The sequence below is a fragment of the Coturnix japonica genome, chromosome 2, assembly GCF_054131305.1.
Source record: "Coturnix japonica strain WE chromosome 2, WE-NBRP24, whole genome shotgun sequence".
Taxonomy (NCBI): Eukaryota; Metazoa; Chordata; class Aves; order Galliformes; family Phasianidae; genus Coturnix; species Coturnix japonica.
In genome coordinates, this window is record NC_140664.1 from 98,442,591 (window position 1) to 98,928,516 (window position 485,926).

General features: G+C 40.8%; 13 protein-coding genes, 1 long non-coding RNA gene and 3 other non-coding genes across 94 annotated transcripts; 10 read left to right on the forward strand and 7 right to left on the reverse strand.

Annotated features, from left to right (window-relative positions):
* The first annotated feature begins 8,960 nt into the window (after positions 1 to 8,960).
* Positions 8,961 to 123,627, forward strand: CLASP2 (cytoplasmic linker associated protein 2). Of its 50 annotated transcripts, XM_032442404.2 has the most exons (43): positions 8,961 to 9,700; positions 17,694 to 17,772; positions 25,834 to 25,937; positions 29,262 to 29,353; positions 29,660 to 29,735; positions 31,108 to 31,205; positions 35,968 to 36,038; positions 50,396 to 50,542; positions 63,718 to 63,797; positions 67,868 to 67,960; positions 68,747 to 68,892; positions 70,225 to 70,360; positions 72,290 to 72,360; positions 73,427 to 73,486; positions 75,511 to 75,588; positions 76,193 to 76,360; positions 77,761 to 77,816; positions 78,116 to 78,286; positions 81,108 to 81,131; positions 83,781 to 83,798; positions 85,587 to 85,688; positions 85,825 to 85,851; positions 88,790 to 88,816; positions 90,804 to 90,974; positions 91,917 to 92,024; positions 95,658 to 95,720; positions 96,452 to 96,558; positions 98,099 to 98,122; positions 98,570 to 98,814; positions 99,432 to 99,495; positions 103,657 to 103,820; positions 104,749 to 104,827; positions 104,982 to 105,032; positions 109,068 to 109,211; positions 111,910 to 112,053; positions 112,479 to 112,585; positions 113,185 to 113,338; positions 113,519 to 113,741; positions 115,214 to 115,407; positions 116,017 to 116,145; positions 117,369 to 117,575; positions 118,595 to 118,711; positions 119,790 to 123,627. In XM_032442404.2, exons 1-43 carry the CDS (start codon positions 9,506 to 9,508, stop codon positions 119,874 to 119,876), a joined length of 4,701 nt encoding a protein of 1,566 aa, XP_032298295.2. In that variant the 5' UTR covers positions 8,961 to 9,505; the 3' UTR covers positions 119,877 to 123,627. The 50 variants fall into 50 exon arrangements, with proteins under 50 accessions (XP_032298295.2, XP_015709611.2, XP_085396543.1 ...); XM_015854125.3 differs by lacking the exon at positions 104,982 to 105,032; XM_085540417.1 differs by lacking the exons at positions 85,825 to 85,851; positions 88,790 to 88,816.
* Positions 18,845 to 23,815, reverse strand: LOC107309372 (uncharacterized). 2 transcript variants are annotated; one of them, XR_014943616.1, is made up of 3 exons: positions 23,345 to 23,624; positions 19,914 to 20,057; positions 18,845 to 19,805 (listed from the first exon to the last, which is right to left on the reverse strand). It is a non-coding gene; the product is annotated as an uncharacterized LOC107309372 (long non-coding RNA). The 2 variants fall into 2 exon arrangements; XR_014943617.1 differs by lacking the exon at positions 19,914 to 20,057 and having other exon boundaries at positions 23,345 to 23,815.
* Positions 120,684 to 155,512, forward strand: UBP1 (upstream binding protein 1). 10 transcript variants are annotated; one of them, XM_085540475.1, is made up of 17 exons: positions 120,684 to 120,763; positions 128,134 to 128,250; positions 137,512 to 137,663; positions 140,706 to 140,782; positions 142,528 to 142,633; positions 143,432 to 143,538; positions 144,379 to 144,531; positions 144,684 to 144,794; positions 145,339 to 145,446; positions 149,887 to 149,990; positions 150,560 to 150,614; positions 150,828 to 150,921; positions 151,390 to 151,480; positions 151,959 to 152,068; positions 153,186 to 153,328; positions 153,426 to 153,477; positions 153,668 to 155,503. In XM_085540475.1, exons 1-17 carry the CDS (start codon positions 120,684 to 120,686, stop codon positions 153,703 to 153,705), a joined length of 1,698 nt encoding a protein of 565 aa, XP_085396601.1. In that variant the 3' UTR covers positions 153,706 to 155,503. The 10 variants fall into 10 exon arrangements, with proteins under 10 accessions (XP_085396601.1, XP_015709648.3, XP_015709652.3 ...); XM_015854162.3 differs by lacking the exon at positions 120,684 to 120,763 and having other exon boundaries at positions 128,162 to 128,250; positions 150,560 to 150,632; positions 153,668 to 155,512; XM_085540469.1 differs by lacking the exons at positions 120,684 to 120,763; positions 128,134 to 128,250 and adding an exon at positions 130,024 to 130,603 and having other exon boundaries at positions 153,668 to 155,512.
* A 193-nt stretch (positions 155,513 to 155,705) lies between these two features.
* FBXL2 (F-box and leucine rich repeat protein 2) lies at positions 155,706 to 225,854 on the reverse strand. Of its 5 annotated transcripts, none has more exons than XM_085540478.1 (16): positions 225,761 to 225,854; positions 225,583 to 225,680; positions 186,111 to 186,172; positions 174,434 to 174,488; positions 172,945 to 173,019; positions 169,571 to 169,665; positions 166,318 to 166,386; positions 166,135 to 166,230; positions 165,700 to 165,826; positions 165,436 to 165,510; positions 163,586 to 163,716; positions 162,114 to 162,174; positions 160,734 to 160,778; positions 160,138 to 160,194; positions 158,078 to 158,290; positions 155,706 to 157,676 (listed from the first exon to the last, which is right to left on the reverse strand). In XM_085540478.1, exons 2-16 carry the CDS (start codon positions 225,613 to 225,615, stop codon positions 157,569 to 157,571), a joined length of 1,302 nt encoding a protein of 433 aa, XP_085396604.1. In that variant the 5' UTR covers positions 225,616 to 225,680; positions 225,761 to 225,854; the 3' UTR covers positions 155,706 to 157,568. The 5 variants fall into 5 exon arrangements, 4 of the variants coding, with proteins under 4 accessions (XP_085396604.1, XP_085396603.1, XP_015709655.2 ...); XM_085540477.1 differs by having other exon boundaries at positions 158,074 to 158,290; XR_014943615.1 differs by lacking the exons at positions 163,586 to 163,716; positions 225,583 to 225,680; positions 225,761 to 225,854 and adding exons at positions 163,756 to 163,826; positions 197,510 to 197,702.
* SUSD5 (sushi domain containing 5) lies at positions 224,786 to 265,765 on the forward strand. 2 transcript variants are annotated; one of them, XM_015854159.3, is made up of 5 exons: positions 225,055 to 225,644; positions 232,549 to 232,726; positions 245,246 to 245,364; positions 252,732 to 252,920; positions 262,273 to 265,765. In XM_015854159.3, the coding sequence occupies exons 1-5, from the start codon at positions 225,551 to 225,553 to the stop codon at positions 263,553 to 263,555; spliced, it is 1,863 nt and encodes a 620-aa protein (XP_015709645.2). In that variant the 5' UTR covers positions 225,055 to 225,550; the 3' UTR covers positions 263,556 to 265,765. The 2 variants fall into 2 exon arrangements, with proteins under 2 accessions (XP_085396593.1, XP_015709645.2); XM_085540467.1 differs by lacking the exon at positions 245,246 to 245,364 and having other exon boundaries at positions 224,786 to 225,644.
* Positions 265,766 to 272,178: 6,413 nt separating this feature from the next.
* Positions 272,179 to 291,223, reverse strand: CRTAP (cartilage associated protein). Of its 3 annotated transcripts, XM_015854161.3 has the most exons (7): positions 290,746 to 291,223; positions 287,161 to 287,310; positions 286,394 to 286,565; positions 285,017 to 285,145; positions 283,310 to 283,455; positions 281,375 to 281,458; positions 272,179 to 272,710 (listed from the first exon to the last, which is right to left on the reverse strand). In XM_015854161.3, exons 1-7 carry the CDS (start codon positions 291,184 to 291,186, stop codon positions 272,651 to 272,653), a joined length of 1,182 nt encoding a protein of 393 aa, XP_015709647.2. In that variant the 5' UTR covers positions 291,187 to 291,223; the 3' UTR covers positions 272,179 to 272,650. The 3 variants fall into 3 exon arrangements, with proteins under 3 accessions (XP_015709647.2, XP_085396606.1, XP_085396605.1); XM_085540480.1 differs by lacking the exon at positions 285,017 to 285,145; XM_085540479.1 differs by lacking the exon at positions 281,375 to 281,458.
* A 1,357-nt stretch (positions 291,224 to 292,580) lies between these two features.
* On the forward strand, positions 292,581 to 292,699 carry LOC116653045 (5S ribosomal RNA). Its single transcript, XR_004306453.2, has one exon. It is a non-coding gene; the product is annotated as a 5S ribosomal RNA (ribosomal RNA).
* Positions 292,700 to 292,906: 207 nt separating this feature from the next.
* TMPPE (transmembrane protein with metallophosphoesterase domain) lies at positions 292,907 to 299,394 on the forward strand. Its single transcript, XM_015854160.2, has 2 exons — positions 292,907 to 293,028; positions 295,149 to 299,394. The coding sequence occupies exon 2, from the start codon at positions 295,233 to 295,235 to the stop codon at positions 296,550 to 296,552; it is 1,320 nt and encodes a 439-aa protein (XP_015709646.2). The 5' UTR covers positions 292,907 to 293,028; positions 295,149 to 295,232; the 3' UTR covers positions 296,553 to 299,394.
* On the forward strand, positions 292,907 to 332,999 carry GLB1 (galactosidase beta 1). 6 transcript variants are annotated; one of them, XM_085540466.1, is made up of 17 exons: positions 292,907 to 293,028; positions 295,149 to 295,450; positions 303,039 to 303,208; positions 308,285 to 308,470; positions 308,708 to 308,768; positions 309,467 to 309,561; positions 310,329 to 310,509; positions 311,312 to 311,370; positions 312,246 to 312,367; positions 312,468 to 312,508; positions 313,765 to 313,877; positions 317,159 to 317,233; positions 321,390 to 321,479; positions 323,146 to 323,259; positions 324,103 to 324,234; positions 327,658 to 327,897; positions 331,734 to 332,999. In XM_085540466.1, exons 4-17 carry the CDS (start codon positions 308,426 to 308,428, stop codon positions 331,992 to 331,994), a joined length of 1,629 nt encoding a protein of 542 aa, XP_085396592.1. In that variant the 5' UTR covers positions 292,907 to 293,028; positions 295,149 to 295,450; positions 303,039 to 303,208; positions 308,285 to 308,425; the 3' UTR covers positions 331,995 to 332,999. The 6 variants fall into 6 exon arrangements, with proteins under 6 accessions (XP_085396592.1, XP_085396590.1, XP_085396591.1 ...); XM_085540464.1 differs by having other exon boundaries at positions 308,285 to 308,435; XM_085540465.1 differs by lacking the exon at positions 295,149 to 295,450.
* Positions 333,000 to 343,901: 10,902 nt separating this feature from the next.
* CCR4 (C-C motif chemokine receptor 4) lies at positions 343,902 to 347,044 on the reverse strand. The gene is made up of 2 exons (XM_015854091.3): positions 346,915 to 347,044; positions 343,902 to 345,747 (listed from the first exon to the last, which is right to left on the reverse strand). Exon 2 carries the CDS (start codon positions 345,728 to 345,730, stop codon positions 344,654 to 344,656), a length of 1,077 nt encoding a protein of 358 aa, XP_015709577.2. The 5' UTR covers positions 345,731 to 345,747; positions 346,915 to 347,044; the 3' UTR covers positions 343,902 to 344,653.
* Positions 347,045 to 355,037: 7,993 nt separating this feature from the next.
* LOC107309395 (CX3C chemokine receptor 1-like) lies at positions 355,038 to 375,250 on the reverse strand. 4 transcript variants are annotated; one of them, XM_085540483.1, is made up of 3 exons: positions 375,175 to 375,250; positions 375,021 to 375,083; positions 355,038 to 356,649 (listed from the first exon to the last, which is right to left on the reverse strand). In XM_085540483.1, the coding sequence occupies exon 3, from the start codon at positions 356,633 to 356,635 to the stop codon at positions 355,571 to 355,573; it is 1,065 nt and encodes a 354-aa protein (XP_085396609.1). In that variant the 5' UTR covers positions 356,636 to 356,649; positions 375,021 to 375,083; positions 375,175 to 375,250; the 3' UTR covers positions 355,038 to 355,570. The 4 variants fall into 4 exon arrangements, with proteins under 4 accessions (XP_085396609.1, XP_085396608.1, XP_085396610.1 ...); XM_085540482.1 differs by lacking the exons at positions 375,021 to 375,083; positions 375,175 to 375,250 and adding exons at positions 364,266 to 366,750; positions 367,016 to 367,477; XM_085540484.1 differs by lacking the exons at positions 375,021 to 375,083; positions 375,175 to 375,250 and adding an exon at positions 370,172 to 370,296.
* LOC146762077 (C-C chemokine receptor type 8-like) lies at positions 373,141 to 375,249 on the reverse strand. Of its 2 annotated transcripts, XM_085540486.1 has the most exons (4): positions 375,175 to 375,249; positions 375,021 to 375,083; positions 374,227 to 374,317; positions 373,141 to 374,127 (listed from the first exon to the last, which is right to left on the reverse strand). In XM_085540486.1, exons 2-4 carry the CDS (start codon positions 375,072 to 375,074, stop codon positions 373,235 to 373,237), a joined length of 1,038 nt encoding a protein of 345 aa, XP_085396612.1. In that variant the 5' UTR covers positions 375,075 to 375,083; positions 375,175 to 375,249; the 3' UTR covers positions 373,141 to 373,234. The 2 variants fall into 2 exon arrangements, with proteins under 2 accessions (XP_085396612.1, XP_085396611.1); XM_085540485.1 differs by having other exon boundaries at positions 373,141 to 374,317.
* A 450-nt stretch (positions 375,251 to 375,700) lies between the features above and the next one.
* SLC25A38 (solute carrier family 25 member 38) lies at positions 375,701 to 381,928 on the forward strand. 3 transcript variants are annotated; one of them, XR_014943618.1, is made up of 8 exons: positions 375,701 to 375,852; positions 376,130 to 376,251; positions 376,474 to 376,558; positions 377,114 to 377,293; positions 377,372 to 377,591; positions 377,722 to 377,890; positions 378,476 to 378,642; positions 379,289 to 381,928. XR_014943618.1 is itself a non-coding variant. In XM_085540487.1 (7 exons), exons 1-7 carry the CDS (start codon positions 375,748 to 375,750, stop codon positions 379,409 to 379,411), a joined length of 975 nt encoding a protein of 324 aa, XP_085396613.1. In that variant the 5' UTR covers positions 375,707 to 375,747; the 3' UTR covers positions 379,412 to 381,928. The 3 variants fall into 3 exon arrangements, 2 of the variants coding, with proteins under 2 accessions (XP_085396613.1, XP_015709665.2); XM_085540487.1 differs by lacking the exon at positions 377,372 to 377,591 and having other exon boundaries at positions 375,707 to 375,852; positions 378,452 to 378,642; XM_015854179.2 differs by lacking the exon at positions 377,372 to 377,591 and having other exon boundaries at positions 375,710 to 375,852.
* Positions 381,929 to 385,024: 3,096 nt separating this feature from the next.
* On the forward strand, positions 385,025 to 388,579 carry RPSA (ribosomal protein SA). The gene is made up of 7 exons (XM_015854190.2): positions 385,025 to 385,070; positions 385,295 to 385,462; positions 385,980 to 386,098; positions 386,645 to 386,890; positions 387,689 to 387,817; positions 388,036 to 388,204; positions 388,438 to 388,579. The coding sequence occupies exons 2-7, from the start codon at positions 385,330 to 385,332 to the stop codon at positions 388,530 to 388,532; spliced, it is 891 nt and encodes a 296-aa protein (XP_015709676.1). The 5' UTR covers positions 385,025 to 385,070; positions 385,295 to 385,329; the 3' UTR covers positions 388,533 to 388,579.
* LOC116653046 (small nucleolar RNA SNORA62/SNORA6 family) lies at positions 386,304 to 386,462 on the forward strand. The gene has a single exon (XR_004306454.1). It is a non-coding gene; the product is annotated as a small nucleolar RNA SNORA62/SNORA6 family (small nucleolar RNA).
* Positions 387,056 to 387,212, forward strand: LOC116653047 (small nucleolar RNA SNORA62/SNORA6 family). Its single transcript, XR_004306455.2, has one exon. It is a non-coding gene; the product is annotated as a small nucleolar RNA SNORA62/SNORA6 family (small nucleolar RNA).
* Positions 388,580 to 394,930: 6,351 nt separating the features above from the next.
* Positions 394,931 to 422,634, reverse strand: TMC2 (transmembrane channel like 2). Its single transcript, XM_085539257.1, has 20 exons — positions 422,589 to 422,634; positions 422,266 to 422,313; positions 420,529 to 420,850; positions 419,770 to 419,922; positions 418,297 to 418,387; positions 417,326 to 417,407; positions 416,929 to 417,035; positions 414,803 to 414,901; positions 412,677 to 412,819; positions 411,615 to 411,762; positions 410,933 to 411,121; positions 409,317 to 409,496; positions 408,330 to 408,479; positions 407,514 to 407,642; positions 404,646 to 404,713; positions 403,662 to 403,901; positions 401,841 to 401,966; positions 398,494 to 398,572; positions 397,027 to 397,147; positions 394,931 to 396,421 (listed from the first exon to the last, which is right to left on the reverse strand). Exons 1-20 carry the CDS (start codon positions 422,632 to 422,634, stop codon positions 396,165 to 396,167), a joined length of 2,778 nt encoding a protein of 925 aa, XP_085395383.1. The 3' UTR covers positions 394,931 to 396,164.
* Between the last annotated feature and the right edge of the window lie 63,292 nt (positions 422,635 to 485,926).

Genomic DNA, 485,926 nt, shown 5'->3' on the forward strand with positions numbered 1-485,926 from the left:
TATGGGAAACAGCAATTACGGTACAAGTTAGGGCAACTCTTAGGGTAGCTGGAAGATTCCCAGGGACCAAACAGGCAACTTCAGAATGGAGGAAACCCCTTCTGTCTTAAAAATTCATCTACAGAAGGGAATGAAAAAGCTTTTAAAAACAATTAGCATGTAAATGTTGTTTCCACCCTTACCATCCATACTGCCTGGATGCTCACTTCTTCTTCACTCATACTGGAAGCTCACTTCTTCTAGCCAAAAGATAAAGCTAAAAGTAATAATATTCATGCCATGCTTTTGATTTATCTCCTGAGAGTGGTGATGTATGTTATAAATCTACTACCAACTGCAAATGCCACGCTGACAAAATTCATCTCTCGGAGCCAACAGCTTACACTGGACAAAGCTCTTGTGTATTAATTTGGTATCGGATTTTCTCCTTGTTGCAGGATCAGCTCTCTGCTTTATGACCACTGACATGTGTGAAATAAAATGCAGTGACCAGAAGACATCTGAAATGAAGTCAGGTTTTATTGTATAATGGACTTTCACCAGTGTGGGATTAAAACAAGGCTCATAAAACCAACTGCTACTTAGTGGTTACGGAAAGAAAGTAAATCTGCAATTAAATTATAACGGGGGTATGTTAAATAGGGGTGAGTAAAGGCAGTTCAACTTAATTAATTAAAGCTGGAAAATATTTAAACTATCAGGAACAGATTTCTACTGAAGCCATATGATGAGCTTTGGTTTGATTACTCTCCGATGGCTCACTGCTGTATAACTCTTCAGGCAAAACACCTGCCGAGAGCCATATGCTGGTAAAGAGAGATTGCAGACACATTCTGAAGTTGATTAAGACAGTCTGGATTCAAGCAAAGATTACATAGCCACCATGTAGTTCTGCACGATGCTGTCTGTGCTGTGTTTCAGTGGGGGGTGCTTCTTCATGGAAAGGCATTGTTTGGATTCAGTATTTGTTTACATGGGCTACCAGAAGCAATTATGGCTCCGAAAAACCTTTTTGTGATAATGGTGTTCTTAGATCTTCCTGCACCGAGCATGTCTTGACAGGGAAGTTATGGAGTCTTCCTGCAACTCGGTGTTGTGATACAGGCTCTGTGATCCCAGCTGCAGCATATAGTCAAGTCGTGCACTGCCAAAAGCCCCAACTCTCCACTGCCCACTATTCCTGCACAGCCCAGGCACTGAGAGAGCAACCTGATGATGCCAGCAGTGCCCAGCAGCATGCACGGTCAGGAGGCCTTGGCTGATCTGTTTTCAAGAGCACCACTGCTAGGACAACATACAGACAACAGGACTGTGCTGTCTGTGCGTGCCTTCATCTGTGATGTGCTTCTTCAGAAATTCTGCCACTCAGGTGGGATGTTTTGCCTTTGTTTGCTGTGCACACCACATCATCCACAGGACACAAGGGAAGACCTCAGTACCACATGCCAGCAATGGAAGACCCAAGCTCTTGGTGACCCATTGGATCCAGAATCTGCCTACAGTAACAAGCAAAAGGCCATGTTGGTGGCAGGCAAGCACAGTCACCACATCTACACCTACACTCCAGCTTTGGCTTTTACCCACAACTGTCTGTTAGCTGTTGCATTTTAAAGAATCTGCAAGATCCTCTAAAACTGTACAGGGGAAGGCACAATTTAGGTTTTGTGTGGCTTCTGAAGAACAACAGGAGACAGTATCATGGCAACATTATTCTCTAGAGCTGACTGCAACAGCCTCTGTTGGGCTACAGCTTATACTAGTAAGGACAGCAAAAGTGTTTTGTCTTGAATAATATTGGCTTTGGGGTCTGGCCAGGAATATGGTTACAAAACCATACAAACACCACATTGCCTGAGATGGTGCCTTGGAGTTAGTTAGCTTTTGGTTTGCATGTTCTTATGTCTTTAAGAGTATATAAAGTTGCACAAATGCACTCTGAAGTGCTTTCCATGCCTCCATTTCTGGTTTCTTTTTCTGACATACCTTTGGCGTATCCCTATGTATGAACATCTCCATAACAGTCTAGAAGCACCCTGCATTGTGAACGTGGATAGAATAACCTCAAACATGGTGTGGGCATAGCCGGAGTATCTGTTTCATTCTCTGGGCTCAAGTTAACATTTCTCAAAGCAGCATCGAGATATCAGTGACACTGCATTGAAAAGGGAAAGTGTTTCCCTTCTGGTCTGACCCAGGGAAACCCAGAGAGCACAGTTCTCGTGAACCTCCCAGGAACTCAGGGAAAAGAAAGGAGTGCTACAAAATGCCAGGAATGTTATGGCTTCCCAAAAAGTCTTTTCCATTAGTTAGATCTAACTTAATGAAGTTATTTGTTTTTATAAAATGGATAATCTGGAAGCTGTTTCCTTTCATCTGTCTTCAGGCAAGTCAGACTGAGAGAATAATAAATTCTTATCCGCTGTTAAGGAATGTCTTGATTTTTCTTTCCCAAAAATACATATAACTGGATTCTAGTTCCGAGAATGTCATCACGCCCTAGGACTGCTTGAGTAAATAAAAGGAATTGTAGCTATTGCCAAGATGTTCTTCATTCCTATTTTTGGGCATACTTCTGAAATTCATACGTAAGCAACACTCACTGCAACCAAGGGAAGTTGGTACTTAGGTAAGGACTGATGCTAAACATCATCGCAGCAGGATTTTCTGGATTTCTGACTCTCATCCCAAGTCTGCAGCTCAAGTCTTGAAGCTGCTCCTCACCCTTACATTGGTCCACAGCAAAACCACAGACGGGAACAAAAATGAACTGTGGGTGGAAAATCAAACTCTGTGTTGAAATGTTAGATGTTGTCATTCGGGTCCATCTCAAATTTAAATCAGTAGTTCAGATGGACTGGTTCTACTGCTCCAACTCCTTTTTTTTTTACCACGTAGCTCTGTGACAGAAGTGGAACAGAAGTTCTCCTACGTGCAGTAGCAGGAACCTCAGAGATGCTGCAGAGCACAAGGCTCTGTGTGGCAGTGTGCTGCCTAGCTGCCCCATGCCGTAAATATTACAGCACTAAGACCTAAAAATGGAGAACGCTGTTTCATCACACAAAACAAGCTTTTGGGCACTGGATTGACATTATTTTAGTGCAGGCTTTGCAGTCTTTCTTCTCAAAGGATTAGGATGTAGACTGGTATGTAAACCAGTTTATAATCAGCCAATGTATTTAAAAGAAGCATGCGTCTAAGCTAGATGAACTTAAAGTCTGTTCATAGGTGGTGGCTGGCTAATCACTGCCATTTATATACATCTTTGATTCTCTGTGAGTGCCTGGCATGACATCAGTCAGAAGGAATAGACTGGGAGGTTCAGGCATTCGCTGCAAAGGTGGACGTGTGGTGTGCTGATACAGACAGTGCTGCCTTTCTGATGACATGCTGACAGCTGATACACCCTTACACACATACTCGTGCTGTGGGCACGTGTTCTGGAAAATCCAGAGCAAACAGGATACATCTGCATGCAGAAATGCCCATATGCAGACATTTTTATTTCAATAAGAATTTACTTCCAAATAGGTAGGTTACTGTGTTTAAACACTGGCAGTGCAGTAACAATGTTTCTGCTGTGAGTAATATGCTATTATTTTTTATATATATGTATATAACTTTTAATTGCCGCAGACACTATGGTTACACAGCTAATGCAGATTCAAAAGTTGCTTGGACTTGTATATTCTGTGATAAATGTTCTATTTCTTGGCTAGATACGGATACGTGACAAGATGCTTTATTTTCTTGATGAAGCAAGCTTTCTGTTGATCACTGAAACACTATGAATCTGACTAGATTCAATTTAAATGGTCTATTTCAGACCCCACTAGACACATATACACAGAAACAACCTTACTATCTTCCCCTGTGATCCACCTTATATTTCAGTGATTTTACCTGATTTATGGTGCTGTTACTTTCCTAGCTGCAATTATGGCTGTTACCTCGTTTTCCATTTCATTCTAAAATGGTATGATTCACTTCAGCTCTGGACAAGCACGCCTTGAACTCCAGCCACAGAAAAGCAGTGCATCATCTGCATCCTCAGAAGCATCCTCCACACTCCCTGGGTGCAGAGGTAGCACAGAGCATGACTCAGCTTCTCTCCCAGGAGCCACAGGAGCCGGTCCCTGTGACTTCACCGCGTTGCACATGAAACATGCAGGATCTGTGGCTGCTGCTTCAGTCCCTGTCGCAGCAGATCTGCATCTATTCCCAGGTGCGTGCAGGCTGTGGGAATGTGGGGGAAGGGAGGATGTCCTGAGGTTCTTTTTCGAAGCCAGTTGTGCTCCTCCTGAGTTCTGAAATATAAAGTGATTGAGTAAAAGCACATCCTTTTATGGCATGGATCCATAACGGTGTGTTTGGTCAGAGCTGCTGATGGCTGGGCTAAGTGCATCTGCTTTAAACTGCACATTCAGCACGAGGCCAAGTACTCCAAACAATTATAGACAAGGACAGTCAGTTACTCTTCTTAGGGTAAGAAAAAAAATTTAAAAAAAAAAAAATAAAATTGTCCATAACTGGCTATTTTTTTTTCTAGAACATAAATGAGTGCTTAATTCTTTTCTTATCATTTATAGGCATCAGCCCCAAGTACCACTTTATATTTGCATCCGTGCAAACCTAGTGAGTTTTTACGTGAGAAGGGTGGACAGCCAAGCAGAAAATATTTCTAGCAACTGCTGCCTTGGCTTCTTTCTTTCTCTGCACAGCATTATCAGTAACAGATAGGGCAGGTAAAGTTTCAGCTACGTGCCTCTGACCAGGAATACTCGCTCAGGGCTCCGGGAAAATGCACCACACGAGGGAGCTCTCCAGCAGCCAGACAGGCTTTTTTCCATCGAACGGAGGAAAAGCCTGTGAAAATTAGGCAAAAAATTCAGCCGACTTAAACTCTTTCCAAAATGTAAATGCATACAATTACTTATGCAAAAAAGAACCCTCAAATCAGGCGTGTATTAAATTGTATGTAGGCAAGGAAAGCTTTACCTTGTTGAGGAAGATTCCTGCAGACTGCATATGTGAGAAAACCTCGCTTGATCAATCCTGATAAAGTAGGAATTGCTCAAGTAGTAAGTGATGGCTGAATCTGGTCCTATTTATAGCAAGGGCACAACTGTATCCTGCAGGTGTGTTGCAGGGATTTACAAATGGAATAGCAAAATCAATCAAGGCCCAGCAAAGTATCCAGCCGCACAAGAGAGGCCATCACCCTCTGGCAAAGGACAGGCAGGTATCTCTGCTACTAGAGACAAGTAAATACCTTTGCCATGTACAAAAATGTCACATAGGACAGAGATAAGCAGCAGAGCTTTGGAAAAGCGTAGAGGATGTCACAGGCTGACATGATAGAAGAGAAATGGCTGCTTACAGGTTATCTCTGACACTGCGTCCCTGATCTATGTTATGATTGTTTTTCATTACCTTTCAAGTTATTCTTCTTTCTTTGTATCACACACATCAAGAAAATTAGCAAATGATTCATAAAAGATACATCAGGATTAATTGTGTAATTGAAGCATCTACGTGTTAGAACATATTTGACCATAAGGAATGAATTAATGCCTTGGAGTAATCCAGCAATCAGGCATCAGTCTGTGCACCCCCACCCATTTCTGCAATCAAATCCATTTAGTATATATCAGAAAAATTATTATATATGATATAAGATTAATAATTGCAACTTTTGACCAACTCATAAACAGACATATGAAAATGACCTCTAGTAAATGTGTAACTTCAACTGTGGCAGAAGCCCAAGTGTAGCAAAAGTTAGAAGGCACCGAGTATGGGTTTGACAGTTACAGATAGTTATATCTGTAAGGCCTTGTGACAAAATGGACTTTAACTATCTTTTTATTTTAATTTAACCAACTTGCTACAGGTATCGCAACATCACCTGAAGGATCTCCCTTACTGTCCTCTTCCATTTACATTCAGAATATATGTATTACTCCATTATTCTGATATTCTTCTCGGAGGGGGAAATTCAGACCATTCTTACAAGTTATCAGCAGTGATAAAATCACCTTCAAAAGATACATGTCATCCTTTTACAACTTAGGTAAGAAAAGATATGCAATAAATGCCTGTACAACACGGACAGCAGCAAAAACGGTAACACATTTCTGCTTCACATGGCACAGTATGACACTGTTTTACCTCCTGACAACATTAACAAAAACCTGTGTGCTCTGATCTACAACCTATAAACACAAACAAGCAAACAGCGTGTACCAATACACAGTGCCGTGCAACATACAGGCACCATCCAAGGCCCCATCCCAGCACTGCCTGGAGCTGCCCATCTGGAGCATGGTGCAGGAGCACTGTGACTGCTGCTGAGGAATGTGGCAGGAATGTGAGGACAACTTTCTCAGGGATTTCTCCAGTGCAAGCTGAGGCAGTGTCGTTTGTAATTTACTGGAACCTTCTGCATGATTCATGTTTAAATTCGCTTTATTTTTATCATTAAGGCCTGTGCTTCTGTGATAAAGAGACCTTTAAATCACGGGGTTCTTATAAGATTTTTGTGGTTCTTTCACCAACTGGATTGCGTCTTTTGTATGGGAAGGATTTGTCAGAAGTCAGTGTGGGAAAGCAGCCTGCCTGTTGCAGTGGCTGGCAGTCCCTCTGCGGGAGCTGGCAATGGGGATGGGCACAGGCCTCAGCCTGCCGGAGGTACCACTGGGAAAGGCCAGAAGGGCTCCCAAACACACTTCCTCATTAGCCAAAGGGACAAAGAGCACAGCATTCTCCCTTCCCAGCCTATTTCCCAGCACGATTCCTGCCCTTTTCAGAACAGGACATTCCATGCAATGATTGTGCCGCTCACTTGTGTGGGGTGGGGGCATGGAAACAGGTTTGGTTTGCAGTTGAGGTTGGAAACTTGCCTCATTGGATTAGTGTCATTTACCTCAGCTCCTGCTGTAACTGCTGGCATTGCTGGCCAGCCATACCCAGAAGACTGAAGGAAATTTTGATTTGGCATTCAATTATGAGGCTTAATTGCTCTGCAAAGTACCGTGCATTGTTACCAATACACCAGAGTGGATTTACCCTCACATGCTTGCCTATCACAAAGAAGATTGCATTCCAAAGGAAGCAATCCCCTTAGCCCAGCGTAAGAGGCTTTAAGAGATCTTTGGCTTCAATGAAAAGGCCTTCTTCTTGGAGCCAAGCCTACATCCCCGGGAATAAAGTCCACCAGGGCTCTGTGAGAACATCTAACCATAGGACTGTGTCCATTGTGTGATCTGGAAGCTACTCTAGATGCAGCGCTGGAATGCTGCTCTTGCCTTACCAAAAAAAGAAGAGCATATCCAGAAGCTCTACATGCCAAATGAAACTGCTGTTTGTTGGTAGAGAGAAAAACTGGACCATGGTTTTCTTTGTCTCCACCAACAGTTCAGGGCTAGGACTTTAAAGGAAAATACCACGAGCAACACTTAACAGCAAAAAGGCCATCACCAATGTCCACTCAGTATTGCCAGCAGTGTTTCAAGTGCTTCTTACAAGAAATTGGGGGCCGGGGGGAATGTCTGTGTATCCCAATGTGGCTTTTTGCACTTCACATAGCTTTGTGATGTTGTCTTTGAGTTAACAAAATATTTTCAACATTACAAGTGCTTTATTGTACTTCACCTTTCCCCTTGGTTTCAGTGCCATTCACAGCTCATTAGATGACCTTATCAGTGTTTATTATTTGCATTGAATCAAGGGAAATTCAGAGAAGTTAGCGCTATGGGATTCCCCCCACTTATTGACTTACTTAGGATTTTCCATCTTAAGAGACTGAGGTTAACTTGGACTGTAACTAAATGTGAATTTTTCATTTCCTAGGGGATTTTTCTGGGGGGGGGAGTTTGTCTGCTGAACTGAAACTGTTTACAGCTCTTGTTATTCCAAGAGCCCAGTGTGATCTATTCAGTTACTTTCTCTTTAGCAGCCGAACGAAGGGAATACGTGGAGCTCCTGCAGTCCGACCCAGTGCTAGCACTGATGAGGCGAGCTAGTCAGCCACGGACTGACTGCCGCATCCTGCAGCCGAGTGGAGCCTTCACGACACGACGCTGAGGCTATCAGTGTAAAAGAAAAAAGCGATCTCTATAAAGTGCTTGCACAAGGTCAAAGCAACACCAGCTGCAGTGGAAGAGAGGGAAGAACCGAGTACGTGACAGCACGGGAAGAAAGGCATCGCTTGTCCCAACGGCAGCTTGCACCGTAGTGTAACGTGATGCCTGCGGTATCAGAAGGACGGCAGAGCGACTGCACCCTTCGCTGTCATTGAAAGGACCCGAGTCCTGTGCTTCTGCCCTTGGGAGCTGAGCTACCAGCGGCACTCTGAGGCAGGAGCTGCCATAGGGGACAGTAGGGTGAGGAGGGGAAGCGCAGCCCGCTGTCTCAGAGGCAGCGCCGGCACTTCGCAGGGCGAGGCGGAGGGACGGAGCCGGGGCCGGCACCTCCCTTCCCCTTCCTGCATCGGCGGCGTTCGAACCGCTCTGTCTGACCCCGGAGTGGCAGCCGCTGCTCGCGAAGCCCCGTGTTTTAAATGAAGTCGGTCTGTAGGTGGGCTATTACTCTGCACATTCAGCCGCGCCGTGGGAAGCGAGCCGGCTCCTCGGGCTTTTCCACCTCACGCCACGGCAGAGGGCGTGGCGAATGGCCGTAGGGCGCTCGTGAGGGCATTGCCGGGAGGAGAACGGCGCCGCTTTCCCCCTCCACACTCCTCCCTCTCGCTGCTGCGGGGCTCCCAGCCCGTCGTAGAGGCTCTCGGCCACACACACACACGCACTGACCGCCCCAACGCCCCTCGGCCGCCGCCCCCTCACCCACCCGCCGTGCGGGGCCTCGGCACAGCGCACGCGCGTCCTTCCGCAGGGCTGAGCCCGCAGGGGGCGGGATCGCCGCATCGCGAGGCAGGAGAGGAGGGACGCGCTGAGGGGCGGGCACAGCGCAGGCCACGCCCGGGCCGCCTGGCGCCGCTCGGGGCGGGGGACGCAACTTCCACGGGACGGCGGTGTCCGCCGGGTGGGTGCCGCTGTGTTTGGCGGGGGTCGCGCGGCCCGGCCCGGCTGCGGGGAGGAGGAAGAGCAGCGAGAGGCGCCGGGAGCGAGTTTTGGGAACTGAGGCGGGAGGGGCCGGAGGCCGCGGCGTCGGGAGCATGGGAGGTCCGGCCCGGCCTCGCCGCTGCGGCGCCCGCGGGAGGGCGGCCCGGGAGAACGGCGCCGTGAGGTGCGCGCTGTAAGAGCGAACCCGCCTTTAACCCGCGGCGAGCGGCTCTCCGGGACGGCGTGCGGAGGCGGCCGGGCGTCCCCCGAGGATCTCGGATTCCGACTCGAAGCTTCGTCTCGGGGCCGGAGGCGGCTCCGCATGGAGGCTCCGGGCGCGCAGCCGGGGCGCGGGGCTCTCCGAGAGGCGCCTTGAGCCCGCCAGCCTCCCACGAGACCCGCCCGGCTCCCCGGCGCCCTCCGAGCGAACTTCCCCGCCTCGTTCCGCGATGGAGCCTCCCGGGATGGACTATTTCTGCGCCCAGGTGCAGCAGAAGGACGTGGGCCGCAGGCTGCAGGTCGGCCAGGAGCTGCTGGAGTACCTGGGAGACCCCGCCCGCTCCCCCGACGTGGAGCAGGACCAGCAGCGCCTCGACAAAGTGATCGACGAGCTGGCGACCTGGGTCAACTCCAGCAACTTTAAGGTGAGGCCGGGCGGGGGACCGGCGGCTTCTCTCCGTGTTCCGGAGAGCGATTCGTTCCCGTGGGTGCCCGTGCCGAGCGTTTCCGCCGTCTTTAGGCGGCTTTGCAGTACGTGGGAAGTTGTGTCGGCTCCCCGTAGCGGCCCGGCGGTGACTCACGTCGGGCTTTTTGCCCGTTCGACGTCGGCCGAAGAGCGGCGGATCGGCGATTGACGAGGGCGGTGCGGGCGGGTCACGTCGGGGAATGTTTCCGCCGTCGGGCAGGCGGCCCGGAGCGATGGGCGCTGCGGTTCCATCGCTTTCGCCTCGGGGATTTCCTTGTGCTGCGTGTGAACGCTCAGTCCGTCAGCGGGCGGCAGTGTGGGCCCGCAGCGCTGCGCTTCTCCCTTGCAGCCCTCACTGTGCCCGTGGGCGTCGGCAGTGGGGGAGAGTGAGACCTGGGCCGGCTCTTGGGCTGTATTGTAAGGAGGGAGGGGCTGGTTCCTCGTCTCAGCGGGACGGCTTAAGCTGTTTCCCTTTTAAAGGGGTGAACCTGGGAGTCTAAAAGCAGATCTCGAGGTGTTGTGGTTTCTTTCCCTCTGTGTCACTCGGTGGCGGCCTTGTACACGCACAGTTGTGTTTTGAGGCATTGTGACTGTTAATCGCAGCAGCGCGAGGTCTCGGATGCTTTGTGATCAGTTCCGGTGTTGCCGTGTGCGGTGCTGGCTGCCAGCATCTGCTGCCTCACTCCCAATGGAAGCTATCAGGATTCGGGGGAGCCCTGGTTTGCGTCTCATGTGCGTGTTTTGTCTTGAACAAGCACGTGTTGGGACGGATCTGCAGAGCGAGCCCAGCTGAACTGCTCTATTCCATGTCGAAATGTTAGATCTCAGTTTATTAACAACCTCTGGATCCGAATGATCCACAAGCTCGCACGCGTTTTCAAGACAAATGTTCAATTAATCTTTGTTTTTTAATTACTGTGTTTTTGTTCGTTTGTTGAATGCCTTTTCCTCTGCAAAGCGGTTGATATACAGCGCCTAGAATATTCTGCTTTCCAACTTCTGTGTTGCAGCTTGATGTGGCTGTTGAGTTGAGCGGTGATATTGGCTGGCAGCTGACTTATTCATCAGAACTGCTGAGCCTGATGAGCTGGAGTGGCAAGTAGGGAACATACAAGGAAGTTAGGAGAGGGAGCACTGCTTCCTTGTAGGTGACAGATGTGGGTAATGAGGGAATAACAAACATAACTCGCCCTGGATGTGCTGATGGAAAACTCAGTTTCTGTGTATGATGTGTTCTACTGGCCATGATGGAAAAGAGGGATGCAGGGGCTCTGGGTTCAGAGCTGTGCGGTAGCTGAGAAATGCCATCCCAGGAAGTTTATGCCTCAAATAACCGTGAGCGGTAGGAAATGGAGGGAATAAGAATAGAAGGGTGGATTTGGACTTGGTAACAAACGGGAAAAAACAAATAGGTGTGGAGTAAACAGGTATGGACTTGTTATCAGCAGGGTTGAATCAGCTTGTGGGAAGAAGATTTCGACCACTTAAATAGTGCTTTTGATTTCTTGAAGTTGGCAGCTATTCATAGGGCTTTAGTAAGCAAAACAAAACTGGTAGTTCTGAACTCTGAAGGCAGATTAGGGAAAACTAGTGAGTTCATCCAGCTCATCTCAGAGGAATGCACAATTACCAGTTTGAGTAGCTGACAAATCAGTAAGGTGGAATTAAGAATGTGTTGATGGGTGCCGGAATGGGATGGAGTTATGCTGAAAGTCTGTTGGGGAACGCTAGGAGTACTCTGAAGAGGGAGATGAATCCTCATTAAAGGCTGTGTGTAACGGTGTGCTTTGTGGGCTGAGTTAGCATGTCCATCAGAGGGCTTATGCAATCAGTGATTAAGTGTCTTCCAGAGACACCAGGGAGTGCACAAAGGATGTGCATGTTCGAACGCCTTGATTTGGGTCCTAATTACAATCAAAGTGTTGCCCACTGAACTGGAAATGGCGTGCTTAGCGTTCTGGCACTATGCTTTGGTTTGTTCTGCGGTAGCTGGGACTGCTTGCTTTCTTCCTATAACCTTTGTCTTTTGTGTCTGTGTTTTTAAATGGCTGCTTTCCCAGGGCTGTGAAAAGTAATGGAGGAAAAAAAAAAACAACACAAAAAACCAACAAAAACGTAGGGAAGTGAATTATGTAATCTTCCTTTTTAAGGAGGAGATAAGTTGGATGCAGAGTATTACGAGTTGGCTGACGGTGGTGTTTTGCTGGTATTTGTTTTCCCAAAGCTTAGAAATACCTGGCAATCACAAGGCTGGAACAATGCTAATATTTGTGTTCAGGCTTGTGGGCAAACTTCAAGCACTGAACTCCTTCCACTTTTCTGACTGTATCCTATCTTTTTATTACTAATACATAGTAGTTTTGCTGTGTTAACCTGCATGTTCTTCCCTGTGAATGGTGCCTAGTCCAAACAGATTTGGAAGACCTGCCGTACTTGACAGTCACTTGAAAAGAATTACAGGATTATCGAACTTGAAACAGTCTGGTAGCTCAAACTGTTCTGTGTCTGAGTCAGATAAGTAATCTGGAAATCTGCTTCCATACATCTGCTGAAGAGTTGAACGACGCCGTAGGAGAAATAGTGCTTCAGCAGCTGCAGAGTGGAGCAAGTGTGCTTTTGGTAGCTAGCAGTTTGTGTGTGTTCTGTGGTCCCTTTTAGAGCCTATAAAATCAAATAGTTGTCCTCTCAAAATGTAATTATTGAGCGGTGAAGCCAACTTGCTGATCTACAGCTAAATCATGTGCAACTGGCAGTAATAAATATCACTGCTAATGTTCTGATGGGAAGCCAAAGTATTGCTTGTGTGAGAAGAGTAGTGAGCAAAAAGATTGTCATATTTGGGTTTCTAACCTTTGCAGTTGCAATGTTTTCCTCAGTTGCAGCAGGAAAACAGTAAATGAATGTTGTTTCTGTGTCAGAGCAGCAGATTACTATTGAGTGACAAACAAAACTGAATTTCACAGTCTCTTCCAGATAATGTGGTTTGTCTGTTATTCCCAGGCAGATCCTTGGAGTTAATGGTTACTCTGTGCTTCTTGGAAAGCAGTCTAATCCTTAAGCTTTGTTTGTCAGATCACCAAATGCAGGAGATGCTAAAATAACAGTAGTGTGGCTGCTGTATTTGTCTGTTAGCATTTTAGGAAGTATGTGCTGTGTCTTCAACAGAAGGCTACCAGCAGGAGGAGTTCACGGGATGCAGCAAGTAGAGGAAAACTGCACTGCAGTTTTAGAGTCAAGAAACAAGTTTAGGATAGTAGCAGCAGCTGTAACTTCTGTGCATACACGTAAGTAAGTGAAGGAGGAGCTGAATGAGAAAATGGTTGTTAATAAAAGGAAACAATTGACAATTCAGACATGTGTTGACAGGGGCTGTACATGAACATGCATTGATATGCAGCATGTGACATGGTGGCATGTGACAATTGTTGATATGAGATATGTTGACTGATGTGTTAACAGAAAAACCTGGCATGTGACACATGGCATCACACGTGACATATGGTGTCATACATGTTATGACATATATTGCGTGCCCTGGTGGCGCAGTGGTTAAAGACACCGCCTTGCAACACTGGGGCCCTGGGTTCGAATCCCCCCTGTGGCACAAGTGGTAGAAGTGCCGCTCTGCTACACAGGAGGCTCGAATCCCGGGGGCTGGACTCGATGATCTCTAAGGTCCCTTCCAACCCGCACGAAACTATGAAACTATGAAACATCACAACACAAAAAGACATCTGTCAATGTGCCAGCCATGGACAAGCGTTTATATAAGTCACACTTGGACAACTGTAACAATGTGACACGTTGACACACACGAACACAACAGTTGTCATGTCACACAGTGCCCTTGGACATGTGATGACAAGTTTCTATAGGTGACACATGTCACTGTATGACAACACCGCGTCCTTAGATGATGACAAATGTCATGTTACACTCTTTGGTGTGTTAGCATGCAAAATGGTCTAATGGATGTGCCCACATAGCGCTGGCATACGTTGACATGGAAAGTCACATATCAGTGTGTGATGTGTCAATTTGCAACACACTTAGATACCCTGATGCTCTGGCAAACGTGGCATGCCTCATTATGCATCCATGCACGACATGCTTCTGCACATCAGTGTGCAACATGCTTCAGCATCCATTGCCACACATCAATGTGTGACATGTATTAAAAAAAGTTTTGGCACACAGCAGACTGAGATGTATCAACACATGACATGTACTGACAGATCAACAAGCAATATGCTTTGACATCTGTTATCATACAGAGGTGTTGGTAAATGCTTTGGCATGCAGCGTGCTTTGATAGATGTCAGCACTAGACTTCAACATGCTTTGGCACATGTTAACATGTAACATGGTTTGGCACACTTTATGTGTTCACATATGATTTGCCACACTTACATCACTGACGGGAATCTACATTTATACAGTGCAGCCCATGTTGACATGTGGCATGCTGTGATTCTTGAACACATGAACACATGAAACACTGATTTACATGTGGTGACACTGAACATGTGTTGGCACTCATTGATACTGAATAAGCAACAACATGCAGGGTGTTGGTACACGGCAATGAGTACTGGCAGACAGTGACTATACAAGGATGTAATGACATGACAACATGCAAGGTGAATTGTGTTGACTTGCATTGATGTGTGTCACACATGCACTTTTGACATGCATTGACACGTCATACCTGGTGTGACAACACAAAATGTGTCAGCTTGCAAGTCTTGCATGTGCATGAGCACATTACGTCAGCATACCTAATAGTCAAGGCCATGCTGTACTTGTTAATATGCTGCATGAATCAACACGCTGCACATACGAACACATGCACGCAACATGATTAATACCATGTCTATTATTATTAAAACTATGAGAGACAGATCCCCAGTTGAAGACAGTGGAAAAGAGCCATGCTGATGATGACGTTAGTATGCGGCCCAATGCTGCTGGAGCAGTTGGAGCCTTTTATCTTGCACATCAGTTCTGCTGCTGCTCCATAGCATGCACCCCAACATTTCCAGCAGGGAAGGGTGGAGGTCCTTCCCTTCAGTTCAGCATCAGTGTGGCTGTATCTGGAGCATTGGCTCCAGTTCAGTGCTCCTCTGTGTGTGAGAGATGTGGATGTACAGGAAAGTTGTGAAGAGCCTGAAGCAACTCCTTTGAGTAGGGGCTGGGAGGGCTGGGCCTGTTCAGCCTGAGCAGAAGGAGTCTCAAGGGGTTGTCATCTATCTCTGTAAACACCTGAAGGGGAGTGACTCAGAAAACAGAGCTGGGCTCTTTCCAGTGTGCCTAGAGCCAGGACAAGAGGTGGTGGGCCAAAAACAGAGCATGTGAGGTTCCCTCTGAACACATGCAGCGGCACTTCCATGCTTTGCAGATGGCAGAGCGCTGGCATGGGCTGCCCAGAGAGGCTGTGGGGTCTCCTCCTTAGAGATCTCCAAAAGCACCTGGGCACTGCACTCTGGGTGTAGGGGCTGGGGCAGATGGACCCAGAGGTCTCTGCTTTCCTCAGACCTGCTGTGATTCTGTGATGCCAACTGATAATAGCTCCTTAAAAAGGCACGCTTGAACACTCAGCATGGTGTTTAAACTGGTAGTATTTACTGAGGTGGCTTATTTGCACTAATTACTGAAGTAGAACTCTGCAATCACTAAGTAATTCATTGATAGGCAATTTAAGAAGAACCAACGTCATCCATGTAAATGTGACTTACGTTGTAAGAGCTGATTAAACTTTCCTTTTCACAAGGAGGGATACAAACATACGGACCACACAAGCATTGTATCAGAGTGCTTTGTATCAAACTACTCTTACAGCAAGGAAGATGCAGGTGGTCAGATTCTCTGATGGTCATGATGGGACTTTCCTCTGATAACTATCAGGCCTCTCACTGAGATTTATGGGGCCTCAGATCTTCCAAATGGCTGTTGTTTGTGCACAGATGAGACTTTAAAGAAACAAAGCCCCAAACCATAGCAGCACAGCACTGGAAGATAGATAACAGAGTACTCACAGAGGAAAACTATCTTACAGATTGCCATTGGAGAACAGATCTAAAGTGGAATGCGTAGTCTGGAAACGGATGCATAAGAAAACAGCATGTTTATCCAAAAGAATTCAAACAAAATCTCAACCTGAAGTCTTTTATAGCTTGAGAACCTGGAAAATAACATTAAAGGAAGGAGTCTTTATGAAGTTCTGATGTTACCCTGAAAACTGATCTATGTTTAAAGCTAACAATTGCAGTATTCTGTTTTCTCATCTTCCTGAATCTTAGCTCCAGTTACTTAGTGGCAAGATTTTAATGTAATGTGGGTTAGCATCCACTTACGTTTGCATATTGTCTGTTAGCATGTAGTAAAATGAGTTTCCAAGTAAGCTGGACTTTTGTGCCTCCCACTTAGGAGGAGATCTAGTCTAGTAATAATAAATCCATTAAAATCTGTTCCATTATGTGGTTGTTTCAGATCCTGGGTTTTATGGGTGGCTTAGCGGTCTGTTTTCCTGTGGAAACATGAGTCCCGTGACGCTGTGTGTGTGGGCCGCCTGTGCTCCCATTCATCTCCAGTCAGATTGGTTTTGGCCTGTTGCCTGGGGTGGACAGTTGTTACAGTGAAGGATTTTAAGAAAACACTGTTTTTAAAGAAAATGTGCCTTCAAATTCTATGGAAATAAATAGCTGATAGAAGGGATTATTTCTGCTTATGTATTTGTGGGGAGATTACAAATGCCAGTGCTTCAGGAAGGCTTTTCTTGGGCATGGGCCTCTTCATGGGCAGCACCTTGAGGTAACTTCAGGTTGTGAAAATGTATGTTGTGTGTTCACAGTGAGCTGCTGGAGGGAATTAAGAATGAAGATTTTAACTGGGTGCAGGATAATAAAAGGGGAGCAGATGTGTCCCAGCTGGTCACAATTGGTTGGTTTAACCAATTGCTTCTGACCACCTTCTTGTTTCAGTGTCAATGGCTGCTGTCCCTGAGCTGGTTTCTGCTCACAGGAGGGAATTACTCAGAATCCCAGCAGCATTTTGAACCGTGTGCTGGTTTCTGAATTTTGAACAATATTGAGTGAAGAGAAAACTGGTGTAGCTGAGGAGGCAGGTAGATGTGTGGTGTGGTCTGTGCTGTCATGGGAGACAGAGTCAGCTTCTCGGAATTCTGCTGGGAGTTCAGAAGAGGTTGTCGTTGCTTCATATGAGCTGAGTAACCAGGCTGAAGCAAGTCTCAGCATCTGGGAAATGTTTCTTTTTCCTGCCTGTAGTAGTGCTTACACTCGAAGGCTTGATTTGTTTTGTGTTTCAATCTGTTTGCCTTTTCTGTGTCTGGGAACTGCTCTTCCAGACTCCTTCTAGTTATTTTTTTTTCTTTCAATTTATTTTTTGCCGAGGCTTTCTGGTTTATGTTTCCTTCAGCAGCTGGTAGAGGAGGTGAGACCCTAAGCAATATGCCTGTCCTGCTGCTGGCCTCTGTTTCTAAGGAGTTTTGGTTTCTACTTCACGTTGAGCTAAAGCTCTGGCAGTCTTCTTTTAAAGGAAGAAAGTGCAGAACCGCAGTCCTGATATTATAACCCAGAGAGATTAATAGCTACTTCCAACTCCTTAGTCCTCTTAATTAATTGAGTTTTATCATTTATAGTCACAAACACTGAGGTTTTAATGTTTATTTTCTTTCTATTTTAAGGCAAGTACTGAAAAATCTGAATTGCTGTGGTATATGTAAATACAATCGATCCATTCCAAATATACGCTGATAAATTTGTCTTAATGAAAGCTTTTAAGAAGTTGTCAGCTTTCTAATAAGAAGTTTCATTTTTCTTTAAGGTGCGGTGGCTGAGCATGTTTTCTTATAAGGTCTGTGATTTCTTGAGAATCTATTCTAAAGAATTCTGTACTCTTCAGTTTTGTATATCTGGTGCTTTTCTTTTCAACAGGTGGCGTTACTGGGATTAGATGTTTTAGGTGCCTTTGTCCACAGACTATCGGGACGCTTTAAATCCTACATAGGAACTGGTAAGTGAGAAGTAACCTTCTTTGTCTAAGACCAAAAGGAAGAAGGAACACTGCACCCCTAACCCCAGCAGTGGTAGCTGAACATGTGGAGTTAACTCCTCATTCAAATGAGTGAATTTCATGTATCTGCTCAATGCATTTTGCTGCTGTCCTTGAGAAGGGATTGTGATACCAGGGCGTTCACACTGTTGTTTTATCACAGGCTGTTTTTAACAGAAGTACCTAGCTTCATGTCCTTGTTCAAAATGTGTGTGAATTATCTTGTATCTTGTTCCTCCTGCACACCCAGCTGTGTTACATTGTCTGTCAGAACCTTAAGCTTGCTGTTCTTTGGGTTTCCACTGCTGTCTTTAATTGTTAAGAAACTGACAAAATTTGAAAGATTAGGAACACAAAGGTTAATTTAGAAAGAAAGAAAATACTGCAGGGATTACTCCTTCAACACAGTGTGCCAACTGCTAACAGTCCTAGAGTTTAGAGCCAGCTGAGGCATAGATGTTGCCTTCAGTGTCTTTAATGTCTCCATTTTTGTGCAGTTCATGGTTTTGGAACCTGTGTATGCCTTTGACTTCTAAAGTGTACTGTACTAATGCTTAATTATGTACAGTGTGAAAAAACTCATTTGTGGGACTGGCTATGTAATAACTTTATGCTTGCTCACCTTATACATTAGATACATTAGATACATAGACCTTATATGTACATTGAGTGTAAGCCATCATTTATGTTCTTATAATTCACTGCATATCTTTGTCTTATGTACCTGTTGAATACCCCTCCTCCAATATCCCTAACCCTTCTCTCCTCTGTGGCTTGTTTGTTGTACACTGTTCCACAGTTTTTATTGTTCTCACTGCTGCTTTCGGTGCCTTTAGTTGTAAAGCTTTTGAACTGAGGAATTCAGAACAGCCTGGAGGGATTTTTATGTCATATCCAGAGGGATTATTATTGCATAGTTATGTTTGTTTCCGTTACATCACAGATTACTTTCATAATTATTGATAATCTTTTTGTTACATTACTGCTTCCTGAAAATTGACCCAATGTATTCATGAAACTGTTTAACAACACGTTTCATTTTCATTGATGGTGTATTTACAGCCCGGTGTGATGTTTCTTAGTTACTGCCCCACGCATTATTCTCTATTTATTTGTATGATACCTTCATTCTTGTAAGCCCCCTTCTTGAGAACATTGTAAAAATCCAAGTGCATTCTGTCAGCTGAGTTTCCTTCTGCAGAGCTGTACTACAGAGAGCTCTCAGAAGTTTGTAAGCTGTCACAAAGGTCTTGCTTCCTCTGCTGGAACTGATCGTGCGTGTACTAATTTAAAGTATACGTGGTTCTTTACAGATGATAGAAGAAGTAGCTGTGTGCCCAAGTAGTGCTCTGCAGTGTCAGCAGTCTTTAAGACACTGCTCTGTAGGTCTAACTAGACCAGGAAACTTAGTGCATTTTTTAGATGGCATAAACAGGAGATGTGCAACCCCTCTTTGACTTCTGTATTGGGTATTTTAGGATGTTAGAAAGCAAGCTGTCAGTGATGATCTTTAAGCCTTTTCAGTCACACTCTTCTCTACAGGATCAAGTGCTTCATCTGTCAAGGAAGGTCTTGGTCTGGAGATGGTGTCTGGGTGCAGAACTTGAGTGTAAGCTAAGTTTAAGGATGCCACTGTATTGGAGGAGCTGTTGACACCCTCAAGGGTAGATGGCCTTGCAGGGAGATCTTGCCATATGTAAAGCCTGGGCAGTCACCAAGTGCATGAAGCTGAACAGAAGCAAGTGCCAAATTCTGCTCCTGGGATGAGGCAGCCCAGGACATATGTATGGACTTAGGGACAAGAGGCAAGGCTTCATTCACTTTCAGAGGAAACAAGCCAGTGTTGCAGTAGCTTTCTTCCAAGGTGGTATCCTTTTAGATACATCACTGTTGTAGGAACTCGGATGCAATGATTTGGATCTTTTTGATAGTATTCACTTTAAAAGCAATAAGAGTCAGGATAGGTGTTAGTTGATAAGGCTTGAGGCTATGTTCTGGAAAAATAGAGCAGATTAAGGAGTATTTGAGTGTTCCATCTTTCACTATTTAATACTAATGCTTGTTCTGTGATTAAAAGAGATTACGTAAGAGTACTTAATTACCTTGTCACGATCTGTTTTCCCAGGTGAAGGCATCAATTATTAAAATACTGTATATAAAAAGTAATTTTGTTCTCTAAAGAAGTGAACGTTATTTTGCCCCCATTCCTTATTGTGCTTCCCAGCCCATCCTTATGAGAACAGTTTCTGAAAAAATGTGAACAAATGTGTGATAAAAAATCTTACAAGAGGTCTTAGCATATGTTTTAGTTACCTATGAAATAAGATAAAAATAAATGACAGGTAGAGAACCACACATTGTTTATGTACGTTTGAGTATGATTTCATACGTGTACTTTACAAATACACACAGGTGTGTATTTATGTGTGTATACAATAGCAGTGTTGATGTCAAAGTTCTTAATTTTTGCATTTTTTCCCCAGTTAGGGAGCAGCAGTTTTGGATGGAATGACATTTTTGGATAGAAAGGGCTTAAACCTGCAGCTTAATTGCAGTGTGACTGTTCAGTAGGTGGATTTAATGATGTATGGAAAAATGTTTTCCTCCTTACCATGAAAATCAAGAACTGTCTTCGGATGAGCTATCATGGGCACGTATTGTGTTGAAAAGCATTTTACTTTCAGGTTTTAAGGACTGACTTTTTTCATATTTGTATTAATTGAATTGAAATGCTGAAACTAATGTCAAGGCCTGCCGTTGGATAAGCCTAAACCTAAATATGAAACCTTGAATACTTTAGGTTGGGAGGATCCTGTGAGTTCCTGTGGCCCAAGTCTCTGCTCAAAGTGCAACTGACCTCAAAGCTTAGATTAAACTTTGAAATTAAATCAAATTGCTCATAGAAGATAAAGCTTTTTTTTCTTCTCTGATGTACGTGAGAGAAGCCTGCCTCAAAGATACCTTGTTGCATGTAAATGCACGTCAGTTGTTCTTACTTTGGCTTTTCATTTTACTGTTTAATAATCTCAGGAAGAACTGTTGGTTATGTGCTGTAGGATTATTTTAGACAATAAATATTGAGTATTTCTTCTTTTGTTTGTTGTAGGAAAGTCTGCAAAGGGAGACTCAGTTATCTGTATTTTTTTCCTCTAGAACAGATGTTTTTAGTGGCTCATATTTTTGAATTTCAGTGAAGATGAACTTTCAGCAGCATTTCAGAAGAACCTTAAATCTCCTCCATTTCCCTATATGGTTAGTGATCACAGCTAATGGCCATAGCACTTTTAGCCTGTGACTTCTTTCATCTTGGTGACGATTCCCTAATGCTGTTACAAAAACCTAAACACCACCCACACAACTCATCCCTTAATGCTTTTTACCTCCTATCCAGATAGCACTGGAATTTGTATTTGTGAAATAACAATGTTTCCATGTGAGCAGAATGACTTTTGTTTAAGTGATCAATGCTGATAGGCTGTGAGTTGGAGTACCATCTGCTTGCTACTGTGGGTACTTCAATGTATGACCCTTAAAAATACAATGCCAGTAAAGTAGAGCTGACAAACTGTAGCCTTCCTTTCCCTTTCTTGCACAATTCTAATTAATTTTAGCTCCCCACTTTATAGTTTTCTTGTACATCTAATGCACCTCTTAAAACTCTCTGGACTTTAAGCTCTCATCTTGTGTTTCCTGGGGCTGAGACCCTGAAGGATTCATGGTTATATCATGAAAGAAATGTGTCCTTTCCCTTTCCCCTTCATTTCCCCTTTCCCCTTTCCCCTTTCCCCTTTCCCCTTTCCCCTTTCCCCTTTCCCCTTTCCCCTTTCCCCTTCCCCTTCTCTCCTTTTTTTCTCTTTCTTCTTTTTATTTTTTTCCCTCTTGATGATGAACAGCAGATTTAAATAATCCCATTAATGCTTGTCTTGGCTCCTGAAGAGACATAGAGAGACATTCATGTCTGAGATATCTCCTGACTGAACTCTCTTGTTCTGGATCATACCTCATCTTAAGGAGCATGAGAAGGAGGTGAGGCCTTAGTGGACCTCTTATGTCCAAAAGCCTGTTCAAGGTTCTTTGTTTAGAAGCAGTCTCGGTGCTGTCAGACCAGCCATATTGCTGGCCTTGTCAGAGCCTCTTTGAGATATTTGCTTCTGTACATCTCTCACAGAATAAGAGTCTGCTCGAACTGCCAGTCCAGCTGTTTCCCCTCCCTTCTTTCTAATACTGGCAGCCATTTAGTGGTGTTTCCAGAACTGGCAAGGTTTCTGAGAAAACCAGCAGACAGCTGCCTAAGTTTAATCTGTTTCTGTCCTCAAGGCCTTTTCTTTTAACGTCTGAAACAAGAAGATGCACTTTTTAGTAACAGAGCTTTTACTAATACTGATGTTGTTCCAACTCTAGGGGAGCTGACAAGGACCATCTGATGTTAGTTGATGGAAACGTGGGTAGGCAGGAGAGGGTCTGAGTAAAAGGGGCACTTAGAAAGAGTAGTGGGCAAGAGGAAAAGGAAGACAGAGAGAGCTGGGAACAATAATACAGACTGAAAGAGCTGTGTCAGAACAGAAGGAACAGTTGTTAAAGTTTAACAGAAGAAAATTGTTTGTGCTACCTGCGGAATTCTTTGCTGTGGGGGTCATACAGTTAAGCTGCTCAGAATTTTTAAAAATAAACTGGATGCCATTCTAGGCACTGACTTCTGTGATTTACTTGTTTACTATCTCCCATGCCTCTAGAGAAAATAAATATGTAGTCTCCCAAGGCTGTACTCTGACTCTACAGGCTGGTTTTGGCCCCAAATCTTGCATATGCTGCCCAACTATCAGTGATAAAATCATTATGTGAGCTTGTATTGCCGAAGTTTTATTTAGGTTTACCAAGCCAAGAAAAGGAAGACAAACGATGGAAAAGAAACCATTTGGGTAACAAGCTGTTAGGGATATAATACGGAGATAACTCTGTGCACTCGGAAAATGTATAAACAGCAACTCAGCTATAGATAGCAGGTTAGATGGAGACAGGTCAGGCAGAATTAATGTTTGCTGTAGAGTGCAATTACTGACACCTTTATGTCATAAATTACCAAATACATATGTTTGCGTTGCAGCATAAAGAAGAGCATCAGGTTGATAATGCCAGTGAGAAAGCATAAAACTTACACTGTCAGCCAAATGACTGTTCAGTTGTGTTTGGAATAAAGGTGGGAGATGAAAGCATTGTTCTCACTGATGTACTTTCTAGTCACCTGTTCTTTGGAAAGTAATAGCGCTCTCATCTCCTAATGCAAGAAGTTCAGTACTGCAGGTATGTCTTAGCCTGCTCCTGTTAGGGACAGAGACAGGTTAAGATGAGGTTTCTGCTAAGAAGTCAAAGTTTCTTGCATGGAGGAAGAAGAGGCCAGGAGGCACTGAGTGAAAGCTAGGCAAGGAGGCTTAGGGAAGGGAAAAGAGAGGGGAAACCAGGATGCTGAGAGAAAGCCAAGTGTCCTGAGAATGGTCTAAGATTATTTAGGTAGGGAGATGCGTTTCCCACTTACCTGGACGAAATGAGAGCAAACACCTTCTAGTTATTTTCCATCACTAATGCAGAGAAAGCAGCAATGTAAGTAGCTCTTGCTAAACATTTATAACATCTGGAAAAAAAGTGATGGAGGCATTAGGAACTTGAATTGTTCTAGGTGAGCATTCTGAAACTTTATCCGTTGGCAATCAGCTGAACGTCATTTCATATGGTTTTTTTTCTCCCTATTTTGGGGGTTGAAAAAAGTGAAGCCTGCAGACTTGTGGGCCCTTGAACAACTATTGCAGTAAGTAGTCCCTTTGCCTGAGCCAGATGGGTAACAAAGCCTGGCATGTTTACTAATCTGTGGGTTGTGTCATCACTTAGTTTAACGCGGTGACCTCATCATCTCTGCTCAGCTTCTTCTAGTAGCTGCTCTCTGTGCTTGTCCTAGTGCTTTCAGCTGGTATCTGCAGCTCCCTGAACTGACTCAGCCTGCCGATGAGTCACCACAGAGCCCTGCTCCAACAGGACTGGCACTCGCTGTGCTTTCCTCCCTTGGAACAGCTCACTGTTTGGTTTTGTTTCCCTCTTTGTGAAGCAAGAGCTGCCTCGAGCTGATCAGTAGTCAGGTGAGCGTTGTAGGCCTCAGCAGTAAGGGATGGTGCAGTTTGTAGTTCAGCTGAGAAGTGCTGGAAATTGTCAGGGAGGTACTGTTGGAAAGAAAAAGGTAAGCAGTAAATATGCAGGGAGTTTAGAAGGGATCAGCTGTGTACTCCCAAAACTGACTTCTGATGTTCAGGATGTTTCTTTGGTCTTCACAAAATGTGAAGTGAGGGTCAGCCCTTCAAAGAGTAAAATGAAGGCAGCTCTACTGACTTATTCAGAGGAAAGGGGGAAGAGAAAATAGAGGAAAAAGGCAAAAGCTGCATAATGATAGCTAGAGGTGTCACTGCATTATCCACAGCCAGGTGAATTAAGTGTGCAGATTAGAACAATTAGGAAGTGTTCAGATACAGCTGGAGAAAAATTCAAACCTCAGCAATGTATTTGTCCGATAATATCAAGCTATGGAGACAGCTGTGGGTTTTAATTCTATTATGTAGGAGCAGAAGACTGAGCAGACATTCAGAGTTAATGATTCCGTTTCCTTTCTCTTGCTGGCAACCCTGCTGTTTTGTTATTATAGTATCATCAAGTTCTGTTAGAACTCTTCCATCTCTTCCTTTCAAAAAGTAGGGGGATGGAGTTCTATCTTTGGTGAGGAGAACAGCAGTCAGTGGCTGAGAGAGGGATCAAGCAGCAGCTGTAAAGGGCTCTCTGGTGATTGTAAATGCAACACCAACAAACACAGCTAAGGCAGATTTTAGGTTTAACTTTGTGAGCCGGTGTTGGAATATGAGCGTCTCCAGAAGACTCGTGGTAAATACTAGGCTGGTGTTAAAAGTTTGAAATAAATTACCCAGTAATTGCTAACTCGGTCCCTGCTTGAGTGGAATACTGATTTGGAGGACAATTACAAAGCTGTGTGTGGTGATCTGTGTTGAGTAAGAGCTCCGGCTAGGATTACCTCCCTGCTGCTTCCAGCTCTTAGAGACCTGTGAATCAGATCAGGAACAAAAGCTAATGCAGGAGGTTGAGCTGTTAAGAGGTAAATGTTACTGTTAGCCTGTGACACTCATTCTCCCAGGTTGTGTTTCAGGTACTGATATTGCCTCTAAAAGCTCTGTCCCCAGGGAGCTAAGTGGGAGGTGACATCCCTGCCAATTCTACCTCACTTGTAAAGGCCTGAGCAAAAGCGGAGCACTCAGTGTTGTTGCTGCTTGCTTTGAAGAAGTGGTAGTGAGAGCACTGGGGGTTGGAAGTGTGCGTGTGGGCCCCACATGGAAGGCATCCTGCACAGTGCTGATCAAAGCACAAGCAAAGCAAGGATTTCTCATGTTCTTTGGTTTTTAATGAGTTCTAATTTGTAGGATGTGAAATCCATCATCTCTGATGTAATTTTATTTAAATACTATTTGAGGACGCTTTGTTGTAAAATAATAACTTCTATCGGGATAAGACTGAGTTACAAGATATGCTGCATGAAAAGGAGTATTTAAAACATGTTACATTTTCATAATTAAATAGCAAAATCCCAGTGATTTGACAGTATTTTTTTTTTTCTCCTCCCCTCCATTCCCTGGGTCTCAGTGTTGTTCTTCAGAAAAGCCGGACATTCAGAAGTTTGTGGCATACTTCCTGAAGGTGAAATGGAATCCATTCATCCAGTTCTTAAGACAAGGAGCTTTATTTCTTTATTTCAGTCCGTGTTCTTCAATTGCAGTTCAGCACATTTGTTGTTAGTTTTTATAACACGTTCAGGAATACATTTCAGAATTGAAAATACTTTGGCTAACTTAACAGTCAGCTTTTATTTTCAATGAGGTACACCTTACATCTGTTGGAGAATATACTTTTTGGTATTTGAAAGTCCTCACTGAATAAGTGTTTCTTTTGTTTATTTTTCTTTTTTCTCTCTTGTAGTTCTCCTGCCTTTGATAGATCGTTTGGGAGATGCCAAAGATCAAGTTCGAGAGCAAGCACAGAATCTCATATTGAAATTGATGGATGAGGCAGCACCGCCCATGGTATGCTTTCACCTTATATAGATTCAAATGTAGGTCTCCACTGAGCATATTACTTTAGCGTGAGCTTGACTTTGAATTTATCATTATGTTATAGTGACTGTTAATAAAGTAAATGTTAAAGATACTCTTAATGAGTTAACAGTGATGCTTTGTTCAGCTGGAGATAAAGACCTAGCACAGTACAATCCTGCAGTTTTTGCATATCGTGACTAAATTCTGAGTAGATGCTTTCATGTCATGTGGCAGGACTTTGTTAATTAAATGCTGGAAACGACCTCCTGCATCTGAGTTTGTGTAATGGGAATAAGTAAGTTTATTTAGCTCAGAATTTAAAATTTACTTTGTTCCTGAACAAGTAGGAGTAGTCTAACAGTTCAGATGGTGCATTCTAACTTAGAACATCTAGCTTTCTACATGTTTGACAGCCACGTGAACCTTTGGCAAACTCAGATGGGGATGTTTCCTTCTGCCTTGTCGTATGTTGAAGTTTGAATTCAGCAAACCTTCCTACAGCTGTTAGTACTGTATGGCTTCCAAGTGCTAAGTCTGGTATATCTACTCCCTAAGTCTGACAAATGCGAATGCTTAACAGGACATTATTAATGGAGGAGTGACATTATTTGAAACTCTTGAGAACCCCAGATGTCAGGAAAAACAATTGTTTGAGTTCTTAATTTCTTAAAAAGATCTGTTTTGGAGTTTAAATGCAGAAGGTAATAGGGAGTGTCCTATTTCTTGTGAACCAAAATGAAGTTTTTCTGCTTGCTAATTCCTGGCTTTGTTTCTTCATGGATAGAAGTTTGAATGCTTGTTCATAGGGATTATGACTTTTCAGACTTTATCTGCAGTGAGAAAACTGTCCATGACTGCTTTGTTTTTGTGCTGGTACAAAAAGATTGCAAGTTAAGCAACTGCAGAAACTTACAGATCCAAGTAGGATTTAGGTATCGGAGTATTGCAGCGTCATCCATGAAGCCTTGCCTTTACCCACTCTCTCATTGTAGTTTTGATCATATTCATTGCCAAGAGATCTCACAGCACTTGATGCTTAAGTGCTCGTTGCTCAGTAGCTCACAAGTGACATGTTCCTGTACCCAAGATGCTCTGAAGTGCCTCTCTTACAGACCTAGGGGTACACCCATCTCTAAGCAGCATTTGGTTGGATGCGTTCCATCTTGGAGACACTTCCCCTTAAACAGTCACTAGTAAAGAGAGTGGTTGCACCGATTTTGCGTGGCCCAGCTGATGAACAAGTTGTGGTTACCGGTCCATTTTTCCATTTCCTAAGGGAACATTTGTTGTTAAGCTGTACACTAAGATGGTAGAAGGAAGCTTACCTGCAGTGTAAGAAAGAATACAAGATTTGTGGGGTGCAAGGAACAGAATGTGTAAGTGAGTGGAGGCATGGTTAATGTCAGCTTCCAGGATAGCTTTTATGTATCATTAAATTCTTGAACAAAAAGCATCTATCACCATCGTAGCAAGGACCAAAACAGAGGAGTCTTTCCTGTGCCTCCTACAGAGTTTTAGGCTCCCTTTGCTGCAGAAAACATCCCTTTGGAGGAGCTGGTTGCAAACCTTTTTGGGGGATAAAATTTGTAAGTTTCTTCCTGATTGTCTCCTCTGGTTTGTTTTGATGTGTTTCTGAATAGTACTAATTTTGTCCTGTTGTCAGTTCCTTTTTCTCATTTTTAATGTTCGGGGTTTTATTTTTTGTGTTGTATTGTTTTCTGTTTTGTTTTTAAGAGCTCAACGTGGCTGTTTATGTGCAGGATACCATCAAAATAAGAATACAGACAGTATTAATGCATGAATAGGATGATGAGAGGTTGGCACAAACAATTGCTAGCAAGTCAGAAGTGCTGAAATCTCTTAGAAGCTGTCTGAATTTCTGGTTAGATGGATTCAGTATTCTCAGTAGGTTTCATAGCAAAACACTGATTTTTTTTATCAGTCTGCTTTCTTTTTTTGTACAGTTGCCCCTCTGGCTGTTCCTGCACACCTAGCGGGGAGATCTCCTTTATTTCACATTTGTCCTGTACAGTGGGCTAATCGGAGGGATGTTTTCTTCTGTAAAACCCTGTTCTTTGCTGTTAAGCTGTGCAGTTTTGACAAGTTATATTCTGATTGTCGAAGGGTTTGGATTTTTTTATTTTTTTTTTTCCCAAACTATGATGTAGTATAAGATGCACAAACAAGAAACCACGGGATGGATACAAGTAATCAAGTAGGCTCTAGCTAGAACATCTTATGTCTGCTGTGAAGTGTGCTTCCTCATCAGTGCAAACGATGCAGTATTCCCTGTTCTCTCACTGCCTGTTTTGTTGACCGATAGCTGTTTGTATTCTTTCTGCAAAGCCAAACACAGCCATTGGTAACCAGGAGATGTTATGCAGTCCCCGCACATCGCGGTTGCAGCTCTCCAGGGGCAGGAGGGAGGGTGGTGCCTGCACACGAGATGTGCTGCTGGCAGAGTGCGGCCATTGCTAGGCGACGCTGCCGCGGATGCTCATGCCGCGCTGGCTGTAATGGCAGCACTGCAGCTGGGGGAGTTGCACTCTGGGGCTGTGCATCCGCTCTGAGGTACCACTGGGAATCCCATGTCTCGTAAGCTTTGCGTTTACACTCTTTACACTCCGAGCAGCTGGAGATTGACAGGGAGATGGAGAGGTAAAATGATGAGCTGGACAGTGAAAGGCAACAGGAAACAAATGAACAGGAGGGTAACCGAGGGCTTAGCGAGCCAGAGAATTGTACTACGGAAAGCGGCACCAGCACAAAAGGAGAAGTGAAAGCAGAATGAAAATGGAAGCTAAGAAAGTAGAATGAATAGGCAAGAAATAACTGGGAAATTAAGAAGTAAATTTAAAGCAGAAGTAGGAGAGAAGTGGACAGCAGGAGTATGGATAAACACAAGCTAAACTGGATGAGAGGAAATCTTGGCCGGGAAACAATGTGAAGCAGAAGGGATATAGCAACTTCTGCTGGAGTCCCTAGTTGGAAATGTTAACGTTTGTGTTTAGCAGCTGTAACAGTCCTGTGTGTTTTCTAAAGCTGTTTTTCAAGCAATACAAATAACGTAGCTAGATTTCTGAAGAACATTTATTGAAACTGTTTTTAGCTTAGGAGTGATCTATATTGTGTTTGTTACTGCATATTTTATAACTTGATTTTATCTGCATAGTGTCTTTACTTTTCCAATGGACCTGTCTTGCATTATTTTATTTTATTTTTTTTTGTGTTATGAATGTAGTTATAGAAAATGGATAGAATTACATTGTATTGTGCTCCTGGTAATGAAAGACAATTATTTCTGTTTTATAGTACATTTGGGAACGCCTTGCTGTTGGTTTTAAACACAAGAATTACCGATCCCGAGAAGGAGTGTGTTTGTGTCTTATTGCAACCTTAAACATGTAAGCTTTTTGTTTCTATGGAGACATAAAGATTCTATCCTTTTTCTGAATTGTCCTTTCTTGTCTGAAACTAATACTTCAGGAAGTCTGATTCAGTTAAAAGAATAAATGGGAAAAATCTGAACAACTTGACCAGTAAACTTTCCAAAAGAAAGACTGAAGGTATATGTATTTTTTTCACTAAACATGGGACTAGTAAGACAAAGATGGAACCTGATTGATGGTTGTATTTTATCAGTGCTGAGCTAAATATGCACTTTCTACTTTTCTGCCAGAATAATACTTTTTTCTTTTCTCTTTCTCCAGTTATGGTGCCCAACCATTAAGTCTCAGCAAGTTGGTACCACATCTGTGTGCAGCATTTGGTGACTCAAATAGTCAGGTGAGTGTTTCATTACTTCCTGGTGCTTCAACAGCCATATTTAGAGAGAAGAATGAATGCAAAATAAATGAAGGCATTTAAGAAAAGCTGCTAAGCTTGCTTTGCAGTAGGTCCTTATTTTGTAGTTAATTTTTAACATGTTGTTAAAACAAAACAAAAAAAAACCAACTCACATAAGTAAAACATCTGCAGTGAAAATCAAGATGTAGTTCATAATGATGACATCTGTTGAAGTTCAGAAAACCTTCAAATGGAAATGGTTAAATTGTCTCTGTGTCTTAGGGGGAATAATAAGAATACAGTAAAGAAGGTGTCAGCATTGGCAGGAGATGGGCAAATAAAAACCTGTTTTATGTTGGTGCATCATAGTCTCTGTTTCTTAGACATAGCGTTTCTCTGTTCTGGAGAAAATCTGTTAAGATTTTGCCTTGTTTGTTGCCCATTGTCATAGAATCACACAGGTTGGAAAAGACCTCAAAGATCATTAAGTCCAACCACAGTCTAACCATAGTACCCTAACTCTTAACAACCCCCTGCTAAATCATATCTCCGAGCACCACATCCAAACGGCTCTTAAACACATCCAGGGATGGTGACTCAGCCACCTCCTTGGGGAGCCTATTCCAGTGCTTAACTACCCTTTCTGTAAAGTAAATTAGCAAAGATGTAGTTTATATCTTGATAGAAAAGTTCTGGTTTTAGTGCAAATTGTTACAAAAGACTATTCAGGTATTCCAGAAATTCCTTATGGAGAATAATGACTTGTCTTATTGTCAGTTTTTGTTGTGATGATTATGCTTTATGTTTCTGTAAAAGGTACTTCATCTCTTGCTGTAATCATTTTCTCCATTTACCCTAGATATTCTTACTCCCTTTCTTGTGCTTATATGAAACCATGTAATTCCATACAAAGAAGTTCAGGAAATGCTGTTGGCTTTGGCCCACCCTTGTAGGCTGTCAGGTACCTAGTTTTCTAGAAGGCCCTTGCTGCATGTAGGAAGAGGTCAAAGCAAGATGATGAGGTGTCAAGACTGAGTTCAGGGACTAACTTTTGGAAGTGTTGCCTGGTGCAATAAGGTCCTAAAGAAAGCAAGTTTTTCAAAGATACTATTCTTATGTCATTCCCAGAAATTCCCTCCAGAGCTGTTATTTCTGGCATTTTTCATTTACTGTCTGGATACACTCTAACTTGGAACAAATATCATCTTGCAATAACAGTTGTATTTCCTTTCCCTTCCATCCTCACTGTTTCAACTGTTCTGTGAAATGAGTTGGCAAGCAGGTCTGGAAGATTAGTGGAGTTGTCAGCAAAATGTTGTTTTGCTTTCTGAGATCCTGAAATGAAATAATAATGCAAAGTTGGCTTTCACAGGTGAGAGATGCTGCCATACTAGCCATTGTGGAGGTTTACAGACATGTGGGGGAGAAAGTACGACTAGATCTTTCAAAAAGAGGAATTCCTCCTGGAAGGTGAGCAAGTGGTTTGGATTTTGTGATGCTGAGCTGTTTCGTGTTACTTTCTTTTTTAATCAGAACATAAAATTATGTTCCTGACTCTAAAGTTTACGTTTAACTTGAATGTAGAGAGTCACAACTGAAGAACTTAACTCAATCCTTTCCATGCACTGTGCATGTGTGAGAGAGAAGCATGTGCACACGCACGAAAATGAGATGAAAGTATGGCAATATCCAGCAACAAGTCTTTACTTTCTTGAAGATAGTTGTAACGACAGATGTCCTTCCTTGCTTTTGCTATCTGCATGAGAAGATCCCTTTCCACAGCAGAGGTTTGCTCGTGTGCTGCAGTTACATAAGAGACAGTTACTTGGAAAGGCAGCTGCTTCCTGATTCTGAACTTAAACTCTGGGATTCAGTGAGAAGGGACTACCGTAAAGGAGTGTAAGCTGGCCTGGCACACATGCCATCATTTCATGCGAAAGGTGAAATGAAGTTTAGAAAATGCTTACTTTATCAGTTGCTTTCTGAGTAATTCAAGATTTTAAAGGCTGGCCTGCGTTTTATGTAGGTTAGTTTGTGCAAAATAAAAGTACCTGTTGTTTTGTTGCTCTGGAATTAAGCATTTGTTTCATTGCAAAAACCTGACAGATCTTTCAAATTTGCCATTAAAATCATTTTCACTTACAATAAATATCTTGACCTCATACAAACATAACACTGCTCTCTGAGTCCTAATTGTGTTTCTTTATTTTAAGAGAGCTGGTTGTATCTGCTATGTGGGCTCAGTCAGGATATCTGAATGGATTCTTTGGCTCATAAGAACCCTCTAAAAATTGTTAGCCTTAGTTTTTAATGGTTTATAAGGTATTGAAATAGTATCATAGGAGAATGGTGTTAAATTTATTGTTTTACATGCTAGGCAGAGCTCTGCCTCTTTGGACAAAAGCTTATCCTGCTTATAGGAATGGGAAATTGTGTGCATTCTCATCTATTTAATGATTGATATAGTTCGGGGATATGAAGTGATTGTATGGTGAACACAGAAGTTTAAGCTGTATTATTAGTACGATTCCAAAAATTCAGTTCCACAGCAGATAGTTTTATCTGAGAAAATCCTTCTGGCATTAAGGCAGATTCCTGGATGTTCTTTGGAACAGAGAATGCAAGCAAAAGAATGCAGATAACAAGAGCTTTTGTCTGTAGTATGAATGTTGGGGCTGACCATAAGTCTTGGTTCAACACTCATCCTGTTCTCGTTTCCATGTGATATAAACTAAGTAAATCTTGAGATCCAAATAGGATTAAACACCACAGGAGCTTTGTCTCTCCAGGCTAATCAACAGCTTCTAACTTAACTTGCAGTAGGGATCAAACTGCTGGTTCCTACTGCCAAAATCACTTGAGTACCGAATTCCCCTTGATCTGAAAGTAAGTGTAGTTGTGCAATTTTCATTTACATAAAGAAGCGAAGCTGAACTTGGTGCATATCCAACTGGTTCTTGCCACTGAATCTCAATCAAGGTTAGCATAAAATAATACATGAGCTGAGGTTCAGTGTTGTGTCTTCTCTAGCAGTCTCCAGGTTGGGAGTAAGTGATGGGTTACAATTTACTGGAGTTGAGCATGAAGCTACGGGTCTCCATCCTTAGTATTGATGGAAAGCAGAATTCCTCTTGTCTCCTCCTACTTAACACAGTAACAAGGCAGTCAACAAAGCTCAGGAAAGACAGATTAGCTCTATCTCAGACAGTTGCTCCTTCACTGGCAGACCCAGTTTAAGAGGTTTCTTCCCCACTGTCTGCCAGAAGTTCTCCCTTCTCTGTGATTCATTAAACATTTCATATGGATATGCAGGAGCTGTGGTCTGTGAAACAACTTGATTTACGGTACCATCTTACCATTATTCGGAGGGAAATTTATATTCATATTTGTGTGTCTGGGTAGGTTTTAAGGATTTTAAGTAAGTATTACGGATAATCTGTAGTTCAGACGCAGCTGCTTTCAGTTGTTCAGTTCAGCCTTAAAGAATGGTTTTGCAGCTCTTTCGCAGTATGACAGCACATTAAAATTGCAAGCAGAAATACTAGCACCATTACTTCAATATTTGGTAAACATGTGATTTAAGAGAATGTAGGCTTGCTTCATTTGCGTAACAAATTGCACATTAGAGGTCTGTGTGTTGCTGCCCGACTGCATTCTGCCTTAAAGCTGAGAATAAGAGCTCACGTCAGCTGGAAGGAAGGCAGGAAAGTTCATCAAGCATTATTCAGAGAAATCACTCAAATTATTTAAATATGAAAATAATATATACATTTCATGTCTATATAAAGGTAAATTTACATAGTAATTCAAACGGTAGCTTAAATAGGTTTTATAAGCTGTATCTGGTAGGTTTGCACTTACAGAAAGTAGTGTGTCTAGAGAAGGATGTTGGTCCTGAGCAGGCTCTAGATGGCTAATAAAGGAGGATGGTGTTGTACTATTGTAGTTCAGCTCTACTTGCTACTAGTATATTTCTGTTCAGGGCATTTTATTCCATCACAGAATAGTTTGCAAATAAAGCCGTTGAATTCCGCATTTTCATGTATTGTTTTTCAACTTAAAAATCTCAGAAGAATATCTTCATTCATTTAGGCCTGAGGAGCATTTATTTTCTCAGAAAAATCAGTATGGGGTCGGTGGCCAGAGATATGGCTGTTGTGTTTCCCTTGTAGTTAAAGTTACTGCCAAAGAGGTTTGACAGTCCTTGTTACTGAGCCTGTAAGTGTTAGTCTTAGTATGTTTGTGGATACTGAGAGTGGATATTGCATTTCTTGCTCTTTGAGCCAAGAATGTGGAACCATTTTTGTTCCATTTGGACCAAAAGGAATTTGTTAGAGTATGAAACATGTAGCTTATCTTCCATGAATAGAAGGAATACATACGGATTTAGAAGACAGCACTCGCTTGGTTTACAGCCTTTCAGGATCTTTCAGGAAGTGATCTGACAGCTTTTTCCACCATTACTTGAGTAGCATAAATGTAAAAAGTACATTTATTTGTTTAGAGTTCTTGTGTCTAAGGCTGCAGCTTTGTATCTTGAAATGCTATGTATTTTGCAAGATGCATTTATGAATGCTGCATTTAATGTGGCCTGCGCATTCTACATATCTGTCTGGTTCATACTGTAGACAAGGTCCATCTGTGTGTCCATATGTGGACACCTTTTTTTCCTCAAGGAGGAAGTAAGGAGAAATGCATGTCAGCTTAAGCTGTGTGTCTACACTACCCGAATACGTCTGTCTGAAGTCAGAAATACATGCTTTTAAGCTTTTGCAGCTGGCAGTGCCGTGTTGCTCTCTAGCCTGTACCACTGTGACTGCATAGCACTGAGTGCTGACAGGTCATTACTGAATGCTCATAGTACTTTATCAGATATTTTGCTCAGAGTGAGAGACAACGTGTGCATCATCACAGTGTATTTATAAGGAAGAGTTTCATTTTTCTCTGCTTTCTCTGTTTAAAATGCTGCGTGAAACATGTTTTGATGACTAAGTTCAAAAGAGCAGGAAATCATTTTTTGTTTTGAATTCTCCAATAAATGTGATCGTGTGCCAAAATCAGGCCATCAGCCTAACAACATATGAAAATCAAGGCGCAATTCTAAAGGAAATCTGGTACTCTCTGTGGTCTTCATATTCAGCTTCTCTTAAGATAACAGCTTCAGCCTTTTGCATGTAGTGTTAAGGGTTTTTGTTTGTTTGTTTTGGTAAGGTTGGCCTTGCTGTGGAATTCTCAGCTAATTGTGTGGTGTCTAGCAAGTGCTTTCAAGTATTTGGCAAGGAAAAATAACACTTCAAGGCTACTAACATATTTAGAAGTGTGAGGTAGTGTAACTAAGCTATACCTACTATGAGAATTGCTGACTGCTGTATGACTTGTAGTTGATAAATGTGCATTTAAGGTCCGTACTCAGTCCTGCTAATTTTCTATCTAAAATATCCTTACATCCATACATACTGTACTGAGATACTTCATGGCTTTTATTGCATTTTCTGCAGAAGTGATGAGAACTGGCTGTTCAGATTTGGCCAACTTTCATGCTTGAATAGCATTTTCAACCCTATGGGACCAGACTGGAATTGTAAAATTTTTATTTACTTATTTATGTATTTATTTATTTATATTTTTGCTGTTTAACGCGTAGCAAAGCAATTGCAGCCTGTTTTCCACTGTGAGAATCAGTGGTACAGAAGCATTTAGTGTTCCTGGAGTCTAGGAAGAAGAATTGCTTCATTTCAGTGGGAGCACAAACCGCTTCAACAATGTCTTCCTAACAAAGCAGATATTTCAGAAAGCCGGCAATTGTCACAGAACAAATGAAATATCGATCGCTGCCTGTTTTTTTTTTTTCCACATAAGATTCTGCAGTTCAAATTGTTGCTTTATAGGGTTGTGCATAAATAGGGTAATATCACTGCCTTTCTGAAACCTGTATATAATATTACTAAACCTATACTTCAGGGTTTTCATTATTTTTCTTGTTACTAATAACGATGCTTGGTTTTATCTGCTGACTTGGTGGCATTGCTTTATGTGCATTTGTGAAGATGCTCAACTAACTCAAGAAGGGCAGCCCTTTGGAAATGGTTTCTAGAATACATAATCCCTTGTCTGACTGCTTTATATGTACTAACAAACTAATTCATGTTTTCACTGGCAACCTGGAGGATTTCCAGTATGTAAACGTATGCTTTTATATAGATATGTATTTATATATTTTTGTTCTTTACAGGTTGCAAACAATCTTTACAAAATTTGATGAAGTGAGAGACTCTGGAAATATGATTTTAAGTAACATAAGTGGTGAGTATGAAAGAACACATGTTAATCATCAGCTTTAGATTAAACAAGATAAATATTTGAATGCTCGTATTAACAGTGTGAGATGGTTGACAAGAAACATATGCAAGTATACTGAGAAAAACAGACATTTGTGTAATGAAACACACTTACATTACCGGCACTGTTTTTTAGGGCTCCAGTCAGTACAACTGGAAAAGGTTTTGAAATCACAAGGAAACAGGCAGTGAATCTTTAACTAAAGTTCTGTGTGCATGCAGTAGAGGCTACGAGAATGCTGCAGAGTATTCGCGTGTGGAAAAGAAATCAAACAGGCTTTTATCTTACAGTGATTCCAAAAGAACATAAGTGAATAATAATAATGTCTGTTTTGTGTGGTTTCTTCTCAGATAAAATGTTGATTAATGATAGACTAAGTTTTAATTTAATGAAGCTTGAAGCATTCAGAGACACTTCGGTGTTGAAGTTGTGACTTCATTTTAAAATTCTCCTTTAATGCATTAACTTTAAGCTCTTTCTGGTGTCTTTGAAAATGAAGCCTTTTATGCAGTGAATCCCTGTTGCTTCCTGCTGCAGTCCTGAAACAGCATCTTATACGATGAAAGAGTAAAACCATCATTCTTTCTTAGTTAAAACTATACTTAAAAAAAGAAAGAGAAAAAAACAAACAAACAGCAGTTACATAACAGCACAACAAGGGAGGTGTTGTGGCAGTGCCTTTAATTTGATTGGTTTTGAAAGCTTCATTGTCTGTCTTCTGCAAACAGTCGGCAGATTTTGGTTTATCATAGAGGATTTTTAGGTACTGTGGTTAAACTATGCTGAAAAGGAGGTTTGCTGGATCTAGGATGTTACAGTTTGAGGGTAGAAATGTTTTGAGGGATGAGTATGGGATTTGCTAATGTATGCAAATGTATTTTTTCATTTTAAACACTCTCACCTTACTCGTTACTGTGAAAACAGAAGAGGTTGTGAGTTTGCAGAAGTGCATATTCAAACCTTGTTGAGACTACAGTAAAGTTCTGCATTGCATTCTGCTTTGAAGTAAAACACTGCTATTCTTGGGCACTTGGAGGTATATTTGTAAGGATTAATGGAAAAATGAGCAGTAAATATGTTCATTTTTTAGAATAATGTTTTACATAAATATTCTCTCTGATTGTAGATTGATTCCTGTTGGAAGGATAAACCATTATTTGTTTTGCATTTAAAGTTCATACCACTGCATAGGTTTGAGTGATGCAAAGCCATGTTCTAGCTGTATTTTTTCTTTTGGCATTTCTCAAGAGACTCGAAATATATTGAAGTAATTTAAATTGTGGAAATAACACATTTATTGCTGGACTAGTTTATGTTGCATGTAAGAGCTTTTGGTTTGTATCTTACAAGAGTTTGTTCCAAGCTGTTTTACCTCATCTGAACAATGCAGGTATTGGTGCTGATCTGCAGTGGTATAAATCCTTTTGGGCTTGTAGGGTCTATGCAGAAGCTACTATGAGTCTGTTTCTTTAGTCCTAAAGATGGAATCCCTCTCATACCTTTGTTTCAGAATCTTTGTTTATACATTGAATCCATCTAAGCGGATATTTTTTTAATGCTACGGAAAATACACGCTTCTATTGTTAGTGGTTTATCTCAACTTCTTTATTCTCTAAAGGACAGTTTGTATTTACTGCTTCCACGTGTAGATTGAAAGTTAGCATTGAATTCCTTTCGCTTTGTTACCAACTTTTCAGAGCTTTATCAAATATCTCTGGATAAAGGCCAGATGTTAACATCTAAATACATGTGTTACAGTACAGAGGATTTTAAAGGTTGATATTTTGGAGTGGGGGTCAAAGACTGTGGGGAGTAGGGCTGTGTTTCCAAATGGTGAGGAGTCAAAGGCCAGAAAATGTCCCACAGGCTTCAGTGTAATTAGAATGGTGCAGTCCATAGTGGATCTTTCTTCTTTTTAACCTCCAAAAGGAATGGCTTTTTGCTACCTTAGCTGAGTTGTTTTCTCAAAGAAGTTAGCTGTAATTGATGGGGGATTCTCTGCAATGTGTGTGCTGGGTAGGGAGAAGCTTGCTAAAAACAGCTGTCAGAGGTGCAATCTTTTGACGTAGTGGTAAGTGGCACCGCTGTGCTGGTAAATCTTTGTCGTGTTGACCTAGTTTCTGAGAATCCAGAGATGTGACTTAGGTTCCTTTCTTCCAGTAATACTTCTGACAGTAGTTCCCTCATTTCATTTCGCATATGCAAAAAGAGAAGCATAACCTAAAAAATTGCAGCTTTGAACAAACTGAATACGAGAACGCTTGCCATAGTATTTTTAATAATTCAGACAAACAAACAAAGAAAAACATGCTCCTACTGCCACCATTAAACATGTGGCAGGTTTTATTGGTGTTCTTCAGCGCATGTGGGAGGAACACGGGGAGGAGAGGAAAAGGTTCTCCTGCGTTCTCATGCACACTGCTGGATCTCATGTGTTGTTTTCCCTTTCACTGTGATAACAGATCTAGTGGGAGCAGTCCCTCCTGCACTGAATCTAGTCCCTGATAGAACAGTGAAGAGAGCTGGGAATGAGTTGTCTGTAGGGATTGATGGATTCTAGCCGAGGGCGAAAGATGTGAAAAGCACATTGAAACAAGTGCTGCTAGAATAACTGGGGCAGGGTGTAGCTTCAGAAGCCAGCAGATGAGAACCGTGGAAGGCCCTGTGTCTAATGAGACTGGGCTAGAGTCTTAACGCTGCTGCTTGATGAGTCATTACAAGCTTAAGTATTATCATAGCAATACTTTGCCTCTCCAGCTGACTTTTGATTCCTTCTCCCCTCTGTCTTGATTGCAGCATCTTGCAATCAGCGGTGGTCACTAAAATCAGACATCTTTTCTTTGCCACGAATCATGTGAATGAATGAGCTGTTCTGAGAGCCTTGGGTTCTGTTTATATTCGCACTAACACAGCGTGTTATTAGAATCGTATCTGGATGTGTTTGTCTGTTAGGCCAAATCCTGCGTGCGGTTCTTGTTTTGCCATTTTGCTCCCGCAGAATGTGTTGCATCCCTGCAAACTGGAGGAGGCTCTTTAAAGCACCTCCCCATTTTTCAGCACATGAATGTGCATTTCTATGGAAACGGCACCGGCAGCCAATCTCCAAGCTGAGCAAGCACTTGTTTCTGCCGGCTGAGATTTGTAAATACTGTTTTCTCTAAGAGAATTTAAACAGCCCTCCGTGCTGGAGAGCAGCGTACGTTTACAGACAGGGACTCAGAAGTGGGGGGAATAATAACTGAGCTCCGTGTTCTGCTTCGTTCAGTAGAATGATCCAAAGCTGGATATTGATTGTAACATTTCTATTCAGCCCATGCAGTTCTCCCATTAAAGGCATGCCTGGGAGTGCTACCTCTACAACCACACCATGCGATCGGTAGGATGCACTGATTGTAGTGTCACAGTCATTGGGGGGGGGTGTGATGTTATGGATTACAGAGACACAGCCGAGCCGTATGATCTCCTATAGCAAACAATAAACACGTGCAGCAGAACCGTGTATTTGCTTTGCTGCGTTTTGCTTATTTTCCTTTCTTTCCGATTTTCCTTTGTTGTGTTCTTATTGGAAAGAGGGTTTCTGTGGAGATAGTGAGATCACACAGTGGCAGCCTGTGCCAACGGGACGTGGTGTGAATGTATAGCGTGGGAAACGCTGAGGCTGCTGAGAGGTGCTACAATCATTTTACACGGCTTGGGGTCTGTCCGCGTTCTGCTCGCTCACACGGCAGTACAGTTCAGGATACATTCATATGATGACCGGTTTCACCCGCTGCCCCTTGTGGGTTATTCCCGAGCAGGCCCATGCCCCGCACTGTGCCTCGACGTTCCCTGTGTGTTTCTGTGTGCGGCGGGGAGCAGCTCAGCGAGACGCTTCTTATCCAAGAGGGAACCAAGCGTGAGGAAGCGCTCGTTCAGCACATGGTGCCGTGGCGGCGCTTTTGTGCCAGCCGTGAGCTGAGGTTCCGCCCGGCTGTCCCGACGGCCGCAGGGCGCCGTGCGGCACCCGGTAAAAGGGCTGTTTTCCTCCAGCTGAACGGCACTAGCGGCCCCGCTCTCGATCCGGCGCTGCTCCGGCCGGGGCCGGGCGCGGGCACGTGATGTCGGGGCGGAGCGGGGGCGGAGCGCAGTAAAAGTCCCCCGTGGGACGGGGCCGGTGCCGCGCGGCGGCGGGACTGCTATTTTGAAGCGGGGCGTGGCGGCCGGCTGTGGCGGCGGGGAGCGGGGCTGCGGGGCCCGGCACTCACCGCCCGCGGCCGCTCCGCGCTATGATGGCCATCGGGGACGGTGAGTGGCCGCCCCGGCCGCGGCTGGGGGCGGGCGCGGGGTCCCGCGGCGGTGCCGGCGGCGAGGGGCGGGCGAGCCCCTTCCTGCGCTCGCGGCGGGGCTGGACGGCGACGAAGCGCGCTGAGCCCCGCGTGCGGCGGCTCGACGGCTCGGCCCGCTGCGCTGAGCCCCGGCAGGGCGGCGCGGCTCGGGGCGCTGCGAGGGGTCCGCCCCGGGAGCGGGCGGCGTCCGGCCGCGCTCCTCGGCGGGGAAAGGCGGCGCTGCGGGTGCCGGCAGGGAAGCGGCCCCGCTGCCGTGCGGCTCGAGTGACGCTACGGCGTGTGCAGCCGCGTTTCCTTCGCCGCGCGGTGCCTCGTTACACAAACCGGGAGAAAGTAGGTCAGTGAAGCGGTGCGGGCCCTGCCGGCACGGTTTGGATCGAAACCGGATTCGTGGTCTGCCTCCGTGCTTTCTCCTGCTGTGACAGCTTGCCGAACGTGCGTCTTCGTTTCCAGAGGAAGTTGAGAAGTTGTCATTTGGCTTAAATCAAGCTGAGGAAGATAGGAGGAGGGCTGTGCGTTTACAAAGTACGTGTGTCACTGAGTGCTGCGGGACAGAGCGGGGGGATCAGAGCTGCAGGAGCGAGGCTGGGTGCTTCAGAACGCTGGGGTGGCTCTCTGGTGTTTGTTGTTACTTGCCATCAGCAGACTGTAGGGGAGGGCACTGTCCTCGTGGAGCTGAGCTCACACTGAGCTCTTTCTTGTCATTTTTGCTCTCGACTGTTTTTTCCCAGTGCTTGTTTCCCATCAAACAGTGCAGTTCTGTGCGGTGTAAACACGGGTTGCGGTCACGCCAGTACGAAGGATGCAAGTTGTAGCATGTTAAGAAATAACTGTGTTCCCTGGACAAAGCCATCGGATTTTTGTGGTTCTCTAATGGTCGAGGTTTATGAAGTGAGGGTGGTTGCGGAGCTTTTCTCTGTATAATTAAATTCGTCATTAACAAAGGCACTAAGAACAAAGTACTGTTCAGGCAGTCAGCTGATGTTCTGTGTGGGAGCTTTGAGCAGTAATGCCAGATACAATTAAGAGTGTGTAGGATGATTATGTAGCTGCTGGTTTCTCTTGAAACTATTGCTTACCGCACTTACAAAGAATTCAGTCCTTTGGCATTGTGTTATAAAGCTGTTAGGGATAACAAAACCTCAGTAACTAGTAAGAAAACTTTCTGATATGTTTTCTTCTCAATGCAAATGCTGCTTTACCTGTGATTTTCCATTTCACAGTCATCCTGTACATCCAGCAACACACCGGACAAGCTCTGTTCTAAGGGCAGTGATTCTGTAGCCTTTGAGGAATTGCTTTTCTTGACAAATTGGCACTTTGCTGTGGCGTTTAGCTTACTGTGTGTGCAGGTACAGCTTACTGTCTGTGAATGTATAGTTACTGTCTGTGCAGGTAGGCCATCGTTCTGGGTGATGTTGTGCTACTGCATCAGAGAACAGAACTTGTGATTTCTTTTCCTTGCTTTATTCATTTAATCAGCCCGGATATGTCGTAAAGGTATGTGGAGCATGTTTGGAAGTATAGTATGAAGGTGGTATTTGAAACATTTTGTCTGTGAAATGCAAGGCAGTGGCTTATTGTAACTGTTCGGCGTTGTTTCTTGAGCATGAATGGGAATGTAAATAAAACATAATGCTTAAATGTTGAATCTTAATCTGATTTCCAAAGTGAAGATTAAAGGGAAAAGCCACGTTTTTCTGTATACCCCTGTTGACTGTCCCAGGCTCTCCAGTCCATTGTTTGAAGCACACAGAGGAAGAAGATTCTGTTTGTAGACTAGAAAGCAATTGAACTGTTACTTCCACTGCAGTGAATGTGTGCCAGTGGGAAAGCATTCGGTGTCTTGGTTTAAAGACATTTCACATGCCTGTGTGAATGTAGGTCTGTGTTTGTTCCTTAGGTTGTAGAGGAAAACTAGTCAAGAACCATCCCTCGCTTGGGATTTCTTGTTTCTCAGAGAGGCTAATGCATTTCTGCCCTTATCCGCTGATAACCAGATTAGGGTGTTTAGGAGGCAGCTAACGTAATGGCACATTACGTTGTGCATTCTCTTTGTGCCTTGTAGTCGATTGGTGGCTTCCATCAGCTGCTTCTTTCCTTGGTGTCTCTCAGCGCTGTGCCACTTCACTGTTGTACAGGTGAGGGACTGTCCTGCTCTCAGTTCAACAGGTTTATCAAAATAAGGAGAAATTGGTCTGCCTAAAACTTGGGGCCGTGGGAGGAGTCATGAAAGGAGGGTTAGACCTGAGTTTTCTTTGGATGCAGTAATGAGTGTGGTTCCAGACATAAGGTATTTGAGAACTACCTGAAAATATCAGATCAGCTTTGTAAGAGAACATTCTTGGTTCCATCTTCTGTGTACTAGTACATACTGAATATTCTGTCTTGAATTGCAGAGATGGAAGAGGGGATTTTTGTGTAAATGCTGTATGGTGTTAGTGATGTTTGATAACTTCAAGCACTCAGTATTCCAAATGATACACTATATGCAACTGATTTAGTTGCTTATACTAGTAATTACATCCAAATATAGTAAGAATTGTACCATAGCACATATGCATATGAAATTATGGGCTTTGTCTTTTTTGAGAATACCTTATTAATGTATAGGTGTCCTGGAGAACAGGAACTGTCACCACCTATTCCCCGATGTTCTTCTGAACGGAAGGCTGTCTTCCTAAGACTTTAATCTGATTAGTGCTTTCTGTAAAATGTGGGTGCTGCTCAGCTTTAATATGTTATTATTGACCCCCCCAAAAATAAATGAAAGATGGACATATTAAAAGGCTGTGGAGTTTCTTTGCAGATGATAGTTTAATTTTTAATATATGAAAACTGTTCTTAAGCATTTTTTACATGAATTTCTGACTTTTCAGTCCTCTGGTAGGAGGGTGGAGGCATTTAAAACCATCTCAGGCCTGATAGTAAATAAAGCAGTTGTTACATGAGGCCAGAAAACAGGCGGGATTTCACTGTGGTGTATCATACTGTCCGGAGCCATTTCCTGAATAAAACTGTCTTTTAGACAGCAGATGCTGGGAAGGATAAATGCATGGCTTCTTCCCTTTTCTGTTCTCCTTTCAGTGTGTTTTGTAAACATGCAGACTGTGCCTGCGTTGGCTCATTTCCCTCTAGAGGAGCTCTACTCCTTCTCTTCCATTGCAAGCAGCTGGTAGGCGCTTTGTGCGGGGGAGTGGCTTTCCTCCCTGTGCCTTGCAGATGAAGGATGGATACTGTGAGTTGGAATTACATGGCTGTTCTGAATCAAACCAATTGAAAGGTTCTTTTCACTGTAAGGTCATGTGGAACTATCACAGTGTTTAACATAGGCTCTGAGTAGTGTTTTGTCTTTAAAGTCCACATACCATTGCTAATAGCTGTGAAAGATATGTGTGACAGTGAAGCAAGTAAGTGGGAGAGGGAATGTGTAGAGGGAATGTGTAGAAGGGCTATATGAAAATGAACGCTTTCTGCTCAGAATGGGTGAACAAAGTGAGGTTCAACATGGAGACAAATTGTTTCAAGGAAGAACTATATAAGTCAGACATTTTATTACTAACAGCTGTAAACACATGGAAAATACATGATAACTCTCTTGACAGCAGTAGATTCTAGACTGATAACTGAACTTGATTTTTATTTTTTAATCTTATATGTTCCAGCAATAGAACTAGAAATAAACTTTAGGTTTCTAAATAGCATTTATAAATAGTTGAGGATATTCCGGTATTCAGTATTGAGGAGTTTGTATATATATGATTCTGTAGTTCAAGCATGAAAAGGGGCTCTATCGTATGTTTTTGATGATGTGTGTGAGAAATATCCCCACCATGTACCACAGGGTGCTGAAGCAGTTAGAAGAAGCTCTCGTTAGAAGAGATCTTAGTGGCAGGGACACGGGTGTGGAAATGGCTGTTCCCCATCTGTTGACCCCAGTGTACTTAAAGCAGCGTGAAAGTGTTCAGCCCCTGCCATCAGGTGAAGAGAAATGGGAGGTGTTTCTCTCCTGTGTGGTGACTAAATTGCCGACAGTATGCCAAGAGCATGTATGGACTGCTGTTCAATGAAGGCCAAAGCCAGTTGAATTCACATGTCAGGTGATGGCTTGCTGTACCTGTGCTAACATGGAATCAGTTGATCCCGATATGTCCCTTTCTCCTCGATGTTTACAGTGTTTAGCTTTCATGCTTTGTCTAGATGGCAGAGCTAGTAGCAACTGTTAAGCTGCCCAGTGGACTCTGGGGGCACTGTCCTCTCTCAGTCAATTCATTGCTTTTCTCCCTTTGTCTCATCCTTTTTTGTGAAGGTCTCTGATGCAGACAGATCCATTACAGGAATGACTGTTGGTGCAGTGCGCTTGATTCAGCCAAGCTCAGTTAAGTTTGGACACCCTGGGGAAGTCTGAGACCCACAGCCTTTCTGGGCACCAGTTGCACATCTGAGCACCCTTAATGGTGGCAATCCTTTCCTTTTGCCTGACTGGGAGTTGTCCATGCTCAGCACGAGCCCAGTGTTTCTGGTCCATCCACCACTGAATACCTGGGATAAAAGTCATGCTCTGTGCTCCCATACTCCCAGTAGGCAGCTGTAGTCAATGCTCAGATCCTCCCAGAGCCTTCTCAAAGCTAAGCAGAGGCCGCTCCCTCACACTACCCTGGGATGCCGTGTGTCCTGGGCCCTCCCAGCCCTCAGGCCCTGGGATGGACCCATGGACTGATGAATGAAACGTGAAAATGATGTACCCTGCTGCTCACTTCAGTTTTGCCTGTCCAGGTCAGGAAGAAGCCTCAGAAAGAACCTCAGATTTTAGGTGTATTTCCCTGCCCAAGTACGAGCTGCTACTCTGTTTCTGAGCTTGTGTTGAGCTACTGGTCCAGTGTTCTGTTACAGATAGGCCCTTCATGCAATCCTACGCAGTTCCTGTTATTTCAGGAGAAGTTTTAACTTCTTCTGTTTTGAAGCACTACCTGAGGATGTTTTCAGAGTCTTTGTTGGCTTGATGCATCACTTACCATGTCCTTCTCCCAGCACAGGGACATAACGTTAGGAATGTTTTCTGAGTAGGTGCATGGTCATCATCAGTAATATGATGTCTGCTCCAAAAACAATGCCTGCAATGTTATTATGCTGGCCCACAACATCAGAGGCAGACGCTGGTGGTATGGCTGTAGAGGTGGAACCTCCCCACTAATGTTCCATTATGTTTTCTTGCCTTGCGATGGATGGCAGCAGAGGGGCAGTGTGACAAAAGTGGCTTCTGACTTATGTGGAAGGCATTACTTTTGGAGCAACTTTGCATTCCATCAAAACAGTTATTCTTTGGTACTTTGTAGGCAAAAAGGTGAGTACCAGAGAAGTAATAAGTCACTAATTCAAACCAGAAAGTTTTAACTTATGTAAGGGTAGGGCCCAAACAGGGGCTGCTGTCCTCTTCCTCTTCACTCCTTGGTTGCAGAATGGATGGTTGTAGATGAAGCAACCTTTGTATGTAGTAGAATTAATTTGTCTTAGCAAGAAATCTGATGGTTCAGGTTGTTGTTGTTGTTGTTTTGTTTCTTTTTTAATGCAAACATAAAAAAATAAGAAGTGCAGCAACGACATAGAACTGGTGGGATGTACTGCCTTGTTTCTCTGACACTGATCCATCAGTGTGGTCTGCTGGCAGTGGCTGCCTTTGCACACTTGTTTTAAAGTTTTATGGGGATGATGACCAGCAGTTCTGTCTTTAAATCTGGTTTCAAGTATTGCGTGTGTGATCCAGCTGCCTCGCCAGAAGCATCAGATGCACTTTGAAATGCCCTGTACCACCCGGTCTGCCATACATTACCCACAGGAGGTTGGTTCCCTTCTAGTATATCCACTGTAAGCCAGATTGAGAGCCAGGTTGTCTAAGCAATTTAAATGGTTGGTCTTAGGTAGCTGTATCCTGCTTTTTTTGGTTGGAGGAACTGACTCTTACTGCTTGGAATGCTGGATGTATCAGGGTTGAAGTGTTGAGTAGATATGTTCAGCCTTTGTCTCAAGTATGGATGGCAACAAATTGACTTTAATTTACTTCAGCCCTAAGATGTTTTTTTTCTCTCAATGTATGAAAAGTTTTGGATGCTCTTTTGTCTTTGGACATTCATAATTACCCTTATTGTTCTGCAACCAAATTGGAGTACACAGATTGTTATAAGCATTTAGCATTAATAGTAGCAAATAACAAGTATGTAAATATTTGTCCTTGGTCTGAATACTTTTAGAAACAGATACTACATATTTAAAATCTAGGGACTGAGAGTAATGCTACAAAGCAGAAAGGTAGAATCATAGAATCACCAAGGTTGGAAAAGACCTAAAAGATCATTCAGTCAAACCGTTCACCTATTACGAATAGCTCCCACTAAACCATAGTCTCATAGTCTCATGCGGGTTGGAAGACACCTTAGAGATCATCGAGTTCAACCCCCCGGGATTCAAGCCTCTGTGTAGCAGAGCGGCACTTCTACCACTTGAGCCACAGGGGGGCTTCGAACCCAGGGCCTCCGGTGTTGCAACGCGGCATTCCTACCACTGCGCCACCGGGGCACACAACCATGTCCCTCAACACAACATCCAGTCTTTCCTTGATCACCCCCAGGGTCGGTGACTCCACCACCTCCCTGGGCAGTCCAGCCTGACCACCCTTTCTGAGACGTCATGCCTCCGAATGTCAAGCCTGAACCACCCTTGCCGCAGCTTGGAACCATTCCCTCTGGTCCTATCACTGACACGAGAGAAGAGGCCGACCTCCAGCTCACTGCAACCTCCCTTCAGGAAGTTATAGAGAGCAGTAAGGTCTCCCCTGAGCCTCCTCCAGGCTGAACAATCCCAGCTCCCTCAGCCGCTCCTCATAAGGCCTGTGCTCCAGACCCCTCACCAGCTTTGTAGCCCTCCTCTGAACACATTCCAGGGACTCAATGTCTTTCTTGCAGTGAGGGGCCCAAAACTGGTCATAGTACTTGAGGTTCAGCCTCACCAGTGCTGAATACAGGGGGACAATCACTTCTCTGCTCCTGCTGGCACCACTGTTTCTTATGCAAAGATAGCCCTTATCTTTCAGTTATTTTTACCTCAAGCTGTTTCTTAGGAGTTTTAGCATAAACTTTTGCCATGGTTCAGAATTCTGGTTTGTGTTCCATTGGGGACAGCTGTGCCTGGATTTCATCTGTGGTAAACTCTGTATTCTGAAAGTCTGGCCAGCTCCAGGGCCAGCTCTTCCAGGTTAGTTTGTTTTACTAGAAGCATTCTATTGACTTTTCTGTAACGATCTGCAGAAATGAGCATCAATGGATACCAACTGACTTAATATGCAGTGTCTTCACAACGTTTGCCAACTCTACAGGTTTCTGTTTCCCTTATTGGAGGAGAAAACTTCTAGTGTTTTTTGTTGTTTTATTTTTCCTGGAAGAATAATTTCAGATTATGGTTTTCAGGTCTGCCCAAGCGCTGTCAAGTATCTTCCTGAAAGGGAAATCCTCATAGAATCATAGAATCACCAAGGTTGGAAAAGACCTAAAAGATCATCCAGTTCAACCAGTACTAACAATGCTTTCAGTGTGTGGACAAAAATGAGGCCAAAAAGTCAGACTATGTTGTCATGACCGTTGTTTAATGCATAGTTTACAACACAAGTAGCAGCTTTCTGAAATGGAGCTTCTGCAGGTTTGCTTAGTGCAGTAACTTGCACAGTTCCCCATCTTCAGTGCCCCTTGGTCATCCGCAGCTTGGGAAGAACACAGCTGGAGATGTGGGTTCCAGGAGCACAGCACTGCTTGAGGTGCTTCAGCTGCTGCTGCGTGGCTGCTTTCTGATGAGCAGATTCAGTGTACAAGTGCAAATGCTCACTTGCTATTTTTAAACTTGTACTGTAAATAACTTCACTTTTATTCCCAAGGCGTCTGGTGCAGTATTTTTGCATATCAGTGCTATGTTGTGTTGCTGGATAGTAGCATTATGGGTACTAAAAAGGACAAATAAATAAATAAATACAGCAACAGGAAGCATTTCTATTAGAAAAGCCTATATTTCATGTTTAATCAGTTCTTGTGACAGCAGAATGATGCTGCGACATTGGTCTGTTCAGATGTGCAAAGTATCTGCACGATGCTTCTTAGTGCCGTTTTAAAATGACCTGCAGTGTTGCAGGCATCCTACATGGCAGCCATTATTATCTGTGTCTCTGTTAACCCTTTCAGCTTGTTTCTTGATCTGGTGCTAGGCTTTTTTGTTCAGAAGTCCGGCAGTCTGCCTATATTTAACTACGGGAGTAAGAGCAGCAGGAATGAAAATGTATCCCTCCTTGAGCTGGGCTGCTCCCATGGCAACAACGTGCAGCCTCCGAGCCGCACTGTGCTGCATGAATCCAGCCCTGCCTGCTCTGAGGGAGATTCTCTACAAACCAGGAACGATTGTTAGGAAAATCAGTGCTGTGTCACTGTGCATCCAGTGCTTATTGTATTTTACTTCTTTTTTCTTCTTTCGTCATGAAGACATGGCTGTGCAGCACAGTGATTTTTGCTAGTGTAAGAAAAAAATCCAGCTGTAGGACTGTCAGTCTCTGACATGTGCAGCGTGGGGTGTTCCTGTGTGCGCTGCTGCTGCAGATGCTGTTGGGAAAAAAAAAAGCCCTGCTTTAGTGCTTTAATAAAAGCGGTTTCCCTTTGGGAGGCTGTGTTATTAAACATAGCTGACATATTGCTGGCATCAGGTTCTGGATAAGCCAGGAGTAAAAAGTCACTGCTCTGGAGATAACAAAGGTGTGCAATTAAATATTGTTTTCTTTTGTTTTGAGGTGTCTGTTTTTAGAGAAGGTGATACGCTAAGTTGGTATTTTATTGCTGTAGTGCAGCCATGGCTCAGCCTCGCCCATTTTATTTAATATGGGAGCCATAGGCTGATATTTTTTCCATGCAGAAGCTTATAGGCAAATCCTTCTGCTAAATGGATTGATTAACGGTTACATTCTCCTGCTGGAATATACGTACATTATTTTGAAGGCTGAGCATTTTCATTGAGGGTATTCCATATAGTGATTACAGATTGATCCGTTTCTTGCTTGAACACGTAAGGAGCAGGAGTGACAGGAGAGAGGAGCACACACCCTGGAGCACTGTCGGTCAGTCTGTCTGATTTTTCAGTGAAGGATGGGGATTGTGGCGAATGCAGCGTGTGGGAATGAGTTTCTTTGCATGAGGGATTTCCACCTTTCCCCCTGGCCGTGGCTCCCAGCAGATGATGTCACCTCGCAGCTCATTGGCTCCGCCTGCACCTAGTGCGGGGAAGGCAGAGAAAGATGCCGGCACAAATCTCAGTGGTGGATCTCGGGTGTTGCGAGCAGGTTCCAACAGCATCTTCGATTAGCATTTAGAATCAACTGCGTGTGGCCATGTGAGGTGCTGGGTCCGTCCTAGGGCCAGGGGATTTAAGAGCTGTCAGAGGAATGAGGCGGCTGATCTGCAAACGGATCTGTGATTGTAAGTTGAAAAATCTGGGTGGAAGGGAAGAGACAGGGAGTGCTGGTAGACACATTGTGGGAGGATGTGTAGCAGAAAAATGCATGCACGAGTCAAAGAAGAAAAGGGAGAAGCGTTTGTCTTCGGTAGAATGCAGTGATAATAATGGTATTTCCTTGGGGGAAAATATATGCAAGTGGGCAAAAATATTTGATCTGTGCAGATATTTTCCCTTTGTGGGAATGAATGTGAAGGATTCATTTTTAGGTGTGGTGTTATAGTGATTAATTATGAAGGCATAATGATATTTTATGAGCACTTGCTATGTAGAAAATGCTGTTTATTTTTGATTGTCATTTTATTTGTAGGTCACAGACAGAGGACAAAGTGTAATGATACGTGTTTTTATTTATGCATTTTTTCTGTCGGTGAAATATGAAGCAGAATAGATGATGGAGACCTAGATATGCATTTATTCTAATATACATGTATTTCTATTTAATGTATCCTTTTCTAGACAAAAGCTTCGATGATGAAGAGTCGGTGGATGGAAATAGGCCATCATCAGCTGCTTCAGCCTTCAAGATTCCTGCACCTAAAAAGCCAGGAAATCCTTCCAACAGTGCAAGGAAGCCAGGTTCTGCTGGTGGGCCGAAGGTTGGAGGTAATGAAAAGCTATTCAGTCTCTAATGGGTGTTCCCATAAACCTTGCTAGAGCAGGCACAAAACAGAACTTTGGAAGGTGATGTTTAATTCATGACTGCAGTATTCTTGCAGAACTGAAAACAGTGAGGGACCCTCTTTTATGTAATTATTCATATTTAAAGGTGTGTGCATATCTGTCTAGCTTTATGATGTGCAATGGGCTTATAGAGGCCTCACAGATTAAAAAAAAGTATCTGGAGATGGTGATTGGTAGAATGAATGTATGGATGCCCTTTTCATGGAATCCACATGTCCATCACAATACATATAATAAATATATTGTGAAATTCTGTAGTAAATGTATGTGAATGAATATTTTACTGTAGATGTGCACTGTTCTGCATGGCTCAGTAGGGCCATCAATTGTATGCTTCAGCAGAGGTGGATGGTACAGCTCAGTGACATCTACTACTCCATAAACTGCCAGAGTAATGTGAAACTAATTGTAAAAGATACAAATGAGAGCCAAAACTGTTGCCAGGATTTTTTGCATGGTAGATTTCAAAGTGGAATAATGATGATGCTTGCTAATTGTAATCACTGAATGTGGACGTGCTTTTTTTCCCTTTAAATAGCTGGGAGGGATGGTATCTAACAAGCAAATGTTCACTGCTATTATAAAAAAGTGACATCTTTTTTGATGGTTTATGCACACGCTCAGAAAAATATATAAGTGGAAATATACCATGCTTTAGGTGTGGTACTTTATAAATAATTGCTTGTTTCTTTTGGTAAGAGATTTTTCTGAGACTAATTTTTTCATGGGGTTTTCTCTTAGGTGAACTCCAGAAATTAAATTTGGACTAAAATATGCAGACGAAACAAGCTGCAGCATTCGTTTGCCTGTCAGAAAGATAGAGCTCATGTTTTGGCCATTTATTGCGTCTCTAATGTATTAGGAAGCCTGAAGATCACACTGAAAAGATTCCCATAGGGCGGGATCAGCACTGCTGTAGTACAACTCACAATTGATAGCAGTATGAATCAGGAAGTGCCACTTAAAGGACTTTATAAGGGAAACTGTCTTTGAGATTAACAGTTTGTATTTTGTTGCTATTATTTATTTCTATATCTCGACAGCTAAGAGTCTGGAACTAGGTTCTTACAGAAAGCCATTAGAATGATGTTAGAACCATTCTTCTTTCGAGAGACAAAATAGAGGTGTCAGCATTAAATGAATGAATAAAGGGGTGAGTCAAGAGACATGACAGTGGAAAAGGACAATTATTCAGACATTTTATTTCCAGAAGCATTAAATAAATAGATAAAAAGACTTGAGATCAGAGAAGGTCTGTGGTTCAAACATTTATCCAGATCTATCTATGATCACTCAACTCACAAACCTGTTATTGGTGCTTCTATCCCCTCCGCCTGCAATGGGTCCTACCTGGGGTGCTGGACCATCCCCTGGATGTGCCCAGTGGGAGCTGGAGGTGCCATTGGGGCAGGACGGGGCTGCCCATCAGTTGGCACCAGCATGGCTGCTGCAAGGGATGAGGTGAGGAGGGCCTGAGGAGCTGATACTCTGCTGCCTGTGGGTACTGGGGAAGCTGCTGCTGAGCTAGGCTGAGTCCTGTGTGAGCTGGAGGAGTTTTTGATTGAAGTTCTCATGTAGAGGCATTTCTGTGACAAACCAGTCCTTGCCCTGCCAATTTGCAAACAATGGTGTAAACAGGAGACACACAGACCGTCTTTGTTTCCTATCCTTTTTTTTCTCCTTTTTTTTTTTTTTTTGTTAGCTTTTGAAGCAAGCTAACAAAATCAGTGACATTCTTTAAGTCTTTTAAGTCACCCCCATTTTACAGAATCAGGTGCTTCATCAGACCTAGCCTTTCCTTGTCAGGAGATGGTATGTGGGTGCAGGTCTCTAGTGTTTGCTAAGTCTGAGGACACTACTAAACTGCAGGAGCTGTTGACTCCCTGGGGAGTAGGGAGGGAAGAGAGGCGTAAGGTTTGTGTTTTGAATGGTCCTGTGTGGAGCCGGGAGTTGGACTCAGGGGTCAGGTGGATTAGGGCTGTGATCAGTGACACAGGGTCTAGTTGGAAGCCTGTATCTGTGTTCTTGGTGTTACTCAGGTGTTGGTGCTGCTGATCTTGTTTAACATCTTCATCATTGACCTTGATGAGGGGATAGTGTCTACCTTCAGCAAATTTGCTGATGATACAAAGCTGGGAGGAATGGCTGATGCACCAGAAGACTGTGCTGCTATTCAGTGGGCTGGAGAGTTGGGTAGTGAGTAACCAGGTGAGCTTTAACAAGAGCAACTTTAGAGTCTTTGCACCTAGGGAGGAATAACTGCACCGGTACAGGTTGAAGGATGGACCTACTAGACAATAATAGAATAATAAGGTTGGAAATTACGTACAAGGTCATCTAATCCAGCTGTTCTCCCATTATCATTACAACCATAGGCCACTAAACTGTATCTCGTAGCTCCTCATCCAGATGCCTCTTGAACACTGTCAGGGATGGCGACTCTGCCAGAGAGCAGCTCTGCAGAGAGGGACATAGGAATCCTGGTGGCCAGCTGTTTGGTCATGAGCCAGCAACGTGTCCTGGTGGCCAGGAAGTCCAATGGGATCATGGGGTGCATTAAAAAGAGCGTGGCGAGCAGGTCAAGGGAGATGATGATATTCAGCTTTGAAAAAAGACGTCTTGGGATCTGATCAGTGTCTATAAATATCCAAGGTGTGGGAGGCAAAAGAATGATGCCAGACTCCTTTCAGCAATGCATGGCAATAGAACAAGGGGAAATGGCCACAGACTGGAGCATAGGAAGTCCCATACAAATGTGCATTAAGAGCTTCTTCACAGTAAGGGTGACAGAGCACTGGAACAGGCTGCCCAGGGGGCTTGTGGGTTCTCCTTCTCTGGAGGTGTTCAAGACCCGCCTGTGAAACCTGGAGCCTGCTTTGGCAGGGGAGGTTTGAGTAGATGATTTCTGGAGGTCTCTTCCAACTGCTCCAATTCTGTGATTTTGTGATCTTTGTGGGTCTCTTCCAACTTGGGATATTCTGTAATTCTGAAGTGTGGGTTTTTCTGCAAGCAAGACTTGTGTATGTAGTGCCAGAACTGAATAGTTAGAATTACCATTTATTTTAGTATAATCTAAGTGTAGTTGATGTCCGTACTGCCATCTTTAATAACGTAGATGTTTGTCAGTGTGTACTTGTTTTTACATGTGGATTTTCACAAGCTTTACATTAAAACGCCTGGGGATAGAAGAACAGGGAAAGGGAAGTAAGAACAGAATAAATACTGAATAGAAGAAATACTGAATCAGACAAATGTTTAATGTTGATGTAGCTGTTGTTCAAATGATTGTGTGTATGTGCATTTACAGTTTGGTTGTGTGTACTTTTCAGGTACCTATCCGTGGATTGTTTTTACCTTATTTTACAGGGTGTGGGCTTTCCTTACATCCTTTACCACATGTCTAGATGGTAGAAAAGTGCCTACTGGTATTTAGTTCTCAACTGCCTGCACATTTTTCTCTTGCTGTCAACCATGGAGAAACCTTTTCTGGCCTATTGACCTACTTGTGCACAGATTTCTCTAATAACGTAACACTATGCTCCCTAGTTTTCATTTTTTGCTGGTTTTTCCTTTCATATTTCCATGGAGATCACTCCCATTATTTTCTTTTTAACATTTTCTGTATATAATCATTGCCTAGCAAAGTTGTTCTCTTATCTTTTCATGTTTAGCAGCCATTATACTGTTTTATTCCTATTGCTTATTGTTTAACATCTTCATACACTGTTTTCTTTTTCCCTTCTTCTTATTTGTAGTGTTTATTCTTTTTTATGAACCACCTTAATGCTAGTTAAAATTGTCAAATATATGCCTTAGGAGAAGTGACCTTCACCATTCTGATGGTATTTCCAAATCTTCTGTCTCCTACTCTAATAAAAAGCGTTAGTGTAGGTTCCAAAGGTATTTGTTAGTCAAGTCATCATCTTTTCCAGTGATGAAGTTTTCCATAACTTCATTAATATGAATAATGGATCTGGAAAAATGACTGGCTTTAGAGAGATTCTCTGTACAGAGAGCAGTAGTCTTTGAAGTGTCCAGTTAGGACATTATATTCATCTTATTTTTTGAGTTCGTAATTCTTCATGAATTCAAATGAATCTAGGTGCCCCCTTTTGCATCCACTTTCTGTAGGGTCTGCTTTGCAGGTGCGTGAAGGACACTGAGATTTTTCTCCAGCCCCAGAATTGCTATCTTCTGTGGTAGTGTGTGGTTTTGGAGGTTGTCTGCACTTGCAGATTTATTAGGGCTCTGTAATGGTTTGCAGCCTGAAATCCTTCTGCCGACCTCTGCATTTCAAGTCTGTAGTCAGTGGGATTGTCATGGGCTCTACTTTTTCTCATTAACTCTGGCTACAGGTGTTTCAACTCTGTAACTGTTTGTTTCATGGTTCTGCCACCTGTTGGTCATGCTTATTTAAATCTTCTTTGATGGAGTGTGTGTGTGTACGTGCCTATGTCTGTGCATACTAAGAAGTTATGGTTCAGCCTTGGAGGAAGCAGTAGCTCCAGTGGCAGCGTTGCTTTTTCTTTATTTTTCACAAAGATCTTTTATTTATGGGCTCTTGGCAGTTTGGCAAGATGCTTTTGGATCGAAATAGCACAATTTCTAGTAGAAGACAACTTAAGTTGAGTATGTTAGCCAGATGAGCTATATTTTTTATCCTTGTGCTCCTCAAGATCTCTTGAAGGGCTTTGATTGGTTCTCTTGCCCACATGAACTCCTTTTACCAAAATTTCTACTATTCAGAAGTTTTATGTAGTGTGGATGTTAGTAGGAAAGCTCCATCCATACCTCAATGAGAAGACTGGCCTCTTTTCCCATAGTGTCAGTTTAGGTCAGTAGTGAAATCAAAGTGTAGGAATGCTGGCAACTTCGTTAGGCTGGAGTGACATCAGGAAGTTTACGGATTAAACCATGTCAGGGTGAAAGTTTGAAATAACTTTCATTTGTATGCTTATGAGAACCTCTGTAGGGCTGGAACGTTATTCTTAATGTTGTAATGTAAGACAGTAACTTGAACTTCATACTTTTTAGAGCTGTCCACAGTGAGAAGATCATGCATCAAGCATTTTTGTCTGGGGTTCTTTGGCTTTCTTTTATGTAACGTGTTGGCCTGGTAGCACTAATGTTGCTTACTGTTTTGCACTAGTAGTATTGTTAGACTCTTTAAAACGAGCTGAGTTTAAAATTAGAATTATTCTGAGTGCTGATTTAGGATTAAAAATGTTGATGATGTTGAGGTTGTGGATACCCCATCCCTGGAGGTGTTCAAGGCCAGGTTGGATGGGGCTCTGGGCAGCATGGTCTAGTGTTAGGTATGGAAGTTGGCAGCTCTGTGTGCGGCAGGGTGTTGGAACTTCATGATCCTTGAGGTCCCTTCCAACCCGGGCCATTCTGTGATAACAAGTGGAACCTGAAGGACATAATGCTTTGCTTTTTTGTTTCTTTAACCTTTGTTAAAAATATATATATGTGCACATCCAAAAAGCTGATTTTTTTCAACATTAAAATAAAAGGAGTTTTTATGCTACTTTTTCTTAAACTGTTCCAAGATTCTCATCCTCTGTGAAACTTGCTAGTGTGACAGTATAAGCCCCGGTGGCGCAAGTAGTAGGAATGCCGCGTTGCAACACCGGAGGCCCTGGGTTCGAAGCCCCCCTGTGGTGCAAGTGGTAGAAGTGCCGCTCTGCTACACAGGGGGCTCGAATCCTGGGGGTTGGACTCGGTGATCTCTAAGGTCCCTTCCAACCCACACGAGACTATGATACTATTACTTGACATAACCCTCAGTTTTAGGATGATCTTAATTCTTAAGAACATCCAAATGTTTGATGGATCAAAAATCCTTAAAAAGACTTTCTTTTAGGTAGGAATCCATTAAATGGAAAATGGGAAAACCAGGGTGAACAGTAGGAAGTTATTCACGCCATCAGTAAATTTAAGTTTAGGTTGTATATCTGTAGTGATTTTTATTAGCATCGTAATGCTCTTTATTCCACCTTCTCAATAACAGCAATGCAGCCTTTTGAAAAGCGTTACAGTAGTACTGATTTACTCCTTCGGAATCTATTTTTTAGCAGAAAAAGTACTTAAAGATGTTATGTTATTATGAAGCAGTATAGATGAAAAGTCTCTACCTAATACACACGTATATTGCCAGGTAAAGTTAGACTCGTTAAAGCTACATTGTGTAGTTAAGAAGTGTTTGCTAAAATGACTTCAGAAATTGTGGAACTGTAAATACAAATTATTAGTGAATGGACTACAAACAAGATAAATGCTTTGCTTGCTGTATTGATTATCTTTGGACTGGTGAGGACAGTGCTGTGTTCACTTGACACACAAGTGTATCATAGTAATCAGCACTCTACTCTTGAGTTCCACAGCTAATAAGCTCAGGAGTACTGGTTCCATTGATGCACTGTGATAATTCTTCCTCTGTTATTTGTTTAGTTTTCACGAAGTGGCTTCCAAAGTGTTTTATTTGTCACATAAAACTAACTAGGTTTTTCTTTATAGCTATATCTCGACCCTTTGTGAGACACAAAACTGAGGTCTCGGCATTCAGAGCATCACTGACACTCTGCAACAGTTGCCTTCTTGGCTCACAGGTTGCTGAGAGTTCGGAGGATTTCTTTTTCTGAAATCAGACCTCCTGTCTTTCTGGTCACCCTTTAGAATCAACAGGTGGTCATTGACACCAAACTAGAAATTGTTACAGAATACTTGTTGGCCTCCTTGTCCCCACAGTAAAAGTACCTTACTTTCCTTCCTTGCACAGCCTTGCCGTGAAATTGCTGGTTTGCAGTGATGCCATCTTCAGCTGCATCAACCTAACTAAGAATTCAGGGAAGCAGGAGGAATTCCAGCTTTCCATCTTCTCCTATATTTGCTGAGTTTTGTTGCTGTTTACTTTCTTGTGTAGGACTTCAGAAAAGGTTTCCTCTTGTACAATCAGTGATCTATTCTCCTTAGCTATAAGTTAATGGGGGTTCCTTTTCTTGCCTATAGTATTCTTTTGGTTGCAGCTTATCAGGTGAATTAGCAAACCAGCCCCAGAGACCAAAATGAACTGCATATATTCTCACTTCACTTGCATGGAAATACACATGTACATACATTCATAGAGCATGTGTGTGTCTCTCTCTCCATATATATTTGTAGCTACTGTTTATTAGTCTCCATAATAAAATAAGATGAAGTGGATAAAATAAGAAGATGGTGACAGTGAGCAGTAATTAAGAAGCCTATAGGTAAAAGCCTGTAACACTTTGTAACCTTCTTTTAACATCTGTGATATAGTCCCAGGCATCCTACTAGCCATCATGGTAGTACCAGTCAGTGGTGTGAACAGGGAAGAAAAGCCATCCCTTGTTTATTTTGCTAACATGGAATATTGATTCTGAAAGTGCTGAGAAGGGGGAAGGCAGTTCCTTTGTTTTCATGTGGCTGAATCTAGAAGGAAAAAGAGGAACGAGAAAGTGGAGGAGGACTGACTGAAGTCAGCTGACCATGTCCCTTTGAGTACTTAGGGACTGTGGTTGTGTTACAGAGTAAGTGAAAACAGACATACAAAACAATCCTACGTTGCTGCTGTTGAAGAGAAACTGCTTTGTGAAGTAGAAAGTATGATTCCACTTTGTAGGGCTGGAAGGAGAAAAAAAGTGCCTTAAGTTTCATTTCTTAGGACAATTGTAGGTACTTTAAAGTAGAAAAGCAGAGTAATATTATATAAGTAAATATATAAAATAAAGTAGACTAAAAATAAAAGGAAAAGGAATAAAATCAGTACCACTCAGTATTGATATACTAATATATAAAATAGACTAAAAACAAAAGGAATGGGAATAAAATCAGCACCACTCTTAACAACTGAAAGTGAAATTAATAGGGTTGAAAATAACTTTAAAGTAGAAACATAAAATGCATATTATTATTATGCTGGAATGTGAATAGTGCAATTTTAGCAAAGTCACAAGTACTGCTTGCACCAAATAAGTATAATGTTCTTAAAAATATAAAGCAGCCATATGTTAAGTGCAGCCTTCTGTCTTGCAGTAGTGAACTTCTGGAATGAAAAGATAAAAATGTGTTGTCATATCTTCAAAACTAATTTCAGAGTTTGCAATGACGAACCGCGTTGGTTCTACTTGTTTTTAATAGAGTATCAGTTTAAATTGTGTCAGAAAAGGAAGTGTAGTTGAAGAGAAGCAGTTACAGTGATGAAGATTCCTTTTTTCCTGAAGACATAACGTTGCAGCAAAACCCAAACAATTCTGATATCACAACTCAGCCTGTTTTGCAAAAAAAAGTTGTAGATAATATGAATGAGTTGCTCGTGTTCCTGTTTGTTCTCAGTAATAATGACTGTAATGTAAAGTAATTGGTGAGATTTTTCCACTGTTGAGGTGTAAGACTGAAATTGAAGTAAAATATAAGTTCTGGGTTATTAGAAAACTACCCCAATACTGAAAATAAGTCTAATTTGAATAATATTAGCCTAACATTTTACGTCCACCTGTTGAAATTTGGCAGGCGAGGCAGGGTCACAAATGATCTTTTAAGTATTTCTGAAATCAGTTGTTAGAGAAAAGAAATACATGAATGATTGAAAGAGGACAACATGAACATGAGCATTGTGCTTGCTTTGAAAGATGAATGTGTGAGCTGGTAATTCAGCAGAAGCATTAATCAACTTTGAGATGAGCTCTGAGGAAGCGAAGTATCTGTGTTCCTTCCTGTTGCTTGAGGATTTGCTTTTCCCCCCCATGCAGTACATGTAACATGTAAGCATAGCTCACTCCTTGTTTCTTCTCACTCCTCCTGCCTCTATTTTTTATTGGAGGGAGTGATTGCACCTCATCTAGCACAGATTAGAGTGCTTTTTGTTTGAGAAGTTGCTGTATCTCTGTCGCTTTCAAATATGTTTTAGCTGGCAACTTGAAAATACCTATAATACAAAGTGACTCTTAATCAGCCCATGGAAAAGGGCTTTGTTCTTTATCCAGGTACTTGAGACTGGAGAGTAGCTCTTTCCTTGTCTATTGATGAAAGTTTTTTGATTAATATCCAAACATGGAAATAAGAACTTACTGAACACTGGCTGAACTGAAGTAAGGTCACCCTTGTGTTCTGTTAATAAGTCAGGGTGTGCATTCTATTGAAGCACAATCTTCTACAGAAGATTGAGGAAATCTCACAGTTTCAGAGACTAACAAACAGCAGAACGTATTCAAAGAAAGAGCTAAATGTGACCTTTATTTAACCATATGGAGGGGTTGTGGGAACTTATTGAGGACTGTCTTGGCACGCTGCAAGTACTGTCCTAAAGGACTCTCCTCACAGGCAGTCAGGGTTTGTACCATTTAAAGGGATTCTATGAATTGGTGGTAGCAGAAACTGGCTGCTGTAATCTAGAGGAAGTAAATTCTAATTTCTGTGATTTGTTTGTTTTGTAATATTTATTTGTGTGTTATTTTGTATCAACACTGTTAAGCTGCTTCTTCTGTGTTAGCACAGTGTTTGTACAGCCCCACAGTGAGGGAGACCAGGGAACTTTTCTCACTGAAAGCATTCCTCTCAGCCAGTGTGTTCCTAGCCCAGTCTCTCTTGTCTGGTTTTCTGTTTGGTTGTGCCTGTGATACAGTTGATAGGGTCAGTAGGAGGAACCACTGGGAGTTCCCAGTTAACTAATGTATTATTTGAAAAGGTTAGTAATACCTGGGCTTCTCCTGCACTCTTACCCATGCTGAGCAGAAGCTGCTTTCAGTTCCTTACTAACAACTCAGTAGAATTTTACAAAATCATGGTGGATGGTTTTTTAATTTTATTTAATTTTATTTTTCTAATTAGGAGTGTTGAGCATCTTCAGATTCAGTTTGTGTTGAAGTTATTGAAGTATAGTTATGACCTTGGAATTCATTGGATGTTTGAGTTTTATTTCAGGGGAAAAAAAGTCCAAATCATCTCACTCCAAGAATAAGATCCCATTCCTGTGTGCTTTTAGAGAATTCAGAGGGATAGAATGAATTTATATAGCAGTGTGCTTTTTAAAACTTATCGTGCACTGTATCAACACACAGTTAGCAATGTTCTGGCGTCCTGTTATTTTCTTCAATTGCTTTCCTTGTGACTAGGAAGAAACTTTTTTTAGAGAAAGAAAAGGAAAAGTCATAGGGCCTCACTGAATGGTAGGAATTCTTGAATTTCACTTAAGAAGGTGTCATCTCTTAGTAGAGTGCAAGGAAAGGGTTCATTTTCTTTGCCTCTATCCCCACACACATTTGAGCTAAGATGAAAGCACTAAAGTTGGAGATGCTTAATATGCTGTAATTTTCTTCCATGTCAAGATTATTGTTTTCAGTACGTTCTCACCAGCTTCCTGACGTGGAACAAAGGCCTGCAGGTGCTTCTGTGAGCCTTTCTAAGCAGGCTGCTTGAATGTAAGAACTGGTAAAGGTAATAGTTCATAAGTAACAAGAGGATGAAATTTGTGTGTAAATGTCTTGTATGCATTGTTCATCTCTCTCAGATTCATTTGTGTTCTGTTTTTCGTCCAAGGGGGCTAAGTCCAGAAGTGACATTGATTGCTCTCCTTGCTGTTCAGTGAGGCTCTGGATTTTAGTTTATCTGCTGTGTGCTTGCAGATGTTAAATGCAGAGGGCTTACAGACCCTTGGAATTACTTATAGTGTCCTTACCTTCAGGTGTTGTGTAACTGAGTAGTAATACAGAACTTGTATAAACTGTGAAGTACAGTGGTTTTTCGTATCTCATGTCACAGGATCACTGTAGTCTTAAACAATATTTTAACAGGTTGTGAAGAAACGTGCAGTATGAGCTTCCTAAGAGCTCACTGTTTAGTGGATGTCACAGTAAGCTTTTTGACCAAAGCAGTGTGACAGGCAGAGCAGAAACCTGATATGAAGAGTTCCTCCACATTTTGAGTATTGAAAATAAAAGAACCAAGGCTTTTGATAATGTTAAAGCAATGTTTTATTCTTTAAAACTGAGGCAGCCTTCTGGCTTTTCAATTTTTTTCCTATTTACCTTTCCTGACTACTGCATTTTGGGTCTGACTGCTTCAGTACTGTGAAAACATATCATATGCCAGAATAATTTTAGGATGGAAAAATAGGGTTATGAATGGAAACGTGACTGTTTGTACCGCCTTGTTTAGTTTAGCCCGGTGATCCTGTGACAAACTCTTTCAAAGTTTCTCTCTACAAAATTCTGCACTAACCAGTGCCTCCACCCTCAGAGGAGCTCTGCAAGTTTATGTGGCAGAAACCAAGTTCTACAGCCGTTATATTTAGTTGCAGGAAAAAGCAGGCTTGTGGTACATACCAAACTGAGAAGTTTGTGCTAATTTTCAAACTTCGGTACATTTTAGTTCAATCTCTTGTCTCAAATCAGAAATTTCAGTAGCCTTTCTCAAACTTCAGGGCAGTTTTACATTGCACTGTACCTTCGCCATCATGTATGGTGATGAAGAACTAATGCAAAAAAAAAGATTGCTGTTTAGCTTCTCATTTGGACTCAAGAGGCTTCTATATCTATCTCAGGGCTGGGAGATCTACTCTGTGGCTTAGCTGGCATGTCTTGATACTGTAAATTTTCTGATTCCAAGATGACTTCCTTAAAAATGTAGGTGTTGAACAAAACTTGGAATGGGAGCTCACAGGCAGCCTCATGTTTCAGATTTTGTGTTATGTTACTGTTAGCCAGTTCTTGGTGATGGTCCAGCAGCTGCAGTTGGAGATTGTGTGTATCAGACTGCTTCTTAGATGCATGTTGAAGATCACTTTGAAAAGTGTGTCCTAGTTGTAAACTCCATCTTTTTCTCAGCTGGATAGCTCCTCATTCACTTTATTGAAGGATTTATTCCCTCTCCTCTTAGGAAGGGCAAGAAATAACTGGTTACAATTTTTGTTTTCCCCTTTGACTGCCATTGATGATTGTAACAGGTCATGTTGGGGATGCACATGGGGAAGAGTTTTATGCACAGCATATCTTTGCAGTATTTTTGAGTTCAGGCTGTCAAAATTTGTTACTTGCAGTACGATACAGAAATATTAATGTGTCTAAATTCTGGTAGGTATCATTCAAAAGTGTTGTTGAACTGAGCAGTCTCAAAGGAGTGGGAGAGAACTTAATCTGCGTAGGGGCGTTCAGATCTATTAAGTCTGTGATCTGAACCATACTTGTAGTGGATGCTCACTCTTTGAGGTACACAAGTGTACAATCCTAGCAGTGCATAGCCCTGCACTGTAAATAGATCAGCATCTGTACTCTGTGAAACTTCTGTAAAGACTGTAGCTGCCAAGTGTTTGTGTTGTCAGAAGGTCCTTATTTTTCCTTTCTGTTGGTTTCTGAGGCTTAACTTCTTTTGGTGATGTTTATTATTTGTGCTGTAGTTGGTAAAATACATCTCTTCTCTGGCTGATGTGTCCATTTCATCTGTGCTTTGTAAGCTGGGCAGAACAGTATGAGAAATGCACCTCACACTTTCTGGCTCCTAAGGAGAATTCTGGGGAGTGCAAGGTATTATGACTCATGTAGGGTACTATGTGAGATTTTTACAATTAAAAAGAAAGAAAAATGAAAGCATTAAACAAAACCAAAACAAACCACAGCCACAGAGGATTGGTTCCTTTTGGCACATGTTTTTGTGTGAAAATGAATCTTGATGAACTTTAATGACACAACTCTCACTCTGCTAAACAATTTGGAATTCTGTGCATGGGAGTGTTTGCATTATCAGGATGCGGTCCCGATCACCTTTGCAAACAGCTCCTAGAGGGTGTGTTGTAGTAAACGTATTTCTGGTTAAGCACAAATAAAAATGATAAAATTAAACCATTAACTTTGTCGTTGGAAGCTGCTCAGAATTGTTCATCCTCAAAGGATGTAAAGGGTTTTTTTTGTTTGTTTTGTAACTGTAAGGTGAAATCAGTGTTGCAGTTTTATACAGATTGAATATTCTGGCGTTTTGTGAGCTGTATTAATTGTTTGAAAACAGGTTGAAAGGTAATTCTTTCACTTTGAAAACCCTGATGTGCATTAGATTCTGTTTAACAGTATTTTATGTGTTTGTAGGTTCCTCTAAAGAAGGAGGAGCTGGAGCTGTGGATGAAGATGACTTTATTAAGGCATTTACAGACGTTCCTACTGTACAGGTAAGGTGCTGTGTATGCTAACTTTTGTTTTCAGGAATATGCCATTTACAACACTCTCTTAGCCTATTCTTACAATTCTATAGTCTTTCAACTGAGGCGTCATTACCTTTCTGTCTATGAGCACTTTAATTTACAGCCTCCATGAGAACTTATTATTTTTTTCAGTTGTTAATTAGCAAAACCCACATTTTAAAACTATGTTACAAATTCTAATTCCATTGTTTCAGCTAAAATTTGTTATTACTTTGCTTAATCTTTTCCAAGGAGCTTCTGAAAATAATTGCATGTTTCAATTTTTAATAAGAAAAACATTTCCATAATATTAGGGAAACATAGGGATTTGAAGTTTCATGGGATACGCAACTAATAATAAGCAAATAATTTTAAAAGCGGGAATTATAGTTTCAGAGACTCACACATGCTTGGTGTTTTCACATGAGTTGAGTCACCCAACATTTTGCATTTTCAAAGACTTACTTTGAATATGTTTTCTTTGAGCAGCTGAACAGTGGAAGACAACTAAAAACTCAGACAAGGCTTTAAAACACCAGAAGGATTTTGTACGACTCCCTTCTCTTGATATATACATCTGTTCTATTTTAATTTATTTTATAATGATAATGTATTTCATTGTTAAATGTCATTTTATAGATGGAAATATTGACTGATATAATGAAGAAACATGTTACCTCTGTGGTTCCTGTCTCGTTCAGCCAAAGTTTGTTTTATGCTGTAAGGGCTTTGTTTCTTCTTTGTCTCCCTGAGAATTCTGTTAAGAATTCTTTGGAGGGCAAGACGATTAATCTTCTCATATTATTTGTCTGTGTTAAGTTTACCAGAGTCACATTCCACAACACTGAAAACATGCTGCCTATAATTTGGTACTTTAATGTTTTCAGTCCTGAGCAGAGTTCTCTGATCACTCAAATTGCTTAATAACACTGGGAGAACAAAAGTGAAATACCTGGATGTCATTGTGTGTGTGTGTGATTTTTCTCTCTGATTCTGCTGGATGACTTGGGAAGGTAGGTCACTGCTTAACTGCAGAAGGTAGAGAAGAAAGACCACCTTGTCCTCACTAATAACCCCTTAGTTCAAGTGGAGAGGCAAAGGAGAATGTGTAACTGACCCAGAACAGCCTAATTTATAGCATATAAGAATCTAAGACCTACTAGCTGGTCAAAATGGTCAAAAAATGAAAAAAACCACCCCACAATCTGAGCCCACACAGATGACTATGGAAGGGAGAAGTTTTTCTAAGAAAAAACTGGGAAAAACTGGGTAGAATTGCAGTGTGCCTGCTTGTTTTAAAGTCAAATTCTGTTAGACAGAATGGATAGAGGCATTGTTTCTGTGTTGCTGGGCCTGTTCCCATTACAACTGTGTGGGTTTTAGTAGAGGTTTCAATAAAAACAAGGGAGGAAAATTTATTATGGAAATACAGGTCCGATCCTGAATTAAGTTTCTGAGCACCTGAATTAATCAGATAAATTTAGAGTGTTTTTTGTGTGTTTTTAACTTGCTCCTAAAAACCTTCAGTGGTGATTCTGCTTTTCCAGTAATCTAGTCAAATGCCTATGTTCATCATCTTTAAGGAATATCTTCTTGTTTGCTCCTGTCAAGTTTGTAATTCTGACTTGGAAATACTTCCTGTCTAAATAGTTATTTCTTTAATTTGTGTTTGAACATTAGTTTTTCTGCCTTCAATGTGGCATTTACCATTTCTGCTGTGCGTGCATGTTACCCTCCAGTGGATAATTGCAGCCCGAAAAGAAGATAGAACCATCGCACTGTATCTCAAAATAACCTTTTTGCTAATGAGTTCTTTACTTACTGCACTGTGATAGACTGTGCTTCTGTATTTAGATTACAAACTGAGTAGTTTCACAGCTCTTTTTTCACTTATGTTGAACTGGAAGCAGAAAATTCAGTTGTCATGTTGAGAGGAATAATATCCATTAATAACTACATTCTTTTTCCAAAGCGAATTTGTTTGCATAAACATCCAACATTGAGACTTATAAAAAAAAGAAAGTATAATTGTTGTCTATGCACAAATTTTCACAGAAGTATAAAGCATCATTAATCAAAGGCAGGGAAAAAAAGGTTAAAACCAGTTTTTGTTTTGAAACTACATATGGAGAATATGCTTGGGATTTTTAGTGGAAAAATTTTAATTTCTTTTTAATTAAAGTTATGCCGCTTACTAAATCGCTCCTTTAAAAGACAATTTGAATTTGGTTAGACCCAATTCTATTTTTTGCCGGGTAATCAAAATATTAAATTCTTTGCCTAGGCATGCAGGTAGGTCATTGTACATGGTGCTTCTGCTCTTGTTTATTGCCTAGCAGTTATAATCCCATGGCTTTAAATACAGCTCATGGACTCAGATTCCCCATCAGCTGAGAACAGAAATTGGCCTGTTTTTGAAGGCCCTCTCAGTGACACAGTTTTACCAGAGTCTCAGACTAAGCTTAATGTGTACACCAAGAGATCCTAGTTTGCTGCTGCCAAAAGGTATGATTGTTCATCCCTTGTGGTTGTGTTTTATTGTTGGGATAAGTTGGCATGGGCTGCTAAATTGACATATAGAAAGATATGTTGAATTAGGAACAAGACGTAGCAAGGTGGGTGGTGGCAAAGAGGAAACCCAAGGAGCTTGGATTCCTACCCTGCTTATCAGACTACTCAAATATACAGGTGTTATTTAGCATGGATATTTTCCACATCCTAAGTACTGCAGCATGAAATACTGTTTCATGCCTTCATTACTGTTGTTCTGTTACCAAAGCATAGGAGGAAAGGTAGAAATTAGTCTGCTGTAGCTACTGTAACTATACTGAACAGTTAGTTCAGCGTACTCAGTGTTGGAAAGTTGGTTGGTTGAAGTTGCACAGGAAAATAAAGATTTGGCTTAACTGTAAAACAGAATTTCTAAATCTTCTTCAGAATAAAATGAAAGATCTGTGTTTAAGGGACCAGCATAAAAGTTCATGCAAAACAGTGTTCCTAACCTCTGATCCTCATTTCCACCACACACTCTGCACTCTTGAACATACGAAAATAATACCGTGCATTTAAGCAGGTAATTAGTGAGAAACAGTTACTAATGTTGAGTTTCTACATAAGTTCTAGCGTTCGCTTCCACTTTATAGGGCATAGGTCTCCTGGAAGTCCTGCAGAATATCTGGCAGTCCAACGTGGATGTCTTGTTCAGTACCAGATGCCTGTGTCTGGGCAACTGAATGTAGTTCAGCGTGTTTATATAAACAGCTTTGGATGCGAGAAACTGGAAGTCTTAAGCTTAAAATGTTATTGGAAAAAAATTCTGACCAGATCAGTTTTCAATAATTTTTTTCTTATCTCCATATTATTCTGAAGCTGGGGATAAAACAGAAAAAATCCTTAAATTTTGTATGCAAGAGTATTCCATATGAACTGTCTCCACTTATTCTCATACTTAAATCTGATAAGAATGTATTACCTATATCAACATGACTTCTCTCTCTCTCTGTGCATATATATATATATATATGTATATATATGTATATATATATATATATAAAATCATTTTTTACAACTTTTTTATTTTGATGTTACCTAGCAGCCAGTCAGGTCTTTTTGTAGAGTCGCACACTCTGAGGATGAGTTGCTATTCCAAGAGATTTACAATCAGATGGTTGATTACCATTTGTGTCAGTGGGTATGAGAATGAAATTGAAGTGCAACAGATTATTTAACCTCTGCTCATAGTGAATTACAACCTGAAAGAAAAAAAATAGGGCAAAAAAACCCAACAACAAGGTAATGAAATTCTTAGGAAAGGTGAATTTCGATCGAAAGGTGAAATCTTGGGGAAAATATTGATACTTCTTTCCTGTTAGTGAGCATTCACTACTTGCGTTATCCTTAATATTTGCTTTAAATTGGTTTTAATACCACTGGCATAGTTCTCTGGAGTTGTATAACAAGGGCAAGATTTTCAGAGTTGTAGTGGAATTTTCAGTCTTTTTAAACTGCTTCCTTCATCATGCTAACTGGAGATTTTTCTGTTCTTTTTAATGTTCTAGATCTATTCTAGTCGAGAACTTGAAGAAACATTGAACAAAATCAGGGAAATCCTCTCAGATGACAAACACGATTGGGATCAGCGAACCAATGCGGTAAACATTTGATCTGATTTCAAGCGTAGGTGCTTGTATGTATGTATGTGACTGCATGTTTTAAAGTGCTTTTCTTAGTGATAATACAAAAGACAATTTAATTTTACGTTTTAAAAACGAGTTTCTATGTATCAAGTCATTTCAGAATAAGCTTTAAACACGTGTTTTTTAAAGGACTGGAATATATTTCTGTTGACATTTGAGTGGAAGCTTTTAGAAAAGCCCCCAATTGTTCATACTTTTTTTTCTTTATTTCTTCAAGATTACATACTCTGCAGGTAAACCGCTAGCATTGGTACCTCTTGTATGGCTATAATAGATTTACTTATGGAATTAAAATATTGCATCTATATTCTTCATCTAGTTTACAGTATCTTAACAACCATTCAGAAACAGGTATATGAACATAGTTCTGTATTTGTAGACTGAGATCTAAGACTTTCTATCAACAGAATTTACTTAATTATTTCTTTATAACTGTTTTAAAATTACTTCCATATACTTGAAAATATGATTTGTTTCTTAAAGCAAATCATTCCTTGTTGTTGACTAACATAATGTTCCTATTTTGTGGAATTAGACTTTGCTGGAGACAGGCACACTTTTCATACACTTAAACATTTTCATGTGTGGTTGTCTCAAGACCTACCTTAAACTTTGAAACTGGAGTTATACATTATGTACAGTTTAACAATAATTTGATATTCCTAAAAGCTATTATTATTTTTAAAGAGAATATGTATTAGTAGTTATTAGTAGCTAAACTAAATGCCTTAAATTTTTTAGCTCAAGAAAGTTCGGTCATTGCTTGTTGCTGGAGCTGCACAGTATGATGGATTTTTCCAGCATTTACGGTTGTTGGACGGTGCATTTAAGCTGTCAGCCAAGGATCTCAGATCCCAGGTGGTTAGAGAAGCATGTATTACTGTAGCGTAAGTATAGTTTTACATTTGTTTGTGTACATTGCTAGATTTTAGTGTGAATTTGACTGGAAAGTCCTTTACCACTGTTGCAGGAAAGATCGTCTTGCTGGGCTACTCTACACTATTGCTGATAATAGAGTCAAGGTCTGTAGCTACAGAGAAAACATAAAAGAAACATTTCTAATTAATTTGTTGTTGCAGGTGATAAATATAGTTAATAATCTCTGTAAAACATTGTATGTGAAGAGGAAGTTGCCATCACTAAACCAAGTACTTAATGTTAGTACAAACTGCAGTAGGCACTGCTGTAATGTTGGGAATTAATCTTAAAAGCACTTAAGTGTGAGTTTTTGGTATAGGACTTTACTGTGACTATAAGGGTGAGCTGCAGGGTGTTTTATGTCCTTCCACTGAGATGCAATTAAAAAGCTAAAATTCAAGTGAAAGCTTAAATGGAACTTCACATGCTTTGATGAGGCAATAATCTTTAATTTTAGTGACAGTCTTAAGAGCCCTGACTAACAGAATTAAGACGTCTGGCCTCATTATTTCTGGGAATGAGGGGGGGAAGGTCCTGTGTTTACAGCAGGGCAGTTTTTCCTACTTCTGTCTTTTCTCGGGATTTTTGCCCTTTTTAAAGGCATTAATGTACCCTCTGGTATGCAGCGGCTGTGTATGTCCCAGAATTCACCCTTGCTCTTTTGGCCTTATAATAGAACAGGCCAGAGAATGCTGCTGGAGCATAGAATGATTCTTGCCAGGGAAATTCAGGGTTTGAGAAAAGGATTTTTTGTTTCCTAGCATGAAGTCAGTAGTAGAGTAAGCATACTGTGTAATGTCCTTATCCAGACCTAAAAGTTAGGAATTTTTCATGATCCCTAAAACAATGTTATAATATTTGTTGTCACTTCCAGATTCTTTTTATATATGCAGTCTGCCTGCATGGAAGCATTTGTTGTCACCGCTGGGCAATGATGTTATTTCGTGTTGTATTTATTAATGCTAAAACCATAATGTTGAAAAAATGAAAAAGAGTACACTTTTATGGATAACTTACTATGATCAACTCAGTTTTGCCAGCGTTTTGATGAGAATATTAGCTTTTCAGATTGTGGTATTTGTTTTTCATTAAGAAATAAAGTTACATAGTTAAGCCTTCTAATGTGTCTGCTAAGTAATAAAAATGCTTGTCAAATCCTACATTTCCAGTGAGGCAAAGACTTGGAAATAACTAAATTGAGAATTTCTGCTGTTTAATGTTAAAGCAGCAAAATTCATTGTCCATTTTAGGTAACTAAAATTAATTCTAACTAAGTAATCTCTATCTTTTTTCCTATATAGGCATCTTTCAACTGTTTTGGGAAACAAGTTTGATCATGGCGCTGAAGCTATTGTGCCTACTCTTTTTAATCTGGTTCCCAACAGCGCCAAAGTGATGGCAACTTCTGGGTGTGCAGCCATTAGATTCATTATTCGGGTAGGTGTTCCACTTCAGTTGTGCTTGCTAGAAATAGTCAGATAGCTGCTTTTACTTGAGGTATTTCCAAACTGGTCATATAAGAATTAATAATAATTTTTAAAGGCTGTTTAACACTGGATAAATAATTTTTCTGCTGAGAAAACAAATACTGTTTATTGTTACCATGATAATGTTGTTCCATGCCGAAGATTATCAGTATGAAATCAGGTCTATTTTCATGATTTTTACAGTCTTACTCATACTTAAAAAAAAAAAAAAAATACACAAAAAAAGGCAGTTTTAGAAGTTAACTGACCTTTTGCAAAGGACAGAGTAAGCTACCAGTCAGTAAGCTTATAACAGACTATTGGGAAGATTTCTTTTCACAAGAGAATTATCATTTACAACACATCTAGTATCAATATGTAAATATATTGATATGTAGCATTAATGTACATTAATATATGTCTAATATATATATGTAACGATATAATTTATAAATACAAAGTTAATATTTATTTCATGGAGTTCATAATAGAATGCTGAAGAACTGAAGTATAGATAAGTTCAGAAGGCAGAAGTTCATCGGAGAAAAGTGCAACAGAGATTTGCAGTTCCTGAGTTTGAGAACTTTCTAAGCTTTTGATTCCTTAAAGCTGTAACTCTTAGAGGAGAATACTGTATGCTTTGGTTTTTTTTGTTGTCTGTTCCTTAAGCACCTACTAACAACCTGTGTCTGAACCAACATACTTAAGCGGACTTCTGGAACTTGTACCGCCATATTTATGTTTTGCTTTTGAGTCCTTTGTCAAATATTCCAGAAAGTACAGAGTTGATGTCTCTGCAGATTTGGAACGTGGAAGTGTCATATATGAAACCATTTTCTCTCCATTACTGCTTGTTGTTCTCTTGTAGCAGTCACACGCCACTTAAAACTATGGAATCATAAAGAAAAAAACAGTAGGAACAAATGCAGCTGCTAGGCTTTCCTGGGTTTAAGGACTCATTCCGTGCTAGTTCTGAAGTTGGCAGTACTGTGAGAGCTGATATTTCTTTGTCTCTATCCTGTAACAATAACCTAAGGAGAGAAGAGTGATACATGAGATATTAACAATTGTTCAGAACTTTAGCTTTGAAGCAGGTTCTGTAGACTTAAACTCTGGCAAAACAGGGGGAGCTGTCATGCAAGTTATCTGATGTATTGATTCCAGAAAGGAATAAAGAAATTAACAGCAAATGCATTTGTTTAACCATATGACTTGGAATTAAAATGGTAATGCTTGATGTCGAAAATAAGATGAGCTGAAGTAAGGCTCTTTTAATTCCGGATTAAATTATTGCATCTGGATTTAATGTAACGTATCTTAAACAATTCAGATAATAGTTCAAGGATTTCCTTTTCCCACAAGAATATAAAGTGTTTACATTTAGATTTCATACATGGATTTGTTTATATTGTATGCCATACCTTTATTGTTCTATTAACATATTTTGCATTAAAAAGAACTTGATGTTTTTAATGTTAACCGTATTGATTGAACCTTAAAAGAGAGCTCATAGTTTTCGGGTTTCTTTTTGCTCCATAACTCAGATTGTAAGACTGCTGTGCCTGTATTTTTCCTTCAGGAAAAACAAATGAACAGAAGTCTGTTTAGAACTCGTGTGAGGAGAAAGTTGCGTTTGATCCTTCAGACATGACTTTACACAGCTAAACACTGCATATCGTGGTGTGGTTGTTGACTCTTGTTAGAAGCACGTTTTCCTTGATATTGTTGGAATGAAAAAAAGCTTAATAAATGCGTTTGCTAATAGTAGTCTCTTCTATATAGTTTCACCGATAGTTGTAAGAGACCAATTGTAATTTGTACTGTTTCTAATTCTATTTATTTATTACTGTATGAATTCAGAAACACTTTTGTCATTAACTACTTTGTTTACTTTTTTCAGCATACTCACGTGCCCCGACTCATACCTTTAATAACAAGCAACTGTACCTCAAAATCGGTTGCCGTTAGAAGGTATGCTACAATATACTCAAATAGCAAATTGTTGAAGTTGTTGCTTTCTAAATATGATAATTGTTTGTTGGAAGTACACGGTTTTAAATACGTTTAGCCGTCAGCTCTCAGTACAAGGAACATGGTTTCAGTTCATAATCCAGTGCACATCAGTGAAGGCAGCCAAAATTGTATTTTCATACTGAGTTACTGCCTTTGTAAAGAAAAGAAGAACTTCTAATCCTTTTAGGGTTGGGATTTTTTTTTTTTTTGCCATGCTTTAGTCATGTCCAAGTCATTTGGCCAGAAGAAAGATGATATAAAACAGGGCTAAGGTAAAAAAAAATATCCAGAAAATGTAAGAGTTTGATACCGTAGATTCCACTACCTTTTGGAAGTCTCAGTTATCTACACACCTTCCTGATCTGTGCCAGTTTGATTTGTTTACGAGGATCTAGTTTCAGATGTATTTCAGAATATGCATTTGCTGATGTGTTTCTGCTGTGTTGTCAGGTATTCTGAATTAATAATAAATACAGTTAAATAACTTAATATATTCAGTGCCAGAAAATACTGAGGACTGCATTCTGTGTGTATGTCCCCATGTTAATGGTGTCATGATTTCCTTGATGGTACGTACTTCATGATGACTTGTGAAAGGATGGGAATAATTTTTGGGACAGAAAAACATTGCTGGGTCAACATTATGGTGTCACTTAATAGTTGAATTTTTAAAGTATTGATATATTATTTTCTAATACTAAGATGTTACAGTTTGTGCAAGTTTTAAATTACTGATGACTTGTATGTGGAATCTAATAAAACTAACAGCATTGTGTAATAACATGACTTGAACTAAGGAAGTTCAAATTTCTGAAGTTTAAAGTTGTGTTAGCTTGCATCTTTGCTTTCTGTACCGATTATTTTGACCTTACAATAAGCAGATCAGTGTCCTGATTTGACAGGTAAGCATGCTTTTATGTTAAGTATTTATTCCCTCAAAGTGAAAACAGTGAAGTTTCTGTGTATTCTACAAGCATGTTAGAGAAATGAGTATTAATTAAAACGTTTTATTCTGTCTTCTTAGGCGATCCTTTGAATTTTTAGACCTGTTATTACAAGAGTGGCAAACGCATTCTTTGGAAAGGTATTGGCCAGTACATTTTTTCCCCAGTAATGATCTGCTAACGAATATTGGTACAGAAGTTTTGCTGTTGAATCCCTGAATTGCTTCTGTTGTTGAATGTTAGCCAGCCTTTCTAGCACAGCAGTTCATGTGGCTTGTTTAGATACTAGGGAGTAGGAAATCCGTATGCTTCTGCCTCTTCTTACCTTCTCCCTCTATTCCTATATTGCATATGAGCAATTGTTCTTCATCTGAAGAAGTTAGTGAATCCTTTTCTTTCTGTCCATACTGGAGCTTGTCTGAGTTTTACCAAAGATCTCATGTAGAGGCATTTCTGCAGTGAGACAGTTTCTGCCCTGCCAGTTCTGCTGAGAGGTGCTCAAGCTTCACTGTGATGCCCTCATCAACATGTGATGCCCTTGAGCAGCCAGAGCAGACGTCACTGACCAGCTCTTGCAGCAGTAGATGTTCAAACATCAGTCAAGTAGCAAAGAAAATATCAGTCTCTTCGCAGTTGGTTACCATACACTGCAAGTGCTCTATGATTTTAGTAGCACAGCTTCTGCAAGGCATTAGCTGTGTATCTGGTGATGCTCTGCAGTATCAGTAATCTCCCAGGATCTGCCCTAAATGACATTAAGTGCATTTTGCTGATGACATAAAAGAGGAAATTTTCAACCCCCATTTGGTTCCTTTGCTTTTACTGGTTATTCTAGAAATGTAGAAAGCAAGCTAACAAGGTCAGTCAGTGATGTACTTCAGGCATTTTAAATCACACTCCTCCCTACAGGATCATATGCTTTATCTGTCACAGAAAGGCTTGGTCTGGAGATGTTGTCTGGATGTGGGATTTAAGTGTATGCTACTTTTGAGGATGCCACTAAATTGGAGGAGCTGTTGACTCTCCTAAAAGCAGACAGATCTTAGAACCGTGGAATCATATAATCACAAAGGTTGGAAAAGAGCTCAAGGGTCATCTGATCCAATAGCTCACCTGCCACCAATATTTTCCCACTAAGCCATGTCCCTTAGTACCATGTCTAAACGTCTTGAACATCTTGACAAATGTGATGGCTGACCTATTGCCAAGGGCATGAAGTCGAATTAAGAACAAGTGCTAAATCCTGCACCTGGTGTGGGACAAGCCCAGGACATATGTGCAGTCTTGAGGACAAGAGGCAAAAGAGCTGTCCTACAAAAGGGGGTGTGGGGTTCTGGCTGATGGCAAGTTGAGTACAAGAAAGCATTGTGCCGTGACAGCCATGAGGGCCAGCTGTACCCAGGGGTGGTGTGTCAGGCCCACACTACCAGCTGGGAGAGGTAAGGGGTTGTTCCGCTGTGCTCTGTGCTGAGCAGCCTCACCTCCAGCACTGGGTACTGGTTTGAGCACCACAGTGTAATCTAAGGATTAGGAGCAGGTGCTTTGCCAGAAGATAATGGGCATGGAACAGGCTGCCCATGATAGTGTTCAGTGGCACTGAACTTGCCAGAGTTCAGGAAGCATCTAAACAATGCTCTCAGGCATAGGGTTAGAATTTTGGGTTGTCCTCTGTCCAGGAGTTGGACGTGGTGATTCTTGTAGATGCCTTCCATCGTGGTATATAGTTTGGTTCTTCGAGAGACTTTGATCCAAGGAAGCAAACTATTGAAATATCCATGTATTTACACATAGACAGCATTTCAGTAAAGCATCTTAAAATACTGTTTACAGAAAACAAGAGCTGCATTTTCATTTGTTTGTTTTGTTTTATTTTTTTTAAAACTGCATTTGTCTGCCTTTGCTGTAGCCTTTGCTTTTTTAGAAGACGTAGTTTCTACCTTCAGAAAAGGAAATAGCTGGGAAACCTACTTAAGCCCCTCCAGCAGGTGCAGTTACATCATCAGTATGCTTAAGTATTTGTTTACTTCATACCTTAGAACTTCTCTCTCTGCTTTCTTTTTTATTTTTTACTTTATTATATATTAATTATTTAAACTTTACTACTTACTTTAGAATTGAATTTGGAGGAGCAAAATAGTTTGAGGAATGTTTGTTTGTCTTCTAGGCATGCAGCAGTCTTAGTTGAAACGATCAAGAAGGGCATTCACGATGCTGATGCGGAAGCAAGAGTGGAGGCAAGGAAGTAAGTTTGTACTACTTTTTGCTCTGAAAATTTGTAGATTTTACATAAGGGTGTTGAAGGGTGACAAGACGTAATGCACTAGCCACATTTGATAGCTCACCTGTAAAGAAAAGGGCATAAGTTAAATTGCAAAGTTACATTTCTGTTCTCAGAGTCAGAATTAACATCTGATTTCTATTGTAAGATAAATACTCTAAAGTTAGAGGCAGTTGTTGCCTTCTTAAGGTATTTGCAGATTCCTGTGAAACAGGAGAAAGGATGTTTAATATTCCTGTATAATCGTGCTTTTTTCCCCCCCATAAATGAAATTATAAAAAAATTGTTCAGTGTTTTCACTGGTTTAGGCCAGAGTAGAATTTCTGTTCCTTACCCTTAGAGTCAATAAGTGAGTGGAGAATTTCAGAGGACAGAGAGACTCAGTTATTTTTGAGAAGATATTTTAGGTCACTTTAATTGGCTCCTTAGTGAGCTGGTGAGTTTATTTCACACTCTGTGTCTTTTCAATTGAAGTTCCTTTTGCTCTCATCCCTTGTAATCTTTTAACATCCTGACTATATTTTGAAGAAAATGAAGAATTACAGTCGGTTCTTTTCTTTTTTTACAGGGCTTATTTGGGTCTTAGAAATCACTTTCCTAGTGAAGCAGAGACTCTGTACAATTCCCTTGAGCCACCTTATCAAAGAAGCCTCCAGACGTACTTGAAGAATTCTGGCAGTATAGCATCTCTCCCTCAGTCAGACAGGTCATCTTCCAGCTCACAGGAGAGCCTCAAGTAAGGGTCACTTACCTATATATTATTGTCTGAACAAATTATTTTGTTCTTAATGAAAATGTTATTCAGATATGATGAATTACTCTTGTTTAAGTTAATCAGTATTGCTTACCTGAAAATTAAAAGTGTTGTTAAAACATGTTTTAATGACTTGCTAGTAATGTTAAAAACTAAGTTACATAGAAATTAAGATTTTAAGATACTCTTAAACTGCCAAGTGTTATTTCCTGTTGTACTGCAGGGTATGTAAGTTTCCAGGTATTTGAACTTAAATACTAGAGAAAGGAAGGGGTAGAACAATAAACAAAAGTAGTCGCAATGCAGGAAATGTATTTTTAGTTGAGTTTTGAGTAATTTGGTGTTATTTTCCTTGTGTTGCACAAAACTTAAGTTTTTAGCTTCTAGCATTATTAACAAGTTCTCCCTATGTTTACTAATCTAGGAAATAGGGACGTGCTTTTACTGTGTCCAATTCTCCATGATTTTTGACTTAGCTGTACTTGCAGATCTCCTGGATTATTGATTAAAAATAATTGTAGAGGAGATTTATGGGGTGAAAGAATCTGATGACTGGTCCCTGCAAAACAAGCTCTATTTGAAACTTTTTAAATGAAATGTCATTTGCTGTAGATTCTGTAAGCAATGAAATTATATATAACAGTTGTCTAGGACTTTCTGGAGCTCATTCTAAGATCAGGCACCCAGGACTTGCAACAGAATGCTTCCAAAAAGCCAGGTATTAGTATTAGGAAATCACTGTGTATTGCTGTTGATAGTTAGCTGCAGATACATAATTCTCTGTGAGAAGTTACCTAATAAATAAGACGTCTGCATTATCCTTGAGCACCTGGTACAAGTAGCTCAGGTAAATACACAGTATTATAAATCTTCTCTCAGCCTTGCCTTTTTTGTATTGAAAATAGAAAGGCTTCTCTTCTTTCATCCATTTTTCCTTGTTATTGCAGACACCACTTAATTTGTTATATACCAGTCATTTTTGTTTAGCTCCCACTCTTTTTACATGACAGCTGATTTTGAAGATAAGCTCTGTGGTTAAACAAAACATTGCAGTGTCAGCCGTAGATGTTTCTGTGACCTGAACTTTCTATCATCAAAGGAGAAATGCTCTGTGATGAAGATGCAATTTCATAAAATATAAAAGATGCTTTAATAGAAATGATTGTGCTTTGATTGTGTTTTCAGTCTATAATAAATAGTTTTCTCCAAAAATATACAGGGAAAGTAAAAGGGGAGAGAAAAGAAAAAGGGCTTTTTGTTTTTTCTTTTTACCTTTTGCTCTCTCATTTCATTGTGAATTAACTGCCTTTTGGATCTGATACATGGGATGTTTTATTTATAAAAGCCCTTACTTAATGGCTTTATTGGATTTTGTCTTTCAGTCGTCCTCTATCTTCTAAATGGTCTGCAGCCAGCCCAGCCACCTTTGCAAGCAGAGGTAAGCTAATGCAATCTTGTACACAGTGTTCAGACTTTAAAATTCTTTTAATTAAAAAATTTAAATAGAACTTAAAATCTTATTTTGTTAAGCATTTACCCTGTTTCAGAATTGAATGATGTTATGTCTCTGCAAGCTGCACCTACTGCTATGTTTTCCTCATACTTAGCTCGGCTTTTACATATTTTTAGTTGGGACATACGTACTTTTTGCAGATTTGCTGCAGCAGTAGAAAACATTAACCTTGCAAATATAATTCATTCTATTAATTGCTAACAATTATTTGTTGTTGTTAATAGTTTCGGGCAGCAGCAAGAGTGTTCCAAGCCCAGGAACTCTGCAAAGGTCTCGCAGTGACATTGATGTTAATGCTGCTGCAGGGGCAAAGGCCCGCCATGCTTCTGGACAGACAGCTGGAGCTGGGCGCTTGTCAGCAGCTGGTCTGCCTCCAGGATCTTATGCTTCACTAGGTGAGGGAAACATCTTTATTATATTGGGAAATTATTTCTGAGGCTTTTCTTCAAGGAGTTACAGGAAGACAAGTCTAGTCTACGTTTGAAAAACTGACATTGTCTTTTTTTGCTGGAATGTTGTAAAAGAGCAGATTTTCTGACGTAAGTTGCCAGCTTTGCTAGATGTTTTGTTTTTCTTGTACTAGAAGAATATTTATGTAAAGAATATATTCATACTATGCTATTTAGATGTCTTAATCTGGTATTACATTGTGTATTGGAAGGGATGATACCTTCACTTAACAGCAGATGGTGATTGTGGTTTTTTTGCATCCAAAAGTAAAATGGAAATCAGTACCAGAACTCTTGATCTCCCTTTTTTTTCCCTCAACTCTTCAGCGCTGTTGTAAATTAATCAGTTAATGAGACATCCTTGTATTAAGTAGTGGCTTACTCATATAACACAAGGTGTTGTACGAATGTGAACAGTAGATTTCAGAGAGAGCTTCCAAAGTCCTTTCATAAGACTCTGTGAAAGTATTTTTTTCACCTGAGTGATAATGTTCTTTGTCAGGATGATTGTTGTTAGACATAGAATGGTCTGCAAATTACAGGTTTGCAGAAAAACTGATAGTGATGGTTGGTAGAACTTCCAAGTTTAAATTTAACCATCACATGAGGAGAATAAAGGAATACTTGGCATGTTTTCTCTTTAGGCTACTCTTAAAGTAGGGGTGTGAGATTCAGTGTTCAGTGCTAGTTTTTTCTTTTCAACTTGTGTTCCTGCTAGGCCACCAAGAAAGCAAGTTCTAGTAGTGATACTGCCAGTCATGGCCACAAGAGAGGCAGAGAAATTACATTAAAACAAACAAACAAACAACAAAACAGTACTTTTTATTTAGCCATTCAAGCTTTTCTTTTAAAAAAAAATGAAAACCTTTCCCTTTTCAGTTTGTGTTGTGTTGTGGGAGGTGTTAAGATACGTATAAGCTATGTTATCCGAGGTTTTGATTGTGTTTTTAGTTAGGTTAAAATAGTTATTATTAAATCAGTTCCTTCTTTTGTCATCAGTGCCTACTTGAAGTGATTTTGAACCACCATTGAGTGTGGATCTAGCATGTTTGCAATGCTGCTGAAAAAGAATGCTACTTGGAGCAGGATTTTAGCATAGGAGTGTGGGCTCCCTCTACTGCCCACACGGGGGATCGAGGAAGCTGTTGGGTTTAGATTGAGGGGTTAGGCTGCTCAGTTTGCTTGCTGGAGCAGATAGGCCGGTAACTTTGAGTTGAAGAATTGATACTCCCTGCGTAATGTCTGAAAGCCTGAAGTAGGTGGGATTAATATTCTTCAAGATCAAAGTATTTTTTAGTCTGTTTTGGTGGGCAGGAGAGCATACTCTGGTTCTTACATGAAGCTGGAGATGACTCATAGGAAAAAAAAAGTGATAAGAAACATAGCAGTAGGAGGAGGAGAAAAATTTAAAGTGAACTGCAAAGAGATAAATCTGTTAGTGTTTATCCATTGTGAAACATAGGGTTTACTTCATCATTACAAATTTCACAGAAATTTAGCTCTTGGAGTACTGGTTTGCTTTCAGAACATCTTAAACAGTGTGTGTGATTCATGCTCAGAATTTTGGAAGCAGGAGTTAAGAAGGGCACAGAGGTTTTCAGGAAGGCGAAGAGTGGTTTTATGCAGGGAGATAACACAGATAAAGAAATAGCATGTTCTCATTGGAGTTTGTAGATAGGGAGTGGTGAATATGCGGTCTGTAAATCCATGTCAAATTCTTAAAAGGGATTTGGGTAGATGGAAAGTTTTGCCTTGCTAGAGGTGACTTATGGAAGAGGGTACAATGCTGAATTGAATTGGCAAGATAATGTGATTATAGTGATAGACAGAACTCAGTGTTATAGATGGATTGTATAAAGGTAGCTATGATGAACGAGGCCAAGGATTGTTTATAGTTACACAAAAGGAGTATTTCTCAGTTAGATCCTGATTCATTCTCACCCTTATTTAAAGAGTAACATCTACCTTTTGGAAAAACAGCTGCAAAATGTAGAGCCTAAGAGAACAAGTTCATAAGCATAGTAATTAGTATTTGTCTTTGTCTCTTAGCTTATTGTTATAAGAATTCTTACTTGTATCTATATGTGTTTTTCTTGGTTTAAATTATTTTTATTTGGTAGTTTATTTTGAGAGTCTTCTAGATACAGGAGTACATTTTTTAGTCATTCTGAATGTTGACTAGTCTTGGCATCCTTAGTAGGTAATTGCCTGTTGAGGAGACTTGAGATGTAATTATATCTGTCTCACAGTAAATGTTTTAACTTAGATTGTTACTGTCAGAATAAGCACTTCGAGCTGAACTTGTGAATCTTTAATGTTTTTAAACCTGAGTGGAACTTTGTCTCATTTTGCCTCTGTTTTTATTGTGATGTCTCTTCCCCTCCTGTCCCTTAGCCCATCTTGAGTAGCAGATTTCATAAGACACTGTAGTTCAGTAATGATACAAGTGTGTATTGATGCTGAAAGCCTAGCATGAAACATTAGATAAATATTTTACTACAAAGGCTTGATCAAATCTGGTTAATATAGGGATTTAGCATCCCCATACAGGGTACTTACTTGTACCTTGTTTTGTAATATTGTACCTTGTGCCGACAGAAACCAATTTTACTTAAGTTAGCTTATACATGCACAGGTTAGATAGATGTGTCTACAGTATTTAATATTAATGTATTTTCCTTAATTAATGTTTTATGACTGTGCTGTGAACACCTTTATTCTAACACACTAAGTTTTCCATGTTTCTTTGCCTGCTTTTTCAACAAAGAGGATACTTCTGACAAGATGGATGGTAAGAAATTGTTTAGTCTGTCCTCTAATTCTATTAATTATGTTAAAGTGTCTAATGTAAAATATTTAATGTTTACTATGTTTGTCTATTGATTAACATGTACTATGCTATTTTCATTAACTCCTACGTAGTCTTAAGGTCTTTATATATATATGTCATGTATATGTATTTGTCAACGTTTTGAATGTATCAACAACAGTAACTTTTATCAGAATTTTGTTACTACTCCAAATGAGAAAAAAAGCAGAGCAATTCTGTAGTTAAATTTCTTTTTGTAACAAGCTCTAGTTTCGTTGTATTCCATAGTTCTGTCTTTGAAGTCAGCTTTGTTTGTTTGTTTTATTTTGCTTTGTCTTGGGGTTTTTGGCAAAATAACCATTGGAAAACAGAATAAGCAGATAATTAAGAATTTCTAAGAAGAAATTACAGTTTTTTCTTTAGAAATCACTCTCATCAGAATCTGGTCTAGCTACTTAATTTTACATTCATGTAAGTCGCATAATCCTATGCAATTGTATAAAGGAGTAGTTTGTTGAGAAGACCTACCTGTTTAAATAGCTTACCGAGTGGTCCAGCTATGCTTTAGCACTAACTTTTTCTTAGATCTCTATACATGGAGGGGGTTGCCTGTGTTTTTGTCATAATTGCAGATCAATTGAGAATCGGGTTTCTTGTAAGACTTTTTCAGGTAACACTTCCCATGTTGATGCCTGGTAATGGGAATTTCTTGTTGGGAAACACATTACAAGTCAATGTCATTTGCTTCTTAATTCGTATCTCTAGTCATGTGCATTCATGTTTAGAAGAATGAGTAGTTCACTGAAAGCAGAGCAGGTGATGTTTTTCCTTTCTTAGACAGTACACTGCATCTCCTGAGGGAAATAAATACACAAAATATGCACAGAAATGGAAATAGTAGGAAGATAGGTCTATACAGTGCTGAGTATCGAGCACATTTAGCTCCAAGAGAGATTCTCTGAGAAGATTTTTAGCTATTTTGGGGTGTTGTAGGTAGCAAGTCTACTTCAATAAGATATGTTTTTTTGGTTCAGTATTTTAGTATCTTTCTCAGTTATCTGCATATCAGATTTCCTTGTATTGCATTTAGACTGTGCTGAGCAATTGCTGTGTGCATTTTGCCACCAAGAATAAGCTTTCTTAAGGAGTTGTGTCATATCTTGTGGAGGTATCCCATGCATCTGTTTAAAAGGGGAAGTGCTCCACAACTGATGAGAGCAATGATGTTTTTTTGTGGGGGATAATCTGTAGAGATGATGTGAGACAGAATGAACACATCTTAACTCTCAAGCTGAGTTTATCATACAACTGCTTCTTGCAAGAAGTTATTTTTTCCTTCTGCTGCTGATCATGGCCTAACTTGAAGCCTCTGACTTCTTTCACCAGTGCTTCGTCGTGCTCCATTATGAACTACGGTAGATGAAGAAATTCTAGAAAGCTAGTTATGTAGAACAGAGATTAATAGTATTTTCTCTCATTTTTCTTTTTTTTTTTTTAATCTCTTGGAACTGACAGTGAACCTTTAGCTGTCCAGACAGGTTGGTTGGTGTTACAAAGATGGAGAAAAGAGAAGCAGCACCATTCCTCCTAGGATGAGCTTAGCTGGTAGCCTGGCTTAGATGTTCCAAGTTGGAGCTCTGAAAGAATGTTGGGTTTTATGTTTTTTTGTTTTGGTTTGGTTTTTTGTATGTTTTTTCTTAACACAGGCTAGCAGATTGGATTTGGGAAAACTGAGGCACTCCTACATGTGTATTTCTGTAACTGATTTTTGTGAAGAAATTTACACTGAATTAATGTTTAGATGAAGTCTTTAACAGTAGTGACTTAAGGATATTACAGTATGAAGAAGTCACAGTCAGAAATGATGGAACGGTATAGAATGAAAAGAAGAATGGAACTACCCTTTGATTATTTATTTTTTTAGGCCATTTAACATTTTATCAGTGTTAATCTGTGTATATTTTTCTATCATCATCAGATCTGTTTCAGAGAAGCTTGGAGAAATGGAGTACTGTATAGATAGCTTCTCATTGATTCATATGCATGGATGTCACATTTGTCCCACTCCTTTTGTCATAGTCTAGCCTTGATAAAGTTGACGTAGTTTTTCAAGTGTAATCTTGTTTCAGCAAGCTCCTGTTATATCTGAACAAAACTTAATCTCACATAGGTTTTAAAAGCAATTGTGGACTTAATTCACAGAAATTCTCCTGTACGGAGTTTCTAATGAGTTGTAACTGTCCAGTGAACGAAACACCGTTCTTGTGATGTGTTTTTGTCTGAGATAGTTTATAATAGCATCTCTGATATCAGAAGAGCTTGCACTAGAGTATTTACAAAGTCTGTTTTGGTCAGGATCCCATTTAGTTGTCTTATGTATTTGTCTTTTGTGACAAGTTTGGAAGGCAGTGCTGTATGTTGCATTCCTGTAAATCACTGGAAGTACAGTGTGGGTGTTGTTTTGTTTTTTATAATTGTGCTTCAGTTCAATAATGGAGTTGCAGTACAGGTTTTAGACCTCTTCCTGGTTTGGTAAAATTTGTCAACATTCCTAAGATTATCTCAAAAAAGGAAATGAAGACGCACACTGTTGTTTGGAATATCATGTATTTTGTTATTTTTTCTGTTTAGGAACAGCTTCTGAAGATGGTAAGAAAATATTTTGTTAGAATAGCTGATATGTTCAGCTTTATGTTTTCACTGATACAAATTAAGCTTTGAAGGTAGAATGTGGTCTTTTGGGGGTGTTGTGGAGAGACATAACTCCAGACAGCTTATGCATCTAATACTTGGTTGTCATGTGGTGTATTTAAAATAATTCTCAAATACTCATCTGCAGTAGCAGTATCATTGCTTAACATTTTCAGTGAGAAAGTATAATAGCTTTATAGTTTTGTGTTCATTTTATTTTTAAAGCAAGTCACAGATACTCTCATCAGATATGCTCATGCTCTGGGAAACAGGTGCTGCTATTATTATTCATCCTTTTGAGAGTTGTGAATCAATTTCCAATATGCTGTTTGTTTAAACACGTCATTAATGCAAATACAAACTGTTTGTTGTTGTTCTGTTTTTATTTTTTACTTTGATGAAATTGAACCAGGTTCCAATTCATAATTTAACACAGCAGTGAAATAGTGGCACTCTGTATTCCTATGTTTTGAGGCCAAATTCTGAACATGGTCTACATACCATGCAGTCTCACAGCACTCATTGGGAAGACACTGCCATTGCATGGGGATAACTAGTAGAGTTTGGAGCAGTAAATCTAACCAATCTTGTTAACATATTTTTTCTCGTAGTTTAGTGAATAACCTCCTTTATTCTGGTTCTCTTCTTATAGACTCTCATCTATAGGTATTCCCTCTACTTGGATGAATAATATTAAATTGGTTTGTCTCCAAATTCTGGTGTGGAAAGCTTAAAGAGACTAAATAATAGTGTGTGTACCTAGTTGTTCTGGGTCTAATATTGATTCTACATGTCTAGAAAGCATTTAAATTATTCTGTTTTTAGAAATGAATTACTTGTTGAGCTAGATCCACAGCGCCCACAGGCTTTGTTTGTAAAACTTCTGAGAAGCATCATTAGCACAGTTTTGAGGGAGGGTTTTTGGTGTATTTTTTTTCCCCTTTGTTTACCTTTCCTTGGTAATTTCGTTGTTCTTTGAACATTTATGAGGGATATGGCTAGTAGTGCAAAAAACTTCAGCCTCTTTGGTGTAATAGAGAGAAGCAATTTCTGTTGTTTCAGACTTGTCAGTTCTTCTGTCTGCTGGGAGAAATAGTATTTTTTGATATCATGCAGACACTGAGGCTTAAATTTACTTAATATTTCCAAATTGCTGTAAATCATATAGAAGTCTATGTTATCATAGTCAGGAAAACAGTACAGTCTCCAGTAATAGTATTCAGGTTTCTAAAAAGTGCACAGAATACAGGAAGCAGTCTCAGAACCGAATTCAGAAGTTAAACAAGGATACTTTTGTAGTTTTGTGACAGTGAAAGTAGAATTATAACTATATCATATTATATGATATATATATTATAACTATATCATGATATAGATCATGAAAAGACTGAATCTGCAATATTAGTAGCTACATTGCCTGTTACATATTTAATAAATTTCCCTTTTTGTAATGTAATCAACATATTCATGTAGGAAGCAAGAACTAACTAGTTCAGGGTGTTTAAAAGGTAATATGCAAATAATTTACTGAAGCATGTAGCATCAAAGAAGTATTTTGAACCCTCAAATATTAAGTCCTTTCAATATGTTCAAATTTCTACTAATTATCCCAAGTGAATTTTCACCTTTTACATCGTGCTTTGTTTTTATGTTCAGAAATTTAAGAACATATTAGTAAATGCTACTAATGCTTTACTTTCTGTATTGCCGCGAAAAACTAACTTAATTCCTTTTTTTATGTTATAGGTCGTATACGAACAAAGCTTTCAACACCTTCTGTTGGTATTGGAAATTCTAAAACAGATTCCAGAGGACGAAGTAGAACCAAAGTGGTCTCTCAGTCTCAGCGTATGTATTTGCTGTTTCTCAGATATACCTGATAAGAGGCCAAATGCCTTAGTATACATTCGTTGACAAATGGCTACAATCAAAGTTAATATGAAAAAAAATAAGCTACATACTGAGTTGTTGTTCTGTGCCTTAGGTTCATCATCGCCAGAGAAAAATGAAGGTATTTTTTCAGTGTTTTGGGTCAGTGGTATTTGCATGCTTTTCTAATTCATGTTGTTTTTCTCTGAGCAAAATAGTAGGCTAGGTCTTAGTTTGCCAATTAAATTAGGTCATGTAAAAAGAAGTGATATCTACCCTTAAATTCTTCCTTTAATTATAACCTCTCAACATTCTTCTCCCCCCTCCTCCCCAAATCCTAAACACACAACACCAGTAAAATATCTGTGTCAATTATATGTATTACATGCACAGATAACTCAGAAAAACATGTAGGCTGGGTGGTGTCTTCAGTGTTAATTAAAAATTAATCTTTCAGTTTTCAATAAGTCGTATTTCTTCAGCCAGAAATAGCAGATTTCATTTTAAGCTAGGACACTATGCTAGTTTTTGAATTTTTACTCCTTTTTTGTGTTACAGACATCACCTTGCCTTTACTTATCCCCTTGGAATGAAAAACATGAAACCCTAACCAGATAGTCTGTTCTGTAGCTTGCACTGAAACCAGAAGTTGTAAAGAGTAAATTCACTGTATATTAGCCGATCCCCAGTAATTTTCTTGTGTGCTCATAAACAAAAGCAAATGGAGAATTTCTCATCTAGTTGAGCTGCCTGTCATTAATTAGAGACCTGACTCTATCTCACCTTCTTTGACACTGGCAGACCTATGGAGGTTTGTTTATTACCTGATGCCAACAACCGACTTCTTCTGAAAACATACCTACATTGTTTTCAGATATTCAGCCTTGTCTCATCTAGAACAGAAATTAACGATAAAATTAGTGTAAACAAATTAACCAGTGCTACAGTTTGACAGTTCTCCTGCTACAAAGCTAGTAAGTAGCATAGATTTTCAGTTTCCCATTGTAATTATTCTTCTGACTAACTGTATCTACTTCCAGTTAAAACCTCAAATTCTGGGTTTAATTGCAGAAATGTTTATCTTCTTCATAGTAATGACTGCATTTCTCCTAACTAGAATTATAGAGGTTAAAAAGCATGACAAATTTATGTTTATTTTTCTACTAGAGCAGTTCCAGTTCCATTTTTCCCTGTAGATTTCATTTTCCACCAAATGTTGTTGCATCAAATTTGATCCAATGTTTGCAAGATTTGTGAACTAAAATTGTAAAAAAACAAAAACAAACCAACACCCCAAAACTGAGCAAATAAATAAAAAATAATAAAATAAATAAGAGAAGTAGTTTTAAGTAAACTTTTTGTGGATAGTTATCTAATCCCATGATTATTTGTGGTTGAAAGTTAGGCTTAGTTATTGGCTTTGACAAAAGTTATGCAAAACTTGTTTTATGTTTCCAATGCTGACTAAACTCGTATCATAAGCAAAGAATTTTTGGGTTAATGATTGAAGGGCAAAGTAGGGAAGGCAAATAACCTAAAAACTACTTTAGTAAAAGCAGTGAGCAATATCTGTAGCTTTCCACTGATAGTAGGAAAGAGTTGATCCTTCTTTGAAGAAATGCAATAAATCCTTGAAAATAAACTGGAGGGAGGGAAGTTTAAAATTTGAGTAGTGATCTACAACTTCTCTGATGACAAACATCATGTCACACTGATCTGACTGCAAATCCAGGGAAACAAACTGAAGCATGTACAGTTTTTTATACCGTATCAATATCAAAAGAGATGAGCTGAATAGATCTTGAAATAGCTAGGTATGTTTACTTGTCATAATGTGTAAAAATTAAACATAAGAGTGCATCTTCATTGCCTTTTATCACTACATCTGTTCAGAACTGATGCTTGCAGTTAGCTCATTATAACCTGGGGAGAACAAGAATTCTGAGATGTTTTAAAGAAGATAAAGAGGACAGATATAAGGTGAAGGAGAGCTGTCAGCCAGTGTGTACCTGCTGCTTAGGTGATGCTTCTTTACATAAATAGAAATTTTCACAGCATCATGTGGAGCATTCTTGATGTTTCCCTACCTGGGGTTGATTTAGTTTCCTCACTTGTAGCAGGGAAATAATTTCATATTAGATTTAAGCTTAGTATTTCTTAAACAAACAAAGAAACCAAAAATCCAGCACTGTAACACAGATGCTTTTGTGAATTTAGACTTTAAAACTATTCAGTATTTTTGTTCGAAGCTCATTATGTGAAAGACTTGCAAATCTGAATGCTTTTACAAATGATACTTTTTAGGGTTTTAGAAGTGCTCTACTCCTATGCTTACCTGAATTATTAAATTGTTTCCTAAAAAATAAATACATATACAACCTATGTCCCATTACTTTATCCATGGAAAAAATGGTTCTGTTTTTTCCTGTCCCTTTCTATTTGATTGTCAGTTAATTCAGCAATGTATACTAGAATTATATTAGTCTTCATTCAGAGAAAGAATAAAGTGTCTGAATGGAAAGAAATTCTGACTGTTGCACTTCAGATGAATTGAGAAAGAGGAAAACCCTAAATTATATGCAAGTCTTTTCAAATGTGCCATTGTGAAAGTTGTTTGCTTTTTTTTTTTGGTCATCCACCGCACTTGCAGCTCAGTTCCTTTACTGTCTGTCTTGAACAAAAATATGTTTTGGCCTTGTGTGTAATTTTTGTTCAGCTGTTGAAATTCTGAAGTTGTTTTGGCAACCTTGTAGTTTTTTAAAAGTAATTTGAAGGCTACAGTTTCATGTTTAAATGAAATTAATTCTTCAGCATTACCCAGTTGTTGATTAGAAAGCTGAAGAATTGTAATTTGCTTGTGCAGCTTTGCTTCATCTGCTTTGTACATGGCATTTGAACTTAGTTCTTCAGTTGTGGGAGCTACTTAAAAGCACTGCTTTAGCATAACCCCCTTGTGGCTTTTTTTCTTGTGTGAAATGACTAAAGCTTTCTTATTTCCATTTGCCATCCATTTTTAAATCTCCTCTGCTCCCTCCCTCTTCATGGATTATAAACCCCTACCCTAATCCTACCTTGTTCAGGATCACAGTCTGCTAACCCCATTGGTGGTAAGAGTTTACAGAATTTGTGTATACATCATTGTTTGATCACCTGTTTTACATACCTCATTTTAAGGACCCTATTCAGCAGAAATTCTGGCTCACTTTTTTCCATATGCTGCACTTAATTCCTATGATGCAACTTATTTGGAAGGCAGCAGAATTGAGAGGGTTTTGTCAGTTTAGAATGCTGTTTTAATTAATTTTAATTAATCATCTATCTTTCATTGTTTAGATCTTATGCTGATAGTAGTATTAAGAACAGTATGACAGTGCTGTTACTCTTAATGTAATGCTTTCAGGATATTACACTGGTTTATTTAGGCTATAGAGGTATGCTCTGAGGTCAGAATGAAGATATTAAAAATAAGCTAGAATGATGAGAGGTTATATTCAATCTGTATATTTTGAGAAGAATTAAAGTTCTCCAGTTTCTGACATATTGTAGAAGATAAAAGTCTCTGGAACAGTGAAAGGTTTTTCCAGCATTTGGGTTGGAAATACTGGAAAGTGGGAATGCAGAATAGTATCAGGCCTCAGTTGAATTACCCCAACATGAAGAAACTGACAAACCCTTAACTTCTGCAGACCACAGCAGTTTTATCAATTTGCCTATTCTTTTTCTTTCCCTACACTCCCCCCAATTATAGAAGCTATGCTTATTTTTTTCTAGGCTGTTTAAAATTTATTTATCATTTCTGCTGAATAGGTCCGTATTTTGGAGAAGGGCATTTTGCTAAATAACCATTTCAAGTTTGAATTCAAACAATGAATCTGAAGGTATATGCATGGTATATGTATTTGCTTTCTCCCTTCACCTAGCCTATATTTTGTTTTGTTTGGGATTTTGTTTCTTTTCCCATACAGTCAAGCTTTATTAAACTCATTTTCTTTTAAATATACCTCATAAGAAGCATCCCATGGAAGTTAAGATGTTGCATGTTAAGGTCATAGATTTGATAGCACAGGTGAAGTCATATTGTTATGTGATTATTTTTAAAAGGTTAATGGAATATTCTTCTCTGCACATAATTAACCTTTGGTTTAAATTATGTTTTGTCGTGTATTGGTCAGACTTGTTCAATTCTGCAGCTGGAAACATGAATAAGTATTTATCAACTGGTGGTACCAACTTGTAAAAGAAGAGTGGGTTGTTTGTTAGGGCTTAGAACTGACATTTGCTTTAACTGCCATGTCAGAGGATGGATCCACAACAGGGACCATTGACAAGTTGCTTGTGTTGGGTTTGCTGTGCTGAAATGAACAGATACCGTGTACTTCAGAATTATACAGTTTTGATAAACTGTGAACTGTTAGTAAAAGAAAAAGATATAAGGTGCTTAAATAGAATGTCCTGATCAGTTTTTTAACGTTGTTTAAAACTAGTTATGGCTTCTCTTTAAATCTGTGGAGTAATTTCCACAGGAAACAATGTGAATATTTGAATTGTTTTCAGCGGCATTTTATTTAACTCATCTAACTTTGAAGAACTCGTGCTTTAAGAAGCATGTAAGGAGAGTTTATATGTTAGGAGGATGATTTCATTCAATTATAACATTGGTGGCATAGGCAGAGCTGAGTAATGACAAAATCGCTGGCTTATAGTTGCTCACTTTAGCTTTCTAGCTGTTCTTTTAAAAATTATTTTATTAATATTATTACAGAAAACATGATTAGTGACACAGTGAAACTTAAATGAACAGGCCAGTGATTGTGTCAGGGACATCCAAACTGATGAAAATGGGAAGTGCAGTTTGTGGTTTCTTGAGCATACCTAGTGCTCAGTGCCACACCAAGTGCTTCCTTGTATTGATAACTGTATCTGCCTTTTATGTGGTTCCTCAAGAACTTGTATCAGCTTTAAATTTCACATTCTTACCGTGTATGTTTTTCCAGACCATTTCAATCTACCACCGGTTTCCTGCCATCTTTAAGCATATTTTAAAACCATAGTTATTTATGTGCTGTTAATTACATTCCCTCATTTTGCCTTCAGCTGGCAGCAGATCTGGGTCTCCTGGAAGAGTTTTGACAACAACTACGCTTTCTACTATGAACACAGGGGTTCAGAGAGTGTTAGTGAACCCTGCAGCTGCACAAAAACGAAGCAAAATCCCAAGAAGTCAGGGATGCAGTCGAGAAGCCAGTCCTTCTAGACTGTCAGTAGGTAAGAATTGATAAAGAATTCTTGATTTGTTTATAGACATTTTTACGTTATGTGCTGGCTAACTATTCATTGCATTTACATTACAGGTGGATGGTAAAATTAGAATGCATATAGATTAAAATGTACCTGGATGCTGAGACTAGGAATTGATAAACTAGACAGATTTTTTTTAACTTGAAGCAGATAGCTTCCTAGCTCTGAAAATGCAGTAGTTGTTCTTTTCTTCTCCATTTATTCCATTCCTCTTTCACTCTTGTCTTATTCTTACCCTCCAAACTGTCACATCCAGTAAAGGAAAGTGCTACCATTTTAGGAAGATTTTCTGTATTACTTCTGTGTCCTCTGGATATGTGTGTGTGTATATATATATTTCTGTGATACAAAAGTGAATGTCATGCTTCCTATGTCTCACAGTATAAGCAGATTACACTTAATTACCTGTACTGCAACCAAGCAGTGTTTTTCAATAGGTGTAGCTGTGGTTCTTCATCACCTTTACTTTGTATTTTTGATTTGTGCTCTAGCAGTATGATCTTTATATTTTCCTTCTTGAGAAAGCTTAACTTTTCATTTTTGTTACTGTGGAGTAGATTACCTAGAACGTGAGCACAGATTTTGAATGAATGTTTTCTCCATATTTTATTATTGCTTGTTCACTCTCCATATTTTTTGAGAGTTTTTTCAACCATTCTGTGAAGAGTTGGTAAACCAACTTTGTTAGCTGTCCTAAAAGGTAGTTTCATTGAACTGACTACACTTATTGTATTCTAGCACAATCAAGAAAGTGTGTGACATCAGTTAAAATACAACATAATCATCAGTGTATTTTCGTAGAAATACATCTTTGATCTTACTGAAAAACAGAATATCATTAAAACCACAACTTTTCTTATGTCTTCTCCCTTCTGTGCTGCTGTTTGTCTGTACCCTGAATCATACTAGCACGAGGCAGCCGCATTCCTCGGCCTAGTGTGAGTCAGGGGTGCAGTCGGGAGGCCAGCCGGGAAAGTAGCAGGGACACGAGCCCTGTCCGCTCTTTTCCACCCCTTGGTAAGTACTCAGAGCCCCTTGTTGTGCATGGCTGTCTTTGCCCTTCATAATTTGCACCTAACGAATCCATGCCTCCTCCGTGTAGCTTGTAGCAGGCCACCATTATTTTCCCTTCCTTGGCTCGCTCACCATTTACTTGGATGGAAAATTGTCCAACGTGTGAATGGGTTGTACACTTCAAAAATACTTAGCTAGTATTGGCCTTACCTTAAAATCTAGGAGCTTGGAGAGATGTGTGATTCATAGCCACTGGTTGTTTGGTGTTGTTTAAAGGGTGATTATGCTTTTGGAGGCTTTTTTGAAATTACTTGAGCAACTAAAATATAGCTGTCGTTCTTCACCTTTCCCTGCATCAGCTAGAATCTGTTAATACGTGAAATAAAGCAGACTTTGTTCATAGCTATCCTGTCATCAGAGTACTCTGTGCTGTTAGAGGGAGTAATGCAGTGGTACAGATAAGGGACCCCTGTGGAGAGGCTGCCTTCAGTTTGTTACAGATGAACAGGGCTGGTAGTGGGGTCCTTATCCTAGTGCATGAACCACAGCACAGTTCTATAGTTCATTTTTAATCACAGTAGAGAAAGTGATTCTAGAGTAGTAATTGAACTGTATTTTTACGTAGGAAAGAAGTTGAAAACTTTAACGTTCACACATATATCATAACCACTTTCAGTCCTTGTTCCTAGAATTGCTGGAAGTTTTGTTTTCGCAGAGCATTTCAGTTTGTCATCCTAATACTAAGATAATTTTGTATAATTGTCAAGCTGGTTTGTGCTTCTGAAAAGTGAATAAGGCATTGGGGAGTTTGCTTGTAGTTATTTTAACATGCTATGGATTAGGGAACCTTCTTGTATCCTTGTCAAGGTTGCTACAAACTTGGTAGCAGATGTCGATAAAAGTGTCAGCAGTAGGAAGCTCTCTCCATAAGACTGTCTGAACGGTGTAATTTTGTAGTTGTCAGTTCAAGGTGATGTGATTTTAGCCACAAAGCCTGTCCTGAATATAGAAAATCTCTGGTTTCTCTCTCAGATGAAGCACCTGTCTGTACTCCTCATTAGCACTGGAAGTCTGTTACAGTCAGTTAAGTCAGTGTGCTTCCTGTCAGCCGGGATTTTTACTGGGGAAGTATGGATTAATTGAATGAAAGCTGTTTTAGTAACAAATGCTAATCTACCCAGATGCTGTTTAATTGGGAAATTAAATTAAAAGTAGATGTTCTGCAGAATCCCATAATAAACCTGTCTCTTCTACTAAAATACAGCAGGTGGACTGTATTGTAGCATACACACATCTTTTCTTTTAAAAATGAGATTTTTCCAGTTCTTTTTGTGCTGCCTTTGCTGCCCTACACCTTGAATTTAATTGCGTGCATGTAAGATCTGATTTACACTTGATATTTTTAATCAAATGCTGTTAATTTAAAAAAAAACAACAAAAACTGTTAAACTAATACAATGAATAGTGTTATTTAGTGGTTCATTGGGCCAGATGCTACTTAAGATTTTATTTTTATAGATGGAGTTAAATTTTTGCATTAGATTTCAGAACAAATACTGGTTCAAATAGAATAGGTTGAATGACTGACAGCATGGGGAACACAAAGTAGCAAGTATGGGAGTTAGAATTGAAAAACAAACACAAAAAAACCCTCTACATCTGAAATAAACCTGCAGTCCTTATACTAATGAATTTTAAATGTCATTCAGTATTTTCTTAGGCCAACTTTGTCTTATGAGATACTGTTGATTATTATTCAAAATAATAATGTTTTTCAAGGACAGAATTAGAAGACAAATCAGTTAATCTCTGTATCTGTAGCTAGAAATAGTTACATGTGGCATTGGGGAAGGGAGGAAATGTTTGTATTATTGTTTTTTTCAGCAGAGGAAGTTTTGCTTACAAGTTCTGAAACATTCAGGATGTAAACTGACGCAGTTGTTTTATAGTTGCTTCTCTGTGTGAAGTGCTTCTGTATGTGTATCTCAGTGTAAGGCCACAGAGGGAGAGGTAACAACCACTCTTGAGTAGCAAGAGTTTGGTAGCTAGTATGGAAGGGCCAATTTTTCTCTTATATGCAGATGATGTTAAATAGAAAGCTAGTGTGATTTTTATACTGTAGTCAAGAAATACATTGTTATATTGAGTCCTGTTAAAATAGTTTTTATTTTGATTAATCTTATAAATAATTAAAACAAAGAAAGATAAGTAAATACATTACTTCTGATGTTTGAAGGGTACAAAAAATATTCTTGGAAATACTTGTTGAAATGAGATGTATTTGATCCAAAATAGTTGTTCTGAAGAACCAAGTACTCCATAGAGCATTATTAGCTTAATAAAGCTACCTAGCTAAACATTTTCATGCATATTCCATGTGGCATAAAATACTTTGCTGAACCTCTGTAAAAAGCAGAGGAAGGGGGAAAAAAACAGTGTTGTTTCTGGGGTCTTTACAGTGCTCAGGATCGTTTTGGAGTTCACTCAGGTTAAATGATTTGTTCTTTCTCAGATGTGGTTTGATCTGTATTGGAATTACTCAGTTCAAATCAGGCTCTTAGATTGTGTATGATAATCAGAGTAAATGATGATTCATTTAATTCCTGGTTTCCATTTTTACTGCTTTATGTATCGAGGAGGTGTAAAATATTTGCATTTTCAGTTCCTTGTTAAATTATAGTATTATATCTGGGATGCAAGTCACTTTGGTTAGACTTTAAAGTTTTCAAAGCCCATTTCAGTTACATGGCTGTAGAATTCTGCATTAAGTGAACTGAAGAAGGAAACAGACTCAAGTGATGTTAATATTGAATGAAAGAAAATGGTAGCAATGTTGTGTAGGCCAACTGTTTTGGAATCTCTGAAAGACCTTTATTTTATAGAAGCATCAGAAAAAAATAGATGGTACTCCTTTTTATTCAGAAGTCCTTCAAGATCTTTGGTTCCAACTTTGTGTAACTTCCAAGGATTTTCAACAGCCATAGTAACTGACATACTTGTCTCAGTTTCACATTTTATCTTAAAGAGAACAGTAAGAATGTGAAGTGCTAAATACATTAACTTCTTTTACTTTTTTAAATTAAAATTGAATAATTTTGGCTTTCACCTGTAAAGTAGTAATTTTAAGTAAGGTTAGCTTATCTGCACGTGGGCAAGAACTCAAGTTAGTATCAGTTGTCAGCTGCTAACACAGTTTGTGCAATAGTTACTTTCTTCCCAATTGTTTGGTATGTGAGCTCTGGCTCTCGAGCATGTAGAATGGAAGTAACTGCAATGGAAAAACAGTGAGCCTTTTCCAGTATTTTTGAGGATTCTGTTGTGTGTTTGTGTGTGTGTGTGCATTTGTGTACCTACGCTTCCTTTTTTTCTTTGAACTTGAACATATTTGCTTTTAATCTGCTCTTAATCCTTTAAATTAAAAATAAGAAATCATGCATGAAATATCCAGTGTACATAAACCTCTCTAATCTCGATAATCAAAGAACTTGTCTGAATCTTTATCCTTCTGTGTAGTATTCATCTTCTTGTGCTAAAGCTGTATCTTTTTGATAAATGTGCTTTTGTTCATCTAAGCAACTATTGCAGCACCTTGATTCCATGGTAATAGATAGGGTTTGTATGATCCTGTTATTGCAGCTTCCAGACATCACTCCAGATCCACTGGTGCCCTCTACGCTCCTGATGCTTATGGGGCTACAGGTGAAGGATGAGTACACTTTGCTGTCATCTGTGCAGTCATCCTGGATTTTTTTTTACCCACCCACCCACTTGGTTATCCTCATAGTTCAGTTGTAAAAAGCATTATTTATATTATTTTCTGTTTCGTGGTTTTAGTAATCTAGATACATTTGTTCGTGTTACTAGATTTTGTCTCCACCCTCATGCCTCAGTGATAATCCTTTCCTTCCCTAACAACAGTCACCTTATTTTTCCTTGCAGAGGATTTTTTAGTTCTCCACTTTTTCAGTATTTGTAGCCATTCATTATGCATGTAGTTTTTTCATCAGTAGTCTCCATGGCCTTCCTATTATTTTTGCTTTCCTTTGAAATGAAAACAAAAACCCAAAATGAAGACGTTAAACAAAAAAGAAACCTAAAAGGGCACTACTGAGTTCTCTTAGTTAAAGTACTTCATTTGTTGGCTTTTTTTCTTCTGTGATACTGGAATAGAATCTTCATATTCCTGTTGTTATTTCGTTTGAACCTTTTCACCGCACCACTAAAGCTGTTGGGATGAAAACATCCATACTTTAGCCTCTATGTGATTTATTAGAAACAATAAGCAAATGCTTTTCTTCTGCTTGGGTTTTTTTTTGTTGTTGTTGTTGTTTTTTTTTTTTTAAGTGAGTATAGTATTAATATTGTGTTATTGTTCTGACTGAAGTATGTTTGTTTTTCTTCTTTTCATTTTTTTGTTGATGATTTAACAGGTACCAGCTTTGGAATTAGTCAGTCGAGTAGATTGTCCTCGTCAGTTAGTGCTATGAGAGTTCTGAACACGGGTTCTGATGTGGAAGAGGCAGTAGCAGATGCTTTGGTAAGACACTCATGCTTGTGTTGTGTCGGATGCAAACTGCTAAAATGTTTAGTGTCTGTACATTGAAGTGTGCAAAAGAATTTGTCCTTCCATGTCTTACTGACTTGTAGGTGTGACTAAAAGAGAAACTGAACTACCTTATCTGCGAAGCATGGGAATTTTTGTTCCATATGGAAGTCTTAACTTTTGAGAAATGTTCGTTTTCCATTTTCCATATTGCTGGGCTGTTCTGTTGGAGTAGCTGGAGGAGCCAGTTGAGCAGAAGGCACTTAGGAGCAGAATCCCACAACAACTACACAAACTTGTAGATAGATTGAGGTTGGTAGGCTTCTCAGAGTTGTGGGTGATAAGAGCTAAGGCACTCTTAAAGTTGTGACAGCGCACAAGGTTAATGCTGAAGAGATGAACTGATGGTTTGACAGGCAGCATTTAGTAAGTTTGGGTTTTATTTTTGAAACATTACACTGATTTTTAAGCTAGTTATGATGTTCTTGGTATTCATTTGTATTACCTGAATGCAGAATTGCACGTTGTTTCTATAAGTGCTAGAGGAAAACTAATTTGTATATTTTAGCTAGAATCTGTACAACTAAGAAGGATCGGGAAGAGCAGCATTAGAGTAACAGTATTAGCAAGACTGCTTGCCTCCCACATAATTGGCTCCATTAGGTGCTTATTTGGTTATGAGCATTTTCTTTCATCATAGACTAAAGCCCCATGTCAGAATTATGTTTTTAAAAGGTAGAACAATAACTTCTGACAGTCGTAATATAAAACTCAAATATTATGGATTGCTTTGTTGTTAATGTTATTTTATCTCTTCCTTTATTCTCTTACGTGTGTATGCGTGCATGTATTGTTGACAGTAAGCTTGCTTGTTACACGGTGTATTGACTAGTTTGTATCTAAATATCATTAAAGCTATTCAAACAAAAACGAAAACCCCATGTATACTACAGTGGTAATTAAGGAGAGAACAGTCACTTCTGCTTCTTAGAATGTGTAGTGAAACTGAACCTTTAACTACTTGGTTCAGCTCCAGAGTTTGAATGGCAGAGTTATTTTGCAGTAGCTTGTGTTTGTCCTTTCCTCTGGCCTTTGTTATGTTGTGTTTAGTTCTGTTGGCTTGCTTTTGTTTTTAAATGTATTTGGGGTTTTGCAGTAGGACATTTTTCAAATGTAATTCTCTACTGATTGTTGCAATTAGAGCATTAGAATATTTTAGATACTAAAATGCTGCTAATCAGAACAAGTTTGAGAAGCATGTGGAAAAATGAAGCTCAAATGAAGCTTCCGTACTTTAATAGTGTAAGAGACAAAGATTTTGATCAAGTGGGCTTTGTGAACAACCAGAAGGTGACATCATGTAATTTGTCCAAGGAAATTGAGTTTTGGCAGACTTCTTGGTAATGCATACTATGCTAATCAGACAGAGAGAACTGTGTTTTCCAGTGACAGGTAGTTTAGTAATCACAGTGCTGCTATGCCTTACCTTGCTGTTCTCAATTTCTGTTTCTTTTCAATAATTTACTGCTATCAGCTCTTAGGAGACATACGGACTAAGGTATAGAAATTATTTTCCTTCTTCGGTAGTTTAATACTTTGGTATTAACATGTTTGATGCAAAGTAAGTTAAAATGAGAGAATATGTTTTTAGACCTGATTCTTATATTCTTTAACAAGTATAAAATTAAGTGAAATAACTAACTTTCAGTGCAATCTGTCATCCTATCATGCAATTTTATGAATTTTTACAAGTAAACTTTAAGCTGAACGTTTCATCAAACGTATGTCTTCTTTCCATTTGCTTTGCTTTTATATTTGGAATCCTATGCAAGCCATACATCTTTATAATCTTTTTAACTTGCTTTGAACTGCTGAATGGTTAGAGTTGTTTGTCACTGCAAGGAGTAGGGCTTGCATCACTTCTTGGAAATGCTGGTGTTTCTACTGATCATGGATAATATTTCTTTGTAAATCACTATTAACGTGAAGTGTTTCTGAACAATAGAAGAAGCCTGTGAGAAGAAGATACGAGTCTTACGGGATGTACTCAGATGATGATGCCAACAGTGATGCATCAAGTGCCTGTTCAGAAAGGTCCTACAGCTCCAGGAATGGAAGCATACCAACGTATATGAGACAGACAGAAGATGTGGCTGAAGTCCTAAATCGCTGTGCTAGCACCAACTGGTCAGAGAGAAAAGAAGGCCTTCTGGGCCTGCAAAATTTATTAAAGAACCAGAGAACGTTAAGGTAAGAAGGCATGTTAGTAGAAGAATGTTTTTAATTGAGAGTTGAAAGAAGGCAGGGAAAGTAAGAAAGGAGGCTAATGTTCTAAGCAGCTTGGCAAGCTGAGGAGAGGGGAAGCAGTGTATGTGTCTGAGAGTAAGAATGGGGAGGGAAGGAATGAGGAGTCTAGTGTCCATTCTGGCTACTAATGCAGAGGATCCCTTAAAATGCTTTGGAAATGGAATTTAAAATCAGTAGCATTCTTATAATACAGAGGATTCTCAAAGTGGTTGCATCTAGTATTGATGACATGCTAGTGTAGGTTTTTTATTCAGAAGAAACTGTTCACAGCTAACTCTGAGAATGTCTTTTTCATGACTGGCTCTATTACAGTAATTAGGAATAGGAATTTAAAGTGACTTTTGCTGTTTTAGGATGTGAATTAGAGATTCATTTCTAGGTTAAAAGTCATATTTTTAGGCAGAATTATTTGATATACGCCTTAGAGAAAGTGCTTTCTTCAAATTTGTTTACTAGATTTTTTGGTTCAGCACTGAGGGGTGGTTTTGCTGATGGCTGTGCATTAGTGTACCAGTAGCATTAGCATTTGAGTTGACTAATGTATTTTGTCACTTTGACAGTCGTGTTGAGTTGAAAAGGCTGTGTGAAATCTTCACAAGAATGTTTGCTGATCCTCACAGTAAGGTATGTTTAGGTTTCCTTACCTGCAGTAAAAGTTTGGGAACACGTGTTCATAGAAGGCCAACTTCAGTAAAACGTTGGCAATGGTTACACGTGTAAAAATGTCACAAAATATATTCTGTACGCAGTTAATGGTCTTAAGTCTGAACCCATTTAATTTGCAGTTTTGAATGAGATAGTTCTGCACCTTTTGTTGCAAGATAATTGAAAGAAAGTGAAGGTTTATTTCAGTTAAGATACACTAGTTTAACAGCGCTCAAAATTAGCAAAAACCCATAGAAAAGTGTGCTGTTTACAAAGGTCTCTTCAGCATAACCTTGTGTTTTCCTCTCAACTACAAACAAAACACCCTGCTGCAATAATTTAAATCATAGCGAAAGATACGTCAATCTTAACTATACCAAATATATGTTTACTTATTTTCCAGGGTATGTATTCTGTGTTTTCATTACTATTGATACCTTCCTCTAGTTTTGCTTATAAGACTGAATAATTTTGAATCATTGATAATAATTAAGATGCCAAGTATGTTAATGTATTAAAAAATAATGTGATTATTTATTAATGTTGACAGTAGTAAAGACTGAGTGGATGATGTAACTAAGAATTAGTCATCTGTTTCATAAGAACATGTAAAGTCTTTAAAACTGTTACCACTCCTGATGTTGCTGTGAGAGATGGGGTAGTATTGCAGCTTATACATGTGTATGTAATCTACTGCCATGATTTCTGCAAGCTAAAGGACTGCGAGTGAATGTGAACCTGAACAAAGTTAAAATAACAACATATAGAAAACATGTAACTTCATGTTTAGTTTACAGTTACAGGCTTGCTTGTAAGAAATACTGTTTTAGATGTCGAATGTAACATGTGCCACTTCATATCCATGTTTCAGAATTGATAAAGTGATAACCCAGAGAAACTCACAATGGAGTATTTACTTCAGAGCTTTTGGCTTTCCAGAATTCTGTTGAGAAGAAGCAGCTTTGATTATGCAACACTTTTAAACATTTTTCTTTGTGATTGATCTGATGGAAAACTAAATTAGGGAGATAGGAATTATTCCGTCATCACTTCTGTGTTGTCTTTTTTCCATTTAAGGGTTTCTTTTAACATGGTATCTGGATGTAGGGAATTGCTTGGGAGGACAGTAGTATCACTTGGAGGAGAAAATGGGTGAATGATTTGAAGGATGTGCCAGTACTTCTAAAATAGTTTAGATATCCCAGTGAAATCCTTAAATTAGTCATAAAAGCTTTGAAATACCTTTTTTGTTTTGTTTCATTTTATATTCCATACAGGAACTTTGTATTGGTGGCCACTAATTTATATGTTTTTATCTTTTTCCCTTTTTTGTTTTTTTTTTTTTTGTTTTGTTTTGTTTTGCATGCTGTCTCCTGTGTTGGAACTCTCTTTAGAGAGTAAGTTGGTTCAGTATTTGTTGGAAGCCTAACCTTATTTGCATGAATGTGCAATTAACCCTTTTTGTCTATTTTTCTTCCCCGACAAGTTCATGCAGTGTCAAGCCTTTTGCAATCATAAAATGCTGTATACAATTATGTAAACTGTGTGGCAAAGTTTTGAGATGTGCTTTATTTACTAATTAACTGACATGGTTTGGTTATGCATTCCTGCTTTATATTGTGGTGGTTGGCACATCTGAAATAATTCACTTCAAAGGTAGACCAGTTACAATTATTTTCATATCTGTTTATTTTTTCCACTATCAAATTATTAAGAACTTCAGCTTTAGGTGCTTGATAGAAGTTTTAAGTTGCATCTACAAAATGGAGGCTGCAGAAGTTGTAGTGCCTACGTACATTGTTCAGAACGAAGGTGGATGAGTTCCATTTTCCATTCCAAATTCATCCTTTACCTTAAATTCTCTTGCAGCTTTTTTTTTTGTTGTTCTTTAATCCTCATGCTTTAACTGAGACAAAAAGCCATGATATTTTTATATTTTTAGTACCAGAAAATAGTTAAACTTACACAGCTCTTCTGCTGGCTGTCATGTGGTAAGGCTAAAATCAAAGCTTGAAAAGAAAACTGAGTCATCAGTTGTGAGTGTGCATTTTTTACATCTAAAAAGTTGGTGCGACACTTCAAAGTACTTTTGCCATAGTGATTCATAATTCACTACATAATTATTTCACTTTAAACCACTTAACTTGTTCAGAGTATCATAAGGAGTCTATTACTCCATCAAGTAGTTTGTTGTAACCAGTTTGTTCAGCTTGCACATTTTAATGAAGTATTGTGTGTATTGGTGTACAGAAACTTTAAGAAACTGGTACAATTTCTAAGTTCTGCTGTGCTAAATAATTTAACTTGAAAGATTCCAGTTTGATCTTTATAGTACCTTATTTTTTTCCTCTTTATTTTAGGGGGCTGTAAAATCCAAAGACAGCAACATTAGAATACAGAAAGTACTGTTTGGCTTGGTATTGTCTGTGTCCATGATTAGCCCTTTGTTGTGTAGTGGTATATGGTGTCAGTTCAACCAAATAGAGAAGGCATTTACAGTCACAAGTGTGAAAATTACTTCCCCTTTCTGGGAGGGCAATTCTTAAATGTCAGACTTGCATAATAAGCTAAGTGGATAGCAGTGGAGTTAGCAATACTTTTTCTCATTTTCAATGTAATTTACCCCAAAAGGGAAGTTGTACTGTTTCATCCTGATTGGCTTCACATTAAATAGAGTTAGTATTATTTTGTTTCTAATGAAGACTTTTTGGTGCTCAGGCTGTCTTTTCATTGATCCTCTGGTCTTTTCGTGGTCTTGAAACAATTTGATTACTTTTAATGTAAATGTCGAGACATTTTTTAACATAACTCATATTGATTATTTTATTGTTTTCATTATATTAATTGACTTATCCTGGCTTGAATTATCATCATGAGAAGCTAGGAGATCTGCTTTCCTCAGTAATGGCCTGACCCCTCCATTCTTGGTCAGTGTTGTGGATGTAAGCCCATATCCATGGTGTGGTATCTACAGCCATGTGAGGTATCATTACTGCTGGGGTTCATCCACTCTTACAGCAGCAGAATTTGGCATCATCACAAGGCAGATAAGCTGCAGGAGGAGGAGGGGGAGGAGGATGTGGTGTTACAACCCATCCTCTGCAGCAGGTATTTCCAACCTTGTACCAATGTCAGGTACATACTCAGGAGGCAGTATGTGTCCAGACTGCCTTGTATCATAACAACAACTTTGCTGCTGTACCCAGCTATTTGCTGGAACAAGAGTGCAAGTCAGATGTGAAGGCAGCATTTTCAGCTCAAATACCTGTTCTTGTTATCAGAGAAATAGAAAACCCATGAACTACACTGAGTTTATAGCATACACATCTTGATATTGTTGTGAGCTCAGGAAGAACATAAAATCAGTGAGAGATCCTAAAAAGACTGTTCAGATGAAGTTGTGTATTTATGATGTCCTTCCTGATCTCCGTGGTAAAGTTATTATAAATACATTAATATGCATCACTTTTTAAAAATGGAATACTAAATTTTTAGCATTATTTGTTTAAAAGAACACAATGAATGTTTTGGAATACAAAAGGGCTTAAACAGCTGTCAATCCAAAATGTATTGTGGCTTTTTTTCCTTCTCTGGGGAACGATTTTGTGTTTGGATATCTGCGGTAGCAGAGGAACCTTGTTCTATTCCAGAAATGTTTTATGTTAGTAGTTGGACAGCTTTCATGATCCTGCAGGACTTAGTAGTGGAGGTATTTACAATGAAGATTCTACTAAAGCATTTAGAGAGAGGTGTTTTTGTAGACATTGAGGAGTAAGTCAAATCCACTTAATGATAAAGCTTGAAATGAGGGAAAAAAAACAGTTTTACTTTAAAAAGAAAAATAAGATTGCGCCAGCCATCACAGTAAGCATTTCTTTTCTTGACAATTCTGCATGGAATACCTAGTTTTCAAACTTCTGCAGAAGTCGGCTAATGCTTCCACTGTACTCTTGTATCAAAATCCAATGAAAAAGCAAGACAGGTTCTTTTTATTTTTTTTCCTGCTTGGCTGCAAAACACTGCCTATCTCTGCCTCTGATTCCCTTACTGCTGCTTCTTTGTTTGTAAGTTCAGCATATGTCAGCGTCGTTTCCTCTTTTTCCCCATCCTACCCTCTTTCCTTCTTCTTATACCTTTTAGGTGTTCAGTATGTTTTTGGAGACACTGGTGGACTTCATCCAGGTCCATAAAGAAGATCTGCAGGACTGGCTATTTGTACTGCTGACCCAGCTATTGAAGAAAATGGGTGCTGATTTGCTTGGGTCTGTACAAGCAAAAGTTCAGAAAGCACTTGATGTCACAAGGTAATGATTTCTGAGAAAAAAAACACACATGAAAAACATCAGCAACATAATAGACCATCACCTCATGCTATTTCCAAGGTGTTTTGCCTGCATATATGTGCAATGAGATTCTTGGAAAAATACAGACCTAACAACAGATCATGAAAAAACTTATTGCTTAAGCGTTCTGGTTTTCTGAATGAAGAGTTTTGATTCCTTAGTGCTGAACAATTAATGTGTTTCTACTTGTCAAATTTCAGAAGGTGAATTTGAGCTATGTATGATATCGTTTTGTTTAGGTTTTTTGTCTTCATTTTCAAATCAAAATACTGTTGCAGTATTGTTAGAATGTCTCTTAAGTAGTTAGAAAGCAAATCTGTTATTACCATATCCTTCCTCCACTCTACCCAAACAATTTTACATGATTCTGGGAGCAGTCAACCGTCCAGCTTTGTTCCCAAATGAAAGCTAGATTTTTAAGTAGAATTGGAAAAAGCACTGGAATCTTCTTCTCATCCACTGTTCTCTGAAGAATGGGACAGGCTAAACATTTTCAGCTGCAGCAGAGGCCTAGTAGGGTTGTGTGTTATATGTTTGTGGAATGGTGAAGAGCAGAGGCAGGTGGAATGGACAGGATCATCTGGAGAAATGTATAGGAGTATTGTGTGTGTTTTTAACAGTTGGAGTGCATAATAATTGTGGGATGTTCAGAAATGCATGTGTTTAGATTCGGGGTACTACAGTATAGTTTGTTACTGGTTGCATTATATATACTCCAGGTTTAACTACTTTAGAACAGCGACTGCTTAAATTTTGTCCTTTATATGCTAGGTGGAAATTGGTAGTTGTTTTTTCCTTTAGAAACAGTAAGGCTGATGCTTTGCCTCCCAACAGGTATTGACATAAATTTTCATGTAGCTAATAAAATTTGATGTGATTTGTTTTACAGGGAATCATTTCCAAATGATCTTCAGTTTAGCATTTTGATGAGATTTACTGTTGACCAGACCCAAACCCCTAGTTTGAAGGTAAGAATTTTCAGGTTTACATGATAAACAGAAACGTAATTTGTAGACATTTGATTGTCATATCTTTGGATTGATATTTTTGTTTTCTTTTATTTTACAAATGACAAAAAGAAAAGATTTTCAATTAGTGGATTTTGTTTTTGTAAACTTTCAGACAGTCAAGCCAGCACTACAGGACCAGCTTCGCTCTTTTTGGAGCTCAAAGGTTTTTGTCTGAATTATTGTCTTTTTTCTTAACCCTATATCAAAACTCTTACAGTGTTTCCAATACTTTTTATTTGAATGCCTTTGTATGCTGCTACTAACCTTTGCGAGAAACTTTAAGCATGCAGATGTCCAAACTTTAAACATTACACTACTATGAAAATGTTTGCTGCAAGCGAGATCTAATAAAACCACAGTACAGTAAAAATGAGCAAGAAAAACGTGGCCGCCTAACATCAAGCTGGTTATGCAAACTCACTCTATCAAGTCTTCTAATTTTATGTTTGTGATTTCCCAGTACTGTTTTCCTAGTTCATGTATAAGTTTTCCTGTGCTTAGTCTGTTAGGTTTTAAATTCATTTAAGGTATTTTACTATTAATTTTTTGCAGTGAAAACAAGCTCCCTTTATAGTACCCTTACTTCTCTGAAAGCTGTGTGTAGCTTTATATGTATATGCACTTTTACATGTTAAAACTCTCTATCCATATACCTGAAAATGGGGGTTGGACAAAAAAACAACAACCCACCTCCTGTAGTATGTTTACATTTACAAATGATATTAGGATAAATGCATCAAATCTGAAGATTTACTAGTGCAATAAATGGGGAAATAACAAGCATATAGCTGCCATTTTCTGCTCTATCCTGCACGAATTGTTATTACGCCATTTGATGCTGCACAAGAGTATGTTTTATCTGAATTGTGTTGAACCTAAAGTCACATGAATATGCCTTTTTTGTCTACAATACAGTAAAACTTACATTTTTAAGCTTTTGAGGACAGTTGATACGTTGACCACTGTTGCTTCGTAGAGCTGTGTTAAAAAGGCACTGCTGTCATTTATTGAAGACAGCAAACGAGGTAGTAAAAATCAGTTTATTGTTTAAATAAATCCTTGGAACAAATTGGATTTGGTTTTATTTTACTTGGTTTTCCTCACCAGAAAGATGAATTTGGTGATTGAGATATTCTGTTGGGGTCAGCTTAATTATCTAACTGTTAAAAAGAAGGTGAGTTGTTTCAGAAGAAAATGGTGCCTGTCCCCCATCTTCCACCTTTGGTAGATAATCACAACTTCAGATCAAAGCAGTGAAGTCACTGAACTTAAATTGCAAAATTATTTGTCTAATATCCACATTGAATGTTTTGCTAAAATTCCATCCTCAGTGAACCCAGATATCTGAGATGAACTGAAAATCTTAAGGTATTGCTGTGTTTCTTGGGATCTTAAGCTTTTTTTTCCTCTGAAAAAGAGAAATAGTTTTGGTTCAGGATGTGAACCTGATTCCATCCTGCATATGATGCTTCTTCCTTGTTTTCATGTGGAAGTATTACCAATTGTGATCCTTCAGATTAAACTGTCGTCATCGTTTAACATTTACACACACCAAAGCCTTGGAAAATAAATTGAAACTTTTAGAGTGACTACAAGAGGTGGATTGGGATAGTTGACCAGAGAGATGTTATTCTGCTGACATAATCCATGGAGGATGCAGCATGGTGTATTGTGTCCCGTCTTACTCACCTGCATTAAATAAACATGTTGCTGTGGTGAATTGTTGAAATACAGTTTACAGATGTCAGGTGCAAGTATCTGTTTTGCAGGTGCAGAACATATGTTTTCTTATGGACAAGTGTTGTCCTGAAAAATACTTCAAAGCATCACTTTGATTTTTCTCAGGCTGAATATGGGATGGGTCACAGACAGAGAGGAGCTGTTAATAAGTATTTTAGCCAAAGATCATTAGAAATTTCAGAACCATTCTTTCCTTTGACAATATGGATGTCTTGAAATGAAAAGTATTTTGCTACAGTTGATTTTTTTTCCCCTCTAAATTCATATTATATTTCCTGTATTAAAAAAAATAAAAAGACAAAAACACAGTACATTTACGGAGATAAGAGGGCCCTTTAAAACTCAGTCATTATGGTTATTGTAGTCATTTGGTTAAAGCAAGATAGAGGCAGTATCAAAGTAACTCAGGTATTAGGGCAGGCATAAGGGATGTGGAAAGCTGGAAAACCCTGTGATTGCATTTGACCTGAGTAAGGCAGAGTTCAGTCTGTTGTATCCTAGGAGAGTGCTGTAAGAGACAGACATTTGTTTGAAGGAAAGTGTTCTCTACATTCCTCTCTACTTTTTCCTATTAGGTGGAATGTTTCACAGAGAAAATGAGACTCAGTAATCTAAAATGTTTCACAGGACAGGAAAACCGTTTGCCTTCTGACAATGACTATGTAGCATCCTTACAGTATTTCCTGAATCTTTGTGGAGATGGGTTGCACAAAATATTTTTGTGCCAAAATTTATCAGTGAAAGATGTTTATGGAAACACTTTGGTTTCATTTATCTAGTTTTTGTTGTGAATAATAGTGCTACCTGAAGCTTGCTTTATGTTTCAGCTCACTTACTACAGCTTTGCTATTCTTAATGTTTTTTTCTGTGTTATATGCCTTATAAGAAAAGTATTCACTGTGTCAGTGCTCATAGTCCAGCTAGATGCAATAAATTCAGCCTACAGCGTGCAAGTAAGGTTGTGGCAATATTAAACAGCTCCAGAGACAGTGGTTTGAGATTAACAGCAAGGAGTCATTTTAAGAATTCCTGCAGCTGCTTTCATTGCAGTTAAAAATCATCTCTCTCGGGTCTTGTAGAGATAAGTTGGATTGTTAAAAAGAGTACTATCTTAAACCTTTTATTTCTGATCTCAGCTATACTCTCACTTCTTTGTAGTAGTGACTAAAATGCACCATAAGTAGATGTGATGCTCTTTCGGAGTTTAATTTAGGGTGTTTTATATCAGTAATATGTGTGTCTTATTATAGGGATTTTTGTGTTTTCTCTCTCTTTGAAAGAATCTTGCCAATAGTGTTTTCATACCGAGTATGTTACTATTGATTTGCCTAAGCTGAAAACCTCTAGCTGTTGGTTGTCATGTAACTTTGAAAAGGTCCAACTTTAACAGCTGCTGTGAAAATGAAGTGTTCATTATTAATGTGAGTGTATCAGTTATCAGTAATGTGTACATCATTTAGTGTTGTATCGTGTGTGTAACAGCTTGGATGTTTTGATGGCTGATGGAAGTTGCTAAATAGCTTTGTTCAGAACATTACAAGCCATATATAAATGTAATTATGCCTAGATCTTGCATTCTTTCTGCTTATGAGGGGCTGTTGTTGTTTCTCCCTCCTGATCACAGGTTTTATTTCCACTGAGCCAGAAATACCTAAGTTGAAAAGGTTGCATAAATGAATGTTAACCACTTTTTTTGATGGGTTGAATGACAGTTATCTCTGGAGCAGCAGGAACTGAACAGAGAATGTTTAAGGGAACTACAGGCATAACAATCCATCTACTAAAACTCTGCAGTGATACAGTTTTGAGGAAACTAAAGAGAGGTTGCAGATGGGATAATTAAAACTATAATTCTGCATAAGGGGAGTCAGCAAATTCAGAGAACGTTGTCTGGGCAGTTGAAGGCCTAGAACAGCTTTTCTGTCCTTGTGGTAAACTAATGTCTGTCTCCTTAATGTCTCCAAAGGAAAGCTGTTTGTGTGTCTAGGTCTTTTGTACAAATTCTATTATGTACCTTTTAGTTTTCAGTCAGAACATTCATAAATCTTTTCCTCAGTGGTACTGACTGCTGAGCACTGGTTCTCATGAAAGGGTGCTGAGTATTAACTACATCATATTCTAACTTAACCTGATTATTGGTTTATCAGATTATGTCCTTTTTATGCTTTGGTACTTGAAGGTTCTCAATAGTATGCACAAATGTTTTGAGTGCTTTTGTTTTCTGTTTGTTAAATGATCCCTTAGCTTTTAGCCACTACCAGTGAAGTCTGAAATCAATACAGTTTCTGTAGAACTTCCTTCTTGAAATAATGTAGCTTTGCTGCCTGAATTTTTATGCCAATGCTGAAAAGACATTTAGGATAATTAAATATTTTAGAGAATCTGCACTCTGTTCTCTAAGCATGCTTGTTTTGTAGCACAGTTTTTATTGTCCACCTAACTCTGTTTCTCTTTACAGGTAAAAGTTGCAATTCTTAAATACATAGAGACTCTCGCACAACAGATGGATCCAGGGGATTTTGTAAATTCAAGTGAAACTAGGTTAGCTGTGTCTCGAATCATCACCTGGACCACAGAACCTAAAAGCTCAGATGTTAGGAAGGTATGTTTGTTGCACTCTGAGTATATTCCAAGTGTCCTGGGCAGATTAAAAAAAAGTATTGATACTGTGAAGATACTGTGAAGTAAAAACAATTTATTTGTTTAGATTTCCTTCGCTAGATTCAATTCAGCTTGAGTTCTGGCAACTTTGTTTCTGGAATCAGTATCAAAACTTCCTTCAGGAGGGATGCTTTGTGGGAGTGAATTTATAGAAAAAGATGGAGAGCTGTGTCACAATGTATACTGCAAAAGAAAGTAACTTTTGCCATTTCTTGATATCTTGGTTGCTTATAATAACTCGCCATAGGAATATTTATAATGCAGATAACTTTTTTATTGCCTTCCACTCCTAATACAGCATTCAGCATGAGAAAGCAGTAACAGATTATATCATTTGGAAGTATCTCGCCTAGTGACTATGTTCTAGTGACATGCATAAGATCGTAAAACAGAAAGGGAACTGAAGCAGCACTATCTTTTAAATCAGTAAAGTTTTAGTACTGAGCCACGTGGCGAGCTGTCTTATCTGATGGTTCATATCTTTAATAACCATTTTGATGTCAATCAGTAACTGAATCATGGAAAGAATTGGCTTTGAGTTTTATCATCTGGAACACTTTAATTATATGAAGCTTTCTCAGTTTGTATTTTCTTTCCATAACAAACTTGTTGGGGGTTGCTAACTCCCCAAAGCATTTAGTAGGTCTTTTGCCAATAAATAGTCAAAAAACAAGTTATTCTGATCCTTTAAAATGTTTCCTTCTCTTAACAGACTTGAAAATGTTGGCACAGTTATTTTAATCTTTTTAAACTTTTTTTTTTTTTTTTTTTTAAGATATGGTAGTAACCTTAACTTTCTGTATGCTTTCTTTAAATGAAGAGGTCTTTTACCATCTGTTTTTCTGTGCCACTCTGTAAAAAAAACAAAACCAAAAGCATTTCAAGTAGATTTAAAATTGTTTTTTAATATTACTGTTAAGATAGGCACAATTAAGGTAGTTTAGATAGGAGCTTCATTTTGAAGTGTAAAATTCTAAGTTCCTCTACAATTAAAACTCTTCTGAGAAGAATTAAAATCTTAGAGTTCTTCCAGGTTTGAACAATATAAAACATACTTCTCATTCTTACTCCATTTAAAATGTGATCAGAGTGACTGGATGTGAAAATCTCAAGAGAGGAAACTTATACTTGGAGGGGAAAAAAAGCCAAATACTCTGAATACTCTTTTCTCTCCCCTTCTGTGAGTCAATTTCCATGCTGATACTTCAGGTTGAGATTCTAGGCGAACCTGATGATATCAGTTTCTTTCCTGACATGACTATAGACTGTGTATTTTGTTATTCTTTTGGCAGCTGAAGTAGATGCTGTGTTAGGCAGTGAAAATGTGGATAACAGAAAAGAGAAAAGAAAGTGGTACTTCCCAAACCTTTGTATAGTCGGAGATCTTGTTTTGGTTTTGTATATATCAATTTATGTTAAAAGACTGACCAAAAGAAATAATGGGGGAGAAATGGAGCACCAAAGACAGGTCGTAGAGGGCATTCAGGCTGTTCACTTGAAGGGAAGACTGTTCAGGAAGAAGGGAATGAAAGTTCAAGAAAACAGCTGATCACGAGTGTGCGAAGACAGTTTGTGGCAATCTAACATGCTAGAATTTTCATCATTAAATTTAATACTAAGACGTGTGCTGGTATGTGTGCTCATAGCTTGGGTTTCCACTTCTAATTAAAAAGTGCTACAGTTCATTGCTCTTGAAGCAGAGGAGGGAAATAAATGTCTAAAAGCATTTTCTAAACTACTTGCTTGAAGTACTTTTGGTGCTGAACCAAGCTACCTGCCATTCTGGCAAGCATGAGGCACTGGTTCTCTCCAGTGCATGGCAGACCTTGACGGTGTGTCTCTTCTATTGAAACTAGATAAAGTTGATTAATCTCAGAACCAGAGTTTCATACTATAAAGAGACTGTTTATAACTTAATAATCACTTGCCGTTCGTTGCATGCGGTAAGTTAGTTCCAGCGTCAACAGTTTTGTTAGCCTGTCCAGTGAATATTCATCAAACTAAGTCATGCAGTCAACATTTCTTTAGCAGAGGGGAACTCAGCTGGTATCCCATCATTCTGTAACATACTGTAGTGCTTTGTCAGTATTTATTCACCTCTTGGCTGAGGTAAATAAATGAAATACTTGTATAAAAACGTGTTCTGGGATGAGGATGCTATTAAATATGAAATGTCGTTTTGTCATGACCTGTTGAACCAATACAAGGCAGAAAGTAAAAATTTCCTGGGTCACATCATTGGGGGTGAAGAGACATGGTGTCACCACTACAATCCAGAGTCAAAATGGCAATCTTTGGCATGGTGACATGTGAATTTCCCATCAAAGAAAAAGTTCAGGACACAGCCCTCAGTGGGTAAGATGATGTGCAATGACTTGTTGAGTTCTGGGGAGAGAGGGCTGAGGATCATCTATCTGAAAGGCTGCTAATGAGGATGATTCTGAAAGGTATAAGCTCATGGTTGTGTGCCTAAATTTATGAATATCTGAACCTCCATCTTAGCAGTACATATGAATGGCATTAGTTTTTAACTGCTAATTTTTTTTTATTTGAGTTTGTTTAATACTTATATCACCTTTTATGACTACCTGTCATTGTAGCAACTCAACTTTGTGATTTTAATCTGCGTTTTCTTCTAGGCTGCACAGTCAGTACTCATTTCCCTTTTTGAACTTAATACTCCTGAGTTTACAATGCTGCTGGGTGCTTTACCAAAAACATTTCAGGATGGAGCCACAAAGCTTCTTCATAATCATCTCCGAAATACAGGCAACAGTGGTCAGGTATCTACACCTTCCATATTATTACTTCTGAATTTGCTGGTGTTTTGAACATAAGTCCATTTCATTAGAGTTGTGTGAGTGAGAAAATTAGTGGAGGCCACCCAAGCCCTCCATAGAAGTCTTATTAGAAGGTACCACTCGTTATGGAATACTTTTTATTTTCCTGCAAAGATGCTTTTTCAGTGTGTGTTGCTTCCAAGTAAAGTGACTTAAAGAGTTTGAATGGACTTTTTATGAGTAGTGTTTATCTCTTACATTAATTATTTCAGAGTTATACATTTGAAATTAATGTCATTGGTTAGAGAATTCAAGAAACTAAAGAGCGTTTTATTAAATGTTTCTGGGTGCTAGAAAATAAAAACAATAATCAAGTAAAGAGGAAGCCACAGTCATGCTGTAGTATCTCTTTTCATCTCCTCTACCAGGGTTCAATGGGAAGTCCTTTGACAAGACCTACTCCACACTCCCCAGCAAGCTGGTCAAGTCCTCTCACTTCCCCAACCAATACATCGCAGAACACTTTGTCACCAAGGTAATGTTGGCCAGTGTTCCTGCAGTTCTGCATCTAAGTCTTCATTAAACATGTTCTCCAAAATAGTAAACTGGGCTGTGAACAAATGCGCAGTCACAGATGCTGAAAAATAATCACCTCCCTGAATGGTCTGATAGGTGCCAGGGCTGCCCTAACATGTGCACCTCAGAGTGCAATTGGCATAGTAGGAGATGGAAGAGAAACATTCATCCCCAGCAAATGTTATAACAGCTTAAGTCATCCAGATGGAATTAATCTGGGGGGGTAAAAGTAGTACATAAATGTTTTTACCTTTGATGGCATCACTGTTGTCAGTAAAGTGGATTTTGTAGCTTTGCTTTTAGCAGTCCATCATTATGTTGATCAGTTCCCCTTGCTGTGGAAATTTTTTTTATAGAGAATGGTGTAAAATTCTCTTACAGAACAGCAGAAGTTGTACTTGAGTCAGATGCTGCTATATAGCACAGCCTTGTTGACTAGACACTTGTAGTGCTTAAATTTATTACTGTTTCCTGGATGCGTGTTCTTCCATGTTGATGTTATTGAAAAACACGGGATAAATCCATCTTAATTTGTATGTCCTTCTCCATGGCCCACAGTGCATTTGATTATGATACAGAAAATATGAATTCCGAAGATATTTACAGTTCCCTTCGTGGAGTCACTGAAGCTATTCAGAACTTCAGTTTCCGTAGTCAAGAAGATATGAATGAACCTGTGAAACGGGATTCAAAAAAAGATGACGTTGATTCAGTGAGTAAACTTGGTACATTTTGTATTGGCAAATCCAGCCAGTACCTGGCTTACAATGTGTCTTCAGGAATGCTTAGGAAACTTCTGAATCTTAGAAGTTTTTGCTACTCGCATGAGTGTGTAAAGTAGTTATTTGATAGCTGTGTTATATATGAATCTGTGGTATCTCTTTTCCTGCAGATTGGCAGTGCTTCTGGAATAGCAGACCTACGAGCAGGAAGTGGTGTGAGTGATACAGGCCGAACAGCTCTTGATAACAAAACGTCATTACTCAATACAATGCCTCCTCACTCTTCCCCACGCTCACGAGATTATAACCCATACAATTATTCTGATAGTTCGTTTAATAAATCTGCTTTGAAGGAAGCCATGTTTGATGATGATGCGGAGCAATTTCCTGATGGTAAGCTTCAGATTGTGTTCTGCACTGGAAGGGAAATGGTGACATTTTTGAGCTATTAGTTCAGTTTCTGAGTAAACCATTAGCAGTGTATTTATCAACGGTGTCATCTCCTTAAGAGGTCTTTACATAATATGTTTCAAACTAGTTTATTTGTCAGTGATCCTTCTGACTGATGCTGTTGGATTGCTAGATAGATGTTATACAGGGTGGGTGGGAAATGAGGTAATTATCGAACTGTATTGTATTCTTCTGGTATTATGTTCTACAGCAGGATTGCCAGTGTAAGTTTACTTACCACATTACTTTGTGGTTGAGATTTAAAGAAAAACGTGTACAACAGGTAAAACTGGATTAAACCAGTTCAGGAATTAGGCAAAAGATTAAGTTTTTTTGTAGTGAAATATTTGTATGTGAAACACAGTGTTGGTATTTTATATTGACTAAACAGTCTTTTTGCAAGGGGAAGAAATGCTTTTACCCAGGAAGTGATTCTTTTAGTTCATGTAAGTGTAGGAACTTGGGTGGTTGTTTTGTAGGTTTCTTTCTGGGAAATCTCTTACACATCATCACATGCACTCCATTCTTCCAGCAGAATATGTTGGCAGAATATTTTATTCAGCAATCATTTTATTGATTTTCATTACCTACCTTTTGGAGCTATTGGTGTATAGTAGCAGTTAATCCTTAGAGACATATTTTGTTTTTTTTTTTAATAGGAGTGTATACTAAAATATAATTAGATGCAAAAAAAGAAACCATATAGATCAGTTCGGGTGTTTTTGATTGTTTTTTTTTTCCCCCAAGGTTTGGTTCTCAGTGTCACTGTGATAATCTCATCTCATCTGTGTGTAAAAGTGATATCTTTTTCAACCTGTCTTACGTTTCTTTGCTACCAACTGGTAGTGTCTGCTGACAGTCTTGCATTTTAGCAGAAGAGTACGGGACCAAGCCTTTCTAAGTCACTTTTCCTTAGAAGCAGTACACAGCCTCTGTTTGGAACCTAGTGTTCCTTTGCAATGCTCTTTTCTTTCATCTCACTTCCATAGATGGTGCTTTGCAGATGTCTGCTTTTGCAAATACCTGCTTTTTTAACTAATGCTTTGTATATGGGCTTAAGAATTCACTTCTTTGTCTAGCCTTAAACTTACTGTTAATAATTTTCATCTTTTTTTTTCTTTCAGACCATTCCTTATTTATCAAGTTAATTATCATTTCTTCTCTCTTTCGTTGTTTTTAGAATGAAATAATTGGTAGGTTTTAAAAGTAGTCTCCATATTCCATGAAAAGCAGATATATAATATTCTACATGTATGTTACATATTTTAATTCATTCAGATGAAGCACTTGTATTTGCTCCTACTTGCTTATGTTTGTGTTTGCAATCCTAGAAGATGCTTTTCAGTTCTGCATCAGGCACTAATGTTTACTTCCGAGTTTCAAAATTCTGTTTGTATATGTTCCTTTTCTGATAGAGCCTCCCATGGATCATTCTGATCTAGTTGCAGAGTTATTAAAAGAGTTATCCAACCATAACGAGAGAGTTGAGGAAAGAAAGTCTGCCCTCTATGAGCTCATGAAGTTAACTCAAGAAGAGTCCTTTGGTGTTTGGGATGAGCACTTCAAAACAATACTGCTTTTGCTGCTTGAAACACTTGGAGACAAAGAGGTAAAGTTAGATTGATCTAGTTTAAATTGTTAACAAAGCACGTGGTTTGCTTTCAGTGGCTTTGAAAGTTGTGTGGGTTGTAGGAAAAGCATAAATTCTGGCTAGTCTTGTCAAGCAAGAAGTTGTGGAAATGTAAGATCATGTGAACTCTTAAATCCCTTGATGGTGAAAGAGGCCATATTCTCAAGTATCCTTCAGTTTGGGGGTCATTTTTTTTTTGGCACTAGTAACCGCTGCTGATTTTATAATAATAAAATATCTGCTTTCAAGAATAATGTATTTGTGTGACTGCAATGCTGCAATATTTATGAGACTTCCAAAGAGTAAAATTGTACGCAGCTTAGCATAGATGGTTTCAATTAGCAGCATGTTTATTGCTTGAATTATTTTGTATTATTTGTATTCACCACTTGAATTATTTTGAGAAGAGCAAACAATTGTAGACATTTTTAGCTGTATTTATTTCCATATTAGTTTCATATTGAATATATGCTCAGAAAAGAATTGATATTTTACTATTATCAAAACTTTATAAACTCTTGAATAAATGCTTAAATATTTGTCTATTCAATGTTACATAACTCATTTGTTTTAATATTTAATTTCTAGCATGCAATTAGAGCTTTGGCATTGAAAGTTCTAAGAGAAATCCTAAGAAATCAGCCAGCAAGGTTTAAGAATTACGCAGAGCTCACAATAATGAAGACATTAGAAGCACATAAGGATCCTCATAAGGAGGTGAGTAATCTGCTATTTTCTTTATTTGAGGTTGTGACAAAATATTACAAAATGCAGCAGCTGTGTTATGTCCAGGAAGTGTTTGATCTTAAATCAGATCTTACCAATGAAGTAATTTGTGTAATAATGAAGATGTTAACACAGGTATGCAAAGAAGAAAAATGAAGTACAGTTTTGTAGTTCTGAAATGCTTAATATCAGCCCTAATAACAGTTGCCTTGGCTGCTGCCCAAGAGGACATAAAACCATAACCAAGGATGTGCCAGCGGTTGTATGAAGAATAACTGAAAGGAGTTTTTGTTATAAGCCCTGTTATCTCATACAGTCCTTTGGATTCCTGTAAGGTTGATAGTTGAGAGATAGGACTGAACATGGGAAGGCATTATAATTTCCTTGCCATTTTTAACCATCTCTGGTAAGCTATTCCATTTCACCATTCAGGACCATGGCTTTGAGTGTTTTTAGGAGAATAGGAAAATAGCTCAGGGAAGAGTTGACTGTGGCTGAGAATGGTGAAGAGATTCAGAAGTAGAAAGATAAGTGTAATCTTGCTCAGAAAGCTTATGATACATGCATACACATCAAAGGATGATGTATTTTGATATAAGAAACACAAATACAGAAACCACCCAAACATTAAGCAGTTCACATCAGTGTCACTGATGTTATGAAAATAGGATGTCTAATGAGATGGATAAATCTCCTCCCTGCCTTTGCTGCACCCCCACACTCCCTGGGAGAAGCCTCCAGAAGTAGCAATCTGTGCATGTCATTCAGCGGTTTTTGAGATGAACATGGAAGCTTATCAATGGTCAAAGATAGTAATGAATGACAACACAGGAAATTACAGATTTCAACTGTAGAGAAATTTCAATATATAATTGCATAATACTGTATTTATATTCTTCATAGCACTGCAGACTAGTGATATTTCAGATCTGATTCGACAGTTATTGTCAAGTTTGGAAGGCATTGCCAGGCAGGTTTGGAAGACACTAATATCGTCTTGTAGAGCATACAGTTCAGTCATACAGTATTGGAAAGAGTCTTGATTTTAGTGCTGTAATCCAACAGTTGGAAAATTGCACACTTTTAGAAATCGTTTACCTGTTTTTACAATACTGTGGAGCTGTTGTTAAGAAATTTTTATCCTCAAGACCTGTACTGGAACTTATACTCTTATAAATCATTTTTCCATGTCTTTTTCTTAATTCTTTCAATAGGTGGTGAGATCTGCTGAAGAAGCTGCTTCCATGCTGGCCACTTCTATTAGCCCAGATCAGTGCATCAAAGTCCTTTGTCCAATTATCCAGACTGCAGATTACCCCATTAATCTGGCTGCAATCAAAATGCAGACAAAAGTCATAGAGAGAGTGTCTAAAGAAACTCTTACTCAGCTTTTACCAGAGATTGTGCCAGGTTTAATACAGGTAAAAACAAAGCAAAATAACCCATCTTCTTTTTATGTAAGAATTACAAAGATTTATTCCAAATACCATCACCTGGCTCTCATGAGGGATTTTTATTGGTCTTATAGCTGATGGCTGTTTTTGTCTTTCATTGTCACCTGGCTAAACTGTAACTGTGGTTACCCAGGATCTGGCTAGGATGTGAAGTATTGGCTGTAGTTAAGTTTAATAGACTCTTTCAGTTATATGTGGTATGTTTTCCAAGTTGTGACCATTTGGTCTGAAATCATCCAAGTTGAATTTATGTATTATTGTCGGGTTTTAGCACTTGGGGCTTGGAGGTAGCAAGAGGAAGAAAGCAGTTGATTGAGGAGGTTACAAAAAGTTTCTTTGTCCATCTTCATAAATAAATAATCTCCCACTGTATAAAGAGTCCAAGCACATTAGCTCGCATGTGCTGAATAAAGACTTTCCAGAACTTGACAGCTGCATTCTGCAGATTTCTGACATAAATGTATGTGGTCAAGTCACGCGTCTGCAAGAAGGTAGGAGAATGGCCTTCTGAGAAAGGGATGCGAGACAACCAGGCATAAGAAACAAAAATAATTCAGTAACAAGTTGGGAGTTAATAGCAGAAGTTTTACCTGTTAAGGAACAGTTTCTTTCAGAGTAAGAAAGCTCTGAATGTAATGGTCTCCTGTTTAATAAATATCTCTGTAATCTAGAACGCTTAATCCTGTGATCTCCCCTATTGTATTTCCATGTGGAGCGTGACAGCGGCTCTGTTTTCAGTGTAAATTACAAACAGGAATTGTATGGGCTTTAATTTCAGTCTGGAAATAATTGTAAATGGTAATTAATAAGCAGCCTGCCTTTCAAATGTGCATGCTCTGTATTTGCTTGTTTGTTTTATTCTTGGAATTCCTAGCACTCACTTAAAGTAGATGTTCAGGTATTTATTGTAAGTAGTAGTAAACAGTTTTCTGAGGCTTTTAATCATTAACTGATAAGCAATTAATGTTAATTTTATTGCTTTCTAGGGTTATGATAATTCAGAGAGCAGTGTTCGTAAGGCATGTGTTTTCTGCCTTGTAGCCATTCATGCAGTAATTGGTGATGAGCTAAAACCACATCTCAGTCAACTCACTGGCAGTAAAGTAAGTAAAAAATGACGTTTAAGTTTTGGTTCATAATTACATGTATACATTTGTGTTTTGGTTGCAATTACCAGGAAGTTTATACATAAATGTACATATCTGAATGGAGATAACCAGGGATACTGAAACACTCAGAGGGTCGATGTAACTTTGATATCAGAGGTTCAAAACTAAAAATCCACAGGTCTGCAGATAGTTAGGCACACACACATACTTCAGAAAACTGATAAATAATAAGTTGTGTTTCTTCTTGCTTTACAGTAGATTTAGTTGTATACTGTCAGTGGCTGAAAAAAATGAAGAAAAGTTTTTACTTGAGTACACTGTCAGATGTTTTATTCTGTAACAGTGATAATAGCTGTATTCAGTATGGCTTTTTCTACCTGCATATCTTGCCTTACATTTCAATGAAGTGCTGACTGGAATGCAGTTATTATGTAACACAGTTTATCTGTTCTTGCTCCTTCATTGTCTTTTTTTGGGTATTCTTTTTGCTTTAATCTGTCCTTTCAGTACCTCTGATTTGGTGGTGAGGAACAACCTTCTGTTCCTTCTTTAGTTAGGAAACATGATTTTGTTGATACCTCTTATGTACTGGCTTTTAACATTCAAACAGATATAATGAGTTTGCCCATGGAGATAAAACAAGACAATTAATATTGTATATCTCTGAATAAAACAGTTGCATCTTAAAAATAGTCTGGCAGTGACTGCATTGAATGTGACTCCAGAGAGCATTGGAAGCGTTAGTAGGTGCTGGAATCAGTACCTGTAATTAGAGGCTTAAAACCACAACATTCACTTAAAAAGCAAAAAGAAAGCAAGCCCACCTTATTCAGAGCAGCATAGTAAGATGGGGAAAAGCATCTGTCTTAGTGCAGCTACTGCAGGTTGCTTTCTTCTTTGCATCCTTAGTTTTGCTGTGTTAGATATTAGCAAGAATGTTACCTTTCCATTAATTGTGTGAAATACTGTTTTGCTTTTAAGAGAATAATTGTGTAATGTCTGCTTCGATCCATCATTTCTGTAGTGTGTACAGTTTGTAAATACTAAACAAAAGTAATTTCTGGCTTTGCAGATGAAGTTATTGAACCTTTACATCAAGCGTGCACAAACTGGCTCCGGACCAGGGGATACAACGGCAGATATGTCTGGACAAAGCTAATGAAGCTGAGACGAGAATTAACCAGCTCTCCTAAAGCAAGGGCAAAGCCCTCATCAAGTGAAAGGAAAATTCTTACACACAACTTTTGGAACCCTGGTTTCTTTTTCTTTTTGGTTTTTTTTTTTTTTTTTTTTTCTTTTGGTTTTTTTTTCCTTAACCAATGGCTGTCCTCAGCCTGCATGTGACTGTTGCAATAGAATTACTCCAGATCTAAGGAAAAGCAGTATTAACATCAGTTGATCAAAGCAAAATAAATCTAAAAAAGAATCTAATTCATCAGTTATCCTGTTGCAATCCTCTGTGTCTTCCCATTAACTTTTGCCAGTGTTACTGTATTAAAAAAGAATTTTTTTTAATGCTAATTAAACAGGTATGCTTTAAGCTTCAGAAGTTAAAATACAAATTCTGTTGCTTTTTTTCAGCTGCAGATAACATTTTTATTGCTATTTGGTTTGAGTATCGTGTCCTTCGCTAGAAACAAGAAGTGATGTGAAACTAGGCAGAACTAGTCTGAACTGCAGTGAGACTCGGTCACTGTTGGTGGTTCATCATCTTATTTACATCTTGTTTGGGATATTCCAGAGATTGAGAAATATGCCTATAAAAAAGCTGGATCGATCCAGTTCTGTAAAAGTGATATTGTTCATTGGTTGTATGTTTGTTGCATAAATAAGAATTTAGTGTGCACAGCAGAGGACTGGTACAACCAGTACCTCTTAGTGTGGGAGACAGCCCTTTCAGGGTAGCACTGCCGACCTGGTGATAGAGTGGCAGTCTGCTCTTAGCAGCAGACTTCATGGTCACTTGATGGACGTGAACCATCCTTGCCACCTTTCGTTCTTCAAGCAGGATGCTTCAGAATGGAGTGCTCTGCCCAAGCATGCTCAGTATGTATTTATCACTAGAATGTTTCCTCTCAACCTAATTGCTGGAACCAGTAGTCTTGTATTGTAACTCACATGGGATTTTATGACAACAGTGCGGAAAACTATTTATTCGTTATCTTCCTAAAAGCACCGAGATTTTCTGCATTGAATTTTAATTGGGGGGGTGGGAGGGGAGGGAATAGTCACAAATGCTCTCGATCTCGCCACCTTCTAATTTAACAAATGCTATATTTTGGATGAGTTGGGAAAGCTGCACCGAACTGTTTGCATGGTTTTCTTGAATAGCATCCTCAAGATCCGTCTGGATTAAGGTGTGGAAATGTTTCCAGGGTTTGTTTTGCCATTTCTGAAAAAGAGTTAGTTTATTGTGAATAATGGTTCTTTGTATTTATGAACTTGAGAATGGAAAGAGAAAGAAAAGATCAAGTAAATGTGTCCCTGAATGTTCTCATCTTTTTTTTCCCCCTTTTTTTATCCTTTTTTTCTTTCTTTTTTGTTTTCTTTGATATAAGCAACAAGTTAGTTAACTGAGAACTGGGATAAGCAGCACCCTTCCCAGAAATGATGGAAACTCTTTATCCCTAGCTTTTCTTTCCCTTTGATTGTGGTGTTGTCTGGCTGTAGGAAATATATCCTGATAAGAGAGAAAACTGTAGTGCCAAGGATGATGATCAGTGCTAGGCTGAAATTCTCTCTACCTCTTCAGGGTGGTTAATTTTTGGCTGAGCTGCTGCATACAGCACCCGGTGGAAGAACTACCTATAGAAAAAGTCTTTTGTTTTTCCCTAATTATCGCTTAATGCATATTGAAAGCTATTCTTTGACACACAGCCAAATACTGCAAGAACAGCTTATACACTGTACTGTTAGGTGCCCTGAAACACAAAACTGAATGGAGAAAAAAAAAGAGTCAGATGCTTGTAGTTACATGAAAGGTTGTTTTCACTTCAGTGAGATGTTGTTACAGAAGCAATGCCATTACAGAGATTTATTTGGAGGAAAGGTTGTAGAAATGTATGTAAAGACTCTAAATCAAGGCTGTCATAACTTGTCAGTAGCCCTCCTTAACAGCTACATCAGGAAAATAGTATCTCCTCTTTCTTTCCTTTGTTACGTGTAACATTCTTGTTGTTTTCTACTGTTTGATTCCATTGTGTATTTATAGTTCTACGCTTACCATTGTGCATATACTGGCAATAAAATGTACATAACATTACTTAAAAAAAAAACTAGCAATGTATACATTCTGTTTTTCTGTGTTATTTGATCACGTGTTATAAGAAAGATAGAAAGTCACTGAGGCAGCATTGGGGGGAAAAATGATCTTCATGTTTTTGTGTCTAAACGATGTTTCTTTAGATGCTCTGTGAGTCAGTCCAACAGCGTTTGGGAACATGGTGTGAATATAGGCATGCTGGACAAAAGTAGTTTGGGGAAATGGAATAGAATCTTTATGAATACCAAATTTCCTTCATCTCAGCAGGCTTCTTGTTTGCTGCTTCGTTTATTTGTACATTATGCATTGCTAGCATTTTATTTTTGTAATATTTCCAAAATATTTTTCAGTTTAGTATCTCGTAGTTTTACATTTTGATTCTGTGATATATCATTTAAAATAATAATAATAGTAATAAAAAGGCAGAAATGCTAAGTTTAATAGTCCCATATATTATCCCTGCTTTTTCTACAGGTAGTATTTATTTTCAAATGATCATTTCAAGATGACTTTGCTCGGTCATCTTTTTGAAGATGTTATTTCATACTGAAAAAAAAACAAGTTTATTGAAACATCCCATATATATATTCCGGATGGACCTAATTGTTTTTTATCTGTAAACAAAAGTTGGTAAGAAAGAAATGTTTGTATCCCCTGCGACTGAAAACTTTTACTCCTGGGGGAGGAGAGGAGATATTTACAAAGTTTGTCCCCCAGTTGCGCATCAAAGATGCCTTTAATAGTTCTAAGTGTGACATCCCACATACTGAAAATCTAAATGCTACACATTGAAATGAATATTTGAATTACGACCTAACGAGTTCCCAACAAAGATGGGGCTGCTGTTATCTGCTTAGAATTTGTATTAAATGAAGCCATCAGAACGTTAAGAAATTGCAACAAAATGTTCTCTGCTGCAGCCAGTTACCAGATTAGCTGCGTTGCTTTTTGCCTTCATTTCCTATATTGCAAATAGACGATAGCTCAGTTAAATCTGAGCTATGATTAGTCATGCCTTATGTTTGTACTGGAGGTGGTTTATCTTAAAAGCATAAAACCCACAACCATAAAGTCCTGGGAAAAGCCAGGACAGTTACTGTTGTTCTTTTTCAGAAAGGCTTTCTTAATATCCTGTAAAGGTAGGACATTGCAGTGGTTCGAATACTGAAACATGACTCATAAAGGTTGATTTTAGGCTTAAAAAAGAGGAAGGAAAGAAAACTACATGCAGAATCAGGATAGAAAATGCATGTCTTGGATGTCTTCTTGGACTTGGATGTCTTCTGCTTTAAATGATTTTGGGTAACATGTTATGTTCAGCGAAAACTGGGAGAGCAAATGTAAACTGAGAGTTGATCATGTACATTTTCTTGAGTTTGGTTGCTTGTTTGTTTTTAAAGATAAAGACTGGAACAGACGGAGTTGTGTTTATTATTTGTGGTTGGAGTCCTAGAGTGAAAAGAACAAACACTTGTATCCTGGAACAGAGTCGTGTATTATTAACAGCTTCTGTCAATGCTGAAATGTTTGAGTAAACTCACAAACACATCCGTGTGGAATGCCTGTAGAAACTGAGGGCCTGAGCTGCTCCTAACATTGTCCTTTTGAAAATAACCATAAAAGAGAAAATAAAGAGGAATTAACGTGAGTTATGCTTCAGTTACTCCCTGTGACAGGCTAGTGAGAATGGTCCGGTTGGTTGTAGTAATTTACAAAGAGAAACACACAGTACAGTATAAATGAGGCGAGGATAGATGGGCAACTGGGGACCTGAGGGGTTATCTGGAGAAATTGAACTGACATTAAGCCAGCATGTCTGCTTACGATATCCAGACTTGTTAGCAGTGGCAGTAGGTAGAAAGGGAACTGAAGTTTATATTAGGCATCAGAGTTCCTTAAGTCCTTCATTTTAGTGTTCCTCCTTTCCTAGATCTTGGCTGTTGACCAATGATGGAAATCTTTGTATCTCCATAAACTGATACTCAAATCAGTAGTTCAACCATGTCAAGCTAGATTCAAATGTTGTCGCTTTGTAGTCAAGGAAGACTTATACCAGTATAAACAATAATGTACATTTGCATTAGGCAGAGGACATTGTCAGAGCTCAGTCTGGTTAGATGTTCCCTCACCACCTGTCCAGCTCTGACTATGACAGAGCCAAGAACACCCCATTTGAGCTCCCCATCTTACTTAGACAAATCAGACTGGGGAACAACTAGAAAGCAGTCCTCCAGCAGCACCCTGGAATCTGTGACTTCCGCCATAGATGCTGGCAAAAGTCAGTGTTCTGTGCCTTGGGGGTTTGCTTATATGAAAACAAAACACCATTTTCTATCACAGTTTGCTTTACCTGAGCATATGCAGTTCATGTTACAATACCAGGCAAGACAAGGAGACACTGAGACACTGATTTTAGCTTGGTTTAAACAGGAGAAATGGTGTTAGTGAGGGAACTGGATGTGTCTGTTCCAGTTGCAGATGAGCATGCTTCAAATTGCTGACAGCGCAGTGCTTGAAAACGTTTGACCTAGGAAGGTACTAGAGGTGCCTTAAAACCTCATGTAAGAAAGATGCTGCATGAAGGTAGCACAGTGCATTGGCATTGCTGTTTTCAGACTGTTTGCAGTCCTTCATGTACTTCTGCCAGATTCAGATGACCAGACACAGTAAAACAAGAAGGATGTGCCAGGTCTGACCGATGCATCAGAAGATGTGCGATTAGAACCCCAACTTTGGATGGGGATGGAGCAGATGCAGAAACTTTTCTTGCTAGCAATTCTTACTTGTCGGTGTTGAAGTTCATTATAGAAGCAGCAAAGAATACAGTCCCTCCAACAACATATATAAGAGAGACAGAGAGTTGTACTTTACGATATGCATGCAAAGAAAATCTGACATGGCACCTTTCACATGTATGCATGATGGATTTACAGCCAGTCCAAGCAGGGAGCATCATTCACATGTGAATACCTGGTTGCTAATCAGTGACGGAGGTGAACTGCTGATGGTAGCTTTTGACAGGTGTTTCCACCCCAACGTTACCCTGCATTTGGCAGCAACTGTTGGCATAACTGAAAAGAGCCCGAAGACCAAATAGGGCTCATCAAAATCACACCTTTATACTCTCCTGAGGCTTAAATATATAGGGGTTGTTTCTGCATTAATGCAAATCTGTCTTTTGCTTTTAAAGTGACCCAGCATTTCAAGCACAGCCAAGCATCATCACTTGACAGCAAAAACTTTAAAGATCCCTCACAACATATGCATAGCCTGAGTTTACCATGTCTTACGTGGTACTTGACTGACCTTCTTTCCATTTGGTGGTGTCTGAAGAACATATTAATAGCAAACGCATTGCATGTGCATAACCAGATTTAATGTTAACAATATTAGCTGATTAGTAATCACAGAGACTGATTGAGAGACTGATTGATTGATCTTCACAAAAGCTGAAGTGGGTAATTATGTCATGGCTTAATAGACCTCATGTTGGATACTACTCGTGGAAAAACAATAAGAATCCAGTAATTAAAGTTTTCAGCCACATCATGTAGAAGTACTTAAATTCAGTGCAGAGCCACCATGAGCCTCCCCACCTTAAACTTCAGGTTGGACTTTGCATGCTGTACACAAGCCTTAAAGCAAGAGATGTTTTAAATAAATAGTGTCTTGTTGTTTGTGTATACAATGCTCCTTTGCCGAGACCTGTTTAGTACTTACTAGGCAGATTAGAAGCCAAGAAACAAAAATAGTTCCTTAACAATAACAGTATGAGGATAAAAACTCACCTTATTTGTCCCCAAACTTGCACAACTAGGTAACCACATACCTTTCTGTCTAGAGGTGAGTCAAGGGCAGCAGGTGTGGGTATGGCGAATGTACAGTACTTCACAAAGCAAAGTACCAGAGTTAAGAACAACGTGGAAAGCTTTTCCTGATGTTAAAAATGCTTGCAAGGAAAAACAGTCGAAATACAAAACCATAAAGAGAAGAAAGTGAAGAAATACTAATTACTGAGTGTGGATTATTCTCCTTTTTTATGTTAGAGTTTCAGTATTAACCCATCCTATGTGTTAGGTCTAGTACTTTACTTACAAGGAACTCAAAGTTTGTGTGAGTGAAGAATCAGGCTTCTTGCCAACCCCTAGTGAAACGAAAGAGTGACAAATGTTCTTCTGCAAAAGAGGAAGGTATCCCAATGGTAGAAACCCTCATGTACTCCATCCAGGCCTGGGGCCCACAGCACAGGAAGAACATGGAGCTCTTGGAGTGGGTCCAGAGGAGGGCCACCATGATGATCAACAGGCTGGAGCACCTCTCCTGTCAGGAAAGGTTGAGGGAACTGGGCTTGTTTAGTTTGGAGAAGAGAAGGCTCCAGGGAGACCTCATTGTGCCCTTCCAATACGTGATGGGAGCACATAAAGAGGAGGGGGAACAGCTTTTTACAAGGGTGGATATTGATGGGACAAGGGGGAATGGTTTTAAACTGAGACAGGGAAGGTTTAGGTTAGAGATTAGGAGGAAGTTTTTCACACAGAGGTTGGTGACGCACTGGAACAGGTTGCCCAAGGAGGTTGTGGATGCCCCATCCCTGTAGGCATTCAAGGCCAGGCTGGATGTGGCTCTGGGCAGCCTGCTCTGGTGGTTGGTGATCCTGCATGTAGCAGGAGGTTAAAACCAGATGGTCATTGTGGTCCTTTTCAAATCAGGCCATTCTGTGATTTAGAAGCCAAGTATTCTGAACTCAAGGCCTTGTATAGTATGAATGACATCATGCTTTTGCTTTAGCAGATATTTACATATTTTATTTTTCAAGGTACAGATACCTGCAACCAATTTTAAGTCAACACTCAAAAAGATGTCTTAAAGACATGATGAGATAGATACAGCTTCAGGAAGTTGAGCTTATATGCAATGGCAAATACCTGCCTCCACCCAAGCAGTCTTGTCAGAGACAATGTTTGTGGGGAACAAAGGAATGAGGAAGTGAAGTCCTTTATCACAGAATCACAGATTATCATATCCCTCAACACAACATCCAAACGTTTCTTGAACACCCCCATGGTCGGTGACTCCACTACCTCCCTGGGCAGTGCATTCCAGTGCCTGACCACCCTTTCCGAGAACTAATACTTCCTAATGTTCAGCCTGAATCTCCCCTGGCGCAGCTTGAAACCATTCCCTCTAGTTCTATCATCGATTACATGAGAGAAGAGGCCAACCTCCAGCTCACTAAAACCTCCCTTCAGGAACTTATAGAGAGCTATAAGGTCTCTCCTGAGCCTCCTCTTCTCCAGGCTGAACAAACTCCTTTCTGTTTCAAGCAGAATGGGTGCCCTCTGCAGGTAACTTACTTTCTACTGAGATTTTTTGTACACGCGCACTCCTTTAATTCTGTGTGCCAAGGTCTTAAGCAGGACTGATCAGCACTACTTTGTTTTAAAGTAGATATTGCAATCCTTGCTGCAAACCTCAACAAGCAAACAGCACGTGGGTGTGCCAAGCAGTCAGTTTGAACAGGCAAAAGGGGCACACTCTAAACACTGCTGAAAATCACAGGATTACAGGGGTTGGCAGGAGCCTCAAGAGACTGAAACCAACCTCCTGCTAAAGCAGGTCCCCTACAATAGGTTGCACAGGTAGATGTCCAGATGGGTCTTGAATATCTCCATAGAAGGAAGCTACTCTGCTCATCTTCAAAGCATTGGTGTATATTCCCCCTTAATTTTTCTCTTCAGTTATGCCTACACATGTTTTCAGTGGACTGCATGGAGAGAGAACAGTTTGCCTCTGAGTCAGCAGTGCTATGAGGTTTCAGCTCCCAGCTCTGTAACATGCAGTTCTGCACTGTGACACTGATAGTGTGGGAGAGGAGATAAATGGAGATGTTGCTGGTGATGACTAGGCTACACCTGACACCGTGTTGGCTCGAAGTCAAGCCCAGCAGCTGGGCAGCAGCTAACAACACAGCAAGTCTGGGGAAGCAAAAGAGGAGGCGGGGACCAGCCAAGACTTACAGCTATCTGTCTCTTCTGCAGAGAGCGACACCTGCAAACGTGGTGGCAGAGGCTAAATATAAAGGTGTGAGAGGAAGTAACTGCAAATTTCATCTGACTGTGTGTTTTCTTCTCTCTCCTCTCTCCCATCACTGCAGTGACCATCTCTTGGTTGAGCACAACGCTTCATCTCATCCCAAAATGCTTTTCTGGCACAGTCAGCCTGAACATTACCACCATCACCAGTATCCCACCGCTAACAGCAGCTACCTGCGGTAAGATAATAACGATTGTGGGTAATTATAAATAACAGTAGTTATAACATTATGGCACCCAATAATGTAGTCTGTGCAGCCTTTGCTAATGCACAAGCTCAAGCCTTCATATAGAGCTGGTGATTGTAGACCCACTGATAAACCTCTGTTCAGTGGAGTCACTGTAGTGCAGATCTACTTTACTACAGCTTCATGATCTTCCTAACTGTGCCACCCTGCGAGTGCTTGTAACAGCACTGAAATGTCTAACAAATGCTTTAAATGATATCCACAAATGTCTTAACTTTGACTGTTTCTCTTTGAGGTTCCGTGAGTATTCCAAGTGTAACGCTCTTGTTTATGTGAAGTCATACAGACTTAGAAGTATCTCAGTGTCTCAGGGGTAGTTTCAAACATGCGTTCTACCTATTGAAGTTCAGTTGATGTGCAGCCCCTTGTAGCATCAGGGAGGACACAGTGGTTAAACACCGTGCTGCAATCTGATGCAATATACATCTTATTGCATCAGTGTATTCTAATGAACTTACCTTACCTCTTCGGAACAGAATTATTTGTGTACAAGCAAGTATTATCTGTGTACTAAAACACTATTTGCGTGCAAACAATTGCGTACAACTTTATTTGTATTCAAATGCTTCTTAAAAATGACTGTGTTTAACAAGGGCAAAGTTCACAGATTGCAGATAATCCTGACTTGGAGTTTCAAACTGTAACATGGCTGGCTCTGTTCAACCTCACCTTATTGCATTTGAGCTTATGAGTACAAACATGGCAGTGCTTAATGCACTTTGATACGGGCATCTGCTTCAGGCCTTACCCTGCACCTTTAGCCTGGCCGTAGATGTTCGGCTCTGTCAATACAGAATCACAGAATGACCCGGGTTGGAAGGGATCTCAAGGATCATGTAGATCCAACCTCCTGCCTGGCAGGGCCACCAAACATACACATTTACTAGATCAGGTTGCCCAGGGCCCCGTCCAACCTAGTCTTGAACACCTCCAAGGACGGGGCATCCACAACCTCCCTGGGCAGCCTGTTCCAGGGCCTAACCACTCTCCTAGTGAAGAACTTCCCCCTAACATCCAACCTAAATCTTCCTTCTTTCAACTTAAAACCATTTCCCCGTGTCCTGCTATTGTCAGCCCTTTCAAAGAGTTTACTCCCCTCCTGGGAGTTAAGTTCCCTTCAGGTATTGAAAGGCTGCAATGAGGTCAAATACATCAGTCCCACGTCTACATGGCAGTAAGGTTTGTATAGAATGAGTTGACTAATGGGAGGATGTCAGTGCTCGTGGGGAGCAGATGGCGAAAGGAACGTGTGTACGGGGGTTAGAAATGCACGATTTAACTGATGTTCAGTATCTGGATGTAACTGATGTTCAGCACCTGAGCTGAGCACTTCATGAGCTGGGGTTTGCTAGATGAGGCCGCCTCACGACGCCCCGCCGCTATTTCCGCTTCCTCTCCCTTTCCGTTTCCTGTCCCTTTCCGCTTCCTCCTACTTCCGCTTCCTCTCCGTTTCCGTTTCCGAGATGCGGTTCCCGTCATGCCCCGCTCCCCCGTCTCGATGTGGGATGAGGCCGCTCCGTATCGCCGCGCTCCGTCCTGAGGGCGGGGCTGTTCTCCGTGACGCCTTCCGGTGCTGAGGGAGCGCCCGCTGATTGGCTGCTCCGCCCCCTCATCTCTCCCCGCTCCCTTCCCATTGGTCCTTCCCACAGCGGGCGGGCCGTGACCCGGCAGCGGCGGCTCGAGGCGGGGGTTGTGTGGAGGAGGCCGCCATGTTGGCGTGAGGCGGCGCTGGGCCGCGGGTGCCCGCGCTGCAGCTGCCGCCGCCCCGGCGAAGGATGTGGCGAGAGGCGCCGCTGAGCTGGGTCGGAGCTCGGACGGCGGCCCCGAGGGGTGTCCGGTCACGGGAAGAGGGGAACGGGGAGGAGGCGGCGGCCGCCGGGCCCTCGGCTCCTCTGGTCGGCCGGGCGGCCGCAGGATGCTGAGGGCGGCCCCGCGCCCAGGTCGCGCCACGGGCGAAGGGTCCCCCCGGGGCTGAGCGCGGCCGCTCCCTCGCTCCGCACGCGTTTGTCCGTCCCGCCCCGGCTCCGCGCCGCCCCCCGGGCCCCTCTCGCTTCTTCCCGCCCCGCGCCGCCCGCCGAGACGCCGCCTCCCGGCGGAGGCTCCGGGGCCGGGCCGCTCCTCCCCGTCCGGCTCCTCCCGCGGCGCCGCCGGAGCGCGGGGGGCGGCGGAAGATGGCGTGGGTGCTGAAGATGGACGAGGTGATCGAGTCTGGGCTGGTGCACGACTTCGACGCCAGCCTCTCCGGCATCGGGCAGGAGCTGGGAGCCGGCGCCTACAGCATGAGGTGCGCCCCGGGGGCGGGCGGGGGCCGCGGGGCTGCCCTAAGCGAAGCGAGGCGGCGGCTTTACTGCTTCCTTCCTTCTCCTTCCCGCTGTTCCTGCTTTTCCCCTCCTCCCCTCGTTCTCGTTTCCCGCACCCCGAGAGCGGGCACGTGGCAGGGGGTGTCCTCTGCTGCTCCCCCGCTGCGGCCCTGCCTGCCGTTCCTGTCCCAAAACCGGCATTTCCCTGCGCCTCACACCTCTAAGAGAACATTGTGCTGCTCGGTTCTAGTTCTGCACTTGGACTTGGCAGCAAACCGTGGCTGCCTTCTCTTTCTAACGAAGCGAGTAAATGTTGTGGCTGTTAATCGAATAGTAAGATGGCTGTACTTTACTCACTCTGTTTATTGTTTCATATTTATGCGTGGAGTGGGGCTTTGATGACCTCCATTTTTTCCTCCCTTTGCCATGCAGCTCTTTCTATTGGAGCTCAGCAGTTTCTTCTCCTCTTGACTGTTTTCCAGGCCTTACAGTAGAAATGTTTAAGTAATCTCTGGGTGTGCTTTCTAAAGTTAAGATAAGCTTAGAAATAAAGTGTGTTTGATCTAAGTTATGGCAGAGCGGTTCGGTTTGTAACTTGTTAGTGTCGAAAGGTTTGAATGGGCTTTCGAAGGATTTCCCTGTCTGTTTATGGAGTTAATCTCTCCTCCTAGTAACACAAGGTAACACAAAAAGAATATTGGGAGAACTTCTCCAGCTCTATGGCTTTGTATTGGGTTGATGTGTGTGCCCTGATGCGGAGTATTTGGCTTTATTCGTGTGGATATTGCTAGTGAGCAGTAATAGCTGGTTTCTTTGAAGGAAGCTGGCCTGACACAGCATCTCTGACGATTTATCTTTAAACAGTGCTTAGAATTTCTTTATAGTCTTGAAACTCAGCTTTTCTGCTTTTCTTTTTCCCCTCTAATTCAGGCAATGAGTGTATAGCCAGGAATTTCAGTACAAATGGAAGTATCTTTAGCAGTAGTGAATGTGAGTATTGCTGTTATGTTAACCTGGCAGGGACGATGTTGCATAGCAGCACTCATCCTCCTGGTGAAATGGATTTAAGTTGAAAGAGGGAAGATTTAGGTTGGATGTTAGGGGGAAGTTCTTCACTAGGAGAGTGGTTAGGCCCTGGAACAGGCTGCCCAGGGAGGTTGTGGATGCCCCGTCCTTGGAGGTGTTCAAGACCAGGTTGGACGGGGCCCTGGGCAACCTGATCTAGTAAATGTGTATGTTTGGTGGCCCTGCCAATCAGGGGGGTTGGAACTACATGATCCTTGAGGTCCCTTCCAACCCGGGTCATTCTGTGATTCTGTGGTGATTTCCTATCACTTAAATATCCATGACCAAAGACATTATCTTCATAGTGTAGCAATAGAAGATAATTTTGGGGACCACTGATCTTTGGTGTGAACTATTAGAAGGTGGAGACTGATTGAAAAGAGAACCTCGAGGAACTACTTGCCATTTCTCTAGCAAAATTCTGTATGTAACCAGAGTGATTTACTGTATTAATTGATTTAAGTTAAATGAGCACAAATATAAGAAGTACATTAGTACACGTGGTTGAATTTTTATGTGTAACTTAGAGGCACAATATATGGATTTCTTTAAGTGCATAGAACCCCAGTGGTGCAGAAATTAAGGCCTGTCCTTAGGAAACGTGATTATTTCAGGCGTGGCTCCATTTTTGGGACATGAAGTTGGTTCGACTCTCCTGTCCCCTTGGAAAGCACAGGGTGTCTGTGGGGAGCTGGAGGCAGTGGGAGGCTGCTGCAGATGGTTTGGTTTTGCTGTGCTGTGGGAAGCTGCCTGTGGCCTTGAATGCTGAGGGAATGTTGTGCATCAACTCACCTCCGAGGCTGGGCATGATGTATCCACTGAGGTTATTTGTGTTGAGTTAGGAGACTATCCTCCAGCTCATCCTATTGCTCTCAAGTGAGAAAGAGAAAGACCCTCACAGCTTCTGGGTCTCCTTTTATTGACATCTATTTAACAAGGCTGGCTCATGACAGTTACCATCCTAACTTTGCAGTCCCTATACAGAAATATAGAAATGGAGTTGTGTGGTTCAGGCCCTGCTGCCCCTTGTGGCTCTTTCTGTCAGACAGGATCACAGAATGACCTGGGTTGGAAGGGACCTCAAGGATCATGTAGTTCCAACCCCCCTGCCTGGCAGGGCCACCAAACATCCACATTTACTAGATCAGGTTGCCCCGTCCAACCTGGCCTTGGATGACTGCTTACTTACCCCATATCCCACCCATTGCTCTGAAACTGCCACTGGTTACACATTCCTTTTTTAAGACAAGGGCTGACTTAAGGTGTCCCACAGAGTGTTTTTGTTTTTAAATAAATGCGGTGTTTTCTGCATCACAAATAAGAAGTCTGATGTTGTAGTAGTCTCTTCTACTTTTATGTCTTTCACTGCAGAAAAAATACTTTTCACTGACCTCGGGACTGTGTAAAATAGGATGTTATGTACTGATCAGCTTTGGAGCCTGATTCTGTGTGCAGGCACAAGAATGTAAGTATTTGTCAGGAAATAGGTATCTGGGCAGAGAGAAAATCCACAAACCGAAGCCTTTATTGCCACAGAAAGCATTTCTGGTCACCAGTGGTTCAGTGGCCGTGTTGAGAGATAAATCTCATTCCACATCACTGACACTGTTCTGGTTTTTCTTTTCATTTCTTCCCCACCATCCCGCGGTTGGATACGTGATAAGAGGTCAATGAAAAGGCCTTTCAGCTCCCATACTTGTATTCAGTGTTCACTTTTCATGGTGTACAGAGGGACAGAGAGTAGGTCTCTTAGATATCAGCAGTCCATACCCCAGATGGTGCAGATTGGAGCAGCTGCCTGGTCTCCGTGTGTTGGAGGAGAATTAGGGATTTGTGGCTATCAACAAACCTTGGTCGTACACCATCATCTTGGTTCCATGGCGAGGTTAGGAATACAGAGCTTGTAGGATTGTGCTGTGCTTGTGCTTGTAGGATTGATGGATGTCTGCTGCCAGACTTCCCATAAGCTGAGGCCTTGAAGCTTTTGAGTTTCCATTCTGCAGGTTTGCAGGGTTCCCAGCACAGCGGTACGTTTGCACCTGTTTTCCCATTTGTCTTGTGTCACGTCAGAGAAAGTCGTTTCCCAGCAGCTACTGCTGGTGATCTCTTCTTACACTGAATTTCCTTTTCTGGATGTAGGGAAAGTGCTGGGTGGTATCAGCCTGTTTCTTTACATGTTCCTATTGCTTGTTCAGGCACCTGAACAGCGCAGAGCTTAACTCTTATTCAAACAGTGCTCCAGAAACATTTTTCTCAAGGTATTAGCCCTTGTAAACCGTGGTTTAAAGTTTCAAAAGATCTGTGTGTTCTTGGATGCTTTAGTGCTCTCACACCCTAAAGCACACAGTGCAGACACAGATAAGGCAGGTGATTGATGTAGTGTCACTTGCAATTTTGATGACATGCTAGTTCCTATTCTTGTAAGGACAGGAGGTGGCTCTTTTGTTTTATGACCATCAAATCAATAGGCAGGGTTTTGTATTTGGAAGGAAGGTGATTTTTGCAGCCAACAAAGGCATTTCGCAAGCATGGGAAAAAGTCAAGTCATGTTTTTCTTGGCCTTTCTGTACTTTGTTCACGTGGGCTACTGAAAGTGGGGGAGCTTATCACGTGTCATCCATCCCACTGGGTGCTGTGCTTCAAGCTGTGATGTGCACCTTGCTTCCTCTTGTGTGCATCACCACTCTCGTGTGCTGCGGCTTCACGTGTGTGCTTCTCTGGCTTGGATAGTTACAGCTGGGTGTTGCAGAGGTGTTTACAGCACACTTCTGCTGTGTGATGAGGATTAACTCTGGTTGTCTAGGAATCATTTCTCCTTCCTCTAGAAGGAAAGAGCGCTTTCACTTGAGAGCTTTAAATAACAAATCATGAGGGCCCAAGACAAGTCTTCCCTTCCTGGAGCAAATAGCTTCAAAAATGTATCTTGCATCAGGAGAGTAAACCTTGATGGGTCATCCAAGGTTTGTCTGATAGGTCATCCAAGGTTTGTCTGCTTATTCACATGCTGTTAGTCAGACTAACAAACAGTATGATTGGCGAAATAGTGCTGCTCTGTTGTAGCTCACGTGCTGTGTTGGACAACCTGAGCGGAGCTGGTAGAAGTGCCTGCTGCTAATCTGCTTTGGACCGACTGATAAAATTGCACCGAGTGAGTGAGCAGAAGGATGATGAAAGGATGCTGGTTATGATGTGGTGCTCAGGGATATGATTTAGCAGAGGGTTGTTAGAGTTAGGGTACTATGGTTAGGCTGTGGTTGGACTTGATGATCTTCAAGCTCTTTTCCAACCTGGGTAATTCTATGATTCTGTGATGATTTCCTAAGTAAACACAGGGGTTCAGTGTTTGTGTTATTTCTTTAACTATGCATGAGAAGGAAAATGAGCATAACCCATTATGCCCGCCCTTGGGTTATGTTTGGCAGGATGGGGTTTGCCTACAGTAACATTTTCCACCACGCTCAGCTGTGTAGCTGTATGTTAGGCTGTGCTATGTGCTGATAGAGATCCCTAAGTAGCCCTGCAAAATATTTTGGAGGGGGAAGGGAAAATGGCCCATGTGGCAGGAATTCCTTATGCCAGCTGCACTCAGAAAACCTGCTCTGCTGAACGATGGGCTCTCAATTATTGAATGGGATGGGCCGTGCTCAGTTGTTTTGCCTCGGTGCCAGAAGAGCCTCATTGGAGTGAGACAGAGCTGATTTCTGAGTTCCTTCCTTAAGAGGAGTTAATAGTTGCGTTGAAATTGGGATGTTTCTTTGTCACCGACGCTTTACAACCAAGATTTGCAGGAGTTTATTAATACCTTACTGATGCTCTCAGCTTTAATCTCTGTCAGGTATACACATGTGTTTGAATGTGAGAACGCTGACATTCCATTCTCGTAGTCAACAAAGCTAAATGTTAATGAGATGGTGTTTCATGTCATCTCAGAGGTAGTTTTGAATTGCTCCGGCTTCTCTTTCCCTTTGGAATGTGCTGGTGCCCAGAGGACTTTCCTTTCCCAGAGACACGTATGCTTCTGTGTGGGGACAATCTCAATCTCTTCAGGTTCTTTTAGACTTTGTGCCATTTTTCTGGAGCTTTTTTTTCCTTGGAATGGTGGCTTTTAAGGACGTGCTTTGTGTGCTCTTTACAGCTAAATGGTGCGGTTGGAGTAGGATGCCTTTTTCCCTCTGCAGTAGCAGTTAGTCATCACCACTCTGCAAGTATTAGATAAAGCAGGTTTCAAGCTGCTTAAATTTGTCCTCAGTGTTTGGTGGCTTCCAGAGCCTCGTCTGTTAGTTTAACTGCCTCCTTAACCACTGCACACATTCTTAAGGTAGGCCAGGTGCATTTTCATGTTCTACCTGTGGTTTACAGGTAAGGACTTGAAAGGCGATTTATGTAAGTACACGAGAGACTCGCTTTTCAATTTTGTGTTAGGTGAAAGCAACTACTGCAGGCACTGAGGGCCGTGGGTTATTCATTTGGTGAGATGCTTTGCATGCCTTTTTTTATTGCACTTCTGCTCTTATGTGTGTGTATTTTAAACACTTTAATTATTCCCATGTTCTTTCCATTTTAAAGTTCCTCCTTGTAAAAGCTCTGACAACTGTTCAGCATTCCAAAGTGTGTCACGGACACAGGTTCCTGGTGCTGAAGTCCCATCTTGGGGCAGTGCTTCTCCCTGGCTCGTGACAGGGCTCCCTCCCATGTTGGGCTGCCTCTGCTCAGCCATGGGACGCTTCCCTTTGTCTTATCCTCACATAGTAGCCCACTGACCTAAGGCATTTTCACTCCTGCCTCTGGATATGTGGCAGCTTTTGTCTATAGAAAGGAGCTCTTTATCTTTGTTAAGGAATACAGCCTCCTCTGGGTTCCAGGTTTGGGAGCTGACATCGCTCCAACAGGCTTTTAGTGCTTTCTCATACTAAGCTTCCTGCCTTATTGCCTTCTTTCATAGCATCTCCTGTGCCTCCCTCCTAATGGAAAGGAGCCAAGGAACCTGTGTGGATGTCTTTTTGAAATTCTACTTGTTACTTCTGGGAGAGACTGTAAACCCTCTGTGAGAATTGCCTTCCAATAGAGCAGGCTGGAACAGCACTTAGCAATGACAAAACGTAACTTTACTTCAGAAACTCTACAGAGTACAAAGAATAAGTGGTAGTTCATTTTGGACGAGACCTGTACATTTCTTTTACAGAATGTGTTAAATTAATGTTTGTAATAAATTGAAGGGGAAGAAACATAAGAGAGATGTTTGGATTAAAGACTGAGCAGTGGAGATGATATGAGATATCTTGCTTCAGTTCAGAAACCAGTCTTTGCAAAAGGCTCTGTGGTTCTGCAGGTTGGAATTTAATCAAGAACAGAAATTCAGTGGTGGTAAAACACTATCCTGGAGTAGAACTCGCTTATCTCTTTGAGAACTGGTGGCCTATTTCTGTATACAAAGGCAACAAATGAATACACTGCTAGTACAGAGTATTCTGTAGAAAGTGTGTCATTGGTTGTGGTAAAGTTCAGTTTCTTACATGCTGCCTGTGGACGGCATGGATTGCTGTTTATGCTTCAGAAACTAGAAATGCAAGGTTTGCCAGTCTTTTTTTGTTCAGTAAGTGAAGCAAATTACTGTATATGCTGCCTGTACCTTGTGAGTCTGCTGCTTAATTGTTACTGGACTGTTTGGTGTGGTAAAACCAAACAAGTCTGAAAAATATTCAGTGTCAGCAGAATTCATGTTAAATAAAATTACATTAAATGGGGAGAAGGATTTTCAGTTGTGTCTTAAATTTTGGGCGAGGTGAGGCCAACAGTCTCACAAAGTTATTGCTTTTTTTCTTTTCAGTGATGTTTTGGCGCTGCCTATTTTCAAACAAGAAGATTCCAGCCTTCCACCAGAAAATGAGGCTCAACACCCACCCTTCCAGTACGTTATGTGTGCTGCGACATCTCCAGCAGTGAAATTATATGATGAAACTCTGACGTACTTGAATCAAGGTTGGTATGCATAGATTGCAGGCGTAACTATCCTGAATCCACCAGCTTATGGTGTAAATATCAGAACTAAATTTGTTCATATTTTGAGTCTGGGTAACTTGATAGCGATCCTGTGTTGTCCACGTGGTACGTGGATCACGGTATGTCTTCTGTTTGAAACAAGCACAAGTGCAGCTACCTCTGTAGTTACCAGCTGTGCGTGTCTCCCTTTTGTCTTGTCTGCATTTATCATGAAGTAGATGGATATCCCCACTGAGTTTTGCTGGATTTCTTTTGTAGCCTGTGTCTGGCTTGTGTGACACTATGGCTTGCTTTCTACAGGCAGCAGTGAATGCTGAGTAATACAATATGTGACAAAACCTCCCTCACCTCTGGAAATGCCATTGCTGCCTTAAGTTCAACCAGCTAGTGTTTTCAACTGCAATCAAAATCGTTTTACAGTTTTTGGACTATATTGATAACCTTTGTACACTCTCCCTCTCCTTACTCCAGCTCTAATACCACAGGATCACTGTTCCTTTGTGGGTTTGATTTTCCTTTGTGTACCAGCACATAGAAGTCTCAATAGACTGCACTGTAATTAGAAGGCGTGGTTCTTCAGCACAGTTTGTGTGAAAAATACCAAACCAAAAAACATACACCTTTTCTTTTCCACATCCTACTGCGTTTTGGTGCATTTTATCTTTTTAGCTCAGGTGCTTCTTTGAGCAATACACTTATTATGCAGGTCAGAGGACATACATTAAAATATGCATTGCTGAATTTTCATTGGTACCTGAAAAAGTTTCATTGCACACTGGGCCCCTTAATTCAACGAGCAGATTGTATCTAATTTCATAATGACATGGTGACAAGGAATCATTTTGAGCTTTCCATGTGAATAAAGTTGCCAAGTGCTTCATCTTGCAGCAGCAAGTCTGTCTAAATATACCTTAAACATTACTTGACTTGTCTACTGATGGGAGAGTATTGGAAGTTCTTGAGGCAATTAGTCGTGTCTTACAGACACATGATTGCATAGTTCAGCAATTTGCTTAGTCAGGCTTACTCTTTTTTTAATCACTTTTTGTACCCTGCGTGCTCTTTAGCAGTAAGCAGTACAGTTGCATCAGTGTGCTGGACCAGCAGCGTGCTTGGCACTGTTTAGAAAAATCTGGTATCTGTAGAAATAGGCTTTTTCTTCAGGGACAGGATCCAGCCTCCCTGCCCACACAGCGCTTGAAGGTCAGCTCAGCACGCAGGGGAAGCAGCACAAGATAGCAAGCTGAAATAAGAGGTGCTATCTGACTTCTGAGAGAGAGCTTGCCATTTAAGTACTGCTGTCTGAAATAACTGTAATTGTTTCATCTGGCCTTGAAAATCTCTGCTCATATAAAGATTTCTTGCAGAGTTGTTTTGTGGTTTTGCAGTGTCCTAGGTAACTTGCTGACGTTGAAAAATAAAGACATTGGTATACGCTTGTTCGAAATAAATTCATTTACTGCTCGGATTCCCTCTTCAGTTTCATAGTTATCTTACTGTACTGGATCAAGGCTACCAGAAGCCAAGAGAATGTTTCCAGTATCTGTTAAGGTAGGATGACATTTCCTAAGGGAACACCTAAGTGTGTTCTGGCTTTACTCTCTGTCAGTAAGTGTTTTAAAGAAAGTAGCTAATGGAATATTTTAAGCAATGAGGTTTTCAGCTAGAGCTGATGCCAGGAGTTCAGATCTTGGAGTGATGATGGTTGTTAGGGTTTTTAGTTGTAAGAGCTGTTAAATGAGTCCGTTGAGAATGAACATCAGAGCTGTAGGACAATGTTCTAAGCTGGCTGCTGTTCAATTAGATGTACATCCTCAAATAGCAGGGATGGTATGGGAGAGAATCCTTGTTAGAGGGAAAGCTTGTAGGTTTGTTTATACAGTGCAGCTAGGCTTACAGTTCTGTGAATGCAAAGGACTGCTGAGGAGAGATGAAGCATGTCAGCAAGGAAATGCTTGCAGAACATCATTATGGGAAAACCACAAAATCTCTTCTGGGAAATGGGCGTGGTTAATAATCTCTCAGTTGGAGAGCAGTTTGGCAGGAAAGGAGATGGGAGTCCAGGTGGACTCCAGATTGAATGTGAGCCAGCAGTGTTTCCTTGCAGCAAAAAAGGTAAATGGTGTCCTAAGCTGCATTAGGCAAAGTATTGTCAGCAGGTAAGGGAGATGATCCCCCTCTACTCAAAACTGGTGGGGTCAGACCTGAAGTTCTGTGTCCAGTTCTGGGCTCCTCAGTGCTAGAGATGCATGGATGTACAGAAGAGGCCATGAAGATGATGAAGAGACTGGAGCACTTCACCAATGAGGAAGGGCTAAGGGAGCTGGGAATTATCTCATGTACAAATACCTGAAGGAAGGGTACAAAGAGGAAAGAGCCAGGCTCTTGTCAGTGGTGGCCAGTGCTAAGACAAGATGCAGTGGGCACAGACTGAAACACAGGAGGTTCCCTCTGAACACTAGGAAACCCTTCAGCACTGAGTGGGTTACAGAGAACTGGCAGGGGTTGTCCATAGAGGTTGTGGAATCTCCGACCACGGAGTTAATTCAGAAGCTGGGAGTTGGTCTGGATGTCTCTTCTTGAGCAGGTTGGATGAGGACCTCCAGAGGTTTCTTAACCATTCTGTCATTATTTGTTTGTGTGAAAGAGCGTCCTGCTATGTATTTGGTGTCAAACATTGGGCAGTTAGATTTCGTACCACCCATCGCTGCCTTGCTTCTGTGGCTGTTCTTGAAGAAAGAGCTGAGAGAGCACGTATAGTGCTCAGTGGAGATGTGACTGGAGTAATCAGTGCTGTGCCACTTTTCATACTGTCAAAGCAGCTACATTTCCAGAGCTCCAGATTGGAATGTATCTATCTGCTTGTCTCAAAAATTTCTTTGTCTTCTTATGAAATCTCTTAAACAGAAGTTTGAGGGACTGATACTCTTGTGTAAGAATCAAAGGTTGGTTAAGGTGCACTGAGCACAAAATGGCTTTGTGGTCTGACCATTCTGTTGATAACACATGTTTTCTTTACAGGTCAGTCCTACGAAATACGGATGCTGGATAATCGGAAAGCTGGAGACATACCTGAGATCAATGGCAAACTGGTGAAGGTGAGCATCAGTTCTCTGAGAGTGTTGCTGTCAAATCTCTGCTGTTTTTGCATATTCAAAAAGAGTAGCTTTTAACCCTTAGTTGCACGGCAACTCACAGAGGGAGATGGATCTGACCACTGACAAGAGTAGACATAGTGGAACCTTATGCTTTGTTTTGTTGTTTTGCTTGTTTTGAGTTTACTGCAAATTAAAGGAATATACACATACACATTTTCCCCATCTATGAATGAGTTCATTTCATGTAACTTTAGATAACTAAAGGAGACCTTATCGCTTCATTTAGCCTTTGTGAGGTCTGCAGTCTGATCTGTTCTAAAGATGAGATGAATCTCCGTTGAAGTACATTGAACTCAAGTATCTAAAGTAGGGTGAGATGAATCCAACCCAGAAGCTGTGCTCAGTTTGTAGTAGGTATTATTAAAGGAATGGCCTAGTGGTGGTGGGGAGGGGGTTGGAGGGGGCAGAATTAGATTTTTCTCTTTGCAATTTTTATCAAATCTTCCAGGAAAATGTTACTCATGTTTTGTGTTCTGAGAAGGAGGAAAATGTTAAGTTACTTTGACAGCAGTTCTGAGAAATTAAACTAGAACAGTGTGCCTGTGGGAGGCTGAATCTTTACCTGTCAGCTTTGGGCTGTGTCATTGGAGTAATGTGGCTGGCCTGTATAGTCCTGGGCTTTGTTCTTATGTGTCCGTGGGATGCTTGTTCAGAGATAATTTGAAGAAGCATTAAGCACAAGTATAACATTTGGCTTTGGGAGTTCTGCAATTAAATCTTTACAGCCAGGCATTTTGACTTGCCATAATGAGCATCTTCTGAAGTTTGATGCTTGTCGACCAGGGGTGGTTTGTTAGTGCCTATCCGCAAGAACATGTGCACTCTGTTATCTTTGATGTAAAATCAAGACAATGTTATATACCTTTAAGACGTGCTGCGTTTAGGAGTCCTTAGTTTGGTTCTGTTTTTAGCACTTCTGCTCACAGTCGATGACTGTAGACGATACAATATATTTGTTTTCTCTGTATTACAAATTGCTTTGTTTGTTCATGCAGCAGAACAGAAATTTCTTTAGTGTGGCTTGGAGCACAGCTGCAACAGAACTGCTCACAAGGATGGGTGCTGCTGGATAATTGCTTCCGGATTCATAAAGTTAATCAAATCCTAGTATTTTAGATAAATATTTCGAGTAGAATATCTGGAATAGCTTAGAGTTTACTACTACTTATCATTAACTAAAATAAGTTTTAATGTAAACCTGTTTACGAGTACTAGGAGGAATTATTAATCTCATGTCTTAGAACTTTCTACAGTAATTCATAAAATTTCCAATGAAGAGATGAAATGGTGGAGCTGTATTCCCTCCTTTTCTAAATAAAAGATGGTTTTGTGTTTTCTTTCTAAGACAAGTTTATGTAGCCTACGCAGTGTTGATGTTGTGCTGCCAGTGTTGCTCACTTTGCTGCATGTGATTTATCGTGACCTTTAGAATAAAGAATTTGTAAATCTCTTTTTCCATTTTTACCACGTTTTCAGCTGTTTCCTTCTGTTGAGTTTTATTTCAGTGCTCTGGGTTATTTTGGGATACTGATGGTTGCCAAGGTTTTTCGTTTTAAATTTTTCTGTAACTATGTGTTTGTCAGCTGTATGGCTATTTTGGAATGCTGTAGTGCTTTGTCTTCGGGCTGTTTCTAGGCATATAATAACATTGTGGCTCATCAGATTATTGTTCTCTTCCTTATTAGAGTATTATAAGAGTTGTGTTCCATGACAGAAGGTTGCAATATACCGAACACCAGCAGCTAGAAGGATGGAAGTGGAATCGCCCTGGGGACAGACTTCTTGATTTAGGTATAATTGTTTCTATCTGTTGGCATTTTATTAGATTAAATACTCGCATTTAAATCGATCATGATCATATTTATGCTAACGTTTATGCTATCTGATGAAAAACACAGCACAGTGTTCTGTGTGCCACTCAGTCATAGTGTATTTTGAACAAAAATGTTCTTTCACTTTCACGTTCCTTTAAAAACTTGAATCATAGAATCACTCAGGTTAGAAAAGACCTTAAAGACCATCAGTTCCAACCAGAACCTAACCATACTACCCTAACTAACAACCCTTTGCTCAATCATGTCCCTGAGCACCACATCCAGATGGTTTTTAAACACATCCAGGGATGGTGACTCAACCATCTCTCTCCCTGGGGAGCCTGTTCCAGTGCTTAAGATGTGCTGCTGAGTAAGGTAGCAACTCTGTGCCTTTATACACTTAGTACTCTTGGTGATTTTGATTCCTGAATGTTACTGTAATTAGGAGAACACAGATAAAAGTAACTTTCTCTAGTAGGTTGTGGAAGTGGCATCAATGTGATTGATTTGCTTTGCATAGCTTTATACTTTTATTTCATGAGTCCTGTTTCTCTGATGGGGAGGAGGGGGGAAATAAAAAACACCCTTATACACAGAGTACTTTGTATGTTGAGCCTACTAAGATTGTTCAGATCTGCCGTAAAAACTGTTCTTGGCAGCCCATGTTTTCTCATTATGCTCATATGTGCTCATGGTAACCTTATATTAAAATGTATTCCTGTTGTTTTCTTGGTTTATGATCATTTAAAAATCTATATCACTTGTTTTAATGTAGATATTCCAATGTCTGTTGGAGTCATTGATATCAAGACAAATCCAAGCCAGCTCAATGCAGTTGAATTTTTGTGGGATCCAACAAAATGTACATCTGCTTTTATTCAGGTTTGAAACTTTACTTGACTGGATGTTTGTGTTTGATGCCTTTCAGGTCACAAACGGGGGTAGATTTGCACTAGGAAGTTCCTTAGTTTCTAACATGGCCATTAAATATCAGTTTTCTAAGCAGCACAGGTTCTCAGAAACTGTTAGTTATATGAGGAGTTTTGCATTACAGTTTCTAGTGTGCTTTTGTATCAGACTTGTTTTCACTACAAAGAAAAGTATAAAGTTTGAGGTGAGTTTCGTGATTCATTATAACTCATAGTTTCAACTTAGTTACCTTCTCATTAGATACTTTTGGGGGATATTTCTAGCTAATAGATGTACTTTCCAAAAAAGTCTGTTGCCTTTAAATGAAGGTGGTATTTGAAAATGCCCTGTTTTCATATGAGATTAAAAAGCTCTTCCAAACCAGAGTCTTTCTGTAGCTTTGATAATAATCATAACAAGTAACTCTCAAGTTTATTCTAGCTACAGTACATGGAACAATAGTATCTTGAAGAAGTTTTTGCTATATTCATGATAAAGTTGCCATGCTCATATGTTTTTCTTAAAAAATGACAGTTCGCAGCAAATTCTCAGAATCTGTAATGAATTGTGGGTTTTGGAGAGACATTGGTCTCACATAGGCTTATTTCCTTTCTTCCTTGTCAGCTCACATGTAACATTTTTGGCTTCATTTGCATTTGAGCAGGAAAATACAAGTTAGTTATGCAGATTGGTCCTCAGATAGCTGGGTCATTTTTTGCTTGCCCTTAGAAACATACTTGTGTGGGTAACTCTTAGTGAAATTCCTGTGTAGAGTACTTCAATGAATGTTATTTGTTCAAATTGATTTTTTAGGTACATTGTATCAGCACTGAATTTACCCCTCGGAAACATGGAGGAGAGAAAGGAGTTCCTTTTAGGATTCAGGTTGACACTTTCAAACAGACTGAAAATGGAGAATATACAGATCATCTGCATTCAGCCAGCTGTCAAATCAAAGTCTTTAAGGTAAGGGTGGAAAGCAGGTATTTAATGAGTCACCCAAAGGCTCTTTTAAAGATGGGGGACACCTTTATATTACTGCTTGACTTCTGAAATGGGATTTCAGTTACAAATCTGTTTTCCTTCTGCTTTAAGTTCATGTAACTGTTCATTTTTAGCCAAAAGGAGCAGACAGGAAACAGAAAACAGACAGAGAAAAGATGGAAAAGCGAACTGCGCATGAGAAGGAAAAGTATCAGCCTTCCTATGACACCACCATTCTCACAGAGGTAACAAAGCAGATTTGTTTCTGTTTGCTGAGGAAGGCATAGTCTTGAAAGGGTTGGGGAAGTATTAGTTCCACGCAAAGGTAGGCTTTTGTTTGGCAAACTTGTCCAGCAGACAGCCACATTAAATTTACAGACCCTGTTTAATAAACCTCATTTAGATGATAGATGCTTGTATTAACGCACGCTAAGGCAGCACACTGTTTGGCTGACTGTACTGAACTCAAGAGCCTTTTGGTACACATCTAAAAACCTCCCAGCTGAAAAGGCTGGGAAAAAAAACACACCAACAATTAAAACAGGGGGGAATCTAGAATTTAATTAGTTACTAAGATTTCACTTCAGACTATGGGGTTTGTTTTGTTTCTTTTTGGACATTATTGAGTTTAAGGCCAGAGCCTCAGTCGGTTTTTGCATTTTCTTTTATTTAAGCACCAATGAGTTCTATACGGTTTTCTAAAGAATTTCAGGGATTTTAAAAGGCTTTTAGATCTTTCCTCTCTGTATAATGAAAAGAAATTGATCCACATCTTTGGTGTTTGTCCAGATGAGGCTTGAGCCTATAATTGAAGATGCAGTTGAACATGAGCAGAAAAAGTCCAGCAAGCGGACTTTGCCAGCAGACTACGGTGATTCTCTGGCAAAGCGAGGCAGTGTAAGGGACTTCTGCTTACCTTTTCATTGTGCAAGATACCTTGTGCAGTGTTAGATATAGGAGAAACTTCCATAACATAAAGCAAAAATATTTTGATTGCTGTGTCTTAACTCAATCCGCTTATGTTTACCAATTGCTCCATCTTTGTTCTTAGCAAAGGAATACTTCCTAAATCTAACACTTAAGATAAACTGTTGCAAAGGGACTGTATGACTTTACAAAAGTAAAGAGCTTTACGTTTGTCCGACTTTAAATGAAATAGCGTTTTGCTTTCCTGTATGTGTGTGCTTAGTGGAAATAAGAACAGTGAAATATAGTGAAAATGTTTTGTCCCGTATTTTAATTTACATTCAATATGAATTTCCATGTACATCGATATTTTTGAGTGGCATGCAGTGTTGCACATGGTTGATCGTTATTTACTGATTTTTCCCTTAGCCATCTACATGCTGTGCTCCGAGCGGGCTTAATGTAGTTCAGAACAGTCAGCACAGCTTCATGTTGTGTGTATGTGCTCCCCTCAGTCTGAACCTAAAACACTTCTGGTTCTTCTCGTCAGGGGTTAGCATTAGATTTCCTAAAGGCAGATATCAATGGGACCTTAGTAATGGTTAAGATAAGAAACCATCCTGCATCTTCCGTTTGGCAAAGCTGAAATGTCTGTTTATTGTCTGGCCGTGGAATACAATTATTTGGCTGTTGTTTGAGCAGAAATATTGCCATTACCTTTCCAGCAGCAATGAGGCAGCAACTGCCAGACTGTTGTCCCTCGGACGTTATTTAGTTTTGCATTTATGATCTATTAAAATGATGCATAGGGTTTGCTCCTGTGTGTGCCTCTTGTTTGTAACCAGGGAGGGATCAGGCGTTATTTAGATGGGTTCTTCAGGTACTTCCTCCACCCCCTCCACTCCCCAGCAGCTGTAAGCGCTGAGCTGTCTGAATTTGCCTGCTGCTCTTTGTGGGTGTGGGGCTTGAAGGTCCTCCTGTAGGATTCTGCTCTGCTCTTCTATCCTGAGCACCTGGGTTATTTTCACGTCACTTATCTTTCCTTTCTCATTCATTTCCACAAGAATGCCATGTAAATGTGCCTTTCCATCATTGCCTTTTTTTTCTGACCTCGTGTTTTAGGATGCAGTGTATTCACCGCAGTGTCTGCACTAATTCTCTCAGTATTATAAAAGGCTGCAAACGTATCACTGCCTCCTGGGCTTCAGAGCAGACATTTATGGACAGGTGACTTTCATCCAGAGGCCGTCAAATGGAAGATGCACACTATTTGTCTTTCAGATACACAGAAGCCAGATCTTACCTAGGGAGGAAAAGGAAAAGCAACCAACACTTTCTTTTCCCTGCCTTGAATTGGATGAGGCAACAAAGCAAAAACTGACTTGGCTGACTGTTATATTTGGTTGTAGTGCTTTATGTGTCACAGTCCTAAAACTACTGTTTGATTAAGCTTAGTCCAGTTGTGGGGTTTGTTGTTGTGCTACAAGGCACAGATGGAAGTTAGAAAACTTCCAGGTATAGACCTTAAAATAAATGGGAGCCTTGTGATTTGGTTATGAAATACTGCTGCAGAAGTTACATATATTCTATAAATGTCTTAAGTTTAGAATATGAAACTTAGAGGCTGGAAGAGCCAGAAAGTGGAGCTGGAGCAAAACGATTTAGCAGCAGAAGCATGTGGTATTTCTTACACTTGCTTCTCCTTACATCCTTTATCAGTAGTGGTGTATGTACAGGATATGTAGTATCTGTGTATGTAACATTTGGGGAATACCTTCTGCTACATTCAGAATAATCAAGTCTGTAAGAGTAGTAGTTTTCCACTTCAGACAAGAAAGGGTCTGCAGCCGCATGGGGCAACAAGCTTTTTATAGGTTCTTGGAAGAAGCTCAGCATAATGAAGTAGCTGCCCTGTTGATGCTGTGTGCCAAAGTGTTAGACTGCTTTGGAGCATGCTCTTATTTTGTGTTTATTTGAATACAGTATGGAATATCCTATGTCTAAAAAGTCCCATGCTCTGGTGGTTGGTGACCCTACACACAGTAGAGGGGTTGAAACCAGATGATCTTTGAGGTCCTTTTCAACCCAGGCCATTCTGTGATTCATTCTTTGATACATGCAAAGGAAGATTTTTCTGTCTTCCAATTTAACTCAGTGAAACCCTTAATCGGAAGTCTGTAACTTCATTCATACCCCATACAGAAGGATGATAAAGATAGGAAGCCAGAATAGTTTTCTCCTCATCAAGAATCAGAAATGCATAATTTCTGGAGTGTGGTTTTATCTGAAGTGATGTGTCAGTGTGCTAGTAATGGAGAGCAGTGCGTGCTGACACCTAACAGCTTAACCAGGGTATATTTTAGCTGGTTGTTGCACAGAAAGATAGAGCACCAGTGCTTCTTCTGTTCTCTGATGGCTCTTGACACACTTGGATTCATCCTTGGAGTGACATTTTTCAGTTTTCAGAGTTTATGTGCAGTGGCCAGGGATTCCTGTGTTAACATCAGTAGCTGATTGGATGGCCCTGGTTAGCTCAGCTGTGGGTGTAAGAATGTACAGAATCCCGTGCTGAGTCACCACAGCTCTGTAAGTGCAGTGCAGTGGCTCTGACTGCTCTCTGGGGAGAGCCTGCAGCAGCGGGCAGGTCCGGCTGCCATCTGTGATCCACCCCCCTTGTATAGCCCCCCAGGGTCCAGAGTTGCCACGTGGGATGTTAGAAAGGCTCCAGCCTGCTGAGTCTTCATGGACTTGATGCCCAGAATTTTGTCTAAACCTTTTTTCTGACCTGATAGGTTTCTGCAGTGTGGGACAATTGTGTGTTTTCAGAGCTCAACCAGAGCAGACTAATTGCAAGTAGACACTGGAAGAATGAGTGCCAAAGCCATTTCTAGTTTTCATGCTGGGCTTTTTTCTACCTTGGACTATTTAATATTAGGTATCTCAGTGTCCAAATGCTCATCCCTGCCATACACAACCTGTGACAGAAGGAAGTAGAGCTGAGCCAACAGCCACATTGCAGGATCAGTGTTACATAGTGCTGCTGCTGTTGTTGGTGGTTGGTTTTGAATAGGACTGAAGTATGTTTCCCTGAGAAGAAAGGCTCCTTGCTTTTGGTCCTTTTCATCTCGAATCTGCTTCTTTCTCTCTTTAAACTCAGAGCTTTGTTGTGAGAACTACAGCTGAGTTTGAAAGAAACATGAGCAGCAGGACGTGCCTTGGTTCAAAGCCTGTGCTCTGACACCAGTGCATTCTTCTGCCCCTGAACGGAAATGCTTGTGGAACTGAATCTAAGTGGAGTAGTGGCTGGGGATGTACAGGTTCCATCTGTGCATTCAGATGAACATTTTACATTAAACTTTAGTTAGAGAACCTCAGACAATTAAGGAAAATGTAGTCAGCTTCAAAAATACTCTAGAAAAACAGCTTGTGTTACGGTGTTGAGCTTTTGTTTAAAATTACGCCTTTAGGGCACATGGTTCTTTGAGGTGAGCTTTAAAAGTAGCTTCGGTAGGAACAGCAGCAGGCAATATGCAGCATGGGAGGAAAGGTGGCTGATGCCTGAAGGTCTTTGTGTGGCTGCCCTCCCCATGCAAAGCTCTCATAAAACTCTGGGATTCCTTTACTGGTGCATGATGTGTGTATCAGAAATGTTGGTTGTTCTAACAGGTGCGGTCTGAGCTTACTTTATCTAGGGCAGCTTGGTTGTTCTAACGCTGCCTTGTAACATACCAGATCTGTTTGGTTATCATTTGTATTTCAAGCGATGAATTTGCAGTATAATTTTGAAAGGCTTTTATCATGATAGTTTACAAAATAAGCCAGAAAAGACTTGGACTAAGCTGGATAGTTGTCTTATTGAACACTTGTGATCGCATGAATTTGTGCGTAACAATTCCAGCCTACCCAAGCAGCTTAGGAAAGGCAGCACATACAGCACAATTTTTAGTCCTACAATAAATTAATAACAATTTTTGTTTAACAGAACTCGGGTTGTATTTAATTGCTGCCATATTAGATTGACCAGCAGTGTGAAGTTGAGCTTCTCATTCTTCCTTACTGCTGCTGAACACCTGCTTTATACCTGCAGTTAAGCGGCCTGTTCATTCAAGGATGAAGGAAGTTCTCTGAGCAGAGAGGTTGGGGGTGGTTGGTTTTAAACAGAGCAGTCTGTACAGGTTCTCTATTAGTTCCACCACTCTGGCCTTCATTGTGTTAACTGTGAAGGTGTGAGTAGCATTCTTCCAGAGAGAACAGGGAAGCACTGGGAGTATCTGCATGTCATGTATGGGATGGAAGGAGTATGTATTTGGAACTGCAGGTCAGAATTCAGTGTGGGGAAAAAAGCCCATCTTGGATCTAAGTAGAAGAATTATGCATGAAAGTAAAAAATGAACTGTTAAGAGAAACTGAGTTTGAATTCTTTACCTTCAGTGCTCACCGTGGCCTGATACTCCAACAACATTTGTTAACAATAGTCCTACTCCTGCTCCAACTTTCACCTCTGCTCAACACAATACCTACAGTGTCCCAGACAGGTAACTTCCTTTTCTGTTGCTTCACTAACGATTGCATGCATATATCAGGTATATTCAGAAGTGCCTTCTAAGTAAATCTAGAACCTTTCTGCTGCTATCTGATTTCATCAGGGAATGAGAGTGTTTTGCTTTGACCTATGGATTTATTTGAGAGTCTGATATAGCTTCTTCTTTCATTAACAACACTCTCTCTTCCCCTCACGCAGCTCACATAATTTGTGAGACATAAAAGGTCTTCATTGCCTTAGTAAAAACATGTCCCATTGAGACATTAATTAGGTTATTGCAATTAATCTTGGGTGATCAAGGAATAATTCACACTGGTATAATCTGTATACTTTTGTTAGCTTCATATTTTACTGCTCTTCTGCAGTCAGCCTTTAAGACAGACAAACATCTCATGACTGCTGGTAAAGCTGCTCCTCCAGGTGTTGAGGAATACAGAGGTTAGGAACTGGATGATGCTGTATCAGGGTGTGATGATCTTTCTCTCAGATATGTTTATTGAGTTTCAGCCTATGCCGTGTTTAATCTGTCTTAATACCTTTTTTTTTCCCCCTCTCCTGTAGCAATTCTTCCTCCCCAAATCATCAAGGAGATGGAACCTCTCAAGGGTCTGGAGACGTGAGTGTTGGCTTCCTGGTACTGACTGTGGCTGCATTTGCATAAAGACGTATCTTTGCTTTATTTGTGTCTTGGCATTAATACCAATTGAGAGAAAGCATTTAACTGAGGGAGGCTTCAATATTTTGGGGGTGTGCTGCCTTTTTTTGTTGCTGTTTTTTTTAGTTCTGGTTTCTACATACAAATGTTGATGTCCAGCCTGGTTTCTTACAGCAGCTTCATCCTTCAGCCACAATCCAGGAGACGCAGCAGTGGTTGCTCAAGCATAGGTTCTCTACCTATACAAGACTCTTCTCAAATTTCTCAGGTATCAATAACTTCCCTTTCATTTACCTTTGTGTTATTGCGGCACTGATATTTATCAGAGCTTGTTTATGTGTGATTTGCTTTTTCAGTGCTCAGTTTATTTAGGCAAAGATCCTTGGAAAAGTTTTAAATCAGTTCTTTTTTTTCCCTGGTAGTCTTCATATGTTCACAGCAGCCTAATACTGTCTAACAGGTTTCCTCTGAAGCAAAAGATGTAGTGTAGCTTTTCTTGTGCTACTTCAGCTGTGTTTTTATGGCAGTACTTATGGGCAGTGATGGCAGATTATTCTTGCTGGCTTTTATCTCAGTCATTGTGAACCCGTAGAAAGCTGCTCATTGCTTTGTAGTGCTGGCCAGTGCCTAGGAGCAAGCGGGCTTTGTTATTCTTGGTTTAAACCAACACAGTTTCTTCTAAAAAATCATAAATATGCAAGAATAAACTTAGCAGAATCTTCATGTGTTTCTCCAGGTGCTGATTTATTAAAGCTGACAAGAGAAGATCTGGTACAAATCTGTGGTCCAGCCGATGGAATTCGGCTCTATAATGCACTGAAATCCAGGTAAAACACAGAGACTTTGTTCTGTTGCTTCCTAGAACATGGAGATGCAGGGAGTGAGAATTCAGCAGCTGGATGGGCGCTGAGCGCTGCCCCAGGGCTGGCAGCAGTCAGATAGAGGTTCCTGTGGTGCCCTTGGAGAAGCCCTGCTGAGCTGTGGGTAGCAGTGGGCTCAGAGCTGTAGGGCTGGTGTAGGTGAGGCTGCACACTGCTGGCTTCCTGTACGTGTGAATTTGTTGCCACAGCACAGAGCAGCACTTGTAGGCGAGTTAAGAACAGCCTGAGCCTTTTGGATGTTACGAACAGCATCTTTACTGAGCCATCATGATTCTGACTGAAATGGGCACTCAATACTGTGAGCCTTTATAGGAGCATTTCAAGCATACTGCTGGCATTAACAAATTACAAATAATACTTGTGGCAAACGACTTCTACCAGGGCAGGGAGGCATTTCTGTAACCGTGGTCTGTTTGCCTTGCAGGTCTGTGAGGCCCCGTTTAACAATCTATGTCTGTCAGGAGCCAGTAAGGAGCATACAACTGGAAAGACAAGATGCAGGCAACGGTGATAGCAGCAATGGTGCAATATACGGTATGGAGCGGGGGGTCCCTTAACATACTGCTTTTGTGTCTGAGAAACGCAAGATATGCTGATTAGATGCGTGTAGAAAGCTAGCTGCAAATTTAAAGCCTTAAATTCACAGCCATCTTTAGTTATGTTTTACTGTCATTTTCTGTGCAGCTTGGACAGGGAGAGACGGCCCCACTGTGTTACTCTCTTATGGCTTTAATATTGTTTTCCTAGGAGACAGTTCTTGTTTCAACACAGATGGGAACTTATGTTTAATTAAAGTTCTCATCAATCTTTGAGTGGAGCTACTTGAAATTACCATTTTCATATTGAAGAGACATCCCTGCCCACACCCAACCCACCAGAATCCTTCATGTCTGTATGGGTTGCTGCTGTATTGGTAGCTGTGTTTGTTCTCAGGTGGAACAGATATGTGTTTCTGTGTTTTGAACTGGGGTGGAGGAGGATCTGTAAATAGAGCCCCGCCTGTCAGATACGTGCTTTGCTCTGGATATCCTCAGCCTGTGGTCTGGGAAAGAAACATGTCCAAGCATAGAGCTGCTAAAGGCTGCTGGCACTATTCAAATAGAAGACTCTCAATACAACATCATACCATCGAGTAGCTACTTTGTCTGACTGTTTACCATGTTGTATTTCATCCCTGCTTCTCAGCTCCAATCTGTCGATAAGAAAACTTATTCAAATGAAAAAGGTCTTTCTTTATCAAAAAGATGGCAGCCCACTGTTTCAAGCAGCAATGTCATAGTGCAACTCAGAAGTATTGTTGTCTTTTAAGACACTCCAAAACTACTTCCAGAGTCACCCTCAGGTGACTCCAAAGGGCCATTAAAGCCTGCGCTGCTTGCGTTTTGTGCAGGACACAGGAAGAATGTGGTACTTTGCTTCAGTATCAGAGCAAGCAGAGGCCTCTCCCTGTGCACAGAGCTGTGCTCCTGCCGTTACCTTGAAAGAAAGCAGCTTGTGCTGTTTAGTGAGTCCAGGGAGAGCAGAGGAAAGGTATCTGCAGCTTCTAACCCTCCAAGAGCCGGCTGTATAAACAAAGGCAGGTTTTCTCATCCAGTTTTCCTTTTCCAGTCAGTGTTGTGCTTATTTGTGTTCTTTTTTCCTTTCCTGGCAGTTTATCATGCAATCTACTTAGAAGAAATGGCAGCCTCAGAAGTCACGCGCAAGCTTGCTTTGGCATTTAATATTCCTTTGCATCAGATCAACCAGGTTTACAGACAGGGTCCCACTGGCATCCACATTCTTGTTAGTGATCAGGTAATGGAAAAGGCTGTTTTTAGTACCTGATGTAATTAATTACCTGCTCTGGACATACAGAGGAGGGTTTCAAAAATGTTCTTTTGTTGTTTTTTAGATGGTTCAAAACTTTCAGGATGAAAGCTGTTTCTTATTCACCACGATAAAAGGTATGGTATCTTGTAATGATAGTTGAGAACATGGATGTTTATTGCACAACCAGGGCTTGCTTAAAGCAGTCTCAGAGCAGTAATGAGCCACTTCTGCATGTGAAACCTGGGCCTGTTCCTCAGTGTTTTGATGCATTGCTGGACAGGTGTGGTTCTGCTTATGCCAGACTGACACTGCTTTCTCTTTCAGCTGAAAATGGTGAAGGCTTCCATATAATTCTGAAGTGACGCCACACAACTGCTAGACTGATGTTCCAACGCTGAACGAAATCCTGCCTAATATGAAGATCATCCAAAAACTTAGGATCTAGCTTCACCGTATAAGATGTTTCATATTGAAAACACAAAATGACCTTTCTAATGAGCTGTTTGATAGGTGAACTTTCTAAGTCACTGCCATAGCTAAGTGTCCTCATGAGAGGTATAATGCCATGACAGCTTACGTACAGGCATGGAAGACAAAGCACAGGTGCTTGCCCTTCACTGAAATAAGGCAAATTATGGCCAGTAGATACAGTTTCTAGAGGTGAAACGCTGTTGCTTCTCTACTACCTGTATCCAGTTGGAGATGAATGTAAACTTATTTGAGGGCATTTACCTTTCTGTGCCAGTTTGTCTTGGACTTGCTTGTACCTTACGCTGGTTTTATTTTTTGATGTTAGCAGAGCACATATTAATCTGTGTGGAGATGAGTAGTTAAGCCGATCGTGATCAGGTTGTCGGGTCTCGGAGAGTAAAGCTGTCACAACAGCTTCCGTGTAAATTGTGTATAAGAGTGTATGTAAGAAGTGTAAATGCCAGAATAGGGCTTTGAAGAAGTCCTAGACAGATGCAATATATGCATGCAGCAAACTGCATTATTAATAGTACCTTACTGGAGGGATTAATACAAATCCTATGGGGTACCGAGTAATTGTGTTTTGCTTTAACAAACTTACTTAATGGAAATGAATTGCCTATGCATCCTTTATTTTTAGTTTCCTAGGTTCCCTGCAGAGCACCGCTGCAGTTTAACTCTTGGCTTGTAAAGTGTGGGGTTGAAACACAGTGGCAGTGAGGTGGCGCCTTCTGACTTAGTGCAGTTACACTCAGAGAGAGGTGAACCCGCAGGCACCGGGGGCTGCTGTCGCTTTCAGCACCACCGAGCAGCTGGCTTAAGGAACACTAAACACATGCCCTGGGAGCCTCCTTAGCAGGTAAAACCTCGCTGGAGCCACTGTTACAGACGAGCATAGTACCTTTTCTGTTGACTTCTCTTTGCCCTCAGATCCATACTGTAAAGCTGGTACAGTGCCTCCTCCATCTGACCCCTCCCTCCCTTCACTCTGAAGCAGGCATTGCGCTTTTTCAGCATTTTGGCTATTTCTTGTAAAGATGTGGCACAGCATTTCCTCCCTTAACGTTGCTCCAGCTCTTTAGGTACTCAGAAGGGAATACTACAGAAGGTATTGAATGACGGTTTCTTACCTGTCATTTTGTGCCTTTGGAAGTTTCCACCTTGTGCTCTGGCTTAAAGCTTGGCAATACTTTGCTTTTTATGCTGCAGTGTTCATTGTAAACAACTACTACAGCATGTAAAAAAAGCAACTTTGTTTTTTTTGTCCCCTCTCATCCCTGGCTCAAGCGCTTAGCAGGAAAGCTTTTAAAAACTGTAGCATTTTGAAAATTACAATTCATCAAAGCTAGAGATTTGGAGTTTTTTTTTCCTATTCTTTCTGCACTGAAATTTTCTCTCCTTTTCTGCCTATAAGTTGTTCACCTTAAGGGGTATCGTTTGGTCCTGGTATTTTCTTGAACCGCCGATGGTCTTTTCAGCTCAAACCACCTTGAAATCCGAGTGTTTTATGACAGATTGATTGGAAAGTTATCCCACTATCATCTAATTTTAAAGAATAGTGGAAGTTGTACAGTAGTTTGTCCAGCTCACTTGAAATTGGAATTAAATTATGGCACCAGCAAATTGCTTTTGTTTTTTAAAATAAGATGTACACATTTCAATTTAAGTATAATAAATGTTTTTCAATAATTTTGTAAATGTGCTTTTCTTTTTATTTGTCCTTCTGCTTTTGAAGAGTTATTAGAGATACTTCTGTAACGACCTGGAGCCTGCACCGCTTCCCCTCACGGAGTGGTTGGTAAAGGTTCATAACGGAGGCGGAGCAGCTCCGCAGTCACTCCTGTTTCTAAAGGAAAATTCAAGTTGGAAAAAACTCCCAAGGAAATCTGTATTTGACATCAGCTGATTGTTTATTTATTGAAGTGCCCCATACCGGAGGAAGTTCCATTTGTTTTTGTACATCTTTAATGCAATGGACATACTTACAAGGTTCATTATGTTCTTAAAAAAAAAAAATGAGCCAATAAAAGGAGGCAACACATTTGGATGAAGGGGTACCAATGGCTTCCCTGGTACGGTGGAGAATAAAATCTGCTTGAAACTCACTCTCCATTACAGCAGTGCCTTACTGGGAATCTAAGACTGATTGTCTACTACCGAGCAAAATGAGCCCCGATTGATGGGCCTCCTTCTGCAGTAGAAAAGAAAAACTTGTACTGTAATCATGGTATTTATCCTTAAAGTTGAGATCTCTTTATTTACCATCCCCACCACCCCTGAATGGGTGAAGCAGGGAAAGGAACACAGTTGTTGGTGTCCGCAGAGGTCTTAATGTTCACATCACTTGTAAAAAGTAGTTCTGAATTTATGAGAAGATGCCAGAGGGCTCCAGTAGGAGCTTCTCAGATGGCTTTTTTAATGAAGCCGGTATTTCTGTTAGGTTTCAGTAAACTCACAGGCTCCAAACTCTTAAAACATAAACACACACAATCAATCTTAGGCAGGAAAGCTTTCTGAGCTGTTGAGTAGCTTATTTATCTCAGATAATTAGGTTGCCTTATATAAAAAAAAAGTTCACCTACCTAATCCTCTAGCACTGGAAAACTAAGGAGGAAAGCATGGCCTCAAAAGTTAATAAATACTTACGTACTTACTTGGATTATTTTAATTTTTGTTATTATTCCAAAGTTGACAGCTTCTTCAATAACCCAAATGTGAAGAGTTTGCCTTTCTGCCTTTGCAAACCACTAGTTTGGTTCAATTCCTGCCCATCGATCTATCTGCCCATCTGCATCCCTACATGGGACAAACAGCTTGATCTGAAGTCCCCACTCCATCACAGTTCCTGCAGCTTAACTTGACGTAGCTTCCTCACCTTAGGAAAGCACGAGCAGTGCATCGCTCTTCCTAGAGCTGCTCCATCCTTCCATTACAAACATGAGGTGACTGAGGACACAGTAATGGCAGTACAGTAAGCACCACGGATGGTTGTGGCAGCCCATTTCAGTGGCTTTCCAACCCCTTTTAACAGCTGATGGCATCGGGCATAAAACGTGCTTCAGTGACGGGCAAGCTTTATCCTAACTTGTAGTTCAGCTGAACCAAGTTCAAAAATTTGACAAGTATTTGTACAGTTATCATGAGGTACAATCTTTTACCTTTTGAAATTACCTATTATGTCCTGTTAATGTCATTAAATGCAGTGCAGGATCATGAAGAAGTATAAGCTATTTTGCTGGAAGAGCACATGAATACCTTGCATTTTTGGTCAACGTTTGCTAAAGCTGATTTGTCCTTAAACCTGATATTTAATCTGCCACGTATATTACAGAACAGCAGGTTCAGTTTCATCCCGTGACTGACCTGAGCCCCACCTTACATTGGAGCTCATGCTGAACAGTGCTTACAGATACAAACTAACTTCCACGTTAGTGAATGTTCACCAAATACCGTAATGCTGAAACGCCCCCGCGTCGTACACAGCGCTTCAGTTCTCATGCCAACAGAAGGAAGGAGTCACTAGCACAAACCAAAGCACCACCGACTTAATCCACATCGGAACATTACAGTAAGACTTTTTACCTGGAAAAAAACAAACAACTGCTCTTCTTGTCACAAAACTGGATATGACCAAACATCACCATTATAACAGTCAGGAAACCAACTCCTTCCACTGACTTACTTGCAGTCCGGTTCTTTTCTTCAGCAACAAAAAGAAAACCAAACAAAAAACGCCGTGTGGTCGCACTTCGTGTCAAAGAATAATACAGCATCTGCAGAGGCGCTGTCCGCTCCCTCCGACCGAAGGAGGGGGAGTTACTGGAGCAAAGTAAGCATGCACTTTCACGTGGGGTCGATGAGCCTGTGGATGAGAAGTCTACATTTTAATGGGAGAGAAGTAAGCGTAACAGGACCAAAAATGAGCTCTCGTTAAGGCTGGCTAGCCAAAAAGCATCATCAAATTCCCCAACCTCTTCTCCTGACACGTAATTCCTGCATTCCAGCTGCCTAAATATACTATGTGTACGTACTGTACAGATATAGAAAGAAACACAGTTCCAATAGCAAAAGCACCTAGAATTATAAGCTGCTCACATTGAAAAGCTACGTTCTGTGGGAACGCAGATGGGAACCTAAAAGAATGAGCTCAGATTTTGTTTCCTGCCCTCCCTTTCCTGGGATACCTACAGGGCTATTCCCACAATCACAAGAAGCATCAGTGGCGTGGGTGCCCCCTCCAGAACAGGCCCACACAGCACCTACTCGGATTCTTTTGATTCCAGCCCGTGTGACTTGCTGGCAGTCGTACAGCTCAATTCTCTCCAGGTTGTGGCAGTTCTCCAGGTGTTCCAGGGTCACATCAGTGATGAGCAGGCAGTTATCGAGCTCCAGTACCTGCAGCCGCTCGTGACCACACGTGCTGTTGCTCAGATGAAGAATCCCATCGTCAGTGATGAGTTCACAGTGAGATAAGCTCTGAAACAAGAGAAGTAAAGAATATCAGCACAGTTCTCAATGAGTCAGTCCTCCAGCCACCAGCAGTCATCTTCAGCATCTTTCACTCCACTGGTTAAACCTGCAAAGAATATAAAGTTTAAACCCAGAACCAGAAGAAAAGAATCAGTTTAGTTAACAGAAGAAGAAGGGCCGTACTTAATTTTTAACCTTGCTTCCAATTGAGTAGTAGAGCTTAAGAGCTAACTCCTTAATGATGCTCCTGTTGAGTGAGGCAACCTATTGTTGCATACCTCGGTCATCAAAAGGTCCAAACAGCACATCCAGGGTGCCAGAAGCAGGAGACTTTAAAGGATGATCAAGAACACACGAGGAGTGACTTTCACAGCTACTGTAATAGATTCAGTTTTCATATATGCCACTAGGACTGAGTTTATATATCCTGCAAAGGAGAAAGGTGAGCCAGCAGCCAGAAAGGCAGATGAGAGATGGCTCTCTGCAGCTGTCCTCTTTCCCTCACCTCTGGCTGATTCCATTTTACTCACTCACCAAGAGTGAGCAGCAGCCAGCAGTGACTGAGCAACGCCACAACTGCTGTGTGCCATCTCCAGAAGGTGACAGAAATAAGAAGTTTGTCCCTGTCTAAAAGCATTTTATCTTACGTTTACATTCTGTGAGTTTATTAACTCACTGACTACTTAAGTTCTCTCCTGTATCCACTTCCACGTAGGAAACTTCCAGCATCTGAACTGGCTCACAGTCTGGAAACAGTCAGCAGCTGCAGGGTTAAAGAACATTTCTAACAGCCCCGCTGTTTCGAGGAAGGACAGGAGCTGTTGGCACAGCAGCAGCCTGACAGCTAATTAAGTTTTCCATCCCAGGAAGTAAGCAGCTTATAACTTTCAGCCTTCCTGAGACACCGTACTTGGTGCTGAAGGAACAATACAAGATGTACAGCTGAGTTCAGAGGACACTCTAAAACAAATATGCAAAACTGTCTGACTTCACATACTTGTTAATGAGTGTTAGAAATATGTTATTTCCAAAGACTTTTGCTTGAAATCTATAGAATAAGGAGATATGGCCTTTTATTTTTTGTGCCATGTGTCCCCATCTGTGGGCTAACAGACAAAGGCGCTCATCTGTGCTAGCAAACAGCAGCAGGTTAAGAAAAATACTTTAAAGTTATTAATTTCTGTGATCTCTCTGGTGAAGCACTGGCAGAACTGGTGCAAAAGATCTCTTGCAAGTACCGGTGATTGCTGGGACGACACCACAAAAACATATCCATCACAGAGGCACAGACCATGTAAGTGACTGCACATCCCCTGACAACTCTGGTTTGGCTTAATGTTACGAACTATGGAATAGAAATGAGGTGGGACAATTAGCAAGTGAAAATAAAAACCATCAGCAACAAATACCGAATCAGGCTCTCTAAAAGCCATCCCTTGCCACCTTGCTGCCTTAGTAACACTGAGCTGGAAAAGCCAATCATAAGACAATTCACTTAATGAAGCAGCAAGCCTTCCTCTAATCCCATCTAAGAGCAGATTAGAAAGATACAGGTTCTCACAGGTACACTGCAAGTAGCATGTAAAAAATCTACGCTTAACAGACAACTGGCCCTAAACAGGGGTGCCCCTGCTTTAAGGGCAATCCAGTGATTAATTATAATTAACTAATAATTAATTACTTCTTACAGAGTACTTAGGGGGAACTTCCTTTTTTTGGACAGTACCGTACTACTCAAGGGGATTTTTGTAGCTACACAGTGGACATTCTGTTCTTTATGTCACAGATCCACAGGGATGCTGGAAGAGTTGCGTATCAGGTGTTGAAGCTCACGAACAGAATGTTACACTTACCAATGCTTGTAGTTTAGGACAGTGTATAGAAAGTTGTATCAAGGTGCTGTCAGTTATCTAGAAGTGAAAAACAGCAAGAAACAATAGTCAGCTGCCAACAGTGGTGAGGTGTGTGCATGTGGGGGCAACAATCAAGTAAGACATCCCTTTCCTTATCAGATTAAAGCTGGTTTTTTTCCTCCACCATACACTTCTCTGGCAAACACCCAACCAGCTGTTACTCACAATGTATTTCCTCATACAGAATTTCCACATAATTGCTTCTATTTACTCTCAGTACCACAGCACTTACCCCCCCCAAAACCCCTCCTCAGTCAAAAAAACAACCCAAACCACCAAAGCAAATTTAATTCCAAGTGCTGATGCTTCTGGAATAGGCTGACCACTGATGCTGTGGAGTCTCCTTCTATGGAGACACGCAGAACTCGCCCGGACGCTTTCCTGTGTAACCTCCTGTAGGGAACCTGTTTCAGCACAGGGTGGACTCAGTGATCCCCAGACATCCCTTCCAACCCCTAAGATTCTGTGATTCTATGCTGTTATTGGTACTACATTCCCACACTCGGCGTTCAATATTTCTTTAAAGGAAATCTCACCAAAACACATTCTTCCAAGTCCATCTTCTCCAGCTCGTGGCAATTCTAAAATAAACAAAAAACAGCTAAGATGAAATCAGGTGTAAGGTAATGTGCAAGGACAATGATGTGGGAAAGCATAATCTTCAAGAGGAAAGTGTGAGCTCAATCCCTGCAACTATTTGACCACCGTCAAAGAACAAATGTTAAAAACAACCAAAAACCCCACAAGCAATACAACGTCTCCCTCTCAAAACCTTTACATTTCCAGCCTTTTCTCTTAACGATGCTGGGCCCTCCTTGCCCTGCAACATTTGTGTCATCAGCACAGGGGAGGTTTAGGTTGGATATCAGGAAACACTTCTTTACAGAAAGGGTTGTTAAGCACAGCAATAGGCCCCCCAGGGAGGTGGTTGAGTCACCATCCCTGGATGTGTTTAAAAACCATTTGGATGTGGTGCTCAGGGACACCATTGAGCGGAGGGTTGTTAGGGTAGTATTGCTGGGTTGTGGTTGGACTCAATGATCTTTAAGGTCTTTCCCAACCTGAGCAATTCTATGATTCTAATTGCTTATGATATCTGATCGTGACTAGTTTCAAGAAAATGATGTCACCTTGTGAGCTCACAGCAGAACACGCAGTGCTCAGACCAACCCCCAGCCATTGTTACCAGCAGGCACAGGAGGGCACCGTTTAACTGCAGCTCACAGAAAAAGGCTTGAAGTGACAACTGAAAGCCCCTGGCTGCAGTGGTGAATGATTGAAAACCACTACGTTTAACCACTGTGGCTGGAAAGGTTTTCATTCATGCAATATACCAGTAGTGTAAATTATTCCTATTTACACAGCGTGTTTTTGTGCTCAGCTTTCCTAAACCAACAAGCATACAAGTGTAACTTCAGGCATTTGGTGCAGCCAATATGCTTACCTTTCCACAGCATGAATCACAGCACAAGCGCTCACAGTTTGTAGCATATGGCTGAAAGCATTCTGAAGCTTCAAGGGATGCTCAGAATAATCTACTACATGATGATATTTTTGGATGCAAATATGACAAGGGTATTTGTCATCTTTAAATGGGAAATTTGGCTGGAACGTGTAACAATGTTAGGCTTATGCTAAGCAGAATGAATTCAATTTAAACATACTAAAAAAAAAAAAAAAAAAAAAAACAGAAAAAAAAAAGCCAAGAAGGAATCTATTAGCAAAACAGATCTAGTTGCAGCTCTAAGAGCAGTCCAGAAATAAAAATAGATTTAAATCCTGTCCCCTCCCCTCCAATGGACTCCTAATTGACTTTTCTCTTTCTCATATTCCTTCCCAGCAGGACAACATCAACTCACAGCTGCTCAGCAGCAATGAAAACAAGGTGAGCTCTAACTTTCTGAAATGAGCCTTACCCGTGCTAACAGGGTAAAACCAGCATCTGTGAGCTGTGAACATCGTGCAGCTTCCAAAATCCTGAAAAAGTTGGAAATAGTAAAGCAGAATGTTAATACAGGGGAAAGAGAGTGTATTTGACATAGAGGTTGTGTGCGACTCAAAAGCTCTTAATAGCAAAGGCACACGCCTATTTTTCACACTGACTGGCAATTATAAAGCAGTGGGCAGACTCTGGATCCAGCTTATGAGAAGATTCTAATAGCCACAGTACAGGATCTCTCTCTCTTCATGGCGGCTGCCTTCCCCCTCGCGGCTCAGCCGAGGACCAGCAGCTTTCATACCAAAGGCAGGATTCCCAACAGGAGTGACTACTGCCTGTTAAGAAGATACTATTTTCTAGAGGAAAATAATTCTAGCTACACTTGTACTTCTCCTGGAAAGATCTGTGCAATTAATAGCGCTTTAGATTTCTATTTCCCATGTGAGCTGGGAATTGAGAGAACTGGAGAAAGGCAAAAGTCTTAATAACAGCACAGCTTTCTTATGGAACACAGTTGAGTGAGGCAAAAGTTTACTTGGCCCCAAGGAGAAGCTCTTGTGATTATGAATGGCAACATGAGGGCGATCATCACTCCTCAGCTGTCTCAGGGAAAAGTTTTCTGAAGTAACAAAAGCTCTTTCGTCACCCTGTAAGCAACAAGAACTCTGCACACCAGCACACTGGCTTCTGCCATCCCAATGGAAGATCAGGCACCAGGAATGTGCAAAGATGGAGACAAAACCAGCTTTACCTCCATGGTCTAACTCGCTGCTCTTAAAGTACGTTAGACTCTTATGCTTGCAACAGAAAGCACTAAGAAAGTGGTTGGAGAAGAACCTGCTCCAGAAAAGAAAAACTCCAACCAGCTCCTCATCCTTTGTTACCTGAAATGCATCCCACAAACACCAGAAGCCTCAGTGCCTGCAGACATTAATGTACTCCATACCAGAGTTCAAGACTGCCATGATACACTACAGAGCATAACAACAATGTGTATTTAACAAAATCTGCACAAAAAATATTCAGGTATAATTTACCTTTCTTTTTTTTAGTTTTTCAGCATAAATAATTGCAGAAAATCACAAACACTACAAGACATGCCACAACTACAGATACTAAAAAAAAACAATAGGCTTTATCTTACTCTCACGTGGTTCATAATATTCAGCTAGAAGAACTGAACTTACAGGATCTGCATGTGTATTTGTCATCTATTAATTCTTCTTTCTTCTATATATGACAGACTACATTTGTTCCATAGCTGTGCTGAGGAACAGCCTTTTAGTTTTCATTCAGCTGATACCTCTAACTTAATGTTTTCAATATAAAGGTAATGCACAGCTAAACCAAACTCATGGATATCAGCTGATATCTAAAGAACTGAAACTCACAGATCAAGCCAGTAACAACACGACATACATACACACAACATGCTCACGAGATACTCACTTCAGCCTTGGGCAGTTTAGACCAAGTGCTGTGAGAGAAGCATCTGTAAGGTTGCAACAGCCCGAAACACACAGTGACTGAAGTCTATGGCATCCTCTACAGATTTTTACAATACCTTCATCTGAAATTTGCTGCAACACAGAAGAAGTTGAAATCGCTCTGTTACTCACTTGTCTGACAGGAACAAAAACTCAAGTCACATTTCTGAACTTTTGTCACCCTGTACGTAACCATGGACAACCTGTGGATTTTCAACCAAAAAATGCCATTATGATAAAACGTTTACTGATAACACTGAAAATAATCAACACAGACAATTCTTTCTCCTCTCGGCATTTTTCCAAACACAGAATACTGCCCAAATGCCATCTGAAGAACAGAGGGAGATTTTTTTCTTCTCGTTTCTCTTTTAATTTGCATTTGCTTTACAGTTTTCATACAGCGCTTTCTTTCTTTTTTAAAACGCAGTTGTCATTATGCAAGATGTCTCACTCCTGTTCAACAGCAGGAGAATCACAGCTACAAAACCTATTTTACACTTAGCGGTAAATATCCTTCAGCTACATTCAGACTCAAAGAACTGAATTTTCATTTCTCAAAGCCGTTCTGTAGTTGACAGACTGAAGCACGAAGTCTTTCTCAATCTGGAAGATGAAGAAAAAAATCTCTCTGACACAGGCAGCAGCCCCAGATCGTCCCATGAAACATCAACAGGAATTACATTATTGGATGCGTGAGCAAATATCTGTTTGTTTAGAGGTCCTCTGCTTTGGAAAACGTGTGCTTTCCTCCACTTGTTCCTACTCCAAGACCTTCATTTTTCTGCCAAATGGCTAATCCTTCATGGCAAGGCAAGTCTTCCTTCCTGGACTAACATTACTCTTGCAGTGGTAACAAGGTCCTCTACCATATTTCATATTAAAAGTACACACTTCTTTTATAAGCCTCCCACCTATGGATGCTAACACTGCTACAGTAACAAACCACTACTGCTCTAACCATTACTACAAACATCACCTTTCAAAGATGCAAATAGGATGGGAAACCACAGTTCAGCGTGAAAGGATATCACCTTATGTTCCTCCCCCAAACACTTCAACATACTGAACAAAAAATAGTCCCGTGAAGCATCAATTGATGAAACAGATTTCACTGCTTGAACTCAAGCAGATTTTATGGCATGCTCCAGCAATTATTATTTACAGATGAGCAGTGATGTAACTACATTTCAAGACCTATCTCAATCCTAAAAAGTTAAATCAAAAATAAAGAAAAAGCAGACATAATGCAGCAAACCTAAATTGTGCGTATTCTAAGTACCATCTAATAAACATGAATGATTCCCAGTTATTTCATTAGAAATGAAGGTCTTCTTCCATTACTGTTAAAGAAGCATGCCCTTCTGCTATTTAGATGGTTCCGAATCATTCTCAGTTACGATGCCAATAGATTTTACTCTCCATTATGTAGCCCACAATATGGCTTCTGCTCAATTAGAAATCTTAACATTATGAACAGGTCAAAATGTTTGACCTTAACAGATGGGAGAACAAGAACTACATCTGTGACACTGCATGTTTTAGCACATACACAATTCACCAGAGTTGAATGAATGCAGTTAATTCTTACTCTAGAGAGTCTATAGTCAAAAGACAGAATGATGAAAAAAATACGCACTGTAAATCCACACTTGGCTGTGGAGCTGCCAGCACATTCCACAAGACATCTATTATACACAAACTTATCTGAACTGCAGACATGTACTATCTGAATTATTTAAGCGTGTCACTCATCTGGAAATGGTTTAAGATTCCTAGAGAAATGTATCTTTTGAAGTACAAAACACTTACTGTGCAGGACTGCAAATTCAGGATTGCAAGCTCATGACAGTGATTTTGAATGTGTTTCAGTGCTTCATCTTCTAACTGTATCAGCAATTAAATTGGACAAAGGAAAAGAAACAAGAAATTATAAGCAAACCAAAGGAACGTATTTATCTTGTAATACTGAACAAAAGACTACAACAAAAACAATACAGTTTTTAAATTCATGGAGATTTCAAAAAGCCAAAAGAAAAAATTTATTCCTAAAGGATCACCCAAGCAGTTATGTACCTGTGTGCAACCTCTAAGAAATAGAGCTTTTAGTCCACTACACCCTTTCACCAGTGCTTCAATACCATCCTTCGTAATCTGATCACACCAGGAAAGATTCAAATGTTCCAGATTTCTGCAACCCTCACTGGGAGAATTAAAAAAATACATAAAGTTAAATCCAGCCTTCAAATAGTCATAACAGTGGGAAACCCAAATTAAACACACTGTTAGAAATTAATGATAGCCAGTGGACCATGCCAGGCCTCCACAGAAAAGTAACGAGAAAAGACCACACACAAACATCATTGTCTACACCCAAGAAGTGCTAGATACAAGATACAGCCAGTGCTGATGCACAGTATTAAGGTTCAACACTGTGGTTTTGTCTTAAAACTTTATTATATATTGAACAGTTCTTTAAATTCTTTAACACAAAACACTACATCTTCTTACCTGAGACCTTTCAAAGAGCTGTTTGTGATGGCTACACAAGATGTCAGATCCAGATGTTTCAGCTTGGAACAGAATCTGCTAAGACTGTAACACGTGCTGCAAAACAGCAGACACACTAAAAATACCTTCAGCTACTTCTTTTTCCAAATGTCACCACCGAACAGAAAAAAACCTTTGACTTACCTGTCAGTGATTTTTGTGCACCCGTTTAAATTTAAGTGTTCGATGTTTCTACAGTTCTGTGCAAAGGTCCTAAAACAGCAATAAAAAGCTGGAGAATTACTATAATGCCAGAAGTTACAATTCAGTCACTAGAGTGCGCTACGTCCCATAACTCCTTCCTATCTCGGGCATAAAACTTCACCTTCAAGCCATAGAGAAAAACATCTGTTCCTGTGATTGCCTTATTTTGCTACTGCAAGTTTCCCTCTTGGGTAACTCCTGAAACTAAGTGTTGTTCCTCCCTCAAATACCATTTGAGAGAGGTGTTTATTTCTGCCATTAAACAGAACTGATTTGCTTTGAACGCCTTAACTAAAATCATTAAGGAAACCAACACAAAGGTTGGAATGGCACATCAGTTACATACTAAGTGTAGTTAAGCTGCTGGGAAGGGTTGTTACACATTTCATCACTGAAGCTTCTGTAGGCTCTATCAAGGAGCTCACTCACACATCAAACAAAAAGAACATGCCCTGCACAACACAGAACTGGGACCTAATCTACTTGGACTACTAAGGAAAGCCCTGTGGGCTCTAAATTAGTTATTTGTGATTTTAAAAATTAAAATGCATCTGTGTGCACCACTGGGTATGCACGCTAAAGATGATTATAGCTATTAGACCACTAAAAGCCTGTATATATCATTATACTAATTACCCAAAAAAAAAAAAGCATCAACTTTCTTTTCATCTCTGCAGAGTAATGTTTACAGCTGCAGTGCATTTCAGAACACTGTTTTTATGCCCGCGTTTCCTCCAACTGCATGGATTTTATTGGCAGGGGTGGAGGAAACACACAAAAACATTCTTGTCTGGAGGCCTGCCGTGGTTAACAGATCCGACTACACACTCAGCTGGTAACAACTTCCTGGCTCTCCCGTGTGAATTGAAAACAATGGGGAAAAAAAAAAACCAACAAAACCAGCAGCAGTCACTGGTGATAGTTTCCACTTGAATTCTCAAAACAGCTATTCCAAACTGCACCTACTGGAGTGAGATTTGCAGTCTAGACATTCTTCAGATCACTTGAGAAGACGTTACGCTCTGTAATAACTTGCAGGAACAGCCTGTGAGATTCAAGCAGGGGTGTGTCTGTACACGGATGCCACAAACATTCAGCACCCGCATAGCCAACACCTGCTTTGATACCTGCCTGTATTTAAATAAACTGCGGATAAAGAAGAAAAAAAATGGATAATTTGTACCACTCCCAGAAATACTGAAAAAGTCCCAGTAAGTCTCACCTTAATGTTTTAAAGCTCACGTGTTTATCTTTCAGTGGTTAATTTCAATACAACCCGCTTATTTTTCAGGGGTGAACCACTGTACTTTCTGAAGTGTCTCAGACACAGCCACCTATACCAGTTATTACAGATGCACTTGTGTATAGCGCCAACAGCCCAGCAGCTGGTCTCTGCTAACCCTGCCCTATTTCCTGCTTGCACAACTAGCCCCACCGACCCATTGATGCACACGGGCTACATGCTGAACTGCTAGACATACTTACTCTAAATACCTCTTTCCTAAATAAACTGCCATTCAAAAACATCACAACTCCAGTCCTCTTCTGAGACACCACTAGTACCTGAATCCACTTGCATTTATTGGTTCTATTCACTGCAGGCCCCTAGCCTTAGTGTTTTAATTAGTATTTGTAAGCCTAGATTGAATATGAAAGTTAAGGGGGAAGGTGGATGAAGAGCAGAATTTCCTGCTTACTGTCATCTTTCCTCCTTATACCTTTCTTATTTCTTTCCTGTCTATCCCCTTATTTTGAGCCCCTCTGCAAACATGCCTTCCCCATCTCCTCTATTTCCAGACCTTCCCCACTGAGGACACAGGGGCCATCTGCATATATGCTCTGGGACTGGCAGGGATGCTGCAGAAAGTTAACTGTGGTTAAGGCCACTTCTTTTTTTTACAGCAGTTGCCAGTCATCTGGGAAGGAAATGATAACACACTTTCCTCGGAGGAGACAAGACTGCTTGAAGGTGGCAACACCCCATAGAGCAGTCAGGGAGATGGCTTGTGAGGACTCCCGGGCCTGACCTGCACACAGGGGAAAGGAAACTTCTAAGGAAACCTTTGGGTCTGAAGTCAGGATGTCTGCCTGTGTTACTAAAACAATCTCTTGCTTAACCAGCTGCTGGATTCAGAGGACCATAACTGTCAGGAGCATCTTTTTCTTGTATTAGCAAAATGGATGTGAGGAATTAATTCCACAGATCCGATAAAACCCCTACTATTTGAATACTGAATCAGATTCTAGATCTTTAGCATCATGTAAGACAAATCTAGGAAGACTGAGAAAACAGGAAAAAAGACTGTTTAGAATGAGTCAACAAAACACTTCTAGTCTCAGAACAAACCATACAACAAACCTCTGGCCCAAAGCTGATCAGAGTTCCATTCCAAATCTCAGCATTTCCTACCTCAATGACTTCACAAAAGAGCAGCCACACTAAGTCAGACCGAACATCACCCAGCTTAGACTGCTGTGACAGTGAGGAAGGAGCAACAGCTGCCAAGAAGTTGTATCTTGAGCCTGGCTCCCAGTATTCTGAGTCCTCAAGGACTTGTCAAACAGGGGCCCCTTCAGCAGGAGGTAAGATCAGTGGGTTAAATAAACAAAGAAATACCCGCAGAGGAATCTGGATCATCAGTCTACATATAGAAAAAGCTTACAGGGATTAAAAGTATCTTGTGAGAACAAGATGCACTGTTCAACTCATCTACTGCATAAAGAAGGGCCAGCTTCCCTGAGATGCTTCTGCTGCCTGTTTGTTCTTACATTACAGAAATACGAGAATCCCACACCCTTCCCAATTTGGCAGGCGCTCAACTGCATCAGTCTTTAGTTTTAATCCCATTGCTAGGGTCACCTCACGTCTAAACAAAAACTATAATCTGGCTACTAATCCTGATGAAATTATGCCAGTAGGTCACCAAAGTACAAACCTAAAAAGATTTAAAATGCTTGAAAATTGAGAGAAAAGAAAAATACATCTTTTAAAATTCATTTCTAAGGGGGAAAAAAAGTAGCTATACTTTGTTCTCAAACTGATGGCTCATTTAGTCACTGCTAAGGTACTTAGTAATTAAGTGTCCCATTTTGATCATCAGATATTACTTAAAATCCAAACAAATCTACCAATAATAACTTATTTCCTAATATTTGGAACAAAAGCAATGTCGTAGCCTAGGACATTACTTACTTTAAAGAGGAGTCTCCAACAACGTGACATCCTCTCAGACTAAGTTGTCTCAGGAACCCACCGCACCTTTTCGATATGTTTTCCACAACACGACCCTTAAACCAAGTAAAAGGAAGATTTTGTTGAGTTTTATTCTGGCACAACATTCTTAGCAAATTAAAAATCCCAACAGAACCGTATCTCTTTGAAATTCCTTTTCTACTTTAAGAAAAAAGAGTTACCCAATGAGAGAAGTGCTGCTCACTTCAATCTTTAGTTCTCTTTTTGAGTCTACCACACGTGGCTCAATTTTTTGCTTCAGCAATACCCCACCCATTAATTTTGCTTTAGTTTTGCAAGAAATCTGCAGAACTGCCCAGAAGCACAACAGGAGGCACCTTGTTCCTCAACAACCAGTTGTTACTCCAGCACACAAGGTTACATTATTCACAAAAATGTGCTTAGGCTAGCATATGACACTGAGCTACAGCCTCTCATAAGTCCTGTTTTACAGAATAGCTTGGGTTGGAAGGGACCTCGAGGATCATCAAGTTTACCTCCAGATTTGGTACTAGACCAGGTTGCGCAGGGTCCCATCCAATCTGATCTTGAATACCTCCAGGGATGGGGCATCCACGGCCTCTTTGGGCAGCTGTGCCAGCATCTCACCAGTCTGTTCATAAAGAACTTACCCCTGATATCCAAGCTGAACCTTTCCTCCATGAGCTGAAAACAATTCCCCCTTGTCCTATCAATGTCTACCCTCATAAAAAGTAGATTCCTTTCCTGTTTATAATCCCCTTTTAAACACTGGAAGGCTGCAATGAGATCTCCCCACAGCCTTCTTTTCTCCAGGCTGAATAAACCCAGCTCCCTCAGCCTGTCCCCACAGGGGAGGTGCTCCAGACCTCTGCTCATCTTTGTGGCCCTCCTCTGGACCCTCTCCGAAAGGTTCACATCTTTCCTCCACTGGGGGCCCTAGACCTGGACACAGTACTCCAGAGTACTTCAGTCACATCCAGAAGATTTGCCAGAGCCTACCCTTTCAAAGTTATATTTATTTGCATATCTGTTTTGACCATTTGGAAATGCCACGAGACTTCTCACGTTATGCAGCAGTTTACAAACAAAACTTCCTACCTGACCTGCTTCATAAAATTAAATATTTTTTAGAGCTCTCCAGTGACTCAGAATTATTTTCCAGTCGAGGCCAACTACCTTTACTGTCAGGATAAAGTCTTCTCAGTGAATTACATACAACGGAGGCTCAATCTACATTGTGGGGGGGGACTCCAAAATCTAACGCATTATTCAAAGCAAATAGAAACAAATAGTAACCTACATGTTCTTATACCCATTTATTACTTGAAGCGTGTTAAAAACCCACCAAAACAGTATATTAAAAAGGACAAGGACAGTAAAATGCGTTTAGGTATTTGAATAATATAGTGTCACTCAAAAACTAGTTCTTCAAATTACTCCAGCTTATATTAGGTACCACAATGCAACAGATCCTAAGGAACACTTAACTTTAAGAAGATTTTCACACATGTTTGCAGCAGAAAAAAAAAATCCTTTATAGTATAGGAATATATTTTTCTTGGTTTGTTCTATGTCATCCAAGGTCTCAAAAAGGAAAAAATATACAACAAAACATGATTTTCCATTATCTAACAGTTTCAGATCAAGTACTGCTGGATGTTTTGTGAAACATCACCAAACAGTACAACAACCAATGGAGCAATAAAGCTGCCAAATGCAGTTAGTAGCTCTTACCTGTCCTTAAGTCTACTAACAAAAACAGATGATACATTACTAAAACAGCTTAAAGCAAAACGAGACGTGGTTTTAGTAGCTTAGTGGGTAGTAATGGGAGGACAGCTGGACTGGATGATCTTGTAGGTCCTTTCTAACCTTGTGATTCTATGATTCTGTGATTCTAAAACAGAAGGCTTTAGCATTGAAAATGAATACATACCTCATTCAAAACTAATTTATGCAATGATCACTGGTTTAAGTTATGAATAAATTTTAAGCATTCACGTATTACAAATGTACTTAAACACAATATAGTGAGGAAATAATCCTCAAAACCACAATGGGTCCTTACAGAGAAACGGGATCATAATTTAATTTCTTTCACTCTCCTTAACACCAGGCTACAAATACATCTCAAAGGGCAACACCATTAGGTTCAATAAAGACAAACTCAGCATAAATGTAAAAGCACAACACATTTTCTATACAGCAAAAAGGCTTCAGAAAAAAGCTGGCCAAGAGAAAGGCCACCAGTCTGGTGGGCTTTGCTTTTTATATCTTGGCAAACATGAAACACAAGGTTGTTTTTTAAAGGCAGGTGAAAAAGATGACATTAGAGCCCCAAAACATCTTAGACACTTACTTGCAGATTCCAAAAGTCTTTCTCCTCCCTCTGCCAGATTCTCATATTTAATATCAGTATAGCAGAGGAGTTGGCAATAAAATTTTAAGAGAACAGTGAGAAATTTTACTCTTTATGACCGTAAAGCTTCAGGAATTCTTTGAAATAGGGTTTGCAAAATATACCAAATGACCCCCATTTGGATTTTACTTATGTAATTAAAAGCAAAAATTCAGAAGCAAATTCATTATTGTATTCGAAGCTTAATTTGCATTACCAACTGCAAATAATAAACTAGTTTAGATTAAATTAAGGAACTGTATTTCCTGTAGGTTTTGGTCTTCATTTTCCAATGTCATAATTTATTTTCTTATGCACATCTATGATAACATTAATACAAATGTGTTTTTTCTTATGGAACATGGCTGCCCTAATTGTTTCATTACATGCTGAAAAGGATTTTAATCCACATGAACCTGCATTTCAGTCAAGGCTCAAGCCATAGGAAAGAAATGTTGATAAAATGGTAGTAAGGTACAGAACAAAACAAATCCAGGCCAGATCAGCAGTAAGGAAGGATTTTTACCATTTTGTTGCTTCAGTCTCTGTCCAAAGACAAGTACTCAGAGAGCTTTCAGCACTAGGTGGCACTCTCACAGAGACTAGAGACAAGCAACACAATCTTCCCTCAAGGTAATGAGTCACTTTGAGCATCTCACTGAATCCAGAGACACTGCTCATAACTTTGTTTTCTAGAAATTATCAGTTCTGAATTTCTAGAACTCTGCATACATACAACATATGCAAATTATCTGATACACTGCTTCCAAGCAAAACTCAAAAACATAATCAGTGTAAAACAGTCAAATAGAGAGTTGCCCATTCACCCCTTTACTGCTTTAATATGCTGAACTTTAGCCTTTAAAATGTGAACTCAAGGAGAGTCTATGAGGTACTTAAAACGGGCTGTGCTCTTAAGCATCACCACAGGGATGAAATAAACATGGACACTAACCTCTATATCCGTCTGAAAATTAAAAAGGTCTATTCTTTGCCAATTGCTTCCATCCAGAGCTAAAACATTCCATGCCTACAGAAAACAAATAAGAGTTACACATGTCACTGCCTGCTCCCTTTGTTTTCCTCTCAGCAATTCCAATACAACAAACTCTCAAATACGTAAGAATAAACATTTGGGTAGCACTTTCTAAACAAACAAAATGTAATAGCAGATATTAAAAATAAAATATTAACTAGTTAAAACCAGAACATTTGTTTAAATTAAGCTCAGATCTCCTAAATGGATCACACTTCAGAGTCTTATACCCATAAAATGTGTAAGAAAGCAAGCAAGCAAGAAATGAAATGCAAAACACATACACAGCATGATTTAACTAGATATATTTGGAGAGAAAAGTAAATGCACGTGAGACATCTTCCAATAAAACCATAGTTCCTCAACCTCACAAGTTACTATCCTGTGACAAGCCTTTCAGAACATTGCTGACTTTCCACTGCTGGGATCAGACCTTTCCATGCGCTGAGTTACCTACACATTTGATAGTTTGTTATTTGCTGTTGAAGCAGTCCTTCAAAGCAAAACAAAGTAAAAGGCAGAGAAACAAAAACATACTCCGAAAAATAGGAATAAAGAACACTGCATCCAACTGATGTAGTTCTGAGAGAAAACAAAACATAACGAGGACTTATTAATTCACCTTGGGTTTCTTCTGATGTGTTCTAGGCTTTGACCGAAAGTTCTTAAAAAGCCTGATATGGGTCTGGGAATTCAGTAGTTACATGATTATAAATAAAAACCAAAGGAAGAGAAAGGAAAGGAGGGATTGAGGAAAGAAGGAAGGAAGGGAAGGAGGGAGGAGGGAAGAGTTAATCTGCATTAAAAGAATCAAGAAAAGCGTGAAATCAAACAGTTCATTCATGTTGCATAAGAATACACTTCACCGTACACATTTCATGTAGAAGAAAAGTAAGATTAGCTAAACATAAAAGCTTAGTTAGCATGCCTTCTCTACTACCTTCTGTGCATCTTTCTTCTCTACTGGTAGTCCATTTATTTAACACCTTTTGTACTTGGCAAGCAAATGATGGATGTACTTAAGACACATGGTGCACATTAACTGAGCTACATGGAATTTTAAGCAGAATGTGTCTGAAAAATAGTGTTATGCAGCCACGTGTTTTATAAAAAGCAAATGCCATGATGCCAAAATGGGCTTAATCCTTTCTCCAGATATAGAGCACATACTACTGGATATCTTTTCCATAGCCTTTAAAAAGAAGCCCAGTGCATAGCAACTAATTTCACATATCTGAACACAAAACTGGACCAACAGGTTTTTTGTTTTAATAAAAGATGTTGAGAGAAATACTTGATTTTTTCTTTTTTTAACATGAAGAAGACCATCCTATAGCCCACAATTTGCAAGTAATTAAGAGAGGAGTTTCCCAAAGAACAATGACAATAAAACAAGAGAAATACATACCTTGGAAACTTGTGCACATCGACACAAAGTAACTATGTCCAAGAATGAAAATATTCTAGAAAGAAAGAAAGACAATAAGAACATTTTTATTAATTCAAACTAACATATGAACTGTTTTATATAGTTCTATGGAAAGATCACCCGTTATACAACAACAAATTAAATAAAAGCATTCTAATATATTGGATATTCAGACTTAAGGAGTAATCCCATACCCATCACCTTGAGACAGTCAACATCTACAAAATAAAACTTTTTTAAGTTTTCCCTGCTTCATTTCCCAGTCATATAGGAATAACAAAATATTTTATTGCTTTTAATTCAGAGAAACTGATTTATATACCTTTAATTGTGATACAATTAACGAAATAACTTACACAGCCATAAGTGAGGATTTAAGAGTCTGGTTAAGGGTTAATACTCAATTTGAAGCTATGGGTCCAGTTGTGTTTGAATGGACTCCCAACCTTAAGGAATTTGGCAATGTCCACTGAGAACTCTTATGACTAGATTCATGAATTGATCTCTTTATTGGAGCAACAGATAACAGATTCTTTTAAACTGTCAGTGATAAATGCACTGCCCACAAAGCACGTGCAAGTATCAGTAATGTGAATATACAGCTAACCACAAATGCATTAAATTACAGGATAACTCCACAGAAATTTTGAAGTTTCCTGAGACAAGCAGTCTGTATAACTGATGTTAAATCTCACCCATTAGATGTTCCTATGGGAGAAAGAAAAGCTCAACCTGTCAAGAGGTCCCAGAAGCCTGTGGTGTATCCTCCCATTATGTCTGCAATATCTTCCCCAAACTCCTTCTGTTTAATGCCACTTTTATACACCTTTCCTTCTTTTAGGTGGAACTTGAGTGACTCTAATCATAAGTAGTTTTGTTGCAATTGGTGCAAAAGAAGATTGAAAAGCTGCTAACTCAGAAAGACTGCTGTGCAGTTCAGCAGTTCCGTAGTACCACCAAGTTCCCCTTCCTGCAATTTTAAAACAGAGCCTGGCTGTAGAGTTTTACACTTCAGTCCATCCTCCGTGCTCTGTCATCTCTTAAGAGTGAGCATACCAAGCTCCCCTGGTGCTGCTAACAAGCTAATGTTTCCTTGTCTTATGTTGCTTAGTGAACTACCATGGAATAGACTCCTTGCATATTCACTGCATTCCACAGCAGAGGTTTCTCCATTGCTTTTCTCAAGAGAGGAATACTCTGACACATTAATTTCAATAATTATTCCACATAATTCACTCCAAGACATAGTCACTCAAGCTTCACAAATATTTAGAAGGAACTGGGGAGGTGACATGCAGGCTCATTATGAGGATTAAATCTCCAGGGGCTCTTAGGCTACTCGCTATTTACAGAGTAAAACTATTAGCTCATTGTCATAGTATTTAGCAGGATGGTGTAACCATATAATCATTAAGATTGGACACACTGTTAGGCTGGTGAAGAGTAAGACAAGGGAAACAACATACTGATAAACACAAATTTGGGAATCTATTTACTAACACAAAGCATGGCGACTCAGATTTCCAAAAGGGTATGTCACAATAACTATCAAGTCTTACATTGTAAGTATATTATTTTAATTCACTTTACAAGAAACAATTACAATTCAAAATCTGGCACTGCTCTTTTGAACACTGAACCAATTCTTCATGACTGGCAACTCTTCATAGTTTTCTAAAATAAAAGTTTCATTGTCAATACAAATTGTTTGCTAAATACCATTTCCAAGCAACAACAGAAACATTTCAAAGGATGTTCTCAGGAAATAAAATATATTAGCTTAAGCATAAAATACAGATCCCATTCCCATTTCTTCTACAGAGAATGAAAGACGTTACTGTAATTCACATATAAACTGCTACTTGACATTTTCAGTCATCAAAGAACTGAACAGTAATAATAATTCCATCTTATCTCAAATATTAACACTGAGGAGTAAACATCAGCAGTATAACAGACATGGTTATCTTAGGTTTACAGAAGCTGAAGCGCAAAAGGCACACCTTGAGATTATTTCTAATGAAGACAAGAAGCACTGTGACAAACCAATTCATGACTCAATATTCTTGCCTAAAGAAAGCATACAACATGCTTTGGAAGTAAGGAATAACAGAAGGAATCGCAAGATGTTGAAGAAAAGGTATTTTATATATCCCATCTACTGAGTTGTCTAGCAGTATGTCTTCATGTTTGACTGTTTATTACCGTTAGCAGATTAATATTGATGGATGATTTCTGTTGAAAAAAGTAGACTGAAGCCAAATGTGGAACAGATGTATTTATTTTTGCTCCATTCCTTATGAAGTGACTTTTTACAAAGTCAAAAAATAAAAGCGGTTGTTTTATGTTAAAAGGGGAACTATTTTAATAAGTATAAAATCCAAGACACTTTTACATTGATTCTTGTTCTAAAGAAGAAACTGTGCCTGAAGATGCCCTCCTCAAAATATAACATTTAAACATTAGGATGCACTCTAATCCAGCAAAAACAGAATCATTACTATTCATTTAATAATAGCATAAATAGGAAATACTAGTAAATTCTTTTATAATTGTTAAGACTCATTTTGCCAACTTGTTTCAAAATTTCCACTGTTCTACTTTTTTCCCCTCTCTATAGTATAGTTTTATAAGCAAACCACTGAGACAACCTCTCCTCTACTTCCAGCCCCACAGAACTCCTAGCAAATCCTTACCAGTCGGGAAAACTACCCAACGGGACACAAGATGATAACATTTTAAAGGCTTTAAAATCCAGCCAAAGAACTGAGACAGAGATGGCAACACTGACATCGTCTGGCACTTAACGGTGAAGGACTCTGCTAGTGGGCACTTGCAATTTTAAAGTGTGGAAAAAATTACTATGTAGGCCAGCTGATGGTTGTATAGCACATCTGTCCCCTATGACCATAATTATGTAGGTGGAAGCTAACACAGCCAGCAGCTGGATTAATTTCCACTTAAGTCTTTGGCACAGATTAGTTCAGGAAACTGGAAATGTAACTAGTTAACAGATTCACAGTAAAGTTTAGGATAATCTGAACTGACTTCCTGTACCCAGGGCTATTAATTTTTCCTTAGTTAGCCTGTATTGATCCCAAGGAGGATAATCTGCTTACCCATAATCAGAGTTCTTCAAGCCTTTTCGTCCCTGGGCATACACCACTCTGCACACATAAATGCCTCATAAGCTTGGCCTTGGAGATCTTTCAATGCTAACAGTACCTGAAGTATGCATGAAATTCATGCCAGAGGCACAAAGACTTGCACAAGCTCACAGTTCCCCAATTCCATTAAGGTAAACTTGTATTTGGCTAAAGCCTAAATTCCAGAAAATGAATATTCTTCATTTGAAAGCCTTCAAGGGATGGAAAATCACCACCTTCTCTGATAGTTTGTTCCACTGGCTAATCATGCTGTTATAATATTTGCCTTATTTCCAAGGTGAATGTCTGAATTTCAGCTTTATGCTTTCCTCTACTTTTCTTCACCAAATTAAAGAGTGCTTTCGCAGTTAGTTCTTTTTCCTTATGGAGTTCTGAAATCACTTATCATGTCACCTCTAATTCTTTTTATTTCAGTTCTTTAAATCTCATTTTCTCTGTGCATTCCTCCCCAGTATGTTTCTTCAAAGACAGACATCTGAAGCAAATGTAGCGTTAAAAAGCTTATTAGTTCCAACAAAGCTGTACACAGACACAAAGCATTATTTTACTGCTCCCATTTTCAGAGCCTTTTTGACACAGAATCAGACAACGAACTTACAGTATCTTATGCATTTCACTTTCACATCCTCTACTACAACAACACATCCCAGACCACAGCATTTTATGTGAGGGGGAAATGGGACACTCTTCAGTCCTACATCCTTGTAAAATTAAACTGTCAAATTAAACTCGTTTGAACATACCTCTATTTAATGTTATTCAGACTTCCTTGGGAGTGCCTTTCCCTCACATTTATTTTTGTGTCATCTGTAACTCTTAACCTCCAGTGATTTCTGAAAGAGTGATTTCCAAAACATGGAGTAGAAAAACAAAAAAAAAAGCATTTGGGTCTATCAGCCAGTTACTACAACCATTAACCAAATCTGAATCTTTTCAGCATGCACTGATGTACTGCAGAGTGCTCATTTTCAAAGCAAAATGCCACATGTTAAAGTCAAATGCATTTGCAGATGCATATAATTTGGGGTGGCAGAGCCAACTGATTGTTTAATCTCAGAGTGATACTGCCCAACCAATTCTTCCACAAAAATCACAACTGTTAATTACACTCCTTTCTTTCAATTTTCTATTAAACAAGTCTACATCAAGCTTTTCCTCTACACAGTGAAAAGGAGGCTGTGTTTTCTGGTCATCTCCCATATATTTCCATACATACTTCATTACTCCCACATGCTGTAAACAAAACTGTGTCTTTCCAAATGCAGAAATGGCTGATGTCACTTCTATTATTTGCTTCCTTTCCAGTAGAACCACAGAAAGAAACAGCTATTTCTCAAAATCCAAACACTGCTCCTCTTAGAGAACAAGAAACAAAACTATACAAGAGTCAAACTGCTTCTCTCTCGTGTCTCCTAGGTCCTAGCCAATCGGACCACATAAGAAATAAGCTTTTGCAGTAGCGGTGTGGCCAATATTCATTCAAAGTATTTTGATACGTTACAATGTGGATTGATTACAAGTAGATAACAAGATGCATATGCTACGTACTGGTTGGTTTTGCTCTTTTAACAGTTTTTTTCTCAAAACTTTCTAAAAGAATGCACAACCATACTCTGTTAACAAGCAACATAGGAAAAAAGCATCTGTGGCTCTCTGAGTTTATTACTAATCACGTTTGAATGCATATAGTTGTAGTCCTGCCACCATCACAGAATCATCTTGTCTTCCTCCTAAGATGACATATTCAATAAATACCAAACATCGCCATAAATATTGATAAGTGGACAATTTAGCTTCTCCCTTCTTTTTCCTATCTTACCAAATGCCTTCTTATGGCATGAGGCACCTCACCAACAACTGCAGTTCAGCAGCATTGTACAAAGGCTGCAGTATAATAAAATTAGCTAGAAAACACAGATAAACTGAATGGTCACACTCATAGCAAGCAGGACCCTGCATTAATAAATTTTTAGGTAGGGACATGCTGCACTTCAAATTCCGGTAATACTTTTCTCAATAAAAACCCATAGTGTATATGCCTTGGAAAAATAAATTGTGAGATATAGGAAAAACTTAAGGAGCCTAACTTTTTTTTTTTTTTTTTTTTTTTTTTGAAGAGCTTATTTCTATCAGGTTTGTTTTCATCAGCACGCCACAAACTTCTACACAAGCACACAAGCAGAAATCAACTGTATTATTAAGGCCTCATCTGAAGTACTGTGCCCAGTTCTGGGCTCCCCAGTACAAAAAGACAGGGATCTCTTGGAAAGAGTTCAAAGGCTCTTTTGGAGGGCCAAAAAGATGGTGAAGGGCCTGGAACATCATCCATATGAAGAAAGGCTAAGAGAACTGGGTCTGTTTAGTCTTGAGAAAAGAAGACTGAGAGGGGATTTGATCCAGGTCTATAAATATCTGAGGTGTGGGGAGCAAAGTGGCAAGGCCAGCCTCTATTCAGCAGTGTGTGGGAACAGGACAAGGGGAAACGAACTGAAAGTGGAGCAAAGGAAGTTCTGCATGAATGTGTGCAACAACTTCTTTATGGTGAGGGTGGCAGAGCACTGGAACAGGCTGCCCAGGGGGGTGGTGGAGTCTCCTTCTCTGGAGATATTTGAGACCCGCCTGGACAACTACCTGTGCGACCTGGTTTAGGGAACCTGCTTTAGTGGGGGGCTGGATTTGATGATCTCTAGAGGTCTCTTCCAACCCCTACGTATTCAAACTTTGGTATCAGTAACGAAAGAAAGGAAAATAACATATTGCAAGTATTTTTGTTAGGAGTTTCTTCTGAATTGTCTTTGTGCTTTGATGGTATTTTTAATACAGAAATGAGGAACAATAATTTCAGAGGGAGGTGAGGGGAAATTTCATACGAACAAAATGACTGCCATATCACTGATACTTCTAAACATGTGGCTTTGGTAATTTGTTGATCAAGAGTGAGTTTAAAAAAGGCTTCGATTTCAAGGAAAACAGAGCTCCAAATGGAATGAGATCTTGATTAGTTAAATAGCAAGTTCTAAAGAGAGCCTTAGAGGAGGGAGGAGGAGAGGAGGGAGGAGGAGAGGAACAACATGAAACAAACAAGTGGTAAAGCATGATTCTGGGTTGTTTAAGTCATCATTACCTCCTCTTTAGCTATTACTCCTGCTTTAAATGCTCACTACTTTTCTTTGTTTCAATATTACTAACCCTTTGCAACAAGCATGGTTTTAGCCAATAGATATTATTCATATTGAATCAAGTAACACTGAAGCAGTACATTCAATAATGAAGTCCCCACTGCTCAAGCATAAACATTAAACAAAGTATTTCCTTTTCATAATGCCTGAATTTTACTCATTGTCTTGGCAAAATGGAAGCTTCCATTCCCAAATCTCCTCTTCTGCATTAGTACCCTGCATAAAGGCACTCATACAGTTTTCAGTTTGTGCTCATAGAGCCTCTGGGATTTTAAGACATTCCATTTCAAACAATTCTGTTTCAAACACCCAATTGTAAGATTATACTTGCACTTGTTTATGAACAAACCCAAAGCTCCTAACTTAAACATTAAATAGAAGATGGCAGCCACCTCCTCCAGTTACAAATGACCAAACTTGTTTGATAAATCACTGTTGAGTGCTCAGCACCTCCTGCAAAGATTCTGGAAACTGCATACAGAATAACCAAGTGGTAAATCAAAGAACTGGAAAACAAACTTGCATCTGGTACTGATCTTGGTTAAAATTTCATAAACAATGCATGTATTTTGAAAGCAAAAAAATCTATCATCTGAAACATGGCTTATTTTACCCACTTCAACTCATTTGTGTAATTAAAGACTGCATTTCACCTTGAATAGCAAAGATAGCTGCTCAGTGCTTGACAATCTCCGAAAAACATTCCTGCTTTACAACACACACACTCCATTTTCAGGTTTATTTTAGACTGTATTTATAAAGATTGTTGATCTCACTGATTGCATTGGAGCTGCTTGTAAAAGTAAAACTTATTTGATTAGACTCCAGGATATAAACACAAATCTATGCTTTCTGTAAAGGGAAGTCTAATAGTGCCTTGTGGGAAGCAACTGAACAGTTTGATCTTCAGCTAGGAAAACAACAGAATTTTAATAATTTAGACTACGATTTAGTAAGTATTTCAGAAAAGTTTTATGCACTTATTAACCATTGATAAATAATACCACAACACCAGTATAATTTTTATTTAACAAGATTTGTACAATGATAAAAGTCATTTCGTTTCTCTATGCCCTCACAGTTCTCATGGTAGCACATCTAATCTCAAAGAAACACTGAGGATACAAGTTGCAATTGTCAGATTAATCTGCTTTTGTTAGAAAATTTTCCAGTTATTCTCAAGTGGGAACAGACTTCAAAATCTTTTGGTGATTTACCTCTAATTCAGGACAGAACTTCTGCTGCACCCAAGAAAACAAGACTTGATCAATAGCCTGGTTGGCACTCAACAAACTCCCTTCAGAATACGGAAAAGATCTCACATTGATCTTCTTAAAAGCTGTGTGCTATGAGTGCGTGCTATGAATGAGGCAAAAAGCTGAGAAAGAAAAATGGCTAAATGGGGTCTTAAAAGTCACAGTTTTGTTCAAATTAGATGGAAAGTTTCAAAATCAGGAAGACTGCGGTGTTATAGAGAAAAGCATAAACAAAAAGCACCATGTAGTAATACAGACAAAAGAAGCATGAAAATATGTAATACTTTATTAGCCTGCATATTCTCATATACAAGGAAAGGTGCTGCTGGAGGACAACTACCAAATTCTTCTCCTAACTTGGGTCCCAAAACTTTCCTCTTCTTCTTTTACATCTGACTGAATGCTCAAATTTGAAGTCTGATGACTAAAACCTATTATTCAAGTATGTGAACCCTACAAGTATCGTTTAAAGCAGAAGTCGTAACTTCTACATTTAAGGTCCAATTCATGAACATCAGAAGTTTGTAGGCATGAAGGAACTGAAAATGGTTCAAGTGACCAAAAGTAAACATCTCTACTGCTGACAACATTGCCAATTTTCATCTCTTGAGTAGCTGGAATAAACGCAGCAACAACAAACAAGACCAAAAAAAGCCCACAAAAAGCCAAAACCATTACAATCTCCCAGGACAATTTTTCAAAATAAAGCAAAAGTTAAAGAAAACAACAGAGAAGCAGACGCATGCTTTTACATATGCATGAATAGTACTTGTTTTTCCCCATAGCTTATGCTTACAGGTCCTCCGATACTTCTGCGGTAACAAAAATTGTTTATTTAATCACTGCCTTATTTTTCAATACAGTTTCTGAAGCTTGCCATTCCTATACAAAATCTTCTAGCATGGAATGCTAGCAACTAAAATACAAAGGAAGAAATATTGTCCGTCCTCCTACAAGCCAAAAGTACTATCTGTATGCCCTACTTTCAGACACATTATTATTACCTTATAAATTTTGTGCTTGATAAAAGGTATTTTGGGGAACTTGCAAAGTCAGACCACTCCAATATTAATTACATTCACTAGATATTTGTTTGTTTCCAACAGTTCTCAAACTCATACTATTTGAAATCTTTACAAACTTTAAAATTCCTTTTTTTTCCTGGCAATTTACAGGAGAAAATAAGATTCACCTTCAAGGCTCTGAGATCTTACTGAAAAAGTTAATGCTTTTAAATCTTCAATAGTCTCAGACTTCACTTCTGATTCTTTTGGTGATAAATAAAGGATTAGTTTCAGATAACAACGTCAAACTGCAGCCAGTGTACCTTACGTGTTTTCCTGATGCTTTTCTGCATCAAAAATAAAAGAAAAAAAATATCACTTAAACTACATAATTTATAAATACCACTGCAGGATCTTACTCAAAGATTATGCTATTAAGTACTCATTTAACCTTTCACTTTTTGTAATAGATGAGGGGAAACAGTTAATTGCCAACTTTCAAACTAACAGCACTGCAACAGCAAAAATGAGTGGTCATTTTTCTTTTACCTTGAATAGCACTAGAAATCAAAGTTTTTAGCAGAGTCTATTTCTTTCACTGAAAAAAACAAAGCTGCAAACAAAATGTCCAATTCACCCTATTCAAGCTATTCTACGTGTCTCAAATCATGACTGGTCCCTCCAAACTACAGTCTTCCTGAGATCACTACAATCCATATTAGGCACTCTCCTCTTGCTCTGCACTATTATTTTGAGTCTACTTGAGAAGGAACAAATAATCCCTTGTTTCATACCCTTCCAAAAGAGCTTCTCATTGGAGAAGTGAGGGCTTCTGTAATTTACTCAAGTGCATTAGATACTCCATAGAAAACACAGGAGATATGCCAGTGCCTGGAAGAACTTATAATCTAGCACTGGGTGCTAGAGAAATAACAATGATATTCCAGTGGGTAAGGCAATAAGAATGGACTACAGTGTCAGTACAGGCGCTTACTTTAACCTCAGAGTACATGAGCGCTGAAATAAATAAGTGGCAGCATTTCTTAAGCCTGCCAACAGAAAAATGTTTCTCCGAATTAATGAAAATACTGGCCTGCTTTTCTTTAAAAAAAAAAATAAAAATAAAAATAAAAAAAAATACTCAAACTACTTAAACACTCAATGCAAATAAGACCAACCTTGCGACACTTCACTTTACCATTTGTATATCTAGATATTAACCACCTTCTTCCATGTGTCAAGTTTTAGTTGCTTTTTAATATTTAAAACAAGGCTGAAGGGTTTTCCAACAATTTCCACTGGCATCTGATATAAGCAAGAAACAAACTACGTGCATTTGATGACACTTAACATTTAATGTTCAGCTCCTGTGCTGTAAGCAAATGTTTCTACTGCAACTGATTTACTCTTCTTAATTTAAGGGCAGATTGCATAGCTAATATGACAAAAAATAGGATGTTAATTACATTTAATACAGCAGTATTGAACCTGTTCTGTCACACTAATACTGCAAGACAATTTTAAAACATGTTGCAACATAAGTGGTTTTAGGTTTTGAAAGACATTTAGGCTCCGGCTCACAACAGCATTTACTTTTTCAGGCATAAAACAAATTACCCACTGGTAAGCCTTTCTTTAGACGCCCAAGTTAAGACAGTCCCACAAAGAAAACTAAGGCATGCCATGTAATTACTAAGTAGTTTCAGAATAAAATATCTTTGCTGTCTTATTTTCTAAACTACATCAACAAATTCTGATGAAGTACGTAGATAGGATGCTTAACACCTGTAACAGTGGAAAGCACAGTTATTTCCACAGAAAATAGTTCTACTGCTAGAAAAGAAATGCTTGAGATTCAGAGATATGGCATGAGTGCAACAAAGCAGTGTTATTACAATTTGTGTTTAGGGTATCATTCCGTTCCTTTACTCACATTTTCTAAACAGTTCCACAAGGCTAAATTACAATTTCAGCACCACACAGAACTGCTATCTTGGAACAAAAATGAAAATCTTCCATAAATTTGATTCCTTTAACAAAAGACTGTTGCTTTAATGCCACTGAGTGAAAATTGTGATAGTACAGACACTAAAAAAAGTAATAACATTCTAGGAACACATTCTGAATAAACAAGACTGCAAAACATCACTGCTTCAGATATTACTCAGCATCAAATGTGACAGGAAGCAATAATGTACACCCTCTTTAGCACATTAATAAATCAGCTCAACTTTAATAGCACCATCACTAAAAACTGTAATTGCACCATTATATGCAAACATTTATTTGTGCAAAAGGAGTGGACCATAACAAAAGCTACAAGCACATAAAGATGATGGAGCGGAGCAGGTTCAGTTTTACCTCTCAAGTGGTCACATTCAGTAAAGCAGTACCTCCATATCTTGCACTTTGTTCTTGCTCAATTTGTTCAAAGTTGATTTCAGGTGAAGACATCCATCTGTACCTCAACTGTGGGCTAAACTTACTGATCTCATGGTTGTAGCTAATGATCTACTCACACAGCAGCAAACCAATTAAAGGAATAGCTGTCCAAATGATTACAGCAAGTTCGTTTTATAGCGTATAACACAGACTGTCAACAAGGGTGACAGTGCTTTTCACTGCAGTGAATTTTTGAAAGCTTTGAAGTTATATTTCTATTCATTGTAACAAAGTTTATAACAAGAAGAGCGAGTAACCACTATAGGGAATGACATTAGAGAAGGGATCATATGCTCTTCCGATAGACAAACACTGTGCAATGCGGAAAAATAGTTGGCTACATGTTCTAAAGATATGTGGACATCTTATTTAAGTTTCTCTAATACCCAACAAAAACACTGATATTCAGTTACCTCATCTATAGTATAATGTATTTTAAACAGATTAAAACAATTCAAGAGCAACCAAAAGAAAACAGGTACAAGAATTAAAAAAATCTAACAGACACGCTGTCATTTATTCCAAGAATGAACAGCATTTTGTGGTTTGTAAGCCACATTAGCAATATATTATCCTATTTTACTTCTTAACATGTTATCTTGAATTACCTTAACAGAAGTTCTTTGGGCAACTTTTTGTTAATCAGGGCTTCATCGTTATTTGAGAAAACCTGGAAACAGAAAGAAAAAAAAATTAAAAAGACCAAAGAGAAAAAGTGCTTTTAGAGAGTCTTTTCAATTACCATTAACGCCAAGTTTTCACCACAGTATTTGGTAACCCTACAAATGATTTCAACACGCATGATGCAGCCACACATACACTTGCTCCTTATTGATAAGATTTAGCTGTGCAAACTTTATGGAGCCACTTTGTAATTTGCACAGTTTAAAACCATCCCATTACAGAAAATGGTCATGTTTTATGCTGTGCGTTCTGTACAGGTCCACACTGAACCCTCTTTGGCACAAGTACGTGAAAACTGAGAAACTATACCACACTCCAAAAATGGATATACGTCATCCTTACAGAGCTTAAGATCACCAAGGTGATGGTGGGTAATATTCTTATGAGTTACAGTTAAAAAATAAGTCAAAAGTTTCCTCTGAGAGGACACACAAGGTCTGTTGTAAGAGACAAGTGAACTTAGATCTCATTAATTCTGGTCCAGTATTCAAACATTCAGAACCGCAGACCACTACAAATCCACTTTCAACTTCATCACTCCACAGTTGTAGACGCTTCCTCAAAAGCTTTGGTATGCATCTAGACTGTACTTTCCATTTATATGCATAAATATATGTTTTAAAATAAAGCTACTCTGCAGACTGTTGCTAGTTTACAAGCAGTTTATCCTTTTGCCAGTATAAAATCTATTATTATCCTTCCCGACTTTATGCTGGAGACTGCCAGATATACAATAACAGACACGTATGCTCACTATGTGAAGATGACACAGCTTTTAAGTTAATAAGATATGAGAAATTACTATTTAATAAAAACAGATAGAATGCATGGTCAAGCTGATACCTGCAGCTACTCATTGTAGAACTATCATAGAATGACTTGGGTTGCAAGGGACATTGATAATCAAGTTCTAACCCTCCTACTGTGGGCAGAGTTGCCAACCACTGAATCAACCATTAAACCAAGTTGCCCACAGCCCCATCCAAGCAGGCCTTGAACACCTCCAGGGATGCGGCACCCACAACTTCTCTGGGCAGCCTCACCAGCACCTCACCATTCTCTCAGTGAAAAATCCACCTGACAGCTAATCCGGAACTCCCTTCTTTTAGCTCAAAATCATTGCCTTCGTCCCATCACTATCTTTCCATGTAAAAGGCCACCACATTGGTCAGGCACAATCTGTCCTTGGTGAAGCCACGCTGGTTGTCTTGGATCACCTCCTTGTCTCCCATGTGCCTTAACATGCCTTCCAGGAGGATCTGTTCCATGATCTTTCCAGACTCACTGGTCTGTAGTTCTCCCTTTGTTAAAAAGTTGGAGCAACGTTTCCCTCCATTATATTTCCCAAATATAACGGAGAGCAGCTTGGCAAGCACATCAGCCAGGTCCTTCAAGACCTTGGGATGCACATCATCAGGCCCCATAGACTTACAAACATTCAGTCTCACAAATCAGTCTGATTTGCTCTTCTCTTACAGCGGGAGGGATTTTGCCCCTTCAAGCCCCACCTAGATGTTCAGGGACACGAGAGACATGAGAAGCTTGGCTGACAGTGAAGACTGAGGCAAAGAACTCACTGAGTACCACAGCCTTCTCCATGTCTGTTGTAGCCAGTTTTTCTTTCTCATTTATCAGAGGGTACACTCCCTTTGTATTGTCTCTTCTGACCAATGTACACATAGAATCCCCTATTCACTTTCATATTCCCCATCAAGCGCAGTTCTATCTGTGCCTTGGCTTTCAAGATCCGAACTCTGCATGTCTGGAGGAAATTTCTGTATTCTTCCCAGGCCACATGTCCTTGCTTCCACTGTCTGTACGTGTCCTTCTTAACTCACAGTTCAATCAGTCTCCTGTCTCCTTCGCTTTTTTTCCTATACATAGAGACAGAACTCTTATGCACTCAGAAAGGTATCCTGAAATAGTTGCCAGCTCTGCTCCTTTATCTCTAAAGACAGCTCCCCAGGGGACTTCATCCAGTAATCCCTTTATCAGTCTGAAGATCACTCTTCTGAAGTTCAGAGTCCTGACTTGTGTTTTGCCAGGTCTATCGTCCTCAAGATCACAAACTCTACCAGGGCATGGTCACTGCAGCCCGGAATGCCTCCAATCTTAACCTATTCAATGAGAGTTAGTGAGTACAAGGTCCAGTAACGCTTCTTCTCTGGTCAGTTTGTCTACTGCCTGGGTCAGGAATTTAACTTCTGTATTAAAAAGCAAAATCATTACAAATCATAGCATGGATTTTTGGGAACACTTAGTATTCTTCTCCTGCGGGAAAGCTGAAAATCTAAACCTGATCTTCAACTGAATCGTACTCCTGGCAACTCTTATGGGAAAAAGACCTGTAATCTTTGTTTATACAAGATATAGTTCGAATTTAAAGTTGGAATGGCAGACTATGTTAAATAAATGAAGTACAACCTGTATGTTTGCATTTAGGAATCCAAGTTAAACTGAAAAAAAAATTTAAAAAGCAATTTTTACTCCTACTTATAAGAAGTAAGCAACGCAAAATACAACACAAGTCACAGATGAGGCCAGAAACAGATTCAAAGTTGTTTCCTCTCAAACACTTCTACATGTTCATGTATGCATTAGCTACAGTTACCATACCATCAGGTATTGTTTTCATAGAATTAGCATATTTAAATAAGCAGATTAGCTTCTAGAATGATAATGCATTTGCATGTCAGAAGACAGTACCGTCTTTACAGGCCATTCAGTGCAACATTTCGGCCAAGTGAAGAGCAGACACGGGATAAGGAGTTGGTGTCTTTTAGATGAAACCGCATAAAGTGATTCTGACAGCGTGCAACTGGAATCAAAAGAGGATGTGCAAAGGGGACAATGTATTTCTTTGAAGATTCCCAGATGATCTGAAACTGCCATTTATCACAGAATTTGCTACTGAAGTAATTACCATACGCGTATGCATCATCTCTCTGAGGTAAACAGAACTGCCCTACTAAATTTTTAAACCGTGACTTTGCTACCTCTCTATTTAAAATAATAAAAATAAATAAAACCTGTCAAGGAAGCGTTCATCAACTGCTGAGAAAATATTCTAATAACCTTCACAAATCTAATTTATTTTTTCTTATAGTTAGAAAGCACTGACAGTGACATGCCCTTAAAATACCTCTATGCAGCAATATTACAAAATAATTGTGGATGTAGAAGGACTATTTCTTTTTCCTTACTTTTGTGCTTGATCGCAAGTTTGATTGAGTTAATGACAGGGTGTGTAAAGCTCCAGAGAAGTGTGCTTTTAACTGTACGAGAAATTGAAATACAACAGACAAACTGGTGAAGAATGAAAGAAAAAAGGTGACACTGAACATGTGTAATAGAATGCTGCTCTAAATCCAGCTCCAGATTTCCAGTAAGCACAGGAGATGCAGAAAATGTCTATGTGCTGAAAGGAATTAGGTAAACAGCACAAACCCACAATGAACATTGTAACAGTGCTTCACCTGGTCTTGCTTCAAACAACTAATTGCACAATCCTGGGCTGCTTCTCACAATCCTTAACTGCTCTTCCATTGTAGCATCAATTCTGTGCACAGGAAAGACTGGTTAAAGTGAGCTAAAAAAAAAAAAGAGTATTTCCTTAAGAAGACCTGATACTTGCTTACACTAAGCTTATGGAACATACATGTACATATACATATACTGCTTCACTGTATAAATAGAACATATACACACATCGTGCAAATAGGTCAAATCCAAAAAGAATAATCTCACTTTTGTTTCCTCTTCCACATTATGAAACGTAATGTTTACCACCAGTCCCAGAATATAACTTCCCCATACATCACAGTTAGCTTGTTATCATTATAAGCATCCACATATTATTCTCTTCTGGTCTAACAGTGATAAAGCTCTCCTGTTTACACCAGAATTACTGAGCTGAAACAATCTCTTTTTGATGGGATTGCACACATATTTTGTACCCCATCTGGCAAGGAACTGTGGTATGATCAGAAACATAATTTCTCCTCCATGAAGAATCAAAGGAATATTCATCCTGTTTTATCACATTTATCTAAATAATTCAGGAATTCCATTTGACTAATATTTTCAACATCAAAAGACAGTTACACTATTAATTTTGTTGAAAGACTTTTTTCCCCCCTTTTTTTAAGGGATGCATTTTCAGTTGTCATTTAATCGACTCTTCAATAAAGGACTATTTCCTTAGCAGATGAAACCATTTTGTTAGCAGCTCAGCCATTATGGCTCAGTTCCACAGAGATATTTATGTATTTAATTTCCACTGAAATCAGAGCGAGTGAGGATTTTCAACACGCCAACTTTTAAAAAGGAGGATCTCAAAAACAACTTTGCTCATTAGAATGCTAAACAAGCATTGCTGAGTAAACAGAGATTTGGGAGAGAAGATGACAGAGACCCCAAAGAAAAATAATGTCAGTAAAAAGAAGCTGAATGGACAGCAAGGTTGAATTATTTAACAAGCCAGTAGCTGGGTCACTGTCACCAAAGGAGACAGTAGTTTAGAATTAAATCCATTAATTTCCCTTCCCCTTCTGTTGACACAGCAGACATCCTAGTTAAGCTGTGAACATTTCCATATGTTAAAAGCATCAGGTCTTTCAGGTTTCCGCTTGCAAGAACAGCATCTATTTAGTACTATTTATACACTAAGTGGCTTTTTAAGATGTTTTAAAAGAAAATCCTTAACTGAGGTTTTACCCAGTTCCCCCAATGCGCAGATTTCTGTGCCCCAGTGCAAATCCTAACAACACACAGCACATCCCTCCTCCTCAGTGAAACCATCTAAGTGTTGCCAGTACAACTTTGCCTTCACCACACAACTGAAACTACCTTCTGCTGTAGCAGAAAGAAAGCCAGCAGGCCTACCCAGAGCAGTTTATGAGCACTCCAGTGTCATCAATAGCATGCTAAAAAGCTTTTTATTTAGCTACAGCAGAAAAATGAAGGAGGAAGAGAAGTGTTAATGGTTATCCTTGATTAGAAATTTAGGTTTATCTCACTTTGCTCTATAAACTATTTCCTAATGGTCACAGAAAAGCAGCTATTTGGTGCTTCCTCTGGAAAGGTAAAAATAATGCACAAGAATAAAGCAGACAAGGAGAATCATTTAGCACCACTTAAGTAGCAAAATCTAACTGTATCTAGGCAACAAAAGCAGTGTTAGACGGGAGAACGGATAAGCACTGCTAGCAGGACTGAAATAGGTGATACCACAGACAACACAACCCATGGTAAAGCTTTCTGTACAACCAATGACACAAAAATGAACCTCACAAAAGACAATGCCATCTCCAACTACTGCCACCTACAGCAGAGCCTTTTATTTCAATACACAGTCACCGTTTCCCCTCCAGGCTTTTCCTGCCATGCTACAGCTGCTCACTGTGCTCTGCCTCCAGCTTCGACTCTATGCACTCTTACACCCCAGCCATGCTGCTTCCCATGGCAGCTACCCACTCTCCCCAGAGCACATCACACTGCCCTTCGGCTTCCTCCTCACTGCCAGATGCCGACTGGATCCCCTTCCAGAAGGGTGACAAATGTCCTGATCAAAAACAACAGCTCACATGAAAGCCTTTCGTGTTGGTTCTATGAACAATTACAACTCACCTTCACAGATCAAGATGAAACATACCCAGGAATCTGTGTCCTTCCCCAGTGCTTATCACTGTCCCAGGGCTGCCCATAAGGACCATACTCCTTTCAAAGTTTCCCCAGAGCAAGCTCTGTCCAATATAATAAAACTCATCAGGCAGATGCAGCTGGCCACACTGCCTGCTTTACTGCTTGGTTTTATTCCAGAAAAGCCATCATTCTGCACTGGCATTCAGAGCACATCACTGACATTTTACTGGAGGGCACAATGGCTCTTGCAAGGCCCTGTACTCACTGAGTAGCAGATGAAGGTCAGCGCTCATCTCTGCGGCCACAACTCCACCTCAAAGCCTTTGGCCACCCCAACTCAGATGCCCTGTTGCCGGGAGAAGAAGGTGCCTGAGGTTAACCCATCTGCTGCCTTGTGTCCCCCACCTTCTTCTCAGTTAACCAAGCAGCCGACAGAACCCTTTCCAGCCACTTCTGGCCAAATGTACTTAGAACTATCAAGCATTTTTAAGAGTATGGCTTAATTACTGTGCACAGTCAGAATATTAAGGCTTAATAAGCAGGTTACCCAAACCTGTCAGCTGAGCTCACTATCCTTTTAAGCAAGACCTGCCTTTTCTCCTGGAAAGTCACCAAAGAGAGAGCAATCCTCTGAATTAGCCCCACATATTAAGAACAGCAGCACGATCTGCTGTCTCACCATCTCCATTATTTAAGGTGCTGTGACATTTCTTGGCAAACCTTTCCTTCAGGTAGTTTGTTTGTATAATTGCTGGTGATGGGTTTGTTGGTTTTTTGTTTGTTTTGTCTTTTCCCCCCTTTCATAATATACTTTAAAGACTGCATTTTGCTTTCTTCCTCATTACTCCTCTTTTAAGATTATAGATTTCCAAACAAAAACAGCATATGATGAAGCATTTATAGGCTATTCCTTCAAAAATAAAGCCTTCAGGTGATGTAATCTTCAGATTTGATTGTTAAAACAGAACATGGGGAAACCCAGATTGTCTGCTTTGTAGATTTCGAAGGCAACAGATCTGTGGCAGAAAATAAGAAGTGGATGGACAGTTGTTGACTGTAGCCCATCATAAAGCTGGATGGATTTTAGGTTCTGTATCTTTCAGATTCAGTGCCTTCTTCTTGAGCAGGTAAGCAATAAACTCTTCTCCAACATTAAATAGATTCAAATGCAATAAGTCCCAAGGATGAAAAACCTGAGAAAGGTACCTTTTCCAAACTGAGCAATTCTATGATTCTACTTGAACATTCAAGTAACTCTGAATCTCTAAGCAGAAAGACTGAGATGAATTATAACACATCATTCATATGGACTGTGCAATCACACTAAAATTCATCTTGTGGCAAAAACAGTCTCTTGGTTTCACACACTCTGTAGAATCGTGCTGTAATAAACATTCTAGACATTCATACAGCGATCCATTTTTGGAAAATTAGCGTGAGAGAAAAGCTGTTACCTATTTGCTTAAATAGAGCGATATTTGGTTGTGGACAGCCCTTCTGTTTCAGCCACCCAAATTTAATCCAATCACAGATTCATCAAAGCCGTTAGGAGTTCATCTTTCAAAATTCCTGTTCTGAATCATCACTCCAGCCTCTAGTTGCTTTTAGTGCCGTACATATGGCTAGTTTTATTCCCAGTCTCCAGTATTTAACCTACAAACTAATACACTGATCGCAGTGCAATGGAGAGCAGCGCATAAACCTAGGAATTCTTCTGCAGGTTCATTCCCCCAGTTTACACCTCTCAGGTCTGGACTGATACAGTTCTCCATCCAAGCACACAACCCACATCTGAAAGGCCAACTCTATTGCCAGTGACACCAGTTCACACTGTAAATGTAGCTATGGCTTGAGCTCTGTTTGTGTGGCTGAAGCAGAATCTCTAAACACCTTTGAGAGGAATTTTAAATACTGATTTTTCCCCCCTCAAGCATAACTGTTTTTCAATATTATATTAGAAGATGTAATTCATCACAGAAATGACTCTAAAGCTTCTACAAAGCTGTTTTAAAGCAGTGCTTGATCTGCATCATAAACACTATGTCAGAACTGATGTTTTTCTTAGCACCAAGTGTGAAATTTTTATTATGAAGAGCAAACCTCCGCCAGACAGTCTCCCCAGAGTATGAAGGAGAAAATAAAGACACAAGATATGTTGCTACTGCACACATCATATATATAATCTGTAATTAATAACAGTTTTCAGTTGGAAGAGATGAAATTACGCACTTCTTCAAGATTACGTCTGGCAATTACAACTGAATTCAAAGGAAACGCTACATAAACTGCTACAGGGAAGGAAAGCAGTTGAGGTTTAGAGGGAAAGCTGGATGTTCACTTAGTTGTTACTATTTGCCCAAACTTAACAGCTCTTGAATTTCTTCAGAAATAAACAAGCTTGATGCTTCTGCTTTAGTAGATGATAGACTGTTCTCAGAACTACGCACACAGACATTGTGACTGTTAATATTCAGGTAATAGCTACATCCAGTCATGACTTGGAAACACCGTTCCTCAGTGAAGCTCTGACCTCAATTTCAGCTTCTGATGACAGAAGAGCATGACATGCTGGTAGAGTTTCACATTTCTGATGACTTGACGTCTCGTCTCCTTATTGATTTCAGTTTAGAGAACATACTCAGTAACCAGTTCAAAGTAATCAAGCCCACTGAAAATAGATTTCACCATCTCTTTCTGTCTGAAGGAAAAGACAGGAGAACACTAGGATAGAGAAAGAGAATACCATGAATCACAGCCCATATTTTACCATTTGATACCTTGCTGCTGCCATTATGCACTTTCTTGTAGGCCACACAGCAGCAGCTTGTGGTTCTAAGTAATCAAAAACGGGCAAGCACAGAAAGGAGCACATTCCCAGTTCTGCCCTCCTCTTCCAAAAGTACAGTGGTTTCTACAAAGCAAAGATAACAACCCAGATGGAATCACTCAAGAGACTGAAGAGCGTTGACAGGACAGCAAAAGGAGTTGGGAAAATCATGTAGCTTACAGACTCTGGGCTTGCTTTTCTTGAGCGGGTTAGATAATAAGTGACAAATCCCTCTTTAAGCATTGGAGATTCAAGTGGAAGTAGCAAAGTTCAAAATAGCTGAGAAAGGCACCTTCCTTTGACCATTCAGTTCATTCTATAACTCTAATCAAAAGCACTGAAACTGATACTAGGGCAGCTTCCACCACAGCATCATTCACAGGGACTCTGTGATCCAAATTCATTTTGCCTCGAAAAAATAATCCACTCGGTTCCATGCAGTCTTGGGGAATAACACCAGGCTCAGATTTACAGACATTCATGGTGTATTTTTAGAGAAATCACTCAAAGAAAAACTTGATCTTCAACAGACCATAAGTAAAAACCATTTGAGCTCGAGAATAAGGAGTTTAAAAGTCAACAAAAACAGGCAAGTAATTTTTTGATCCTGAAAAATAAACATGGATTTGACAGAGGAAATCCAAGTGTGCTGCCAGTTCTATCCCTTAGAAAAGTGATCTATATCTTTTCCTTTTATAACAGTACATACTGACTGAGGGCTACAAAGCTGGTGAGGGGTCTGGAGCACAGGCCATATGAGGAGCGGCTGAGGGAGCTGGGATTGTTCAGCCTGGAGAAGAGGAGGCTCAGGGGAGACCTTATAGCTCTCTGTAACTTCCTGAAGGGGGGTTGTAGTGAGCTGGGGGTTGGCCTCTTCTCTCGTGTAATCGATGACAGAACTAGAGGGAATGGTTTTAAGCTGCGCCAGGGGAGATTCAGGCTGAACATTAGGAAGTATTACTTCTCAGAAAGGGGGGTCAGGCATTGGAATGCACTGCCCAGGGAGGTGGTGGAGTCACCGACCATGGGAGTGTTCAAGAAACGTTTGGATGTGGCCCTGAGGAATATGATTTAGCTGGGAAGTATTGGTAATGGTTGGACTAGATGATCTAGGTCTTTTCCAACCTTGATAATTCTGTGATTCTGTGACTTCAAAATGACTAACATAAGAATGGCATCCTTAAAACCTCAAGAAATCACTATTTGTGTTCACCTCTGAAGTTTCATAAAGAATTAAGGTTTCCCACCACATGATGTAAAGTTCCAGTGGGAAAGCTGTTTTGCAGAAGCTCAGACAGAAGGTTGGACTCCAATCCTGCCACATTCAAATCAAGTCTCTCAATAGATGTTGCTCAAGAAGGATCAGAAGTTCTAACATTTTTGGAGTATGCTAGAACATAAAACAAAAAAAAATACATTTATGGAGTATACCAATCACCTTCCTGAAAAGGTTATTAGAAAGAAGGCAAATGAGTGTTGTGGCTACTGCCTGAACTTAGCTCCAGGCTACTGTTTGAACTCAGAGCAAGAACTCTTCGATTACACAATTTAATATGGTTTTGTCATACTTAGCACATCCCTTTCAAGTGTGTTTCTGAATTCAGGAGAAATATTACCAGAACAATTAGACAGGTTGGTAATTTATGATGACATTGATGCTGTTATTCTGGCTTCTAATTGACAAAACAGCTGAAGTACTGTTAATGTATAGCCTTCTGCTGGCATGCAGATCAATACTGTCACAGTGCCAAGATTAGTACTACTTTACTCCATTAACCTAAAAATAGTTGCTATGCTTCAGTCAAAATCTGACTTCAGTTTCAACTTTCCACATCTGCTAACCCCACGTAGCCTCTAATTTTAACAAAGATCACTAAATCAGTCTTCTATTCCAGTCTGCTACCAAAATAAGCGAGCAATAAGCCCATGGTCCTTCTGATTTGTAGAATCACCAATGCTTCCTATACTGAAACCTCTAGTGTTAACAGGTCAAAATGAATCTCTTTTGCATCTTAATATTTAGTTATTTTGTAAAAACACTTTATAAAATACATTTTTTTTTTTGTTTCCATATCTGTAACATGAAATAAATCTGTTTTTATTAAGCCGCCCTTGCAGGTATTCCACATCAGAGAAGCCACACAGCACATGTGATGGAAAACCAATGCAAAGCAGGACGTCATCGAGTCATATCACAATCATCTCACCAACACCACACCACCTACAGCCACATTCACTGGCATTTGCTATTCCTTGTAGCAACAGATATTTCCTACATCCTCTGCAGATCAAATGTGTCTATTCTGAAAACACAACACTACAGGGAGGTGCGCTGCAAGTACTGGCCACCCAAATTATTATTCCACCTCACGTTTCGCTTCTCAAGGTTGTTTTGCTCAGGTTCAAAACATACTGGAAGGGAACAGAAGGGAAGGCACGGAAGAGACAGAAAGAGCACAAACATTCCTTTGTGCAAACATAATAGGCACAGTCAAGCTACACCGCTACAGGGGTATCCCTGCGTGCTTCCATAGGGTTTGGCACTCCACCCCAAACAGGACTATCGCTATCACCCACATAAACCCAACCTTCTGCCTTAAAACACCGCATTGCCCCACGCACGAAAGGCTGGCAGCCTTCCCCGCACGCAACCACCACTGCAAAGCGATCAGGCGGCAGACACCGAAGTTATAATTGAAGCCATGAAGCTGCGGATGCTGCCAACACCCTCCCCAAGCACAACCAGGTCGGTCTCCGCTCCCTGCCACCTGCTGCACGCAGCTACCGCCTCACCCCACAACCCCACAACACACGCAGCGACGCAGCCAAGCCCGGTTCGCACCGCATACACACCGCAGCTATGTTGTGGTTATAGATCCACCTGCGCATACGCATCGATCCGCTAGGCATCTTGATGGACACACATACACACACACACACACACGTATGTGCAGCACGCACAGCCGCGGCCACACCCAGCGCGTACACGCCGCTGTCGGTGCCCCCACACCGCGCTGCTCCTCACGCACACACACACCACCACGGGCACCGCCCGTTCCCGTGCCCCTCCACACACACAACTCCAGCCCCCGCCCGCTGCTCCGTACGCACCCACAGCTCTCACACACAGTATCACAGTCTGGTGCGGGTTGGAAGGGACCTTAGAGATCATCGAGTCCAACCCCCGGGATTCGAGCCCTGTGTAGCAGAGCGGCACTTCTACCACTTGCGCCACAGGGGGGATTCGAACCCGGGCCTCCAGCGTTGCAAAGTGGTGTCCTTAACCACTGCGCCACACGCATAGCGAACACCGCAGCCCACCGCACCCCCACCTGCCGCGCCGCCGCTCCCCGCCCTGGGCCCGCAGCGGCCGGGCCGAGTCCCTGAGGCGCCGCGTTCCGCCCCGCGGGCCTCGCGCTGTGCTCACCATGGCAGAGGCGCGGCGGCGAGGCCGGTTGTCGTGGCGACGCGGAGTCCCGAGGACGGCGCCAGGTGCAAGGGCTGCGCGCGCGCACCGCCGCCGCTGCCTCCGCCGGAGCCGGGGCGGGGCCGCCGCCCGAACACACGTGACCGACACCGCCCCTGCGCCGTGGGGCCTCGCTCCGCACCGCCCTCCCACAACCCCCGCCCGGCTCCGCGGCTCCTCCCTCCCGCCTATGGGTGGTATAGGTGTCACCGGTGGGCTGCTCCCTCAGCCTCAAGTTGGGATCTGCAGCTCTCCTGTTAGGAAGCTGAGCTCTTGATAAAGTAACGCGTGTGTGTGAACACCGCATAAAACCGTGCTCAAAGCCAAGTATGGTGTTGCCAATAATACTTTCAGGTTACATCTGTTCAGCAGTCACAATACCGCACACAACATCAAGGAGGTTGGAAAGAGTCCAGCGGAGGGCCACTAAGATGGTGAAGGGCCTGGAGCATCTCCCCTATGAGGAGAGACTTAGGGAACTGGGTCTGTTTAGCCTTGAGAAAAGAAGGCTGAGAGAGGATTTGATCCAGGTTTATAAATACCTGAGGTGTGGGAGCCATAGTGGTGAGTCTGGTCTCTTTTCAGTAGTGCGTGGGGATAGGACTAGGGGTAATGGGATGAAAGTACAGCATAGGAAGTTCCACATGAATGAGAGGAAGAACTTCTTTACAGTGAGGGTGACGGAGCACTGGAACAGGCTGCCCAGGGAGGTGGTGGAGTCTCCTTCTCTGGAGATATTCAAGACCCGCCTGGACGCCTACCTGTGTGACGTGGTGTAAGGAGCCTGCTTTGGCAGGGGGGTTGGTCTCGATGATCTCTAGAGGTCCCTTCTAACCGCTACAATTCTGTGATTCTGTGATTCTGTGAGGTAGGTTTTGCCCCCCAGTTTTGCCTGTCCCAGCAGGCGTTGCTTTCTGTTGGTGCAACCTCCAATCTTCCAAAAGACAAGCAGCCGTTGTAGAAAAAAAAAAACACAAGTTTGCTGTTTGGAAAGAGCTGCCTTCATTCCTTTTAGAAATGAAACATTCTGCTTTGATTAACAGCAAAATATGTTTTCTTAGGAAAGTGCCCTTTCTCAGAACCCGCAGGGAAATAGTTGGTGTGTACACATACCATTTGTTGGCACTTCTCTGGGCCTACTGTCTTGCTCTCCAGATTTCAGAGAATAACCCGGTTCATACATACGGCTGATCTGGTTTGTATAGCAGGGAAGAAAGCCTCAGAAATGTGAAATATGTATAAACAATTCGGACACGTTCGGCTGAATTGCAGGAGGCCTAGGCTAGCAGTTTCTAAATCCCACTGCTTCACATTAAACTCCTTGTTTCTTCCCTCAAGAAAGAAAAGGCAGTTATGTATTTGCCACCTATGAATATGCTTAGGATATGAGAGACTGATATCTCTTATCTTTGGATCCAGACCAACTCATGATGATATTGTGCTGCACCTACTGACTTTCTGGACTGTTTTTGTTTTTTCCTTTTGAACTGCATTGTGATATAACTTGAAAATTCAGCCCAAGAAAAGCTTACTCAAAAAAAAAAAGCAAAAAACAACCCAACCCTCTAGACAGGTTTCAGTTCTGACAGACAAGCAATTAGTTGTGGAAGGAGCCTTCAGAAATGTGCATACATCTTGGTCTGTCTTCTTCATTTGCCATCTGTGGAATGTCTCAGCATCCCCATTTGAAGTGTGAAGAGAATATATCCACACTTAGTGTCTTGTTTTCAACCGATGCACTGCAGCGCTTGTTGATGGAAAAGGGTTTCATCTGAAAATTTCCATCCAACTCGAATTTTATCATTCTTAAATGATCAGGTTTTTAGCTAATGCCTCACTCTGGTCATTCTAGAATGACTGATTGACTGAGCTATTACTGATGTCTTTTAATTTCATAAGGTACGAAAGTGTATTCAGCAGCTCAACTTAAAACAAATAAAAAATGGTTTAAGTACTTGCCATGGAAAATGAACAAATGTCAGCTATAAGAGGGTGGGCTAATTTTCAGAGACTGTAAGGGTTTAAAGCAGAGGGGGTTGATTCTGGGGGTCTTGCTCTTCCTAAACAACAGCTTTGGGGCCTCTGTGCTGTTAGGTTCTGCAGCCCAGAAGAGACTTTCAGATTCTAGAAAGCCATTGCAACAACTGAATAGCCTGGTGTTGCAGACTGAGTTTTATTTCTGAATTCCAGCCATTTCATTCATTCTTTCCCCAACTTTAGTCCCTAACCACTGAAGATTTCCCAGCCTTGCCAGGCTGCAGTTACTGAGTATTTGGAGTGCAGGAAAAAACTTGCCATGCAGTAGTTTCCTCTACACTGGTTGTTTGATTGCCTTTGAGTCTAGAACTGGCTTGGTATTCTTAGCAGTGGGCTTATGCTTAGAAATTTGCATAGAATTTTTTTTTTTTCCAGGAATTTGCCTCACTAGCTGAAGGAACTTGGTTTGAAGCAAAGTAATCACTTGTCTTTTCCTTCTGTTTTTCCTATCTCCTTTTATGCAAGTCAAATGAGAATAGGTCCCAGATATCAGGCACCACAAATTAAGGATGCAGCAGTTCCCTGCCATTTGTTACAACTCTTGCTTCCACAGCATACCCAAGGCTAGTAGAGCTGACTTCAAAGGCTCATCAAGCAAATTTGTGCCGAGACTGCTGAAGAGGAGAGATCCTCACTAAGGATCTTGTTAACATAACTAACTCATCCATGAACAGCTTTGACCATAAGTGAAGGAAAATGGTTAACTTTTGAAACTACTACACTGGATCTGAAGCTCATCTTTTCTTCAGTTAAATGATTGCAACAAGAAGGTCCATATCTACTAATTGGCATTACAAGTAAAAATGGTCAGGGGGAATATCATGTTTCTAGGATGCTTTTCTGGTTGGTGTGTTATACATGTTCACATTAAAGCATATATGGGTTGTGTTTTAACATCTGACATAGCCTTCCATTTGCTGTACCATCAAGACTCATGCACTGAGACTTCCCAAATTGTTTTCCTTCCTTGAGCAGAGCACCAGCACATACAGTCTCTGTGCCACGATTTATACTTCATGGTACAGCTGTCTTCTTACAAGTTGCTTTTATGCTGCTAGTTGTGCACTAGTCGTAGGTTGGGAATATCCTACCTTACTCAGACAATTTGTTGGTTTGCTGGCTTCTCTCAGCAAAATGTTAACAGTAATAAATCAGCTGTCAAGATCTTTTCTACTTAAGAAAGTAGAGGGAAGTGAGCAGATCTTTATCTGAGTATACCAGAACCGAGTGCCATTTGGGTAGTAGTGGTAGGATTGACTACCCATGTAGTAGTACCCATCAAACTCTTATGATTTTCTTTCCTGCGAGGGACCTGAGCAGCACTCAGGTGGTATGGGGCTGTCAATGAGGAAGAGAATTGTCATGTCATTGGGAGCTACTCACAGTACTCACTATCTTGAATATCATAGCAGGAGTGGCAGATCACTTATACTTAGGTAAGTTCAATTTGTTTGAAGTAGGTGGGTCATGTACAACATTTTCTTTGTACAAAATATTAAAAGTAGAGGACTGCTGAGCTGGGGATTATTTAAGTAAATTGTGCATACACAAATACTCAGAAATAAAGAGCATTCTCCAAAAGTGCTGGAAGAGGTGAGCAGTGTCTTTTTGAGGCCTCTGTCATCCTTGTAAGATCGTGGTTGTCAAGTGTGGTCCCTGAAAACTGGAAAAATGCAAATGTTACACTGAACTTCAAAGCAAGCAGGCAGGTCCAGGGATCCACAGACTGGTCAGTCTCACCTTAGTCCTTGGAAAACTTATGGAAGAAGTTCTCATGGAAAGTGCCACATGAGGAACAGCAAGGTGACATGAAACTTTCAGCAGATGAACTCTGACCACTGTGACGTGACTGTCTTTTAGGATGAAATGACGACAGATGGGGGGAACAACAGTGACTCTTAAGTGCAGCCTTCTACACATTTTCTCATAGCATCCTGGCATAGTGACATAATGCATCCTCAACCACTTCATTGCTGGATTGCGAGGAGCAGGTAACATGCTGGCAAATGGGGCAGTCATTCAGAGGAAACTCTGCAAGCTGTGGAAATGGGCTTACAGGAATCTCAGGCCATTTAGCAAAGGAAAATGCAAAGTCCTACATCTCGGATGTAGTAACATCCATGATTACACAGGCTGGAGGCTGGCTGGCTAGAAAGCAGCTCTGTAGGAGGGCACCCAGGCATTCTAGTGTACAGTGAAATGAACACGAGTGACAAGTGTACTCTGGCAGCAACAAAAATTGCTTTAACAAGAGAGGTTGAGGGATGCAATTATACCCTCTACAATGCTTGTGAGACTGCTTCTGAAGTACTGTAACCAGTTTTGTGTCCTGATTGTCAGGAAGATGTTGACAAAATGGAGAGTCCAGTAGACGATCACTGTGTTGTCTTCAGACATCATTTTCAGTCAGAAAAGAGAGTGTGTGGCAAATTTGTTATAATGCATTCTCAGCATCTTTTCATTTATTTATTTTTCAGTTTTGAGAGGTCAAGATTGGTCCTTGTTGTATGTTTCCATTATCTCAGATAAATTCAGAGTTGCTTTTAAACTTACTTTTGTATTAGTGAATTTTTGCAAGTTAATTACTTTATACAAACAAAGAACAAAGATTGAACCAGATATAACAGTCTTTGAACTTTACCACAGTCACTCAAATAGTAATGTTTGACTGTTGATATCTGTATGTGAGACCTTGATAAGCCATGACACCTGTCCTATAAGGGTTTATGTTGTTAGTTATCTTCATTTACTAAAGTAGCTCAGCAAGCATGAAATCTGAGAGCTGTTACAGAAATCTCTCCACCTGCAAATCCAGAATTTTCTGTATCTGTGATTCTTCTAATGTGGTACATTTGAAGAATTTCAGAGCACATTTTCATTTGCCGTACAGTTTTGACAGAAGAACCTCTGCGTAGGTGCTTTCAATTTAACTTATACTTGAAGAAGTGTTGAAATGTCAATCGCATTTGCCATTAGAAGATACTTGTTTGGGAAAACTAGTCTGATAAAAGTTTGGAAAGTTGACTTACATTCTTGACAAGGACATGGAACAATCGCTTAACTGCTGTTGAATGTGTATATCAACACTGCACAGATACAGCCTAGCTTTTCATGTAGTACAGACTGGTGTTAACTATTTGACCAGGTCTGCCTTCCCCTGTGGCCTAGTATATTTTGACTTAGAGCTGTATTCAGAAATTGAAGTGCCAATTAGAGGAATAAGAAGTCACTGAAGTAAAATTCATGTGACTGCAAATAAAGTTGGCAAGTGGGGTGGTGTTTTATTACAAGTCTAAATGTCTTCTACCTGTGTCATAAATATCAATGAAATTTACTGTTAAGAATTTCTTTAAATTCCTTCTCAGTTGTTTCATTTTCTAATGACGATAGTTTGAAAACGTGAAATAAAAGCCTTAAAATAAAGTTAATTTTTGTCCAGGTAGGCTAAAAGTCATTGAATCTGTCTTGTCTTGTCAGGCAGAAAGTTGAATGGTGTTTGGTTGGATAAAGGCAGTAGAGAATATGAATAATAGAATTTCAAATGGGAAATGAAAATGATTGTGACCAAACGATTTAGAAGTATGTCTGACTTCTCTCAATTTGGAATACATGCTTTTGCTTTAATACAACGGATAGTTTATATCTCTGCCATTTCCATTATCATATATTTCTTATTTATGATTTCTTTAGTGTAAAAAAATCCGTTTGATTGTTTGAAAAGGTAAACATTGTGAAATACTGGACTTTGGGAAAGACTTAAATGAAGAGAGTTCCTTCTCATCTGGCTCACCAACAAAAAGTTAGAACACAGTAGTGAAGAGATAGCATTGATGCTTATTTGATGCTGTTTTCTGATTGCTTTAGATTCCTTGATCCTTTCAGAGACTATAACTTTCCAAATTACTGATTTGAACTGAATGCATGAGGCTTTTGTTTTGTTTTTATTCAGTTGTTTCACTGCACAGTTTTGGATACAAGTGAGTTTTATGCATCTACATTAGCTGCTTAAATTAGAACATATTCCCTTTATTATTACCTGCAAGAAGTAACTTATCCACCTGTCTCCTATTGACCATATAAGGAACCTGAAATTCCTTAAATAAACACAGTTACCCAGACAAAATGAAGTACAAAAATTAATGCTACCAGAACATCTTTTAGTTTCATGGGCTTTTGAGTGGGACCTGTAAATACTGCTGCTACAGAAACTGTAAGTAGGAGTTACAGATGTGATGCCCTCTTAGAAATGAAGAGGAGAATAAATCCCTTTTGAAAATTCTGCTGTTCACGGGCTCTTCAAAAGGATGCATTTCTACTGAAGACCTCAGTGTACTTTTGTCATTGGCACAGTTAGTTCTCAGATTACCCAATGAGGCATTATGTTCTCAAATGCCCAGGGACAGTTTTTATTTCTGTTCTAAATCTAGGTAAATTGAAGCATAGTGAGAGCATGGCACATGTTCAAGGACATACAGCTGATCAGAGGCAGTGACAGAAATAGAAACCAGGAGTTACAGAACATGGAATGCACTTGTAGTGTGAAACATGGGTTGCTTGAATGTCCTCCCAAAATTAAGTGAACATTTGCAACCTAAGCTCCAATCCTCCAGACTCCCATTACTTGGTAAAGTACTTGCTACTGTGCTTTCACAAGGACTATTAATGATAGCAAGCATTGCTTCAAATAGCAAGTGTTTGCAGATGGATGCCTAAATTGCCTTCTATGGAATAAAAATGAGAACAAGAATTTTAAGAGAGGTTGAAACAACTGCTAAACCTATTACTAATGGCTGATTGGAAATACCATAACACATCCAAAAAAGTGTGCAATAACATAGAAAAACATGCAAAAACAATGCCAAGACCATATTTCTAATGAATTTCCACAATCTCCGTATTTTTATGTAGGAAGTGTATTTTAAATGTTGAATACATTAGATTTAAAAATAAATTTTATTTTGGCTTACAATAAATGGTGACAAAATCCTCATGACAACTCTACAATTATCTGTTGTAACAAGCACACCAGTGAAAGGCATTAAAAGTCATGAAAGGTGGATTGTGTTTATTTCAGATTTGATATGTTATTAAGACCATTTATAGATCCACACAGAATATATTATTGTGTCTTTTCATTACCAAAAAAATAAAATCAGGCAAAAAAAGCCACAAATCCATAACTTCATTTTTAACAATTTCTTTCCTTGGCACGGAACTAAATTAATCTCCACTGTAATTTTACAGACATCAGTGAAATTAGTTCAAGAATGCATAATGTGACTTATGCTTCTAATTTTTTTTTTTCTTCATATGATGCAGAAAGCAACCAAGCAATCCCAAGAGATTTCTGCAGACTATCAGTGAAATGCTGTATATTTTCATGGAGGTCATCCACTGCAATACATACTTCTTTGGTACAGGTATTATGATGCTGTTGTAATTTTTTGGAGAATATTCTTTGCAGGAATAGGCTCCCCAGAATTAGACCAAACACACATACAGAGCACCCCAAGTAGTGCAAATCTTTCATAGCTAGAGAATGGGACCAGTACCTCAGTTAATCTAGGGGCAATGTTGTCCTGATTTCAAGTCCATTGGAAAGTTGACACATGACTCAGTGGGTCAAGGCATGGCTTATAACTTCCTTGGAAGTCCTTGAACATTTTATGTTCTGTGCTAGTACAGTTTAAGTATACCTTGTGCATGGAGAGGTCTTCACTTGCACAGCTGCGGTCTGTTCTGTCTGGCACTCATAGACAGAAGGCAAACAAATCATCTGGGATGTTCCTAAAAAAACCCAAATGTCATCTACCACTAAGGGAAGTGTAAGTGCAGTCCATGGACAATATGAATATTAGGTGCCGGCTCTTACTCTTTCAGGCAGGACTGTTTTTACTGAGCATTCCAATGTGGAGACTGAGCTGCCGCCCCCAATCATTTGCTGAAGTATCTTTTAATTTTACACTCCTGTTGCACATCATGGAATCTGAAATCACTGGCTAAAACTGTGTTATCAGTTCTGTTTTCTAACTTTACCCATTTACATTTTTTGTACTCATGTTCTTTGTTTGTTCCTGAGCTCAAAGAAGAGGACACTTTACAGCAAGAATGACCACTCTGTGCTACAGAAATGGACTACAAAATGATACTGAGAAGCAAGATGTTTGCATGAGGATATTTGTACAAGATTATGCTTTGATGCCTGGAATACGCCTGTTGCAAAGGTTCTGTGGTAAAATTTACTGGAGCATAACACTGGGGAGTTGAAAGACATGAATAAGCCAAATCAAATAATGTGCTGTTTGCACTGTTGAATGGCATTTACATGACAAGGTGGTAAACCAACCTCACTTCAAAACAAACCAATTCTCCAGGCAACATGCAGATCAACAGAATTGAAGACTACACTCACTATAAGCCCAGAAGAAAAACAGACAGAAATCCAATGAATGTATCCAATCTGTGCCCAACCTGGGGGTGCGTACCCATAAAGATTCTGTATATAACATCCATCCATGTACAATTAAGTCAAAAGTTTTAAAAGAGGAGAAATTTCCAAAGAAGATATTGAGACCTTTAGAAAGAAGGATGGTAGATAATTGAGTAAGTACTGATTTTGGTTCAACCTTCTGGCCCTTTCTGCATGTTGTTGGAAAATAGATCATTGCTTGTGTTTTGATAGCCACAGATTGTAGCTAATTCCAAAGTACAGCAGAACATCCATGTACACAAAGAGAATTTATTTTTCAATGATCAGTAAAATAAGCAGCTACTTCACGCTGGCAATTACATGGCACTCAAAGCCTGGGATGACAAAATGTTTACTTCCCAGTAATACTCTTTCAAAACCCATATTTTCCTTTTCTCTTTCACACTTTCTAATCTCCCTAATTGTATTTTGTTGTTCTTGTTGTTTTCTTTTGTAATAACATAGCTTACGTGCATGTAATGCTTTTCATCCAGAACAATGCCAAAGTACTGTACAGAGTCTGTATTGTGTTAGAATGTATCTTCACAACAGATGCATTTTTCTGTATTAACGCTGTTTAGAGAGAAAAGGACCCTGTGTCCAGAACAGCAAGGGTGTCAAGAACACTAGAGTGTGTATGTTCACATATGAATTGTTAGATCAAGAGTGAAGATTGATGTAGAACCTCCAATATGGTCTGTTTGATTTTTCCTTTCCATGGCTCAAGTATTTTAATGTCATGTTGTTTAAGGTTTTGTGATTTGTGGAATAATCAATAGATACTCCAGTCTTCTGTAAGCCAAGGAAGATTCTGAAGGGGGAAACATAAGATGTGCTATAAAAAACTGGAAAATGTCATTCTGAATTTGACCTCATTACATAAATCAAATTGAGCTTTCATTTCCATTTCACTTCTTTGGGATTTTGTTAAATATATGACTGCAGGTCCCCTCCTTTTTTTTTTTTTTTTTTTTTCTGTAATGGAGGAAAGAAGAACAGATCTTTTGACTCTTGTTTTTATGTGTAACTACTATTGTTCACTTTTTGTTTTGCATTACGTATCCAAAACTTTTAAGAGTATTGTAGAATTTTAAAAGCCTATGGTAAGCATAGGTAAAACTTTCATCTGAGATAAGTATTACCTATAGTTTTTTCTTCATTAGTTATGAACTTTAGCCTTTATAAACCTTCTGAGACATAAAGCAGCTGAACTCTTTGCAGCTATTTATCATCCCTATGGGAATTCTAATCAAAATTCTATTTTAATAGTCTCTCAGTCTGAGGGAGTTTCAGTTCTTTGACCATAGCATTTCAACAAAGTTGAAGCCAGTTTGATTTACTTTTCCCATAATTGTAGTATGAAAAATGTTCCACTGTATTCTTGGGATGGTGTGAAACTCTTCCTTCTTTGCTTGAATCTTGAATAGCATAGATTTTCATAGGAACTCTTACTTTGGTAGGAACCACTGAATTAGATGTATTTTTTCCAAAACTGTGTAGATATGAAAACATAGTCCCTTTGCAGCATGCAGTAAAAAATGGTACCCAGTATCCCATTTCCCTCTTCAAGGATTTCTGAGCACTAGATCAGTTTGTGCAGTGTATCTAATTGTTCTGATATGCCTTTTGTCATAGAATCATAGAATCACAGATTAATTGAATCATAGAGTAGCTTAGGTTGGAAGGGACTTCAAGGATCATCAAGTTCCAACCCCCCTGTCACTGGCAGGGTTGCCAACTGTTGGACCAAATATTAGATCAGATTGCCCAGGGCCCCATCAAGGCTGGCCTTAAACACCTCCACAGGGATGGGACATCCACCACCTCTCTGGGCAACCTGTTACAGCACTTCACCACTCTCTCAGTCAGAAACTTCCCCAACGTCTGGTCTGAATTTCCCTTCCTGTAGTTTAACACCATTCTCCTTATCACTGTCTAACCTTGTAAAAAGTTGATTTCCCTCATGTTTATAAATTCTCTTTAAATATCGGAAGGCCATGATGATGTCTCCCCTTCGCCTTCTCTTTTTCAGGCTGAACAATCCCAGTTCCCTCATTCTTTCTTCACAGGAGAGGTGTTACAGACTACGGATCATTTTCATGATTCTCCTCTGGACCCTCTCCAAAAGCCCCACATCCTTCCTGTGTTGGGGGCCTGAGTCTTGGATGTAGTACTCCAGCTCAGGCATCATGAGAGCAGAGTAGAGGGAGACCATCACCTTCCTCGCTTTGCTGCCCACGCCTTTTCTGATGGAACCCAGAATACCATTGGCCTTTCTGGTCACAAGCTCATACTGCTGGCTCACACAAAGTTCTTCATTAACCAGGACCTCTAAATTTTTCTCATCAGGGCTAAGTGTCTCCCTGTGTGTCATCCTCTGCTGATACCTATTGGTCATTCTATGAGGAAGATATTTCATCACCGGTCATTGAGACACATCACAGATTCAATTACTATATTAACAGGCTTGTCACATTGGAATGCCAGATCCAGGAAAAACTATTAGCTCCTTAATGATAACAGTAGTCCTGATACAAATACAAGGTAAGGCATTCAGCATTGATTCCTCCTCCTCCACTAACAGAAGTACTCAATGGTATAAATTTAAATTCTCTGTCATTACAAGTCCAAAACTAACTGCCATACCTTTCTTTGCCTTGTGGTTTTGATTACTTGTTCAAAACTCTTTATGACCTTTGGAAGAATGAGAAGGTTCTCCATCGTTACACAATAGCAACCATCGCCATCATCTCACTTTGTGGTTTGCCTGGAAATTGCTTGCAGTTTAGAAAAACGTTTAAAGGTTTTGTTTTAATTTAGTGCATATGTGAAATAAATTATACTATGGAATGGTGCTGTCAAATATTTGTTTAATATCTCAGTACTTGGATTCACTTGCCAATCAGATAAAATTAGTTTGGAATTCTTTTACACTGACATCATTTTCCTAACTTATAAACTCACTTTTAGACACAGAAATAACAAATGTTTTCATTGGCTTGTTGTGAACAGCAGTGATGTTTAGGAATTTTAATGTACAGTTTGGTGTTTTCATAGTGTCACTAGGACTTCACGCTTCATTTTAGCTAGAGACAACGTTGTCCTTAAACTACTTACTTTGTGTATTTTCCTATTTTCTAATTCAACCTGAGTGTTAAAGTTGGCTCCTTTTAGGTGATTTGCATAAAGTTTAAAAGGTGTAGGATTTCCCAAGACATCACTAAGCAGCAACAGTGGTTGCACAGCCAAGTGTATACTGCTGGGTCAACAAGATTGGCTTTGAACAATCAAACAGAAAGCATAATTGAGAAAACTGACTGGTATTTTGAGGGTTGTTTTATTCTATGTGTTACTCTGCCAACATCTTTCTGTGTAATCCTGATGATCATCTCTCATAAAAACAGTGTATTAAATTGTAAAGTTCATGAAAATAAGGCCTGCTCTAAAATGTATTAAATAGGTGCACCTCGCCTTAAAATAGCTTTTCTCGTCTGTTAGTTGCTTTGTGTAGGATGAGTTGTTGTGTCATTCTCAATATATTTAGCCAAAGTTTTATGCAGAATTAGTTAGTCATGTAATAAAAGACTGTAAACAGAAGTAGCATCTTATTTGGATTCATGCAGTATTGCTAGAGTTTAGTCAAAGTCCAAAAACTAAAATGAATCACTGTGGTTGTACTGAATTTCCCTGCCAAAATGTATTAAGTTTTGAAAACATAAGAGCTCTAGTAGCATTACATTCCCATAGCGTGTATACCATTTTTTTCTTTGTTTTTCATGACTCAGGATTCTATCAGTTTTCAGTCACAGGCTTGAAGATAATTGAATAAGCTTTGCACAGGCAATGCTATAAGAGAGTGAAAAGATACAGACTCATGGACTTTACGAATGAACATAACTGTGTGCACTTATGGGAGAACTACAGGAGGAAGGATAATAGTCCTGCAGAAAATAAAACAGTACGTGAAAATAATAGGGAATAATTCATTTTGAGTCTTTTGGCTTCTGTTTTTGAGGTGGATTTTCTTCCTTAAAACATTGCCTGTGTGGCTGTGTTTTGAATGCCTGCATCACCAGTGAGAATTGTGCTTCATCACCAAAGCAGCCAGGTTCTTAGGAGCACTCGTGAGACTATCACTGAAGCTTTTAGCAGTGAGCAGTAGGAAGATGGGAAGGTGAAAGCTACTCTCTGCCCCTTGTCTGCCAAGAAAGAAAATCCCTTTGTATACGTGCCAAGGGTGAATCTTGAAGAATTGGTTTCAAACAAGGTTTCGTTCTTAAGCATTTCCATTTTTAGGAAGTGGCATCACAACAAATCTGTAATTCTAGTAGAATTCTAGAGTTATTTTACTCTTTATTGATCAAAAGCCTTAACTGTGCTTTACAAGGACTGCTTCTGTTTAACTGCACCATACAAGCTTTAAAATAGAAGTTATAATGGGAGCAGCAATTAGTTATAACTGGGCGCAGTGTAACTTGGTAATAGTGTCGAGTACTCCAGCTTCTGTGGGGCCATTTATATCTGTGATCATAGAGAACAGCCTGTTACAGGATTATCCAAGAACAGAGTGAGCTCAGGATGAAGAAATCCCATAGAGTACTTTTGTACTCAGAATTTCTCAGTCATACCAAGTATGCAGCTTTTTTCACATTGTGTTATGCATAAGCAGACCATAGAACATATCACAGACACCATTTACAGCAAAGAAAGCCAATAAATAAAGGCTGAGGAATCAAGGATCTGAAACTGTGGTGTGTGGATGGACTGCAAAGCTCTTTCTTGTGGTTCACTGAAAAAAAACAAAACACATACTAAAGCTAATACATGGTAGATTAAGCTACTGGTACCGAAAGGGAATGGGGTCTGTGAGTAGATATTTTACTTATAAAGTGGTCTGCTGACTGAAAATCTGGAGCACCATCAGAGTTCAACTAATTGAGCCAGACAGCTTGTTAGACTGTCTTGTAAAAGCTGGATGTCTGGCTAGATAGCTTTTGGCACTTTGAAGAACGGAGAGGCAGATTTATGAACTGGGCAAATGAGCGCTACAGTCAGGAATTTTTCTAACAGCTTGGCTGTATCTATAAGACCCTCTGACTCTTAAAAAGATGCTGCTTTGAAAGCCAGGTTCTGCCAGCTCCTAAATGCACCTTTCAGCCTAGGATATTACTGCTGTTTTTAAGCACCTTATCTTCTTGTGCAGTTCATGCGACTGCTGGGATAAGCTTCAAGTCTGTTTTGTCCCCTTTTATACAGCAACACAAGAGCCTCCAAATGGCAAGAAGGTTCAGGAAAGACACATTTATCTCTGCACATAGCCGAGGAACAGAATAATAGTAATGCAGAGAAAGAATGTGACGCACTAATGGAAAGGTGAACTTGTATCTACATTCTCCTAGCATTGCTGGGAGTTTAGAAATGTTCAGCTTCCTTATATATATATAGGAAATATACATCCATAGCACTGTGTATCTCTGCAAGACACCCACAAAACCCTTGTGGTAAGTTCAGTTTGCATAGGAATTGCCAAATCACTTCCATGGCTCCCCGTCAGCAATTGGGTCCTACTTAACTCACTGTGTCCTGAGCTACAATGCTGATTAATCTCAGTATCTGTGCCACCAGCAAGGAGCCAGCAGCAGCGCTGCCAAGATTTCTGCACTTGTTTCTGCTTCTTATGTGTTGAACGTCATTCCAATTCAGATCCATCAAACTGTCCACTGCAGAAGCTGAAACATCATGGGCAAAGGAATACACAGATTTAGAAATTCTTGGAAAAACCCCGCTGCTATAATTGTAAATAGCTGCTTTTCTTCTTTGTATGCTATTTCCTTTATGGATTCTACATATTCTGATTTCCAGGCTTTATATCTGAGTGGAATTGGTGGCATCATGCCTAAAAATGATTGAAAAATAAAGTAATAGTTGCACAGAGAGGAGCATGCCATGGAATTTCCAGAACAACTTGTGTTAATCTGACTGGAAATAGTGTGGTACTCACTAGGGTTACAGATACTTTAGCTACACAAATAGAAGGAAACATCTGAGAGCAGAGAGCACGATCTCACCCGCATGGTATCTTGATGCTTCTGCTCCTTCTTGTAATAAAATAAAAACCTATGAAACTGTTGAGAATTGCCCTTTGCAAGCCACCAATAAAGTTCTGATCAAGTTTGGAAAGCTTCTTATTAAGGCTGAGACATTTCTTGGGCATAGTTAAGGCTATTAAAAGCAAAGGAAAACAAAGCAGATGAAACTGACCCACATCCCAAAATAGGAGGATGATGCTATGTCTTCACATTTGCCCTTCTCACCTCCAAAAGTCTGAGGACAAATAATACTCACCACTCACCGGTGTTGTCAAGATACCACTGATTTGTATAATTAATTGGTAGCTCTGATCACGAGGATGCATGAGGAGGATTTAAGGTTCAGTACACCAGTCCAAGGAACAAAACAGAGCACTGATTCTGTTTTGGAGCCAGACTCAAAGCCCATCCTCATTCAGGATTGAAGACAGGAGGGAGCATGGCAGTCAGGAAATTCCCTTATTCTCCATTTTGTCAGTTTTCAGAGTGCACACTCCTGCTTTGCTAGTTTGAGGACAATGTATTTTAGCAGCCTGTCTTGAAAAACCCTGCACTGCTACCAGGTAAAAGCAGAAAAAGATGCAAACATATGGAGAAAGTTCAGACTGATTTCTGGCAAATACCACGCCTGCTCCATGTGGCAGTATTGCCAACCTTAAGTGTTCCAAAATCATACGTGACGAAGGTGGCTTAAAAATAATCAATTTGGACTTCCTTTTTGTTTGCCTTCTGACTTAAAAATAATCAATTTGAGGTTCTTTTTATTTGCCTTTGGTTTCCCAGCCTTCGGGGTACACTCAGATAATATTTTCCCAAAAACCACGAATACTAGAAAACTACTTTCTCTTTCCAAAATAAAAGTAGTATTTCTCAAGTGAAACATCAGCCATAAACTGAGGTTGCATGTACAAAATAGCATGCGATGTACAAGAAATTAAATAGAATTGCAATATTTTTCCCCACTGTATTTTGTTTTCTTCGTTACGGTATAAAGTCAAGAGTAGAACAACAGAGAAAGAAGAAAGTGGACAAGTTAATAAAAAATGGATAAGAGAAAACAAGGATGAAGGTAGAGCTGAAGTGGAAGAATGGCAATATTAACAGTACAGAGGATTTAGGAGGGGAAAGCAAAGCGAACCAAAAGGAAATATCTTTAGATGTGTACCTATCATTTTGAAGTGTGGTGCCTGCTTCAGGGCTCTGGAATCTATTAGGGCTTTAAACAACTCTATATCTGTAATTAGTTATTTGAAACTATTGCAATACTTAACCATTAGCCCAACCATAGCAAAGGGGCATGTAGGTACCTGGAGACCAGGTGTTTCAAAGCATTTAGACGCCACACACTCATGCTATTCTGTACATATTTCTCTTGGAAAGGCAAAGTTACTTGAAATTCAGAGATCTTCAAGAGTTTTGAGAGTGCATTCTTAAAATTGTTAGATCTGAAATCAAGTATGCAAGGTTTCTACCCACTTCACCATGAAGGCAGTCAAATGGAACAGGCCTCCTAGCGAGGTGGTTGAAGCACCATGCCTGCCACTGTTCAAGAGGCATTTGGATAATGTCCTCAGTAATATGCTTTAACTTTTGGATAGCCCAAAAGTGGCCAGGCAATTGGACTAAATTGTTTTTGAAGGTCCCTTCTATTCTATTCTATTCTATTCTATTCTATTCTATTCTATTCTATTCTATTCTATTCTATTCTATTCTATTCTATTCTATTCTATTCTATTCTATGCTATGCTATGCTATTCTATTCTATCCTACTCTACTCTACTCTACTCTATTCTCTTCCATTTCTTTTCTTTTTTTTTTCTTTTTTCTTTCTTTTCATTTTCTCATTTACTTTAGCAGGTATGTAAATCCATGCATGGCTGCCAGAACCTACTTTCCATAGTCCGCGATGCCAGACTTTCATATGGCTTGAAGTAATAGTTCATCAAGATGGCCCAAAGTCTGGCTATTTCTTCAAAGTAGAAGTTCATTCTCATTTTTAGGACTTCTTTATTTTTTACCATTCTATATACCTTTTCCTAGTACAGGTATCATCCTACCCCTTTCACTTGAATTAGAGTTGACTTTTCATTGCTCCCTTTCTTTTTCTCTTATTAGACTTTTTTATATTTCTTCCTCTGCCTCAAAATTCTGAGACATGTCCTACTTAATGCGCATTGAGGTGTCTCACATCTCAGTTTAAATATGCCTTTAATTTGAAAATGTTATGGCTATAGCATAGTCTCTTTGTATCCATTTACTCTTTCTTAAATCTTGGGAAATAGTTGTACCACATTCAGTCTCCATTCAGCCACTTCATGTATCCTGTTCTCCCTGTGGAACTGAAAGCAATTATGCTGTTCAGGAGGCTGGATTTGCCTTGGCTGAAGTTGGTGAGTCATATTTATTGTAAGATAACATATAAACTGGAGAGGTTTTTATTTTATTTTTTTTCCCCATATTACAAAACAAAGACTATATTAAAGGGAGATTCCTCACACAGTCTACCTGGATAGAACTATTTGCACTGAGGGCTGAATACAAAAGTGAAGTCCAAAGACGACCACAGAAGCCCTGTTATCGTGACTTGGATGGGGAGCTAAGATTGCACTTGCATTCTGACCATTCTCACTAGTAAAAGAATTATGAAATATTGAAAAAAATATATTCTTTCTCTTGCATTCAAAGGCACAGAACATTTGCACATGCATTCATGTGCAAAGCTGTCATGCAGTCATCTCTCCTACCCTAAGACTGCTTGTCTTAGTAGTAAGTATTGGTTGTGTTCCAAACACTGGCTCACCATCTGGGCCAGAAAAAATACCAAGGATAACATATAGACTTTGAATGAGACCTAAAAAGATTAGTCAGATAGAGAAAAGAGGGTTTGATAAGTACACTATGAACACAGACAAAGTCAGAAGGAACAGATCTTATTTCAAGCCCTATCCATTGGTTAATAATTCATGCCTGTTATAAAATCAGTTTTAGTATCTTGGTTAGCAGTGTCTCAGCTACTGAAATTGGATAATATTTATTGTATAATTAAATGCTGATTTACTTATTCAAAAATTTTATCAGAGACCTTATTAAATAACCTTCCTATTCTACAGCCCTCCCCCGCCCCCCTCCCTTTTTTTTTGACACATACCGAGTTTTAAAAGTTGTTTAATTTCATACTTCAATTATCTTTTTAATACATTTTCTGAAACCTATTGCAAGTGCATGAGGTACACAGAAAAAATATCAAAGTTCTTCAAGTAGGAAATCTTAACCACAGATTTAATTCTGGAGGTATCAGCGTACAATGAGGTCTGCAACATTAGATCAATGTCTGGAAATCACCTACTGCCAGATCCTGAGTTTTAAAAATAAAGAAGCAAGAGAAAATGTTCTCCCCTTTTCTCTCTCTCCTTTTCTCATACACCCGCCGAAGTACACTCACCCACACATGTGCATACGCATGCATGTATGCACGTACGCACAAAAAGCTTCTGTCTTGATTCAGTTTGCGCAGCTTCTTTGTACCATTACAAACTGCAGATGTTCCAGACTGCAGAGGAAGGTCCAATTTCATTTCAAAATGAAGTATATGATTTATATGCTAATAAGATTTTATATATTAAAAATAGTTTAATTTAAAAGATTAAAAGTCATCTCCTTGGTAGCAATATTCCATCCTTTAGAGTGGCTTGGGAGTTCAGAGTTCTTTTCTCCATACTTCCACTTATAGAGCTAAAATTACTCATTCTTTGTGGATGCACAGAACTGGTTTTTCTTTTGCCAGGTGAGAGAGAATGCTTCTTTTTAAAATAAATAAATGAATATTTTTGCATCAAAAATATCCTGGCTATTTCCACTGCTTAAAATGTATGTTTTTATGTCATTTTAAGTTTAATGTAAAATCTATATATTTTCAGTATTTTTAAAGCTACTAATAATCCACTGCTATTTCTGTAGCAGGTAATAAAAATTGTTGGTTGCAGTATTAGTAGTCCTGCAAGAGCTGATGCACCGATTACAGTTTCTCAGACTATTAAGCTCAAACCCATTTGCAAGAGTGCTCCAGTCCAGAGGGCTGACATTAGCTCATAGACTGCTAATTCTGGTTAATGATTTTGGTACACAGATTATGCTGTTGGCCCACCCTAGCTGTCATTATGGCATGTAAAGTGTACTTTAACAGCTGCTTAAGTGTTAGTCAACTCCTGAGGTTTAGACTTGATCTCAAGAATGAACATGAACTTTGGAAGCTGCGGATAGTACTTGGCAAGTAGTGTGAATATGGGTTGAATACTGTGTGTCTGATTTCCCTGACACAAACTGCAGGGTTGCGCTGAAAAGGAGAACATTCAAGATGATGTTCCTAAAGTGTAGCTCAGCCTTTGTAAAACTATCAGCAGGTATTCAGCCTTTGAAACAACATTCTCAGTACCATAATGCATCTCAGCCCAAGTGCCTGCTGATAGTACTGAATCCCTGGTGACCATCACTTTGCAGAGGATCTTGACAATGGTTTTGAGTTGGATGCACTTTTCTTAGCATTGTGTATGTCCATAAAATGTGGCTTTGCTTCTTTAGCTTTCTCCTCTAGAAAAGCTAAACGTCAGTGTGAGACTCAGTGCTGAAAAGCTGGAGAAAAGATGCAGAGGAGAACCTGATAAATATTTTCTGAATAGATGGAAAGCCACACTGGGCAAGAATGTAGCTGGCAGATTGAGAGGACAGAAATTCGCTCTCCTCATAATCACTCAGAGCCAAATAGCTTGATCTTTTTGTTTCTAACCTCTTTCTTTCCATGCTTCAGTTCTCCAGATTCCCCTAGTAGCTTGGCACCATCTGTATCTGCATGAGCTTTTGCAGCATCTTCCCTGTCATGCTTATATATCCAGCAATTTGTTGGATCAAGTCTAGGAGATGGCCATGAAGGGTGATGAAGCACCTCCCCTGCAAGAGCAGGCTGAAAGAGCTGGGGCTTTTTATCCTGGTGAAGAGCAGGCTCCTGGGGGAGATCTCATAGCTGCCTCCAGTACCTGAAGGGGCCCTACAGGAAAGCTGGGGAGGGACTTTTAATATGGGCATGTAGTGACAGGATGAGGGGAAATGGCTTTAAACTGGGAGAGGGTAGATTTAGACTAGATATTAGGAAGAAATCCTTTACTGTGAGGTTGGTGAGACACTGGAACAGGCTGCCCGAAGAGGTTGTGGATGCCCCCTCCCTGGAGGTGTTTAAGACCAGGCTGGATGGGGCTTTGAGCAACCTGATTTAGTGGGAGTGCCTACAGCAGGGGAACTAGATGATCATAAAGGTCCCTTCCAACCCAAACCATTCTATGATAATACCTAACATAGAAAACTCAGTAGCTTTACACTTCAAAATGCTCATTTCCACTCTAAGGAGAGGTAAGGACCTGAATGACTTGGAGATACCACAAATGTGTGAAAGAGGTCTACTAAAGGTAGAGGTCAAACTAAAAGTGTGATACGATAAGGTCTAAAAAAGAGGTCAGACTAAAAGGTAAGTGTGCTAGCTGGAAGGGAGGGAAGAAAGGGAAGGTCCTGGGTGTAGAAGGGTATTTTCTTCCCTCTCTGCTTGCCATTTGCCTCATATTCCCTAATACCTCACCTTGCCTGACCTTTCCTAATGCCTGACCTTGATAATGGTATGCATCTTGAAGATGTCATATGTCTTAATTTCACTTCATCCACTGTTTAGGAACATGACAGCATTATCCTAAGTGCTTTGGCTGTTTTAGCAGTGCCATTTTCCTCAAGTGGAATTAGGAAAACAGCTCTTAAGGCTTTGCAAAGATCTCTACTTGGAAATAGTATTGCTTAAGTGCAAAGTGCAGAAGTTCTTCCACATGCTCTGCAGTCTTCCAAATGTTGAAGCCAAGGCTCAGTGTCTAGGTGCAATTTATATTTCATGACTATACCTTGTAATTTGAGACATCAGGGTATTGTGATAGCTTGTTAGCACAGCCTTTTGCCTCAGCAGGTCTCTGAGATCTTGTTGGCTCAGCCATTCATCCTAGCTTAACCTCTAATGCCAAGCACAGAGGTTTCTCAATTGTGCTTCGCTCAGAGGGACACTTGGCCAAATCCTCAGCAGCTGAGAACCTGTGATGAGGACCAAAGCATTATAAGCATGCAATAAATAAACGTTAGTTGAACCATTCAGTACTTTAAAGTTCCGGATGCTAGGTGGGCTGAATTTGAGAGGGTTGTTGTTTAAATGACAGCAAGTGGACTGGTAAGCCACTCCTGGGAGGCAAAATATCTCTATCCCGTTTAGTCAGCGTGTAGAATTTCGACCTTGAATGTGGTCAGTTTTCAAATGCCAGCTTGGTTTTATGGCAGAGCCACTGGTTTATGACACAACATCCAGTTCCTGTGTCGCGTGCAGCACTAGAGGGCAGAGCTAACAGTTAATGAGAAATTAAGGATGCCTTAAGGTCCAGGGAACGTACCTTATAATGCAGTTAAATAAACTTCTTGGAAACAGCTGGAGAACTGGGCTGAGACACAAAAGCCGAAATATGAGGTGACTGGTAAAATAAATGGTAGATTAATTGCTACTCTGGAAGCAGGATAAATACTGCAGTCGTGGCCTTGCATATCCCCCAGGCTCTGTTTGAGAGCCTTCACGGCTCTGAGACACGCTGTTCCCAGCTTTTCATGGACTCACTTTGTGCACATTTACCGTCCTGTGTTTGCGAATGGGAGGACTACTCACGACACTCTGCAAAGTGAAGCTGAGGTGCTGGAACTCAGCTCTGCTGTAGGAAGCAATGTCCTGGTAGGTGCCACACACTAGGGAAAGTGCCTGGAGAAGCCTCATCCTTCAAATTTGTTAGGGAAAGCCTCTTCCTGCATGCTGTATTCCAGGGGCTCGCTGCGGTGGGGCTCTCAAGCACTCAAGATGGGAGTGGGTGGAGGTGTGTGGGGATCTGTGCTGAATGTTGCACAGACTCAAGATATTGTTAGAAGAAACGGGAAAGCAAACAAGTGGGCCCTGAAGAGATTTCTGCCAGTTGGGTTAGTGGAGGAAGGGCAGATATATGAACACTTTAGGGTTAGTCATGGGGCTTGCAGGCTTGCAAATATGCTTTGAGGAAAAAGGAAGATGTCTGGGCATCTGCAGAGCATTTCAGTAGCTTGACCAAGCACTGGTGCAGGTTGCCCAGAGGGGTTGTGGAGTCTTGGAGATCTTCAAAAGCCATCTGGACATGGTGAATGTTGGAGGATGTGGGAAGAGAAATGGGAGTGGTTCACCTGCAAACAGGCGAGGGATATCCAGGTGAAATATTAGATTCTGCCTTTACTCAGACTTTTACAGATGTCCAGTGAGACCCAGGAGAAACCACTTGGCTAAATTTCAGTACCTTTTGCACTGCTACATACCTTTCACCCATTAAACTGCTGCAAGGTTTTAGGAAAAAAAAAAAAAAAAAAAAAAAAGAGAGAGAGAGAGAAGAAAGTAAAAACTGAAGTAAAAATTCCAGCCTCCTGCTCCCCACTCTCAGCCAAATAATGCCAACCAGGAACACTCAGACATTTACCTCTATTTGTCGAGAGAAAAATGAAGCTCATTTTGTGTATCACTAATATTGCGGCTGCTGCTTTATGGCCAGATATCTGTGTTGTTTTTTTCTTGAGACTGCTCAGTCTTCAAGAAATGAAGTGTGATTTTTACAGTTTGCATGGCAGTGATTTATATGGGGGTCATGGCCTGTCGCATGACAACACCTGACCCCACATAACATGATGTAAGTGTAAGAATTGCAGTCTTTCTCAGGGTCAGCAGAACCATCACACAGGTCCCAGTGTTCAACACACCACCCACAAAGTGGGACATATATCTTTTTCCTCCTTTTTATTTTCTTTTTTTTTTTTTTTTTTTTTTGTCAGCTCCCTGAATTACTTTCAGGTAGTTCTGCACATTTCTACTTTTTCATTTAATTAGGTGCAAACACTCTGTATAAATAAAATAAAAAGTTCCCTGCAGCTAGCAGACTGTTGCAGACTGCCAGACACTGAAAAATGTTTGTCTCCATTACTGTTGCTCAATAATTCAGGTTTTATAAACAAAGAAATCTTTCTCTCCTTTTTATTTTTCCTATTTTTTTCTTCCCTTTTCCAGTCAGCTTTTGGGGTTAAAATCATGGATACAGCTGTAGAATAAGTTTGGATTCCCATATACACTCTGTGTATTATCAATGAATAGAATAGATGTACAGTACTGCCAGTGATTCCTGACTGCCTTTCAGTTGCACGGACTCCATGTCCTTTAGAACACGTCACTGCAATACTTGTATGTAAATGCCATATTGCCCGTGAGGTATTTCAGATCCCTTTTCATGGCGTTTGGCAAGCTGAGCCAGAATTCTGTATGTCCCATTTCTAGTGCAGCTGAAGTCGTAAACTTTAAGAAGCGGACATCTCCCATGATAATGACATAACACTACAAAGATATCTATAAAGGAATTTGATGGTTTGCTAAGAGCGTGTCAGAATGGTGTGTATAGCTGATGAGCTCCGCTTGTATGGGAAGAGACAAAATCTGAAGGTGTTGTATAAATTGCAGGTTGACATCTTAGTGAACTGCAGTACCCAAATCCTCTTGATTTGCACAGTTATTTCTACTTTAGAGAGTGCAGTCTTCTACAAGACTGCCGTGTAAGGAATTAACTCCTTCATTACATCGACATACATCAACCAGTATCTGAAACTATGGCTATGGTAGCTTTTACCTTGGCAAGGATGCCACAAATAGTAGTGGAGTTATTTATCAGTGCCATTATTTCATGCGTGCTGTGCAGCTGAGTGTAGGACATAAAGCAAAATATACTCCTCAGTAATTTCTCTATGTACGTCCTTGCAAATTCATCTGGGGACAATGCTTCAGCTGTTCCAAATGGAATGATAACTTTTAACAATCATATTTGTCTGAGCAATTTAATTGCCACCTCACTTGCTCTTGTATTAATTAGTTCTCTTTCTTAAAAAATAAAAATAAAAATAAGATGGTAAATAAACCTTAAGTCTATAATGCATTTAAATTTAGCTCTTCAGACTAAATTATGCAGACTGTCAACATCTGAAGTTTATTGGTTAATGCAAAGAATCAAGTTAAACTGAATCTCCTGCTTCAACAAAGATTAGAGGTATCTTTTTCGGTACAGACACATTTTTTCTCTATTGTGCTTTATTGTGATATGAAAGGTGACCTTTCCTTTGACTTTCCAGCATTCTTCAAAGGCCAGATTCACTGCCAGTTGCAATTCTTGAACAATTCCGCCAACATCTACCCAGCTTGGCTGGAAGCAGCAGATGTTTCTGAGGGTGTCTGTTTGCTCAAGGCCTTAGGATCTTGCACCTTTATCTTGCAAAGACTTAAGATCATGTGTAATAATTTGCAGATTTGTGACTTTCACACCCACAATGTCTATATTATATAAGACTTTCAGGGTAGAAAGTAGATATTCCCAGTAGTAGATATGGAAAGGCCTAATATAATGATATGGGCTTTATTGTAGATACGTATTTTCAAATGTCTTTGATCACCTAAATATCTTCTAGGTGGTTTTCTGGTGCTGAGAATCCACTCTTAACTTGAATGACATATTTCACATGGAAATGTATGTTGATGCTCTCCAGTTACGAGATGCCTGAAGTGTTATTGTGTGGTTTACAGCACATGAGTGCTTTGTGTGCATTGCATTTGCGTGTGTACTTATAAATACTTATGGCACTGTGCCTTCACATGTTTTACTCCCTATGTAAAAGCCTGTACACAGTGAAACAGTGTTTTATAAAATATCACTGTTGGCACATTCACTACTCCCAAGACAGGCATGATCTATGAACTGTGTAAAGTTACACATACAATTAATCTTTTGTAATGAAACACAAAACATTGTACATTATACACTGAGTTGTTGGACCAGTGTGTTACTGTAGCACTGTGAATGCAAGCAGTCCTGAGCAAACATTTATATCTGTACCTATCCATCATAAGATCCAGACCTCATTTTGAGTTTTTGGTACAAAGAAGTTCAGCGTATAAATGCAGGATTTTAACCTGATTAATGTTGATTTCAATGCAAAGCAATGTGCACATCATTTCAGGACCAAACCTGATCTGTTCAGTTTTATATAAATCTTCCAAAATGCACTAGGAAGAAGGGTTTTTTTCCTATTGAAATATTAGATTTGAAGGACAACTGGTTTGAGTGATGCACTTTATTACTTCCAGGAGTTTGTAATTGGCAAGCATCCCTCTCTTTCCAAGCTTACATTCTTAATTTACAGCTGAGATGGGATGAGAGGAAGAAGCCAGTTCACTCTACCAACTGTTCATGCCTTCAGTAAGGAACATATCCTGTGGTCTGTTGTAATTCTTTGAAATCAGTGACATGTTCTGCTTGAGAATACAAGCTGAGATTTTCCAAGACAGGAGCCAGAGTGGCAACATGCCTTTACATATATCAACAGGAGAAAATGATCCAATTATAGCAAAATAAATCAAGCAGACCTTTGGAATTTTAGATGGAAATCTAGAAGATACTGCCCTTTCCCACAAATGCTTTGGCCAATCCCTTGGGGACAGCAAAGGGCAAATAAAGTTGTCAGCCTGATGACAAATGTCAAAGAAACATGGAGCTTCTGCTGTGGTCCTGTCAAGCCTCGGTTCATGTCTGTGTGTCTGTGTGTCTTGCTGTAACTTCTTACTCAGTTTCATGAAACATCTTTGCTATCTCACTGAAAGTATAAAGATCCAACATCTTCTTTCTTATTTTTGTGCCCACTGATGTCAAACTACTGGAATATCAGAGTTAAAAATGCATCCTATGCCATTAGCAAAGTCACAAGTAAAAGAAACAGCAAAAGTTCAAAGAATGCTACAATTTTCTATTTCCTTTTCTGTCATGTTAATTTGTGCAGTACATAGCATACAATTTCCATTGGCACAAGATGCAGTTATGTAGTTACAGTGTACTGACTGTTAAAGATATAGTGAGCATGAAGCTGCCCTTCTAATTCTGGTGGTGTTCCTTACAAGTCCTTGATTGACAAGACAATGTAAAGAAACCTTCTGCCATCTGTGTTCTTTGGATAAACAGAAAATTCAAGGATACCTGTCCAAAACCTTACAGAACATATATTCGCATTGTGTATATGTGTAGTCACAGAATCAAAGAATCACAGCATTATTGGGGTTGGAAGGGACCTCAAGAGATCAGAGAGTCCAACTCCCTGCCAAAGCAGGTTCCCTATTGGAGGTCGCACAGGTAGGCGTCCAGGTGGGTTCTGAATATCTCCAGAGAAGGAGACTCCGCAGCATCTCTGGGCAGCCTGTTCCAGTGCTCTGTCACCCTCACCGTAAAGAAGATCTTCTGCATATTTGTGCAGAACTTCCTATGGAAAGAGTCTAAGATTCCTTAAAAAGTCACCTGAATCAGAACATTACCCAGATTCATCAAACATGGGTATTTTTAAAGCTTCCAGTACCATAGCATTATTGCTTGCTTATCATACAGGGAAGTTCCTAAGCTTGAATCGTATCAACCAGACTTAAAATAGCATTTGGCAGGTCGTCATGCTCAGAAGATGTCTATCTCTATCAGCACTTTGCCCTTTCTGCCACCAGGGCCACGGTTGTAGGTGGGTTGGGTTCCTGCTCCTGCTGTTGGTGGCTTGGAGTTTCCAGCAAACTGAACATTTTTGCCCAGCTTTGAATTTCTAAGGGAAAAAAATTTAAGAAGCTGAAATAAAAGCAAAATAGGATGGGAATATGAAAACAACATTTCTCAGCTCTGCTCAGTTCCAACAGCAACACAAAACTATTCCGTTTATATATTTAGTGAAATAAATCCTGGCATCGCCACTCGTATATTTCCTCTTATTGTGGGTTATATATTTCTTTTTTTTTAGTTTTGTTTGGACAAATTTAGGACGAGTGGGAATAAGGGACAGATGTCACTGCTGTAAGTGTTGACAGCAACTGGAAACTCCAACTACCTCCATCCCCAAGGAGCACCAGCCCGTTCCTCTGGGTTAGGGGGACTGATGAAGAGATGAAAGGCAGCGTTTTGAAGCAGACTCCCACTTTGACCTGTGGTTCCTTCTGCCCTTCCAGAACCCCTGATCTGGAGCAGCAGGACTAGAAGTCCCCATCCTCAGCAAAGCTCTGCTGTCATGGTGTGGTGCCATTTGCCACCTCTCCTTAGCTCTCACCTGCAGACAGTCATTCTTGCTGTGGCGGATGCTGACCTGCAACCCTAAGCAACACGCTGGCTGCTTTCACCCTGCAGAGAGAAAGCGCTCCCCACTCCCCATCCCATTCCTGTGGGATGCACAGCTCCATCCACAAACTCACCCCTTCCCAGCGCCAGCTATGCAGCTGCCCTTCTCCCCTCAGCCAGTGATTTTTCCTGCTGGTTCCTTGTCTCGTCCCCCCTTTCCCTCCCTCCCGGTGTCTGCGTTTCTTGCACCGCTCTCTGTTTACTGACAGGGCAATGTGACTTTTCGCACCGGCTCTCGCTGCTCGCTGCCCTGCCGACTGGGCTGGGCAAAGCCTCTCCCGAGCCCCAGCTGGCCGGACATCTCCCCCCCCACCTCCCCTCCCCTTCACACTCGCCAAGCGACAGATTCCACTCTCCCTCCCTCTCCCTTTCTTTTTCCATCCCTCCCACCTTCAGCACAGACCCAAGACGCAGGATCCCGCCGAGAGAAAGCGGCTCCTTGAAACCATCACCGCAGCCCGTGCTGCTAAGGAGGGAGAGGAAAACCTCCACGCCACCTCCTGCAGCGGGGGGCTTCGCAGAGGGGCGATGGCTTTGGGCTCCCAGAGATCATCTCTTACCTTTGCCCGGGGTGTGGGACCCGTCTTCTTCATCCTTCAAATCATCTCCGTTCGGGCTGATGGTGAGTCTCCACTCCACTCGGGCTGGGTTGCTGGGGCTGGAAAGAGAGCTCTGTGTTGAAATGTATTATTGAAATATACAACAGCAACAACAACAAAAATACAACACTAAACCAACCTTTATTTTTTAATAAAAAACTTAAATACATGCCCCAGCCTGGGTTAGGAAACGTGTGATTCAGAGCTTTCCGAGAATCTACAAATATCCTGGGGTGAAGCAAGGAAAGGAAATAAGATCCCAGAAGGCTCAGATTGTTTTATTACAACAAAACGACAGGATAGTGACCTTTTCCAGGGGAAGTAGGATAACAGAACAAAGCCAGAACACAAATCAGAAGCAGCAGCACTCTATGTTTTGTTTTGTTTTGTTTTTACTTCTAATTGAAATTACCATCTTTTTTTTTTTTGAACGACTTCCACATCTGCCCAGCTCAGATGTCACCAAACATCGGCTTACATGGGCAGGTACTGAGGAAGGGGAGACAAGAAGCTGAAGGCTTCTGCTCACAGTGTTTTCGGTTCGGTACCGCATGCTCAGGATAGCAGCTGACCCTCCTGCACGTGGGCTTCACCTGCTCTGCACTGCTGAGGGGTTCGATCAGAGCACAACCTGGGCTGAATCACCATCGGCTGCTTACTCTGCAACATACTCACTGACGGTAATCCTGAATGGCAGCATCCCTTGCAAACAGCCCATTCCCCTTTGAATATAATTAAGTCCCCTGATGATGGCCAACTTGCTTTGGTGATAACATTATTAATTTTTAAAACAACCATTTCTTTTCCTGGGAAGGCAGTGCTGAATGGCCGTGTTTTTGGATTTGTTTTTTTTTTTTTTTTTTTCTTTTCATTTTGCAGCTGCAATAGACTTATGCCTGATCTCAGGATATATATATATATGCATATATATTCAGTACAGTAATCCTTTACCATTGATGTTTGCTGCATTATGCCGGAGAACAGTTCCTTAATATTATAGGGCAATAAAAACCTCTTCTTGTTCTCAGAACATTTTTCCTCCTCGGCTGAAATTTATGTCATTTGGTCGCAGACACAGAAGGGAAACTGCAGTTCTGACTTTAGGAAGTCCTCCTTCCATAGCAAAATCCCTCTCAAATGAGGAAAAAATGTATCGCTATGGATAAAGTCTCTCCACATAACTTGCAAAAGGTATCAGGATGGGAATAATTAATTTGCCTTTCTTTTCAGGAACACCTCCCTGTTTGTTTTGTTTCTGTAGAAATAAAGGCATCTTTTTGCTTTCTAAATAGACATCCCCTCAAAGAGAAAGGGGAAAATGCTGCAGACCATTTTGAGGCAGAGTTCATGGTAGATTTTAATTGACATCCAACAGTTTGTCAAGTCAACTTTACAAGTGGTAAAGCAATTATAAGAATTAAAGGGCAGGATACTTTATAAGTACTTTATAATTGCCAACCGTTATTACAGCACTGCTGTTCTGACTTTTATTTAACTTTTAAACGTCATTGCTGAAAACGAGTAAGTCCTCTATTAACGTGCACCTCGGCGTGTTCTCCTGCTATTATTACTGTGAGCATTTGTAACACTGTCTTGCAAACAATCTGGCTTAATACGCAGAAGAAAACATTTGATTTGAACTTAAAAATTTACTGTTACACATAGATTTACATATTTGAGAAGATCTGAGAGGACAAAACAGTAGCAATCCCCTCTTACATAGCGCATTTGAGCCTGATCCAAACAGGAAACCAGTTTCTCAGTTGGGGAAGTTATAGGTAAAAATACAACTGTGCCTCTCTCTGTTATATGCAAATGTCACTTAAGTGACGAAGGACAGTTCGGGGTGACATGTGTACGCATTGGGTACTTTCAGTTAAAAGTAACTGAATGTTTTGCAAAGTGCTGAAGGGATTTTGACTTCACCTTGTAAAAACCCAATGAAATCCAGACTGGCCCCTGTTACAGGCAACTCCTCAAAAATGCTCAGAATATATTTCCCAAAGGAAGATTTTCGCTTTATTATCTCACACACAAATAATGACTAAGAATGGGCAGGAAACGTGGAGACCATTGGGGTCTGGTGAAAGTGTAAAGCCTTGAAGCTTAATTGATCTCTTTTGACTAATATTTACTACAACGTGTATTGCTGTAGAGTGGATAGACTCCAGAAAGTCAAAGATAAATGCCTAAATAAAAGATAGCTTTGTTTCGCTTTGCAGTTTGCTTTTTCTGCAGTGGAAATATTCTTGTACATAGCTGTGGTGGTCAGGGTCGGGCAGATACGGGTCTCCTCAGGGCCTGTTCCTGCTCGGACTTACTCTGGTGTTAAATGTGCATCAGGGTAGTGCTACTACTGCCAACGCAGTTACTACAAAGTCCTATAGGGAAGAAGTCTCACACTGGTAATAATTAAGAATCTCTTCCCTAAAGGATTGCTGTTAAGTAGAAGTCAGTGGGCAGAAACAGCTATCAAGTATGTTTCAATAAATAAGAAAAAAAACGAAACAAAGTGAATAGGTATTCTGAAAAGTAAAACACACACACAAAAAAAAAATTAATAATCTGAAAAACAGAGTTAAGGAGCAGTTTTAGATCTTCAGTAAAAGTCCTGGAAAATTTTAAGAGGGAAAAATCCTACTGTGGTCTTTCTAGATGAAAAGGCTCTAAAGAAAGTCAAAGGAAAAGAAGGTACACCTCTTCTGCTCTATCTATACAGTCGTGATTGAGTAGCAGGTGTGTAAGCAATTCAGGTCCTACTTGCAAACCAGCTAATAAGTTTGTATGTTGCCAAAACAAATCCATAAGCAATTCCAAATATTTGATCCTAAAGCCTTTAGTAACATTAAAATTTAAGTTCAAACTGAGCTTAGCCGAGAAGGAACTTAAAAATGACCTCCAAATTTTTCTACATTTCTGATGATGCAACATTTTAAGCAGTTTGAATTAAATAAGACTTTGTTTATTTTATTTTCTCATAGAAATAAAACTACATTTGTGAACATTCTGGTAATTACCCAGTTCTCTCCCTGTAATTGTACAGTTTTACTGAATCCTCCACCCTTGCTATTACAATCAAGGCCATTGTTACACACAGCCATAGAAATGGAAATGAAATTTCTTTTGAAGTACAGAGTTGAACTTCTCTTCCTCCACTATCCTTTACTTCCATTTGAAGACTTTAGCATTTAAGTAAAAATAAAGAAGCATCCAAATATGCACATTGTTTACCACAGATATTTCATTAAAACTGACGAGGTTCTACCATTTGAGCTGGTAAAATGTCATCAGATCAGTACAATAGGCATGCCTTTTTAAGTACTTCATTTTATATTATTTGTCAGAGACGCTTCTGTTTGAAAGTATATTTAGTTTCTTCAAGCACGGTACAATTCCTCCAGAGGATGTGGAAGAATCTGAACTTCAGTAGGCTTTGAACAGTGTCTGTATACCTCAGAAGAACTTGTTCTGTTTGTTCATGTATTAGAATAAATTATCCAACTCTGTCTTCTGCTAATTCCGCTGGGATTCCTACAAGTAAGAAGGAATGGAGTTTGGACTCTTGTGAAGTGTCCCTTTCTGTGCTTTTCTGTATCTGATTATAGACTGCTCTTCAGTCTCTGACGTATAATAAGGTTCAGTTGTTAGAAGCTGAGTTTAGCAAAATTTGAAACTGGAAATAAGGTGGAGTGAGAGTAATGAACCATTGGAACAGTTTACTGTAAAGTGTGCTGTAAATTCTCCATTACTTGGAGTCATTGAATCATGACTGGATGCCTTTTGAAAAGACATGCTCTAGTTCAACCACGAATTTTTGGACTCCGTGTTGGAACTATATGGGGAAATCTACAGTCTAGTTATGTCGAAATTCAAACAAGGTGATAAAAATGAATCCTAGAGACCCTGAGATCTATGGTTATGTTTTCATCCATACTATACTGGAATACTCTTTAATGAAAACTGTATTCAGCTATTGCTTGTTGACAAAATACAAATATACAAAAGGACGCGATCCTTGCGTGCTGTGCCTGATGGAAATATAGCAGCCTCGTATTTAAAACAGGGTGATAGTACATCTCTTGATATTATCTTAGAGGGAAAACTGGTTTCAACTACTCTGCGCTGTCATAGTGTGTTGACCAGAGGGGTGATACCATTGGAATACTTCACAACCCATATAGTAAAACTGACTGTGTATCACTAAGTATGTCAGACAGTTGCACTGTAAGGTGCAGTGCTATAGTCTTTCTTATTTAAGGTATTTTTCTATTTTGATAGGCTTTTCCCCATTGCTGTTCTAGTATGTCTCCTACTTATTTTATCCCTCTGAGTGTCCCTCTTCAAAGTGACGCTGGGCAGAATACTGGGGATCCAAATGTTTTATTGCTGAGGTATCAGGTGAAACTCGCTTGCTACCACTTGTTAAAAAAAAAAAAAAAAAAAAAAAAGGGGCCAACAACAAAGCAAAAACATAGTGCACGTGTTAAAATCTGGGCAGATAGCCACAGAACTTCGGAGTTTTGGAGAAGATTCACAGTTTGTTCTGGTGAGATGGACAGCCATTTTTATCCCCTTCTGGCTGACCAGAATTTCCTATGAAGCAGTTCACTGTAATTTTCTCGACCCTAAAACCCATTTGCCTACATATTTTGGGTATCCCAGAAGTCTAGCAATTTCATGCTTTCTAGCAAGAAGTTAATTTACCTTAACAGTTGTGAAACACCTCTAAAAAATGTAATGCACAATGTAACTGTTAAAAAGGCTAAATGATTAACTTTATTTCTTCTAATTATTTTTTTCATGGAACTGAGTCCTTAAGGAATTTTCTTTCCAGTTTAGCCTCCTAAATAAAATACTAATGTCTGGAAAGCGGGGCTTACTGCTGCGTCAATGTTTATGAGTTTTCAGATGATATGTTGCTGTGATGATAAACTTGCCGTGTGAGTTAAGTCAGGTGATACACAAACTTGTCCTATATACCTTTGATGATGCATATCAACCCGAGCAGCCTAATTATGAAATATTGAATGGGGCAAGTTTTTAATGTAATCAAAGCCTCAGTAAATGATTATACTCAAACCCTGCTTATCTTTATAAAAGAAAGATGTTCTACAACTAAGGAACAGCAATTTAAGGTCATTCTGCTTATATTTCTCCAAGTCCATGCATTCTTCGCCATGGCTGTTCACAGCTTTGGAAACAACAAACTCCGTTATGGTTTCTCCATTATTTGGGCCATTTGCGAAGAATCCTGAGGTTTTTGTACAAAAGTGTGAAGAGGCTTTCTTTTTGCACCAGTATGTGTGAACTCCCTAATCCTAGTTATAATTCATGATATTATTTATGGTGAGAATCCAGAGACAATTTAGTCTGGTGGTAGGACACTGATTCTGGGTTGCACTCCTAGGTCAACTACTGTTGCTACCTGAGCCTGAGAAAATCACTCGCTACTGTGAGTTCCTGTTCCTTATCATCACTGCTTGACTTGCTTATTTTAATTATTCACTGTCTGTCAGGACAAATTCTCACCATGCATATCTAGAACACCCATCAAAACAAGCATCTTTATCAGGACCTATCTATTCTTGTTTGTTAGCGTAAACACAGATGGCATATTTACATGAAAGAAATTTTGCATATTTCAATGTAGAGACTGATTCTTTCATTGGTTTAAACACTGCACTAGAGGGACCAGAGAGCTGTTGGGTCAGACTTACCTTGTATCAGTGACCTATATCTAGGATTAGATTCAGATTTATCAATTTGTTGAAGTAATGTATAGGGTGGAGGTGTCTCTTTGTACAGAACCAGCTTAGATCAATCTGAAGGATCCTGGTCAATATATTGTGTGAGTGTGAAGCTAGCTACCTAATGAGCAGTCAGTATGTGCTGGTAGTTAGACTTCCTTATAACCACTGCCACTAATCTAATTTTTAAATAAGCCATAAATGTTTATAGACATTTAAAAGCTGTCTTCCTGTGCCTGCAAGCAACCTAAATTTATACTTGAAAGTTTAGAAGATATTCTGAGGGATGTTACCTTCAGAAAGAAGACACTTGTGGCAGTTTAAATGCCAACACTGTGAAAGATCTCATTGTTTATTTCTTTTTCTGGTGACATCCAGCTAATGTGTTTATTCCACAACCCAATGACTTCTCAAGCTTTATTGACAAAACCCCAACTGCCCTTTTCCCGGTTGCAGAAATCTCTAATGTTCACCCTTAACATCTTTCACGGTGTTAAATAAACTAAAATAAACTGAACTGAACATAAAAATAATTCAAGAAATTGTTATGCTGAATCTGTCCTCATGCTCATTCCAAATAAAAAAGTCTTCTATTAATAAATAAATCCCATCTGTCTTTCCAGAAAGGCATGAAAACAAAGTGGCTTTGCAGCAGCATTTAGGCACAAATTTCCACCGAATTACATCATTTTTATTCTAGAGGCTAAGTATAAATCTCTGACGTGGAAGAGTGAGTTACAATACTGGGATCTAGATGTGTTCTTATTGTACACAGTTTTATAACTGTAGTTACATTATGTTTGGTAATGAATTCCAATGTTATATCCAACAGGAGATGTTCTGACTTGACTACTTATGTGCATGTAAAAGAGTGCTGGTGCTTTCTCTTTCCACAATCTAAGCAGAGACCTATAGAAGGAAGGCAAGCTTTTTGTGTGGACTAGGAATGAACAGGGACTTAGCTACGTTTGCTTTTCTGTTGATTAACATAAGTAAAAGGGAAACTACAGTAAAAGTCTTTACAGTGTTGCTAACATTAATTCCAAGAAATAGATTGCTCATTGGTTTGAACTTAGTAAGAAGAAGAAGACTTTATTTGGTGATAATCTGAATTATTTGTATGGAATGTATATTGACTACCATGCCATGACGAGTGACTTGATCTTTCTTGGTGCTGCAGGGAAAGTGTTTGCACTTGAGTCCAAGAACAACTCTCAGGGTCTGGATTTAGCTGAAGCTGAGAAAGCTTGTGTTGACCTGAGTGCTCGCTTAGCAACTGCAGAAGAACTGAAAAGGGCTGTCCTGGACTGTTCCTTCCTTGGCTGCACCACGGGATGGCTGGCTGATGGCACTGCTGGGTAAGAACAACAGCATAAACCTTCCTGAGAAATATTAATGACTGCCGTAAAGACATTTTTCCTCTTAAACTAAATTTACTACTGAAAAACACTGGCCACAGTTCAAGCTCTATGGTATACACGTCATCCTGTCCACAGTTTCCTCTTGCTTTTTTCTACTGAGTTGTTGCAGTTTTGTTTAGTTAGGCCCATACTGGAGTGCTGGATCCCAGAGGAGCTATGGACATAATACTGAGTTATCAGCATCAGAGCTCCTATTGACTGTAGGTACATGCTCAGTTTGCTGAGATTCTCATAGAAACTGTGTTTCTGTCTCAGTTATTTACAGTTGTCTAAGTAGATGATAGGCATGTTCAAGTAAGTACACCTAGATGTGATAATGAAAACCTGTCAGGGAGCTGGGTGAGAAAGTTCACCAGAGAGCTGATGCTGTTACTGGACATGCTGAACTGTATTATTGGAGGTAGCACAGGTGACTCCAAATGGCAGTAGGCTGAGATTTGTCTCACAAACAAACAGCATTACAAGAAGTAAGGAGGAAAAGAAGCAGGGTAAATTCAGCATAGTGATGTTTCTCTTCTGCCATGAATACTGCAGAAGTCCAAATGACTTTCAATTATATTGTGTAAGTTATGATTTTGAAGGAAGCATCCTCAGGTCTGCTAGCTGTGTAACAGCAGCAGCACAGCTGTACCACCATGGTGCTCTTTCTGCATGGTGTTAAGGGCTTCCAAAACCCAAGTGACTAATTCCTTTTACCCCTACATTCTTTACAACATGCCACAGGTGAAGAGGCTTCATATTTGATAGACAAAGAGACCAAATCACAGAGATTCAGTAAAACAGAAACATAGGAGTTGAAGGTTGATATAAGTGTATGTTCCTGATGCTGAAACCATACATTGCCAGTATTGCCAGTGAGAGCATGAGAAGATTGAAGTTCTCAGTTTTCTCTCTTGAACCTTTCCTTCAGCAGGCTTATCACCCACAAACTTAGTGTAAAATGTGCATTCATTTCCTTGATACACTTTACAAAGTTCTCATGAGTTAAAGAGTAACGTCTAATGTTTTATCAGTGTTCAGTGGTGATGATGTTTTGTTTTATCAAGACATCGTTTATAGATTCTCAAACTTTGGCACATTATTGGATTTGGTGAGGGTTATCAGTTACCGTAAGCATACACTGCTGTTCGTGTACTTTCAGTAGTAAAGTGGAACTTTCAAAAGAGACAGAAAATAGCTACAATTGAAAAATATTTAAACAGCTTCAAGCACAAGAAACTTGTTCAGTTGTTCCTTTATTTTCCAGATGAAAAAGATTTTCTTTGGAAGATTTATTTTAATGTACCTCTAGACATTTAGAAAATCAAGAAATCTCTCAATATATAAGATAGTGATCTAAACCCTCAAAATTTTTCTTCCTACCCCAGTTGCTGATGTGTCGTATAAGCTGAAGAGCCAGTAGAACTGTGTCTGTCTAAGAAGTGCAAGGCAAAGTTGTTGTATGAGTCTTTTTGTATCACCTAATTGTGATGGTAATGGGAGGATGGTTGGACTAGATGATCTTGTAGGTCCTTTCCAACCTCGTGATTCTATGATTCTATGATTCTATGATTCTGTGATTCTATGTTTTCTACTGTGCCTTTCTTGTTAGAATGAGCTTGATGTAAAACTCCCCAAAGCCACTTCTTTGTCCTCTTTGAAATCCTTTAGAGTCATATTTACAAGAGAACTTGGAAGTACTAATGGGCTTGTACCACCTAGTATGCTTATTCAGTCCCTTATATTTTCTCCCTCCATTTCAGTTCATCTTCTTGTTTATTTCCTATCATTGGAAAAGATGGAAAGTCACAGGCTAGGATTATGCTATCTAGGTTATGTTCTGATGGTGAGTGGTTACGTAGATCTCATGGTAATGGAGACTTTTTATCTCTTCAATTTTCCCATACTCCATTCCTCTAGTAAATTCTGGAAACTGTTCATCAGAAAGGACATTACAGGGGCACATGAGTAGGTTGCTGCTGTGCAGCCACCATGTATGGAGATTTCTGTAGGTCTTCATCAGAGAGTAGTCCTTCGGAACTCCTGGAAGCTGAAATTCTTTATTCTCTTCTCTGGGACTATTTTACGTATGGCTGGGCAGGCACCAGAATCTGCTAGCTGCTTCACTGAAATGAGTTCTTACTTATCCCAGGAAAAGTGTAACGTCTGAAAAGACTGTACTAGTTTCACTGTTAGTTAAGGCAGCTCTGGAGGAGGAAATGTGCAGCCAAGTGCAAAGCATGCAAATGGCACGAAGATATTCAAGCTGAAGAAGCCTGTGCATAATATGAAGACTTTTTTTAGAGGGATTTAGATTAATGAATAAAATGATGACAAATGAAGTTCAATGCCAATATACTTGGGAGTGATTATGCAGTTTTATTATTATGTGATTATTTCTACCTGGAAATATTTCACACACCAATAGCATGTGAAGTGAAGTGATCTATCAGTCCAAAAAAGATAAGAGGAAATCACTGGGGACAGAACAAAGAAAAACAGTGTCAAAAAAGGCAGAACTCAGTTTCTAAATTGTCTGTGGGATGGGCTGAATATCATAAAAAATGAATACACGTATATATATATTTATACACACAGATGTAGGTCAGTGTAACGGGAGGCTTTGGAGTAATTCCTTTAGAGTTCCTGTTACACCATCTTAAAAATGTCCTAAAACAGGCTCAAAAAGAAAAAAAAAAAAAAAAGAAAGAAAAAGAAAAAGAAAAAAAGCTTAAGAGTGATTAAAGGTCTGGAAAAGCTACTGAGGGGGGACTCAATATATTTTTACTTGTCAGTTATTTGCTTTAAAAAATGTTTCTAGAGGTACCTATTCAGTGCTTTGGGCATTTCTTTAATAAATGAAAAATACCAGCAAAGATAAAGGATAAACTGTGAATATGAACACTTCAATCCATGCTCTCCTCAAATGATTTAAGAAGGAGAGGGCAAAACAGGCTTTACTGCAGATTGGGATGATTACAGAAGTAGGCAAAATTATTTCCAAAACACAGGACTCCTCACTGGGTACATCTTGTGTTATTTATCTTGATGGAGCTTCACATCTTCAACTGTGATGGCATGGCCCAGAGAAGGAAGTCACCGCCCACATTTACTAGTCCAAAACCATTTAGGTCTTTAGAAATTGGAAGTAATACCTTGGATCCCACCCAGAAACTGACTGGAATCCATTGAAGATCCCAGAGCTTTAGTCCAGCATTCTCCCATATCCTCTTGGACCATGTGCATCAGAAGGGATATGAATAAGAGGAAACATGGGAACATGATAAAAGAAGTTCCTAATTTCAGGAAGAATGCATTTTATTATTATTATTATGCTTCTCTCTTTTTTCTTTTTCTTTTTTTTTTTAATGCCTGGAAAATATCTTAATCTTTCCTCTGAGGAAAAATGGATTAGATGCTGGCAACAGAAGCAAGCACAGACAAATAATATGAGTGAAGGCATTGTGGAGCTGCAGATTTTCTGACATGCTTCAGTCCTTCTTCCACAACATAGACTTAAAACTGCATATAAGCATGTAAGGATATTTTCACCTCTTGATGAGTTTCCCAGGTTTTGCATAAGTTAATGACAGCCAGTTCATACCTGGTCGCTGTTCTTTGATATTGTGAATACTTATGATCTTACTTCTAATAAATGTACTCATCACTCTTTGCTGCCGTATCTTTATTATCATTTTTACATCTGAACCAGTGCCTATAAGCCTGTGGAATTTTCTCCTTTAATGTCTGAGGCTCATTTCTGAATCACTGTCAGTATGCTGATACTACCTGCTCTCAGCATGTTAGGGTGTCAAAAGACTAATGTCTTTCAGCAAAGAGTGGTGCCAGTGGAAGAAGATACCAGTCTGCTAGTGGAGCTGCTCACTGGAGTTCTCTAACCCACTTTTTTTCTCTGCAGTCTTAGTTATCCTAAGCAGCAGGTTTTGACAAATACAGTTTGCCTTAACTGACTTGTGATGGAAATTGCTTGAACAAACTGTTCTCTGCCAGTAAATCCAAAGACACAATAAACTCATCAGTGTTGTGGTTTGAGCAGCCTGGGACAGAACATCTTCCGCAGGCGTAAGGTTATGTTTTTGTCTTCCACTTTCAATCGCTCAGATCAACCCAATTCGGAGCTTGGGGCTGTTCACATAAGCAAGTTGCTGGCAGGTCCAGGGACATGGAAACCTTTAGGTAAGATCCACTGATGAATAGATAGGGTCTAGAGGCCAAGTGGTAAGTTCTTCCAGCAGCCCCAAAGTAAGTCATTTACAAGTCAGTCTTGAAATGTGTAACTTGTGAAGTATTACACATTGTTAGAGTGCAGGAAATGAAATGCTGTTTAGGCAGGTCTCATTTGTCAGATTAGAATGAGCCCTAATAGCTATTTATACTAAAATGACACTCTCATGACTTATTTGCATGTCAGACGAGTGAGTCAGTAGAACCAGAAAGTGATCTGCCAGAATATAAACAAAAAGTAAAAGTTGTAGAGTTGTTTGAAAACCTTTTACTGCTATCTTCTGAAAACTCAATGTCTAGCCCTGCAGCACTGGGCAGTGCAATGCGTTCTCTCAAATGTTCATTTCTGTTCTTGTTCTTGTTTTCAAATTAATGTGACACAGTTTTTTTCATGATCAGCCCTACTAAGTGTGCTCAGAATATTAGAAAGCAGCTATTGATTTTTTGCAGTTGTAAACACTGTCAGCAACTTGGATTAAGATACTCGTAGCACATTTAGTCATTTCCAGCACTTTTACAGGCCTGAGAAGTTGAAGCTGGCTTATTCTCTCTGTTGCTCCTCATTTTTCTATGAAAGAATGAATCCATGTAGCCCAAATGTAAGCTACAGTCTGAAAGCTCTGCATAGACTCTCTGTTCTATAATAGCTGTCCTGCAGGGCACTCAACCTGTTTCTTTGAATGAAATTGCCCTAGGCTGGTTCCTAGACAGTCCCTGGAGGATTTATCACAGAGGGGATAGATAACTCTGGAGTGAGTAAACACAGCCAGCTAGAATAAGCCTTACAGTGGGAGTCAGAAGACTGAGGTTCTTTTCTTGGCTTACCACAGACCAGATGTTTACTGCTAGGAAAATTACTTCATCACTGTTTTTCCTTCCTTTGTTAGCTCTTTGGGTTCTGCACTGACTCCTCTTGAATGCTTCTACAGTGTCTAACACAACAGAGCCCTTGGTGCAGATACACCAGTGGGAAATATAATAACAAGACTAAAAATCAGCATTTCACAGGGCGACCTACTCCCTTTTCTGCCTACAATGTGAGACTTGCCCAGTACCTGGCAGTAGGGTAATAACAGCATGTTTCCTGGGAAATTAAAAAGCAATATCCAACTCTAGCTCTTGCCAGTCCTCTCATCCATGTATATAGACCCTTGGATTTGTTGGCCCTATGAAATCTGTCCAGATATAATGTAAGAGGTCTGCTTGCTTATCTGCATAGGAGCAGTCCTAATAATATGTCATTTTGCCAAGCTCCCAGTTTTATTTCAAGGCTGTGCTCTACTGCCTAATGAGAATGCATGAGTTTTCTCCTACACGCCTGTATGACATGAGCCAATTAACTCTGTTCAAGAGATAATCCAGACATAGGTGACAGGATATGGTCCAATTAAAAATGCTAAGTCTGATTCTGAGACTAAGGGACCATGCACTCTGAAATGCTTTCATGACACAGACTCTAATCCCACAGTCCTCAGCTGATGTCATACTCTGCTAGAGCACACTTTTGTCTTAGCTAATGACATAAGCTTACAGTTCATTGCTAATACCAGCAAAAGTCATAATATTGAACAGAAAGGTAAGCTTGGCTATGGAGATGGAATTAAATGCAATAATATTGCATGAAGTCTAGAAGGAACTAGACTGAAACTATCAGTTCAGTTGGAAAAGGCTGAGCAGAAGAAAGTGCTTGGTGTCTTCACAGAACAGAGTATGGCAGTGAGCCTGTCATACATCTGTGACAAAGAGAAAGGCACTCCTCCTAAAAGACATTAAGCATCTCTTCGGGAGATGCAGAGCAGTACTGAAAGGCTTGAACAAGGCATGAGTGAGACAACACCTGCAACACTGCAATGTGATTCTTGACATCCAAACTCAGAAAGGATGAGTTCAGACTTGGAGATACGCTTAATCTTAGCAAATATATAAGAATGACTAATACCAAGATTTTAACTTGCCAGCTAGTTAATGGGGTTGATATTTGATTTTTCAGAAGGACTTAATCTTCACATTTCCTGCCCCCCCCCCCCCCCCCCAATCTCTCTATTATCCAGTGCCATCTGAAAGCTTCTGGTCTGAGCTCCTTTGTAAATTAACAGCATTTAGCAAATGTTTTTAAGCCTTTTGGTGACTAATTAATATCATTCGTTATGAGCACTGTGGAATGGTTCATTCATGGAGTATATACAATTGAACTGGGTAAAACCAGCTACCTAGTGACACTTGCTATGTCTTTGAGCACCCAACTAACTAGTCCAGGACAGGAAGCAGTGCAGAACTCCTCTATGTACACTGAGAATGCTCAAATTATATGTACACAGCGATATTACAGTAAAATGGCTATATAAAATCTTTCATACTAGGCTACAGTATGAAAAAATCTGCATGAATGGGCCATATTTATTTAATGAACAGAGGCCTTACTATTTCAGTAGTCATACATACAATTTTAAGCACAAAAGAGTGCATTTTGGGATATATTTTTAAGAACTTAAAGGATATTGGTTCTGCCTCAGTAAGACCTTCTTTTGACATTTCCAGTGGCAGTATTGCTGTTGGAATGTCTTCATGTCACACTTAGCAGCTGCTTTCTTTGGGTCACATCCAGCCAAAATTAGCCTCTATAGTTCTCAGTCAATGGACTTTCCAAAGCCCACCTGTGCTCCCCTTCATGACTTTTCATGGAAATTTTCTTCCCTTCAGTAATCATGAACATGTCATTTGTATTTTATTCCTCATCAGAGCCAGCTTTATAATTTGCAGTTTCCCAAACTACAGAAGGGAAAGGCTAAGAATAAAAATCCTCCAGTTTGGCTCCCAGACTACTAATTTTTTTCTCTCACCTAGTTAATGAAACACAAGTGGTAAAACTGACCCATGAAAAAAAATTAGCACAGGATGTTAACGATTTATCTTGACTAAGGGTAGCGATGAAATTTTAAACTTTCTAATTAGAGAAAGTCTTGTTATAGTTACATTATGTTATGAATCAGACTTTCACAGTGCCTCTACTTCCACATCACTGATGATGGCTATTGAGTAGAATATATTCATATTCAAGCTCACACTTCCATCAAGAAATGCCATAAGATCCTCCTGACCCAACCCAGCTAATTTACTGGGAAGACAACTTACAATCAATTGGCAGATAGCACTGAGACTATAAAACACACTGGTTCTACCTACTGTTTTACACACTAATGCTGGAATTGTTCAAGCTATGTCATATAAGCTCAGCCGTTAACTCCATCTATATAAACTTAGGTTTACTGAAAATTTTTCAAGTATTACAGAATCGCTATGTAATAATATTAGAAAGCAGAAGTAGCAGTAGACACTAGTATAGAAAGAATTTATTATTTATATGAAATACGATCTCTTAATTAGATGTTTATTAGATAATAGCATATTATTTCATATAGTGGAATAAATAACTATTCAAATCAGCCTCTTCTGCTATTTCCTTTCTTGAACAGAGGAACTAGGAATACTGCAAAATATGCCATATCTCACTGTTTAGTAGATGGATTGGAAAAGAGTGTAACCAGCACAACTGCAAGTGGAATGCTTCAAGGAAGTCTGGTTTCTGCTTTGTGCTAAATATTAAATTTTCTCCTCTTGTACACATTTGCTAAATGCAATATCTGAATTACCTTTGCCATCCTCTGGTCTTGCCTTTAGGGTAGGTACAGAGCAAGCACAGTAAATTGTACTTACATGGATGAATTGCCCAGAAGCAGATAAGCTGGGTCCAAAACAGTGCAGAGTCCCTGTGGTTTCCTTTCCACTCTTGCTTGAGAGGGAAAGAGGCAACGTGAAGCAGATTGTCTTTCTAGGCTAAGTGGCAGTAGACCGAGGAGATCCTCACTAGATTTTGGTTTTACTTGTCAAGAAACCAAAAGGAAACACCATCAGGTGCCCTTCTACTTTCCATCACACAGCAGAGGCTGTTATCAACACTGCTAAAATCCTCTTTCCAATGATGTCAAGTAAACTCTCATGTGATGAATGTTGTGGAAGTAAAAGTTCAGTACCTCTGTTTGAAGATGGTGACCATACTTGCTCATAACTTTAAAACATGGGACTCTTCTAGTATTCAAAGAAGTCCTGATTTTCAATCCTCATTTAAACTTGCAAGATAAGGTAAGAGAAAAGCTAAGGAATGATTTCTCATAAAATTATTTTGTAAGGCAGAACAATTTCTTTCAATTTTTTAAGGATGAAAAATAGAACCAAGCTAGGAAATCTTCTGAGAACACCGCAGCCATGAGAAAAGTAAGATCCTAGTACTGTGTCTGGATTTTTATCTTCCTGACAGTATGTAATACTTACACTGTACATGTGTGACTGATTTTTATGCTGCCATTGAAAGAGTTTATCAGAGATCATAGCAGTGTGATCATAATTTTTGGAAATGCATGAGTATTTCAAGCAGATATATATCTAATTTGGAGGATTATTATGGATGATTTGCATTCTGATCTCAATAAGTTTCTTCCAAGCTCGTCTGAAATGCTACTTTCATAAGAGATTTCCATAGAAGGAAAAATAAAATCACTTTTTTGTTTTGTTTTGTTTTTTGAATAGGAGTTATAAAATCATGCATTACACTGCTATAAGCAGCAGATTACAACATATCCAAGAAAGGTGAGGAATGAGCAGTTCTGTAGGAGTTTATGTTCAATTACTCCATGAAAGTAGCAATAAATAGAATTAAAACCCCCTACATGACTACGTTCTTCAAAATGGCTGGGTGCTTGGATGTCTTCCTACAAAAAAATACAAGCTTTGTGGCATTCTCTCAACCATGATACATGATGCACCACTGCAACAATTCAAAGATAATAAAGAATCAACTGGGCTCTGCATTTCCACAACCATTCACCAGGGTGCTGGAACTGTAAGAGATGGCTGTAAATAGGAATAATATATATTTATTGGTTTCTTATAGACGTATGGCAATGTCGCTGCTAAGCAAATGTCAACATATGTTGAATTCTGAACTGAGAATGTGCTCGCCATTTTCCAGTCATCAAGTGAAAGCAATTGACAGAGTTAAAAGCATCAAACCTACCTGTGAGAACTGAGACAAAAGCGCACCTACCTCTTTCATCCATAATTACAGCATTTTACAGATTTAGGGAAACATACCCGCCCTCAAGAACTCTGAGAAAAGAGGCTATTATTGCATATTTTCAGTCATGCCTGCAGTCCTACTGACTGCAAAGACACAAATTCAGTGCCAAAGGCATTGCAGGTCTAATCGTTAGAGCTGCTGCTGAGAAACGCTGAGCACTACTGAAGCTCCTTTTAGCAGTGGTAATAACAGCTTATGGAAGATGTTCAAAGCCTGCAGGATTGAGCTTTGGTAGGAAACTACTGACAGAGAAGGAGGAATAGAAGACATTAAATAGATTTTGTTTTCTTCTTTTATTTCTTTTCCTATGTCTACAGGGCATGTTTTCTTTCCTCTTGGAATAATTACATTAGAATGTTTTCTGTTTCAATCAGATCAATTTTAATATGACAAAATCCAAATTAAATTTCTAAGTGGAGGATTAGCCAAGGTCTGCTCTGCTGTAGGGAAAAAAAATAGGCAGGAAGAGCAATTTTAAAGCTCCATGTAGGAAAAAAACCCCACAGTGAGAACTACATTAGGAGATCTTGACATCATTTAAAGTCTTTTTTTAATATGTAATGTTGAAACCACATTTAAGAAGCATCCTCATGTATTTGATCAAATTGGATATCTAAGAAATACTTTTAAATTAATTAGCCACTTATTATGTTCTATTTTTATTGCCTACAAACTTGTAATTTGTTGTGCAATACTTGGAAAAGAAGAATAAAAATCATGCTCTTTGAACGCATAGTTTTAAATGTGAATCAAATATCCCGGTTTAGTGATGATATATGTAATAAGGATGTGTCACTCACAGAAAACTTTCTAGCCTATTGAAGAAACGATACAGAAATTATAGTGCTTTGGGCAGAAGCAAAACAGAACAGCTAGAGACTGAAATTCAGAATCAGAATGTTCAAGAAGGATTTTAAAGCTAGTTTCTAAATATCAGAAATTTTATTCCATGCTTGAACATACAAAGAAATGTTGCTTGACTTTAGCAGACAGGGTTGCCCAGGTAACATAAAAACAACTATGTTTCATTGCTGTTGTTTAAAAGTGCTATAGTCTTAAGTACACCATGACAAGCGAAAAGATCCAGATTTTTAAAGATATCTCATTATCTGTCTATTCAGGGTTGCATGGCGTAAGGTCGAAAGACGAGAGCAAGCGACCATTGGAAAGACTGAGGTTGCTAAGTCACAGTTCATTCACTTAGGCCATGAAAGACCTACTGGAACAATATGTGAACACATACAAACATCTGCCAATTAACAGGCTGGTTGTCCCAGTCATCTAAAACCACTTTGACAAATGAGTCTATCTAGGTGCCCGATGATACTCTTGAAGAAATCAGACCTTAAAGGATGGCATTAAATTCTAAGAGAACTTGATTTTAAGATCCTGTGGACAATATAGTCTTCAGGTTACCCACAAAAAGTCAGGAGGTGCTTTCCTTACAGAAGAAACATATTCTCTTTGAAATTACAGAGCAGCTTTTAGTAGGGGATTACATCATGTCATTTTTCAGAGCAGAAGTGTGGTAGAAACCATTCTGGTACATATGCGTGACCAGTACCATATGGCTTTTTTCATGTTGCTTTTGTTTGTTTACATTAAAGCACATTAAAGTTGCATGTTTAACCGCTCAAGAGCTAACATATGTCAGAATTAATATGGTCTGCACAATCATAATTCAGCCCACTTGTGTAAATCAATTGTTATGCAGTATTTAAGTATAGGATCAAATACTGGCTTTCTACGAGAGCTTTTCCACATTCAGTAAATGGGCAGTTAGTCAACATTTATTTTATTATCCGAAATGAGTGTAGGACTGCTGGCAAAGCTCGTTCAACCATTGTGCAATACAAAATGATAGATTTCATCCACTGGAAAGATTACTCTGCGGGAAACATTTTTGTCTTGCTTTCACTAGAGGAGCTGACCATGCAACGCTTCTACAGACCTGCTGTCTGTAAAATATAAAACCCACACCATTAATATCCAGCTGCAAAAATCGGGGCTGAATTCACTTTCCCGGCCTTTCTAACCTTCAATGTAACAATAAAAGCAGTGTCTTCTCTAACAAACTGTCTTTTATTAGTAAGTTCTAAGCAGCCAACACAGCTGAAAGAAGAGATAATTAATAATCTCTTCCTCTATGTTCAGCATCTACAGACTTGTAGAACTAAATACAAATTTTTAACCTTTGTTCAAGCCTATAAAAAGGCAACAGGATAGATTAAGTACTGCTGAGTACCAAACCAGAAGAACTAAAGTTGAAACAAAGATGTGGAAAAACTGTTAAACCAACTAACTGGCCAACCAATGAACCAACCAACCAGCTTATTCCTGAGAGCTCAAGATGAGTTTTCTCAGACTGCAATTTAACGACAATTTAAGACAGTTTAACCTGTAAGAGGACCGTGATTTGAAATTAGAGAATGCAACATTCTGGTCTGGTCAGTTCCTGCCATTTACATTTTGTGCTGACAACAGTGTCTTGGCTATGCATCTACGCCATCCCTAGTCCACCAGAACTGGGTGCTACAGCTCAGTATAGGAGTAAATATTGCTATTTCTGTTTTCAAAACGGAGAAAGTGAAACAGGTAAAAATGCTTTCAGTCACAGCTGTGCAGCAGATTAAAATAACAAATAAAATAACCTGGAACTTACGCAGCAAGCATAAGTTTATTACTAGTGATTTATAATCTTTCAGACCAAGTCTTGAGACTTCTACTCATTTTTTTATCCAGGTATCATTACTGAGAATTTGTATCACTGAAATACGAATGCAGAATATGGACTCATATACACATAGACTTGGTCTGATACTTTGAAGAATTACAGAATATATGATAAACATCCTTTATTGCTTCCTATGCCTTGGACTGACCTACAGCAAGCATTTTTTTTAATTACTTCTAAATCTCCCTCTGCTTTTTATTCATACATCTTCCCATACTTACGCCTTATGTGTCAACTCTTAAACAATTAAACTAAGGCTAAAGCTAAAGCCTGACTATGTGCTAAAAGATTTCCAAAATTCACCTGCAGGTACAACTCCAGAAGATTTCTGATCATTTTTTTTTCTTCTTCTTCTTTATTTTAGGACAATAATATGCAGAAAGACGGGCAGCAAACAACAGAGCGTGAAAGCCATTGATGTTAAAATTGAAACCGATCCCTTTGTGAATGACCAATATGATGCTTTTTGTGTAAAGGATGAAGGTCAGCACTGATATACTATTGAAATAATGCACAGTAATCACTGTCTTGAAATATTAGAAGTTTTGCCTTCAATTTTTCTACTGCTGAGAGGCAAAATGGGGATATTAAGGAATAAATCTGTGTAGCAATCTCCTGCTGAGAGAGCAAACTGCTACAAAGGCATTGGTTGCAGGGAATAAATTGCATTACCGTTTGTCTTTGCTGCAGTTTAGCAAGTTCAAAGAGCACCGCTGATCTGAAAGAGACCATTCTAGTGTTCAAAGAACACTCTTTATGGAAAAGGATATATCTGGCACCAACATATCTGATATACCCGAACCGAAGCATCTCCCACACTCAGCACTGTAACTAAATGTAATTTGGAAATCTGGCTTCCAGCCACAAAACTCTGTCTTGTTGCATATCTGTCCATACACAGTACTTGTGTGCAAATATCTTCATTGTCACCATTTTCTTTTAGTTTGTTAGTTATTTTGTTAACAACTGCAGCCTGGCCCATGGATGATTCTGAAAGCCAAATTATTTCCAGTTTAAGTTGGTGCTTAAGCTTTGGGATTCAGATGCTGGAATGCGTGAGGAAAAATGGTGTTCAAAGGCAAAACATAAATTGTTACTGCTAGACAGGATTGTGTAAAGAAGTTTGGAAACCCCTGAAACAGATTATTGGTATTTGCAGTAAAGTTTTGCATTTCATTTCAAGGAAAGCAGGGGAAAGCAGATGGCCTTTACTGAGAAATGCTAAGCTCACAGTGCGGGCATTTAAACTAAGAGTGTCAGCAGAGAGAATGAAGATATGGTTGAAGTGAAATGTGGCAGAGGTGTTTTACATCTTGTTGCTCAAGCACTGCAGAGTTTGGCCATCCTCTCAGATAACCACCATGCTACGAGCTTCAGGCTCTGCGCTGCTACAAGCAGTGCCAGCTTTGTCACCCAGTTGTTAATGCTGTCACACAAGCACCTTTGTGCTTTCTGCCATGTGGCTTCTCACATATAAGAGCAGCTCCCTGTAAACATCTGCAAAACTATCTCATTGTCTTCCTTCAAATCTCCCTTTTGTCAGTATCCACCCAAAGAGAAAATACTTGCAAAGGGTCAGGCAGCTGTGGCACGCTGAAGTCATTGCTGTGAGCACCACTGTCCCATTGTACCCTGTGCTCCCCTACCCTTCTCCACCTGCTGCTTCTGACCTTACGCATAGGGAAGGAACTGTGCTTGCATTTTGTATTTGTTTGCTGCTGGCAGTAAAGGGGAGGTGGTGAAAATAAGAGGGTAGTCTGACAGTGTTTGTTGGCAAGAAGTCCTACTTTATACCCAGAAACTGCACAGCTAAAACTCAGGGGAAGAATCAGATCATTTGCTAAAAAGAGACAACTTGTTCACAAGTATTTGGTTCAAGGCAGGGAGTTTCCTGGTGACAGAATGGGATGATCGTGCCAAAATACTCATCAAATATTACTTAAATACAGAAATGTTTCCAGATGACAGTAAGGCTCCCTCTTTGATTACACACACACACAGAAAAAAGTCTGTATGTGTCTGCATGCAAAGCTGATGTTTGAGATAAAGTCATAAGTGAAGCTATGTGTCTGGAAGGCCCAATCTATAGCTGGTATGAAAAGATCAGTGTCCAGAAAGAAAACAGCCATCACTCACAGGCGTAATGTACACTAACACACAAGGCGGCATGAAATAGTTGAATGACAAAAGAACATCATACATCTGAGAGATGCCACTTTCAGTTTTAGGAAGTAATTATCCAATAAGAAATAACAATAGCAAACGAAGCAGAAACTCAGCAGCTCTCCCTCTCTGTCCAAGCTGACTGAAGTCAACTGAAGGCTCAGAGAGGGGGTCTGATTGAGGGCAGGTGGAGGGAGCAGTCAGATCAGCCTTCCCTTCTTCAGAAATGACCTTGATGGTGACTCTTAACAGCTCTATTTTCTGTCCCTAGGGCTATGCAAAGGGAATCTCAAACCACCATGAAACTTCTAGCACGAATCATTACAATATTGCCTTCTTAGGCCTTGATTTACAATGCATCTTTAGTCAATTATCATTTAGCCCATGATTGACTTCAGCTGAATTGCTGAAGCAAATACTTCAGTATGCCCCAGCAGTTGGGGCAGTGGTCACATGCTTATGGGATCAGGCTTTTGCACATAAAAATCTTGAGGAGACAGATACAACCTTTTAATGCTTTCAGAACAAATTTGGTTGTGTACACAATAAAGAATCACAGCAGCCTTTGATACTAGGATTTATGTTTTGCAGGGAATAATGCAGCTGTTATGTTTTATGAATGCTGTGAGTATAGCTGTAGTTTTCACATTACAGAGAAATTGTCTCCTCAGTTTCTCAGAAACAACTATTTCATGCAGTCACTAGGAAGACAGGGAAGACAGTTCTATACTCGTTTGTAATCTGAGATCAGCAAGTTTCTCTCTCAACTCCAAGTGCCAAAAATTACCTAAAAATATGGTAGGCTCTGCCTCTTCTGAAAATGACGTCTGAACATGCAAGTTGGATCTGACCCAAAGAGTGTGTATTTGTTCTCAGTCAAAACTCACAAGCAAACACCTGTAAGTATAAGAGACAGAAAGCAAGAACAACAGAAAAACAAGAGACTGGATTTTTGACTATCACTTTTTTTTTCTTTTTTTTCTTTTTTTTAAGAAAGCATATCATTCAATTTTAATTGTATATAATCATCTTGATGATCCTTCTTGCTTTTTTACTTTTCCTTTTTTTTTTTTTAATGCAACAAAGGAACGATCTCTTTGTTCATCCTTTTTCAAGTTGTACTGCTTCTTTCTTTCGGTGACAACTGGTATTTATAGGGAACAAGCAAGACCTCTGTTCTGCCAGGCTTTGATTTGCTGCCATCATAGAAAAAAAAAGTAAACAGGCAGCAAATTGTAGTAGCTCACAGCATAAATGCAAATCAAACTTTGTTAAACAGGATTGCTGGCTCCAGATATCTATCAAAAACTGATGGATTATGTACGTTATTTCAGCTCGCCTTTTTCAGCAGTAAGAATTAAAAAAAAAACAACATGTGAGATCAAACTACTATTTGCTTTACATTTAAGCCACTTCTAATTTATCACGCTTTCCTATGGACATGAGTTTTTTTTCTCTTTATTGCTACAGCTTTCTTTTCCAGAGCTTTGCATATAGTTGACAGTGATTTTCCAGCTACCTGATGATGTCATTTAAACCAATAAATGAAGTTAGTCTTTGCTAGCCCTATCTGACGAAAGAGGCATTGGCATCCTAACGCCAGTAGCTTATAAGCAGCACTCATGTTGCCTGTGTTTGATTTTTGTACTTTATTTGCACTCAGAGTTTTTATCCAAGATGAAAAATTCCATACGCTTCAGTGTCTCTGCAATCAAGAAGAAAAACAAACATCCACACTCATCTTTCACAGGGCTGAGCTCGAAGAGTTGTGTTTTCCAGTTTCTTAATGACAAGATGACATCCTATGAATTCCAGTGGTCTCTTTGGAAAAACTGCTGAATTGGGCAGTTGTGAAAGGGAATGTTTTACGTCAAAGAGGATGTTTCGTGTCAGCTTTCAGAGCATGGTACATTGGTAAAGTCGCCATTGTAGATAATCAGATTTCAGTAGATTTGCAGCTCTGCCAGGTGGTGTGGAAGCAGAAGTCTGCATCTATTTTGAGTTGATTTTTTTCAGCTAATTGGTTGTCCTTTCTCTGGACAGTATTATATCAACGCGTCACTAAAAATCTTTACAAACCAATGAGTTACTTGTAGTTTAAATTGAGAAAATGTTTCTGGACTGATGAGGAGGGATGTTATTTCCTTAAGTGTCTCATGTTGACTGCCAGAAATCATCCGTCACAAGCTCCTTCCCACACATGGTTTGACATTAAAGCTCCTCTTCAGAGGGTCCGTAATTCCCTGAGGTCAATCAAGACAGAATGTGCTAAATCAGTTAATGAGAAGTGAATTAAATCCCTTGTAAAAAAAAAAAAAAAAAAGTAGCTGTTAAGTCATTCAAGAAATTCATCACCAGAATCATTGCTAGGCCTGGCAAACATATCTCTGCTAAACACTCGCATCCTTGCTGTGACATTTATTCTTTTTCAGTTGTTAGATGTTGCCTCTATCCTGAATTCCAGTCATGTATATTGGCTGTGGTGGGGATTGTCACTCTGGGACACAGTCTATGCCAAATTAGTGCTGACATGAGGTTCTTCCATGTACTCTCACATTTCCATGTATCCGTGCTATAATTTCTTGCTGCATAGTCTAATCCATCCTTGCTTACTAGAGCTCAGTTATTCATGTAAGCAGTTCCGTTAGGTATCTGACCTCACTGTCAATATGTGGGTGAAATTTGCATCATGTCTTCTTCATAAAATGGCATCCAGATGGTCACCCACCAAGTCTTCTGCTCACAGCTGGCATTAGGGCATCAGAGCTCTCTGAGGTAAACTGAGTGAGCACCACAATATCTGGGAATGGATTCTGGGTTTCCAGGCTGAACATGTAATCTTTCACCAGTGGGGAGGTTTGCCACCTCCTGGCACGCGGGCTGCAAACAAAAACCTAAAGCGTGTCCCCAGATGTGGCTCAGTCTGATGAGCTGCTAGGCCAGTATCACTTCTGTGCTTGTACCAGAACAAGCAGGTTTGATGAAGCACTGAGAAGGAATTGTCATAGCAACTGAGACTGCAGAAGGGTGAGGATCTGTAAAACGCAACTGAACATTTCCATACTTCTTACATGAGAGGATCACAGCCATGTGAATGTAGGAACTGGTGCTTATCTGAGAGATGTCAGTTCCCCCTTAGTCCTGTCTACTCTGTCACGCATTACTCTCTGCAGCAAAGACACTACCTTGCAATATCTCATAAGAGAGATTGAAAAGTTCCACACACGATGTCCATCCAGGGATATCTTTAACTTCTCCTTTTCTTTCCATTTACACATCAGCCTCATCTCTTTATCGGAATCTCATTATTCTCCGCAATCACATCTGTTGCCAGATTTTGCAATAAGGCTCCCTTCAGCTTGCTCTCTTTCCTGGAAGATAATAACGTGCTTTTAAAATGTATTTGACATAATGTAAATGTATTTAGTCAGTGTGTTATTTTTCTGCTTCCTTTGGCCAAATAACTGACAAGCGAAGCTTTGTAGATAAGAATACTCTCTGACATGTATTTGTCCCGCACAGCCTTGGGACCAATACTTCCCTCAAAGCAGATACACAGTTCCCATTTGTACAGATGAAAGTGACTGCATAAATAAAGTACATGTAATGCAGGGGTCTGTAGCCTTCCTATGAGGCAATAAAATATTTTTTATTCCTTTCATCCACATCAATCTCTATTCATCCTACTGGCCTACAGGAAGCGCATTAGCTGCTAACTACTCCTCACTTCCTCAGATGCCAAACCTCCAGAAGACTGTGCATAAACTGAGCTTTGTGTAGCCTCAAGAGCTTGTTTTTTCTGTCCATGTGTGTGTGCATAACTCCCACTAACTTCTGAAGGTGTTAGACAGTATATGTATGTGTACGGTACGGAGAATAGACTTCAAAGCTCTGACTTCAGTAGTGTGTCCCTTAAATTAGTGGCAGATGTTTTTCAGAATACCCAGTTGAGATGTGGTTAGCCATCAATTTCTAAGACCCTGATTAAAAAGAGCTTTCACAGACCGTGGATATTTATCGCACGATGTTCATTGCATTATAAGGTAAATAACGGTCAACGTAAACACATCATATTTCTACATAAGTGTTTATTTACATGAAGCATGTAGGTGGTGGGGACTCCAGAACTCAATGGGGATCTTGCAGGATGCCCATGGTGCTGGTGTGGCTTGTTCCCCAGCAAGACAGTCTGAGCTTTTGCAGAAATTGGATTGAAAAAAGCATGTTTTCTTTTCAGTCAAAACTGTTGCTCGTTGAAAACTGTGGATATGAAGTGGTATCAATGGAAATGTTGTTCATTTGTTGTTGTTAGGGCGACAACTATGCAGTGTAGATGCTGTCCCAAAAGCAGGCTCCAGTAAAGTAGCAGAGGTGTTCTCTGAAAACATTTCCCTTTTTAAGGAGCATAATCTGAAGGAGGTCATGTTTTCACCTTTCAAACAAAAGTCTTTTCATGGAACATAATCTTTTCATAGCCAACTAAATAGTTAGCTTTTTGTGTCCAAGCAAACAGGGTACAGGATAGATCAATACTAGGGCATTGACCTAACCCTAGGTTTCCCATATCCTGTATAATTATCAGAACCCCTGAACTGTTGCCTATGAGTCTTTATTTTTGCTGCACTGTATCAAGACAAAAGCAGATTCTTGAATCTTCTGTTAATTTGGCAAATGGAGTACTTGTTTTTTTGTTTTTTTTGTTGTTTTTTTTTCTTCTACTGTCAATAAGTGTTCTGGGATCGCTGGAAAATGTCCCAGATTTGAAAAAAAAAAATATTATAAAAATTTCTTTTTACCAACACTGCAGACTTTGTCTATTGGGTTTCTTTGTAAGACCAGGTTTTTGCAAAATGAAAACCATTTTTATATTGTTAGCCGTAATTTTTATTTCCTGTTTTTTGGTGCTGTCGGCAGAAACATTATTAAATAACATCAGATTTTATATGTAACACATTTAGCTCACTGAGGGCAAAGCTAAGTTATCACTGGATTTTGTTAAGTTGAAGAGTACAAGTGACCATTTATAGAAGTTAGGAATCTCTTGCGGGGAAATTGAGTATCTGAGAACAAACCTTTGCTTTGGAGCATGTCTAGATTTGTCTTTCTGGGCCTTTCCACGCCATGGATTCAGTCATTTCTCCATCTAATGGATATTAAAGTGCCAGTCTTGAACAATTGTAGAAGCTATTCTGAAGTTAAGAAGAATTACTGTGTCCAAGCATTTGCTTTCCAGTCCCAGCCTACCGTATGTTTGGTGGCCCTGCTAGGCAGGGGGGTTGGAACTACATGATCCTTGAGGTCCCTTCCAACCTGGGTAATTCTGTGATTCTGTGATTCTGTGATTCTACCCAAGCCTCTGCAGAAGCAGATAGTGGAACCTGACCATCTGGGCTGACTGAGGAAGCAAAGCCTCTCTAGATGTGTTGGTGTTGCACATCAATAACTGTATACATCAGTAACATCTGTTACAGTTATTGCATCACAGCCATGGCCCAGTATATACTGTCCCAATTGCAATTTCAGTTTACAGCTGAAAACAGTTATGAAGGAGTGTAAGAGTGTGAACCAGATGAGATGCATTGGTTTCTGTAGGTTTGTCCTCAGGTTGCTATTTTAGCCATGTTCTTAGCACTGCATTTGAAGACCATTGAGAGATTTCTTCAACCCTATTTCTTTCCTCCTTTCAGACAAGCCGTGTGGAGATCCTCCGTCCTTCCCTCACACCATCTTGCACGGCCACACTGGCTTTGAAATGGGAGATGAGCTGCTGTATGTTTGTGCCCAGGGGTACGTCATGGGTAACAAGGAGACGGCGTTCACGCTGCTCTGCGACAGCTGTGGGGAGTGGTATGGGCAGGTGCAAGCCTGTGTCAAAGGTAAGCCTGGCACAGGGAAGAATCTTCCTCCATGTATTTAATAGCAGAATCAGACCCTTTCTGGAATTCTGTATGATTTTGATCATCTTTATGATTTTGTGTGCATTCATTCTGATCCTGGATGAAGTTTGTAATTTTTCAATGCACTTGCTTTGTTTACTCAAGGAAAGGGATTACTGCTAATGTTACATCAAATATCAGAGATATTTCTTTCGGTGTAGTTTGAGAGGAGTCATGCCCAGTCAGTGTCAGTGAGCCAAAGACATTGTTTATCAGATGGAGCGCACAATGAAGGTTTTGTGTGTCTTTTGCTATGTTTATTTTCACACGAAGCCACAGAGTTGCTACAGACCAGGCTATTGAAATCAAAACTCGGTGTTTGTTCTTGCTTTTGGGAACACAAAGCAAGCACAGGGAAAAGCTGCTGCTATCTTTTTGTAAGAAGACACTAAGCATGGCCTACACACAAAGAATATCTTTCCTTACCACAGAGATGCTGAGGCAGCCTGTGGCTTTATCAGTGGGTCACCAGCCTTATATCTTCTTACGATGACACATGCTCAGGATCCAAAGAAAAGATCTTCCTTCCAGAAGTGAGAAAATGCCTAATAGAGATGGAGACCAATATTTTCAAGAGCACTTCAAACCCATAGTCAATATTTTCCCACTTAGTACTTGCAGCTCATGCCACAAGATGGCTACCAGTATCCAAGCCCCAACCTCAGGCTGTTTGAGCTTCTTAATCATGGTGAAGGTGCTGGAGTGTCTGCAGCTCCAGCTGCAGTGGGGTGTGCTGACAGGGAAACTTACTCCATCTGCAAAAACATCTGTTAGCAATTTCAAAATTGCTGATAGTACATGGGTTGGGTCTTATAACATTTTAGTTTTGTGCCTTCTCATTGCTAGGTTGAATTGACCTGTCTGTCCTTCAGGTGTTCTTGGCTTTCATTTGGGAAGCAAATGGGTAGTACAGTGGTTGTCCATCTTTTAAGCCCCCAACTTTGTCCGCTAATAGGAAACCATTCTGGCTGAACTTAGCTTTAGCTCTCCCTTCCCTAGTAGCTGTTCCAGCACTCTTGTACTTCCAGACTTACATATATGATAAACAGCATTTCATTTGGGTAAGTTAGGAAAATTAAAGATGTATTAAGTTAAGAGAAATGGCTACACCACAGTAGAACACCGTGACAGAGTGGCAGTAACCTACAGAAATACAATTTGCATTAGATTTAGGCAGCAAGATGGAAAGGTTAAAAAAAGAAAAGTTTCATATTTTAATTTGCCTTCTTAAAAAGCACACAATTTTTATGACATATTGTGCTTTCTGGATATTTCTCTGCAAGCAGATCAGTGGCTACCCAGATATTTACTCCCTTAAAAGCAATGAAAATGAATTATATTATCAACTAGCTTGACTCAAGGAATAGGGCTTTTATAAAAAAGAAATCAGAAATGAAAACCACAATGGAAAAAGAGTCTAGGAAATTATAATGCTGGCCTTTTGCAAAAGTTCAGAAACATCTTTATACGTAGGTCGCTCTGAAAGTAATGTCTCCTATTTATTTCCACGGAAACTACAACAGATACAAAGAGCACAATAACACCACCTGACAGAACAAGTTCTCAACTACAAAACACAATTTTTCAATGTAGTCACCACCATTAGGTGTGCATTTTCATCAGCAATGAACAAGAGCCTGTATGCCACACTCTTGAAAATCTGCACCAGTGGATGTTACCCACTATTTCACAGCTGCTGTGATGGTGGTGATGGCATTGCTAGGAAAATGTTGCCCATGTAGTCCATCTTTCATCGGCCCAAATAGGTGGAAGTCAGAAGGCACCAAATCCAGACTACGCAGTGGGCACGGTAGGACAGTCCAGCCAGGATTGGCAGTGTGCTTCACCAACTTCAAACTGACATGGGGCCTGGCATTATTGTGTTGCAAAAGGAAGGTTTTTTCCCTCTTTGTCTCAATTCTGAAAGTTTAAGCCTTCAGTTTAGTCAGCCTCATGATGCAGCGCTCAGACCAGATGGTTTGTCAGGGTTCCAGGAAATCCAGAAGGATCACCCCTTTTCTATCCCAAAAGACAATGCACATCACTTTATTCACTGAGGGCTGTGTCTTGAGCTTTTTCTTTGATGGGGAATTCATTTGGAATTCCACGGACTACCATTTTTACCCAGACTGTGTAGTAACACCATATCTCATCACCACTAATGATGTGATCCAGAGAACTGTCACTTTCGGCATCATTTTCGTTCAGCAGGTCTCAACAAATGCTCTTCATTTCATGGTGTGACAGCTATGCATGGCCATCCAGAATACAGCTTGTCTTTCCTGCCACCCTTGAGACGCAAAACCCACTGCCTCACTGTGCTCACATCCACTGTTTGGTCTCCATAAATGTTCAGCAAGTTCTCTCTGAGTGGCAGTGAGTTGTGTTTGTGCACCAAGGAGCCAGATATTCAGACCCATCCAACTAGTGCAGAGGTACCAAAAACATTTCTGACATCTTTGTGGACAACTTCAGCTTCCGGAACTTTTACTGCTAACAGCAATTCATATGATTAAGTGAAATACTGCAGGGGATGGTGGGTAACATGGAGGTAGAGAAGGGAAGAAGGGAATTTACATCTGATAACCCAGTGGTTCTGATTTTCCTACAATCATCTGCAACAAACTGACACTTCTTTTTCCTTCACTATGAAAACGCCAGTTTCATCAGACGTAGAAATAAAACTGTTTTACACCAGAGTAAGGATGGGAAAGAATCGGGCCATTTAAGTTGTGTGTGTTTCACTGTTTTCCCTGGATAAATAGTCTGTTTCCCCTGTTTTGCCTCAGCCTTTCACACAGCCGCAGGGGCGAGAAAAATATTTTTAAAAGAAATAGGAAAGTGTGGCTGTAAAATCACAAACATCAACACTGGAACTTGGGGGCAGATTTTACATTGAGGATTATGATTTCTAAAATGATTTAAATGTAGATTTCATGCTGAGGGGATGCCTTTGATTAATGTTTTTAAAACACTTTAAGGACCTGGGGTAGAAAATACGCATCCTGTGAATCATTATTAATTACATATTCAACCCTCCCAATCACAATTCTTGAAGAAAGGAAGCTTCACAAGAAGACTGAAGTGTGTTTTATTGATGCTAGGGTTCATTATTTAAAATAAAAAGTAAGAATTCAGTCAAAAAGAACAGAAAGATTGGAATTTAATTAAAAGAGGCCTGATTTACAGTTGACAGATATTTTGGGGTCATAGCAGAGAGGAGAATAATTATTGTGTAAGTACTCCAGGAGACAGCAGACACAGCAATTTCTAAGTGCTTGGAGGCAAGCAAATAACTTCTCTATCATGAAGGCTAATAGCTGACTTAAGGGAGAATTTATGTCCCTGCTGGCAGACAGCACTGTTTCTGTTCTCACCGGCTTACAACGGAGGAAAGATGATCACAAAGGAACTTCAATGAACATCTAAGTGCTATGCTTAGAGGCTGGTAAGATGATACAGTTCCATGATGCTGAGTGTTCTCTGGGTGAGCAGCTGGGAGAGGGAGGTAGCACTGATGCTTTGAGCAGATGAAATCACAGGGAGAAAATGGCCATCAGAGCATTAAGAGAAGTCAGTCCTACTCCTGAATTTGGTGATGATGAGACAATGGGCAAGTCATCTTGCTGTTCTCTGCTGTTTTATCCAGCACATTTGTGAAACACCGATAATAATTGTCTGGCTTCATCAACCTTGAGATTTGCAGGTGTTATAGCTGTGTGATGTGGCCCTTGCTGGTAACTCCCACATCATCATGCACAGCTTCCCAAGATGAATGTCCGTCTAAATAACAGTCATTGTATTTTTTCCAGTGTTGGTGTAAAAGCATTGGGCCTGCTCTATGTTCCCAGCTGCACACCCAGAGCAGATTCAGATCTAAGAACCCATCACCTCACCAGCAGCTAAACACAGCGTGTAAAGCTGCTCATGGAAGCATCTTTATGATCAGCTCACTTCAGTTTTCAAACAGTCAGAATAGAAATGCTCCATTCTGGCACCCGCTACGTAAATGTACGAGTATCCAGTTAGCAAATCCATCAATCAAAAGGAAAAATAAATGTATTATGCATTAATGCCTACTTACTCCAAAATACTTTGGCAAAGTTTGGCTATGGGTGTCATTTAGGAGTCACATTAAGTGGATTCTGCGTACAGTAAGGTATGATCAAAATTGAGGATAGAATGTATTGCAAACAGCTTTAATGTACATTCACACATGAGGGTACAATTTTTAATCAAGAATTTCTTTTTTTAAATGAAAAAAAAGTGGTTCTGCGTAGCGGTGTTTCCTGCAATTTCTCATCATGAAAAGATGCTGTGTTCTAGCTGCAAACACAGGGGTATTCAACCCAACAAAGCAACCTTAAGCAGGGAACGGAGAAATACAAGTTTTTGCAGTTTATTTTTTTTTTTTCTATTTCTGTGGAGAAAACAGATTTGTTTCACAAGATATAACCTGAAGATTGGCATTGTGGTAAAGTCTGAAAGCAGATGCTATGTGCCATGATCTGGGTGCCCTGCGGGCACCTAAACCAAACCGACTCTTCACTGAATTATAGAATATCTTCGTTTGAAAAGGACCTCAAAGATCATGCAGTTCCAACCCCTGTGCTGTGGGCAGGGCTGCGACCCTCCAGCTCAGTCTGTCCAGGGCCCCATCCAACCTGGCCTTGAGCACCTCCAGGGATGGGGCACCACAGCTTCTCTGGGCAGCTGTTGCAAGCCCAGTTCCCTCAGCCTGTCCTTGTAAGAGAGGTGCTTTGATCCTCCTCTGGACCTGCTCCAGCAGCTCCATGTCCTTCCATCTAAAATTGGATAGGAAGAGCACAATTCATTTTTGTCCTTTTCCTTTGACAGCTTTTTGGTTTGTTTGTTTGTTTGTGCTTTTTTTTTTTTCCTTTCTTTTCTTCACCTATACGCTTAAGACAGTAGAGGTGTTATCTTCTGCATATCTGAGAAACCTCTCCAGTATCAGTCCTTGGGCGCTCTCCTTGCATACCCAATGCTGGTCTAGTTTTTCCACATGGAGGACATGCACCTGATTTCAGCACAGCAAGGGTTTGGGTGACATTGAACACTGCTGGAAGCTTCATCTACAGCCCCTAGACTTTTTATTTTTGCCTGCTCTCCTTACTTCAAACGTTTTCTGAATTTTCAAGAGAAGTATTTGTTCATGTTCATGTGGTGCATGAGCATGACTAGCCACCATCATTGAAGTCTTTATTTTTCAGTAGGAAAGGTAAAACAGCGTGTCCATGGCTTTTCATCTTCTTTCTGAATGCTTTATTTATTTATGTATTTTAAGTGGAAAGGGACAGCTGTGACAGTCAAGTAAAATAAGCAAAAAATACACCCAAGGCATGTCAAAATTATTATGACAAACTTGGGTTCTCTTTTCAGGTCTGTCACTCTGCGCTTATATTAGATTAACGCAAAGTATCGATCTGACAAAAAACAGTTCTGCCAAACTAAATTAGTTTTAAAAATATGGTGAGTTATGTATTTATGCTAGCAGGTTTTCTGCCATACTGAAAATCATCCTCCCTCTTATAACAGCTACAAGTGAAAAAGGCAACATCAATTCTGTATCTAATGTGCTCTGGCTCTCTTGACAGAAGAGTGTCCGTGCACCTCAGCCTGATCCACGTCAAATGGATAATTCTTCAAGGTGCCATGTCTCAGAAAGCTGAAAGATCTTAGGCAAATCCATGTACAAGCTCTTTCCCTTCCCGCTCCTACAGACAGAAGCCAATGTGTTAATATTTGCTGTAACTACTCTGAGATTCCTAGAATAAAGATGTATTTATAAAGTAGAAATGTTTATGGTGATGGTCCACATAGAATCAAGTTTCAATTTCCTGTGCTCCAAAAATACTTCCTTGAAATATGCAGTGCACTTCATGGTTGTCCAAAATAGCAACACTGAAAATAGAGCTTGGATGCCAATATGCTATCTAGAAGAAAAATTAAACTGATCTTGGAGTGTGGAAAATGAGACTCTTTGTTTTTGCCCGTCTCTGTGTTTGGTCGCTGTTTTCACATTAGGATTGAAGCTGAAGGAGATGAAAGCTTTTTGAGACTAGATGCTTCCCAGAAAGTACGAGGCTAAATTAAAAGGATTTTACCTTTTAATTGAGCTTCACATCTTTGGTAGTATGCCATTTCAGCATCTGTTACTGGAAAATGTTCATTTCAGCCTCAGTAATCCCTCAGACAGTGAAGCAAAAACTCACTGATCCTTCAGTCTGCCAGAGGATGATGGTAGGGGCAGGATCTAACGATAACCATATATAGACAGATTTCTCTTTCCAGCTAATTAATTTCAGCGTTGGCTCCTCTTAAAACCAGATCTGCCCGGCCAGGAAGGGGCAAACACTTTTAAATCAGTTGCTAGCAGTCTTTAAAATGCATGTAAATAATGGTTACAACTATTTGGATAGTAGGTGGAGCTGAATCTACTGTAGTTGGTGCCCTTCAGTTCTGAGGCTGAAATTCAGAGAACCAGAAAGCTCTAGAAAGTGCTGAGGAGGTGAGCAAAGGGAAGTGTAAAAGTCGTGCAATCTGTTCCTGGAAAATCACGCTCACAGCTGACTTAAAAGATTGTCATGGTAACACAAGCTCACTAAATGCTAAGTCCAAGCCCTGCTTGAAGGTCTGAGGCTCAGGAGAAAGAATAGACTATTATTACTGTGTAAGTCGATTCAGGATCACATAAATCAAAGCTTCAGAGCAAGGGGTCTGTATTTCCTTTGATGGTTAGAGAGCTCAATAGTTGCTTTCATTCTGACATCCCATAAGCTAACATTAGTTATGTTGATAGTCTTTGCTGTAAACTATACAAATAGAGGAGATTGCATATGAAAATACATTATAGCAGCTTTGCAGCTTGGGCCACAATCTGATTGTCAAAAAGAACAAGACTCCCTTATGCAGTGACAAGCAGTGCATAATGAACTCCAATCTCAGGCTCTCTTTAGACTATAATGGGCTTTTTCTTTCCTCAGCTGAGCATTAAGAAAGCACCAATTCATTTCTATACATACAAGATGAGGCCAAAAGACAGCAGGTTTGGGGACGTGATTGATGGTTCAACAAACTCATAATATGTTCTGATAGATGCAGGGCTTGTGTTTCCCTAGGCACACATCCTGATGTGTCTCCACAGGACTTTCTTCTAGAGGACTAAGTATTCTGCAGGAGAGAGGCACTGGAGGGCCAGAACTTAGTATATGTAACAGTGTATTACTACAGTCATTAATCATTGACCAATAGTCCACACTGGTCAGTAAGATGAATGCTAGCTGCCCATGCATTTTGCTGACCAAAGAATAGTTCCGGAAGAAATAACATGAGCAAATGAATATAATATTTGTTCATGGATGTATGTCCATGCATTAGAATACCATAACATAAAAATCAATGTTTTGTCCTCCGCTGCAGTATTCTAGTCTGAAAAATAAAAGAGTGGTAAAAATGATTAGAGGTTGAAGACAGATTGGTGTGATAAGCAGTAGACTTGGTAAATGGTGAGTTCTCACATTATGATGTTACAGTATATTATATATACATATACACACACACACACACACACACACATATATATATATATGTATATATATATGTTCATGTATATCCAATAGGCAGCTGTAGGCTGTCCTGAGGAACACTGGATTTTAGCAAAACAGTCATAACAGACACCATGTTCTAGCAGGGATCTGAATGCTAAGAGGATAAAATGGTGTGAGGCACTGTTTCCATGCAAAGAGAGCGGCAGGTAGGAAAAATTCTTGGGAGTGAGACAAAGGAACAAAGTGAGACTAGCATTTGATGGCTATTATAAACATTACATGGCAATGGCTCACACAGAGCTTCATGAAAATGTTGCTACAATGCTTTGGTATTCAGAAGTACCCTCCAGTCATTAACTGAAGTCATTGAATTGCTATTGGAAAGAGGGTAGGGGTGAATTCAGAAAGTGTGATTCCTACCAGAAAACTTTCCGCTCTGAGAGCAGGAATCCCAGTCTGTTGTCTTTCCTACACACGGGAAGCTTTTCCTGCTTTGGAGAGGATCTAGAGGGCTATTCAAGCAGACAAGGAGACCAGGACCAGGAAAGAGAGAGACCCATTGTTGGCTCCATTGTGTTTTGTTGCAAGCTGAGTCAGGCATCTTTGTGTGCGATCCACTTCTCCTTCATGGTAACTTTCACATAGGTATTAACTCTCTGCAGGCTATGTCACACGTTTTATTTTCCTCAGCATAACCACTTCACTTTATGGTAGTCCCAGATGCTATTCCAAGAAAAATACCTTTTGCTAATACTCATTCTGTTCTGGCACCTGGCTTAAGCTGTTCTGGCAAAAAGTAAGCTGGTGTGAGCTGTATCACCGCTAAGTGGTTTTGGTCAGACTGGTTTGACAATATTTCTAATCTTTCTTAAGAGTAGACCAAATATGGCTGTGCCAGAAGTCTGGGAAGGAGTCTCCAAGGAGAATGTGACTCATTCGGAAATTGAGGTGGGCCCCAGACGAAAATGTGATTCAAAGTTGGTTGAGTGTAAAAAGGCAAAAAAGATAAGGCTTTATGAATGCACTGATTTGTAATACAGCTTCTCCTATTAATTTCTTGTTTCCCACGTCATGCCAGGTTTATTGCTTCACTGTCTTCACAAAAGACTAAACACTCTCTTAAAAAGAAAAATTCTCACCCTGAATCAGTTTGTTTTATTTTCCATATCCCAAGGCGCTATTTTCTTGGACTTTTAATGCCAGCATAAATCTCCACAATTACATCAGCTTTCTATGGAGTAAAACTTGTGTGAGCTGAAAATCAACCACCCTGTCTAGCTTGGAAAATTTTTCATTGGGCTAAGGCTTTAGAAGAGTATAAATTACAATACATTATTTCATTCAAATTCAAACACGGTTCCATGCCCTGAGTTAAGGCTATTTTGCTGTGAGCGGTAGGTCTGACGAGGCCTGGGGAATATTTCTAAGTCAAACTCCAGCTCTGTGATGAATCTACCCCTCTGTTGGTTAGCAGCGGTAATGGGAGGACGGTTGGACTAGATGATCTTGTAGGTCCTTTCCAACCTTGTGATTCTATGATTATCTTGACTATCAGGTTTGTGGTGGAGCACCCCTTTTCAAATAAGCAACAACACTGAATTAAAAATACTATTTGAAAATCATGCCTTGCTGCATCTTTCTTCTTGGCTACTGTAACAAATGAGTCCAACGCTTTTCTGGAGAAAGTAAATGTTGGCATCTTATTTTATTTTTTACTTTTCTAGATGAAACTGAGGCACATATTGACTATGAAGATAATTTTCCCGATGACAGATCAATACCTATTGCTGAGAACGAACATACCAATGGCAAAGAGGAAATCGAGTCGGAACAAGAGCAGCTTTCCTTCAGTAAAAAGCCAGAGGAAGGAAGAAGTGGAAGTACCAGAGGGGTTACTCAGGACATAGATACTTCTGAAAATGGAAGCAGGGCACCAACTGAATCCCCTGTTTCACTCCTAAGCCAAAAAAACTTGTTTTGGTTTCCATCAGAGGCTTTCAGTGAGCCTGAATCAGAGAAAGAGACAGACGAATCTGCTAAAGCACAGTTTTCGGAGGGTGATAACCACATTGGAGCCAAGACAGTCTACGACCAACCTGGTGCCAAAATGTATTATGACAGTGAGGATTTCCCCATTGGACCCATTCTCACAGCAAATGATACAAAGGAAGAGATAGATACAGTTCCTATTACTGATGAGTCATGGTTAGATGGTTACCCAGTAACACAAGAAGTGGTAGAAGATGATGAAGAGGAGGGGGATAAAGTTGATGGGTCGATGGGAACAGAGGAAGACATTATCCTCACAACTGACCAACCAAATCACGTTGAAGTCAGAAAACTGGGCACTGGTAGCCCTGCTCCAGAGGAAGGTTTAACACAGATTGTGGCAGCAACAACCAGTATAGATGATGAGAGGGTCAAAGAGACACCAGCACCACTTACACCAGTGAGTGGTCTGGAGGACTTAAGCGTGAGCAGAGGTTATGATGATGCTGCATGGGAGCACCCAACTACAGCTCTGGAAACTGTGACTCAGGAGCCCATTACAACATTGCTGTTGGACGTAACCAGCTTAAGAACTTCTGCGTCTGAAACTTCTGTGGTGGCCAGACCCTTTGATCACACTACTGAGGAAGAAGCAAAAGGAACAACAGCCAACCCAGCACAAGTAGCAACCACTGCGCCTGCTCCAGATATCCTTACTGAGACATCATCCCCAGAATTTGATGAGCAAGAAAATCTCACCCAGGGCCTTGGAGAAAAGCCAATCCCCACTTCTGAACCTTGTGAAGGAGAGGATTGTCCCAAGTCAAGTAAAGGTGCTGTCATAGCAGTCATCGTGATTCTCCTGTGCTTGTTACTGGCTGCAGCTGTACTGGCTGTGTGGTTTTTCAAGAAACGGCAGCAGAAAAATTCTGTCTATAAACTAAATGGAAGGTGTCAGCCCCGGCATCACTGTTACCACCACTACCACCACCAACACATTGAAATGCAGAAAGTCTAACCAAGGGCCTTCTGGGAGAAAAGCTAGATATCAGAAGAACGTATCGAGGCTAGAAGGATCACATGACTCATGGATACTAAAATCCAGCAGTGCAGAAAGCAGAAGAAGACAAAATGCTAAAAGAACACAGAAGACAGACGAGATTTCATCAGTTTGAAATTGCAGTTTAGCGTATCTGACCTTTCAAAACTAAAGAATCTGTATTGTTTTGCCAAAAGGTCTTTTGGAGACATCAGCAGGACACAGTGTGCTTGCTAGGACATCTACAGTTTGTTCTGCTTTTACATTTTGCTCCTATTAATAATAAATTAATTGATTAATTTCTGTGCTACCTGATTATAATCTAATGGCAGGACTGGTCGGGCCTTCTTGGACTACTCTCAGTGGAACAGGGAAGGAAGGAAGGAAGGAAGGAAGGAAGGGATGAGGGGAGAAGGATGTTTTTGGAGTAACCACACATTCGGAGTTTGTTCTTTTTTTTAGAACCTGACCAAGCCAGTCAGGATAAACCACCATAACAAATTATTGCCTGACGTGTCTTAAGAAGAAAAAACTATTTGCAACCATACTTTAATGGATAGTATTGCAATGATTACTAAGGTACTTTTCTTCAGTGTTATGAATTTAACAAGCCAAAAACCGGTAAGGTATTTTTTATGGAAGGTGCTCTTTTAGTCTTAGTGAAGAAGTGCCATTCTTATACTAATCTTTTTATAGAAATGATGATGCCTCCCTGGAATTCAGAGAATACCGTATGGGCCATTCTTCCCTTAATATCAGCAGAAGAGGACTCAGAGCACAGATTTCAGACATTACGATGAATAGATTCATATTACAGAGCAGACGGCGATGAAGCACTTTGCAGGGGAGCCCAGCCTGAAGTCAGTCACTTTTCTGAACACGATAGTGACTGACCAAGATACTGAATTTTAATTCAAAGCCAGCGGTACCACTGGCAGTCGAAGCCATGTTTCATATTTCTGCCATATGAACTCTGTGCAATGACTGATTTTCACCATTCTGCTTTTTCATCAGCTGAAGAGGTGTCTGGAGGGGACAAAGGCTGGCAATGGGAGATGGGTATCCATATAGAATGCTGCTTTTTGTGGTCTTAAAGTGAACCTAGGGAAGGAAGAATTTACATCCACTTGATAAAATGCAGAAACTTGACTCTTAAACTGTATGTTAGCATACAAATACAGAGGTCTTTTCAACAGCATGTTCTATTTCAAATGGTTTTGAAAGTGGCCATGGAAAGAGAGGAATATGTTTTCTAGAACCTCTTAAAATAGTTCTTATGTGCTTAGTATGAAGTACTTCCTTACCTTTCTGAATGACCAGGAAAAAGCCTAGCAAATGTGAATAATCTCCAGGTCCTAAGTGAATGCATCCGCTGCTCTACTGCACAGCCTTAGCCAAAATGACAAGAAGTTGAGCACAGCATAGTGCTGGAGTAAGAAAAAGTGACTTGGCAGAGTTCATTCACATTCATGATCTGTTTTGAGTCAAGGTGGTAACCATCTCTAACTCCATGGAAGGTAGACTTTGTGAAATGGAGTGCGGCTTTTGGCCTGTCACAAATATAGCCATCAATCCCAATGCTGGTAAGGAAAACAAAGAACAGATAGAAGTTATCTTGGAGAATTTGACCTCAGAGTGGTAAAAATCGAATTGCCTGGCAAAAGCCACAGTAAACAAAGAACAGCAGACACTGTACAGATTTGTAAATACTGTGTTCTCTGACATATGCATGACTTTGTGCTTTTAATGCATTCTAGAATATGAAATAACATAGAATTTCTGTTGTAAACTATTCCTTTTATGCAGCAGTGTTTTTAAAGGACAACGGATTTAGCACTAAGGAACTTTGTGGAGACTTAATTCGACTAAAACGTGCCATGTGTAATCTTGTGGAAATATGTCGAAAAATAAACACAGGAACATCCATTAAAATATTGTTTAACTGAATGGTACAAGTGCGTGTTGCAGTTCTGTGAAGCATCATTCAAAATGAAAAGTCAATACCATTTGTCTCAGGAACTGGACTGTAAAAATGAGATTCAAAATATAATTACAAACATAAACAACACAGGGATGTTATTTGAGACACGGAAATCACTTGTTGTTCATGAACCAGAAGAAAGTGTACGTTAACATAGTGCTTTGGAGGTATTTAAATAAAAGTCAAGTTACAGAAAAGGGAAAGAAAATGGCTGTGTGTGTTCTTGTGTGAATCACCCTGTTTACCCACGATTTACTGAAGAAAAGTGTCACTTGGGTAATTCTTGTAGAAGACATTCTGATATTAAAAGATGATCTGAAAAACATTCAGCTTAGACTGCCAGCCCAGTTCTGCTCAGAAAAGCATCTACTCCTGCCCAGCAGCATCAGTACTCAGTTTTTATTTGACCAGAATGATGCATGGAGTTTGGGAAAATGAACAAAAAGAGGGATGAACAGTCCATGAATGATCCATCATTAGATTTCTGTGTGTGTAACTTGGCTTATCAAAGACGGAAGAGATGGAGAAAAGACCAATACAGCACAGTAAATACAAATTCAGAAGGTGGTAATGCCAAAATACAGGGGTAAATTGCCCTGTACATGTAGTTAGAGCTAAAAGTGCTGGGTGTTCATTGAAGTTAGGAAAGGAAAAATCACAGGGGGAAATATCAGATGTAATTTTTCTGAAGATATCTGCTTGTTAAGAGATCAATGTGTTGTCCTGTAATGAAAAGCATGTATTATCCTCTTGCAGGGAAGCCACGTTACAACACACCATCCAGAGTCAACTCACAGGCATTAAGACTATTAATTTCTACCTTTCTCAGGTAGCATTTTGGGGTTCAAGCCCTTGAAACCAACAGATATTTGCTCCCCTTTATACAGAAACATCAGAATCACAACTTACTGATGTTCAGTATTTCAACATGAAACCCTTTCCTTTCTCTCCGTGGTTTGCCAGCTAGGTGATAAGATATGGTTTATTGCATGTTGTACTTTAGAAGTTACTATGTTGAGGATTTGGTGCCACTGGTGTAAAGACAGCACAGACTGATTTTTTCTTCAGTGAAAAGAATTTGTGTTTTTTTGTTTTTTTTATATTTTAACACTACAAATAATGGGACATATAACACAATACTGTGAAATATCATCACATATAGCCATGAATGACCACTTTAAATTGAGTCATAGCAAGAAATGTTTTGGTAGTTGTAAGACACACCAGACTACAGCGTTGTCACCAGTTCAGGATGATACACAAATGCTTAATGTCTTTTCAGTTAAGCAATAATAAGAATGGGATCAAGGCAGAAAGCCCCCTTTTCCTTTGTAAAGTCAGTAGTCACATAATGCTGCAGCTCTGACTCCTGTATTTCCATTTGAAAGCAACAAAGTTCCATTACTTTGCAGAAGTAATCAGTAAAAGAGCATATCCGTTACTTCATGCTGCTCAAAAGGTCTGTCCAGATGCTACAGCAAAGGGAAGAAAAAGTTAAAAATAATCAAAGAAAACTAAGTTGTTTTTTTTTCTACCAACAAAAAAAAGAGCGTTTATAAACTTAAAAGGCAGAAGTCTCCACAGAATTCAGTTTCCATGTATCATCAGTACCGTAAGGAGGGAGAAGAGAGCTGGGAGGAGAGATGGCTGTCTAAGCCACGGAATATTTCCTTGCCAAAAATAAATAAATAAAAAGCCATCTATTTATTTTAATACATCTCTACCCCCCCTTCCAAGCTCTGAAGAGGACTTAAGATACAAAACGTCGGTTCGCTGGGGTGTGCAACCCAACTTACTTTGGCTATTTCTTACTCAACTTCTTTTTTTTTCGGTATAGCTTAAACTCTCCACACTGGGTCATTCAAGTCTTGAGTCACCAGAAAAAAGAAGTTGCTGTTTAAAGTATGGCAGACAACCAAAAGTTCAGACAGCTGCAATGAAGGATTAGTTGTGGGTTTTTCTCACTGCCTTGCTACAAACTGCATCACAGCTCTATGTTCAAACATTATTAAATGGGAATGTTTTCTCTGGCACCAGCTACTTCTCCCCACAGTTTAAGTATTGATTTTTTTTTTTAACTGAAGTAGCTTTGGTTTACAGCTCACATTAGAACTTAAAAACATATTTCCATAGTAGCTGGCATATGCAGGCAACTGTTTATTCTCAGTACCAGCCATAATAAACACTTGTACTTTTATAATCCAACAAATCTTTGTCTAATCACAACTTCGTTTTCAGAGCCGTAAAATTTGCGTGCTATTTAAACCGTTCTTAAGGAAGACTCTTTAGAAAATGAAAGGTTTTCTCAGTCTGCCTTCACTGTCTGTACAGACCAATAATTAACAGTAAAGAACACGGTGAGATAGGATAGGTATACATATACTTTACAACAATATATTAATAAAAACCTTTGTAAAGCAGGCCAGGCTAATTGATTTTCAAAGGAATGGGTTGTTTTTTGAGAGACAAACCTTTAATGTGATCTAGTTCTTTTTCTGGTATGTGTGAAAAAAAATGGAAATCCTTGGTTGGATAAAATGGGTTTTTTGCTTGAATTGAGGACAGCATCTGACTAACTTTTAAGTTTATATTTTAGTATTCTGAAGTGGTGAAGCTCTGGAAAATAGGGCAGTTTGAATTCTCTTTTGGCACATGCATTGTCAACAGAATTAATGCAGTTCTGCTTGCAGAATCATTACTGCGAATGAAAGAGCCCAGCACAGTATTTGAATTCCACAGGAATTAGTCAAAATTGAACATCCTAAGGGTATTTTGTTATTTGACACTGGCTTATTGGATATGGAAGCCACCAAGACACAGCAGGTATGGAATCCGTGATGCTGTCTTCTGGGAACACAACTGAGCTAGACTTGGGTAACATCAACACTAATAGTTTTCATTTTAATACTGATATTTATGATGATGAACTAGTAAGAATCTGGTAGGATATGCAGGATTAGTATCAGTAAAATCAGGTCTTAATTTGAAAAATATTATATACTAGCACAGTCCGTCGGATACATGGGCTTTCAATATGTGATTTTCTTTCCTTGCCCAAGCTTTTTTTTTTCTCCACAAAAATTGTCCTGAAAGCCAGCAAGCTAGTTCATTGCATAACCAAGTATCTTCTTCACAGCACCAACATGTGTGACTTGAATGAATTTCAAACTTTCAAGATTTTCCCCATAATGCAGGAACCCACTCAGCAGAAGATACAGGACCGTGAATAGGCCCTTGTGCCGGCTAGCAGCCAGCAGCTACACTTGATCCACCAGTCACCTATAACTGCTGTCTGAATTACATGACCACATGCTCGATACATGGCAAAATTACTCTGGACTTGATTGTAGGCAGCAAAGGAGAATCAGAGGCCAAAAGCAGCTATAGAAACAGCTAACTTTGTTATCACAAACGTGAGAAATGATCAAAAAGAGTAAGGCTACTGCTCCACAGTGAGCAATACTACCAGTGAAGCTGATATGAGTTTCATCTCCAGGGTCACCAGACGCATGGTACCAGTGCTGCATCCAGTCACAAAAACACAGTGGCTTCAACAGAATGATGGCTTTATTGTTATATTGGAGAGCTTGTCAAAATAAGAAAAGGTGATGGAACTTAAATATCCTTCCCAGTTATGCAGAAGCTGCTAACATTGGAGGCAGGCAATTCACAACTGCAAGAATTTGGGGTGGTAGAAGGGAGGAAAGAACCATTTTCCCACAGCTTCACAAGAAGAGCTGGCAGGATCAGAGAAGTGGAGGAAAAGACACTATATTTTGCAGTCACATGTAAACGCTGGCATTTAACAATAGCAGCAGCAAAAGAAAAATCAGTTGAAAGAACCTGAGAATGCTGAAAAAAACCACAATAAATACTGAATAACTGGAAGAGGAGCTATTTCTCATTAGAAAAGAACAAGAGTTTGAGAACTACTTGCACTTATTAAGACTGAACTGGCTTGGGACCATATGGAGTGGAAAATAAGAAAGCCAGAAAAAATCCACAGACACTCAAACAATGCAAAAAAGTGCCATTTTAGAAGGCTGCTAGAATATTACTTGCCTCCTCAAGTTAAACAGAATGGTAAAGCATATCAGACTTAACATAGGCTTAAGAAAAATAAATCATCACCTAATGGACATTCTAGTAAATCATGATATTCCCACCTGAGAATGCTCAATGGCAAGGGATTTCAGCTGGAAGCTTGAGAGCTGAGGAAATGAATGAACATGAAAAGAGATCATCTAAGGAAGCCCTAAATACAGAATCACAAGCTTACAAGAAAACTGATAACACCTGAGGGACTTGCAATGGTTAAATAATGGTTTGACAAAAAGGAAAAGCTAGGGCTCATAGGCAATAAATGTATCCCCAGTGTAAACTATTGCAGGCAAGTGAATCACTGAACAGGTTAACTCTAGTGCTCAGTGTTTTACTGTTAGAACAAAAATATTACAATAACTTACCACGTGTGATGCATATATATATATATTTAATATTAAACTCTATTACTGCCAGTCTTGGAGAGGGGAAAGGAGTCGTTTAACTGGAACTGCACCGCAAAGCAAAGGAATCTTGTAACTGTCCTGTTGTCTCAGACCTACTGTTGTATATTCTCCTTGCTTCATTAAGAAGAAAAATCAGTTTAGAAGCTTTCTGAAAACATGCTATTTCCATACAAGGTACACAGTCATGGAAGACCTCAGACCATCAGGCCTGGTAATGTGAAATACAGGTACTCCTCCTGAAAGTCTTTAGAGTATGTTGGTATTGCACTGTTGACAGAATGCAAGTCAGTGCACTACAAGTACTACAGTAGAACACCAAGGTACCCTAAAGACTTTCAAGACTACAGAAACAAAGAGTCAGAGCAGAGCTACTAAGTCAGTTTGGTAAATAAGAAAAAAATGGGGAAGGTGCCAACCAGAATGACCTTAAACATTCCCCAGAGGTGGGCTTGTACTAACTGCAAGTTCAACAAGGCCAAGTTGCATTGAGTGCAGGGCCCTGCAGCTGGTTTGGGGTATTCCCACACAAATACTGGCTTGGAGAACGGCCTGAGAGCAGCTCTGAGGACTTGGAGGTGTTGGTTGATGAGCTCAACGTGAGCTGGCAGTGTGCACATGCAGCCCAGAAAGCCAACTATATCCTGGGCTGGATGAAAAGTAGTGCAACTTGGCAGGGTGAGGGAGAAGATTGTCTCCCTCTGCTTTGCACTTGTGAGGCCCCTCCTGCACTACTGCATCCAGCTCTGGGTCCCCAGCACAACTATGTGGAACTGTTGCAGCAGGTTCAGAGGAGGCCAAAATGATGATCACAGGGCACACAAATGCAATGGAGACAGACTGAGAGTTGGGTTATCCAGACTGGAGAAGTGAAGGCCTTGCGGAGACCTTACTGCAGTCTTCCAATAAGTAAATGGGGCATACAAGAATCCTGGAGAGGGACTTTCTGCAAGATCATGTAGTGATAAAACAAGGAATAATGGTTTTAAACTAAAGGAAGGTAGATTCAGATTATTTTCAAAGACAAATCTTAAAAGGTATGGGGGGGTATGAGGGTAGTTTTAGACATTAGGAAGAAATTTTTTACTCGGCAGGTGGTGAGACACTGGCACAGGTTGCCCCAAGTTGTTGATGCCCCTTCTCTGGAGGTGTTCAAGGCCACACTGGTTGGGGCTTTGGGCAGCTTGATCTAGTGGGATGTTTCCCCAGCCATGACAGGGAGAATGAAATTAGATGGTCTTTATAATCCCTTCCAATCCAAAGCATTCTATGATTCAATTACTGCTATAACAAGCTAGAGGACACCTTAACCTGATTTTCCTTCTTGCACTCTGTAGCTGCTCAGCAGAGCAGACACTATGCTTACACACCATATGTAAGCTACAGAAGCAACAAATCAGCAAGATGGTTCATGCTTACCTTTTCAAAAACATAAAGCAGATGCTCTTTTTGCAATTCGTGTCCATTCAACTGAATTTGGGTTCAGCCACAAAGGCAATGAATGTACACCTCCTCTTGATGTAAAGCAGATTGAAACAACTTGTAGGACTCGTTATTTTAAAAATATAAGGGGAAGGTAAAAGATAAAATCCTGGTTCCTTTGAGGCCAGTGGGATTTCTGCTCAAGTACTCTTGCGCACTAACTCACTAATCATCTTCAACACATCTCTGGGGCCTAAACATACTTCTGCAGGGTACTATGTCATGTATGAGAATGTCAGGATTACACCTAAAATTGACTCAGTCTCCACTTGTACTTACTTATGAATAAAAACTAGTCCCAGCATAATAAACAAAAACCCATGCAAACTTTCTTCCTCAAAAGAAAATACTAAATACATAACTTATAATTACCTTACACAAGATCCACAGGAATAAGGTCCCACCTTACACAGGAACCACAATTTTTTTTCAACACAATGAGTAAAAACTGCTAGGAATTATTTATTCAATTCTAAGTGGCCTTACTTTCACACGGAATGTCATTTAGTTTTTAGAGAGATCAAAAGTGTTTATAGAATTCTTAAAGCAATGTTTAGAAGCTCACCAGTTGTGCTTCGTTAATCCTTTCAAGCTATTTAAAGCCCTTGTATGTTACCTTAATGTCTTTCAGATGCACCGGGATTCAGTATCACTTTATTAATCATCACAGTCATATATAAATAATACAATTACATAGCTTAGGAAGCGTAGAACTGTTATATCATCCCTGGTTCACAATCTGACAGAAGTTCTTCCAAATTTATCTGCACTGTTAAAACATATGGCACACCACTGAAACAAGAAATCTTAGTGTCAATCCAGAAAACAAGAATTGTCAGTTTTTGTCATGTTTGTGTAAAGAAAAGAAAGCACAGGAGGAAAACCCATAAGCACCAATTCTGTAAAGGCACAGTGAAAACCCATGCTCATGAAAGAGTCAGTGCATCACAGAGGTGATCTTTCAGAGGTGGTTCCTGTGATATGTTCTGGAGCTTAAAGAACAGTTTTGAGGTATATCTATCTGGAACTACGAGTGACCAAAAATAATAATAAGGCACAATGGTGAGTGTTCACTTTTATAGTGTACTTCGTGGTGATCTCACTCATCAGGATTCATTCTTTTCTTCCACTTCTAACAACTCATCAAGGAATTCCACAACTTCACCCTAGAAAAAATTAAAATTAAGAAATAGTTTAACTGTGTACTCCAGTACTTACAACTTCCAACCTGCCAGTACACTGTACCAACACAACACAACAACATAACAATCAAACTTACTTTCTTTAAACTGCTCTTGGCATAGTCATATACCACACATTTGTCTTCCTGCAGCCAGGCCTTCGGGATGATACTGTTCCCTCAGCTGGAATTTACTGCCTTGCCAACCAGAGTTGTGTTGAAAGAAAGTCACCCTTGTTTGGATGCTCACTTTCATAGCTCCTTCACCCCTCAAATCTAAGTCTTTGCCAACTCTACCAGGTTTCTGGTTAATGAAGGCTGCAAACAGTGACTTGGAACCTTAATTAAATTTTAAGCACATTTTTATCTTGGAAGGTATTCATTAGGAGGACAACACCTTCCAGATATATGCAGTTTCAGACTCAAAAGTTCACTGCTCTGTTTTATGATCAGGAAAAAGCATTCTGTCTGAAGACAGTGAAAATAACAGGAAGAACTAGAGTTTTGATGAACAATTGTATTATGGACACGGTGATTAAAAATACTAACATCACATTTTTGAGACGTGTGATTAGTGAGGAGAGAAACAATAAGAACCAAGCAAACAAACAACAACAACAAAAAGAAGTGAGACGAAAGCCAGCTTAAGTAACTGCTGCTTTTGTTCCCCATTTCGCAGTTCCATCTTAAAAGACTGTTCTTAAAAGGCTGTTGAGTTTTTCCAGCTGTGGTTTTAGAAAGTCCTGAAGGATGGCAATTTATTTTGCTTTGAATTTATTCAAAACATCTAAATTTCCAGTTCAAAAAAAACACGAGAAAAAAATGCCAGAACTTTCATATTCTCTGCTTGTCTTCCTGATTGCAGGAAGTCTAGCAACTGAAAAACAGGAATTCAACATTTCTGCACGTTTTCTTTTGTTAGAAGTATTTTGATTGCCTAAGGAGCCCAATCACATGAGGAACTTAACACCACTTCACAAATGCATAAGAAGAAAATAGCCACATAGTCCAATAGTCACTAAGTAAGCCTTTTAAACAAAGGTCCAGAAGAATTACAGACAGGTTTTCTTGCACAGCTTCTAAAATAGTGGGCATAAACATTTAGGTGCCTCTTGAAGGACTACAGAGATGCAGGCCCTATTAACTATAAACTTTGTTACATAATGAGGAATGTGGGTATCTCCTACAAAGGCTCTCAAAACTAATTCAGACCAATACTCTTACACCTCAGGGTCATCATTTAATGAAAGAAAAACAGATACTATAAATGAATTCTCTTTTTAGACTGCCTGCAAAGACAAATCTCAAAAAGCCTGAGAGATGGGGTGAAGGGCGTAAACATTTGACTGTATGACCTAGAATAAAATACGAGGAAGACACTGAGATTTCAATACTGTGACTTTAGTAACTCAGACACATGGGAGCTTAATTTGAGATACTGTCACACTCATCAGTAAGGTGGGATATTCCAGAAAACACAGGATGCCTGGATGTTGATTATTTTTAAGAAGCCGAATCATTATCATCATAGTTAAAGTCAAAAGGTGTAGTTGAAATATTTTTGCCTGCACTTCACAGTAAGAATGTAAAACATCCAGTCACTGACCATACTGTATTTGGCATCCTGGTGAAAAGTTATAATACTACATCAGAAGAGTTTATCACATTGTCACAGTAACAGCTGTAACCAGATTCATCACTGTTTTTGCTCTATCAGCACTCCCTTGACACTGCATCAAGCATTTTGCATGCCTGATGTCAGCAAATACTTCCTAGAAGTTAATTCCAGGAGAAAAGGTCAATGGTATAGTGGGTTCCATCAGAAGAGAGGTGATGGTCTCCTTCTATTCTGCCCTTGTGAGGCCCCATCCAGAGTACTGTGTCCAGGTGTGGGGCCCCCTACACAGAAGTATGTGGAGCTTTAGGAGAGGGTCCAGAGAAGGACCATGAATATGATCCAAGAGCTGGTGCACCTTTCCTTTGAAGACAGAATGAAGGAACTGGGCTTGTTCAGCCTGGATGAGAGAAGATTGTGGGGAGACCTCATTGCAATATTTAAAGGAAGATTATAAACATGAGGGAAATCAACTTTTTACGAGGGTGGATAGTGATAGGACAAAGGGGAATGGTGTTAAACTAAAGGAAGGGAGATCTAGATTAGATGTCAGGGGGAAGTTCTTTACTGAGAGAACAGTGAGGTGCTGGAACAGGTTGCCCAGAGAGACTGTGGATATTCCTCACTGAAGGTGTTTAATGCCAGGCCAGAGGGGGATCTGGGTTGGCAGCACTGCCTGTGGCAGAGGGGCTGGAACTTGATAGTCCTTGAGATCCCTTCCAACACAAACCGTTCTATGATTCTATGACTCTAAGAAAAGCCTCCAGCCTACTTGTATCTGATAACTTCATGTGAACTTTCAGACCTGGAATCGGAAGACAATTCTTTGGTATGATTTAAGCATTCAGTGTGACAGACTTTTTCTTGTTACCTACCTAAATAAGAATCACAACAAATTCTACATGTGAAGATGGATGCAAAACTGTAATTCTTCCTGCTGACAGCTACTACAGGGAACACCAGCCACCCAGGTCTAATGCAGGTTATGTAAACATGCTGCTCAGACAGTGTTGATGTAAATCAAGGTTCTGCCCACAGTGTAATGTAGCTGTCTGGCTAATATCTAATAGGTCAATATGTAAATACTGATTAAGCCTGGGGAAGGGCCAATTTTTCTGCGTACAAGTACTTAGCTGATCATTAGGCAGCTGACCATTGGAGAGTACACATACAGACTGCTTGGTCCATTCCTGAGAAGCATGCCTTAATTGCAAGTTGCCCTGCAAGTGGTTTGATCTGATGACCAAAAGCCAGCCTGCAACTCTGTCAGCACTCCATGAGCTACCAACCTGTATGACAAACCTCCTTCCTTTCTCCATCCAGGGTCTATCAGCAAAGTGGGAATGACAAGAGGAATGCATGGAAAAAGATGGACAGGTATAGCTTAAAATATGGGAGGATATTGAGTAGCAGCAGGGGAATGCTACCAGACAGGTGTGAGTGGTAGGAAGAATCACAGAAGATGATCAACTGGAGCCTCCAGTTAGCTGTTAGATAAGCAGATTGAGTACACTTGGCTTAGAGTAACAACTAGACAGAGACTTAAACAGAAAGAACAAATTTTGCACTACAGTAATTCAAGGTCTTACAGCGGGTAAATGAATAGGTGGATAATAATAAATAATGATTTTAAAATAGAATTATTGGTTAATGCTATATAAGCTAACCCAGGCTATCAAGGCTGCTACACAAGCTATTCTAAGAAAAGCTAGAGCATTTGAAAAAGTAAGCCCTAAAAAGGAGGAAAAATGCAGAACTCTTCACTTACTACCACAAGTTGAGTGTCCAAGACCAAGGCATGTATTTGGACCAGGGATTGTTACTGACCCTATCTTAGGCAATATTAAGTGTTGCACTCACATACAAAAAACCTTTTAGAAGAAACATCTGCATTTTGGAGATTACTTTCCAGCTATTAAAATAAACAGCAAAGACGAAAAGCTCCCAATACATGGCTCAGTTATAGTCCAATTGAGACTGGTGGTCAAGCACCAACTTTTCTTTTGCCAGCTGCATTTAAAAATAGAAGCAACCAGTTGTTGTACCAGTGTCTGTACTGCTCACTGACAGGCCCAGATGCTTTGCTTTTGGTTGCTAAGACTAAGTAAGCCTTACTTTCTGCATAGCAAATATTAATCATTCATAGGTCCTTGCCTCTAACTACAGTCTGTTCTGTCCTTTCTCAGTGTGGACTGGAAAAGTTCTGGGAAAAACAGCTTTCATATGACAATGCACACTTTCCACGCAGATTAGCTGATGGCATTTTGTACAGGGATTCTATATGCAGTACAGTGCAATAGCCTGTCACTCAGGGAAGTAACAGAATATTAGCTTAATAATTTCCTAGAATGAATTAAGATGTATAGAAAAATACTGTTGTGGACATAAACTCATGCCTGACTGAGATCAGTGAATGAGTAAGGAAAAGACTGTATTCTCACTAATCTAAGAAACTGAGACTTAAGAGATTGCATAGAGAAAGAAGAGCTGACCAGATCTTTGTTTCCTTATTATCTATCCCACAAAATGTAGGTGGCTATGTTTTGGTAGGGGGAAAGTTTCAGATGTGGCCTCTATGACAAGAGGCCAGAGGCTGCTCTGGAAGTCCTAAGGTATCCTAAATCTCCCTACCTAATTTGAGTAATTAGTGAGAACGGCAACACAGTTAGATTCACAAAAAAAACAGATTTTGTCCATTTTTCTCAAGTCTTCAAGGACTAGTAAACATTTTGCATGGGATAAGACAAAGGTTTGATATGCTTGACTGTGGAAGATGTGCTTTGCAAGCCTGAGCATGTGTCAATAAGGGGTCCAGCCACAGTGCCCAAAAGGTTTATTCAGACTTCAATCAAGAAGAAGTTCCTTGATCTAACGTTCAGTTAAAATATGAGAGTTCAGTGTAACCACCTTCCAGGTTCTCTATGAGCACTGAAGGCCAGAGTTGACATTCCTTGCATTCTAGCAGGAAAAAAAACCTCCTCAATTATTTGCGCAGAAAAATAATTTGGCTCTTCACTTGTTTATATTTCAGATGCTCAGTCAACAGTGTGACCCACTGTCATCTGCTTTTAGTGATTCTTTTTTTTAATTTTAAAAGAGCTTAGTTATTCCCTATCCGGAATACCTGCTTTATTCAAATATTTTTCCATTTCGTTTTTTTTATTGCATATTCTGAACATAAATTGTTCTCTCTCCATATACTGTAGGAGACTGTAGTACGCTGCAGTGATTACAATATTTTACAGTAACCTAATAAATATGCTTTCCTCTTAACATTTTTGTAATGCCTATAAAACATGAGTCAATTCAATTTCAAAGCAACGACAAAACACTGCTCCCCCTGCACTGAAAACAGAAGTTGTCTAGTGGCTCTGTTTCTAAACTCTGCTTATGCTGTTTTTGCCACTTTCTGATGTACACGAGGCCTTAAGCAAATTGGTGCAGGTAAAAATTCTTTTTAACTTCTTATCTAATCCCAACACTTAAGCCCTACTATGCTTCCCACTGTAGGTGGCTTAAACGGAAGGAGAAACAACTTAGACTACACTGTAAGTTCAATGGTAAAATAGCAAGAGGGAAAAGATACTCCTGAAGAGAGACAGATATATAGGCAGGATCTCCAGTAAAGAACAATGATGAAAAATAGCCTTTTTCTTTTCCTTGAAAAAGCTGGTATTGTACAACAATGTCAGTTAACTACAGCTTCTCTCTAAAACAGCCGCCATCAGCTTTTATCAGTGTTGTAGCTGTGTAGTTCTGAGGTCAGGGCAGGGTTTATATGTCCACATTTACAACATGCTGTTATGAACACACTGTATAAATCATTTGAAAGTATGTAAAATGTGAGTTCATAAAGCCAAAAATATATTGTTAGTGATTTCTGAACAGAAAAACAGGCTGAATTCAGATCACAATTTGCAACCAGTAGTCTACTGGGCTCTCCTGCCTTGATGATATTCCGTATCTTTCCACCACTCATTAGTTCAACAATAAATCTCCTTTGCATCATACCTAGGCATGGGGCAACTAAGTCTCAGATGTTGTACAAATGGAAGGGGACACGATTGACGAATGAAGAGCAGCATGGCAAAAAGAAAGACAAAAAACAACTAATGGACCAAGGCTGCCAACAGTTTTTCACCTATTGATTAAGTACTGAAAGAAAAATGACACTATTGGATCATCTCAGCCAAATATTTGTGGTTCCCATGTAATTTTGAATAGCTAAGAAGCAAACCCTGAAAAAAAAAAGAGTCCTCAAGAACACTGAATTTATGCACCAGAAACTTGTCTCCTGTAATTAGTGTAGTGTTGAAGTTACATTTGCACTAGCTGAATATCTGGCTCTTAATAGCATTTAATTTTGTTATTTAAATCTGTGCAGTACTGGGAGTTAAAACTATTAGAGCGTTTATGTGCTACACAGCTGAAAAGAAATCAAGAAGCTTCATTATCCATGGGCAACTAAGATGACAAGGCTGTGTAATGCTCTGTTAGCTACACTGTGGAAAAGTCTTTAAGGATACTTAATAATTGCTTTTAAGAAAAAGTTATTTGTAGCAAGTTGGTGCTAATATTCTCTGTCACCTCTACCGTGTTAAATGTTTGAACTAAAGTTTTTCATTTCCTCGCGGAAAAACGTTAATAAAGTAACATGAACAGGACAGTATTTCTTGTACCATATGCAAAAATCATTACTATGTGTTCTAGCCTCTGCCATTACTGCAATGTATTATTGGAAGAAGCCACAAGTTCTCTCTTGCTTTGCTAATGGGATTTTAAAAGGCCCATGGATGATTTGGAATATAGGAAAACTGTAAAGTTTGAAAAAAGTAAGATTCTCCTTTTGAGAATAAGGACATACATGAAGAGATTCTTCAGTTTCACTCAAAGAAAGAGAAGGGTTTTTTTTCCCCCCCTTAGATGATTTTTATATGTTCGTTGGCTCACCAGCAACACAGAGCCCACAGAAAGCAAAGATGGAGCACAAAAACTCACAAAAGGCATGGTCTGTGGATCAAGTGGCTTAAATGAACTGTGTGTACTAGAAAGAGAGGTTGCCTCCCTCCTTAACAATGTTTAATAAAGCTTTTACTGTAACATTTTATCTGAGTTTTTCATCAGTTTTCCGCATTCCCATCAAATAAACTTTTCTAACTGTGCCAGGAGAAATATTAAAAACTATTCCATTTATAATACCATGTCCTGCACATACAGCAAAAACTACAAGGCAGCGATTTTATCTCTGTGCTATTCCTGCTCTGTCTGGACTCCCTGGAAGACTCTTGCAGCCAAGAAGAAGCTCTGGTAGCCAGGGATTTATGAGTTCACTACCAAAATCCAGAGCCAAGCCAGAGGCATGGACAGCCTCCATCTCTCCATCTCTCCTAGGTTCTTCAGTCCTATTAAGGGAAAGCACAGAAGACCTTATAGCTTTTCTCCAGGAAATGAGAACGATAATTTTTCTAATATGAAGAGTGTGAGGTAGGGATGTAGGTGGCATGGCCAGGCCTGGTAATTTTGGTTGTTTAATCCAAATATAGCCCATATAATGTCACTTTCTTGTCAATTAAACTTCTGTGGAAGTGTCATTTCCACTCTTCAGCCCTTCTGTAGACTGCAAGGTCATTTATCACTGCACCCGTGAAATGGGCTACAGGAACTAATGCCAACTAATGAATGTTGTGGGTTTTTTTTCCCCTGTATTAAATGCTTGAGATTGAAGACTGTGTTTATAATTCCTTCTTCTAACAACATATAGGGAAAGTCTTCAAAATAGACTGCATTCCTCCTTCCTTAATTACTCAGCCCTTTGTTTTGGAGCAGCAGATGTGAAAGAAGGAAAAAATTACAAATGAAGTTTATGTCTAACATAAGACAACATAATGGACAAAGCAGAGTGTTTGCCCAAATCAAAAAGGGAATATATAAAAGCACACAAGAACTTACATACCCTGACTGGAAACTCATATAGACTAATTCTCATCTAAGCTTAACCTTATAATGAGAATATTAAACTGTCCTTCAGAGACATTTGTTACAATGGAAAGATTTAGCAGTCTTCCTATTGTCTAGTAACCTTGTAATGGAATTCTATGTAGAGAGTTGTTTTCAGGTCACCAGCATACTGAAGGCAACACAGACATATTATTACTTCTCCCCTATGAAATATTATCTCTACCTATGTGCTAGATAAAATAAAAAGTGAAAAAGTGATAAAAATTTTATAACATAAACCATTTATTTTCTTTTTGGCTATAACTAAAAAACACAGCAGCACTGTTCACCTCAAGTATACTGCCCCATGCCATGACTGCATACTGTGCTTTGACAATGCCAGCAATGAAGTATTTCATCATTTGAAGACTTTTTAAAATCTTTAATATGAAAAGTACTGAAAACAAAATGAAATGCAACTCAAACCCTCATAACATACCTGAACTGTGGGAGACAAAGAAATGATCTTTCAACAGTTCAACTACTTTTCCCACACAAGAAAACCACTTTCCGAATTTCAAGCCTAATATTAGTCATTATATGTTACTTGGCTATGAATTCCAACCATTACAGATGTAAGACTGGGCGACTAAAATATTACTGTGCAGAAGAAAGCAAGTGGTAACAGGACTTCCTCTTGATAAAATTACAGTTTAGGTAGGGACTCCTGGACAAAATTAAGAGGGTTTTAAAATGTAACTTAAACAATGCTTCAGAAAGAAAAGGAAAAATATTTGGTTTAAATATATATACAACTTCTCTGCCCCCTGGTGTTACAGCTTACAAAATTAATTTTCTTTTGGGGGCTGGGTGCATTATACCTACCCCTGTTTTAAAACGTGATGTGAGTGCTTTATCACTCTTTGGGCTTGTTTCCTGTATTCATTTACAAAAGCAAAATTTAAGATGAAGTGGTCATAGTCATCAGAACATTTCTCCACAGTACAGAAATCCTGGGTTTCTAATTACTTTTCATTTTCATGTGTGTTTTTCAGGTTTGGTTTTTTCAAACCGTGATTTTCTACCTAGAAAACTCACCTCATCATCATCCATTAGATGTTCCTTTGCAAATTCATACATTTCCAGCTGGAGCGTGGTTATGTTGTGATATCGAACTGCATCCTATAGAAAATAAAAATTTAAATTGCTATGCTACTTGAGGGTGGTAAGACAGAGGAATGTCATCACATGTCACCCAAAACTATTCAAGTGAAGCTAGACCCGCATTTAGCAGAATGTAGGTCTCAGAGGGTTTAAAATGTTTGAGAAAGGAAACAGCAGAACAGCATACAGCATATCCAATGTCTTCTGTGGATCCTACTAAGCGTAAGCTCCATCAGCGTGAGAAGAACAAAGCACTCTCCTATTTCTCATGTTTCAAAGCATTGGCGAGTCTGAGGATAAGGAATGAGACTGCCAGAGCCAAGCAGAAAGCAGCCTGTGCCTGCATTCCAGTGGGCTTTGGATATGAGAAAGCTTCCATCTCTCCATGTGCTGGCATAAGGCGGCAGGCAGTTCTGGGAAAAAGAGACACTGAGGTATTTTGAATTGTAATGACTCACCAACACAGCCTGTCTGGGAGTGAGAAATTCTGTATGGTCATCTACCTACCTGTCCCTCAGTTCCCTGTGTGTTTGCCTGGACAGCACAGGGTAGCTGTCACTCTCAGAACTGTGAATGCTGCCAGAAATATACTTTGACTATTCCATTTAATTCTTTTCAGGGAGGAAAACAGGAGACTTCCCCTTCCATGGGGACATCTAAAGCTTAGAGTTAAATGCTGCTGTTGCTCTGGTACCACTTTGTGAAAATAAACCAGAGACATGGTTTTCATAGCAAGTGATTGGGACAGAAAGCAACTTCTTTTCATAGCAAGACAGATCAAAGTACAAGAAAATACAGCTGTATACATTTGATATTTAATATTTAAAAATTAAATTATCTGTAGCCCCAACTCCTGAGAAGTTATCAATGAAACATTCACAGTGAATGTGTAGGGCCCTTGTTCTGTCCTTTCTGCACATGGATGCCAAATCTGTTTGTGGTCTGTAGTTTTAAACTGCTTCTACCCCTCACTCCCACCAACGTCAAATATTGTCTCCAGTATGGTTACAAAGCACAATTTTGTTCCCAACAACAGCAGCAGAAGAATGGTCTCTTTCCTGTGTGAACTCAGACTCACAGCTGCTGCCTGAAAGAAGCAAATGCATCTTCTCTGTATTCTGCCTCTGCAGGCCTTGAGGACAGCCTTGGCTTCCAGCATGCGAATAAGGTGTGTTGCACAGAACCTGACAGCTGCTCACAAACAAAAAATGCTTAACAGATGGAGTGGTATTTTTACTTAAGCTGGCTGGCCTGAGGGGAAGGAAAGCATTATCAAATTATTTCATTCATTATTACATTCATTATCCAATCATTATAAGTATGAACTGCTCTGCAGTGTTGCTATGGATAAAGCAAGTCACCTAAGCACTGCACAGATATACTGAGCTTAATGCCACATGAAGAACAGAGGGATGTGCCTTTGGGCCAGCACTGGTCTCAGTGACTGAGGTGTCTGAAGAAGCAACATAGGAAGGACAACTTGAACATCATCAGCCTGAGGGGTGCCTGATGTTGATTCAGCTAGGACAACTTAAATGACTCTTGCATGGGGAAGTCATGCCCTAAGAAAAGGGACTAAATTTGTGGAACATGACTAATTACTTGTACAGTGTATACCACTGATGCTTAAGGAGTCACACAGGTGCCATAAAGCAGCTAATTCACTGCATGACATGAATCCTGCTACCAAGAAAATCCGACTTGATCATCACATTTCAAGCTGCTGGTCTACAAGATGTCTTTAAATGTTAACAGAGAACCCTGGACATGGAAAATTAAAAACAGCACAGAAATCCATTTTTAGAGTTATTTTTCAAAGCCAGAGCAAAATCACTGGATGTTTGTATGGTGTTTAAATAATTCACTTACCGATCTGGGCTGAAAATCCTCTTCTTGAAGTCCCCATTTGTCTTTGTGATACTGATAATAGACCATGTTCTGCTTCATTACTTCATCTTTCTGGTCGAATAGAAGGTAACTAGCAGCACAAGAGGCTGCATTCTTCATGTCATTCACTAATTAATAAACACAGAAACAAATCCACACAGTGTCAATAAACAAAATACATTGTCACCTTTCCACCATCTGCATTAAATATACATTAAAAAAACAACGTTTCCAAGGAAGAATATGCTATTTTGATGTTATGAAACAGATAAGGTTGTGATTCAGAAATGGAGACTTACCTAACACAAACTTATGGCTACAAGAGTCAGGTCATGAACAAGAGCAATACAAGTTACTTGGCTTGCCTAAGAGCTACCTTCTTCTTTGCAGAGAAAATGGGGATAACTCACCATCAACACAGAAGATGACAGTTTTCCTATGACATCATTTTCTCATGGTGGTTTTCTAGGATAATTCTAACTAAGTGTCTCTCCAAGCTACAGAATCAGTGAAGCATCAACTCGCTGCTTGGGGATGCCTACTGTGGCTTTTGTTATAAAACAAAGAAAAAAATTAAAAGACCATCCACTTCATTTTACTTGATTTGATGATGAAGATGGAAGAGTCAAAATGTGCAGGCAAAAAACATACACAAAAGTCACTAATGGCTTAGCCGTATATGGCTCCCTATGCCTTTTCTTTGGTGCTGGAACCTGAAAGAGCAGCACTAAGGGTTAGCACTAAGGCAGTATAAGAACGCTATCATTTCTGTTTGTTCTGTGGCTCTCTCTTTCTTTAAAATGCACATAGCCTCATGTGATCTATTCTAATGGGACTATGAGAAACCACAAGGAAAAAGAGAACGGTATGAAATACTCTGCAGGTTTGTTTCTGGAAGAAATTCTGAATAATAAATTGAGAATTTAGTATTAATTCAGTAGGTACTGTCATGTTAAATGTGTTGCCTGAGGTCATAATCTTTCTTCTCTCTTAATGAATAAGTAAGAAATATAAGAATACAGTTCTTGTTATTAGTATACATTCAGCTGCTCAGCCATATGGGTCCAAAAGCTTGGTCACCTCTTTTTAATTTGTATATAGGTGTGTAGAATGCATCAGTGCCACTGCATGTGTTCTAGTGTATAGGAAGTGGCTGACACTATTCACCCTAAGATGTCATATTATGAGACACTTCATAAAGGCGTAAGAGCTGGTGTATTGCATATTTTATCATAAAATACATATGATGAACATATAATGTTTATATGAAATTCTGAAAAGTGCAAGTACATTGTGCTGGCAGCAGGTATTGTATAGAATGAGGGGTGGTGATGTGTCAGATCACCCTTGCTCTGTAACTGTCACAATTTTCCAGCACTTAAGTGGAGATCAGTTACAAGCAATAATATCTTAAAACAAAGGGGTTTGCCTGGGCAGAATTCAACCTCTATGTTTAGAAATTCACTTTGTCATGAACAATTTTATGAGACAGGGATCCATCATGTTCGTCTCCTGTGTCTACAGTTATATGCTGAGAGAAAGATATGGGGCATCTCAGATTTACAGCCCCTGCATGGGCAAAAATGCAGTTTCTGAAGGTCACTATTTATTTCCAGTGTGGAAAAACAAGGAATGGAAACTCTCCCACACCATCCCAATTTTATTTAAGTCCATTAAATCACTACTTACATTTATAATACGCAAATTGTAAGTAATGGTACATGGTGGCCACAAATTTCTCAACAACAAAGCCTCCTATAATGGGTGTCAGGTTACTTTCACACTGCACTTTGCATGCAAGGACTTCAATATAATGATCTAGAAGGAAGAAAACAGTAACACAGGATATAAGTAGAACACACTGTTATAACCCTTCCCAGTAGCTACCCATCAAAATTTGGCCGTATAATGTTTAAGTCCTGTGCATCTGGAGCTTGCTGCTTGGAATTACTGAAGTACATCTCCAGTGCTGGCACTCAGCCCCTCTGGTAAAATCAGTAGGATCAGGTTTTCGAGGATATTAAACCTACAGTTCCAAGGAACTGAGCAGTTAGGTTTCACTGACACCTACAGGCAGTCTGTAGTGGTAGGTTTTATACAAAACATGGACTACAGCGTTCATGTCCAAACTGTGTAACAAGCAATGGTATTTCTTTGTAATTTCATTGAATTATTGCATAATTGAGGTCTACCTTAGCACAGTGGTATCACAGAGAAAGGCATCAGGTAATTGCAAAATAAATCTCTAGGGATGGCTGCATTTTATGCCAGGTGTTTGGATGTCCTAAAAGACATGACGTGCTATCCTAATCTAAAAGACATGGATATACTGCACACTACAAAAAAACTTTAATCCAAAAAAGGTTTAAGATCATGTGCTTTCCCAGTCTGAAAAACTAGGTACAATGCGGTGGGACTAGAAGTGATTTTTTCTTCAAGAAAATATGTTCCAAGAAAGTCTTCCATAAAAGAATTCCAAGACTTTTCAGGACATGCACACAGTATTTGAAATGTACTGTCCACACCTGGGATGATATCATGTGGTACTTCTAGCTTTCTGTCTCACCACTACTGCTGGAACAGTCTTTTCCTTCCATGGAGGAAGATCAAGTGCTAGTCATAAATGAACACCGACAGAGTGAACGAGTTACAGACATCCTTTACAGTGGTTTGGGGATCCAAACCATGGGGGCTCTGGCTCATTGGGGAAGAACGCCGGTGTTTCCTGGTTTACTGTCTATTAATTTTCCTCCACTCCTTATCTACTGTTCTAGGCACTTGCCACCTTTGCTGAAGTAAGGCAAACACTCTTGATTTCCAAGTAAACGTAAGAACTCTGCTTCGATTCTCTGGCCACACTTGCTCATGTTACTACGCAGAAAAGTAAACCAGAATTCAAGCACTTTTCAGTGAATCTAATGAACTCATATTGGCCCAAACTAAACAGGGGGCACCATGAGCAATTCACATTGCAAACTAAGGAAGGAGGACTTAAGTAGCTGATCCTATAGATGAAACAGAATATACTTTCAGGACTTCTTTCTCGACTATTTCCTAAGTACTCACCAGCAATGGAAAGATAGAAGTCTTTAAAATCTTCAATCTCTCGGGAGCCTTCACAGGCTGCTATGCAGTCATCGTAGGCTTTGAAGAAATCAGGAAGAGCCAGTTCCATGTCTGAGATGGATGTTCTCCAGTTGTCACCATTGTATGCTCTCACAGCTCTGACAAAGAGATTCTGAAAAAGAGGCAGGAACGAACTATCAGTAAGTGACCTGTGGAAAGCTGTATGTAAATTCAAGTACAGTAAGTGATGTCTCAGCAATTCTAAATTACTAGGCAAGCTGCTACCCAGCTAGTATGAAACAGATGATGAACAGATTTTATCAGATATTTCGTACATAGTTGAGCACATTTGCTCCATTTCAGACAAACTGGAACACCTGCTGGAAAAATATAGTGTGGTTCCAAAGACCATATTTTGAGATAGAAATTTTCAGTGGAGTCTTAACACCGAAAAACAACTTTAAGCTGTACCTCTACAGCACTCACAGCGTTTGAATAACTCCATGTACTTGCTTTCTTCCATTAACTATCTGCACGTAGTAGCTTGCAAGTACACCACTCCACATCATTTGCTTTGACTTATGGAACAGTGAAAAGCAAATGATGTGAGAACTATTGAGGCATTAAAAAAGAGGAACAGAGATGTCTGAGGTAGATAATAAGATGGAAAGGAGAGGTAGGAGCTGAGAACGTGTAAGCAAATGAGATCTTCAAATCACACACAGTAACAGAATGGTTCCAAACCACTGTACTGGGAATAAACACACCTCGTAAGGCTTTGTCTCCAAGTCTTTAATGTGCTCCTCAGCATCAGGTATGCTCTTATAGTAGGCCATATTTCTTTGCATCATTTCATCATCTGGATGCTTCAGAAGAAAGGTGTGAGCTGCTGCAATAGCTTTTGGAAGGTTGTTAGCCTAAACATGGAAATGGGGGAGAGAAGGGAGAGGGAAATAAAGGTTAATTGGGAAAAAAATATCAGATTCCTGCATGATCTGTATTTCCAAGCTTACCACTACTATGACCACATTCTCAGCAGACATAATGCTACAGCAAAACTGATACAATACTTCTCAGTTTTACTCCTAGCTGCACCACTATGAACATTTCACTTCTATTATGAAATATTTCTATTATTTCATGTCTATTATTGTTGAAAATAGCATAAATGATTGTAAGTCAAAAAGAACACTTTTTGCCCTTCTCACTTCTCTGTTTATAAAGCTGACAAAGCATAAAATTATACTGTTACTCATGTGTAGGATTAATCACACAACAATTACTGATGCCAAGCTATGGATACTGAGCAGGAACCATCACTTACCCCCTCCCCATGGTGTTTATGTAGCCTATTTGCCTAGCAGCATGGAAAACAACGCTATGATAATATACTATCTGGGTGGTGTTACAGACTTAGACTAAATAGTAGGTACTTGTTCAATAACTGTTCTAATATACTACATGATTTTTGTACCAAATTTTACACTAAATTTAACCCCTGTATCAGAAGTATATCTTACTCATATACATATTTACATCTACATTTCTACCATTATTTTACGTGTATGTATATTTTATTATATATCTCATATATACCTATTTATATGGAGTACAACAGTAAAAGTTAAAGCCCTAAGTATTTGTGAAACGTTAAGCACTTCTCTCTTGTAAGCCAAGATCCAGATCAGTCCATCCAGCTCACTGATGCATAGGTGTGAGTTCCATTAAACATCTGAAATAGCTTATGGCAGCGTACATGTAAAACCATGAGCAAGAATCACAAGCATGTATGCACACACACTCATCCATTTGCATCCATAAAGGGCAGCCTTTCATTTCAGAGGAAACCTGAGAGTCTATCACACCGAAAGAAACACTTTGACCCTAAGATGAGCTCTCACTGCTGTGCTGCTCTAAGTGCCAATGCAATGGGATCACGCCAGCTGCATTTCCTGCCGTCCCTAAGCTATGTACTTCCAGCCAGCCCACACGCTGCTGAATGCAGAGGGAAAGCACTTTCGTCAAATGCCTGAGTTCTCCCATGCTTAATGCTTTAACCCTATTTGCCGGGAAGCTGGCAAATCCCTCAGTTTTGCTTGGTACGCAGTTTATTCTTGATTGTAACGTTCGTGCTAAAAAAAAGCGAGTGAGAAAAAAAGAAAGCTGTGTAGAAACACACTCCTATGTAAACTGAGTGGCTACGAGGCAGCTCCCTCCAGAGGAGCAAACAGCAGCACAGGAACATCTGCTCCCGGGATCATCTAAGACGTGGCAAAATTTCACTCCTGAACCCACCTGAATAAATACGTGGTCACTCTAAAAAAATCCACAGAGTGTTTCCTTATGCTTTCTTTTTGTATTATATGTGATATTATGGAGGAAGAAGGAAAAAAAGTGACACACTCCTTTGCTGAAAACCACCAGCCAGGATAAAGTCGTTTGCATGCAGCAGATTGTATTTTTAGAAGGCTTGTTCAGAGCTCTGCAAGTGAGGGTTGAAAGCTCAAAGCTGGAGTACAGTATAATAACAAAGATAATATAAACAACAGCACTGACCAGAGAAACACCAAACTACAGTTCACAAACCTACTGCAAATGGGCCTGGGAAGCAGCTTAAAGGCATATTCACATTCAAATCATTCACATATCAGAAACAATACGTAGGAATGATTTTTGCTCCAGAACCGTTCCTGATGTGGTACAATCATAGCCATCTTTGCATGTACCACAGGGGGAACAAATACAGAGAGACAATAAATAGAAACATCTGTGGTGATGTCATTTTTGGTATCTATATATGGCTGCGAGAGTTAGAAGTGCCTGTCATTGAAAAGAAATGTCTTATTCGGTACCTTCTACTCTCCACAAGAAGAAACGAAAACGTACTAAGGCAAGTTCTTCTGTACAGCCCTTGGGGTGGCTTTAAATACTCAGAACTACCCTGGTGTGATACACTGTGCGTGGATACGGCTGACTGGTGTTCTATGAGAATATGTTTCCCTGTTTTGGTTTATGTAACTCGTGAAAATAATTTTAAATTTCCATATGGAAAAGACATTCCTACAAATATGACATATTAACAGTTACTAAGATATGTATGTTTAAGCAGCAGTCGCAGAAGGAATGCACAAGCATACAGTCCTGGGTTACACCAGGACCAAATCCCTTAAAGAAACAACTACCCATACAAACAAAAGAGGTCAGCTTATTTTCTTTCCTCAAAGATACTGCATTTATTGGGCATGCAAGTGACTGCAAATCTGAGGGAATGGAATGATGACCCTGGTTTAGAGAACAAAAAATGAAGATGTGGAGTGGGAAAATTGTGCAAAAATCCTGGTCAGGAGGATGACAAGAAGCTACAGGAACAAGAACAAATATGGTGGAAGTGGAGTTCCCAGTCCTGAGTGGCCCAAGAGCAAAAGGCAAATATCATCCCAGGGCTGGCATCAGTACTACACTCCAGCAGCCAGTTCTGTAAAATCTACAGAATCATTAATGTTGGGAAAGACCTATACCATCATCTAGTTCAACCATCAGCCCATCACCACCATGACAGATAACCATGTCTCTCACTGACACATCCACACGGTTCTTCAACATCTCCAGGGATGGTGACTCCAACACCTCCCTGGGCAGCCTGTCCCAACACCTCAACACCACTTCCAGAAGAAATGTTTCCTAATATCCAACTTCAACCTCCCCTGCCATGACCTGACACCATTCCCTCCCATCCTACCACTGTTACTGACCCCCACCTCACCACAACATGCTTTCGGGTGGTTGTAGACACCAATAAAGTCTCCTCTGAGCCAACTCATCTTCAGACTGAACAATTCCAACTCCCTAAGATGCTTCTCATAAGACTTGTGCTCTTGACACTTCAGCAGTTTTGCTTTATGCCTTCCTGTGGATGTAACAATGCCAAAGCAGTGCAGGTACCATGCAAGCTGCATGCTGGGGGCTGCTGTGCTTGGAAGAATGAGACCAGCAGGCAGTGAGTGAGGAAGCTGGACATGCTGCAGGGGAAGAAGCAGAGATGAGTGCTTGCAATAGCACAGTGGAGACTGAAAGGGTCTGAGGTAGTTTTTAAACTAAGTCAGAAGAAAGTAATGCAGGTGGGAAGATGGGATGGCTGGGGGTAGGAACAGCATGGCACTGGGATAAGGAGGCAAGAGTCCAGTGGCCGCTTCTTGAGGAGAACTGGAAGCTAATGCAGGGCTGTGCTGGATGAGTTTTGAGTTAGGAGCCAGGCAGCGCTACGTGGGCAAGCGGGCTCGTGTGACAGCGGTGACACGAGGCAGGTGTGAAGGTGGAGAGGAGGCCGGGGAAGGGACAGGGTCTGGCCTCACCTTGAAGTAGGCGAACTGCAGGTACTTGTAGGGCTCGCGGCGCTGAAACTCCTCGAGCAGGTCGCGGCCGGGCTGGGCCTGGCGGAAGGCGGGCAGCCCCTGCTTGCAGCGCCTCAGGCACTGCGCCCTCCGCAGCACCCCGGCCAGCAGGCGCAGCTCGGCCAGCTCCCCATCGGCGGGCGGCGGGGCTGCGGGCGACCCGGCGGAGCTGCAGTTGTGGTGGCAGAAGGCCTCGCTGTCGCGCAGCAGGCGGTACAGCCTCATGCTCACCTCCAGGTAGCTGACGCTTTCGGGCCAGTTCTCCGTGCTGTACTGATCCAGGCCGTAGCGGTAGGCGGATTCCAGCGGCATCAGCTCGTCCCGCGGGAAGCTGCGGAAGCTGTACCGCTCGTATTGCGCGACAGCCGTGGCCAGAAGCGCCGCTAACAGCGCCCGCCACATCGCTGCGCCTCGGGCCCGGCCCGCAACACGTCGCCGCGCCGGGGAGAGACCGAGCGGGGAGACGGGGCGGGACGGGGCGGGGGGATGCGCGGCCGGGCGGGACCGCTTGTAGGAGGGAGGAACGGCGTCCGATCTGGGAAGCTAAGCGGGGTAAACCCGGTTAGAACATGGATGGGAAGCTCTTAGGAATGTTCAGGCTCTGCAGGCAGCTTGCCTGAAGACTTTTCTCAGAATCATTTAAGATGTTAGGGCAGTGGGGGCCTTCCTCATCCCCACAGGCACTGGGGCATGACCCTGGGCCTAATGGGGCTTGTGTGTGCTTGCAGGAGGTGTGAGCATGGGGAAAGTGACTACCACCATGCAGATGGAGTAGGTGCCAACTGCACAGAAGGAAAGGACTGGGGGTGTTAGTTGGCAGCCAGTTGAATGTGAAGCAGCAGTGTACACAGGAGGCCAGAAAGGCCAGTGGCATCCTGGATGGTATCAAAAGTAGTGTGAGCAGCGGGACCAGGAAGGTGATCGTCCCCCTATGCTCAGCCCTGGTGAGTGTTCAGTTTGGGACCCCTCACTACAAGAACATGGAGGCCATGGAGCATGTACACAGAAGGGCAACAATGCCATGAAGTGTCTGCAGCACAAGCCTTACAGGGAGCAGCTGATGGAACAGGGATTGTTCAGTCTGGAGATGAGGAAGCTCAAGGGAGACCTAATTGGTGTCTACAACCACCCGAAAGCATGTTGTGGTGAGGTGGGGGTCAGTAACAGTGGTAGGATGGGAGGGAATGGTGTCAGGTCATGGCAGGGGAGGTTGAAGTTGGATATTAGGAAACATTTCTTCTGGAAGTGGTGTTGAGGTGCTGGGACAGGCTGCCCAGGGAGGTGTTGGAGTCAGTGTCTGTGGAGATTTTGAAGAGTGGTGTGGATGTGTGAGTGAGAGACATGGTTATCAGTCATGGTGGTGATGGGCTGATGGTTGGACTAGATGATGGTGGAGATCTTTTCCAGTCTTAATGATTTTATAGATTCTGTGGTAAGAAGATGCCCGGTCAGCTGGACAATATATTGTGCTCACTAATGCTCATGAGACGTGCAGAGGCCTTGGGGCTGCAGAAGCATAGGAATAGGCTTAAACTATCTTTTGGGTGATTTGCCAGCTGTGTTGAAGGGGAAGCTGAGGGAGATGAAATTAGATACACTTATCATATTGCTGCTTAAGGAGTTGCTTGTGTTGTCCCAAGGCGGGTGAAGTCTGTAAGATGTGGGTGGACCAAGATGGAAGCAAGCGTGGTGATCGGAGGGAGGCTGCGGCAGAACAGAGAAAGAAAGCAGACGAGCCTTGGTTACCGTAACGTAGCAGGGTGTGCCTTAAAAGCAGCTGCGAAACTTCCCTTAGTGCCTACGGCCATACCACCCTGGAAACGCCCGATCTCGTCTGATCTCGGAAGCTAAGCAGGGTCGGGCTCGGTTAGTACTTGGATGGGAGACTGCCTGGGAATACCGAGTGTCGTAGGCAATCCTTTTTGCTTTGGCGCTGCAATCTCCAACGGCTCAGTATTTTCTTTCCTTTTTGCATGTTTTCAGCTGGGATCTCCCTCACCTCCCACCCGCCCGTGTACCCCCGCCCCACTTTCCCCACTCAGGCGCAGCACGTTGCAGCCCCGCTTCCCTTCTCGGGTCGGTCCCTTTAGGCCACGGGGCGGGGCAAGCGGGGACGGGGCTCAGTCAGCTGACAGCGCTGGGGCCGAACGCCGCCGTGTGCTGTGTGTGCTTTGCTGCCCGCTCGCTGCTGTCATGCGGCGGCTGCTGTTCCTGCTGGCCGGCCTAGCGGAGCTCCGTGCGGCGGTGAGTTCCCTCGCCTCCTCGCACAGCGTGTCCGTTCAGCGTGCCCGGGCTCGGGGGGGGAGGTGGATGGCGCCTCAGGAGACTGCCCTTAGGAAGGAGGATGCTGCACGGCCTTCGTTACTCTCTATTTAATAATAGCGACCTCTGAGTCGCTATCAATGAGTGCTTTAAGGCTGGGGGTGCGGGCCAGGCCGGCTCCTTCCTTCCCTCAGTGCCTTTCGTCTCGGCGGCACTCGTGTGTGTGAGGAAGTGAGGCGACCCCGCTGCCCTATTCGCGGCCCTCAGCCTCACGCATATTTGCTGGCTCTACCCACCCGCCCTTTAGATTCGTGTAATGAGGAATTGCACATTAAGCAGCCTCGAGGGGGGGGCAGTGGAAACAGAGCTGCTGCCTGACATGGAAAAACTGGCTGTTCCTGTGCGTGCTGTGTGAGGGAGCTGTGTGTTGCCCGTCCTGCCCTGTTGTGATACTGACTCCCGCCGTGTCTCTCTGTAGGGTTGCACAGCTGTCTAACAAAAGCCTGGGCAAATCCTCTGTGAGAGCTGTGCTTTGTCACTTACTCCTTGAGCTTGAAGCAAAATATCATCTTGATTTTTATTGTTTTCTTAATTTTTGTTAATTGAGTGATGTGCAGGTGGTTAAAGCTCTATAAAAAGCAGCATGGGGAGATAGTTATCCAAGAGAATTCGTAAAAATATGCAGTGAATTTTTGTAATCTATTGCTACAAGAGGTTGTAGAAGCAAACAGATTCCAGCAAGAAGGATTAAATAATACATATCAGGTTCATAAATGTACAAAAAATACAAGGTTGAGGTGTGCTTTGGAACATCCCTCAAGTAATAGCTCTGTCTGCTGGGGAGGTAGGAGAGAAGCAGCACACAGACAGTGGCCAGAGCAGCATTCTTCCTACAAACCTTTCTTGTTGCTGTTGTCCAGACTGAATATGGCCTGGAGTCTAGAGGACTGTGGACTTGAACCAGTTGGGCATTTCTTATCTCCCTAGCTTTCCCTTCAGCATTATTTTTTAAGGACAGTGTTGTAACAGCTGAGATGCGTGGAGGAACTGAGAGTTGCAGCACGTTTTCATTCTTAACTTGTATTTCAGAGACCAACCAATGAGAGATGGGGTCTTTGTAAAGCTTGGTTTAGTCCTCAAAACATAGCATGCACCTGTCAAAACAGAGATGCTAACATCCCATTCAGTTACAGAAGGTATGTGCTACAAATAATCATGGAGGCAAACTTGGGTTTGTAAGCATCTGGTCTCTAGCTCTCTGTGTAATCCTACAAGGCTGGTCTCCTGCCCTAGTTCTGAGGTATTTTTGGTGATAGTGATTGCTTTCTTTTTCTCCAGTTAAACAGAGACCAAAATACAGGAAGTGTTTTGAAATTAAGCATATGTTCCTGTGTGGCTTTAAATTGGGCTTTTCTGTTATCTCAGACGTGGTCGCTATTGTATAATGCAAAAGACCATCCAAACATCTTTCGTCTATGGTTAAAATAAAGCAGTGTATTTATTTTAAATAGAAATATGTGAACATATTAGAAACATTATATACACTGGACAAAATACAGATTAAAGTAGGGAATTCCAGTAGAATTCATACAGAATGGCTGCGTAGCTGTTTTCAGTCTGGTAGCAGAACTGTGTTATTTTAATACCCTCTTCTAATGGAACGTAGTACATGATGTTTAAATCACATTTCTTTAATTGCATCCTGTTAGACCAGGGTATACTGAAATAGGTGTCAAGTCGTGGTTGTAGAATACTGTAATGATTGTTTGCAAATAATTTAATGATTGTTTCCAGGGGTTATTGCATCAATGTAGTGATCTATTGCCTAGTGCTGTAAGGAATTCATAGTGGAGAGGAAAGAAAAGGGGAAGAATCATTGAGGGAAGCAGGCAGAGAACTTGGAAGCAGACTATCGGGATCGAGTGTTTTCAGTTCATTATTTATCCAGCATGAGAAAATTTCCTCCCCGACGTTATGGTAGTGATTCTGTATGACCCAGTATCCTGGGGAGTATGTGCAGAACGACAGGCCCTATTTGCAGTCTGGGAAAAAGGGAATGTGTGTAATATTTTAAAACGGCTGATACTGGTTCCTGGTTGCAGGCTTCATTGACCCAAGGCATCCCTTCATAACCACATTATTGCCTGCTGGAGACTCCTACAGAACAGAACGGACAGGAAGCAAAGATGATCTCCTTCAAGCAACTGCCCCTTGAAGCAAAGGCTGCAGTGGCTGCAGGAGTGGTTTTCTTCTCCATGATGTTATCACGGAGTTATCTGGCAGAACAGCTGGAGCCCAGGACGCGGCATTGGCTTCTGAGGCTGCAGATGGCACTGTTTGCTAACATGCTGATGTTGATAGGATCTCTTCATGTTTGGAAAAGCACAGTCACCATGTTTTCCAGGTCTTCAGCTGCCACCTCCTTCTTTTTTGTTCCGTGGAAAATAGCTGTGTTCATGTTTCTAGCTTTGGCTCACTCGAGTTTCTTTACGTTGCTATTTCTTGTTGCAGAAGAGCCCTATTTCTTTTCTTTAGCTGCCTACACTTGCCTGGGGGCCTATATTATTCTTATCTTCTTCCTATTTGCTCTAGGCTCAGTAGAACAGGCTTACAGGTTCTTCGCTGGGAGAGGTGTTAAGGCAAACAGCGGTGGTAAAAGCAGCAGAACAGCAATGAAGCCGGTTTTGGCAGTCATTCTGACTGCTGTACTGACTGTCATGGGGCTGCTAAATGCTTCCCAGCCTCCTACTGTGAATAGAGTGGAGATTCCAGTTCACAAGCTGCCCTCGACAATGAACAACTTAAAAGTGGTCTTGCTTTCAGATATCCATTTGGGGCCTACGGTTGGGAAGACCAAGCTTGCCATGATCGTGCGAATGGTTAAGGCTTTGAAACCAGATATCACAGTGATTGTTGGGGACCTCACTGACTCTGAGGCAGAGATCATAAGGCCTGCTGTTGAGCCTCTTGGAGAGCTTAATTCTCCTCTGGGAACGTACTTTGTGACGGGAAACCATGAGTACTACACATCAGATGTTAGCAACTGGTTTGAGCTGTTAAAATCTTTTAAGATTCAGCCTCTCCACAATGAAAATGTGAAGATTGTTTCACCGGAAAGCACTGATGACTGGTTCTGCCTGGCTGGTGTCGATGATATCGAGGCAGATGTATTGCGCTACTCAGGGCATGGCATGGACTTAAAAAAGGCTCTCAGAGGTTGTAGCAGTGAGCATGCAATAGTGCTGTTAGCTCATCAGCCAATGGCTGCAAAGTGGGCCCTTCAGGAGAGACCAGACATAAATCTAATTCTCTCTGGTCATACTCATGGAGGGCAGATGTTCCCACTAAACGCTGGGGCTTATTTTCTGAATCCTTTCTTTGTTGGCTTGTACAAAGTTGGGCAGAACACCTTTGTCTACGTCAGCCCGGGGACAATGTACTTTGGAATACCCATGAGATTGGGCAGCAGAGCTGAAATAACAGAGATAATTCTACGTTCTCCTTGAGGAGTTTCCCATTTCATGGATTTTTGCCATCCTTTTTAGTCCGTATATTGGTTTTTTCGCTCTGAAAGAAAATACTTCTTCAGGAAGGTGATAGAAATGTATTGGGATGGACTTGAGCAGGTTCTGTTAAGTCTGAGGAGAAAACGCTATATCTTCGGCCTATGAAACAAATCAGAGGGTGTGTAAAAATACTCAAGAAATTCCTTCTTTGAATTCATGATTACTGACATTCTACATTTAAAGATAACACGGTCACAGAGATGATGCATGTTCTGTGCATGTTTATTGCGTGTCCTCCAGCTACTTCATGATTCTCTGCATCAGGCAGTTGCCTTATCAAATCTCAGACTGGTGAGGTTGATCTCTTGCAGTGAAATCACACATGCATGCTTTGCAGGAGGGCCACAGGATCTCCTCTGAATATCTAAATTCCAGAAGTCTTACGCTAACAAAAGATATGGGAAAGGAATGGTTCTATTTTCATTTGATTGCCTTTAGCCCACTTTGAAGCATGCTGAAGGTCTACCAGTCTGCGCTGCTCACCAATGCAGGGAGGTGCCAACATTATTTCCTGAAACCCAGGTTTTCTTCCACTTGAGATATTGAGAGAGACTGATATTTAAGAAGAAAGTAGCTGTCTTTCTGCAGGCATTTTCCTTAGAATATCTGGGCATTTAGTAATTACTTTCTGAAAGCAGCTGTAATAAAAGCAAATGAAAAATAATCTCTTAATTGGCATCATTTCTTTTGCTATCTGAGCATTCACTACTTCCTGTTGTAAAGTACAGAGTCAAAAGCTGAGGTATTCAGTCTCTTTTTTCCCCTCCTCATTCAGTTTATTTATACTTAATTTACCTTCTGTGATTTTCCTTCTATGAGAGTATGGGAATGTTACTTAGAAAACATACAGATAAGATTCAATGAGTTAAAGCTTGAACTTTGTGTAAGGTTTTAATATGTCAAGTAAGTGCTGTCTTCCTTAAGAAGACTAAAGGCTTCTGCAGGTCAGTTCTTTGATATTTGCATATCAGTGGCCTGGTTGTCTGATAAGCACATAGCAGAATAACCAACTGCTACAAGATATTGAGCAATTTTCTCTCCATCTTTCCTAGACGAGCTTAACACAAACTAAAATCACTCTGGGGAATATGAGAGATCAGAAAATCTTAATACAAACGTTCTTGTTCTCATAGCTCCTACAAGAAAGGTAGGATACAAATGAATGTGAGTATATTGCTGCTGATGAAGCAGTTCTCTTCTGTACAACCTCCTCCCCTTCCTCTTTGGTGCAGCTCTGTGAAGCACCACAAGCAGCAGTGACTCTGGCACTGTCATGGGCTTCGTAAACAAGAGGAGTTCTGTGTGAAATTTTGAAGTCTCACTTCATCCCTTGAGTCCTCCGAGATGGAGTTTCTAACTACTGAGCCATTTCTGTGTCCCCTTCTTCCCTATAAAGGTCTTGCACTTTTACTTATAAGAATGTTGAGAAACACTGTTAAGGGCACGCTAGCAGATGTATTGTGCACTGGGAGCTTGATGGAAAAGCTGGGGAAGTCAGTCCTCTTTAGTCTGAAAGCAGAATGCCCAGCCTGCCAGGCTCTTCTACTTGTTGGATCAGATCCTTCTGTTTCCCAGCACCTGTAACTGTAGTTTTCTTCTTAACACAACATCTGTTTAAGTTTGTTGAAGCTTTCACATGTATTTAATACCTACCCCCACCCATGCTCTGTTCTTTCAGGATTCTTTCCCATCAGTGACTCTGTGTGAAGTGGTCTGAAGTAGGGAGAATCTTGATAGCCTGTAACCCTCTGTCTGTTTATCTAAATACCTTCATTTAAAAGCTCTGCTCTGGATTCAGTAACGTAGGATGTTCCCTCTAGACCAGCAGTCCTGGTGTACAGATTTTCACTTAAGAGTTACTGAGTTAAGAAGACTAATTGCTAGTTTCCTTAAGAGGAGGCTTTTGTAGGACTGTCTTTAGGTGCTGTTATTCTCCCAATGAGTTACTAGTCTGATTTTTATTTTGTTTGCCCTGCTTTTTATCCCATTCCTTGTTCTGTCCAAATGCATGTGGAAACCTCCCTGCACTACTCCTGCTGTCACCAAGGTGCACAGGTATCTTTAGTGTATGTGTGTGCTCCTCTATGTATCCTCTCAGGAACAGATATGGTCATATTATCATTTCATAAATGTATTGAGTTCTTTCACTATAGTTTAGTTCTTATCTGGTTTTCTTTAATTGCTTCTGAAAGCTTGGTTGCTTGATGATAAGTACCATTTAAAATGTTTCTTTCTGTGCCAAAAACACTTCAAACTCTACTCCTATTCTTTTTGTCTTTATTTTCAGTTACATATGGGAAGTATCCTAGATCAATTGTCTTCTTGACAGCATGAGGAATTAATCCTTTCTGATATCTCTCACGGCCAGAAATCCCTAATTGCCCTTCAAGGATTTCTCTATGCATGTTCCAGTTTGACTTGGGTGCGTGTGATTTAGACCTGTGTTCAGTATTCAGATGAAGGAACAAAAAACACGCAAACCCAAACCTTTGCTGCTTATTTTGTATTTTTAAAAATTCTTTTGTAATTTTTTTTGGTGTATGTGTGTGGAATGTATTTGATTTGTAGAACTTAATTAAATGAATATGTATTTCATCCTACAGAAGGCCAGTTCATTTGGGGCATTGGATGTGGGCAGAGTTAATCACTGCCAGAGTAGTACCAGAATAATATTTATTACGGTATATAATCAGTGGAGAGAGGATTTGGAAACATGTAAATTGTTGTATAACAAATGCTTTAAATGTTGGAATTTAATAAAACTTTATTTACTTAGCAAGAAGGATGCTTTGATGACCATTTATTTTGTACCGGTATTTCTTGTAGCAGTTCACACTGAAGAGTTTTAACACGCTGATTCTGTTTTTGCCAGCAAAAAACAACTGACTGTAAATCTGACTATAAGTTTGGAAAATCTGATACCCTCACTGCTAAATGAGGCATGGATGAAAGTGGTAAAGGTAAAGCCACTATTAAGTGTGCCCAGTGCCTGCTTTTATGGAGGTATATGTGCTGAAGACGTGAGGACAAGAGGCAGGGAAAAGAACCACTATAATGATAGAAAAAGAATAGGGTTATGTGAGCAGTATGTTCGGCCTGTAGTGTTTCAGCACAAAGTGTCTTTGCCATAGGCCCCTGTCATGGTTATTCTAAGTAAGGGGGTTAGAATCCTCTCTCATAGGGGAACAACAGCACCTTGGACCACCTTTCTTTACTTCCAGGACTCAGCTAGTTGTATTTGGAAGGTGAAACTAAAATCACTGTATATAGTTAAAAAATCAAATGCAATCACCATGTGGAATGCTTTACAGTCCCTTCAGTCTTCCGATTCATAAGAATATGGCAATAATGCCCTGCCAGCCTGGGATTATATGTTTTCTGTTGTTATATGTGAAACAAACACGTTCATTTGTTTGCTGTTTCCAGAATGTTTTAGATTACTATGTGCATGTAAGATGTTTTCTATGACTTCATTTCAGGTTTACTGTGAGGACTGTGACTTTATCACAGTTGCAACACACTGTAGTTATCTCCTCCCTGGAGTCTGTAGTCCTCCAGCGTTTGTTGTGTTATCACACTGAGTTGCTCCTTTTATAGGGTTGGGCAGGTTTACTCAGTAATTTCTTCCTCCAGTTTTTGGCACTGTGGGTGGTTTCTTTTGTTTGTTTTTACTTTGTACTCTATCCTTTATCTGTACTCTTGTCCTTTTGGTCTGTGACACATTAAACTGACTCCCTTATTCTGTCTGGTTGCATTAAGAATATGCACTTGATTGGCAGTGTTGTCCAGCTATTGGTCAGGAGTCTTGATATTTGCACCCTTGTACTTACACCTGCATACTGCAAGCCACTTTTTCTGTTCCTTTCACTTCACTTTTTCTGTAGTTATGCACATTTACAATGAAACTGTTCACCAGGTACCAGGAAAAAAAGTGGTTTCATAGGAAAGATCTTCAAAACTGTTTATAGTCTGTTGGTCCCTTCTTGCCTTTGGGCAGATTTCCTGTGATAGTGGATGGCTCTTGTGCAGTTGGGGGAGACCTGGAGTTGTGTGGTGGTCTACATCTTTGTTGCCTTTCAGATTTCATCACTTTTTCCTCATGCAATCATGGATCAATTAAAGGTCAACCAAGGGATCAGGCCCAGTCAGCATCTGTTCATGAATGGTAGATCCTGTTTGACAAAACCGATTTCATTCTATAACAAGGTGACCTGCTTAGCAGATGAAGGTAAGGCTATTGATGTGGTCTACCTGGACTTCAGTAAGGCATTTGACACTGTCCCCCACAACATTTTCATGGAGAAGCTGGCTGCCCATGGTTTGGATGGGTGTACTCTCTGCTGGGTGAAACACTGGCTGAATGGCCAAGCCCAAAGAGTTGTGGTCAATGGAGTTAAATCCAGTTGGTGGCCAATCACAAGTGGTGTCCCCTGGGGCTTCGTACTGGGGCCGTTTCTATTTAACATCTTTATTAGTGATCTTGATGAGGGATTGAGTGCACCCTCAGTAAGTCTGTAGATGACAACAAACTGGGAGAGAGTGTTGATCTGCCTGAGGGGAGGAAAGCACTACAGAGGGGCCTTGATAGACTGGATCGATGGGCCAAGGCAAACTGTATGAGGTTCCATAAACACAAGTGTCAGGTCCTGCATTTTTGTTACAGCGACCCCAGGCAGCCCTACAGGCTTGGGGAGGAGGAGCTGGAAAGCTGCCTGATTGAAAGGGACCTTGGTGTACTGATGGACAGTTGGCTGAATATGAGTCAACAGTGTGCCCAGGTGGCCAAGAAGGCCAGTGGCATCCTGGCTTGTATCACGAATGGTGTGGTGAGTGGGACTAGGGAAGTCATCCAGCCCCTGTACTTGGCGTTGGTGAGGCCTCACCTCGAGTACTGTGTTCAGTTTTGGGCACCTCAGCACAGAAGGGACGCTGAGGTGCTGGAACAGGTCCAGAGAAGGGCAGTGAATTTGGGAAGGGCTTGGAGAATGCGCCCTATGAGGAGAGACTGAAGGAACTGGGGCTGTTTAGTCTGAGGAAGAGGAGGCTGTGGGGAGACCTTATTGCTCTCTTCCAATATCTGAAAGGTACTTAGAGTGAGAGTGGGGTTGGTCTCTTCTCACTGGTGACAGGATGAGGGAAAGTGGTCTCAAATTGCACCAGGGGTGATTTAAGTAGGATATCAGGAAACACTTCTTTACAGAAAGGGTTGTTAAGCTCTGGAATAGGCTCCCCAGGAAGGCGGTTGAGTCACCATCCCTGGATGTGTTTAAAAACTGTTTGGCTCAGGGACATGACTGAGTGGAGGGTTGTTTGAGTTAGGGTAGTATGGTTAGGTTGTGGTTGGACTTGATGACCTTGAGGGTCTTTTCCAACTGAGCAATTTGATGGTTTAGTCAGTTTGCTAATTGTTAAGCTCTGTTCTTAGTGTGAGGTAGGCCAAGGTTCACCTGTTCTAGATTAAAACACAGTGCCCTTCAAAAGGTTTTAATTTACTCTATTGAAAGGTGTGTTTTATTTATAAGTGGTGCATTGTCCAATGAAATATGAGCTATGTTAACTTGACTTGACATTTTTGATAGGCACAGAACTAACAGATTAACAGTTGTTAGCCTTAATTTTCACTTCATAAATCCCTACTGACCTTTTACTGAAAGGACAGAAGTGGTACTGGAGACAGAGCTGTAAAAGATGTGTGTTAAAGGTGTAAGATTCAAGATGGTAGTGTTTATAAAAATAAAAATTAAAGGTTCTTAAAGGCACAGGACCACACAATTAATAAAAACCCGTCTTCCTGTCTTTTTTATTTTTTGCAAATTACTTGAAATAAAAGAAGTACTGCTGTTGGTCCCAGTAGTTTGATTACTAATGAATTTAGGCTCTTGAGGGATAATCCCAGCAATCTTGAAGTTATGGCATTTGTCTCAGAGTTGCAGATTCTCCTGCTGAGTTTTCCTGCTTCTTTTAAATTCACTGTTGGGTAAATGTTTTAGGTGTGCTTAGCTGGAAAAGTGTTGAAAGGAGGACTGTCTCTAAAAATGACTAATCTTCATTGGTTTACATCAGTGTAAGATGATTTTAGACTGATTTATCACAATTTCATATTTACTAGTACATAAGCTTTCAGTCTGCTCCTACCAGTGCCATGGAGCATTCAGGACATGGTATTTATTCCTCAAAAGCTCCCAGATGGCTTTTGTTTCTAGTGTAACATTGAGCGAGAAATCAGTTGTGTTTTCCAAAACCTCCACAAATTGGTAAATCTCCCCTATCAAATGAGTCATCACTTGCATTGCAAGCGGATAGTGTAGAAAGATAACACTATACACTCTATTGCTGAAAGCGGAGACTGTGTGTGGATATGTTTGTGTAGTGGTAGACTGTTCTTCATGTCTCTCATGACATTTATTTACTTATTTTTGTACACAGAATATACCCCAGAGGACTTTCGGGATTGACTATGACCGCAACTGCTTTGTCAAGGATGGGCACCCTTTCCGTTACATCTCTGGTAGCATTCACTATTCCCGGGTGCCTCGGTATTACTGGAAAGATCGCCTCTTGAAGATGAAGATGGCGGGGCTGGATGCAATTCAGACGTAAGTAGCTGCTGAGTTTCAAAGTTATTTGTAGTCCTGGGAGGCTTAAATAAAGTAGTTAAAGGAATGCTGCCATTGTTACTTTTTAAATTAAACTGTTGGGTTTTTTTAAGTAGTAGGTGAGAAAGCTCTTGAAATGAAAAGTAGAACATAATGACCACCTTCAGCATAGACTGGGATGATAGCAGCTAATAGTCTGCTCCTTTGCTATTAGGCAATGCTTACTGCTTTGTAATCCAGGATGTAAACGTGACCTGAAACAAATAGTTGGTCTGTGAACTTTGGCAACTAAGAAACAGATAATCCTGTACTCTGCCAAAGGACATCATAACCTCTTGTTGAGAGGCAGGCTAGGTGAGAGGTGACAGTAAAGTCTTAAAGGCAGTTTAGATTGTGTTGTCCTGAAGCCTTCAGAATTTAGGCAGAAGCTGTCAAAATCTGTATAGCTTTTTCACCAGGAGTGTTTAAATTTAGGGAAATAGCTGTGAAGTAAGAGTTGAACTTAAAAAAACAGACAAAAAACCCAAGCAAACAGCAAGAACAACAAAAATAAACATAAAAAAACCTCAACAGTCAGTTGTGTCTACTAAACCTTCACTCCACCTTTCATGGCAAGGGAAGCGGATTGGTGGAAAGTGAATATGCGTAGTCTTTTCAAGTGATGGTTGCAATTACTGTGCATGGTTTTCTTCTGTAAACTATTACAGGGCTTGGAGTATGCCTTTAAAACTGTCTCCTTTTGTGCTGTGGACCACTGAACAGTGTTGGCCTTAGCAGTGCAGAACCTGTTGTTTGGGGCGGTTTGTTCAGAGGGAATGTTCTGCTTTTTCTCTCTGAAAACCCGTGCCTTGTTTAATCTGTGAGTTGCAAGGCTACCTTGTACACTGAATGATTTGATTAGCGATGGCTGGTATGTGAAGAAGAGCTGGAGAGGTGGCAGGGAAGGAAAAGATATATATTTTTTTCTTGTTGAGATAATTTATTCCTGTGCTTTATTCAGAGTGTACTTCTGGTGTACAGGAAGGACTGGCCTCTGTTGGTATTAGAGTCTTCAGGACTGTTTATGTTCAGGTACAAAAGATACAGTACAGCTGTGTTTCCTTGAGTGTATGTGACTTTCTGCAGCCTTAGCCTTTTTTAGTGGATTGTTAATTACAGGAAGAAAAAAAGAGGTTTATCACAACCTCCTTTTCATTTTGTACAACAGGTTGGAATTTATATTTCTCTTCCAGCATTGCTTACCTTTAAATCTTTTTCTACTGAGAGATAGGTCCCAAATGTGTATCTTACAGGCAAAAAGTACCTCAGAGCCCTGCATATGCTACAAGAACCAAATACATGAATCTTACCATTTGACACTAATGTCTCCCTCTAAATAAATAAATAAATGTTTTTTGGGTGTTCTTGCAGATAATCAAGCTGTACAGCTCTTGATTATTTGATGTAAAGCTATACATTTCCACATTACTCTTTGTATACTTTTAATAAAATTAAAAAAAATTCTACTGTCACCTCTCACCTAAATAAAATCTAATTAAGTTTAGATTATTACTTAGTTGTGTTTCTGTCTTTCTTTTCCTGCTTACTATTTTATAGGTAAGTGGAAGTATTAGCAAGAGACTGAGACACTGGTTGCATGAAATCACTCTGGGATAGGCAGCAGCAATGCCAGATGTTCTGGCAGAATGTGGCTATAGGACGCCCTTACGTTTGGGACTCCTTTTAAGTCTTTCACTGGTTGGTATTATTCCATCCTACCTGGCCTTTAACTCTTCCAGGGCTGTGATATCCACAGCTTCTCTGGGCAACCTGTTCCAGTTCCTTATCATCCTCTTTGCAAAGAACTTATTTCCAACATCTAATCTAAATTGACCCTCTATTAGTTTATAACAGCTCTCAGCCTGTCTTCATAGGAGGGATGCTCCAACTCTCTGATCATCTTTGTTGCCCTCATCTAGACCTGAATGTTTTAAGCAGCGACAGAATATGAGAGGATATGAGATCATATGAGAATATAGTAGGAAGCCTGACCATATGTTTAAGCTTGAAGTATTGGCATCTAACCCTTAAAAACAGCAGACTGAAATTTGATGATGTGGTTGTTGTGAATCCCAGAAGATGAGGTATTGCACCTGGGAACCCCCTTCCTGCTTCCCTCTGCATGCTACTTGCAGGGACATCTGGGAACCCAATTGTAATTGTCCTTGTTTTCAGTTATGGAGCTATGATATGCAAACTAGAAATGGGTACAGTCATAAACATCTGGGAAGAACTAAAAGCTGAAGGTTTTATTGTGGAGGAGATTAACCAGCAATTAACCACTAGATGGAGCTAAATATTTACGCTGTAGAAACTGAGAAATTTCCTGGAAGAATTAGCAGGTATTTAAAAGTTCAAAAAACTGTATCTGTTAGGAAAAACACCTCTAGAAACTCCATGCAAGAAAACTGCTGTTTGGGATATCTGAGCATTAAAAAAGCACCAAGGAGATTCTCTGTTCTTCATTGGATGCAGCAGGGAAAATTACCACCAAGGATGAGGAAAAGGCCAAGGTACTCAGTGCCCTCCTTGCTTCTGTCTTTGACAGTCAAATCAGTTATCTGCAAGATTTTCAGCCTTCTGAGCTGGAAGATGAGGATGGGGAGCAGAATAAAACCCCATAATTCAGAATGAAACAGCAACCTACTACTCCACCTAGATTATCGCAGGTTTATGGGGCCAGGTGGGATCTACCAGAGGGTACTAAGGGAGCTGGTGGAAGTGCTTGCTAAGCCACTTTCCACTGTTTATTTGCAGCCCTGGTCAGTTTGGGAAGTCCCAGATAACTGGAGAGAACTTCATCTTCAAGAATCAGAAGGAGGATCCAGGGAACTACTGAGCTGTCAACCTGACCTCAGTATTGTGAAAGGTCTTGAAGCAGAACATCTTGAGAGTGAGCACACAGCATGTGAGGGACAGGCAGATGCTTATCCCTAGCCATCACGAGTTCATAAAATGCAGGTCCTGCTTGACCAACCTTGTTTATGACCAAGTGATCCACCTAGTGGATGAGGGAAGGCTGCAGATATACTAGGCTGTACTAGACTTTAGTAAGGCCTTTGACTCTTTCCCACGCTATTCTCTTGGAGAAACAGGCAGCCCATGGCTTGGACAGATGTACTCATAGCTGTGTAAAAAAACCTGGCTGGGTGGCTGTGTCCAGAGGGTGGTGATGAATGGAGTTAAATCCAGCTGGTGACCAGAGGTCAGTATCAGGGTCAGTCTTGTTTAGTATCTTTACTGATGATCTAGACAATGGGATTGAATACACCCTCAGTATGTTGGCAGATAACATCAAGCTGTGAGGAAATGTTGAGTTGCTTGAGGGTAGGAAGGCTGTACAGAGGGATCTGGATTGTCTGGACTGATGGACTGGGGTCAGCTGTATGAGGTTCAACAGGATGAAATGCCAGGCAGGTCCTGCACTTCAGTCACAACAACCCCAGGGAACACTACAGGCTTTGGGCAGAGTGGCCTGAAAGAGTGGCATGTTGGAAAAGGATCTGGAGGGTTTGTGTGGCCAGCAGGACTAGGTAAATGACCGTCCCTTTGTACTCAGTTCTGGTGAGGCTGTAACTCAGTTTTGGGCCATATGTCTTCCTTTTCATTTTATATTTTTATCATTGCCTTTTCATTTGCAAGAGAGAAGAAGAAAGGGGTAACTCTTGATCTCATGTTGATATCAGACCATGTTGCTGATTAATTACAAACATCTAGAAACTTGAACGTGATGGGTGATGGACTTCCAGCTGCCCCTTGAGCTACATATAGTAAGAATAGTTCTGAAAATAACATAGCTGCTAGCACTTAAGGCAAACTAAAGTTACTTCTGCAGTGGTGACCTAGATAAAGTCATATTAAAAAGGGAAATATGATATGCTACTCTATTGGCCTTTTTGAGGTATGTTGGGTTTTTTTGTTGTTATCTACTTTATCTACTTTGATTTTAAATATTGCTGATCAGCTTGCTTCTCTGCTTTAAACACAGGCGAAATGCACAAAACCAAATTAACAGTGAGTGTATTTTAGTGTGGTTCACGTATTTACCAAATGCACATTTGCTTTGTTCTAAAAAGTGTGTTGAATACTTTGGAAGCAATTACATCAGGTTGACAAAGAACTAATATATAGAGGGAGGAAAATCCGCATTTTGGTATCTGAATATGTTGGTTAGACACTATCCTGGCATATAGATTTTAAGCTATTGCTTTTCAAACAGGGATTTGCAGTTTGGCATTTGTGAGGAACTAGTATTAACTAACATTTCTGAAGCATTATCATATATGTGTATATTATATTATATATATAAATATTTAATTTTTTTTTTTCTGGATTTGTTCATTTGCATGTATTTCTGATTCCAGTATGATTATAGGTGATTTAAATAAATGTATTCATGTGAAGGTTCCTGTTTTTTCTTTATTATTGAAAGTGTTTTCTACATTTCCTTTTCCTGTTGGGGTAGTTCTTGCCAGGTTAATGCTGGAACTTAAAAACAAACCCAAACAACAAGAAAGGTGTTGCTGGAGAGGCTCTTTGCTTGACTAACCACAGTTTTGGTTTTACACGTTTTCTCAAATCTGTACAATGGAACAGTGGCAGTGTTTCTATTAGAGGAATCACAAACCTATGTGCAAAAAGTAAATGCACGGAGAATGAGTTTTCCTGTTCTCCCAAATCCTTATCTAGGCTGCGTCTATCTCTAATTTTAATATCTGCCTCTGCTACAACTGTCACTTAGTGCTGGACTAAGGGACAACTCATGATTGTTCTGTATGGGCAGTGTATAATATGTAACAGTATTTCTAATAGTTGGTAGATAACAAGTATCTTCATTACTCTGCAACCAAGAGTTTTTTGTTTGTTTTCCATTTAGTTTTCTGGGAGAGATTGTGTTGGGGTGGCAGTTTCCTACGTCGTGGAAGTAGGAAAGAAGTATTGTCTCAAATGTTGATCGGCTTGTTTGGCAGTTTTATTACTGCATTACAAAAAGGCTCTATTTTTTTCCTAACTTAAGATTATCTTTTCTTTTTATAGGTATGTACCATGGAACTACCACGAACCCCAGATGGGCGTGTATGATTTTTCTGGTGACAGAGATCTAGAGTATTTCCTGCAGCTTGCTAATGAAATTGGCTTGCTGGTGATCCTAAGAGCTGGACCTTACATCTGTGCAGAATGGGACATGGTACAGCCTTTTGTAACAGTTACTTTGTCTATAGGGTAAATATAATGCAAAGATTTCTATCTTAAAGTAGACAAGTGTACTTGATGTATCCTTGAAAAGACTTTTGGTTTATTGTATTTAAACCTATGTATTCTGGCTGAATTCTTACAGTGCAATCTTAGTAGTTGCTTTGCTTATATAAAAATAAAAGTTCAGTATATATTTTGATGATAGACTAACTTCCTCTTATTACCTGAAAGTTGTCACTGAAATGATTCCAATTCTTTTCCCAGGGTGGTCTTCCTGCATGGCTGTTGGAGAAGGAATCTATTGTTCTGAGGTCTTCTGATTCAGGTAGGGGCATCAGAAATGACTGTCAAAAGTATTCTTCAGCAACAAGCTGGCTTACTGTTTGAGGTTATTTCCAGGTAATTCATATTCAGATGTTTCAGTTAAAGACTATGCACTCAATAAATATATATAACAAACAAAGCAGGGATGAAAATCATACACCTTCTGGCAACTGGCCACTCTTTTTGGGAATTCTTCCCTGCTGATCATCATGCATGAAATTCCAGAGCTAAAATGTCATGGACAGGATATATAGACATGTGGTGAGATAGGATGTTGGAGAGGAATCTGGGGACAAAGATGTAGATCCATATCATACCTGACTTTAGTTCTGCTTGTTGTGAGGGAAAAAAAAAAAAAAAAAAAAAAAAGAGGTATAGATAGAAACACTTGTTGACATCCATTAGTACAACTTGTGTGAGACACATTGAAATCTCTGGTAATTTTCAGAGTTCATCAGTATTTAATGTTTTAATATTTAGTAAACTGTAGTGGAAGCTGACATTTTTGAATGAGTGTAAGAACAAATCAGTTCATTAGTTGCTGCTCTGATATACTTCATGTATTTATAGATTTATACTTGCTTATATCTATCCGTTTCACATAGTAAAAACTACACACACAGTAAAACAAAGAAACAAAAAAGACATGGGTAAAAAAAGTGGAGAAGTTGTGAACCATTTATATTTTATGTATTACAGATTACCTGGCAGCAGTGGAGAAATGGATGGGGGTCCTTTTGCCAAAGATGAAGCATCATCTCTATCAAAATGGAGGTCCAATCATCATGGTGCAGGTAACTTTCTGAAAAACAAATGAATGCAAGTAGCGTGAATAGTTATATTGCTATTGTAGATGCTCCAAAAGTGTTGGCTAGTAATGTACAAAGGAGGTTCTTAACAGTTTAAGGTAGTTGGAAGATTCATTGGAGTCACTTATTCTAAAGAACTGAAGGCACTGTATGCGGAATTCAGAACGCTTCATCAAAGTTGTTCCCCAAAACTATGGAAAACATTAGAGCAAACTTAATGGAGTTTTTTTAGATCCGATGTTGATACCGATTCTCACATAAATCCAAAATACTTTATGATTACCTGAACTCTTCTGATGGAGGGTTTGCTGCAGATAGGAGCAAGAGCAGTATGAAATAAGCCTCAAACCTTTATCCAGAAGAGCTTCAGAATTTAGACTTTTTTGTTCGTAGCGCCTGATTGGAGCTGTAAATGTTTGGGGGTACAGCACTGTACATTCCTGGTATGTATTTTCTCTTAAACTACTAGATATGTAGGAGTGCATGCTCAATTTTCCTAGTATTTGACTGTAGTAAAAGCTTTGAGTTGCTTATTTTAATCTCCTCACAGTGACTGCTGCAGCATGAGATACAAGTGAGATGGAGGAGTGCCTATAAGTATTCCCTTCTGTTATTCTTCATATCTGGAATTTTAAATGGCATTTTCAGCATTACTGTCAAAGGAAATAGAGTTGGATTAAAACTTCCAGTTTTTAGTGTTAAATGCAAACTGGAATTGGCTGCTGCTCTGTTGACTTTCTTTTATTGTGCAGGTGGAGAATGAGTATGGAAGCTACTTTGCTTGTGACTATGACTATCTGCGTTCCCTTCTGAAGATCTTTCGCCAGCATCTTGGGGATGAGGTGGTGCTGTTCACAACTGATGGTGCAAGCCAGTTTCATTTGAAATGTGGAGCTCTTCAGGGTCTTTATGCGACAGTAGACTTTGCCCCAGGTTGGAGACAGCTGTTTGTTACAAAAATAAACTGTGTACACTGCCACATTTGCTGTGACATAGGCCTGAAGAAGGATCAAGCAACCATAGTGTGTTCCATTTGATGGAAGAGGAAAGTTGATATTGTGAACATTTAGATACACAGATTTGGCAAAATAGGCTTAAGGTTCAAGAAACACATTCAAAGATAGATCTTTCCTTTTTTGTTTTGTTTTGTTTTGTTTGTTTGTAGCTTCTTATAAGTGTTATTATCTTTACAGTCAAACATATAATCCTAGCAGAAATTCATTTTTTATACATAGATTGAAGTTAAGAACACTTTCATGTGTATTATTCATGTGACAGTGAGCTACCCATGGGAGTAGTTATTTCTGTTTCCCGTGTCTTGAGCCACTAGGGTTGCCCAGAAGTGAAACTCCTCATTACAGACTGCCTAACAGGAAGACCGTTCTTCCCCATCCTCTTGCTACCACAACCTCAGGCCAATGTGTTACCATGACTTGTAGTAATTCTGATACATCTCAGGGTTTTTGGCGCCAGGATGTCGTTCCTGAGAAGAGCTGGGTTTTCAGAGAACATACCTCAAAAAAAGAGATGTGCATGCTTGCATGAATTCATGTGTGCATTTTAAATAACTTAAGCAGTAGAATGAAGTATATTGATTCCTACATTTTTCCAAAGTATGTTTCTTGTTTATGTTTTTACTAGATGTTAGAAGGGAGGTGTGACACTTATTCCAGTAAAACAAGAACTGAAAAAGTGAAGGATATCACAACTCAATCTTGCTTCTATCTGTTTATAGGTGGAAATGTCACAGCAGCATTCCTAGCTCAAAGGAGCAGTGAACCTACAGGCCCTTTGGTATATTTTTTAATTTACATTCTTATATAACTCCTAATCTTAGTGGTTAACAATACAGGAGTTGACAACAGTGGACAGTTTCTTAGGAATGTTTACAAAGATGTCATTTCTAAGTCACTCGGAAAAGCTGAGCAGAGGAGTTTCTTTGTGTGTTTGTCAAGTCCACGTTAAGTGTTCTGCAGATATTCTTTTGGTCCCAGGAGATACTGATTTTCGGTATTTTTCCTTATTAAGACAAATGTTTACAAAGCAGCGGAAACAGTTAGTATGATTAGATGCATTAGTCATGTATGTGGGTGGGTGGAAGGTAAAAGCAAAATTAAAAGGGCAGGTTAAATGTTGCTTCCTGTTTTTGGTTACTCTAGAGTTTCTACTCAACCTGTAATGGGATGTGAGATTATTGGAAGCCATTTTGACAAGAGAGAAGGCCCTTTAAGGGGACTGTTTTTGTGCTGTAAAGTCATTTGAGATGCTACTTGAGTGTTTGAAAGATTTATTACTCATTGCATCTAATATAATCTACAAACATTGCTCTGCAGAGAATATGTTTGTTCCATCATTTATTTTTATGCCCACCATCTGAAACATAAAGCTTAACAGGTTCTGAGGATATCTGTGTTCTTTAGTACTTACGCAGTGATTTTCAAAGTGCATGTGTAAAATTATAGACAAGATAAGTTTAGTCTCTTTGAGTCATCTACTAAAAAGGACTGATTTAAATGTATACTCTGCTGTATTTATAAAAGTTTAAAAATAGTTAAAACAATTCAAGGTACCTTTTTATCTCTTGCAGATAGTAATCCAAGTCACAATTCACTCTGTTCTTGCACTCTCTTTATGTTTTTCCCTTCCTCTTTTTCCCTTCCTCCTTTCAGGTTAATTCTGAGTTTTATACTGGATGGTTGGATCACTGGGGGCACCGTCACGTTGTTGTACCCTCACAAACTATAGCAAAAACACTTAATGAAATCCTGGAACGCGGTGCTAACGTCAACCTGTAAGTGTGCATTCAGTGAGGGGTAACTGCGGAGATTTTTTTTTCTTTCCCATTTCATTAAAATCTGATTAAAGTAATGGCTTTTTTTGGTTTGTTTTAGGTACATGTTTATAGGTGGAACTAACTTCGGCTATTGGAATGGTAAGAAATTATTTGAATTAATCTGTGATAGAGTGGAGCTGTGTAAGTACTAAATAGAATCACAGAATGGCCTGGGTTGAAAAAGACCTCAAAGGTCATCTAGTTTCAACACCATGTCACGAACCACCAGAACAGGCTGCCCAGAGCCACATTCAGCCTTATCTTGAATGCCATCAGGGACAGGGCATCTACAACCTCTTTGGGCAACCTGTTCCATTGCGTCACCAACCTCTAAGTGAAAAACTTCCTCCTAATATTTCACCTAAATCTCCCGTCTTAGTTTAAAACCATTCCCTCTTGTCCTGTCATTGCCCACCCTCGTAAACAGCCGTTCCCCCTCCTGCTTATATGCTCCCTTCAAGTGTTGGAAGGCCACAGTGAGGTCTTCCCAGAGCCTTCTCTTCTCCAAGCTAAACAAGCCCAGTTCTCTCAACCTTTCCTCATAAGAGAGGTGCTCCAGCCCTCTGATCATCTTAGTGGCCCTCCTCTGTACTCATTCCAAGAGCTCCATGCCCTTCCTGTACTGGGGTCCCCAGGCCTGGATGCAGTACTGCAAGTGGGGCCTTACAAGAGCTGAGTAGAGGGTGACAATCACCTCCCTCTCCCTGCTGGCCACCCCTTTTTAATGCAGCCCAGAACACAGTTGGCCTACTGGGCTGCAAGCGCACACTGCTGACTCATGTCCGGCTTCTTGTCTACCAGGACCACCAAGTCCTTCTCCACAGGGCTGCTCTCAAGGGGTTCTTCTCTCAGTTTGTATAAATACCTGGGATTGCCTGGCCCAAGTGCAACACCTTGCATTTGGCCTTGTTGAATCTCATTAGGTTCATATGGACCCACTTCTAGTAATGTTCTGTAGAAGTGTAAGCTATTCCTGCCTTCACATGGCAAAAGATGATTGCATTAGCAGTTCTCTGTCTATTGCCAGTATTTTCTGCTAAACACATGGTATTTACCTTTGCAAAGGGTACTTTTACTTTACTCAATACTGTGACGCAATTGAAACATGAATAAATTTGCTTCTCTTCAGAATATTTCTGAAGACATTATCACAGCACTGTGAGGTCAGAAGGATGCTGTTCTCCATAGAGAATATATTATCAGTGCTGAATTCCAAACATCAAAGTCTACATTGAATCTAAAAGTACACAGACTGGCTGTGTTTAGAGAAAAATTCTGAAAGTTGATCCCCTTGGGAGAGAAAAACACAACTCTTTCACCATTTTTATTAATCATAATTTCCTGACTTCTTTTAGGTGCTAATATGCCTTATATGTCACAACCCACTAGTTATGACTATGATGCTCCACTAAGCGAAGCAGGGGATCTGACTGAAAAATATTTTGCCTTGAGGGAAGTCATTGGTATGGTGAGTATCCCTAGTACATGTTTAGAATGGTTCTTTGAAATATCCCAGATCCGCAAACTTTCTTGCACTTTTGTTGGTTACAGAAGGAAAAAAAGCAGTGAATTAGAACAAGGTCACTAGGCCAACCCAAACCCTTGTGAAAAAGGAATTGCACCTTTCTGATTTTTCCTACTGTTCCAAAGATTCCCTCCTTACTTCCAAAGGAGATACAGCTGTGGGTGTGACACTGCAATGATACACCTCTGCTTTTTTGCTGGGTTTTCTTTCAATTTGAGGTCAGTAAGTTGAATTGGCTCAGTGGATCAGAGGACTGGTGACAGAAGGGGAGCAGAGGGACACAAGAAGCATTTGTCTGGGATTAGAGATGGAGGACAAATTAACAGGGATTTTTCCTTGCCGTGCTGACCAGGTTCTCAGTTGGCTCAAGTTGGTCACTTGATGTCAGCTGATAGCACTGCAGCTTTATGCTTTGGCCGTCTGTCTCCTGCACTTCATGTTGTTCTTTTGGGTCTTGTAAGTAGGAGAATGATTATCCAAGAGAATGTGTCTTGCTTTAGAGGTGCCACAAACTGTAGATCGTGGGTGGGACCAACTTTGCCTTTGGTATAAAAATATTTTGAAGTGAATAGTATCTCTACAAACTCAAGTGTGAAGTGAAATATGGAACCTTTATCTGGATTTTGAATGGACTTGTATTGGAGGCCATTCAGAGAAGGCTTAAAGACGAAGTCCTTGGGAATCCTGAAGTTTATACTCTCTTCTCTCCCTGCTACATGGCAAAGCATTCCTATTCATAAGCAGGCACTCTTTTGGTGAGAGTAGGTCTCCTGAAGTTGTATTATCTTTAGGGTAAAGCACACCTTTATCTCCCCACCTGTAGGGGGCCTGGTGTGGAGTGTTTTCTTACATTTCTCCATTATTCCTAAGCTTTACATTGATGGGATAATGCTGAGTCTTTTGAGGGTATCCTCTAGGCTGGATACAGCTTTTTCTCAAGAGAAACTTGTGTTAGGTCATTGTACAGTTCTTTTGGTATAGTTTGTTTCCCTCTTCCATATCCATAGGATCTTGGTGAAGGCTTCCTGTCTCTGCTATGTCTTCTCACCCTGTGATAATATGTCTACTCAGTGCAGGTTGAGCTGATGTTGATGAAAGAAATTGAAATTGACGATAACTAACAACTGCATTCAAAACATTATCTGTGCTACCAGGCTAACTCATTTTAATCATTAGTCTTAAACAGTTGGTTTCAGTTAAGAAATGTAATAATTTTTTGACTGAAACTCTTCTCCTTTCTTTCAGTAGCTGGCAGCATTTTTTCCATTTGGGCTAAATTTTTCTACTTCTTCTTTCTTTTTTGGGACGAATATATTTCTTGTTTTGTTTTGGCATGATGTTGTTGTTTTTAAGGCTTTTGATTATTTTCAAATATAAAAAGGAAGACATAAAACAGTTACCTGTAATATCAATTAGTTTTAATAAGTTGTTAGTTGAGTTTGACATGGAGATGCTAAGAACTGTACTGCTATTTGTTTAGAAAGCAATCAGACCAATTGAACAAGCAACATATTATCTTGGTGTGGAGAAAAGCTTTTGAGCGTTGGTTTTATATTTTATATACCATATTAAGGCCAACAAATCATGTTTTGTGCAAAACCTTCCAAGTTAAAATAAAAATCCCAAAGAAGAATGGCCTTTGAGTAAATGAAAGAAAAGGTAGGAAAAGCAGACATAAAGCAAGGAACAAATAATGGGAAGAAAGAGAGGGAAGTGGTACGGGAAGAAGGGAAGAAGATTGTAGGCTCAGAAAGGAATGGGGCTACAGCGTGTGGCAGAGTCCTTTTCTAGATTTACCTCTTTTGAAAGGTGTCCAAGAAAATGATAGACCCCTTTCTAGTAATGCTGTGATTATTGCTAGAGTTGTGGGGCAAGTAAGCAGAAATCACTTGGGAGGGTGCTTCCATGACAGGTTTCTATGTGATGGCAGCTATGTAGACCAGGAGCAGAGGGAAGGATGTGAAGGTTGCTCATGAGTTTATGGAGCTGCTGGGGAGGCTTATGGTTTCTGTGGCTGTGGGTTTGCAAGCTTCAGGTCTCCTTGGACTTTTAAAAAAAATTTTTTTAATCACTTCCACATTTGTTTCTACGTTAGCTTCCTGCTGGGTTGGCATGCTGAAAACAGCTCAGTGAGTGCCTGACAATGTGTGTAGTAGGAATACTGGACAAAGAAAAGTGGCCCATGGATGCTGCCTAGGTTGCTGTGAAGCTCTGCAGGTTGGAAGGCTGATGAGGATACCAGAACCAGAGATTAAAGGAGGAAAGCAGGTCCCAGGCCTGGTGCACATATCAGATGGATGTGTGCAGGTGGGGTGAGAGATGGTAAACTCTGGGAGCTGAGGTTCACTTGTGTGTGAATCAGTGCCAGGACTCTGGCAGCACAAAGGGCGTGCTCTGCTTGGGGTGGAGGCTGTAGCAGTTCGCTCTGTCCCCTGAGTGCTCACAGCATGTAGAATGGTGGAACTGTAATGAGCTGGCTGACTTATTTGGTTTGTGAGAAGTCCAGCATTAAGCTATTAAAACTCTCTTTATCTAAGTTTTTCTACAGCCTCCTTTTTCTGTGAACCACGAGGGATTAGAGGGTGCCCAGCAGCCTAGTAGCAGCTAACAATGTTATTTTCCACTGACTGTGAGGTTTTCACAAGTATTTCTAAAAGAAACCTGCCCAGGATGTAATAGACTAGCAGGCATGTATACACATGCATGTGGAATATAATAACACTGAAAAGAAAAAAGTAAGAGGGTAATAATTCCCGTATGGAAGTACTGATGAAGAAAAGTGGGAGAAACAGATGGGAATACTGCCCTACAGACTTGGAGAAAGGTTAACTCTAACTCCATTGATCTGTGGATGACTCCAGGTCTGATAGAGATGGTAATGCACTCTATAGCCACAGGAGGGCTCCAAGAATTCTTGGACAGCTTTCAGTTTTCTGTCTATTTTTGGGGGTTTTGCTGTTTTTTTTATATTGTTACCTCAAGTTCAGGACTTGCAAAAAAAACTATGTTTACTGTAAGTGATCCAATCAGATTTTTGTTTTAAAAAAACAAAAAAGCCTCCCTCTGAAACTGGGTGCCAGTGTAATCCACTAGCACAATGAGGCTATAATACTCTCAGCTGTAGTTCTACTTCCGTAAGTCGTAAAATGAAAAGCAGGAGTTCGGTGAAGACATGTTTGTATTTAAGTTTAATGTCCTTTTTTTTCCTTCCCTTCTCTTCCTAGTACAACAAGTTACCAGAAGGTCTGATCCCTCCAACAACGTCCAAATTCGCCTATGGGAGGGTTCGCCTGCAGAAGGTAAATTGACATCTGTAATATACTAAGTGTATCTTTCTGTAATGTTGCCTGTTAGGTTTTGTTTTTTTTTTTAACATGTGTTTGAAAGTGTCACGGCAGTCTCTAGATATCATACGGAATAGGAAGGTAAACCTCTAAAGCAAATTTTCAGGAAGGGTAGGACAGAGCTTGGGAATTAGAAACCATGCTCTTGCTGGAAAATGATAAATGTATGTTATCTAGACATTACTGTGATTGCTGTACTAAATACTGCAATTCATAACAGTTCAGTTTTTATTTATGTGCTTAATTTGGCAGCCACTGATCCAATCGGCAATTTATCTGATTTGTTATGCACTGCAGCTGAAGTGTTGGAAAATTTGGTGGTGATAAGGCTTCGTAGATGTTTTTCAAGTCATCCCACTCAAGTGGTGGGCAGGAATCAGTTCTTTGTAAAAGTGACACAACTTTTGAATTTCTTACAAATTTATATCATTTTCATCAATCTCTGTGTATCTTCAAACCTTTTAGGTCAGGGTTGCCATATGAGGTTTCACTGTATCGGTTACATTTGGTAGTGACTAATTTTATACTGTTATCTGTACACCTACCCACTTCTGCTGCTATAGTGGGTTGCAGGCACTCAAGAACCTTGTAATCAGATTTTGCCTCTGCTGTTTATCATGGTTTATGCCTTTCAGATAGGGCAGTCCAGTTTCGTGGGAATTATCAGTTTTCTATTTCCTGTCTCCAGGAAATGAAAGCTGCAAAGCATCTGGACCAGAAACCTGTCTTATAGACATGTGATCAGGGTAAATGACTAAACTGGCTCAAGTATCACAGCTTTGACCTGACCATCACACTGGAAACCCTGTTTCTTTACCTTCTACCTCCATCACTTCCTGCTTGTTTGAGGAGGTGTGTTTTCTTCTGTACCCAGCAATTCTAGAAAGCAAGATGGCATCCATAAATTGCCAAGTGTGAGATTCCAATCATTGTCTGCACATATATTGCCATCTGTACTGAAAGCCTCTAGAATTGCTTTCTGGTAAGAAAGTTGTTTGTTATCTGCAAACTCACTGTTTAACTTCAGCCACTGTTTCCTCCTCTGCTTGATTAAAGTGCAACACATGACAAGTCACAAATCAGTGAGTGTTTGTACTGTTCCTACCAAAGCTGTCCACTCCTGTTGTGACAAGGTTCAGTGCCCTTTGTCTAGAGAAACTGAATGTATTTAGGTGACTTGTCAGAGAAGAAACGTTGGAAATAATGTAACTTTGCTTTGATAATCAAGGAATTGGACTAAATGATCCTTGGGGATCCCTTCCTACTTAGGAATATTTTATGATTCTACAATAGTAGTCTTCTCGGCTGTATCAATTAGCACTGACAGTGCTGTAACATGCACTATATGAAAGCTTCACTGTGCAGTTGGGTTTCAGCAGTTAGTTGTTTATTCCAAGCATCAAATCCACTGCTGTGAACCAACTCTTATGACCCTTCTGCAGAAAGGAACAGGGAACAGACTCCAGAGTATTTTCAGTAGATGCATGGCATGCCTTACAGAGGCTTGTGTAATTTATAGAGCAGGTTACTTTCTAATTTTCCCACAAGATATTCCGGAACAATTCAGTACTTGACCAGTAGCTCGTTATCTCTACTTGAGGAGGAGAGGTCTTTGTGCTACTACTACTTTTTAGATGTTTGCAAATAGGTTTCCCTAGCTCAAATTGATTTGTGAACTCAGCCTAACTGTAAGGAAATAAAGCAATGATACATCCTCACCCATCCAGAGGGGAAAGAAAGAGAGGATCTGTTTAAAAAATAGACCTAGGGATGCTCCCATTGCTATGGGAGAGGACAGAAAAGCAGGCAATGAGGAAATAGCTTGTTGCAGCAATAGAAAGAAGTGTTGATGGTAGGGAATGAGGACAGGCAGAGGTTCAAGCACTGGAATATGCTCCCCAGGGAGGTGCAGAGCCACCATCCCTGAACGTGTTTAAGATCCATTTGGATGTGGAGCACAGGGACGTGATTTAGCAGAGAGTTTTTAGGGTAGTATGGCTAGGTTGCAATTGGACTTGATCACCTTTAAGATCTTTTCCCACCTGAGCAATTCTATGATTCTAGGTAGAAAAGCAACAGATGGGCTCAAGAACTTTGTGCAAGAAGTCAAAGCTTAAGTCCCAGAACGTGGGAAATGTCCTCTGCAGATGCAAATGCAGGTGTCTTCCTGTCCACAATGTACCTGGTGTCCTTGAAGGCTTGAAAACAGATGGTAGTTTCTGATCACCATTCAGAGGGTCCTGAGGAGTGCTTGGTCTCAAGGAAATGCCTGCCCCAGCACTGTGGACTGCAGACTTGTAGATCTTGTAGTTGTGCTTGCTTCTTAGGCTGTGAAGAGCTTAAGAAGCAGCTATGAGTATAGTAGCAGGCAACCTGAGAGGTTTGAGTTAGGGACAGAATTTGGGGTATGCATAATTTAAGCAGGCAAGGTGCTGCCAGTAGTTGATACTATTCCTGTTGCATCTGTTTTCTTTCTTTCACTTTTGATCTTTCACTTCGGTTTTGAAAATTTGCTCTGGAGGATCAAAAAGTGTTGCTGTTATTTGTTAGTCATCTGGTGGTTGGGTTTGTTTGTTTGTTTCTTCTTATTTTTAGAAATTCTTGACCAAGTTCCAAGTTGGTAGTTTTCTAAATTTACAGGTTTGGTTTTTTTTTTGTGAAACAGAATCAGTGGGAACCTGCAGCAAAAGCAGACCTTGGTTTTTGTTTTCTCCACACCACTTAAGAATGATAAGCTTAATAAAAGATTGCAAAGAAATGAGTTTCTACCAACCTAGTACATAAGTCAAACACACAACTCACTTACATGCTGAACAGAAGCCTCCTTGATAGCATGAGCTTAGAAGAACATCAGACACATCTACAGGCTAATTCTCAGTTTGTGAAGGCCCAAAGCAGCACTCATTGCCTGTTAGTAGGCTATTCAAGTGACCACGTATAACTTAATGCCTTTTATGTTCATTTTTAATTTTGTTGTCCACCTGTAGCCTGGGCTGTTAATGCCTGTAGGTTTATTCTTTAGTTCCATAAACCTTATAGAATCTGTGCAGAGATGCTCATGGCTTGTTTCAAAGTTGATGTACAAGATCCAATGGTTCAATCTGCCATGGCCTACTGGACCCTGCATTACAGTTTGGGGAATTTTACTCTGTGAAAGCTGATTGTCATCTTAAGTGTTTAAGGTGAAAATGTGGGAGCAAGCTGCCGTCATGCGAAATTTGGTAGCCATCACTTGACAGACAGCTTTTTACCTTGATGAAGGTATTTAGCTGCGGACTACTGAGAAAGAGCCAACCTTCGTGTAGTGAAGGTGTTGCCCTTTGTGTGCTTGCTCTCTTGTTCCTAGTTACAGCTAAGTTCATTTACATCTGTGTCTACATACTGAAGAAATATTTGCAGATGCACAGATAATTCATGTCTACTTCTGTCATATATAGAAAGACTTTAAACCAGTGTATATTACTATATATTTTATTATTTCAGCAATTTTTTTTTTATATATGCAGTGCAAAAATTTAATATCTCCATTATGTGGCTAGCCTAAGAAGTTTATATTGCTGTGGATGCATGTAGAGAGTTTTCTCTTTATTGTAAATGCCTGTTTTGGGGTTTTTGTTTGTTTGTTTGTTTTTAAATAAATTTTAATTATTTTTACTGTTCTTTTTGTGAGCATTTGAAAGCAAATCTGCATTTGAGAAGAACTGGGATGCATGGTGTATAATTACCACAACTTTCAGAGAAACAGTCTGTCATCTTACACAAACAGTATAAATGCTGTTGACTTTTTGAGCTTGTTAAACATTATGCATATTGGTACATCTTGAGGAACATCAAATTCATAGTTGATTTTCAGACAGGGTTGTAGATGAGCAGAAAAATTTTATAAGCACAAATTTAAGTTGGAGATGGCAACAAAAAGCAATTGTACATAGTTGTACATACGTACCTTTCTTATTCAACAAGGTAGTTAAGCATGTGACTGGCCTGTACTTTGCTGCTTGTCTCATTAAAATCAGTCCACCTATTTATACGCAACATTAAGTTACAGCCTTAAAGTATCTAAAACCACGTTACATTTAGACTGAATTTTACCGCTTTTTCTGTGCTGCAGGTGGGCACTGTGGTGGAGGTTCTTGACAGGCTGTCACCTTCTGGACCAGTGAAAAGCACTTACCCGTTAACCTTTGTTCAGGTCAAGCAGGTAAGGATTCCCCTGTTAGGCATTTTGCTGCCATTTTGCCAAGTCTATTTGAACAACCCTCCATTGTATGACTGCTCTTATTTCCAGTGAATTACACCTTATTTCAGCACAGGAAGAAATTGTGCTGGAAAGGTGTTCAGGATTTTTTGGATGGGAGACCTTTCTGTATTTGATAGTTCTACTGTTTTGCACCCAAGTTTTTTTTTCTTTTCGTGAGTGTATATGTATATGCTATATATATTTATTTCCTCACCTGCTGTCAGAGTGAGAGCAATGGCTGAAACACTGCTTTTTCATGAAGGTCAGGGAGCCTGGAGTTGGGATTGAATGCAATCTATTTGATGCTTTTTTGTGGGCCTTATACCTATTTTTTGTACTTTTACTAATTTCTGGGTCAAGAGAAGATGTGGCGGAGAAATGTCTTGTGTTGCAACTCAGTGCCCAGGGCATTCACCTCACTGGCTAAGAAAAATACATTACTTTGTGTTTTGCTATAGCTCCTGCTGATTCCCACTCTCCCCTCTGCTTTTTGTTGTTTTTTTTTCCTCTGTCTCACTGCGTCAATTTCCCTGTTAATTGTGGTGACTTCCATATCTTCCCTCACAGTGGAAGATCTTTTCCTTGCTGCTGAGTGATGATGTGTTTCCATTAACAATATATGGCTCCCTTCTGTGCTGAATTTCAGAGACTGGAACATGGGTGCTAATTGCCTGCAGATGCATTTCAGCAGGTGCCTGGGATATTTTCTAAGGCATTAATCAAGTAATGATTCAAAGTTCAAATTTTTTCTTTCCAAGACTCTAATAGAGAGGTGCGAGAGAAGCTACAGTAAGTAGCACATTGTAGCAGAACGTATTATCTACTTGGTTTTTATTTCATCCTCTGTCCTTCCCACCCTTGAACTCTGTGAGAGGGCATTCAGTGGAGTTGAGTAGTATCTTCCCATATTTTCTTTTCATTTTTCTGGGCACCCTGTTACAAATGTAAGATAAATGTCATAACGATAGCAGACTGGAAATGGTTTACGCTTTGTTCTTCCTGGCGTCTTCTAGTCCAAGTCTTGAAGATAAATGGTTTTGGGGCTGCTGACAATACATCTTTTATCTTGTTTTTAATTTGTGTTTCGCTTTGTGATGAGGAAAAAAGATCAAATGACTATGGCTTTGTTTATTTACTGCTGGAGAACTTGGTGAAAATTATTCTGTAATGTTCCTGATAGTTTGTAAAATAGGTAATATTGACCTGATGAATGTGTTGGTTGACAAAGTGCACTTTGCTACTGAAATTAGTAATGAAGGGATTTTAATTGATCATTATGAAGAAATTATACTATTAGTCATTAAAGGCTTAGTTTTATTGAGGAAATACGTTTGTAGCCAAGACTTTTGTCTTTTATAGTTATGTAAATTTACTAGTTATGTTTATAGTTATGTAAATTTAAACATGGAAACTGGAATTTACACACATCACTTAAGAGTCAAAGTGAACTCTAATCTGAAGCTGGTATCTCTGGTAGATGCTTTCTGAAGCAAATGAAAGTTTTTTTGTTTCAGTGTGAGTATGTAAGCAGGAATGTGTGATATTTTACTGTATGACCACAATTGAAGCTAGAGAATAAGTAACTTGATTAATCTGGGGATTTTTTTCTTTCCTTTTCTGTTCTTAGTATTTTGGGTTTGTGCTGTACAGAACGAAGCTTCCAAAAAATTGCACAGAGCCAACACAACTGAGTTCACCTTTAAATGGAGTCCATGATCGTGCCTATGTATCTGTGGATGGGGTAACCATTATTTCCTGTTGTCCATTACTAAAATGAGTGGCCTTCATGAAAGATATGAGCACAGTCTGCTTTTTTTTTCTCCTTTCTTCAGCTTACCAGAACAAGTTTATTAGATAATATCATTTAATAAGATGAAGAAAGTATGTAGTTGATTTATACTAAATGATTGTAGTAAAGTTTTAGAAATTATAAAGTATTATTTCTATTTTTGAGGTACTTGAATGTTGATGCACATTCATGACTTCAGTGAAAAATAATTAGAAAAATAACTGCTTGCTTAAAGTTTTTTGATACACATACATATACACACACACATGCCTATGGATACACACATGTACACTTGATGGCTGTCTGCAGTGTGTTCACTGATGTTGCCACGTCAGGCTCTTCTTTCCTGATGTGAGAATGGGAATAAAGCTAAATATTGATATAAGCTTAACTGAGACATTGTCTCTTAATCTCTGACACTTATAAATTTTTTTCAGTTACTAGATCAATGTTTTGTGAATCAAGTGCAGCAAAAGCCACTAGAACTTGAAAACTGATTTAGTTGAATTAAACTACTGAAAGAGATGGCTTCAGTTGGATGAATGTGACCAATGCAACTTGTACATCTAGCTGATGTACTGAGATGTGAATATTGATATACCAGGTTTTGGAGTGTTTGTATGTGTGTGTGCTGGTGTGTAAAGGGAGGAAAGGAAAAGATATATATGTATTTGTTACTTTCGTTTGTTTCTTACCTTTGCCCCTTTCTTTTATTTTGTAAATTGAGGAGAAAGATGGCAGAGATTTTTTTGTTTGATGATTATGGTTTTCTTCTTTTTGATGTAATTCATATAGGTTCAGCAAGGAGTCCTTGAAAGGGGCAAGTCATCAATGATAAATATAACTGGAAATGCTGGAGCAAATCTGGACATCTTAGTAGAGAATATGGGCCGAGTCAACTTTGGAAGATACAATAACGACTTCAAGGTTAGGAGAAATTTTAAGATGTGCAAAACTGTTTGGATAAACTCAAAAATAAGTTGGAAATCTCTCTAGTCTTGGTCATGCTTAGTGGCTTGTGAATCGGGAGGTTGTATTTCTGTGTGTATTTGTGTGTGCACACATACTTGTGTATCTTTCTGTGTCCCATTTAATTTATCAGTAGTGTACTCCTGCAACGTTTTTAGTGCACGTGAGGCTGTCTTGCAAGCACTTTACCATGCCACATTGCCAGTTCAGATTTGGACTGATTTTGTAGAGATAATCTTCAGAAAGCTTCCAAACACTCTTAAAGCCATGCCATGCTTTGGAGCTGTCACCTCCTGCCATTAGCAGTAATACCACATAAGGAACCCTGAGAAAGGCAGGGGGCAAAAAGGAAAGTTATCTGGTTTTAGATTTAGGGGGTTCCCAGTGCTGAGTGACATTTTGTAAAGAAAGGGAGAGAAGTGTTATAGAGGCCAGTCTGATGTGTTTCTGCAGTGTTCATGGCATGCTATCTTATTTTCTTTTTCAGTTTTTATGTTAGTAGATTACAAATAGTATCAGGATAATGGCAGAAAACTTTACAGTTAAGTTGAGAATTGCAGGTCCCAAACTGCATGAATCTGTAAACTGCTACTATACTTGGCCTAAATTGATTTGGCAGTGTTCTCCCAGAAAGTTGGTCAAATGTTTGACCATATTGATTAATAACTGTCTGGTGACTGTGGTTCCCTTTGGTACTGTGTGTGACACAAATTGGTGGAAGCCCATGTTTCTTCTCAGTCTAAATTCTGTCTGTGAGCAGAACTGAGACTTGTCCAAAGTGTATCTTGGTTAGGTTGTATGCAATAGCAGGAGAAAGATAAACATAAACGTAATGGGAATGAAGACAAATGCTCAACTGCACCATTGAGTTATTAACCAAAGGCACATGTGCTGTGAGAAAGCAGGAAGAGTGTATAAATCTTGCCTTGCTTTGCTGATGAGATTCCAAACTCAGATTGAGTTTGGGCCTGTTACACAATCCAGTTTAATAGTAAAACACAGATTGGGAATAATCTTGTGAGATCACCAGCAGGCAGATTCACCTGTTCTCACACTTGTGTTATGCTGTCATGAGGAGGATGGGCCTCTTTGCATTGGTAAAGAAGTATGTATTGGTTATGGTTAAGCAGCACAGAAGGTTTGATTTAAAGGAGGATAGTTGGCTGGTTATCTTATCAAGCCTGTTGTGATGTGGATTTCTAGGTCTATCTCCAGTTATTCCAAGACTCAAGTCAAGGCAAAGCAACCTGAATTTTAGGATGTATAAAAGTCTCTGAATTAAAGTATAAGCATCTGAGTGTTTTCTGTGCTTGCAACATACAATTTCAGAGGGTAGAATTAGTGCTTACTTAAACCGTCATTTCAAGGCTCCTTACTTTTTTTCTGAGTGGCAAGAGTTTCCCAGTGCTCTGTTTTCATCCAGAGGCAGGAGAAGTGTTGTCTTAATTTATTTAGGAACACACCAGGTGATAAGGAAATGTATGTACTTGATGCTAACCTGCAGTAATAGCATAAAGGGTTGGAGACTGGAGTAGGGAGGTGTTCAGTGCTGCTGTGGTTAAGCTGAAATTCACACTTACACCAGGGTTTCAGCTTTTCAAAGATAAAGTGAAAACAGATATAGTAGATGTCCACTGTGAGAATACACCTCTAAAAGCACAGTCCTTTCACACAGACAAAGGAGACACTGTCCATGTAGCTTTGGAGAATGTGTGTTGCTTATTCCCATAGATTCCTGCACAAGTAATATCTTAAGGCAGATATTCCTTGTGTTGATTTTTGAAAATGGGGAATAATTTTGCCTTGTTTTTAGATATCTGTGGCTTCAGAAATGACATTAGGGGAAGAGATTTCCATCTTGTTAAGCCTTGAACTTTCAAGACAACAGGGTAGCTTTTCTGAATTTTGTTCAGCTGTTTTTTCCTCACTTTTTTGAGTTTGAAGTGGAAGTTGGCATCTGTCTTTTGGGAAAGAATCTTAAGCAGTTATTGGTTTTAAGACATCCTGCTGGTCTAGGCCTGTTGTTGAAAGGAAATGCAGGAAGGAAGAGTGTGGCTTCTGTTTTTTGGTTTTTTTTTTAATTTTTATTTTTTTACATGCTCACTGCCACTTACATCTTTATTTTACTTAGAAAATTTGTGTCCCTGTCTGACTTAGTGCATGTGCATTCTTATGCTGACCAAAGGAAGAGTGCTTTTAGGCACCGCAATTCATTTGAAAACCACGCTATTCTTAACATCTGGAGTTGGCTGGGAGACAGATTAGAAAGTTTTGGCCAAAGCTTTGTTGCATTACTTTAGCTGATTGCTAGACAGAGTAAAGTCGAGGTTGTAGAGAAGGGTTCTGCCATTTAACTTTGTGCAGATACTTTATTTTCACATAAGAAAAATAAGTTCCTGTTCTGCTTACACTGATGACTAGGCTTGCGATGTCAGTGCAGTGTTTATTAGGCATCAGAACAGACACGCTATGTGTTGTCAGCTCTCCGTGATAATAAAACATGTGTTTTTGCTTGCGCCTTTATTCATATAACTTCTTGTTCCTGTTCATCTTATGGTGGTAGCCACAGAACCTCAGTTGTACTGAATAACAGCTTCAATGCAGGGTCTGTTCAGGGGATTATATGGATGTAGCAGAATTGGCTCAAAATTAATTTCTCATTTTGCAGCTTTAGAGATCATTGATGTAACACAAATAAGAAGAGCATTCAGGAGAAACTCAACGTTCCTTTCACTCCTCTTAAACCATGACTTTGCCTTACCTTTTGCATTCATTGTGTGACTACCCTGGTACACTTCAAGAGTGCACAGAGTTCCATGGAAATGAAACAGGACTATGTGGGCTTGAAGCTGACTGTAAATGTAAAGTGTCTTACTGAATCGGGGTCATGAAGCATGTGCACTGATTTTGTGATACTGAGTGCTAGCTGTATAAGGCTTGTAGGAAGTAAATGCTGCTTTCTCTGCTATTGTGCAGGTTAATATCTTGAGTTCGTGACTCAGTGTTACCAAATCACTAGATGCTATCTCAAAACTTAAGCTACGTGACCCTTTTTCTGCTTTTGTTAAGTCTTGTGTTTTTTGTATCATGCTCATATTAAACAAAAGTAGAAATTTTTAGTTAATGGGTTGGGGGGGGGGAAGGTTGAAAAAGAGACTTGTGCATCAGAGAAAGCTCAACACTTTGAAAAGGAACAGCATTTTCACAGTGAACAAATTAAACCCTTTATTCTTAAGCAGAACTTATAACTTGTTGAAGCCCAGATGCTTGTCTTTCCATCTTTGACTCAGAAAAGTTTTTATTCTTGGTTTATAATTGCATCTGAATAACTTCAATAGCATGAAGCTAATGATATGTGTTGTTTTTTTTTCTCATCCTTAGGGTCTGGTTTCAAATTTAACTCTTGATCAAGATATACTTGTTGATTGGGAAATCTATCCCCTAAATATAGATGGAGCAGTGAACCATTTCATTCATGGCTACCCTGGCCATCCAAAGAGATCTGGTGGCAATCCACAGAGTTATGAAGCACCTGCCTTCTACACTGGTACACTTTCAATTCCGGGAGGGATTCCAGACTTGCCTCAAGACACCTATGTCAAATTTCCTGACTGGACAAAGGTACAGCTTTTGCTGTTAAAACTTGAAGTCTACTCAGACAGCTATTGAAACTTCTATGGAAGGTCAAAGTCCACCTTTCTGTGGCTTGGTAGAAGTATGTTGTGGTGAGACATGTCAAATATATTTGAATGACTAGAAAACTTGGTTCAAGTGAATCTGGAGATAAACCACTAAACATACTCAAAAGGTACATAGTACAGGTCTAGAAAAGGGGGAATTAAAAAAACCCACAACAAATGAAAAAAACAACCAAGAGCAAGAAAGCTGAACTAACAGACTACTTAGAAATGCTGCATTTAATAGTTGTGGGTTGATTTTGTTTGTCTTGTCTCAGCGTGGAATAGAAACGGCTTTTTGGAATGAGGGACTGTGTATGGGCTTGGAGATAAAACTATATATATATACTATATATATATGTATATTCTTTTCTGGGGCAAGTGAGATACTAGAGGGTACTTCTCTGGTTGTGTTGTTTAATTAAAAGCAACTATAACACATTTAGAGAACTGTGTGAGAAGCTCCGGATCCTGCTACAAAGCATAGAGAGAGTTGGGCACTGCTAGTAGTCAGTAAGGATCCAGACAGTGTTACTGCCTGTCTTCTGGTTCTTACCTATGGCTGGACTGAATGGGTCAGAGAGCAATGCCACAAGAAGCTTTTGAGCAGGTGTCTGTTTATAGGGATTTCTGACAGGTTTGGAGTATAGCTAAAACAGAAAAGAGTACATTTTCAGGGTGCCACGTTTGAGACAGCATGCAGAATGAGTTAGGACCTATTTATGATGCTGGTGGGAGACACAGAGGGCAAGAATGTATAAACTGAAGCATCATTCCCCTTGGAGGCCTTGGGAGTTAACTCCAGACATCAGAGTGATGAAGTTAAGTAGAAAAGTCATTCCTTTCTGAAACAGTTTACTTATTGCTGTTAAAGCAGAGTAGGAGAAGTTGCTGGTGATCTGTGTATGGCATTTTAGTGGTTAACAAACTTTCCAGTATGCAGAAGACTGATTCATTGCAGGCTTTTAGTGCTGCTTGCAATGAGCTTGGATGAGGAAGTCTCATAGTCCCTGTTTCTATACACGTACAGATCTTGCACAATCACAGAATAAAATTAAAATATAGTTATTTGCACAGGAGCTGGAATCTGGGACTTTTGCAGCAAATTCTGTGATGTGATGAATCACAAACCATCTTCCTATCTTTGAAAAGGCAAATGTGTCCAGGAATTCGTAGGTATCAGTGGGAATCTTTTCATCTGATTTATTGAACGTAAACTTCTGATTTATGTATTTGGTATGCCCTCTGAAGAGGTCAAGGAGAAGAGATCCCAGACAAAATGTAAATATGGTTATTGAATGGATCCCTCAAGCTTTGTATGGATTAGACTAACATTTTAAATAAGGTACCCAGGAGTAATAAGATTGAGGTGAAACTGAGTTTGGGGAGAAGAAAGACAGAATCTTGGACTTGCAGATAACTACCAGTGAGCAAACGTCTACTAAGGCAGAGGGCTGTAAGAGATTAAATTCCACTCAAGTCCTACTGGATGCGGGTCTTAATTCCTTGTGTGACAGTGCATAATTTGCTGATGGCGAGGTATGGAGAGGAACTCTAAATAGGAGCAAAAACCCAGGTGTTTGAGAACTTCAGAATCCACACAAACAATGCTTATTAAGAAAACACGCAGTTCTAAGTAGTATCCTGCCTTTGCATATTAAAATAAAGGATATGACATGCTGGATAGCCCAGAAGGATGCAGTAATGACCTGTGTTGTAGCTCACTCACCTTTGGTGTTTTTTAAAACCTTTCCCATTAACAAAACTTCCTTCATTCTCACTTCAGGAAGCACGGTATTCCTAACAGTATATGCTACTGGATATGTTGCAAGATTTATCAAATTATTATTATTATTTTTTTAATCTGAACAGAAAAGAGGATTTGCAGTCATGACTGTTCTTCATTTCTGTGGTATCATGGGTTGTAGCTGCTGACCTTGATAGAGGAAATCTTGTTTCTGAAGATAGACATCCACTCCTTGCCTGTGCTGTTCATGTTTTAAATGTCAGTTTGGAAATGAGAAATGAAGTTCGTGGTTTTACTGGAAAGATGAGATTGAGATCAGAAACCAAGACTTGTACGAGCATACCTGCTGCACTAGAACTCTAATGCAGCCGATTCCTACACTAAACTCCTACTTCCCAGAGGAGTTACGGTCACCCTGTCTGGTAGTTAGTCTACTGTATAGTAAGTGCATTTGCAAATTCATTTTGTGTGTTGGATGGGTAGCTTGCATCAATGTTATGTTTTATGCTAAAACTAGTACAGAAGTAAAATAATAAGCTTGATTTTAAAAGTTCTTGTTATTTCTTATGTATTAAAATACATCAGAAGCAAGCAATGAGCCAAGATGAACTTGATTTAAATATGAAAAATGTTTGAGGTCAAAATTTATTAACCCCTTGGCATGGTAAAATTTAGGATCTTAAATTGTGATATACAGAGTTAAAATAATTCATCAGTATTGACAAATGTAGCAGATCCTTAAAAAATTATCTTGCAAATTCCATATAAACTGTTTTAATAAATACTAGAAAAAAGGAAACAGAAGAAAAATGCCTCCAGAACACCTGGAACTCAGAATACTATGTTTGTGCTTCTGTAGTATCATCTGAATTTTAGCAATCCTAGATTCAGGTTCTTTTGTAATTTTTATCCATGTACATCAACGCCATGACTGCATTTCCCCTGCATTCAGATTACTAAAGGCTAAAGCAAGAAGGAGAACACAGATGAAATTATCTATCCCCATCCTCTTCCTTTGCTTCTGAACACTTTGTAAACTGTCTGACACGTGATGAAAAGGACAACTGAGAAGAATAAAAGCAGATGGCTTGCCCAGATCAGCTTATATCATTTTCTAATGAACAGTGCAGTTCACCTCAGGAATCCATTTGCAGTTTTACTGCACATTTGACATCTCTTCAATTTCAAAGCATCTGGAAAACCCTATATTTGTTTCACTGCAGCATTTGCACTTTCTGGTGTATGATTGACTGTTTTCATTTTTACATTATTTTCTTGTTTTCTGTTTTTTCATTTGGGATGCTTGTGATGTTAAAACAGTATTTTAAACTGCTAGGGCTGCTTCCATTATAAAGAGTAATTTAAAGAGCTTGTATACTGAATTAACCACAATGTCATTGAATTTATATTAATGCTAGCAAAACCTCAACATTTTTGTTTCAACTAACAAAAAGTGTTAAAAACACTACCTTTGTACTGTAATGTCACAATTTCCTTAGTTAACTAAACAATTAGAAGTATTATAAACATAGGAATTTAATGTGTCTGGGCAAGCTCTACATCTTGTTTTGTAAAATCATGCAAAGGAAAGGCATACAAAGATAATTTAGTATTGCATTTTATAGGCCGTAACTGAAGAATTAGAATCTGATTTCTTCTTTTGCAAGTTCTTCCTCTCTTCAGTAATCAGCTTCAACCAAGTACAGTTTTCAGTGCTTGCTTTGGTCTGAGACTACTTATAAAATTCATTGTTAGAAACCTACAGCTCTATTTGCCAAAGGACTGTCATGTCTGGAAAGTCTGCAGTATTTGACCACTTCATTTTAAAACAGCAGCAGATCATCAGGGAATTTAGATTCTTTCAGTTATTTCTAGCATTTTCTTGAACTGATTTTCTATCCTGGTGTCCTATCAAACTGAACAATGAAGAAAATTCAGTTACAATGTGAAGCATGTTATGCTTTAAAAAGTTTAGTTATTTGGTCATTGTCAAATTATTAAAGCTTCATTATGTTTTCTTTCTCTTTTAACAGGGGCAAATTTGGATCAATGGCTTTAATCTCGGACGCTACTGGCCAGCTCGTGGCCCTCAGTTGACCCTTTTTGTTCCAAGCAATATACTTGTTTCATCAGTGCCTAACAACATAACAGTGTTGGAACTGGAGCATTCTCCATGTAGCACCCTGCTGTGTGAGATAGAATTTGTAGACGAACCTATTATTAATGCAACCACACCGTACGAAAATGATGCACCCCCCCTGTTTGTTAGAGACATGCGGCTGAGCCATCTGTAATGATTCAAGTTGTTCTTTACCTTCCCCCTACTTTGCTTCCCGTTTCCTTTAAACACAGTTCCCCTTTTTTAAAGAGTCAGTGTTAATCAGTACATTGTCTGAGACAGCTTTTTAAATTCTTCAAAGACTTTTTTTTTTTTAAGCTGGCCAGAGTTAAATACTCAAATTCTCTTGAAAAAGGAAACTTTTAACTTCGGAGTTTGCCTTGAACCATGAAACTGAGCTCCTCTAGAAGATAATTGCAGCATCAATGTCTACTAAAAACATACTTCTGTAGACTGTTTGATTACAGGAACCCTCTTATGATTTACTTTTTACTGTCTTTTGAAACTGGAGAGAAGCCTACAAAAGGACTGAACAATCCCACAAGCCCTCTGCTTGCTCGTGTGGCCTGGTAGGTCAGTGCTGCGAGTGCAGTGCAGACTGTGGAGAGAGACCTTGTATTCTGTTTCTGTCCCTTCTGTAAAGCAGATTGACTGCTTTCCTTCTGCACTCTCCAAAGAGTCTAATTAAGTTGACAAGTACTATGACGTACATGAAATATAGGTTGTTTTGGTTGGACCCTAGTCTCTAGTTAACTTATCTGCAGAATGTAGTTGTAAAATGAGCCATTCTTTTTTTTTTTCTTCTTTTTCGTATTTTTCCTCATTGACATGAGAGTTCTTTTTCATAGGCTTGAACCTTGGAAGTAGAGGGTTTTAAGTTAAAGAATCTGAACTCTTATATTCATTAATTCATGTCTTCTGTTTTGTTCCAGTAAACCAATAATCTTTGTAAGTGCCTGTTATTTGCAAACATACGCAGTTGATGTCAGAAAAGCTGACATTCCACAGCAGACTGAATCATCTCTTTAATTCTTAGGGTTTTGTTATCAATCATGCGAACTTCTTTATGAGACTTAAATAATAGAAAATTAACACAATAATGTTGAATATTTTCATAATCTGAGGTTGCTCCCTTTGGTTTTTTGTCTGACATGATTAAAATAGTTCTTTAAAGATTAAATCCTTCCTGTGATTGCTTGGGAGTGAAAAAGGGGGAGGTGGAAGATTGATTTTAAAGAGTTGTGGAAGAAAAGAAGTGGTAAAGTCACTATGAACAAAAAAATCTTGATGTCTGGTTTGTTTTGTTACAAAGATTTGTGCAAATTAAAGCCATTGAAAGTGGTTGTAATGGGCTGTGAGGTCTCCCAAGGTGCCACTCTCTGCTGAGACAGCCTATGCAAAAACATGGCTATTTCTTCTCAGCTAATGCAGACTGCTACCCTCACCTGAGGAGAGAATGGAAAGGAACAGCACTCCCTTATTGACACCTCTGGTATGTGTTTGATGGGCTGACTGCTGTAGGAGCTTCCAGACCAGTTCATTTGAGCTAGAGAACTTTGAGTCTTAAGTTCTTACACAAATGCAAGGTTTTATGACTGTGAGATTTGTGTACAATGCCCAAAATACTTCATTTTCTGTGTTGACTCCAGAACTGTCTGTTCTTCGCATCATCCATATGTGGACCTTGGAATGCGCTCTCAAAGTCATTTATTATTAAGCTAGGCTTTGAAAGTAAGGAATGAAATAGAATTAGTTTCATACTGGTTGTGGGTTTTGTGGTGTGCAGTGTGCAGATTAATGGTACTATTTAGATACAATTCCTACAACAGTTAGTGCTTTAAAAGGAAGGAGTATTGTCATTTTTCTGTCAGTTAGTGCTGTGAAGAGACTGGAAAAGTTGTTCAGGCCATAGCTATTATTATCCCCCAGGGCTCAGTACTGGAGCTGCTTCTGTTTAACATTCTTATTAATGATCTTGATGAGGAGATTGAGTGCATCCTCAATAAGTTTGCAGATGATACCAAATTGGGAGGAGGTGTTGATGTGCCTATATGATTCATTGATTCTGTGGTTCTGTAAGACAGTCAAGAACAAAATGATAAAACAACTTCCCAGACATGGATTAAGATTTCTAAGCTTAAAATGTAGTGCTGCCTGTGAATGAATGAATGAGCAGGTAAATGTAAACTGGTCAACAGTGTGCACAGCATGGTTGTATTCTTTGTTAACATGTGGACTAGGCTACTCTTCCCTTATGTTAACAACATAGTTATGATCTACATAGAAGTTAACCAGAATTTCACAGTCACAGGGTTGAGTTTTGTTTTTTTCCACATCCCTTCAGCCAGCCCCTACATGCCCTTTGTAGTTCTACTTTGCAGGCAGATCTCCTATTTGTTCCTCAGCCTCTCAGCTTCCCTTTATGATTTTTGGTCAATTTGAATGTTAACTTGAGTATGAGTCTAGAAAATCCACCTTACTGGACAGCAAAAACTACCTACCTGACAAATATGCATCAGGTGTTCAGAAATGGCTATTACAGAAAAAGAACCCTGTCTTTAACAGTGTGATCTGAAGGAGGTGATGTATCATTATCCAGACTGAGAAGGTGCTCTATGAGCAAAACAGTGACTATTGACTGCAAGGGGAAAGAATCTACTTTCCCTGGGTGAGATTGGTCAGTTTTCTGTAAAAGGATGACTACGAAGTCTATTACAGTATCCTGGTATTCTAATTTTGGACATAATGAAGTCACTGAAAACAACAGCATCTGAATGTCTGAGACTGATATTCTGACACTTCTTGTGGAAATCCATCCATATTTGAACGAATATCTTAGGTGATGACAAATCCTAACCTTGGTAATCCAGTTTGGTTTGATGGCTGTTCTGTGCCATCTCTTTTATGTTGCTGCCAGGGTGGACTGGATAGACAAAAAATATAAACAAGTGCAGAGCGACATAGAGAAGATTGAATAAGGATGTGAAGAGGCAATAGAGATTACTCTGAGTGACCTAGTCTGGGTGCTACAGCAATTTTTTCTCAAAGAAAAAAGAGTGGATCTGTTGAATACTGGTGTGAATAATGTAGAAAAAAATAGTCAGTTCCTGTCATTTGAAATATATTTTTGTCAGGTTTCTTTATAGTCATTGAAGCATATGCACAATGTATACATTTTTAAACTTTGAGTTTCTTTAGGGTTGGGGTTAGGTCTCTTTAGGGTTCACACTTTTACATTACTGTTGGCTGGACGTTTTCAGTATAGTCTGCGGCTGTGGGCCAGAGTTCAGTTCTGAGCCGTGTGTGGAGAAATGCATAGTGATTGTGGGTCACCTCTCCAATGCTTCAGAAGAAATGGTTGCTGTATGTTTCCTGTTTCGTTCTTCTTGCATCTTACTGTTTCTGCCCTTTATATTGGGGAATTCTTTTCTTTAGAGGAACCCCAAGAATTTCCTTCAGTGTGTCATCAGATGTCTGAAGTGTGATCCCCACCCTACCACCTATCAATCACTGCATGTTGGACAAAGATGCCTTCGCTTCGTTCTGTTTTCCAAGGTCCACAAACATTATCTAGATGCACATGATGTCTGTCTGGATCTCTAGCCAAGATTTAGCCAAAATCCAGAAGTTCTGCAATAACACTCCAAAGCACATTCACTGGAGATGGTGAGTGGCTGTGTTGTGTGTGATGACTGTAGAGGGGTCTACACATAGTTCAGCACTACAGGTCAAGTGTTGGCAGAACTGTTGAGGGGAAGAGTACAAAGAAACTGATAGTTTCTTTCTTAGGTTTTCTGGAGGACTTTAGGCTTTGACAAATATCTCCTCTACATACTCTGTACACCTTCTTTCAAGCTTTTTTTTTTTTCTTCTACTCAGATTTAGGATGTGGTTTGTGTTAATCATGAGCAGGTAGATCCGGTACTCTGAAAAACCTGAGAACCTACCATTGAACTCATACAAGGTTTGCACGATTTCCTGCAAAATTTTCTTGAAGCAGTGACTCCTGCCACATTGCATACCTATGTTGCTTTTTGGTCCTTTGATCCAGAGCAGTATCGACCTCAAAAGCTTAAAGTTATGCGAGTCTTTTGAATATAGCCAAACATAGATATGTTCAGGCACTGCGTTATTTAAAGTGCTGAGCCCATTAGCTCATGATGAAGTTGTAGAAGGGAAGTGTTGGTTGGTACTTGCTGCAGCAGTTCTTTCATTTATCCACTTCTAACCTCTCTGATCTGTTCAGCGTGACTCAAAAGTATCAAAGGCATTGAAGAAAACCTCCGCAGTTCCTTATTTCAGCTGACATCAATAGAAGATGCTTTATTAGCCACATTTTGGACTGCTCTTCTTTTACTGAAGGAGAAAAAAGGAAAAGCTTGATCCTCCAATCTAAGGAGTGAAGAGAACTTGGATAGAAAGTGCTATTAATTGAAATGCAAATGTATAGAATGTAGCTATGCTGAAATCACCCAAAAGACAGTTGTTTTTAATTCTGAAAAACACATTTTGCATAAAGATGTCAAAATGAGATTGCTGTGCTAGCATACCTGACTTCAGTGCAGTTTGTTTCCAGTTTGTACTGGACTTGTGTAAACAGTACTTAGAGGGACTGGAGGGGGATGTTTAAAATACTACAGAGATGCAAGCAAACAAGAATAGTCAGAATTTCAAAACACAGTATGTATGAGAAGCCTGGTGTAGACAGAGGGAAACCATGATAGTGTGTCACGAAGATAGTAGAGGTTTTTACTTTGTTTTGTTTTTCTAAACCCAAGCAGGTTGTGTTTCTTTTCTGTTGTCTTCAACCACCACCACAAATTGTGGCCTTGCATCTTGCTGAGACATAGAAGGGGAGTGATGCTGAGCTCTGTAGTTTTCAGATTTTCATAGCTGCAAGAGGGAAATTTTACATGAGCTGGAGTGAAGACTGAACCTTCCTGGCTGGATGTACAGGATGGGGAAATATCCAATTCCCATAAAAGAACTGCTAAAGCATTAAGGTTATGAACATTCAGTTCTAATAATTCTTACTGCCCAGGTGCCTGTTGTTATTTTTCCTTACATTTTTACCTTGGGAACTCAAGATGGGAAACATGATTTTCCATGCAACTCTCAATATGAGAGAGTTATCTCAAAATAATAAGGCACAATGGTGCCTAGAATGGTTTCACTCCATTTTCTGGTAAGCAAGTATTGTCTGTAAGATTTTATTTATTATTATACCGTATTGTATTTGTCCTGCAAAGTGGGTGAAAGAATATTCAGCAGTTCCCACCACTTCTCTTTGTGTCCTCAGTTTAAGGGCTCACCCCATCAGTGTAGCCTATAAGAATGCTTTTGTCTTAGAGCTGAGCACTTCTGTCATAAATGAAGTGCACATTGCTCAGCTCACATCACTCGTCATCTTTGTTTTCTCTTTCTGATTTAATAGCAGTTTGTTTTTTCATATAGGGGCAATGGTACTTAGTGTGATGAATTTCTAGCTCTGAACTTGCTTTGAAGGTGAGCTTAGCAAGTAATTTCTCTCTGAGCTTATGCACCTGAAACTTTCAGGTGAAGTCTCTTCTTTCCTATGAAGTCAAGCTGGCATTTGAGTGATTTTATACTCTTTTCAGTGGAAGGGACACTGCTGATTCAGCTGTGAGCTGCTCAGTTGCCATGACTCAGTTTGCAAAAAGTCCCCCATGCCCTAAAGCTCACACTATGTGACACATTCTGGCATTCAATATTCCAGATTATTGAAGAGTATTAGCTCTTTTAAACACCTTGGTCTGCGCTCTGTTGTATATTTTCTTTTTATGGACTTGCTCGTTGTCAGCCTGGATATCTTTTGATGTGAAAATTTGATGCTGCTTTTACATGGAAAGAATGTTCCTATTCTGTTACCTGTTTTAGTGCATTCATGCAAATTGCTGAAACTCCCTTATGATTGCAAATGTCAAATTGTGCAGTAAATTAGACAAGCATGTCAAGAAGGGGTAGGGTTTTTGTATGCAAACCTCAGTGATTCAACCACCTATTGATGGAGAAATTTAAGGAAGAAACTGCTCAAAACCAAGGGCTTTTATTTTAGAACCATCCCTTATGAAGTTATTTTTATTTTCTGAGGAAGGAGGTGAACTTTGTGTGTGTGTGGTTCTTGCGGGGGGGGGGGGGGGGGGGGGCATAGTCTTTTTTTCTATACAGCATTTGTAAGATCTGAATTGTCTGAGACAATGCTGGGAAGCCAGCATTTTATACTGGCAAGGTAGTTAATGAATTGAGCATAGCTAAAGGCATGTGCCCTTCAGAAAATCTAGGCTACATTTAATCATATCATATGTTATGATTTAATGTTATATTGTGAAGACGCCTTCAGTCATACCAAATATTAATCAGCCTCTTATGAATCACCTTACAGAAAACTTACTGACACGATCAATAGTTGTCCTGAATCTGCACAAAATCAGTCAACTTTTAGAAATGTTAACTTGAGGTTTGATTGGTTTAATTTTATTTGCAGGTACCTGCTATGATAGAGATTTTTTAATGTGAGTTTCATAAGGAACTCCGAAATTGTTTCCCTTCATCAGAAGGAAATTTTGATAAGAATTTGGAGCAAATATGTTGGAAAAATTAGCTGTGCTGCTTCTAGAATAGACTCATGGAATCACCAAGGTTGGAAAAGACCTAAAAGATCATCCAGTCCAACTGTATTAGTTTAATGATGAAGCAAGATCAAAACAGAAGCATAGCAGGATTAAAAAGTGGAGGTCATTCACCAGTGCAGATCCGTTTACTGCAGATCCATTCTACCCAGTGCTCAGATTTTCATTGCTGTTTGTATGCAAAATGTACAGGTGGTGCACACAACACAACACAAACATCCTGCCTACGTGAGCGCTGCACAGGGAGAACTTGAGCGTTATCTGGTGAGGTGAATGGATTCAATTTGACCTCTATGTGACTGTGGTGACGAGGGCTGTGGCACATGCATTCATGTGAAAAGCAAGAGCAAGTGGGAACCAGCTTCCCCATGGGGGATTTTGGTGGTTCCTTAGTATTTCTGATGCAAAGAGTCAGGTACTGACCTTAATCACGTGTGGTTAAGTCAGTGAAGCAGAGCTGAGGAAGAAACATCCTACATCCAAACTTCTTTATATTCTTTCCTTTTGAAAGCTCTTCAGCCCCATCTCTGTAGCATGGCAAGTCTGTCTAACACTTTGCACTGAGTTTCAGACCTCTAGAAGTGCAAACAAGACTTCTGAAAGCAAGGGCAGACCTGTGCTGTGCAACTTCTCAGCGCTGCTTGTCTGCAGGACCTACAGACAGCACAGCTGGTCCTTGCAGCCTTGTTTTCTTTCCACCTTGGTCCTTGTAAATGTGCACCAGGGAAATGAAGTGCATAATCAGCAAGAAAAGCCATCCTTCTCTCTTTCTTCTCTTCATGTTCTTTGCACCTTTCCCACATACTTTAGTAGCGGAAAAGACAAGTCACTCTGTCTGCGGTCATGGTCTTAGTTGTGGTCAAATTTCAGTTTACCAGTTATGAGTAAACACAAAGATCTATTGTGGTCTTTGCATTGATTAAGATACTTTCATGCTACAGGTAGGTGGTACTAGACATTCTATTTGTGTGTGATGGAAACTGGCTTAAAGTGAGAGACGGACCTTCTCCTCTCCTACCTGTCTGAAACCAGGATAATTCTCTGGAGAACTTTGGAGGAGTGTGAAGTCCTGGTGCAGAAGAGAAATATGCTTTTCACACAGGACTGTGCAGCTGCTGCTCCCATCAGCTGTCCCAGGTACATAAATCCCATCCTGAATTTGGCTGCTCAGAATCTTCTTGTAAAATACTGATCAAATGCTGCTGGCCTCTTTGAGAAAAAGAGAGAATCTGGTAATGTCTTTGTTGTCTTACAGGATGCTAGTAGCTTTGAAAGTGCCTTTTATGAGAGTTTCTTATCTGCGGAAACATATCAGATTCTTGATTACTTACTTTCCTTGCAAAAGCAAGGAAAAAGTTTGTTTGCTTGCTTTGCAACACTTGAAGCTATGAGAAGCTTGCAGCATACTGTTACTGAGCTCTGTATACTGAATGCACGCTGTTACTCAGAAACAACCTCAAATCCAGAGAATCTTCAACCCTTCCACAATGACCTGAAACAAAAACACCGGCATAAAAGCTAAAGCAGTATGATAAATTGATCAGTCATCATGTACTTGAGCCATGTTTACAGAGAGGGTGCAATTATTTTTTCCCCCTTTCAGTCATTTGCAAACATTAATCCTTGTTCTCATCTATTTTAAGACAGATAACAGCCTCTACATCAGTTAAGAACATAGAATCCAGTTAAGAACATAGAATCATTAAGACTGGAAATGACCTCTAAAATGATCTAGTCCAACTGCTAATCTATCCCGACCATGCCCACTAACCAGGTCCCTCAGTGCTACATCAACGCATTTCTTGAACACCTCCAGGAACAGTGACTCTACTGCTTCCCTGGGCAGCCTGTGCCATTGCTTCACCACCCTTTTGATGAAGGATCACTTCCTAACATTTAATCTGAACCCCATGGCAACAAAAAATAGTTGAGGGATCAGTGATGCATAACAGATATTTACTGTTATCAGTAGAGGTATTACGTGCGTGCTGCTATTTCTGGGAGTTCAAAAGAGGATCAGAAATGAATGAGAAGCCTTTGATCAGGGACACCGAGCAGTGGCCTGCAAGCAGATCTCTTTTGCATTGATCATGTGAGGGATATGTGGAGAGATATGTACATCCAAGGGAAAGAGTATTTGCAGCATTTGGCAGTTGTGCCTGTCTCCATCAGGGAGTTTGGAGAGGGCTTGGATTTTGCCAGTCTGGAACAGATGGGTGACTTTATCATTTGTGAGCTTTATTTCTGCAGGGGGTGTCTCTGACTTTCCCATAAAACCAGATTTTTGTTTGCTACTTTGTGTTGGTTTTTTTTTTTTTTCTGATGGTTGATGCTGCTAAATGGTCATGGAAAAAAATCTTCCTGGAAGCATCCAGCTCAGTGTCTTTTTGCTTTGTATTGCCTGCTCCATCCAGATTTGACTTCTCTGTGACTGCCAGTGGTACTGGCATACATCACTGTGTGTTACAGTAAGTTTACTTGGCCAGTACTGCATCACCTTTGAATGCTTTTGTCAGCCATATGAATGCTGGAATTCTCACTACAACTGTATTTTCTATTAACTTCCAGTCTTCTACTTAAAACCTTTATTAATGGCTGGAGTAACGGAGTCTTGTTGAGCTCTCTGCTGGCAATGCTTTAAAGTGTATTTTAATGGTCATTTTGACTGACGTTACTGAACAACTCTTGATTTATAACTGTAAACAAAGTCAAATGAACATATTTGCGGAAGAGATGGGAGCTGGTGAGACTGGTCTCTAGTTGTGTTATGAGAGAAATGCTAGATAAAACAGGATATCATTGTGAGCTCCTAGAGTAAAGTGCATGAGTGTTGACGACTGGAAGCATCCTGGTAGCTGAGGAGCACTGTTGGACCTGTTGAACTGCACTGTCCTTCATACCAGGTGTCCAGACCTGTTCCTAGAACAGGATCAGAAATGGATGAGCAACAGGAAGAAGAATGACAAATCCTCATTTTCTTTCCAAGACTGATTCTAATACCAAGAGGAGTGGTTTGGGAGAAGGTGGCCTACTATGATGCCTCCTCTGCACAAAGGGGAAAAAGCCATGCTCTAGAGTAAAAAGATAGTAGAATTGTTTGACTTGGAAGGAACCTTTAAAGGTCGACTAGTCTGTCACTCCAACATATGTGTGTAATTCAGCCTTATGCTTAAAGAATAACCACTGACCTATGCGTTGTATGAAAACAAAACTACCAACTTCTTAAACCTTTCCATCATTATTTATATTTAATGTCATTATACCGTGTTGTTCTTTTTTTTCTTGGTCTGTGCTTCTGTGGCAGCTTTGCGTCCTCTCGGTTACTCTGAATGGCCTTCCAAGGAACCTCGATGTAAAAATGTGGGTTTAGGAATGAGTCAGCTTTGCTTCACTCAAATACCTGTCTGTTTTCTTTCATAGTTCAATAGTCTCTCTCTACCTCATTCATCACTTGGAAATTCTTGTTCAGCTAAAATTACATCTTTGATCATCTGACATTTTGAAAATCCCTGCTTTATTTTTGTCTGTTGATAGTATTATCTCATCCTTTCTCATCAGCAGATTTCAAAGCCCTCTTTCAAAAACGGAGCGGCGTTATCCACGGTAGTTTGGTACCTGGAGGGAGCAGAGTTTGTTCCAGGTGACAGAGAAGAGGAAACCATCCAGCTTTGGTGAGCCCCAGTCCCAGGCTGTGGGTTCCTGAGCCCGTCGCTAATAGTGAGCACCTGATTCAGGAAGTCTAATCAGAGCACAGCTTCCATCCTGCTGGCTCATCCTCCATATACCTTTCAGGTAGCTGTGAGTATTACTAGGGAGGCTGGGAGGGGCTCAGTGGGAAGAAAACTGAGGTTAGTGTTCACCAGGAAGAAGCTTGGCCTGAGCCAAGCACTGCCCTGAGCACACACATGCACAGGATGTGGGGCAGAAAGCCTCATGATGACTAGGAGCACCTCTGAATTTTGTGCAGAAAAAGGACATGCTGTCTCCATTTAGAGAGGCGCTGGGCAGCTGCTGGGTGCGGCCTATTATTTCACACATGAATTGGCTCATGTCCTCCCCAAGGGCAGGGCAAGGCATGCGGGCTGCTGCCATCTTGGTGCTGTTCCTCAGCGCCCTCTGAGCTCCAGACCTTTCTTATCTTGCTGTCACCAGGAGCCTCTTATGGGTTGTTTTTTGCTTGTTCACCTTCACTTTTGCCAGTCCAGCACAGGCAGCCTTTGCCCTTGTCTGTAAAGCAAGGTCTCAGGTCTACCTAAAGGACCTGCCTGATTGTACTGACAGAAGGGTCACAGAGTGGAGCTAAGGAAAACAAGCTACTGTGTCGCACTGTATTGCTTAATTAGTCTAGGCTCTTGATGGATGGTTAGCTCAGCAGATCACGGTATGTATGCCACTAGTGTCACATCTGTGAGGTTGATATGTCATGCCAGCTTGCAAGTGATGTGTCATTGAGTTCAGTGACATCTGTGAGACTTTCCTGCCTCTGATAGTTGCAATTTGTCTTGGTCTTCCTTTTGAAAACAGGTAATAGATGGACTAGCCCATTCCTTGGGGTAGTGGGTTATATTATATATATATATTCAGTGACTTGTAATGAATAGTAAGAATTTAAACTCTTTTTGTAGCTAGGAAGACATTTTCTTAGCACGGTAATGCCTTCCAGAGCTATTCTCATTGTCTGCATTATTGCAGTTCCTTACCTAAAGTTGTCAGCATCAGCAAAGTGCTGTTGCTAGCATTCCCCACAGTGAATTGTGAAGGGTATCTGTGTGTGCTTGAGCATTTTTGAGTCTGTTTGTTGTATCATGAGGGACGTTATGTGGAGGTGAGCTTCTACTTATGTTTCTAATAAAGGGTGATCATGACAACAGCACTACTACATTTTAACACTTCTTCTCATGGTTGCCCTTAGGTGTTTTTAAGTTTTGTCTACTATTTGTAGCCACATTTGAATGCTGGGTGGTTGTTTCGCTACCAACAGCCTAAGAAAGATGAAAGTCTGATGAATGGTTGTCGTGTAGCAAAAACGAGCCACCAGGAATATTTTCCAGTGCAGGTTTTTCAACTCATACTTTGGCTGCTACTACATCGCTGATTTTTGCTTTTACATTTTTATTTTTTAATGTCAGAATCTGAATGTTGCTTTGAGACTTTCCTTCCTCTTTCAGACCCGATTAATAACATGTAGATCTGCAAGCAGCTAATGTGGCATCTCTCTTTGCCTTCTGCTCCGTAATCAAATGCTACCATTCTTTGTGTGGTTTCTAAATTATGGCAGGCCTTCCCTACACAATCTCTGTCTTTGCTTTCTTTTTGCTTTGCCAGATGTTTATACTATTAATGAAAACGGGTATTTTTGGAACAAAGAACATTATTCATTTTAAAAGATACCTGTTAAAAGATGCTTCAAACTCATACTGGAAAAAAAAAAATCATCTTTTTCAAGATTTATTTAAAAACAACAGCAAAAACAAAAAACCCACCACATTTTCAATGTTAAGTAAAAAAAAAAGAAAGAATTGCCATCCTGAATTATGGTGATTAAGTCATTAAAGAATGCCTATATATACCTATGCGTAGACAATCTGGATACTTGAAAGAAAACAAAGCTAGATTTATAGCACAACGTAATGCACTGGCATCTTTGTGCACGTTGAGTATGTTTTGTGTCCTTTTTTACATAATGGCAGAAGGTGACGCCTTTCCTGAGATGAAACTTTTAACAGCAGCTGATATTGTTAATAGATTGCTAAATGTCCGAGCAAACAAAGCCTACGCAGATCAGCTGAGGAATAAAAAATATGGTAATAACCACCTTCTCCTCGAATAAACAAAGATACTTTTCAAATGCACTTTGAGATAGCAAGTTGTTTCTGCTCTGCAGCCATTGAGTCCAATCGTTTCTTGATGCTGGTGGAAAACAAGCAACAGAGTGTAGTACTTGCGGTGAGTCAAGGCTGCTGTTACATCTGAGCAGTGACTTCTAAATGCGACACATAAACCATTACGTGTCCGCCTGCCAGATCTCACATCTAGGACAGCTTCTGTCATAGTATTCAGAAAATCTGAAATCAAAGATGAAGTTATCATCAAAGACTGGCCGACTTAAATGCTTGTGCATCTGCTGAGCCTCTTGAAGTCCCTGCTTTTGTCAGTTTATTTTGGTCAGTTGGTGCGGCACGTGTTACAGAGCTTCTTGGTCCCCCGTGGACTGTGTGTGGAACGATCCAGTAGACTCGGTGGGGTAAGTGATGTGAAGTCCACACCACTTACAAATATCTCCAGGTAACTGCCAGTTCTTAAAGAGCATCTTCAGGTACTTCTTAAATTTTTCCCCCATGAAGAAATAGATGACTGGATTGAGGCAACAGTGAAAAAGGCCAAGGGTTTCAGTTATTTGAAACGCGTAGTCCAGGTTCTTACTTACTTGACAGCTTCCAATGACTCCAGTGGCTTCCAGCAGTTGTAATAAAATGACGATATTGTAAGGGGTCCAGAAGAAGAAAAACACAACCATGACAGCAAAGATCATCTTCACAGCCTTATTCTTTTTCTCATTTCTACAGTGAAGTAAAGTTTTAATAATCATGGAGTAACAAAATGCCATAACTATAGAAGGGAGTAGGAGCCCAAAAATGTTGATTTCCAAAGTGTAAAAGAGTTTCCATGTCATGTAGTTGCTTGGATATCTCAGCTTGCAAGTAGTATAATTTTGCTCAACAGAAGATTCTCTAAATACAAGTTCTGGAACTGAGGCTAAAAGAGCTACCAGCCATACAATAAGACTGGCAATCAGGCCATGGAAGGCAGTTCTTGCTTTCATGGAAAACACTGCACGAACAATTGCCAGGTATCTGTCTATGCTCATAAGCATAATAAAAAATATCCCGCTGTAGAACCCAACCAGATAGATCCACGAAATAATTTTACACCAGGGAGTTCCAAAAACCCATTGGTCTATCACAAAATAAGACCAGAACGGCAGGGATAAAACAAAGAGCAAATCTGAGATGGCGAGGTTTAACAGGTACACGTCAGTCATGCTCTTCAGTCTCTTGTATTTAAAGAGGACCACAATGACCAGAGTGTTTCCTATTAGCCCAACCAGGAATACCAGGGTATACAGAACAGGGAGGAAAGAGGCTGAAAACCTCTTGACGGTTTCCTTACTGCAAGGTTGTGGAGCATCATTATAATTATCATAAAAGTCATAAAAGGTTGAAGTGTCAGTTTCAAGGGACTCCGTACTTGAAGGACTCATGGTTTTTTCCCCAGTTCCTGAGAATGAAAGAATATAAAAAGGTCAGTCAATCTCTGCACGTGGCTGCTATGAATCGTGTAGAGAAGTCCGCAACGCTCAATGGCTAGCTTGCAGTTCTAATGCATTTCTCATTACAGATTCTCAGTATTTAAGTATCATGGGATTCTTATGCAATGCTTGCAAAAGTACTGTCCTTAGCATGCGTGCCCTTCCAAAACTGCAGGTCAGATGTGTCAAGAACACTGAATGCCATTGAAGCTGCAAAGAAGAAAGCAAACAGGAATGAAAGATACAGACCAGAGGTATCAAATCAGAGAGAGAGAAATTCTGTGTGGAGTAAAGAGCGAAGCCACTGTTCATAGCAGTTTGAGATTTTACCCATCTTTCCAGTCAGACAGACATCACTGAAAGCAGACAGAAATAAAATACATCTGACCCTGCTAATGAAATGATGCTTACTGAAGGGTGACATCAGTTCTCAGTAAGTGCTCTCTGTAGTAGCAAAGTTGAATAACAGGAATTTGTCATTTTCACATGTAAATCCTTTTCTAATAGACAGAGTTTTAAGTGACGTTACTTTGAGGTTGACTAGATCACATAGTGGGCACAGTGCAAATATGTTGTGGACGTGTGTCATCACATCGCAGCAAGCTTCATTCCTTAGCCTCACACACCAGAATTTTTGCAAGCCGGAATTACGTCTTTCCCCTTTGTTTTATGAATGGGAATCAGAGAAAAAGTATCATCTGTTTGACTTCACACTGTATACTGTTGCTGATAAGCAGCAAACACTGACTGTCATTATCCTGACCCCTTCCATGCATAGTTGCTGTTGTGACATCATTCCAGTCTAGAGCTCCATTCTGTTATACACAAAGAATATAATCTGAATTACAAATCATGGCTACAAAACTGTTTGGCAGCGCTAGTCTAGAGATGCAGTAACAGCAGCTAAACATACTTGAATCTAACATACCTTCAGAATAGCTAATCTACTTCAGTATTTTAAACCTAAAACATATGCTCACATAATGCGCATGCACATAACTCCGATTATGCGGGATTGCTGAAAATTACTTTTAAAATTACTAAGCAGCAACACAAGGTAGAAGAAATACAGTCATATACATTATAAGCAGGTACGACAGACAACTGCTTCTGCCACTATGTTTTGTAAATATTACCTTTTCTCCCCTTTTTCTTTTCAAATGATGCAGAGAAGCTCCTCAGTTCTGGTGGAACAGAATTGCTTGTTTCTGGCCAGGTATCTCTGCCAGTGAAGTGCTGCCTATGCTGTGATACCCAGCAGCTGCAAAAAGCAGATGTCAATAGGTAGCTGCATCTGTCGGCGGAAACTCTGTATTTCCTTGCAGATAGTATCACGAGTGCTTCTCTCCTCGATGCTCACAAGAGATGGTCCTTTGAATGCAGAACAGAAATAAAATGCATCTTGTAGCGCATAAGGCAGTACAAAGTTTCCAGTGAGAATTAACTGAAGCCACGTCATCTTTCTCAATAATTATTAAAAGCTGGTGACAGTGAGGAGCTCTTGTTCAGCAGAACTTTTGTTCTTTCTTATGGGTTGTAAAATGTACCTGAAACTTCGAAAAAGTAGCGAAAGGATCATTTGTACTGAGCAAAGAGGAGGAAGGCACTCAGTGGTTGTGTGGGAGGTGTTTCTAGTCCCGCTCTGTAGGATACCCGGTTTTCTAAGTCATACCATGTATCTGTAGAAGAAAAAAGCTCTCTAGACTTAGTGTAAGGAAATCTCTCCATTCATTGTTCTTTGCTTTTCCTAATGCCTGCTGGTCTTGTTATGGAGAGAAACAAAGGCACGCCAATTCACGCCTTATTGCTTGATGTCTCCCACAGCAGGTTTTATATATAGTGAAGCTACCGCTGATCTTACACCAATGCTGATAGTGGTCAAAATACCAAACGAGAAGTAGGGTGTGTGTGGTGTAAGGGCAGGTGGAGCTGAGGTTTCCTATGGTCCTTATCATGGCAGGAAGCCCAGCTATTTCTACTAATTTCTCTATAAATCCCCCAGCTCTATTTTGGGGAGGCCTGGGAAGGAGAAGAATGCACAGGGCACGTGCTGGCTAAAATAGGATGGTTCTGAATCCCTCTGGCAGAGCAGCTGTGCCAGCAGCCTGCAAATGCCGCTCTCCAATGTGTTCTATGAAAGGCCAGCCAAGCAAAAGTAAAAGCAATTTCTCAACAGGGAAGGCTGCTTGCTTGATGGCAAGAGAAGCTGGAGAGTCGCAGTGAGAAGCAGAAACAAGACAGCTGCAGAAGTTGTCTAGGAACGGAGAAAGACTCATAGATCCTAGGAGAGCTGATGTCTTCTATGACAAACTGTATTGTTCTGGATGCAGCTTTATGTTGGGTTATTGCATTTTTTGCCACCCTATCTGCCTATGACACTGTTACTCTGTCCAGTAACTTATATTTGGGCGAACTGTTTCTTCTATACAAGAGCTGCTTTACTTTTCTCCAGAATAAAACACTCATAGAGAAAGTAGCTAGCTGCTCAGTCATCTTTCATAAGCTGTGACTGTGGAGTTTTACATTTATCACTGAGAGATCACTGGTGCAGGGCACTGCTCTGCAGGTCATACATGTCTTCTCTTCAGTGTGCTAACAGTCCTTTGAAGATGTGGCTATCAGATGAGTGGGCAGCACTGTGGCACCGGTTTCATCAGCTCTATTCTCAGAAGGTAAAGGCTGTTCCTCTTGCTGCCTGAAAGGGCCCCTTCTTACATGTGTTGTTTCCCATGGTAACGGTGACATAAAGCCTCAGTTTTTCAGTGACATTAGCATCTGTTTTTAAGGAAAAAAATAATAATAAAAAAGGCAAACATCTCCTTACTCTGTATGCATTAGCCTTCGTTAGTTTTGGCTGCAGTGCTTTTGCCTCAATAAACCACTGAGCACCTGCATATCTACCAGGGGAACTCTGAGGTCCCGACTAATGTGTCAGGGTGCCCTTTTTCTTCTCTTCCTCAAAGAACCTGGCAGACACTAACCTGGCAGGGAATGTAAGGAGACCACAAGTTCAAGGAGAAAAGGAAGAAGGGATCTCCATGAGGCTTAGATGTTGCTGCTGTAAAACTAACAGGTTGTCAGGGGGAAGGAAAGAAAGAAAGAAGAGGTCTTACCTCTTTGCTAGATGGTGTGAGGTCTATGGTGCCAGCCAAACAAATCACAGCAGCACAGAGAAGGGCTCCAAACCTTGATCGGTCTGACTGGGAGGAACCAACCCTTCAACATGAGCGTGCATTAAAGCTGACAGAAGGGAACTTAATAAAAACTAAAAGCAGAAGAACACGAGCCAAGAAAACCTTGCTTCTTGCCAAGGGATTTCAGCTCCACCCCTGTTTATGGAAAGCCTCATCTTTAACCTGCTGTCTTGCAGGCCGCATGCAGGTCTCACCAGAGGAAGCACCGGAGATGTTTATCTGTTCCAAGAGCTAGAACTGTCACTGAGAGGTGCTTACCTATGCCAGTGATTCAGCATTGGCCACAGACAGGCAATTCAGAAGTCTGCACTAGAGAAACTCTTGTACAGAAGAGCCTTAGGAGTGAGGCAGGTGACAGTGACTAGAGATAAACTGAAGTTAAGCCACTCTTTTGATCCAGACTAACAGAGCAGCTGCCACACAGGCAGCGAGAGACCTTTTTGGCAGCCAAATGACTCCCTCACAAAGCCCATTCTCCCCATCAGGTCATAAGCCACTCTTGCAGTTCAAGTGAATTAGAGTCACAGTTTACTTATCTGTTGTCCCAAGCCTTTCTTGTCAGCAGAGTGCTTGTGTCGCCTGTGCACTGTGCACATATCTGCCTGCTGATTTTCAGCATAGTCCAACCTTAATGCACCAGAAGCAATCTGATAAGCAACTAGAAGCAGAAAGTGAATTCTTTTCATAGTTTTAGAGATAGGTACTGTTTACGCTGTTTCCCAGGTTGTTCATTCATAATTTACCTTGAACACTCTGAACGCAAGAATTCTTTGTAGCTAAGGCAGCTGCTTGTGCTGGCATGCAAAAGATTTAGGTCTTATGGAATCATAGAATGATTTGGGTTGTAAGGGACCTTTAAGATCGCTTGATTCCAACCCCTCTGCTATAGGCAAGGACACCTGCCACTAGGCCAGGTTGCTCAGCAAGGTTAAGTTCCATTTCCCTACATCTTCCTTTCAGTGATCTGGTCCTTTGCATTTTGCTGTTTGTATCCACTGGTATTTTTCTCAGCCAAAATTGTCCTCTTTTCCTGTCCTGTGCAAGCATAGCTGCTATATTCAGAGCTCCTCATTAAATAAAAAAAAAGAACTGAAACTTTAAACCTTAAGCATGACAAAACAGTCATTGTCTATGCTGAATTTTTCTTCACATAAAAATCACTGATGCAAAGCAACATGAGTTGTTTTCTCGTAACACGTGAAATGACACTATAAGGAGCTTTCTTTGTCACTTTTAGCCGTCTAGCAAATGTTCCTAAGCTCTTCCTACAGGAAGATGACAAATTTTCCCCATTTCCAAGTCTGAAGATCAGTTGATACCTGAGATAATTTTTCCGTATGTTTCTCAGCCATCAGCTAACCATCACCATGAGTATCAAGACTAAGAACCAAAACTTTGTTTTGTCAGTTACTACAACAGTCACTTTTCTATGTTTGTAAGATCCAGGCATTGTGATATCATAAGGGGGAAGCTGCTTCAATGGCAAGCTGTACCAACAAATTATGCAATACTCATTTCGCTTTTCATAGAAGTGAAAACCACTCAGGCTGCAGAAAGAAAAGTGGTGGGAGCCAAAAAATGGTCTGGATGGCTGTTATCGGTTTTCACTTGAGTTTATCTTAAGTCTTCGTGATTTAACAAGATATTCTGGTGTGCTTTGTGGTTAATTTAACATCCACAAGCTTCTATTTGCTTGATAACAACATGCACGTTAAAGAGCTGGGAGAAACTGATGTTTCTTCCTGCAGCAAGGTTTCGTAACTGTTTATATTCTTACTTCTCTCAAATATGTTTTTCCTGCTTTGTACTTGTTCATCAGTGACTCTAGTTGCTAGACTGTGGTGTCCTACTAGATCACAAATGATTTTGAAGTAGATAGAGTTTCACAGTGCCACCCTGAGGTGGATGTGAAATGACTGAATTGCCAGTTGAGATGGGCAAAAGAAATGATGAAGCAAGCTCAGGGCAGAGGGTCCTACAGGGCAAGCAACAGTGATTGCAAGGATAACAAGAGATTATGGAGACCCTGGAGAATGCCTTTAGTCTCGTGGCTAACCAGGGATGTTCTGGCAGACTGGAGGCTGGCAAATATGATGACCATGTGTTCATAAAGGGCCAGAAAGATTATCCTGATAACTACAGACCTATCAGTACTCCCTTGGTGCCCAGGAAAGTTATGGAATGGATAATGTTGGGAGCCATCATGGACCAGTTCAAGGTCAACCAAGGGATCAGACCCAGTCAGCATCTGTTCATGAATGGTAGATCCTGTTTGACAAACCTGATTTCATTCTATTACAAGGTGACCTGCTTAGCAGATGAAGGTAAGGCTATTGATGTGGTCTACCTGGACTTCAGTAAGGCATTGGACACTGTCCCCCACAACATCCTCATGGAGAAGCTGGCTGCCCACAGTCTGGATGAGTGTATACTCTGCTGGGTGAAACACTGGCTGGATGGCCAGGCCCAAAGAGTTGTGGTCAATGGAGTTAAATCCAAATGACATTAAGAAGATTATGAGATATCAAGAGAGTCTTGGAGAGACAGTGACAGGGTTGGGAGTGCAGGTAGTGTTCTCCTCTATCCTGATTGGAAAGTGGGACCTGTATCAGTTGAATGGATGGCTGCATGGATAAGTGTCACACTCAGAGTTTTGGGTACACTGATCTTGAAGACACCCTTTGAAAGCGTGGCCAGATTGACACAGGATCACAGCTGACCTGGAAAGGCAAGAATGTTTTGGGAAGTAATCTAGTTGGAATGATCAGTAGAGCTTTAAACTAGATTTGACGGGGTAAGGGGATGTACTTCTGAGCCATAAGGTACAAGGGAGCTGCATGTTGTATGCCACCTACCATGAGACTTGTGTCATGGTGTCACAAGTCACCGAGCCATATGCCATGAGGCACAAGCACTCTCCTATGAGGAAAGACTGAAGGAGTTGGTCTTGTTCAGCCTGGAGAAGACTGGGGAGAACTCATTGCAGTCTTCCAGTGCTTGGAAGGAGCTTATAAACAGGAAAAAGACTGACTTTTTACAGGGTCTAATAGTGATAGAACAAGGGGAAATGGCTTTAAACTGAAAGAGAGAAGGTTTAGGTTGTATGTTAAGAATAATTTCTTTACTCAGAGGGTGGTGAGATCCTGGCACAGCTGCCCAGAGAAGCTGTGGTGCCCCATTCCTGGAGATTCTCAAGTCCAGGTTGGATGGGACCCTGGGCAGCCTGAGCTGGTGGGTGGCAGCCGTACCCATGACAGTGGGCTTTAAGGTTCCCTCCAGTCCAAACCATTTTGCCATTCTAACATTTTGTGATGAGGGCTTCAAGCAATTATTATTTGTAATGAGCTGTACTGACAAAGTCAGTGGCATAGGAAATTGCACATAGAAATAGCAGTTCATCTCTGTCACTTGAGAGAACTGACTCATCAGCAGAGGCATGGAGCCATCTACTGTTCTGTTTCATTGGCTTCACCATTATCCTCTAACCCTCCCTATCATGGCTGTCACAATATCTCCTGTGTAGTGGAAGAGTCTTTGTATGCTCAGAGTCTTTGCTTGCATTCTCTATCCCATTCACTGAATGCTGCCTTTGTTGGCATAACATTAGGGTGCTGCTTCCTGCTGATCAAATGGTCACTGGTGGAAATATAGCAAATACAAACCTCAAACCGTTGTTCATTGGTAAAAAAATAAAGCTTCCGTGGGAAGCTATTTTGCAGCATTTTGCGTATTTGTGTACTGAGTATTAATGCAACAAGCAAAATTATACAGGAGCTCTTGGTGGGTATTTTTTGTGGTGTTCAAAACAACGTGTTAACTGTAAGTCTGCAACACCCAGATCTTGAGGCTTGGGTGTGAAGATGTGCGAGTCCAAGCCTTACAATAATAGCCAAGTAAATTAGCAGCTAATTATTACAGCGGCAGCAGCAGAATTATTACCAGCTTCAGCAGAAGTTGTATGTATGTGACAGGGAACATCTTTTGTGAATTCTAAGTTTTAGCTTCAGAACAGTAAATCCTCAATTGGAACTGGGTAGGTATTTAATACATAAAGTACTTCATACTTCTACATAGTTTCTCTGTGGAATGTAGCCCTTAAAGCTTCAGGGTACCCCAAAACCAGGACTTCAGACTCACTCCCAGCAAATTCTAAATCCAAGAGAGTATGTGAACATCTTCTTCCGATGTTGGTGCTAAAACCTCCAGCTTTCACCCCTAAGCAATTTCCCAGCTCAGTGTGATGTTCTGACTGGTTGCATTCCCAAGGTTTTTGTACAAATTATAAACCCCAAGAGGTCAATGAAAGAAAAATTGAAAGATACTTGAATTAGATTAGGTGGTTAGAAAATACCATTTTCCTGCTGCAAAGGTTTTGATAGAGAAGTATTATCTCTGAGTAAAGGCTGCAGTTTATTGGAAGTCCAGTGGAGGGACGTGAAGAGACATGAGAGGGCTTTCAGTCAGGCTCAAATGGTGGATAGAAGACCTCCAGGACCACAATGTGTAAAGTAAGCAGAACCCTGGGGAAGTGGTATGGTTTATGGAGGCTGAGCTGTTTTAAGGGACATTGCAACAAAACTCTTCCTGCTAATGCAAACCAAGCAAAAATGATGATCTTGGTTTTTATCGTGTTTTCGAAGATTTACCACTTCTGCTCTGAGGAGACGTCTCAATAGTTCTGTGTTACAGAGCCCAGTGTCAGGAAACCCCCCACAAAGCTTTCCATGTCATGCAAATGCTAAAAGACGAGCAAAAAGACATTGTGTGTAAACAGCAATTTCTATATAATGACTTGGAAATATATGGCATAAATATTGAGCAGAGAAAGACCTGGGTGGACAACAGATTGGCTATGATCCAGCAGTGTGCCTTTGAAGCCAAGAAGGCCAAAGGTATCCTGGAGTGCTTTAAAAAGAGCATGGCCAGTAGGTTGATGGAAGTGATCCTTCCCCTCTTCTCTACCCCGGTGAGGCCACATCTGGAGAACCAGATAGTCTTTGAGGTCTTTTCTAACCTTAGTGATTCCATGATGAACATGCAAGGTGATATGCTGTGAGGTGCTGTGAGTGTTGTGGACGTGCCGAGCTCCTGTGAAACCACTGAGGATGGCCAGGAACGTGCTCCCCTTTTCTAAAGAGCTGGTCAGCCTCTGGGACTTGAACCTGTCATTCTGGTTCATAGCTAAATCTACCTTTTACTCTTTGCACTCAGCAGCTTAACATGTTCTGAAAACCAAAGACTGAACAACCCAAGTCAGACTGCAGTGCTCAGCCCTGCAATAAACCCTCTCCGGGCTGATTTCATGCAGATGACTTCTTGTTTGGTCTCAGAGCACCTTCCTCTTAATTCCTGCACATCTAAGCATTTCTTAAAATACCACTAGTGGGCAGGGGATCACTTGCTGGGGTGGGGGGCAGGGGGAAGTTTTCTTGCCTAGGCAGACTGAATTCTGAAAAATAATTTAATTATAAGTGATACTCGCACTAGTCTTATTCTTAGCCAAGAGATCTGAATGTCCACCTGTAGATGACATTTTAAATATGAAGTGTGTATAATCCTTTCACCTAAAACAAGTTGCTTTCTGGAAAGGTAATGTTATACAGTAGACTATGCTGAAAGCTCAGCAGAAAAGAATTGATCGTTTACTATTTGCTGAATGAATGCTCATGGAAAGTCAGTCCGTTACTGATTTCATATTTGTTGGTTTCATCAGTGTGTTAAAATGTGTCCCACTGGCATGGGTTTGTCTTGGCAAGCAGAGCATGGATGTGAAGCACATACCTACTATGTACTGCAAACAGTGGCTAAGCACAACAACCCCCAGCCCTCATCCCAGTGCCAGTTGTCCTAACGTTTTACCAACTTGGCAGACACTCACTCAGCAGAACTCTTGAGGATGTGCTACGTGAAGTGCTCTGCCTTATCATGTCCAAAGAAATCAGAAGAGGTGCCACTGGTGCAGATCAGCTCCTGGTTGGGTCCCAAGCTCTTCAGGAGAGTCCTTGCTCCGTTAATTCAATGTTGCTGAGTGTATGGTTGGCACTAAATGCATATTCAGAAAGAACTTGGGTTTTTTTAGGGTTTTATTAGTTATGAAAGCACAGGTAAAACAACTGTTGCAATCAAGAACTCCCCAAAATTTCTTCCACATGGAGATAGTTCAATATATAGCAATAAAAACAGTCTCATTTGCTTACAGTCAGCTGCTACTAATTAGAGATCTTTTATTAAAAAGGAGTTAATTTCTATGTACATTTATACCACACACACATACGGACACAGAAGTGTAGATGACAAAACCATGTAACAGTGTCCCTATCCTAAATTCTTCTCCATTGCTGTTCTGGGCAGAGGATGCTGCTTTTGCTTCTACTTTACCTCTCTCTTGATTCGCTTCAGTGTTCAGCCTTGACATGTTGTACTGCTTTTGTTTTTAAAATATTCACTACTTTAGAATATTTAATGCTTAACAAAAAGCACATCAGTAATTCAGTGCTGTCATAAGTCTTTCCCAATGGCTAACATCAGTCTCTTGGCAGTGCTAGCCCTGCAGAGGGATATCTACATGGATTTCTTTTTCCAAGGAGGTTTTCTGGCTTCAGAGGAAGACAGTTCCATCCTGGTCACTGGTGTTGAGGGTAATGTTGCTGTTCACCATGCTTTCTGCATAGCTAGCTGAAGGGCGGACTTCATAATGATTGCAGGGCCCACAGAAGCACAGGCATGGGCAGTACTTGAAGCAGACACGGTAAAGATACTTCCTGAATTTTTCCCCAGCAAAGGCATAGATAAGAGGATTAAGGCAGCAGTGGCTGAATGCGATGGTTTCAGTCAGGTGCATTGCATAGTCCAGTGATTTAATTTGATTGCAACTTATAAACAACTCGTAGTGCCTCAAAGTCTCGAGAAAAATCAGTACATTGTATGGGGTCCAAAACAGAAAAAACACAACCACCACAACCAAGGTCAGTTTTATGGCTCGTGCTTTTTTCTGGTTTTTGCAGTACAGCAGGGTTTTGATGATCCCACAGTAACAATAGCATATGATGCAGACTGGGATCAAAAAACCAATGGTGTTCAGTTCCACGTTGCAGAACACCGGCCAGATGTTCATCAGCTCCGGGGGTAACACAGGGAAGCAGTCATCTTCTAACATCTGGGAGAACACAAAATGTGGCACCGAAACCAGAACTGCTGTTGCCCATACCCCGCAGGTTATCAGAAAGCTGTGCTTCATCGTTCTGGATTTCAAGGAATACGTTGCCCGGACAATGGCCAAGTATCTGTCGATACTGATCACAGTGATAAAAAACATGCCCCCGAAGAATCCGATGTAATACAGTGAGGACACAACTTTGCAGGGGATAGTGCCAAAGGTCCATCCCCTCACTGTGTTGGAAGCCCAGAAGGGGAGAGAGATCACGAAAAGAAGGTCTGAGACAGCCAAGTTCAGGAGATAAATATCAGTAATGCTCTTTTTACTACCTTCTTTCACGATGGCCAAAACCACCATTACATTCCCTGCAAGGCCGAGGGCGAACACAGCGATATAAAACAATGGCAGAAATATTTTTCCAAATGCTTGGATGTCAGTTTCATCACAGGTGAAAGCAGTTTCATCGTAACTGTATTCCGTTGTCACTTCAGGCAGTGCTTCTGTCATGCTGAATTTTCTGGCTAGAAGCAACGTGAAAAGGGAAAAGAGAATAATGTTAGAGAGAGACCCAGGATCTGGTGTGAGAGGCCTCACCAACACTCGCTTTGGGATTATGTAACTATTTGGGTTAGTGAGAGCTTTATCGCTGTAGCGGTAGTGGTAAATACTAAGATAAGTCCAGACTCTTACACGTACTTCATTAAAAATTAGCTCCCTAGTACAAGAAAAAAGTGAGAATGTTAAAGGGTGCAGGAGCACCTTCTGCTTGCATGGGAGGCCGAGTAGCAGCAATGCAAGCAGTGCAAGTGGTGCATTGCTGCGTGAGAAATGCAGACATTCTCCCGTTTTGCTGGGCAGCATTCAGCAGGAAGCAACATTCTAAATGGAACTGTGATCAGCAGGAGCTGAGTCTAACCCCAAATGCTAACCCCAGGGTGGAAGTGTGGTAAGACGCCCAGCTTGGCAGATGCGTGCTGATATGGCAGCAAAGGAGCAAAGATCGGGAGTGAAGCAAATAGAATCCCAGCCTACATGCCCATGTTCCCCTGACAGCAATCACTTCCGCAGCCTGTTTGCAATGAGCCTTGCATGGCTATGCATGGAGTAGAAATGCCCCAAGGTGTGAGACAGCCCTTGCCTAAGAAGTTTCGTATGATGTGGTGGTAACTACAACAAAATCCCCTGTGGATGGTTGATCTGACTATCGTGATATTCTCTCCAAATATCTCAGTGATAGAATGCCCTTTGTGGTGCGGCCCATTAAGTTCTGGCCTCTCATTTTGCAGTCATTACTCAAGGAGTGCCAGCTGACAATGTGCATTCTCCGTTTTAAAACACTTTATTCTTAAATTTCAAAGCTTTGCTGTCCCCCAGGCACCTAAATGAGAAGTGCCCACAGTCATTAGCAAACAAGCTCTGTGGTTTGGCACAGGAAAAGCGGGCCGGCAGAAGGGGTGTCTCAGCATGGGCGCCGTGGGGCACTGACAGAGGGCCGGGCTGCATGCAGCCTGCAGGAGCACCCATGGGTGCACAGCATCTGGAACCAAGCCCTCTGCCTGCTGCCCAGGTTGGTTCTCCAGTGGCAATGTGCAGAATTCATGGCAAACAATGAGAAAACAAGGTTTCAGTTTTCTACTGGTGAGATAACTAACTAGAACTGCTGACAGAGATGGGTGTGATGTTGCCTATCTCTTCCTGTGTCTGCCCAGTTACTGCTTAATCTACTGTGTGAAGGGATACAGGAACAAGCAGCAGACACAGTATATAATCATAGAATCATAGAATCACCAGGGCTGGAAAAGACTTACAAGATTATCCAGTCCAACCATCCACCTATCACCAGCAGTTCTTGTTAAACCATGGCCCTCAACACAACATCTAAACATGCCTTGAATGCCTCCAAGGTCAGTGACTGCACCACGTCCCTGGGTAATGCCTTCCAGTGCTGACCTTTTCTTTCATCTCTTCAGAGATTAAATGTCTGCAGCAGCTCCCTTTATAATGAAAAGGCATATCAGTGGTGCACCAGAGGCTCTTGTGACACATACAAGTCACTAAGAGCCCGCATAGTTCCCTGCCACCCCTCTGCACTGTGCACTGCCCTGTGGGCTGATACGCTCATGACTAGCGCTTCACTGACGCTATCTAAATGAAAGAGGCTGTGCATGGGGTTTGATCAGCCTCAGCAAGAGATAAATGGAGGACTCAAGGTCCCAGCCTGTTCTGACACAGAAGTAAGAGTCAATTGATACCTCTCATATCCTCTTAGCATCTCTGCTATCCATGCACCCAAGGAGAGCTGTTTGGCGGTGCTGGTGTGTGAACTTCAACTGGAAAGAGGGAGCTCACACTGTCTCCTCTTGAGAGCCCCTACTTGTGCTCATGGTTCCCATGCTTGCTCCCTCAGTTCGTGCCTAGAAAGGCAGCTTGCTCCTCTGGAAGGTTTCTATATGAGCCAGTACACGTCGATATATAATGCTGGGCAATGGAAAGGTCTCATACTTGTCAAGAAATGCAGTTTCTGCTATGGGATGGCCCTAAGCCCTGGGGGTCTTCTCTTACTGCTAGTCATCCTGCATAGGTAATGAGGTCAGCCCTGTTCGAATATTTAGCTTGTCTGAGACCACTTTGCTCAGTTTAAGCTGGTATTACCCAGCAGGTGCACTGCAACTGCCCAAAAATCCTCACAAGAAACGACTCATATGTCAGATGTGCATAATGCAATACAATTTCATTGCATTCTGGATTGAGAACCGGAATATGGCCACCCACATTCTTCCCAGCCAGGTGTCTGCTGCCAGTCTTGCAGAACCCACCCCACACATTGATAGTCTTCTCACTGTCTGACTCAACCCAAATTACTCTTTTGTGCTTATGATAAACGTTAAAATAAGGGAAAAAGTTAAGTGAAGACTGCAGAGCATACTGAGTAAGAACGATGTGGCTTCAATTTGTCTCTGCCAGGCATTTTCCCTTGCTGAATACAGGAAATAGTAGATTCACTTCTGCTTCTCATGGAGATGTTAAACCGCTTTTCTCTCTCCAGATTTACGCATGGCTTTGGGCCCTACTCCCCACAAACACTTCTGCTTTTAAATATGTTTGTAGCTGCCTAAGAGACAACAGTTGGCAGGATGAAAACCGTATTTCTCAACCCAGATATTCCCAGCCAATTTCTGTCACGTGCACTGTATATAATACATAGGGAAGTGAAATTATGAGAGATTCACCAAACTCCCCTAAGCAACAGACATTGCATGTCAACCTTCAAACATCCTTGACATCAGTCTGGGTGACTCAAGAGCCAAATCCTGACTGCACATCTGATCCCTCTTGTTATCATCAGCCAGATGGCATGCTACAAGTTCTACTGTCAAGAAGCCAGATCTACCAGCTCTTTGGCATTCCACAGTGCCTCTGCTGTGACTGAATGAAGAGAAGCTAAGGAACAACCCAAACCAGACCTCATGCTTAGTCATGCTTCAAATTTGCACCACATGATGATGAAGCATTCGAGAAGATTTTCACACCTTGGTCAGCACTTCAGGGTGAGGTTGACTTAACTTGCTTTTCCCATGTGAACAGGGCTTGTTCTTGGCCCAACACACCCAAGCACACCACAGCAGTGATTCAGCCTAGTGCTGGCCTAGAGAAACCGATAGGCTTTGTGGGGACCCCTGTGAAACCCAATCAACACACGTGCCTTTCTCATGCCTTGATCTGAGCTGCAACCATCCTACCCATATATACACATCATTGCTTTTGTGCTGTTGCAGCTACACCCATCAGCTTCCCACCTGCTGATGAGTCTTGGCAAGACCATGGGCATGTCCCCCAAATGAAGTCTCCTAACTACCAGTGGCCCTTCTAGCAAACACCACAAAGGTTTAAGGGAATTAACTGGGACTGAATGGAAATGAACAGGAGGGAAGCAGGTTGAAAGCCTTCCTAGCACTCTGGGTGAAACTTCGGCACCAAACACTCTGCATGTAGTCACGAGGATGCTGCAAACACTGCTAATGGTAGTTTGGATGGTGCCTAAAACAAAACTGAGATGTGAGAGCGACGCACTAACCGGAGATGGTGCCCAGTTTCTAGTCTTACACCCAACTGGTTGGTGCAATTGCTGTGGTTTATCTTTCAGAGCTGGGCAACTCTGTCCTTTGGGGATGATGTCTAGAGCTACTTGGTAATGTGTTAGCTAGCTAGGGTCCGAAGCAGGAGATTTACAGCCTTGGATTGCATTGCCTGCTGTTGGGATGGACACTCTCCAGCCCAAGGTGACACAAATCTTATGTAGCAGCATGACTGGATTTGGATTTGGACTGATGAACTGATGAGCTGTCAGATTAAAATATAAATAAATTTTTAAAAACTGGTGTAAGTGAAATAATCCTTACCAGACTGGATATATTGTTTGTAAAAACTCTATGGGAGCCATGAATTCAAACCCCAAAACACTTCAGTATTATCATCAGCAGAATGAAAGCAGATTGGGAATCAGAGCTGGTAGGGTGATGTGATCAGAAAACTAGGTGGTTGGGCAGCAGTTCAGCCAGCTCTGAGTAATCTGGGGTTTCTGGGATGATTCACCTTCATGCTTATTGTAGCCAGCATTACATGCTGGAGAGATGAACACCACAAACCATGCCTAGAGCACGGGGTCTATCCACCAGGCAACTGTGAAGCCAATGTGGGCAGACACTGAAACTGAGCACCCGGCTGGATGTTTCAGTACAAAAAGCTGATGCAATCTTTGGGTGTTTGCAGCTGTACTACGTGAGAAGGAACGCAGGAGGGAAAAATTTATAGATGTAGGGCTCACTACTGGGGCTGTAGGCATGCTTCATATGTGAGATCTCATAAGAGGTGGAGGAAGTAGAGCAGAGTAGGCAAACCACTGGGACACTGTCAGGTACTCTCTTGCTCTCTGCTCCTACTGTCCTTCTCTGATGACTTTAAGGTGCAGAAAACTCTTACTTTGGATTTATTCTTTCTCCTGTGATTTATTATCAGATCAGTTGGACCATTTCTGTGGGCAGGCAGTGTTCTGTAAGCTCATTGCTTATCAGTTTGGATGCTTTCATTTGTGGATGCTCCCCAGAAGACCAAGGATAAGATTTTCAAAAGCAAGTAGTGCTGTGGGCCACTTTGTTCTTAGATTTTCCAACTCGGTGTGAAGTTCAAGATGAATAAGAAGAACACTGGGTGCTTTCCAAAAATCAGGGCATTTAAGGTACAAAATAAAAGGCTTAGAAACGGAAGATGATCAAACCACTTCAGATTAAGATAAACCTGAAAACTGCAGATGCTTGTAGCCCCTTAGCAAAGACATCTAGGTCAAAAAGATTGTAAAGAAAACCCCTTCCCTGAACCAGTTGTATGGTTTTTACATCACCTTCACAAATTAAGTTTTAAGTGGTAGATTCTATAACTTAAATTCAGACCAATAGGTGGAGATGAGCAGCATGTAAATCTAGAAATTGAACCCAATACTTTTAGGTAAAATAAATGTACTGGAAAACTTCAGGCTTAGGTTATAAAGGACAGGAGGGGATAGCATAGAGTCCAGGATCTGTCACTGTAACCTAAGGCTTTATAAAGCAACCAGAAAGTGCTAACCTGGAGATAACTGCAGAGCAGCAAGGAACCAGGGCATAACTTTCAGCTTAATCACTGCATTGGAATTAGCTATACTCTTATTTTTATAAAGAAAACAATAAAACAGAAACATGGAGCTATTCCTGTCTACCAATGGGGAAGGCTTTGCCACCTGTGCTGCAGAGCAAACACAAAGGTCTTATTTTGACCAAGAGCTGGAGATGCTCATACCCTGGTCCCACCCAGCTGCTGCTCATACTGATTTCCTGGCAAGGGGGGAACAAGGGACTGAGCCTCTGTGCCAGGACCCTGTGCCCGTGGCCACATCCCATGCTTGCACTAGGCTCTGTGTGCTTTCTGGGGCCGTGGCAGCTTGCCCCTGTGGTTGTTGCTGTATTTATAATGAAAGCTGTGAGATGAGGCTTTTAACACTTTAACCTCCCTCTCTCAAAGTCCTCCAGAGGCTGTGGCCATGCAGGAAATATGGTGCCCATGTGCCAATGATCCCACCTGCTCCCAACATCTTGCTCTTCGGATTTTCTCAAGGCCATTCTGAGGGTCTTCTGGTCATGCTGTATCCCCAGGGAGCTCTTAGTTGTTGTTGTTGCTGTTACCCTCTAGGTAACAGCAGAAATGAGCGTTGCCTTGACGGAGTGGGATATGGGCTCAACTTTCAGGACATGATCTGTAGGGGCTCTTGAGCAACTGAAGTTGAAGATAACAACATCAAAGCGTTTAAATGAGATGCTGTCACTACTTGAATAATTCACTTGAATGGGAGCTAAGCACTAAGGTACTTCCAAGAACCTCACAAGGCACCAGTCAGAGCCTTTGGCAGTGCAGCTACTTCAGAAACGTGGCTCTAAGAAGCTCAGAGCCCTACATACCTGTTACAGAAATGACTTAGGAGAGTATGACCTGACAGTATGACCCTGGCTCCTATATCTCCCATGGATCTTACAACTGAGGTTCAAAAACCACTGAAGTTCTGAATTTTCCCCCCATGCCTCTTAAGTTCATGGTTTGTGGTCCTGATGCTGATGAAGAGACCCACTGGCACAGATGCCGGGACCCTCTGCAAAAGCTCAGCATACTGAGCAGGCTTTCCTGCCACAGGACAAGAATATATGTGAACTGTGGTCTGGAAGAACCATGGCTTTGTCCTCACAATAGCCATGCTGCACACTTGACCTCTAATATTTACATGCGTAGCTGTGCATTCTGCCCTTGTTTTCTCTGAACTGCTCTTCCTCAGTATTTCTTTTTCTCAGGCATTCTCTACTTGAGTGGTATTCAGATTTTCTTCATATTTTCTATGGCAGAGACTGTGGAAAGAGGCAGTTGTTTGCAGCAGTGTGCACTGTTTGTGCTTGTTTATAGTTACTGCTGGCACCATCCTCCCATCACCTTTATTGTTGTGCCTATGTATTTCCTGTCCCCTTTTTGTTGTTAATAAGATCTTTTAATCATGGCATCTTTGAGAAACCTGAGAAATGGGAGATCTATTGAATTATCCTCTCCCCTGTGCTTTCAGAGGGCAGCACACATTAACCTATGACAGTGTCCTGATGAATTATTTCCTATCAAGACCACACTATCCTCTAGCAGACCTCCCAGCTCCCTGCATGTTCTTGCATCCACCTTTCCCAAATTTAGGTTTAATTATCCCCCTTTTTGGACTTTTTCTGCACTGCTCAAAATTCTAGAACTCAATGCAGTCTCTTGCCTTCTTTCATCCTGTTGCCCAGTTCGCTGCCATTGCCCTGAACCCAGGCTTTGCCCCAACAGAGTAGATGTTGGGAGCAGCTATTTCTGCATCAGTATTTATATCACACAAGTACTTAATGGGAGGCTGCAACTCTACTACACAAATGTCTCACCAAAACTGATTGTGTAACACCCTTCCCATTGAAGGCTGAGTCACAGAGAAATTAAATAATGTGGTCATACAGAAAGTTGATTTCTCAGATTATTGGATTTCTGTCATTACCCAGACAGTCTGCTCACTTTCTATCATCTCTAGCAAAAATCCTGTATTGGATTTTCACTGTCATTTTCACTGTCATTGATGTTTATGCTGTTGGTTCACTGGCCAAAGCCAAAAATGAGCAGTGCTGGTGAGTGCAGTGTTCAAAAATCCCTGCAGACATCCAATACATAGTGAAGTAGAAAGTAGTGAAGTAGAAAGGCTGTATCCACCCAGTCCGTCTTTCTGTGCTGATTCTGCACGCTGTTCATCCCTCAGTGTTCTGCTTTAACCTTGAGGGATTCTAGCAGGGTGATTGTTTCCCTCACCACAAGATGCCACAAAAAATCAGCCACCAACTAAAATGCCTCTGCCCTGGTTTGCTTTGACTGGTAAAAGTGTTCTCCTTTCTGCCTTCCCCGTTTGTAAACATCGCCCACATCATCTTAATACAAAGTAAATCTCACTTAGATTCCCAGAGTTAAGCAGTGAGGAGATTCCCTAAGTTCATGAGACGCCACTTGTCATCCTGATCTGACAAGTTATAGGTGAAATATAATTGTCTCTTACCTTAATTCGTAGTTGTCTTGAAAAACAGTGTTTTCTTCAGGCTGAACCTGATTGTTTTCAAATGTATATTTCCTCTTCTCTTGCATTTATGCCTGCCCTATGAAACCTGAACTTTGGCAGAGCAGCTTCCTGGGCTGAGCTTCAGAGCTGAGCTGGGTATTGATGTGCTCAGCTGTGGTCCCGCTGTCATGTTGTGAAATAGTGAGGCAGGACACAACCAGTCCATGGGGCTGAAGTGCATGCAGAAGCAGAACAGAGGAGAAAAGAAATCCTCTGGGATCTTCACACCTTCCCCTTAATGTACAGTGCTGAGGGTGACTCTTCCAAATGCTGACTCTCTCTGTGAGGGCACTTGGGACCAAGGGGATAGAATGGATTGAACCTCTCAACTGGGGATGGTCTCAGATGCCAGGGGCTGAGGGAGTGTGGGCAGCATGGTGGCAGCTTTCCTCCAGCGATGCTTACAGCTTGCTGTGACAACACCTTCATACCACCGCCAGGGTGAAGCCACCAGCTTTAGGACCCAGAGAAGCAGGGGAAGGAAAAGGGCTAGAAAGCGCATGCAAAATAATTTTAACTGCACTGATATTCTTTCTTCTTCTGCAGACTTCTGGAGTAACGTTTAGAGCCCTGAGACTATCGTTATACTCACAATACGTTGTGCTGTTTCTTTGCTCATAAATAAGATTTTGAGCACATCTCCCTGCAGTCCCCTGGGCTGGAGAATTTAAGGATGTTCATTCCTCTAGGACGCTTTTTGGCTCTGGATTTGAGCATGCAATGCTCAGGGCTGCATTAGAGGTGTGATGGCTAAGCATGGTTGTGGTGCCAAAAGCCCCATTCTTCTCCTTCACAAATAGAGGTAAGAAACCACCCATTTTTTGTAGGAAAGTATCAAAAGGCTCAAAGCTGGTTTTTCCTCATGCACTGAAAGTAGCAGCTCTGACTGCCAAAATCACACACTTTCAGCTTTCAAGAAGATGACTTCTAATACACAGCATTAAGGAAACCTCATTGTGAGAACTGCCAGATTCAGAAAGATGAGTTAATCTTCCTTGATGCCAACAATGCTTTGAAGTTATCCCTGCAGCTCTACACATGTGTCAAAAGGGATACCCACAGAAGCTGTAACTGCAGGGCTTCAAATGAAGAGAAACTAAGTCATGCAGACTTACACACTTCCTCAACAGATCCCCCTGGGGAGCAGAAAAGACTTTTTGTTATACACTGATGTGATAAGCCCAGATAAGAGTGTTACTCATTATCTTAACATGCGTTTTCAGTGTAGCTTGAATACATATGAAACGAATGCTGCCTAAAAGACAACTGTGCATCAAGAAAGAACAGCTTTGATTTCTGCCTCATTTCACACACTGCTTGGGACATAGCCCAGGGATAAGAAAATATGAAAAAGCTGCTGGAGAGGCTCTCATCCTTATCCACACACAAGGGGGAAAAGCACCTTTTACTTCTCCAAGCTAAGAAGAAAGAGACTCTCCTAACCCGAGGGATAATCCTGGTTCGTTGTCATCCATGAAGCACAGGCAGGTAGGTGTCTGGGTGCTGAATGTCTAGAGAAAAAGTCTTTCTTGGCTCTTGGAAGCTTCCCTGGGCAGATGCAATTGCATGGGAATGTCAGGGCATTGCTGCTCTCCTTGATCCCTGAGCTGCAGCACCAGAATGTGGCTTTGGAGTTACAGCAAATACAGACCTTGAGGATTTTGGGGCATGAAGGCTACTTTTGGGCAACCACGATGTTTTTTGACAGGACAAACTTAATTCTAAGGGCCAATGCCTGAATTTTAGAACCAAAGGTCTCCTTCAATGGCCATCCCCCCTTCCACTCACCAGTCAATCATCACCTTTGTGAAAGCCCAAAGCCTTATTTTAATGCTCAGAGCCTCCCTTCAACTGCCCAAAGCCACATGCTGGGGGCCAAAAGCTGATATTTAGGGCCTGAAGACTCTTTTGGGGATCAAACATACATACTGAGATATCAAAGCTTTATGATCAAGCTCCTGAGCTGAAAGCCATATGCTGAAAGGTTCAAAGCCTCATATCAAGGTCCAAAACATCCTTTGTAGATCATGAGCCTTCTTATTCCATCCAAATGCACAGTAATGGGATCTCAAACATCTTTTTTATTGCCCTAAGCCTCCTATGATATATTTGACTTTCACTTTGAAGACACAATAAAAGTATCTATAAACAATTTCTCTGAGGGGTGAATGCCAACCCTCACACAGTTTATGAGCCTAAACAGTGCATCTGGGATGCTTAGTGCTGACTGCAGCCATCTCTTCCCCCAAAGCTTTGCCTGGAGGGTGACCACCCTGTGTCTTTGTTCTCCTCCACTTGTTTCAGAGGGAAGGAGAAGCCTCTGAAGCAAGACCCAGCAGAGAGAGCCTCTGAGTCTTCTCATGTCACTTGACATGGCAGATTTCCAGCCTGCCAGTAGGAGATGCAGTTGTTCTTTGTTACCAATCTGGAGAGGCAAAAACAGAGAGAGAGGGAGAAAAGCTACACCTAGGGGTGGAAATGTCTTAACTCAAGAGCTAGAGAAGGGAAGAGCCACAAAAAGCTGGCACTCTTGCACACAAAGATGGCACGCTTTGTGCAAGCAAAAAGAACCCCCCTCCTGTAACCTACTCCGACAGCCATGCCCCGATCTGTTGGTCTGCAAAGACCTGCACAGCCCTTGACCTGGGTGGGTACTGAGTTGAGAGATCAGCACTAAATGGGTATCTCACCTCAGGCGGTGATTCATTTCGTTTTTTGGAACCAGCCTCCATAGCAAGCAGTTGGTAAGCCCAGCATCAACGTTCAAGTTCAAGAATGAGTCAGCCTGTGGCTATTTCTCCATGGCGCCAGGCTTCAGAGAGGGCTGGTTGGCCTCTGAAATCAAGAAGAGACTGGGCGTGCTGAGCTGGTATTGCTGCTGGATTACTGGGGGTGCAGCAGGGAAATAGAGAGGTGAGTGGAGACCCACAGCTCTGCTCTGTTTCTCGGTCTATTTCAGACCCTGCTCAGCACATCTGAGTTAGCACAGTCACCATAGTTTGCAGGGTGCAGGTTGTGCCTTCTGGTCTTCAGTTCTCAACCAGCTCTACATTTTTCTCTTGTTGTCTACCAGGGAGAAACCTTTCCAGGACTGTTAACCTACTTGTAGAGCTGCAGTAGCATCCCAAATTGCTCCTTGATCCTGTCCCAGAGGATGAGGAGAAGGGGAGCCTGAGGACTCAACCAGCTGTATTTAAAGGGGAACACACTTCACCTGGACCTTGCTTCCCCTCTTTGGTTCCAATGCTTTTACTCTAGAAATTCAGAAAGCAAGCACACAAGTCAAAGAGAAGTTGCATATCTCTTGTTTATACCATAAGCAAAATACATTTAGTGTCTTTTTCTAGTTGGATTTATGAGCAGCCTCTGGGAGCCTGCTGACATTGCAAAACAAAGATTTAATCTGAGATTTCACTGTTAAATGAATGAATGAATGGATGGATGGCCACGACAACTGAATAGGTTTATTATTCAAATATTTGATTTCCAGTACCATTAAATAAATAAATAGATAAATAGATAAACAAATAAAAGGACCTGAGATTGGAGAAAGTTTCTTACTCAATTATCTTTCCAGAACTACCTATCTATGACCTCTCAACTTATGAATCTGTAACAGGTGTGGCTTGATGATCCTTGTGGGTCCCTTCCAGCTCAGGATATTCTGTGACTCATATACTATACAGTTCATTTCCCATGTGCTACCTTGGCACCCCACTCACGTTTGCTACAAAGACTGCATTTACCTCCAAGCATGGGTCAGCAAACAGGTAGGAGTTTCAGGCATTATTCCCTTGCTGCTCTACAACAGCCCGTTTTTGTTTCATTTGCTTTTTCCTGTACAGAAAGGAGAAAATAAGGGACTGCTGTTACATGCTGGCCTTGCTTACAAGCCCCTCCTGAACCTGTGCTGCAGGATCCCTGAAAACAGGAATAGATACCCAGGCAGCCAGTGGGGGCAGATGGGATGTGAAGACCTCAGTTGGTCAGGGTGCATACCAGCACATGGAGAGAAAAAATAGCTCTGAGTGAGAGGTACCACAGCAGGCCTTGCTGTTGGCTTGGTAGCACTGCTTTTTTGGAGGTATCTTGTCTTACATGGCATCTGACAGGGGTGCTCACACCAGAGCTGGCCTGGCATTCTCTGACTGCACTAATTAGCCCTGACTGTATCAATTAGCCAAAAAACACGCTGGACCCATGCGAGTCCCAGCCAGCTCTGAAACAAGAGGTGTTGGGTAGAGATGACAGCCCAGCAGATGCACAAGTCAGCACTGTGGAAACCCAAATCATGCTTCCACTGTGCTGAGTGGGGATTTCTGTGTAGTGCCTCTGCACATTTTGGCATTTTAGCTGAGCGAAGAGAAGCACAGCTTTATGCAAAAATGTTCAGTCAAGCAGAAGCACACCATACAAGTTGTGCATTGGAACCTCTGCGGTTCAGCAGCAGCTTTGCTTTGGTCAGCATTACTTGCCCAGACTACAGGGCATACGCCCAGGAAAAGCCCCATTATGAATGTGAACCATGCTATCTCTGGGCATAGCCAGATGTTACCACAGCAGAGAAGAGGCTGGGATGCTTTTAGATGGGAGGAGTCCTTCTGGAAGGATCGTTTCTAAGTGTCTGGAAGCCATCCCACAGAGCGCATGTCTCAAGGAGAGGCATGAGCGAAGTGATACCTCTGACTGCACTTTTAGGGTGGATACTTCCTAAGGAAAACAAATAAACTAACAAACCTTGAAAAACATGGGGCTGCACGCCTTCACCAGAAACCCAGCAGTGGTTGTACTGCTTCCTCCCTGATGGCGGTATGAGGCACATGGGGAGGGCCAGTGGCACCTCAGAGATGCGTGGGGCAAATTGTCTTCCATTGACATTCTAGAGATCTCTTTGCTGACGAAAACTACATTTCAAGATGAAGCAGAGGTTGCTGTTTCTGTATGAATCTCAGGTAAAGAAACCAAACTCATAGATTTGTGGTCAACACAGGTCTTCAGTGAGTCACCACTTGGCTACTGCCCTGCCAGCTGAGCGCAGCAGCACACTTAGAAGCCTAGGTCTGCACCTGGGTTAACAGCCAGGGCTGTGACTGACATCTATCTGCTGAACCTTGCCTTTTCCTTCCCCTTCTTGGCTCAGAACTCCATTTTGGTAGAGCCAACTTCTGCTTGGCTGCCTGCCCCAAGGGAGCAACCATCTCTTTGGAGTGAGAATGATGTGGCTGGGCTTCTGGTGGCAAAGTGGAGCAGAGCTCACCCTCAGCCCCATAGACACATTATGGATGAGAGCTAATTTGGTCTGCATGCTGTCAGCGCAACTTCCCTGCTCCTGCTCTAAGAGGGTGATTGAAAAACCCTACAGACATATTGCAGATATACAGGAGAGCACGGGTTACCAGTAAGGTCAGCCTCCTGCACAGGAACCTGTAAAAGGACTTACACTGTGTGTAGACATATTTCCTCCAGGTACACAGCTTTTACTTTTTCCTTTTACTCTGTGTTTCACACATACCAATAGTGAATCAAAAGGAAACAAGACTGGCTTAAGTTTGGATGTGGGTGACTGTTGCTTTTGTTTTGGTTTTAAGATGATACACATGAGAATATCTGACTATGTAATGCGCCCAACTCGTCCAGACTTCTCTTCAGTCTGTCTCAGGGCAGCAAAAAGACCAAGCTCAGGATGTAAAGCTGAGTAGCAGATGTGAGTGGGACTATTTATGAAACTGTGGCAGACTCCTTCTGAGCAAACAAGTGACCACGCACCATGTCTGCCCAGAACAGACTATGACGCCACTCAGACTCAAGGAAGATACAGGGGGTTCCTTCTGCTGTCCTGCACTCACCTCAGGGCAGCAGGCAGCTCCCAAGCCTGTCCCTTCAGAAAGGAGAGGAGCACAGAGAACTGCATGTTCTGCTGCCTACACAGCATCCGGATGTGGGTCTCACCTCCTCCCCTTTGACAGCAGCAGCTCGCAGCGCCAGGCTGCAGCGGGGAGCTGAGGTTGGTCCAACTCCCGGTGCTGCTGCTGCAGGGAGGGAGGCAGCTGCCTTGGCAGGAAATCCTTAGTGCTGCAGAGAGCTGTGTGCAAGGAGCAAAGCATCCCCCTGTCAAAACACAGAGAGTTTTGGTGAAGGCCCACAGTACTCGGCATCTACCAGCTCCTTCACGCAGTGTAACATCATCCTGACTTGGCTGCTGGTGACCTGCAGCATGACATCTCAATCAGCACTAGCAATTAAAATTGTAGTGACAGCAAAATGAGCCCATTTTTGCTAGACTGTGGAGTTCCAGCTGGGAGGATGCAAAGGAAGAGCACAGAGAACATATCAGCTCACCTGAGCAGCTGAAGACAGGTTGCAGGAGCACAATGGAGGCACTGTAGGTGTTTGAGTGGTTTCTTTCCTCAAGACTCGCTTAAAACTGCTAACACCTTTTACCATCAGTGCATTAATAGAAATCAACCATTTCCTGAGCCCCTGTGGTACATCTCTTTACAGGATGACCACTGAGTGTTAGAAAACCAAACAAATATTGCACAGATCTAAATGTTCACAGTCACCTCGGTGCGTATCACACAAACACAGCACATCCCAGAACAAAGAAACCCCAACACCCAGGGTGAGCTGCACACTGTTGTCCTCTCCTCACACCTTTCTGCTTTGCGGCACAGCCTCACTGCAATCTGTGCACCTCTCATTTTGGTTACCATGCCTAAGCTGCACCTCCACACAGCTTTATATTTTGCTCTTCATCTACATGGCTTGGATCCCTTTTAGGTCACCTGCTGAAAGAAAGATCTCCTTCCTGCTTTTGCATAGGGCAGGGGCTTGACAAGACGTGTTGGTAAGGTTGAGGTTTCTCCATGCTTTGTTTGTATGTAGAGGAGGAAGGGGAAAACATGGAAATGGAGGACAAACATTTGACAAATAAAGGAACCTCAACCTGTAATTAAAGGGGCTTTTTTCCAATGCAGATACCCAACCCCTGAGCCTGCTTGTCTGTGGGTATCAAGGAGGTATGGCTCTGAAGGGCGGCACAGTGGTAGCATGGGCAGACAGAGAGTGTAGGCAGTGAGAAGGGATGGAAATGATTCTGCCTTTCCCATAATTCTGTCATTTGAAGGTGCTGCTGTTTTCCTGCAGTGATGTGATGGAAACTGAATGAGTGTGCCAGCTGCTAGGGGGTGAGCTGGGTCATGCAAGGAAGGTCTCTGTCTGCAAGTCAGCGTTGCAGAATCCTCTACTGCTGGATGCAGTAGTGCACATACACAAATGTGTGCTGTGGGAAAGCAGAGGTTGTTGCCATCCGTGTGCTATGAGCAAGGTATGGTCTAGAGGGCTACCACTACAAACCTCCATAGGAAAAAGAGAGCTGGTGCTGGAATCCTGTCCAACACATTTCAGCTTCAACCTCAATTTCTATGAAACCCATTCTTGGGCATTTAAATGCTTGCACATAAACAAAAAGAGGTGTGTTGACCAAGGGTAGCAAGTTGCCTGAATGGCAGGAGCTGCAGCACAGAGCTGGCACCAAGGAAGTGGTTAAACCCCATCTTTTGTTCACAGTCTGTTTTATCATTTGGGGAATCTGTCACTGCCCACATGAAGGAACATTACTTGTCATACACACTGTTATCAACCTGCTCTTGCAAAAGGCTGCATTTTGCAGATCACCAATATGGATGCACATTAAAATGAACACTATCTGAAGATCAGCAGCTGAAGAGAATCGTCTTCTGGGTTTTGTTCTATCTTCTCTAGGAAATAACCTCAAGGGTACTTAAAAGGTATGGGGATACTACCAGGGTAGGCTGAATTGCTAGAAGACAACCTGCTCTCAGTCTCTCTCTCCCAGGGAGAAGGGAAGAGGGGGGAAGAGGGAGGAAGAGAGAGGAGGTGGTGAGGAGAATGGTTGGTTATGTGAATCTGTCAGGACACAGGAAAATGAGATAAGCAGTGATAGGACAGGGGAGTTCTTCAGGTGCCAGGATTGTGCATTTACACTGCAGGAAGCATCTTTATAATATAAAACTTCAAATTGGGTGATATCCTGTTTCAATGGACACATTTGGCATCTTCTTTTAAGATGGCTGTTGCAGCCAGCTCTTCAAGTAGTCCATAATGAACTGTCTCCCTCAGAGGGGCAGCTCACTCAGGAGGCAGAATTAAATAAGCATTAAAAAAAGATAAATATTAGACAAGTGTTTTGTCAGCATCTAGGTGGAGGAATACCTAGGTGTGAACTCGACACCTTATCTGCATAGAGAGGCTGTGCCTTCCCATCCTTCAAGGTTTTCATCATTTCATTAGGGATACTGGAGGACCATGTGTCCTGTGCTGGAGGGACAAGGCACATCTCTTTGTCCTTTGTGCAGCCTGCTGGTAGTTTTTCAGCCTCACTTCCACAAAGTCAGATGGGCTACAGGAAAGGGAGGAAGATGATAAAAAAGGAGCTAATAAATAAGAATCACAAAGAGAACCATGATACAAGCAAGCTTAAGCAAATGATTCTACTTTTCTGATACCTCTTGTCCTAAAAGGTTGCCTGAACAGTACATCCCCATACTTCCCCGTGATGGAGACAAAAGTCATTGGTAAACTATTCAGCCAGTGGGCAGGGGGTGCCTGATGAATTTCACAATGTCATTTTTAGTGTTTGAAGTTCTCATTCACAATTGCTAACCATGGGACAGTCCCTGTTCAGAATGGTGTCAGAGCACATGAAAGAGCAAGGTACAGTACAGCTTGCTCTGGTATTGTGTGATTTCCTAGTCTTACTTTGCTAACAGGCCATTGCACCGAAACCTCCACCTACAAGGAAACAGAAAGACTATTTTTATTGAATTACTGGGATGATTTTTCAGTTTCAAATGAAGTCTAAAATATGGTGCTTCTGCCTTGCACCTCTACAAGATGCTACCAACAAAAGAGGACTGTGAGGATGCTGTGTACAGAGAGGTGTGTCTGTCCGTGTTGCGTCTGTTGAAGGCACTGTGTCCTTTGCAGATCAAGAGAAAATGGGCATATTTGCCAAAAGCCTCACAAAGATACTTCTTGAACTTCTCCCCAACAAAGGCATAGATGATGGGGTTGAGGCAGCAGTGCATGAGGGAGAGTGTCTCGGTCAGCTCCAGGGCCAGGTCAAGCCTCTGGCTAGTCTGGCAGTCATCGATGATATGCATGCTCCTCAGAGAGTCCAGGAAGAGCGCGATATTGATAGGGGTCCAGAAAAGGAAGAACACAATGACAACGATAAAAACCAATTTCATTGCTTTGTACTTGTTCTGAGTATGGCACCTCTGCAGGTTTCTCAGGATGTTGTGGTAGCAGAAAATGAGAATGCTCACAGGGAACAGCCACCCCAGGATGTTAACTTCAGAATTACTGAAGACCTTCCAGCCATTACCACTGCCAGGGTAGCTATGGGTGCACAGTGTCCTGTTATCATCATCTACTTTCTCCTGGATGAACACGAGGTCTGGCACTGATGCTAAGATGGCCACCGCCCACAGTGCCAGGCTGGCGATAATTCCATGGGTGGTCGTCCGGACCTGCAGGGCATACACAGAGTGCACAATGGCCAAGTACCTGTCAATGCTCATGATGGTTATGAAGAACGCACTGCTGTAGAAACCAATGAAGTAAGCAGAGCTGACAATTTTACACATGGCGTTGCCAAAAGTCCACTGGCTCCTCAGGGAGTACTGAGCCAGGAAAGGGAGGGAGAAGACGAAGACGAGGTCAGAGATGGCGAGGTTCAGCAGATACACATCAGTCATGGCCCTGATTTTCTTGAAGGCTGTTAGGACCCAAACAACCAAAGCATTTCCTACGAAACCAATCACAAACAGTATGGAGTACAGCACTGGAAAAAATGTAGATGCAAATTCTGGAATACTTTCAAATCCACAGTCAATGTCCAGTTCAGGGTAGTACATGTTATCATAAGATGCAGAGGAGTTAAATGCTGGTGAGAAATGGTTATCCACCTGTTCAAGGACAATGAAGTTCGTGAGGTCCTAACGTTCCTAGTAAAAATACAGTTTATCATACAAAGCCCATAGTTTAAAATCAGGTGTGCCATGGCCAGGTCAGATGACGCAAATGGGGAATGAACATGTGTGATGGCCCAGCCCTGATAGTATAAGGGTCTTGAGGGTCTTGAGCCAGAGGGGTAGGGAAGATAAAAGGAGATGCAGCAGCTGTGGTAAATCAGCCTCCTCCTGTAGCTTCTTGATGTGCCCAGACACATGTTTGTATCCAGCTTGATCTTCTGGGCCAAGTGCTGGTGGGAGCATCACCAAAACAGCAACCAAATGGGGCCAGGGTTCTGAGAGCCTCCAGCAAAGGTTTTGGGGCTCAGCTGTACGTTCTATCGAGATCTTTGTCCAGCTCATGGACTTAGCTGGGTGCCCATGGCTCCAAAGCCATGCTGCCTCCCTGGCAGTGCCCACCACAGCTTGCCAAGCTCACTGAGAGTGGCAAGGGCACACCTCCTACACAGGGACTTCCCCTGTGACTCCAGAGAGGAGTGTGTGAGCCCTGACACGAGCAGCTTCCTCTGCAGAAGGTGCCTTCACATATGCTGCTTTCAAAGAACCACGACCACGGGGGTTTCTTCCATACCCTTAGCGTCCCCCTACAATGACCTCTCCCAGCCTCTCAGGAGCAAGCTCACACGCATCCACTCACCAGCAAGTCCTCCTGCTTTCCTCCGGCCAGCAGGCTCCTCAGGTCCCCATCCATAATACAACACTGTGTGAAAGTGCCAGAAAAAACATCTCAATGCATAAAGCACATCTGAGAGGTGAATACAACTTCATACATACATAGTGGCAGCGCTTACCTCAGTTTATGTCTCAGCGCCAAGCCACCAGCAAGGTCTTCACCCTGACAGCAGAGAAGCTCAAAGTGCCTCTTCCTCTGCGTGACAGGCTTTAAATTCAAGGTGTATAAACCCACAAGGCACTCAGTTCATTCTCTTTAGTTCACGCTTACAGAAACGGAAACGTGTATCTGAGTTATCTCCTGGAGGATCAACACGTCAATTCACATGAACGTCAATGAAAGAGCCCTGTGCCTTGCTCCATGCGTCTGCCAGGTATCCTGTCCCTCACCAGGTGCCCCCGCACTGCTGCCATGTGTCACCATCATTGGGAAGCAGCGCTGCTGCTCTTGCACACCGGGGACTTTCGGGGACGATGTGTGTGTGGGGGGTGTCACACAGAATCACAGAATGACCTGGGTTGGAAGGGACCTCAAGGATCATGTAGATGAAAGCTCAGACCTCTAGGGGGTCAGCACTTTGAAGGACGTGTATTTCACTTCAAAGCAGGAGCCAAACAAGGTGCCCACTCACAGAAGCACACAGCCACTGACTGAGGAGCCCTTCAGCACGCCAAGGGTTAACGGGCCGCGCATGCGGGGCGCGCTCCCGTCGCCGTCCGGTGTCCCGTCACGTCAGTGCCGCCCGCCGCGCTCACTGGTTCGTGGCGGCGCTGGGATGCCGGGGCGAGAGGCTGAGGTAATGACGTGCGTCCGGCCCGCCAGAACCTCGGCTGGGTTCGGTGCGGCTCCCCCTGCATGGCGGACCGCGAGGGGTGGGGGGAGCCCGCGTCGCCCCCTGCCCGGCGTCCCGTGTGCTGCGGGGGGGGCCCAGCCGCGATCTTCTGCCCCTTGATGCGGTCCTAAGGGCGGTGAGGCGGAGGCCGTCGGCTCCGGAGCTCGCCCCTCGCCCTTCTCGTTCTCCGCCGCATGGTTTAGAAGCGGATAAAGCAGCCATGTCCCCCGTTCCTCTCCAGATGCATCCCGTGCTGAAGGCCTTCGTCTGCGGCTCCATCAGCGGCACCTGCTCCACGCTGCTCTTCCAGCCCCTCGACCTGCTGAAGACCCGCTTGCAGACCCTGCAGCCGGCAGTGGGAGGGTGAGGGCTGCGGGGTCGCGCTGGGTGCCCTTAGGGGTAATTAGGTGGGTAATTGGGTGGGTAACCGGACATCGAGGCACGCTGAAGCAGCAGTGTGTTCTGGAAGGAACGGCCAAGGGGGCACGAGGAACATGGGAAGAGATGGGGTAATAACGTGAAGGTGCAGTGATGGACCCCGTGGTGCAGGGCATCATCTGGAGTGCTGTCTGGTCTCCCCTCCAGGTCCGGTCGTGCTGGGATGGTGACGGTGCTCTTCAGGGTGGTTCGTACTGAAAGCCTACTGGGGCTGTGGAAAGGTGTCTCTCCTGTAAGTGGCTCTTCCAACTCTGTCTTTAAAGTTACGTACACAAGCAAACCTGCCCTTTATTGATAACTAAGGGCTGTATTGAAGTGGCTGGTTCCTATACAATTATGAACAAAATCATGTGATGTGGATGGTTAAATCCCCTTGTAAGAAGTTAATGGTTAATGTGGTGAGTGCCACTGGAGCAGTTACTGTGCATTTGCAATCCAGAGCAGCTGAATGCTTGAATAAACTTTGTAAACATGGACTGGCAGCTGCACCAGCCTCATTCTGCTTTGGGATACTTTGTTCCTGAGAAAAATGCAGATGATCCTGGCATTGCTTGAGCCCATTGTGTGTATGTGAGATTAGTTATTTTTCCACACCTAGGACAGCTTCCCCCTAAAGCAGGTTCACTACAGTGGGTTGCACAGGGAAGTGTCCAGGCTTTGCACAAGGAAGAATCTCCTCCCTTGACCTGCAGGCCATGCTTTTCTTGGTGTACCCCAGGATACCTTTGTCCTTTAGTGATATGTTTTGTCTTAAGTGTGCTTTTTATTTGCTTCTGTTTCTTTGAAGTCCTTTGCAAGATGTATTCCTGGAGTCGGTATTTACTTCAGCACTCTGTACACTATGAAGCAGAGGTTTCTAGGGGACCGTTCACCCACAGCCCTGGAATCTGTCTTTCTGGGTGCCACTGCACGTGCAATATCTGGGATTTGCATGTTGCCAGTAACAGTGGTGAAGACACGGTATGAGGTGAGTATGGCTTTCTGTCATTAGTTCACTGTTAATGTTGTCACATCCCTTCCTCCTGATAATAGACATTTTTGTCAGGTGAAGGCTGCTGCCCCTTTGTACAGCCAGCGATGTAGTCGTGGTGTCATAGTGCTTCACACACTGGGCCACAAGTGCCAAACCGTACCACTGATAATTAGGCAGAAGTGAATGTGAAACTCACCCTGAGGTTTTAAAGTGCTGTTTGTATACAGTGCCTCTGTATTTGTACCATGCTTTCTGTGTTTTACCTTCTCAAAGGACTCTTTTAGAGACTGAGGTAAGTGGAACAGTTTTTGCCTTGGGCTGTTCTCTCTGCTGTCTCTTGTATCAGATGAGAACACAGTGGCCTCAGGGTGTGAGCTGAGCTCCTTGGCATGTGGATGATGGACTCTTGTCTACCTCTGCAGAGTGGAAGATTTGGCTATGGGAGTGTGTATGGAGCTCTGAAGAGTATCTACCAGACGGAAGGGGCTCGTGGCATGTTCAGTGGGCTCACTGCCACTCTGCTACGGGACGCACCTTTCTCTGGGATCTACCTGATGTTCTACACACAGACCAAAAAACTCACGCCTCAGGGTAAGGCTGAACTTTGGAGGCTGTGACATAAAACTTTGCTTTTCTTGCACTGTGCGCTAAAATTCGCTGCTCTGCTTATTGCATGCATCATCAGTAGCTCAGTTAGTCTCTTGTAGGCTTTAGGTGAGATGTTTGCCTTTTGCTTGTGGAAAACTTTAGGTCTCATTTCTGCTGTCTTTTTGAAGACTTATGCTTAAGGTAGGTGAGTGATGCATAAGTTATGTTAGTGAAGAACTGAAAGAAAGGATGTGTTCAGCAGTGGTTTCTGCTGCTCACTGTCTTCTATACTGACTAGTTTCCACTAAGCTGGGGTTTCTCTGGTCACAGAACTGGCTGAGGCAAGATTTAAGCAAGTTTTCTTTATCTGAGTTCCTGTTACATTCGGTTCCTTAGCGGTGAGTGCTTTGAACCGTTCTAACTTTAACTTATAGCCACTTCTCCCCTTCTGCTGTACCCTGTGTGGATTTTAACTTCTGTCAGACTCTGCCATTGATTCTATAATTTGGTAGCTTTTCACTTTGTTGTGCACTGTGTGTATTACCAGCCTCTTCTGTATCATAGTGGGTTCCCTCTTCTGTGTCGCAGACCAGCTGGATCCAGTGCTCATGCCCGTGGTGAATTTTGGCTGTGGGATCTTTGCGGGAATCTTGGCTTCGCTGGCAACGCAGCCTGCTGATGTCATCAAAACACACATGCAGCTGTCCCCTGACAAGTACCGCAGGACAAGCCAGGCCATTGCTTTCATCTACAAGGTGAGATGAAGCCCTTCTAATTGGTGCAACTGCAGCCTTACTTCTGATCTTTTTGTCCTTGTATTTAAGAGGCTATTATTGCTACTCAGATTATTTCCTGCTCCTCTTGAATGGATTGCAAGGCAGTGGAACTTGCTCCCCAGTTACTCTTGCCATTCCTTAGTATTTTAACTGTTTGCACAAAATTACAGAAGATAGGCAGTTGAATAGTAGGTTATGCTCACCTTTATGCTCTGATTGCACTCTCGCCTTTCCACGTCCCCCTAAAGCAGCCATGTCCCCTGTTCGTCTCCAGATGCATCCCGTGCTGAAGGCCTTCAAGGCACAAGTCACTTTCCTGAAGCAAACTGAAACCATTGCTCTTTCACCTTCTCTTTGATGGGCTTGAGCGTGGCTTTCCCTGTCCCTTGTCATCCTGGCATACCCTTCCCCTTCCTTTTTCAGTGGGTGCCCTGTAATTGCACAGTGTTTTGAGTTCTTCCTAAATACTGAACATTAAGCCTGGATCTTTCAGAGGCTGATCTGAATCTGAGCTGAAATATGTCCTGGGCTGTTCCATGTTTAAAAAAAAAAAACAACAAAACTGATGAAGAATTAAAGTGCAGGAGGCAGATGGTAATGGATTGCTGTTTGTTTTCTGCTGCAGGACTTCGGTTTGGTTGGCTTTTTCCGAGGTGGTGTGCCTCGTGCCCTCAGGCGTACTCTGATGGCAGCAATGGCATGGACTGTATATGAACAGATGATGGAAAAAATGGGCTTGAAATCTTGATTGACTTGCACTACAACTGACCAGCCTCACTCCTTCTCCTGCTTGATGTGACCAGCTGGCACTGGGAAGTTCTCAGTTCCATGGAGGAATAAGCCTTGCTCAGCTGGGAGGAAGAAAGCCCTTCTGAGACAGAGGATTAGGACTTTAGGGAAGCAGAAGAAAGAAGGATCAAATCTCATCTTTTGATCAGTGCATTCCAGAAGGACTGTACTTGGGACTGCCTTGGGTTTCCACAGCGCGGTATCTACACTGAGAGAAGCCCGTTTTAAAAATAGCTCTGTGCTTACCACCTTTACACAATGAGAAACTGATGAACAAAAGTGTTAGAGGAAAAAACAGTGAGGGCAATGTTGTCTGCAGAACCTGCTCGCATGTTCCTCACTGTCTGGCCAGTAAGGCCGTCGTGATACACCATCTGATGCAGTTCCTTCCTCCTCATGTGCTTTGTTCTCACTGGGAGCACTGCAAACCACAGTAGGAGACTGGATATGTCTCTTTATGTTTGTAATGCGAGAGTGGATGGAAGAGAAATGAAGCACCAAAAGAAAATTGGGAGTACGTTTTCTGTCGTCATTTTTGTACTGCGATTGATAGCAGAGAAGGTAACGTGCACCTCCACGCTGCATTGTATCATTAGGTAACTGAGCATCTTAACAGTTTAAATACATTTCTATGGCTACAACAGTGATTGCACTGGAATTAGGAAGAGTAAGGCACTTTAAACCAGAAAGAGAGAAGAGCGCATTGGTTGTTACCAAAATTCTACTGGTTCCTTGAAAAACATTTTTCCTGCTGGTCAGACTGTATCAGGAAATCTTAAATGTTTTTTATCCAGTTGTACTAGAGACTTGCTTGCTTCCTAATGCTCGTTTGCTGATTCCTCTATAAAAGCTGCTCCTAACATGTGGCTTTTAAGATCATAGCTCCCAGAACATAAATGTATAATGGAAGCAGATACAGGTACCAACGCTTTAAATTTCCCTGAGAAGCCACTACTGACTGCATGTGGAATATCTTAGGTTTGGAAGAGAAAAGGCTGCTCTTTTCTCTAAGCTTTCTCCAGTGTTTGAGGTGTTTGAGTGTTTGGTAGGGACAAAGAAACCCTGGGCAGACTGTCAGGCATTCATTTTCAATTAGCATGTCGCCTGTTCTTATTTCAGTATTCCTGAGTTTAAACTTGGAGATGAAATACTTTTATTTTTCTTCTTGTTTTTTTTTAAGTCATCTGTGCCTCTTTTTTGTCATTCATACTTCAAACCCCAGAGTTTGTCCTTTCCAGTCTTAGTGCAGCCTGCTCCCCTATTCATTTGTGCCTTGGTAATGGCTGGCTGTGTTGGTACTCTGGCAGCTCTGTTGGTGTTGCCACAAAGGTGGACATAGAAGTGCATGTCCTACTGTGTAGCACGCCTTGCAGAAAACATAGTATTGGCTTTGATTTTTCTTAAAAATGTCATAATTCACTTGAAAATGAGAGTAGATGTTAAAAGTCAGAGGAGATGTGTCTAGTTCTGAATGTAGTTGTTAAGAATTGAAGTATTACTTGCATAACCAGTGCCTGTGCTGGCAACCTTTGGACTGCAAGACCAGAGGGGACGCGGGCTGTAAAAGATGCCTTTATCAGATTCCAAATGCAAGAAGCTTTGAGTGAGGTGAAAATGAAGTCTGAGAGAAGCATAAGAGATGGGAGAGGTTGTGGAGGGTCCTGGGTGTGTGTTTTGAGCATTAAGAATAAAGCACTTCAGAGCCTGAAGTTCTGCTTTGCAACCTGAAATCTGGTATCAGGTAGGCAGGTACAAGACTCAGCTTCCTCAGCTCTGACCCTTACTACCCCCCAGCCTTTTATTCTCATCAAAAACATTCTGTTTCTAAAGTGATTTGTTGAAGTTACTTTTGATAGCGGTGCCAAGTCAAAAACAAGTGTTTGGGTGTATTGCTTGTGATGTTCAGTGCTTCTAATGAGCAACCAGTTGTTGTTGTACAACCAAAATGCAAATAAAAACCAAAGAAAATTCCAGAGGCAGGTGCTGAGTCTCCTGTCTGCATAACCCCTACAATTCAGTGCTAATAATCCTAGCAGATAATCATTTCCAAAGTCATTTCAGCCTGGATTTTGGAGAAGCTGGTGTGATAATGTGAGCTTTTTTTGACTGCTAGATCACCATCAGACCCTTCTCCCAGTGACCTCAGTTGTTGGCAATTCAATCTTAGCAGTCGTGAATTGACTCTGTTACCCCTGCAGCTGTGCTGTAAGCACACAACTGGCTAACAGGTTGAGGCAGTCAATGTTTACCTGAATTATGAAGACACAGGAGAAATAGTCTGATTGTCTATTGGTTTTGTGTTATTTCCATGCTGCCTATAGTGGTTTGTTTGTTTTTCCCTCTTGCACTGTTTAAAACAGAACTGGAGCTTTGGGACAGAGTGCAGGTTGGAATATTTTGAGTGGATGTTTACATGAAATATTTATGTGACAAGGAATATATTTATATTAAAAGCTGTGGTTGTCAAAATTAAAAATGCCTTCGGAATGTTTCTTTCAAAAAAGAAAACCTAAAGAGATTGGATGGAGAAGAGGCCTGGAAAAGCAAAAGCAGCTTCCCAAAGGAACAGAACTGTTCATGAGCTCATATTTTTACAAGGCAATGCAAATTCTCTTTCAGGAGCATAGTAAGTAGAAAGAAATAACACACAGCAGTGGGGACTCTTGTCTTTCTTACACTTTTCTTACGTCTGCCTGTTGTGTGTCAAAACTGATAAGAAACTTAATCTCAGTATCCAGCGTTGAAATACCAGCCTTCAGACACTGGCATTCTGAGCGCTCTGGGTAGGAACTAACTTTTTCATCTCCAGCCAACCTGAACTGTGCTGCTCAGCAGTCTGGTCTCAACAAAAGGCCAGAAATTGTGCTTGGGATTTCATTTTCCACTGCAAAGCGTAGCACAAGGAGAGCTGTCTGCTGACCTCCTCTTGTCACAGTGTGGACCTGGGATTCAGTAGTATGCTCAGCTTCCAGAGCTCCTGCTGCCTTGAAGACCCACGTTGAATTCAGAGGGCGTTTCTCTTTGCACTGCTGCCAACTGTCCAGCTGGGGGGAGAGATAAGGGCCAGCCTTGCCCACCCTGGGGAGGGTGGGGAAAATAGAAAGGGAACAGCTGAAGTCTTTGTAATAAAACATTGACCTGCTACTCTGTCTTCTACTTAAAAAAAAAAAAAAACAGGCAAAATGAGGCTAAAGATGAGACTTCTGCAACTTTTGTAGAACTAGAAGAGTTTGCTTCCCCAAAATGTGGAAGAAAAACCTTTGAAATGAATGCCAAGCTGCAATTTATGAAGATGATACCAGTATGGCTCGAACAGACACCAGTTCTAACTTCAGTAGTTCATTTGTGACACCGCTTTTCTCCCATTAAACTGCAAGCTGAAGGGAAAACTATATCTTCAGAAAAAGAACCCTGCTTCTGTTATTGAGTGCAGTGAGTACTAACCTCAAATCCCTATAGGTTTCACTGTGCTTTTGAAGAAATCATTGTTTAACCATCTGGATCTACAACTACTGATCTCAAGGGTTTTGTGTTAGAAACTTACGTTTCGCTGAAGGCATCTAAGTTCTATGAGCAGAAATGGACATGCACTGAGTAAGGGCTGGAGTGCTGCAGATGTGTCTGATCTATACAGGAAATCTCTAACTCTGTGGTTCTCTAAAACCATCTCAGTGCCCAAGCAGTGGACTGAGCTGCAGACTTTAGGCTGCCAAAAACTGACTGCAGCCATTTTAGACTCCTTTAACGTTAGCCTGCAAATGGCATCTGGTAGCTGGTGTCCTACTGAATAGTGAAAAAGGACCCTATAGTAGATGAAAAGGGAACACTTTGCTACAGAAAGGGAAAAGGGGCTTCACTAAGGCAAAGGGTAGTTACAGATAGATAGTTTATGTTAAGGGGAGGCAGAGAGAAGGGGAATTGCAGACACTAAGTTTGAGAAAACAAGGGGATGAAGGCCATGAAGATAAGGGTAGAACAGCCCGAGAGCAGTGTGGTGATTAGATGTCCACAGAGCAAGATGGAACCAGTTTGGGGGGTGCCCCTTCCACAGAGTCGAAAGTTTATGGCGAGGAAGATGATGAGCCTTCATCCCACGACCACCCCCACAACTCACTACGCACGTGCAAGGGGAGAGGGACTGCATGCTAATGGGGTCTCAGGAATGTAATGACTATGTATCCAAATTCCTGCAAACTATTGATTATGTATCAGTTCAGCCTATATCTGTTGCACGCTTTCTCCTAACAGTGTGCAAGTGAGGCGGAACTATCCCCCTTGCACCAGGGTGTATGTGCATCACTCATTAAACATACCTATATAACTACTTCGTGGTTATGGAGTTTGATTCCGCAAGTCACTACCGACCATTCCTATACGTGGAAGAGAAAAATGTGTTTAGTTTGTATTTGTGCAAAGGTGGGTGCTAGGTGCAAATTCCACAAAGCTAGCACACCTTGTACAGCCCTACAAAATGGTATGTAGTTACACAGACATTCACTACAAGAAATATTGTTAGATATGTTTATGTGTTTTCTATTGGCTTTATGTACCCAAACTAGCATGCATGCTCCCTTTTGTGGAGGAAGAATTTTTGGCCTCAAACTGAGTCAGTGGTCACCATCTCCATTTCACAGGCTGAGAGAGATGGGTCTGTTCAGCCTGGAGAAGGCTTCAGGAAGACCTGCTTGTGACCCTTCAGTATCTAAAAGGGGATGATAAGGAAGGAGACAGACTCTTCAGCCCCTGAGTCTCCTTCTGTTAAGAGATACATGTTGACCATAATTCCAAATGCCAGCTTTCACTCTCCACATAGCAGGAGATTTAGGTTAACTGTTAGGAGGAAGTTTTTCATTATGAAGGTGGTGAGGCACTGGCACAGCTGCCCAGAGAAGCTGTGGATGCCCCTTCCCTGGAGGTGTCCCAGGCCAGTTTGGATGGAGCCCTGGGCAGCCTGGTCTGGTGGGTAGCAGCCCTGCCTACAGCAGGGGGGTTGGAACTAGATGATCTTTATGGTCCTTTCCAACCCAAGAAATTCTATGTGATTCTTGCTAATTTCAGTGTGGTGTTTTGTTTTGCTGACCTTTATCACCACCATGTGGCAAATGTATGAATTACTCCCTTAAAGAATAGTTAAGCTATCAAGTTACGTAATGTTATAATGTCATAACTGCATTACAATATGGTTCAGTCATAACTGTCAGGTAGTTTGTTTCATGCACATGGTTGTAGCTGCGGTGTCACTAAAGCCATCACTAGCCTCGTGCATGACATTGCAGCCCCTTTTTGGGGCTAGGACTGCGCTTAGATTACTTCAGTGAGCAAATCACTACTGCTTCGGCAACTCTTAAGGGTAACACCAACTAAAGCCTTGCTTTTCCCCTATGGCGATTACCTCCATAGCACACACAACCCCCCCCCTATCAGGCCCACTCTCCGCCATGACACCCGCACTCTCTTTGTCGCTAGGCGCCTACTTCCTTAGCAACCCGCGTAATCCCGCCCTTCCGGTGAACGCTGTCCTCCCATTGGCTGGCGGGGAGGCCATATATTGACGTCAGGCGGTGAGCTCTTTCCTTTTCTTTCGGCGCCCGCCGAGGCCTCCACACGGCGTTGTCCGCGTGAGTCCCGGCTCCGTGGGGCGGGGTGGTTGAGGGGCTGCTGGCGGTGCACGCACCTTGAGGCATTCATAGCTATTAGTGGGTGTTCACTATGCGCTCCCATCAGCGGGTTGAGTTTCCTGGGGGAGAGTGAGTGGGATAGAAGGGTAGGCCGCCGGCTCGGGCAAGATGGCGGCCGGGGCGCCCGCCACGTGAGGTACTGAGCTGGATAGTTGTGCCCACAGGTTCCCTGTCGTCGCTTCCTAAGGGAAACCCCACGATGTCCGGAGGTCTCGATGTCCTGCAGATGAAGGAGGAGGATGTCCTCAAGTTCCTCGCTGCCGGGACCCACCTGGGAGGCACCAACCTCGACTTCCAGATGGAGCAGTATATCTACAAGAGGAAGAGTGATGGTAGATCCCCGGGGTGTATTTGCTGTGTTAGTTGAGAGTTGATGAGCAAAACTGGGAAAAAGAGTCAAATTGGAGCTTCCCAGCATTTTGTGGCCCTGAAAAATACAGAAATCCAAACACATCACATTCCTCAAAAACATAAAACAAAGCACTGATTATAGAACACAAATGAATCAATTAGACTGGGGCACCCTTTATAGTTTCTGACTGTAGTAATAATAGTAATTATTGTATCAGCATATCAGTAGTAATTTGTGCTTCTTGAGCTGTTCTTAAGTCTAAACTGCACCATGTTGAAAGATTCCAGCTCATAACAGACCCAGGTCTGTATTAATGGGTTGGACCATAATGTCTGGAGTTACGTTATCTTAAAATCATATTGTTGGATTTTTCTTGGTCAGGTTTCTGCTGATCGGAGTTCTGTAATAACTGCAGCCCTGCAGCAAATTTAACAGCAGATGAGTGCTGTCTTGATTTAGAACTGTATTGATTACTCTAAATATTTTGTCACCTGTAGGTATTTACATCATCAATCTGAAGAGGACCTGGGAGAAGCTCCTTCTGGCAGCCCGTGCTATTGTGGCTATTGAGAATCCAGCTGATGTGAGCGTCATTTCTTCCAGGAATACTGGACAGGTAGGGGAGTTCTTTATTTACCAAAGGCATTCCCTGTAACAGTGCATGCCATTGGCAGCTTGATAAAAGAGTGACCCAAATCTTGGCATTAAGAACAGCTTCAGAGATGTATTTCTTGTGCTATGGTTTATGTGTAGAACAACTCTACAGATGTACAGCTCTATATGGATGTACGAAAGACAGGTGTGAGCACTTACTTATGCAGCTTGCACACTATTAAAGCTTGATGCTGAGGTCAGTTCCTGACCAATGAGCTCTCAAGTGTCGGAAGTGTGCTACAACAAAGCAGTTAGCAGGATGCTTGCTGATGCCAGGAGAGGAGCTGCCTCTATGATTGGAGTTTCATAGCAGCCCTGCCACATGCTCTGCTCTCTTAGGCCTGAGAAATTAGAAACTATTGTGAATGAGGAGCAGTTCTCATTCAGAGAACTGGTACATGAGCCCTGATGCCATATGAATGGAAACAAGTTCACGTGGTGACCAACAGCATCAGGGTGAATTGGTTGAAACTGAATTTCCCACTTGACCTCTGGATTTGTTTTGCAGCGTGCTGTTCTGAAGTTTGCTGCTGCCACTGGGGCTACTCCTATTGCTGGACGCTTCACCCCTGGTACTTTCACAAATCAGATCCAGGCAGCTTTCCGTGAGCCACGACTTCTGGTTGTTACGGATCCTCGAGCTGATCATCAGCCACTGACCGAGGCTTCTTACGTCAACATCCCCACCATTGCGCTGTGCAACACTGACTCCCCACTGCGCTACGTGGACATTGCTATCCCCTGCAACAACAAGGTTACTGCTTTGTAAAATTTAAAGCTCCTTTCTCTAGGGCATGCTGTAACTTGCAAGATAGATATTTTTTGGTAGGGAAGGTTAGCGTGTATATTTTGTGTGATTCCCAGGGTGGTGAGCTAATAAATTTCTGCCAAGCCAACACATAGGCAAGGAGGGTTTGAGCTTGCACACTCGGAGCTTGGAGCTGAGGCCCACTTCTGGCCAAGGAACTCTTGAGCATAGGATGTGTGCTACAGTAACATGGCAGGACTTACTGACAGCCTGAGGGTGCCTGAGGGTGACCCAATGAAAGGATTTGGTAGTCAATCTTGCCACAGTTCATGAAGTGAAAGAGAAGTAATGTGACTTTGTGAAGAAACTACTATGAAATATGATCTTGCTAGCAGCTGAAAGATAGAGTCTAGGGAAGAGGGGAAACTAGCTTTCATCTTTATCTAGACACTCTTACTAATAAAATAACGTAATCCAAATCTGAGCTCAAATGAATCTGTAAGATTCATATATGAGTATTTGATATGGATATGTAATCCTTATGGTTTTGGATAAGATTTACATGGGGTGTTGAACAGGGAGTACTGATGGACACAAATTCAAATGCAGATTGCTGTGAATTTGAAAAGCTGCCATGTCCTGAGTCCATGTACATCATAGATCTATTGGATTCTCTTGCCTGGAAAGAACGTTGTGTGCAAATAAGTTTTCCTCTTAAAGGTGTGTGAGGGTAGGGGAGGGAAAAGGTGTCTGAAGGCTTATATTTGAAGCAGGTTTTAATGTAATCTTATTCTCCTGTTCCAGGGAGCGCATTCAGTGGGCCTGATGTGGTGGATGCTGGCTCGGGAGGTCCTGCGCATGCGTGGCACCATCTCCCGTGAGCATCCATGGGAAGTCATGCCTGACTTGTACTTCTACAGGGATCCTGAGGAGGTAAAGACCCTGTGGGAGGAAATGTGTGTGAGATGTGCTGCTTGTGTGCCTTCCCCTGGCTCTCTGTGCTCGTCTCTGAGCACAGATACTTGCCAGTGTCATAGGTTTGACACCTAGTGCGGGGGTTAATTAGTTGTCTGTCAGCTAGTACATGTTGTCTGGTGTGTATGGTGAGGTGTGTCTTTCCTGTGCGATATCAGCTATGTTCTTCATTTCAGATTGAGAAGGAGGAGCAGGCTGCTGCCGAGAAAGCAGTGACAAAGGAGGAGTTCCAAACCGAATGGACAGCCCCAGCTCCTGAATTCACTGCTCCTCCGCAGCCTGAGGTTGCTGATTGGTCTGAGGGAGTGCAGGTCCCATCTGTGCCAATCCAGCAGTTCCCCACAGGTTAGTTTTGTGGAGGGGTGACTAGAGGAAGCGGGATCTAGTGAACAGAGATCTTCACTGGGAGATAAGCTGCAGGGATGTGCACGGTGCTGGTGTACTGATACCCCTGTCTTTAAGCAAGTCATAGGTGTTGCTATTTTGTAGGGGAAATTGAAGAATGACAGTGTGTGCTACATGTTTTATGGGTAAAAAGAGTAGGGATGCAGTGAATTTTGTTGTGTTTGTAATTGCAGAGGACTGGAGTGCCCAGCCTGCCACCGAGGACTGGTCAGCAGCTCCCACTGCCCAAGCTACAGAGTGGGTTGGGACAACCACGGAGTGGTCTTAACTTCAGTGCCGCTGTACTGTCAAGAATAAAGATCGGTTTAATACCCATCCTACCTTGTATAAGTGCTGGTTGGTGTGTTTTTTAGTTCTGATGAACATGCTGGAGGACTGGGATGTCAGCCAAAGGGCTCACTGGCTTTAGAGGTGTGCCTATGTGAACAATATAGTTCAACAAGGTCAAGTGCAAGACCGTGCACCAGGGTCAGGGCAATCCCAGGTGTATGCAGATAGGGAGAAAAATTCACTGAGAGCAGCCCTGCAGAGAGGGCCTTGAGGGTCTTGAACAGAAAATGACAGCAGCCTGCAGTATGTTTTTGTAGTCTGTAAATCTTACAGTATCCTGGGCTGCAGCAAAAGAGGGATGACCAGCAGGGGGCCAGGGCTGATTGTATATATCTCTGCCTTAGTAAAGCCCCATGTGGAGCAGTGCAAGGATGTGAATCTGTTGGAGTGGATAGAGGAGAGTCGTGAAGATCATCAGAGGAAGGAGCACCCCTTTATGGAGAAAGCTTAGAGGAGCTGGGCTGCAGCTCATAGAGCAGGGAGCAGGCATTGACAGAGTACTGTAGCTGCATTGTGTGTTGGGTGTGGAGTGGGGACAGAGGCTGTGGAGGGCTTTGAGCAGGGGTGGGAGAGAGGATTGTTGGGGGCAGGTCTCTTGGAGCCAGAGCTCTATTGCAGGCAGTGGGAAAGGGCAAGTGGCTGCTGGTGCATCTGATGTGACAAACAAGATCAATGTGGTCTGCTCAAAGATCTTACAAAGGCAAGAGTCCGGGCCTCATGGTACAAAGAAGCAGTGAGAGATGTGAAAGGATGGCAAATAGGGATCCTTGTAAAGAAGGCTGGATACTTGTGATTTCTGGCAGCATGAGGAAAGTTTCTATTTCACCTGTTGCACATAGAGCTGGGAGGATAAGATATAAAAATCATACTCTGCTCTGCAGCTGGGGAGAATGGCCTCACCTGGAGCCTCTGGTAGAAAGCATGAGTGGAGACTCAAAGTTGAGCCCTAAGGTTTTGGAGTCAGATACAGAGGATCTGCAGCCAACTACACTGCAAATGAAAAGAGATACTGGCAGCGTGTGGAGGGTTTGGGATGCTTCAGAAGCGTCTCCGTCCTTAGGGGTTAATCACGGTGAGCTGCTCAGCTGCAAACCGTGATTCCATAGCATTTCTGACACCCCGGTAGATGGGGCTGTTAGTCCTGGTTTGTCTGAGTGCCAGTGGCCTCCAAGCTGGGCAGGGCTGCTCCAGCCAATACTCCACCTCTCCTGGCTTTTCCATTCCCTGCAGTAGGACAGTGCTCTTTACCTCGTACTGCACTTCTCACAGCTGCATGTAACTACTGTTTTTGTACATATAACTGAGTGTTAAACTTGCTGATGGAAGTAGCCTGAAAGAAACATGCCTGTTATTTGGCTCACTTTGTACCACGTGTGCTATTGTGGCAGTGAGCTGAAACATAGGGACATTTTTGCCAAGGGAGGGACAGTGGGGCAAGAGGCAGCATCTCTTGGGAATCTGATGCTGCTGGGTGTGATACTGGTATCTGTCAAAGCGGTGTGTTAATGACCATCCCTTATATGAGGTCCCCTCTTCCCCACCCCTACAGTGATAGTTGTGCTGTAGCTGAGCATGGTATCCTGCCAAACTGTGGCTGCTTGTGGTCTCTGTTAGTTATTTATTTTTACATGTGCAGGTTAGAAATATTTCTTCAGCTTTTCCCAAGCAAAAGGCTGGACTTCCCAAAGTGCAGCAGCTCTCTTTGCTGGAGCACAAACTTGGTGTCAGGGTGCAAATTGAGCCTCCTGGGCTGCCCACTGCAGTGGCTGCCCATGGAACAGGGGGCAGCTGTGATGCCCAAGTTGTCGTGCCAAAATGCTCTATTTACTGAAGAAAGAAGGTTATTTTCCCTCCCTGTCTACCTGTTTCTCTGACACCTGATTTAAATAAACCTAATCGTAACCTTCATATTTTGAAGATCCTAAACATCTTAGTGCTTAGGCACTGGATTATTCACTGTTTCTGCTATCCAGAAAACTCTAAGTAATAATAATAAAGTGTCCCAGATTTGTAAAATGTTTCTTATTGTGAGCAAGGTTTGGATCTGCTGCCTTTTGCAGAAGCCTTGGTTTCCCTTAACAAGTTTGTTCTGTTGGCCAGAATGGAAGGAGAAAGGATGGGATGACTGCTGCTGCTGTACCCCAGTGATATGTGATGAGTTACTTACCTGGCTTTATTAATATTTCATCTACTAATCACCTTATCCATGCACTTGATCGCTGTGGTGTTTTGCCCACACCCAGACTATCTGGATAATGGTGTTCTGTCACCATGGTGGATTTTATTTAACATGAAGATTGTTTCAGGAAAACAGGAGGGGAACCAGGAGTGGGGGAATCGTTCAGATGGATTTTTCTGTGGAAGAAATGTTATGTGAATTTGTGTGTTCCCTTTTTCTTTACTACAAATATGGTTTCCAAATTGTAGTGATTGTTGCTGATTTCTTAGGGAAGTCATAGGTTCCTCCTGGAAGCACGGTCATCCATGGAAGGACCCAATTATGAAGGTAATTGCAATTGTGCCAAAGGCTCTGGGGGACAAAGCTGATTTCCAGATCCCACAGCTAAGACACTAGTCTACATCTAAGCACATGGATGAGTGTCCCTAAGTAATGCCATGTGATACTAGTATAAGATTTAGAGATGATATTCACCATCTTTTCAGCATGACTATGGATGGTTGAATTGAAGGGGAGCAGGGAAATTGGATTCTGTGATTGGAAATGAGTAATTGCAGCAAAGCCAGAGCTTTCAGCATTAGCTTGCTGCAGCATCACATTGATGCGGTTCATTTAAACATGCTGCTGAATTCAGATTCAGCAATGATGACTTTATTGTGTAAGGCATGGGCTGGGACCTAGAAATCCTCGGTTTGTGGAGCTGCCTTTTCCCTGTGAAACAAAAAAATGTTAGAGCATTTGTGAGCGATGAAGTCTTGGCCAAGGATGAAACCAGGCTGCCACCTGCACAGGCTGCTGCCTTGGGGCTTAGACAAATGGTAAGGAAAGTGCAATGGAGAGGAAAAAGCTCCCTACAGCTGTCAGGCTTGAGAGCTGATAACGATGCATGCAGCATGAATCAAAGCCGAGTAACTGCTCTTTAAAGCCTGGCCTCAGCCTTTTTTTGAGCTTCCTTCCCCTTCTTTCCCTTCATGGGAACAGCCATTCTGAAGAAACTTGGTTTGGAGATTTGGTGAGGTCAGGCTTCACAAGTCCCTGTCTGCCCTGCCATTGAGGCAGCAAAAGTGCTTGATTTATGGTTCCTTCCATGGCTGAAACTGCGTCAGCATCACTAGCATCTTGACTGTGGTGGTGTGTGCTCTTGTGCTTCTCTGTCAGACGTATTTATTTACTTATTCTACATCTCTTGATGATCCCTGTTCACTGCAGGGAATGATCTGGCATTTCATAAGGGCTGCTTTTGACCAGAGTGGAAATGTCTCTCCTTGTAGAGGAGATCTGCTTTGGAGAAGTCAAGCCCTAAAAGTTACTGTACTGAATGCAAAGCCAATGTATTCTATGCATGTGCATGACATATTTGTACCACTTTGCTGGCTCTCAGCAAACCTGTTCAGTAGTGTTTACTTTTTTGGTTCACTGTAAATATAAAAACCATTTTGTCTCCCATTACGATTGATCACCATATGACAAACAGCTCAACAATGTTTTTGACCCTAAGCATGAATGCTGACATCTCTTCCAAGGTTCAAGCATAGCCACGTGTTTTGCAAAATTGCTATTTAAATAATAATAATAATAATTTTAAAAAATCTTATTTTAGTTATTTTTTTTAACCAATTCCCATTCCTCAGTGATATCGAACAGATGATCGATCTTTACCTGTTCTGTCTGCTCACACAAACTAGTGCTGATATCCACGGGAACTGCCTGATTAAACATAAGCCTCCATTGAGAAGAATAAGATAATTAAGCTTAGGTATCTCTCCTTATTTTCTACCAAAACCATTTGGATACAGCATTAGAGCTGGCAGCAGCAAGACGTGTAAAATTTGCACAATTCTAGTGGTGTATGAAAGCAAGCTCTGTACTGTGTAAGACGTAGTGGAAACTTTCTAGTAACACACCACTGAGCTGTCTGGAACACGTGGGAATTTGGGGATGGATGCCAGGGGAGGAGGGGAGAAAAATCAATGCTGAATTCTCAGAAAAATACTTATTGCTGTTCCTTCCTATCAGTATAAAAATAGGGATGAAACCAAACACTACTGAGTGCTCCAATGCGTTTGTGAAGATTAACCTTGTTATATGTGAGTAATTAGCAAGTAGGCTCAAAATTGGGAGCCAGATAATCATGTCAGTCAATAGGATGTCCAAGGGCTGGCATTTTCACACCCTTTTGAAGTGCTGTAATTTAAAAGAGGTTGCTATTTTGTACTGGAGTCAAAGAGAAAGTTATCACCAGCCTGCAGATATTGTTGTCTATCTGGTACCGTTGCACTCATCTCCTGAGGACTCTGGGCTTGCACACAGCACTAATCAATGGATGAACCTAATGTATCATAATTAGAGACAAACAAACCTTTAGCTAATGAGCATTCATGATCCTGAGACAATGAAGTGCTTTGTAACGTTCAGTGTTACTGCAGGACTCTGGGGCTTGATTCGGAGAGCATCCAGATCCTAGAATAGTTACTCAATCTACATCTACTTCAGTCGTCCAGGTTTTCAAAACCTCTGTGGAGTCTTCTTCTGCTCTGGCTTCTTCATAAATCTTCAGCATGGTTGAGCAGGGACTTGCTGGTCAGACTTGGGGGGCGGGGGCGGGGTGGAAAGGAAAAGTATAAGCAGTTGAAGTGGGGATGAATGGCCTGGGAAGAATGAAGGGATTCTGTCCAGATGTGTAGGGATGGCATCAGGAAAGCCAGAGCATAGATGGAACTGAACTTGGTAAGGGATGTGAAAAACACCAATAAGGGATTCATTCGTTGCATTGAGATAAGAGATGGGCAAAAGAGCATGTACTCCTCTGAAAAATGAAAAAGAGCTGGTCTTCTCAGATGTGGAGAAGGCTGAGGTATGTAATAAGCTCTTTGCCTTGGTCTTAATTTTCAGTCAGGCTTCATGTGCCTCTTGTGTCCCGGAACTCTTGAGGGGTTTTGGGGAATCAAAACCCTCCCAGTGTAAGAGCAGAGCAAGTTGTGAGACCACCTCATGGGGGTGAATGCATCCCAGGGTTCTGAAAGAGCTGGCTGATGTGGTCACCAAGTCTCTCCTCATCATACTTGAAAAACTGTGGCTGTCAGGCTAAGTCCTCTGTGACTGGAGAAAGGGAAACTTCAGTTTTCAAGAGAGGGAAAAAGGAAAAGCCAGGGAACTACAGGCTGATGAGACTCACATATGTATCTGGGAAGATCATGGAGTGGATCCTCCTGGAAGAGATATCAAGGCATATGTGAGATGTTGAGGCGATCTGAGACAGCCAGCACAGCTTCACTAAGGGTGAAGGGATTGTGCTTGACCAATCTGGTGGCCTTCTATGATGGAGTGACAGAATCAGTGGACAAAGGAAGGGCAAAATGATGTCATCTACCTGGACTTGTGCAAGGCCTTGGACAAGGTCCTACACCACTGTCGTAAGCGGTGTTCCCCAAGGGTTCTGCCTTGGGATGGGTGCTCTTCAACACCATTATTAATGACACAGATAGAGAATTTGAGTGTACCCTCAGCAAGGCTGCTGATCTCATCAAGCTGAGTGGTGCGATTGACACAATAGAAGAGAGGGATGCCATCCAGGGAGACCTGGACAGGCTCCAAAAGTGGACACATGAGAACCTAATGAGGTTTATCAAGGCTGAGTGAAGGTTTTGCACTGGGTGGAGGCATTCCCAGTTGTGAAAACAGACTGGGAGAAGAGCTCATTAAGAGCAGGCCTGTGGAGGAGGGGTCCTGGTGGCAGAAGCTGTGGGAGATGTGAGTGCATCTGTGCTGCACTAGAAATCTTCACAGCAAAGAGGAAAGAGAGGACATCGTTTGTGAGACCCAGCTTAGAGAAATGTCCCTCAGAGGCCAGGAATAAGTCTGATGAATGACATCCCATTTTGAGGTTCTCTGGGGGACCAAGTAATGCTGACCATCACAATCTCTGGTAACAGCCAAACTGACACTGAACCACACTGTGGTGACAGCTGTTTATATAAACAACTGATTTGCCTTTTTGTATTTGCAAGCAAAATGCAATGATTTATTTTTTTGAAGAAATTCTGAGTTCTCCATCTATTTGATTCCCATTTGAATCTCCTGGAAGTACTTCCCCAGGGCTCTGTTCTCTTTCATATGCCCAGGGATCAAGAAATGAGCTAGATCTCTCTCTACATATATGTGCTGCACAATGTTTAAGTTCTTAATTTCTATGAGTAGTCAGATACCTAAATACCTTTGTTAGTTTGGACCTGAAAAAGGGAACCATTTTCCCAATCAGCTTCCCATCCAACTGAATAGAATCTCTTTACCCAGCTCCTTCAATGTAGACATTCTTGCACTGAAAGTCAAGTGCTCTCTCCTCTGTCAGGGAGAGAAGTAAGTTGCTGAGTTTCCTGTACTCAACTCATCACACAACAATATTTATTGCATTTAGTGAGGAAAAATTAAGGTGGACACCTTTATCTCAAAGTATCTGTTTGCTGCAGTGGATATTTTCCTAACAGTATCTACAAATTTCTTTTTACTGAAGAAAATGAGTTTATTTTTATGCATTTTGTGAAGAATGCCAAGTATGTGAATATTCCTTCAGACCCATGCTGGCTGGGATGGGACTGTGGCAATAGGAACAAACTGAAGATGTAAAACAGGACAACCTGGCAAAGTCTTGTTGTGTTGCTCTAGGAAGTCATGGGTTTTCTGGTTACAATCAGAAACCAGTCCAAAGTACTTTTAGTCTCTTGACTGTGCTGTCTGATCTTACTACATTAGAACTCATTCTGATTCAAGCTACTGTAAGCTGACTGAAAAGAGGAGCAGAGCAAGACGTCAGAGAAGGTGGAGGAGAGTTGCACAGCAGGGCTAAAATGGAAGGATGAAATTTTAGAGAATGCAGACAGGAGGAAAGCTGTCTAGGAGGATGGAATATTGCTGACAGTGTCCTTCTGTGCTGGCCTAAGTGTCCTCTATTCCCAATACTGGCTGCCATGCAGCTGCAAAGGGTTGTTTTGCTTTTCTAAGAGTACTTAATTCCTTAGGTGGGGACAACAAAAAGATCTTTGTTGGGATGACAAGTAAAATCATTCTGTTTTTATTAACCGAAAGAGTCTTTTGGGGGCCTGATAAATGCTCTCTCCACCAGGTGTATTTGCCATATGGCTGTTGGTGGCCACAGGGTTGTCATCTATGTAGTAGGCTAGTAATGCCTGACACCTCCCATCTCCTTTATGATTAAAATCAGGGCAGTCACAAGGGGTTGCAGTAATTCTAAACCTCTAAATAAAGCTTTTTAGATAGAATCAGTGTTGGGTAGATGCAGATAATCACGAGTGGTTGACCAAGGAACAACAGTCATTTCCTATGAAAACTACCATAGTTTATGTAACACTTCTAGAAGAAACGTTGCTGAATTTATCAGACAGGGTGTACGTATCGTGGCTGTCCTCTCCCTCTTCCAGGGAATGGTCCCATTGGGCGTCCTCCTGGCCAGGGCTGTCTTGGCTGAGGGTATGGTGCCCAAGTGCCTGGCGTCAGTGGCCGTGTCACCAGTACGTGTGGTGGTGGGATGAATGCTGCTCTTCTCCCAGCAGTTATGGGGCTGCTGTTCAGGGCTTCTGCTTTTTCTTGTTTCCCAGCAGTGCTGGCTTGATTGGGAGAATCCGTTTTCTTGTCTAGAGTAAAGATTATTATTATTATTTTCCTGAAAGCAAACACTGCCTTTCTTCCTCTCCCCCACTGGATTCTGTTTCTTCTACATGCAGCAACCTAAGGATTTGTGTTTGAACATCTGAGTGAAAAATTCCATAAATTAGAGATTTAGGCCCTTGCCAATAGCTAATATGTGTCTCAGCTGTCCAAGTCCTTCTTGTATGTTCTTACCAATACATTTAAAACACATAATAGTCCTACAAGCCACACTAATTCACATGCGCCTTGTGGTCATGGATAATTGCTAATTTCAGTCTTTATTTTCAGCGCATCCCCCAATGCTATAAACTCTATTTCCATTTAAGTGAATGCTGGGAATTGAATAATAATTTTGGGTTCCAGTTCCCATGCCTTGATAAGTCTGTGTTTGACACACTGTAATCTAAAAGCATGACCTTAATGAGCATCCACTGGCCAATGGGCTTCCATAAGTGGACAAAATCTGCTGGTCATACTCATCTGATCCCACACAAACTTGTACTGCCCCAGTTTCTCAGTCCTTCCCAGTTACCACTGTAAGACAAAAGGGATCTTTTCAGGAGAGTTGGGGGAGTCGTTTAGTTTTTACCTTCTGCTTGTTTGGGAGAGCTTTCACTCTTTGTGCTTGGTGCAAGTAAATCCTCCAGATCTTGCATCATGGAATTATTGCTGGCTTTGTTGTTCCTCTTGTTCTTCTCTTCTTCGCGTTGCTGCGTTGATGAAAATCACCAAGTTTAGTTTGAAACTGAGGATTTAATCAGTGAAATGGTGGCCTGGTGTCATGCTAAGTGGCTTTGTTGTGATGACTGCAATTTTTTTTGCCAAGTTCAAAGTACTGCTGAACGTTGGTCTAGTGATCAAGGTTTCAAACAACTTTATGGAGAGAAAGCACACTCTGGGCAGGACAAGGAGCCTTGGAAGAGACGGCTCTGCCTCTGTTAGGGCAAAGCACGTGCTGTTGACATAATTTAGATTCACGTGACTGTGTGTTTCTGCAGCTGCTTAGCTGCCCCCACAGGGGTTTGGGTTTGTTTTAAATTTGTATCTGGGAGGGTATATTTGAGTACTGGTGAAGAACACCAGAAGAAGAGGAGGAATGGGCAGCAGCATGGCTGGGGAGCACTGTCAGGCTGCCTTCAGTTTTACTTGTGTGTATTTAGGTCTTGAAAAATTTCCATTTGGATGGCAGAGGGAAAGGGGCATCAGGTAGCTGTTTCTGATCAGGACAAGCATGCTGTGTGGGGACGGGAGAGACTTCCTTTCTTACATAAAGAGAAAGCACAGACAGATGCCACCCCAGCTTACTCTCTCCTCCGAAAAGGGTAATTCCTTGAGAGAGGAGCCTACATGATGGAGCTATGGTATGCAAAGCGGACTTGTGGTCAACAACAGCTTTGTTGTCTCTTGTGACATGCTATCTGAGCACAGCTGCACTTCTGCAGGTGTTCTGCTTCTAGACTTAATCCACATTACTTTAGGGGTCTCTGCATTGTGGTCCTCTGCATGGTGCAACCTCCCTCAGTTCTGGATGCCGCAAGGTCCAACCTGACCCTGCAAATTCAAGTCATTTCCTGTGTCTGTATCCTGCTCTTCTCATCACTACAGCAAAGTCAGAGACGTCAGCCTCCTTTGTAAAGTGCTCTGAGAATTATTGGTATAAAATGTTACTGCCATGTTGTTATTTATGGATCTCTTTTTTAGCCTCTACAAAATCAGGCTGCTGTCTTGCTAGGCTTATCATTGTTCCTGGGAAAACTCAGGCTCCAAAACATTACTTGAACTTTGAGATATTTTATTTTTGTAGGTGAAAAGCACAGTTTATGGGAAAACTTATTGTAGTTTTGATGTCTGAAATAGCAGCCTATTATGGGATGGGACCACTCTGCAGTTAGTTAGCCATTAAATGCTGTCAGAGAGGAAAGAGCTGGCATTAAATACATCTTCCTCTTGTGTCACTAACATGGTCTGAAGTGAACAGCAATTTAAAAGCATATGCTGCGCATCCAATTTGAAGTGCACGGTATTTCAAGGTTGGCTTTGCTGGATGAATACTTACCAGTTGCATTTTCTTCTTCAACTCTGCGTTGGCGCGCTGGTATGCTTCAGACACAGCATTTAGATAGTAGATAGCAAGGCTACAAAAATAAATGTATTGCTGCAGTAATAGGATCAAGGAGAGAGAAAGTTGCACTGGGATAGAACATAAAATTCCCAAAGCTGCTGCCTTCCTGAGAGCACAGAGTTAAACCTAAAAATCCAAATTGGTTTCCCATAGGACCTATTGCTCCCCATACAGTGGGCCTATGCACAGACATCCTGTGTAGGATATATAGGGCTTAATTAAACTTGATAGCTGAGTCTGGACTACACAGTCACTTAAAGAATCATAGAATGGTTTGGCTTGGAAGAGAATTTGAAGATCATCTTTTTCCACCCCCAGGAACACAGTCATCTTTCTGGGCTGCAAGTGCACACTGTTGGCTCACATTAAGCTTTTTGTCTACCAACACCCCCAAGTCCTTCTCTTCAGGGTTGCTCACAATTCACTCTCCTCCCAGCCTGTATCTGTGCTTAGGATTGCCTTGACCCAGATGCAGGACCTTGCACTTGATCTTGTTGAAATTCATGAGGTTTACATGGGCCTGCCTCTCAAGCCCATCAAGGTCCCTCTGGATGGCATCTCTTCCCTCCTGTGTTTTGACCATACTACACAGTTTGGTGTAACCCACAAACCTCTGGAGAGTTTACTCAGTCCCACTATCCATATCACCAACAAAGATGTTCCAGTCCCAATAACAACACTTGAGAGACACCACTTGTCACTGTTCTCCACATGCACATCAAGCCATTGACTCCTTTGAGAGTGACCATCCAGCCAATTCCTTATCCACAGAATTGTCCATCTGTGAAATACATTTCTCAGCAATTTGGAAACAAGAATGTTGTGTGGTACAGTGTCAAATGCACTGAATATGAAGAAGGACTGGAGAAGGGCTTGAGTTTACTGTTTAACAATCTCCCCTTACGTAGTTTTCCTACAAGCAAAAAAAGACATGCTAAAGCAGGGAGAGGAACCAGCCATGCTGGAAGAAACTGAAAAGTGAGTGGGATCAGAGAGGACATGCTGGCTTCCAGTCTTTGGTGCATGGTGAGGTGCATGCTTCAAAATGTGCCCAACTGTCTGAGGCTGTCTCACCCAGTAATATTTGGGTTGTCAAAACTGTCCGCTCCAGCTTTTGTAGAGAGCTTTTGTTCTTCCTAATCATAAACATCATCTACTCAGTGACTTCAAACCATTCCTGGGAAAAGCACCACCCGTTCAGTTCACTGCAATTGTGTGTGTGTTTTCTAATAAGCAGAACATTCAGGTTAGAAAAAACACTAAGTATATCTTTTTGAAAAGGGGTTTCCTGTCAGTTTGTAATGTGGATGCATGGCTCTGGTCTAGGTTCAGCATCCTCAGACTGGGCTAGAGGATTTTAGCAGTGTAAGTGCAGCCATTTTGGTTCCCAGGAAGAAGTCTGGAAGGGAATACTTTAGATGGCCTTTCTGGAACCTTTTTGCTTGGGTCTGTCTGGAGGAAACACATTTATTTCTTTTTACCTAGAATTAAATCTACAATCAGTCTTGGTGATCTTGGTGATATAGGCTCTCTGTCTCTGAAAAAAAACATTTTGGATTCTTATTTTTGTTCATCTGAAGGATTTTCTTATGTGTCATCAGACTGATTGCCTAGGAAATATAAAAAGAATTTGTAATCCAAGGCCTTGAGGCTGCCTGCACCACAGCAGAAAGAACAGCAGCCATCGATTACTTATATGACTTACAGTTACCTACTTTCTGAATAAAATGGTGAAAGACACAGAAACCTAAGTTTCTGGCCAGTGGTAGCAATCAGTTTCAGGACTGATAGCAGAAAGGAGCGTTATCTTGTGCTTCTGGCAAAATTTAAATTGAGATAATTTTATCTTTCTGTATATTTAGGTCATTCCCAGTTAGATCATGAGAGGCTGCTGTGGATTGTTAAATAGGGCCATGCTTATAGATAGAGGCATGTGACTTTTGTCGGTGTATAAAGATTGTATGTTAAATGAGATTTCTTCAACTTAAGAGTTGCTGGAGTTTGTTGCTGACCAAAATGTTATTTTCAAAGATCTGCCAGCTATTTATTTATTATTTCTGGAGGGATTGCATCGAAGGCCCAAAAACCTGAATTGTGGCCCTTTTGCAAAGGTTATCCATTTGGGTTTGGGTTAATTCTGCAGTCTTCGTACAAGCTGTAGCATCTGATAGTGCTACTGTGAGGCCTGGAGAACCAGAGCTCATAGCTCAATCATGTACTTGGTCATACCAGAGCTGTGACATTTGACTTCTTGTCTTCTGTGTGATTCATATCTGATTCTTCTACACATGGGATCAATCTGCATGTGTTACGGTATCTAATAATCTTTATTTAGGTTATAATGAGTAAGGAGTTTGAGACAGATTGAAGGACGATTAGTGATTTTCAGTTTAATTTGGATTTTTCTCAGGCTGTTCCTGTAAGAAACTCTGTAACATGTGAACTTAGGTTTGATTTAATTTAACAGCATTATCTTCAGTGTAACCTACTCAGAATGAATGACCACAGTGCCCAAGAGAGAGCAGACCTGAAGCCAATATGATCACATGCCAAGGGAAGCGTAAGAGAGGCAAGCCTGTAAAATATGCTTTCCAAACCCTTTACCATCTTCAGCTGTTCAGTCTGGCATGTTCAAAGCTGCCTGTAAAATTTGGCCACAGCTCTCCCACTCATTTTGATAGCTCTGAAAACCTCAAGAGTAATGCCAAAAATCTCTTAATGTGTATGTATAAATAAATAAAATGAGAACTGCCCTGGTTCTGATGCTGCTGGAGGTGTCAAGGATCAAGTATGGCTTCTGATGTAGCTTCAAAGCTGAAATGATCTAACAGCACTGAAACAAATTTCAGATATATTACTTGCAAGAATAGAAAAAAAAGATACTTTTCTTCATATTTTTGGAATGTGTAATTTTTGAATGCCCTGGTTTGGCAGTGCTGTAGATACCACCAGCTGTGATAGAAATTGCTTCTCCACAAGGCACCAGGCTGACACTGTCCATTTAGTTCCTACTGGGTACATTTTCAAATGGAAGCTGTGACAACCATGAGGCCTTTGTCAGCAGTATGTTCCATCTACAAGGTTGTGTTTAGTTGTGTTGGGAAATTACATTTTGGGAAACTAGGTCAGGAATGGATTTGGGGAGCAGGAAGTGGGTCTGCCTTCATCTAGGCTGTTATCTCAGCAGATGCATGTAGACATTGCTATAATCCCAGCCATTTTTAGAACTTCCTCCTCACCTCCCACCATACTGTGCATGTAATATTGCAAGAAAAACTTACACCATGAGCAGAATTGCAGGAATGATTAGTCCTGGATTTGCCACATAGCCGAAGATCTTGGCAACAAAAAGTGGGAAGTCAAGTTCGATGGTCTCTTGAATGACATCATACATCCTTTTCTTTCCACTGGAAAGACAAATGGTCAGTTAGGAAGTGTAGAGAGAACACAGAGGCACACATTAACTCCCAATTTAATGATGCTAAGTAGTGTGTTTCCTCTCTGTCAGCGAACATCATCTTGCTGTTGGTCACCAAAGATTTGGGAGTAAAAATTCTACTGAAATGACTTCATTTCAAATTATCTTTCTTGTTCATTCCCCCTTGACCTGCCCCATAACTGATTATAGGAATAATCTCTGCTAAGCCAACTCAATCCCAAAGATTGTACAGTGAATTCAACAGGCAGGTGCTTTATGAATTGTACCCATTTACCGTTCTGGAATGTATAAAAATCTGCAGATTGCAATAACCATACATTCCTGATCAATATCTTGTTAAATGTGGCCTTCTCACATTGGAGATGACTTTCCTTATGCAAATTCTGCCTTTCTGAAATGATGAACCAACTTGAAGAGCTGTTAAGCAATGACAGAAATAGCAAGCTGTGATTATCACTTAATAAGAAACTCAGCAAAAGGGTCGTTTCAAATTGGATTGATAAAGCAGATAAGAGTATTCTATATGAAAGTAGAACAAAACTGTAAAAGCTGAGAATTTGGCTGGATTGCATAATGGACCTTCTTCTCCCCCAGCACCTGTGAATTCAGCCCATGAGTGCTATTCCTCATTATTAGGCTTTCTTCCTCCTTGCAGTCCCTCTGGATTCTGCTCAGAAAGGCACTGGACTCTCTCCTTATGATGAGAGTGAATAAAGACAAGATAAACTAGATGGGGTTTCAGCTTCCTCGGCTGCCTTTAGCCTAGAAGAGTTAAGCTTTCAGTCAAGTTATGGGTGGAAAGCTGTGCTGAGGGGGTGAAATAGAAAGAAGAGACAGAGAATTAAAATAGCTCTCCCTCTTTTCAGGTTATTCATCTCCAAATGATAGCATGCAAGCAACTAGCTTCCTGTCAGATCTTCTGACATTGCTGCTAGTCACCTGTCCTTCTTACAGAACAGAGGAAATTTTGGTTTCTTGCCTTTCTCCCTCAGTCTTTTATTATCATTCTCTATCAGTGGATGGATAACCCACAGGAACAATTTGTTCCAATCTGTCTCCATGCTGAGTCAGACTCAGTAGGCCCAGGAAATGGTGTTACTCGATCAAATTATACTTTATTGGCATGTTAATCCAGTCTGATGAAAGCTCTGAGCAGTGCTAATTTAGGGGAGAAAAAAAAAACAACACAGGCTTTTCTTCTTAAAAGTGGCAACTCTTCAGACTCAGACTTATTCATTTCCTGAATTTTTCCATCAAAATTAAACACAGCTCATGGCGTGGGATTTCTTGATTATGTGAAAGGTCTTGAAAGCTTTAGACTCCCATTCTGCTACTATTATTTTGCTGGGAGACTTAAGGCTGCATCCTGCTTTCTCCTGCACCTTTAGCTGGTGTGCATTGGGGAACCACGAGGAATTGAGTAGCAGAGAAAGGGACAAAACACTGGGGCTTGCAAAGCCCACTGGAGAAATGCAGATGAGCTCAAAGGAGGCTGAGTGCTCCCAGCAGACTGTGTGCCTTCACAAATGGGAAAGGCACGTGGCCTCATGACAGAAATTGGAGGTATTTAACCATCTCTGCTGGAGACCAGGACTTCAGACTTTGTGGAAATAATCCTTTGCTCCAGAGCAACAAATGAGTATTCTTGATATTTTGCTACTACCTGAATGGTCCGCAGTCAAAGGAAGGAGGCAGGGACATGATAGTGTAGGCCACAGGTAGGAGGCTGAGGAACAGGATCAACAGCAGCAGTCCCATGTAAAAGTTGTTAGACTTGGATGCTTTGAATACTCGTGCATGAGGAACATTGCTACTCATGACAGCCCAGCACTGAAAATACATGGAGGTTAATAAGCGCAGCACGTTTATACCCACGAGCCCTGGTGCATAAAAGGATCCCATCCTGAAAAGGAAACAAGAGGAAAAGATACCAATTTTTGACAGACTGGAAGGTTTTTTATTTTCAAAGGAAGAAAAAGTGTTGTTAATGTGGTTGAAGTTTGCCCACAGCTAAAGCCTGGGTGGTCTGGTTTGTGATATCCTTGTACTTTTTGAGGAGAAGATGCCTGTGCCCATTTTATAGTGACCACACAGTGAGCACCAGCCGGGCCTCAAACCTCAGTGGCTGCAAAGAAAGATTTGCAGTTTGTGGAAAAAATGGTGTGGGGATAGCTTGGAAAATGTCAAGCGGATATACTCAGCAGGGAGACATCCCTGAGTCTGAAGAGATGTTGAAGCAGTGGAACATTAAACTTTGGAAAAAGAAATCTTGTTCCCAGAGGTGAAGGTCTTTGTGTGGTTGTCTTGTCAAGAGCAGCTGTAGTTTGCCTTCCTCTGGGGCAATTTTGGGTTGTGCCTCTTGCCTGACATGCTCAGCTGGCTCCATGGCCAACCTTGTGCTGACAGGGTGAGCTTGCAGCCCTCCCAGAGCCCTTTCTAATCTCTTCCTCTAGCACTTAAGTTCTATTGAAAGGATAAGGAAATTACATTTTTACCAAAAAATGCTTTTGTAGTCAAGCACAGAAAGTAAAACAGTGAGAGAAACCGAAACCCAAGCATTCTAACTCCAAAGGATAGCTTTTTTTTCTTTTCTTTTCTTTTTTTTTTTTTTTCAATAATTCAAAACCAAAACATGAAATGAGCTTACCAAATCATTCCTTGGTTGAACACCAAACCCAAAACATTGCCACTGATGTCAAACTCTGCATAGGAAGGCTGTGTGGGAAGAGAAAAGAGTGCAAAAATAAATGAATATGTTGTTGCCAGAGGTAACCTGCGTATTGCTTGCTATTGCTCTGGGTGTAAGGATACTTATTCAGACGTGGTATGGAGGGATTTCTGGGAGGGCTCCTGCTGTGCGCATGCTGCTTGAGAACAAGAGCTATGAAAGCAGATTTGGATTTGTTGTGTTGTGGGCTGTTTCTCTTGGCTTGCTTAAAATTGGATAGATGTATGGAAGCACTTAGAGTTGCTCCATGTTTTTATCTCCTCCCCACCAATAAAGGCAATTCCAAGCAAAGGAGTCATGGCACAGGACTAGATTTTATTCCAGCTGGTGTATCTGGCTGCAGACTTGCAGTTTCACCACAGTAAAATACTGAATATTTAACCAGCCATAATGATGAGCTGGCAAGCAAATGATACACCAGATATGTATATGTGTGTCCCTAGATCCTGGGGAAGCAGGCTGCTGTAGAGCAGAAACACAGAGCATGAGAAGGGAAAAAAGAAGGAATACTTAACCTGGTTACTATCAGGTGTTAAACTATATTAGTCAGTAGTTAAAATACTGCCTTCTGTGGAGTGACCTGTTTGATGTGAGTGCTAAATTCAAAGCAGGCATCTCCTGATAGTACTTGTCACTTTATAAGTTATTATTCTGCCAGGTTTACCTATCATATAGTTACTGCTCTGCATAGATATGCTTTAATGCATACAAAAGTCAGGTCAATTCTGGCAACTTAAACCATAAAGTTCTTCTGTTTTCTTGATCAATATTTACTTTTATACTACAATACAGAACATAGTTCTAAAATAGTGATGGGTAATGACCTCACGTGTTTGAAATGTTCAATGTAGCAGATCTGCTTTTGACCCACTTTGCACGTACTTCATACTGTTACATTTTGTAAAGTTGAGTTTTAACAAGTGTTTTAAGTTGAAAACTCAAAAGAAGCTTAGTCAGAGCCGTGCTGAGTTGAATGCTCACAGCTTTGGGAAGAAATGGGTACAAATATTACATTTTTTCTCTTTTGATTCTGGCCCACTTCAAATTTAAACCTTTAGTTAGATATTGATACTTGCTTGTTTTTTTTTCACATAAAAATAACAAAAGCTTTCAATGTCTCTTATCTTCTGCTTTGAGGGAAGCAAAGTCTCTGTAGGAAGTCCAGGTTGAGCAAAAGTCCTATTCACTTCATGCATTAGAAAACACATATACAATTGTGCAGTATCCCATAGGTTGGTTTAGATGGCTGCTGCCAAAACATCCTGCACTCCTGTTTTATTCCTGAGCTTGGGGGTGGAAAAGATAACCTTACTTAAGTTCTGATGGAGTAATAGACATAGCAACAGGAGTAATCTCCCAAAGACATAGGAGAAAAAGAACAGTAAGGTCACAGTACTTCCATATTTCTGTAACTACTATGGGAGCCACATGGCATAAAAGGAGAGCTTGTCTTTTGCTAGATTGTACTGCAAACCCTCTAGCAATGCTCCATGTTAAGGGCTGCAACACCATTCTCCTGCTTAGTCCTAGTATGTAAGGGCCTTGCCCTGCTCCTTCTGAGCTCGAGTGTATTAGATAGCTCATTTGCAAAAGGCAATCTGCTGGAGCATGTTACTTGGCTCATCTCCTGGATAGCTCTCGTATCTGAGTGCAACATCACCTCACAGCTTGATTGGGCTGAAAGCCAGGGAGAAGAAGAGAGGGAAGTTCTGGAACAGATCTTTTCCATTTCTCTGGGAGGTAAAAAATGGATAGCTACATTTGTTATTGTTATTATTATTATTATTATATATATAAATCAGGGAGGGTCTGCAGTACAGAAGAGACTTCCAGCTATTTGTAAAATGGAGATCTTCTTAAGAATGAAGAAAACCCTTTGTGGTATTCCTAAAGGTTGTTTTGAGGAAAGCATCCCCCTGCCCTCCAAAAAAGGTGTTTAACAAAGTGAAGCAAGGGGATAGCTTGGAGAAGGAAAACAGAAGCTTAAATGAGAACAAGATCTGTGAGCACATCTAGTGGGAGCTGTCAGGGGGCTCTGAATTCCACTGTCCATTAGGGGAAATGTTCTCTGCCTCCTTCAGAATAAATTCAAAGAGCCCCCTGGGCAGCAAAATGCCCACTCGCAGCTCTCCTTGTCTGACCAAGGCCCAGAAGGGACTTACAAAGCTCACCTCATTGCTCTTCTCTAGACCTCTCCTGGAAACCCTTCCAGCAGGGTGGGTAGCCAGCTGGCGCTCTGATATAATTGCACTGTTTCTAAGTATTTGCTTCTCTGTCTTAATACATCTGTTTCTTGTTGTTGTTCTTGTTTTGTTAATAATGTTAATTATGCATGAGGAGATTGGAAGGAATTGTTCCTTATGCCACTGCAGCAGAAATAGGGCCAACCTCCAGCACAGATCAGAAAACTGCTGTGAGTAAAGCATCCTACTTCCTGCAGGGTACACGAAGATATGGGGCTTTGAGAATTGGAACTTAATATAGATGTACCCAAAGTTCTGGGGTTATAATGACTATATGAATATTATGCTGATTTTTTTTCCTTTTCATCTTCATGTTTTCAAGTCCTGCTATGGAAGAAAGAATGATATTTTTGTAGGGTATTTTCTGGGATTAAACTGACTGATCCAGAGAAGTGACGCAGAGGCTGCCTACACCAATTAAGTTATCAAGTAAGTCCAGATAAAGGCTGGAATCATTCAAAATCAATCTATTTGCCATATTTGAACATATGGCCCTAAATTACTTCTAGCTTCTCATGTAAGTCTCAACAGGACACTGACTTACAAATCCAGCTTCTAGGTCCCAGCACCAACAGTAATTCATGAATCTCACAAAGCAAGCTCGGATGAAATCTCCCACCAGGATGGTTACGAAGGTCACGAGGATATCAGACACGGTGAGCCTTACGATCTCCTGCAATTTAAAGCAAGGAAAGAAGCTGTTTAGCTCTTATAGTTCCAGTAGTACATTCAGGACCACATTTTTTATTAAGACATTTCAGTTTTTATGACAGTAACCTTCAGAAAGGCATGCTGTGTGCAGATGCCCTACTTGTTTTCAGGCACTCAGCAGTGCCTAAGCTTCACCTCTGTGGTTGAGAACAACAAGCTGTGCTATGGCTGTTTGCTCTAATAGTTGATGCTAGTGTTATTGACTGTGGTTTATGTTGGGGCAGCATGTAAAATGAAAGCACAAAGCCAGTGCTGCAATAATGCTAGTGTAAAACAGGCATACACGGAGAATAATTTTAATTGTGTTGTAACAGAAATCTCTGTGTTACTATGGTTTGATGCCTGTGATCTTTTCTTGCTGGAGTTACTATTCTGAAGAACTGCAGAACTTCTTGGTGGCCAAAGCAGGAGATTTGAAGGGTGATTTCTTTGTGGAAAGTGCTACAGATTTGTGTGTGTTGGAGGTTCCATGTCCATAGCTTGAGAACTATGGCCAAGGATTTTTGTTACCTTGGTTCTACTACGTGAGAGCTGGGAAGGACAATGCCATTTATAAGGAAAACTTCACTCCTGGAAACATCAAAAACACCAACCAAAAAAACCCTGTCCTGAAAAATCCCAGAGATTTACTATCTAACAAATTCCTTACAATGCCAACGGTTGTCTCCCAGCAGGGTCCCCTGGGCACATCTGCAGGGTCGAGGGGAGGTGGAGTAGCGGTGCTGTTCTCCATGGATGAGTTATAGTAGCCAAACAGTGTCCAGCGCGTGATGTTCTTCACAACGTCCTCTTCAGCCAGCTGCAATGAAGACATACCTCAGCCAAAAACATAAGTATATAGGGTCTCCAAAGGATGCTACTTGGTTCCCCTCTTTTCTGCACTAGTTACTGCCCCTCATACAAGAAACTGCTTACAAACAGAGTTGCACCAGAAAGTAAACTAACATCCCTTCCAGACTAAAGGAAGTGAGTTCTGGGAAGCCAGCAACTTGCACACTGCATACGGAAGAGCCATGAGACATGGTTATGGGCTACAGCAAGCAAGAGAGCAGCACTGTCAATAGGTGTGTGGAGGGACCTCTGTGCAGTCCTCCTCCCTTGCTTTTTCATTGTCCTTCAGGGCTGAGCAAACCTCTTCAACTCCTGTTATTCTTCTCTTCTTAAAATGGAGTCATTTTTTTTTCCAGCGGATCAGTTAGACATTTATCCTTTCCAGCAGTTATCTGCCTGCAACACTCTACCAGGATCATGCTAAGGAGGGGAGGGCAGGGGAAGAGGATTATAAATTATATCCTTGGGGTCTGCATTAACAGAAACTGAAAATAGTGCCAGAGAAAAAAAGCCAAATTACCTTATTAGCCCGTGATTATAGAAGACTATAGCACCTCTTTCTTTCACGTCTATAAAAAGAAGTTGGAGGCTGGTTGGAGACCGGCCTATAAGTGTGTCCTTGAGTACCTGACCTTAGCTTGTTAGCTACTTCCAAAACCCAACTCAGCCACTCTCTGGGATAGCTTGATGCTTGACAGCAATAGGGAAGGAAGAAAGAGTTACTGCAAAGGGTGAAGAGATGGGCTGTGATCACCCTTGGCTCCAGAAAATGCTAGAAAACTTGGCTTCTCAGCTCAGCCCTTACTTTTTCGTTGACATCATCCATCAAGGCCAGAAGGAATGTGTAGAGGTTTCCCAGGAAGAGGGCAAAGATGCGCCCCAGCTGCCACTTCAGACCGATGCGTGGATGGTAGTTTTCGAGTGTGGCAATAGTTTCAAACAGGGGAGGGCAAAACATGCCCAGCAAGGACATCACAATTTCAACCTGTCAGATGAGAAGGTTACTGCTAACAGAAGCAAGAGTGACTACGTTAGTGTGAGCTGCTATCAAAATTAGGTGTGCTAGCTGTTCCTACAGCAAGGCCACCGCTTTCACCAGGGAGAAAGCTGACAAACCTCTTTACCATCAGCAAATGACCTTCTATTAGAGTAGAGCAGCAAGAGTGGGATTGGCATGTAATGGGGAGGAAGTTGTGTTATGTGATAGCGTGCCACCAAATTAGTTTCTGCTCTTTCCTATTAACAGCAACCAATTACAGTAATAAGGTTTAGACCAAGGAACACATGGAACAGCCAGCAAATTGTCGGCAACTGGCTGGGGCTTCTTGAAGGTTTTATGAAGGAGAGAGAGCCAGAATGAGCTCAACTCCCAGCTTGGCTTAGTGTGTCAGCTGCACAGCTCCTGCGGGAGAACTTTTGCCCATATCTCGAAGGGATGAGCTCTGAGAAGTTTGTTCCTGGTCGGTCCAAGCTCATGCATATTTTGTTTCCTCACATCTCTCATCCTATTGCCTGCATCAGCTCCTAGTTGCTTATTTTAGTTTCAGAGGAAGCATGAGGCTTGGCTTATACTTGTGCATAGAAATAATTAGTTGATGCTAATGCTTATTTGCCATATTCAGCACCTGCACTTCTTGATAGGCAGTTATGAATGCGAATGCAGGCACATCAAGGACTCAGTGCTGCAGTCCAAGAAAATATGTCTTAATCCCATTTTTGTTTCCCTGTGAGGTGCAAAGCATAGGGTAATTGTGGTCAATGAGGTCACTGGCACGTCAGCATTAGCTCAGACATGACTTGCATGTTGTGATGTCTTAGAGTTTTCTGAGGGAATTAGGAGAAAACATTATTTTGAATTTGATTTGACTTTGATGTATTGATACACGTTAATAAATTGCACATTGAAAATAAGCCTTTCAGTAGGTAGAAACAACTTTTCTATTTCATTCCAAAATCAGACACAGAAAGATTTTTGACAACCGATTTTTATCTGCAGGTTGTAAAACGTTATTCTTGTTATTCAATAGAAATGAAAAAGATTTGAGTTTAACTTTATGTCTGATTATGGATGTTTTCAACACCCAGAGAGCTTCCTAGTACAGCAGAGTTTGTGAGCATTAATATGCAACTGGAGGCTGAGGCATTTATATTAGGTAGGTGATTGCTGAAGTTGCACTGACTTTTATTGCTATTTATTGTGAGAGCAGCTTCCCTGCCTGCAGAAGTTGTAGATTTGTCCCAGAAACTCTCAACGAGAGCAGTCTTCTTCCTGGCTAACATAAATGTGAAGTTACAGATGGACTTCAGGGCCATGGCAGGGAATCTCTCTGCTTTGGATGCTGTCTTCAGGCTGGGGTAACAATTATTCTTGTGTTCAAGTAATGTTTTCATAGCAGTAAACTGGAAGTAAGTTTTCCATACCTCATTTCTTTCATACCACCCAGCATTCTGCATTTTTGAAAATGTCTGGGAGCGTTTCACCACAAAGTAAATGAGGTAGCCGCTCCCACACAAGCAGCATATGATGAGGACATTGGCCAGGACCCGCAGGAACCTCCTCAGATGGATGTTCTCATCCTTGTTGCTTTCTTGCTCATCCACGATAGATTCCTGAAAAACAAGAGATGCTCATAAAAATGGAGTTTGTATGTCACAACATAGGTGGTTTCCTACCCTACAAAGTGTAAATTAGAACTGTGATGGCTATACTGAAGATGGTACTCTAAGAGCAATTTCTGTAGCTAATTCCTACTCAACATCCTAAGCCTTAGCTGTGTTACACTCCAAAAATTGTTTCATGCACGTTAGCAAAAATCCTTCTGATTTTATCTGTGTCCAAGGGTGTCATCAAGTCCCTGTTCTCTGGGTTTTTACACGGAGCATTAGCTCTGAATGAGGTTAAACTGGATGAAGTTACTTTCCAGATCAAGTAGCTAGATGCTGACTGACGGCTCTTTTATTTATTGCTTTCTCCTTACACGAGCTGGTATGAATGTGTAAAGGAAAGCGTGGAGCTGGCGGTTGTTGGAAATGCTACTCATGCTTTCAAGAGATGCTGGGAGCATTTCCAGAAGAGAACTGAGAAATGCCGGTTAGGAGTTACCTTGAAGCTGGTGGTGATAGATGCAAACTTGTTGTCTGCTGTCTCTGGGTTTCCAATGAGGTAGTCCCAGCTTGTGAACATTTTCCAGCTGAAAACAAAGTTTTCATCGTCCCCGTCTGCTGTGCTTTCATTGGCATTGCGTGCCATCCTGTGAAGATTTAGGACCAACTGTTGAGGTTGTTGGAGGTACGCAGGCCTTGTATTAAAATCTATATTGTGTAGAAAAACTACTATGGATGATGAAAGCAGGCTAGGGATTGCTTCCACCACCTAGTGCATGAGGAAAGTCTATTAGAGCACCTCTGGAACCTGGGGTAGGGTTAACGATAATGGCTACCTTTAGCTAGTTAAATTTATCAAAGACCTCTGCTGCTGTCCAGTACACTCACTGCAACACGGCATTTTAGTGAGATTTCAGTAGCTGCACACTGTTGGAGTCAAAATCGCTTGCAGCAAATCATGCAAGAAGAGGCAGAGGATTATTCTTATTAATCAGCATAGGAACAGATATGGCTTCTATTATTTCCTCTCTGTTGTCTGATCCTTGAAATCCTTGTGTAACACCTGCTAGAGCTCGTAAGACCATCCCCTCAAGAAAGATGAAACAACAGATGCTGCCATTTGGTGGCAAATATACAGCAAATCCCACGCCTTGCTCCAGCCAAAGGCTGAAGCGGCACTTTCTGCTGCATAGCAGTAGGGCTTGTTTTGTTAGAGATACAAATCCATTGGATTCTCCTTTCTTGCAAGGGAAGAACAATCTTTCCATAGTGTGGCCTTTGTACAGACAGAGGGTTTTATTTTTGGCAGACACAAGCTCAGCAGCAGTCTCAGCTGCATCCCTGCTGCCCTGGCACACTTAAGTACAACTTCTATCAGCAAGGCAGCCCTGTAGTAATGTTGGAGGAAGGGATGATGCAGACTAGAAACCCAGCAGGCACAAAGTCCCTTTCTGTGCTCTACCTGTAGAAGCTGCACCTGGCTGAGTGTTGTGCTGTTGGAGGAACCCAGCTAGGAAATACCCCCAGAGGGCTGTGCAGGGGTCAACTCTGCCATACTTACGATCTTATAACAACCATCAGGCTGTAGCCAAACACGCTGATCCCAACCATGAAATATGCCATTGGCAGCCTGTATTTTAACCAGCCAATTGTCCGCTGGTTGTTGTAGTATCCATAAAAGAGTGCTGAGTACTTGATGTACCCCTAGGGGAAAAGCAAACACAAAACTGTGTGAAAGCCACGTGTCTGTTCCTCTGCAGGAAAGAGGTTTTTGGTGAAAATTGAAGACTTAAAACAAAGAAAATCAACTTGGCAGGTTTTTTTTTTAGTGTATCATTCAGAGTTGTTTGCTGCCTCATCATCAGTGAGAGCCATTGATGTGCCCTGCTTACCTTACTCCAAGAGAGGAGAGGGATTGCGTCAGAAGATACTGGATCAAAACTAACATCCATTTTTTGTCAATTGCTGTTTCATCTTTACCAGAAAAACCTCCTTATTGCTCTTTGTGGCTTAGCCCACCTGCTTCCTTAAGTCGGTATCAAACACTCAAATCTTGTAGAAATGCTGTAGTAAAGGGGCTCCCCACCATGAGATGGAACTTTTCCTGTCAGCTGGGAGGCAGCAGATGCTTGGTACCCTGCAGATTTGATTCCTTTTACTGGCCACCACCTGCTGAGCAAATTCAACTAAAGACTAAAATCAAAGTATTTATTTTCTGCTCAAAGCAGAGCTCAGACACGATAACAACCACCTTGTCTCAACTAGACCTATTTTTTACTGCACAAACTATGGACATTCAAAGAATGTGCAGATCTCCTAACCTGATCTCTCCCTGTTTTTCTGTGGTATCTCATCCACGCTGGTATTTATCACTGTATATTGTGCCTTTCAGCTTGTAAGTTAAGCACAGATGATTAATCTGCCCATGATAGATGAGCAGGCTCTCTTCCAATCAAGGATTTGGAAAATGCAAAATTAGAACATTGCTTGAAAAGTGTATTGGAGGCTGTGCACTGGATCTAGTTTAGAGGTGTTTCCGGTATTCCTGGGTGCAACTTGAGCTGCACATCTGTCCTGCCCAAAGTGCAATGCCACAAGTACAGTATAACTTTGCATGTTTTTCTTCTAGTGCTGCTGACTGCACCTGGGTGAAATAGAGCATGCCTGTGACCCTCAGTACATCTCCTTGGGATTTGGAGTATGTTGTGTACAGTGTATGCTAGGGAGCTGTAATGAAAACATCTCCATGGAACATAAAGACGATGTTTCTGGAAGGCATTAATTAAGGTTTTTCTCAGCTTGGAACCCCTAACCTTTATCTTTTTGGTTCATCAAATTGTGGGGACTAAAAAATGCATCTCTTTCTACCCATCATCCAGCATGTTTTTTAAGCTCCATTTGTGAGGCATGGTATCAAGTGAGATTTACTCCTTTCCTCTCTGGAAACCCGTGATATGATCTCCTTTAGCCAAAGCATGCTTTTTCCTGGCTCCTCTCAAAATGCATTTTTCAGGTTCATGGTATTGGCTCATCATTTTATACCTGCTCTGAAATATGTTTCCCCATTGCACCTCTCCTGTGGAGCATGCTGGACTAACTGTCCATTTATTTTCAAAGGGCAAGCATCTGTTCAAGGGCTTAATTTGACTTGTTCAGACTGCAGAGAGTTCAGCTGTGCACTGATAGCCCATAGCAGCTGGTGTGGCTGTACAGCAGGGGTTGGCAGGACCAGCCTTTGGTGTCAGTATGGCCATGCAGGTGGGTGTACCCAACCACAGGCATGAGGTGGACAGGTCTTGGTAGCTACTCTTTAATGTGATGGTACAGCCTCATCCAAGAGAACAATTTTTTTACTGATTGTATATTTCATGGACTCCCAGTTAAAATCAGCTATGTTCCTTCACCTTGGCACATAGGAATGGCAATGATGAGGGATAAATCCCCTTCCAAAGGCTGTGAGCAAGCTCTTCTGTAGAGGGAAGAATTCAAACCCATATGTATGTGCCTGAATTCTGGGGATCTGTACTATCTGCTATTCATAGCAGCTGGCATCTCTTCATCTTCTAAAAGAAACCGTTGTATTAATGATTTTACTTGGGACAAATTCCTTCCTGTAGCTCCTCAAACTTCTAAAGGGTTTTACTACGTACTCAACTGGTCTGTTATGATTAACACTCTTGCACTTACCTCAAAGTCCCAAAGAACAGAAAAATCCATAGCTGTTGCTTGTTCAGCCCGAGGTACGGTTTTTCTTGGCATGCTCCCATACGGCATTCCCATTAGGACCTGGTAAGCATTAATAACAGTGATGTGTGCTTAGTAAGACACTGTACAGCTTTTTCTTTCTTTTTTTCCCAGTATTTTTCTTCCCCTTAACAAATCCCCTCTGATTTGATTTTGATGGATTTTACTATATATTTTATTCCCTAGTACCTGAAGAGCAGTTTAAATATTCGTAACTAATTTCACTCAAATTACTAGAGGTATTCCCATTTCCTTGGTCACATCCACTGCACAGGAAATGTTTCAGCAGTGAATTACATCCCTCCATGAACACTTCCAGTTTAAATGTCCTTAGTTTAGCACAAGGCTTCTTTGCTTGAATTTCATGGGTGTAATGCAATAAAGGGATTAGTTTTATCTATTTATGCAGGACTCTTCCTTAGAGAGAAGTCAAGAGCACTGGGTCAAACTTGCGGTAGATTCTCTATTATACAGCCTGGAATTGAAAGAATGAACTTGAAGTGAGGTGAAGGACAGTTAGGTTTGGGGAAGAAGTGTATGACAGAATGACACAAAGAACAGTTCTCATGGCACAGGTCTCCTGATGGCACCATGCACATCAGGCCTTGCAGCAAGTTCAGCAGTCCACAAAGAATATATCAAGGGCTGTGGAGAGTTAGTAACATATTTACTAGTGGACTCTGACTGGTGCCTATGCCAAAATATCTTAGTCCAGAAATATCCTAGCATATCGTCTATCACTTACTTTTTAGAGCTGTCTAGTTCATTTTAATCATTTATGATTAAATGTTTATTGCCTGGCTTCTCTCTCTCTGTATTGTAACAGCTCTGTAGGCAGTGAGTAACAGTATGCATTCTTTAAAGACAAATTATATATAAAGCTATTTAGTGTTCAACTATATGCATAGCTCTCCAGAAAATACATTTGTATTTTTCAGTGCTAATAGCTATGTCTCTTCATTCTGTGAGGAAACAGAGCTTTAGCTTTTGCTAGTGTGAACAACCACATCAAGGAGAACAAAAGCACAGTACTCAGGAGGGTCTCTGTGCTGCATTTTTGCTCCATAAAATCCTACACTGAACAGAAGAGATGCCACTGTTTGTGGACTGCACAGCCTTTAAGGACTGTACCTAATAATTTAGCCAGAGCTATAATGGCTGTATTAAAAATTTCTTCAATAAATGATCATATACAGTTGGCTGTGAAATCCTTTTCTTTCACCAAGTACAGAGAGAAATGCAAGAACCTAAAAATAAAAGCCATCCTTGTGAATCATCAGAATTAGATATATAGAAAAGAGATACTTTGCCAAGTACTTTGTTTGGGAACTACTTGGGACATCAATTGCTTCTCCCCTTGGAGGCTACTTTTTCAGGGCTCTGTTGTGGTCATCATCTTGGGGTAGTGCCCAGGGCCCAAAGGGAGCTCTGGCTGGGACTTTGCCATTGGCTCTTTTCATCAGAAACCTGGGCAGTTTTCCACAATGATCCTATGCTAGAGCCTATGAACGCATGTGCCAAGGCGTATTTATAAAAATTGGACTCAACACTTCTAGTGAAGATCACACTGCATGTGGTGGCTCTGATCTTTCATAATTACACAGGTATAACTGATCCTACGTCATTATCTCTACTACAATTTGTGCAATGCAAAGAGCTGAAGGAAATATTTGGAAGATTCCATACTGTCATTGGGATTTTCTTAAGCTGTTGAAGACCACAGTTGATTTCTTAGGGCACTTGAAGATCTGAGCTTGCACCTAGGAGGATTCCTTGGTCACGTTTCTCACTTTAGTCAAAAAGTAAAAGTAGCCTTATGCTAGGTCTGTGAGTTCCTGTGTTAGCTGCTGGATGGGCAGAATCTTGAGTAGCATTTTAGGGCTACTGATTTCAATGCAACTTTTGCTCCTATCTCAGTAACCTCCTTAGAAGCTTTTCTTTGTAAATAATCATCCTCACACATTTTGTTGTTCTAAAGCTTTGTCTGTTACAAATCCTTATCTAAGCTTTCAGTCTTAGGTTTATATTGAGCAATGGGCAAGATATTACAGAAAGAATTAAGCACTTACCTCTGGAATTATAACCAGTCCAAATATTAATCCAAAAAGGACAAGATTTACCCCGTACATCCATCTCAGAAATATGAAATAGGAAGCAACAGAGGAACCAAAGTGACCTTAAAACAAAAGACACTTTGTGGTTAGGAGTTTAGGAGGATTAAACTGTCTTCATCAAGACCTAGAAGCTGAAGAACACACAGCTCTTTCTCCACGTCTTGCCAAATACCCCCCAGATGGTGAAGAGAAGAAATGAAGGAGGAGGCTGATACTGTATATGTACTCATTTTGTGGCACCAGTCCCAAAGTTAGAGGGTACCTATGGACCAGAGTGTGGTCTGAATGAAAGAAAAGCTGCTGTACAAAATGTCTCATTGCCATCTCTCAACATGAAGTGACTTCTACTTACTCTCCACTTCTTTTATCTTCATCTCCCAGGGTATGCACTGGGTTTTAAAGTTGTCAAAGTCTCTCTTAAATTTCACCCATTTCTGAAAAAAAGACAAGACAGCTGTGAGCAGAAAGGTACAAAGAGGGGGGCTGCTTGGTCTGGAGGGGCTTATAATGGCAGAACTTGCAGGCACTGCTAGAAGTATGTGCTTAAAGTCCTGAAGTTGTAGGTAAAATCTGTTCTGGGTCTGATCTTTTGGACTACTGCAGAAACTGCTTTTAAGCTCAAAGCCCCCTAAATTTTCATGTTTGTTATCTGTATTTTTCCCCTTCCCAGCCTTCTGGAAAATTATGGTTGCCCTGTGATTTTACCATAGGAGTGGAAAAATCAAATCAAGCTCTGGACTGAAAGAACTAATGCAGAACCAACTCTGTTTAAAACAAATTTTAGTTTGATAAAATACTGAGCTTGGATCCTTCCTTATCAAGCCAGCAACTAAACTCCCATCAGCTCAAGCCCAGCTTCCTTTTGCCCTTCTCAATATAATCTCCATGACAACATGAAACTTGGTTTCCAACACCAGTCTTAAAATACCATTGCTGTTCGCTCTGTTGTCTCTGCATTAACCAGGGAGATGACATTTTACAAGAGTCCATGGGGTAGTGCAGGAGTTTTGCACGGCCCCTCTTGTCTTTAGAGGTTTCTAAGTTTAACATTTGTGAAGAATGCAAGCAGAGGGCTGTGCTTTTTGTTTCTACTCCAGTCCCTCCCTTACTTCAGGGAAGGTGGCAATGAGATTAAGGCATTTCCCCTTGTTCTTTCTATAATCACCACAGATTTGAATCTGGCTAGCATTTTTCTGAATGTGGACAGGAAGATTTATCCCAAGATCTTTGTGTTTCTTTTGCTAATTGTGAGTTAATAAACTGATGAAAGTTATATTGAACACATAACCAATTCACACCCTTTTCCATCATTTCAGTGCTTACCTTTGCCATCATCATCTTATATGCATACAACTTTTTTCCTTTCCCTTTTCCCAGGGCTCCCTCAAACTTCTCAACAAAAGCTTGTGCCTCCCTAATTTGAAAATAAAAAGGTGCAGGTTATTGAAAGTGCAAAGGAGGTCTTTTGCTTTTCACCTCTACCCCTCTTAGCAGAGGGTTGTTAGAGTTAGGATACTATGTTTAGGCAGTGGTTGGACTTCATGATCTTCGAGGTCTTTTCCAACCTAGGTAATTTCATGATTTTATGATTCTATGATTCTCTCTGACCCCAGCATGTCTATGATAGCCTAATGCATTGGTCAAGAAGAAATTAACATTTTCTAGTGAATTGATCCAAAGAGAACACAGAATCTCCCTCCGCAAACACCTCCACAGACATATGGAAGTGGTCCAACAGTGCCAGAGAAATGAATGCATGCTGGTCCAGAGTAAAATCAGACCGGACATTTGAATTAGTTTTAGAAAAGGTTTCCAAGGGAAACAGAGAGAAACAAACAGGGTAGATGGTATTGGGGTATGATGAGTTTGTGAATAAAATTATGGTGTATATTGGTGCAAATGGAAAAAAACAATGCAAGAAGAGACTGGGTCTTACCCCAAAAGTAGAATATGTCAGAATTAATACTCCTGTTTTTGTTTGTTTGTTTTCTTTTCTTGCAGAACTTTAGACTCTGAGCTGTACAGAGCTTTACCCAGATTTTTAGAAATAACTGTTGGTGTTCACAGCTCCTGATGCTAAGGGAAGATGGAGCAGGTCTTGGCCTTGGGCATATTAAAGAGAAGCAGAGGCACTTGGGGATACCCTCCTTCACAGCCCATCACAGCAGCTCTGGGCAGCCTCTTGACAAGCCTTGCATCCCTGTGGGACTGTGAGTACCTTATGGTGTTATATTGGAAGCTGAAATTACCCCCTGGTGGAAAGGGGATTTCAGTTTACTTTTAATCAGAAGATCTGAGATTTGCCTTTACGTAGGAACTGTTTGTGAAGAGTCCTTTTTTGTTGACCCGTGGGCAGCAGTTATCCTTGCTCCACAAACATCTGCAAATAATACATTTTCTTTTTTTCCCAAGCAGCACCATCTTGGGAACTCTGAAGTAACACGTCACCCTGCTGCTCTGATTTCTGTCTAACAATGGGCATGAATAAGCAAAGCAGGGCGCAGTTTGCTTTAACAAGTAGACTGACAGCAGTGAGTCACTTGGTTTTAACTACAAGGGTAGAATGACCTGGCGGTGGATATCAGTTGAACAGATTTGCACCTCGTCCATTCTCCGGTTACAGAGCCTGAAAATCAAATTCCACATTTTAACTCTGATCCTTTAATCCCAGATAAGGTGACCAGGTTCAGCTGGTCACTTTTCCAAGTCTGGAGCGTTATGGTAACATCAGCAGAAATGCTATTTCTGGGAGAGGCAAAGTGCAGCTGACAGCAACTGAGGGTGGGTTCCCAGTACCTGAGCACAGAGAGCTTCTTCATCATTCGCCAGGGCTTGTTTCTCATGGTGGAGATGAGTTTTTTCTTTTGCTCTACCTCCTCCATCAGCATTGCAAGCTCTTCCTCTGACAGCGATTCCTCGTCAGATGAGTTGGAAGAGTTGGAAGAGGCACTGGTAGAAATATTAAATTAAGGGCACAAAATGGAAAAACTCACAGGAGTTAGAATCTTGCAGGTCCTAGTACAATGTGCAGAGCCAGTATAATGTGCAGGCTGGTGTGCAAGGGTGGGATTTTGTGCCCTTGAGGACAACTGTTCCCACCTGGCCACCATAACTCACCTGACATTGAGGTTTGGACCTCACTGCAGTTGTAGAAGCATTGCCTAATGCTAGAGCTGGCTCTGGAGAAATGTTTTTCATGCCTTGGATAAGCCCAAGATGTGGCTTGGGATAGCATTGAAAATGTGAGAGATGCCTTTTAGCCTTACTGTTTCCACAGAGAAACAAAAAATGTACCCTGATCTGAGAGATTTAAGCTGTCTAGTTTAAGAGCTCTTGCCTTGTAGTGTGAGCCTGACCCAGGCTGAGAAAGAATAATGAGAGAACTTGGAAATGGTTTTACCACACAGCATTTTACACTGATGTTTTTCATCCTTTTGGGAAGCAGTACCATGTTCGCAGTTTATTGGTTGTTAAGATTCATATGCCTTTGGCTAATGGTGTGCCCATACAACTGCAGGTCTGTCACCTGGCGCTACTCAGGGATTGCCAAATTACCTGTTTTTCCTGATTTTCTTCTGTTTGTTCTCTTCCACCTTTCCTTTCCTGTTTGTTTTCTTTTCCTTATTTTCTGACTCCTTCTCATCTTTGGAAGAAGCCTTTTTGTTTCTCTCTCTTCCTTCTCCTTCCTTTTTTCCATCACTTTTTTTCATTCGATTATTTTTCCTCCTAGAAGCCCTGCTTTGCTGAGGACAGTTTTCTTCCTCTTTGCTCTCATTTTCTTCGTTGTTTGTCTGTGACTTTTTCCTTTCAAGTCTGTTTGCTCTGACAATTTCCCTGCGGGTCTGTTTCTTAGATCTCTTGTCCTTTACTTCATCTTCTGCAAGGGAAAAAAACAAAAACAAAAACAAAAACAAAAACAATGAATCAACAAGTCCTTTGGGAAACACTTAGCTTTCTGTGTTGACACCAAAAGGATTCACCAGAGAATGCCAGCAGGATGCCTGGTGCAAACCCCAGGGAAGTCAGTGTGCAGGTGCGCGTTCACTTCAATGGGCTCTGCATTACGCCCTGCCCAAGGCCACATCCAGCTCCCATTTAAGATAGTAAGGCTCATTTTAGCACATGTGACCATTAGAAAACTGGAAATTAGACACAAAAGCAAGAGACAATCCATCAGAGAGCATGAGTACAAACATATCTTCTTGCCACGTAAGTGCACCTGGGCAATGGAATCAGAAACTGCAGTCAGTTAAATAGAATAAAAACATGCTGCTGCTTAGTGCTAAGTCCTTCAGAGATGTTTACTTTAAACTAGAGAAAAGGTACAGCTTAGGCAGGATCACCTTTTGGTTCTCCGAGTTTTCCCTAATACAGGAGGTCTATATCCAGAGAAGAAAATAAAGAAGATACACTTTACATTCTCTCTGGCATCGCAGGCTGAGGAACTAATTTGTGCCAATTCTGAAGCACTTCCATTTTGAAGGACTGAAGTGGAACATGATTCAATTGCAGAATATAGCGGAAAGGGGGAAAATAAAGACCAACCACCCTCTATGAAAAACTGTTCATTTCGTGCAGTCAGATATCACTGTTTTCATCTGCAGCCCATCAAATACTTGGGTAAATGTGGAACATTCATTTGTTGCTTCAGTCTTATTTTCAGGTTTGCCTCTATGGGAAAGGTGAAAATGATTTAAAAACAAAAACAAAAACCAAACATTGTACTCTTTCTAATTAATTCCTCATGCTTACTGGATAGTGCAAACTGTACAGATGTGACTGTGGACCATTTTTGCACTTGTCTATCCATTCGTACCATCTATACAGTGCTGTTACGATCTTACCTCAGCTATCTCTCTTTATTTAGTGTTATAATCCTGCCCCTTAGCTATTTCTCTTTGTTAGCCTCTCTCCAATACGTTCTCATTTTTATCTTCTTGTGGTCAGGACTAATCAAGACACCCATGTATTACAGTGGTGTGCACTGCAGGCAGGGCAGGCAGGACCTTGGTGTGGTGCAATGCAGTTGCAGGGCGACAAAAAAACTGTTCAGTTGAGGTGATGACCAGGGAACGTGGGCTATAAGAGCATGGATGAGGGGGGTAGGCTGCTTAAGGGTATTGCTTTATATATCAGTATTGTAAGTCAAACCTCAAGGGAAAAATCTGGATGCTTACAATCAGCTCACGAAATGGTTACTGCTGTAGACTGTGCCACAACACAGAGAGAAAAAAGGAAAGGTATCACCTCTTGTATTTCAAGCAAGACTACATTTTTAAATCTCTAGGTTACCTTCACTCTCTGAGTCACTCTCGACTTGTCCGTCGATCTCTATTCCAACTGCAAGACAAAGAACAAAGAATAATTTCACTTGTTGCTGGGATTTGCACATGCAGTGCTTTATGCAGCAGGTTTCTTGGTGTGAGAGAAGCTTGGCGGAGCATTCCTTACTGATTGCACACTGTATTTTTTTCTAAAGCACTGTTCTTAATATCTGCATTAATTTGGAAAATTGACTAAATTTCCCTTTGTGAGCAAACTGAAATTGCTTCTAGAGGTGCAAGATGATACAGTTGGAAAGTCCCGAGCTGAAATCATTTCTCCATGATACCAACCATCTTCCATGATGTCCCGCAGTTTGCATTTCTTCCTCTTCCCCATGATGGCCTCTGCCTTCTGCACAGATGCAGCAGCCGCTGTGCACCCCAATCATAGGTGGGTCACTCCCTGTTCCAGCTCCAAGTGCTCCCCTCCTGGGCATGGCAGGCAGATGGGCACGTCCCGACAAGGCTGAGCTGCGGCATGAGAGCCATGCGGGCACCCAGAGCAGAGTGCAGCTCTGTCTCAGCCTACCCAGACACTTTCCCTTCTTCTCCCCTCTCTCTCTCTGAAAGGCAGCTGTCAGCATTACGTTGCATTCCATGATTTAAACATGAAGGAAAGCCCCGGGGTGGATGCTTGGTGGTATCGTATGAAACACAGACACGAGTCACGTCTAGTTCTGGCATAAGCCCGGGGCTGCGGGCTTTGAAGGTATCAGCTATCTTCATGCCATATTCTTTACTGACCTGCCTCAATCTGTGTAGCCCTGTTAGTTTTTCTTCGGCACCTCGTTAAACACTTCAGTGCAGTGCTTCTCTGTGGTCCTACTGTCCTCCACCTGTGGCCTCTGTAGGGGTCTCAGGAGTGAGCAGGCAGAGAAGAGCTGGCAGCCAATACATGGGCTCTCTCTTTCTTTCCCTCCTTCTGCTCTGTGTGACCTTTGCAGACTCATTGTTCTTGCTGGTAAAATGGGATAGCTTTTCCTTCTAGGCGCTCCGACGCTTAATTAATTAATGCGAGACCCTCATTCGGAAGGTCTTTTTGTGCCACAAAGTATTGTGTTGCACCCTGCAGCTTGAGTCTTTCGATGGGCTCCATCGGTGATAGGTTTGTCTGAGTTACCTCTGCATTAAAACTCAGTGTCTTCCCCAGCAACAGCCTCAGGAGGGGGATTCAGCAGCAGATTTAGCTTTCACTTGAGTCAGTGTGTCTCTAGCACAGAGTTTCTGGGAGGAGTCCTTTTATTGCTGAATTTTTGGTCCACAAACATCTTTCAAGTATTTTAACCCTGATCTCGGGGATAGTTTGATCTACCTTTGACTTCAGCACAGCCCGCCTGAGCTAAATACATAATGTATGGTATGTGCCCATATATTATTAACTGGTCTGACCCTACAGGTTCATTACACAGGGCAGACATGCATCCATGTGTGGGTCTGACTGGGTGTAAAGTCTTTGAAGGACAAACTTGTCCCTGTGAACAAGTTTTCCCTATAATTCTACCTGTTAATGCAGTGGGCTAGAAAATTATTTAAGATGTGATCACTAGGCCGTTGAGTGAATACTGCTCTAGGCAAGACAGAGCAACCCACTGATAGCTGGAGGCTACTGCAGCAAGTTTTCTGCAGGCCACTTCAGGTGCCTCAAACTTCAGCCCTAAGTGTCCTTTGCCCAAAAGGAACATCATTTCCCTTGTTAGCCGAAAAACAGGTTTCTGGAGAACCAGCACTGACATCATTGTTGGCACTGCTTCTGCCAACAATGGCACCCTCCTTCTCCAGCATGGAATATCTATCTCTGCATTCTCAGGGCACACTTAGGTAAGCATCTCATTGCTGGTGGTACTCAAAAGGCTTTAGGAAGGAGTAAGCTATGTTCATCCATCACCTAAAACAAGTAAGCCATGGGCTCTAGGACAGCTTGTGTGACTTGGCTTCCCCACAGATCATGGTTATGTGATTTTGGAAGGTGATGGGGTCTGAGGATTCATTTTGTTGTAAATTTCTGTGTCCTGGAGGTCTGTGTATTCCATTCCTGAGAAGCAGCGCTCAGCTCCCAGTGCAACTGCTCATGGGGTGCCAGTGCAACTTAATGCATGGCCAAAGAAATTCTGTGCCGAGTTGAAATGCCTGCCCTCCACTGTTATAATCTGTACATCTGTTCATGGAGTTGGTGGCAAGATTATGATGTTTTCATGGCAGACATAGGTGTTTTTTGCACAACAAACCTGAAGGAAATCTGCAGCCCTCACATCACACCTCTTGCAGAACAGGAATGAGATCCCACCACACTGTAGGAGAAGATGTTAAAAGGGAGTGCCAGCATACAGGAAAGATCATGAATGTTATCTGTATTTCATGTAAGATAATGCATTGGCATGGCTGTTTAGCTGCTCAGCATACTTGTAACAAGCTTTGTGCAGATGCTGTTTTCCCTGTGCTGCACCGACACTGCCCAATGTAGCAAAGTTGACCATGACCAAAGAGCACCCTTTCAGGCATTTTCCCTTTTTGTAGGTGGGAATCATTGTCTCTCGCACTGCCAGCTTCATTGGAGTCACTCACACGGAGAGATGGAGGTGCCTAATCACTGGCAACTAATGGAAAGGGTCATTAAAATAGCTGACGAATGGCTCAACCATAAAGTGAAATCCCAACATTGTTTTTCAGATTTGGCATATTATACATCAGTCCCTTTGCACATGAATTACTTCTCCCTTTGCCTGCGAATCTCAGATGATCCTAAACAAATAAATTGCACCCCAGCTGATGCTGCCTTCATTCTTCAGAATGTTTTGCAGCCAAATAAGAAAGACAAAAACAACTCATGGTCTTTGTCCTTGCTGGCAGACATCCTTGTGGGGAGAAGCTGAGGGGGAGCAGGCAGTGCCAGGTAATGGGATGTAAAAGATAGGCTGAGATGGTGAGCCTGGGTAACCTCCAAGGAGCAGGGTTTAATGCAGTGATGTGGTGACATGCAGTATGACACCAAAGAACAATCTAGTATGGCTAGGTTAACCAACAGATACTCCTGCCCTGTTTTCCCTGTTTTCATTATATTAGTATGTGCTTGAAGTTGCGTATATGCTTCAGAATTAGGCTGGTTCAGATACCCCTTCACCTCTGTGATGATAGAAGGTGCTTCATTAAAGGAAATATACACAGAAACATTGCAACAAATACCAGCATGGCAGGTCAGAGGGATCACCAAAACATCCCTTGGGCTCTGAGAGAGGTTGCACAGGAGGACCTTCCATGCTGGTATGCATGCATCATACTGGTGGCAGATCCCAAAGCAGCTCTGTGTAGGGTTGACGTTAGCTTATGTGTCCATACAGCAGAGAAATGCTGTTGGCCTCACGCACCAAATATGCTATCGTCCTCAGCTTATGAGTTTGATTTTCCTAAGAGGATAAAGTGTCTTGCAGGGCTTATGATTTCTTAGGATTACAAACTGGGAGGGATTAATGGATTAGTCTGTTACCTCGGAGTTACTCCACACAAGGTATGAATAAGTAATGCACAATCATGAATCCAGCTATTACTTATGCAAATGTCAGGTTTTTATGCAGAATGTGAGCAATTTATGGAGTTCTGGAGCTAACTTTTTGGTCCTACACCATTTAGTTTGTTTCTCCTCTCCATGTTGACTAATGCTACACAATATGACAGTCTCCAGCTCGAACATATAAGGACATTAGTCTTCTCACACACCTCCAAGTGTTAAATAAAAAGCAGTTGTGTTATGGAGAGAGGGTAACTGAATCCTGGAGGCACATACAACATGCTCCTAAATGCTTAATGAGATAGTGTTTCTTTCTTGCTTGCTTTCTGATTAACATAGGGCTTTAGCTAATTAATCCATGGATTACATTTGTTCAATATTCATCTCATCTATAAGTAATCTTTACTTGAGAAGATCTTTCAGTAATAACAATAATACCTGAGCTGCATGTAGATATTTTGATGAGAGCCAAAAAATGGCAAAGTATAGATGCCAATTCTAATGATGTATCTGAGGCGGATGTTTAAAGTCAGAGATTACTTCCCAGCACTGACTCAGTTCTGCTGGACTGTCTGTTAGAGAAAGCTACATATTTTGAGTAAGAACATGATCATGTTTTCAAGGGTCTCTCAGACATGCTAGATAAAACTGCATCCAGCTCAGCTGTGATCCAATCTGTCTGTTGACCAAAATCTGCATTTTATTTTACAAAACAAATTCTGACTAAGCAATAGAACTGCAGCCTGGGATACACATTAAACCAGAGCATATATCCATGCAAAGGTCATCCTCTCCCCCATGATATCCCTGCCATACTGAAGTGCAGCTCTGTACTTTGGTACTTGGATGATCTCAGGTAAAGCAGCAGGAAAATGCTCAGGGAGCAAGGATTCATTAGCAGTACTCAGTGTAAATACATGGGTAGGCAGTCTTGTTTAACATCATCTGGCAAGGGAATTTCTCAGCTTTTTGCAGTCTCTGAAGATAATCCCATGCAGAATAGTGGGCCTGGACTATGTCAAACATTGATCCTGTGCTGTTGTTGCACTATGGGCATTTGTTACTTTCAGGGACCGTTCAGTCCCACTGAAAGAATGTGTGTGAGACTAATCCTACAGTGTTTGAGATGCTCAGCTTAATTCCTTGTCACCTTGTGCTTTGCCAATGGAAAATAACACACATCTGAATAACTGCAAGCCAGGGTAGCAAGGACAAAGTTCTCAGAGGCAAGCCATTACTTTTTTTTTTTTTTTTTTTTTTTTTTTCCATTTCTTTCTTGCTGTTATTTCACATTGTTCTCCTTTTGGCTTTCACTTACCTGATGCCTGAAGGCATCGCTGGAAGTTTCCTGGGAAGGAGCGCAACAAGCTCTGGACATGTTGTTAGTCTGTATTTCTGCTGAAGAACAGTTACTGCTGGAGGGCTGCTAGTTCAGGTGGCCTGTCAAGAAGAGTTAAAGAAAGAAGAGGGAGGAAGCGCACTGGCAGGTCCTGGAGCTGTGCCAGGCAGGAGAGATATCGTTGAGCTTCAGATCAATCACAGGACACAGCCCTCAGTCTTCCACTTCTTACTGTATAGAAGCTGTTGTTTTTTTTTCCTCTGTTGGCCTTCCCTGTTGATCTTAAAACACAAAGGTGGCCCAAGCTTTACCCGGCCCTTGAACAGCTCCTGTTCAAGGAAGAGATATGATGAGGTGACATGGGACAAGACAGTGCCTCATGGGGTAGGTGAGCTTCCTATGCAAGAAGAACCCCAGTGACAGGAAGATAATAGCATGGCTACCAGGCATTCGTGGCAGAGGAGTGAGATGGCTTGGTGATCTACAGTCCCAAGCTGTGCCAGGGAACGCTTCAACTGGATACGAGGAAGAGTTTCTTCATGGAGGACAGTCAAGCATTGGAATGGTCTGCCCAGGGAGCTGGTGAATTCCCCATCCCTGGAGGTGTTTAAGAAATGTATGGATATGGTGCTTAGGGGCATGGTTTAGTGGTGAGACTCAGTAGGTCAAGTTGGACTTCATGATCCTGAACGCCTTCCTCAACCTCAAGGATCCTACGGTTCCACACTCCATGCAGCTGAGGTGGATGAGCCCAGTTCAGTGCAATGGTACCTCCCTCTTGTGGCAGCCACTTTGCATTGCAAATTGCTCCACTTCAGCAGATTTGCCCTCTCCTCTGGCTGAGGCGGCATGTTTGTGTATTTATTTTGTTCCTTTGCTCTGTGTCTGCTTTCTGTCTCATTACTGAGTAAGCAGAGGTTTCATTAGCATCTGATTCAGAAAGAAATCTGGTGCACTAAACCAGGCGTGTTACTGAGTTGAAATATCACAATTAAAACAAGTCCTTTTTATACTTGCCATAATCTCCATGGGTGTTTCTAGAGAGAAATCTCTGTGTTTGTAAAGCATCATCGCATTTTGCACCCCCACGCCTCCAGTGGTGTTACATGTGTTTTATTAAGAGAATATGCTCCTTGTGAGCACCTCTGGGCTGATGGGTCTTGTGGGACTGGAGCTACAACCAGGGTTGTGTGATGTATGGCTCTTTAAGGTGGCTGCCAAGCTGAGAAACCGAGTGGAAAAAAGCTGCTTAGACACAATCTGCATTTCAAAACTGAGGATTTTCTCAGTTTATTGAAACATAAAGAAATAATAATAAAAAAGCACACTCCAGAACTTTAGGCCAAAGTTTTCCTTACTTTTTGTATGAAATAACACTCAATTAAAATGATGCTCTGTTGGGTGCTTGCAATAGACACAGAGGAGTCGAAGGTCCAAGACTACAGAAGTGTAGATGGAAAGGAGGCACGTCTCTGCCCTCCTCTCCAGACAGTTCCCTGGGCCAGCTGTTTGTTTCCTTTATGAGACCCAAATACAAATGCCATTTTGCATTCTGCCTGCATGTTTTTGAGACATTAATTCTCATATTCAACACCACACATCTCTGTGCAGGGGTGCCCGTGTCAGTAACTTCTCTTCAAATGCTTTGACTTTCTGTCTGAAGTGAAAGTGCCAAGCAGCATACTGAGTAGCTGTTGGGAAACATGGGGAAATTTTGGGTGCGGACTGCAGTGAATGTATATTTATTAAAGCCCTTGAAGTCTTCATCTTCTTATCTCTCAGGCAGAATTGCAATTCTCAATTAAGTCTCAGCCTTAAAAAACAGAAGACGAGCAAAGAAAGCACAAGAGGAGTTCATGAGCTTGAATTTTCACCATATCCTAAATTACATGAGTACATACAGGTGAGGTCTTTTGTTGGGTCCTTAATAGAATACTTTTCATACTTTTCCATTCATTCATTTTACATATTTTTCTAAGGAATAGTTGCTAAACTTCTTACTATTCAAGGATATTTTTTTTAACTTTCAATTAATCTGTGTCCTTTATGTTTAACAGAATGGAGGTAGGCTTGGGATTCCTGCTCAGTAACAAAACCAAGCTGGAAAATATCCTACTACAGGGAGTAATGTACAGTCACTTAGTATAAATATCTTGAAGGAGACCCCCAAATAATTTGGGGAGGGACTAGGAGGAAATATGGTGGTTGTGTTCCAGCAGGTGGTGGTGATGAGGTATGATTCACAGCTGAACAGAGCAAACCAGACAATCTGTGGAGGGATGCTGAACTTGTGGCCTGAGGTGAGTAATACATCACAATAATAAAGATGTATGTAGATGTGGAATTAGGGATAAGGGGGTTTGTTTTCAAGTAGTGGGATAATCCAGCTCACTTCAGCCATGTTATCTTAGGTGTAGTTTTACAAACTGTAAGACTGAGGCTCTTAAGGAACCCTAGGGAAGAAGTGATACTCTGGTGCTTTCTGGTGTATATCTACTGTTGCTAGATGTACTTGTTTCTACTTGTTTTAGTGGTACCTGCAGATCTTGCTGGGGTAAGAAAAAATTTCTGGGTTGTCTGCCTCAATTTTTTGAGATTAGTTTTCATGATATTTCCTCTCTTTAACTGTACTACTATGTACTATGTTATCAAAAATCAAGGCTAGTTATGTGTCCTGAACAAATCCTATTAGACACTCACTGATAGCAAAACATTTCCCAAATTAGATGGAAGATTCTGTTGCTTTGTCTCATGTGCAAATCAAATACCTACTCAGCTGCAGAGGAAGAAAATCTCTGACAGGTTGCATGCTTTTGAACTTCTAGGTTTTTTCATGAATATTATTATAAATGTCTGTGTATTATTAAACTTCACCTGTGGAAAACATGCTAGACAAGGGCCTAGCCTTTAACAGTCCAGGTTGTGTTGCTGCTATAACTGGCTCATGAAAAGCTGCTGCTTTTGTTTGTACTTATTTAAAGTCATGGTATATCTTTGTTCCCTTTGGATGACTTGTGAGAAAAATCCTTTACTTTAGAGATGCAAGAAGAGTTCTGTCTGTTACTATTATAGATGTGTGTGTACGGAAATATACCTGTATGTGGATGTGTGTGTACATAAATATACCTGTATGTGACTGCCTGTGCATGTATGCATACTCCTTTTGTTCAGAGTACTGCAGTGGTGGTGTCAGTAGGCTTTGCTGTGCTCCTGGGATGACAGTTAACCTTAAGCTATAGCTCCTGGAATATGCAAAGCTATTATGCTCCAGTTACCAAAAAGCATCTGGGGAGTCTGATTTCCACTGATTTAAAAGACAATCAGTACTTAAAGTTCTATGTTTTAATGTGCTAGCACAGGAGAGCAGTTAAATCTGTAGGAAATGATGCCTAATACATTGAGGACCTGCATGGAAATAACCTACTTGGAGCTCATATACCAATTCAGAGGAAAAGACAGACCCTCCCTACATAGCACAAAGAGAAGAGACGATCCTTTTCATGCTGTCACCACCTTGTACAGTTTTTCATTCTTGCATCTGTGTGTGTTGAATGATCTGGCATGGATAAGGTTTTTAGTACTGCAGTGAAACTTGTTTCCAAGTTCCACAAAAAGAAAACATTGAATGAACTGAATGAAAATTGAGTGTGTCCAAGCAATCTGCTCTGTTGTCTTGGGTTTAATTTCCACCTGGGACAAATCAAGATCTTCTAGAAGCTGAAGAAGGCAGGGGATGGGCTGGCAGAACAAACACCTGGTTCTCACAAACACCTAAGCCATGGTACAATAATCATGAGGCCAATGAACACTAAACACTATTGCTTTGCCCCAGCTGCTTGATTTCAATTTGTAGTGGTGTAAGAAGAGTCAATTTTAGCCTAATGCTTTGAATTTCATCAGATAGATGGACACTGGCTGGGTTCCTAGGGTAGTTCTTTGATCAGAGACTTACCTTACAGGTGTTTCATTTGTGAAGTCACTGTAGACTGAATTTGAGACCACCTGAAGCAATTGTTGTGAGGACCCAAATGCAAAAGAAAGATGAGTTATTCAAGGAAGACAAATTTCTGGTGCTAAAACTTCTTCCTTTTGTGTGTGGAGGCAGAATCAGTTTTGTTCCTTCTTTGTTTTTTCCTCTAACTACATTGGCTTTTTCCTGAGGCAGTTTATTAGGAAACACACATTTTTTGGTGACACTATACGGTCATACTTTTAACCTAATAACATGCTTGTCAAAACCAATGCTTTGGCCATTGAAGAAAGCAAGCAATCTGTCTGTATTTATTAAGACCAAAATTGAAAAAATCCTAAGCTCTATGGTCTGAAATCAACTGGGACCCCACGCTGAGCAGTGGTTTGGACTAGAGACCTTCTGGGGTGCCTTCATCCTGAGATATAATGTGAAAACACCATGGACTTGTCTGTTAATAGGATCTCTTCTGCAGGGACAGAAGAAGAGGAAGATCAGACTTAGTTTAGTACGTATAGCTTAAAGGTTTAGTTTGGGACCTGAAATCCCTCCTTCTCTTTACAAAAAGGAGATGTTGGTGTTCTTTCCGACAGTGAGAAATTCAGGCTACACCTGATTTGTACTTTTTTTTCCATGGTGAATGCTTTCCCCATATCCCCAAGCAGTAGGCTGTTTGTTTTCCTTGGCTTTATGGAATACTTAAAGAGATTTTGTTGAAGCTTGCACATATGAAAGGGATTTAAAAGGCCTTTTTTCTGACCCACTGAACTCTGTGTCCTTCTGGGGTTTGCCTAAGATTTGAGCTTTTATCTTGTTAAGCTATGCTAAAAGAGCATGGTGTGGCATTTTAAGTTACAAAAAATACCGCTATCCTTCTATTTTATATTTCTGAAGGGAAGTAAAAATGAATTATTCCTTAGGAGGAACTTACCTTTACTCCTGTTTGCTACAGGGGAAAATGGTTCTGAAGTCTGATGAATGATGAGTTCAAGAGGGTCAATGACATTTTCTAGTCATTATTCCAGTTTTGTTAATTATTTTATATATACATTCAATTAAATGGTAATCTCTTTACATGTATTTACAGGATACATAGGCAAGCAAATGGAAGCACTACCTTGTGCCAGAGGCAGGAGCAGAACAGGCTGTCCCGACCACTCCTTGCTATTGTTTGTAAATTAGTTGCTAGGACACTTGTCTGGGGTTTGGGAAATGCAGGCTGACCAGACAGCGCAACCCCTGATCGTTGCTGCCACCTTGGGCATGGACTGTGCCTGACCTCTGCCATCTTTGAGGCTGCCAGTAGAAATTAGGAGCCTTTCTCTCTGGCTGTGCTTCCTGACTAAAGCGCTGAATTTTAAGCTGGCAGCCTAGCTCTTCCTCCTATTTATCATGGAGTATTTGTGATGTTGCTGCTTCAATTGTCTGATGTTTTATTCCTAAAATGAAACAAAAATAACATTGATGCATCACGTGCTTAAAAATGTGTCCCACGATGACCTTTCTTATCTTCAGTAGTGAAAGACTGAGCATCTGGTTCTAATTCAGTGCATTTGATGCAGATGCATCTCTTGGGAGAGGTTTCCATTTGGCTTTTGCAGGTGGGAGAGAAGGAAATAAAGGAAACTATTGGAAAGACTCCCACAACAGGCTGCCTTTCTCTCTCTCCTCCTCAGTTGTTTGAAAATAATTTGTGAGGTGGACAAATTGGTTTTTGCTTTGTACAGGTGCTTCCATGTTAGACCATAGAAAGATGACATACCCCTGGTGTGAACCCATGTCCATGGTGCAAACCCATGTTCATACCTCTGCATGCTGCTTAATTTTGAAGAGGGAGGAAAAAGGCAAAAATGACATGGCAGGCTTTTTATGCTTCCAAATAATACTAGTGCTTTCTTTCTGCTATTGTACTAAGAAGCTGACCTGGTTGGAAGTGCACTATACCAGCAACAGATCAAAAAGTCTCTGCCTCAAAGAGGTTTGGGTCTAAAGGTGAGTGAGGACAAACCAGTCATGCTGCAGGAATATCTGTAGTGCTGATTAAAAAGGGTGGCCCTAGAACGTGATCCTGATCAACTGCTATCATGGGAGGATGGACTCAGTCTGGTGGCTGCTTTTGACACCCAGTATCATCTCTACTTCCATAGTGATGCAGTTAATAGGATGAAGGGTGGTCAGGGACTGACCGTGTGGAAATGCAGGGAGGGATAGTTGTACTTGTGGCCCTGGGACCTGTGGGGGACTTTCCACAGTAGCCAGTGCATATAGAAAAGTAGCACTGCGGTCAGGCATGCTGACCTAAGCCAAAGCTGATAGTCATGATGAGAAGACACACATCTGCGGGACTGTAAGAGAAAGACTATGGGCTGCTCTTCTGTGATATACAACCTTTCCCAGAGCACTAACTGCACTTTGGACTTTGGATGCTGAGCTCAGGATTTCACCATGGTCTGCACGTAGTTCAAAGTCACACACAATGAAGCCAGCATTTCAAATTCTGAAACTCAGCACTGAAATTGTTGAAGAAAATAGAATAAATTAGGCATTTGCTGCTAATTTTGGAGAGTGATGTGCAAAGGGCTGCATGCCGATGCTGCTGATCTGAAAAGGGGAGCTCTTTCCTTGTAGAAGGCTGGAAACACATTTGAGAAGCAGCATATGCTGGCCACGTCAGCACTGTGTGTACAGTATTTGTGATAGTCAGCTTTCATGTGTTCTTTCACAGACTTATAAAAGGTATAGGCTTCTCATTAGCTAACAAAACATGCTGTGTAGCTTAATTAATTTCCTAGGGGAGGGAAAAGCCCTGTGGATTTAAATTATGTGACGACTCATGCATTTAAACAAACACTGTAAGCACCAAGCGGGCTCTGGAAGATCTCTTGACTCTGAGTTATGCAGGATTGCTTCCATCCATCTCCTCAGCACTCCAGCACACATCACCTGTGCTGCCTCCTGATGCTTTATATTGTGAAGGAGATAATGCTTTGTACCCCAGAAGCTGCCATTCCTCCTCCACAAACATGTCTTCGTGACAACTCCGCTGCCTTCCTAAGCAGCTGGCAGCTGACTAGCATTCACTGTATTATTAGCAGTTAAATCCAAGGTTGCCTGCCCCAGGAGACTCAGAAAAAGCAGACAGAGCAGCTGTTAATTTGCCCCAGGCTGTATGGCTGCATATTTACCTCTAGCCATGTTAAATATGGTTTGAGGTCATCAGTGCCATGCAGCTGTCCCCACGTGAGGGGCAGAGTGTGTGGGCCCTAGAGAGGCCCCACTATCCTCTTCTGCTGGTGGTTCATATCCAAAGCCGCTATTCATTCTGGGCTTTTGAATGCTTATTTCTACTTAGGGCATTCCTTTTCATCTTCCCCTGATCTGTTTGTTACCTTTATTAGTGCACTGTTCTTCATCTTCCTTTCAGCTTTGCTCTGTGATGGCCAATTGTGGCTGAATGACTGTGCAGGTAGTCCTGTGTTAATCTCCACATAGTTCTGACATAATCTCCACGCTTTTGCTAATGATGACAAGGATTGGGTGGGTGGTGCAAGTGACTAAGCTACCTGCTTTATGAGCTGCATAGTATCCCCTCAGGACTGCAATGCTTTGGGTCAAATCCTGCTTTTACAAAATGAATTAAACTTGAAGTAGCTCTGGAGGTGATTAGAATTTTAGGACTTCAACTCCTGGCCATCCTGACATCCTCTCCCTTTGTGTCTTTATTCTTTGGCTCAATATGGGCACAACTGGGTTTTTTTTGAGCCTGTGCCAAAGAAGGGGCAATTGAGTGTTCTCTTCCATGACATGTTAAGGGGAATGGATGGATGCTGCTTTTGCACTCCTCTGCAGTCACATCCTCAGAAGTGTCACCTCACCAAGACAAATCCAGCCCTGTCATTTGGGACTAAGTGGTAAATTGATGCAGAGGGCCATGAAACAAGCTCATAAATTAGTCTACTTAAAAGGCTGCACTTTACATATTTAAGGCTAATTGGGCCATCATGACTAATACATTGAATGACAAAATATCAACAGGAAAGTAGCCATCTATGTTCACCTCCTATCCTTAAATAGCAGGAAATTCTAATTATTTCTCCCATCCTTTATATCCTACTGGATATGATCATGAAACCTGGATTATTTTTTTTTAATGTGAAATAGTCTTTCTTAACTACACCATCATGGCATTAAGGAAACAGATGTAAACAAGAGACTTACTATTGTTTATGTGGCCTTGTATATGACATACCAAGGGCATCATTTCTATTGCATCCTGGCCTTGTTCAGCAGTGAACTAGAAAGAAAGAAGTAATGCAACAGTTTCTTCTGTGAACAGTGCAGCAATCCTATTTGCAGGGAGATGGCTTTTGTTGTTAGTACATTGGCTGCATCAAACTGATGACAATCTTGAAAACGGATACCTCTGTTGCACAGTCCTGTTTCCATGACAGTAGCCAACAGTTCTGTGATGGGGACAGGAAGGCAGCCTTCCCTTATGGAGCACCTCCAGAGAATATTTCAGTTTCCTAATTATTTGCCATGCTATGTAGATCCAGAAATGGACGCTGAAAAATTCTATTATTCTTATCAAAGCATGCTGATATAAGAAAGGGCTACAAAATAATGTTATCTTCCCACTTCCATGCCTCTCTGTAGCCTGATTCTGAGATGTGATATACAGCCTTCAATTAGATGAAAACTGGCAGAAAATTAGAAAGTGGAAAGAAAGCGAAATAGCAAGAATCTGACGTTTCTGTGCCTTGAGGGCAAATGAGCAATCTTGCTGGTAGGCATCAGTACTAGATAAGTAGTATATGATATAAAATATCAATGACTTTCTTTACTGTCTTATTTTTAATCACTATGTGGTGTCCTATGGGGACTGTGTGTTCAGCTAAGTAAGCAGAAGTAAATGAAGATTAACAATGGGAAGCTACTTCTGTCTCCCTTTGCTGATGTGGGGTGGGCTGACTGATGCTGTACATGTCCTACCCTTTGGGGTGCTTCATCCTTCCTCGTGCTCAGTTGTCTTAGTGAAACAGATGTTCTCTTCTGTGAGTGGGAATTTACAGATCTGGACAATAATATAGGAAAACACAACAAGCCAGAAAACTCCTGTAGGTTGTTTTATTTTATTTGTTTTACAATTCAAGTCATTTTTTATTTTGATTTTTCTCCTTTCTTATTCTTAATAGTCAAACATGTAACAATAATAAACTAAAGAAAGGATATTTCAGGAACCAGATTCATCCAAGCAGACTGTGGAGACAGGAGGATATACCCATGTATTGTTCTTTCAGCCTGGAAGCAAAGAATGAGCAGAGTAATATGAGCTGATTAAAAAAAAAAATAAATAATCTTACTTGAGAACATCTAGGTTCAATTGTGTTTGTACTCAGAAAAAATATAACCAATAAAAACTCTTCCCTCCAACTTTTTTTGGATCCATTAAGCACATCGAACAAGCAGGATGGTGCTTTCATTTGCTTCTCTTCCCATTTTTCCTCTATGTATTTTCTCTCTCACCTCTCTGTATGCACAAGTAAGCTTAATATCTGTCCAGCTCCCAAATAAATCTAACTCGAACCTGTGTAGTAATATCTAGACAAGATGATGGGGTCCAGTTTGCTACAGGATGTTCTAGTGCCTAAAGCTATACCACTAAGTCCAATCTTCAGCTGTCACCGTACCAGCAACCACTCCCCTTGCTGCAGCATCTGATAGCATTAGCTTGGGCATAAGACAGCTCTTACTATACATACCACCACTGTTTTAGATTTAGTGGTTTTCTCATGCAATAGCTTCATACCTCCGTGAGCTTTGTATTACATTATCTGATCCCAGTGCCACTCCTGGCTACCTTCCGTTGTCTCCCAGTTCTGTAACCAGATTTGAGTCCTCACACCTTCCTTTCTAATAATAAATGACATCTCACTCTGACTTGCACTGTTTGTTTTTTGTTTGTTTGTTTTTGTTCAGTCCATTATAATCTTCATGGTCTTTGTTGCATGTCTCCAAGCTCCATGCTGTAATGTTTCTATCTTCCTGTCTCTTCACATCAAGCTATTCCAACTGCTTTATTTCCTCCTCCTGTTGCTTTTAATACTTCTTAGCTCACCCTTGCTTCTTCAGCTGAGGCTTGCCTGTTCTCCCTTGCTTTGATTCTTCCTATCCTCATTATCTCCCAGATACCACTCACATGTTTCTGTGTTCATGTTTGCATTTTCCTTCTCAGCATAGCCAGAAACTATCCCACGTCTCTTTTTCATCAGTCAGTCTCAAGAAGGAAAGTCTTGCATCTTCGCTGTCCATAGATCTTGCTTTTAGCTTCCAAATTGAATTGGTGTGGCTGACCTTTTTCATGCTTTCTCACCAGGTTCCAGTGCATTTTCCTCTCCCCTCCTGGTGTGGAAATTAAGCTGCAACATGAGCCAGCTTCCACCTTTTGGCATGGGTGTCTCCAGCTTCCAGAGCACTGCCTTGCCAGTCACCCTTCCATCTCCCATTTTTGAGTGACATTTCTTCCTGAGATACAAAACCTGCTCGTCAGTTCATGTAGCTTGATTGCTATTACAGCAGCAGGGAGGCATGCTGAGTTGCAACTCCTGAGGAGTCAGCCCCTGCTGCTAGTATATTATTTAAGCGATGCAAATGTTCAAAGGTTGACTTTATATTTTTCTTCTCAGAACTGTCATACTTCTTCTGTAGTGATAGCGCTTATATATTTATATAATTATATAATGCTTGAGAGTTATTTACTCTTCCCTAATTAATGTTAGACAGATGTGGAAATCTTGCGAATGATGGGTGAATTTCTCATCAGCGTCAAGTTTAGAATGGCATAAATAAGAAAAACTGGGGGATACCTCTTTTGTTACTTAGCACTGCTGCTGAGAGTTTGGGGCAAACCAAACCACCTGCAAAACAAGAGCTCCCAGTGTGCTCTCATGTATTTTGTCTGGAAGTGCTTCAGAGCATCCATCTTCTTCCAAGGTGAAACAAGGTCTTATGGGGCATGGGGTACAGCATCAGCCCCAACAACCCCGTCATTGCTGCTTGCTGGGCTGCGACAGCAGATCCCTGCAGGAGATGGGGAAGCCTTTGCTGCATTTTCAGGCAGTCAGACAAGAGCCAGGCTGTTGCTTTTGTGAAGTGAAAGGAAATTGCTCTCTGAGGGGCAGCCTTGTAGCATATATATTTCTTTAAATAAAGAGCTCATGTTATGAGAACAAGTGATGCCATAGGTAGAGAGTGATGGGCTCGTTGCCATGGGAACCACTCTTTCTACTTGAATAGCAAAACCAATAATTGCTGAAAACCTACACTGTGTGCTTGGAGTTTGGACCTTTTTGCTTTGTAGGTTTTGTGAGAGAAGATACAATGGATTCTGCAAGAAAACAAAATACCTGTGGTTGCTCTGTGTTGTTCCTGGCCTGCCCCAGATGCTGTGAAGTGATATATTAATGTTGAGCCTTAAATTAAATAGGGGCTCATGTTCTCAGAGTAACTACGTATAGCTTTGAATCCCCCATCCTTTTGGGGCAATCTTGGAGTGAACCCATGAGCCAGTCTCTTCCTTGCTGTAGTTCTTCTCTTGGGGCCAGCATGAGAATCAACAGTGATCTGTAGTCATGGTGTCAAAATAAGATTGGTTTTTTTTGTATTTGTACTAGAAACATGAAAAGGTGCATTGATTTATATGTAAATATTTTGTTTTTAGCAACGTGACATATTCAGCAAAATGATTTAATTATGACAGAATATAGTTCATGAGCATTTACTCCCTCAACTATTTTCAGTCTTGCTGATCTTTCACACTTTAGAGCTCCAGGGATCTTATTAAATCCTTTGGTTTGCAAAATATATCAACACCCTGAAAATAAGCAAGAAAAATGCTTGGAAGACAACTTGGTTTTTTTCCCTTCCCATCACCAACGACTTGTTCATAATGTTTTTGTTTTCTTCCAGGTTGCATTGTCTCATGAGGGGGCTGCTTCATTATTGAAATACTTTTGGTGGTGTTTTCTTGGTTTGTTTTGTTTTTTTTCCCCTCCCCTCTCTTTAAGACAGAGCAGATATTCTTGTTATGTTATCCACAGGGAGTCTGAGAAACACAGATGTCAAGGCCTGGGGTGCCATTAGAGGCACTAGACACACTCCAACAGTGCAGAAGTAGGTGTTGCAATGAACAGACCACTAAAAAATTGCATCAATAGACTTCCTTCAATTGCTTGCTTTCCTGAGGCATGTTCTGGGCATTGAAACACTTGATGTGAGTCATTGCTCAATATATTAGTGTATACTGGTCCCAGTTTTGCCATGAGGATTTAGCGTAGTTTGGTCTGGCCATTGATTTGATATCTACAATTGCAGGATACTGCTAGTGAATCTATGAGGAATTTATTTCTAGTCTCTAAAATTCATGTTAAGTAATTTTGTGAGTTTGAGGTTTATTATCGTCAAAGCACTGAGACGAGAAAAATGGCCTTACGCTGAGCTGTTACTGAACATGGCACAAAAATAATCTCTGCATTTTAGCATGTTGTAGGTAATCCATTTGTTTCATGAACTGACAATGTTTGTAAATTGGAATTTACCTTCCTGAAAGTGAATCAGTCACAGTTTTAAGCTGTTTAGGGGATTGCTGTATTCATGCTTCAGGGAAAGTTGAGTCCTGATTTCTTGTACAACTTACTGATGGCTGATCAAACTTCTGATGAAACAAGTCCTTACCTGGAGGAAGCCAGCAAAGATCTCAGCTGGGATAAATCTGTGTCAGGGCAATCTTTGTAAGCCCTATGAAGTCAGTAATGACTTAAAATGCTCTTACTCTGGGTAGGCAAAATGAATCCAGAACTCAGCTTTCTCCACTGAATAGGAGCAGAAGGGTTATTTGTTTCTTTGCTTACTTATTCATAGGATTATTTAAAAATGATTTGATAATCATTTTTAAGATAACAGCTGATATCTTAGTTGTTAGAGCAGTCTTCTGTTGTCTTCTCCAGCAACTGCCTTTGCATTTAGAAGCACACATTTGTTACTTCCTTTGGGTTAGCAGTGGTGCCCAGAGTCTAATCTCAATTAATTCTGGGGGGTGGGAGCATGAATGGTATAATACTGTCTAAGATGTAATTCTGCATAATGTATTCACAAAATAATCAGGCATTTGCAATTAAGATGCAATAGTCATGAAAATAATGAGTCATAACAAAAAGAAAAAAGAAACTTAGTGCTGGTCTGGAGGAAGATGAAGCTCTTTATGTGGACACCTTTACCTGCTCTATTTCCCTGCCCTGATGTGGACAGTACTAGGAGACCTCTGCACTGTCTGCTCTTTTCTGGGACAAAGGACAGGGCTGAAATTGAACAGAACACAGATGAAGTCACAGCCCAGTCTGATCCTTATCTCGCAGCTGATCCATCTCACTGTGCAGCAAACTCTATCCCTGGTACCCATTCCCCTGTGTATTAGGAGGGCAGCCCTTGGCACTGGTCAGAGACTCATCTCCATGTGTTTCTCTGAAGAAGAAGGTAGAAAGAGGCAGGATGGAGAGGTTCAACATTTCCTCCTTCCCCTTATTTTGAAAGACAAAAGGCCTGTTCCGTGTTTTGTGATTTATTTATTTTTCCTCCACTTCCCCATTATGAGTACCTATTCCTTTTTGGTTATTTACAGAAAAAAATACTTGTTTCCATCTTTCTGGGAGTCTCTCTGGGGATTTCTGATAAGCTGACCTAAATTGGTGCCAAGGTGGGTCCTTGATGGCAGGTCCTCTGTCCACCCTCTTTGCAGAACATCACCTTTTTTCTGCCAGCAAACTTATGGAAGATGTCAGCTTTGCCAGGAAAACAAACTAACTCTCTGACACAAAACCAGAAAGCTGATGTGAAGCAAGCATTGGTCTGTTCTTTAAACTCTGCCCACACCCCTCCACCCCAATAACTGGAAGTAATTGAGGTTTTAATAGGTGAAGTATGTTACTCTACTTGCTCATTTCTGAGCCTTTTTTTTTTTTTGCCTACTTGAAATTCATAGAAATTCTTGTTCTTGAGCCTGTTTACTCTGCAGATGATGAATATGTACCTGCCTTGCTGTAAAATGCTTTCATAGTTTTGTTTCTACTTTATTTATTGAATATCTTCCATCTCCTTTGTCTTGTTAGCAAAGAGTTGGTGGCTGAAGCAGGCTTCATTTCTGTGGGTGATTAACTTTGATTTTCCTCTTATACACCGTAATCAATGCCTGCACACCGGAAAGCCATCTTTTAGCCTCTAAATCAAGATGATTGCTGTCCTTGTTGCCGAGTTGTTTCCAAGCTTTCAGTACATGGTTGTAAGTTAGAGAGATTCTCATATGAGTTTGTGCAAGGGATGGAGCTAGAATTAGGCAAGACTATTTTTTCACACCTGAGTGGGATTCTAATGTATCAACTGCCTTCTTATTTAGGGCTATCTGTACTCTGATGCGTCTTTCTGTATATAGCAAAATCAGGGTGCAGACAAAGATGGTGGTAACCTATCAAGAAGGTCAACCAGTATTCACTTGTCAATATCATTGCTTGTGGGAATAACACAGAGAAACTTGAGTGTCTATTTATCATGCAGTAGCACAGTTCGACAAGGATTTCCTTGATTTCTGCTACCAACATCCTTGATCTTTGGGGACAGGAACAATTAATTACATGGGAAGTCACAGTGTAGCATCTTGTGACTCCAAGTTCAATAGGCGGTATTGCTCCTTTGTAATACACAGTCTACACTCCATGGCCTTACTCAATTTACTTGGTGGTTGAGGCAGTGACTTCAGAGAGGGTACAGTATTATCACCTTTTATATAGTGTTGATACTTCCTCTCTTGTAACCTTTATAGAATGCTTCAGCCCCTGCTCCCCAGAGTGTGAAAGGAGACCTTTCTAGGGACTTGTCCTGTTCTTGCACTGTCTTGGACACTTGTTGATGATTATACCATTTGGGGACAGTGGCTCTTCAGTCCTGCACTGTATAGCCATCCCTATGTCTTAATTTCCCTCTCCTGACCTACAGCTGCATACATTCAGCACACAAAACTTTCTACAACCGCAGGTCTGAGCCTCTGTTTTTACAAGCGACTACATTGAGTAATCCTCACCGTCAATGACTCCATGCACTTAAATGTACAACCTGGTGCTCTTTATCATTATATTTCTATTAGTCCTGTCTTTGCTGCATAATTATTTTTAGATAATTTTGTTATTGCCCTCCTTGCTAGCAGTGAGTTTCTACTTTGACATCTTGGTAGGAAATGTGCTGATGACGCAATGTAATTAATTAAAACACTGATGAATATGAATAGAAAAAATGAAAAGATTGATCTGTAATGAATTCTGCTTCTAATTTTCCTCTGGCCTGATGAAACCTTTCTTCAGCCCAGCTGGTTGCAGTCACTTTAACCACTTGAAATTTCCTGCATTAATTCTTAATTCATTTAGTAAACCTCTGTGGTAGATTCACAAGGAAGTGCAATGAAGATGCGATGTACCAGATCTCCTTTCTCTAGAAAATAAGTTTTTAATCAAAGAACGACAACAGGCTATTCTGATATAACCAGGATTGGGAAACTACATACTAAATATTGTTTCCTTTTAAGTCTTCTTTTTCTTTTTCCCCCACAACTATTTCTGAACCTTCGTGTGCTAGTGAGGCCAGATTATCACACCTTGAGGTTGTCCTCAAAGCCTTCCTTCTCCCTTTTTTAATGAACAGTGTTTTCTGTGCTTCCACGCTGGACAGCCTTCCATGATAGGGCCAGCTGTGCTGCCTTTGCATCTCTAACATGGTTTTCCTGGACAGAAATTGCCAAAACCATTTCATCTTAAATGTTTGATGGAACCTCTGTTTTCCTTCATCCTTGTGGCCTTTTGCTTTTAGCAAGTCAAATACTCTGCTCTTCTTCCCTCTGGGAGTCCTTTCCCACAGCTTTCTACTATGGCATAGGCTGAAAACTCCAAGCAGAACTTCTTTTTTTTACCTTGGATGCATGGGAGCATCAAGCCTCTTGCAATTCAAAGGCTGAGCTTTTTCTGTTCAGCTTGTAGTTCCAGCAGTTCCCTTTATTTCTTTATGAGTTGTGCCCACAAACTAACACTGATCTATCTCTTTAATCATTTCAGAAGAATTAACCCAGCATTGCTCCATCCCAGGCTATTTACTAGAAGCAGCTCTTTTGTATTACCTTGATTAGATGACAAAAAAAGTAGTTTAAATTTAGCATCACGCCTTGTTGGCTGTAGTGACAGTGTGGTCTGCTGTCTGTCAGCTTACATTCAGACCCCCATCTCCAACATGAAGAGCATATGGAACAAACTCTTCACCACTGTGCTCAGTTCAACAGCCAGGCTTGAACTTTGCCGGTGTTCAGGTCCTCGACACGACAATGACAGCAATTATGTCAGTAGAAGTTGTTATAAAGCAGCGTGCGTAGCTGATCAATTTTCCATACTGAGTGTTGCAGGGTATTGTCCAGAGCAAAACATCTTAGGTTAAGGACGGGAAATAAGGCCAATTCAGTGATGACATCCATCACGTCAATAGTGATGAGTAAACAAAAAGTCACAGCTCCTTGGCAAGGCTCCTGGAGCTAAGTAACACTAGCGGTTAAACTAGTTTCGAGACTGCCAGAGTTGTGAAATATCATTATGGTAATTTGGTAGAGGCAATAGCATTAACTGAAGTGAAGGATGACTTGTAGAATTTGTCAGATTAGGGCAATTTGTGGATATAATTATATTTTGATTCATTATAACTTTGGCTCAGAGCACTTAATTTCATGTGTTTATTTAATTCTGCTTTGCAGCTGAATGTCTCACGTTGCATATACCTTGCTTAGGCTCATAGGCACTTAAGAGAGAGAAGATGTGATCTTTAGACTTGGAAATTTTGGTACACTAGATGGATTTTTCCAAAGCTCTTCTGTGATTAAGGGCAAACAGCACTATTCACTTCTGGGGTGCTTGGTGTTGGCTGAGAGCTCCTGAAAAGTCCTCTGCATTACCCAGTGCAGTATGAATACTTATTGCATTCAAAGTACTTTGTGACACACACAGAGATGGATCCACTCCAGCACAAGAAAAGCGTTCTCATCTCCAGGCAGCTCTGGCTGCTTTTCAGGAAGCAGATGCCTTGTGGTTTGAAAGGCAGGGAAAGCCTGGCACATGTACTGCAGCTTCCTGGATGGTGGAGTCACGGCACGCCATGTAGAGCACTGGGCATGCTGTCAGCAGTAAAACTGGTCCTTTGTGGAGAGGTTCTGTCTCAAGGGGGAAGTGCAGTTGCTTTTTTGTTTTTCAGTCCTTTCCTCCTGGAGCCTCTTGAAATGAGAGATTTCAGGGTGCTATAAAGCTAAAGCTTCCTGTTGCTTTGAAATAAGAAATATGTGCGAAGGCAGTTTGCACTGCATCCCTATGTGGATATGTTTTAGAACTCATCCTATTCAGAAAACTCTTGTAAATGCTTTCAGTCTGCTTTGTTCCCGCTCCAGATCAAAGCTGCATGAGATATTCAGTTTAGCGAAAAGAAAAGGAAAATCAACTACTTGGACTCACATTGTTCCCTAAGCTGAGTGCTTGGCTCCTTGAATTAAGGGAATCCTCTACGCTATGAGGGAAGAATTTCCTATCAGTATAGCCATGGAAAACTCACCCACATATGTGCTGGAGACTGCACCTAGCCAGGGTTGTAGCCCTGGATCTAGTCCATTTTTCTGTATAGTAGTTCTTCTGCCACAGCTGTAACTGAGAATGAACCAGGAGTTTACCTTTGCTCTAGGACCTTTTCAGAATCATTCCACTGCCTTAAAAGGTGTTTCAGGATTTGGAGAGTAAACCTACTCTGAAGCATGTTGATGTCCAGTAAGTCCCCTTCTGTGGCTGTGCCTATGGATGGCATTCCCCTAACAACAGTTTTTCATAGGGAGGACTTCTGTAAAGACTTTTATGTGCTTTGAAAATACGGATGGTGAGCTCTTCCCTGAGGTTGCATGGGGTACCCATAGCTTCTCTGGGCAGCTGTGCCCGGGCCTCACTGCCTTCTGAGTAAAGGATTTCTTCCTAATATCTAACCTAAATCTCCCCTCTCTTAGTTTAAAGCCCTTCCCCTTTATCACCATTAGATTTCCAGTTTCTTCTTCACGTGTTACTGAAGATACCTCCCATGTTTATAGATGTAATTTTGCTCTTTTTGTTTCTCCTGATATCATGCCCTGTGAGAGCAAACAAGCACTTCATCAGGGGTTATTCACTACCAGTTTTGCTACATCACCAGGTTGATCTGATCTATGAGAGCCTGCATAATCTTTGCTGTTTTTGATCATCATTGAGCTGTTACCTTCAAATTATCTTCCTGCTTTCCAGGATCCCTTATTTTTTAGTACAGAGTTCTCTTGTAGTTTTTTGCCTGCAGACACAATGCTTCGTTGAGTTTGTGCGCTATAGCTTCTCAGTTTTTCTCCCACTTGTCAAATTTATAATCCAAAGTTTCAGCTACTGACACCACTTTACTTGGCAGCATCTGATGATGCTTTCTGAAGACTTCTGTATCTGTGGATTTTGTATAGTTATATAACCTTTACCAAGCAGTAGCTTCTAAAAAGTAGCAATATTCTTCATGACAAAACTTTCTAGTTAATGATGAATATGTAGTTTTTATATAACATGAAATCTTAAAGTTTTACTGGCCACAAAGAATCCCTAAATGCTAAGAATTAGTGAATCCAACTTTCTGGCACCAAAGTGTCTTGCTTTCTCTGCAGATCCTGAGGTGCATGCTCAGACGCTTGCTTAAATGTAGACATCCATGGAATGAAAGTGTAAACAACTGAGACAAATCCTATTTTAAACAGATCTTTAGAACAACACAGCAAGCCTCCTCCATATTGTCTCAGAACTTCTCATACCCACAATCCTGCCCTTGGCTGGTTGGTGGGTCAATGCAGGGTACTGTGGTTATTGACTTGGCAGGAAGAAACATGGCTGCATCTCTTCAGACACAAATAATGGAACAGATATATTTGCTTCGTATGTGGTAGGAAATGTATATATGTATATAAATATATCTGAGAGAGAGAGAGAGAGTTTGCATGGAAATAAATAGGAGACACTACTTTTGGAGGCATCTACATAGTTTTTATTTACTAAATCTTCTTTCATATCTCAGTACTCAGAGGATCACATCTAATTTTACTAGTAACAATTTGTTCTGGCATTGCATGTAATCCAAATAGCTGATTTCTATTGCCTGTTTTCAAGTGCATCCACCAGCTCTGTGTTGTTCACTGCTTAGCTCCACAGATGTGACACATACGCTCCAAATCTTCAGTAACAATAATGTTTACTGCAAACAAGTCAAAAAATTCACCAGCAACATGTAAATAAGAGCAGTAGCAGCAGATGTCCATACAAAACCAATACTGTTCTATCCAAGTTTCATTTTTGGCGACCATCTTAGACAAGCTATTCACATGGAAAGATGATTGCATCTACAAAGCTATGTTAAGACAATGTAGTAAACCTGTTCAGCTAAGATTTGGTACTTTGGATGTTGCTGCTCTAACTGTACTAGTCCTTCTGAAGTTTATCATTCTTAGAAGTAGCTCAGTTTACATAGTTTTTCAGTTTTTAACACAACCTTTCTCATCGTCCAGTTCATGACATTGCTTAGCTGTTTTCTCACGGACCTTATCAGGTTCTCCCTCCTCATCTTATTGAAGCTGACTCCACCTGGAGGCCACCTGGATAGGTGTGCAAAGTACAGTGAACAAAGTGTTTTGAAAAAAACCTAATGTTAAGAGACATAACATGCAACTTATTCTGACAGAGTGTTTAACACATGTGAACAATGCATGTCTGAATTGCCTTGTCAAAATCTAATTTCAGCATCTGAACTTGCTCTAGATCTGCATCAAGCTTGACTCTCTATTGCATTTGTGTAGCAAAAATAGGCTTAGCTGCATGATATTCAGTATTGTTACATCAATTTATATGGAGAACGAGACTTAATACAGTACAGAAACATCTAAATTAAGTGCTGTACAGTAACTCATTTTATTTGTAATGCACTGCTCATACAAGTTGTTTTGTTTTGTTTCCCCAGGGTTTCAGCTACACACAGTCATTTGTTCACTCCCCTCCTTCCCACCGGGGTGGTGGAACAAAAAAGCAAAGTAGAACCTGCAGGCTGAGATAAAAACTATTTACTAAGACAGAGAAAATGAAGAGGGGAGAAAAAGAATAACAGTTATAACAAATACATGTATGTGTGTATTGCCTAGGGAGGTGGTGGAGTCACCAACACTGGAGGTGTTCAAGGAGCATTTAGACATTGTGTTGAGGGACATGGTTTAGTGAGGACTATTGGTGATTGGTAGATGGTTGGACTGGATCATCTTGTAGGTATTTTCCAACCTTGGTGATTCTATGTAAGAAGTGATGCACAAGTAATCACTCACCACCCACCAACTGATGCCCAGCCAGTCACCAGGCAGCAGAAGAAAGCCCAATAAACTCCTCCACACTTTTTCCAACTTTCCTTCTGCATGATGTTGTGTGGTATGGAATATCCCTTTGGCCAGTTTATGTCAACTGCCTTGGTTCTCCCAGTTCCTTATGTCTTCCCAGCCCCTTGCTGACTGGACAGTCTGAGAAGCTAAGAAACTGAAATGACCTTGGCTCTGTACAGCACTGCTTAGAGACAACTGGAAACATCAGAGAGTTATCAACTTTATTTTCCTCCTAAAACCAAAACATAGCATTGTACCGGGCACTATGATGAAAAACAACTCTGTCCCAGCTGACGCAAACTCTACTGTTTCACTGGAGATACTCTGTGTGAGAGTTGGTGAAAACAGCCAAATTATTGCTTTGACTAGTTGGAGAGAAACTGTCTAAGAAGAGATGCTGGGAAGGAATATAGACTGCCTATTGCTTTAATGTGACCATAACTCTCACCTATTTGATATGTGCTTGATTCCAGAAGTATGCCTGCTAGGTGCTGAGCTGCTGGTAGAGGCAAGACTTGTGGAAAATGCAAATCCTTCCATTAGCGTGAAATAAACCACAGCACCAGCTCAGACCCATTTGTAGCCCATGGAGAAAGATACTGTCTTCCTCAGTGTGTTTAATCTTAGCATCTCTCCAGTATCAGAAAAGGGTCTTGCTGTGAATTCCTGTTTGCTGTGGTGAAATCAGCACTGATGGGGACTCACTGTTTTAGCACAGAGCTCTACTCCAGTCTCTTCCCCACTGTCTTATGTCAAAAACATAAGAAAAAATATGATGGATGCATGCTGTGCAGAATACAGAACATAGCAACAAGCCCACTCTTGCAGAATACCTTGAGAAGGTTTCTCCTGCAATTGTTTTGTATGTATTATGTATGTATTAATGTACCTCTTTCCTCTCTATCTCTGTTTTCTTTTTTTTTTCTTTCCTTTTTTTTTTTTTTTTTTCTCCTTTCTTCTTTTAAATGATTGCATCAGCTGGTTCTATTGTCTCTGATTTTATTGTTTAAAGCTCGAACAGATGGTGATATGTCTATTAAATACTAAACTGCGCCATACAGGAATCATTATCACAGCTGAATTGGCTCCTTTTAAGAGTGGTTTTATCCTTTGGAGTAGATTAAAGGACTCAGAAGAAATTCACTGCACTGCTGGGTGCCAGTGTTGGGCTGAATGGATGGTACTCCTCTCCTGGCCAAAAATATGGTGTATGGGGACTGCTAGCATTGTTTGCTACAGATTTACCACAGGTTTCTTCACTCTTTGAGGCAATGCAGTGTCAGCACATAGGAGCAGCTGAGGAAATGGCCACTCTAGGGTGAAAGCCCTGCCAGCTGCTGAGCTGCTTTCTTTCTGCCTTCACAAGGACCAGCTGGTCAGAGTTGAATGAGGACGCTGCTCTGAGAAGCGTATTATCCTCTGTTCAATGCAGTTTTCCTTGAGGCTCTCTGCATTGGTTTGGAGAGCTCAAGGTCTTTGGAGCAGGCAACGTCTTCTCTTTGAAATTTAGCATAAGCACTGACTGGACCAATGTACCCTAGTTTCTCAGTCTCTTATTGCTGCAATGCAAATAATTAGTATGAGCCACGGAAGCTGCTGCTGTGCGATGCGTTACAAAGCAGTATTCAGTGGACCTGAGATGAGCTTTCATGTCTAACCATACAATCATAGAATACCCTGAGTTGGAAGAGACCCGTAAGGATCATCGAGACCAACTCCTAACTCCACACAGGACCACCTAAAAATCAGACCGTATGTCTGAGCACTGACCAGATGTCTCCTGAACTCTAGCAACTTTGGCCATGCCCACTGCTCTGGGGAGCCTGTTACATGCCAACTGCCAAGAAGAACATTTACCATCTGCTTTCTCTTTCTGGATCAAAACATTCTGCAAAGTAAGATGAAGAAGTTTCTGAAGTACAAGACTCTACTTTTTTTCTAATGAATGTTGCCAGAAAGGATCTTGCTTAAAAAGAGAGATTTTAAATCCTCCCTTCCCCTTCTTTCCTCAGTAAAATACAGTGTGCTCATGAGATGGTTAAAATATCCTTTCCATCCTTTTCGTGTGGTACCACACAGCATAATGAAAGCAGCTGGTTAGCTTCATGTTGATGCCATGGCATGGAAAAATGTTTTGCTGGCCTTTCACTCTCTGATGGAGATGAGATGTGAGACAGTGGTTCTTGTATTGCAATTCAAGCTTTCATGCCAGCGCCTCCCAATTCAAATAGTACCAACTCACTTCTTCAAACACAGCTTTTGCTAAGTGCTCATTTCAGTTCTGTTATGTTTGTGATTGTCTCTGCTGAAGCATCAGCCAAGCCATGCTACGCACTCTGTGAACTTGGAAGCACTTCAGTCTGGCTTGGAGAAGCAGTATTTCTCTGCACAGCTGTTTCAGGATCTAAGTGGTGTAATGGAGCTTGTGGCTTTTTCCCCTCCCTCTCCCTGCTGGCCATTTTTATCAGCAAACACTTTTCAAAACATAAATGAATTTTTCTAAGAAAATTGTAACAGGCTGACACTGCATGTTTCCTAAATACAACAAATGAAATTGCATTTCATCAGGTCACTGACTTGGCTGTCTCCCAAAGCAATCCTTCATTGGTCCTGTTGAATGGTTTTGCTAGCCATAAAAGCCTGTTTTTGATCTGCTGGAAAATGGCAAAATTACATCCTACAATGAAAAGGGGCTTAGAAAGCTCCTAAGACTCAGTTTTGAATTGTAGATGTTTTACATAAATCTGTAATTCATAGAAAAGAAAACAGCACTAGTTAGATTACACAGGTATGACAGCAGCATGCATTTTTCCTGTACTCATTTCTTCAATTGGTCCAAGTAGGATGCGCATCAAAGGGACCAGATCTCCCTCCAAGTGCAGCTTCAGTACACGTTGTGATCTTGGGTAGTAGAGTGGGCGCTGACTTGGCATGCCATGCAAATGTATATTTACTTGAAAATCCAAGTATATTCAAGTGGATATTTCATTGGCAAGCACTTCAGGATTTTTGCTTCTCAGTTTTGGTCTGTGGCTTTACCATTTCTACATCACTGTCTTATTTTCTGTCTCTATGAAGCCAATAAAGGATGCACTCAGTCTGAAAAAAATGGTTATTTGAGGTGCTTTGAACTGACTCTTAGTCAAATTCAGTCCTGCTGTTTAGATCTTAGATTTCTGAAGCTGAAATGCAAATGTGAATTGGTTTGTTGACTGCTTGGCTTTCTTATGGCTTTGTTGAAATTCAGCTAGCAATACCAAATGCTTTTTTCTTTCTTTTTTTTTCTTCCCTCTAACATTTATAATACTGTAAATTCTATTGCTCTCTGAAATGAGAGCTCATTTCATTTTCTTCATTATGCTTTTCTTTGCTGCCGTCCTCATGGATATAAGGTCAGTCTGGCTCCCATGTTAGCTGTTGGTGGTGGCTCCAGAGAGGACAAGTGCACAAAGAGCCATAGGCAGAATCTTTCTCCTCATCAACTAGTTATCTCTGTTGCCCGTAAGTTGTGTGCAAATTATTAACTCTGTTTCCTATTGTTCGTAGATATAGGCTTATCATCCTCTAAGTATATACAGCGGTACGAAATCTTTTTCCAGGATGTGTAATTCTCTCTGACTTTTCTACACTTCTAGAGCCAACATCTCTTAATTTCCCTACATTGATTGTTTTTAATTTTTTTAAAGAGATTTCTCAAATTTGAACTTAGGAACTACATTCTTCTTGCTTTGCACACTTCCTCTAAACAGTCGAACTTTAAGCAAAGCTAGTCTGGTAGTACAGATCTTATTATCAAAGCTCATGAGGGTCACCAGCAAATGTCAGAGGGATAAATCACATCCTCTATTGATAAATGTCATCTCTATGGATAGTTTAAGCTAAGCAGACTATAATATTTTTCTTTTCTTTGCAACCTAAAGCCTTTACCTAAAGTGAAACCACCATTTCTTTTCCATTCTAAGCTTTTCTTAGTTCAGCGTAGAAGGCTAAAAGTTCAGTCAACCATTTGCTCTGGCAGAAAGCTTCCTGAGATACTCACTATTCTTTGAGTCATATCTGTGTTCCTGGCCTCACCAAAGAGATGAGCTGTTAGTGAAGGCTTCCCAATGCTGGAAAAATAAGTAACTGCAGCGGCAGCAGGAACAGTGGCTTGCAGCCAAGCAAGATGTTCATGCAGTACTCCACACTCCCTGTTCTGAATGGCCCATCTTTAGTACTCAGTAGTTGGTACTGGCTTATTAGTAACTTCATTATATGCACTGTGGTGCATCAAAGCCTTCTCTGTATGCTCAGTGTTGTTATGCTTTTAACCAGGGTATGGATTAATTGCAGAAGGTCAGCCTGAAGGAAGGTTTCTTAGATGTTGTTAGGATGAGGAGACCAAAACCGGAGGAGTCCTGGGGCACGGTGTAATCACCACAGAGAAGACAGCATCCATTTCCATGGCAAACCTATAATGTGTTGACCTGTGTGTAAGTGAAGATGTTACCTTGATGAAGAGTGCAAAGTGGGCTGATAACAGAGCTCAGGTTAGCATTAAGGCTCTATGCAGTGCCTTTACCAAAAGATGACACCATCTTCATTACTGTGCTGGAATTCACTCAACCTCTTTAATTCCAGGGACAGAAACCCAACCTTTCCTGCTCATCCACTCCTGGGAATGAGTATCTGAGTTGGTGAGCTTTTACTTAAGTGTCTGAATACTGCTTGCCTAAGCTTAGGAGCTTACATTTGCTCTTCATCTCTTTTATTTCTGTGCAAAGGGGCAGGCTGCCTGGTGTGATGCTCAAACAGGAATGTTCAAATGGACTGTGTTTTGGTCATATTTAAAATCTATCTGCAAGGAATAAGGCATTTTTTCCCCCCGTAATTACATCAAATCACGTGACTTTTTTCATGTTTTGAGAGTAACCCATCACTGTGATAGTCTCCTCTATTTTGCTGGTTCAAATGGAGGAAAGATGAGCCCAAGGCACCAATTCTCAGTCATACTCATACTTAAGATATTTCATTGGCATAATGTACTGTGAAACATATCCAAAGCATAACAATGACAAGAATCCTGAAGCAGAGCAAAGCAAAAATCTTCATTGGCTGAGATATAGATCAGATTTAGTTCCAGTAGTCTATTTTGCCTTCAAAGTGGCCTGCAGCTTCTACATTTTTCATACGTCAATGTTACAATAGAATTTCTTTTTACTGAGATAAACAAAAGGCTTTCATTTGATCTGTATCAAGCATCTTATTCGCAGACCTCTCAGTCCAGGTTACCACTTTACTTTCTGCTGTTTGAATGAGAAAGTGGCTACATGATTGAAGGACTGCATCTTATTATAGAAGGAAGAACGTAGCAGATCGTGGAAACATGGGTTTTTGCTAAATTTGAGTGAGAGTGCGGCTATTCATATTCCTGAAAGTCTGTCACCAAGAACTCCGTATCCAAGAAAAACAGGCACAAATACACAGTTTCCCTTTTCCATGGCTTTTAATCCATTTGCCTGGGATATGGGAAACAATTCATGAGGAATCTGGAAAGAGATTTACCACAACACTTCTCATGCACCAGATGGCTTGCTCTTTTTACCCATTTCTTAAATAAAGTTGTATTCTAATGTGTAAATCTGTGCATCTCCTTCATGGAGACATAGTTATTTTAACTGTTAAAATCAAATATGAAGTCTTTATTTTCACTTTACGTGCTGCTTGCATTGCACTGCTGGTAGTGAGAATATTAGAGATGTCTCCTAGGCAGCTGAACATTTCTCTTATTTCTTATCTGAAAATGACAAGCCAGGGTGAGGTCAGAGATTGTTTGAATTGGCCTTTAGAATGAAAGATCTTCTCACACATAGTCAGAATTCTTTTCCCATTTATCCTAGGGAGATGGAAAGATTCACGTGACCTTCTGGCTGTGTCAAGCAGTGAAGGGGAACAGAGAGTATTCTGGGCTGCAAAGTACTCTATGCAGTCCAGATTCAGAGAGGTTTTGATTTCAACTTGTATCCTTTCATTTGAAAGAAGCTTTATGAATCTGACCAGAATTTTGTTGCTATCAGAAGAAGCCTGTGAAATATCATAGCTGCCCAGTATACAGGTAGCAGTTACAACACATTTTCTGTGTTAGTGTACTTGAGACCTTATCTTTGGTCTTACCTTGTTGGGAAAGAATTTGCCTTTCTCTGCCCAAGCTCTACTCAACTGCTTGGTGTCCCCCAGCAGTGCTCCTTGGGGACACTGCTGACACCAGCAGGACACATGATTGCTCTGAAAAACGCCACACAAGCTCCAAACACTGCTGACATGGATTTAGAGGAGCGTGAACAGCTCTGCAGGGCTATGGTTTGTCTGAGGAGGTATGCAGGGCCGTACCTTATGCTGGGGGAGGATGGTTGGAGGTAACATCAAGTCTCAGCTGGCTGCATACAGGGAGGTGTCACCACCATGACTGGCTGCCTCTGTGCCTTCATGCCCATGCTCCTTTCTGCATAGATAGATGCTGGGCACCCTGTCAAGGCCTGCCTCAGCACTCACGTGTGGTGCTTCTTGAAGAAAATTCGCAGCTTTCCCTTTGGTGTAGGAGCCTTTCACCTCCTTTTGCTGCAGCTCCTCCACTTTCCCAGGCATTGTGAATTTCCCCCATTTGCTTTTGCTCATTTCTCAATTTGTCTTTTCCAATTCCTTTCATGCTGCTGTCAGATGTAAAATAATTCTGGGCAGGAAGTACACCTGTCTGATGTGTTGAAGGAGCAGCTCTAATTGTGTGTGGCACCGTAGCACAGCGTAGGATGATTGCTAGAGGCAGATCTTCTGTATTGTAGATGCATTCGTGATCCTAAATCTGCAAGTGCCTGTAATGATAAAAGAAGCAAACTTCAACAGGGAACTGATGATTTTGGTCAAGAAGGTGATTGACTGACATGTCAATCATGCCTAAAACCTCCACCTTCTGAGCATCTGTATTCAGCTTGCAAAGGATTTTGGGGTCTCTCTGACTGCTGCCTGTGCAATTATTTTAAAATGTGCAATTACTTCCCTGTATCCCTAAAACCGACAATGCTGGACTGTCAATTAAAATAACACCCTAGATCATGTAGATTTAGGAAAGTATATGCAGGTACATGGTTATCTCATCGATTTAAAATCAAACCAATTGCAAATTGAATTAAACCAGTGGTGTTTCACATAGACCAAGGTTCACACGCTGGACTTGCCAATGTTGTTGACTGAACTCATCCAACATGAAAGTATGTATGGCTCCTTCAAAACTGAATTCTGACAGTTCTGATTCACAGAATCATATGATAGATTGAGTTGGAAGGGACCTGAAAGACCATCTAGTTCCAGCCCCCCTGCCATTGCCACCCACCAGACCAGGCTGCTCAGGGCCCCATCCAGCCTGGCCTTGAATACCTCCAAAAATGGGGCATCCACAGCTTCTCTGGGCAGCCTTTGCCAGCGCCTCACTATCTTCACTTGAAAGGATTTCTTTCTTATAGCTAATCTAAATCTACCCTCTTGCAGTTTAAAGCCACCTGCCCCTTGTTGTGTGAGTGGACTCCCTGATAAAGAGCCCTCTCCAGTTTTCCTGTAGACCCCTTTAGGTACTGGAAAGCTTCAATATTGTCCTCCCAGAGCCTTCTGTTCTTCAGACTGAATAAGCCCAGTTCTCTCAGTCTTTGTCCAGGGAGAAGTGCTGTTGCACTCTGAGCATCATTGTGGCCTCATCTGGACCTTCTCCAATAGGACTGTGCTCTTCTTATGCTGGGGACCCTGGAGATCAATGCAGTGCTGTAGGTGGGATCACACAAGGTAGGGAGATGTGGAGAATCACCTCCTTTACTCTGCTGGCCATGCTTTTGGCACAGCTCACAACATGGTTGACTTTTTGGGCTGCAAGTGCATGATGCTGACTCATCATTCAACCAATGTTTGTCCACACTCGTATCAAAGACACGTCCAGAAGGCCCCAGGTAGCCGTATGTCACCTTCCTACCCTCACAGGAAAATGGAAGCCTGTGTATGATCTTGAACTGCAGCCCTGGGAACTGTAAAGGCTGGTAGACAAGACAAGCAGCCAACTTGGGAGGTACTTCAGGCCTATGTTTACCTGCCACAGAGTATGTATGGACATGGGGTCATTCTGGTTGTTGCTGGATCTTTTGCACAAAGCCCTATATCAATAGACATCTCTGTATTTATACTGATTTGACTACTTGTCTTCTGTCCTCACTGCCTTTTCCCACATCATACTATCTCAAGTCACAATGTTAGCTGTTGGGATTGTCCTTGAGTAGTACCAGAAAATGAGTTTATTTTTATTGCTTCATTTTTATTTCCCTTTGGCTCTGCCTCTGCTGAAGAATGCGTGCTCAGCTTGAAAGACACGTGTATTGTGTGGTAGCCTCTCAATCCCAGTTTTTAAATACTGTTGGCCTCAACAAAATTTTACTGCACTCCTAAGCATTTTGGGATCCATCCAGGCTTCCTCTCCAGGTCTCAAGATTGGGTAGGATCCCACCATAAGGGGAATGGGAAATACAGTGCTGAGAAGCAAGCTCAACAAAAGCATCATAGCTACTACAAATTTCATCCTTTGAGATTACTTGCCTGATATTTAAAATTTTAATTCTCAGGTTAAGGTCCAAATTGAGCTCTTGACCACTCGTGCCATGCTCTCTCTCAGTAGTTTATTTGCTTTTTGAGAAGAGCAGAAAATAGAAAAGTTTCCTTTCAATGACATTATACCTACCCAAATACCCATAATAGGATTCAGTAACTTTTTGACTTAAACTCTGGTGCATTACTGCTGTTAAAAAACTGTCCTATTTCATGTCTGAACCAGTTCTGCATTTCAGTGATGGATGGTGTATTGCATTTTTATGTACTGTCTTCTAGCCACAGAACGTAAATTCTGTGCAATCCTTCTGGTGTGAAAAGCACTAGGTAGCACTAGGTGTACAAATCTTTTTATATAATACCTAGCTGCAGTTTTTACTGGTTTAGATATTCATATCACATTGGCAGACAGACATTTAGAAGGCAGGCTTAAATTAAACAAAATTAGTAGACATCTGCCTGCTTTAGGAGTTTGCATCAATTGCTGCTTTCTGTGTTAAGGAAGGTAGGGATTTTTAAAATACTTCATTAAATCCTGTTCCTTACTATAGCTGATATGCTTTGGTTTCATGCTGCTCTTCATAACCTTATTTTTAAATAAAACTGAAAAGTAATTAACTCTCTTCTTTCTCTCAATGAATCCAAAGGATTGAGAAGGATAATTAGATCCTCATCCAGAAGTTAACCAAAGAGTGGCGTTTCAAAAACAAGTAATCAAAAACAGGGTGTCCAAGAAGTACTGTGATGTACTGACAATTGATGTGTTTCCCATGTCAAGTATCAAGTCAGTATTAATCTTTCTTGGCTGTTGCATCAGAAACTAATTTTCTTTATCAGTCGTGTTTTGAGCTCCCAGTTTCTCAGAGCACATATGTGCATATTTTGGGTATTTACGTTCAGTGCCAGTAAAATTATATTATCTTTCACCCTGTTGTCAAGCCACTATTAATTTCTGGTTAACCTTGTTAAGTGCAAGAGAAAGAACAGCATTACAGGCTGAAGAAGAACTTCACAACCAGCAGCAAAGGGAAAGAAGATTATCTGCAGCTCCCTTCACATGTCTGTGGCATCTCTAGCAAACCTAGAAGTACCTGTGTGTTTCCTGACTCTGGTTGTTTTCATTGCAGATTTTTTGCTTGTTTGTTTGGTTTTTTAAACAACAACAACATTGTTTTTAATTTGTCAAGGAGCTGCAATGCAAGGTGTTGTGTATCTTAAAAAACATTGACATGATGCTATGAGAGATCTTTTCAACTTTGAAAAATGCAAATCACAATCTAGAAAGATGAGAGTTGCAGAGGGGTGAGAGAAATAGGGTCTCTGTGTATGGAATGAGAGATTATTGTGGTAGCGTGCTCTCGCTGCACCCAACACCTCTCCTTCAGCCTGGCCCAAGGCTGTGCTCAGGACTGATAACTGTCCTGCCAACATTGTGACTACGAGCTAACCCAGCACAGATCTCAAATGGTTGACATAACAACAATTCTGACCAGAGCATGTTAAAACAAAATTGTTATAAATATTATACTAGTTTAACATTTGTTGATCACAATGGTATTATTTAGAACCCTACTTGCTATATAGTTGCCCTGTTGTGCTGTTCACCATATCTAGGGGCTAGATTAAAGTTATAAATTTTCTGTACTGTGTCACGGTGATCAGGAAAGTAATCTGTTCCAATTTGTACTCAGTATTGTAGTCATCTTTATTCTTCGTGAATCATCTCTTGAAAGCTATTAATAATTGCCCTCTTTCTTCTTAGTCTCCTCAGGGAGTCAGGCTATGGTGGAGCTTTCTGGGACCCAGTCTATGCTTAATAAGCCCTATTCAACACTGTTCAGCACCCTGGTGAGGGAAGAGATCTGTAGAACTGATGACAATGCAACAAGTCCTGTGGTCGCTCCAACCCCTGCAACAGACTCTGCACTCACTCCAACAATGACAGGCCCTGCTGCTGTTCCAGCTCCTGTGACAGCCTTGCAGTTCAACCAGAGATCAAACTTGTGCCAGTATCATTTACCCCTATACACAAGACAAAAAAATGGTTGCAGAAGTCAGGTTGTTTAGTAAGCCAACTCCTACTGAGGTGGAAGGAGAAGATGAGGATAAAGCAAGACCATCACAGGAAAGGGAGATAAAAGACAAAGAGTTCAAAAGGAGCCAGTCACTGTCTGACATGCATGGGTTAGCTGTGAGATATGCAAAAATACTTCAGCTGTCATCCAGATGAGCACATTGTCATCTGGCTGCTCTGATGTTGGAATAATGAGGATTTAGGGTTCAAAAGGAAAAACAATTGAAAAATGGATTTCTTCCAGGAAAAATGACCAGTCCAGGTCATGTGGAACATGGGCAAATTACTAAAGACTAATGTGAGCCTGAGATAGAGAGCAGAAATATCTTACTGCTGAAGGAGTAATCTGAATCACAGTAGGCTGTTAAATACAAATGTGATGCAAACATTTGATCTTGGTAACTGCTCAAGGCGCAAATCAATTAATTCAATGCTCATAGCTTGGGCTGTGCCTCAGCTTTCAGTAAAGTGAATTTAATTGGTATTTTCATAGGACCTCCAGAGTGACAAAGTTGAGTTTATTTGGTAATAGTTCAGAAGAGTACAGAGAACTTTCTGAAATCCATTTAGACTGCCATTCTTTAACTTATTTATATAAAACATGTTTGCTGGTGCTACAAAACTGGGAATAATATCTACTCTAAGTTTCCAACTTCAATTTTGCTGTAAGAAGCACGAAACCTGTTTTATCGCTTATACTCCTTCCACTGCGGTGATAATAAAACTCACTCATTTCATTTTCACTTAGCACAGTTCAGGAAATGTACCCCTTTGCTTTTTTTCTGCCTGGAAAAAATTTACTTTGCTTTTATTATTTATTGTAAAGATTAGAATCTAAAGCATCTGTCACTTCTCTTTAGAGTTAGAGATAATGAATGGATACAAGCTGCTTCCCCCTACAAGACTGAATGAATCTGGCTGATTGGCCTCCAGCAAATAGCTGGGGATGCTGCCTGGGGTATCCAGACTCAGAATTAATACTGAAGCAGTGACTGGATGGGCAAGTGCTCAACGATGTCTTATTAGCAAGCAGGAACTCTGCCAACATGTGAAGAGGAAAAAAACACAACAACTGCTCACCAAGGTGGTTATTCTAAAATCTGTTTGGCCTTATTGAGTTGTTGCACAACAGCGCACTGCATAGCAGAAAGTGCAGGGACAATGACTTGAAGATATGTTAGCTGATGGCAACCAAAAGAACAGGGATGGCTGCTTCAATTGTAGCAAAACTGTCTTATTGGGCATTAAATTACAGACATTTTCTTACTATGGAGTCTAGCAACTCTCCTCTTCCCATTAGGTTTGAGTGGAGGTGCACTGTCTGTACCAGGGGGTTGGTGAAGCCAGAGGAGAGTGCAGATTTCAAAGGATGGGGACCCGATAAAAGCAACTTGTCAGGGTGAGCATTGTTTTATCTGAGATTTCCTTCGACATATTTTGACTGCATTTTTTAAAAACCTGTGGTTTTACAGCGTAGGGAATGGTAATTAAAAGCAAATTAATGTAACAAGGAATGGCTATGAGACCCATTCACCTATTTCAGCATCATAAAAATAAATGTGTATTTACTCATCTTCTCCCACTACTGAACCAGTCCTCTCTGAAATGATTCCTTTACCCCAATTTACATGTCCTTGTAGTTTGCCTTCAGTATCTGAACACCTCAGATTTTAATTGCCTTCCTCTGGATTTGTGAACAGCGATGTGCTTGTGGCCACAGGTCAGTAGCTGTTATTATTACACTTGCTGATGATAAATGAAATATTGTGCTCTCTTCTTATTAGAAAGGGTTGTTTTATCTTAAATGTAGATTGTAGCACAGCAGATGGCAAGCAGCAGTTATAGGTTTTACTTTAGGGAGGCACAGGCAGCCTTGGCTTGAATAATGAGTGGAGCTACAGTATGTTTCATCAGTATTCATCATCTGCCTACACCAAAGGTGACACACAGGCCCATGGGTAGCACACCTAACTGCAGCTTTGTCTGAAATGGCTGCAGTAGTGGGACATGCATATGAATATGCAGCTTAAAAGGAAAAAAATAAATAAAAATTGGTGGTTTGTGGAAATGGGTCATTGCAGGGCAGGTGATTTGAAACTGAGTCACTTGGTAGCTATGAAGTTTTAGGAGACTCAAGTTTCTCAGGATCAGTAAAGGCTCAGCCCAGCCTTGCATCTTTGTTACTCCCTAATATAATGAAAAGATTCCCATAGGGAACGATTGACTCTGCCATAGTACAACTCATGCTTGATAGCAGTGTGAATCAGGAAGACTTGATGAGGGAAACCATCTCTTGAAATTAACAATTAGTATTTTGTTATTTTTATTTATTAATATATCTCTATAGCTAAGAACCTCGAGCTTGGTTCTTACAAAAAAACATCAAATTAATGTTACAACCATTGCTTCTGCTTCCTTTTGAGAGACAAAACACTGATTAAATCTGAAATTTCACCGCTGAATAAACGAATGAATGACTAAAAGAACATGACAACTGAAAAGGTTTATTATTCCAATATTTTATTTCCAGAACCATTAAATTAGTAAATAGTTGAACAGATAAAGGGATCTGAGAACGGAGAGCTATCTGTCTATAAGCACTCAGCTTATGAACTGGAGTGGTTTGGAGAAGCGATTTTTGTGGGGTTTCTGCAATGAAAGCAGAGCAGTCGCAGTAGCTGAGACCTTGTGAGGGTTTGTTGTGAAAACACTTGCTGTTTTTATTCCACAGATGAACTTTGGGATTAAAGAGCAGCACGCTTGTTCTGGCTTTGCAAATGCTTTCATCTAAATCTCAGCAAATCCAATATTGAAGAACAAGAGTTTAGCTTTATTACAATGAAATATTTACTCCAGTTAAGTGAAAGGGATCATGATGAGAAATGGCAAGGGATGTTCACTCTGCAGGTTTTTCATTTAATATTTATAGTAAAAGTCCATTTTTTGAGCTGATATTTAAAAGTTTTGACTGGTCTCTCTAATTCATCTGCTTAGTGCATTAATGTTTTTGTACAGTAGCTTATACTGTGATTTCCCAGTGACATGGAGATACTGCAAAGGGAAGCAGCAACTGTGAAGCATGTCCTGGGAATTCTGTGGTGCTGTGTCTGTATATGGAAGGAGAAGGTTTGAAGGCTGGTATGATGTGTGTGATATGCTGACAGAGCAATTACTTTTCATGGTGCACTGGTGGCTTTACCTCTCAAGAGCAGTGCAGTCTCTCACCATCTTGCAAAACACATTCTGCCACATCACTGTGTTTTATTTCCTGCTTTTTCTTTAGTTTTGAGTCTATCTGTTGTGCCTGTTGATACCCAAAAATAATCCCCTTAACCAAGGCAGATTTGTGGCCTCAAAGGCAACTGCCAACCCAAAGGCTAAAGCCAGCTCTCTGACCAAGACTATGTGCACTTGTTTTAACTATCTGTGAGTGTCTCCATGATGAAAAAGTCCCAGTTCACCTCATATTGAATTCACTTACGATTACATTGGGTTGTTCCAAAAGTAGTGCTTCCTCTTTTATTTCCATGGGAACTACAACAAGGAGTGCAACAACAACAATATTGGACAGAGTGCATTCTCATCTATAGGATGCTAATTTTCAACCTAGTCATCACCATCAGCTATGCATTTTGACTGGTGATCAACAGGATGCTGCATGCTACGCTCAGAAAAATCTGTACTAGGATAGGTGAACCACTATTGCCACTGCAGAAACACACCACTCACCAACTCACTGTGCTCATGTCCATTGTTTGGTCTCCATAGACATTCAGCAAGTGTCAATGAATGGCAATGTGTGCTATATTTTCTGCATGGAGGAGCTCAGCGACATACCTTCGCTACATCCGCACTTCCATGTCAGATGCCAGTTTGTCAGACTGCCCCTTTGCTGCCACCTGTCATATGACAACAAAATGTGATGGAACACTTCCACCTCTGATGTCATGGGTGCACATAAGAAAATAGGAGGCATAACTTTTGAATCAGCCTTCCTGTGTAATGCAGTTGATGTATATAGGCAACACAATTTATTTTATTATTTTATATTTTTTAATTAAAAAAATAAAGAGAGAACAACAGAAACAGAACTAATGGGATATCTGATCTTGTTTTTGTGACACTAATACATCAGTCTAGTTCAATAGCAGTGGCCACAATTCTCAGTGATCTCAAAAGGTGTTTGCCAGAGATCTTTGATGAAATGTTACTCTTCCTGTGATTCATCCTTGAAAACAGTCAGTCACAAAAGTGTGTACTGCCAGAAAGCAATTACGTGAATAAGACATGACTGTGAAGTGAGGGGTACTTATCTCTGGTCAGATGGGACTTATAAAGGTCTGAAAAAAAGAGACATGGTCAGTTTTTTGAGCTGAGTAGATGACTGCAACTTTATATATTCCATTTGAAATTCACAGAGAACCTACTTAAGCTGACTGAAAATGGAGTCACAATTAGATTAAAAAATTGATCATTTTCCTGGCAATCTTGAAACCTGCTCTCAAATTCCAGAATAAAACCAAAAGCGTGGCTGTGAATTTTTCACTCTTCACAGACTGTGTTAAGACAGTGAATCAAACCCCACACCCTTATTTGCCATCACCTGAATTAGCACTGCCCTGCACCCTCATTATCTGTCCTAACCTGAGGATATTTTGAGAGTCTCTTTTAGCTTGATGCATCATTTACCATGTCCTTCTTCCAGCACAGAGACACAGTTGTAGGAATCTTATCTGAGAAGCTGTTTGGTCAATATCAATACCACAAAGTCTGCTCATAAAGTAATGCCTTCAATTTAATATTCAGGTCCACGGCATCAGAGGCAGATGTTGATGGTATGGCAGTAGAAGCTGAACCTTCCCACTAGTGTTCCATTACATTTTCTTGTCACGTGGTGGATGGCAGCAGAGGGGCAAAAATGGCATCTGACTTAAATAGGAGGCTTTACTTTTGGAGCAGCCTATATATTACTTTACTGCTACAAATGCATAGTCTTGCAATGTCTATGAAAAGATTGATTGAAATGTTTAATTCATGTGTGTCCAAATTTTTGTCTTGCCTGGGCCTCACTGAGTGAGGAGATATGTTCTTGGGCCACATGTAAATACGTAGGTCCCTCCAAAAGTACTGCTTCCTATTTGTTTGAATGGAAACTACAACCCATATGAAGAGCGCAATAACACTATTTGATAAAGTAAATTTGCATCTATCAAACATTATATTTCAACACAGTCACTGCAATTAGTTATGCATAATCACCAGCAGAAGATACTGCAGAGGCTCCCAAGCCTCAGACTGTCTGCCAGTGGGAAATGGAGGGCAAAGCTAATTGTGAACATGAAGAATAGGTGAAGAGAGATCATGGGAAACACCCAGTAGCTTGTAGTTAACCTGCTCTTCATCCCAGTACCTTCCCTACTGCCAGTAAAAAGACAGGATTATTTAATGCCATTGTGAAAATAGCTTCTTTCCTGTCATTAAAAAGTGTTGTACACCAGGCATGTATCCCATAGACTTGTTGTTTCTGTTTTGTTTTTCTTTTCCTTATTCTTTGAAAGCACAAATGTAGCTTAATGGCATTGCCATTTCAAAGAGCAAAGTACCTGCCAGCCTTGGTCACATCTGTATCCCGCAGCTGAAGTCAGCACACTTATCTGGAACATGAGCTGTACCGGTGTGTTGCTTTAGCAGCAGTAAAATATCCCTTCAGAAATATTTAAAAATGAATAACGATTTCTTTCACTTCTAGGTTTTTAAATCAAAATAGAAAGTCAGGTGTGCCCCTTCTCATTTCTATCATTAAATCGTATATGAAGTGAATAGGAGTAGGTTTGACCTCTTTCATTTTTTTTTCTTCAAGTTTCCCTTTCATGTTTTTTCCTTTAACCTTCTAAAGCTTTCTTGCTTTTAGAATTGGTATTAAGAAATATGGGACAGTCTACCTCTGTGCTTTGACTGTGGTCCTAGCCTGAGAATAAAGGTTGGAAGTAAGTAGAAATAATGAAAGAAAGAAATGATTAAAATAAAAATCTGTCTGGATCCTGTCGCTCTATTTCCTCTTGTAGCTAAAAGTCAAATCTTTGCTTTGGTACTTAAACCTGCAGGGAAAATCTCACTTGCATTTTCTTAGCAAAGATGCAGTTATAATAAATGTTAACTGAACATTTACTACTTTGGAGTCCTTAAAGCCTTCATTGAGCAGCAAGCACTGCACTAATTGTATGGGAATCTTTCTTGGATGTGAATGTAGCAAGGTAAAGGTCTTCCATTGGTTTCCCCAGAGTTCCCAGTGTGTAAGGCACCATTTGAACCTGCAGGAGTTATGTTCAGTTCTCCATCTCCAGTGTTTCTCATTAGCTTTTGTCCCTCCTGAATTTTTCTGTGGCCTTCGTGTTAGAAACAGTGGCTGCATGCTTGGCGCTCAGAGGTGAGCCAGTACCAACTGCCTTACAGCCCAGCTGTGAAAGGCTGCAAGTGCTGCTAGGAAAAGCAAAGAGGGTGTGAGAGAGGGAAGGTATGAGGGAAGGAAGACTGGAGGCAGAGCAAATGTTTTGATGGAAAATGAAAACAGCTCTACTGAATAATAATTTGAAAATTGATTTTTCTTTTCGGAAGGAGGTTTCCATGCGTTTACATGATAGAAAATTTGAGGATTTTGTATAACATTGTCTGTGTTTATAGCAATTAATTCAAAAATAAACTTAATTAATGTGTGTTAGCATGGCCTGTAATTCCCTACAAAGTTCCAGTAAATATGAATATATTCATATCCCTACCTACAGTGAAATAGCCACGGGCATGTCTGATAATTAATAACCTCTGCTTACAAAACAAAACTGCTTTTCATCTGCTGCCAAATACTGTTTTCTGAATGCAAAATAGAGTATTTTTCCACACTGGGATTTGATTTCTGCACAAAATCACGTGATGTTAAGCCCTTTTCAACCACTTGTGTAAAAATAGATCTCAGTGCACATAATACACATTTATGTTAGTGATAATAAAGTAATGCAATTTCCTGTATATACGTTAGTGTTAATCAGAACAGAGAGGTGTAATTTTGAGTTCATTTAACTTTGCTTTGTATTAGTATATTTGGCCTGGCAAGTGTTTTCCTAAGTAATGAGACAAACTGCTATTTAGATAAAGAAGCTGTAGAAATGAGTTATCTGAATTACCACAAGAGCGTTTTAAATTGATAGCAGTAAATACAAAGGGATATATCGTCGTTCAACTTGCTGCATGTTAGAAGTGTCACAAAACAAGACGTGTACTGAAGTTGTTAGTAGAAGATCTTGTCCTGATGTTTAAAGAGGATAGGAAAGCAGATTGTGTAGTTATGCAATTAAAAGACATGGCAACAGGTCTTGCAAAATCCAAGATATCCAGGCAATGGAAGACAAACCCTCATGGAAAGAGCATTTGAGCTTGGTTTATCCTGACACAGCTACACAGTCTCTAGTTTGGCACTAGTTTAGCTGGTATTTCTGGTTGGCACTGAGTTTGAGCAAAGCATAGTCTTGTGCTTTTCTGTACAGTAACTCCTGCATATCTCTACTCTGCAACGTTAAACCAAATGACCCATCCATAAACAAAGCAGAGTAGATAGCATGTCTCTCAACACTGACAAGATGCAAGACTTTGAAATGACTTCAGGGAAAAGGGCTGAGTCATGTTCATCAGCAGAGTTTAAACGAGGATATCCTCTAATGTTACTTACAGCCCTAAGAAGGCTTATCTCTAACATCTCAGTGTTGATCTTGACCATTTTTAGCTCAGCTGAACTTTCAAACATCTGGAAAGCTCAGCTGTAATTCCTCCAGGATGCAGAAAGAGCAAACTCCAGATAGCTATGACAAAATGTTAACCCCAGACAATGGGTTGCTTCAAATACAAACTAGAAATCACCTGAGAGTATACAACCATTAAGTGGCATTTGCTGGTTGGGTAGCAGTATGCTGCCGTGTTTAAGTTCAAGTTTTTGTTTCAAACAATTTCCACCTGATTGGTTGAGGGATGAGATGAATAACAGTGCCTAAACAAACAAGCATAAAATCCCAGTAAGAAATCGTTGTGCTCATAGGAAAAGACTTGCTGATCAGGAATATTTTACATCTGAAAATTGCATATCTGCTGGGAGGTCGGGAGCAAAGAACCAGACCCCAGCTGATCAGTGAGTGACTCATCCACTTGTGGGCAGACTTCATAGAGATTGAAATGAAATGTATTTATGATATGCTGATTTAGTGGAATAACATTTTTAGTGCTTCCTCTCCTGAAACTGAACTGTCAGTTAGTAATGGTTTCTGGCCTTCAGAGCTCTGAACACAGTATTTTCTGCAGTAGCGTGGTCTGCCATGGGGGCTTTTGTTGCCTTGCAAACTATTGTAAAAATCATTTGTGTCTCTGATTTTTCTAGTCTGGGTAGAGAAAACAATACATTCACTTGTCCTTATCTTGATCCCCAAACAGCTTCAGGTTTGCACACCTTTGTGTACTAGTGTCTAGAGCAAGAGCATCAAAGCAAAATTGAAGTGTAGGCAGGGATAGGAAAGTGGAGACATGCACTAAGGAGCAGAAAAAGCAGGGTCAGGAAAGAACTTATTGTCTTGTTGAAGAAGAATGACTCCAGTTTTGCATCACACCTAGAGAGAGATTTAAAATGTGGCTCCCCAGGGAATAATGAAAATGAATCTGTAAAGTTTGAAGCAATGAAAGTAAATAATGAAAGCTCTAAACTTTTAGCCACCAACACCATGACAGTGCAGGTTTAATAGCAACCTATAAATTCTGAAGAAATGTAGTATGCAGCTGTTAGCTCCTTTGCGTAGTTAGTCTGCTACTGCCAACAGAAGGAGGTTTTGGCTTCGGATCCTGTTTCTGTGCAGTGTCAGGTATCTGAAGAAGGTCATTACATAAAAAATTATGTACATGTGCACAGAGAATGAAGGTAACAGTCAACTAATTTGCTTCTCTGTTTTTCTTATTGCAGATACACACAAGTATATGAGTCCATGCACAAATAAGTAAGATAGATCTGCGATAAAACCTTGTTGTGTTGGTGAGGTTTTCTGGTATACACTTAGAAGAAAAAAAAATTGCATTGTCACACATACTGTCAAAGGAAACACAGCTGATCCCTTTAAGAAGTGAAAGAAATAGGTTGGGGAAGCTGCAGCTGGGCAGGTGGGTGCAGATGCAATTAGACATCCCTACTGCCCTGAGCCCAGTGCACAGCTGGGATTCTCCATCCTGGGACAGAGCCACAGCACTTATTCACACCTCTGCTCACAAGCCTGGGCACAGCCTCACACTCAAAGTAGGACTGCTGTTTTCACTATGCAGTATTTGTCCCATCAGAGAAAGATGATTTATGCTTGGTTGCTCTCACACAGAACGACTTGAGCTTTAACCTAAGGTTTTGGTTGCCCACATCGCTCCTTGTCCATCACAGGATCCTGTCTGCACTCCTCCAATTTCCACTTGTGCAGGCAGAAGGACCCTGGAGATTTCTGTATCCAGCACTGAGCAGGGACCTAAAGATTTGGTTTTCAGGGGAAGCCTGTTATGAGGTTGCTATTAAATACAGGAAAACTTATTTATGAGTCCTGATTTCCTTGTTTAGGATCTGAGGTGTCTGATAAAGCTGGAAAAGCCAGCTTGTGCATTAAACCAAAGCATGTCAGCTAGTGCTTGCTATGATTGTGGAAAAAAAACCTAACAAACTAAAACAACAGAAAACCTCTGCCAATCTTCTAATACAGAAGCAAGCCAACTGGATGACTATGGTTGTTAAGCCAAGCCATGGTACTACACAGCCCACTATATCACACACAGGCACAATATCACAATACATAGGTAGACTGTGCAAGGAAAAGTGTTTTGTGTAGCAGTTAGGGTTGCCAGTAATGAATGAACAGCAGTTGATGTATATTTAAACAGAGCAATTGGGTGCTGGAGACTGCATGTCTGATCTGAAAGCTTGGGCTGATCTGTTATTCTGTACTGTGTGAGCAAAATAGCTTCAATACTATTGGCACAAATGCATTGTAAACAAGTCATAGAGATCTGTGTGCTCTAGAAAAGCAAGTTTCATTAGCAGTTTCATCATCTTCCTCTTTGCACACTTAGATCAGGAGTGATGCAAGGCATGAAGGTGCTTCCAAGTGACATGGCAGATACTTTTCCTGCAGGAATCCTCAGTTTGCCTGAGTCCTGGGCATTTCCCACAGTTCCCAAGGAGAGAGATGGATCTCCAGGGCTGCACCTCCTGCCATGCCTTTAATCTACTTGCTGGGCCTTGAGGTGAGAGCAGGGTATAGTGGATGGTCCTGCAGCAAAGCTGTGCCTTCACTGACTTCATGAGGCCAGGGCCACAGCCTACACTAGCTTGGGTGCCTTTTAGAGGGATTCAGTTTCAAACTTTGCTGCCCGCGGGTTATAACCTTATTGCTTAAGCTTAACCTAAAGGAGTTCTTAGTGTGGCTGGGGGTCATTTTGCATGCTTAAAGTCATGCATAATTCAGTTCCAAGTCATGGGTGCATGAGCCTAAGGGCTTCTTGTAAGTGCAAGAGCTGACTCAGTGTCTACAGGGTTTGAAGAAATTTGCTGGTAGGATTGCTGCCTTTTCTTGTGGGCTCCCAGGGGACCTTACCAGTCCTTGAGGGAGTCGGTTTTGTTTAAGGGCTGCAACTTCAGCACTTCAAGTGAATCCTGCAAGAGCCTGTGTGCATGTGTATTTGCACCTTGTAGACATCAACAAGCTACCAGACAAGGGCTCTGTTCTTGTAACACGTAGCAAGCTAATGGCACATTGATACCTACCACAGCTGAGCGTTTATCAGGGTATTTGTTGTGGTGTTGCATATACTTAGAGGAGAGATTAATGCAAACAGCCTCACAAAATTAAAGACAGAAAATAGCAATATTGAGGTTTTTAATGGCAGTTGTTATGTGCTGCAGCTCTAATGAGTGGTTTAGTTTTGTGGTGTGATTAATATGCAGGCACAGAGGAGGTTTTTGTTAATCTTGGAGGACAGAGAACTGGAAAGAGGGAGAGAATAGAAAATGCATTTTTAGCTAGAAGTTTAATTGCAAGATAGTGCCTGAAATATAAATTGATACGTAGAACTGCTTTGAGAGATAAGCACTACCAATGACGTTGGTTTCTGGCAGAGAGAATCATCACTCTATTATGGAAACGATGCTGCTGTGGACTTTACTCTGTGATCTATATGAACACAAATCTGTTTGACATAATTCTCTTGGCTGCTTGCTTCTCATCCTGCAACACAGCAGCAGAGCTCTGAAATCTTGCCATGGGTGCTTGTCTTTGTAGAAGTGATGGAAACACTCAGACTCTCCTTGAAACACACCACTGTGAGACTCAGCTTTATGGTGATTTTTATGAGGTTGCTCTAAACCATGTTTTGAATTCACATTCCTGCCTTGTATCTGTTTTCCACAGCACTGAATCCTCCCCAAGGATGGGCAACCTTGAGTATTGCTAGAACGAGGCAAAGCAGTTACCATTTATCAGGATGTAGCTGAATTAGCTCATAATAATTAAAACCATAAATGGCAGCACTCATCTAATTATTGCTCTTCAGTGTTTGAATTTCCAAGCACCTGGTAGTCCTTTTTGCTTTTTTTTTTTTTTTTTTTGGCTTGTATTTTCTGCTCTCTCAGAAGTTCATTAATTAGTTAGGGATACTCGCAATCACTTTAATATCACAAAAGAGGGCAATGTTTACAAGTACCACTAAAAATCTCTGAAAGGATTCCCACTGTGGTGATAGATGAAATGTTTGTAGCAGCTATTTCATCCACCTGAAGGTGACCTTCTCTCTGTTTGAAAGATCTGAGTATTTAGGTTGGTTTTTTTCCTTTTCAAGTGGTCAGATTTGCACTTATACCTGTGCAGCTCTTTGCCTGTCTTGCGATAGTACTGTCTATGGTAAAGTGGGTGACTGTCATGTGAAAGGGCTTTGGAGATATCTGCTTTTGTGTAGAGGTCCCTCAGGCAGTCTCATCCTTCCATGATACTACTGCATAAGGCAATGCCAAACCATGCCCAGCTACTAGCTCTGGTACAGGAGCTCTGTAGCCATGTTCATGTAGCTGTGTCCCAAGCCCATGATAGGTCTCTGCTTGTTCTCATTCTAGATGGATTTCTTCAGTGAAATATAGATATTTTTGCATCAAAGACTTGGGATTGCAACACATGTGAACAAAGCATGTTGATCCCGTCTTATATAATCCTAATTACACCCTTAGGAGCCAGCAAGAGGAAAAGCCTCATCTGAGATCAAAGCAGGAACATGCAAGAGGGGTCAAAGAAGTACCCCAAGTTCTGCCCAACTTGAGATCAAATCTTAGCTGAGGACTGATCAGCTTTAGTTGATTTTGCTTGCTGCCCTGCACAAGGATAGAAGAACAAAGTACAGACATCTGCATAGGTTTGTGTTTTGTGTGTATATAGATACATGTACTTGTCTCTGAAAAGTGAATAATGGAACTAAAGTGAGGATAATATTTTACTCGTATATGTATATAAAAAAACCTGTGAGAAAGACCAGAAAATATCTTGCAAGTAAACTATTTTTATTGTAATCTTCCTATTGTAATTGCAGTCCCTTTTCTATGCCGCATCTTCAGCAAGTTATGTAAAATTATTATAGGGGGCCATAATTTATTGCAGCTTTCAGTAATCAGATAAGTGGTGTATTCACAGCGAGGAAGCATTCATCCCTCTGTTCGGCTCAAAAAATAGCTCAGATGCTAAAAAGAAGTAAAATAAAAGAAGGAAAGAAAAAAAGACATGATTGCAGGCACTTCGCAGCACTAAGTTCCAGAGCCTTTTTCAGTGGTAGCAGTGCATCACTAGATGATCTAGAAGCCATTTGATACTTAACAAAAGAAAACTTCAGTGGCTGAAACAGGCCAAATGCACCCAAGTGGCCACAATACAGAGGTGGATGAATGACTCATGGACAGTTATAGTGACATTAATTCCAACTTGCAAGAAATGAAACCAGAAATTTCAGTTCTTGAAAGAAAACCTTCCCAAGGTTTGTCACTCACCTGTGAGTCAGACACTTCCCTTTTGTTCCACTAAACAGATTTTTAGATGATGTCCTTTTGAAGTGGCTTATGGGCTGATAAAGGCACGCCTGTGTGTTTTAGCTTGGGAGTTTGTGAATGGCAGAGAACAGACAAAGCAGAGCGGGTGGTGGTCAGGTCTCACTCAGCAAGGCAGGGGCAGTATGGAAAAAGCAGGAAAATGCTTTTGCAGCTGTACCTGCCTGGCAGCACTGCAGTGCATGAAAACCTCTAAAGCTGACAACTACAGCTTTTACCCTGCCATCTTCCTCATCCTCCTTCAACAAATCTTCATGAGGCTCTGATTAGAAGGGACAGATGTGCTTGGCACAGTGCTGACTGGGTTTAGAGTTGACTCTAAAGTGCCTGAAAGTTTGCAGGATGAAATGACAAGCATCCAAAGGGATAAGGCTTATGGTAGGCTTCCCCATCTTATTTTTGACTTTCAGCTGCAACTGCAGTCTAAAGTTTTGCTCTACATCCAGAAATACCTACTAGAACAGTATTTAAAAATAGAGATGAACTTGGTTTTGGCCTGAGTCATAAACCTCATCAGGCAGCTTTCTGGGTCTCCAATGAAATCCTAACTCATGAGTTCCTGATTGCATGAGGAGTATTTCACTAAATTCTGCAATCAACCAGTATTTCCATAGAACTGGCTGCAAAAGTGAATGGTTTCACATGATTTAAGACTTTTGTAAATCTATTCAATGAAAGAAGAGGCCAGATGTCTTATGGCTCTGCTATGCCAGATGACGCAGTCACAGAAACATTTCTGGTTTGGTTCTACTGTTGCTGATGTAGCTTTTCTTGTTCCTTGTTTTATTAATGATGTATCCATATCCTGAATCTGGGGATAAAAAATAATAATCTTATTATTGAGCATATGTCTTCAGCTTGTTCTTTGACTGAGTATCTAAAATTATTAAATATAATGTGACTAGAGGTGCAAGGCAGCACTATGTTCTCGACAGCGCAAAATATTCTGGAAGAGGCTTTTTGGAAACATTTTAAACTAGAGCTTTTCAACCCTGGTGGCTACCAAAGCATAGGACCTATGCGTAGCCATACCAAGTGGTATTAAATACTAATACTGAAATGAGATTCCCTCTCACCAGGTTGGGCTCAGACATGGAAACCAACATCTTGATGAGTTTTCAGCTCAGCCTGTTCTCCTATAGCCAGCAATATACCAGCATTGTTAGCAGAACTGTTGTAGGATAATCTTCAGGGCTCTCCGCGCATTTGCATCCATGATGAGCTGTTGGCATGTGAGCTAGTTCAGTGGGAGAACTATAGTCACACAAAAGCATTCAGCATTTTGTGTTGAGGGCTCCTTCATGCTTATTATTAGCAACTTCATTGATTTGTCCCAGTGAACAAGGTCAGTGATAAATCTTGATTTCTTGACAGATGAAGCAGTCTGAACTTCCTACTCTCCTCTCTTTTCTCACATCAAGAAGAGCATCCTCACAGAGTGGTGTTGAAACACATTAGCAAGGCCATCCTACAGGAGAATCTACTTGCATCATTTTCCATTGTTATCGGCAAGGAGGCTTTTTTGAGTACTGAATGGACTGATTTTAATTTCATAGTAATAAAGGACAAAAGCACAGGCAGGAATCTCACAAATGCAATGATATACCTGAAAAACAAAATCAAGTATATTATGATCATGTGAAAGGCACAGATAAGGAAACCGGTGTTTAAAACAAACCCTCTGGCAAACCAGAGAGATCTGAGTTATTGTGTACATCTCAAACCAGTCAAATATTTCCCTTTCAAATCTGAAATGTTTATTCTTTTCAGAATTCTATTCAATAAATAGAACTATAGAATCATCAAACGGCTTGAATTGTCAGGGATCTTAAAGATCACCTAGTTCCAGACCTCCCTGCTGTGGGCAGGATTGCCATCCCCTAGCTCAGACTTTGATCCATAGTTGCTCTTGAGAGGTTTGGGGATGGACCTTCTGTTCTGTTCCTTTAGGAGCTATTACAATGGATGCTGAAGATCAAGGTCTTTCAGCAAAAAGTAGGCTATTCCAAAATAAATAAATGAATAAATGTACTTCAACAGAAAACAGTCTTAAGGCAATAAATGGGCTATTCATATGTCAGGCTCCCTGGGTCCATCTGTTTACTCTTCTCAATTCATGTGGGAATCTCCTTTGAGCTCTTCTGTCTCATTTAATATCTCAAATCGTATTTCCTCTGACATGTAAAGTGCTTAACAAAGTGTATCTCAGATCTAGCTGTACCGTCTACTCTTCATGTTAGTTTGTGTATTGGCTGTAGGAAACACAGATGTTTCTGCCTACAAACACATCAGGGAAATTGCAGTACATCAAAACCCCTCTTAAAATATTTATTTGCTTACTTTTGTTCTAGAAATGTTCATGAAATTTGCGCACAGTGGTGTATTTACCTGTCTTGAAGAGATCTATACGCTATGTGTTGTGGGAATCTAGCTAACAGAGAAAGACAGTTGCAGTATCATGGAACGATGTCACTTCTGGTCACTGCAAAAAAAAGCCTGTTACTCCTTGTTTATTTTGATGACAACATTTTCTAGATAAATTAATAAATGTGGTAATAGCCAGCATAGGATGCTATATGGGTTGAACATAACAGAATCCAAAAAGAAGCATGGATGTGTTCAAAGACTGGATCAAAGAGTAGCTAACTGTTCCAGTTGTCGCTGATATGCATTATTGTGTGAATTTGTACTTGGGGCTTCTCTTCACTCATACAGTCCTAGGGGAACAGCAGAGTCATTTGCCCCAGCATTTCTTGTACCATCTTTGAAGTCTCTGACTTTTGTATAGAGAAGAGTGAGCTTCTGAGAAGGAAGTATTGTTACCAGCACGGTTCAGTGTTATCATTTGTCATCTCATTCTTCAGAATTATCTACTTCTGTCACTGAGTTACTGCCTCAGATGGATACTGAGAGACAAGACTGAAAGAAATGCTCTGGGACCAAAGCATCTCCCCCTCTTGTTATAGCAAACAACTATGTTGGAGTGTTCTTGCTGGTCAAGCACAGTATGAAAAGACACTGGAATATTTCCCCCCACCTTTTTCTTTTTCTAGGCCAGTTTAGCACTGATCTTTCAAATCCCCAATAAAAAATGTTATCCTCATAGTTTTTTTTCCAGCTTGGTTTGAATTTTCTTAGACATTTCAAAGTGTTCAGAGATGTGGACTGTACTTTAGATGAGACAGCAGCAATTGCTTGTGCGGTAACATTAATAGTTCCCTATTCCTCCTGGAAATGCCTTTTCTGATGCATATTAATTGCATTTGGCTTCTGCTTTGTCAGCTACTTTATCAGCATGTACTTCTGCCTTTTACTGCATCCAGAGGCCACCAGCTCCCAGTGCTCCAAGTGACCTCCAGAAAGCTTTGGACACCATGCCGTGCTGGGGAAAAACCACCTTGTTAAATGCAAGTGAATTATTGTATCTTAGGAAGTGTAATTCAAGCATTTTGCCAATAAGCATGGGTTGGTAGCATGAACTACAGTTATACATAATTTTGGCAATTCAGCTGCAGAACTGAGCTGTGAGAGCGGTTTGGGTCTTCTTAACTGCAGACAGCAGTAGAGCAGAACCCAAAGCCTGATAGCATTGATGCTGGTAGCTGGGAGAAAGCAATTGCTTGTGGTAGTGATGTCAACAAAATTAGCGTGATACTCCATCCTCCTTTGAAAGGTACTCTTTTTATTGCCCTCAGGGCGTTTAGAAACATAATTGACCTACCAGCTTTTATATGTGGTATAACCCCATGCTAGAAGCAGGTTTGTTGGGTACCACTACAAGGCTGTCCTTCTCTGTGATTTGCACCGCTTTTTTATGTCTACTTACAAATTGTCATGTTTTCATAAGATTTAAAGAACAAGTGTGTCATTACTGGGTTCCTTTCCAGGGGAATGTGACACCTTTAATAGCCTGTTATCTACTGACTGCTGTTTTCTGCAATATTTCACCTGTACCGGTCATGATAGAAGTTCATACTAGATCAAATGCTTTAAGACATTTTCCACAAGTTTTATTTTTCAGTTAAAATGAGTTCTTCACGTAGATAGATGGATGGACAGACAGATATTTTGTCAACAATACATATTTCAGCTCTTCTGGTGAAGAAGTTACTGCAATTATTGACCTGCAAGTGAAAAATGTTGTCTGAATTTTTATAAACTGAGTATTCATAGGAGGTGAACATTTCAGAACATTTTAGGTGTTTGTAGGGTGAATACAAATGCAAACGTTAACATCCCAGACTGATTTCTACAAGAAATCTGCACAAAATCTGATATTTGAAGTGACAACCCTTTCCTACTTAAAAGCGAATAAAAATGCTGATTTAATTATAATATTTAAATTACCCATGGTTGATGCGTTGATCAGATTTTCTTATAGAATTTTAAATTAGCTTGTACACATAGTATGTAGACAGCTCATCGTTGGTCACCCACGCCATATCCCCATTTTTGCTGCAGTTCTGCCATATATCCTGGGAATTTAGTGCTGATGAAGCTGCTGAATACCTCCAAATTATTGTAATAATTCATGGTAGGTTTAAATCTGCCAGAGAAAATGGGAATTTAAGGCAAGTGCTAAGCAAGAATGTCTTATAGAATTTGCCCTGTGTTCCTAAGTTTATTTTCTACCACAGATAGGCTTGTCATGGCTGTGTTTGGTACAGTATGATGGCATTGCTGCCCTGAAATTATTTTGGAGGAGAGAATGGAATACGTAGGGTATTTGTTGAAAGATAAGGTTGAATATTTTTATCCTGAGGCTCCCCCTGGAGTTGTTTCATTCTTCTTGTAGGGCATGATTTTGACAGGAAGGAGCACTGTGTTTCAGACTTTAGCACCTTTAATGTAAGAAATCAAACTCTTCTAAGGGGATCTAAGAATTTTGGGAAATGATGTGACACTTTTTACCCCAAAGACAATGATGCGCATTGAGGAACTGGAGCCAAGAGAAAAGATGGAAGCTGGAATTTGACATGAAGAATTTATGATTCTGGTTGCGAAGGAGTGAAGTTAGAGCCCTTTCTTTTAGGTTAACTGAGGTGAATTAGAAGCTTGATGCTGATTTAAAACCTCTCTGTTGCTTTAGTCTTAGTGGACACAGCTACAGTTTACATACATGTACTACTGAGCTTCTCCTGTAGTCAGTGAAGCTATGCCAGAGTAATAAATGCATATTGAAAGCATTGAAGAGGAATGACTTTGCTCTTGTTTGTTTGTTTAAACATATATAAACATATATAAACAATCCAGTGAGAACAGGAACAGGGTTTAGTGATAGGAGTTGGTAGGTCAGGCTGATGGTTGGACTTCGTGATCTTGAAGGTCTTTTCTAGCCTAGATGATTCTATGATTCCAATTAAGTCCATGTCTTGAGCTCCAAGTTTTCCTAGCAGTCCTCACTAAAGGATGGGGAGAATGAGGCCTTCTGATGTAGTGTTGTTCTGCCTCTGTGATACCTAAAAGCAATAAACAGCATCATCTTTAAATCCCCCCATAAACAGATCTCCTCCCATACTGCCCACAAATGCATAAGATATCTGAATCTGTCAACAGCTAGGCTGCTGGAGTGCCCAGATTACTGTCTGGACCAACATCCTTCCATCCTGATGTGTTATTTCTTGACATATTCAAAGACAGGAACACTATTTGCACTCCATGTTAGCACAGTTCCTTGCAAAACAGCCATCTGGTGTGGTGCTCCTTGGTGTTACAGCTATGCAGATAGGAAGTGAAGTTGGATTAGTGCTCTGTGTATTTATCTCATGGCTGTAAAATGATTTAATATAAGGAAAAAGTGTGATTGCCTTGAAGGCATGGCTAGCTGGCTGCACAGAGGCAAGAAAAGTAAGCCTTCCACCTGCCAGGGTCTTCTTTGGTATCCTGGGTGCTCACACAGGACTTTCTGAAGATAGGGGGATCTCAGCTTGCAAGTGTACGTGGAGTCCCCTAACTCAAAGATGGTGATAGGGAATGGCAGTGGGGAGGACGTACCCCACATCTCTGCCAAAGGATGGAAAGCTGCTAGGTGAGTAAGCATGTGAGGAACTTCTGGGTAGTGGCAGTGGGAGCTGTTAACCTTTTCTCTCTCTGTTATATCTGTTTGTAGTTCTGTTCAAGGTTGGTGAAATCACTGACTGCTTACACAAGTAGCATAAATCTATGTATTGTGTTTTCCTGCATTAAAAAAAAAAAAAAGAAAAAAAAAAGAAAAGAAAAAGACAATAGTTGGCAAAGCATTTATCTGAATATTTGCAGGACTATCTTTTTACTAGTTATTACTGTAAGTTTTATTATTATTGCTACCTCTTATTATTTGTTTTGGAAGTAATACCTCATTTCTTTCTTGTTGTAGACTGACAGAGAGTACAGGCAAACAGCATTAGTTTTGAATACTTTCTGACCCAACAACTGATATATATATATTTTGCATGCTTGGTAGGACAGATGCTGCCCTTTCAGGTAGGAGTCTGCTAGAAGCTGTCTTTAGGACCATGAATTACTTCTCTCAGATACTACCAATGCTTGGGGCCTGAGCCAAAGATTAATCTCAGAGCAAACTAATAGAGTTAATTCAAACAGAAAAAACATCTTCAGGAGCACTGAAGGGGATGAGGAAACGTGGAAAATTAAGGGAAAAGTAATTAATGGCAAAATAATAACTTTGGATATTTGTGCCATTTTTTTGTTTGTTTTTTAAAATCAATTTTCTTTAGTGTGAAACTTCCTGTTAGAAGTAAAAATAGCAGTAGCGTTGTACATTCTCTTTAGCCAACATTAAAACTGAAATGAAGGGGCAGATAGATAGACATGGAAAATGATTCTATAATCTGAAGGGTACTGTAACAGTGATTATCTGAAGAATCACATGATTCTTCATTGGACTTGGGTAGGAGATGGGAATAAATGAAGTGCAAAACTTATCTCTGAAAAATGTAGACAGATGGGGTAAAATGCCATAAAATTCCTGTTTGTCTGTGTGACATTTTGAAGAAAGATACGAGTATGCTTCTAATGGATAGAGAGTTTCTTTCTAAGACAATGCAGTAAGCCATACAGGGAACCACAAAGAGTAATTGTTTTATTCAGTTTCGAATTTGCTGCTTGTTGAATGGAAATTTGCCGTCAGCGTATGGAACAATGATACCTTTTGGGTGGTTAGTTATAAGTACTGAATTAAGAGTATAAATTATTCTGGTGAGGAAAGAGAACATTCCCTGACTGTGTCCCTGTGACTCAGTTTAGCACAGAGCAGAGATGCACACAGTACAACAAATTAAGGAAGTGTTTCTCTCTGGAGCGTGTTTGATCTTCAGCTGAGACTGGAAAGCAATAAATCAAAGCAACTTTAGCAGATGGCAACTATTCAAATTTCTGTTTCCTTTCCTGCATGTAATGCTGGATGAAGCGCTTTCAAACTTCTTCTAGCAGAAGATGGCAAAGGACTGGGTAACACAAAATCTAACTGTTAGAGCCTGGAGTCTGGGGTGGCAATGTGAGCACCTGACTTCTTACTTCTAACTAAGATGAGCTATGTGACTCTGGGAAAGTAATTGAACTGCTCTGTGAACTGTGAAGTTGTAATAACCTCAGCACATAACAAGTGGGTAGAAGTTCCATTGTGTCAGCATCTAGTGGTGGCCGAAGCACCAAATCTTCAGAGATACTGGCCATTGGCTTTGCACCATATATATTATATTTGAGTTGCTCTGTCTACCTAAATAGATGTAAAATCTTCTCTTGATCAGGATTTATAGAACTGTCCACCTAGGCTTTACACTACAGAAAGGTCATATAGCAGATTTATTTCTCTCTGACTCCTCTGCGTTTAGGTTATCTGCATTCAGCCTGCACTGCATGCAGCAGATCAGGCGTGCTTCTGCTCTTCCTTTCTGCAGAGCATCCCACCACCAACACCCTGCTGCATACAGGTCTGCTCACTGATTAGGGATAGACCAACCAGGTATCCCAATGAAATAATCTTTTCCAACTGTGTTTCTTTTATGTTGCAGCAGTAATTATGTAATTGCTTTGCCTAATTCCCCAGAAAATAGTGTTAGCTTCCCATAGTGTGAAGTCTTACACACCTGACTGAATGACACCTGTGTGCTCAAAAATGAAGTTCCTTAGCCCCAAAGGATCGTGTTTGATCAACATTCTGTAATACTTTTTTTCAAACACGTTATTTTTACACCACCATTCAAGGCAAGCTGGGGAAGATCATTTTATGAACTATTAGTTGAGTCATTTGTTCTTCTGTCTTTAAACTGTGAATATGTTCATTCTATACTAATGAAACCTTTCCCTCAGGGGCATAAATAGGTAGATACAAAATGATGATAACTTCATTTTGAACTTCCCAAATTGTCCAGATCTCAATTGTATTTCAGTTTCCACATTTCCTCAGACTTGCTTGTGGAATGGCATCTGGTGAGGTGATGGATGGAAGGACAGAAGTGCACAGCCATGGGCCTGCTATGGAGAATCGTTCTCTCTCCTGTCTTGGCAGTGCCCTAGGGTAACACTGTTCCATTCCTGCTCCAGGGACCTCCTTGCAAGACAGGACAGAGAGGGGATAGCTGTTGGTCTTGTAGTCATTTCCTAGCTTCTGGCCTATATGCAGGGGCCTGGCGTAGGACTCTGGGCAAGGTTGCAGAGCTACTCCCTCATCTAATACCACATCAAAGAACTTTTAAGAATTGAAATGTAAAGGTCTCACAGTAGAGTGCCTGAGATTAAATATACATTAGTTCTCCCCTACCCTCATCCCTATTTGATCTTTATGGTTAGTCTAAAGCCTTCGTTCTGATCTACTGTGACAGATCAGAACAATTTGTTCTATTTAAGGAAGCAGCAGCGGGCCTTTCTGTCACCTTTGTCATTTAATTTGGCCCTAAAACCATTGGCTCGGATGATTAAATCAGCTCTGGGATTAGGAAGGGTTGCAACTGGCAGTTAAAAATGTCATTTTTATCATGTGTGTTGACGCTAGGCCTGCGTGCCTCTCTCCAGTCAAGTATACCTGGCATCTTCTGGGCCATAGAAGGTGGCAGTAAAAACTCATGTATTAAGGTGGTTTTCCAGAGCTCTACTGGTAGAAGTATCTCTGGATCTCATAAGAAGGAAAGCCAGCAAAGGTGCTTGGCCTGGTTTTCATCTCTACATACTCTTTAAATGAGGAAACTTCTCTGCAGAGATGCTAGAAAGGTCTGTGCTTATTGTACCATCCCATTGTGTGCCTCAGGACAATATGAGCTGGTGCTGAAATCTGGATTGGGCCGAACAACATCAGCCAACAAGCATTCTTCACTTGAATGTGAATCATTTTGAAGTATGCATGAGACTGATCGTGTTTAGGATCCTGATTATCTGATTAAAGCTATCCAGTATGTTTTAATGAAGCAGTTAAAATCATTCAGGGGCAGAAAAAGAAACCAAACCAAAACAGCAGCCATAGAAATAGTTTTCTCAGAAATCCTTCTTGAGGTTTCAAGAATTCCTTCCTGAGTCTTCACCCTGTTTTTACTGTTTTCCTGCCCTGACCAATTCTGTATGTTATGTGTTGATATACTAAAGTGCATAAAATCTCAGCAGTTTCATTAGCAAGAAAGACCTGTTTTAGCCTCAGAATGAAATATAAAGTAGGCACATCCATTTCTGAGTAGCAAGACGTTGACTTTCCCACTGATTAAGCATTCTGGTTTAATAATAAAAAACATTTTTCAGTTTACCTAATTTACATTACCACTTCAGAAGACGTAAGCAGCTGAGACAGAGACTACTTAAGCAGGTGTGTTGTATCCTAGGGAGACACAACATTTCTGCTCTCAGGTAATGGCTGTAGAGATGAAAACTGGCTCATTAAATACTGTCTCTCAAAGTACTGTGAACCTGCACAGGAGGGCTTTAATAAAGTGTCTGGGAACTGGCCATGTGAGAGGGATCTTCTTCTTTCCAATGACTGGCTGTTCTTGATTCATGGCGTGATGGAAATGCACGTTGTTCTGAGCCATAGCGGGACAGGGAAGCAATGCTGAGTCTCAAACTCAGTGAGCTAGACTACAAGGACTCTAGCAGTGGAGAAAGCCAGCAGAGCCTCTAATGAACTGTCAGGCTTTGCTTGTAGGCCAGGATTTTGGAATATAGCCATGGCATAATGGAGCTATTTCCAGTTCAGGAGGAGCTTGCCTTCCAGGAGAATGGCTGTGCCTCAGCCATCATTGAGCATGGGCAGAGGATACAGACCCCAGGGAAGGCTTCTTATGGCCCTTCCCCAGCTCACTTGGCACTTCAAAGACAGATCCAAGCTTACTGTAAGTCCTGGCTTCATGCTTTTCTACATATATCCATCTAGGAGCCAAGTGGGGTTGGACCAGTGGCAGGAGGGTGCATGTTGTGAGATGCTGAGCAGTCCACTGTTTGATGGGTGGTTGTATGTGGGGTTTTCTCTTTCTGGATCTCTTACATTATCTTTTTTTGTCTTGCTTTTTATTTATTTTTGAGAAAATGATAAGTATTTTTGCAGTCTCTCATGGTGCTTTTCAATTCTTGTCAGTTATTTTAAGATCTTACCTCTCCTTCAAAGGATTTTTTGCATCTAAGTGGGGGCAAGAAAACAAGGACTTGGAAATCAGCTTAGTAAGGTTTGGGTGTTTTTTTTTTTTTTTCCCCCAGCTAGATAGTTTTGCAAATGCTGTATTTCTGCTGGACACTTTTCTGTCCTCTAAGGTCCAAGTATATTCTTCCTGAGATGACATCTACCTCTGGAGAGGAAATAAAAAAGAAATATATAGTCTGTGGCTGATAGCTGAAGAGCAGCCAACTCTCCCTGAAGCCCAGGGTTCAGAAAGCTCTGCATGCCCTTTTGATTAATTTCTTTTACAACAGCACAATGATCACCCCCCAGGAATTTAAGCTGTTTTGTTGGTTACAGACTCAGGGAAGCCTAGTTTCTTACAGATCTGTATTTTTGCCTTTGTTTTCTTCTCTGCATGCCTTTGCAGAGCTGTCACTGTAGTGCCAAGTGCAGGACACATCTCCTCTCTTTCCCTGGATGTGGTCCACTGCCTCTCCCTCTCACAGATCCACACCTTTTCAAGGGCTTTGAGGCATTTCCTCTTCCTTGAAATGTGGCTGAAATTGTTCTATTTATTCAAGGTAATTATGTGGGTACTCACAGACAGATAAGACTGTTTCATACCTGCTTTTCTTGAAAAAACAGGATGTGATTGTGTCACTGGCCAGCAGCATAAGGCATTTGCATTAAAGAAATGAGAAAAGCTCTGGCTCTAATGTATGCAGAGTCTGAAATATAATTACAGGATATAAACTTCTGCTAGGGTTTGTTAAACTGACTGCCGTGTTTTATGATAAAATGGAGTTGCACAATGAGGCAGCATCACACAAGGCACCCACATGGGCTGCTAATATGCTACACGTGAGGATACGTTTCTGTGTCCTGATCTCTGACTGCTACTGTGAGCCCCTCGTTTTCTATGATATGCCTTTTTAATTATTATATCAGTGTGATAAAGTATGATATCTCAGAATTACCAAGGTTGGAAGGGACCTCTGGGGCTGGTTCCAGTTTTGAGCAGCTCTACTGAAAGATGGATGAGAGAGACAGCCAGACACCCGTATACTGGTGAGGGTTAAATTGTTTAAAGACAGAACAAAAACAATAGGAAATTCCTTCTGGATCAAACCCAGCTTCTAAACATGGATGCAAGTGAGAGGCTTTCACTGGAATGGAAGTGGAAAAAGATGTTCTCTGTGCCCAGCAAAACACACTGTTCTTCCCAGAAAGATGCTGTTTGTTTCCAGGCATCAAGTGAAAGGAAGTCAAATGGTTGCTCTGCAGAATTGTTTGTGTATGGATGGCACAGGGCTCAGAGCGTGAATTCAAGGGTGCTGGAAATCACCACTTAACTCTCCCTTCTGTGCCCCAGACCTCTGAATTGTGTTATTTTACAAGATTTACTTTTCAGAAGAATACCTTTGGATGAATTTGTCCACTATAATCTGTCACTCACATTGTGGGACAGAGTGGAAATTACAGAAGCCATTATTTTCTAGGAACCTTCTGATTCAGAAAACAGAATTTGGATTATATTTTCGAAAACAGCAGTGGGAAAGTGAAAACAGTGAACAGCTTTTGGTGGGTGGTGGTGGAAGAACTTGAACACATAGGAAGGATAGTCCAAGGCCCCAGTCCTGGTACTTGTATTGCAAAGAACCATGTAAAATAAAGCTTCTCTATGTCTTAATTTCCTGCACAAAAGCTGCAGGGTTACTTGCTAAGCAGAAATGCTGTTTAAGGAATAGCTTCAGCACATAATGTTTCTTAGGGAAATCACTAGAAAATGTGTTTATCTTGATCCTCACAGGAAATACTAGAACAGTGTTGTCCAAAAACACTGCCTAAGCAGCAAGGACAATTCCCTACCCGCTATCTAGCACAACACAAGGTGAGGCATGCTGTGTGCAGTGCTCAGAGCAGATTGTCACTGTGGTGGCGATGTAGAGGAACTGAAGAGTCGTTTGTGTTGAATTAAAGCAGCACAAAGCACTTGAAAGTATTGACTTGGCTGGCCAATGTAATTATTATCTCTGGGCTCAAGCAATAAAGAATTCCGTTCTTCTATACTCTAACTGCAGGGAAATGGCCCTCAGTGAGGAAAAAGCGGTAGTGCTGTTCTTCTGTAACCACCTGCCCTATTGCTCCAGAGGGACATGGAGATGCTGAAGAGCTCTCAGGAGATATAGCTGGAGGGGGCTTTCTGTACAGTGACCCACAGACTTTGGGCAGCTCCATCAGTTTAAATCCCAGCGGGAGATGCTCAGAGAGATTTGCTGCTAAGAAAAAATAACAATCACGTGGCTTGTTTGGCTTGAGAGATTTTTTATCATTGTTTCCTTGCTTAGCAGGCTGGTTCTGTGCTAAGCTGATCTGCGAACTGTGTGAAGGACACTGAGCAATTTAAATGTACCCATTTCCCTCAGCCTTTGGCTGTGCCATCCTCTGGCATTGCTCTGCCAGGCAGACTCACAAACTCACCCAGCAGTCAGGAGCACAAAGTGGTGGCTGTGCTGCATTGCCACATCATGTGTCATTGCAGAGCCACCACACGGCACTCCTCCATATCTGGGACCTCACTTCCCCCCCATGTCAAGCCCCACAGAAACTTCAGAATGGGAAAAGGTCAGCCACACAGAAAATGTGACATTTATAAAAATAGAAAGGCTGGAAGGGGATATGCTGTTTAAGATGAGTGCCTTTAGAATCAGTTTGCCCCAGCAGGACCAAGTATGAGTGACTCTGTCACGGAGAAGGTAGAAAGTGGGTGTGGGGACAGTGAGCTGGTGAAGGAGGGATTGCTGCAGAGCACATTGCTGGGCATATTGTGTAGGAAGCACTCGGTGATTCCTAGCCCTGCTAGGAGCAGTGTTCAGCACGTGACTGGAAAAGTGTAGGTGTGTGAGAGACAGAAAAAAGATTGTGGGGGGACCAGTGGAATAAGATACCACTTTTCTTCCAATTATTATTATTGTTTTTTGATCCATCTGGTGTTTAAAGCAGCCTTGCCAAGTCAGAAGAAAAGATCTCTTCAGCAGTATTGCTTCAGGTCTCAGCTGATGCATGGTCACACGTCATTAAGGAAGTTTCTGCAGAGGAAACTGCCCTCTGAGGGATGGGAGAAGCCTCACAACTTCATGCTTGTGCAGTGTGAAAAACAAACCAAAGAGTTTATAGGGTCAGCCATTTGCTTTGAGTTGATTGCTAGCTAGATGGAACTGAGAATATTATTGACTGCAAGTGTTGTATTATTGTAGAGTTATTATATTATTAAAGATCTTAGCAAAGTCAGAAAAAAATCCATACATAGGTTAAATACATGTTTTAAATAAAACACATGGTCACTCATCAAATGTCTCATTTGTACATCTTTCTACTGTTTGTCTAAGCTGAGTTCTAGTAAGTGATGTTACATATTTATCAGTCTATCCCAGAAACACTGTGCATTCATTTATGGAGTGTAAAAACCAAGGCTGGAACTAATGGTGATATTTCATATAAGTCTGAGAGTTGGAGGGAGTGGGGGAATGGGTTTTGACACCATAACCAGCTCGTGGGGAACAGCCTTTAGCACTGAGCCTCATCCAGCTTGCAACACGCAGTGCTTTGGACCTGTCGTGGCAGAAAAGTTTTCTGTAGGTTCAATTGGCTTCTCTGATCAACTTGATGTGAGAACCAAGTCTAACCACAGAGAGCACTTCTGGCCCTTTGTGATGCCTTTGAGCAGTCACATGGAGCTGGGCTCTGTAGTGTGCAGACATATCTATTTAGTGGAGTGAAGTGTCTACTTTAATCCTAAAATGGTGCTGGTTAACAAAAAAAAAAAAAAAAAAAGCCACAAAAGGTGAGATTGGTTTCAAATGTGTGTAACCTTACATTA

Coding starts and splice junctions, on each gene's coding strand:
- CLASP2 (XM_032442404.2), top strand. CDS start 9,506: ATGGAGCCTCCCGGGATGGACTATTTCTGCGCCCAGGTGCAGCAGAAG. Junction 73,487..75,510: donor CAAACGCATTCTTTGGAAAG/GTATTGGCCAGT, acceptor TTTGTCTTCTAG/GCATGCAGCAGTCTTAGTTG. Junction 99,496..103,656: donor TTGCTGATCCTCACAGTAAG/GTATGTTTAGGT, acceptor TATACCTTTTAG/GTGTTCAGTATGTTTTTGGA.
- UBP1 (XM_085540475.1), top strand. CDS start 120,684: ATGGACGTGAACCATCCTTGCCACCTTTCGTTCTTCAAGCAGGATGCT. Junction 143,539..144,378: donor GTACATCTGCTTTTATTCAG/GTTTGAAACTTT, acceptor TTGATTTTTTAG/GTACATTGTATCAGCACTGA. Junction 151,481..151,958: donor TATAATGCACTGAAATCCAG/GTAAAACACAGA, acceptor TTTGCCTTGCAG/GTCTGTGAGGCCCCGTTTAA.
- FBXL2 (XM_032442427.2), bottom strand. CDS start 197,566: ATGCCTAGCGGATCGATGCGTATGCGCAGGTGGATCTATAACCACAAC. Junction 186,173..197,509: donor ATAACCACAACATAGCTGCG/GTGTGTATGCGG, acceptor TTCTGTTTCCAG/GTTTTCTCAAATAACGATGA. Junction 162,175..163,585: donor CTAAACTGCCCAAGGCTGAA/GTGAGTATCTCG, acceptor CAACTTTTTCAG/GATTTTGGAAGCTGCACGAT.
- SUSD5 (XM_015854159.3), top strand. CDS start 225,551: ATGGCTTTGGGCTCCCAGAGATCATCTCTTACCTTTGCCCGGGGTGTG. Junction 232,727..245,245: donor CTGGCTGATGGCACTGCTGG/GTAAGAACAACA, acceptor TCTTTATTTTAG/GACAATAATATGCAGAAAGA. Junction 245,365..252,731: donor TTTTTGTGTAAAGGATGAAG/GTCAGCACTGAT, acceptor TCCTCCTTTCAG/ACAAGCCGTGTGGAGATCCT.
- CRTAP (XM_015854161.3), bottom strand. CDS start 291,186: ATGTGGCGGGCGCTGTTAGCGGCGCTTCTGGCCACGGCTGTCGCGCAA. Junction 283,456..285,016: donor ACAATTTGCGTATTATAAAT/GTAAGTAGTGAT, acceptor TTTATTAATTAG/TGAATGACATGAAGAATGCA. Junction 272,711..281,374: donor ATCTAATGGATGATGATGAG/GTGAGTTTTCTA, acceptor AATTTTTTCTAG/GGTGAAGTTGTGGAATTCCT.
- GLB1 (XM_015854157.2), top strand. CDS start 292,978: ATGCGGCGGCTGCTGTTCCTGCTGGCCGGCCTAGCGGAGCTCCGTGCG. Junction 310,510..311,311: donor GACAGTAGACTTTGCCCCAG/GTTGGAGACAGC, acceptor ATCTGTTTATAG/GTGGAAATGTCACAGCAGCA. Junction 324,235..327,657: donor GATACAATAACGACTTCAAG/GTTAGGAGAAAT, acceptor TCTCATCCTTAG/GGTCTGGTTTCAAATTTAAC.
- TMPPE (XM_015854160.2), top strand. CDS start 295,233: ATGATCTCCTTCAAGCAACTGCCCCTTGAAGCAAAGGCTGCAGTGGCT.
- CCR4 (XM_015854091.3), bottom strand. CDS start 345,730: ATGAGTCCTTCAAGTACGGAGTCCCTTGAAACTGACACTTCAACCTTT.
- LOC107309395 (XM_085540483.1), bottom strand. CDS start 356,635: ATGACAGAAGCACTGCCTGAAGTGACAACGGAATACAGTTACGATGAA.
- LOC146762077 (XM_085540485.1), bottom strand. CDS start 375,074: ATGGATGGGGACCTGAGGAGCCTGCTGGCCGGAGGAAAGCAGGAGGAC. Junction 374,318..375,020: donor GAAAGCAGGAGGACTTGCTG/GTGAGTGGATGC, acceptor GTCCTTGAACAG/GTGGATAACCATTTCTCACC.
- SLC25A38 (XM_085540487.1), top strand. CDS start 375,748: ATGCGGGGCGCGCTCCCGTCGCCGTCCGGTGTCCCGTCACGTCAGTGC. Junction 375,853..376,129: donor TGCCGGGGCGAGAGGCTGAG/GTAATGACGTGC, acceptor GTTCCTCTCCAG/ATGCATCCCGTGCTGAAGGC. Junction 377,891..378,451: donor CAAAAAACTCACGCCTCAGG/GTAAGGCTGAAC, acceptor TCTGTATCATAG/TGGGTTCCCTCTTCTGTGTC.
- RPSA (XM_015854190.2), top strand. CDS start 385,330: ATGTCCGGAGGTCTCGATGTCCTGCAGATGAAGGAGGAGGATGTCCTC. Junction 386,099..386,644: donor CTTCCAGGAATACTGGACAG/GTAGGGGAGTTC, acceptor TTTGTTTTGCAG/CGTGCTGTTCTGAAGTTTGC. Junction 388,205..388,437: donor AATCCAGCAGTTCCCCACAG/GTTAGTTTTGTG, acceptor TTGTAATTGCAG/AGGACTGGAGTGCCCAGCCT.
- TMC2 (XM_085539257.1), bottom strand. CDS start 422,634: ATGGGGAAGAGGAAGAAATGCAAACTGCGGGACATCATGGAAGATG. Junction 420,851..422,265: donor GAGTGACTCAGAGAGTGAAG/GTAACCTAGAGA, acceptor TTTCCCTTGCAG/AAGATGAAGTAAAGGACAAG. Junction 414,902..416,928: donor GACTGGTTATAATTCCAGAG/GTAAGTGCTTAA, acceptor AATGCTTACCAG/GTCCTAATGGGAATGCCGTA.